Here is a 576716-nt window from a genome sequence, read left to right on the forward strand (position 1 = left end):
ATCTTCAAAGAAAAATTAACACCAATTCTCCTCAAAGTATTTCAGAAAAGGAAAGGAAGGAATCCTTCCAAATTCATTCTATGAGGCTAGTATCACCCTGATACCAAAACAAGATAAAGATACATCAAGGAAAGAAAACTTCAGACCAATATTCCTGATGAACATAGATGCAAAAGTTCTCAATAAAATTCTAGAAAATCCCGTATAAAAACAAATTAAGATAGTGCACCATGATCAAGTGGGGTTTATCCCAGGGATACAAGGTTGGTTCAACATATGGAAATCAATAAACATAATTCATCACATAATAGACTTAAAAACAAGAACCATATGATCATCTCAATAGATGAAGAAAAAGCATTTGACAAAATACAGCACCCCTTCATGTTCAAAACACTAGAAAAACTAGGGATAGTAGGAACATACCTCAACACTGAAAAAGCTATACATGCTAAACCTGAGCCAATATAATTCTAAACTGAGAAAAATCAAAAGCATTCCCTCTAAAAGTGGAACAAGACAAGGATGCCCTCTTTCACCACTTCTTTTCAACAGTGTCCTTGAAACTGCAGTCAGAGCAATCAGACAGACAAAAGAAATTAAACGGATATGAATAAGAAAAGAAGAACTCAAAATAGCAATTTGCTATCACTTCTAAATATTGTGTATTTAGAAGATCCAAAAAAATTTCACCAGAAAACTTCTGGAACTCATAAATGAAATCAACAAAGTAGCAGGTTATAAAATCAACACCCATAAATCAAATGTTTTCTATTCATTAGTAATGAATCTGCTGAAAGAGAAATTAGGAAAACTACCCCATTCACAATAGCCTCAAAAAAATAAGACACTTGGGAATCAATCTAACGAAAGAGGTACAAGACCTCTACCAATGAAAACTATAGAGCACTAAAGAAAGAAATGGAAGAAGACCTTAGAAGATGGAAAGACCTCCCATGCTCCTGGATAGGTATAATTAATAGTTTCAAATGACCGTACTACCAAAAACATAATACAGATTTAATACAATTCCTATTAAAATCCAAATAACATTCTCCATACAACTAGAAAGAACAATCATGAAATTCATTTGGACAGTAAGAGACCCAGAATAGACAAAGCAATCCTTAACAAGAAGAGTGAAGCAGAAGGCATCACAATACCAAACCTTAAACTATACTATAGAGCCATACTAACAAAAATGGCATGGTATTGGCACCAAAACGAACATGTAGATCAATGGTACAGAATAGAAGACCTAGAGACAAACCTGTATAAATACTGTTATGGTTTGGATATAAGGTGTCTTCCCAAAGCTTATGTGTGAGACAATGCAAGAAGGTTCAGAGGAGATATGATTGATTTGTGAGAGTCTTAACTGAATTAGTGATTAATCTTCTGATACAGATTAACTGAGTGGTAACCAAAGTGGTAGGGTGTTTCTGGAGGAGGGGGGAATTGGGGGTGTGGCTTTGGGGTATATGTTTGTACCTGGTGAGTGGAGTCTCTCTCTGCCTCCTTCCTGATCACCATGATGTGGCCCTGTTTCCTCCACCACCCTCTCCCGCCATGATGTTCAGCCTCACCTCGAGCCCTGACCTGAAGAAAAAAGATGGACTTTTATGGACTAAGACCTCTGAAACTGTGAGCCCTCCAATAAACTTTTCCTCCTCTATGATTGTGCTGGTACATTCCTTTAGTCACAGTAGTGAAAAAGCTGACTAAAACAAATACAGTTGTCTCATACTAGACACAAGTGCCAAGAAACATTCACTGGAGAAAAGATAGCTTACTCAACAAATGGTGCGGGAAAATTGGAAATCCACAGGTAACAAAATGAAATTAAACCTCTCTCTCTCACCCTACATGAAACTCAACTCAAAATGGATCAAAGACTTAGGCACTAGAACAGAGACCCTGCGCCAACTAGAAGAAAAACTAGGCCCAAATCTTCACCACGTTGGTCTAGGATCTGACTTCCTTAGCAAGATTCATAAAGATTCATAAAGAACAAATCAAGAATCAATAAATGGGATGGAGTCTTGCTTTTTTTTTTTTTTTTTTTTTTGCGGTACTGGGGATTGAATTCAAGCACTCTACCAGCTGAGCTATCTCCCCAGCAAAAAATGGGGTGGATTCAAATTAAAAAGCTTCTTCTCAGCAAAGGGAACAATCAATAATGTAAAAAGAGAGCCTACAGAACGGGAGAAAATCTTTACCACACTCACCTCAAATAGAGCACTAATCTCCAGAAGTCAAAAAACTTACACACAAAAAATAAGGCACATAAAGAACTCAAAAAACTTAACACCAAAAATAACCCAATCAATAAATGGGCTAAGGAACTGGACACTTCACAGAAGAACTATAATTAATCAACAAATATATGAAAAAGTGTTCAGCATCTCTAACAATTAGAGAAATGCAAATCAAAACTGCCCTAAGATTTCATCTCACTCTAGTCAGAATGACAATTATCAAGAATACAGGCAACAATAAATGTTGGCAAAGATGTGAAGAAAAATGTACTCTCATACATTGCTGGTGGGACTGCAAATTGGTGCAGCCACTCTGGAAAGCAGTATGGAAATTTCTCAGAAAACATGGAATGGAACCACCATTTGAGTCAGCTATCCCACTCTTCAGTTTATACCCAAAGGATTGAAAATCAGCATACTACAGTGACGCAGCCACATCAATGTTTATAGCAGCTCAACTCAAAATAGCTAAACTGTGGAACCAACTTAGGTACTGCTCAACAGATGAATGGATAAAGAAAGTATATGTATGTGTATATATGGTATATATATGTATATGATGGACTATTACTTAGTCTTAAAGAATGATGGAATTATGGCATTTGCCAGTAAATGAATGGAGCTGGATAATATCATGCTAAGTGAAATAAGCCAATCCCCCAAAACCAAAGACTGAATGTTTTCTCTGATATGTGGATGCTAATTCACAATAAGGTGGGGGAGGGCTAGGGAACAATAAAGTTACGTTAGATTAAGTAGAGGAGGTGAAGGGAGGGGAGAGGGTATGGGAGCAGGAAGGATTGTAGAATGAATCTGACATTGTCACCCTATGTACATACATAACTATACAACTGTGGAATTCCACATCACGTACAACTAGAAGAAGGAGACATTATACTCTATCTATGTATGATGTATCAAAGTGCATTCTACTCTCATGTATAACTAATTAGAACAAATAGAAAAAATTAAACAAAAGGTTTAATTTAGCATTCTACTTTTGGGTTCATACACAAAGTATTGAAAAATGTTCAAACAAGTATTTATACACCCACATTCACAGCAGCATTATTCACACTAGGCAAAAGGGAGCAACACAAAATGTTCACTGATCAATGAATGGATGAACAGAATAGAGAGATATACAATTGGATATTACTTGACTTTAAAAGGGAAGGAAATTCTAACATACTATATCATGGATGAACCTTGAAGACATTATGCTCAGTGAAATAAGCTAGTCACAAAAGGCAAATATTGCCTACTTCCAGTTATGGGAGATACCTATAGTTGTCAAATTCACAGAGATGGGGGTGGGGAGTCAAATGGAGATTGCCAGCACTTGGGGGCTGGGAATAATGAAGAGTTAGTGTTTAATGGATAGAGACTCAGTTGGGAAGATGGAAGTTTTGGCAGATGAATGGTGGTAATGGTCGTACAATGTGTGTGTATTTTATACCACAGAACTATAATTTCAAAATGGTTAAAATGTAATTTTATATTATATAAACATATTGCTACATCCTTAAGAATCAAAAAATTAAGTGGGGATCTATTTGTACTTTCTATTGGGAATTGATGAAATTGGGGACTTTCTAACACTATGTCTTACTAAGTATCATTCACCTTGTATGTTTCTCAGTAGTGCTTTGGATTTTTCTTCAGATAGTTATGAACATTCCTCATCTCTCTAGCTTTTGTGAATTTTTTTTTATTATACATTTGAATGAAATTTCCCCTCCATTCTCTAGTTGATTCTTGTTTGACTATAAAATATTGTTTGATCATTTCATGTCACACTACTTTAAATCAGTCATCTTCTTTTCCTCCACTGCTCTGTTAAGTTTTCAAAGTATTTATTGAGCATGATTTGAGTATAGCAAAGCCTGAGGATACTCTTGCCCTCAAGAATCTTATCTAGAGACAAATGCCATGCAATCTCACTTGTGTGGAATCAGGAAAAAAAATCACTCCAAGGTTTAGAGAGTAGAACGTTGACTCTCAGAGGCTGGGGGTGAGGGTGGGGAGGTAGATGGTAAAGGGGAGACATTGGGCAACAGGTACCAAGTCACAGGTAAGTCGGAGGAATAAGTTCCGGAGTTCCAGTGCATGTCACTCACAGTGATTATCATTAATAATAATGCATTGAATACTTCAAAAGAGCTTAAATATGAATTTTTTGAGTGTTCTCACTAGAAATGATAGATATTTGAAGTGATGGATATGCTCATTATCTTGATTTCATCATTCCACAATGAATACTTTCAGCAAAATATCACCTTACACTTAATTATATACAATTATTATTTGTAATAAAAAAATAAAATGAAACTTAGAAAAATAATCTATCCTGCAATCAGGTCTACCTGGGAAACAAAACTAAACAAAAACAACCTACCCCCAAACCCTCTGTGAAACATTTTAAAAATATCTGGGGGAAAATAAACCTGATGAAACCAGGTCATGTTCTTTCTCCATTAAATTAATACAACTTCGAAAATGTCAGATTAACCTTTGGAGATACTTGCTATTTCACATCATATTTTACTGTAATTGTAGCAGGAAAAAAATAATAGATGCTGAATGTCATTTAATCAAGGTATGATCCAACAAAATTCCAGAGGAGGACTTTGGTGGAAAGAGTCCCTGACTGAGCAGCGTCCCCTGTGGAGAAGCTTCAGAGCCCCTGCCACTCTGCCCTCTGCCAGCTGTCTGTGACAACTGGTCTGGGTGGGGTCTTCTGCATCTCACGTGTGGTCCATCTCCTCCTTGAATGTGGACCTCAGTCCACTGGAAACTTGTGAAGGTTTTTTTCCTGAGAGTCAGACCTGTTATAGGACTCAGACATCTATCTGCCTTCACTTGATTCAGATGGAGCGAGACCAGAAACTTCACTTTGGGAACAGTACCCTAGTATAGTAATAGCTTCAACTATCAATCCCAAACACTTTTTTTCTGAGCCTGGTAGGCCCTTTAAAACATTCCTTTTTACATAAAAAGATTTAAATGTCTAGTGTCATGTTCTAGCTTCTGGTTTAATAGTGACTCCTGGTCGCCCTGAGACCTACCCCATGGCGGTGTATGCACGGACTCCTGCCCTTTCTCTCAGGACAGCTTTGGTTTTCTCCCTCCACTGCCATCCTTGGATATTTTTTAGTCCTTCACTATTCTTTCAAGTGTACTTCCTTTTCCCTGATCATAATGGCTTCCCCAGCAATGCCCAGCTTCCTGCAATGCAGCATTACCACCTCTGTTATTTCAACAGGGTTCAAGCTGTGGAAACTCTATTACCCTTCCAAGTCCTATCCTTAACTCTCCAGATACAGCCACATTCAGTTGTTCTTCACTTCAAAACCTCCATATTCTACCTGCCAAGAAACCCGCGGAGCAACCTCCCTCTCTAGTCATCCTGTCAGTTATCTCTGCAGATACCACTGTGCCCAGCTGCTCTTCACGTTCAGATTCGTGTAGTATGTATGTCCAAAACCCAGAGTTACATCATCTTTTCCTTGTTCTGGTTACATTAATGTTTATCCACACACTGTTAGGTTAATTTTTAAAAATAAAATTCCCAAGAAACTGACCTCTTACGGTCACTCTGATGGTTTGTATACAATAAAACTGAGATGATGACATGTAACTTTGGTGGCCCAGTACATTTACAAAATGCCATCCCATCTGCTCAGCCCTTAGTTTCAGTACTCCTAATCAGAAATCCGAATAGAATTGCCTGGACCCATGTATTTCCTGTGACCACTGATCCCAGCCTTGGTGAAACCTGGATAAGCCATTCTTGCAGATGTCTGCTTTCTTTCCCTGGACCTTGAGTGGTAGTTCACAATCTGTGCCAGCCTAAAACTCTCTCTGATCACTTTCCTGTTCCTACATATTCCAAACTCCTACAGTCCAATTCCTATTGCCACTTGATCGTTACACTGAAGGTATACCCGTCATTCTTAACTGAACAGTCTTAAAGTTAGATCTGGGGCTGCAGAAATGTTCTGCATTGGTTACTGAGTAACAAGGACATCAGGGCAGAAAGCAGTTCCTTACCATCATTTTGCATTATCTCCCTTCTTAATTCTGCAACTCAGCACTCTATGAACAGAGAGGGTCGGCATCTTGCCACTGTCGTAGAGCTTTCATATGTGAGGGTTGTCTTCTACTTTTCATGCATATTCAGGTACCCCATTGGAAATTAAGGTTTTCTAAAGGACTCCTGGGCAATTTTCTAATTTATAGGAACCTGACAAGGATACATGAGAAGTGGCACAGTGAGTAATTATAACCAGATAAGTGCCCAACTCCCTCCCTGAGACTGTGATCAAAGAAATGCTACACTAAATAAGATGCTGCATGCAAATGAGCTGCAACTTGAGTTTATTGCAGCTGAGGACCCAGCCTAGGCCACTGGCATAAATGTTAAGTGCCTGTTGGGAAACATAGTTGCAGACAAGTAACCTATGTGGAAAACAAAATAATTCGTTTCTCTAATCAAAAACTGGTTTTTTTTACATATCTAATTTCTGATGCTTTCATCTGTTATTCATCTCAGATCATGCTCTACATAGTATCTGTATGCTCAATAAATATCTGAGGAAATGAATGCTAGTTTGCAGAAAAAAAATAATTGTGTATGTATTGTGTGTGTGTGGGTGGTGTCGTCTACTTATTTCGGGCTTTGCCTCTTTCCTAAATTATATTATCTCTGGTATTAGAACTCACAGTGTGGTCAGCAACCCTGCAGTACTGAAATCAGCTGATTGTGGGTTCTGAATTTCAATAATATTTTCAGGATTCTTCTGCAAATCAAAATTTTGAAGCTCTGCCTCATAACAGTAGTTCTAGAGATTATTAAAGGATTAATTCGAATACAGCATTCTGTATTCTCACTCAGAGAAGAGTGAGTTAAGGGTAATTACATAGGTTCTAGTACAGAAGGACCCTGAAATACATTCAAGTAAGTTCTGAGTCTCCACCCTGGGATGTGGTGGGAGATGTTAAGCTGTGTTTTCTAAACTTATTAATGATGAGATCTTCAGGGTTTTTTGTTTGTTTGTTTATTTGTTCTGCTTTTGTTTTTGTTTTACTTGTTTTGTTTTTGTACTGGGAACTGAACCCAGGGATGCTTTTACCACTCACTGAGCTACATCCTCAGTCTTTTAAAATAATTTTTATTTATTTTGAGACAGGGTCTCACTAAATTGCTGAGGCTGGCCTTGTGTTTTGAATCCTCTGCCTTATTACTGAGTCACTTACATTACAGGTGTGCACCATCACACCCTGATGATGAGACCTCTTTTCTCATAGACAACACTTTGGAAAACTTTAGGTGGTAAAGGCATTTCTCTCAAAAGTAGGTGGTACTGGATCTTAAGTAAATAAATCAGATAATTAATCTTGGTTAAAGATAATGATAATATACTAAGTGGAAGGATAAGACAGACTTTCCAGAGAAAAGATTTAAAGAAACTAATAATGATAATAATAAATCAAAAGTAAGCATATAAAACATAATCCCTTAGAGTACTAACTACTTAAAGTAAAAACTATTAACTAAATAAAGTAACAATTTTAAAAGTAGTTGACCCATTGCATTTAGCTGATACACTTAAGGTTTTGTAACAAAATTTTCTTAGTTCCAAAGGCTTTCACATAAAAGTTGCTCTTACTATTTATTATATTTAGAATATTAAAAATATTTAGAAAAAATTATTTTTAAAATTAATATCTTTTTGCTGAGTACAATTACTTGTTTATCATAGGAAATATATGTAATGCATAGTAGTGTAAGAAGAAAATTATATAATCTTACTATACAAAGAAAGGCCCAGTTGTTTTAATTTCTTCCTTTTAAGCCCCCTTTTCTGCACATTTTAAATATAAAATGTTAAAAGGCATATGTTACTTTATATTTTATATTTTTAATTTACTATTATATCATGAACATTTTTGTAATATATTAAAAGTTGTTTGAAGACATGAGAAAAAAAATGAACCATATTTCACCATATGAATTTGTCATAATTTACAAATTCCTTTTTGGTGACAGACATTTAAACTGTTCATACAATTTCACTTTTATAAGTAAATGATCTGATAAAAATTTTTGGGTGGAATTCTAATTAGCATCTCAGAAAAAATTCCTAGAAATTAAATTGTTGCTTCAAAGGAACACTTTAAAGGATAGTTCAAAAAATTGGGAGCTTTAAAGATTTACCATATTTATCACTTTTATTCATAGTTTAGAAATATATCTTCAATTTTATTATCTAAAGAAAAAATGTAATTTGATTTATAAGTTTTTACTTGGTGCATTTTGAAAGTACAATTTGGCAATGAATTTTTCACATGTGTTGCTTTCATACTATTCAATGTTCTCAAAGAATTTTATTAGTTTCTCAGCAAAAGTTCCTGGCCTTGTGGTTGACTTTATCCGGATGACTGACTCTGATCAAATGACATGCTATAATTCACTTTCAGTTGATAGATATGTAATTATTCAAAATGAAGAGAAAAGTAATGGTTCAGAATCCATCAAAAGCTGTTTCTCTTTAGTGAAATCTTGGAAAATTCCCCAAGAGTCTCCTAATTTCATATTATGCCTTTGGATTCTTTCACAATGTGACTGATGTGAGTTTCCTTACCATTGTTTGATCATACCAGTCATTTTTTGTTTAACTAGGGATTATAGATAGAGAAGTAGATTCTACAACTTAATATCCTGATTGATTAGTGTTAAGAGTATGAACATTCCTGCATATGTAACAATAGGTTATATGTGTTTAGAAGCATAAATACCAGATATGAATAGTGAGTTCTGTCATAGTCATCCATTATTTTTTAACTTGACTATATAAATGTTTCTAAGACAGTTACATGCTTGACTCTATGACTTTTGGTTGCAGAGAAGAAATTGAATTTGTCCCTAATTGGCTATTTACTCCCAATTGTCAGGTCTGAGAGTAGATGATTAGGGTCATTGTGTCTCAGGTTTATTCTATCTTTAGATATTATTTTTGATAGCAGCTCAAGTTAAACAGTGTATAAAGAACAAGTAGGTCAAAAATTAGTTTCTGTGACTGTTAGAATCTTTTAAGATACGAAGAGCCTATGAAGTGTCTCACATGAGATTTAGCACATAGTAGGCACTTGAAAATTTTGAGTTTGATTTTCTCTGCTATGGCATACAAGTAGATAAAGAAAGACTTAGTGAGTAAATTTCTTATGCATTGGGACAGTAAACCAATATTAATTTAAAAGGGTAGCTGGGTGTAGATCTCTGAAATTCAGAAAATATGAATTTGCAATTCTTGCCCTTGGCTTTGTTGCAATTTAATTGAATTCTTAACATACCTGGTGGGGATTCACTTACTTGGTAGCTACAGTTCTTACAGAGTCAAATGTTAGTTAGAAAGGCTGTCTGGGAATATACTAACTTTTAACCCTAATATATTCCAGGTACTGAAATCTAATTTGACCAAAAAAATAATGAATCTATTATAATTTATTTGAAATTATTTATAGTCTAATTGTTAAAACCGATAAAGCAGTTTTAATAAATAAATCAGAGTCGATTTCTAAAATCCATACTTCTTAGTTCTATTTTCTTTGTGTGAAGTCTTACCTGAGTAATTCACATTATTTTGGAAATATAAGGAAGAGCTAACTTCAGCATGGTCAGGTTTTGTATATAGTAACTTTTTGGCATTTCCTGACCTATATTTATACATGCATATGGCGAAGACATTCCCTTTGATCAGGGAATAGATTACTTAGGTCAATCTCCAAAACAACTTTAATCTTCTTGGAAAGTAATAGAATATTGGGCTAACTCAAAAGGATAATAATTGCTAATAAAATCATTTAGAATATTACAGGGTGACATTTTTATCATAAAGTTATATAATTTGTTCTAGTAGCGGAAACCTTGGGAATCTGTTTTCTTAAAATGTTCTTGGAGACGCCACTCCCCCCTCTGGAGCAGTGAACTCGGACAACTGGGAGCTTCATAGAGGAGGCCGCTCAGCACAGCGCTGGGACTCGGAGCAACCACTGGGGCTCCGGGCGGTTGCCCAGAGGAGGAGCGGCGAGGAGAGCTGTGTGGACTCAGAACACCTGGGCCTGCCCTGAGGAGGAGGAGGAGGGGGAGTGTGGCCGCTTGGATTCGGAGTGACTATACCAGAGCTACAGGCGGTTGCCAGAGGAGGAGCTGTGTGCTGAGCTGTTTGGACTCAGACAACTTCTGAACACCGGGGCCTGCCGGGAGGAGTAGGAGGAGGAGGAGGAGGAGGAGTGAGGCGGGTCGTTTGGACTCGCAGTGACTGCATCAGAGCTCCAGGCTGCAGCTAAGAGGAGGAGGCGATTGGTGAGTTGTTTGGACTTAAAGCAACCGCTCCTGAACACAGGGGGGCTGCCTGGAGGAGGAGCGCAGTGGGTTGCTTGGTCTTGAGTGGCCGCACCAGGGCCGCTGCCCAGGGGAGGCAAGCAGCGGGTCGCGTGGATTCAGAGCCACTCAAAGTGACCACTCCTGAATACCCGGGGGGGTTACCTGGAAGAGGAGGAGGAACGGGGCGGGTCACTTCAACTGGGAGTCATTGCCCAGGGCTACGGGCGGTTGGTGGGACGAGGAGGCATGCAGTGAGTTGCTTGGACTCTTAGTGACTGCACCGGAATACGGGGAGGCTGTCTGGAGGAAGAGGCGTGTGGCGGGTCTCTGGGACTCAGAGTGATTGTACGGGACCCCAGGTGGCTGCTCAGAGGAGGGGCCGCATACCCAGGCGATTAGGTGCAGAGCAGGATCCCAGGATCTAGGAGGATTCTTGGTGGAAGAGCCGCACAGAGACACACTTAGGGCGGAGCGAAGGTTCCAGGCCTGCAGGCAGATTCTCTGAGGAGGGGCAGCCTAAGGAGATTCATCTGCGAAGGGTGAGGCTCCCAGGCCCAGGAGGAAGCGCCGGGCCCCTGGGAACTTTGCAGAGGAAGGCAGCCCAGCCAAGGCGGTAGCTGTAAATTGAGGGGAACCTCTAGGAGGGGAACTGACCAGCGAGACCTCCCCACCGCTTGAGTCTTCCCTGCCGGGTGAGGTTTCCCCAAAAGGATGGTAAAACCAGAGACACAGGCCCAAACAGGCCTTGCATCAGCCCACAGCCTAGTTCTCCTTTGGATGACCATTGGTCAATAAGTGGAGGCACCTCTGCCCACTAGCAGGGATTATACCCCACCTGGAGGCCACCACTCCTAGAGAGGCAGCTTCCTTGTGGAGCACTGCATTATCAACTTCCTCCAAGACGTCAGCCTACTGAAGGCTAAGAGGGGATATACCAGAAATCTTCAAGGACATTGTAAGTCAATAGAGGAAATCTGCAACATCTCAGCAGTCCACTGATACCTGAACGATATGAGAAAATAAGGAAAGAAAATGCCGCAAACAAATCTAGATGTTACATCAATAAAACCCAAAGACAGCATGGCAGAAGAAATGACAGAAAAGGAGTTCAGAATGTAAATAATTAAAATGATCAGAGAAGCAAATGAGGAGATGAAAGAGCAAATGCAGGCACTGAATGATGAGATGAAAGAGCAAATGCAGGCATTGAATGATCGCACCAATCAACAGTTAAAAGAGCAAATACAGGAAGCAAAAGATCATTTCAATAAAGAGTTAGAGATATTGAAAAAAAAAACAAACAGAAATCCTTGAAATGAAGGAAACAATAAACCAAATTAAGAACTCGATAGAAAGCATATCCAGTAGAATAGAACACCTGGAAGACAGAACCTCAGACATTGGAGACAAAATATTTAACCTTGAAAACAAAGTTGAACAAACAGAGAAAATGGTAAGAAATCATGAACAGAATCTACAAGAACTATGGGATATCATGAAAAGGTCAAATTTAAGAATTATTGGGATTGAGGAAGGCTTAGAGAAACAAACCAAAAGAATGAACAATCTATTCAATGAAATAATATCAGAAAATTTCCCAAATCTGAAGAATGAAATGGAAAATCAAGTTCAAGAGGCTTATAGGACTCCAAATACACAAAATTACAACAGACCCACACCAAGGAACATTATAATGAAAATACCTAACATACAAAATAAAGACAGAATTTTAAAGGCTGTGAGAGAAAAGAACCAAATTACATTCAGGGGGAAACCAATACAGATATCAGCAGATTTTTCAATCCAGACCCTAAAAGCTACAAGGGCCTGGAACAACAGTTTTCAAGCCCTGAAAGAAAATGGATGCCAACCAAGAATCTTATACCCAGCAAAACTTACCTTCAAATTTGACGATGAAATAAAATCCTTCCATGATAAACAAAAGCTAAAAGAATTTACAAAAAGAAAGCCAGCATTACAGAACATTCTCAGCAAAATATTTCATGAGGAAGAGATGAAAAACAAAGAAGCAAATCAGCAAAGGGAGGAATTATCCTAAAGGAATTGTCAAATAAAGGAGGAACCAAGTAGTGTCAAATAAATAAATAAAGTTTAAAAAATGAACCATATGACCGGGAAACCAAATCATATCTCAATAATAACCCTGAATGTTAATGGCCTGAATTCATCAATCAAAAGACATAGACTGGCAGATTGGATTAAAAAGAAGGATCCAACAATATGTTGCCTACAAGAGACTCACGTCATAGAAAAAGATACCCATAGACTAAAGGTGAAAGGATGGGGAAAAACATACCATGCACATGGACTCAGCAAAAAAGCTGGAGTATCCATCCTCATTTCCGATAATGTGGACTTCAAGCCAAAGTTAGTGAGAAGGGATAAAGAAGGACATTACATACTGATTAAGGGAAGCATAAATCAGCAAGATTTAACAATCATAAACATCTATGCCCCAAACAGTGGCTCATCCATGTATGTCAAACAAATCCTTCTCAATTTCAGAAACCAAATAGACCATAACACAATAATACTAGGTGATTTTAACACGCCTCTCTAATCACTGGACAGATCTTCCAGACAAAAATTGAACAAAGAAACCATAGATCTCAATAACATAATCAATAATTTAGACTTAACAGACATTTATAGAATATACCATCCAACCAAGAGCGAATACACTTTCTTCTCAGCAGCACATGGATCCTTCTCTAAAATAGACCATATATTATGCCACAAAGCTAATGGTAGCAAATACAAGAAGATAGGGACACTACCTTTTATTCTATCAGATCATAATAGATTGAAGTTAGAAATAAATGAAAGAGTAAAACACAGAAACTATTCCAACATCTGGAGATTAAACAATATGCTATTATATGATGAATGGATAACAGAAGATAGTAGGAAGGAAATTAAAAAATTCTTAGAGGTAAATGAGAACAAAGAAACATCATATCAAAATCTCTGGGACACTATGAAAGCAGTACTTAGAGGGAAATTTATTTCATGGAGTGCATTTAATAAAAGAAGTAAAACTCAACAAATAAACGACCTAACACTACAGCTCAAAGCCCTAGAAAAAGAAGAACAGAACAGCACAAAAAGTAGTAGAAGACAGGAAATAGTTAAAATCAGAGCTGAAATCAATGAAATTGAAACAAAAGAAACAATCCAAAAAATTGACAAAATAAATAGTTGGTTCTTCGAAAAAATAAACAAAATTGATAAACCTTTAGCCACACTAACAAAGAGAAGACGAGAGAAAACCCAAATCACTAAAATTCGGAATGACCCAGGAAATATCACAACAGACAGGATGGAAATACAAAACATAATTAGAAGCTATTTTGAAAATCTATACTCCAACAAAATAGAAAATTTCGAAGACATCAACAGGCTTCTAGAGACATATGAATTGCCTAAACTGAATGAGGAGGACATAAACAATTTAAATAGACCAATTTCAAGTACTGAAATAGAAGAAGTCATCAAAAGCCTACCAACAAAGAAAAGTCCGGGACCAGATGGGTTCTCAGCCGAGTTCTACAAAACCTTTAAGGAAGAGCTCATTCCAATACTTCTCAAAGTATTCCATAAAATAGAAGAGGAGGGAACCCTCCCAAACTCATTCTATGAAGCCAATATCACACTGATACCTAAACCAGACAGAGACTCATCAAGGAAAGAAAATTTCAGACCAATATCCTTAATGAACATCGACGCAAAAATTCTCAACAAAATTTTAGCAAATCGCATACAAAAACATATTAAAAAGATAGTGCACCATGATCAAGTGGGTTTCATCCCAGGGATGCAAGGTTGGTTCAACATCAGGAAATCAATAAACGTAATTCACCATATTAATAGACTTAAAGTCAAGAATCACATGATTATTTCAATAGATGCAGAAAAAGCATTTGATAAAATACAGCACCCCTTCATGCTGAAAACACTAGAAAAAATAGGGATAGTGGGAACATTCCTTAACATTGTAAAGGCCATTTATGCTAAGCCCATGGCTAATATCATTCTAAATAGTGAAAAACTGAAAGCATTCCCCCTAAAAATTGGAACAAGGCAGAGATGCCCTCTTTCACCACTTCTATTCAACATCGTTCTTGAGACTCTAGCCAGAGCAATTAGACAAACCAAAGAAATTAAAAGGATACGAATTGGAAAAGAGGAACTCAAACTATCCCTGTTCGCTGATGACATGATTATATATTTAGAGGAACTTGGAAATTCCATCAGAAAACTCTTAGAACTCATAAGTGAATTCAGTAAAGTAGCAGGTTACAAGATCAATGCTCATAAATCCAACACATTTTTATACATAAGTGATGAATCTTCAGAAAGAGAAATTAGGAAAACTACCCCATTCACAATAGCCTCGAAAAAAATAAAATACTTGGGAATCAATCTCACAAAAGAGGTGAAAGACCTCTACAATGAGAACTATACAACACTAAAGAAAGAAATTAAAGAACACCTTAGAAGATGGAAAGATATTCCATGTTCTTGGATAGGAAGAATTAATATTGTCAAAATGGCCATACTACCTAAAGTGCTATACAGATTCAATGCAACTCCAATTAAAATCCCAATGACGTACCTTACAGAAATAGAGCAAGCAATTATGAAATTCATCTGGAAGAATAAGAAACCCAGAATAGCTAAAGCAATCCTTAGCAGGAAGAGTGAAACGGGGTATTGCAATACCAGATCTTCAACTCTACTACAAAGCAATAGTAACAAAAACGGCATGGTATTGGTACCAAAATAGAAAGATAGATCAATGGTACAGAATAGAGGACATGGACACAAACCTAAATAAATACAATTTTCTCATACTAGACAAAGGGGCCAAAAATATGCAATGGAGAAAAGATAGCCTCTTCAACAAATGGTGCTGGGAGAATTGGAAATCCATATGCAACAGAATGAAACTAAACCCATATCTCTCACCATGCACGAAACTAAACTCAAAATGGATTAAGGACCTCGGAATCAGACCCGAGACCCTGCAGATTATAGAAGAAAAAGTAGGTCCAGATCTTCAACATGTCAGCTTAGGACCAGACTTCCTCAATAGGACTCCCATAGCACAAGAAATAAAAGCAAGAATCAATAACTGGGATAGATTCAAACTAAAAAGCTTTCTCTCAGCAAAGGAAACTATCAGCAATGCAAAGAAAGAGCCTACAGAATGGGAGAATATCTTTCCCAATCATACTTCAGATAGAGCACTAATCTCCAGAATCTATAAAGAATTCAAAAAACTCTACTCCAAGAATACAAATAATCCAGTCGACAAATGGGCTAAGGAAATGAATAGACACTTCACAGAAGAAGATCTACAAGCAATCAACAAATATATGGAAAAATGTTCAACATCTCTAGTAATAAGAGAAATGCAAATCAAAACCACCCTAAGGTTCCATCTCACCCCAATTAGAATGGCGATTATCAAGAATACAAGCAACAACAGTTGTTGGCGAGGGTGTGGGGAGAAAGGCACACTCATACATTGCTGGTGGGGCTGCAAATTAGTGCAGCCACTCTGGAAAGCAGTGTGGAGATTCCTTAGAACACTTGGAATGGAATCACCATTTGGCCCAGCTATCCCACTCCTTGGCCTATACTCAAAGGACTTAAAATCAGCATACTACAGAGATACAGCCACATCAATGTTCATAGCGCTCAATTCACAATAGCCAGACTGTGGAACCAACCTAGATGTCCTTCAATTGATGAATGGATAAAGAAACTGTGGTATATATATACAATGGAATATTACTCAGCCATAAAGAATGATAAAATTATGGCATTTGCAGGCAAATGGATGAAATTGGAGAATATCATGCTAAGTGAGATAAGCCAATCTCAAAAAGCCAAAGGACGAATGATATCGCTATTAAGTGGATGATGACACATAATGGGGGGAGGGAAGGGTTAGTGTTACGGTTAGAGTTAGGGTTAGGGAGGGGGGCAAGTATGGAGGAAGGAAGGACTGTATAGAGGAAAAAGAGGGGTGGGAGGGGTGGGGGGAAGGGAAAAAATAACAGAATGAATCAAACATTACTCTATGTAAATTTATGATTACACAAATGGTATGCCTGTATGCCATGTACAAACAGAGAAACAACATGTATCCCATTTGTTTACAATAAAGAAAATACATTATAAAAAAAATGTTTGTAACAGTCTTACTAACTGACATCAGACAATTCTATTGCATATATAAATACTTGAGTGTGATTTTTATGTAATTGGTTACTAGTGTTTATTTGATATCATCTTAACTGTCTTTGCCTCTATTTATTATTTATTTATTTATATAAGTAATAACACCATTTAATTCATCATATTTTTTCTTTTTCTTTTTCTTTTTTCTTTTTCTTTCTCTCTCTCTCTCTTTTTTTGGGGGTGGGTAACCAGTCATTTAACCTGGGGACTTAACTACTGAGCCACATCCCCAGCCTTATTTTAATTTTTTTTAAATTTTTTTTTTTTGAGATAGGGTCTCTCTAAGTTGTTTGTGCCTTGCTAAGTTCCTGAAGCTGGCCTCAAACTTTTGATCCTCCTGCCTCAGCCTCCCATGCCACTGGGATTACAGGCATGTGCCACTGCACCAGCCATTCATCATATCTTTTCTAAAAATTAGTGTGGAAAAAGAATGTGCATTCCCCCCTACCCCCACCTTCTCTTGCCCTTCCACACTCACTCTGCTCGCTGATAACGTTTGTGTCTGGGAATACTCGTGCTTATAAAGATCACAGTTTTCCTAAAGCTGTCACTTCTTGCACCTCTTAATGATATCCATTCAGCACATTCACTTTATCAGAGAATTTCTAAGATGATTTTCCCAGCTACAGGAGGAGGTTGGGTGGGGATCTTAATATGTATGTCTGTTTCTGTTATAATCCTTGAGGGATACTGTTATGTCCCTTGAGAACTAGAACCTGGTTTCACTCAAGTGAGTCTTTGATCCCTGGCACATAGAGTCCACTAAATTGCATGCTCATGAGTTTGGCATTTATGATATTTCTTAAACATGCAAGCACTTTTCCCAAGTAGGGTCTTTGCCCTTGAGATTCCCTCTAAAATATTCATTTGTAAGTGTTCTTGTGGTCTATTTCATAAGGTTTCTATTGAAACATCACCTCCACAGAGTTGATAAAGTACCAAATCTTAAAATTCTGAATCGCATGGACTCACCCATAGCATACATGAATGCCCTTGCTTTTTTTTTTTTTTCCTCATGTGTTGTCTTCCGAATTAGAATACAAACCCTCATAAGGAGAGGAACTTTGTTCATTGTGAGCAAAAGAGACAGGGCATACTATAATCATTTAAAACATATTAATTTAATATGTTATTTGGTTAGTCTTTATCCTCCCTTCCTTATACACACATGCATACCTTCGTTGGAGTACATATTTCATGATAATTAAAGGGAGTATTTTTCTAGTCCATCATTGCATCCAGTCAGTCTATGCTCAGAAACACTTGCTGAATTAAGGAAAGTATTGTTATGTGCATGACTGCTCAGTTGCTTTGCAGGCACATTTTGTGCTCTGTTTGTGATTTCAGCCCACTTGGTACTTACTTTTACCAGCACTGTGCTGAAAGGAAATTACTCCCTTACCTTGTATTTATTCTATTTACGTTGACTTGCAATGTTAGCAGCTGGAAACTTTACAGGATATTCATATTTAACTCTCTGGAGGAATTGAATTAGTGATTATTTAACCTTGTCTTCCTCTACTTTATTAGGCCCTGAAAATGATAATAGGATTACATGATAAATACGGTTTATGTACAACCCCCAAACCTTCACCCATGCTTACCTCCTCTCCCAGTCCTGACTCAGATTTGGATTCTTTCAAAAGCTTATTTGCTACAGGCAAAGTAACCCAGTTCTCCGCCCCTTGGATCCTCCTACAGCTATTTCCAGGGTCCAGTGCTAGAGAATGAACAATTCTATGTCATAATTTGAAGAACAGAAAGTTCTAAAGCACTTCAGATGGCTATAGAGGTATATGAAAAGACACAAAATGGCAGAATAAAGGAAAGTCCACAAAATTTTTACTTAGCTTCCTTTATTACCGATTCTATGCTCAGCATCTCTGATTACATTTGAAGTTATTTTGGTAACTACAGACTAAAATAGGGAAATTTTCATGCTGTAGTTTGGGGACCTGGCATGTTCCCCAAAGGCCCCCAGTGTGGTGCCATTGGGAGTTAGTAGAATCTTTAAGAAGTCGGGCCATGTGGAAGGTCTTAAAGTCACAGGTGGTGTCCCTGGAAGGGGATGATGGGACCCTGTTCTCTCCTCTCTCACTTCCTTGCCGTGGGTGAACAGTTTTGTTCCATTTTGTCCTCTCACCATGACATGTTGCCACTGGCCCTCTTAAGTCAGCCTTTTTACCTCTGTGCTCAAAATACCTAACAAGAACAATTTTAGAGAAAGAAAATTTGTTTGATGCTCACGGTTTCAGAGGCCTAAACCCATGCAGGCCAATTTCATTGTGCTGGGCCTGAGGTGAGGCAGAACATCATGGAGGATGAAAGCAGCTCAGGGCATGAAGATCAGGAAGAAGAGAGAGAGCTCTGCTCACCAGGGACAAAATATATACCCAAAGGCACATCCCCAGTGACCTGTCTCCTCCAGTCATACCCTACTTGCCTGCAGTTACTGCCGATTTATTCCATATTAGGGGATTAATGCACCAATTAGGTGAAGGCTCTCCTAACCCATTAATTTCACCTCTAAACTTTCTTGCATTGCTCCCTACATAAGCTTTGGGAGACACCTCAGATCTAAACTATAACAGGCCTGAACAATGGGTCCAAGAGTCCCTAAACAGAAATCTCTAAAACTATGAGTCAAAATAATAATAAATCTCTTTCTTTACTTCAATTTTCTTCTTATTTATTTGTTCTTATTTAATAATGTATGATAGCAGAATGTATTTTCGCAAATTATGCATACATAGAATGTGACTTATTCTATTTAGGATCCCACTCTTGTGGTTGTACACGATGAGGATTTACCCTGGTCGTGTATTCAAATACAAGGAAAGTTATGTCCAATTAATCTTCTTAGGTATTAGAAGGATGGAAAACCCACTAATACAGCTCCAAACTGGCATTTTTTTTCCTGCATTCTTTTTTTTAAAATTTATTTATTTTTTATTGGGATACATATTGTTTCTGTTTGTACATGGAATAACAGCATATCATTTGCATATTCATAAATTTACACAGAGTAATGATGTTTGATTCATTCCATTATTTTTTTCCTTCCCCCCCACCCCTCCCATATCTCTTTTCCCTCTATACAGTCCCTCCTTCCTCCATTCTTGTCCCACTCCCACCCCCCATTAAGAGTCATCATCCGCTTATCAGTGAGATCATTCCTCTTTTGGAGTTTTGTGATTGGCTTCTCTCACTTAACATGATATTCTCCAATTTCATCCATTTGCCTGCAAATGCCATAATTTTATTATTCTTTATACCTGAGTAATATTCCATTGTATATATATACCACAGTTTCTTTATCCATTAATCAATTGAAGGGCATCTAGGTTGGTTCCATAGTCTGGCTATTGTGAATTGAGCTGCTATGAACATTGATGTGGCGTATCTCTGTAGTGTGCTGATTTTAAGTCCTTTGGGTATAGGCCGAGGAGTGGGATAGCTGGGTCAAATGGTAGGTCCATTCCAAGATTTCTAAGGAATCTCCACACTGCTTTCCAGAGTGGCTGCACTAATTTGCAGTCCCACCAGCAATGGATAAGTGTACCTTTTCCCCCACATCCTCTCCAACACCTATTGTTGCTTGTGTTCTTGATAATCGCCATTCTAATTGGGGTGAGATGGAATCTTAGTGTAGTTTTGATTTGCATTTCTCTTATTACTAAAGATGTTGAACATTTTTTCATATATCTGTTGATTGCTTGTACATCTTCTTCTGTGAAGTGTCTGTTCATTTCCTTAGCCCATTTGTTGATTGGGTTATTTGTATTCTTAGTGTAGAGTTTTTTGAGTTCTTTATATATTCTGGAAATTAGTGCTCTATCTGAAGTATGATTGGCAAAGATATTCTCCCATTCTGTAGGCTCTCTCTTCGTATTGCTGATAGTTTCCTTTGCTGAGAGAAAGCTATTTAGTTTGAATCTATCCCAGTTATTGATTCTTGCTTTTATTTCTTGTGCTATGGGAGTCCTGTTAAGGAAGTCTGATCCTAAGCCAACAAGGTGAAGATTTGGACCTACTTTTTCTTCTATGAGATGCAGGGTGTCTGGTCTGATTTCAAGGTCCTTGATCCATTGTGAGTTGAGTTTTGTGCAGGGTGAGAGATAGGAGTTTAGTTTCATTCTGTTGCATTTGGATTTCCAGTTTTCCCAGCACCATTTGTTGAAGAGGCTATCTTTTCTCCATTGCATATTTTTGTCCCCTTTGTCTAGTATGAGAAAATTGTATTTATTTGGGTTTGTGTCCGTGTCCTCTATTCTGTACCATTGATCTACCTGTCTATTTTGGTGCCAATACCATGCTGTTTTTGTTACTATTGCTTTGTAGTAGAGTTGAAGTTCTGGTATTGCGATACCCCCTGTTTCATTCTTCCTGCTAAGGATTGCTTTAGCTATTCTGGGTTTCTTATTCTTCCAGATGAATTTCATGATTGCTTGCTCTATTTCTGTGAGGGACATCATTGAGATTTTAATTGGAATTGCATTGAATCTGTATAGCACTTTTGGTAGTATGGCCATTTTGACAATATTAATTCTGCCTTTCCAAGAACATGGGAGATCTTTCCATCTTCTAAGGTCTTCCTTAATTTCTTTCTTCAGTGTTTTGTAGTTTTCATTGTAGAGATCTTTTACCTCTTTGGTTAGATTGATACCCAAGTATTTTATTTTTTTTGAGGCTATTGCAAATGGAGTTGTTTTCCTCATTTCCCTTTCAGCTGTTTCGTCGATTGCGTATAAAAATGCTTTAGATTTATGTGTGTTGATTTTATAGCCTGCTGTTTTGCTGAATTCATTGATGAGGTCTAGAAGTTTTCTGGAGGAGGTTTCTGGATCCTCTAAATATAGAATCATGTCATCCGCAAATAGTGACAGCTTAAGTTCCTCTTTTCCTATTCGAATCCCTTTAATTTCTTTAGTCTGCCTAATTGCTCTGGCTAGAGTTTTGAGGACAATGTTGAATAGAAGTGGTGAAAGAGGACATCCCTGTCTTCTTCCCATTTTTAAAGGGAATGGTCTTAGTTTTTCTCCATTAAGAATGATGTTGGCTGTGGGCTTAGCATAAATAGCCTTTACAATGTTCAGGTATGTTCCTACTATTCCTATTTTTTCTAGTGTTTTCAGCATGAAGGGGTGTTGTATATTGTCAAATGCTTTTTCTACGTCAATTGAAATAACCATATGATTCTTATCCTTAAGTCTATTGACTTGATGGATTACGTTGATTGATTTATGAATGTTAAACCATCCTTGCATTCCAGGAATGAACCCCACTTGATCGTGGTGCACAATTTTCTTAATATGTTTTTGGATAAGGTTTGCAAATATTTTGTTAAGGATCTTAGCATATAAATTCATCAAGGATATTGGTCTAAAATTTTCTTTCCTTGATGTGTCTTTGCCTGGTTTGGGTAGGAGGGTGATATTAGCTTCATAGAATGAGTTTGGTAGGGTACCCTCCTTTTCTATTTCCTGGAATACTTTGAGAAGTATTGGAATGAGTTCTTCTTTGAAGGTCTTGTAGAACTCGACTGAGAATCCATCTGGTCCTGGCTTTTCCTGGATGGTAGATTTTTAATGGCTTCTTCTATTTCATTGCTTGATATTGATCTGTTTAAATCTTGTATGTCCTCCTGGTTCAGTTTGGGAGGAGCATATGTCTCTAGAAATTTGTCAATGTCTTCAGTACTTTCTATTTTGTTGAAATACAGATTTTCAAAGTAGCTTCTCATTATGTTCTGTATCTCAGTGGTGTCTGTTGTGATATTTCCTTTTGCATCATGTATTTTAGTAATTTGAGTCTTCTCTCTGCTTCTTTTTGTTAGTGTGGCTAAGGGTTTATCTATTTTGTTTACTTTCTCAAAGAACCAACTTTTTGTTATGTCAATTTTTTGAATAGTTTCTTTTGTTTCAATTTCATTGATTTCAGCTCTGATTTTAATTATTTCCTGTCTTCTACTACTTTTGCTGTTTTTCTGTTCTTCTTTTTCTAGGGCTTTGAGCTGTAATGTTAGGTCATTTAATTGTTGACTTTTCATTCTTTTCTGGAATGCGCTGCATGCAATGAATTTTCCTCTCAGTACCGCTTTCATAGTGTCCCAGAGATTTTGATGTGTTGTATCATCATTCTCATTGACCTCTAAGAATTTTTTAATCTCCTCCCTGATGTTTTTTGTTATCCATATTTCATTCAATAGCATATGATTTAGTCTCCAAGTGTTGGAGTAATTTCCTTTTTTTACTTTCTCATTGATTTCTACTCTCAGTCCATTGTGATCTAATAGAACACAAGGCAGTATCTCTTTTCTTGCATTTCCTAAGGGCTGCTTTGTGGCATAACATATGGTCTATTTTCAAGAAGGTTCTATGTGCTGCTGAGAAGAAAGTGTATCCGCTCGTTGATGGATGGAATATTCTATATATGTCTATTAAGTCTAGGTTATTGATTGTGTTATTGAGTTCTATGGTTTCTTTGGTTGGATTTTGTTTGGAAGATCTATCTAGTGGAGAGAGTGGTGCATTAAAGTCGCCCAGAATTATTGTGTTGGGGTATATGTGATTCTTGAAATTGAGAAGGATTTGTTTGATGTACAGGGATGCACCATTGTTTGGGGCATAAATATTTTCTATCATTATGTCTTCCTGATTTATGGTTCCCTTAAGCAGTATGAAATGTCCTTCTTTATCCCTTCTGACTAACTTTGGCTTGAAGTCCACTTTATCTGATATAAGGATGGAAACCCCCACTTTTTTACTGGGTCCATGTGCGTTGTAGGTTTTTTCCCATCCTTTCACCTTTAGTCTGTGGATGTCTTTTTCTATGAGATGAGTGTCTTTCAGGTAGCATATTGTTGGGTCTTTCTTTTTAATCCATTCTGCCAGTCTATGTCTTTTGATTGATGAGTTTAGCCCATTAACGTTATTATTGAGAAATTATTTGTATTCCCAGTCATTTGGCTTATTTTTGGTTTTTAAGTTGGCTTGGTTTCTCCTTTGAGTGGTTTTTCTCTAAGGTAGTTCCTCCCTTTGCTGACCTCCATTGTTGTTTTTCATTTCCTCCTCATGGAATATTTTGTTGAGAACATTCTGTAGTGCAGGCTTTATATTTGTAATTCTTTTAACTTTTGTTTATCATGGAAGGATTTTATTTCATCTTCAAATCTGAAGGTTAGTTTTGCTGGGTATAGGATTCTTGGTTGGCAACCATGTTCTTTCAGAGCTTGAAATATGTTGGTCCAGGCCCTTCTAGCTTTTAGAGTCTGGGTTGAGAAGTCGGCTGCTATCCGTATTGGTCTCCCCCTATATGTAATCTGATGCTTCTCTCTCGTGGCCTTCAAAATCGTATCTTTATTTTGAATGTTAGGCATTTTCATTATAATGTGCCTTGGTGTGGATCTGTTGTGATTCTGTGCATTTGGTGTTCTGTAAGCCTCTTGTATTTGAGTTTCCATTTCATTCTTCAGGTTTGGGAAATTTTCTGATATTATTTCATTGAATAGGTTGTTCATTCCTTTGGTTTGTATCTCTGTGCCTTCTTCAATCCCAATAATTCTTAAATTTGGTCTTTTCATGATGTCCCATAATTCTTGGAGATTCTGTTCATGATTTCTTACCATCTTCTCTGTTTGGGCGACTTAATTTTCAAGATTAAAAATTTTGTCTTCATTGTCTGAGGTTCTGTCTTCCAAGTGGTCTAGTCTGTTGGTGATGCTTTCCATGGAGTTTTTTATTTGGTTTATTGTCTCCTTCATTTCAAGGAATCTGTTTGGTTTTTTTTTTTGAGAATCTTTATCTCTTTGTTGAAATGATCTTTCGCTTCCTTCAGTGCTCTTTCAGCTTATTGGCATTAACATTCATTGCCTGCATTTGCTCTCTTATCTCATCCGTTGCTTCGCAAATCATCTTAATTATGTATAATCCGAAGTACTTTTCTGACATTTCTACTGTTATTGGATTCTATTACTATAGAATCTAGATTTGTTTGGATCATTTTCTTCCCTTGGTTTTTCATGTTGTTCATGTATCTTCCCCTCTAGCACTGCAGATCTGGGGTAGTGCAGATTTCCCTCTATAGGCTTATAGTGGCCGTATAGGTTTCCAAAACACTTTCTTTAAGGGGAGATCAATATTAGTAGTACCCAAGTCAGACACTATGCAATCCTAGACCAAATCGCCCCTATGGGGACAATAACATCATGTAAATAAGGGAGAAAGCGACTCTGAGGAAACAGGTAAATAGAAGGAAAAGAAAGCAAGAAACATAAAGAAATAAAAACTTAAATATTTTTTTAAAAAGGAGAAAAAAGAAAATCTACTGTATAATAGTCAGATACTAATGAAACCTCCCAGTATTCAGTAGCCTGATGTATGAGATGTACCTGACAATGAGCTTCAAGCCTCCAGCAGGCGTCTCAGGATGGGATTTGCCCCACCCGAAGATCGGAGCTATGGCTTCCAGGATTATCCAAGATGGCTGCTCTGGCTTCCAAATGTGTTGGCAAATGGGGAGCTGCAGCTCAGGGGTGGACGTGGTCAGCTGGAGGTCCTGGAGACAGGATGCAGTTGTTCTGGCAGTGGTCCTGGAGGTCAGGTGTGTTTGGTGTGGTTGTAGGATCCAGGAGGCTGGGTGCAATCAGTTGGTCTGGGTTCCCGGTGATAGGGCACAGTCAGTTGGTCTGGGGGTCCTGGCGGCAGGGAGCAGTCAGTTGATGTGAGAGCCCCAGAGGCAGGGATTGATAGGTTGGGCTGAGGGATCCTGGAGACGGGACTCAGTCAGTCCGGCCAGGGGTCCTACAGGGCCTGGCTGTTGTCTCAAAATGGCGGCAGCCACATGTAATCAAACCTGCAGGTACTGTAACAGTGAACTTCCAGGCAGCAGTAGGCAGCTGGTTCTCCACTGATGGTCTGCGGTCAATCTGCTGGCTGCTGTCGGACGATAGGGAGGTGAACCTCGAGTGTTAGGTGATGGATAGGCGTAAGGCAGGCGATGGACAGGCAAGAGGCAGGCAAATGGCAGATGATAGACCTCATTATTCAAATTTAACAATTTTCACTAGACTATACCATGTACACTGACAATCTTAAGTGAAATTTTCCCCTCAGTGTAGCTCCCCCAAATCAGGCTCTGTGGCTACCATGTGGTTACTGGAGGTGAGGGAGAGTATAGCAAGTACATCTAATCAGACTGAAATAGTAAATATATTTTGAAAAATGAGTAATATGTACCTTATTAGCCAATTGGACACATTCAGCTAACAACTAAGTCTAGCATAATTACTAATATAAAATTGATGTTCTATTAGTCTATAAAATTTATTGAAAGTTGACTACTGAGTCACACATATCTTACATAAATATCTGCATTTAGTTAGAATATAACTGTATTTACTCAGAATAGAATATAGCTAATATCTTTAAAATTAACATTATGTTTTAAGTCAAAAGACCCAACTAGTGCTGATGATATGTCCCATCTTGTAGGGCGCTTGTCTAGCGAAAGGACCGGGGTTCAAATCCCCAGTACCATGGGATGGGGAAAAAAAAAAAAAAGAAAGACCCAACTAGTTTATTAATGACAATTTTAAGACCAGATGAATATAATGAAGACATAGCTTTAGTAATACTTAAACATACATACCTATCTCACTTAGTATTCTGAAATACAAATGCCATTAGAAATAAACCCAGAGCATATTTGTATCAATGTCTTTCCACATGAAAGAAAACTTATCTGAGCTACTAAAAGTTGCAAAAATTTCCCTTGAGAAATTTGAGACTTTTTTCATTAATAAATTGTTTGATTTTTCTTCGAGAGTCATTTTTTTTGAATGCCTACAACAGAATTCTTTGTCGTCTAATGAACAGGTATCTAAGATATGTTCTCCAAGATGACACATACATACGCAAACATTTATGTGTGTGTGTGTGTGTGTGTGTATACATGCATGTGTATGATTTATACATATATATCTTCATAGTTTTCTTATTCTTACTCTATTTTTAATGATCTTACTTATAGTCTCATTCATTTTATGTCTTGATTTGATATCTACTTTTAGTCTCCCATTTTGGCGGGGTGGAAGACATTTAAAGCAATCCCTCTTCTTCTTAGTTGGGTGGAATCTTCATGTTGTCTGTCCTCACACATCTTTGCTTCAATGGCCATCATCTTATCAACCTTAGTTCAACCCAACACAACCCTCTCTCCTGCCTGCTAGCCCCTTGAGTGGTCTGTGTGGTGACAGGGTCACCTGCTGTGCTGAGGGACTCAAGTCACTGTGGTGCATCTTTTATCTCTGGGATCTTGGTGAACTACAGGGCTTTGTCTGGAAACAGGGCACAGGTCCATATTGGGGGCCCATATCTCCTCTTTACACCCCCACAGCCTGTCTTCCTGACACCTAAAATCTCATCGTGTTCCTTCCATCTCACTCTCCCTTTAGAGGGGGAATCCTTTCTGTCTAGGGGCTAAAGGTAGCACTCAATGTCTATAATTGTTTCTTTCACTTTTGATGTTGGGAGTAGTGTTTAGTCCACCGGGTCACTTTAGGACCTCATGCCTGGGAAAGCAAAGCTAGGAAGAGATTTATTTATTTATTTATTTATTTATTTTCCACTTAATTCTGCTGTCTCCCTCCCACAATATAATAGTCCTATTGCATCGCTGTGGAGAAAACAGGGACCAGGACTACAGTAGGATGGCAACGTAGAACAGAGACATGATGATATTTCAACCATGACTTGATATTTAAAATGTACCCTTACCCAAAGGTTCTATTGAGCAAAAGTCATGTGTTTCAAACTGAGTTGACTTAGTTTAATGTCCTCCATGTGAACTTTGTGTCAGTAGAGGATTCAACAATTTGTTGTAAGTTCTTATATCACAGATGAAGATCAGTAAAATGAGCTGTGGTCAGGGAAGAAACTGAGGATATTACAATATTAATTAACAAAAGCTTTAGATAACTGAGTAAATTTCCTGCTCTGCTAACCTTGGTTCTCTTTATTCTGGGCTTCTCATTCAGTTATGTGTTTTTATAAAGATTATAAAAATAAGGTTATTTTGAACTGCAGTCATTTATCCTGTTTCTCTCCCTGTCAGGTGGTATTTGAATGGCAGCAGGCATTGTGGAAATCTAATTAAGAGGAAGACAAGTTGAGGATGCATTGACCTTTGTGGAATAGGGGTGCAGGCTCAAAGGTCTTATGAAAATTTGAGTGTGTTTACAGTGCCCGGCCTGAGTTGGGAGTAGTAAGAAGAAACAAATTTTGAAGTATAAAATTTCAGACATTAATCTATAGAAAATTATTTTTTCACCAGGTATACAAAATAACAAGCAGAAGAGTCAATTCTTATTGATGCCTTATCAAAACTGAAACATTATTCAATTAGGCAATACTTGCTGGTACAGTTCCTTGTCACATAGTGACATTTCAATCAAGGATAGACCATATTTCTGATGGTAGTTCTGTAGGATTACAATGGAGCTGAAAATTCCTATCACCTAGTGACATCATAGCACCCCAACACCACAGCACATGACTTAATATGTTTGTGGTACTGCTGGTATAAGCAAACCATATGCACTGCCAATCTTAAAAAGTATAGCACATACAACTACATATAGTACATAATACTTGATAACAATAATAAATGACTATGTTGCAGGTTAATGGATTTGCATATTATATTTCTATTACAATTTTAGCATTTACTCCTTCTACTTATAAAAATATTTACTATTAAACACTATGCAGTACTACTCCAGGAACAACCTCATACATTTGGTGTTTACTGTGTCTCTTAATTAAATCATTTTTTCTCATGCTTAATTTACCACATCATGTGACTTTTCTCATCATGAGAGTAAAAGCAATAGGCTAATATGTATATGTATAATATGTATGTACATAGATATATACACATGTACACACACACACATATACACACATATATGCACAAACGTACCCCATGTAACCTAAGGGTATAGGAGGCTATATTCTTTGGATTTGGGTGAATACACCATTTAGTCAGGTTTTTGTTACTGTGACCAAAATACCTGACAAAAACTTAAAGGAGGAAATGTTTATTTTGGCTCATGATTTCAGAGATTCAGTTCATGGAGGGTCAACTTCATAACTCTGTGCCCAAGATGAGGCAGAACACCATGGCAGAAGGGCATGGCCAAGGAAAGCTGCTCAACTCATTGTGGTTAGGAATGAGAGAGAGGGAAGGAAAGGGGCTTCAGGAAAGAAAAACCCTTCAAGGCATGCCCCCAGTAACCCAGTCCTCCAACTATGTCCCTCCTACTGTTACCACTCAGCTGGTCCATTCAAACTAGGATGAATGGATTAGGTTATAGTTCTCATAATTTAATCATTTTACTCCCTGCACTAACAGGAGTTTTTGGGGGACACCTTATCCAAACCATAATGTTCCTCTCCTAATCCCCAAAGCTCATGTCTTTCACACAATGCAAAATGCATTCAGTCCGCCTCTGAATTCCCAGGGTATTAACAGTTCGAGCATTGCCCAAAAGACCAAGTCCAAAGTCTCACCTGAGACTCAAGGCAAAGTGTTGGCTTGTGAACTTCTGTAATGATCAAAAGCAAGTTACATGCATCTAATATAAAGCGGCACAGAACAAACATTCCTACTCTGGAATAAGGGAATAGAAAGAAGGGATGCCAAGAGAAAGCCAAGACTCAATCAGACAAACTTTACCTGTCACTCCACATCCAGCATTTGGGGCCTGACGTGATAAGATGCTGTCTCCAAAGGGCTTGGGCAGTCCTATTCCTTTGGCCTTGTCGGTTGCAGCACCCGTGGCCTCTCTTTTAGCCTCCCTCTGCAGCAGCTTTCCTCAGTAGTCTACCTTACTGGCATCTCTTAATTCCTGGGGTCTGAACTCCAGCTTTGACTTCATGTGTCACCCTCTTGGGCAGCCTCCAGGACTCCAACCCTGGCACACTTTACCTGGCCTCCCAGGCCTTTCTTTATCATCCTGGTGGAAGCCTCCACGACACCCTAGTTCTAATATCTTGCATTCTGGCAGAACCAGCACCATGTGGAAGACACCAAGGTCTGCCTGAAACTCAAGCAGTAGCTGGGCTCCCTGGCACCATGGCTGCAGTGGTCTCTAAGTTTCTGGGTAGCTGAACCCAGTGAAACAACCTCCTAGGCCCCCCTGCAGAATGCCCCCACAGTCTCTCCTCCAAGGACTTTTTTTTCAACCTTTACATCCTTTAGCCTGTAATGAGTGTGGTCTTGCCCATTTCTGAGATGCCTTCAAGGTATCTTTCCTGTTGTCTCTCTGTACCTTTTTGGGGGTTATAATCACATCATTCTTGTTCCCTGCTTTAAATGCACTTTTCTGGCCAAATTGCAAGGTTTTAAAATTTTCCTTCTTTGCTTTCTGCTTCTTCTTTTTTTTTTTTTTTTTTTTTTTTTTTTTTTTTGGTTGTGCCAGGAATTGAACCCAGAGTCTTGTGCATGCAAAGCAAGCACTCTACCAACTGAGCTATATCCCCAGCCCTGCTTTCTGCTTCTGATTCTCACAGTAAACTGGACTAAAAATCTCCCATCAATATCAATACAATTATCTGAATGTCTGGCTACCTTGAAATTTCCTCTGCCAGATTAATTGAGCCCTCACCTTTAAATTCAGCCTCACATACAGTCTTAGGACATTGACAAAATGTAGGCAACTTCTTTGCCAGAATATAACATGAACGACTTCTAGTCCAATTTCCAGTCCCCTCTGAAATCTCGTGAGTACAATTTTTACTGTCCACATTCCTGGTCTTCTGATCTCCCACCAGCTCACTCATTAGCTCCACCTATAAAATTCTAAGACTTCCCTAGCCTGCATCTTCAAACCTTTCTAAACTCTTCCTCCAAAGGCTCTGAACCACATGATCAAGTAAACCACAAACATAACCCCACTTTTTAGAATCAGTTTTTGTGTTAGTCAGCTTTTCATCCCTGTGACCAAAATACTCAGCAAGAATAACCTAGAGAAGGAAATGTTTATTTTGACTAATTCATGGTTTCAGAGGTTTAGTCCATGGTTGGACAACTTCATTGCTCTGGGTCTAAGGTGAGGCAGAACATCATGGTGGAAGGGCATGGAAGAGTAAAGATGAACTCTTCCAGGAAATGTTCCCAGGAACTCAATCAGCAGTGCCCCATCTGCCTACAGTTACCACCCAGTTAGGCTCAAAGTAAGATGGACTGATTACATCATAGCTCTCATAATTTATTCACTTCCCCTTTTGTATTAACATAAGAGTTTTTGGGGGAGGTCACCTCATATTCAAACCAAAACATACCCTCTATAATCTGTACACATAATGATAGAATCTCCTAATTACATATTTCTATGAATGTATTCCAGTCATTAGGTGATCTGTGAGTATACATCATGTAACACTTATATAATGAAAAAATTATTTTTTGTTGGGAGTCTTTTAATATATAATATATTATCTGTGTTTTAGCACAAAACTTATAATGTGCTACAAAAATTTACATGACATAACCAATGAAGAGCTATGAAATTGAGAGAAAAACATTTCTAAATCACCAACAATAGTAATGATAGAAATTTTGATCAGTCGTATCAGAAGAAAACCCAAATGAGAACTTTTTAAATATAGAAAACATTGTAAAATATTACAAAATAATTTTCATAGTTATCAGGCAGAGATACTTAAAAGTGATTTGCTGTGATAACCACTGATTACTGGGCTGAAAAGTCCCATGATCATGTTACCTGTAAGCTACAGAACCAGGAGATTTGGTGGTATAACTTAGTCTGAGTCTAAAAGCTTAAGAAAGTGGGGAGCTGGTAGTGTAGCTCTCAAGGTTGAAGACCTGAGAAACCAAGGGACTTCTGGTATTAAGCTTTAAAATCCAAAGGCCTGAGAATCTAGTGTTCTTATGAATGCAGGGAAAGATGGATGTCCCAGCCCTAGAAGAGTCCATTTTATCCTCCTTTACCTTTTTCTGCAATCTGAGGCCTCAAGGGATTGGCTAGTGCCTACCCATATTAAGAGGAAGGGATCTCTGCTCAATCTACTGCTTCAAATGCTAATCTCTTCCAGAAATACCTTCAAAGACACACTCAGAAATGATGTTTAAGTAGCTCTCTGGATACCCCTCAGCCTGGTCAAGTTGACACACATAATTAACCATGATATCAGCTTTGTAAAATTTCTAATTTTTTTCCATTTAAAATAAGGAGTAAATGTATGCATATAATTCATCTGTTAATATCTGTGATTTTATGAATTTTATTCTTTCTTTTAATTAGGACTATAAAAATGGTGTGAATTTCAGTCCTATGTTATTAAAACTGCTCCAATTAACTCATATTTTGTATATTAAACTGTTCATTTAAAAGTTTCCTCTCACCTCCCACATAATACATGTTCCATGTGTGCAGAGAATTTTGTCTTCAGTTGTACCTATAGGTCATGGAACCCTGAGAGCAAATAGAAGGCACTCAATTAATATTATTGAAGGTATGAATTAATAGTACCATTGACCTTGAAGGATGGATTATCACTTTTTAAAAATTATTTTGATATTTATGCTTGATATGCAGTGAATTTGAAATAGCCTTCTGAGTAAATATTCTATTAACACAATAAAAGCATTTTTGTGCTACATTCAGTAAAAAACATTCAGCATGTACTTCTTCACAGAAATAAAACACAATGATGCAATTAACTCAACTATTTTTCCCATCAGATCATTTTATGCAGACAAAATTATATACTTATCAAACCTATTAAGTACTCAAATTAGTTATAATCAAATTGGATAGAAATTAGCCAATGCTGTCAACTATTTTATTTCCTCAAGTGTTTATTGTGTACCTATTATATGTCTAGTATAAAACAGGGCATTTGGGTAAATAAGAACTACTTTTAATTTATTTGTGCAAGGCTTTCTTCTTTTTTCAGGACAGCAATGGTGTCTTCTCTCTCCTACATGTTACATGCTCAGTATGATGGTCTTTTGAAGCATCAACACGACTAGGCTAAAAAACAGATTCCAGAACTGGTTAGGGCAGGTTGCAAGGGATATCCTCTCATGAGAAAAGGGAAGCAGTGGTCATTTTGTAGGATAGATGTGTTTCTTCCAGTCATTAAAACACTAATATGGGTACTGCTGTGAAGGAATTTTGCAGATGTGATTGAAGTCCCTAATCAGTTGCCTTTAAGTTACTGAAAAGAGTGAATTTGACTTAATCAGTTGGAAAGCTTTTTATAAGAGGGCTTAGACTGTCCCTAAAGTCAACACTCCATATAACTGCTGGTTGTAATTGTTCTTCCTTCCCTCTTGGATCTTTCTTCCTCATGAATCCTAAAATGTCCAACACCTGTGAATAGGAAACCTCAGCTTGACCTGTGGAATCCCAACTTGGTTCCCTTCTGACTGCCTGTTCAAAGGAATTTGGACTTGCTTAGCTGGTCCCCACAATTGTATTAAGAAATTTCTTGCAATAAATATATTTCCTACTATTTTCTACTTCTCTAGTTGAATCTTGACTCAGTAAATATTTCTTGATAAGACACAGTCTTTCAAAGGACTCACATTCTCATAGGAAAACTGATTGATGTAGATAAAAAGCACAGACAATAGTTCAAGATCATCTTTAGTTATAAACCAAAATATACGATATAGTAACTAAGCACTATAGCATGACAGTACAGTGAGAAGTCAGTAGGGCCAAGCATTATTGAGGAAGGCTTTATTAATAAATTGGTATTTGAATCTGTTCATGAAGGATAGATTAAGGTCCCAGAAAAGAGAATACCATTTTGTTTGCTGAATGGAGTTGCGTTAGTTAGTAAGCTCATTAAGATAAACTTATCATGTTGAGTGTACAGGGTCATAAACTGGTTTAACTTTCTGCCAAACACCCTACTTAACCCTTCACCCTCTGTTGGCCTTCTACAAGCAACTAGAGAATCTAATGCCTTTAAATTACTGATTTAACAACAAGAACATGGCAAGTATTCAACCCTATCTTTAGCTAAGTAGCATTATTAATGTTTGCTGCATATTTTAAAGCTAAAGTCAAGAATCCAGGATAAAGTGAGATCTTTTGTAAAAGAAAAATATAAAGCCTCAGGAGCAAAGAAATGAAAACCTTTCTTTCCTTCCCTGACCCTGCAAAATAGTCTTTATCATGTAGGCAGCTCTTCCAACTCACTGGGGCATGATTATATTGAAGAATAAGCTAGTAGTGCATTTTACGGAAAGGGTCAACAGAGGCAAAGGTGAGAGGTATGTGTGTGGAGTGTGTGTGTGTGTGTGTGTGTGTGTGTGTGTGTGTGTGTGTGTTTGGGGAGAATGGGTTGGGGGGAGTGTATGAAGAAGCACCTACTAATAATTAGGGAAAAGTAATTCTAGAATGCAGGAATCTTTTCTAACAAAAAACACTGGATGTTTTGGGGCTGTTGTATTAGATCAAGACAAATTAGCTTTGCTCACTGAGAATGCATTTGGGGAATCACTTAGGACATACATTCTTGCTGCAAATGTATTTTTCATTCTTGTTTGTGAGTAGTAAACAATTCTGATAGATGCATTCCTTTGGGGGAATGGAGGAGAAAGGGCCCAGCATTTTCAGTAGTTTCTTAATTTTAGGAAACAAATACTGAATGGTAATTATATATAGAAAAAATAATAACTAGTATGTATACAGTATTTTTTAGCTTGCAAAATACTGACATGTATGCCACACTATTCCCTTCTAATGTCAATACAATCTCTTGGAAAATTTAGACTGTATTTTACACATACAGGGTGTTAAGTCTTTCATCCTCTCTCCCTCCAAGAATATTTTACCATTCATTAAACCCTGGAAATACTTTTGTGTAATTCATGATTAGCTTAACTTCCTAAGCAACCAAGTACCCGCCACTTACCACAGCTCCAGCTTATTTACCTGAGCCCACCACGCAAACGTTGCTGAAAAGGTTAATATCTTATCCAACAAGGCGACTCCAACACTGAGCTCTAAACTCTCCTGGTTTCTCCTCTGATTGACTGTTGCCCAGGTCATGCTTGTTATTAAATATTTTAAATGACTTTTCCCAGTTACTAATTTTACACCTGTTATCTATCTTTCAAGACTACTGAAATCTATTATCTTGGATGTTTTATTTCCAGGTTCTTTCATTTTGGGGAGGCTTTTAATGTCTTAAAAATCCCAACATTGTGGTTTTAGTAGAATATCAGGAGGGAGGAGAAGTAAATGCATCTTGTCTTTATTTAGCAATAAATTCACTTAATGATTTTGAAGGATACCAAAAGCATCCTCTGGAATAGGGTTTATTTAAAGCACTGTGAAATCTTGTTAGCAAGATCTAAAATAAGTGGAAATGTTGGGTTAAGAAAAGGCCAAACTATTTTCTCCCCAGAGCTTCCAGTGCCCTTTCTATGCCACTGTTCATTTTAAATTTCCAACCCAGGGTTAAAATATGCTTTGTTTCTCATACTATTCTCCACTTTAGACACCACCCTCCCACCCCCCTCAACACATCCTTTTAAATAGGACACCATGTCTTTTCAAGGGAATGACATCTTATCATGGGTGTTATTTCAGAAAGTCACGCATGAAATGGGAGGCCTTGTGCTGGATTACTTGTGGTTCACCAGGCATCCAGCAATTCCTTATGCAGGAGTCTAAGGTGTCTGCATATCAGCAAAGAAACTGGGAACCACATGTCTCATTATTCCTGAGTAGTCCCAGGTTTGAGTTTGCCTGTGAACGGAGCTTGGAAGAGCAAACCACTATTTTCTGGATATAGTTCTAGCCAAATATGCAGTCAGAGGTGCCTTGTCAAGAATGCTTGCTCAAAGCAATTATGAAATTCATCTGGAAGAATAAAAAACCCAGAATAGCTAAAGCAATCCTCAGTAGAAAGAGCAAAGCAGGGGGTATCGCAATATCAGATCTTCAACTGTATTACAAAGCAACAGTAACAAAAACGGCATGGTATTGGTACCAAAATAGACAGGGAGATCAATGGTACAGAATAGAGGACATGGACACAAACCCAAATAAATACAATTTTCTCATACTAGACAAAGGGGACAAAAATATGCAATGGAGAAAAGATAGCTTCTTCAACAAATGGTGCTGGGAAAACTGGAAAACCATATGCAACAGAATGAAATTAAACCCCTGTCTCTCACCCTGCACAAAACTCAACTCACAATGGATCAAGGACCTTGGAATCAGATCAGAGACCCTGCATCTTATAGAAGAAAAAGTAGGTCCAAATCTTCACCTTGTTGGCTTAGTATCAGAGTTCCTTAACGGGACTCCCATAGCACAAGAAATAAAAGCAAGAATCAATAACTGGGATAGATTCAAACTAAAAAGCTTTCTCTCAGCAAAGGAAATATCAGCATTGCGAAGAAAGAGCCTACAGAATGGGAGAAAATCTTTGCCAATCATACTTCAGATAGAGCACTAATCTCTAGAATCTATAAAGAACTCAAAAAACTCTACACCAAGAATACAAATAATCCAATCAACAAATGGGCTAAGGAAATGAACAGACACTTCACAGAAGAAGATGTACAAGCAATCAATAGATATATGAAAAAATGTTCACCATCTCTAGTAATAAGAGAAATGCAAATCAAAACCACCCTAAGATTTCATCTCACCCCAATTAGAATGGTGATTATCAAGAACGCAAGCAACAATAGGTGTTGGTGAGGATGTGGGGAATAAAGCACACTTATACATTGCTGGTGGGGTTGCAAATTAGTGCAGCCACTCTGGAAAGCAGTATGGAGATTCCTCAGAAAGCTTGTAATGGAACCACCATTTGACCCAGCTATCCCACTTCTTGGCCTATACTCAAAGGACTTAAAATCAGCATACTATAGAGATACAGCCACATCAATGTTCATTGCTGCTCAATTCACCATAGCCAGATTGTGGAACCAACCTAGATGCCCTTCAGTTGATGAATGGATAAAGAAACTGTGGCATATATATACAGTGGAATATTACTCAGTCATGAAGAATGATCAAATTATGGCATTTGCAGGCAAATGGATGAAGTTGGAGAATATCATGCTAAGTGAGATAAGCCAATCTCAAAAAACTGAAGGACGAATGATCTTGCTGATAAGTGGATGAGGACATATAATGGAGGGTGGGAGGGGTTAGAGTTAGGGTTAGGGTTAGGTTTAGGGTTAGGGATAAGGAGGGTGGTAAGAATGGAGGAAGGAAGGACTGTATAGAGGGAAAAGAGGGGTGGGAGGGGTGGGGGGAGAAGGGGAAAAAAAAACAGAAGGAATCAAACATTGCCCTATGTAAATTTATGATTACACAAATGCTATGCCTTGACTCCATGTACAAACAGAGAAACAACATGTATCCCATTTGTTTACAATAAAAAAAACCAAAAAACAAAAAAAGAATGCTTGCTCAGTAGCTTCTGTCTGTTAGCTCATAGTTCTTCATGAAGACACTGGACAATGCAGCAGATCCTGGCAAGACCTTTAACCGGTCGCTTCAGGGCTCTAGGCTGAGACGATTTCTCTAGCCTTCAGAGCCAGCCCCTCTGACTCCTGGTACAGGCTTCCCTGACCTTTATTTTCTTATCTCTTTCCACAGATGTGTGAGCTCCTAATTATAATTATTAATTTTTGCATAATTCATTTCTTTTCAAGAATAAACAATAAAATAACAACTCTTTTTAAGAAGTTTAGCTTTTGATGAGATTGCTTTTACTGTACAAAGTTAAAGCAACTGAATCAGGTTGAATAAACATGGAGTTTTTATTAAATTCTATAAATATTGACAAGGGATTTTAAAAAATTTTTAAATTTTAAAAATTTTAATTATTAACACACTAATTGCTAATGAGATTCACTGTGATATTTCCATATAGGTATATGTTGTGCATTGATTAAGTCCATCTCTCTCTTCCCCTCAGTTTTTGCTCCCCCTGGTCCACTTCCAAGTCCCTAATAGAACATTTTTCACTTTTAGATTTCCTTCCTTCCTTCCTTCCTTCCTTCCTTCCTTCCTTCCTTCCTTCCTTCCTTCCTTTTCATTTCCACATTAGTGATACATAGGATTTGTTGGGACTAATGACACGTTAACTAACTCAGGATGACTCCTTACTCCCCGGCGGGTGAGCAAGATCAAGGCCTCAAAAGCGGTTTCAAAGGTTAATGATGATGAATCGGACCACCCTCAGGGATTGGTTAACAACAGTTCCGCAAACGTGATCAGCTCGTGCTTGCCATATAGTCCTCTGGGACTCTCACCCGTGTGAACTCCCCCACTTGCTGACCTTTAAGCTGATTGGTTCCCGCCTAGCCTCCACCCTACATAAAAGCTGTGTGACTTCCTCAATAAACAAGTTCCTGCTGTGACTGGTCTCCCTGACACGTCTGATTGTCCTCCGCCTGGAGGGCTGGGTGTGGGCAGTCAGTCGGCCCTGCCTATCCCAGTCTGGTCTTGTTGGGGAATGTCCCCTTCCCTTGTCACTGGTCGAGAAGAGCAAGGGGGCTTAAGACTCCAACAGGATTGACTCCTAATTTTATCTTTTTCACACGTTTTGATTGGTGCATTATAGTTGTATATACTGATGGAATTTGGTGTTACATATCTCTACATGCACTCTATTTAACAATGTAATTTGGCCAGTATCACTCCACAGTACGTTACCCCTCCAAACCCTTCCTAGTTCCCTTTCCTCTCCTGATCTCCCTCTGGTTTCCATAAGATCCACCCCATCTTTCTTTTCTAGCTTCTGCATACGAGAGAAGACACATGACCCTCAATCTTCTGAGACTGACTTATTTTGCTTAACGTGTGGTCTCTAGTGCCATCCATTTTTTGACAAATGGCATCATTTCATTTTTCTTCATGACTGAATAAAGCTCTATTGTATATGTATAACACGGTTTCTTTATCCATTCATCCGCTAATGGACACCTAGGCCTGTTCCATAGTTTAGCTATTGTGGATTGTGCTGCTGTAAATGTGGGTGTGCACATGTCACTGTAGGAAGATGACTAATTCTTCAGGATAAATACTGAGAAGTGCTTTAGCTGGGTCATATGGTGATTCCATTCCTGCTCTTTTGAGCAGACTCCATACTGATTTTCATAATGGTCGTACTAATTTATAGTCCCACGAACAGTGTAAAAGTGTTTGTTTCTTTTTCTCCACGTCCTCTCCAGCATTTATCATTATTAGCATTCTTGACGGCAGCCATTCTGACTGGAGTGAGATGAAATCTCAGCATAGTTTTGATTTGCATTTGATTTGCTCATGATAGTTTTCACATATGTGTTGGTCATTTGTATTTATTTTGAGAAGTGTCTCTAATTCATTTTTCCCATTGATTAGTTGGGTTATTTGATTTTTTTGGTGTGAAGTTATGATTCTAAATATTAATCCTCTGTCAGAAAAGTAGCTAGTAAAGATTTTCTTCCATTCTACAGGTTTTCTCCTCTCATTTCTAATTGCTTCCTTTGATGTGCAGAAGTTTTTTTCATTTGATGCCATCCCATTTATAAACTCTTGGCATTACTGCCTGAGCTTTAGGGGTTCTACTGAGAATGTTGTTGCCTGTGTCTATAGGGTAGAGTGTTGGCCCTATGTTTTCTTCTAAGAGTTGCATAGTTTCTGATCAAATTCTTAGATCTTTGATTCATTTTGAGTTGATATTTTTTTGTGCAGGGTGAGTGATAAGGTTCTAGTTTCATTCTTCTACACATGGATAACCAGGAGTCCCAGCACCATTTGTTAAAAAGGCTGTCTTTTCTCCAATGTTTGTTTTTGGCACCTTTGCCAAGGATCAGATGACTGCTGCTGTGTGGGCTTTTTTCTGAGTCTTCTGTTCCATACCATTGGTCTACATGTCTGTTTTTATGTCAGTATATGCAGTTTTTGTTACTGTAACTCTGAAGTATCATTTGAAGTCAGGTATAGTGATGTCCATAGCATTGCTTTTCTATTTTAATTTTCAGTTAGAATTGCTTTGGCTATTCTGGGTCTTTTATTCCTCCAAATGAATTTTAGGACTGTTTTTTCCAGTTCTGTGAAGAATGTCATTGGTATTTTGATGGGGATTGTATTGCATCTGTGAATTGTTTTTGGTAGTATGGCCATTTTAACAATATTAGTGCTGCCTACCTATGAACGTGGGAGGTATTTCCATCTTCTGGGGTCTTCCTCAATTTCTTTCTTCAAGTTCTACAGTTTCCATTAGAGAGGGCTTTCACATACTTGGTTAGATTTAATCCATCTTTTTCCTTTGAGGTTATTGTGAATAGAATTGTTTTCCTGATTTCTTTCTCTGAAGATTCCCTGTTGTATGTGGGAAAGCTATTGATTTTTGTTTGTTTATTTTCTTAAACTGCTACTTTGCCAAATTTGTTTATTAGCTCTAGCAGTCTTTTGATGAAGTCTTGGGATCTTCTAGGTGTGGGATCATATCATCTGCAAAAAGTGATAATTTGACTTCTTCCTTTCCATTTTTGAAAAAAAAATCCATTTTATTTCTTGCCTAATTGCTATGGCTAGAATTTCTAGCACTATATTAAACAGAAGTCATGAGAGTGATATCCTCGTCTTGCCCAGATTTTAAAGGAAATGATTTCAAATTTTCCCCATTTAATTTAAAGTTGGCTTTGGGTTTTCATGTTTATCCTTTATTATGCTGGGAAATGTTCCTTCTACCCCTAGTTTCTGCAGTGTTTTTTTTTATCATGAATGGGTGCTGAATTATTATTATTATTATTATTATTATTTATTATGATTATTATTGCTTTGGAGTGCTTTTAAAAAACTTTATTTATTTTCATTAACTTTTTTGCTTATTAACTAATCAGTTTGTTAATTATTATTATTTTTTAAAATTTTTACAGACTGCATTTTGATTCTTTGTACACAGATGGGGTACATCTTTTCATTTGTATGGTTGTACACGATGTACGATTCATACCATTTGTGTAATCATACATGTACATAGGGTAATGATGTCTGTCTCATTCCACCATCTTTCATACCCCCACTCTCATTTCCCTCTACATAATCTAAAGTTCCTCATTCTTCTCTCACCCGCCCCCCTCCATTATATATCATCATCTGCTTATCAGGGAAAACATTTGACCTTTGTTTTTTTGGGATTGGCTTATTTCACTTAGCATGATATTCTCCAGTTCCATCCATTTATAAACTGAGGTATATATACACATTGGAATATTATTCAGCCATAAAGAAGAATAACTTTTTTTGACAGCGATAAATATTTGTTTTTAAAAATTATTTTCATACATGTATATAGGGTAATAATGTCTGTCTCACAATCAACCATCCTTTCCCTCCCCGCTCACCCCACTTTCCTCACTCTCCTCTGTATAATCCAAAGTTCCTTCATTCTTCCTTACAGGTGTTAAATTTTTTCGAAGGCCTTTTCTTCATATATTGAGATAACTAAATGATTTATGTCTTTAATTCTATATATATGATGAATTACATTTATTGATTTACATTTGTGAGTCCATCCTTGTATCTCTGGAATAAACCCAACTTGGTCCTGGTATACAGTCTTTTCAATATGTTATTAAACACAATTTGCTAATATTAAGCATTTTTGAATCTAATTTCATTAGGGATATTGGTCTGTAGTTTTCTTTTGTCTATGTGTCCTTCTCTGGTTTTGGTATGAGTGTGATACTGGCTTCACAGAATAAATTTGAAAGTGTTCTATTTCTTTCTATTTCATAAAATAGTTTGAGGAGCATTAGTTCTTTCAAGGTTTGGTAGAATGCACCTGAGATTCATCTGGTCCTGTACTTTTCTTTGTTGAAATGTTTTTTATTTCTGCTTCTATTTCATGGCTAGTTATTGGTCTGTTTCAGCTCTCTATGTAATTTTTATTCAATTTTGGCAGATCATATTCGTCTAGATCTGGAGTATAAATTTTCAAAATAGTCCCTATGATCTGCTGAATTTCTGTGATATCTGTGAATTTCTCCTTTTCCACCTCTAATTTTATTAACTTGGGTTTTCTCTCTTTTTCAAAGTGTCCTAGAGTAATATAGATTGAGACCCCCTTGTTGGTATGGTATCCACAGCCTTTGGGTTAATTCTGTTTTTGTCTAAGCAGGAGATGTCTGCAGGTGGGACCTAAGGGCCTACCCCTATCTGTTTCTACTTGGCACCTGGTCATTAGTTTGGGTTTTTGTCTCGTCTATTCTTGTATTAAAGTATAGCTGAAGATTGAGAGATATTAATTTGTGTGTGGGGTAAGGTACACTATATTTTGGTTGATGTCAGTTCAGCAGCAGATTCTCTATCCTGTGAGCTGGTGGTTTCCCTGTAAGCTCCCAGCACCTCACAGAACAGGGCAAAACCAACAATAGCAACGATAGATGCAAACAAAAAAAATAGCATTAAAATAAATACCCAGTTCCTATCATGACACCTACAAACTTAATTACCACAAAAAGCAGGAATGGTGGGGTCAGCAATTGTCAACAGTAAAAACAATAGCAGGAACTAGAACCGGCTTTAAAGCAAACAGCAAGCCAGGCATAGTGGTGCATGCCTGTAATCCCAGTGGCTCGGGAGGCTGAGACAGGAGGATCTTGAGTTCAAAACCAGCCTCAGCAATGGGCAAGGAGCTAAGCAACTCAGTGAGACCCCGTCTCTAAATAAAATATGAAATAGGACTGGGGATGTGGCTCAGTGGTTAAGTGCCCCTGAGTTCAATCCCAGGTACCTCCCTGCCACCAAAAGCAAACAACAGGTGTCAACTATGTCACGCACAGCAATGATCATTTCATTAGCATTATTGGTAGAGGCAGGAGTTTCATAAACTGATTATAAAAGACAGTAAAAATACAGTTAAGGAAGAGAAAAGAAAGTATGCTAGGAAGGTTGAAAAGAGTTTACAGTTTCAAAAAGGAATGGAGAGAATACAGAAGTGATGTAGCAGGTGATGATTATAAGGAAGGAATAGGAAAAAAATAGGAAAAGCAAAGTAAAGGAAGAGAGAAAGAGAACAGAACTTAGCTTTCAGCAAAAGAAGAAACAAACGAAAACAATACCAAATCAAACAAAAATATACAAAAGACCCTAACCCTCAAGACAAAGAAAAATAACTACCTTAAAAATGCTAAAAAAGACATATGTGTGTGTACATATGTCCCAGAACCAGTTAGCACCTGAGGAACATTTGCATATGTACACACACACACACACACACCCCACAAACATACCAAAGACAGAAAAAAGTTTCTTAATAAAAATGATGGAATTATCTCCTTCGAGGTGGTCAAAATGGCTGACAAAAATGGATGTTCACTGTCTATACCCAACAGTCTTTCTTTCCATTTCTTCTTGAGCTGGGCAGTGAACAGGAGCAAAGGCAAGGGCTGGGGGTTGTTCACCCCTTCCTCTTTTTGTGTTGCTCTGTGAGTGGCCACTTGCAGTGGGTGAAGCCTGTAGATGGTTGAAATAATTTTCAGCTTCCCTTTTCACTAGGGTGAGGTAGGATGGAGTGGAATGTACTATTGGCCGGAGTTTTGTCTGCACAGATCAGATCAGTGCACTCCCAGGGCGGAGATGCTGTAGAGTTCTATGATTGGAGTTCAGTGGGTAGGACTTAGGTCTAACCAGTCCTCAGGGGCTTTGTTGGGTGGTGTCTGCTCTGGAGAGATTAGATCAATATACCCTAAGGCCCGGCAGTTGCTGATCTCTGTCAGGGGTCTGCATCTCAGGAGCCTCCCATGAATTCTACTCATGCGGCAGGGGAGCCAATCATCCACACATTCTAATGCCCAAACTTAGTACCTGAGAGTATTCACACATGCCTGTTAGGATTCCTGACCTGCTTTAGCTGCTCATGTGAGTTGCCAGAGTAAAAGGAGGAGTAAGATGGGCTCTCCTTCTGTCATTTGGGGCACTCAAACCCAGGTTTGAGCTCAGCAGGTGGAAGAGGATGCAGATGCAGTTAGGATATGAGACGTACTTTATTCAGAGGTGGTGATAGCCTCCAGCCTCCAGTACAAGCTCTAGCCCTCAACCAATTACACTTTAACCCCCATTTTGCCCCCAAGTCTTGTTCATAGGCCCCTTTTATAAGCAGGTCAAACAAAAAAAGGCACACTGCTGCAGGTTACATCAGTGAGTGCATGCTTACAAACCAATGTTCATGACCTTGAGCTCATTCACTAAGTGTTTCTGACCTTGATTACACACTAACCATGACAGAGCTGTTTCATGACCTTGGATACATACTATAAAGATAACATAAAATATAACTTGGTCTGCCAGAAGACTCAGCAAGGAAGCCTAACAATAACCCTTTTGGGCCTGCCCCAATGTTTTGATTTTACCAACTTGACTCCTCCTGGGTACGATCTTCTCTGTGCCTGCTTCACTCCTGTTTTGCTAGGTATAGCCTAGGTCACACGGCAGGCACTTGCTGGAACAGCGTTTGCTACCATCTCCCAGCTCCCACGGCAACAGCTGCTGAGTGGCCACTTCAAGATTTCTCCTGCCTTAGCTCTCCCTGGCTGGGAAACAGAGCGTTTTCCAAGCACCAGTGCACAATGCAGACTCTGGATCAATTAAGTTCAGGCCTCCTTTCTGGTCTCAGGGTTTCCCGCTCCCCGTCTGTGTTTCTCTCTCTTTTCCTCCCTTTGTGGTGAACCAGCACCATACAGCTGCTGCTGTATAACCAGCTCAGCTCCAATGTTCTCTTTCTCCTTTGTTTAATGTACCCAAATTTCTGACCCTCCAAGATACTCTGACTGTCCGGTATTGAATTTTAGTGAAAACCTTCTTCCACCCACCTCACTCAGGAGCAGTACTCCGGCTGCTTGAGTCCTTAGCCAGGGAGCAAGTAGGAGTGCAGCCTTCCTCTAGCCTGCCATCTTGAATCTCCTTGCCTTCTATTTTTTAAATGAGTCACAAATGATTCAGTTCTAATAAAGAGTAGGTGCCCAGCATAGTGGTGCCTGCCTATTATCCAAGCTACTTGGAGGGGTGAATCAGGAAGTTCTCAAATTCAAGGCCATCATGGGCAATATAGTGAGATTCTGTCAAAAAGAAAAGAATTGGGCATAGTTCAATGGTAGATCACTTGTCTAGCCTGTCCAACTCAGGGCTGAGCAGCGTGACCAAAAATAATGCAGAAGAGAAGTTTCTACACGAAGGATGCTGGTACTATGTAAATCACCAAGACCTTGGACAGAATATGTAAACTGGACATTGAAAAGAAGTAATTAGCTATAGAATATGCTACAGATAGTATACCAAACTTAGAGAAATTAGTACTATTAAGCTGTTGAATTTTCTTACTGGAAAAAGATCCCTTCTTGAAAACTAGCAGAGCATAAAGACTAAATGGAGATCAAAGGGCAAAAAACAAACAACATTGAAAATAAATAGAACTTCTTTTGTAGTTCAGGGTATGTGAATGAGTTCCCTTTTCTCATTATCCCTGTTCATTCCAAATAAGCAATCATTCAACTTCAACCTGAGGCACAGTGAACAGTGTATATATACTGTAATCACCTTATTCTTCAACAAATTATTTTTATACATTTTCTATTGGCATATTATAGTTGTATGTAATGGTGGGATTTGTTGTTACATATTCCAACATGAACACAATATAACAATATAATTTGACCAATATAAGTCCCCAGCATTTCCTCTCTCCTTCCCCTCCTCCCTCCTTTGGGTCCCTTTCCTCTATTCTACTGATCTCCCTTGGATTTCCATGTAATCACACCCCTTAATCCCCAACCCTGCCCACCTTCCTTTTCCTTTTCCTCTCTTGCTCCACATATGAGAGAAAACATACAACACTTGACCTTCTGAGTTTGGCTTATTTTGATTAATATAATGTTCTCAAGTTCCATCTGCTTTCCTATATAAAATTTCTTTTTCTTTACGGCTGAATAAAACTCCATTGTGTATATATACCATATTTTATTTATCCATTCATCCACTGATGGACATCTAGGCTGGTTCCAAGGCTTGACTATTGTGAATTGTGCTGCTATAAACATGGGTATGCATGTATCACTATTGTATGATGATTTTAATTCTTTAGGATAAATACCAAGGAATAATATGGTGGTTCCATGCTTAGCCTTTTGAAGAACCTCCATATTGATTTCCATATTGGTTGTTAATTTACAACAGTGTAAAAGTGTTCCCTTTTCTCCACATTCTCTCCAGCATTATTTATTGTTTGTATTCTTGATGACTGCCATTCTGACTGATGTGAGATTAAATCTCAGCGTTTTCATGCCAAATTTGTGTTTTGACTTGCATTCTCCTAAATGCTAATGATGTTGAACATTTTATCATATCTTTGTTGGCTATTTGTACTTTTTTAATTATTATTTTTAAAAAATTTTTTGCAGACTGCATTTTGATTCATTGTACTCAAATGGGTACATCATTTTGTTTCTATGGTTGTAGATTCATACCGTTCGTACAATCATACATGTACATAGGATAAAGATGTCTGTCTCATTCCACCATTTTTCATACCCCAGCTCCCTCTCATTTCCTTCTACATAATCTAAAGTTCCTCTATTTTTCTGTGACCCCCACCCCACACCACCATTATATATTATCATCCACTTATCAGGGAAAACATTTGGCCTTTGGTTTTTTGGGATTGGCTGATTTCACTCAGCATGATATTCTCCAGTTCCATCCATTTATCTGTAAATGCCATAATGTTATTATTCTTTATGGCTGAGTAATATTCCATTGTGTATATATACCACAGTTTCTTTATCCACTCATCTGTTAAAGGGCATCTAGGTTGGTTCCACAATCTGGCTATTGTGAATTGAGCTGATTAGAATGGCTATTATCAAGAACACCAACAATAATAGATGTTGGTGTGGATGTGGGGGAAAAGGCACACTTTTACATTGCTAGTGGAGTTGCAAATTGGTGCAGCCACTAGAAAGCAGTGTGGAGAATCCTCAGAACACTTGGAATGGAACCACCATTTGACCCAGCTATCCCACTCCTTGGCCTATACCCAAAGGACTTAAAATCAGCATACTACAGTGACACAAGCCACATCAATGTTTATAGCAGCTCAACTCACAATAGCTATATTGTATTTCTTTTTTAACAAATATTTTTATTCCAGAAACCTGAACTCAGCATATTGTGAGCTCCTACAGGGCAGGACCAGATCCCTTTTGTTTTCTCTGTAGAAAATCTTCAACATACAGTTAAGTATCTCTTTGTATTGATTTTCAGGGGTCAGATATTGACTTTCTTTTTCTGCTGTGTGTATATCTCACAACTCTTTTTTGTGTTAAGGAAGGTCAAGTAGGCACAACTGAAGACCAGTTAAATCTCAATTTAATGTCCTCTCCTCCAGGCCCAAACTAATGGATGGAACCATAGTGCTGGACATCCAGACACTGATCTTTTCATTCTTTTTGGAATAAGCAGTATGTTTCTCAGCTTCCTACTTTGTGAAGATCATAAACAATCACGTAGTCCATTACATGTCAGTCAATCAATGAGAAGGTGTTATTGGGCACTTCCTATGTGTCTAACATTGTTGTGGCATTTTATTTTGATTACAAATGTATGACATTTTGACTCTCATACAGAATATATTATATAAAAGATTTAATCATTTCCTTAAAAATAAGTAAAAATGGTGTTACACTGAGTGAAATTTAATGCATATCAGTTATGACACATTTTTGATCAGGTTTGCTTTTGTCTAGCATGGGGAAGAACTGACTCAATATAGCAAGTCATTCCTCCTCATAATAACAAATCTGATCTCGTTTTCAAGGATGGTGTGGGAGATTCCAGTCTCAAAAAGCAGATGACATATGGCAACTGAAATACCACCAACTTGAAAACAGAAGAGACCTTTGCAAGACCAGAATTCAGTTGTTTGTTCAATTTTTCCATCACAGAAACCATTAATCTCTGAAAATCAACCAGGGAGAAATTTGTTTAAAATGCAGTTTGGAAAGACATTGCAATTTTCCCAAGTTCTCTGTCAGCATAGAGAGGCTGATAAGACTTCCAACTTCTAAACTGCTAATAATCAACATTTTCTAATAAAACCCAGGATTTGCAAGTCACATAAATGGTTTCTGACTCCAGGTCAAGTGTCTGACTTTAAATGATCTCATTGCTTGATCTTTTTGTCCTTCTAGTCGCTTACTACCAAATACTCCAACGAGAGAAACAATAATAACTGAAAAAAAAACTAACCTTGTATCTTCTTGGTTGACCTTTGGTATAGGTTTAAGCAAATTAAATAAAAGTGTTTTATTAAAGGTCTATTTTTAGAAGCATTATACTGAAGTGGATTCAGATAATTAATTACTTTAAGTTTTGGTATTTTTTTGGTTGGAGAAATGAGCAAAAATATATCTTGAAATTTGAATTTAAGTAGACTTCCATATTTCTTGAGTAAGATGACATGAGTTTTTGCTACTGGCAGATGTGATTACTAGGTGTACATATTGTGTGAGTTACTACCTACTTGTTTATAAATAAACACGTTGCTGATAACACAGCAGCTGAGTCTCAGAACATAGGTTGAGGCAAAACTGTAAGTGAAGTGGAATGAATAATTCAAAATTCAGGTTTTATTAAGAACATAGTGGGACTGGAGGTAGAGATCAGTTGTAGACTGCGTGCTTATCATGCCTGAGAGGTAGGATACAATGCCCAGTCCAGAGCAAAACCTAACCCTCCTCAAATCCTCACATCACCTTAAAAATGTAAATGTCACTGCATATTTAGTACGTCAAGATGGGTATCATATTTACAAATACGACCCCCTTGGTGGTTCACTGTGCTTCTTTATGCTGTGACAGATCAGTCAATGTGTTCATGGTCAAATGATACAGAGAAGATTTAAAATTCAAATCTATATATGTTAATAAAGTGGATAAAAGCATAACAATCTTAAGTATCAGTTCAAGGATTTTTTTTAATACACATATCCAAATAACTGCTAGTTAGATCAAGATATAACACATATCCAGCAGGCCAAGGTTTCCTTCATGCCCTTCCTCAATCAAAACCCTGACAATGGAAAGGGAGAAATACTGGAAGATGATATTGACCAAATTACATTGCTATATTGTGTGCATGTATGAATATGTAACAACAAATCCCACCCATTATGTATAATTACAATTCACGCACACAAAAAAATCCCAGCCAGTTCATTCAGGTATCATTCACTTATTCTTTTTTGCTGCTGTGTAGTATTCCATGGCATTAGTCTTCACGGAGTACGTATTCATTCTCCTATTGATGGATATTCTATTTGTTTCCCATTGGGGGATGAAAATGGATATAGGGACTGTAAGTCTTATATACATCATTTGGTAGAAACAGAGCAGCTTTTACTTTTTAGTAATGCTTATTTAAGATATAATGTTTATACTTATTCCTCTTTCATAATAAACTCAAGGAGTCATTAAATCGTGAACCCAGAGGTTCCCTGCAGATCAGGATTTGAGCCCTGAAACTGTGCTTAGGTTATCAGTGGCAATACTTCACTCTCTAGTCTGAGCTCCACTGGACATATGTAATAGTGCAACAAGACCAACTGCACAGCATTCATCCTGGATAAAGGCACTAAAAGCAACTCCTAGTTCATGTTTCCTTCATTGTAATTTTAGGCAACTTGCTTAACCCATGCTTCATACAACTTTAAATACAGGATGATGGTAACAATCCACTTGGATTTAAAATGTGCATATGTGCTTGTATCCTGTGTACTGCTATGCTGTTGTTAAATTTTAGCATCATGCCATTTTTTCCCGCCCTTCTCTTATTGAAAATCAGCATTTCAAGTAGAAACTTTAAGTAAAAATCACGAGTATTTTCAAAACATCTACCAGGTGTTTTCTTTATTAATATGATTGTTTTATATATTTAGATGATTAAGATAAAAAGTCACCCCTCAAGGCTTCTTATAAACTATAAATCATGCAAGAAACAAGCTCAACTACACATTAATTGCAAAGATGTGTTTAGTCTTCTGTAAAAATTGTTGCTCTTACTGCTGTTGCTTATCGGCTTGATTTTTGCAAACAGATTAGAAGTCCTTTATTCATTATGCTCTTAATTTAATTTTCATTTTACTCCAATTAGAATGGCTATTATCAAAATACAAACAATAATAGATGTTGGTGTGGATGTGGGGAAAAAGACACACTTTTACATTGCTGGTAAAGTTGCAAATTGGTGCAGCCATTCTGGAAAGCAGTGTGGAGATTCCTCAGAAAACTTGGAATGGACCCACCTTTTGACCCAGTTATCCCACTCTTTGGTTTATACCCAAAAGACTTAAAATTAGCATACTACAGTAACACAGCCACATCAATGTTTATAGCAGCTCAATTCTTAATAGCTAGATTGTGGAACCAACCTAGATGCCCTTCAACAGATGAATGGATAAAGAAACTGTGGTATATATACACAATGGAATATTATTCATCCATAAAGAAGAATATTATGGCATTTTCAAATAAATGGATGGAATTGGAGAATATCATGCTGAGTGAAATAAGCCAATCCCAAAAAACCAAATGCTGAATATTTTCCCTGATAATTGGAGAATGATATATAATGGGGGCAAAGGGGTGGGGAGTGAGAGAAGAATGGAGAAACTTTAGATTATGTAGAGGGAAATGAGAGGGAGGGGGGTATGAAAAATGGTGGAATGAGACAGACATCATTACCCTACGTACATATATGATTGCACGAATGGTATGAATCTACACCATTCACAACCATAGAAACAAAATTATGCACCTCATTTGTGTACAATGAATCAAAATGCAGTCTGAAAAACATTAAAAAATAGATAAATAATTTTAAAAAATTATGTTTTGAGAGTTGGGCAGATGTTCACTGGGAAATAGTTAAAAGCTAGTAGCTTTTTATAGGTGCAAAGTAATGCTCACACAGCATGGTAAGTGGTGGTAATGATTAATTTTCTGATGATTAACCAGGAATAGAAAAGAGTAAGACCAATTACCAAGGTGGAATTTTGCTAATTTTTTACCCATAATTTTTATTGGTTTATCTTAATTATACATAATAGTGGGGTTTGTTGTTACATAGTTGTACATGCACATAATATAACAATCTAAGTTGGTTCATATGATTCCCCAGTATTTCCTCTTTCCTTCCTCTACTCCATGAGTCTCCCTTCAATTTTTGTGAGATCCCTCCCCACTTTCTTTTTCTTTTACCTCTCTACTTTCCACATATGAGAGAAAACATACAATCCTTGACTAAGCATAACTTTTTATAAACAGTCATGATGGGAAGAAATTTCTATTTCTTTAATAACCATTCATAGTTGACCTTCATTTAAAAAATAAATTCATTGATTTAGTCAATGAAGATTATTTAGTTGTGGTAGAAATACATTTAAAATAGCTTATGCATAATTCTGAGTATCAGTAACAAGTTTTGATTTATTGGTTTTAAAAAACTGCCAAGTATAGGAGTATAATTTGCTTTAGGTATGGCTTCAGGCATGGTGTAGAGCTCAAATGGTGTCATTAGTCCCAGTTTCTCGTATCAGTGGGAAGTGCTGGACAAATGATAGCCAGTAGTCCAGTCTCCCCTGCTAGCTTAGCAATGGTCACAGGTTGGGTTCTCTCTACGCAGATGCTAAAATGAAGTTTGCAGTGCAAGCTCTTTACCTGGGTGTTGACCTGGAGAAAGAAGAGTGGAGAAACAGAATTGGGCAGAGGAAGAAATCAAAACAAAATTTGGTTCTGAAAGCCTCAACAACTGGTGAGGAAATTTCCAGCGAATTTTGATGTTTAGAGTTGTATTACATCAGGACCAAAAGGCTGGGTCTTTGTACTCCCATTTCACTCAGTTACTGGATTCCTGCTGCCCTGGGAATACTGCAGACTCTGGCAAGATGGATCTCTACATCTAGGGCAATTCTGAGGGAGTTGAAGCTGAAGGCTGTCTACCCTGTACAGTTGAACCAAATATCTTTCCTTGAAAGGGGATCTTCATGTTTACACAACTGGCACATTATGTGCTCATGTCTTCTTCTTTAACCTACATTTGGAAGATTGCTTTGTAGACAGAACCACAGCCCCTGCCACTGAATTTGATCTTGGGGGTCATAATTAATATTTCTCCCACCTCCAGTATCCTTTCTAGGTTCTTCCTACTCTTAGATATTCTGTGTAACTTTCTCAATGGTCTCTGTGTAGCCATGACCTAGATCCTCAACCAGATGAGATGAGTGCTAGGTTGCCATGTCCATTTGTTAACAATCTCATCTGGGCAAAAGCACGGAAAAGGGCCTTGTGCGTGGCCTGGGTTCAATTTTTAATCACTGCTGTACAAAGTTGTCATGTGTTTGAAGCAGCACAAATTTATTTTCTTATGTTACTTAAGTTCAGTAATCAAAATTATTTTCACTGGACTAAAGCCATGTTGTTAGTAGGCTTATTTTTTCAGGAAGTGCTAGCTTCTAATGTCAGTCTGTATTCTTTGGCTGGTGAAACTCTATTCCATCTTCAAAAGTCACCATGCCAATCTCTGATTCAGTTATCATTTTGCCTTCTACTATTCTGTAGTCAAATTACCATCTACTTTCTTCTTATAAGGACACTTATAACTACCTTAAGGGCCCACTCAGATGGTCCAGGATAACCTCTTCATCTCAAAATCCTTCATTGCACCTATAAAGACTCTTACCACAAAAGGTAACATTCACAGGTTCCAAAATACTATGGTGGTTAATTTTATATGTTCACTCAGAAAGTGTCTTTGGCTGAGATGAACATTTAAATCTATGAATTCTGAGTAAGCAGATTTCCCACCATAATGCAGGTAGGCTGCATCCAGTCAGTTGAGGCCTGAATAGAACAAAAAACACTAGCTTATTGTGTTAGCTTTTCATTACTAACTTATTTTCATTGCTGTGGCCAAGAACAACTTAGAGGAGGAAAAACTTTATTTGGGCTCACCATTTTAGAGGTTCAGTCCATGGTTGGTGGACTCCACTGCTTGGGGACCAAGGTGAGGCAGAACATCATGGCATGGTGAAAAATAGTTGCTCAGCTCACAACGGTGAGGAAGAAGAGAGAGAGAAAGAGAGAGAGAGAGGAGAATCTACTTCTGTCAGCCATGCCCCACCTGCCTACAGTTACCACCCAGCAATATATTCAAATTATTAATCCATTAAATAATCCACCAATTAGATTACAGTTTTCATAATCTAATCATTCTACCTCTATACATGTTTTGACAGATGAGGTCTTCAAGAGATATCTCATGTCCAAACCATAACACTTCCTGAAGCAAAAGGGGATTTTCCAGCAGACTGTCTTTGGACTTCTGCACCTGGCTCTCCTGGGTCTCTTTCAGCCAATTGTTGGGCTGGACAGTTACCATAAGCCCTTTTGAGTCTCCAACCTGATAACCCACACTGCAGATTTTGGACTTCCCAAACTCCATAATTGTTTGAGCCAATTCCTTATGTTTTTATGTCTACCAACATTCTACTGGTTATTTTTCTCTGGAAAACCCTGGCGAATGCACACCTTCTATGAAAATTATAGTAGAAGTTCCAGGCCTGTATTCTAACTCTCCTTAGCAATGGGTCTTCATTACAATCCCGTGCTGGGTGATCTGACTCCAAAACTTTACCTGCTTCTAAGACCATACATGATACTGACTTTCTTCAATTAGTTTCTCTGAAAACAGAAACTGAGCTAGTCTTTGGGTGCCAGTTGTTAGCTATGGGGCAACATCTGTGAAAGGAAGAGAAAAGAAGAGGGATTGGGCAGAGGGAGAAGTCAAACTGTGATTCCCAATCATACTGGGAACCAGCAAACCTTGCATGTCAGTTTCCTGCTTCGGGTCAAAATGAGAGAGCCCTTATACTCCTCCCTCTCCAGATGGGCTGCCCCAGGAAGGGTATTATCTCAGGTGAAGCTGGGTTTACAAATTTAGACAGATCCTGAAAGAACTAATAATAGGAGGTATTTTCTGATTACATTCTTAGCTTTTGTACAAAAAATTTCCTAAAAGGAAAGTCCCATTGAAAAGGGCAGTCTTTTCCTAGAGCTGTGGTAGTTAGAAAGTCCATTTTTGGGTGGCAGTGTGGGCTCTGATTGGCCCTGTTTGTCTTAACCCTTTTTTTTTTTTTTTTTTTTTTTTTTGCCTTCTTGTCTTACTCTTCCCCAGTCACTATGGTCAGAAGCATGAGCTCTTCCCATCTGACAGATCCAACTACCACACTCACCACTGCAGTCAGAGATGGGAGGAGTGGGTCCTTCTGTCCTGCATGTAGAATCAGTCCACTCCAGAGAACGTATCCTTAGCTACCAGACTGAGGGGGGAGGGATACTGGCAGTCAGGAACATCTATTACTGGTAGGAATCAAAAGAAATCTTACAGCTGTAAAATACCTACAAAAGTGGGAAAGCATTAAAGTCAAAGGCCCTAAGAACTTCTTAGAGTTGAACACTTTTAGTTTCCACAGTTCAAACCTGTAGGTAAGAACACAAATATGAGGAGCAGTTTCCTTTGAGATTGGTAGAGGCCATAGAAGTAGCAGTGAGAATCACACACAAATCTTACTTCCTCACTTCAAAGGGTGTCTCCCCACTACATGCTCATGAAAAACAAAACTAAACGGCATAGCAATAAGGTCTTTTGCTAGGAAGAAACTTGCAGAATTTCATTTCAAATGTGCACTTTTTAAAATATGGAGTAACTCTCAGTCCATCAAGGAAAATTAAAAAAAAGTTTTCTAAGTGTTTAAATGAGAAACAACATATGCAGAGAATCCATTAAATATTGATAGAAGACAAATGAATGAGAGGCAATTCAGGCTAGCGGCAATAGGGAGCCACTGCCACCACTGCTTGGGTTAGAGAGATAAAGAGAGGAAGCAGGGATAGAAGAGTCACCCAGCTAAACCCTGCAGACATGTCTGATGGGGGCAGAAGCCACATGAGAGAAGCAGTGCTATCCGAGACACTGGCCAAGATCAAAGGTGAAGGAGATGGAGTAGTATCCTGTCTTCTCCTTTGTCTAGCTTCCAGTTTCTCCAGGGCCTCTGAAAAGCTAACTATAGGCCAGCAGATGTGGGAGCCTGTTGTAGGCAAGCCAGCGATAGAAAGCAGAGGTAGAAAGCAACAAGGAGTGCCCTGTAGGGCAAAGCCCAGGAATGGCACTTGTAGCCAGAATGAAAACATTATCAGTCTTGGACTAAATGCCTTAAATTAGAGGTGAAGTAAATGATACTGAGTTCAGAGGCTGAAAGAGATCTCCTCTCCTCTGATTCCTATCCTTCAAAGTTCTCAAGACCAGTAAATTGGTTTTCACAGTTATTTCTCCAAGTTTCTTTTCTGTATTTAACACTGTAAGGATCTTTCCATTCTCTGTGAGATCTGTAACCTGGAAAACCAGTCATATATTAGTGATCGGGCTTCATAGTGACCATATATTAGTGCTAGGGAAAACAGCACTGAAACAATTCAAATACAGTATAATAAAAGCAAAATTTGCAACTGAGGTATTATAACTTATTCTAATATTGTGATTTATTAAAGAACAACTGTTATTTATCTATAACTGAGAACTAGAACTTAAACTTAACTATTTCTTGGAAACAAAGCATGCATGTTAATAGATGAAATTGTTAACACATAAAACACCAGATAGTGATAAAATTCATTAAAGAAAAATTCTTTAAGAGAGGCAATTGACTATTTTTTTAAATTTTTTCTTTTTAGATATGCATGACAATAGAATGTATTTTGATGTATTATACAAACAAGGAGCAAAACTTATTCTAATTAGGATTCCATTCTTGTGGTTGTACATGATGTGGGGTTTCACTGGTCATTTATTCATATATGAACATAGGAAAGTTATGTCTGATTTATTCTACTGTCTTTCCCAATTAACAATTCTTTACACATTTAATCACTGAACACTGTTGGTCAAACAATATCTATGGGGTTTCTACATACATGCATAGGAGTAGCCAGAGAGGTTCCTTAACTCAGGCTTATGATGAAATTAAAAGGATTTGCAGAAATGGTTTAAAAGTCTTGCTCTATAAAGAAAACTATATAATGATCTTTCTATAATCTTTATATCTATGTCTATATCTAGGTCTTGGTCTAGGCATAGGACCTGATGTCAGTTTCCAGTTTCTGTTCTCTCAGAAATTATTGCTTTCTCCAAATTATATGAACCAGTTCTATTTAGACCTTCTTTAAGTATTTCTTATTGTTCTACTTGGGGATGGAATGTTTATTTCACACAATAAGGCCTTTACTACTAAGGTAGTTTTTATTTACGATGTTTTCACCTAATATTGTTTAAATATAGAAGTTTATGTTGATTTTTGAATGTTGAACCAACCTTGCATTCCTGACATAAACACTAATTGGTTATGAAATACCATGTATTTCTGGATTTGACTTGATAATATATTGTTGAGGATTTTTATATCTAAAAATCTATCTATATCTATCCAAATACTTGAGAAAAGATAAGTCTTTATCATTTTTTAATAAAAGGACTGCCATATTACATTTGAGCTCTTTCTATGCTGTGGTCAGAAAGCTGTCTCTGGAAGAGAGCTAGAACACAAGTGGGATTTACTTGGTAATTTTACTTCTTTCAGGGAATGAAGCATTTCTGTACTTTTTGTTCAACACTTGACAACATTGCCTCATTTGTCTAGTTTACAGTTGTCTAGGACAAGTCAGTCATGGCCAGCTATGACAACTATGATGACCTCAGGGATTATTCTGATTTATGGTAGACTTTTTTCTGTTTCAAAAATGTTTTGACTCTTGTGACATACTTCCCATGTCACATTAATTACTTCAATTGCATTTGTTCATTTATTTAATTAATATAGTTATCAGTTGAGGGCTTGTTAAGTGCCACCAGCTATACCAAATACTCAATGTAGAGTGAAGAATGAAAGAGGTATGCTGTTTGATTTCACATAGTCAAGATACATTTTAAAATTGGTTTTTAACATTAAAAATAAACTTGATGTATCATTGGATTTAATCAGATATCAATAAATTCAGGGGAAAATTAATTTCCTTGCAATACTTTTTTCCCATACTTTTCAAATCTTTTCTTCTGAGAAAAGGTTTATAAACTCTTTTCTTAAATATAGGATGTACACATTTCATGGTTAGCTAACCCCTTGTAGTTTATGGATTTTGTTGGTCTCATCAGTCATGCTATTCCCTATCCTCCCATTACACTCCAGTAGTTGTTGCTGGTATAAAGAAAAGCTGTTGCTTTTGTATGGACTACTTACTGATTTGTCTATGAAATCCCAATAGTTGTTTCTTTGGGATTGTCAGGTAGAGTTAACTGGATCTTTATTTCCATGAAATACATTCCACAAAATACTGGTTATTGCTGTGGTGGATTAATACAGTTTTTGTGTTTATCTAGTGTGAGCAGGTAGTATATGCATTTTCTCTGCAGGGATTGGTATTTAGTGTAGTGTGACCATAGGGGATTTAAGACTCTCTTGGAAAGAGCTACTTCCTGCTTAGAGTCAGTGAAAAATAGATTTCCCATCTATGCCGCATCATACCAGATTCTGAAACACTGCTAAATACCCTCCTGGCAACAATTCTTTGAGACAAGCCAGTTTAACCAAGTAAAACTCTGTAGTGGTCAGGTTAAATCATTTTTATTTGGCTATGAGACCATAGGGAAAAGAGACAGTTTACCATATGATACATATATTTTTGCATGTCCACCTGCAAACTCAAGCTAGCCTGTAATAACAAGTGTTTTAAATTCTGAAATGTTTAGCATAAACACCATGTCCAAGCACCATGTTTCTCCAAATAAATTTTAATAATAATAAAGTTGAAGGCATCAATAACTGGATTCACAATCATTATTTTATAGTATTCTCTCTCCTTCAGATGCTCTATTTCTTCTTATTTTAAAAATATATAATTTATTACATGCCTTATTTAAGATCATTTATAGCAATCTTATTAACATCAATACTTTTATTTATTAATAAAGCTTCTAAGAAGTTTTATCATTTATATTCATTTAATATCTCACTTCTTAATGTTATCTCAATTTTTTTTATTTAAACTTTATTTCTAATGTTTTATTGTTGATATCTATTTAATTTCTTTATCAATTGGATTTCTCCGCAATTCCTTGAATTTTCTCGTGAAATTTTCATTTTATAGGATTATGTACTTTGGGGGCCGATATTCATAATAAATTAATTGGAACTCTAATTATTACTTTGTTTTAGGAGCAGAGAGAAAATAATGCTGGTCAGTTACTCTAAGTAGTTAACTAGTGATAGTATAAAAATGTCCTGTGAGAAACTGATAAATGGTTAATCTTTGCCTTAAGAAAACTACACATATAAGCACAGAATTTTAGAATCAATGTTTATTTAATTTGACCTACAAATTTTGCAGGTAGGAGATAGATATAGGCAAGTAATGCTATATGAGTAAGTAGAGGTAAACTCTGGCTTAGAATGACTTCTTCTCTCCTACTATGTTGCTTCACGCTAAGGAATATCTGTACACAAAAGGGCAAAGGAGAATCATCAGAAGTGAACTGGAAATACATGAACAGGGTGCAAACAGAAGCAAAGGAGACACTTAACGAAGTTTGTTTTACTGCTCAAGTGAAGGACAAGAAGAACAAATAAAACAGAGTTAAAAATATACCACAAAACAATTTTTTTCTTACTTGGTAAGACCTCCATAGTGCTAATCTTACAAACAAGAGGAAATTTATATTGGTAAGAAAGTTAAAATAATTAGTCTATGAGTATAGTTGTACGAAGGATTGTTATAAATAAAATGTTTAAGTACTAAATTTTCTGTGGTCCTAAAATGTGAAGTTTAATTTATGTGAATTTGACCAGGTCTTGGGTCATACATACATGTGTGTGCCTAGGTGTGTATGCATACAGAACACACAGAGTACGTAAAAAAGGAAAGAACTATTTCATTTTCTTACATATTCAAAATAAGAAATAGTCATGCTTAAAGCAATAATAAATCCAATAAATACTCATTATATTTGTTACATATGATGTCATATCTTTCCACCAAATATTTTAAAAACATTAAATCTCATGAATTTTCTTTTGTCTTGATTTTTGAGCACCTCAAATAAATGAATTCCTCCATCTGAACCATGTGGAAATATGAAGTCATTTGTGTTTATTAAAGAGCCCAAATTATCTCTGAAACTTGCATTTGTTAGGAATTTTTTTATTTTATTTGCTGTACTAAAATTTTCTACTACTATAATAAACAGTGAGCATGCACCTCCAAACAATTGGCTTCCTTCTCTCAACTGAATTATAGTGGATAGCGTCCTGTTTTTCTTAGAAAGTTTTATTTTTCCTAGATCACCCATTTTGGGAAATGTACAGGTGCTGTTCTATTCTTAAAACCCTGAAAGTTGCCTGGTATGAAGCCTGCAATTATTCTTTCTGATTTTTCAGATTTGGTACTGCAAAAACAACCAAGGATTAACAAAGAATCTCCAACATAGCTTGTATTCTGTTTTGCAAACAATTGGAAGACAAATTCTCTTTGAAAGATAAGAGAAAAACATCTACAAAACAGGTTGATATAGCAACAGTTTAAAGAAGAAAGGGGACAAGTTATGTTAAGGCAAATTTACCATGCACATATCAAAAGAAGGCATATCTGTTTTTAACACATCATCCAACAATATTTAATGTTTCCAGACCAAGGAAACCTTGGTTTCCAAGGAAGACCAAGCCTGGGATTAATTTTATGAACAACCACCGTTCTCTCTTTTCCTTTTATTTTAATAGCTTTAATCTCACCTGGGCAGTTCTGGAAAGACAGCAGTTGGCCTTAAGGAGAGGCCTCATGAGTAATGTCTTGAACAACAACAGAGTTTTCAAAATGTGCCACTTAACTCAATTGTTGACTATAAGACCACTTCAGTTCTGAGAATAGTTCTTACTACTTCAGTCTTTGGCCATTTGACCCTAATTTAATCCTCATTATATCGGCTGGGAAACAGTTCATGGCCCAGAACCTGAGGAGGTCCAGTACTGCCAGATTCAGGTCAGGGAACGAAGGTTGGAGGAGGATAGTGAGAACAGCAGGCCAGAATACCCCCTGGGAGGGCTTTCTCTACATATGAAATCATGCAATCTAAAAAGTAGAGCTCTTTTCTGGAATTGTCTTCTGTCTGTTAGTCAGAAGAGTACAACAGATTTTAGTTTCTCTTGATTTCAAGCTTTCATTTACTATCTAAAGGACCCAAATGATATATCTTTGGATTCTTGGAAGGAGTTGAGCTTTGTTCATAAACACTTTGAGATCTCCATGACTATGTTGTAACCCAGCAGAACTTTTAGAAATAACACAAAATTTTAGAAATATTACCACCAATAATTTTATATTCAATACCTTTTTTGTCTCAGGACTATGGTTAATAAAGGAAAAAAATTACAAAAAATACTTTGAAAAGTGTATTTGCTAATCAGCATAGACATATAAGAAAAGGATAATCCCTGAAAAGAACATCAAAGACCTTGTTGATAAGTTAGAATAACCCCCCGGCGGGAAGCGCCTTTCCAGGCTAGCTTCTCAGAGCAGACTGCCCAGTGAGAGCCTCATCACGCAGAGCCAGCCACAAGTCCCCAAGCCAGCGGTGACCTCCGACTCGCAAGCAGCCTCTGGGACCAGGGCAAAGCAGCCAGAGACCTCTCCTGGCAGACCTGCCCCCCGTCTCCCCGGCTGCAGGCTTTTTCTACGGGGTGATCCAAGATGGTGGACTAGAGGGTGACTGTATCTCCAGTCGCTCCAGAACCCAGGATTCAAGAAGGGGAGGCATTGAGAGACTTGGACTAAAATAGAACCTCGGGGTGAGTCTCCCCAACCCAATGAAGTGCTGCCCGGCGGCAGGACCAGATTCGGGTGGCTTATTACAGTAGGGTAGGACAGCTAGAGTCTTCCCCAGGCAGCCCTGAGCACTCCGGTGGTGGGCTCCTCCCACAGGGCCAGATTCTCCAGCATCTCTGAGCAGGCCCCCCAGTGAGAGCCTTCCTGCACAGAACCAAGCTTCAAGTCCCTGAACCAGGGTGGCGAGTTCCTGCCCGCAGGTTGCTTCAGGGACCAGGACAGGGCAGCCAGGGACTTGCCCAAGCAGCCTGCAGCCCGGCCCCCTCTGGCAGGAAGCACCTTTCCAGGATAGCTTCTCGGAGCAGGCCCCCCAGTGAGAGCCTTTCCACACAGAGCCAGCTCCAAGTCCTGGAACCAGTAGGGGGCCAGGGGCAGCTTTCTTTGGAAGCACTACATTATCAAGTTACTCCAAGACTCCAGGCTACTGAAGGAAGGAAGGTGATACACTGGAAATCTACAGGGGCACTATAAGCCAATAGAAGAATTCTGCAATATCACAAAGTCCCACTGACATCTGACCAATATGAGAAAACAAGGGAAGAAAATGTCCCAAACAAACCTAGATACTATATCAATAAAACCCAATGACAGCACAGCAGAAGAAATGTTCAGAATGTACATAATTAAAACAATCAGGGAAGCAAACAAGGAGATGAAAGAGCAAATGCAGGCATTGAAGGAGGAGATGAAAGAGCAAATGCAGGCATTAAATGATTGTACCAATCAACAGTTAAAGGAACAAATACAGGAAGCAAGAGATCATTTCAATAAAGAGTTAGAGATATTGAAAAATAACCAAACACAAATCCTTGAAATGAAGGAAACAATAAACCAAGTTAAAAACTCCATAGAAATCATAACCAATAGGATAGAACACCTGGAAGACAGAACCTCAGATATTGAAGAAAAAATATTTAATCTTGAAAACAAAGTGAACCAAACAGAAAAGATGGTAAGAAATCATGAACAGAATCTACAAGAATTATGGGATATCATGAAAAGGCCAAATTTAAGAATTATTGGGATTGAGGAAGGCTTAGAGTAACAAACGAAAGGAATAAACAATCTATTCAATGAAATAGTATCAGAAAATTTCCCAAATCTGAAGAATGAAATGGAAAACCAAGTACAAGAGGCTTATAGGACTCCAAATATACAAAATTACAACAGACTCACACCAAAGCACATTATCATGAAAATTCCTAACATACAAAATAAAGACAGAATTTTAAATGCCGCGAGAGAAAAGAATCAAATTACATTCAAGGGGAAACCAATAAGAATATCAGCAGATTTTTCAATCCAGACCCTAAAAGCTAGAAGGGCCTGGAACAACATTTACCAAGCCCTAAAAGAAACAACTTAACACTACAGCTCAAAGCCCTAGAAAAAGAAGAGCAGACTAACACCAAAAGTAGTAGAAGACAGGAAATAGTTAAAATCAGAGCTGAAATCAACGAAATTGAAACAAAAGAAACAATCAGAAAAATTAACAAAATAAATAGTTGGTTCTTTGAAAAAATAAACAAAATTGATAAACCCTTAGCCACACTAACAAAGAGAAAGAGGGAGAAAACTCAAATTACTAAAATTCGGAATGAACAAGGAAATATCACAACAGACACGAGTGAAATACAAAACATAATTAGAAGCTATTTTGAAAATCTATACTCCAACAAAACAGAAAACCTCGAAGACATCAACAAGTTTCTAGAGACATATGAATTACCTAAACTGAATGAGGAGGACATACACAACTTAAATAAATCAATTTCAAGCAATGAAATACAAGAGGTCATCAAAAGCCTACCAACAAAGAAAAGTCTGGGACCAGATGGGTTCTCAGCTGAATTCTACAAAATCTTTAAAGAAGAGCTCATTCCAATACTTCTCAAAGTATTCCATAAAATAGAAGAGGAGGGAACCCCCCCAAACTCATTCTATGAAGCCAATATCACCCTGATACCTAAACCAGACAGAGACACTTTGAGGAAAGAAAATTTCCGACCAATATCCTTAATGAAATCGATGCAAAAATTCTCAACAAAATTGTAGCAAATAGCATACAAAAATATATTAAAAAGATAGGGCACCACGATCAAGTGGGTTTTATCCCAGGGATGCAAGGTTGGTTCAACATCCGGAAATCAATAAATGTAATTCACCATATCAACAGACTAAAAGTTAAGAATCATATGATTATTTTGTTAGATGCAGAAAAAGCATTTGATAAAATACAGCATCCCTTCATGCTCAAAACACTAGAGAAAATCGGGGTAGTGGGAACATTCCTTAACATTGTAAAAGCCATCTACACTAAGTCCATGGCCAATATCATTCTAAATGGTGAAAAACTGAAAGCATTCCCCCTAAAAACTGGAACAAGGCAGGGATGCCCTCTTTCACCACTTCTATTCAAAATTGTTCTTGAGACTCTAGCCAGAGCAATTAGACAAACAAAGAAATTAAAGGCATACAAATTGGAAAAGAGGAACTCAAACTATCCCTGTTCGCTGATGACATGATTATATATTTAGAGGAACCTGGAAATTCCACCAGAAAACTCTTAGAATTCATAAGTGAATTCAGTAAAGTAGCAGGTTACAAGATCAATGCTCATAAATCCAACGCATTTTTATACATAAGTTTTGAATCTTCAGAAAGAGAAATTAGGAAAACTACTTCATTCACAATAGCATCAAAAAAAAAATATTTGGGAATCAATCTCACAAAAGAGGTGAAAGACCTCTACAATGAGAACTACAGAACACTAAAGAAAGAAATTAAAGAAAACCTTAGAAGATGGAAAGATCTCCCATGTTCTTGGATAGGCAGAATTAATATTGTCAAAATGGTCATACTACCAAAAGTCTATACAGATCCAATGCAATTCCAATTAAAATCCCAATGGTGTACCTTACAGAAATAGAGCAAGCAATTATGAAATTCATCTGGAAGAATAAGAAACCCAGAATAGCTAAAGCAATCCTCAGTAGAAAGAGCAAAGCAGGGGCATCGCAATACCAGATCTTCAACTCTATTACAAAGCAATAGTAACAAAAATGGCATGGTACTGGTACCAAAATAGACAGATATATCAGTGGTACAGAATAGAGGACATGGACACAAACCCAAATAAATACAATTTTCTCATACTAGACAAAGGTTCCAAAAACATGCAATGGAGAAAAGATAGCCTCTTCAACAAATGGTGCTGGGAAAGCTGGAAATCCATATGCAACAGAATGAAACTAAACCCCTATCTCTCACCCTGCACAAAAATCAACTCACAGTGTATCAAGGACCTTGAAATCAGACCAGGGACCCTTCATCTTATAGAAGAAAAAGTAGGTCCAATTCTTCAACTCATTGGCTTGCGATCAGACTTTCTTAACAGGACTCCCATAGCACAAGAAATAAAAGCAAGAATCAACAACTGGGATAGATTCAAACTAAAAAGCTTTTTCTCAGCAAAGGAAACTATCAGTAATGTGAAGAGAGAGCCTACAGAGTGAGAGAATATCTTTGCCACTCATACTTCAGATAGAGCGCTAATTTCCAGAATCTATAAAGAACTCAAAAAACTCTACACCAAGAATACAAATAATCCAATCAACAAATGGGCTAAGGAAATGAACAGACACTTCACAGAAGAAGATGTACAAGCAATCAACAGATATATGAAAAAATGCTCAGCATTTCTAGTAATAAGAGAAATGCAAATCAAAACTACCCTAAGATTTCATCTCACCCCAATTAGAATGGCGATTATCAAGAACACAAGCAACAATAGGTGTTGGTGAGGATGTGGGGAAAAAGGTACACTCATACATTGCTGGTGGGGTTGCAAATTAGGGCAGCCACTCTGGAAAGCAGTATGGAGATTCCTCAGAAAGCTTGGAATGGAACCACCATTTGACCCAGCTATCCCACTCCTTGGCCTATACCCAAACGACTTAAAATCAGCACACTGAAGAGATACAGCCACATCAATGTTCATAGCTGCTCAATTCACTATAGCCAAATTGTGGAACCAACCTAGATGCCCTTCAGTTGACGAATGGATAAAGAAACTGTGGCATATATATAAAATGGAATATTACTCCGCCATGAGAAATGACAAAATTATGGCATTTGCAGGCAAATGGATGAAATTGGAGGATATCATGCTAAGTGAGATAAGCCAATCTCAAAAAACTAAAGGACAAATGATCTCGCTGATAAGTGGATGAGGACATATAAGGGGGGGAGTAGGAGAGGTTAGCATTAGGGTTAGGGTTAGGTTTAGGATTAGGGATAAGGAGGGTGGTAAGAATGGAGGAAGGAAGGACTGTATAGAGTGAAAAGAGGGGTGGGAGGGGTGGAGGGAAGGGAAAAAATAACAGAATGAATCAAACAAGATTGCCCTATGTAAATTTTTGATTTTTAATTAAAATAAATAAATTTTTAAAAAAAGTTAGAATGAAAAAAATTCATTCTCATTCATTCATTCATCCATCCATTTCTTCACTCATTCAAGTAACCCAGCTCTTCACATTCTTTAGGAATTATGTGTTGAAGATGCAATTGCATATAATAAATATATAAGTGGCATAAATTTAGAAGTTCACTTCAAATTGGGCCATCTATAAAAAGATTAAAACCATCTACAGAGAATTGGGGAATGAATTTGTGAAAGGTATCATCATGATAGTAAATAGCCATAGTGGCATTGTATTTTTATTTGATGCTTTTTCTCCCCTCATTCTCTTTTCTAGACGAACCTGGGTAGAGGAGCAGCATTGAAAACCCAGTTAAAAATGTGTATGAAGGTTTAAGGCAGGAGGTATCTGCCATGGAGGAGTTGTATCATGTGTAATGGATTTGCAATGCTGCACAAAAATCGGTTGACTTAACAAGAGAATGGAAATAGCAAATGTCACATCTCCCCTCCCCTCTCAACTTTTCCCCTTTTTTGAACAAATGAAACTATTTGTTTATACTCACCTGCTAGAATTTAACAACTAAGGATATTTCAAAACATCAGCAATTTTGCCCTGGCAAAGAGCATTCTGTGAGTGAACCTGCTGACAAACTTGTATTGTCCTAACTGTAGCACAGCTTGCATTTGTTACAGGTGAATGGGCTCAATTAGCAAGAGAGAGACAGTGTTTCAATTATTTTGAAAAAAGCAAACAGAGAAGAAAATATTTTCCTCTTTATGAGTACTGAAAGAGAGGTGACATTGTAGCATATAATTTTTTTTTTCCTTGGGTTCAGAAAGAAGGCGACTAAAGCAAGAAAACAGTGCATTGTTTAGCATTGGCAGAATGATTTGAAACAAAACTTCAGGGCAGAATTCTCAAATGACATTAATAGGGAACAAGCTTTTCCATGGGTATTAATGTATTCTTATACCCCCTAAGCTTCTATGCTTTCCTATGCTTACTAATATCTCTGGGAGCAAAATTAGGCATTTTCTGTGATTTGTATAATAAAGCAGATAACCCCAATTACGTCTGAACTTATGCAATTTGGGAAGGGATGTCACTTCTTTTTAGCTTATAGAGTAGAGTTTTATACAATGTAAAAAGAAAACTTAGTCCTATGACAGGTGGAGAGAAAACCTCAGCTCAGCCACTGACTACTTAAGTGAACTCTAGGAGTCTCCAACATTGTGAAGACTATAAACTTCCAAAGTGTTGTGAACCAAGTTTGATAGGGTGACTATGAAAATAGCATGGCAGACATCTTGATGTTGGAAATGGGGAAGAAATTGCTATTGAATATGAAATTCTGATTAAAGAAGGGTTGAGTATTAAAATTAGCATTGTCATGAAGAATAAAAAAGAGAATCATCATTTTAGAGTAATACAGAGAAGGATTTAAGGAAAGATTTAAGCAAAAGCCAAAATGTGGAATGGTGAAATCAACTACAAGTGTCTGGGTCCTATTCTCCTCTGTAACCTCTAATTCATTTATCCATGTATTTATCAATATTTTAATTCACTTCATTAGTAAGACTTCATTTAACTCTTCTGAAGTGTCCGGAACCAGTGTAAATGTTGGTGATGTAATAAATAAAACTTAGCCCATCCAAAGAAATGTCAATATATTAACAAATACAAACATTTAAACAAAGAATTTCAGATAATATCATCATAGGTCAGATTCCATGAGTAAGTAGAAGCAGAAAGAACAGGGTGAATAACTTTGCCTAATTCTCAACAATGAGTAATTTCCAGGAAGTGTCACATGTTACCATCCCCAGGGTGGAGAGGACAGCAAATGGCTTGACATCTACCACTAGGACTAGGAGTCCTAGAATGTCGACTCATGCCTGGCTTGCAGGTGTTAAGGTCACCAGGAAAGCCCTGACTCACACAAGCACTGGATGGAACAACACTTCATTCCCATAGAGAAGAAGCAGAGCACGATCACCTTCAATTGTTAGGATTAGTCCCATGGCTGACAATTTCTTGCCTCTCAGCAGATGCATAGAAATGATCTGCATGTACCTTTCTTATCCTATAAGGGAAGGATCTCATTTACTTCCCTCTGGGAACAGATATAATGGTAAGGTTGGCTAGATACCATAAGATGACCACATCAAAGCCGAACAACCAAAAGCATATACCAAGACCAGAAATGAAAAGCTATTTCCAAGCAAGGACACATGCCCAGAACAGACTGTGAGGATTCTTTATCACTTTGTAAAACAATATTCCAGGCTGAAAGCCACTTTTCTGTGGTAATGCAAGGATCAACAAGCTGTGCATTACAGTCTTTTCCAACAAGAAGCTGGTGGAAAGGGGAAAGAAATTTTTAGATAAAAGCAACAGTATGCATACAGAGTAAAGTGTAATAGTCACATGTTTACCTAGGGGTCTTTTTTTTTTTTTTTTTTTTTTTTTTTTTGCGGTGCTGGGGATTGAACCCAGGGTCTTGTGCTTGAGAGGTAAAGCACTCTGCCAACTGAGATATATTCCCAGCCCTTCTAGGGGTGTTTATATGATAATTATTTGCTTATTTTCTATATGCAAAATCTATGGTTGTCTTAAAAATTCTTTTAAGGATAAAAATGGTGCAATCATCAATTTTGTCGTTCTACTTCCTCTCTTCATGGGAAAAACAGACAAGGGTCAGCACATTGTTAGGGAGGGCAGATTGCCAGGGCAGGATAAACTGTATGCATCTTCCTAAATATGGACCCATCAACATTTGCTGTTTAGAGGAGGCCCTGTGTTTGCCATTAGCTCAACTTCACCTTCCTTAGCCTGTTGAGGGAAGAGGCAGGAGAAGATAAGAACTTGTTCATAGCACATTAAAAAAAATCAAAGATGTATTTTATTTAATGAAGAAGGGACACTTGTCATTTGGGTTTGCTGGGATAATGCATTAAAAGAAAAAAGTAAAATACTTGAATAAGCTTGCACTACTGTAATAATATTGGTAGCATCAGTTTTGGGGGCTAATGTGCTTTACTTATTATTGTATTATTGTTTTAGTCTTCTCTAATTTAAAAAAATTATTTTAAGAAGTATACAAAACAAAAACTTGAAAGGACAAAGTAATAAGGTACGAAGAACTAGCATAAAAGAAAAGACATCATTGCATAATCATGCAATTGACTATGTTTAAGATAATACAATCAACTCTATCGCATTGTTCTGCAATAATATATCAAATTATTTTGTAGTCATATATATTCAACTATAAATATTCTATAATAAGAGATATTCAAGAAATGCAAACATACCAATCAAAACTAAACTCACATCTTCATCTTTCTAAGGCAGTAATATTTGAGCATAAAATGTTGGAGCAAGCCACATGAAGTACTGGGAGAAAAGATTTCAGGCCAGCATTGTTGAATAGAGCAAATAAGGAGAGAGATTACTTTATGGAGAGAAGCAGGAGTCAGATCGTGGAGAATCTGGTAGACGAAGGTACAGATTTCAGACTTTCTTTTGACAATGATGGACCATTAGAGAATTTTGAGCAGGAGGAAGATATAACTCTATTTTACATTTTGCAACTATCAATCTGGGAGCACAAAAGAGAAGAATATGCAGGAGGGAAAACATAAACACAGGAAAAAGAGTGATGAATCTATCAAAGGAACCCAGACAAGACGTGAGAAAGGCCTGAGTCGAGCTGAAACAGGTGAGTACTGGCAAATGGGAAAAGTGACGGGAAGTGTTTGTGATCTATGTGTGATAATAAGGGACAAAGAGGAAATAAAAGATGAAACCTGAGTTTTTCTCTTGAGCAAAAGTTAATTTTTGCAAAGGAGCAAATGGAAAGATTAGGGCTCTGCCCTCATAAATTGATTAATCCAGTTATACAGGATTAATGAATTCATGAATGAATGGTTTATTGCAAGAGAGGACTGGCTGTAGCAGCCAGGTTCACTGGGTCTCTCTCCTGCTCCCTGTCTCTTGTCAGGTGATGCCCTGGATATCCCTTTGGGACTCAGCCAGCAATAAGACCATCACTAGGATGTAGTCCTAAATCTTGGGTCAGAACTGTAACCCACTTTACTCAATCTGTGGCATTTCATTATTAGACACAGAATATGGACTAGAACCAATGATTTTTAAGCCTTTGGTTGGATGAGATCACAAATAGAGGAATTGAGAATAGGAAAAATGTTCAGGATTGAGCCTGAGGACGTTGCAACATTTAAAGGTCAGAAGTAGCAAAAAGACCCAAAAAGAGCAACAAACATAACAGGAGGAAAAAGAATTGCCCAGGACAATGCATCTAGTTCTGGACTGGCAAACTAAAGGCCACATGGCAAATGCCATCTGCCAAATGCTTTGTGTGACTGTTGAGCAAAGAACGAGTTCCACATTTTCAAACTATTGGAAAAACTATCAAAAGAAGAATATTATCTTGTGACACATGAAACTTATATGAACTTTAAATTTTAGTGTCTATGGACTAATTTTTATTGGAACACAGCCATGCACATTTATTTTTATACAATCTTTGGCTATTTTCACGCTACTACCACTGAGATGAGTAGTTGGCAATGAAAACTTCATGGTACCTAAAGCCTAAGATATTTAGCATCTGGAGTTTTACAGAAAAATTTGCCAAACTTTTTCTTAATCACTAAGAAGGAGGAGGTGATGAATGTGTCTAATTCTGCTGAAAGGTCAATTTAGATAAGAGAGTAGACCCCTGGATTTGGTAAGACAGAGATAATTGATGGACATTTGAGAGGTGTACTGTAGATTTGGGAGTAGGGGTGGGGGGGAGAAGGTCTAATTGTGGTGATTGAGGAAAGAATGGAAATATAGAAAATGAAGGCAGAAAAACAAAAGCACTCTTTAAGCAGAATATGGATTTTAATTATTGTTACATGAATACATTCACATGATACAAGTTTAGAACAGCACATTTTAAAAAATTATTAAAGCTTTATAGCTAAACATAGTAGTAGTTGGGTTCATTCCTACAACCTCACATGCATGGAAATCAATTCAGTTTGTCATACCCCCTTTTCCCTTCCTTCAACCCTCCAACCCCCATTATCCTTCCTCTACTCAACTAGACTTCCTTTTGCTCTTTTATTAATTTGAATTTGGTTCCTTATGTTATCCTTCCCTCCCTGTTTCCTTTATTTTACTCTAGTTCCCACATATCAGAGAAAACAAACTTTCCTGAATTTGGATAATTTCACTTAGCATGATATTCTCCATTTCCATCCATTTACCGGCAAATGCCATAATTTCATTCTTTTTTATGGCTGAGTAGAACTCCATTTTGTACCACAATTTTTAAATTCATCTATTGATGGGTACCTGAGTTGATTTCATAATTTATCTACTGTGAATGAATTTTGCTGTTGTAAACATTAACGTGATTGTGTCATTGTAGTATGCCAATATTAGATCTTTTGGGAAAATACCCAGGAATGGGATAACTGGATTATATGGCGGTTCCATCTCTAGTTTTTTTTTTTTTCAATCTTCCTAAGAACAGCACATTCTTGGTAAGATATATTTTTCAAGATCATCATAAACTGAACTGATAAAAAGGACCCAATTAAAAGAATAGCAACTATCAAGCAAAGAAACAACCACAAATTCTTGTTTAACATAGAACTTGATTCTCAATAGTAAAATTATTTCACTTAACTTACTGATGAACCACAGGCCAAATGAGGAAATATGAATATATGCATATGATCTTTTATTCTTGAGGATCAGTGGAAAGAAAGGTAAGATAATTATTCAGATACTAAATGCATACCATGACCTCATGGGCATAAAAATTTCGGCTAAGAGCTGAAAAGCTTTTAATAATAACTCCCACGGAATACTCTAATGTAACAAATATTCAGGGCCTTGGAATTTCAATGAACCTAATAAGGAGTGAGGTCATGAACTTGAACCTCTATGATGTATAGAGATATCTAGACTTTAAGTACAGCCTTTGGGGATGAGTATTACAGGATTGAAACTGTCAGAAGAGATCAAGCACTGTCTAATGAACCAAAAATGCTCTCTGAAAGCTGACACAGATTAAGTATCAAAGATGGTACAGTCTTCCACAGTAACTCAAGCCAAAAATAGTAGAAATAGATAATATAAAGAAGTTAGCTCTAGCTTATTCCTGCTAGAACTTTTTCATTATCACCAAATATTTATTGAGTAGTTGCTTGAATAAGGCATGTGGATTGCAAATAATTAGATTATACTCTCTTCCAACATCCTGACAGATCAAGAAGAATCAAAGTCTGTCCTGAAGTTCAAAAGAAAGCAAGCTGTATCTTGTAAGAGGAAGCACTGAATGCAGACTCTGGTGCTCATATCTTGTTTGGGATTTTTTTGGTGAGGTAACTTTCTCTCTTTGGAAAGGACATTGCAACCTCGTCTTGAGGAGCTCGCCCTTCCCCCCACACAAGATTTAGTAGGGGGGATGATTATCAGTGAACTCTGACCTTTCTTATCACCCTCCAACCACAGGAGAATAAATTTGACCCAGGATTCACCATAAGTCAAATTACTCTATTCCTCTGAACACAGTGATTGGGTCAGTGAGACTCCTTCCTGAGCCAAAGTCTTTTCCTAGAGTTTTATATGCAGAAGTTGAGTGTGAGAACCTCTTTTCCTCTGGGTTATAATCTAGGGTGATGCAGTGTTGAAGTTGCTTTTATTCACACCCCTCACAGTGCTCTGGTGTCCATCCGAAGTAGGAGAAAACAGTCACAATCAGAAAACATCTAGGATGGAAGAGTGAAAAGTTGGAGAGTATCATTTCAGTTCCAGGCCCATAGCCCTCTTTCCCAGTTAATGAGCCTACACCCTCTTCTTCTCTTTTTCCTTCAGAAGCTAGTTTGATTTGAGTCCTCACTGACATATAGACACTGATCCATTCATAGCTTAATGACAATTACCATGAATAAGTCAGATGTATAAGAAAGTAGTATACCGTGCTCTGATGCTGCTTATGACATTGTGCACATAGGCGAGATGCAAGTTTCTGAGTTTCAACAACCTTACGATCTAAGGAGAATTTTAAAAATGCTTATTTTTAAGGCTTTCACTCTATAAATGAATAAAGTCAGGCAGAATCAGTGTATCTCTCTTAACCAAACAGCAAGTCACTGGAAGACTTGAAACTCAGATATTTTACTTACGTTTCAGTGACCTTTCTCCTACTTTGCTGTGCCAGTGATGAATTTCAACATTGGCTGGGAAACTGTGGTGCTATTGCAATATGCAGTTATCTCTGGAGAAAGCAAATCATCATAACAATAAATTTAATATCTAGATTACTCAAGGGCAAAAACAGAAAAAGTCCTCTTTAGTGGACTTGCCTCATAAGCCTTGAAAGTGGTAAAACCAGAACATAAAGACAAATCCAGTCTCCAAAGGAGTGTATTAAATCATTCTTGGTCTACCAGCTCACTAATACTCTTCCTCCTCATAAATATAGGGCAACAAAAAAGTAAAGGAAAAGTGATTCAAAGTGAAGAATATTTTGAACGTTAATATTGTCAATTGTGAAAAAGAACCTGTGACATTCTGAAATTCAGCCCATCGTTACTCCTCTCAAAAACTGTGAAGGCAAGTAAACAATATTGCCCATAAAATGTTCTGCCAGTTTTGGGTCACCGAATCTCAGTGTCATTGATTCCCTTAAATTAAGGAAGAGCTGTTTCCTAATAAAGCTGGTCTGGTGTGATGTACTCATTAAGGTAATTTGAAAACTCAGTTTGGTCCTCTGGAGATAACTTACTGAAATATTTGAGACATATTACAAAAATCCTGCCGGCAGTGGGGAAATGGCCATGATGATCAAAATACTTCCATAGCACATAGTACAAAAGTTATGTAACAAATTCAATCACTATGGGTAAAACTCAAACGAGTTTTAACTAGGGGTCAAATATCTTCTCATACAAAGAGGGCTAGTGGACAAGACATCAGTATTCATCGTAAAAGAGAGAGTTGAAAAAAATAGGTTTGGGGGTCAGCTGGGAAAGAGCATGATTTTCTATTGACATGATCTCCTTTTAAACTCATCATCACCAAATGCCTCACTCCAACCCTGATGTGCATGGAGACCTATGTGTGTCAGCATGCCACAGTCAGGATGGCAGGGAGGCTGCTGGGTAAGAACAGCAGGACTGAGCCATGATCTCACTTCCGTAAGGAATCTGAAAGAGTTGCACTCAAGGAAGCAGAAAGCACAATAGTGTTTACTAGGAGCAGAGATGGGAAGGATTGGGGAGATGTTGGTTAAAGGATAGAAAACTTCAGTTAGATGAAAGGAATGAGTTCAGAGGTCAGTGGTACAACATGATGATTATAGCTCATGACAATGTTTTGTATTCTTTAAAATTGCCAAAAACTGATTTTGTATTCTAAACATAAAAGAACAGTGAGTACGGGAGGTACTGCCTCTGTTGATCAGCTCTATTTAGCCATTCTAAGAGGCATGCATACATCAAAATAACATGCTATGTGTGATAAATACATATGATATTTGTCAAGTAAAATTAATTCATTTTTTTTAAAAAAGCACAATATGGAATGAGAATTTTCACTATTGATCTCACTGGCCCATTTGGGCTGTCGACTTAGAAGAGAGCAGAATGTAGCTTAGAGAAGAAACTTCCTTGTTTTCTCTGCACTGGAGAAGAGAGAGGTAGATATGAATTACATTTTTTTTTCAAAAAACTTAAAACTAAGAGTTTGGGATGGATATGGGAAAGATGGGATCAGGTTGGGAGAGAATAGCAAACAGGAACTTTCCCCCTTAGAAACATGGAATGCGTTCGTGATGCCTATCTATTATCTCCTATAGAGATTTGGACCTGTGTTCGGTCCTATGTCCTCTTGAATCTGTCCATTTCCTTTACCTGTACCCACTCCACTCTATCCAGCTGCACCACAGGTCTTCCTGATTCCACAGCCCCCACCCTACAGGTAGGGATGCACACCAGAGCTGCCTTGTTTGGATTCTCAAACCAATCATTTTTTCACTTTTTGGATGAGTTGGTGCCTTAAAATTGGCCATGGGGAAAGTACTTATACCACAGAAATTGGAAAATACTACAAATCAGGTCTTTTAATATGTTCCTCCAGATAGTTAATTGTTATATATTATTGGTAAATCACTGCCTATAATCCATTCTCCATAGGGCTATAAAAGTGATATTTTAAAAACACAAACTATATCATATAATTTTCCAGTTTTAAAATCTGCAGTGACATCCTACATATTCCTCTAAACCCTAAGACTTTTCTGATCTGAACTTGCTGCATGGCTTTGCTTTCTTCTTCTACCTCTCCCACTCACTACCATGCAGCTACCCTGGTCTGCTCTCTCTGTCTCTCACACACCAAGTTCATGGTCGTCACACATTCAGGTTGCTGTTCCCTGGATCTTTGCATATCTGAGTCATTCTCACCATGCAGGTCTTATGACAATGGTTCCGTCCTTAGAGATATTGTCCCTGACCACCCTATCTTGTTTGTTTCTATCACAGTACGCAGTTTGTCTTTCTTCATAATACCTATTTTATGAAATGTTAAGTACTTATTTTCTTTCTATCTCCTCTATTATAATGTGTGCTTTGTGAGAAGAGGGGTCATGCCTTTAATTCCTTCAACTACATCACTAGCACACCTAGAAAAATGTCTGATACTAAATGGCAAGTCAAAAAATTTATTGAATTGATTAAAAATTGTGTAGATGCATAAAATTCATAAGTACACAGCATAGTATCTGAAATAACTATTTGAATAAATTGATGAAAAGGTGAAACATTAAATTTATTAATATAACAACTCATGATTGAAATCTTACTTCAATCTCATCTCATTCTCTATTAGCATATCAATCATAATCCTGAAGAGGAGAAACAAGGTCAAGCGGTCAAGCAATAGAGTGAGAAGCTTGTAGTCATGTTCAGAAGGCTTAGAACAACATGCCTCTCAATTTCATGGAGGAAAAACTAAAGATAGTCCCAGAACTTTAATCTCATGTTATTGATTCTACAAACCTGGAAGTGTTTAGAGGCCTAAATGATCTAACCTGAAGTTTGGACAGTTTTGTTCCCTAAAGTATTAATTTAAAAGAACTCCCTTTCAGTTTTGCATTAAGAGATGAGATTATAAAAATAATAAAAATTAAAAAAAAAAACAAAAACACTTAGTCTACAAAAGAATTTATTTATTGGAAGCATTTAGAATCTCCCTAAGATTTTATGACACTCACCCCACTTTGGCTGCTTCTAAAGAGTTTAATAAAAGTTAACTGAGATCAATAGGTTTTGGAATGTATTCCTATGGTCCAACAAGTCGCTCACATGTACAGAGCACATACCAGGATCCAAGACTCCTGCCCTCACTCTAAGGTGCATCCCTTAAGCTAGCCGCTCCTGAGCCTGGGCTGCTCTTCTTCCTTCATTCCTGCCCACCGTTCTTGTAGAAGGGTGCCCTCTGACCTGCAACTTTGGCTGAACCCACTCTCCATTGACATTTGCTCCCTTCACACTGAAGAAAATAAACCCTGCTCCCTGGACACCACTCACTCCTCTTCTTTCACAGTGACCAGGAATGGCACCACTTCCCCACTACACTTAGCAGTCAGAACATGGAAAGTCTTTGGCACTGAGGTCCTCGGAGCTCATCATAGAGCTTGTCATTGTTACTAATGTTACTTTCGTGTTCTTAGAAATGACAGAATAGAAGAGAAAGCATCTGCTTTGGGAAAGATGGGCATTTAAATCTTTAGCTTAAAGGCCTAGAGAATGCACTTAAATTTTGCGGATTTTTCTGAATTATCCACTCTACAGACTTTTCTAGTTGTGATACAAGTCAGAGTTGGCAAGCATTGGCATATGAGGCATCTTTCCTTATTTATCTGGTCACTCATTTCTCCTTTGCCCTATACCTTTGAGATGAAATTCATGACTGTTATGAAAAACAATATAAAGGTGTCTCAAAATATTAAAAGTAGAACTATCAGGATTCAGCAATTCCACTTTTACATCTAAAGGAAATTAAATCAGTATGCCAAAGAGATATCTGTACTCCCATGTACATTGCAGTGTTACTCACAAAGGTCAAGATGAATCAGCCTAAGTGTTTACCAGTGGATAAATGGATGAAAAATGGGGTGTATTACAAAATTGGATTCTATTTAGAAAAGAAGGAAACCCTATCATTTGTAAGAACATGAATGAAACTGGAGGACATTATGCTATGTGATATAATCCAGGCATAAAAAAACAAATATTGCACCTATATGTGAAATATAAAGAAGCTGAACTTCACAAGCAAAGAATAGAACTCATATAAACAGCCTCTGGTTTCCAAGGCCCAGGTGGGTGGAGTTGATAAGGAAAGAAGAGGTTTTGATGAAAAAAATCCAAAATTTATCAGAAGAATAAGTTGAAGGGATCTATTATACAACATGTGACAACAGGTAATGACAATGTATTATGCACTTGAAAATTGCTTAGAAAGTGGATCTCAGATATTCTCACCACAAACAAACAATCAAAAATGAAAAGTACGTGGGTTAGTGGACAAGTTAATTACCTTAGTTTAGTCATTCTACAATGTACTCACATATCAGAACATCATGTTGTATACTATAAACACACAGACATCATCTATCAGGAAAGCTGCAATGTCAATTTCAAGGTTTCCAAAGCTCCTTTCCATTCAGATTAAAGGAAATGGTAATAGTAGATGATTAGATAGTATGTACTATAATGCCAATCCATTTTCTCTAAGTGCTTTGTATAGATTCAGAATAATTTGATCCTTTAATAACTAAGAGGCAGGTTCTACTATTGTTCCCATTTGTAGCCATAAGGTATAAATAATTTGTCCAAGATCACACAGGTAGTAAGCAGGGTAACTGGTATTCAATCCCAGATCCTTGGAATTCAAGGCCACTGAGTTTCCCTAGTAAACACTATGTGACCCTGCTTTCAAACGTGGACCATCAAGTCCAAGGCCAAATGGAGAGGGAGAGTGTAGATGCTTTTGCATTCTTTAAGTCTGGTTCATGAGAGGATCACTTGTGGTGGTTAATTTTGGTGTGAAATTGACTGGATTAAGGAATACCAAGAGAACTTGTAAAGCATTATTTCTGGGTGTATCTGTATGGGTGCTGCCAGAGTGATTGGTCTGTGAGTTGGTGGACTGAGAGAGGAAGACCCACCCTCAAGGTGGGCAGATGCCATCCAGTCAGCTGGGGGCCCAGATAGAACAAAAAGGTAGAAAAAGATGATTTCCTTCTTCTCTCTTGGAAATGAACTGTACTCTTCTTATGGATACACTCTATAATTAGGTAAGTCAATGCTCCTAATAAGTCCTCTCTCATTTATCTTTATATCTATACTATTGGTTCTATCTGAAGAAACAAAAATGTATTTGTGTTTTCAAGAATCAAGAATACAGTGGAAAGACATTGACAATAAAAGGAAATGGATTCTCCTCCTGATGTTTCTACTAACTCATCTTCTAGCCTTTACAGTTAGAGTCAGTTATTCATCTGTGAAGTGAGTGGATTGGATCTAGAGCTGCAGTGTTCAAACTCTGCTTCTGGCAAAACTGGACTTCTGTAGATGTGTATTAGGTCTGCTCCTCAGATAAGGGAGTGACAGGGCCACAGAGATCCTTCTTATGATTAAGAAGAGTCCCTTCTTTTTGCCTTCTGCCATGTTTTACCTCATTGGGTGGGTTCAAAATAGGTCTTGAAGAAGGCAGTTTCCGATTTTGAATCCACTTCCTTCTTTGGAATCCCTTCCAGCAGTGTAGCCTTCCTTTCTGAGTGAGATTATCAGATTATCTTGCTTTCTTGTCAAGAGTTTTAGTCATATATATGAGGAATTTCTAAGCCAAATGGGATGGGAAGATATTTTTATAGCAGCCAAGAATTGCCTTCCACATTATAGCACATACATGACTATTCATTATATTTGTGCTAGTTACAAATGTGTGAGTCCTGCTGGGCATGGTGTTGCACACCTGCAATCCCAGCAGCTCTGGAGGGTGAGGCAGGAGTATTGTGAGTCCAAAGCCAGACTCAGCACCTTAGGGATGCCCTAAGCCTTTTAGTGAGACTCTGTCTCAAAAATAAAAATAAATGAATAAATAAATATAATGGGCTGTGGATGTGTCTCAGTGGTTAAGCACCCCTGGGTCCAATCCTTGGTACAAAAAAAAAAAATGTGAATGTATATACATGCTCATGTGCATATACACACAATGCCAATCATAATTTTCAGCTAAGTGTTTTGCTATGTTTACTCATTAAAAGGGTCATGCACAAGTGCACACACACATGCACATGTGTGTGTGAACACTTTTTTCTCTAACACTGAAGGGGATTGCACCTTTTTTTTTTTTTTTTTGGATAATACTCATCAGGTGGATCCATCTTAACTTAGCTCAGGTACAAAGCACTTGGATAACTTCCCTAGGCTGAAATACAAAAGGAAAATCAATTATATAAGTTATTTATTAAGGACTTAGTGCCCTAGAGGACATGGGAGTTTTCAAAGAAGTGCAAGACATCTATGTGCTCTAGGACCTGAGCATATGTGAAGCCCTGGTAGCCAGCATGTAATTAAGTGTTAAGCTGTCTGACAGTCTCTTAAGTGTAGTAGGGATTCCAGAGAAGGGTAAGAAAAGGAAAGATAGTAAAGACAAATAAGCTTTAGGGAGTTATAAGACTTGAACAAGAAGGAGATGAGAGAAGTTCCCATTCTGTGTCTTTAATGACTTATACATCTTAGAGTACAAAATGTGAAGGGCAATCAGATAGTTTTTCTGCCCCATCATGTATGAAAAATACTCTACTATTAGGTATTTTAAGTTTGTCTTCTAGTATGTACAAGTTTTGGGAGATTTTAATACATTATCTTTTCTTTGCACTTAGCTGAATAGAGTTAAGGTAATTTCTTTTCACTGACTACCTAACCGTGTAGGGAAAAAAGGACTTGATGCTGCATTAGTTATGTTTCCACCAAGAGATTTGTACATATGTCCCAAGCGTCAGTGTCTGGCAGCTCTTGGTTTTTGTATGCATGCTGTTTTTGACTCCTTACAGGAAAGGTGAAATGTGTATATGATTAATTTTCCAGCAGTGGAGACTTTGGCCTGCTTTATAGCTTTGTAACTTTCCTGAAAGCACTGACCTTCCACTTACATAGAATGGCAGTGTCAGACTCTCCTTACTCATTTCCAGGTTCATTATCTTATACTAGACAGCACTGGAGGGAGACCCGGTCTCATTATCCTGTGCTTTATCCAGCTGTTGGTTTTCCCCAGCATCATGTCCTCCTCAGGATCAATTGTGGGAAATCCCTCTCATGGCAGAGACTCCTAGTTTTCCCCTATAATTTGCTTTTTCTTCTTCCTCAGAGGTAGAACTCTTGATCTTTAGTGAGTTAGGTGTCTGTCTGTAACAAAGATCCCATTTTTTTCCAAATTCCTTGCCACTGGTGTAGTCATGTGGGCAAATTCTGGCCAATGAGAAGTAAGCAGAAATGTAAATGCAATTTCAAAGGAGCATTCCCACAGGAAGCAGGCATGCCCTTCATTGTGGCCCCCTTCTGCCTGTCACAACACAAATATGTCAAGGATTCTAGCAACCTATGGGACAAGGAGCTAACACTGGGAAGGAAAAATACCTATGTGGAGTGAAAAGAAGGTAGGTGTAATCAATATGAGAAAATGTGTAAGAGGTATTAGATAGTGGTTGTTATATAAAGATTACTTCATAAACATTTGTTGCATTCTGATTTGGGGAGGAAAGTCTATGTATTTTTGGGTTTCTGTATTCTAACACATCTATTTGAAATAGATGAGCTTGATATCAAGGTTACAGTTTGTGCTCAAAAGGTACCAGACCTGGAAAGACCATATATCTACTGGAGTGTGCCCAAGTCGATCTGAGACTATCCTGGTAGGCATGGTATGACATTCCACGAGGTGGGCTAGAAATGAGAAATGTGCTGTAGAGAAATGGAGGGTGAATCTTGAGGGAGACCAACCTCCCAGGTTGAGTGAATCACATTAAACTTAACTAATGAAGACCCAAGAAACACAGAGCTTAATAGAAACAGATGTTAGCTGGCACCATGGCATATGACTATTATCCCAGCAATTTGGGAGGCTGAGGCAGAGGATTGCAAGTTCAATATCAGCCTGGGCAACATAGCCAGATCCTGTCTCAAAATAAATACAAAGGGCTGGATGTAGGTCAGTTGTAAAGGTCCCCTGGATTCAATTTCCAGTAGTGAAAGAGAGAGAGGGAGAGAGGGAGAGAGAGAGAGAGAGAGATGTTTACTTTCTCTTTAATTTGAGATTAGTATAGAAACATTAAGAACATGATGAGATATTTTGGACAAGACAAGCTTTGTCTTTCTCTTTAGTTTCTGGAGAAATTATAGTAGGAGTGTCAGTCTTACCATTACTTATATTTTCTTGATTATGATTATTCTTTTCCTGTTTTTAAAAACATACATTCAGAAATTCCTTACATCATTGGTGAAATAAGATCGGGGAATAACAATAAAAATAGAATTAGGATGAAGAAATAATAATATCTAAAGAAGGAGACAGGAAGAAGCCTCTTTGGAAGCTCAACTCATAATTCCTAATCAGTGAGACTGGGTGGGACACCCTGTGGGCAGCATGGGGTCACTGACCTAGGTGTCATGACACCTGGGACATGGTGGGACCAGGGCCCTTGGGCCAACTCTGCTAGCCTCACTTTGTTTCTCTCAATTTAGCTGTTGATGTCTGTCAGATTTTCTTTTCTGTATTAATAAACATTACCATAATGCAGTATCTGTGACAGACCTTTAATATGCATTAGTGCCAGAATGGTACAGATGTGCAGAGATGTTCAAAAGGAAAGGACAGATTTCACTAGTCCTCTACTGTGAAGGTCATTTCACTCATATAAACTTAGGGGAAATAGTGGTGTTAACAGGCTTGCTCTCTAAAATGAATGTACATCATGGGAGCTGCAGTGAGAACGTAAAGACTGAGAAAAATAAGAAGAGGAAGATAAAGCATAAAAATGAAGCATGTTCATCAGTTAATAAAATCACTGCATTTAATTACTTCTTTCTGAAATCTAAGACAGGTCAACTCCATTCTTCTATGTTCAACAAAGTACAGAGAATTAAAGAAGGCATGTGTGTGTTTGTGGGAGGGATTGTGTAAGAGAGAGAAGGAGAGAGAGAGAGAGAGAGAGAGAGAGAGAGAGAGAGAGAGAGGGAGAGAGAGAGAGAGAGACAGCTTTGTGTCATTGTGACACAACTTAATACCTGCCAAGTATAACTTAGAAGTGGGAAAGTATATTTTGATTCTTGTTCCATAGATGTAATCCATGGTGTGCTGACTCCATTGCTCTGGGCCCAAGGTGAGGCAGCATATCATGGTGGAAGGGCAGCAATGGAGGAAGGCTTCTCCATTCACAGTGGCCAGGAAGCAGAGAAAGGGAAAGAGGCTGCAGGGAAGATGCACCCCTCCAGGGTATGCACACCCCCAGCATCTTACCTCCAACCAGAGTGAATTGCTTAGGCTACAGATCTTACAGTCTAATCATTTTACCTCTAACTATTCCTGCATTAACACTTGGACTTTTGAGGGACACCTTATAATCCAAATCATAATAGTATGAGTTCCAATTTAAAAATAGAACTTTAGGACCATCTGACAGTGCAAAGAATTTATGGATGGAGGTAAGGAGGAATCTGCAATTCTCAGATGTGTCTTGGTAAATTGCCCAGTTCAGTTCAATTCTGTGATATTAACACATATTCAAAGTTCATTTCTTTTAAATATTCATTGACATCCTTCATAATAGGTAAGGGAATGAGAAACCAACTTAAACTAGATTAAGAAAACAAAGGAATGGTTACTATAAGGAAAGCAGAGATGGTGCTTGGAAGCTCAGGGCAGGAATGAAGCTGAGATTCCAGAAATTATACCTCACACATTTCTGTGCTATACTTCTATGCACTGATGGGTGGCTGCCTCATTGCCCAAATTACCAATCTTGGGAGAGAGAACTGGACAGTTGCATCAGTGTCCTCATTTAGTCCCAACAGATATGTCCAGAAGCTAGGGGCATTCAGGTCACATGATAAAATAAAGCTGCCAGAGGTCTACCTCACTCTATTTATGAGAATTATTCTCAGAGAATGAGAGTCAACTCTTGTTCTAGACAGACACTACATAAAGTCATCTACTGTGTTAGTTTAATCCCAAAGAACCTGCTTAACCTCATGCATCTGTGCTTTGAGACAAAATGATAAATAAAAATATAGGAATTTTTCACTTACTTCTTGTGTTATATTCAAATAGTATCTTGCAAATCCTCTGAATCAGCATGCAGAATAGGATGCTTCTATTCATTTGGTATATTTGCTTTGGATAGTAAATTCTCAACTGCATGATCTCCCCATATCTCAAGGATTTGACTCTAAGTACTTTTAAAGTCAATGGAATAACTTAGTATGAACTACTTATTTCATAGCTGCTTAAGTAAGGCTGTGATGTGTGTGTGTACCCATCTTTGATATCCAGAGACACGAATAGATTCATCCATGGCCATTTCCCTGTCATCAAACAACTTCTTAGGTCATATTGAAAAAAAAAAAAAGAAAGAATATAAGCAGAAGACATCTAGTCATCTTGTGGGTGGATGTATTTACAAAAAGAATGATTGACTGAACTTTATTTGCAAAATGTACATATTGAAAAAGAATTCCTCAGCAGTTTTTGTATTGCCCATGTTTGGTGCTGAAGGCTCACAGTCAATCTCAGTCTTGTTTAATCCAAATAAGGGAAAAAAATGCAGAGACAGCATTTGCATACCTGGTCATGCCAGCCAAAGTCTTCTGGAATCTGGATAAGGGGCACTCAGATCAAGGTGAACAGAAACAGCATCTTCAGGCAAGTGCAGAGCAAATCTTGAGGAACATGCTCACTTCCTTTTTCTTTAGAGAAAGAAAATAAATCATTTCTTATTTTTGGCACACACAGATTATCATGAAACCTTCAAATACATTAAAACTATTATTGATTGTTCCAAACAATCAACTGAACACATTTTAAAGAGTATATGATTGCAGGGCACGGTGGCGCATGCCTGTTATCCCAGTGACTTGGGAGACTGAGGCAGGAGGATCACAAGTTCAAGTCCAGTCTTGGCAACTTAGGAAGATGCTGTCTCAAACTGAACATGGTGGCACATACCTATAAGCCCAGTGACTTGGGAGACTGAGGTAGAAGGATGGCAAGTTCGAAGCTAGCCTCAGCAAAAAGCAAGGTGCTAAGCAACTCAGTGAGACCCTGTTTCTAAATGAAATACAAAATAGGGCTGGGGATGTGGCTCAGTGGTCAAGTGCCTCTGGGTTCAATCCCTGGTACCAAAAAAAAAAAAAAAAAAAAAAAAAAGCATATACTTTAAAAAGAAATAGTGAACTGGGTGATATTAATTTGTTTTAGTATAAGGCAAGAAGTTTTTAGTGCATTCACAGGAAACAACCTTTTGTCCCATTCTCTGAAACCTACTGTAGGTTGATTTCTTTTATAACTAACTTGATAACAGCAGAAAATATGTTTTTCGAAAAAATATTGCTTTTGGATTTTCTTATTTTGCATTTAATTAATTTAAATTAAAAATATGTATGAAGCATGAAAGATTGCATGGAAACAGGATTTTACTGGGTCTTAGCCCAGTGAAATTACAATAAAAATTCACAGTGTTGACAAGACAAAAGGCGAGGAGAGGATAAAGATGAATCCAAAGGTAACATTAGGAACAGTGTGGTGATATGGATAGGAATGATTTTAAAATTATCCTTTTGGGTGTGAATGGGGGAAGGCTGTATGGTTTTCTGAACATAAATGGCAAATAAAAATAAAAGTTTTTGTATCTCTGTATTGATGTAAAATAATATCTTGACAATCCTGCTTTTCTGAGTCAGGGTAAAAAAAGAGTCTCTTTTATTTGTTGGATATATTCTCTTTAGAGACTAAATTTATGAAGTGAGATTTATTGTCATATTCTATTAAGATTTTTTTTTGAGATATTCTGAAAACTTTACCTTTCTTCAGAGACAGGGAAAAAACTTAAATTTAAAAAATGACTAATTTCACGTATGTTCAGAATCTGTTTTATTTTGAAATTCTCTGCCATCTTATCCACTCCCTCTCCCTCTTCCTCTCCATATTTCCTTTCCCTCCCTCATCTCATGCTGCAATGAAACTTATAAAGCTCAAAAGAACAAATGTCTGGCTTTAAAAGCAATTCAGGATTTTCATTTTTTACTCAACTTTATGCATATTCATATCCTGTCATCGGGGAATGATTTCATCACACTGGTCGCCTCCAGAACTGATAACACTCTTACACCCAAATTTGTTGTTGGCTCAGCAGGTTCCCTGGAATTAAGAGTGTTTTGCATTCTGATTCCAGATATTGATGAACCATGTGTTACTCTGGGAACGACAGCTGACTTGAGTCCTTAGTGAAATAATGAGAAAACTACTGACCTCTCCAGAGACCTTTGGCAGAGACAGGATTACAAAATGCTCTGCAGTGGAAGTGCGAAGTATTCTTTTGAGTGCTTTCAATTTTCTTGGCCTAACATTGTTCATTTATGGACCATTTTACGGGAAGGTTTTAGCCAGCAAGTGCATGTGACTATACTTTAGCTATTCCAAACATCTGTACAGTCAAAAGAACCTGGCCCAAAGAACATTCCAGAAGTACAAGGTGCTGAGGTTCCTCACTGTGCAGAGTCCCATCTGACTTCAGTTTCTCTGTTTTATGCCTTAAAGGGAAAAAAAAAAAAATTTAGGACCCAGTTAGGAGATTGTCTAAAAGTGAGTGGGCAAGGACTTGGATTAGCTAAATTGCAGGTCCTACAGCTGAACAGCGTCCATCTGGAAAATATGGCATGGGAATGCATAGTGTCTTCACTTCCAGGCACATGGTCAAGCTCTGTCAGGCGTGTTTGTACTTCTGGAATGCTCTTTGGGCCAGATTCTTTTGATTGTACAGATGTTTGGAATAGCTAAAGTATAGTCACATGCACTGGTTGATCTAACCAGTGGGGGCTGCTGCAGTATTGGCAAACACTTTAAAAATAAAATAAATGCAGGATCAACCAGCATTTCATTCATCACTCTCTCAACAGCCCAAGCCACTGTGCTGCTTTGTCATGGCTTTTTCAAGTGAAAGTCTGTGTTTCCATCACATTTGTTTTCCTGACAGCCAGGTGACAGAAGGTTTTCACAGGCGGGGCCGCCTGCACTTGCCCCAGCTCACTGCTTCTCTCTGATCTGTCTCCACAGCCATTTCTTCATGGCTTAAGGTTTCCAAGCACATATAGTGAAATATTTAGTTGGAATAGAATCTATGGACCGAGGTACACAGGTCTCCAGGGCAGAACTGAACACAAATAATTCTAAATAGATAGCTGCCCTCTTCCTTCCTTCCTTCTCTTCAGTCATGGGGATTGAACTCAGGGCCTCACATGTTCTAGGCAAGTGCTCTACCTCCAAGTTACATCCTCAGTCCTTTGTAATTTTTATTTTGAGACAGGGTCTCACTAAGTTTCCCAGGCTGGGCTTAAATTTGAGATCCTCCTGCCTCAGCCTCCTGAGCAGATGGGATTATAGGTGTGAGTCACCATGCCTGGCTCTGCCTAGCCTTTTTGAAAAAAAAAAAAAAAAAAAAGACTTATATATACAAAGAAAGAGAATCACCACCTGCCTCAGTCCAGCAAAAAGTGTGGCTGTCAGTAATGAATTTCCCTTACCTTTGCTCTGACATCACGTATAACTAAGTCTGGCCTTAGTTCTGTGATGCAGTGTTGTTGGGCAAGCCACAGACACAGTCCTATGAACAAAATAATAACTATATCTTCTCTGATTCATACTTACCTGAGATACTTCTGAGGTCTGACTAAAACGTACACAGTCTGTATCTATACAGAAGTGGATGGACCATAGTTGTTAACTGATGAAGCTGGAGGTAGGTACATGGGGGCTCGTGATGATATTCTCTACTTGTGCATTGTTTGAACTCTTCTATGATAAAAAGCCTTATAGATACAATAAATGAAAGAAATCCCTATTGTGTATACTTCTCAGTACTCATGTGTGAGGATCATTTGAGACAAGATGTAAAAGTGAGTTGTGAGAGTAAAACACCAGCACAGGCTTATCTCAAGAGTTCATCTGCTGGGTGCCCCCATCAGAATCACCTGATGGTCCAGTTACCAACAGGCAGGATTCCACTGACAAGGGGCAGCACAGCCCAGGGGCATCTGCACTGTTCATCTGCTCCCTAGTCCTTGCCCCTCAGGTGATGATTCTGCTTCATGAGATCTGAAGCGCTACACTCCCTACGTTCTTGTTAACATTCTTAAGTTCTGAGTGGATGGAGAGATTGTTTGTAAAGGGATTGAAGGTCTGTTTTCTAGATCAATGGGAAAAGAAGATTTGGTACATATACATAATGGAGTTTATTCAGCCATGAAGAAGAATGAAATTATGTCATCTGCAGGAAAATGGATGGAACTGAAAAGCATTATTGTAAGCAAAATAAGCCTGTCTCAGAAAATCAAGGGCCATATGTTTTCTCTCATGTGTGGAAGTTAGAAAAAAAGGAAAAAAAAGTGGGGCTTTTCATGAAAATAGGAGGGAGACCAGGAGAGGAAGAAGGGAACCAGGGAGAGAAGAGGGGAGAGAAGCAGGAGGAACTGGAATGGAAATCGACCAAATCATGCTATGTGCATGTACAAATATGTCACCAATGAATCTCACTATTAAGTATAATGCACCCATAAGAAGTATAAAACGGAAACAAAAGAAGACCTGTTTTCTACAGAGTTCGGGAAACACCATGCTAACCCCTCCCCGACATACAGTTTGCTACTTAGACCCTGATACCTAAGAGTCTACCAAGTTTCAAGTTCATGACATCCACCATCTGATTCCTCTTGGTCACCAAACCTTTAGTGGATTTTTTCTATTAAATGTTGGGCCCTCTTTCTTATAAATCAAAAATCACTGGCCTCAACCTCACTTTGACAAGATTCTGTGCAGGTTTTGGCCTGCATGGCTACACTTTCACCCAGACCCTAACCAGGTGCTCAACTCGTTCATTCACTTAGCCTTTGACTATTGGTTGAATGCCTTGTATGTGATAGGCCTCCTCCAGTTGGAATCCCTTCTGCAGATCTGGAGACTGCTCTCTCTCTCTCTCTTTTTTAACACTCTGAACACTCTGAACATTTCTTTCTTCTTTTTAGACATACATGACCGTAGGGTGTATTTTGACATATTATATATACACGGAGTATAGCATATTCTAATTAGGATCCCATTTTGTGGTTGTACATGATGTGGAGTTTCAGTAGTCGTGTATTTTCTTATGAACAGAGGAAAGTTATGTCTAATTTATTCCACTGTCTTTCCTTTTCCCATCCCCCTCCTTTCCCTTCATTCCCCTTTGTCTAATCCAATGAACTTCTATTCTTCCCCATTCTTATTGTGTGTTAGTATCCACCTATCAGAGAGAACATTTGACCCTTGGCTTTCTGGGATTGGCTTATTTCATTCAGCATGATAGAGGAGACTATCTTTGAACCTGTAAGCAAATGGCACAATTTCAGATAGTAAAATATTAAGAACTGGGGGAAGAGGGATTAAGAGTTAGACTTGTTAGGGGCAGTTTCTCTGAGGAGGAAATATTTAAAGAGAAACCTAAAATGAATACAAGAAGGCAGTAGAAGAAAAGGAACCGTAAGTGCAAAGACCCTGAGACAGGAGTGCGCTTAAGATCAAGTAGTAGCAAGGAGGCTACAGAGGCTGAATTGTTGATATCAAGGGCTAAAGTGGCATGAGGAAAAGCTGGAGAGAGAGGGTCAGTGAGTGGGCCCTGTAAGGCCTTGGAGAATATGGCAAAGATTTCAGATCTTTTTTTCTCTTTAACTACATTTTAGAGGAATGATTGACATACTAAAAATTGGACATTAAATGCATACAGTATGATGAATTTGGAGATAACTATAAAATTATGAAATAATAACTGTCACTCACTTGTTTTATTATCATTTTGTGATAGGAACACTTAATGTAAGATTTACTCTCAGAAAAATCTTGAATATATAATACAACATTATTAGCTATAGACCCTATGGTATACAGTACATTTTTAGGACATATCATCTTATATTCTAAAACCTTATACCTTTTGATTAATACTTTTCTATTCTCCTTCTGCCAACCCCTGGAAACCACCATTAAATTCTCATTTTCTATGTGTTTGACAATTTTAGGTTCATTATATAAATGGTACTATGTAATATTTTGTGGTAGTCAGTTTTGTGTTACCATAACAAAATACCTGACATAGCTTGTAAAGAGAAAAGATTTATTTTGGGCCATGGATTTGGAGGTTTTAGTAGATGACTAGACAGACCCACTGGTTTTAGACAGCTGGTGGGGTGCCAGATTGCATCTAGTATATGGTGGAGTAAATTGCTCACCTTATGAATGGAGAGCAAAAGAGAAGGAGGAATGGATTAGGGTCCCGAAACCCCCTTAAGGGCACCCTCAATTACCCTTGCACCTACCAGTAGACCTCGCCTCCTAAAGTTTCTACCATCTTCCAATAGCCCCACTATGGGGACCAGGCATTTAATGCATGGGCCTTTGAGAGACATTTCAAATCTAAAGTACATGTTTTTAAAATATTTTTCTCTATTTTTTTTAAATTAACACATAACAATTACACATAATTTAATGCATGTACACAATGTAGAACGAGCAAACTGGATAATTAGCATTTCCATCTCCTTGGACATTTATCATTTTTATGTGTTAGGAACATTTGAATCTTTCTTTTCTAGTTATTTTGAAATATGAAATGAATTGTTACAGATTATAGTTACCTCTGGGCACTGGAGAACCCCAGGATTTACTCCTCTCCTCCGACTGCATGTTGGTGACCATTATCTAACCTCTCTTTATCACTCCTCTTGCCTGCCTTTCCTAGTTCTAGTAACTTCATTCTGCTCTGAGATCAACTTTCTTTCACTTAGCATGATGACGGCAGGTTCATCCATGTGTGACTAATGGCAGGCTTTTCTTCTTTGTATAGGCTGAGTAATATTCTACTCTGTACATACCATGTTATCTTTTTCTATGTTCTTGTTGATGAAAGTTTAGGTGGCTTCCCTGTCTTTGTTAGCATGAATCATGCATTGAATTCAGGAGTACAGATGTAAGAGTTTGGATCTTCAAAACTCCCTGATTGAGCCTACTGCTTTCGGTACTGTTTTGCCATCTGAGGCCCAACAATCCCTCAGGAGCTGATTCAATGATCATGGTCTCCTATGGTTCTCAAAGGAACCACATTCATGTTACATACATTTTTTATTTCCCAGATTTATTTTTACAAAAGTTAGAGAAAACCTGCTCCTCAGCATTCTCCATTGTTGACCTGATACTTGTTTTTCACTGAATCTAAAATTTAAAAACCTCAGAAAATGATGTGGAAATATGTTCCCCCAATCCCCAAATGTGAACGTCTGTATTGACCAGATTTGGCCACTAGATGGTGGTTGTATATCAATGCTTTGAAACAATACCAGTTTCCTATTTGACAAAGGAAACAAAGAATACATTAATACATTCAAGAAATACAAAATATATGTGCATTTAAAATTGCTTTGTTTGAAAATAGCATTGAAAGATAAAAGGAAACCAAAGGTAGCCCATCCTCTGTTTTCTTTAGAGGATATTTGCTTTCTCTCAAAATGGTCTGGTGACAAGGAATACTCATTTATGCAAGATGGAAACCCCACACACCAAGATTGTGGCTAGGGAACAGATTCTGCCCAACCCCCAGTCGTTCACTCAGTTGAGAGCTGCTCTTCAGCAGATAGTCTTTTGCCATCTTTGTGTCTCCAGTTGGTGCTCAATAACCCTGAAAAGAATGGACAAAAGAACAACTTTTGATTCCCTCTGCATCTTTTCTAGTGGGCAGGAAAGGCCTTCCCCGATACCTTTTTTCTTCTACTTGTACTTGTCAAAATTTTTACATGAGAAAGAAAGAAAAAGGATCTCCAGAGACACTCTATTCCAGACATCATAAAGCAGAGCACCCTAGGAAACAAAGCTTTTGAGACTGAAGAAGATGTGAGAGAAACCACAGCTGGAGTCACCAGTGCCCAGAATCTAAAGGAGCCCCGCGATGCCACACCCTCAGACTCTGTCCCTTGCTACTCATGTGTTGGTGGCACTGACGGAGGCCCATTCTTGAGAGTGGAGAGCTGGGAGATTACCTGAGTCCAGGAAAACTGTTGTCCTCTCGGTGCTTTCCCTGTGACTGGCACTCAGCCTGGTGTCCGGTAGGTGACATGACTGCATCTCCACTGTTCACTTCCTCACTGGCAGACAGCTGTCTTGAGTGGGTATGACACCTAGAGCTTTTCACAATGTTTTGGGTAAATGGAGCAATTATGACATGCCCTGGCTGTATTGATGTGTCTGTGATGACTGGCAATAATTCAGACCTGGAATTTTCTTTAGTAGATAATTTGAACACCATGAGTCTTCTGAGATGTATCGCTTAGTCTAGAGACTTGCTGTGTTTCTTTATTGGTTGCAATGAAAGGAACAGAAAAGTAAAAGTTTAGAATTTCTTTTCCTTTTTAAGACCAGAAAGTAAAAAAAAAAAAAAAAAAAAAAAAAAAAAAAAAAAAATTCTGCCTCTAGTCATAGAACTACATTTATTTGATAAGAAGGAAAAGAAGTGCATACATTTCATTCATATTTACATTTTATTAAAACAAATTTCAGGCTCTTTAGTGCTGCTAGACATTCATTGGGATCGCAAGTATTTCTTTAAACATGAGGCCCATTTCTGCTACCTAGACATTCCTGCTGTGATGATATTTTCTGAACAAGAAGTTATCTAAACCATCCCAAGTTCCCTCCCCCATTGCAGTGTCTGGAAAAGCTAGTTATGTTCATTCTCTGACAGCTCATCCCTATCCAGCTCTGCTCCTTTGCAAACCCTGTTGTGGAGTGTTAGTATAAGAATAATAATCACTTATATGTCAGTAAGTTTTTACACTTTTCAAAGACATTATATGTGCTTTTATGAGCAGTACTGATGGATTCACTTTACAGATGAGGAAACTGAAGTTCAGAGATATTTTTAAAGTAAGTTAACATCCTTAATAACATAAGCTATGGGAATTAATTTCAGACATTAATTTTCATATCCTTCTTTTTCTCATTGATGCCATTGCTCAGCTGTGCTAACATCAGTTCATTAGAGAAGATGATTCTGGGGTGAGAGCTAGTTATATTCAGCACACCTGAAAATGGCATCCTAAGGACAATAACACTTCTAATAGCACTTTTCTAATTCATGAGACGATAGAGAGGCTCTCTGTAATTATTAGCCAGGGTCAGCTCTGTTCCAGGCCCCTGACAATGAGCTCATGAGCATGGTGTTACTATTCTCGAGCAGAGCATTAATAATTAGATATTACTTTGGGAAAAGGGCAATGTTTCATCAAAAGACAAAGTGCTAGCTTTGATATCTCTTTGTGCAGCTGCTGGAACACTTTTAGCTTCTGCTTCTAATCTAAAGATTAGTTGGTGGGTTTGCCCTTTTTCTTGTGAAGTATCTGTTCTTATGGGAAACCAGGACCAACACATATTGAGAAATTTTATGTCTTATTAAAGGTTGTTCACTGATCTGTGGAGTTCTTGAAGCAACCTACCACATTATTACAGGCAAATTCTAAATTTACTCAGAGAAAAATAATGTTATGAAGAGATCTCCAAAATCATAAGGGATTATATGATAGAAGTGAACATCTTTGCTCTTGAACTAGTTTATGATTCAATAATTTTATTTATTTATTTATGTTTTGCTTTGAAGTAACTTTGAGTGGTCCTTGTCCCAGAGTTGGAATTTTAAAAGCAAAGCAGTAATGTCACCATTGCCATATTTCCAGACAAGACAGGGTAAGGTCCAGTTACCCTTAAAAAAATGGAGTAAATTGGAATTGAGAGTTCTCATTTGGGGCAGGCTAAGCGCCTATCATTTTAGGCACTCAAGGCTGCAAAGTCTGGGAGGGGAAAAAGAGCAGAGAACCACACAGGTTCTGAGATAATATGTTACAGATGAGGTGAGATAGAGGACTATCAGTCATGTGTAACTAAACAAATAAAATAAGTAAATAAATGTGTAATTAAAACAAATAAAATAAGTAAATAAATAAAAAAAAAGATAGATCACCAACATGTATGTCCTGAGGAGTTGGAATGACTTCCAGAAATCTGTAGGCAGAGTGACTTAAGAAGTCTACCCAGGGGCAGGAAGCCTGACCACCAGGCTGCAATCAGGGATCAGGTGTCCTTCCAGGACATCTACTGGTCCTAAGTTTTTAAGGGAAGGATTTGATAGTAGAACAAGAATTGAAGCTTAGATATTTGTACTGGGGCCACTGTGGAGCCCAATTCTTGAGAATGAGAAAAAAGCCCACTTACCCACAAGGCAGAAGGATAAGTGGGCAGAAAAAGGATAGGAACTTGCAGTTTCCCTTACTTTCTGTGAGACCTCACCCAGGTCACTTATTTTCACTGAAACTCCATCTTTTCTTCTACTATACAGCAATGGTAACCAGGTCAACTTCAAGAACAATAAGGTCTACTTCAAAGCGGGGATGAGAAAGCTGTAAATAATATAGCCGAAAGAACTTCAAGTACTCTAACACACAGTTACTGTCTACAGTTTACACGATTAGTAAATATTTATCTTCTAAATACTTTATTCTTTACAGCAAATGATACTATTATTTTATAAACAACATCAGAATGGCTTCTTGGTGCCATTGCGTGCGCGCGTGTGCGCGCGCGTGCGTTGAAGGATGTTGGGGAGATTCTTAGTAATTTGTGAAAACAGTACTTAACTTTTAGAGGAAGAGAGGACTCCAGAACAGGGAAAGTTTTAGGTCATTCTTGCAGTTCAGGCAGAATTTCAACTACAAGGCAGGACAGGGGAGGAACAGAATGACCTCAGTAGGAGTAAGAAATTTTATGCAGAGGCAATTGCTCTCTAAACAGAGAGGACACACATTAAGAGAGGAGCTTTATGGCCTGAGCTAGAGGACAATAGGAGAACTCTAATCACCGATCAGGCATGTCCCCATCCTCACCTACCAGTGCCACCCACTCAGGCAAGTCAGAAGAACATCACTGGACAGCGGAGCCCAGGACGGCGTGACCCCAGCAGAATGAGCAGACCACCAGGAGCTGTCCTTCCAGGAGAAAACAAAGCAGATGGAGGGGGACAAGCCCAAAAAGGGTCTTTATGGACTGACCCCAGGGGATACTTGTAAGACTTTTAAAACTGGGAAGTTGTGGGTTTTGCAGCTACTTTAATTTGCCAATTTTGCATGATATATGTCATGTGATTTTTCCTTTTAAAACTAATTTTTCTTTTTTGGGGGCCATGTGCTTACAATCTCTCCTTGGTTTATATTGATTTGATTGTACCAGAAGAGGTTTCCCTAGGTCTTTGGATGTGTTGAAACCAAAAGAAATGCAACAGCCTACAGCAACCTAGCTTTTCACTCTTGTTTCTGTTTTTTATTTTGTTCCCTGTTACCAGTTTTTTTGACACTAGGCCTGAATGTATCAATCAATAGTTTAGTACTTTGTATCTATTAAAGGAAGCTAAAATGTTCATAGTCCATTAGGTATCAATTCCCTGTAAATGATACCAAAAATGTTCTTTAAGAAAAAAAAAAAAAAAAAAACCCACAAAGATATCTCCAACATTCAAAATATTGGGAAAACAAACTATAAACAATGGTCAGTTAGAAAATTAAGAAAATGAAGAAGATAGACATTTGCATAATTAAAATATCCCATTTTATTTATTCACACAGTCAGTAAAGAAAGCTCCAGAAATTGTATTCAGAATAAAATAATAAAACTCTAATATCATAGCTTCAGAACTGATGGATCTCTCCTGAGTAGTGTATGATTAGTTCTAAAATTAGCAGGGGAGTCAAATGAGAATAGGAGAGGGTAAATATTGGGCTAAAATGTTTTAGGAACTTTTTTTATAGATGAGAAAGAATTTAAACTGGAGCTTAAACAAGCAGAATATGACTTACCAGTGCCCATTGCCTCATAGAACCATCAATTTGAATAACGATTTACATGTGAAAATACAGTCATAAGAGCTAAGGAATCTTGGTGAGAGATTATGGCACCTGGGTGAAGCACAGAAATAATGAACAGCACATTGAAGACAATAAAAAGGACAGTTTCACATCATCCACACCACTCCTCCCCCAAGCCTGGCAACACAGAGTGGAGAGAAGAAAATGAAGTGAGAACCTAACATGGCCATGAACTCCAGCCCCGGAACTGTCTCAGCAGATGTGGCCCCACTGCCCCAGGCTCCAGACTACCAGCACGGGCCCCGGGTCTATGCCTACTTAGGCTCTATCCTACCTCCAGAGCCAGGCTGGCCTCCATGGCCACAGACTAGGAGATGGTTCCCATGGCCCCAAAGTCCAGGCTGCTTCATTGTTAGGTCAGTTCCTGGTGTCAGAGGCTAGCTGATGTAGACGGAGGCTAAGCCTGACCCTGTGGACCCAGGAACCCCATCCATTCTGGCACCAGGCTGACCCACCGACCCCAGACTCAGTTCCAAGGCCTGCCCAGGTTAGCCCCCAGGGCCCAGGATTCATGATATGAGCCCAGCCTCCACCCAGGCTCTAGGTCCACCACCTCCAGACCTAACTGACAGATCCACCCCAGTGAACATAGGCTCCAGGAGGAATATTGCAAAATTCACAGAAATGCAAAAATTAAGCAACATAATCCTGAATGGGTTAAAGAAGAAATCAAAAGACAAATCAAAGCATATTTTGAGAAGAATGAAAATGGAAGCATAACATAAAAAAACTTATTGGATCTAGCAAAAATAGTTCTAAGAGAGTAGTTCATAGAATAAATGTCTTACAATGAAGAAAAAACCAAGGTCTCAAATAATGATCTAATGTTCTACTACAAAGAACTAGAAAAATAAGAAAGGAACAGCCCAAAGTCAGCACAAGGCAGGAAGTGATAAAGATGAAAGCATAAATTAATGAAATATAGACAAGAAAATACAAAAGATCAGTGAAACTAAAAAGTAGTTTCTTGAAAGCAAAAACAAAACTGATAAACCCGTAGCTAAACTAATAAAAAACAAGAGGCAAACAAATAAAATATAAACAAAAATGTACAAGAAACAAAGGATTTTTAAAAACTATTATGCATATATAAAAGTTAATTCAAAATAGATTAAATAATCAAAGGTTAGACCTGAAACTATAAAATGAATAAACAGAAACAGAGGTAGAAAGGTTGACTTTGTTTTGGGCAATAGTATAGTTTTTTTTTTTTTTTTTTTGATATGGTAACATTAACAAAACTAAAATTAGGTAAATAGTATTTCCTTATAAAAGATTCTGCACAGAAAAGGAAACAAATCAACAAAGTGGCCCCATATCAACTTCAAGAACACATTTGTAAACTATAATCTTATACGGGGTTAATTTAAAAAATATGCATGGCACTCAGTTCTATAGTAATAAAACAAATCCAATTTAAAAAGGCAAGGACCCTGAATCAACATATAGCAAAAGACGACATATAAATGGTCAATAGGTTTATAAAAGATTTTCAATATCACTAATCATCAGGGAAATGAAGTTCAAACCAAAATGAGATATCCCTCCACATCCATTAGAATGACTATTATTAGATATAAAAGATAGCAAGTATTGACAAGGATGTGGGAAAAAAAGGGAGAACATGTGTATGCTGTTGGTGGAAATGTAAATTAGCACAATCTTTATAGAAAACAAAGTTTCAGAAAAAAAATAATAAAACTACCATGTAATTTAGCAATCTCACACCTGTGTGTAAACAAAGGAGATTATTCAGAATACCAAGATACAGAATCAACCATCAATGAATGAATGGACAAAGAAAATGCGGCATCACATACAATAGAATAAGTTCTTCCTTGAAAAAGAAATACTGTTGAACCCGGAGAACATCATGCTAAGTGAAATAGACCAAACAGAAAAAGAGATACTGCATGATCTCATGTGTATGTGAGATGTGAAAATGCTGAACCATTGTAGAGATAGAACGATGGTTGATGGTCTGCAGGGGTTGAGGACAGGGGACAGGTGAGGACATTGGTCAAAGGGTACAAAGTTCCAGTTAGGATGCAGAGGTTCTGGAGACATATTTCAGAATACAACGACTCTATTTAATAAGAAAGTATTGTATGCTTGATCATTGCTGAGTGAGTAGATCTTAAATGTTTTTACCCCCACACCTACAAACCATAATTATGTGACATGATGGACATGTTAAATAGCTTGGTTTAATAATTTCAAAATGTAAACATATATCAAAACATCCTATTATATACCTACCAGAAATTATGTACATTTTATTTGTCAATTATGCCTTAATAAATCTGGAAACAAAACAAAAGTGAATTTAAATAATGGATAGAATTTGATCGGGGAAAAAAATGAGAATGGCAGAAACTGAACAAAATTTGAAGAAAGAAAAGGCCAACAAAGAAGATAATAGATAAGGAGGGGTGAAAGGGAGAAGATTCATACTTGAGAATTACATTAAAAGAGTACAAGGCATACTTTGGGAGAGTTCTTAATGCCCCTTGAAGAACTGGAATAGGGCTCTTGTCATGTAAATAAAATTGTATGAATGTGAACAGATTGCCATTTTATGGAAAAACTTTCCTAGACACAGGAATACATCTACATTTCCCCAGGTCAGGCACACATGTGTAGAAATCTGCAGTAGGCACAGCCCCAAAGCCAGCACCCATATTGAGAAACACAGGAGGTTTTGTGAAGTGAAGGATTTGTGTTTTTTGAGTTCATATTTTCCTTTAATTAAATTTTTAAAAATTTAATTACACATGACAGTAGAATGCATTTAGATGCATTATACACAAATGGAGCCCAACTTCTTCCTTGGCTCAACATGGTGCAGAGTCACATGGGTAGTGTATCATACATGTATAGGGTAATCTGTCCATCTCATTCCATTGTCCTTCCTATCCCTCTGTCTCCACCCCTTCCCTTCCTCCCCTCCACACCATTTAAGCCATCTTAAATGATGGCTGAATGTTGGCCCCAAGTGTTTCAAGATGAAGCCAGGCAAATCTCCAGAACCAGCACATCCTTCTTGTCAGTGTATGACATGGTTCATAGAGTAGCCAAAAAGCAGCATATCCATCACATTTTACAAAGTTCATTCAGGTGTGAATACAATTTTGAAGATGAACATACTTCATGGTAGAATTCCAGTTTGTCTGCTTGTTGATGAGTGTTGCAAACTTTTAAAATAATTATCTAATTACCTAATATCCGGGGATGGGGAAGAGAGAGATCTAAATTGTGTCTTGTGCATTATTACAAATATTATTACAGTATATTACATATGTCACATCTCTTTATGTATTTAAACAAAATTACCATCTGCACTTATGACTATTAAAATAGCTCGGGTGATGAATATTGGCCAGAGAGCTAGTTTTATGGTATTAGATTTCAACACAAAGTTTCTGAGTTATATCTGTTGTCAGATGTAATACATTTGTGTACATCTATCAAACATCACTTACAAGTCAGTCTTTAGAGCTCATTGAACGTCATGATGTTGAATGGAACTGTGAGCACACAGGGCTGACTTTCTTTCTTCTTGTTCAGAGAGCCCTTTTGTCACTTCTTCACTTCCTCACAGGACATGTGCCTGCCTCCTTTGTGGTTTTCAGTCATTCACTGAATTGTTCTTTAGGGGATTAGGTATAATAGACAGTATCCTTATAGGCAGTGGGGCTTCAGGGAGCAAAGTCAAGATCCAAGCCTGTTTTGCCCAGGGTTCCTTAGGACAGCAGGTAACAACCAAATGGCTGATCACCCTCGCTGATTACATCTGTGAAATAGGGACTACAAGGCACCTTAGATAATTTGTGTCCTTAGTAATACTTAAAACTCTATTTAATTTTCCTATCTCTTACACATTTTTAAAAAGTTTTCTCATTCTTCTGGCACTATTTATTATTTCATGATCTTTATATTTCTGTCATTTTTAAAGTTCATATTTATATGTGTGCGTGGGTCTCTTCTGATCCCAAATTCTATTCTTTCTGACTCTGTCTCTCTTTGGGGATGTGGGTCTGTCTTTGGGTCAGACATAGTCCCTATCTCTTCTCAAGTACTGACTCCTCTGATGGGACTTAAAAGCGAATTAGAGAAAAAGGACAAATTCCTTTTTGTTTCTGTTTCTCCACCAGTGCTGATGGTCCGCTCAGGTCATCTCCTCAGAGTCTGCTGCAATCAGATCGCAAGCAGAAGAGAGATGGCACATTCAAATTGAGATCAGAAAGAAAGAAGAACAGATTTTGGTGAGGAGTTACACACTTCTGTGGCATCTTGTAGATGTATTAAAAAAATTTAAGTCAAATAAATCAACCAGCATTTGAGTCAACAACTTATGTATATGAAATAACCTGAGGAAGAAGCAGCCACGAGTGAAATAAGTTTTAAAAGATCCTCAATGAAACCAGTGCCAGCATCCAAAGGGGATCGTGATCTTTTAGCTACTATTTCTGAAATTTTGGTTTTGCACCATTAGATCGTTTCAGAGCTAAAATTTCTTTCAAATATCTGAAGCCCTGAAGGACTCAAGAAATACTTAGGCAGTGTGTGGTGACCACGTTCTGATCCAGTGCCAGCTGTCCTTATGTTGACGTAAGAGCAGCTGCCTTCTGTCTCACTGGTTGTTGGCTGTGGCAAATTCAAACGAGTGCACAGGACATTAGCACCAGCCTGTGTCTGCTGCCAGGCCAGTGTTGCTTCATTCTGATCTTTGAGACATTTTAGGTGACTCTTGAATAATGCAGCACCAACTACAAAACATGACTCAACTGCGAGAAGTCCAATAAATATTTTAGAAGCAATATAAAGGAAATGAGAGAGAGAGAGAGAGACAGAGAAGAAACAGAGGCACATCTAAATCATGGTCACTGAATATTATCATAACTGAGTTGATGACAGATTTCAATGTACTGATAAGACTCTGTGGGATATCTTTTTGAAGGTAGATTTTCTTTTGAACCATGTATAGATAAATTTTATGGTATTGTTAAAGAATGGAATTAAAATGATGGCTACAAACCATTGCAGCCATGGGGTGGAGCTCAGTAGTCAAGGGGCCCAAGCTCTCCTTCCTTTCTCCTTCCTCCCAGCTTCCACAGTCACCTGGCACGGATAGCACTGGAAATACAGAAAAAAACAAAAAAACCAAAAACAGAAAACAAAACAAAAGAAAAAAAGAGAGAGAGAGAGAGAGAGAGAGAGAGAAAGGAAGCTTTAAATTTCATTTGCAAAGAACTTCTGTCTTTCCTATCACATTAATGTTAAGAACCTCAACAGATTTACAAATCAGCAACAGCAATGGGTTGAAGTCAAGAGACCTGGGCTTTAGTTCTGGCTTTGTCACTATTCAAGTGGTAAACCTGGGGCAATTGTTTCATGTCTCAGTTTCCATCTATGAACTAAGGCATTGACCTACGTGCCTCTTAAGGTCATGCCATTCTATGATGTGAATTAACATCCCATCCCTACGGAGTTAGGCAAGCAGATTTAGCCACATTTCTCCTCCCATTTACCTCTTTAATGACATTCTTTCATTTGTTCTGGCATAGTATTTTTTTGGCTTGTGAGACAGATAGCAAAGTAAGGAAAGAGGACCAAGCAGTGGGTGGACCACCTAATTCTTGATAGTAACATAACGTGTAGGAAAATGAGACCCTGTTGTTCACTCAGGAAGGTAATGTGACTTGTCTAAAATCAAAAACTGGCATTTGTGAGTAGAAAATAGAACCCAGGTCTCTTGACTCTTAATTCTGTGATGTTTTTCTTTACGTCTTACTATGTAGGTTTTCCTCCCAATATTGAAAATATTTTGGAATCTCTTCCATATTTCACTAAGAGCCAGGTGTGAAATAAGAAATACAAGTCATAAAAATTATATCTTAGCAGACAGATGTAGCAAAACTGGCTATGACTATTAAGGAGTATTTATATATTATAAGGACATATTTTTAGATTATTATAATTTTGAGAGAGCTGACTGACACAAAGTGACTCAAGCTTTTGCTATACACATGTTACTTTCTGGTCAGCAGTGAGGGTCCTCTTAGGAAAATGAGGTGTCAATTATTACCATTTACATACAGAAATAAAAATGATAATGATTAAAAATATAAAAAACTCATAAAATCCTTAAACTATCTTGATAAGTTTAAAATTTTGTTTATAACTTCTAATAGCAAAACCTTCAGAATCTTTTGGCAAAATTATGGAGCATTTTCTCCTTCCACAGGTAGTTTCTACATATATATCAATATTACATGATTGCAAATGATTAGATACAACAAAAATCCCTGCAAAGCCCACATCACAATTATGTTTTAAACCATGTCTCTTTTACTGCTCTTAAATGAATTGTAAATGTTTAATTGCAGCTTACACAAAATGACTCTACTGAAGCAGCATGTAATCAAAGTACGTAAATGCTTCTGCTCATGTAATGCACAGTGGTGCCTCAAATAACAGGTCCTCTGAGGGCAGAGCTGGTCTTGGAATTGGGCCATGCCAGCATTGGATTGAAAGCTGTGATGGATGAAGAGGAGATGCACCAGAATTCTTTTGAATATAATTTTTGCATGGCAGTGTCGGAGTTGAAATGAACACAAATGGACGTCTACATTTCCTTCCATTCCAATTTTAAGATTCTGTTACCTGGAAATGAGGGAGCTGTCTGTCACTTTGGCCACTAGGAAATATGGAGTCTGTGCTCTTGGGGCAAGAATCAACTCAAGAGAGGCAAGAACAACTTCTGTGCAAACCAAGCATTGTAAAACAACTTGACAGGGGTGGGGTGGATAAATAATAATTGCAAGAGCTACCCTTGGAGCATACACTTTGTGTCAAGCAGTAGGAGATAATGTTGTTTATTATGCTCAATGAACTTAGTGGAGGTTATGATTACCTCTCATTTTCTTATAAAGTCAAAGGAATCTATTGAATGACAAAATCATAAAATACGTGAGCTGGGAGTCCATCCTAGGTCTGTACATTTCAGGAGTATTTTTCCTTTATATGATGTGCTACATGGTGTTAAGATCCCAAATATATCATTAAGCTACCATATGATTTTTACTTAGCCATTTTCTGAAGCTGCAAGGCATTATTGGAATATAATCTTTCATAATGATTTTTGAGTCTTTGATATAGTACATTTTAGTAAATATCTCACTTCTCTTTCAACCCTGAAGTTCAGTTATTTTCACTATTGGGATGGCTGTAACCTTCCCCTAAGACCAGAGACCTTGGTGAGTTAAATGTGATCCTTTATGTATAATGCACCTTAGAGAGAAAAATAACCTTCTTGTCCTCCAAGGTTTTCAAACGGCTTTTATACTTACAAATGAAAGCCTTTATAAAGTTCTGATCTTCAGATCTATTGTGCAGAATGAGGGACCCCTGGTCATCCCTGCAACCTTGTGTATCTCCACAGGTTTCTGTAATCCCTGTAACCTGATAGCTTATCATCACTAACTCCTTTCCTCACCTGATGCTTCTAGACATTTTCTAACAGGGATAGATGTTTTATCGCATGCTATTGAAAATCTTTCAGCTATGCCTCATGGGATTCCTAATTAGCAACTCCCCTTCTTACAGTTTAAAGCTAAGAAAAAGTTCCAGAAAGGCACACTCTGAGCTGGCAAGATCATATCTGTGTGCTGACAGAGGTCAAACAATCACAGGAAAACCAGATATAACCCTGCCAATTAAGGAAAGGATGCTCATACATGAAGATCAGTGGGATTGAGATAATGACTAAATCACCAGATTTTAAAGCCTGTTAAGAAACAGAAAAGAACAAAAAGAAATTATAGTAAGATCTTCTCACTTAAAAAAAAAAAATCTGAGTTGAAGTACCATCAGTAATGTGGAAGTACTGAGTTCTGAAGACCGTTTACTTCTGCCCGAGCCTGTATTTTAATTGTCCTATGCTGGACCACAGTTCAGAATGTCTGGAGGTAGTATGGGCTAACCGGAAGAACTCTTGCTTTGAAGCTGAAGTCCTGGGTTTAGGTCTCAGTTCCACCATACATTAACTTTCTGAGGAAGATTTCTTATTTTCCTTGAGCTTCAATTTGTATTCCTATAAAATAGGGACAGTAAAACCTGTCTTATCAACTTCATAAGCTTTCGTGAGGGTACACAATGGAGCAATATATGAGGAAGCACTGTGTTAATTTTAAGATACCATTTGCAGGACTACCTACATAATTTGTGGGGTCCAGTACAAAATGGAAGTGTGGAAACTTTGTCCAGAAATAAGGATTTCAAGATGATAACAACAGAGCATTAAACCAAAGTCAAGCTCCTTAAGCCCAGAACCCTGTGTGACTGTACAGACCATGTGCACAAGAAGCCAGCCCTGAGCAGTTGTGGTAGTCACACAGGATGCCTGCTCTGACTCCATTCCTCACGCTCTCACCGCTGAAGGAATTAAGGACAGCCATTGCCACTGCTGTTGCAAAACCGCTCTGTCTTCATTGCCCTGTTTGCTTGTAACGCATTTCCCTTTCTGTAGGAGTGATATAGGTAAATACTAAGGAGTATTTACTACAATTATTACTACACTTCTGGGAGATTAATTTTAAACAAGCTTGATGCAGACAGCATCTCTCAAGTGAAAGTTAGTTTTTCCTGATGATTAAATATTTCCATGGGGGAACCGATTATGACTTTTCATTTGAGCTTGTAGAAGATATCCTGCTCTTTGGTGGGGACATCCTGTACTTCTCTCCAGCAGACCAGCTGCCACATTCAGAAGGAATGTGGTAGTTACTTGAGAAATTCCAGTTCAACTTTCTCTCCAAAGATATTTGATCCTTCCACAGGGAAATCATTAGATCTCCATTTGTACCCAGAGCTGCCAGAAGCACTAATAAAGTCTCTGGAAAGTCGTGGTATAGACACAGGAGATATACAAGAGGTGGAAAAAAATCCAATAAGTATCTCCCTGCGGGGTGGCACAAAATTATTTACTATAACCTGACTTTCTTTCTAGGCTTCTTTTAAATGTAATTTCATAAACTTCTTCTAGGTCAAGAAGTTTTTTTCTTGACATTCAGAAAAAAATTATTTTTCAAGCTTCATTGCGTTGTATGGACTTAAATTCTTTGTTCTTCCATGAATTATTTTCTTCTTTAGTGTTTTACCTCTCAAGTACTCTTTACAGATTTCTTTAGTCCTTCTCAGAAACTGTAAAGACCAGTTGTTCATACATGATGTCTTTTTTTTTTTTTTCTTTAACTGTGTTAATCAGTCATATTATAACCATTTGCTCATCTTGGAACATTCTCCTGGTTGTCACCTGGTCTATGTTGCTGAACTGCTCCAAAGAGACTAAAAAGAACTTTGGTTCTTCATTTACAGAGATCTGTGCATATTTCTGGATATTATTTTAGAACTGTACTGAAATAACGTCTATTATCTTTTTTTTTAATGCCATGTTTATTGCTATGAACTAGTAGATGGACTGGTGACCAGGAGAAATCAGCTAGAGGACATGGTTCAAAGTGCCAAAACCAGAGTTCTACTGACAAAACCAGGCATTGGATTTTGTAATTAGCCGATCAATCTCATTAAACCCATAATTGTTCAGTCCAAACACTATTTTTTTACTTTTTAGGAAAGTGGCTTCCAGTCAAAACTGCTTTTTAGTTTTTTTTTTTTAAATCAACAGATAAAATTCTATGTATTAATTGGTTAAGTCTGGCTAATTACAAACACCTAACATAATTACCATTTTTGTGGTGAGGCATGACATCTACTTTTTGTATTTTTATGGATATAATTATTAAATGTAGTCACTTTGCTATATAAAAGATCTGTTGAATTTATTCCTTCTAAGTGTGATTACATGACTAACGTGTCCCTGACACCCCTCCGCCATCCCAGACTCGTTATGACTCTTCTAATTTCTATTCCTATGAAATCAACTTTTTTAGATGCCACATAAAATAAATATCTTGTGGTGTTTGTCTTTCTGTGCCTGGCTTATTTTACTTAACAGAATGCCCTACAGGTTCAACAATGTTGTCTCTAATGATAGGATTCCTTTATTTTTTTTAATTAAAAAACATAAATTTACATAGGGCAATGTTGTTTGACTCATTCTGTTATTTTTTCCCTTCCCCCCACCCCTCCCACCCCTCTTTTCCCTCTATACAGTCCTTCCTTCCTCCATTCTTGCCACCCTCCTTATCCCTAACCCTAAACCTAACCCTAACTCTAACGCTAACACCTCCTATCCCCCATTATATGTCCTCATGCGCTTATCAGCGAGATCATTCGTCCTTTAGTTTTTTTGAGATTGGCTTATCTCACTTAGCATGATATTCTCCAATTTCATCCATTTGCCTGCAAATGCCATAATTCGATAATTCTTCATGGCTGAGTAATATTCCATTGTATATATATATGCCACAGTTTCTTTATCCATTCATCAACTGAAGGGCATCTAGGTTGGTTCCACAATCTGGCTATGGTGAATTGAGCAGCTATGAACATTGATGTGGCTGTATCTCTGTAGTATGCTGATTTTAAGTCCTTTGGGTATAGGCCAAGGAGTGGGATAGCTGGGTCAAATGGTGGTTCCATCCCAAGCTTTCTGAGGAATCTCCATACTGCTTTCCAGAGTGGCTGCACTAATTTGCAACCCCATCAGCAATGTATGAGTGTACCTTTTTCCCCACATCTTCGCCAACACCTATTGTTGCTTGTGTTCTTGATAATCGCCATTCTAATTGGGGTGAGATGAAATCTTAGGGTAGTTTTGATTTGCATTTCTCTTATTACTAGAGATGTTGAACATTTTTCATATATCTGTTGATTGCTTGTACATCTTCTGGGAGGTTTCTGTTCATTTTATTAGCCCATTTGTTGATTGGATTATTTGTATTCTTGGTGTAGAGTTTTTTGAGTTCTTTATAGATTCTGGAAATTAGCGCTCTATCTGAAGTATGAGTGGCAAAGATATTCTCCCACTCTGTAGGCTCTCTCTTCACATTACTGATAGTTTCCTTTGCTGAGAGAAAGCTTTTTAGTTTGAATCTATCCCAGTTGTTGATTCTTGCTTTTATTTCTTGTGCTATGGGAGTCCTGTTAAGGAAGTCTGATCCTAAGCCAACAAGTTGAAGGTTTGGGCCTACTTTTTCTTCTATAAGATGAAGGGTCTCTGGTCTGATTCCGAAGTCCTTGATCCATTTTGAATTGAGTTTTGTGCAGGGTGAGAGATAGGGGTTTAATTTCATTCTGTTGCATATGGTTTTCCAGTTTTCCCAGCACCATTTGTTGAAGAGGCTATCTTTTCTCCATTGCATATTTTTCGCACCTTTGTCTAGTATGAGAAAATTGTATTTATTTGGGTTTGTGTCCATGTCCTCTATTCTGTACCATTGATCTACCTGTCTATTTTGGTACCAATACCATACCGTTTTTGTTACTATTGCTTTGTAATAGAGTTGAAGATCTGGTATTGCGATACCCCCTGCTTTGCTCTTTCTACTGAGGATTGCTTTAGCTATTCTGGGTTTCTTATTCTTCCAGATGAATTTCATAATTGCTTGCTCTATTTCTGTAAGGTACACCATTGGGATTTTAATTGGAGTTGCATTGAATCTGTATAGCACTTTTGGCAGTATGACCATTTTGACAATATTAATTCTGCCTATCCCAGAACATGGGAGATCTTTCCATCTTCTAAGGTTTTCTTTAATTTCTTTCTTTAGTGTTCTGTAGTTCTCATTGTAGAGGTCTTTCACCTCTTTTGTGAGATTGATTCCCAAGTATTTTATTTTTTTCGATGCTATTGTGAATGGGGTAGTTTTCCTAATTTCTCTTTCTGAAGATTCATCACTTATGTATAAAAATGCATTGGATTTATGAGCATTGATCTTGTAACCTGCTACTTTACTGAATTCACTTATGAGTTCTAAGAGTTTTCTGGTGGAATTTCCAGGTTCCTCTAAATATATAATCATGTCATCAGTGAACAGGGATAGTTTGAGTTCCCCTTTTCCAATTCGTATCCCTTTCATTTCTTTGGTTTGTTTAATTGCTGTGGCTAGAGTCTCAAGAGCAATGTTGAGTAGAAGTGGTGAAGAGGGCATCCCTGCCTTGTTCCAGTTTTTAGGGGGAATGCTTTCAGTTTTTCACCATTTAGAATGATATTAGCCATGGGCTTAGCATAGATGGCCTTTACAATGTTAAGGAATGATCCCACTACCCTGATCTTTTCTAGTGTTTTGAGCATGAAGGGATGCTGTATTTTATTGAATGCTCTTTCTGCATCTATTGAAATAATCATGTGATTCTTAACTTTTAGTCTGTTGATATGGTGAATGACATTTATTGATTTCCAGATGTTGAACCAACCTTGCATCCCTGGGATAAAACCCACTTGATCGTGGTGCACTATCTTTTTAATATATTTTTGTATGTGATTTGCTACAATTTTGTTGAGAATTTTTGCGTCGATGTTCATTAAGGATATTGGTCTGAAATTTTCTTTCCTCGAAGTGTCTCTGTCTGGTCTAGCTATCAGGGTGATATTGGCTTCATAGAATGAGTTTGGGAGGGTTCCCTCCTCTTCTATTTCATGGAATACTTTGAGGAGTATTGCAATGAGCTCTTCTTTAAAGGTTTTGTAGAACTCGGCTGAGAACCCATCTGGTCCCGGACTTTTCTTTGTTGGTAGGCTTTTGATGACCTCTTCTATTTCATTGTTTGAAATTGATTTATTTAAGTTGTGTACGTCCTCCTCGTTCAGTTTAGGTAATTCATATGTCCCTAGAAACTTGTTGATTTCTTCTAGATTTTCTGTTTTGTTGGAGTATAGATTTTCAAAATAGCTTCTAATTATGTTTTGTATTTCACTTGTGTCTGTTGTGATATTTCCTTGTTCATTCCAAATTTTAGTAATTTGAGTTTTCTCCCTCTTTCTCTTTGTTAGTGTGGCTAAAGGCTTATCAATTTTGTTTATTTTTTCGAAGAACCAACTATTTATTTTGTTAATTTTTCCAATTGTTTCTTTTGTTTCAATTTCGTTGATTTCAGCTCTGAGTTTAACTATTTCTTGTCTTCTACTACTTTTGGTGTTGGTCTGCTCTTCTTTTTCTAGGGCTCTGAGCTGTAGTGTTAAGTCGTTTATTTGTTCATTTCTACTTCTTTTGTTGAATGTGCCCCATGAAATAAATCTTCCTCTAAGTACTGTTTTCATAGTGTCCCAGAGATTTTGATATGATGTGTCTTTGTTCTCATTTACTTCTAAGAATTTTTAATTTCCCTCCTGATGTATTCTGTTATCCATTCATCATAAAATAGTGTATTATTTAATTTCCAAGTATTGGAGAAGTTTCTGTTTTTTATTCTGTCATTTATTTCTAATTTCAATCCATTATGATCTGAGTACAAGGTAGTGTTCTCACTTTAACTTTGTTGAGCATTATGCCTAAATGATCCACTTAACTCTTAATAGACACAGAAGATACCCAGGACACACTCAGCATAGACTTTACTCAGTCTCATGTTTTGGAAAAAGCTCCATTGTTTCATTGACCACCTCCATCAAGTCTGTATGATCTACCACTTTGGCTGGAATCTGGCTCCCCTCACCACTACCAGCCCTGTAACTCAGCCAATGTACTGAGGTGCATGCCCCAGGATTTGCCGAAGGGACAGGTGACATTGCCAACCAGGGAATTAACACCCTATTGTGTGAATGCTGGTTGGTGGTGACAGGAGCTAAGAGGGCTGTTCTATTCCTTTCCTCTGGATTGTCTGCAAACACAGTGGTTCTACTTGCCTTTCTAAGCTATGTGGGAACTGAGCAATCAGTGGAGCTTGCCAAAGTTGTGGTCACTTCAGTAACAGGCTCCCTATGCTCTTCCTTCTTTGATTTCTTTCGCTTCTTGCCTTGTCAGCTTTTGCATCTCTGTGACCAAAATACCCGACAAGAAGAGCTTCGATTATTTGGGGCTCACAGTTTCAGAGCTCCTAGTCTGTAGATGGCCAACTCCATTGCTCTGGGCCCAAGATGAGGCAGCATATCACCAGGAAAGGGTCCAGCTGAGGAAATCTGCTTATCTCTTGATGGGATCAGGAAGCAGAGAGAAAAAGAGAGGAAGGGGCTGCAGAAAGAACGACCCTTCTAGGACACACTCCCAGTGACCCATCTTCTCTAGTCACGCCCCACCTGGCTATAGTTTCCACTGGGCCAGTCCCTTCAAATAGAAAGGATTGACTAGGTTACAACTCTCAAAATACAGTAATCCTGCATTAACAGGAGCTTTTGGGGGACACTTCATATCTAAACCTGGCTTTTCTGAAATTGCTCTCCTTAAAAACATGTTATCGATAAACTTTAGGCTTATCTTTCCAGGGAAACTCAACTGAGGCAGGCATCGTTAAATATTTGTTGTTATTATTGGTATTATTCCACATACCTGAGACTCTTCAAATCACTATTTTATTCATACCATATTGTTATGTAATCTAGCTAAATCTATTTATTGAAAAATAGCAAAATACTCCTAACATTTTAGAGACATTCTATTGCTTCTAGTAGGAGAAAGATTCATAGGCATCTGTAACCCACTAGTATATGTTTGTTCACAATCTATTTAGGCATATTGAATTGCGCTATGATTAGTAACATTTAATAGTAGATTTTGATAGTAATTTTAATTACAAACATTTCATTCTTACTACAATTATATATTGAGAATAAAGTGTCTTAAAGGTCTCAGCTTAGAGTTCGAGCAATTTCTCTGCACATTTGGGAGTTACTAGAGGTTGCAGGGCACTGAAGTGACAAGATCAGAGTAAAGCTTTTACATGTTTTTTATTAAGGGATAATATTTGTACATGTAGTTTGATACATTATGGCAATTAGAACCATAGATGCAATGTGTGACAATCAAATCAGGGTAGTGACCACCTCCATCAAGTCTGTGAGAACCAACATATTTCCATCTTACATTAATTGTTTTTGTGTGTTGAGAATTTTATACTTTTCTGGCAATTTTGAAGACTATCATAGGTTGTTTTAACCAACAGTCACCTTACTGTGCTATATAAAAGCAAGAACAATTTCCTCCTTTCTCTTGTGTGTTGCCACATTTTATTGAATGTCTTTTGGTCTCCTTTTTCTTTGTCCTTCCCTGTCTCTAGTTACCACATTCCATTCCATTCTTCTACAAAATTGGCTTATTAGTTCACAAAGGAGTGAGAACATGCCATATTTGTATGTCTTCCTGGCTTATTTCACCTAAAATAACGACCCCCAGTTTCATCCATGTTGCTGCAAATGACAGAATTTCATTCTTTTTTATGGTTGAATAATATTCAATTGTGTATATATACCAATATTCTTTCATTCACTGACTGGCATCGAGGTTGATTCTGTATTTTAGCTATTGTGAGAATTGCTTCAATGAACATAGGAACTTCATCGCCTTTGGATATGTACCTAGAAGTGGAATTTTAATGTATATCCCTACCCACAATATATAACAGTTTCCCTTTCTCTGAGTTCTTACCATCAATTTTTTTTCCTTGGGTTGTTGTTGTTTTGTTTTGTCTTTTGGATAATAGTCATTCTACCTGGGGTGAGATGATTTTTCATTGTGGTTTTGATTTGAATTTCCCTGATTAGTGAAATTGAGAATTTTTTCATGAACTTGTTGGCCCTTTGTAGGTCTTTTTTTGTGAAGTGTCTATTTAGTTCTTTACCTCGTTTTTAATTTTTTTGGGGGGGTTCTTAACTGTTTTAGCTTCTTACATATTCTCTTCAAACATCAATTGTTTTTGTGTTGAGAATTTCATACTGAACTCTTAGTAGATGAATCGCTTGCAAATATCTTCTCTCATTCTGTAGGTTGTCTCTTAATTCTGTCGATTATTTCCTATAACCCTATCTATTTTTACTATATTTTTTTTTTGGCCTGTATCTTTGGGTTCTATGTAAAAACCATTACCTACACCAACGACTCAAAGTGTTTTCCTTACATTTTCATGGGGTAATTTCACTTTTTGAATTTGGAGACAGGCTTTTTCAATATTTCCCAGAATGGTTCTAAACTTGTGGGTTCTAGTGATTCTTCTGCCTTAGTCTTATGAGTAGCTAAGTTGCAGGCGCACACCATCACTTTTAGGTTTAACCTTTACATAGTTTTACTCATTTTGAGTTGATTTTTGTATATAGTGAGAAAAAGGGATCTTGTTTTATTTATCTATCTGTCTGTCTATCTATCTATCTATCTATCTATCTATCTATCTATCTATCTATCTATCAAAATCTATCCTTCTCCAATTTTGTTAGCACCATTTTTTGAAGAGGCGGCATTTTTCTCCACTATATGTTCTTGGCAGTTTTGCCAGAAAATAAGTTGGTTTTATGAGTGTAGATTAATTTCTGGGTTCTACATTCTGTTCTATTGGTCTGTGTGTTTGTTTTTATGCCAGTACCAGGCTGTTATCATTACTATAGCTTTAGTGCATGTTTTGAAGTCAGATAGGGTGATGCCTGCAACTCTTTTTTATTTATTCATTTGCTTAAGATTACTTTTGCTATTTTGAGTCTTTTAAGGTTCTATATGATTTTAGGGATTGCTTTTTTATTTCTGTGAAGAAAGTTATTGGTATTTTGAGGGTGATTGCATTGAGTAGATAGTACTAGATGTTTAGTATGGTCATTTTAACAATATTAATTCTTCCAGTCCATGAACATGGGATATCTTTAATTTTGTGTGTGTGTCCTCTATAATTTCTTTTTTTTATTGCTCAAATATAAAATTTTATTTTGTACGAGAAATGCTTTTTTGATTTTTTTTTTTTTTTTGGTACACAAATGGTGTACAACTTTTCATTTCTATGGTTGCACATGATGTAGAGTCACATCATTTGTGGAATCACACATGGATATAGGGTAATGATGTTTGTCTCATTACATTATCTTTCCTTCCCCCATCCCCCACCTCTCAATTCCCTCTACACAATCCAATGCTCCTCCATATGCAAACATGGATCATTTAACTTATTTCATTCCAATTTGGATATCTTTTTCTTTTTTCCAATTGCTGTTGCAAAGTTTTCTAGACTATATTAAATAAGAGGGCTGAAAGTGAACATCTTCATTTTGTTCCCGAAGAGTAAACTTTTAAGGAGATTAGCTTGAAGGTGAGTGAGATTCAAAAGAAAGAGTAAGTGTCAAATATGAAAGGGTATGAAAGGCAGTGGTATTACAGAAGATCCCGTTAGAGATGAGGAGGATCCCAAAGAACTCTGTAATTTGGATGCAAGTAACAGGAGGGAAACTGGAAGAGTTCGGTGGTATCCTCCAAGGATTCCCTGTAATTGTACAAATATTGACTTTTTATTCCTTGGTAGGGAGATGAAGCCAACTAGATATTTATTCAAATATTTATTAATCATGACTACACAAGGAATTTTACACACACAATCCCATTTAACCCTCAACAATTTGTAAAGTATGCATTCTTATTCCCTTTCATAGGTGAAAAACAATGAGAGGGAGGGGGGTATCAAAAATGGTGGAATGAGACAGGCATCATTACCCTATGTACATGCATGATTACATGAATGGTATGAATCTACATCATGCACAACCATAGAAATGAAAAGATATATCCCATTTGTGTACGATGAATCAAAATGCTGTCTGTTCAAAAAAAAAAAATTTTAAATATACTCAAAGCATTAAGAGCTCAGTACTGCACACTTCCTATGTAGCCAAGTAAAAATTTAAACCACAGGTTTCTGACTGTACTGCCTGTGCTCCCAATGCTATACCATGGTGCCTCTCACATATTGGGACCTATATGGTCAACAACCAAAAAGTGATAGAGACCCAACTGGGTCATACAAGGTAGTCTATAACCAAGATGTCAGGCTCAGCTAAAATTTTTCTTCTATACTTTTTTCCTCACAAGTGTAATATATATATCTTTGACATGATTAGTATAGGTGATTATTTAAAATCTCCTTAAACACAGAGGCAAGATTTTCATGTCCCAGTACCAAGACAAGAAGAAATTATTATGGCAGCAATATACAGTTTCCAAATGTGAAGTTCATCCTTATCAGGTAGAATTTTCTGTCTTCTACCCTATTGATCTTTTTGGATTCAAAGTCGCCCTGGCCATTTCTCTTATAGCAGCAGGCATATTGCTGTGTATATATGTATTGCTGTGTCTGTAAGTATGGGTCTTTACTATAGCTATCATGTGATTTTTGTCAAACTTAGGAAATGTTCAAAACATGAGTAAAATTGTTTATAGCTTGCCAGTGCAGCTGCAGGGGAGTTGAAATAATTTCCCACAGCATAATCATCACACTGAATGCTGTTTTTACTAAAATAAGCAAACAGTTAATAGAATTAAACAGGATTCTTTATTCTGTCAAGAAAGCTTCATAATATTATAAGATAATAATATTTACATTTAGCCTGATTCTAACATGTCATCCCTCAGTGTGCAGGAATTCATACTTTTAAAATAGTGAGGAGGAAATATCTTTTGAGGAGGTAGTCAAATTTCCTCAACCAACATTTTCTGAAACATTGCAAGCTTTCTTCTAATTCCTGGCTCTAATGGCTCACTAAATTATTATTTAATAACATGGAAGATTCATCTTACTCTAATACTCTAAGTAAACCATAAAGATAAGTTGTGAAACTAATTAGAGATGATTTCTTACTTTGTATGATTGTTCACTATACAATGACTTTAAAGAGTTTATTGAAAACAGAATTCTCTTTGTAAAGACATCTGTTTTGATATGAACTTCTGGGAATGCTGGCTATCCTTGACATAGCAATGATATACGTGCATGTGAATCAATTATCCTTGCTCCAGGAGCCAATGGGGCAAGTAACTGCTAGTCAGGAGCCCTGCTCACTCTTATCTTTGCTGCTAGATTCCAAATAGGATCTCCTTTATCCTTACAGATTATTATACTTTTATAGAATGCAGATGTCTCTGTGTAGGTGTGTGCATGTGTCTGTGCATAAGTATGCATGCATACACATGTGCACATGTATAGAGCATGTGTCTTTCTGCCTTACTAGTATTTCAACTCTGTGAGGGTAGGATCTATGAATGATATTGTTGGTTGTGGTATCCAGAGTCTAGTCCAATACCTGCCTTGTGGGAGATACTCAATATAGGTCTTTAAATACCTTGATTTATTATTTACCCACTCATTCATTTATTCTTTTATTCCTTTAACATATACTGAATGTCTTCTTTAGGACAGTTACTTATAGAGGCGTTGAGAAAGTTAAACAAGATGTTAAAATATGTGTGAATATTTGTGTATAAAAGTAATATAGCTACAGATCCAGGGGTTTCTGATACATCTGTAGCATTGACTCTGAAGGCCATGATGTAGAAATATCTTGTAGTTCAGGGTCTGATGGAGCAGTGATCACTATTACTTTATGGGCAAGAAAATCAATTTTCTGGTGCCAGTGTGAATAATATTGAGATTAGAGGTTTAAATGTATTCTTAGACTCTAGTTTAAAGCTATAAATTAATCTTTCTTTAGAAATAATATTTAAATTGCACCCAAGAATTTTAAGTCTAATAGTATCAAGGCAAGCTAGTGATAGATGAACAAGGCAAGTTAGGGATATATGAACAATACAGGTTGAGAATCCCTAATTAAAAAACTTAAAATACAGATTGCTCCAAAATCTGAAGCTTTTTGAGTAGCAATGTGACTCTGCAAGTAGAAAATTCTAACCTGACTTCTTGTGATGAATCATAGATAAAACTCTGGAGCCCTAAACATACTATAGAAAATTACCTTCAGGTTATGTGTAAGTATAATATACAACGTACAAAAAAAATTGTGTTTAGAATTAGGGCCCATATCCAAGATATCTCATAAATATGTAAATATTTCAAAACCCCCAAAAATTTAAAATCTAAAATACTTCTGTTCTCAAGCATTTTGGATAAGGAATAACCAACCTGTAATATTCTTAACTTACAGGGGGCTGGGGAGATAGCTCAGTCGGTAGAGTGCTTGCCTTGTAAGCACAAGGCCCTGGGTTCGATCCCCAGCACCCAAAAAAAAAAAAAAAAAAATTCTTAACTTACAAAAAACTATTTATCCACAATAGGGTACCAACAAGTATAATCTTCATTTTCTAATCCATTTATAGGATAATTTATTCTGGCTTCCAAACAATAGGAGAACAGGATTCTTAAAGGAAGAGTGCACAAATTTATTACTTTTTTATGTACAGTACAGTCAATCCTGGTTACATTGTAGGTGTTTACAATATATTTGCTGAATGGTTAAGGTTCCTATTTTATGAGACATTATTATAAACTCCTAAGAGAAAGAAAGGGGAAAATGACATTCAATTCATAAGATATAAGAGCATCCAATCTATTTTTATGAAAATATAAAACAAGTTAAATTTAAAAGGTCAACTTAAAACAATGAGTTGCCCCCCACTGTATTGACAAAAATTAAAGAGAATGAAAATATTCATTGGAAGGGTGAAGACACATAACACTCACTGTTCTAAGTTGCTTTTGGCTATGTATGTTAGCGTAGAGTTCCTGGAAGATTAATAGGGAAGTATTTCATAAGTTTTATTAAGTACACACTATCTAACAACTGTACTTCTAGGAATTTATCCTTAAGGAGGGAATCTTACAAAAGAATAATATGTATATGGAGACTCAAGGTAGTCTGCCTCCAGGCTGATTTCAGACTCAAGACTGCAACTTCAACTTTGGCTAGCTAGTTGGCTTGCTCTGCAGATTTCAGCATTGCCAGTCCCTACAGTCACATGAGTCTGTGCCCTAAAATATCTTCATCTCTTCCATTCACACATTCTATTGGTTCCATTTTCTGGATAAACTGATTAATAAGACCTGCTGTGAGCCAGGATGGATTCTACTGTGGAGGGCAAGTATCCCAAGCATCTTGGTCTGGTTCCCTAGGACCAGATCCTGAGATTTGCGTTACACTGATTTGTTAAGGACATGCTCTAGTACATGCTCAGAAATACAGTGAGGGAATCAGAGTGGAGGAAGGGAAGTAGCCAAACAAGGATCCAGTCTTATTTCAAGTCCTAGCCTCAGCCTGGTGATGCAGGAGAGCTCTGGAGGGTAAATTATACCTAGGAGGTTGTTTGAAGTCATGTCCGGGGAGCTAGCTTTTCAACAATGGCATTGTTAGCTAAGAGTACTCCCAGAGGGAGCATTAATTTCCAGGTACTTCAGGGTGCTTTTTTTTGCAGGCAAAGCAGCTCGACTAGCTTAAGGGTAGTCCTCCAGAGTCCCAGGTGTGGTGTCAGAGGCACACAGAAGCAGAGGAGGGGCACACAGTCACTCTTAAAGGATTGGAGGGGTTTGGGCATTCACAGCGCCTACTATGCCAATGCCTGCTACTTACCACAGAGATAGGGTGGGGGGGGATAGAGAAAATGCACTTGATCTTTTATTGAGATAGGGGTCCAGAGAAGTTCAATTTAGTTAGTAAATGGAACACAGTCTTATTCTGATACCTTAGGAAAATGTTTGCTAGACTAAGCTGCTAGGACTCAACTGACTCATAGAGATGATTTGCTTTCTACTTTTGTAAAGCAAATCTCACCTGTAAAATTTGAAATGTTTACAGCAGTAGTTTCATAACAAGGTAGTAAGGGCTCCCTCTTTCTTAATATATCTACCTCGAATTAGAGATTCATTGCCATAAACGAAGACTCTGTAACATGTGGAACTAATTTTCTCCCCTCTACCTTGTACTGACTGTGCTTGATGAAATTTACCTTTGCTCTGCAGGCATTTAAAATAACTGAGCACTTTGGTTACTTCACTAAAACTGTCAGTTATAGGGCTGCTTGTTGCAGGGAGATAAGTCCCTACCTTGCAGGATATGTATTCTATGAGAAAAGGGACACAGTATAGAAGTGTAGACCTCTAAACACTGTGTGGGAATATTTGTTGGAGCAGAAACCACTAAAGTGACAATTAGTAGTGAGCAAACTGTTTAACTGGAAAAGGAACATGCACTTTAGTATTTATAGGATTAAAAACTATTCTTCACCTCTAAAAAATATTGCCAAATATGGAATTCCTTTTAAGTTTTCCCCTGTATTATTAATGTTCAACATTCCTGCCTGCTCTACTTATTAGGTACTCTGTGGTTCAACATTATGAGGGAGAGAAAAGAAGGGGAAGGATAAGTTTCTGGCTCTAAGAGAGACTGTAAAATTAATAGCCATCAATTATTCGTTGGGCCCATGTCTCCATCAGGTGACAGGGGGACATTTGGCTCCTAGAAGTTAATCTGTTTTTCACCACAGTACTGAAAAATGGGAATTGTTATTCTCATTTTTAAAATGAAGAAACTGAGACTTAAAGAGACAAAATAATTTCATTATAACAACAAAGTATTTGATTAAGGTTTCAAATCTGGACCAAACCTGTCTTTTTATAAAGTTAAACTACTTGTTAAGAATAGTGTCAAAAACCTTAGAATCCAAATTGATCTGAGACTAAACAGCAAGCATGCAAAGACCAACTGAGATGATTTTTTTTTTATATCTGTATTTGAAGCAAAAGATCAATGAAGAAACAATGTGTTGATTAGGGCCACCAGTATACTATTGATGTGATATGGAGAAGCAGAAACCCTTAAGTTTTGTTTTCTTTTGTCTTTACCATCAAACAGAAATGATCTGCAAACCATAGGAGGGTAAAACAATCATTGGATACAGGGAAATTTAAATCTATGTGGGTAAAGATATTTTGAGACAGCAGCTAACAGATCTAAATGAACTCAGGTCTCCTGCTTGATGAAATATGCCCTTGAAGACTAGGACAACCTCAAACAGATCAATACCCTGTTCTATTCTCTTCTAGCACCCTGGGTAACAGTTATGTTTTCATTTGTAAGTATATATTTCTTTGTGCTCTTATGTCGATAATTATTTTTCTGCTTGCACTGTCAGCTCTAAGTCCATTGTCTTCCCCACTCCATTCTCCCCACCTCAAGGCCTACTGGAGTGCCTAGAACTTGGTTGGAACCCAGCACATATTCAGAAAAAGCAGGAATTTGCTGAACCCTCTGAGAAATCAGTGAGAACTGAAGAGGAGGATCCTAACTTGATTTTGAGAAGGATGTGACGGCAACAGGGAGGACTTCTGATATCACAAACAGGTATTCTAAAGGACTCAGCAAGAATCTACTGACTGGTACAAAAAAAGTTACTGAATCTGAATTCTTTTAGGAGACGTATATTTTCTTGTTTATTACAATTTCCACCTCCTTCTGCTGGATTTTATTCCCTGGGTAGTTTTCAGATGTACTCATATTTCAGAATCCAGTACATTGATGACAGTGATTCTATGCAGAGTTCTAGAATTCATCATTGCAAAGTTGGATGGTTTGTGATAGCCCATAAAATACATGAGTTCTAACAGGCAGGTCAAATGATTTCCAACTATGAAATTGACCAAATTATGCTAAGTGCATGCACAAATATGTAACAACAAACCACACTTTAATGTATAATTATAATACACCAATAAAAAAATCTTATAAAAATTATTTTCAGGTAACTCCTTTCTTTGACAGTATTTGGCAGAAAAAGTGTGGCAAATTGGGACCATGGAAAACTGAAAGATTCTGTCAGTGGTTTAACTTGTTCAACATGTTCATTGATGATTGAAGATCCTGGTGAATCAGACCCAAATTTAATTTTCCAGCATCTTTCTAAATAATATAACTTATATATGACTATTTATCAATTTAATGGGTAACATCAGACTTTCTAGTTTGGTAGTTGAGGGTTTAATACCTTAACAGAATAAAAACAATATTCAGGAATCCAGTGACATATTGAATGAGTTGGGCCATGAGTTTCTTAAAAACAGGATTAAGACAGAAGTTACCCTCCCACAATATATCAAAAGAAAAAAAGAGAAGGAGAAAAAAGAAAAAAAGCAACAGCAACTCTCCTACGTGAAATATGGACGTATTTAAAAATTTCTCTGAATTATCACCGTCATCTCCACTCCCACTCAGTTTCCCCCATTCAATCTGTTTAGGGATGGTGAGAACATCTTAGATTATAAAGAGCAAGGGTGTATATTTTCTCATCCTTTTGCCACACTTATTTAAAAATGGCGTCCAAAGGAAATGATCTGAACAGTGTAGGTGTTACCTCCTCTGCCTTAGGGAGAATTTCATAATTTTATTGGTTGGGTACAATGACCTTTGATTGATTAGGTACTGGGTCTGTATGAAAAAGGAAGTTAATATTGCTCACTTTTAAAGGGCTGTTGTGAGGACAATGTGAAGTTTTATGTGGCCTCTCTCCTAAACTGAACACACCGCAGTCCAGCACTGTGCTAAGCTTCTCAGATACATTATTTTATGTAAACCCCAGGATAAACCAGACATCGGTTGGATACTTTGTTACCACTCAAGAAATCAAATCTTAAAATTCAAAACCCTCCAAAGATTTCTGCTAATTCTTAAGGACATTATTTTCTAAAGGCTAACTCAATCTATTAGCTCTTCATTCAACGATTTTCCAGTAGTTTTATTTATTTTTACTTTTGGCACTAGGGATTGAACCCACTGACCCACATTCCCAACCCTTTTTTATTTTTTATTTTGAGACAGAGTCTTGTTGAGTCGCTTAGGGCCTTGCTAAATTGCTAAGGCTGGCCTTGAACTTGCCATCCTCCTGCCTCAGCTTCTCAAGTCCTGAGATTACAGGTGGGTGCCACCCACACCTGGTTCCACCTTTGTTTTAAAGAATGACAATTCCTTTTTAAGTTTCCTTGTCAAAAATTACTCACATCAATTATTTGTGAGCTTAGGTTGCTGTGTGATGTGTAGTGTGTGGGCAGGAGTTCTATAATGTATGGCACAAAATTTTTCATTTACTTGCCAGCTGCTACTATTACTTACTTCCCCTTCTCTGTCTCCTCCTCTTTTTTACCTTCTTTCTTTTTAAATTTCCCTGGTACCTTCAAATCAGTTATCTATTATGCAAAACTAATTCTCCCATTTCAAGATTTTAGTGTTAGATATCCAAGCTCTTCAGGAGTCTACTATCCTTAAAAATTCATTTTTCTTACCTATAAGATGCATTCCTTTGTTTGCAAGTAAGAATGATAAAGCTAGCATGGAATTCTAGACAGTATAATTTTGTATAATTTTGCAGTAGATGTTGAGATGTTTTGCTCCATTGTCTTCAAATACTGAGAGTTGTTGATGTCATGTGATGCCCATTATTTAATAAGGATCTGTGTATGTGTGTGTGTGTGTGTGTGTTTATATTATTTTTTACTTTCACACTTTCAGAACTTTTTCTTAACTCTTGGTGACATCTCTAATAATGTTTCTTATTATGGATCTTTTTCATTTATTGTTCTGAGCATTCCTGACTACTTTCATTCTGGAAAAATTATTTTGTTCAGTTCAGGGAAATATAATATCATTTCTTCAATAATTCTATATTCAGGTTTTCTGGAACTCCTGTTAGATTTTGGAATGCTGGATGTAATTCTCTAATTTGGTTACTGTGTCCTTTCTGTTTTCTATTACATTTTATCCAGTTTTCCTGGATTTCTCCATTTTAATTGCTGCCCCTGCTTTTAATTTTTTTGTTCAATTTCATTCATAATATGTTTGATTTTCAGGAGCTGTTTTTCATTCTAAGACAGCTCCTCTTTTAAAATTTTTTTACAGCAGTTTGAGGTTCAAACAAAACTGAGCAGAAGGTACAAAGGTTTCCCATATACCCGCCACCCCTATGCAGGCATAGCATTCCCCATGGTCATCATTCCCAACAGAATGGCACATTTGCTTTAATTGGTAGATCTACGTTGACACGCCATTAGCACCCCAAATCTACAGCCTACACCGGGGTTCGCTCTTGTTGTTATACACACTGTGAGTCTGGAAAAGTGGATAATGATATCTACCAAACATTGCAGGATTAGAGTATTTTCACCACTCCATCGTATGTGCTCCACCTGTTCACCTTCACATTCCCCTAACCCCTGGCTGATATTTTATTCTCCATAGTTTTGTTAGCTGATTTGCAAGGTTGAGTTCCAGGGATTTTGTTGGATAAGTTAGCTAGCTTCTTTGCTGGTACCCTGTGAAACTGAATCTGATATAGGCTCTATTTTCTTATTAGTAGCCACCCCTCCATCTATTTTTATTTAGCTCTCAAATAATCTTGGCCTCTTCTTATTCTGTGTCATAGGTTATTAGCATTTTAATTTCTCTATAGTCAATTTGGTATAATTTTGGAAGGGTTCAAAAATAAAATCATATGGAAATTCTATATGTAACCAAAAATCTTCTTAATTAATTTTTCCAAAGTGACAAAATTTTTAATGAGAATTTCTGGTATCAGCTATTAGAATAACAAAGCGATCAACTCATCATGTCCGAAGGAAGTACGATTGCTTTTTAACACTTGAGAGGGTAAGATTCAGAGAGGCTAAGTAGCTTGTCCAGGGTTATACCCACTTAGTAGGTGGCAGAGCAAAATTTCAAATCTAGAGCAGTCTCATTCTGAAGGCCATGCTGTGACTATAAAAATATGGCTTAGTATATAGGATGCCTGACACATCTCAAGTTCTCAATGATGGCAGCTATTGGCAATGCAAATATAATTATAGCATTCTGTTCTAGAGTAAGTACGAAACATAGAATCATCCTTATACACAGCTTCAAGTTTCACTGAGGTTTAAGAGCAAGAGGTGGTATTCTTAGCAAGTTTCTTTTGCCTTACTCTATGATACAATAATGCCTTCCCCCACCCCAAGATGTCTACATATTAATCCCTGAAAACTGAATCTGGTAGATGATATGGCAAGGACAATTAAGGCTAAAAGGGTAATTATAATCAATAATGAGCTGGTCTTTAGATATCTGAGTGGGCCCAGTGCAATCACGAGGGACCTTGCAAGTGGAAGAAAGAGGCACAACAGAGTCAGAAGGGCAGCAGGCTGACAAGGAGGCAGCTTATTGGTGCTGGCTTTGAACATGGAGGAATGGAGCTTTGATCCAAGGAGTGTGGGTGGTCTCTGGAATTTGTAAAAGGCAGGGAAATTGATGCTCTCTTGGAGTTTCCAGAATGAACACTACTTTGCCCACACTGAGTTTAGCTCAGTGGGACCTATTTCAGATTTTTGTCCTCTAGAACTGAAGGATAATATATATATTTCTTGGTTTGTTTTATGACAGTATCTTTGGGATAATGCATTACAGTAGTAAGAAGAAATGAATACAGCAATGAAATAAAATAAAGGTACATGTACACTACTGTGCGTGTGTGTATATGTGTGTGTGTGTGTGTGTGTGTGTGTGTGTGTGTGTGTGCATATATGCAGCTTCCTGGAAGAGAAGATGGTAAATGCTTGGAAGCGTGTGGAGAGGGACATGCTGTGTTTAAACAGTAGTGCCAGGGGTGGAAGGCAGCTGGCAAAGGCAGGAAGAACTGGGGCTGCCAAGGCACTGTTCATGCTCAAGGTGGGAGGAAATCCATTTCGTCTTGGGCCCAGACAGGACGGTGACTCTTCTTGCCTCTGATTTTGCTATTATAAACAAAGAGCACTCTGTCACAGGACACCCAGGTTAGGGAGCAGAACTGAAGCACAGAGCAAATGAATAAATTGAATCTTAGAGTTGGGAGCTGACATCATTCTCTCTGTATTAGAAGGGACAAATCTCCACAGTGTCACCCCATAAACACTGGTCCATAAAGCGCCTCTTATCTATTGCAGGAGGAGGGACTGAAAACTGGATGGATCCCAGCTAACATCAGCTGGAAATGAGGCAGGGAAGGGAAGGAAGCCAGTATTCTAGTGACAAGATTAGAGGGCCCAGTCCTGCAGGGGGTCCTCTGAGAGTCAGTGTGAGACTCACCTTAGGCCGTGTCTGTGGTGAGTGAGGGGCTGTCATACTTGTCCAGCAACTTCCCTGTCAGTGGTTTGGGGTTGTTCTAGGGACTTTATCTTTCTCTCACCTATGAGCTTCCCTATGCATGGGTTTAACAGCCTCTGTAAATAATAAAGCTCCCTGAAAAGAACCTCAGGTGCGTAAAGTAAGAAGTGCTCAATGGGTTTGAGCAAGTAGAGGTCAAGTATTCGTGTTTCTGCTATTCCGCTAATCATGCCACAAATAGCCTGTCATGTGTCCCATAAAAGTCCTTGATTACCTGGAAAAACAGCAGCAAGATCCAGAAGAAAAAAAGTCTTAGTGGCCCAAATGGAAACAATCTTTTCTTGACTAGGGTGACTAATGGTCACTAATTTCCTGGAGGAGAGAAATTAGGAATTGAGGTAAAAAATGTTTTTGTTCAGTTTGCATAAAACATCTGTATAGCCCTTAAAAGAGTCTACATGAGTGAAGATATGTAGACTCAAATCTGAGTATTGCAACCTATGCACAGGTGCTCAAAGAAGACAAGATAAATGGCACCACTGTGCTTCTAAGAAAAATTATTGAACTACGAAAGTGTTCCATGACACATTTTATTCCTTTTTTTCTAAAAACAAAATAAAACAAACAAACAAAAAAATAAAAACCTCAGTAGGTACACTTCTCAAAAGTATGCAGATTATAGGTTCACAATATGTGGTTGAGAATGCAGGTCAAGGAATTGGTTGTGCCTTTCTTCCTTCTCTGAAGGTAGAACAGTTGGGAGCATCGTGTTCATACACTAAGAACTGCCATTTAAAGTAATAGCAGTCTCAGATTATATAAGTTCACAGCAGGCTGAACTAACCATGGCAGATGTAATGGCTCAGAAATGAACAATGTAAAAATAAGTTGAAAAGCAAACATTTGGACATTTCTCTATTCTTGATTTATATTTGAAGACTATAGTCAATTATACACTGAGATCTGGCAATATTCAGATGCAAGACTCTTTCTTTTTGTCTGTTAAATTCACTGATCTTTTATATTAAAAAGAAAAACAAAATTGAGGGCTCTAGCTTAGGAGCCAGATGAGGGCTCAAAAGCTTTTGTTCTGACATTTATTTGTTTTGACCTTGGTCAGGTCATTTGGGTCTCAGTTCTTTCATCTGTCAACTACACAAGATCCCTTCCTCAAGTGAGTTCAGTGTGGAGGGATTAATGTATAGTCTTTCACTCTGTACTGAGTGCTCATCCACTTTCTCCTTATTCAGTTTTGGAGAGAAAGGGGTGTTCATTTCACTGTAATGAAGTTTAAGATTTTTTACTGATGCTCTTGATTCTAGATACCGTACTATAGCTACTGGTGATCCAAGAGAATGGAACACACTTCTTGTCTTGGAGGAGATTGACACTTAATGGAAGTATAGACAATAAATCTTCTCAGCCTTGAGTTATGTGCCACAATGGAATTATATTCTAAATATTAAAAAGCATCCCAGATAATGAGGTATTTGATTCTGCCAGGGAAGTGGATGGAAAAGAGATGGTCAAAGAGAGGGTGTCATGTTTGAACTGTGCCTTGAAGAATTAGAAGTTTCCAATATTTTGTAAGGAGAGAGGAAACTCAGAGCAGGAAGACCATAGTTAAGAATTGTTACAAATGCCTTGTTAGGCAGCAGTCTGAGCAACATGTGGGCAAACCCTTGTTATGTCTATTGGCAAGTTGATCTCCACAAATTATATAATGAATCATTTTGCAGAGTCAACACTAGTTGGGAAGTTGAGGTAGAAGGATCTCAAGTTCCAGGCCAGCTTCAACACATTAATGAGACACTGTCCCAAGGGGTTAGCTCAGTGATAGAGCACCTCTGAGTTCAAACCGTAGTTAAAAAAAAACAAAGAAGCCAAGACTAAGTTCCCATGACAATTCTATTGATGAATTGAATGGTCTTTCTGCTATCATTTTGAGCTGACTTGGGTTATATGGATCAGTTCAACAATTCAGATGCTCTTCCGTAAATAGTCTTAACCACCTACATTTAGTCACAAAGCAGAAAACAATGAAAAATTAATAGAAGATCTCTGAATAGGAAAAGAGCTCTTATAGACCCATAGGCTAATTTTACATGTTTTCTAACTATTAGAAAATATATAAGTAAATTCTCAATATATAAGTACGCAAAGAAAAAATAAAAACTGAGACTTTGGGCTAAGCATGACACATCACACATACACACACACACACACACACATTTTAACCCATGTTCTCTCTTAAAAACTCAATAATAGGACATTAAGGTAATTTTCAAACATCATAAATCCACAAAGGCAAGGAAAAAAAATCTAGCAGATGACAACATAGGTATATGAAGGCTGGAGTCAATGGACCGATTTTGAAATCTTAACCCGGTAGAGGGCGCTGCCGAGTAGCAGAGCAGCCTGGACCACATGAAAACGCCACGTATCTTTGGAACTGGGAACTTGAGCGGGACGGAAAACAGGAGTATTCCTATTCATACTCTAGAAGAAATGGACTTCCTGATTTCCTCATTCGGGGTCACACTCCTCCCTTCTCCTGAGTGAAAGCAGGTGGATAAAGTAAAAACATTTTAATATAAATTTTCTATAAATACTATAAAATATATTTGGTCTGTAAGCATGCAGAGGGAGGAGAGGGATGTGTATGTGGGGGAGAGGGAGAAACCAGGACTGCTGAAGATATTTAATTTTTTTAAAAAAATTCTTTAGAAATGTTTAATTATGTAACAACAGGAAAAAAAAACTTGTAAAAGCACTAAAAAGAGAATTCTTTCTTTTCACTCTAAGGCTTGATGATTAGGAAATTCTCTCAGACTCTCATCCAGAGCCATTTAATTTTGGGTACGTATGGGTAGATATTACAGTGTAATTTATGTTTGCATATTATTTCAGTATCTAGAAAGAAGGGGAGTATTCATATGATAAAAGAGGAAACGTGAAGCAAATTTTTTCCTCAAAACCATTTTATTTACTATTTTCTTCAATAAAATATTAAAATACATAAAATTCAATTTATTATAAACACTGATCTTGGTTCCAGGTATTAGAATCTTAGACTAGAACCAGGGATTTCAAGTTTTTCCTTTCTCTGCTTCAACTTCCTGCAAATGATGCTCAGCTTTCTGTCAAATGTAAAAGAGATTTGCATCTTGCTCAGTCAAACATAGAACAACATTCATTCAGTGCCCAGCAGAGAGCTGAGAAGTGAGTGGGACTCTTCCCTGCAAATGGTTTCATCTCATCTCAGTGCAACTGAGGCTGCATAAAAAGCACTTTATTATATCAAAAGGTTCCTTACCTCTAAGATGCACCTCACATAATGGCCATATGATGAAAGATTACTGGACTTTTTTCTTAATCCAAAATTTTTACTTCTAAATAAGTCTTGTTCTTGATCAAGCCTTTGCTTTGGAAAATTAGATACTAAATCAGGCATCATTTTAATATAAATTTTCTATAAATACTATAATATATATTTGGTCTGTAAGCATGCAGAGGGAGGAGAGATATGTGTGTGGGGGAGAGAGGGGGAACCCAGAGGACTGCTGAAGATATTTAAATTTTTTAAAAATTCTTTAGAAGTGTTTAATTATATAACAACAGGAAAAAAACTTGTTTTAGAATTCTCCCTAAAACATGTTGTTTTAGAACTCTCCCTTTGACTCTCTTTTGGATCTTGAAATATGGTTTTTATCCCTATCTCAAGAATAGACCAAGATCATTTGAAATTTAAGCTAGTAAATTAAGTTAGATAAGAAAATCATTAAATTCTGTTTAGGGAAATAGAGTTGAGGCAGGGCCATAGAGTTTTACATGTGATTACCAAGCAATTCTACCAGCAATGAATTTTTCTTCTAGGTGACTATTTCAAAAGAGATTATCCATTGGATATATAGATCTTAACAGATAAAGTAGCTTGTGACCAAACACACATTCTACACCTTACTGCTCTGTTGCATTTTGATTCAATGTTTTATTCTTTGTTTATGTGTGTGTAGCTGCAGCTATGGTCACTTCATTCATCTTAATTTGTCAATGCCTATGAGATTGTTAGTCCATAAGTTTAGTGCACTATCATAATCAATCAGGTAATTAAAATACTTTTTTCTGTTGTAGATGATGAATTTGGTAATGAAGATAATATGTACATATTCAGAGATTGCTAGAGTTTGTCCAGAGCATGAAGGAAAAACATGGTTTACCTTCAAAATATATGGCTGAGGGTCAGAGTTCTGGGGATTACTGAGCTGATGGGGTGGTTGGAGAGGCAGAGTGTAGGTAAGTTGATAAAGATTCACAAAACCATGTAATGTTGGCCTTTAAAATTTTTTCCCTCATTTTACAGAGGACTACACTGAGGCCTGGAGACTTTATTTTCCTAATACAAATGAAAGTGGGGGAGATTCAAATTCCAGGATTTGGTGCTTAATGACTGCAATCTTCTTTTATTTCTTCATAATCTCTCTGATCCTAGTTTCAGGCTACCTTTGAGGTAGTCTGTCTATTGCTTTCTTGCCTAAAATCTCATTTCTCTTCCAATTTCTTTTTTAAGTTGTTTTTTAGTTGTAGATGGACACAATACCTTTATTTCATTTGTTTATCTTTTATATGGTGCTGAGGATTGAACCCAGTGCCTCACCTGTGTTAGGCAAGCACTCTACCACTGAGCTACAGCCCTAGTCTTCCGATTTCCTGTTCCTCCCTGAGTTTATGTACTGAACTCCCGCACCCCCATTTCTTTTCTCTCAACTTGAAGTTATTTTATGTAAAAGGTGCAAGCTTTGGAAGATTTCTTAGCTCAGCTGACATGCACCTGTCATGAAGTGAGATTTAAAAAGCTAGTAAGTATTTGCCTTCAAATCTTTAATAGCAGAAACCTATATCAGTAATATTTATAGTGATTTATATTTTCAAAGAGATCTTTCCAGTGTAACAGAACTGTCTTAAGAAATATTAAGAGTAAGCAATCAGATCCTTTTTCTCCTATCAGGAGGATTCATTATGCTACTTGGATTGTGGTTTATTGTCCGGTTAGTACAATGGGTAGAGGAGAGAATGGAGGAAGCTAAGCAAACCCACCTTCATTTCCATTATGTGGCTATCCCTGGGCGAGGAAGGAAAGGAAAGGTTTAAAGTCCAGAAGGCAGCATGATAGAAGAGATGGAGAAGTAGAACTCAGAGAGTTCGGACAGATTTTGGGGTGTGAAAGAGGAATGTTTTAGCAACTACTTCATGGAGTGGCAATTCAGAGAGGAAGACATACACAGAGTAGGTTTCAAGATTTGTGTGTGTGTGTGTGTCACTAGATTTGGTTTTCTCTTCTGCCTTTCCAAGAAACTTCATTGTAGCCATTACTCTTAAAATTTTAGGGGAGTTGGATTTTTATTTCATTGTGATAGTTCTTCAAATTATAGCCAAAGAAGTCTAGTTTCATTTGGAAAGCATAACTATCTATGTTTGATGCCTTCCCTGTTTCTCCCAATGCCATGACCAATTTTTCACAATTTACATTAGTAGGAAAAATGGTAGCATGGCAGGAACCAAGAGTATGAGCTGGGATATAAATTTAATTAATGCTTATAAATAGAATGGTGACGAGCATACTGAGGGCTTTAAGTGTCTTCTCTACTTTTGAAATGTTGTAAGGATTAACTATGGCAAATAAAATCTATTGACTCACTGACAGGAACAAATCTAGTCCCTGACCCGTGATACTAAAATTTCCAGTAGCACTTTCAAGACACTGTCATTAGCAGCTCATTCCATAATTTGACTACTCTATTTACGACACAAGTGAAGACAAGGGCTATGTGAACTTTTTATATAACTTTAATAACTCTCTGGGGCAGCACTGGAGATGCATGAAGAATACGTTTCCCCCTTCTTGGCATTCCTTTTCCCACTGTGACTCCAAGCCCCCATTATCTCCCGGTCTGGAGTGTAGCACTAATCCAAATGACTGTTTGTTTCATTGCAGCCTCTATTTTCAATCACAATAAAAACAGAAGTGGCAGGATATTAGAGACAAAATGGATAGTGCTAAAAAAATTACAGTTTAACTTCTCATTTATCAATGTAATTGAAAGTTACTAGCAGGGTGTGGGGTGCCAATGTTTCTATCAGGGCATGAGTAATCTATTTATGCAGCGTAATTCATCCTTCTGAGGTTCTAATGAGGACTGCTTAATTCAGGTTTTAATCAAACCTGACAAACCATCGTTGAAGTTGGCAATAGTCTTGTTCCCAGGTGCCATTTCCTTGCAAGTTTGACATACCTTAGATTTATCTTCTTCTCTTCATTTTTTTTAGACTTCACTTGTTATAACAAAGCAAAACAAAAATGTACCGGTTTCCCTCAACACCAAAATGCCAAATGTTTTCGATGTTTTTTGATTATTCAGAAATGCTATTAGCCACTAGTGGTAGATGTTTTTTATTCCCTTTTTAACTATGAAAATATTAAAGAAGAAAACAATGTATTTACTTATAAACAAATTATCTTGTTTTATAAAATACATGTATTCCTAGATATGGTCTCTGTTCCAAATCTTGCTCTTATCCAGCAATCTATTTGAGTCTTGCAAGACCCATCTACGGATGAGCGATGGGGGAGGATGCAGTTGGCAGCTCTTTGGCCCGAAAATTACTGTCTCATTTGAAAACTCAAACTAGTCTGTTTTCAGAAGAAAGTGCCCAATAGATGGGAGATTCATGATACAAAGAGAAATGGTGAGTTAATGTATGGAGTTTAATATGTGTGTAATATCTTTACCATTATCATGTAATATGGGAAAGGTATTTGAACAGTTAGTTTCATTGCCAAGACTAGGATTATGTCCTCTAAAAAGAGCAAAGTCCATTCTTCTTTCTTATGATTCTTCCTATAAAACAGCTGTATTATTACATGAAACTTTTTGCTTTCCCTTTAATAAGCTTTATTTCATTTTTCTTCATAATGATCTTATAAAACAGGTATTCCACAAAATGACATTCCATTTTAAAGCTAAATAAAATGGAAGAGACAAATTTGTTCAAGGCCATGCTATAAGAGGCACTAATTTGGCCTCAAAGACAGTTACCTTGGCTCCAAGTCTTGGGTCTTTTCTGTTGCTGCATGGTACCTCATAGATGTCAAGTCAGACCAGCCTTCGATAGAATTCTTGCTGTACCTGATATCATGGTGAAATGGTGAACCACTTTGGGAAGATGTACATGCAAGACACCACTTTGGTCTTACTTGTAATTTCAAGACTTTTGCTATATATTAAACCCTTTATTCATCATGGATTATATCAAATGCAGAAGCTTTTGACTTATGGGGTTCCTGAGTCCTATTTGTGGGTACCAAACACAACTGCTCTAAAATCAGGTGTTGTTTTCCCTCCACCCCAAACATTTTAGAAAATCTCCAGTCTGATTATTTTGCTGTAGCTCATAATAGTATTTAGAAGGGAAGCCATTTACTGCAAGCATAGGAAACTGAGGACCAGTGAACTTAAGTATTTTATTGAAGTATAATATATTGTTGTTGCTAGTCTCTCACTTTTTAGACCATCTGTGTTCATTATCTCTGTGGATGCATTTAAAGGATCATTTATGAAAATTCTACTCCAGACGTTATGGAGGGAGGTTTGGCTTAGAACTGAGGCAGGGCTTTTTTTAGGTGCACTTACTCCTCAAGCAGCAGAGGTCAAGGTCAGAGCCAATTGGGGAATAAGCCTGGCCACAGGCTCCCCTTTTGCACACAAGTAGCCTGACCACAAAATAGCACCAGCCAGGAGCATATTCTAATACTTTTTGTTTTAGGAATATTCACCTTCTTTAATCAAGGTGACAGATAGGATCCTAGGAATGCAACCTCCAGACTCAAATGCTGGATACAGGAGAAGATGTGAGCGCCATGATGTGAAACTGCATAGTATGAAGGAGACAGACTGGGCACGCTGAGGACAGGTAATCTCTAAGCATGGAGCAAAAGCTTCAATGATTGGTTAACTTTCCGTGATAATATCCCTCATTCTTATGACTGCAGGATAATGATGAGAAGCCAGAGACTGTGAAGTGTTGAAATTAGAGAAGGCATCTAGAAATGTGGTTTTTCAGAATGAGCCAGGAAAGTAGACTGAGCACATGAGCTTAGCTGTCCTCTCTATCTCAAACTCCGTGAAATTTTAGATTAATTTTTAAACCCACAATCATTTTACACATCGCAGCAGAAGGATTAGCAAGAAACAAAACATTTCAAAGAATTTCTGGAAAATTAAAAGCAGATGGAATCTGATTAGCAGAAAAAAACAGTAGAAATAAAATTACCCCCAAATGGCACAAAGATTAATTTCCAGAAAGGCAAGTTAGGTGAATTAAGTGTACAGATCAGAAACAGGCATGAAAGCTGTCATCAGGATGCTTTCCTAGTATCTTGTCTAACTTCTCCCCAATCTTCCCTCTCCCCCACTTTTCAGAAGTTTCTGGCTTTAGAATGTGCTGCAGGCTGAGGTGCTGAGAATGATCACCAGCTAATGGGCTCTGCATTCAGATAGTTCTTATGTTAAGTTTTGAAGATGAACAGAGAAGGAAAGTGGATGATGGAGTGACTATGAATCTTCACAATAAATAAAGGGAGAAAAAAAAAGGAAGCTTTTTCAGAATTAAAATATATCAATGTTTTTCACTTTCTCAGAGCTTTCTTGACTTTAACTTTGACTAACTTGGGAGTCCTCAACTTCCATGTTTACCACCAAATGCACACAATAAGGGGAGCTTAGTAAATGGCTCACACCACATGTATGTCCTCAGCACTCCCCACATATACCCTGAACCACTACCACCTCTCTGTGGAATGCAAGAGAAAAAAACATCAGAGCTGCCAAGAAAACTCAAATTGAGTCCTTGAATTAATAAATCCAGATCTTCCCTTAAGAATACAGTAATGTAGCCACATCAATGTTTATAGCAGCTCAATTCACAATAGCTAGATTGTGGAACCAACCTAGATGCCCTTCAACAGAAGAATGGATAAAGAAACTGTGGTATGTACACACAATGGAATTATTATTTAGTCATGAAGAAGAGCAAAATTATGGCATTTGCAGATATTTGAATGGAATTGGAGAATATCATGCTAAGTGAAATAAGTCAATCCCCAAAACTCAAAGGCTGAGTGTTTTCCCTGATAAGTGGATGATGATACATAATGAGGATGGGGGCTTGGGGGTAAGAGAAGAATGGAGGAACTTTAGATTATGTAGAGGGAAATGTGAGGGGAGAGGGGGTGGGAGTATGAAGGTGGAATGAGACAACATCATTACCCTCAGTACACGTATGATTACACGAATGGTATGACTCTACATCGTGTACAATCATAGAGAGGAAAAGCTGTACCCCATTTGTGTACAATGAATCAAAATGCAGTCTATAAAAATAAAAAAAAACATGATCACAAAAAAAAGAATATGTAATGAAGAATCATCAAACATTTCAGGTAAGTCGAGAATTTTGGGAGGAGGACCATAGGAACAAGCAGGATCAACTTCAGTGATGACAGAGATGATTTTGAAAATAAGATAAAACCTTAGACAAACTCATTGTTGAGTAATTTCAGAGACTGTGATAATTTTAAAATCATAAACAAGACCTAGAAAAGTGAATAATGTGAAAGTAAGAAAAATTTCTGTGAAATTAATAAATAATAGCAACAAAAAGAATCAAGAGAAAGGCTAAACATTCAGGTACCTCTTACTGAAGAACAAATTATTGATCTGAAAGTTAAATTTGAAGTTTAAGGTGAGACCAGAAAGAATAAAGTTAGGAAATGTTCAGTGAAATGATGGAAGAGAAGAAAATTTCCCTCAGTTTTAGATTCTTCAACTTGCAAAGGCTACCATATACTGGGCTGAGAAAGTTAAAAAATAAACATTTAGACAAATCCTGCTGAATTCTTGGACTCTAAAGACAAAGATAAAAACTCTAAAAGGCTCCAGAGAGAACAACAAAAAAGTTACATAGATTCTGCTGGCTGACTGCCAGCAATCCATTCCCTCTCCTCCTCCTGTTCTTCCTTCTCCTCCTCCTTCTCATTAGAAGTCTGCTTTTGTCAGGTGATTCGTTTCCTCCTGGCTTCTTCAGGGAAGGTAGATGTCATCATGTTGTCTCTCAGGGGAAGAATTGTGGTGCTCTTATTCCTTTTGCAACAATCGATTGGGGCATGGAAATTCAATTAAATTCTGGTCCATGGGACAAAATCAGTCTCTGGAAGGAAGTTTTGCTCTTTGGGGTTGGGGAGAGAAAAAAACAAATCAAAGATCTTGTGTGCTGCAAGATGTTATGAAGGGTTAAGTGGTTCCTGCAATTCTGTATAGGTATCTCATCAATATCTTTTTGATAGCATTAAACACTAGGAAAGTAGTTGGGTTCTTGGCAGCATTGTTGCAAAACTGAATTAACCCACTCTGGCACTATCCTATCACTGGCACCATAGTGAAAAAGTTTGTTTGTTTTACTCTTTGAGTCAAATATTCTCCAACTTGAAACAGAATGCCTAACTATACATTCAAAAAAAAAATCCAAGAGATCGGTGGTGTCAAAATTCTCAGCTAAGATATTGACTGGAGGACCTTGAAAAATAATTCAGAGGGATAAGCAACTTTTTAACATACCTAGTCAAACTATAGTACTCTGTGAGGGTAAAAATATTCATTTGACCAAGACAAGTCTTCCGAATGTTCATTACTCACCTACAGTCTAGAATAAGATGATGTAGGAGGCATGGTCCTACAACATGTAAAGAAATGGACATGAGGAGGAAGGAGAAAGAGAACAACTAGTACATGTTTGTATCACTCAGAGAAATAAGGGACGTTGGAAATAAAATTAAAAGATTCATATTAAACATCATCTCAGTGACTTACTTTTAAGTTGCAAAGTTTTAGTAATAATATAAGATCCAACTTCCTTCGAGTGTAAAAGTACAGTAAATGCATGCACTTTACTCTCAAATAGGAATGCATTAAGCTATTATAGTAAATGACAGAAACACATTGCATGAAAATAAAGTTCTTAACAATTTTTTAACAGAATTTATACCCAAACAAAATGATATGGCTATATTATAAACAACAATTTGGATCCAAAATAAACTTAATAATACTAATAAAAAGAAAACCATTCTCAATATTTGAAAGATAGACTTTAATCCTAACGTTATATGAGAAAAGTCATTTTATATTGGGAAAAAGTTAATGAATAAGTTTTTAATTTTCATTAACCTTTATTCTTTCATTATCACTAGTATCAATGGATAGTAAACAAAATCTAGAAAGAAACAGAAATAAATTCATAACTTTAATGGGAGACTTTACCACTCTTAGAAACTTACAAATGAAGAAAATAATAAAGTAACAGACGAGTTTGAATAATACAATCATTACATTAAACATAATGGGTATGTACATAAACATTTGTAATAATAAACGGAATGCATCTATGAAACATTCATGAAAGCTGAGCATGCTATTATGCTGCAAAGATAACATCTACTAATTCTAAAATGGAGAAATTCTACAAAACAAATTCAGCAATAACATAGGCATTAAGCAATCATATTCAAAATAAATGTTCTCATTTAATTTTCAAAAAAAATCTGAAATTATTTTAAAAGTCATTTAAAAAATACATTTATCCAAACGGATTAAAGGTGATACTGAAACATGCTGTTACATACTTTTTGGAAAACTGCAAGGATAGACTCACATATAAAAACCTAGGTAACACAATTTACTGAGAAAGATTCATAGCCTCATGAACTATGTCTTCAATTTGAAAAACTAGTCATATAAACCTAAGGAAAGAAGAAAAAAAGGCATTAACAAAGATAAAAGAGAAACCCATAAACTAGAGAAATAAAAGTCAGAACAAACAGTATTACATACAAGAAATATGGTACAAAGATTTTAAAAACTAGAAGAATATGTATAACTTTATACTAGTAATTTGAAAATTGAATCAAGAAATAAAAGATATAAATGTTTCCTCAGATATCCTAGACACAAAAACAGCCAGAATACCTGGAGAATACCTGGGCAAAAAGGAATCTCAAAAAATGAAAAATCTCACCTTTAAAAAGTTATCAGACTTAAAGATTTTATAGTGATTCTACCAAACCTTTAAATACATTATTTAAATATTCCTGAGCATTAGAAGACGGAAAGCTCCGTATTATTCAGGCTGCTGCAGTAAAAAATATCCCCACGCCAGTGGTTTAACATGGGCGTTTACTTGCCAATCACATGGAATCTGATGAAGGCATAGGTGAGGCTTGCAGGCTGCAGTTCTCCATGTGGTGAATTCCTCCCCAGGGCTGCTAGTGTTTACCTTCAGTATCTCCCCACAGTGCCTCCATGTTCACTGCAGAAGGGGAAGAGAAAAGAAGGGGGTCTGAGGGGAGAGCATGCCTTTCACAACTTTACTGCCAATTAATATGTTGAAAGTAAGAAGTTTCTGATGAGGATGCTCTAAATGACGAAAAAACAAAAATAAAAAAAAAAAAAACCTTCTAGCTGATGAAGGATATCTCTCTTAAAACTATAGAAAACTATGTGGTTGTTTTAGTCAGCTTTATTGCTACTGTGACTAAAAGACTGGACCAACACAATAAGAGAGGAGGAAAAGTTAATTTGAGGGCAGACAGTTTCAGAGGTCTCAGTTCATGGACAGCCAGGTCCATTCCTCTGGGCTCGAGGTGAGGCTGAAATCATGGCAGAAGAATGTGGGTGGAGGAAAGCAGCTCACAGGATGATCAGAAAGCAAAGAGAGGCTCCACTTGCCAGAAACAAATATGTGCCCCAAAGTCACACCCCCAATTCCCACCTCCTCCAGGCACACCCTACCTCTTCAGTTACCACTCAGTTAATCCCCATCAGGGGACTAATTCAATGATTGGGTTAAGACTCTCACAACCCAATCATTTCTCCTCTGAACCTTCTTGCCTTGTCTTGGGCTTGAGCTTTTGGAGGACACCTCACATCCAAACCATAACAGTAATCAAAATCAAAAATATTGAAAATATTAGAAGTATCACAATTAAAATAGGAAATGAGCAACCTGTAGATATTTTATAGATAGATATTTTCAGCATAATGCATCTTTAAAACAAATGCAATTTAAATAATGGAGCATGAAACAATTTCATGAATAACCTGAAGACTTATATGGAAAATATGAATCAACTAACCATGTATTGGAATAAATATGAGGGATAATCAGGGTAATGGTAACTCAAATGGATAAAGTGTTATCCTATATACTAATAATTAAAAGTGTACTAGGAAAAATGTCACATGCACACAGTTAAATGAAGGAAACTCTATTCAATAAGTCCTGAGTATTACAGAATGTGAGAAATTAGTTTTGTAAAAATCTTCTTATCCAATGCATCCATAAAATAGATGTACATTCAAAATTCCATCAATTTTTTTTGGTAGAAAGTGATAAATATTCTAAGTGTTATCTAGAAGAGTAAATGTATAAGAAAAGGAAATAATCTGGGGGAAAAAATGAAAGGAACTTTTGATGTTGGATGTTAAAACCAAAGCTATTAAAACACAAGGTTGAGATGGGCTGAAAGAATATGTACCTTAAGAAGTAGAAAAGTTCAGAAGCATGCATGGAGTTAAATGAACAAGATAAACTGTAAGTTGGTGGGAAAGAAATATATTACAAATTGATTATGTCTGAAAATTCATTTATTTACTAGTACAAAGCTAGAATCTTCTTCCTCACCATATCCTAAAAAAATTCTAAAAACTTCAAATACTTAAAAATTATGAATGAGTTAGAAGTGTACTGAAGACACATTTGTAAATTTTTAACAAGAAACACCCTCATAAGGAAAACTTAAAATTCAAAGTACTAATGAGGAAAGATTTTACAAATATGGCTACATAAAACAGTTTTTAATGTAAAATACATGTATACACACACACACACACACACACTCCCCAAATAAAAGACAGAGAAAAAAACGTAAACAAAATTAAAAAGGTAGTTGAGAAATCAAAGCCAAATTTTTGTGGATGTTTAGTAATGAATTAATAAGTGTAGACTATAAAGAACACTTTTAAATAAATGAAAAAAAAAAAACAACCAATAGGAAAATTGAAAAAGGGTTTTGCTATGGTTTGGATCTGGAGTGTCCACCAAAGTCTTGTGTGTTGACGGGTTGGTCCCCAGTGCACCAGTGTTCAGAGGTGGGTCTTTGGGAAGTGATTGGATAATGAGCGCTCTGACCTCATCAGCGGATTAATCCACTGATGGCTGAATGGACAACTAGGACAGGTGGTGGGGCATGGTGGAAGGAAGTTGGTCACTGGGGCATGCCCTGGAAGGGTATTTCTTGTCCTGGACCCTTCCTCCCTCACCACCTCTCTCTCTCCTTCCTGGCTGTCATGAGCTGAGCATCTTCCCTCCTCTGTGCCCTTCTGCCATGATGTTCTGCCTCACCTCAGGCCCAAAGCAGTGGAGTCAGCTGCCCAAGGACTAAAATTCTGAAATTGAGAACCAAAATGAATCTTCATTTTTTAAATTGTTTTTCTCAGGTATTTGTCAATGTAATGAAAAGTTGACTATAGATATAAACAGTTCATTCAGGGAATACAAAATTCAAGTGTCTCTAATTATTAACAGGTCTCAACCTTATGATTAACAAAATCCAATTTTTAAAATCCATCTAATGGACAAAGAGTTATAATGGAATTCACAAGAGTGTGAGGAAGTGAAGTCTCTATCCGTGCTAATTGAAACTGCTTTTTGATGGGCTGATTAATGGTATAAAAATTTCAAACATGCAGTTATGAATTATTTCACTTCTAATATATATCCATAGTTACTCATTGTATTTATATTCATTGGTGATGCTTTCCATTGAGTTTTTTATTTGGTTTATTGTTTCCTTCATTTCAAGGATTTCCGTTCATTTTTTTTTTTTTTTTTTGAGAATCTCTATCTCTTTGTTGAAATGATCTTTTGCTTCCTGCAGGTGCTCTTTCAGCTTATTGGTATTATCATTCATTGCCTGCATTTGCTCTCTTATCTCATCCTTTGCTTCGCGAATCATCTTTATCATATATAATCTGATGTTCTTTTCTGACATTTCTTCTAACATACTGTCATTGGATTCTATTAATATAGAATCTAGATCTGTTTGGATCATTTTCTTCCCTTGTTTTTTCATGTTGTTCATGTATCTTCCCCTCTAGCAGTGTAGATCTGGGGTATTGCAGATTTCCCCCTATAGGCTTATAGTGGCCCTATAGGTTTCTAAAACCCTTTCTTTAAGGGGAGATCAATATTAGCAGTGCCCAATTCAGACACTATGCAATCCTAAACCAAATAGCCCCTATGAGGACAATAACAAAATTGTCATAATAAACAGAATGAGTTCAAATATTATCTTCAGTAAAACAAACAGATTTGCAATAAGGTCTGCAGTTTCTAATGTAGGACAAAGAGGATGCAGAGGGATGTAGGATGTAGCTGTTAATGGGATAAGAAAAGATTATACAGAAGTTCTAGATAGTAGAAAGGGTGTGAGAGTGTAATCAAAAGAAATTGGATGTTAGCATGCGAAAAAGGGAGAAAGAGACTCTGAGGGAACAGGTAAACAAAAGGAAAAGAGAGCAAGAAAAGTAAAGAAATAAAAACTTAATTTTTTTCTATAAGGAGAAAAAAGAAAATCTACAGTATAACAGTCATATAGTAGTGAAACCTCCCAGTGTTGAGTAGCCTGATGCATGAGAGGTACCTGACAATGAGCTTCAAGCCTCCTGCAGGCGTCTCAGGATGGGATTTGCCCCACCTAAAGATCAGAGCTATGGCTTCCAGGATTATCCAAGATGGCCACTCTAGCTTGGAAATGTGTTGGCAAATGGGGAGCTGCAGCTCAGGGGTGGACGTGGTCAGCTGGAGGTCCTGGAGGCGGGATGTGGTTGGTCAGGCAGGGGTCCTGGAGGTGGTGTGTGTTTGGTGTAGTTATAGGATCCGGGAGGCCTGTGCAATTCGTCGGTCTGGGGTCCCGGTGATAGGGTACAGTCAGTTGGTCTGGGGGTCCTGGCGGCAGGGAGTAGTCAGTCGATGTGAGGGCCCCAGAGGCAGGGAGTGATAGGTTGGGCTGAGGGATCCTGGAGACGGGACTCGGTCAGTCCGGCCAGGGGTCCTACAGGGCCTGGCTGTTGTCTCAAAATGGCGGTAGCCACATGTAATCAAACCTGCAGGTACTGTAACAGTGAACTTACAGGCAGCAGCAGGCAGCTGGTTCTCCACTGGTGGTCTGCGGTCAATCTGCTGGCAGCTGTCGGACGATAGGGAGGTGAACCTCGAGCGTTAGGTGATGGATAGGGGTAAGGCAGGCGATGGACTGGCCAGAGGCAGGCAAATGGCGGATGATAGGTGCCTGACAGTGAGCAATTTGCACTCAAAAAAGGCTTCGATATGCTGGCAGACTGCAGGTCATCACAGCAGACAAATGGGGTAAACACCAGGGAATCAATAAGCAGAAAAAACTGCCTCACCAAGAAACAGATCCTCTGCTTGAAACCGGAGTTACGGAGCGACAAGGAACACAGCCTCCCTCTAGTCCACCATCTTGGATCCTTCCTGTATTTATATTCATAATGACTAAAAATTTTAATTCAAACTAATATGAATAGAACAGTGTTTAAATAACTGTACCCTAACTATATTAGAGAAGAGTGTGCCTTAGGCAAAATATAGTTTTGGGCTGAAATGTAAAGTTCTTCAAATCATTTATATATATGTACATATATATCATATATATATATTTCTTGAGTTATTACATATATATATTTAAGAAATAGATTCAAAGTCAGCTTCAGCCACTTAATGAGACCTTGTCTCAAAATAAAAAATAAAAAGAGCTAGGGATGATACTCAGTGGTTAAGCACCTCTGGGTTCAATCCATTCTACAAAAAAAAAAAAAAAAAAAAAAAGAAAAGAAAAAGAAATAAAGAGAAACAAAGGAAGCATATGCATGATATTCAGCAATTCATGAATGTGAGTCTGTGTAATTGTGTTTATGTCATCTTCATTTCTGTTTATCTTTTATCTTTATTATATTGTGAATGTGTAGAAAATGTCTGGATGGAATAAATCAAACTATAAGCAGCTAGTCACACAGAAAAGGTAAATAACATTCATGGTTTTGTAAAAGGAATTTAAAAGATATTTTGGCAACTATTATTATTTTTCAAAAATGTTATAGCATAGCTGGGTGCGGTGGTGCACACCTGTAATCCTGACAATTTGGGAGGCTAAGGCAGGAGGATTGAAAGTTCAAAGCCAGTCTCAGCAAAAAGTGAGGCACTAAGCAACTCAGTGAGACCCTATCTCTAAATAAAACACAAAATAGGGCTGGGGATGTGGCCCAGAGGTCGGGTGCCCCTGAGTTCAATCCCTGGCACCCCCTCAAAAAAGTTGTAAGTTGAAAAAACTACTGTGTCCAGAGTTTGATGCATAGATGAGTGTTCAATAATTATATGTTGTGTTGGTGAGGGGAAAAAAATTTACAGTGACATTTAGTTCACTATAAAGGTAACCCTGGTCAATGTGCTTTTACATTTACAAGGTAATAAAAATCACCTAACGGTGAGACATACACACACACACATAAGTCTTCCTTACATTTGTTCCTTTACCCATAGTCTTTTATCTAAAGATTATCGGTAAACATTTATTTCTACATGCACAAAAAAACAGATTTACCCAGTACCTAATTACTAGAATTTTCCATAGTTTTAGTACTGCCAATAAGGCTCTGATGACTATTTAGATTGGTATTTTATTAAGCATGTATATTGATTTAATTTTTAGCATATGACTCTCTAGATCAAATGCTATGAATATTTAAAATTTGATAGTTACTACCAAATTTCTCTCTAGAAAACTGCTCTACTGGTATATGAGATTATGAAGTTCTCATTCATATTCAAATTATCAAGATTTTTCAATTTAAATCACATATTTCTATTTAAATGGGGGTGTAAAAATATACGCAGTAAATTATGAAGAATTTGAGCATTTCTTTCCAAGAACATAATACATCTTACTTTAATTTGTCTTTATTTTATAGTTGTTCTCTTATAGGACAAGCACATTACTTAAATACATTCTCACCTGTTCATGCTATCATAAAAATATTCTTTCTTTTTTCTTTATTTTAATAGATTTTTGCAAATATAATGCTATTGACTTCATATATTGAATTTGCAAGTAGTTGATTTACTAAATTCTTTTTTATTCTCCATATGTTTGTTGATTCTCTTAGTCTTCTACATATGAAATCCTATCACTATTAAATAATAATAAATTTTCCTCTTATTTTTCAGTTTTTTTTTTTACCTCATTTCCTTCTAAATTGAACTAGCTAGGACTTTGAGAAAAAATTTAATAATACTTGTAACAATAAATGAGCATTCTTACCCCGGCTTTCACTTTTCATTCCCTACATATTTCTTGAGTCAGTAACAACACCAGGTATTACTCTTACATTTATAAACTAATCAAAATGCTGTTTTTAGAAGTCTTTTTCCTGTCCTCAAAATTATATATTTGACTAAGTTGAAGAATTTTTAGATTTTGTGGTGTCCAACCAGGCAACCTGACTGAGTATCATGAATATCTTAGTGTTCTGGAAAAATTTTCAGTCTTTGTCTTTTTTACCCCCAAATCCTGATATTAGCAATGACATTACAATAAAGATTCTAAAAATGATCATCCACTGGGAACCAGAAATAATTTAACACCAAGGCATATTGTTAACTAAAAACTGCCAAGGTACGTTCTATAAGAAATGAGAGTTACGGCCATGGTCTTGAGTTGATGGAAGATGGGGACGTTTAGTGGATGACCATTAGCAGAAGATGAGTGTTATGGTTTAAATGTGGGGTCCCCCAAAAGCTCGTGTGTGAGACAGTGAAAGAAGGCTTGGAGAAGAAATGATTGGGCTATAGCCTTAACATAATCAGTGAGTTAATCTCCTGATCAGGATTAGCTGAATGGTAACTGAAGTGGTAGGGTGTGTCTGAAGGAGGTGCGAATTATGAGTGTGACTTTGGGTATATATTTGTATCTGGAGAGCCAGAGTCTCTCTCTGTTTTCTGTTCATCATATGAGTTGCTTCCCTCCACCACACTTTTCTGTCATGAAGTTCAGCCTCACCTCCAGCCCGAGGAATGGAGCCTGCTGTCTATGGACTGAGACCTCTGAAACCATGAGCCCTCAAATAAACTTTTCCTCCTCTAATATTGTTCTTGTTGTAGTCATGGCTACAAAAAACTGACTAAAACAAATGAGTAAAGGTAGAAAAATGGAAAGCAGCTAACACTGGGGGTCAGGTGTTCTATAAACTAGTTTTCTGGCTTTGTTTTGATATTTTGGTTGCTAGAATCCAAACATTACCAAACCTACTTTGTGGAAAAAAACAAGTCTAAAGAGCGTAATTTCTCCATAGAGAAAGACATTCTGAAACTCTAGAATGGAGAGTTGACTTGGTTTATTACATTATTAAAATTTTTATTTTAAGGAGTATTTCACTTGAGGTAAAGAGACAATATTGCTCTTTGCCTTGAATCATTTCCAATGGTACTCAGTAGTCTAAGTTTCAAGTGCTTTTTATCCATTTTCTTTTTATTACTTTATCACTCCATTTCACCCTCAATATAAGAGAAGATATAAGGAAAAACTGAGTCAGGCTTGAGTCAGGGAGCAGCTTTAAGAGTTGGAATACAGATTGCTTAGAAATGCATCTTCACAGAATTGCACAATTACTTAAAGATATCATAGTTAGACTCTGAAATGTTTTACTTAAAGAGATATTTCTGTGGGATTATTTTTAAGAATTAAATAATATTTTTGACATTGTTTTCCAGGTAAAGACACTAAGTAGTTTTAGTATAAAGTGAAAGCTTGCTAACTACATACTTCATAAAGAAGTTATTATGACTCTGATTTATTGCCAGGCTCCAGGAGTACAGAAAAATAATTAGTAGCTATTTATGAATTTTCATTAGCAACTATTTATTTTTCTAAAATATCTAAAATTTCATTTTGAACCCAAAGTTGTATCACAGTTTATTATCTTGGACTTCTAGTTAAGAACTTCCTAGCTACCCCAAATCCAGTTGTCTTGGGGGATTAAAAATGAAGAAATAGAAAAGTGCCATCAAAATTCTTTATTGGTCATTCCAGGTGTGCCCACTATCTGCCTACAGCACTGACTCAGTCCTTTAACGTGGTTTAGGGTCTTGAAAGTGCTTCCTGCTGTGACCTCCTCTATGCTCAAAGTGGCCTCAGCTGGTATTCAGTGCTGGCCTTCTGACTTTTTGTCCTGGGTCCTCCACCCTCCATCAGGCATTGCTCACACTTGATGGCAATCACTGTGCTGGTGCTGACTTCTTTGGGACCACGATGCACGAAAGCCACCTTGGTTTCCTTGCAGAGACCAGAGACGTTCTTCTTTTCTCCCATCTGCCCATTTGAGCTAAACTCTATTATGGAAACCCAGCAGTTTGTCTCCTTACTAGTTTCCCATTGTGACTGCAACAAACTTGCCAACTTACAAAAAGACAAATGTACTATCTTACACTTGCAAATCACAAGTCCAACACAGGCTTTACTGGAGTCAAATGAAAGGGTAATAGGGCCACAGTCCTTCCTCAAGGATAGAAGGGAGAATCTTTTTTCCTTGCATTTTCCAGCATGAAGAAATCATCTATATTTCTTGGTGTGTGACGTCGTTCCTCTACCTTCAAAGTCAGAACATTGCATCTCTGACCACTCTTCCATACCAGCATGTTCTTTTAACCACAGTCAGGAAAGATTCTTTGCTTTAAGGGATCCATGTGATTCAACTGGTCCCTCCAGATAATCCAGTATATGCTCCCCTTCTCAAGGTCCTTAATCATATCTGCATAACCCCTCTTGCCATATTCCCATATTCCAAGAATCAGGACATAGACATTTTGGAGGCCCATTACTTTACCTGCTGCATTCTGAGTAGCACATGGAGTTTGGGTATAAACAGCTCCTTCAGTTCTGTTCTTAAATCCTTCAATCTACCCTACTTCCTATATAGAATTTAGGCATTAATCCACTTAGTGTATACCTGAGGGTATAATCTGTGAGACAGATTTCTGCTACCCCCATTCTCCTTGAAAATATTACAGGTTATTCTGTTTGCAATAAGAACCATTCCCTCCCCTAATATGCTTCCTAACTTGTTTATCTGCTGTGTTGCCCATATTGTTTTCAGGCTTGCAGATATATTCAGTCAGTGGGAGGCATAGAGTACTGGAAGGTTTCAGGAACAGAGAAGCCAAGATGTTTCTTGAGGTAACAGTATTTGGCAGATCCTGCTTCTTAGTTTCTCCTTCAGGGTAACAGGTCCCATCTGAACAGTTTTCTCCTTTTGGAGACCCAGCTTCCAGCAGGCCAGCCCTGCTGTGTGCTTCTACCTCCTCCTGGAGGTCATCCCCCGCTCTGATCACTGGTAGTACCACCCTCTGCTATGCCCCTCTAGTAGCTAGAAAAGGATTTTCACCATTCTCATCATTTGGTTACTTCATCATTCTTATGTCTTTATTAACTGTGAAACCACTTCCCTACATTAAGTTCCCTGTGTTCAGACCTGGAGGGTTCCTCACGGGTCTAATACATAAACGAAGTGTACCCTTCTTTATGGACATTCAGCTCAAATCTGTCTGCAAACAAGTAATAGACATGCTTAGAAAGTCTGAATCCCAGGGTTGAGTATGACTTTATGTCTGGGTCAACATCTGCTGTGTGCAAACCCAAGAACTGATTAAAAAGTTCTCGGTGCTTAATCAATGTGTGGACCATCTTCTTATTATTTCAGAACTCTATTTCTGTATAGCTAGAACAAAACAAAACGAGATGGTACCAATTGGTATTTGGGTTTCTCTGCACAACAGCAGTTGAAACTTCTAGAGAAAGTGACCTAGAGTGACCTAGCCATGATAAATTCCTGGTGTCAGGGTCTAATAAACTTTTATGGGAAAAAGGATTCCTGATTAAAATTTCCAGTTTATGTCCTGCTATTCACTTAAATGTTTCCTTCAAAAATTCATGGGTTGATATTCTAGTGCAGTACCTCAGGATGTGACTGTATTTGGAGATAGGGTCTTTAAAAAGAAAATTAAGTTAAAATAAGACAGTTGAGGCAAGCCTTAATTCAAACTGTTTTTCTCATAAGGGGAAGTTTGGGCATAATAGGAATGTGTGTGCATGGAGAAAAGGCCACTTGAGAATGCAAGCAGAAGATGGCCCTTGGCAAGCCAAGAAGGGAGGGTTCAGAAGAAATCGAATTTATCAAAACCTTGATCTTGAACTGCGAGAAAGGAGATTTCTGTTTGAACCACCCAATTTGAACTACTTTTGTTATGGAAGCTCAGCAAACAAATACACTTGCATGCTATCTTGTAAACCTCTTCTTTTGTCACAAATGTCAGAGTCATTTTTGTGTCTCTGTTACAGTCACCCAAGTCTTCTATGAGGTATATTATTTGGTTGAGTCAGGGTGGAGAGGGTGAGGTGGTAAAAGAAGGACCAAAGAATGAGCTGCATTCTATGTCTTGATTAGTGAATTCTGGAAAGGAGAGAGATGAAAAGAGGAATTGAGATGGAGAGTTCGAAAAGAGCTGGAGCATGAGAACCCCAGGGAGGACAGAGGTTTTCACAACTAAGCTGGTATGTGTCCCAGCCAAAGTGTATTTCAATCTTAAAGGATATTTGGTCATGCTTATTTTTCTGCTGTGATTGCGGATAGAAATTTTTAAAAAAATACACCTAAATGAAGACCCAAAGAAACCACTGGGGGAAAGCTGAACACTTCAGACCTAAGGAATAAGAAATGAAAATTGGCATGAGATTAGTAATTTCATTTGTCAAGAGTAAAGGGAGGGAGAAATGCTGCCCATACGCCTACTGTTAAGATGGCCCCTGTAGCAGGTAGGGCTTCCTTTCAGGAAGACTAGAATGAGCATGATCTCATGTCACAGCCACAAATCAAACTCTTGTGCTGATTTCTTTTTTATGGTGCTTTCCTTCTGCAGCCCACATCTTCATTCCTTTCTGTGCATGCTCAAACATCGAAGCACTCAGGTGCCATTGCCTTTTATGGCCTTGATGGGTCACCCTGAGATAGGTGAATCTCTCATCATCCCTTTATCCCTCATTACTGGCTTTACGATTCACTTCATTAATCGAACTTTTTATATACACTTTTTTTTTTGCCACTAAATCATGAAATGGTATTCCTTTCTTCATCTTATAACAGCATACAGAAAAATTTCTGAACATAATAGGTTCTGAATAAATATTTACTGAGTAAAAATTTAGTTTGGACTCTTTATGAATTTAAGGAAATAATAACCTAACATGCACAAATAGTCCTAGTACAAGGTAAGAATTTCATTGTGTTTCTTTCCTTCTTAGCAATTACTGTCCATACACATAAGGGAAAGTACTCATCTTTGCAGTTGGTCTACTCTGTCATTTCATTGTTGTAGGTCTAATTACAGAAGAAAAAGTAGGCATAAGGAGGGTAAACGTACCCAAAATTGTATAATATTTTAGGCAATAGCCCAGTGGGCCATTAAATATTTCATTAGTGTCTACTAGTATTACTTCTGAGAAATACCAATATCACACACACATTTGTCAATCATGTTGGCTTTCATGTAATCAAGTTCAAAAACTGTGTGTGTGTGTGTTCCTTGTGGTGCTGTGGATTGAACCCAGGGCTTTGTGCATGTGAGTTAAGCACTCTACCAGCTGAGCTACATCCCCAGCCCTTCTTGACACTTATTCTTAACTATATTTGGATATAAGGGAGATACAAAGAATTATAAGATACAATATAGTCATACCTCATAAACTGATAAAGTGAGGAGATGAGTCATAAACAAAATTTGGGGAGTGGTACAGGCAAAGATGTGATAATCAATTAGACAATGAATGACAAATAATTCCTTATAATGTAGTCATAAATTTCAATTTGACATTGTTAAAAATGCTATGGTGGGGAAAACATTTACATATACAGCAACAACTGATACCATTCAATAGGATCAGCACTCCAACACAAGGGAGAAATTTGTCTTTTCTCTGGGACAATCATGAATTCTTCTCAAACTTTGACCTGTTGGGGATTTCAATGAGGATTTAGGAATTTGTCTTTTGTCTCCAACAGTTACCTGCTTTCTCTTGTTGATTTTTGGTCTAAGATTCCTTTGGCCTACCTGGCAAAGATGTAGAAGATTATACAATTCAAAGTGACAACAATAGCTACTGTTTAGTTAGCACTTAGGACTCGTCATACTCTGCTCTGTAATTTACATAATAATTATCCCAAAAGATAAAATATTTCTATTTGTTTGTATTTATAAATGAGGAAACTAATCACTTAACAATGAGAAAATCAAGGATCCAGGTTTTGAACAACTTTCTGTGGGACGTAGAACTAAATGAATGGGTTCAAACCCTACCCCACTGTGTTTCAAAGGGTGCAGTCTTGGAAAGGCATTTGGTGCCACTTGTCTGGGGAGTAATTAAAAATATTTCATGAAAGAAGCAGTGTCAGGCTTCGAATTGAGAGGGGCATTTTGACTGGTGAGGTAGGTGGAGTTCTAGGTAGAGAGAATATAATGAGCAACTGAAGTACAATGTTAGGAATATCTTGGAGAAATGAGGTCAACTCCTGTCATCTGGGCAACAGTAGAGTAAGATAAGACTTGTATAGACATATCATAGAAGTTCTTCACAATCATTTTATTCTCTCAATTTATTCCACCATGGGAAGTCATTGAAAGTTGGGTGCAATGAATGATGTGGCCACAAGAGGATTACTTTGTAATTTTGTATAAAAAGAGGTTGTTGGAGATTATGTTTTTCCTGGTACTAATTAAAGAGATATTAAGGAAACAATTATCTTGGAATCATTGAAGGTAAGACCTTATAAAAAATGAGCGGAGGATACTTGGAAGGTTTCTCTTAAAGGGAGACACCTTGGAGACATAAGGCCATCTCAGTGGAGTGAGGTGAGGTACCAATGACGTCTCTGAGAGGGACCTCATTGTATGGCTCTCGATCTGGAAAGGGGTGTAATGAACATTTCATCTCAGAAAACCCACATTTAAAGGTAGCCAGAAAATAGGTAAAAGAAAGGTCCAGACTCTGGGTTCTTAAGTGTTAGCTGCCAACCACACATTGAACCCATGATTAGGGACATATGAACTGGGAGGTAGCTGAATATATGAACATGCATTCAGTGGGGAGATAATTAACTCCATTAGCTAGCATCACGTCCTTGGAAGGAAGCTATATAACCTGTTTACAAAAACGCCCCTCTCAGTAAGATGCTTTGTTTGTTGTTAGAACTCCCTCAGGCTTCATTTGGATGTACATTTGCTTATTCTCTCCTCTAATGGAACCAGGAACTACCATTAGGCACAAATAGTCTCCCTGCAGTGTAGTGTCTGAGAGTTGCCCACTAGCTGCCTTCACTACTGCTACAACTGTGTAGTGGTCTTACAGCCAAGTGCTTTGAGGATTGATTTTTGGCACTGCCGTTTCATGGTGTTAGGGCACACACGTACAAACAATAATGGTAGGCCATTTGTTTTTCAAAGAGACCTACCAACAAACTAGGGATGGTTTCATGCAATTTTTATTTTCTTCTGGTGGTAGAAACATCTCAGGTATCTTCTATTCTTAGAGCATACATAAAAATTGGCATTTATTTTACAGTTAAAAAAGAAAAAAAAATAGAGGGATGAATAGATTTGGATCATCCATATCAGACTGCTTTATAAAATTGGACAGTTTTTCATGTCACTGTGGCTTACAAAGTCAACGTGCCCCCAAGAGTTGCACACTGCAAAGCTTGTCCAAACGCATAGGACTCTATTAGAGCATTTTACCAAGGGAGGGAAGAACCTTGAGAAATGCCCAATTTTAGTAAGTAGAAGAAAAAGCAAGAGAAAATAGCAGGGAAAAGAGGGAAATATTAGAGAAGTACATGCTGGTCCAGGCTGATTCAGCTGTCATGTGGCATGGCTTTCTTTACATCATGTCCTAAACTATCTCTCTGGTTAAACTGTTCAAAGGGCAAGTGGCTTATGATCTTCCCTTTCCATTGCAAATTCTTCCTCTCCTCCATTTTTCTGTTTCTTTTGTGTGTGTGGTTCTCTTTGTCTCTCCGTGTGTGTCTCTTGCACACCTGTACATTAGTGTTCAACAGTCTCTGCTAGTTTCCTTGTAGGATTCAGTCATCTCCTTAGAGCTAAATGATCTTTGACAAAGCACTGTATACCCACAAAAGAGGTGGCTGCTACTTAAATTGTTAGTAAGGAAACTTCATTCCCCTTTTCATTCTGAATAGAACACTTTGATTTTAAAACCTGATCTTCCTCTGAGGAATTATGCCTAACTTTGAAATTTTATCAAGAGAATATTTTGAGGTCATTCATTGGTCATCTACTTATATTGTCTCTCAAGGGAAACTTTTAAAATGACTGTCTTTATTTTACAATTTAAGATCATCCTTCTAAACACTCAATTATCATCTTTGGATACACTATGTCTAAGGTCTTTGGTCCAAAAGTTGTAGTTCTAAAACTATGTCTTTAGGGACATTTTCTTTCCAAAAGAATGGAATAATTAGTTCCCAAGAAATGACATAGCCACACATTGTCAATATAATTAAGTGTGCTGCTGCCAAATTCAGACAAGCCTACATTTCTGTCATCCTTCCTGATGCCAGAGCCAACAATTTTTTTGCTTATTATTTTATAATCACCACTTTGAGAAACCCAAGGAAGCTTCCTGAATCCTAGGAAAACCATAAAATAGAATGTCTACCATCCTGGCAGGGCCCCAGTGTTAAAATACAGTCATTTAGGTCACCCCTACCACTTGTATTTTGTAGCAATGTACCAATTACTAAGGAATTATTCTGCTTTTCAAAATCACCGGAAGAGAGTTTTCTATGACTTTGTCCTATAATCATTTGTAATGTGTAATAATGTGGATCATCAACAGTGAAAAACAAATTTGATCAGTACTTTCTCTCTCTCTCTCTTTTTTTTTTGCCAAGCAAATGATGAACAGATTTGACTGAGCTTTCCTTGGTCTTCTCTGTTGCAGAGCCAGGTAGCTATTACTTTTGGCTACACATGGTAATGTGTCCTTCTTTACCACTCTCCTGGGATCAGACTTTACTCTCTTGGTGGCTGGATAGGAAGCAGGGTATTGCAGGTCTCGGGCTTGACCCAGAATGTGAAATCTACCTCCCTGCATTCTCTTCTGTGAGGGGAGTTCGACCCAACCAAGTGGAGTTGTAAGATAAACAAAAGAATTGCCCTCAAATTTGAATTTCAGTGGCACAATGAATAGGGGTCTGGCTTACTGCATATGTTTTGCCTTTATAGAAATCTTATCAAATATTTTATGGATCATATTCATTTTGGATAGAGTCAGACTAAAGTACTATTTGTGTTTTTAATCTGAAAATCAATCTTAACCCATTATCTTTTATTTATTTTTGTTTACTAAGTCTGACAGTGCTAAAAGTAGGACCAGATCCCTTTGTTTTTTAAATTTATTTTATTTTGTGTGTGTGTGTGTGTTTTTTTTTTTAAACAAGAGGAGAAAGGGTTTCTGTTTGTGGGGAGAATGGACAGGATTACTTAGAAACTTGTCTGACAGTCAATTCACCTGATGCATAAAAGGAAAGAGACTCTTGAGAAAAGTAAGCCGAGTAGAGAGAAGCAGGTACTTGGGGTGGCAATAGAGAGGAGGCCTCTGAGTTTCAGCTTCTATCTACCTCCCTAGTTCTTCCACTCTTCCTTTTTTTTCTTTCTTTTTTTTTTTTTTCACTCTTCCTTTTTTATAGTCTGTACTATCCCAGCACCCTTCTCAGTTAAGTGAGAAAATAAGTAAATTTTTCTGGGATAAGCAAGTGTGGTTGGAGGATTGCCACTTTTAACATGTGCATTTTTTTTTTTTTTTTTGCATTCCTGTGAGCGTGGTGGCATTTCTACACTCCCCCTGGCCTTCTCCCACCTTCTGTCACTAATGTCCTCCAACACTGCCGATCATCCTCCTCACTGAACACACTCACGACCCTCTCTCTCCATGCCAGCTGCCCCGTACTGCCTCGCACACTGTTTATCACAAGAGGACCGTAAAAATTCCTGTTTTAGTAAGCAGGTCTTCCCCAGAAGATGATGATCAACCATTCTGTACTGGTGGGTGGTTAGAGTCCAGTGACACCTCATGACCTTCAGGAACAGAGCCCTTTGTGGATAAGAAGAGAAGCTAGAACTATCTTCCTCCTCTTCTTCCTCCTTCAACCTACTGCATGTAGAAGAGATGTTCTCTATAAGGAAAGTGTGCTTTATCTATTTATTTCTTTTGGAAAAATATGAGTTGAAGTTTACCAAAGCAGAAAGAAAGGTAAAAGCTTTGTGGAGATTTAAGGAATAGAAAACAGTTACTCTGCTCCATGCATACGTCAAGTAATTTTAAAAATCAAAGAGAAACTAAAATTGTCAGCAGGGGGCCTCCAGGCAAGAAAGAACTTCTCTTAAAAGAGATCTTAAGGAGAGTAAAGAAGTGAAGATGCAGAGAAAGCTGCGAGTCAATGCTATATACTTTCTTCCAGGTTTTGAGCACCTTCTATCTTAACTGACAAGTTAAGTCCCCCAGGAGTACTGGTGCTATGTTGTCAGGTCTAGTATATAGGGCTTCCTTGCCTCTGTAAAATTCATGTCAATTAGTGTCAGCTGCATGGACTATTAGTCATAAACAGTAAAAGCAATAGACTAATTTGTGCATAGGTTACTGGTGTCACCTTAAAATCTTTACCATTTCTTCCTAGGAAATAGGGTGATATTAGGAAGAATTATCATACTCATCTAAAGACAACTATCAAGAATTCTGATATTTAAAAAATAAAAATAGAACTATCATGAGATCCAGCTATCCCACTAGGGGGTATATATCTAAAGGAAATGAAATCATAATACTAAGGAGATATCTGCAGGCCCATATTTATTGCAGCATTATTCACAAAAATCAAGATGTGGCATCAGTCAAGGTATCCAATGACAGATGAATGAATTAAGAAAATCTGACATACATACCCAATGGAATATTATTCCACCATGAAAAGAATGAAATCCTGTCATTTATAGTAATGTGAATGGAAAAGGAGAGTATTATAAATGAAATAAGCAAGGCACAGTAAGGGAAATATTGCATGCTTTCACTCACAAGTGGAAGCTGAAAAAGTTAATTTCCTAGAGGGAGAGAGTAGAATAGTAGTCACTAGAGGCTAGCAAGGCTAGAGGGATAAAGGAGAGAAGGAGTTTGAGTAATGGGAACCAAAATGTATTTCATTAGAGAAATAAATTATAATGTTCTATAGCACAGTAGGAGACTGTGGATCACAATGATTATGTATTACTACAAGAGAGAAGTTCAAAGCCTCCTAACAGAAATACATGATAAAATTCAAGGAAATGCAAATGATAATTACCCTGATTTTATCATTACGCATTGTAAGCATGTATCAAATTATCACACTATGCCCTTAAATATGAACAATTACATGTCAAACATATTTAAAATAAAAATCGAGTTCTGAATTCTGATATTGTTGGCTAATAGGTAGGTTTAGAGTGTGCGACAAAGGCAGGGATAGGAGCTCACACTTAGAACTGGACAGAGCACAAACCTGCCCTGTGAGCCAGGGTTTCACATTATTTCTATTTGGGAGGGTCCTAAAAGAGAGAATAAGGTGAATAAAACCAGATTGATCTGAGCAGAATCTAAGGTACTTCTTTTCATTTCCTTTCTCTATGCTCCATTTTAGGTGAGAATATTGTGGTCAAGATGGAAGCAGGTAGAGTATGTAGCGTGAGCTGGAGGGTGGAGCAGTATGTTAGGCAGCTTTTTGTCAATGTGACAAAATAACTCAAAAAATAAACTCAAAGGGGAAAAGATTTCTTTTGGCTCATGGATTCAGAAGTTTTGGTCCATGGTCAGCTGGCTCCACTTACTTTTAGGTTTGTGTTGAGGAAGAACATCATGGCAGAGAGGGCGTAGTAGAGAAGAGTTCCTTACCTCATGAAAGGTAGGAAACAATGAGAGAAAGGACCAGGGATAAGACACAACCTTCCAGGGCATACCCCCAGTGACCTACTTCCTCCAAGTAGGCTCCACCTTCAAGAGTCTTGGTCATCTCCCACAAATGCTACAAGCTGCAAATGAACCCTCAGGATCCAACCACTTCCCTAGAGCCCCTCCTTTAAACATTGGAGACCAAACCTTCAACACCAGCTTTTGGGGACATTCCAGATCCAAACCATTACAAGCAGGAAATGAAGGAAGGAAAGGTAAGCAGTGATTGCTGAGTGCATTCCAGGAGGGTGAAAGAGCACCCAAATAAGAATGCACAGTCCTTGTTACTTTTGTATACAGTGTTATGGACTTAGGCTTTATGTTGAAAATCTTCACAAGATTCTTCACAAGAATCTATCTACATGAAGTAAGGTACCTACAACAAAAATGAGCTTTACTAGATTAAGTGACATTCTCAACATCACCTGAAAAAGAAATAGCACAGCCTGGTTGGACTCCAGTTCAGAGTATCCTGAGGTATCTTCCAGAATCTTTGTTTTTGTGCCTATTTAACTGTGATGTCCCCTTCAGCTGGAGACATGCAATATGGACTTCTGTTCACTACTGAATAAATAAAAAGTGACATGAGAAGAGGTAACCAGGTTTCCAGAATGCCAGACTCAAACCAGGCATCACAGGGACAATTATACAGATCATTGAGAAAGATACCAGGACTTTAGAAATGATATTTTATATGTCATCAAACAAACCTGGTGAACAAAACCTTGAAAGACTTCCAAAACCCAAAACAAGCAAACACAAAACACATGGAAAGGCATGGAAATGTGAATACTTTCAACAGCAGCCAAGGTGAATGCAAGGGCTCTGAAAGATATGTGAAGGGAGAGAAAAATAAAACAGCAGGTGAGTTGTCTGTCAGGTCTGTAGATACACTTTTTAATATGGAAAGCCATTATAAAGGTGACCCTCCCTTGATTTCCATGTTCTGTAGCATGTTCATCTATATTTTATATCCACATACACAACTAGTGGCCAAAATTTTGAAAGTGTGAAGACTGTAACTCATAAAATTGATCTCCTAGAGTTGGGATGCAAATACTGTTTTTTTTTAAATTGTAAACAAATGGGATACATGTTGTTTCTCTGTTTGTACATGGTGTAAAGGCCGTTTGTGTAATCATAAATTACCTTTTGTGTAATCATAAATTTACATAGGGTAGTTTTGTTTGATTCATTCTGTTATTTTTTTCCCTTCCCCCCCCCACCTCTCCCACCCCCCCACCCCTCTTTTCCCTCTATACAGTCCTTCCTTCTTCCATTCTTGGGGATGCATATACTGTTGATCACAAAACAGGAACAAATTTGTTAGGAGTTGGTTTTGATTGGGATTGCTTAAAAGAACTTTGTTGAGTTGCATTACCTTACCCACAACACAGAAGGAGAATATTGCCCCAGCTTGTGGCTTTAATGATGTTTTTCTGTAGATGAGTTGCCAATGATCCTGGCCCATGAGCTGTAGAGAGAATCTGTAGAGAGAATTCTTGTCAAGGCAAGTTTCCTCATCAGCCCAATTTTGAGCTTCCCTTGGTGCATAGCTTTAAGATGCACATTTTGGAGTCCAGCTCTCCTGGTGTTTCAGAGAGCTATTCAGTAGCCTTTGTAATAAATTACTTTTCCTCTGCTCAATCAGTTTTGGTTGATTTCTCTTGCTTGCACCCAAGAATACTTCCTAATAAATTTCCAATCTCCTGGGCCAAATATTAGAGGTCAGAGGAGAGATACTCCCTGGCTAGCAGAAACATTGTACCTTTTTTCAATTGGGTATACATTTACCTTTTCCAAATGAATGAGCATGTTAAATAAACTGACAGGAAAAAGGAAGTGAAGCAAGCACACCTGTTTATACTTTTTAATAATTTTAAAATAAAGACACTTAAGAGTCTAAATCAAAACTATTGTAAATATTCAGGTAAACTTCCCCCTATGTTTCTGTTCATACTCTCTATACAGGTAGGTAACCAGGGTCTGTGCTTTGGGCTCCAGTGTCCAAGTAATACTCATTGCAAAGACAACCTGACAAGCTGCCTACTGAGTAGGTCTGTGGGTTGCTAAGAAACTTTCAATTCATTTAGATTCTGAGGGGAAGTGGGTGGGATGTTGAGCAGAGAAGTTCCATGATCTGATTTTTGCTTTAGTTTCATCAGGATCATCTTGGCTCTGACTTAGAAATTAAGCCTACTAATGGGTCAGGTGAAAGCAGAAAGATCAGTCCACAGGCTTATGTAATTATCAGAGTAAGAGACAATGTAGGTTTGGACCATAATGGTAGCCGGAAAGTTATAAGAAGTGTACTGATTCCAAATTTAATTTTAGCCAACACCATTTATTAACATGAATGTGACATGAGAACAAGAAAGAGAAGTCAGGATGGCTTCAAAGGTTGTACACTAATAAATTGGAAGGATGGAGCTGCCAATTCCTGAGATGTGGTCGAGTGCAGAAGGAGAAAGTATGGTGGAAACCAGGAGTTTGGTTTGTACATGTCCATTTGAAAACACCTATTAGATTTTTTGTGTTATCAATTTATTGCCTTTTACCTCCAATAATTGCTCTGTGATAAGCAGTGGAATTCCTTTAAGCATTTCTCCTTTAATATGAACACGATGATAAGATTTCTCAGTAGAAAGTTCTAGAGGGCACTGCAGGAGTGAGAGGCATTTTTGCAATTTGTGGCAGAGACTAGGCACTGGCAGTGAGGATGTGGGGACATTCAATAAAGTCGTTCAGCTCTGAGATCAAGATTTAGTCTCTCTGGGTCCCTTGGCCCCCTGCAGCCTCATCCTGGCAGAAATAAAGTTGTATAGGAGCGAAACTTTTGTATATTATAAGTTAAGCAGGTATAAATACAAACTAGTGTTATAACTTTAGGATGTTCAATATACTTTCCATGGTTACCACAAAGACAGAAAGTAGATGGCAGTTTCCAGAGGTTGGGGGAGGAGAGAATTAAAAGTTAGTTTTTAGTGGTTATAGAGATTGGGTGGTTATAGGTTTGCAAGTTTAAAAAGTTCTGAAAATTAATGATGGTAATGTTTGTAGCACTATGAAATTTTCTTCATTCCATGGAAAGATGGTTACAATTGTGAATCTTATATTATGAATATTGTATGATAATTTAAAAATAATTGAGTAAAGAGTTATGAATTTAGGATGAGAACATTCATTGTGATTTTGTGTCATTAGTTCACTCTATTTGTGTGGGTATGGGTGTAGAGACATATAGATGTGAGTTACTCAAGGTTATACAATAAGTTGATGTGAAAAATGGGCCAAGGAATTAAGAATATACGAAAGAATACAATTCATTGCAATTAATGATTGACTGCAGGATGCAAGCAGATTACCAACACTCTAACCTTTAAGACTAGGCTGGTAACAGGAACAAAAAAGAAAACAAAATGGTCCCTATTCTAACTGCTCAACTTCCTTAAAATCACCTTCTTGGGAGTCCCAAACACTTTTCTGTGGTCAGCTTACTCACGTGGTTGTATATAGCTTTAAGGGCTTCTGGAAAATCTAATCTTTTATTCTAAGGAGCAATATGCCCTTCTTAAAACCTGTTATTTACTTGGAAAGGAGAGATTCCATGAAGGCAAGTAGTCTCCTCTGTCATGACATGAAATCCTGTCTTACCTAATGAAGTTGGAGGTGGACTACAGATGAAGCCAATTTAGCCTAGATGGTGGGATGGGAGTAGGAGGAGATGTGTCTTAATCAGAGCTAGGCACAAGGCCATTTAGACAAATATGTATGTTGACAACAGTAGGTTTTTGTATTTTTTTTTTTGTTTGTTTTGTTTATTCTTAGCTCATCCATCCATCTCTCTGTACTTTCATCCCACAGGCATACTTATTTTCAGGTTCTAAGACTCTTCATGTACTTTCATACATTTGCTAACTGAAGTTTCATTTAGGAAAGGATCAGATAAACCCAATTTCATGATGACTTAAATGAGACTTGTAAAATCTAGAGTCATTCATTTGAACAGTGTAAAATTTTTTAAAGGGAATAAAAACATGAAGCAAAAAGTTATAGCATCTATTTAGAGTGGTTTTTGAGCTTAGGAAATCAAACTAGTTTAAGGGATATGAGGAGCATCCCGGAGTCTGTAATCATGCCATCTTGGCCACTCCCTGTCTGTGCCTGAGGGTATCAGTGGCCAGAACCACATGGTTCAATCTTTTGGACCGTCAATCTGGCAACAGCTATTAAATTCAGTCTGAGACCAAATAAAAAGGAGCATTTTGCAATTGGATTGAATAAAGGTTAATAGCATAAAAGATCCAGAGATCACGATCAGATAGCCGTGGAACTCAGACTTTTCACAACTCAATCTGTGAATGCTGTGAAGTTGAGTTAACCTCATACATCCACTAGAATTGGCCCAGGACAAGTTTTTGCTTGTGACAAAAGCACATTTCCTTCACTGCTCATTGAATAGCCAAATAGAATTGACTGATGATTTGCCACATGCCACCAAGCGATATCTTAGTTATCTCAGTGCAACTGATGGACTACAGAATAGCAATGCTGCTTAACATGAATTTTATTGCATCTCAGCACCTGCTCCAGCTAATAGTCATTACTATATAGGGGAGGCTGTGCTCAGATTATCATTATTCCTGTATCTTTGCATTTGTATTCTGCCGACTGCCATGCAAGGTAAAATTGATAAATGGAGGAACTGATTGTGAATGGCAGAAACTTTGGCTGGAAATCCTTTGTAAGCCTGGATTATTAGGAAAGGTTGTGATGGGGAGCAGGTTGTTTATGTAATTGGAATTGTCTAGATACACCAGACTTTCTCACTCTTATTTTCTCTCAACCTCTTTTCCACCCTCCCTGCTTCTTTTCCCCACTAATCTTTATCAAGATGTTTTATTTTAATAAGAAAAAATGTAACAAAATGACCAGGACAAAAACCATCAGGCAAAATATTTAAATAAATGTCATCACCTAATCAGTAGGTTAATGCTAGAACTGTATAAATCCATTTATCAGGAGGCTGATATTTACTCAGAATAGCCAGATCAGCCATTGAAATATTGAAATGCCTCCTTATTCTGTGGTATATATCTGCTGATCCAAGCACTCTGAATATACCTTTGCCATCAAGTCCCTTCCTGGGTTCATTGTGGTCTTAAAACCCTTAAGATAGCCTCAATATCTAGACACTAAAGCTGTTGGCTTGGCTTGGTGTGGGGCCAACAGGAACAGCTCCTGGTGTCTGAATTGATTGCTCTGAGCCCACGTCGAATTGGTCCCTAACTGCTACAATTTATAACTGCTGGAATACCCCTACAAAGAATCAAACAGAAAGGGCTGCTGTGGGATAGATAAAGATAAAATACATTGCTTCTGTGTATTTTTTTTTTTTTTTTATGATTAGGTGCAAAACCAGACACTTAGACCTTCTGGAACTTTGATGAGGTTCTGAGTTAATAATAAACCTTTGCTTATCCAAATGTCTGTTTCTAGGTAGGAAATATCAACTTTGTATCTGAGCAGATGAGCAAAATAAAAGGACATAACCAATACAGAGGTCAGGGACTCCCCACAGATCTAAGTGATGATTCAACTCATTTTGTGGGCTTGGCTGTAACGCTTACAGCCTCTGCTTATTAGCATGTAAAATACATCACTAGCATACATCATTATTTGTAGGTGTTCTTCTCTTGTTGGGACTCCCAGCAGGATTTGAATTTTACCTTTTGGATATTTCTTTCCTCCACCACAATCCAATAATCATAAAAATGTTTCCTATCTTTAGCAGGATTCCTGTCTTTTCAATCACAGCTAACAATGGTATTCTCTGACAGAAACTGCATCCTTCTGCACATTATTATGTGCATTTCTTTGAACTCACCATTTGTAAGCTGTGTGTGATTGGGTCTGTACAGATTAAAATAGCACCAAGAGAGCCAATTTAAGGTTTGGGCTGAGTGAACCTGAGCATTAGAAACATTCCAGCAAGCATGCACCTCGTAAATCCCATTGTTAAGTTTGTAGCACCAGCAATGGAGTGTGCAGCTCAGGCCCTTTACCCTCCTGAGTGTGAAGGCAAATTGTGAAGGCCCTCACAGCTCCCAAGGGAGTAAAGGAAAGAGAATGGAAACGATTTTCTTAAATCTGAGTGTTGTTCCCTTGACACCCTCAGATGCAAATTCACCTGCCAGAAAGGCCAATATGTCTGCCATTTTTGACTGTGTGTCAATTAAATACATGTTATTACTTATAAAAGGAAATTAGAGTGGCCTTTACCAAGCAGGTTCAAAATAGAATAAGAACTAGAAAAAAACATTCTGTAAACATTCTGTAAAATAAGGTAAATGATGGGAAATTGCTAAAGATCAAGCTCATGGTGGCATTTTTTGTAGATTGAATACCTATTTTCCTCAAAAATTCATGTTCCTAAATAACATGCAGCCTGATATGATAGTCTGTTAGAGCAGCACCTCTCAATTTCTGTGGCATTTTAGAATCTCCTGGAGGTGGGATGTGTTTTCAGAAATACTGTTGCCTCTGTCTTACCCAGAGATATTCAGATTCATTTGATCTGGGGTATGGTCTGCACATCAGGTTTTAAAAAACTGTCCCTGAAGCATTTTGATATGCCATGCAGGTTGAGAACCACCTGGTGAGAACCACTTTGAACCATTTAATTTAGGGTAACGTGCCTTAGTGACACAAATGCTTTAAATTTGTGGTAGTGTATTTTTAATATACAGATATTCTTCAGACTGTGACTCAGAACATATTTGTTTAACGCTTTTAAGTCTTGGAAATATTTGAATGAAGAGATTGAAGTTTTAATTGAATACATCTAGAAATATGGTTTGATAACTTAGTTTAAAATGATAGTGCATAAAGTTTATAGACATCCAGAACTGTGGATGTGTTATATTTTATAGTCTCTTTAAAACAGCAAAACTGTGGAGCTCAAGTAGTTAATGGTTTTAATGGGAAATGGTTTCTAATGAGCACTTAGCAGAACAGCAGTATTTCTATATTGTGAAGCAATATTTGTTTCCCTTTGGAAGAGAGAGACAGTAATCTCTAGACAGAAGATAATAGCAGCTGAATGCTGATGAAGATTTGCCTTATTTGATTACAGTTAATTCAGAACCAGGGTTTCTGAAAATCAAATCTGCTCTATATCAGAGACAAGGGGAGATCATTTTGACAGTTCCATCTGACTTAAGTGAAGCCTTTCTGAATTTTGAGATCAGAAAAATGCTTTGATGCAATTATTTATCATTGCGTCAGCATGAAAGACAAATTCACTTCATTAGTAATTTAAAGCCCTATTGATGAAAGCATCTAAAAGTGTTGATTAAATGGCACTGGGGGCGCATTGTGGAACAATTTTAGTCTTCTTCAAAAGCAAATCACCATTCTCACCTGTGTTTGCTAAGTCTAAGTAGCCAAATGTTAATATTTAAACTGGTTGTTCATTCTCCAGCTAAGACATAAAGTTTCAAGACTAAGTATTGCTAGGTGACCTTTGTCTGTTAGGGCTCTACTTCCATCCTAGCAGTTTTGAGAATGAGAATACATGTATCAATTTACATCAAGCAGTAACCTGATGATTGATGGACAACACTCTGTGGTGCCAGCACACACGTGGTTTAGAACTGTTAACAGTTCAGGTCTTGAGAGTGCAATTCTGTAATACAAGAGATTCTTAGTTTATGGATAGTTATAAAGCAAATGATTCATTTCACAGGAGTCTCAGTAAAAGGCATTGCAAATCATTTTTGCAGAGTCGATATTATAGTTTTCAAAGAGAATCCTGACAGCATGCAGATGTCAGTTTTTTTTTTCCTTACAATAAAATTTATATTCTATTTCTTCAGCTTGTAAATAATTAAGGAATCCAGGAGCTTGAAAGTCTTTCTGTCTTTACTGTGTTAAACACAGGGCATGTGATTAACTTTTTCTTCTTTCTTTTTTTTCTTTTTGGAACCAGGGATTGAACACTGGGGCACTTAACCACTAAGCCACACCCTTAGCTCTTTTTATTTTTTTTTGAGACAGGGTTTTGCGAAGTTGCTTAGGCCCTCGCTAACTTGCTGAGGCTGGCTTTGAACTTGCATTTCTCCTGTCTCAGGCTCCTAAGCTACTGGGATTACAGGTGTAAACCAATGTGATTAACTTTTACTTGATGCCATAAAGTCAGAATTGGTATAAGCCAGTTTCAGGAATTCCTCTGTGATTCTATTCTCCAGCTTCCTTTTCCTTTCTTTGTAGACTTTAGAAATCCCTAGGTTCAGATAGTTCAGCTACACAGTGGCAGGGGCCTGGATCCCTGAGTCACCACATGAAGGAGAGCCATTGAGAATAGCCTAGCTTTGCTGGATCTAATGTAAAGGAGAAATGAAAGTTTGGTAGACTGACCACTGAGATTTCAGGGTTTCTTGTTACTATAGCACAGACTCTTCTATCTACAGAGCTATGGCAAGTTGTGGACTTCAATAGAAATAAATTTTTATCTCATAGACAAACCTTCTCTCATCAGTGCTGAAAAAAACCCATGACTACTTTTAATGATAAGGAACACTGATTAACTTCCCCCATGTTTTTTACTTCCCTGCTTTTCCTTCATTTTAGATACTCGGATCTTGGACAAATTTCTCATGAGCTCTTTGCCTCAGTTTCCTCATTATGAACTAGAAACAATATTGTTTCCCTCTTTATTACTCAGGGCTGTCAAGAAGATAAATGAGTTGATAATTACTAGAAAAGTAGTGTATAAACATAGAGCATTAGGCTATTATTATGTTATTCTCATAAGATTAGTAAAGCGTGTTTCTGTGCTGTAGACCTGGGAAATGTTATAAAGAAAAGATTTATGATTTGTTGAGTGATTTGTTTTTCTTTGTAGAATTGGAATAATTCCTTTATGTTACATAGATAATTTACTTATCTTAAAACTCAAAGGCATCTTAACATGCCCACATGAATATTTAAAATGCTTCAGCGCACTGATATTAAGACAATTATATGAGATAAAGTGATTGATATAAAGAAAACTGGGGGTGGTTTTTCGTGCAGTTTCACATTGTACTATGAACGTGTGTTGTTTCTAGCCTTGATACAAATGAAAAATAGTCACCAAACCTAGGGACTTGGTGACCCTAATAAAGGAAATAGTATAAATAATGGCAGATCTCACAAAGAGACCACAGATTTAAAGTTTTCAATTCCCAAGATGGCATATGTTATGTTTTAAGGCAATGTTAATATTTAACATAAATTAGTCTTTAAGTTTAAGTGATTACTTTTAAAAATGCCTTGTCTTCTTGAATCATGAATTAGCTATGCAAGATATATTTATTTAAGCTTTGAGACAATCTTAAAATGTCTTCAAGTATATTTAATCTACAATGTATTTTATCATATTAGTCAGGGGTTAAAAAATAAGGTCATAGAGTTATAGGATTAATTCCAAAATATTAATTCCCTTGCTTCATACATCTACCTGACACGCAGAAGAATCAACGTTACTCTAATTTCTTCCAAACGATTCTGATAATTCTTAGGAAGTGGTCAATGTATGTTCCACTGACTCTGTCCTTGGTGGTCCCTTGGTGCTGGCCTTCCCTCCCCTTTATCCTTGGTTCACTGAGTGATGTACCTCGTCTTGTTGGAATCCAAAGCAGGAGCCAGGCTACTAATGAGTCTCACAGGTGTGTTTGTTCTGACACTGATTCCCACAAACATGCTGAGGTTAATAAAGTGCAAATCTCATGCCACTGATGTTTGTACCAATGGTTTTGGTGCCTGATTAAACCTTGGCATGAAGAGTCTCCAAGTCTCCTAATGGCAAGAGTGACAGTGCTGTATAATAACCAGGGCCTCGGCTTTGGGTGACTACAGTTAATGTTACGGGATCGCTGTCCTAACAGAGGCTGTGGTAAAACAGCTTCTTCAGGTCTCTCTTCTACTGTGGTGCCCTCTATGAACAGAAGGTGTGAATCCTTCAGAGAGGATCCAGGCAGAGATCAGATTTAATGGGTAACAACCATGTTTTTTTCACAATCCCTCCTTCAGGCTGATTCTGACCTTTTGCTAACTCTGTTTTGTTTTTTTAGGGGGTGGATTCAAAGCCTACAATTCAATCCTTTTTATTCTATAGGTCCTGAAAATGGGTTAGACATATAATGACTAGACACTCGGAGAAAACCAATGTATTAATCCTGCTATGTGCCTAAACCTCATTCAGAACTTCTCTAAATCTTTTAAGAAATATACATTGGCTAGAATCTCAAGTGGGGTCTCCCACCTTTTACCCTATTCATCTCTCTTGAAGTAATAGATTGGGGGCTAAATAAAGACCTCTGTGTGTGTGTGTGTGTGTGTGTTAAAAATGGATGACATCAGAACACATTTGAAGGCCAGTGGGAATTGGTAAAATGCAGAAGGCTGATGGTGCCAGAGGAGGCTGGCAAACCCCTGGATAGATTCCCAGATGCCAGGGGAGGCATCCAGAAGGCTGCTGTACGTAGCCAGCCTTTGACTGCAGAGTGGTCTCTAATGCACTTTCTTACACTGGGGAGTAGATATAGAGCTCTCCTATAATCTCATTTTTTCCCGTATTTGACAAAATGATCTTATTCTTCCATATTTACCTACCTCTTTTTGAGTCCTTTGTCCAAACACTGTGGAATTTCAACTTTCCTTCCATCTCCCTCCCCCACTTTTGAACTAGATGCCTTTATTTGTGTTCACTTGGTAGTTATCAGATACCTTTACCAAAAGAGCTTCTCATACTCTTGTGATCAGTATTTGTATTGTTACTTGTATTATTTTCCTTTTCAGTGGCTCCCACCAGGTCCTTGAGGACCTTTTTGTAATTTTTAAAAATTATTTTATTGTGGTCAAATCTTCATAATACAAAATTCAACATTTGAGCCATTTTTAAGTGTACAGTCGGAGGCACCTTTACATTGTTGTGCACTATCACCACCATCTATCTCCAGAACTTAATTACCTTCCAAACTGAAACTCTATACCCAGGAAACACTAGCCCCTCTTTCTCCCCTCCCGAACTCCCAGGAACCACACTCTAATTGACTATCGCAGCTTCAGAAATGAGCACAATGCCTATCATATAATAGGTAGACAATAAAAAAATGTTTTCAGTGAATAAATGCAGGTGTCCATTAATTTGTGCTGATTTTCTAGTAAAATACAAGCAGATACTTTTAAGTTTGGAGTGACCATCTCATCTCTACATCAATCAAATGAAACTTAATATATCAAAACTTATTCTAATCACATTGTGTCCTTTCTTGATGAAAGAAATCATGACAGAAAGAAATTAAATAAAAACAGATGACAATCAAAATTCAAAAGATGGATACATGCAAAACAGAACATCCAGTTTATTAAAAAACATAAATACAAAGGAATTCAATTATCAGTAACCTTTACAAGTAAGTACAAGAACAAACGTAATCACTGGTTTCAGAAAAATGCCAAATAAATGACAGTGTCAGCCATCATAATTATAGAATTAGGGCAAAAGAAAAAATTATACAAGTGAGCTTTCTTTGTTGTTACAGTGACATTACTACTCTATGACCAGCTTGCAGATGTTGCTTAGAAGTGGCAGTGAGTCACAAGCAGGTTTAGCCTGATGAAATTATTTGGATTTGATGAACAATTAGTATAAGTTTTTGGATCAGAAAGCAATGTTATTTCACAACTGTGTAGCCCTTCCTTCAATTTTTAGTTTGACAGATGTGAAATTTGAGAGCAAGCTGTAAGATAATAATTTTGAATTCAGTGGTGCCTATGGCAGCATCTTATTTGTTGGAATTTCTTCTTCTTCTTTTTTTTAAGCACAAATTTACCAAACATTATTATGGGTATAGCTGCAAAGATACATAAATGACAACAGGCAACTCACTCCAGACAATGCATTCCCATTAGCAGTGGTAGAAGCTGGGTTTCCATGTGCCAGAGGTTAAGAGATGCAGGTTGAAATTAAGGCTGCTGTAGCAATTCACTTTTCTCTGAAGTACAGGTTAACCTCTTGAGTCACACAGAGAATAAATAATGTAAAGAAAAGTGTTAATCACCACTGATAAGATCCATTGGTGAAATTAGCATGTTACCACAAATGAGAGGAAAACCTGGACAAAGTAAGGGAGTAAGTACCAGTGGAGGGAGAGAACATTTATGAAGTCACACAACCATACAGTTTCAACCCTCCATACCCACGAAATTTGCAGAAATTTTATAATGCAAAATGGTGCCCTGAAATTTAGAAAGTCATGTAATCCTATAATTTGGGAAATGGTTTAGATGGTTTAAGAGCATTAAATAACAACCTGAAACTAGCTGAGTGGTATTGAGAGATGCTGGTTTTGAATGACAAGGTGGAGTTTAGTTTTGCTACTTACTAGCTGTGAGACTTAGGCTTTTGGGTTTGTGTCCCTTTTTTGTAAAATAAGAAGATAGAGAAACCTTCTATTCTGTAAATTTGTTTGTGATATTTATAAGAAGAACAAAATTAAACTGTTACTTCTTATTTAATCAGAAGTTGGGAGTGGCATCAATTGAACCATGTTGTACCTACTCCATTGACTCACAACTCCCACGTTATATGATCACTAGTGATTTCTGCTATGTATATCTGGCCTGTAAAGGACTGAGTTATCAACTTTGATCGACAAGCTTAGGTTCCTTAGATGAGTTCCCATACTAAGAGAGAGTAGAATTGGGTTCTGCTTTTCACACATCTGAAGTACAATTTATTGTGCAAAGATTAAACACTTTTCTTCCTGCAGATAATGAGAATTGATTTCTTTACTCCCAATCACACTTTCAAGTTGCAGAGGAGGAACTTTAAAAAAATTGGTTTTTAAATCTTGTAGTCTTTCTAATCCCCCAAGGGTAAAGAGGTATTATGTTATTTAAATTATGGAAACCTTGCTAGCCCCAATTTACTTCTATGTGAAAGTAAATACAACTTCTGGGAACTTCAACTTTAAAGACAAATATCCATCACAATTTCTACCTCAGTAAAGTTTATAAAGATTGAACACAGGGCTCAACTTGCATTTGAAAAATCTTTGAGCAATTTATATTTAAGAGGTCAAGTTTTTAAATTTTTAATAAACTACACTTTCTTTGTCAAAGTTATAGTTTTAAATTGTCTTCATTATGCTACTCAAAATTTCTTATTTTTGTAGATCTCTGAGTTAAATGTTAGGAAAAAACAAGTCTGGAGATGAATATGTATACATTTTGTTTTTAGAAAGCTCAGACTTCTCTTTCGCCTTCACTATCAAAATATGTCAAACCAAATTTAGTGTCCGGTTTAATTGAATTTTTTTAAAAAGTTCTGATGGTTGGTAGCTTGTTAAAATATTTAGAGGCATGCTTTTCTCAAAGCTGAGCAAGACTTTCTAGTTTTGGTCACCTTTGAAGTTTTTGCCTGATGCTGATTTCCTGAACACCTGAAAAATGCCACATTTACTGAGATTCCAATATTTTTTTTTCCAGTGTAAAAGTACAGTGAAGATGACCAGCAGTACTCCAGAGCTCAGGAGTGCAGTAGTGGGTATATGCACCCTGGTTGTTTTGAATGCATGTCCCCGGGGCTTCTGATTCTGAGATCTGACCACCCTCACTTACAGAGAGTTTAATGCCACAAATATGTCTCCCAGTGTTTGGATCATTTCAATAACAGAGGCCAACCTTTGACTCTGTGGTCTTCTACCACTTCCTGTGAATCTTTAATGCTGCTTCCCATTCACCCTCGCAAACTAATTGTACCAAATTAGTAGGGAAAAGTAAGAAGATATTTTGGGTTTCACAGACAATCTTTTACCAACAGTAGTCCTGGATGATAGCAGTTGAAAAATATGAGCAATTTGCATTTTTGTTCCCTCTCCTTACTTTTGTTTCAAAATTTTTAAAGAATTAGTTTTTGCTACTTGCCACTTGCCAACAACCTGACCAGCTGCCTATAAGCAGTTGTTCATAGACATGCAAATATTAATTAGGTGGAGTCTGCAGAGGAAACTAAGTGCCCAGACATGCAACAATCTGATTTTCTCTTCTGCCTTAGAAATCTGCCATTGCTTTAATTCAGAGGAGAATGCCAAGGTAACATAAGGTCTTTCTTTTGAGGAACTTATTTTGTACCATGTGAAAACCATCAGTTTTGCTTTGCACAGTGTTAGTTTTTTTTTTTTTTTAACTCTTGATTTATATTCAAAAGAACTTTTCCTTGTATTTTTGCTTTTAATCTTTGTATTTTTGTTTCTATGCTGATGTGCATAGAAACTAATACTTCCTGGGCTTTGTAGTATTTTGCTATCTAAAAGGATCACTCCAAAATTTCTACTTTTTGCCCTAAATACTTGATGATCCACATGTCCTCATCTTAGAATTCTATTGACCATGTCTAACAAAATCATGTTCACTTTGGGTGACATCTCTTTGTCCAGCCTAAACTTGGAGGGATAATCACTATTCTGTTGGACAAAATGACTAGTGGTTTGGCAACAAAATAAGGATTTATTCCCAATAGTATTCTTGGGAAAGTGATGAGTTCATTTATACAGATCCTGCAGGAGCTCTTTCTAAACAAACATCCAAGACAAAAGAAAACAAACAAACAAACAAAAAGTAACTCAGTCTTTGTGTACCCATAATGTGCCAGGCGTCATTGTCCCTACTAATGCTCTGCCATTATTCTCCGGGGTAAGACGAAATGCCCATTTGTTTTATGATTGAGATAAAAGCCACATTATCATCCCATTCTGTGACAAACATCTTCAGTTTTCATCTGGCATGCTTGCTGGTTGTCATGTGGTTACGACAGACACATTGGAACACATTGATGCAGAGTGCCAGCATACTCAGAAAGAGCCCTCACAGAGCCGACCAAGCTCTCTGATTCTAGGGAACAACATCCTGTAGGACCCAATGACTGTTGCTGTTACTCTCAGTCATTTCTTCTGCCTGCAGAGACCTACAGATCTTATTGTCTGCCTTATTTGGGGATCTTCTTCATATCTTTCTAACTTTAATAGAAAAGTTTCAAGCATACAAAACAAATACAATTATACAGAGAACATGTATTTACTTACCACTTATAACTGACCCTTTGTTATCCTTGCTTTATCACATATTGATTAATCTATTTCCACTATTTACCTCACTCCACTTCCTCCTTTTGCTATATTTCAGAATATGTTGCATATAATTGGTGTAACCACTCTGGGAAGCAGTATGGAGATTCCTCAAAAAACTTGGAATGGAACCACCATTTTACCCAGTTATCCCACTCCTCAGCATATACCCAAAGGACTTAAAATCAGCATACTACAGTGACTCAGCCACATTAATGTTTACAGCAGCTCAGTTCACAACAGCTAAGCTATGGAACCAACCTAGGTGCCCTTCAACAGATGAAGGGATAAAGAAACTGTGGTACATATACAGAATGGATTATAACTCAGCCATAAAGAAAAACTTTATGACATTTGCTAGCACATGGACAGAACTGGAGACTATCATGCTAAGTGAAATAAGCCAATCCTCCAAAATCAAAGGTTGAATATTTTAGCTGATATGTGGAAGCTAACCCACAATAAGTGGGGAGAGGGGAAGAATAGATATTCAGAATACTAGACAAAGGGGAATGAAGGGAGGGGAGGGAGATAGGAAAATGAAAGACAGTGGAATGAATCTGAAATAATTTTTCTATGTATTTACATGAATACACCATAATGAATCCCAACATCACATACATCTGTAAGAATGGGGTCCTAACTTGAATAAGATATATTCCATGCTTGTGTACTTATATCAAAATGAATTCTACTGTCATGTATAACTAAAAAGAGTCAATTAAAAATATGTTTTAGACAACAGACTTTACCCTTAAATCTATGCATGCATATTACTAAAAATAGTTGGCATATGTTTCCAGATACATTTTAAGGTAAATTTATAGTAAAATTCATAGCTATTAATTCTACCACTTAGTAATTTTTGGCAAAATGGGTACATTTGTACAGCACAAACCCCCCATCAAGGTATAAAACATTTTAACCACACCCAGAAAGTTTTCTCGTAGTCCTTCCTAGGCAATCCTTGTCTTCAGCCTACCTATAGAGGCGACCACTGTTTAGAACATTTCACCACAGACTGTTTAAATGGTTCTGGAACTATATATAAATGGAATAATAGAACAATTTTCTGTGTAAAGTCTTTTTTAATTCAGCATATAGCTTTTGAGATTCATTCTTGCCACATATTTTCTTTCTTCAGTGTTTTAAAAAGTTAAACTGATAAAATTGTGTATATGTATATGAATATAGCATGCAACATGATGTGTTGAAACACAGTACTCATTTTCCTTTTTATTGTTAGTTATTATTCCACTGTACCCATATACCACAGTTGGTTTATCCCTTCCTGTTGCTAAATGCTTGAATTATTTAGAACGTTTTGCTACTATCAAAAAAGTTACTATGAAAATTCTTGAATAAGTATTTTGTGCACTTGACTTCATTTTTCAGGTAAACACCTAGAAGGAGGAAAGATATGTCATGGAATAGGTGTATAGTTACTTTTATAAGAAACTGCCAGACTGTTTCCCAAAGAGATTGTACAATATGCTTCTGTCAGAATGGAAGAAAATTTATACTCTCCTCATTTATTTTGATAGGACTTCATTATTGTCAGTTTTTCAGATGAAGATTCATATTTTGGGGATGAAGTAGGAGCTGAAAACAGGTAGAAAATCTCAGGATCTGAGTCTGATCTTCCAGTACCCTTCTTATTGCTGCTGAGGAAGCCTTTGCTCTATATTCTCCAAATCTCAAATATTGTAGCAAAATCACAACCTTCAAAACAGCCCTAATTTTATGCTTTTTATAACAATGGCAATGTTTCAGCATAATATGGACATTTATCTCATTATTATTAATTCATATAAAAAGGAAACTGCTCTCTCCCACTCCTCTCTTTTCTACATAGAGAAGGGTCTTATTCTTGGTACTGTTGGCATGTGGGATGGATAATTCCTTGCTATGGTCTTTTTAGCAGCATCCCTGATCTCTATTCAAGGACTTCAGTAGTAACCAATCCTAGAGTTCTGAAAAATTGTTTCTGGATATTACCAACTTACCCTGGTGGGGGGGGTCAAAATATCCTTTGTTGAGAGATAGTGCCATAAAGGATAGACAAAGGGCAGAGTGAGCCGCCTGCTTGATGAGGTGGTAAGAAAGACTGAGAAACACCAGGCATCTTAACCACAGAGAAAGCCCACCTTAGATTCAGTTCCTAGGAATATTCCCACACATGCTTTTGTGCACACATGACTTGACTTCTCAGGCAAATACTTATAAAGACATAAAGGTTCACATCATGATCATCACTCAGTGAGCCTCCTGAGTGAAACTCTGCTGTCCTTTGAATATCAGTAATGTTTCCACTGTTGAAATGTGACAGTCAGGCCCTGTCAGTCATTACTAACAACCTCTTTCTTGAAGCTGCTTATGAGCAGGCACAAATGAGTTCTGGAAATGTCCCACTGTGGCAGGTTTCTGCCATCTCAAATAAAGTACTCCCTTGAGAAAGCCAAGATGGGGCAGGCCACTTACCTCCCAGTCTTGATGTCTTCAACTCATAAAGAATGTGTACCTCACTCCCTTTTGGCCTTTGGTGTGACTGTGCTCTTCATTAATAAGGCTGCTTTTTCCTTAATAAGGCTGTACTTTGAACTACACCAGTTTTTGGGCTCCATTTTTCTAGACATTGGGATTCTTCTAGGCAACTCAGGTCATTGCTTAGCTTGCCTCAAATTTCTAACATTTGGGAAGATAGGATAGTTTTCTTTATCAGTATTTATTTTCCTGATTTAAAAAATCTGATGTTCCAAGAATCACCATGACTTTGAGTCTTTCATGACCATTGGTTTAAGTTAAAATGATGGAGGAAATGTCAACTTTCTTGTTCTGTCCCCTCTTACCCCAATATAAGCCTATTTGAGATACTAGGACCACTAGGGCCAGACACAATTCAACCACCTGGCAACTGTGAGGAAGGGCTAAGGCATCCCTAGTTTTCAGGGACCATCAGTGAAGCCTTGCCAGGTTCAGTAGAATGGTGGTCAAGGTCGATTTCATCTTCTGAATAATCTGCCTGCAGGAAGTCATCCATGGCTCCTTTGAGAACTGAGCATACTTGGAGCCATTAACCAGGAATATCTGGTCTCAGGAACTCACAGTTGGATGACTGAGACCACCTGAGTCACAAGGTCATCCTGTGTTAGTTCACCACTCAAGTTCAATTACAAGCATCGGATGTGGGTGTGACCGGCTAGAGCCAAATGGCTTGCTTACCTCCACGCCTCATCCTGTTCCTCAAATCGAAGCTCCTACTGGTCCCATTTGATCTGTACTGATAGAAAGAAAGCAAGTGCCGTCTCCCTCCTTTTGTTAGAGCCAGACCCTCTGGATGGCTCAATCGGTCATACCCCTGCTCTTAAGATCATTTTGTCTTCTGTCTTTATTTCTGATAAATAAATTTCATAGCTTTTATTTAGCAGCCAGTCCATCCCTCCAACAGGAACCCTTTACCTCACCCATGGGGGAAGTGAATGAGACTGTCCATGATCTTCAACAACCAGGAAATTTCCAAATATTATAAGACCTGCAGGAAAGACGAGGAAAGCAACAGGGCTTGCGGGAGGGGCGGGAGACTGGTGACACGTGGAGAATGGGTGCTGAGAGTTCTGAAAAAGCAGCCTCCTCCCCTCAGTGCCTCTCACTTGACCCACGTACGAGTGACACAGGCGTGAGGAATCAGACACACAGACACACGGAAACAGTCCCTCATAGACTGAGACATGCACACAAGGCTTATTTCCTTCTCTGGACTATTACTGATGATGTCTCACACTCACCACCAAGAGAGCCATCAAAGGAGAACCACTCGTCTTTGAGTCCTAGCAATATTATCAGCCCTGATGTCTTTAGTGCTTTGGGCGTTGCTCTCTTCCTCCTCTATATTGTAAGTTTCCCTTCAATGGATAAAAAATGTTTTCAAAGTAATAATTTTATTTTAAAAACTAGGGATGTAGTTCTGCAGTCGAGCACTTGCCTAGTGTGCATGAGGCCTGGGTTCAACCCCCCATCCTTCCCGCCACCTGCAAAAAAAAAAAAAAAAAAAAAAAAAAAAAAGCTAAAGTATATGTTGCATGGGAGAAGCAAAGAGGAGACTTCATTTTACAGCTGGCATTGTATCAACCATAGCACCACAAGAGACTGAGAACAAAAGATTTAATAAAGTGGAGTCATGACAAAGGTCATTCCACACTCAATAAATGAGTACCTACTATTTCCTTGACTCTGACTAAAATTCCAAGAATATTATATGTAACAGATGAGTCATGGCCTTTATGCTCTTAGAATCTTATAGTGAAGAATAAAATAGTTAATTTTTCTTTTCTTTTTGGTACCAGGGATTGAATCCCCAGGCATTCAACCACTGAGCCACATGCCCAACCTGTTTTATATTTTATTTTCACTAAGTCCTGTAGGGCCTTGCTAAGTTGCTGAGACTGGCTTTTAACTCGCAATCTTCCTGCCTCAGCCTTCTGAGCCACCAGGATTACAGATACCACTGGCCCAGCTACAAAATGTTTTAAAAAATAAAATGGAAAACAGTAGGATGAGGTTTTGGCAAGAGTATACAACTTTTTCTAGATAACACTGTTTTCCCCCTTTACCTGCTAATCTGTTCTTATTACACAAAAAGAAAAACTAATTTTATTATCTGCTTAAAAATAACCTTTTAAAAAAGAAAAAAAATCTGTGTAATAAGTAGCATTATATACAGCAAATGTCATTTATACTTAACCAGACTTTCCACAAACAAGAAAATATAACTGCATTGTAAACTAATCAGTATAGAGTCTATTGCTTGTTTTCTAAATTGAGTGATATTTACATGTAGAACAAATTAGCATATTAGCACACAAAACAATTCTCTAAGTGAAAGAAAAAGATTTGCCGCCCAGTTTAATCTGCTAAGTGGTTGTAAAACAAATGTTACCTTTAATGTTATAAATAAAAAATACAATCACCTGCATTAACCTACCTTATGTTTATGCAAACCAGAGATAATTGACATCTATTCAAGGGATCATAAGGATTACAAAAGATTATACTAACACCCTTGTAAACTATAATTATCACCTTCCATTAATGATAACTTGAGTTTATGTAAATATATTTCTCTGCTAATTACCTATAATTGAGATAATAATCCATGGGATAAATGAATTTTTTTGGTTAAGTCCCATAAGTTCCTCAGTACATACATTTATTTTATAGTGTAAGCTCATTGGCTGTTTTATGTTTATCTTGCTAACTACAGAAAGAACAGATTTTTCATTAAGCACCAGCCACAGATTCTGGGGCGAGGAAACCTGGAAGCAGAGCTGGGAATCCGCACTTGGGGAGGTCCATCTGTTCAGACGCAGGGCTGAGACAGCCAGTGACTCTTAAGGAAAATGCATGTGGGCACACTCACGAGCAGAGAGGTGGCTAACCCAAGGACTGGCAAGCTCATCAGAATCCATCCTTCCTTGAAACCCATGGCTGAATTACAAGCATTTTCTTCTCCTTTGAAACTCTAATCACCAAAATATACAACATGGTCTACTTGAATATTAAGCTTTTAAGCCATTTGTCCTGTAACTGACATCTTATTTTATTTTTATTCTTTATTTTTACAGAGTGCATTTTGACTCATTGTGGAGTCTTATTTTTTGAAAGCCTATTTTCCTGTGAAGAATCTGGCCAAGATAAAAATAAAAGAGTAAAGGTTTAGAACAGGAAGGTGATGAGAACTGATGATGTAGAAAATGATCACTTCTTAGTGAAGACACAGATGGTTGAAACAATAAATTCAGGTGTTCTCTCAATAACCTAGGGAAAATTTGAGAAGTTCATAACAGGTTATATTAAAAAATTAAAAAGATGAAGAATGATGAATTTCTCAAAATTGTTGAATGGAGAAAACTGACTGAATAAAGATTAGTTTGTGTTATTTAAAAAAATGGTGTAGCTTGCAGAATTTCATGGCTAGAGTAGAGAGTATCATTAGGATATTTGTCTACAGGGTCTAATGACAGCGAATGCATGCATGACCCTGAAGTGTGGATGATGGGAGGAGTTTCTGTCACCAGATTGCTATTATTTATTAAGTTTCTACTGTAAACCAAGTGAGTTATCACCACTATTTAGAAAAAGCCCTACATTGAAAATATTTATAGATGAAGAAACAGGTAGGCAGGTTAAGTTTCTCACACAAGGTCCCATCAGTGGAAGGAGAAAGATAAGATTTGACCCCAGTGAATTTGCTCAAAACCTATGACAGCTCATTGCACTATGAGACATAGCACTGTAATAGCATCTTTTGATCCTTGTCTCAATCAACTTCTTCCCTTACTTAAATATAGTACCAGCCATCTGTAATATTTGAATGAAGAGTATTCAATCTTATATCTCTAATTGCATAACAATGTCACTTTGGGGTACCCTTTCATTTGTATGTAGTCTTGGCAGGAGATACAGTTCCTTCCATTTCTTGTTCTAACATGGATGGAGGAAGAAGCCACATTAGGAACATTCTTGGGATTAGAAAATGAAGTTTTTCCTTGCAAGACTTTGGGACTTCCCAATAATTGGGAATTCATTGTTCACAGTGGGGTTCTGGTGAGACTACGCCTACCTCCTTTGCTGCCCTAGCCCTCCAGTGGTGCCTGCGTTCATGATCATTATCCAAGACTGGCTTTCCAGTTTCCTTTTGATTCAGTTAAGTCTAAATCTTCCAGAATACGTTCTTTGTGGCTAGGCTAGTTGTTGTTGTTGTTTGGTACTGGGGATTGTACCCAGGGTCATTCAACCACTGGGCTACATCTCCAGCCCTTTTTATGTTTGTTTGTTTTTTTAATTTTGAGAGAGGGTCTTACTAAGTTTCTTAGGGCCTTGCTAAGTTGCTGAGGCTTGCTTTGAACTAACAATCCGCCTGGTTCAACCTCCCAAATCGCTGGGATTACAGGTGTGCACCACTGCCTGGCTCAAGGTCAATTTTAATGTTCATTACCAAGAATTCTGACTAATATTAGAACATGAATTCTGCCCCATCTTTCTGTCCAAAGCAAAAGGCAACAGTAAAATGAGAAGAGGATAAAGGAAAGAAAAAAGGTAAATATCTTAAAAATCAAGGGATTTTTTTTTTTAAGCCAAAACAACATGTAAATTGTTATTTCTAAAGTTCCTTCGTTGATGACTGAGAGCAAGAAAACAAAACAACTGGATTCAGAAATTATAAATTAATACTTACAGAATCCATCTCTAACATCCCAAAGTCACCAAACAGAAACTTTCTGAATTGAACAGAACAAATAAATCAATATCACTTATTTTTCAAATTTCAGACTCTCCAAGGATTTTTCTATTGTAATTCGATGTTTGATATTTACTATTTGATCTTCTTTCTTATGTTTTCTTAGGTCCTCTCTCACTGACTTAAACAGCATTACTTGTTTCTTGGTATTTTTCCTCCCAAATAACTTATTTTTACCTAATTAAAACCTGAACCTTTTAAATAAAAGTCATATGACAATATGACTTTAATGTGAATATAATATTCTAATTAAACAGTGGCAATGGACTGTGTTCGTTAGCTTTCCATCTCCATGACAAAATGCCTGAAAAGATCAACCTCAAGGAGGAAGTTTTTATTTTGGCCCATGTTTTCAGAGGTTTTAGTTCAAGATCAGGTGGCGCCATTGTGAAGCAGAAATATCATGGTGGGGAGCACATGGCCTATAAAACTGTTCACCTCACCGTGGCCAGGAAGCTGAGGGGAGAGTGGGCAAGAGGAAGCAGGGGAGGAAGGGGCTAGGGGGAAACATTCATCCTTCAAGGGACAGTCCCCTGTGATCATTGCCCCCAGCTGGTCTCTACCTACAAAATTTCCACCAGGGTCCCTGTGAAGAATGACCTCCCAGAAGCCCCACCTCTGAACACTGAACCACTGGGGAAAAAGTCTTCAATACATAAGCTTTTGGGGGACCATTTAATACCCACATAATAACCAGGGAGATGATTTTGGTTTGCAAGGAATAAATTTCAATGAGTAATTCAAGGGGCTACTCAATAGAAACCTGGAGAAAAAACTTTTTTCATGATCTTTTTTATATGCTACCTTTAAATTCTGATTTTTACGGTTTACAAAGTGATTTCAGTACATCATTTAATTTGAGGATAGCATCACAACAGGCAGAAGAAAGGGGTCATTGAGACTTCTCTTGAAGAAAAAAACTTAAAATTCCTTCCACAAGAATCAGACCCTAGAATGAGGGTAAAAGCTCAGCCTTCGGAATAGGCGTGAATAGCTGAGATTAACTCTTTTATTACTGGATTAAAATCTTAACTAATTTTTTTATGAAGTCATCTTCAAATTGTGATATATTTTTTTCCCCAGCTTGTTCAGCAGAATATGCCTGCCTAAGGGCATCTTTTCCAATTTTCAGCTCCAGAAATTATTTTTTTCTAAGCTTTAATTTCACAATAGGTCTAGTAGATGTTCCAGAACTATAAAGGTCTTGAATGGATCTCACATTTCTAGGAACAATTCTCTTTTTAGTTCCTTTGGCTCGTTAGTTCAAAATTGAAGGATAATACAGCAAAGGAGATATATGCACAGGCCTTTGGAGTCAGGTGGTTGAACTAAAAATTGTAATTTTATCAGTATCCATATTGCTTTGACCATGAAATCTTGGCCATGTCAGTTGATTTTCTGAGCCTCAATTACATTACGGCAACCTGGGGAATCAAAGCACATCCAACGCAGATCATTTGTTCACAAATATTTGTTGAATATGTTTCATGAACTATTTAATGCTGGCCGCTGGGGATACAGAAATGAAAAAAGGGGTCAAACCCTGTCCTCATAAGGCTCACATTCCACTGGATAATATCTCCCCAACAATTGCATTCAACACTTACAGAGTGTCCGGCATGGTTCTATACAATATGAATCATAGATATGGGTATATATGCTCACTTAATCTTGATAATCACTTCATGGGACACAAGTAATTGATATTTTTATCATTTTGTGCATTGAATCATTATGTAACCTGCTTGAGGGCAAACAGAATTGAAAGAACAAGTCCATATGGCTCAAAGAAACTCCGGTCATAAAGAAAGCACTAGATAGATGATTAGTACTTGCTTACTATTGATATATGTGTATAATTTATTTAAGTGGATCAAGGACCTAGGCATTAGACCAGAGACCCTGCACCTACTAGAAGAAAAAATAGACCCAACTCTCTATCATGTTGGCTTAGAAATCAAATTCCACAATAAGATTCCTAAAGCACAAGAAGTAAAATCAACAATCAATAAATGGGATGATATCAAATTAAAAATCTTCTTCACAGGAAATGAAACAAAAATGTGAAGAAAGAGCCCACAGAATGGAAGAAAATCTCTGCTACCTGCACCTCAGATAAAGCATTAGTCTCTACGATATACAAAGAACTCAAAAAACAACAAGAAACAAATGAACATGCAATCATGTTCAAACAACATGAAACAAACGAACCCAATCATTAAACGGGAAACTGAACAAGCACTTCACAGAAGAAATAAAAATGGTCAAAAAATACATGAAAAAATGTTTTACATCTCTAGCATGTAGGAAATACAAATTAAAACTACATTGAGATTCCATCTCACTTTATTCAGAACAACAATTATCAAGAATGCAAGTAACAATAAATGTTGTCAAGGATGTGGGGAACAAGGTTCGCTTAGACATTGCTGGTTGAACTGAAAATTGGTACAACCACTCTGGAAAGCAGTATGGAGATTCCTCAGAAAACTTGGAATGGAACCACCATTTGAACCAACTATCCCACTCCTTGGTGTATACCCAAGGGATTTAAAATCAGCATACTATAGTGACACAGCCATATCAATGTTTATAGCAGCTCAATTCATAATATCTCAGCTATAGAACCAGACTTTGTGCCCTTCAACTGATGAAGAGATAAAGAAAATGTGGAAAATATACACAATGGAATATTACTCAGTCATAAAGAAGAATGAAATTATGGCGTTTGCAGATAAGTGGGTGGAACTGAAGACTATCATACTAAGTGAAATAATCCAATTCCAAAGCCAAAGGGTGAATGTTCTCTCTGCTATATGGATGCTAACATGCAATAAGAGGGTGGGGGAGGGAAGAATAGAATTTCATTGGATTAGACAGGAACAACAGTATTATTTTCCCATGCTCATATATGAATATAAGACCAGTGAAATTCTGTGTCATGTACAACCACAAGAATGGGATCCTAGTTAGAATAAGTCGTACCCCATGTATGTACAGAAGTTAAAATACACTCTATTATCATGTATATCTATAAAGATGCAAATAAAAGAACAAATGAGAAAAACAGTTTGTCTTCGCTGGGTGTGATGGTACACACCTATAATCCCAGCAGCTCTGAAAGCTAAGGCAGGATAATCAGGAGTTCAGAGTCAGGCTCAGCAACATAGAGAGGCCCTAAGCAACTTAGTGAAACCCTCTCTCAAAATTAAAAAACATAAAAAGGGCTGGGGATATGGTTCAGTAGTTAAGCACCCCTGAGTTCAATCCCCAATACCAGAATATAAAAGAGTTTGCTTATACCTTATTCAATATAATATCAAAAATATTCTAATATTTGTAATATTGTCCCTACCATTAAAGAGTTTGACTTATAATTTGTCAGATGAACTTCCTTTCCTAGGGCATATATGAAATTAAGTCCTAGAATGTTAAAACCAGAATTTCTGTTTATAATCAATATTCATCTAGGAAACATCAGGTAATTCTACTATCAAAGAAAGTATCCAGTAGAAAAGAAATAGCTTGCAGAAGCAGTATAAGAAAAGTTGAAGCAATTTGATATTTTGCATTTTTCATTCACCTTCTCATAAGGACAATGGTATGTAATCTCTTTCCTCTTTTGCACAGAAAAGAAAGCTCTATTTTTGCCTAATTGGACTGACTGCCTACCCGTTGTGAACTTTAAATATATGTAGTTATTTAATGTAACAACATTCTTCAGGGCATATGCTCATTTTTATGTATGAGGAGTCACAATCGTGACTCCCAGGGAATCAAGAGAAGAATTATTCTTTTTTCACATATTATACACAAATTTCTTGAAACCCTACCTCCAATCTATTTCCTTTCTTTCATTTTGTTTTAGCCCAATTAAAAGGCTCTAAATCTTATTTTATAAAAGCTAGCATTTGGCTATTGTGATTACCAAGAAAATACTCTTGGTAATGTGATTAACCAATTCAATTTTTCTTAGTCTTTCCAATAGGAATAGTATGTCTCTGTCTTTTCAATAAGTACACACTCTTGGTACTGAAGAACCAAGAGTACAGTCTTTCAAGATGAATAATGCTTAGTAGTTCTGCCTGGACCTAAACAGCTGTGTATAGATATAAACTACTATATTCCAGATGTGACCTCGTCAAAGAGAGGATGGAATTTGGGGTAAAATATGGAGTGTGTCTAACAGGGAGTACATAAAGCACTCAGAGGAAAATTAAGAATTTCCATATTTTTAATCTAAAATTGGAAGGATTATTGTTTACTAACATTTAATATGTCAATAAAATTAAGAGAGAGCTAAAAATGATTCCTGTGAACAAATTCTCATCAAAGATAAGCTGAAAGAGAGGAAACAACACCTCTCTTATTCCAACAGCCTCTTCATGAGCCATATTAAGCGGTGGGACAAAAATTACCCAATAATTTCTGTTATGAAGTTTCTTTAAAAATTAAATTTATGAAAATTATTTGAAGGGTAGATTTATACTCATATCATTATTGAGAAACTCACCCTAGATGCTCTTGTGCCTTGAGATACAGCAAACATCTTGTGCCCTGGTCTATATATGTGTGTGTGTGTGTGTGTGTGTGTGTGTGTGTGTGTGTGTGTGTGTTTGTGTGCTTGTATGATGAATACTGTGTATAACATGCACATGTACTCACATGTACCAGAAGTGCGTCTTCACATTTATTGTCCTACACAATCAAAAAAGGTTCAAGAGCATGGATCCTGGGAGGACAATAGCCATGCCACCTCTTTACCGAAGGGTGAATTTATTAGAAGAAAGTTTCAGTATTTACTAGAGGTTGCAAATACATATTCTTTGAACCAAATGTGTTTCACAGAGACATTTCATGCAGTGTGTATAGCGTTATTTTGATTATTTTTAAAACTTATTTGCTTGCTTTTTTTTTTTTTTTTTTTTTTTTTTGCAAGCCCCTTATGTATACCTGTTGCAGGACTCTAACGTGCAGGTTGAATAGAGCTGAAATTGAAGTTCCTTTTCTGAGAAGGTTTCACGAATGGGATACGAATAGGAAAAGAAGAACTCAAACTATCCCTATTTGCTGATGACATGATTATATATTTAGAGGAACCTGGAAATTCCACCAGAAAACTTTTAGAATTCATAAGTGAATTCAGTAAAGTAGCAGGATATAAGGTCAATGCTCACAAATCTAATGCATTTTTATGCATAAGTGATGAATCTTCAGAAAGAGAAGTTAGGAAAACTACCCCATTCACAATAGCCTCAAAAAAATAAAATACTTGGGAATCAATCTAACAAAAGAGGTGAAAGACCTCTACAATGAGAACTATTTGCTTGCTTTTAAAACTCATATGATTTCACATTTTAAAAGTAGAGAATTTTTTTTTTCTCTTGCAAAGCTCTGCCAATAATGCACATACTCTTCTTCATGGGAACCATTGAGTCTCTTTAATCAGAGAATGTTCTTTTAGATTCTCTACAATTTCCACTACTCCGTATAAGGTTGTATCCAACTTTACTCACTTACATTGCTTTATGTATTGCAGTCTTTCAAATTCAAAGAAGATCCTGAAAGAGGACAGAGCTCTCAGATGGCTGAAGTCTGGCACCTAAGCTGGCATCTGAGATGCTTCTTGTAGACCAGAAACATATGTGTAAGAAGCCAGAATCCTTTGGGGGCTTACTTGTTGCAGCAGTAAGCATCATACTATCTACTGCACACTAACATTCATGAAATCCTAATACTCATCAGAAATACCTGATGAATTTCAAAAGCACTGTTAGCATTACAGATGGAAGTCATGAGAAAGGTAAACTAAAAGTACATCTGCAGATTAAGTACACTAGCATTGAAGAAACAAATATGCTACTGCTGGGAAATATTTTTTTTTGCTGTGAAATGTTATTTTTTTGTTATTTTTAGGAAATAAAACTAAATTATGTCATGGAATGCATATAAATAATTTAAAAGGCAACAGACTAAGTCATAGCCCTGCTTCTCTTTCACATCACAAAGATTTTTAAAAATGAAATAAAATCAATTTATGACCAAAGGTTACATGTGAAAACTCACAAAATTGGGGGATCAAAATCATTCTCTTCTACTCTCAGGTTTTTGCTCTGTTATTTTTAACATGCACATATACTACACCTCAACAAATACTGGGGAGAAAAAAACGTAATGGCTCTTCCTAGATTAAATAAATGAAAAACACATATTTGGTAGAGACAGGGCTTAAGGAAGACCCTTAGCAGCAATTATTGTCAAATACACCTTATTCTACCATGAGATCTGAGGGGAAATGAAAAAGAAAACAAATAGCACTTCTGGGTCACCTTGAAAAGAGAATAAATAGGTTAAAACTCACTGTGTCCAAGGGGAGACAGCCTCAATCTTACGGAGCAGAGGTTTACCATTGTTGGGTATTATTTGGCATTAAGTCTACATGTGTGCGTGCGTGCGTGTGTGTGTGTGTGTGTGTGTGTGTGTGTGTGTGTGTGTGTGTATACACACGTGTTGGATATAAGAATGGGTCAGTCTCTGGAGGCCAGTATATAATTGGTCCATGCTGGAAACTAGGCATACTAAAGGAAAAGTCATGTTAGCAGGAGAAAAGAATTGAGACCATTACAACTCTTCCTCAGACTGAACTGCTGGGGGACTTATGGAGCTTTAATCTCATCGATTGGTTGGATGGAAGGACAAGAGCTAATGGGAACACTGTGGTAAATCAGTACAGGGACATCTTTTACTTTGCTCTTGGTCTTCTAAGTCTCTGATCTCCGTTGCTTCCTTGAAGTAGTAGGGCACTTCTCAAACCCCCTCTCCCCCCACAAGAACAGACTGATTGCCTTAGGCCAGATATGGAAATGTGAACAGGAGATCAGCATTAATAGCAAACCATGAGAGATTCACTTGTAGGTTTTAGTTAATTCAATGATATAGAACTTCTTTCTTGTTTTTCTGAATATAAAATTAGAATTTAAAAAATCCTGAAATCTGTACCACTTAAAGTTCCACAAATTTTATTTGTTTTCCCTCTGGTTGTGCTGTGCTCAGATAATCCTGATGTTCCGTGGTACTCAGACAATCCTGTATTTTTACATACAACTGTAATTGTTTGCAGAAGATGGACTAAATGACTTTAGTATATTTCTTGCAGCATATGAAATGATGAAGTAAGGAAACTTTTATACAAGAGTTAAAGTTTCCAAAACTCCACTGCTTTATACTCATTTTTTTTTTTTTTTTCTATTTGATCACTAATTCAGCAGGTCCTTGTTGAGCACAGGCATTTCTAGGTACTGGGAATTCCAATATGTGTAAGACATAGTGTCTGACCTTAAGAATCTACAGAGTTCATAAAGAGAACACAAGTACTAAGTGCTATACAAGCATTTCATTTTAAATCCCCTGATATCTGTGAGTTAGGTTATATAGATGAAGCAGAAAAAAATTGACTTGATAAAGGATATTACTTGTATTTTAATCTGCATTATGTTCCTTAAAATAGTTCCTTTTAATCCAGTTTCTTGAGTTCATTGCTATTTTTTTTTCTTATTGATGAACATAAAGATTTAAGCAAGATCTTGAAGGCAAGTGGATTGACTTCATTCCCCAATATTCCAAATAATGGAAAACATTTTCACCTATTATTTCTAATAGGAAACTATTACCCTGTAGCAAGGAGTGCAGGAATATTAGAATGGAAAAGACTGCCAAAAACACCCACCAAATAAGGTTTAAATGCACTTGCTCTTTGCTAATGTGATGAACCATTGTTAAAGTTAGCATACGACACCTTCTGATTCCAAAATTGTTAACTTTTTAGTTACACGATTCCAGAACAACCTCCAAAGGATGTTCGTAACCCTACTTTATGACCACATAATGGATTCAACTTATCCCCAATGCTGCCTGAATTTCTAAAAATCTTTTGGTTTGCTTAGGAGTTTGTATGTAATCTTGAAGATAGTAATAAATGATAATCATGCTACTAATACACTCTTTAGAAATAAGGGTAAAGAAAAAGAGGCTGTATATATTGTCAAAAACTAATTGGGAGGTGATTAGGTCAGACAGCTCCAGCCCCTTGGGTTCCCACAGAAGCAAACTCAAGTGCAATTCAGTGTGGACTGTAAAAGAAGGCTTGAGCCTAACCAGTCAGAAAGGCCAACTCCCTTCCAGCTGGGGACGTGGGCAGTCAGAATCCACCAGTCATCCTCTAGGTAGGGGCTTTTCAGTTTTACCTATCAAGTAATTTTTTTTTTTTTTTGTCTTTCCTCCTCAAACACCACACCAACATTTTCTCCTCAACCCTTCTTCGGTGGAACCAGCACCTGGAGGTCTGGCACTACCAAATTCATGAATCTCTGTCTCCTCAAATCAACTCTTTTGATTTTGAATGTGCCTGAGTTTATCTTTTTAACAGCATAGATAAAGGAAACAATATAGACTTAACATCCATCACAGTAATAAATCTAAGTGATTTGAAGGAGAATGTATTCATATATATCTTAGAAAATTGATGCTTATGACACTTTAAAAATAGACTATATATTAAAATAAAAGTAGATCTGTGAGCTCACATAAAAAGATGCCACATAGCAGTTTATATTAAAGGAAACAGGATACTGCTCAAAATAGATGAATAATTTCACCCCCAAATTTGTGGGTTTATTTTGTCCTCTAATTAGATTTTAATTCTATAAGGTCTTAAAAGTAAGGTGAGGTTTAACATATTTCTTCTCCTAAAGCAATTTTCTTTACAAGAGGTTTTATATAGACATCAACAAGAATTTCAGTCAGGAGCCTCAACAGAAGGATGGAGTGGTAAAGCATATTTGTTCTAATTATTTACACGTGACAGTAGAATGCATTTTGACACATCATACATAAATGGAGTATAACTTCTCATTCTTCTGGTTGTACATGATGTAGGGTTACACTGGTCATGTGATCACATATGCACGTAGGGTAATAATGTCTGATTCATTCTACTATCATTCCTACCTCCATATCCCCTCCCCTCCATTCACTCCCCTCTCTCTAATCCAAAGTACGTCTCTCCTCCCCTCGTCCCGCCTCTCTGCCCGTTATTGTGAATAAGCATCCACATATTAGAGAAAACATTTGGCTTTTGGTTGTTTGGAATTGATTTAACTGTGAGAATTACTTTTCTTCCACGTGACCTCATTTCTTCATCTGTTCTGCATGGTATCCCACTGGTCTATTTTGGGATGAAATGAGGTTTTTTTTTTTTTGCTACTTCTATTACTGCCAGAACTACCACTGCTACCACTTCCACCAGTGTCCACTGCTACTGCTGCACGATTACCAACAATGAGCTGAATTTTATAGCAGTCAGCTAAGGCAGAACTTGTCATACAAAAGCATTTTTCTAAATTATATAGAGCCTAATGCAGTTTAAGATTCAGGAATGGTGTAGGGGGAGTTAAAGAGGTGAGCCCTACAAGAGGCTGTTCGTTGGGTGTTCTAGTTCATGCTTTGCTGGTCCCTCTGGAGGCAGTGATGCTTCTGCAGTGATTACGTCATAGTGGTTAACTACGACTGAATAAGAAGAGAAGTACAGAAGTAACTAGGTTGTCTGAATCCCATTCTTTCCAAATGAGACTGTGTATTGCAAGAACTGAGTTCCTTAGATTTTATTATTGTTTCCAAATAATTGCTGTCTCTGCCCCCGTGTTGACATGAGCCTTGACCATACATGTGGCTTTGATCAATGAGATGTAAGTGAAATGGGATGTGCCACAGTAGTGGAGAAGATTGAAAAGCTTCACATGGTTGTACCCTTGCCCTTGCCCTCTACCATGAGAAGAGTATGCCCCTAAGAAAGACATCCAAAATGGAGCAAAATCAAAGCTTAAAAGTAAAGGAAATATTGATAAGTGAGACACAAAACAGTGTAGAAAGACATCAAGGTGTTAGGATACCTTATTATACATATACAGACATATATATGTATTTTTTATATGCATGTATACTTATTATAATCTAATAAAAGACTAGTTAATATGCTCCCTTGTCTCACAAAGATACTTTTTCCTGGTTACATTCATTTTTTTTTTTTTTTGTTGTTGTTGTTGTTTGTTTGTTCTGTTTTTGTCAAACAACCTTTTAGTGGACAGGTTCTGTGTCAATCTGTATTCACTACTAAATTTTGTTTAATTGACAGAATCAGAAAGACTCTACCACAGTCAAAAGGTTAATTGTGAATAGAAGTACATGTTTGGCATAGAATGATCTTAGAAATAGAAAAGAAAGTTCACCTTTTTCTGAGGAAAAATGAAAACTTCATTTTAAAGTTAAAATATTTCATGTATAATGAAATTAATGTTGCAATTATTCATATGGAGACTTGGAATGACTTGGCATAAGATTGCTGTTCCATCTTTTGCTACTTTTCCATCCTCTTTGAGGAGCCATTTCACGTGTTCTTTGGACACAAGGAGGAAACGGTTTCAGTATGTGGAATGGAAGCTCCAATTGGAATGACTCAACAAAAGTAAATCCAATGGCTTTCTTCTGAAGTACCAATACTACGAGTCATCATAGTGTCTGTAATTCTGGTTGGCTAATCTGTGATTCTGACTTTTCTCATATAGCATTTTCTTTGAGTCTGAGGCATTATTCCAGAGAAACAATTTCAGATTAATGAATTAGTTCTAAACTAGAAAAGTAAGCAGAGCATTTGGAAAGAAATCAAATAAATTAAGGACTGGGAAAAAATAAGTACACAAAAAATTGCTGTCATGAAGGCCCTGAAGATAATTGTATATGTCCCTGTCACCTGTTAATGGCACACATTTGTACTATTTTGGGAGAAGCAGTGATCTGTCTTATCTATAGATTCAACCTGAAGGTTAGACCTGGGCCTTTCAGGTCTGTTTTACGAAGGCTGATGCACTCATTGTTCATTCAGAAAAGAAGAATAAAGTCATGAATAACCTCGTTTACCATTGAAATAGCTTCTGAGACTATGACAAGGTGATTGCATTAGTGGGTATAGTGGCACAGGCCTGTAATCCCAGTGGTTCAAGAGGCTGAGGCAGGAGGATTGCAAGTTCAAAGCCAGCCTAGGCAACTTAGTGAGACCCTAGGCAATTTAGTTATACACTGTCTCCAAATAAAAATTAAAATTAAAATTAAAAGGGTTAGGGCTGTGGCTCAATTTTTAGGCACCCTTGGGTTTAATCCCCAGTACCCCCCTCCCCCCCCCAAAAAAAAAGACTATATTAGTTAGGCTGGGGTAAAGCTTACAATGTAAGACTCTATTTCTTATTTATGTTATCCTATTCAGATTGGCAGGGGTTCCTTTTCTACCACACTCAGGGACACAGGTTGTTGAAGATTACACCATCTACTTTATACCTACACCAAGTTTCTGAGGTGGCAGAGTCAGAGGAGGAACAAATGCTAGACAGTTTTTCACCAGCATTTAAAATGCTTTGGTCTAGAAGAGATGCATGCCACAAACCATTAGCCAAAGCTAATCACAGGGTCTTGCTAATTTCAGGGAAATGGAGAAGAAAATGCATCTTTCCTCTTGCTTAGGGGAAGAAGAGGTCTAGTTACAAATAAGATCTACAGAGCTTGACATGGAAGTGAACAGAGCAACTTTAAAAACATACTGGGAACTTTGCAATGGAAATACACAATAACCAGATAGTAAATAATAAAATATTGTACTATTATAAGTAGAATTTAGGAAAATCTATAAGCCAGAATTGAATTTTTGGCCTTGTAGAATTATCTTATACCTGTCTCTTAAAAAGCCAACCATGCATCCATTGTTTTTTAAAGTATATTAATGCTATTAAACTGAACTAGTTAGTATCTAAAATCGAGTTATTTTGTTTTTTTCCTTTTTTTTTTTAACTACTGGAAATTAAACCCAGGGTTAGGCAATAGGGAAGCACTTCACCACTGAGATACATTCCCAGTCCTATAATCAAGATTTTTCATTAAAAGAAATTGTAGGAAAAATAACGTTTTTTTTCCAGTGTATGGATACTGACCTTGGTAGGAAAAGAATAGGAGAAAATTTGTGGCAGAGAAACATTTTCTGAATAAAAGGCAGTCACTGTAGTTGAGAGAGACTAACATGCTGGATAATTTATTTTTCTCTTTCTTGAAACCAGGCAAGAAATAGAGCCATTGGCAAAACTCTCAAGATCTTGTAGTTGATCAAGAAAGTTAGGAAAGTTATATATGCCATTTTTAATAGGGACATAGTAGCACAATGAGTTAGTATAACTTATGCTTATGAGTAAAAATTAAGCTATCAGCCTGGGAAAAACTGAATTTTAAACTTCTCTCTGGGGAACCTGGGAAGTAGAACATTGCTACAGGCAAATCAGGGGTCAAATCTTGCTTTAGGGTCCCTCCTTCTCCAGAGTCTAGTAGAATTCCTAACACACGCAAGGCAAACGTGTTTTTTGAATAAATAAATGGAGAGATACTGTGAATATATGAAAAACACTTTGTAAAATTTAAAGCACTATGCAAACAGAAGCCAACAAGGGCTTAAAATGGGAAGTGTATTTATAATATTAAAATACATTACAGTAAATGTTAGTCAACATCTCTTCAACATTGATTGGGTTGACAGAGTCATGGGAAATAGGTTGGTTAATTTCATAATGAACACAATTAAGTAATTAAATAGAAGATGTTCCCCTTCTGTCTGAAACTCAAGATATAGCAGATATTAGCACTCAGGTAAGCATGACCCCACTGTTTATTTAGATGCCAGAGTTTTCACAGAGCAGTTACACTTGTCTTGAGAGAGCTATAATTTAAAAACTCTTTATAAAGGTAATTAAATATAATGACCACTATCATAATATACTCAGTACTCCTTTGGTTTACTTCATAATTTTTGGCCATTTGTCAATTTTTATTCTTTTGAAAAATTATTTTTAATCGAAAACTAAAAATGCTATGTACTTATCATGTACAATATGATGTTTTAAAATATCTATACATTGTGGAATGGTTAAATGGGAACTAATTAGCATTACCTCACATGTTTATAATTTTGTGTGTGTGTACGTGTGTGATGAAAACATTTACAATCTACACTCTCAGCAATTTTCAAGTATATAATACAGTTATTAACTGACACTGCATGTTGTACAATTAATTTCTTGAGCTTATTCATTCTATATCACTGTCTCTCTGTGTTGACTTACTTCACTTAATATAATGTCATCCAAGTTCATTCAGGTTGTCACAATGATAGAATTACCTTTTTTTTAAAAGACTGAATAATATCACATAGTGTATATATACTATATTTTCTTAATCTAGTCATCTGTTGATGGACACTTAAGTTGATTCTTGTTTTCTTCAGTGCTAAATTTTTTTATTTGTTTTAATTAGCTAGACATGACAATAGAATGAACTTTGACACCTCATACATAAATGAAATATAACTTCTCATTCTTCTGGTTGTACATATTGTAGAATCACATCAGTTACATAATCATATATGTACATAGAGTAATAATGTCCAATTCATTCTACTATCATTCCTATTGCCATATTTCTTCCCCTCCTTTCACTGCCTTCTACCTAATCCACAGTACCACTGTTTTTCCCTACTCCTCCTAGCTTATTGTGAATTAGCATCAGAGAAAACATTCAGCCTTTTTTGGGGGGGGATCAGCTTATTTTGCTTAGCATGATATTCTTCAGCTCCATCCATGTACCTCAAATGCTATAGTTTCATTCTTTTTTAAAGTTGAGTAATATTCCACTATGCATATATACCAAATTTTCTTTATCCATTTATCTGTTGAGGGCATCTAGATTGGTTCCATAGTTTTGCTATTGTGATTTTGAGCTGCTATAAACATTGATGTGGCTGAGTGACCGTATTACGTTGATTTTAAATCCTTTGAGTATAAACCAAGGAGTGGGATAACTGGGTCAAATGATCATTTATCTTAACATTTATTGTGAAAAATGCTACCACGGAAATGGGTGTGCAGATGTCTTTAACATACTGATTCCATTTCCTTTAGATGTGTACCAGTAGTAGGATAGCTGGGTCATTTAGCACTTCTATTTTTAATACTGTTTTAATAATGTTTAATACCCTTTCTTCACACACTCTCTATTCTTTCCAGTTCTCATCTTTCCAACTGTAGCCAGTCTACTGGGTGTGAGGTACCATCTCATTATGATTTTAATTTGCATTACCCTGACATTACCAATATTGAACACTTTCCCCCCTACAACTGATAACCATTTTTTGTCTTTTGAGAAATGTATGATTGGGTCCTTTGATTATTTTTTTAATTAGGTCATTTTCTTGCTATGGAATTGTTTGCTTTCCTTATGGATTTTGGATATATTGTCAGTTGTGCAGTTTGTACGTGTTTTCTCCCACTCTGTAGGTTATTGCTTCACTCTGCTGGTTGCTTCTCTTCTTGTTTAGAAGCTTTTAGCTCCATGTAATCTTATTTATGTATTTTTGCACTTGACTCTGCTTTGGGGTTATATCCACAACACACTGACCAGACCAACGTCGTGGAGCAGTCCTGACGTTTTCTTCTAGTATCATCATGTTTAAATCTTAATTTACTTTTAATTGGCTGTTAGATACAATGTGAGATAAGATTCTGATTTCAGTGTGTGCACAAACGTGCATGCGTGTGTATGTTTGTGTGTGGGTGTATCTAGTTTTTGCAATATCATTTGTTGAAAATACTGTTCTTTCCCCTTTGTGTGTTCTTGGCTTCTTTGTTGAAAATCAGTTGGCTATAAATATATGGATTGGTTACTGGCTCTTGATTTTGTTCCATTGGTTTGTGCGTCTGAGGCTTTTTTTGTTTTTGTTTTTGGTTTTTACATTTCATTATTAATCTAGATGCTTAAGTTCTTGCACTAAGTTTTTACAAGTTGGTGAACACTGACAAATTATTTCTCCCACAGAACTATAACCACACATTCCCAGATAGTATAAAAATATGGTTGAACTGACTTTAATACCCATCACCATTTTATCAATTACACAATAAAACAAAATTATCATGTATCCAAATATTAAGTTACACAGCTCAAAAGACATAAAAAATATTAGATGTCTGCTCAATTCATCAGCAGAAACACACTTTTTTTTTTTTTGCGAGAGATTGGGAAGAAAAGAAAAAAAATCACATTTCAAACAAAAAAGTTGGTTAATGACTTCTGATAATTACGAAAAAATACAAGAATTTCAGAAATTTTATGATTAAGAATTGTTTTAGCTACAATAACAGAGCATCTTTATCTTTTAAAAAGTAGTTACTAAATTAAAGAGCATACATTTTACAGGTTCTGCACAAGACAAAGGCAACATTTTACTAAAAATATTTAATAGCCCCTCCCCTTCTTTTTTTCAGGCCCTCCCTATTAGGTTGCACCTCAGAGGGCAAACATTAAATTAATGGTAGGGTTTTTGGTTTTTTCTTTTTCTGGAGACATTAAGTATGTGCTTCTGTGAAAACTTAGGTTTTTAAAATGAAGACTTCCCATAACAGCAAAAAAATAAGACTTATAGAAAGACATTAACTAATTGCCGTAAGACTTGATAAAAATTAAAGAAAAGAAACTCAAAACAAACAAAAACAATAAACCCCAATGGTTAAAAGCAAACCTGATGTATACTGGTATGAATGTGGGAGATGATGGGCTGGGGAGATAGCTCAGTTGGTAGAGTGCTTGCCTCACAAGCACAAGGCCCTGAGTTCAATCCCCAACAACGCAAAAAAAAAAAAAAAAAAAGAAAAAAGAAACAAAAGTGAATGTGGGAGATAAAAACATAAAATGAGCAGATAAATAATCAGATAGGCCCTACAATGTTTGAAATGACTGAAAGAATAAGTCACATAAGGTCTAGAGTGTTAGTTCCTGGAATTTTGGTTTTGTGTGATACTAAAATTGTACAAGTATTGCGCTGGATATTTTGGCACCTAATCTTTCTACTTTTCTTGTGGAAGATTCTGCCATGGAAATAGATTTAAAGACATTAATTCAATACCGCATGATTTCAGAAAAGGTCAACTCGTACAAGTGATAAACACATTTTAACCTGTGAACAGCAAGACACTGTTGAACACTTTTGCTAAGTGTCCAAACAGGTTGATCATAACCCAAACATAGAGGTTGACATTCTTGTGATCTGGTAAAATAGCTTTCCAGTACTCCTATGGAAGCTGCACCAGACTTATTCATCATGCCAACATATTGGCTAATATGTACGCCAAATTAGGGCCAGTCTTAAGTTCCACTTCCAAGGCAATACCATCAGTCACCCGCGTTTTACTGAAGGCAATGGTTGTTTCTATGATCAATGGAGTCTTTGAAGCGCAGTGGCATTTTGGGAAGATACTTCTCCAAATTCAAAAAGTTGCCTTCTGTTAAAAGCTCCACACTGCTTTTGTCTTATGGATTGCACGGCTTCTTCATAGTTCATTCCACCTTCAGCCAATGCCAGGGCAACAAGCACTGGAGCTCTCCCAAGGCCTACAACACAACGGACAGCAATACAGTAACAAGGTTCTTGAGGAAACTGAATTTTTGCAAGACTTCACCAGTCATCGACACTTTGGTTGGACTGTGGTACACCATCATCAAAAAATCAACAAGAACACGGGTGCCTTCTTTCTGCACAAGTGTCACAGATTGCCTCACATACTCATGCTGTTGTGGTAATACCATATTTCCTCCATGAATTTGTTTAAGATTGCATTGTTTGGATTGTGTGTAATAAGAACTCTCATGTTCTTATACATGACTTCCACAGGAGCAGAACAGTTCATTTGAGCCATGTTAATTTGGTTAAAAAAACACTCAATAGGGTTATGAAAGAATTTTTAAAAATAAGTATAGAAATGATGCAAAGTAACAAAAGTCTACTTCAATATGCTCCACTCCACATCCTCAGTGCTTTGAGTAGGAAGTTGGGAGTGATGGGAAATGAAATTAACCTCCTAACAAGAAGCAGCAATTCTTCAATCCAGTAATATTGAGGCAATAGAAGGAAAGTGCACTGGGGTTTACCCCATCTAGGTCAGAACTCTTGTCAAAAGCTCTGTGAATTTCTGATTCAAAAGTTCTGTGTCCAGGTTAACCAGTCTTGTGGGGGCTTCTTGGTGGTAGTAATGGATTTCAACAGTTCACTTGTCTATGTTCCATCCAGGGGAACCAGCAGGGAGAAAGGAGACACCACTAATCTTTAGTTTGACGAGATTTATTGCGTCCTCCCTGTTTCTCTGTCTCCTGCTTTCTTCTTTCTCCTCTCTCTTTTCTCTCCTCTCCTCTCCCCTGCTCCCAGCTTATCAGCCAGTCATAACAAAGCTTTTTCTCATGCAGGAGAGCATGCATGGGAATGCCAGCATAACACTATATAAATCACAATCTGTCCACGTGCGGCATGATTTTAGATAGCCAATCCTTGAGCCTGGCGTTAACATATCATAAGTCTCCAAGGAACTAGTAACAGCAAACAGCCTTTAGGTACTCCCTCATTTTGCAGCCAGCACCCCTTGGCTCACTGCCAGGTTCCATCTTGTCCAAGACGGCAATCAACATGTCTACATAGAGGTCATGAGGGGCCTGGCAGTAATCTCTACTGCCGTTCAGAAACTCCATAAATATGTGACCAAGAACACTGCACAACTGAAGGATATGTACTGTTGAAGATGGTGGCCTAATCATACAGCCAGTCCCGAGGCTGCAGTGATGGGAGGGCTGCAGGGCAGGGGGTAGGGGTGGTCATCGTGGGAAGGCAGCGGCTGCAGGGATACCAGACTACCATGCAGTGAGCTGTTCAGAGGAGAGCGCGTGGACTAGCTGCAGCAGCAGAAGCCAGTTCGCGCGCCAAGGCCAGTGTGTCTGTTTTCATGCCCTTACCATGCCATTTTGATTGTTACGGGTTCAAAGTGATGTACTATGGTGCCTCTAGCTTACTGCTTTTTTGCTAAGATTGCTACTACATTTTTTTGGTGTGATTCCCTACAAAAGTTTAGAATTGTTTTTCTGTTTTTGTAAAGAGAATCAGTATTTTGAAAGGAATTACATAATCTGTAGAAAACTTTGGGTGGTATGGACATTTTTCACAAAACTTTTTCAGTCCATGAACATGGGATATGTTTCCACTTTTTTAGTTGTCTCTCTTTCATCAATATTATATAATTTTCAGACTTTGGACTTTCTCAGTTAAATTTATTCATATGAGTTTAATGTTTTGGACAGTTCATTGATAGTGCATACAATTTCTGCTGTTGATTTTTTTTTTTTTTTTAATACATGGGATTGAACCCAGAGGCGCTTACCACGGAGCCACATTCCCAGCTCTTTTTAATTTATTTTTTTAAATTTTGAGACAGGGTCTTGCTATGTTTCAGAGGTCCTTGCTAAATTGCTGAGACTGCCTTTGAACCTGCTATCCTCCTGCCTCAGCCTCCTGAGCTGCTGCTGCTGACTTATGCAAGTTAATTTCATGTCCTATAGCTTTACTCAATTTGCCTTTTAGATCTAACAGTTTTTGGTGGACTGTTTGTTCATGTCATCTGCAAACAGGAACACTTTAGCTTCTTCCTTTTCTTTCAAAACTAGGTACTTTTGATTTATTTCTCTGGGTTAATCCTTCTGCTGGTTTTTACTTTGAAACACTTCTATTCATTTCATTCATTTAAAAAAGTAAAATAGAAAATGAAACTGTCTTATGGCAGGTAGAGTCTCTTTTCATGTTTTACATTTAAAAAAATCATTTCTACTTCTTCCTGTTTCAAAATTTCCCTCTATACTTTAAAAGTTCCCTTTCTGTGTCTTCATTTCCTTTCCTACATTGTCCGTTTTCTTATTCCTTAAATCAGCTTCAGCTCTGTTTCAGAGTCTTGTTTTTTCCTTTATTTTATGTAAGTGATTCTTATTGTAGACAGTAAGGAAAAGAACTCCTTCAACAGAGAGAATGCCATTCTGGTTTTAATTTCAACCTGTATTTCCAGACCTATGCTTCTTTGACTATTCACTCTTTCAAGTGTCTTCCCTTCAATAGATGTCCTAAATTATAAATGACATTTTGACTGTTTTCCAAAATATATCATGCCTTTTTACACTATATCAGTTAGAATATTTCCAGGAAGCATGCCATCAGTGGCTTCCATAAGCAGATTCTTACTTCACATGGAAACACCCAAAGAGAGCAATTCCACTGTTTGTTGATCCAGTGGCATAAAGATTCATCAAAAATACAGGTTCTTTCCTATTTTTCTTTCTGCCATACTCATCATGTTTTTTCTCTTTCTGGTCACCAGTTGACTAGCTCTAAGAATTGCCTTTTGAAACAACAAGGATCTTCAGAGCATGCTAAGTCGGATTTCTCTCATGTGTAGCTTTGAATGTTTCTGGAAGTCTCAAGACTTCTGATCAACTAGCCAGAATTATATCTCATGAATTCGCTCATCTCTGGACCAGAGAAAGACCAGTCATAACTCACCAAATGTGGCTGAGGAGAGATCCACCCTCGAAGGAAAGAATACTTAAAGAATTTTGAACAAAAGTTGGTAAGTAAGAAGTGGGGAAATAGCTGTCGACTGAAAAACTGGATGTTCCATAAATATAGCTTTGTTTTTCTATGTCCTATGTTCCCTGCCTGCTTTCCTTCTCTTCAGATACATTGCCAACTCCACCACCAGGACTCCACAAATGTTCTCTATGGAACTTAATTTAACTCACTAGAGTCAGTTCCTACCTCTTTTACTTCCAAAAGGCAATTTGTTCATATTCACATTAAATCACGTAGCATACATCTTTGTGCATATCTATTTCTTCCAGTATGGCAAGATACTGGAAATCAAGGGCTTATATGACATTGAATTCCTAGAACTCAATATTTTACTTGATTCATTGAAGGCATGATTAAATGTTTGAAATATTGAATGACCAAAAATTTACTATATCAGAAAATCTTACAAAATGTGCTTTTGTTAACGATTTATATCATCTAATCTCTTATTCTGGTCATTGTTCTATTATAATTTATACTTGTATAGGAAATAGTGGTGTCCCTACCTTTTGGAAATATCTGGAGGTATTTTATATATATAAGTCGAACTCACTTGAACATATAAATTCAAAATTTCTGTGTCAGGCCCTGTCTTAGGATCTGGTGACACTCCATAATACAGGTATAGAACTTGCTCTTAGAAAGATCAGAAACTAATAGAGAAGAGAGACTTTTAAAATTACCATTGAAAATCAGTGTACTTGGAGAAATTCGTCCTTGACTAAAGAACAAATGTGAGAAGGAAAAGGACTGGAGTTTTTTCTCCCAGATCCTCTTGGGGGCTCCCTTTCCATAGTGTGAGTGATACCTGGCTTTGGTCTGGGATGATATTAAAGACTTTTCCATATAAGCCAGGGAGGAAAGCATTCCAGGGTGAGCAGGAGAGCATGCAAAGATACAAAAACACCTAATTGAATGCATAGTTAGAAGGTGAAAGTCGTTTTACAATCTTGGAATATGCATATCGAGGAAACAATACCAAGAATGGTCACCATACTGGAAAATAAGAGATTCAATGAAGAAAGGTGTTTTGTGTCATAGGAATGATATGGAACTATTCCAAAAGCTTTTCTGGGCGCTAGTTAGCTTATTTTGCATGACTGCAAGGGGAATATACCCTTCAACTAACAAATGTATTGTGAGTTCTCATTGGATGGATGGTAAAGTCTTTTATTGGCAAATAGAGAGAACCTCAGTAGACTACATTAATATAAAGAGACCAACTTTCTCTTTTACTTCTAAAATACTAGGAAATCTGAAATGGATCCTCTCCCCATGAGCATTTTTCATCCTTTTATTGTCACCTGGGGGATGTTAATGCTTTTGGACTGCTGCCTCCGGCCTTGGCCTCACCACCTAAGTGGATATTTGGTGATAGCAGTGCACCCTCATAAAGACAAACTGCTGATTACATTTCCATTAAAGACCAGAGCCAAGTCTGTCTGCTAATTTCCCTGCCAATAACACATTTTTACAAAGGTCGGTTTGCTGTGGAGAACCACTTTTCAGAGTACAAAGAGATAGCAGAAGAAATTTCAGATTGTAGGCTGTATCAACAAACAACCAATACAGAATTTAAAAAATAACTTTGCATGTTATATTTTTTATCTTATGCCTTTCCTTATGATAAGTTATATAGTGCTACCTTTTTGGATCTGATTTGTTCATAACAGGAATAAAAATGAAAAGAATGGATGCAGAGTGTTTAATTCTAGTGGCTCATTCATCACACATCCACAAAACCATTATTGTGTCCCAGGCATTGTGTTAGGTGTAATGGCCTAAAAAATGAAGTGGCACAAGTGTTGCTCTCAAAGCTTACCATCTAAGCCTGCCCACCTTCGATACAAAGTATTTTGATAATAAAGGCAGAACCAAAATTTTTATAAAGGGAAGAAAATCTGTTATAGCATTGTTTTTAGCAAAAATGAAAATAAAAGTCCACAAGAAAAATTTTAGGATTCAGATTTTCATTAGTAGTAGATTTAATTACAATAAAGTCACTGTAATGATAATTGCTAATATTGTTGTTTTTCTCTTTTTTTCTTCATCTTTTGTTATATACTGAATACTTTTATCCCACCAAAATTCACGTTTAAGTCCTAATCTGGTTAGATGATTATGGTTAGAGTTCACGAAGAAGATGAACTCTCCTGTTAAGATCCCATACCATGAGAAGGCTATGTGAGCACACAGCAAGAAGGTGGCCATCTACAGTCCAGGAAGAGAGCCCTCAGCAAACCCTGACCATATTGACAACCTGATCTCAGATATCCATGCTCCACATATTTTGAGAAAATAAAGTTGTGTTGTTTAAGCCCCACAGTCTATGGTACTTTGTTAAGAGTGCTTAAGCTGACTGACACACTCATCCAGTGGAAGACACTATGTTTAGTACTTTCTTTAACTTTTCTTAATGCTTTCCATGATCTTGTAAGGCAGCTATTATTGCCTTTATTTTATAGGTGTAAAAACTGGGGATAGTGAGCTGAAGTAATTTGCTTGTGTACTATAGATAATAAGTGCCAAGCCAGAATTTAAGCTTATATCCATTTTGTCCCCACTTGTAAATGACATGTCTTCTTGGGATGGATTTATTTAATCTTTGTTCCCATAGTGACAAAATATTCTACTCAGGTATTTGTATTCTAACTTCTCAAGTCTCCACTTCTTATCCATCTCACAAGTTAGCAATAATCACACAAAATAATTTGTCCTTGTTCCAAAGCATTCAAAATACTTGATAATAATCTACCATTTATATAATTATTTCAGGAGTCATAGATGCAGAGAAGCATTCTTTTCATTGGTTCCAAGTATCAACTTCTTCACTTATGATTTAATTTTGTAATGGTAAGAGAAGCAATATAACAGTTGTCTGACACAATATGATAACATATTCATCATACCATTACGGAGCCCCTTTGGCTCTGTTTATGTTTACTGTGGAGAATATGTAATGATGTGAATTCATACCAGGTGAAACTGTCAGGTACATCATTTAGGAAGTCATTCTGCAGCTTTTGCTAGGTTTACTTTTCTTGTCAGTTCTGGCCACCCAGCTTTTCAAGGATGGAGTAAAAGTAAATCACATAGTGCATTCTTTTTCTGGTACATTTTTGAACTTGTGAGTTTTCTTGAGTGGTTGCAATAATATTTATTCCTGTCTTTTTGAGGGAAGTCTAGATATACTAATATTTTTGCTTTATTGTTCTTTCCTTATAGCAAAATTCCTTCAGAGTGTTCTACTTTCACGGATTCTAATGTTTCTCCTCTCATGCATTTTAAACTAACTTAAATCAGATTTTTCCATAACTATTTTATCAAGATAACTAATAAATTTTACATTACTAAATCTAGCACTCATCCCTCTTGACTGCAGCATTTGACATTGGTCTTCTTTGAAATACTTTCTTCTCTAGACTTTCAGGATATCATATTCCCCCGATTTTCTCTTTCTCTTTAGATACCACCTCAAGTTTCCTTTGCTGATTTACCATTGGGTATCTGAAATGTTGAAGTGTGTCTGGGATCAAGCTTTAGACCTTTTCTCTTTATCTCTCTGTATTTAGCAAGGGCATATTGTCTCATATCTATAAATCACCTGTTCTACATATCTATTTTTAAATGACAAATTGACCCAACATTTAAAATTTAAAATAAGAATATTAGTGTCACTTATTTTCTTTCAGTTTCTTGGTTGCTGGTTTTCAGTATCTTATAGAGTTACAGTCAGATGTCAGCAGGTATTAATGTCATCTGAGCCAGAGGATGCACTGCACTTCCAATATGGCTCACTTAGCAGCTGGCAAGTTGATACTGATGGTCTCCAGAAGCTTCCTTTAAACTCTGTGTGGACCTCTCCAAATAGAAAGTCATACACTTTAATTACTACCAGTTTTCAAACAGAGTTATCTCAGATTCAATGTGAGAGAGGACTATATAAACACACATTCTAGGAGACTTGAATTACTTGGGGCTATCTCTGAGGCTGTCTTTTATACTTCACCCTCTAGTCCCTAATAATTCGTAACCCTCCCTACTATAAAGTGTCTTGTTTCCCCAACATCCTTCAAAATCTCATCCTTTTATGCCTTAGGTGCATGCCAGAGGTCAAGCATCTGATCATCTTCTTTGGTTTGAAAGTTTGAATCCCCTTGAAATTTATAGGTTGAAATCAGCTCCTAAGGTGAAGAGATCAGGAAGTTGAGTCTCTGGAAGGTGACTTGGTGATGGGGACAGAATTCTCATGGATGGGGCTTGTTTCCTGTAAAAGAGGCACAAGAAAAAACCTCTCAACTCTTCCATCATGTGAGGATGAAGAAAGAAATAACCATTTCTGAACCAGAAGGTAGGCCCTTACTAGACATTGAGTTTCCTTGATCTTAGAATCTTAGACTTTCCTGCCTCCAGAACTGTGAGAAATAAATTTCTGCTGTTTATAAGCTACCCAGCTTTTGGAATTTTATTATAGCAGCCCAAACAGACTAAAATGTCATTTAATGTAGTCCAGATGTGACTGAGGCGCCTCAGGTTACATTCATAGAGTACATCACCCCATGTAAAGTTTCTATGGACTTGAAGACCTATGAAGCTGGAGAAAAGTTGTTCACCTGCAACACACCCAATATATATAGGTTGGACAGCACAAGAAAACTGCCTTAAATCCTCCATTTCTAAAGTGGAGCAACAGAAGGCCCTAAGGAGTAATTGCTCTCAGGTAATTCTGAAACTTTGCCAGGCACAGTTTGCATGTCGTGATTAAGGCTCACCTCTGCTATCTGGGGATTGCTCATTTTGATGCCTAAATCCCACTTGAGATCTTGATTTCATGTTCCAAACTATTCTTTCTTCTCCATAATAGATACTTGGTATTTTTAACTGAGTAGTTTTCAGTCTGTTTTCAGCTCATAGTAATTTCAAAGTCCAAGGTCATCTTTTTCTTTTTTTATTATCTCTTCCCCTTTTAATTCAAGCTAGCAGTATTTGTAGAAAATATAATTCATTTAGAAAGCTGCATGGGCCTCTTTTGACTTTCATTGGGGGTTTGTACAATTAGAAAAATAAAACCATATTGATTAATAAATATTGTCATAGTAAGTTTCCTTTACCTTGAACTTTCTGGATGCTTGCTATAGGAAAACACCTAAGATTCTCTGTAGTCTCAATACTTAATGAAGAGAGCCTGTGTGGTCTGCCTCTAAGATTCTTAGAGGGACATTTTTATGTTGAATATATAACTTTAAATATTTCTGAGGTCTTTGCAAAGGAGTTTACAGTAATACCCTTCCTCTTTAGACAATATTTTCCTGGAAATGCCTTGGATTTAATCTTTTCATGGAAGCAATTTTCTTATATTTTGCATTATTTGCTAACTGCGGAGACATGAATTAGATAAAGCAAAGTTTTACTTTAACATAGAAAGTCCTGGATAATCTATATACTTCCATTATCACTTTAGTTTATTTTTTTAACCTTCATTTTACTACAAGCAGCAAGAAGACAGGTGACAACTTTTAACACTCTGCCTGGACATACCTTTAACTAAACTATCCTGTATATAAAGTATATGTTGTACTTTCTACTTTAATGCAGGTGACAGTGTGACTAAGCTTTCTGTTACTGCACAATGACAATCCCCCTTTCTTCAACTTCCGATAACATCAATTTAAGTTCTAGCTCAGAGTCTTTTAAAAAGTCATTGGATTTTTACTAACATTCTTTACTAGGACACTTAGAATTCTAATTCTTCTTTTGAGATTCTGCCTAGTATCTATTATGCAATCCCAGATTGCTACACTTTAGGTTTTATTATAGTATCACCTTATTCCTTGTACAAAAAGTGTTTTCCCCTTGCTTCTACAGAGTAAATCACCCCAAATATGCTTACAAAAACAAAAGTAATTGATATTTTATTTTGGGTGCATGTTTTAGTCAGGGTTCTCTAGAGGAACAGAATCAACAGAAAGTATGATTATAAAAAGGGGATTTATTAGATTGGCTTATGTAACCAGAAGCTGGATAGTCCAAAATGGCCCTCTGTAGGCTGGAGAGCTGGAGGAAGCAGTAGCTGTGCAGTCCAAGAAGCTGAAGCCTCAGAACAAGAGTGACCAATGGTGCTAGCTAGTTCAAGGCTGAAGGCTTCTGGAAACTCCCTGGAGAATCACTGGCAAAGTCTGCTTTGGAAGAGTGAAGAGGGGAGAGGCTGATATCCTCAGGTGATCACAGCAGCAATCAAGAACTCCTTGGAGAAGAATGGAACTTGTATCTCCTGCTGCTTCCTTGTTCTTCCAACTTTTATTCCATCCAATCCACCATCCTAGTGCTGCCCACATTTAGGGAGGGTTTCCACTTCAGTTTGCTGTCCCACATGCCAATCATTCTTAGACACACTCTCATTGACACATCCAGAAGCCTCTTAATTATCAGCATCTCTTAATCTAATCAAGTTGACAATTCAGATTGATCATTACAGTGAGGATCTGTGAGTCTATAGCAGATCCTTTTATGTATCCTTTCTTGATTATAAAATGCATATGCACCAATGTAATCCTCAAAATAAAATATATATGGACTCATTCCAGAATTCAGTCCTTTGCAATAGATTTCTACACTCTGCTTTAAAAGTCTGAAACTGATGTAAGCTTTCACAGTATTACAGAAAGTTGCTGCGTTGCTGAACTCCACGGGCTTTTGCAAATAAGAGTGTGCTGCACTTTGTAAGGGGACATAGGTAAGCTTTTTTTCCTTACGGGATATGGCTTTAAACTTTAATAAGATTTATTTCTGTTCAACATAATACAAAAAATTCATTTTGAGATAGTCCAGAATGTTAATAGGATTTTTCTTTGAAAAATGAGCTTCTGAATGTTTTTATCCTAATCTTTGTGATTTCTCCAATATTTCTAATAATTAAAGTTGAAATCAACAACTTTAAAAGACTGCACTCTTCCCAAACCTTAAATATAAGACGTATTTAAAACTTCCTAGGTGTTCATGAGCCTTTCCTGTGTATCTGAGTGCTGGCATTTCTCTTTGGATGACTGAAATGCCTAGGCAAACCTTACCCTTTTGCCAACATTTTCTTGAAAGCTATGATTTTTGTCTCTGATATGGCTTGGATATGAGGTGTTCCCCAGTAAACTAACATGAAACCCAGAACTAGAAAGATCAATGGTGTTACCCTAGTCGGAGACCAAAGCTTCTGGAAACTACCTGGAGAATCACTGTCAGAGTCTGCTTTGGAAGAATGAAGAAGCGAGAGTCCAATATCCTCAGTCGATAGAAGCAGCAATCAAGAACCTGTTCAAGATGAGAAGAGCTTGCATCTGCATCTTCTTCATTATTCTTCCAGCTCTTATTCCATCCTATTGAGTGGTGCTGCCCACGCTTGGGGAGAGGTTCCACTCCAGTTCCTATCCCACATTCCAATCTTTCCTAGACACACCCTCACTGACACACCCAGAAGCCTCTGAATCATTCAAGTTGACAATTCAAATTAACCATTACAGTGCATTAATTCTGGCATCAAATTCTGTTTTCTCACAACTGGAAGCACCTTGGGACACAGTCACTATGCTGCAAGAGAACCCAGCCATAAATTGTAGCAATAGGCAGATATTCTGGTTGACAATCCCTACCTGAATTTTCATAAAACAGCCTATATAACTGTCAGCTATGCCAACAAGCCATCATGACTATTTTAGCCCAATCAAGCCTCCAGAAGTGTGGAAAACCATGGCTGCTTGCCAACAGGGCTTCTTCAAGTGGCTTGCTGCACAGTTTCTCTTGTGGGAAACTGCGGCTTCTTTGTCTTTTCGCTTATTGAAAACCGCTTGCGGAAAACGCCGCTCCTCGCAATTACGGCCGACCAGCGGGACAGAAGACACGTACTCTTTAGAAGTTCATGAAGCAGCTTCTCCTTTATTCAAATAACACCCTCAATATATAAGCAGTCTCATGCATAAGCAATTGTAACCAGATATGTCCATCCAATCCTGTTAAAGGTCAAGCAGTCAATCGCTCCAGCATACATGTAAAGTATATCTGTCCACATGCTAGGCAGCTGAACTGATTATAATACAGCCAATTGTAAATGCGTTCTGCCTTTCTCCATGCATATTCAGAACGCCATTTGCTCTCTGCCAGTCGCCATCTTCGGATGCATGTGGTGTAACCCTGGGCCCTGGGTTCCGCCTGCCACACAGAAGTTTGGTGTTACCTAAAATCAGTGCAGACAGCTGTGCAGCTGAGTCAATGTACCTGAAAACTAAAACAGATGAAAACAATGATCATTTTTAAACCACCAAGTCTTGAGGATGATTTTTTCATGTCCTTGTAGGTAAAGGAAATAAATTTGGTTCCAGAAGTGGGGTGATGATTTAAGAAAACCTAACTTAATATTGTGTTGGTTCTTGTTCTGACTCAAATGAAAGGTTGTAATAGAACTCAGGTCTTGTCTGAAAGTTGAAGGAAGTAAAACATTGGAAGCAAGAAGGGAAGGAGTTTTTTCTTTGACATTTGGTAAGGTTCTTAGATTTTTAGTATTTTTGAAAACAGTTTGTGAAGAAAATGTAAAACACAATTAAGATCACTCTTCTGCAAGTCACACTGAGTAGGTAATGCCTTTCTCCATTTTGAAAGGAGCATGCAGAGTACAAAAAGTTAGTTAGGATTTAAAAATGAGGAGTTAGTTCATTGAGAAAAAATTCTGTTATGTTTTCCAGTATGGTGGTGGTATCAATTGAGTGGTCTTCAGTGTTGCTTCCAAAAAGTCAATCAAATAGCAGAGGAGAATGCCTTTCAGTAACAACATTAAGTAAAAAGAGATCCTCATTACCTAATATAAACAAGAAAAAGAAAGGATAGCAAAAAGGTGAGGGTCTAAGTATAGTTAACTACAGATACTTCATAGTCTGTAAAAGCTAAGTACAATATGAGGCTGGTGGGTTTCCTTAGGGAGCCAGAGAATTGACTTTGAGTGCTGGTACATTAATCCTACTTAGAAACACTTATCATTAATAATTAAAAACTATGATTTGGGAAGGAAGGCAGTCTATACTGAAGGAGGTTCCAGGAAGAGAAATTGAATAAAATAATGGCGCCTATGAGATAGCATAGAGATGTATAAATAGATAAATCATTCTGATATTATTTCTCTTGGAAAAACAATGTACCAATCTCTTTACCTTTGATCTCCAGAAAATTGAATGAGTACATGTTCTTCTTCAGATATTCACTGAATTGAGCAAGGTGGTACATAAATGGATACTGAATTACAGAGAGGTAGAGACAAGCCAGAATACAGTTACATTTGTACCTCAGGTGTAAGGGACTGAAAACACAGTGGCTATAAGATAACATGGAATAAAAAACAGAATACATTTCATTGTGTCTGTCTTTCAACACGTCTATCACAAATCCTACAAATAAAAAAAATAAAAAAATAGTCTATAAAGCTAGAAGTCAAATGTGTACATTATTCCAGTTAATATAAATGTAGGGGGGTTTCAAGATGGCGGCCTAGAGGGTTGCTGCATTTCAAGTTGCTCCAGGACTCAGGATTCAAAAGAGGAGATATTGAGACACTTGGGACCAACTCAAAGCAGCCGGGTGAGTCTCTCCCGTTGGGGAGGCATCCCGGATGGGACTGTAGTCCCGGAACGCAGGGAACTTTGTGAAGTAGAGCTGCCCGGCGAGACACCCTTCCCCCCGCTGGAGCAGTGAACTCGAACAACTGGGAGCATTGTAGAGGAGGCCGCTCGGCACAGCGTTGGGACTCGGAGCAACCACTGGGGCTCCGGTGGCTGCCCAGGGGAGGAGCGGCGAGGAAAGCTGTGTGGACTCAGAACACCGGGGCCTGCCCTGAGGAGGAGGAGGAGGAACGTGGCCGCTTGGATTCAGAGTGACTGCACCAGAGCTACAGGCGGTTGCCAGAGGAGAAGCTCCGCGGCGAGCTGTTTGGACTCAGAACGACTGCTTCTGAACACCGGGGCCTGCCCTGAGGACGAGGAGGAGGATGAGGAGCGCGGCCGTTTGGATTCAGAGTGACTACACCAGAGCTACAGGCGGTTGCCAGAGGAGGGCCTGCATGGCGAGCTGTTTGGACTCAGACCACTTCTGAACACCGGGGCCTGCCCGGAGGAGTAGGAGGAGGAGAAGGAGGAGCGCGGTGGGTCGTTTGGACTCGCAGTGACTGCATTAGCGCTCCAGGCGGCTGCTCAGAGGAGAAGGCGAGTGGTGAGTTATTTGGACTTAAAGTGACAGCTCCTGAACACAGGGGGGCTGCCTGGAGGAGGAGCGTGGTGGGTCGCTTGGTCTTGAGTGGCCGCACCAGAGCTCCAGGTGGTTGCCCAGAGGACCCGTGCAGCGGGTCACGTGGATTCAGAGCCACTCAGAGCGACTGCTCCGGAACACCTGGGGGGTTATCTGGAGAAGGAGGAGGAACGGGGAGGGTCACTTCGACTCGGAGTGATTGATTGACCAGGGCTATGGGTGGTTGGTGGGAGGAGGAGGCACGCAGTGAGTTTCTTGGACTCCTAGTGACCGCACCAGAATACTGGGCGGCTGTCTGGAGGAAGAGGCGTGTGGCGGGTCTCTGGGACTCAGAGCGATTTTACAGGGCCCCAGGTGGCTGCTCAGAGGAGGGGCCGCATAGCCAGGCGATTAGGTGCAGAGCAGGGTCCCAGGATCTAGGAGGCTTCTTGGTGGAAGAGCCGCACAGAGACAGGCTTAGGGCAGAGCGAAGGTTCCAGGCCTGCGGTCAGATTCTCTGAGGAGGGGCAGCCTAAGGAGATTCATCTGCGAAGGGTGAGGCTCCCAGGCCCAGGAGTAGGGCCGGGCCCCTGGGAACTTTGCAGAGGAAGGCAGCCCAGCCCAGGCGGTAGCTGTAAATTGAGGGGAACCTCTAGGAGGGAACTGACCAGCGAGACCTCCCCACCAGGTGAGTCTTCCCTGCCGGGTGAGGTTTCCCCACAAGGACGATAAAACCAGAGACTCAGGCCCAAACGGGCCTTGCCTTAGCCCGCAGCCTAGGTCCCCTTTGGATGACCATTGGTCAACAAGTGGAGGCACCTCTGCCCACTAGCAGGGATTATACCCCACCTGAAGGCCACCACTCCTAGAGAGGCAGCTTCCTTGTGGAGCACCGCATTATCAACTTCCTCCAAGACTTCAGCCTACTGAAGGCTAAGGGGAGATATATATATAGAAATCTTCAGGGACATTGTAAGTCAATAGAGGAAATCTGCAATATCTCAGCGGTCCACTGATACCTGAACAACATGAGAAAACAAGGAAAGTAAATGCTGCAAACAAATCTAGATGTTACATCAATAAAACCCAATGACAGCATGGCAGAAGAAATGACAGAAAAGGAGTTCAGAATGTACATAATTAAAATGATCAGAGAAGCAAACGATGAGATGAAAGAGCAAATGCACACACTGAATGATGAGATGAAAGAGCAAATGCAAGCATTGAATGATCACACCAATCGACAATTAAAAGAGCAAATACAGGAAGCAAAAGATCATTTCAATAAAGAGTTAGAGATATTGAAAAAAAACCAAACAGAAATCCTTGACATGAAGGAAACAATACACCAAATTAAGAACTCCATAGAAAGCATATCCAGTAGGATAGAACACCTGGAAGACAGAACTTCAGACATTGAAGACAAAATATTTAACCTTGTAAACAAAGTTCAACAAACAGAGAAGATGGTAAGAAATCATGAATAGAATCTACAAGAACTATGGGATATCATGGAAAGGCCAAATTTAAGAATTATTGGGATTGAGGAAGGCCTAGAGAAACAAGCCAAAGGAATGAACAATTTATTCAATGAAATAATAGCAGAAAATTTCCCAAATCTGAAGAATGAAATGGAAAATCAAGTTCAAGAGGCTTATAGGACTCCAAATACACAAAATTACAACAGACCCACACCAAGGCACATTATAATGAAAATACCTAACATACAAAATAAAGACAGAATTTTAAAGGCTGTGAGAGAAAAGAACCAAATTACATTCAGGGGGAAACCAATATGGATATCAGCAGATTTTTCAATCCAGACCCTAAAAGCTAGAAGGGCCTGGAACAACATTTTTCAAACCCTGAAAGAAAATGGATGCCAACCAAGAATCTTATACCCAGCAAAACTTACCTTCAAATTTGACGATGATATAAAATCCTTCCATGATAAAAGCTAAAAGAATTTAGAAAAAGAAAGCCAGCATTACAGAACATTCTCAGCAAAATACTCCATGAGGAAGAGATGAAAAACAAAGAAGCAATTCAGGCAAAGGGAGGAATTATCCTAAAACAATTGAAAAATAAAGGAGGAAACAAGTTGTGTCAAACAAATAAATAAATAAAATTTAAAAAATGAAACAAATGACCGGGAAACCGAATCATATCTCTATAATAACCCTGAATGTTAATGGCCTGAATTCATCAATCAAAAGACATAGTCTGGCAGATTGGATTAAAAAGAAAGATCCAACAATATGTTGCCTGCAAGAGACTCACCTCATAGAAAAAGGTACCCATAGACTAAAGGTGAAAGGATGGGGAAAAACATACCATGCACATGGACTCAGCAAAGAAGCTGGAGTATCCATCCTCATTTCCGATAATGTGGACTTGAAGCCAAAGTTAGTCAGAAGGGATAAAGAAGGTCATTTCATACTGCTTAAGGGAAGCATAAATCAGCAAGATATAACAATCATAAACATCTATGCCCCAAACAGTGGCTCATCCATGTATGTCAAGCAAATCCTTCTCAATTTCAGAAACCAAATAGACCATAACACAATAATACTAGGTGATTTTAACACGCCTCTCTCACCACTGGACAGATCTTCCAGACAAAAATTGAACAAAGAAACCATAGATCTCAATAACACAATCAATAATTTAGACTTAACGGACATTTATAGAATATACCATCCAACCAAGAGCGAATACACTTTCTTCTCAGCAGCACATGGATCCTTCTCTAAAATAGACCATATATTATGCCACAAAGCTAATGTTAGCAAATACAAGAAGATAGAGACACTGCCATGTATTCTATCAGATCATAATGGATTGAAGTTAGACATAAATGAAAGAGTAAAACACAGAAAATATTCCAACATCTGGAGATTAAACAATATGCTATTATATGATGAATGGATAACAGAAGATATTAGGAAGGAAATTTAAAAAATTCTTAGAGGTAAATGAGAACAAAGAAACATCATATCAAAATCTCTGGGACACTATGAAAGCAGTACTTAGAGGGAAATTTATTTCATGGAGCGCATTTAATAAAAGAAGTAAAACTCAACAAATAAACGACCTAACACTACAGCTCAAAGCCCTAGAAAAAGAAGAACAGAATAGCACCAAAAGTAGTAGAAGACAGGAAATAGTTAAACTCAGAGCTGAAATCAACGAAATGGAAACAAAAGAAACAATACAAAAAATTGACAAAATAAATAGTTGCTTCTTCGAAAAAATAAACAAAATTGATAAACCTTTAGCCACACTAACAAAGAGAAGACAAGAGAAAACCCAAATCACTAAAATTTGGAATGAACAAGGAAATATCACAACAGACAGGATTGAAATACAAAACATAATTAGAAGCTATTTTAAAAATCTATACTCCAACAAAATAGAAAATTTCGAAGACATCAACAGGTTTCTAGAGACATATGAATTGCCTAAACTGAACGAGGAGGACATACACAATTTAAATAGACCAATTTCAAGTACTGAAATAGAAGAAGTCATCAAAAGCCTACCAACAAAGAAAAGTCCGGGACCAGATGGGTTCTCAGCCGAGTTCTACAAAACTTTTAAAGAAGAGCTCATTTCAATACTTCTCAAAGTATTCCATAAAATAGAAGAGGAGGGAACCCTCCCAAACTCATTCTATGAAGCCAATATCACACTGATACCTAAACCAGACAGAGACTCATCAAGGAAAGAAAATTTCAGATCAATATCTTTAATGAACATCGACGCAAAAATTCTCAACAAAATTTTAGCAAATTGCATACAAAAACATATTAAAAAGATAGTGCACCATGATCAAGTGGGTTTCATCCCAGGGATGCAAGGTTGGTTCAACATCAGGAAATCAATAAACTTAATTCATCATATTAATAGTCTTAAAGTCAAGAATCACATGATTATTTCAATAGATGCAGAAAAAGCATTTGATACAATACAGCACCTCTTCATGCTCAAAACACTAGAAAAAATAGGGATAGTGGGAACATTCCTTAACATTGTAAAGGCCATTTATGCTAAGCCCATGGCTAATATCATTCTAAATGGTGAAAAACTGAAAGCATTCCCCCTAAAAACTGGAACAAGGCAGGGATGCCCTCTTTCACCACTTCTATTCAACATCGTTCTTGAGACTGTGGCCAGAGCATTAGACAAACCAAAGAAATTAAAGGGATACGAATTGGAAAAGAAGAACTCAAACTATCCCTGTTCGCTGATGACATGATTATATATTTAGAGGAACCTGGAAATTCCACCAGGAAACTCTTAGAACTCATAAATGAATTCAGTAAAGTAGCAGGTTACAAGATCAATGCCCATAAATCCAACGCATTTTTATACATAAGTGATGAATCTTCAGAAAGAGAAATTAGGAAAACTACCCCATTCACAATAGCCTCAAAAAAAATAAAATACTTGGGAATCAATCTTACAAAAGAGGTGAAAGACCTCTACAATGAGAACTATACAACACTAAAGAAAGAAAGTAAAGAATACCTTAGAAGATGGAAAGATCTTCCATGTTCTTGGATAGGAAGAATTAATATTGTCAAAATGGCCATACTACCTAAAGTGCTATACAGATTCAATGCAATCCCAATTAAAATCCCAATGACGTACCTTACAGAAATAGAGCAAGCAATTATGAAATTCATCTGGACGAATAAGAAACCCAGAATAGCTAAAGCAATCCTTAGCAGGAAGAGTGAAACAGGGGGTATTGCAATACCAGATCTTCAACTCTACTACAAAGCAATAGTAACAAAAACGGCATGGTATTGGTACCAAAATAGAAAGGTAGATCAATGGTACAGAATAGAGGACACGGACACAAACCCAAATAAATACAATTTTCTCATACTAGACAAAGGGGCAAAAAATATGCAATGGAGAAAAGATAGCCTCTTCAACAAATGGTGCTGGGAGAATTGGAAATCCATATGCAACAGAATGAAACTAAACCCATATCTCTCACCATGCACGAAACTAAACTCAAAATGGATTAAGGACCTCGGAATCAGACCAGAGACTCTGCAGATTATAGAAGAAAAAGTAGGTCCAAATCTTCACCTTGTTGGTCTAGGATCAGACTTCCTTAACAGGACTCCCATAGCACAAGAAATAAAAGAATCAACCACTGGGTTAGATTCAAACTAAAAAGCTTTCTCTCAGCAAAGGAAACTATCAGCAATGGGAAGAAAGAGCCTACAGAGTGGGAGAATATCTTTGCCAATCATACTTCAGATAGAGCACTAATCTCCAGAATCTATAAAGAACTCAAAAAACTCTACTCCAAGAATTCAAATAATCTAGTCGACAAATGGGCTAAGGAAGTGAATAGACACTTCACAGAAGATCTACAAGCAATCAACAAACATATGGAAAAATGTTCAACATCTCTAGTAATAAGAGAAATGCAAATCAAAACCACCCAAAGATTCCATCTCACCCCAATTAGAATGGCGATTATCAAGAATACGAGCAACAACAGGTGTTGGCGAGGATGTGGGGAGAAATGTACACTCATACATTGCTGGTGGGGCTGCAAATTAGTGCAGCCACTCTGGAAAGCAGTGTGGAGATTCCTTAGAAAACTTGGAATGGACCCTCCATTTGACCCAGCTATCCCACTCCTTGGCCAATACCCAAAGGACTTAAAATCAGCATACTACAGAGATACAGCCACATCAATGTTCATAGCTGCTCAATTCACAATAGCCAGACTGTGGAACCAACCTAGATGCCCTTCAATTGATGAGTGGATAAAGAAACTGTGGTATATATATACAATGGAATATTACTCAGCCATAAAGGATGATAAAATTATGGCATTTGCAGCAAATGGATGAAATTGGAGAATATCATGCTAAGTGAGATAAGCCAATCTCAAAAAGCCAAAGGAGGAATGATATCGCTAATAAGTGGAGGATGACACATAATGGGGGGGAGGGAAGGGTTAGTGTTAGGGTTAGAGTTAGGGTTAGGGAGGGGGGCAAGTATGGAGGAAGGAAGCACTGTATAGAGGGTAAAGAGGGGTAGGAGGGGTGGGGGGAAGGGAAAAAATAACAGAATGAATCAAACAACATTACTGTATGTAAATTTATGATTACACAAATGGTATGCCTTTATGCCATGTAGAAACAGAGCAGCAACATGTATCCCATTTGTGTACAATAAAAAAAAAAAAAAAGTATTCAGGTAAAAATATTTTCTAGGTTCCCTTGTGAGAAACATACTGATTAAATTCTAAACAAATGGAAATTTTCTAAATTTATCTTTTGTTATTAATTTCAAATATAAATATATTGTACTAGAGAACATATTCTACATGGTTTCAGTTCTCTTTTTTAATTTGTTAAAACTTTTATTGTGTATATTGTTGATTTGTAAATATTCTCCATAACTTTGAAAAGCATGTTCAATGTGCTATAGTCAATGCAGTATTGTAGATATGTCTATTTGGTCAAATGTGTTAATTGTTCTTGCTTTATCACTGAGTGAAAAAGATGTATTGAAACCTTTTTTATGATGAAAAAAATATATAAATGTAGAGACAAGTTAAAGTTTATAAATATCTTAGTCTTTTAAATAGGGGAAATGGCGAATCATATGTTATCCCCAAGTGTAGTTTTTCTCCTGAAGCCAAATCAGAAGTGAAATAGAGGAAATGAATTGTATAATAAGAGAATGTAAGAGATAAGAATTATCCCAGCTGTGTTTGGGTAGCACATTGTTTTATTCATTAAGGGCACTTCTAAGGTCTGGATTTTTCTGTAGGTATGTTGACAGAATGACCTCTCAATTGCAAGATCTTTAGCATCGGAAAAATGAGATATGAAAGTAAGCAGAGTCATTTCTCCTTTGTATTACTTTGCAGGAAAAGACAGTGTGATAAACTGACTAGTTCCACCATCTAGAGAAAGTAACACTAAAACACACAAAAACAGGGACTCTTGTTATCCAACAGACAATTTTCCCTTAATTTAGGAGCACACAGATGACAAAGGATGTATAATGCCTTTTAAAGGATTTTTTATGTGATTCTCTAAAACTTGACCAATGACAAATAATTATTCATAAATTTTATCTGAATACCATTGTAGCTTACAATTTGAGTTTAACACTTAAAATATTTTCTTTTCTCTCTTTGGTACCAGATATTGAACCTGGGTTCTTAACCACTAATCCACATCCTAGACAACCTCTTTCAATTTTTATTTTGAGACAGGGTCTAACTAAGTTGCTGAGGGTGACTTTGAACTTACAATCCTCCTGTCTCAGTCTCTTAGGTTGCTGGGATTCTTATTACTTAAAAATGTTGCCTTAAATTGTATTTAGGCTGGGGAATAACAATAAAAATGTTCGCTTTAATTATTCTTTGCATTTGACCTTTCTAAACCATTAAAAGAATTATGAGAGATCCTGAATGATAACATATTTGTTTACAACTAATAGCATAATTGTGTAGTTTCTATTGTTAGGTACATTTACAGATAAAGAAACTGAAGAAAAGAGCAGTGTTATCTTGCTTTACAATTAGGTTATTTCAGCTTTACAAGATGAAGTTGGAATTCAAACTCAAGACTCTTATTTCAAATTCCTTCTTCTCTAAAAATATAAACAAATTAATTAATTATTAACTCCACGTTCTTGGAGAGTAGAAGCATTCATATATTGAGCACCACGTAGGATTGAAGTTTCATTCAAAATCAACACCACTGTGCAATTGGCTCCATGACAGATCTTGATTTCTTTGCTCTTCACTGACATTCTGTAGGTAAATAGGGAGGTGCACAGGATCCTCTCTTCCCCTCAATCTCTGTGGCCATTGGAGAGAGACTATAAATGGCACCTCAGAATAAGCTAAGTGGGTGGGAAGCTTAGGCCGTTTCTGAATTCTGTGCTTGACTAATCATAGGTTCTGATTTACTAAGTATTTATTCTCTCAATCTGGTTCAGGTCATAACAATAATGAAAAAAGTGATTATTGAATACATGACTACAACTAGACATTCAGTAATGTTACAAGTGTTTTTGATCTTTGGGTTTTAAGTAGTTTTGGTCTTTTAACATTTGTCTTTTCAACACATTAATGATCTGAAGGTATGTCTGAGGTTATTACTTTTCTAATGCTTAAGCAAAATTATACCTTATTTTTAACTACTTGTAATATTTCAGAGACAATATTTACCTTAATGTATTTCTTATTAAACATTTTATTATAAAATCAAATCGACTGTGTGACTAAAATAATTCACATAATGTAGTGGATTAAATAAAATACCAAATCTAGTTGATTTCCCTCTCCAAAGAAAAGGGAGTCAGTTTCAAAATCTAAAGGAAACCATTATTAACTATTTATTTTTCTCTTAATTTTGAACAATGTACCCATTTCACATCTGACATACTGATTCATCAAATTAATATAGTGTCTAATGAATCTCTATAGTGTCTAATGAATCTCTACTATCAAAAATAAGAAATTGGGCACATTTAGCTTTTCTTTTACTCCTCTTCCATTTCATTTATCCGTTTTTGTTAGTAATGTTACCATTTTGTTTTCAAAACTGAGACTGTTCACTCGCTTTATAAACATTAAGTGTTCCATGCTATGTCTAAACTGATTTCAAATGAACAAATGCTAATGGGCATCATCTACCATAACCTTTTGTAAATATTTTTTACTAAAAGCTCAGGAATGTGAAAGGAACTGTAAAGAAGAAAATATGATCTTGTAGCATTAAAAAATCACTGTGTCAAAAAAAGACCCTTCTAAGTGTTAACATTAAATGGATTCCCTTGTATTTTCCTGTCCAGTTTCCTGCGAAACGTTTGGGTTGTATATGGTGCATGGATAACAAATTTTATAAATTATAAAAATCTAATAATCAGGCTGGGGATATGGCTCATTTGGTAGAGAGCTTATTTTGCATGCACAAGGCTTTGGGTTCAATCTCCAGTATGACTACAGAAAAGATAAAAGGAAAAAATAAAAACTAATAATCTAAAACCGATTCTGTATTTTTCTCACATTTTCTTGGTTTGATGGGTGTGAAGAATATAATATTCCAATAACTTTTAACCCAATATTTGAAGGCATTCTTTCATCTCTTATTTCCTATGAGAAACTTTTTTATGTCAGTGTATGACTTTTACTTATTTGGTGCAGAAATACTTGGTGAACATCCCTTACTACATAGATGGGTTTTTTTTTTCTTAAAGTTTTCAGAATTTTCTCCTCATCCATAGGATTCACAATGTTGTGACCAGGTGTTGGTTTTAATTCTTTGACCTCCTCACAAATCCTTTAGGTCATTTCAGTCTGAAATTTTTAAATGAAGGAACTTACCTGTTGTTTTCTGATGAGTTCTTCTCTCCCTGCTTTAATTTATTCTTCAAAAATGTCTTTAGAAAGATTTTTTAAATTTCCTGGACTTTGTAGATACTTTATGATTTTTTTCTCTTAATTTCTGTGTGTGAGTTTTACTTTAATAACTGAAATTCATCTTTAAAATCTCTAAGCTGACTTTCAGCCATGTTGTCTTTTCATTTTATCATTTATTTTGCAGTGCTGGGGATCAAACTCAAGGCCTCATGCATGTGAGGCCTTGTTTCCTTTTCTTCCACTCTATATTGATAAAGTCACAGTAATTGCCTTGTTTTCTGGTGATTGTCACTTGTGATAACTTAAAAATACATTCAGAGTGATTAAAATTGTCTCTTCCCCCAATTTTTCTACTGGTATTCATTATTTCATTCACTTCTCTTCACGTTGTTGATACTGTTTAAGTATTATAGGACTCTTTATTGTTTATATATACATTTATGCCTGAAAAACATTATGAGAGGTGTTTTCTCTGACTGACTTACTGACTTTGTGTAGGTCCTTGCTCCACAGCTTTCTCTTTTTTTTTTTTTTTTTTTTTTTTTGGTACTGTAGATTGAACTCAGGGGCACTTAACCACTGAGCCACATCCCCAGCCCTATTTTGTATTTTGAGACAGGATCTCACTGAGTTTCTTAGCACCTTGCTTTTGCTGCAGCTGGCTTTGAACTCTCAATCCTCCCGTCTCAGCCTCTGAGATGCTGGGATTATAGGTGAGCCAGATCTTTCCCTGTAATAAAGGATGAGGAAAGGTCTCAGGGGAACGCATAGGCAGATGGACTTCTATGAGATATGCGGTAGAAATTTGTTTGATGACATTACACATATTGTAGGAGAAAAATGACCTAAATTAGTTATCCACTGGTGGTCCAGTTGGGAATATGTGGTATCCTGAATCTTAGGTCATCCCTGTTTAGCAGTCACTCTCTGGTGACTACCACTAAACTATTAAGTCCTGTGTCTCTTCCCTGAACATTTTTCCATGTACATTTTGAATGAAAATTTGATAATTAACCTTATTCAAGCAGGATGTTTTGACTTGTTGTCCATATTTGATTTCTCCTTTGATAAATATCTTGCTACTAATAAAAATGTTATTTGGTGTCCTAAATAAAGTTTCTATTGAATATTTCACTTTTTACCAAAGGAAACAATGAAGAACAAAAATGTAACAGAAATTGTAGAGAAGTGACACAGTCCCAGGAAGAGGAATATCTTCAGAGCTCATTGGAAAGCATTAAAAAAAAAGCTAAAGAAGCTTAAAAATCACATGAAACATAAATGAAGCAGAAAAATCCTTCTTCGATAGATAGAGTAAGAAAAGTTCTTTTGGCAAAGAAAAAAAAAAAAAACATGTTTAAAGACCTGAGTACTGTCTTGCTCTTCGTGCATCTCTTGTATTGAATAACTAGAATAAAAATAAATAAGACGAAGTGATGTTTGTCCTTCACAATGAAAGACTGAAGAAAAACACTGGTAAATGCTCCTGAAATATACTCTATAACCATCTAGTATACTCCTTTGAAGGCCAGAGTCTGTGCTTTAAATACTGTGTTCATTGTCAGATGTTACTGCTTGCTTCAGTACAAGAGGACCTTCATTTATTTTTCACTTTATTCCTTTTTAAAAAAACAAATCATATGATTTCCCAGTTTATATTAGTTTCTGATTAGGCAAAGTGATTTTAATGGTAGCAACAGCAATACCAGGATTTTAATATATGTGGTGGGATTAATTTAAAAAAGTGGTATGCAGTTTCTAAATTAACTCAAATTTTTAAAATTGCAATTACATTGTTTTAAATTTTTTCAGTTGTCCTCAATTACAAAAATAACAGTTGGCCTATTTACCAGATCAGAAATTATTTTATCATTAGAAAATCCAAGTGGCATTTCCTGAGAGTTCATAGTTTTTAACAACAAATAGAAGGTACAGCCCAAGATAAGAATGTCAATAAGATTGAGCCAAATTGAATTAACTTTATCTTCAAAGTTCCAATAGGTTGTTTTGATGCTCTGTAGTTCCAAATGCCCAAATGTATAGATTTTTATTACTTTGAGGTCAATGATTTTGCTATAGACATGACGTTAGAGGAAAATAAATAAAACTACTGATTTACCATGATGTGTGCGTGTACGCACATTTGTATTTGTGTGTACAGAGCTAGTGTTGTTTGCAAGAAATGTTTCAGGAAGAGATCTCTTTACCCTCTCTATCCACTCTTGCTTGGTTGGTCCACTTTATCACTGTCACTTTATCTTGCGTGATGCATGCTGGCATGCGAAGATGAAATGTTTATTAGTCAATAGAGGACTTTGATCTCTGGCAAGCCTTATTACTACTGTGCTGATCAATTGAACAAATCTGCCACATGACAAAAACATGGCTATGATTTTTGTTTTTACTTGTGCTTTAGCCAAAGAAGGTGGAATTATTCCAACTTTAACTAGAGAAGAGATATTTTGTGATGTTTACTGTATTATATTGCTATAAAAATATAGAAAGTGTCATTAAAAGTAAAAATAAGAGAAATTTCATGGTATTTCCTTGGCTAACGTCAACTGCAGTTGGTAAGGGTGATTTTTGCTTAGGCAGTTTCTCAAAATGCAATGACAGAAACCAAAGAGACCCCAAGGAGCCAAATGAGAAGGAACTTACCACATAAATCATTTATTTATTTATTTATTTATTTATTTATTTATTTATTTATTTGGTACCAGGATTGAACCCAGGGCACTTAAGAGCTCAGGATGTCTTCAGCCATTATTTACTTATGTATTAATATTTTGAGATAGGACCTTGCTAAATTGCTGAGGCTGACTTTGAAATTGGGATCCTCCTGCTTGAGACTCCCAAGGCACTGGGATTATGGGTGTGCCACCAACCCAGATTATCTTATTATTTTGAATATTGCTGATCTTCTTGTTACATCATAGGATTTTTGAACCATTTTGTTAGTTCTTTGAGCTTTTACTCTGATTGGTCCTGTGTCTTGGGTATGCATCACAAGCTCTAGTGTAGTTTGTAGTGTATATAGTACAGAAGCTCAAAGAAACCAGTCTTCCTGATCTTTCACAAGGCCTGATAATCTCTGCAAGGCACTATAACTTCTCTCTGGTATCCAGTAAACTTCTATGTAAAAGAATAGTAAATATTAATGCAGTTGGAAGTTTATTTTTCTTATATAAATTGGTTCCCTGCTTTTGAATGCTACCATTTTCCTTTTGCATTGGTCTATTCAAAACATATCATGATTTAAGTTAATTTCAAATTTAAAATCAATAGACCATAAACTACATAAGAACTTGGGAAATTTGTATCATTTGGAATAGATTACTGCAAACTAGAAAAACATGGCACACAAACATGACTTGTGTCATTCTTCTCTAAGTTTATCTGTATAAGTGCAATCCACACTTAAAGTCTACTCTTGAATTTTTAAAGAATTTTTTAATACAAGTGACTATAAACATGATTGGAGGGTTTAACATACAAATATAAAACCATCTCAAACTACGTAATAATTATCAATAACTCTTTCATGCATTTTGAACCAGTATATAAGAAACATATGTCATATCTATACATACATATGTATACAACTATATATTGACATAAGTGAATTGTATCTGGCTCATTTCAGTATAGGAAAATGGAGACTTCTGACTTTCCTTTGTATCATGGGGAGATACATTTATGACAAAACATCCTGCATCCAAATTACTTCTCAAGCCATACTGGAGTGAAAATCTTTTCATAAACTCTATTCACATGTAGCTACCAGTGTTCTAAATTCAACTACACTTAACTCTTAGTACCTTTCAGGAGATCCATTCAGCTGCCCTGAAGTTGAAAATGACACCCACACATACATATCATTAATGTAGTCATTTTAATAAAATTTTCAGAGACTGAGAGTTATAGAACAGAAAGACAAACAACTTTTCACTAAATGCCTTATTTTCAAGATAATTTACCACCTTATTGTGCATACCTACTGAAGGTTATAAGAAAAGCATTTATATGGAGAGACAAAGCAGTATTTCTAGTATGACATACCTGACAGTAACAACGTTGGCTCTGAAATAAAAGAGGTGTTTGGAAAGCATATTGTATGTATTGAATATACAACCACGTATATTGTGATAAATTTCTTTAAATGTATTTTCAAGCTCACAGAATAAACTAAATTGATACCATGATTCTTTTTAACAGAGCCCAGCATGTGTCAATGCTATTATTTTGAAAGCATAAAAAAATAAAAAATTTCAATTGCTTGTTGCACAGAGTATAGAACATGACCCTACCTTGAATATCTGTATAAGAAAAAAAAATGCATTTGTCAAAAATAATTTTAAATGTCAAGTTTGAGAAGGGTTATTCAACAAAATACTAATTTTTTCTTTCTTTTAACTGTTATTGCTTTGAGACTCTCTAAATCTCTACATAAGAAAAATTAGAAATTAAAATGTTAGGACAGAAAAAAAAAAGCAATGCCTTTGCAACTTAAAGAGGAGAGTTTCTACAAACTGTAAATCAAGATATCTTCAGAAATTATAGGTATGGTCTCTCAAGCACTGTGTGGAAATCTTTGTTTATGGGTCAGAAAAATACAGAAATTGAAGACAGTGTAAAATCAGAAATGATTTAGAATGTGTTTATAGAAAAACAAGCATTAAAAAACAAATTAGTTCTTCTGCTTTGCCCAGAGAATGTGACTAGGTACAGTCATGGCCTTAAAGGGAAAGGAATGACCTCAAAGAATAATTATTTCAAATGATATATTAAAATAAAACAAATTATATAGGCTAAAGGCCATGCATTTTTACTCTTGGTATATTTATAAAATAAAAAACATTATGCCAAATGTTATATAATTCCTTTTTTTGCTTTGGAGGAAAAGACAAAACCACAATTAGCTGCTAGTGAATGTATTCTCTGTTCCAGAAACTTCTATGAGAAACCTGATGCTTCACATTTAATCATCATAAAACTTTTAAGAGGAACCCATTTTAGTCCCTTGTTTCCAGATGAAACACACATGGTGAGGAAACTTGCTCCGTTGGTTCCATCTCCCTAACCAGGGGCAGATTGTCACTATAAACCTGGGTCATGCTGACTTGAAGTTTGATGCTTCTCCTCTGCACTATGCTGACATCCTACATTTTCAAGCAGTACTATTTTTTTATTACCTCTCTTGATTTTCATGAGAACGGTATAAAACTTAGTGGACATAAATGAATATCTTCATTTTAAAGACAAGGAAATAAAAATCACAGTAGATGAACTGTTGTTCTATTTCTAATTTGTGATTTTTAAAAATCCCAGTTTCCAATACCAGAGTGACATATGTTCTCTATCATACTCCTAAAAGCCCAAAATGGAAGACAAGGTGCTTCCATACAGAGAACTCAGACTAGGGATCTAGGTTGAATACTCTTCAAAATTTGTGCATAGGCAGGATTATTTGAACAATCCTGACCTCATGCCATTACTTGAGGGCTCCTTTACATTATATTCTTGAAAGAACCTGATTAGATCTTCTCTGGATGTATGCTGAGCCCTGTGCCAAGACCATCCAACTCTGTGCCTCCAACCTTTCCTAGGCAGGTTTAAGAAAAGTTCAAGGAAACAAGTTAAGTGCTGGGAATTCAGTTGGGAAATGAGGAGAGGATTATATTTGAGGCTAGCACACTATCACTCAATTATATTATAATCAAAATTGTCTTTACATATTCCAATATTCAGAAAAGGCAGGGAAAATATGTCAAACAAAAAAGCAATATCACTTTAAGTACTGCGATAGTTGGAAAGCATAAAATAATGGTGTTTTGTGGCTTACTAATAAAAATTGACTCAGATAGCAGAAGGCATCTCCTCACACTTCAGCATTGTAACTTACAAAGCAAGACCAAGATACAGAGATCTGTGGATAATAGCCAAAGTGGGAAAAGAACTGGCCTGCGAGAGCCCTGAGGAGAAGGTCAGCTCAGAAGACCTTCCTTATCTTATATTTCAATTTTTGAGTTTTCTGGGTTATAACTATAACATCTACATATATTATTGTGGATATTTCTTAATTGTTATGATAAGCAAGTGCCACTAATATTTATTGAGTGTTTAACAAATGTCAGAAGTAGAACTATATGTTTTCATGTGTTATATCGTTTAATAATCATACAACCTTTGTGTACCAGACATCATTATTATTTTTATTTTAAAAATGGAGGCATAACAGCTCCTCATAGGAGAAAAAGAAGGTCTGAATCTTCACCCTATTGACTTAGGAACTGATTTCCTTAACAAGACTCCTAAAGCGCAAGAAGTAAAATCAGGAGTCAATAAACAGGATGGTTTCAAACTAAAAAACTTGTTCTCCACAAAGAAACAATATAATGTGAAGAGAGAGCCTACTGAATGGGAGAAAAATCTTTACCACATGCACCTCAGATACAGCATTAATCTCCAGGATGTATAAAGAACTCAAAAAACTTAACACCGAAAATAAATAAATAAATAAATAAACAAACCGATCAATAAATGGGCTAAGGAACTGAACAGACACTTCACAGAAGGAGAAATACAATTGACCGACGAATATATGAAAAAATGTTCAACATCTCTAGCAATTAGAAAAATAAAAATCAAAACTACTCCATGATTTCATCTCACTCCAGTGAAAATGGCAATTACCAAGAATACAAGCAACAATAAATGTTGGCAAGGATGTGGAGAAAAAGGTACACTCATACAATACTAGTGGGAATGCAAATTGATGCAACCACTATGGAAAGCTGTATGAAGATTCCTTAGAAAACTTGACCCAGCTATCCCACTCCTCAGTTTATACACAAAGAACTTAAAATCAGCATATTACAATGATGGAGCCATTTCAATGTTTATAGCAGCTTAATTCATAATCATTAAATTATGGAATCATTCTAGATGCCCTTGAACAGGTGAATGGATAAACAAAATGTGGTATATATACACAGTATAATATTACTCAGCCTTAAAGAAGAATGAAATTATGGCTTTTACAGGTAAATTGATGGAGCTGGAGAATATCATGCCAATTCCAAAAAAACCAAAGATTGAATATTTTCTCTAATATCTGGATGCTAATTCACAACAGTGGGGGGGTACTTTGAATTAGGCAGAGAGGAGTGAAGGGAGGGGAGGGAGTATGGAGGAAGGAAGGATAGTAGAACGAATTGGACTTTATCACCCTATATGCATGTATACACAAGTGGTGTGATTCTATATCGTGTACAACCAGATGAAAAGTTATACTCCATTTATGTATGATGTGTCAAAATGCATTCTACTACCATGTATAACTAATTATAATAAATTTTTAAAATGGAGGCATAAGTTAAGTATAGGAGAGGGTGCCCATAGTCCCATCTACTTGGGTGAGGCAGGAAGATCATTTAAGCCTACAAGTTTGAGATCAGTTTGGGAAACATCTCAAAAAATAAAAAAATTAAAAATGAAAACATGTAATGGTTTTGATTTGGAATGATCTCAAAGTTTCATGTTTTGACGGCTTGGTCCCCAACACACTCAAAGTTCAGAGGTGGGGCTTTTAGGAAGGGATTGAATTGAAGGCTCTGACCTCATCAGTGGATTAGTAATTTGAAGACATGTTGGGAATGGTGGAGGTGGTAACCAATTGAAGGAGCAGGTTCTTTGTGGATTTTCCTTGAAGACTATGTCTTGTTCCTGGCCACTTCCTATCTCTCTCTCTCTCTCTCTCTCTCTCTCTCTCTCTCTCTCTTTCTCTGATCCCATCTACCATGAGTTGACAGTTTTCCTTTGCAATTTCCTTTCACTATGATGTTCTATATTTTAGGCCCAAAGAAATGGAGCCAGTTAACTATGAACTGACATTGCTGAAATCATGAACCAAAATAAATCCTTTGTGTTCTTTATGTCAGGTATGATGACCATAGTAACAAAAATCTGAACAACAAAAGACATAAAGAGGCTATATAATTAATTAAAAACCCCATGGCCTTTAGGTTGTATAGCCAGATTTAAATAAACAGTCTCTTTAGAGGCCACTCATTTAACCTCTAGGTATTATTTTTTCCCCAGTAAGCTCCTTCATCAGAGTGTAATTATTTTATTAGTATATCTCACTACTAGATGAAACAGAAGATCTCAAAGAACAAAAAGACAAGTATTAAAATATTGAAAGATTAGCTTTAATTTAAACCTTTAAATAATAACTTTATTTAATAAAACAAAATAAAGTGTGATTTTGAGAAATGATGGAAATAGCAAATACTTTATTTTAAAACCATGTTTAATTTCAAATATGTTGTGTTATTTCAAGTGAAACAAAGAAAATTAAAATATTCTAATTGCCTAGGCCAAAACCCAAATGGGAACTTCAGATGTGTAGTTGAATTCTATTTTAAAAGCTGGTAACTTCCACATGTTTCCCCAAATCCAGTTTTAAATATGGTCACTATTGAATAGTTAATTTCATTCATTCTTTTATTTTATTAGTAATTATTTATGAAGTACATACTAAGATCCTTAACTCTGTTTTCAAGGATGCAAAATGTGAAAAGTCATGTTAGTCTTTTTTGTGTGTTGCTATAGCAAAATTCCTGAATCTGGATACTTTATAAAGAAATAAATTTGTTTAGCTCATAGCTCTGGTATCTCCTTGATTTGGGTGACAGCCTCATGGCAGATAGCATCAGAATGGCAAAAGTACCTGTGGTAAGAGCTGTGTGTGGTACATACTGTAGAGGGTTTCAGGGCAGGTGTCAGACTCACTTATAAGAGTAAATTTACTTGGGAATTAATCTATTTCCACAAAACTTGAACTTTTGCCATAAGTTAATCTTGATGCAGTGGTGAGGGAAGAGCCCCTATCTTCTAGTTATCTTTCACTAGGCTCCAGTTTTGAGGGTTCCATAACCACGGCACTAGCCATGCTGGAGTCCAAATTGCTAGGGCATGAACCTTTGGAGGACATGCCTAAGCCACAGACAAACCATAGCAATAAACTCTGCCCTCAATGATTAACAGTTGAGTATGAAGTGCTATGACAAAGGGAGGAAACTTCTGGGACTGCAGAACCCATGCCTTCCTCTGCTAAGGATGGGGAAGTTTCTGCAGAGAAACAGCATCTACTCAGAAGGCTGCTGGTCTACCATAAGCCCTGGAAGGAACAGTATTCCAGATGGAGGTAATAATGATACTGAGGTTTGTTCTCAGGGTAGTCATAAAAATAATTTCATTTGGTTAGAACACCATAAAAATCTCAATGTTTGCTGAAAGTCAGAAGGTGTCTTTATTTTTGAACTTTCAATGTTTCTTGACCTGTTCTTTAACCACACTTCAGAGAATATGCTATACTATCCTTTTTGTCCCCTCCTTGTTAGTAGGCTGGAGCTTGCAAAAGACTTTTGTTGCTCACATTGATGTATCAAATTAGAAATGATTTAACAGAACTGATATTATTGGCAAGTGTATTCTGTGAACATATGGACTTAAGATATATGACCTCCACATACTTATATCTCTCAACTTGAAAAAGCTTGCTTGATCATTCAAATGAAGTTCCCAGCTACACAATTGTTTCCCATTTCATTACTCATTACACTGTGGTCAAAGTAACCTGTAAAGAATTTTCTATCACGTTGTAAACTTTTGTACTTTCCCTCTGCTGCACACACACATATTTCTCCTTAATTTTGACCTATCTCTGAGGTTCTTGTGACATTTGAAACTTAGCATCTTGCTCCATTTTCTCTTCATTGTATTAATTTTCAATTTCTCAAGCTGAATCACATCTTAAAGTCCTTTTTAGACTATTAGAGGCTTCCTGTCTTTTATAGTTTATCTCACTATTTTGTATCATTTTCAAGCTTATTTCATTTATCTAAGAATTGTTGTAAAGAAAATTCAATTCCTACAGGTAAAACCAGTCTGATTCCTACACAATTCAAGAGATTCTTAAAAGTCAAGATTCGGTGGCCAGTGAAAGTTTTCTCTGATATACAGATGCTAAATTATAATAAGTGGGGGAGTGGAGAATAGAGGTATCTTGGACTAAGTAGAGGAGAGTGAAGGGAGGGTAGGGGGCACAGGACTAGGAATGATAGTAGAATGAATCGGACATTATTATCTTACATGCATATATGACCCTATGACCTGTGAAATCTACATCATGTACAACCAACAGAATGAGAAGGTATACTCCATTTATATATGATGTGTCAAAATGCATTTTACTGTCATGTATAACTAATTAGGACAAAAAAATATTTCAAAAGATTAAAAAAAAAAAATATTTGGTGGCCAGTACCGGGAATGTTGAAACAAAACACAGGGTAAGAAGAGCAGGGGCTTCTAGGTACCATTTTATCATGCCTAAGTTAAATCTAACACAGAAGCAGAAAGGAGTCCTCCAACTCATTTTCCAACTTACATATGTCCAACTCATATTTTCAGAGAACAACTTTATTACACCTATGATTCATTACAAATCTCAGAACTTTCTTCCTTTTAAAGCCCACAAAAAGAGGATCTCTTTTATCATTCAATCAGATAGAATAGTCCTTTTGAGTATTTCCTCGGGTAGGTTCTTCAAAACACCTTTCTGGGAAATGTTAATATTATACCATGAGAAAGTGACAAATATTCAAATAAATTGGGAAAGTACCACATACTAAATTCTATGACTATTTGCTATAGATATTAAAGAATGAGGAAAAAAAAATCTTGACTAAAGATTTTCAGGGTAGTTAAGCTAAGATTTCCAAAATGCATTTGATTAAGGAATCTTTTTTATTTTTTATTTTTACAGACTGCATTTTGATTCATTGTACACAAATGGGGTACAACTTTCGTTTCTATGGTTGTGCATGATGTAGAGTCACACCATTCATGTAATCATACATGTACATAGGGTAATGATGTCTGTCTCATTCCACCATCTTTCATACCACTGCCCTCTCCCTTCTCTCATTTCCCACTATGTAATCCAAAGTTCCTTCATTCTTCTCTTACCCCCCAACTCCCCACCCCCATTATGTATCATCACTCACTTATCAGGGAAAACATTTGGCCTTTAGTTTTTTGGGATTGGCTTATTTCACTTAGCATGATACCCTTCAAATCTATCCATTTATCTGCAAATGCCATAATTTTACTCTTCTTTATGGTTGAATAATATTCCATTTTGATGTGGTACGACTTCCGTCCTATTGTTGGAAAGAATTTAGAAAGCAGGATCCACATAAATCACTTGTTCCCTCTTGGAAGCAGTTAACAGAGTCCCATTATTTTTCATTTGTTATAGGTGGAGAGTAGGGAAAGTTAGGCACTCATAGATAAATGAACCTAAGGAGGAGATGATATTCCATGTCCATTTTGTTTTGATACTTTAAAGTCTATCCCTTGGCCCAGCCTTGACAGCAGCTGTGGTCCTGGTTGATGACTCTACTACACCTGGAGAGCATCACATTCCAAGTTCCTGTCTGCCTTTCCTACATCTTTACCTCAGAACATTTTTTGAGATCCTGCTAAGTTGCTCAGTCCAACCACAGGGCAGTCTGAAAGTGCTGGGGTGGAGGGTTTTTGAGGGGATGTTAACCACAAGTGGCAGCTTCCAATTAATAAGGGGAAAGATGAATACTCCAGAGTCTATCCTTTTACCCAACAATCCTCGAGTGCATGCTACGAGATTCCTTATATCATCCCCAGTGGAATAAGGTTGAATTGTCCACAGTGGGAACAACTTATTTACTCTCATTCATTGTTTTTTTTTCCTACTGCTTTTTGATTTTTGTTGATTCCTGAGATCATCTCCCAAATAAGTTAAAGTATCTCAATCTTATTTTAGGCAAAACTAAATTAAAACCATCTTTTTTCCTAAGTAGCAAAAATAGTAAAGGGTTACATTGCCATCTGGAAGGCTATTCCTGGTTCCTTGAGGCACACATCTAGTTCATATTATGCTTTGAACTGGTTCTTTTCTATGTGCCAGATTTACTTTAAGGAGATATAAACTGATGGTCTTTTAGCTCTGCCAGTTTGGCCCAGATCTTAATGATAGAGTTTTTGCTTTGATCTCAAAAGACATCTCCACCCTACAAAACAGGAATAACAATTTCATTTTTAATTTTTAAAGCAATTTTGGTAAATGCTGTGTTACATGCTTAGAAAGTTTTCTATCTTCACAACGGATCTGTATAAATGTTATTGATCTCATTCTACACATAAAAAGAAATACTGAAAACCAGGGAAGTTAGGTGTACTCCTGATGATCAGCAAAGTGAGAACTGAAACTCACATCTTTGTGGTTCTGTGGTCCAACCTCCAGACACCGAAGCTCTATTACTTCTCCTCCACACCTAACTCTTATTTGGTCATTATGGTGGTGTACCCTTCTATCTGTATATTCAACTGGAGATAACTTCATCTGTAAAATGGGATTGTGAGTCTACTTTCTTTATAGTGTAGTTGGAAGTAATAAATGAGTTAATGTAGTGAACATGAGATATACCCTATGGTTCATACAAAATGTTTATTATTATTATTAATATTCCTATTATTGGCACTGGAGTTGTGACTCAGTGGTAGAGTGCTTGCCTGGCATGTGTGAAGATTTCAGCACCACATATAAATAATTAAATAAATTTTAAAAAAAGATCCATCGACAACTAAAAAAAAATTTTAAAAATCCTATTATCACCAGAATTACATAGGGTTCATCCTCTTTTCTTTGATACCCTGCTACTTCTAATAGACGAAGACAGAGTGACAGCACATGGGAATCTATATGGGGATTATTTTAGGAGCTATGGCCAGAGGTGCTGTCTATCAGTCTTGACCATTCCATTGGCAGTATTAAGCCACGTTATTTCTTCAAACTGGGTGAGGAAATGGGGACCTAGAGTCTAATCATAAGACTGGGAGAAGAGGAAGTAGTTAAGCAATCGTATAGCAATATCTCACATTATTCCCATCGCTATTAATGTAAATTTAATTCACGAATGTGCCCCACCCTCCAGCTGTAGCCAGGATCCCACCAGCCCTCACCAGCGCTTCATCATCACCATCCCTGTGTGGTTTTCCTCCTCCACTGTTGCTACCGACTGTTATTTAATAATTATCTGATGGAGGTGAGGATGGAACACAGGGCCTCATGCAGGGCAGGCAAGCACTGTGACACTGAGCTGCCCCACCAGCCTGCCACCGCTACCATTCTAAAGCAGCATTTTCCAGTCAGAAAAACCACATCGATTCCATCATGGCCAAATCATGTTTTCTCTGCCTGATGCAAAATCCTCTAGTGGATTTCCACCATACCCTAAATAAGCGAAAAAATGCTACGTTATCTGTTCCTGTCCATTCCTTTATGTTATTTCCTGAGGCCATTCCAGTCTCAGTGGTCCTGCTGCTACTGACACTCCACGCTCCTTCCTGTCTTAGTAGGAAGACCTGATCTTTGTTCTTGGGATGCTCTTGTCTCTATCCTTGATCCCCATCTCATTTCATTGATCTTTTCAAAAAGGTCATTTTAATCATCCCACTTTATGCCTCTCATTCTCTAAACCCTTAATCATTTTACTTTCTTCATAGCACATATATGTGGCCTGATATTATATTGCATATTTACTTATTTGTTAGTTCAAATTTGGCTTTCTTCATTCAAGTATACATTTTAAGGGCAATCTAGTTTTCTTTTTATCTTTTCCTATTTTTAATAGAAGAAAGCAACTTTATTATGATGTCCTCAGGTTGTTGTTGTTTTTTTCTTTTTCTTTTTTGGAGTAAAACTGACAAAACTTACAGTAAACAATGTGAAGTCTGGATATACGTAAAGGTTGTGAAATGATTACCACAACCAAGCTAGTTAACATACGTATCACCCATCAAGCTAGTTAACATATGTATCACCTCATGGTTATAATTTCTTTTTATGATGAAAATATTTTACATTTACTTTCTTAACAGTTTTCTTGTATACTATACGTTATTATTAACTAAAATCATGTTATGTGAAACAGCCTTCCAGGATGCATCCAGGCATAAACAAACTCTGTGCCCTTAGTCAACGTTTCCCAGTTCCCCTCCCACACTTCTCCTCCCTAGCAAGCATCGCTCTACTCCCTGTTTCTATGAGTTTGACATTTTCAGGTTCTACATATAAATAACATGCAGTATCTGTCTTCCTGTGTTGGCTGGTCCTCCAGGTTCATCCATGCCAATCACAGATTCCCTTCAGTTTTGATTTTCATTCTTTTTATTATTAAAATTATAAGCATATTGATTGAACAGATTAGTGAAATTCAACATGGCATTCCCAAACATGTATATATTGTGCTTTGAGCACGTTTGCACTCCCTTTACATACTTAACACTATATCTTCTAGTTCCATCCATTTCTCTGCAAATGACAGGAATTCATTATTTTTATTTTTGGCTGAATAACCTTCTGTCATGTGTAAATACCATATTTTCTTTAGTCACTCATCAGTTGACCTAGGCTCATTACATATCTTGGCAGTTGTGAATATTGCCTCTATAAACATAGGTATGTATCTCTTTCTCTTTAGACATATACCTAGGGGTGTGATAGTTAGATCATAACATAGCTTTGTTTTTAGTTTTTTAAGGAACACTATACTATATTTTCCATAGTCATCATAAATAGGCTAAGAAGAAATCTCAATGTATTTTTAAAAATTTTTTATTTGTTCTAATTAATTATACATGACAGTAAAGTGCACCTTGATACAGCATATATAAATGAAGTATAACCTCTTCTGGTTGTACATGAGGTAGAATTCCACCAGTTGTATAGTTGATATGTATACAGGGTAATAATGTCTGATACATTCTGTTATTCTTCCTGTTCCCAGACTTTTTCTGCTCCTTTCACTTCCCTCTCCCTAATCTAAAGTAACTCTATTCTTTCCTAGCTCCCCGATTGTGAATTAGCATCTGCATATCAGAGAAAACATTCAGTCTTTGGATTTTTGGAATTATCTTATTTTGCTTAGCTTGATACTCTCCAGCTCCATCCATTTACCTGTAAATGCCATAATTTGATTCTTTTTAAAAGCTAAGTCATATTCCATTTTGTATATATACCATATTTTTTTTATATCCATTCATCTCTTGAAGGGCCCCTCTGTTGGTTCTACAGTTTAGCTATTGTGAGTTAAGCTGCTACAAACATTGAAATGGCTTCATCATGGTAATATGCTGATTTTAAGTCCTTTGGGTATAAACTGAGGAGTGGGATAGTTGGGTCAAATGGTGGTTCCATTCCAAGTTTTCTGAGGAATCTCTATACTGCTTTCCATAATTGTTGCACCAATTTGCAGTCCCACCAGCAATGTATGAGTGTACCTTTTTCCCCACATCCTCAACAACATTTATTGTTGCTTGTATTCTTGATAACTTCCATTCTGACTGGGGTGAGATGAAACCTTGGAGAATTTTTAATTTTTGTTTCTCTAATTGCTAGAGATGTTGAACAGTTTTTCATAAATTTGTTGATCAATTGTATTTCTTTTTCTGTGAAGTGTCTGTTCAGTTCCTTAGCCCATTTCTTGATTGGGTTATTTGTTTTTTGGTGTTAAGTTTTTTGAATTCTTTATATATCCTGGAGATGAGGTGCATGTGGTAAAGATTTTCTCCCATTCTATAGGCTCTTTTCACATTATTGATTGTTTTCATTGCTAAGAAGAAGTTTTATGGTTTGAATTTGTCCCATTTATTGATTCTTGATTTAACTTCTTGTGCTTTAGGAGTCTTATTAAGGAAGTCAGATTCTAAGCCAACGTGGTGAAGACTTGGGCCTATTTTTCTTCCATTAGGCACAGGGTCTCTGGTCTAATGTCAAAGTTGTTGATCCACTTTGAGTTGAGTTTTGTGCAGGGTGAGAGATAGGGGTTTAATTTCATTTTGCTACCTATGGATTTCCAATTTTCCCAGCACTATTTATTGAATAGGCTATCTTTTCTCCAGTGAATATTTTTGGTGCCTTTGTCCATTCCAAGAAATAATTTTCTAAGCCAATATCTTAAAGAGTTTCTCTTATTTTTCTTCTAGTAGTTTCAAAGTATTTATGTGGGTTTGCTTCTGTGTCTTTTATTCTGTGTCATTTGTCTATGTGTCTGTTTTAGTGCCAATACCATGCTATTTTTGTTATTATGGCTCTGTAGTATAGTTTATTGTGATGCTCCTGCATCACTCTTCCTGCTAAGGATTCCTTGGTTATTCTGGGTCTCTTATTTTTCCAAAGAAATTTCATGATTGCTTTCTAGTTCCATGAAAAAATTCATTGGGCTTTTAATTGGAACTGTTGCCTAATTCAATCTGTATATACCCAGTAATACTGGGTGACTTTATCACACCTCTCTCACTACTAGATAGATCTTCCAAACAAAAACTAGGCAGAGAAACTATGAAACTAAATAATACAATCAATAATTTACACTTAACACACATATGTGGAATATGTCCTCCATCAACAAGCAAATACACTTTCTTCTCAGCAGCTCATGGATCCTTTTCTAAAATAGACCATATCTTATGCCATAAAGTAATGCTTAGCAAATACAAAAACAAAATAGAGATAATAACCTGCATCCTATCAGATCATAATGGAATTGAATTAGAAATCAATGATAGGATAAAAAACAGAAACTAGTACAAACAAAAATTCTGAATAAAATTCTAGCAAATTGCGTACAAAAACATATTAAAAATATAGTATACCAAAATCAAATGAGGTTCATCCCAGGGATGCCAGGTTGGTTCAACATATAGAAATCAATAAACATAATTCATCAATCAATAGACTTAAAGATAATAATCATATGATCATCTCAATAGATGCAGAAAAAACTTGATAAAATACAGCACCCCTTCATGTTCAATACACTATAAAAACTAGGAATAGTAGGAACATACCTCAATATTGTAAAAGCTATCTATGCTAAACTCAAGGCCAATAAAATTCTAAATGGAGAAAAATTGAGAGTTCCCTCTTAAAAACTGAAACAAGACAAGGATGCCCTCTTTTAACCCTTGTATTCAACATTATCCTTGAAACCCTAGCCAGAGCAATTAGGAAAAAGAAATTGAAGGGATATGAATAGGAAAAGAAGAAAAAACTATCACTATTTGCAGATGACACGATTCTATATTTAGAACATCAATGTATTTTTTATTTCTATATCCTTGACGGCTCAAGATTTTGAGCATTTTTCACATATTTATTGATCATTTGTTCTTCCTTTTTTGTGAAGTATCTGTTTAGACCATTTGCTCATTTAATTGAATGATTTGTTTTCTTGTTTTTAAATTTTTTGCATTCTATTATATTGTGGATATTCATTCTCTGTCAGATAAATACCCCCCAAAGATTTTATTCCATTCTGTAGGATATCTCTTCACTCTGTTGATTATTTCCCTTTTTGCTTAGAACTTATTTAATATAATTCCGTTTGTCAATTCTCATTTTTGTTTTGGGTACCACTGGATTCCTCTCCAATCCAAGAAATAATTTTAATAAGCCAATATCATAAAGAGTTTCTCTTATGTTTTCTTCTAGTAGTTTCAAAGTTTCAGGTCTTTACATTAGGTCTTTGATCCATTTGGGATTGATTATTGTACAGGGTAAGAGACAGGAATCTAGTTTGAATTTGCTGCATGTGACTATCCATAGTGTGGCATGTGGCTGTTGTCTGCCTACTCCATGCAATAGGGTGTTCACAGGAACTCTGAAATGAGATTATGCAGGATTTTCATGATCCCCCCAGAACAGAAGTCTCAGACAATAGGACCCTTCTTAAAATGGCTTCTGGCTGTAGCACTCTGTTTGCTGAAAGATGCAGTGAAATTGGTTCTCTAAAGCTAGCACATTAGGATGCAGATTCCAGGTCACTCATTTAGGTTTTTTGCCTGCAGGGCACAGCATTGAGTCATTCTGTGACTCATTTTCTTTAATATTTGTCCCCAGAGAAGGAAGAGTCCCCTTGACTTAGCACTCAAGTCAAGGTGCTAAGTGCCAGGTGCTGGGGATTCCAATTCTCTTGCTTTGCTAATTCTGTCTGGTCTTTGGATTTGAGCAGATTTCATTTTCTTTGTTGTCAGTTTCTAGTGGTCATCCATGGCCACTCACCTCCTCACTTAGCTGTTGCTTTGTTTCTACCCCAGGGATGAAAAGTAGGATGGGTGCCTCTATTGCACAAAATTCCTCAGGATCTCTGTCTTTTTAAATGCTGATTTATATTTCACTCTGTTCATCCTCACCCCACATTTTCTTTACCCATTCACTAATCAACAAACACATTGATGCCATGTCTTGGCATTTGTGAATAATACTGCAACGAATATAGGCATGTAGATATCTTTTTGTTATATTAACTCCATTTTCTTTGTATATATACTCAGTGTTAGGATTGCTCGATCATATGGTAGTAGTTCTATCTTTAAGTTTTTGGAGAACTCCCTATTGTTTTCCATAACGACTGCACCAATTTACATTTCCGTCAAAGGGCAACAGGGCTCTCTTTTCTCCACATTCTTGCCCAAACTTATTATCTTTTATCTTTTTGATAATAACCATCCTAACAGTTGCAAAATGTTATCTCATTATGGTTTTTAATTTGTATTTTCAAAATGATGCGTGATACTGAGATTTTTTTTTTCAAATACCTGTTGATCGTTTATACATCCTCTATTAAGAAATATCTGTTTCTCAAACCTACTTTTAAATTGGGGCTTTCATCTTGCAATTGTTGCTGACTTGTTTGAGTGTTTGAGTTCCTTGTGTATTTTGGACATTAACTTCTTATCAGATGTTTGACATGCAAATATTTTCTCCCCTTCTGTGTCTGCACATTGTTTCTTACTTCTTTTGCTGTGCAGAAGCCTTTTAGTCTGAAGCAATGCCATTAATCTATGTTTGCTTGTATTGTCTGTGCTTTGAGGTCACACCCAAAAAAATCATCATTGAGATGAAAGTCAAGAAGTTTTCCTCCCTGTTTTCACTTCTAGGTTTTACAGCTTCAGGGCTTTTTAAAAAGTTGTTGTTCTAATTAGTTATACATGACAGTAGAATACATTTTGAAACATCATACATAAATAAAGTATATGAATCCTCCTGGTTGTAAATGATATAGAGTCACACTTGTCATGTAGTCATATATGTACATAGGGTAATAATGTCTGATTCATTCTACTATCCTTCCTACCCCCACACCCACAATGAAATCAAGTTTAATTTTTGTGTATAGTGTGAGATAAGGGTCCATTTTTAATCTCCTGCAGTTTTCCTAGCATCATTCATTAAAGAGACTATCCATTTTCTAGTGTGTGCTCCTAGAACCTTTGTCAAAAATCATTTGACCTAAGTGAGCACATTTGTTTTGGGCTGTCCATTTTTGTATGTTGGTTGAAATGTTTATCTTCATATCAGTACCATGTTGCTTAGATTACTGTAGCTTTGTAGTATGTTTTTATTTTTTTGAAATCAGATAATGTGTTGTCTTAGCTTGTTATTTTTGCTCAAGATTACTTTGGGATTTCTGGGACTTTTGTGGTTCCACAGGAATTTCACATTGTTTTTCTATTTGTGTGTAGAATGTTGGTATTTCAGTGGGGATTGTATTGAATCTGTAAAATGCCTTTGACGGTGTAGACATTTTAATACTATTAAAATGAACATGAAGTATGTTATTTGTGTCTTCTTCAATTTCTATCATCAGTATCTTAAGGTTTTAAGTGTATGCCATTTTCCTCCCTATTTCAATTTATTCCGAAGTGTTTTATTCATGTAGATGAAATTTTAATGGAATTGTTTACTTGATTTTTTTCAGATAGTTTCTCTTTAGTGTATAGAAACACTATTACATTTTGTGTATTGATTTTATATCCTAAAACCTTATGGAATTTTTTGCTATAACACTTTTATGGTAGAGTATGTAGGGTTTTCTATATATGAGACCATGTCTTTGGAAAAGAATTTATTTCTTCCTTCTTTACTTTTATACCTTTCATTTCTTTTTATCACCTTAGTGTTCTAAATAGGACCAATACTATATTGATAGAACTGTGGAAGATAAACATCCTTAACTTGTTTGAGGACAATGACTTTGTATGGTTCATTTCTACATTCCTAGCATTCCCAAATTATCTGTAGGTATGCTCAATATATACTGGTTAAAAAGATAAATGACTGCTTGACTCTTTGCCATTAAAACTTTTGGTCTTACTATTCCTCACAGGGCTGGCTTATTTTCCTCTTCCAGAGATAATAACACTCTACCCTTGTGTATTTTTACACTTATTTATTTATTTATATTTCTGAAGTTTTGTGAAACAGACAATTTCTATTGTGCTCACAACCCAACTTTCTGGATATCAGAGCATACTGGTTTCACCCACAGTAAATAAAACAAGAAATTCTACTTTCCCTTCCCCCTTCTTTCTTCCTTCCTTCCACTCTTCCTTCGTTCCTAACTTTCCCCTTTCTTCCTTTATCCTTCTTCCATTTTATTATTTAAATATCCATTCAACTGGAGAATAAAGTCTGGAACAACTCTTAAGAAACATCTGGGACATAGATAATCAACAAATTTGAATGTTTGGAATGTAACTGTCTATCACATGAGAATAACCATGATCAGTGAAATTGTCCATGTGAACATTACCAACACTTTTATTAATACTATTACTGATAACTATAATCAACAGCATCTGCTGTCTAAAGGAATTTGTCATTTTGTCCCTTAGATCCAAATATTACAAAAATCATCCATATCAAACACTCTCTTTGGAGATATCTCTATTTAGTAAAGACATGCCTACAATTCCATGGAGTTCTTTCTTTTTCTTTTTTTTTTTTTTTTAACAATGTCTTATGTTTCTGAAGAAACATGTTCCTAGAAATTCACCTAGAAGTAAGGTTATAAAACTTTGGTGCATTAAATTTTTGGATTCTAGGAACAACTGGTTGTGCAACTGCCACCATAACTTAACTTGTCAGTTTGCGTTTTACTGCTTATAAAATATAAAAATGTAAAAAGTGATTTTCCACTTTGCATTTTACTACTTGGCTAGAAAGGATCCAGGAACTCCAAGACATTACTTGAATAGACAATATCTCTGAAGGACTATATGTTTCAGTTAAATTTTTATAAATACATTTTTGGTCATTTTTTTTAAAGCATAGTGTCAAGACTGTGACTTGTCCTCAAGTAGATTTAGAAACAGTATGTACAGCTCTAAAGTTTTTCAGTTTGAAACAGCTTCCCCACTTCAGAAATTTTTTTTTCCACAATACTCCAAGTGTTTCAACTATATCCTAAGAAATATTAATTTTAGCTATTAGCTTTCAATAAATATCAGTGGAGATATTTTAGGTTAAAAAAGTCTATGACAATTTGAAAAATGAGAACTTGATTGCAGTAAGGTTATTTGCTTTGTGCTCTCTCATTCCATGATTAGATTACTCATGCAAATATAGCTCTATAGGCTGAAAAAAAAAAAAAAAAAAAGGTAAGGCCAGCACTTACCTAAATGCCATCATGAGCATTCACGAAACTTACACAAGTTTCATGTCTTCAGTAAAAAATGTCATTGCAATCTACCTTCGAAACAGTCCATGACAACCAAATGTTTACCATGTTTACCAGGTCTGATCTAGACACAACCTTCTATTTTAGAGCTACAACTTAAACTAGAACAAAAAGTTAATTTTTGAAGCTAAGAGAATTTTTATAAGTTTAAAAAAATCATTAGTAAAAGACATGGTTACACTGTAGTACATTAGCAAGTATTTAAGAAAAGTGCTATAATATTCTATTTTGTATAGCACTAGACAGAGCTAGAATGAAAAAAAACCCATTGAAAAGCATGGAAAACACAATACCTCATTAAAATGTAAGATAGCAGTGGAACACATATTAAGCACAGTATGTAGGGTAATTTTTAGTAGCACTTGGCTCTCTTAATCATCTCTGAACATCTCATTTGTCTATCCTTCCCTTTGGAACATTGTGCCAACTCAGGAGAGTTAAAAGTCTCTCTTTACTATTCTCTTTACACTTTCACATTATAGCAAGGAAAACCAGAACAAAAATGTAGAAACAGTACATTGTCCCAACCCAACTAAAATGTGGAAAGTTTGCAATTGAATACAAATTATCTTAAGAATTATCAGGGTGTGGAAGTAGGAAGGATAGTAGAATGAATCAGACATTATTGCCCTCCATGTATATATAACTATATAACCAGTGGGATTCCACATCATGTACAACCAGAGAAATGAGAAATTATACTCCATCTATGTATAATGTGTCAAAGTACATTCTACTGTAATGTATAACTAATTAGAACAAATAACAAACTTCAGATTACGTAGAGGGAAATGATGGGGGGAATGAGAAATGGTGAAATGAGATGGACATCTTTACCCTATGTACGTGTATGATTACACAAATGGTATGAATCTATGTCGTGCACAACCATAGAAATGAAATGATGTACCCCATTTGTGTACAATGAATCAAAATGTGGTCTGTAATAAAAGACAAGAAAAAAAATTTTTAAAAAGTAATTAACAAAGTCTTTTGGTCAAAATACAATGTCAGAAAGTCAAGATAAGAGAAATAGACTTCAAAGATGTCTGGATGAATAAAGATATTGATGGACGAAGAAAATGATACAGGAAAAATGAAGAGTTATCACAGGGATTAAGAGAAAATAAAGCAAATATTTCTTTTTCTCTAATAAAATTGGTACAGATTTTTGGTAAATTGTGCTTTTCTGAGACCAGGAAAGGAAAATTGCTTTAGACTGCAGGTAAACTGCGTAGCTGACAGTTCCAGAGTATAGCAAGAGATCTGTCAGTCAAAAATAGAGTGACAGAAGTACAATGATCATAGTCTGGATCTTCTGAGTCAACAACAAAAAGATATAAGTACTATGTATGCCCCCAAAATAATTCAATAGCTTCAATATAATATCTGGTGTAGGGCCTACCATTTATACAACACTGTGCCAGACACAAGGTGGAAATATCAAAGATAAATAAAATATGAGCTTGGAATCTAGTCAGAAATCTTCTAACCCACTGAATTGAAGAATCTACATACTAGAAGTCATTATAAATTCTGGCAAACAATCTATTTCCTTGCCTTCCAATATTTATGTGCAAAATGTCCAAATAAATTTGGATGAAAATATATGAATATCAAAATTTTGTTTTCAGATCCTCCTGGGAAGAAAGCTCTATGACTTTGTATTTTATCTCCAGGCCCCACCTAGTCGATGGCATACTCCCTCCTCATACTAATCTGTAGGGTAGTGGAATGGAGCATGGTTTGATTGCATCAGCACTTGTCTAAGTTCCTAATACATATTTAATAATTTAAAATGAAACAGCAGTGAAAGAACTATCTACATACTTTGCATAAGGAGTGTAATGCCTGAGAAAGATGTTGAGCTAACTGGAGGGAAAGCAGCAAAAATCACAGAATTTAAGCCCTGAAGGAATTGCTACTGGAGAAGTGCTATGAGAACCATGTACCACAAACAAACCTCAGTATCATTTAACTTTTCTTCTCTGGGATCCTTACACCTACACATTAGAGGACATGGTGTTATGCCTTGCATTTAATTTGGAAGGAGGAAGCCAGACCTGGAAAGCATCATTTACCAGCTTGTGAATATAAAAGTAATGTACAAGTCCACTTCCAGTTGTTTAATGGCTGCACTTTTGCTGTTCTAGTATGTTCTTCCTTTAGATTTCTTATAAATATTGATGTCCTCACTTCTTCATATTTCTCTTCCCCTATAATGTAGTTGCTTGTAGAATTTCATTTATTTTTCTGAGTTTAAAACATGAAAATAAATTTGGAATTTTTTTATCCAAAAGCAACCCATGCTCATGAATAAAAATAAATTAAATAAAACTTATATCCAAAGTAGAAAATTAAATTCTCCCTGAATTCCATCCTTTGAATTTGTTATTTATCTATCATTTGTTTACTGGCTTACAAACCCAGCTCTGTTTCTTACCTAAGTTTTAAACATTCATTAAAATGCTTAATTAGATTTCCAACAATGTCACAGAAAAGTCAGGATATCCAAGTTCGAACCTGGAGTGTTTTACTCCCATCATCTTAACAAAATGCCTATCAAACCTGTTTCCTCTTTGTCCTTTAACTTGGCTCAGCATGTAGCCATCTAACCTGAAAATCTGCAGCCAATCTTAATATTCCCCTTCAGTGTTCATGGATTGTTCCTCTTAAATATTTCCCTAGTATTTCTTGCTCTCTATCCTCATTGCCATTGCTACTATTTTAGATCAAACTCTCATCTCCTGATATTCTTTTTCCTATCTTGCTCTCTTCTAATCACCTGTAATATGGCTGAATATTTATTCCGCAGATATAGTTACATGTCTAAAGAGAGTACATGAAAACCTTCATGATTAAGACCATGTCTCACATATGCCTCTGCTTCCTGACTCAGAGCTCCAGCAACATTAACCTGCTGGCGATCCTCCCTGCTCTACACCCCTACCCACCCTCACACACAGTATTTTATATTTGGATGCTTTTGTATGTTCTTTCCTCTTCTAGGAAACCCTGCTTTCAATAATCTTACTCTTCTTTCTTGAAATTCTTACTCCTTTGGGACAAGTTGCATTCCTTTCTTCCAGAAAGGCCACCTGACCCTCTCTGCTAGACTTGATGTCTGGGGTCCCATAGCAATGGGTTGCTCATATCCGTCTTTCTCACCACACAGGAAATTCCTTGGGTACTGGGAACATTCTTTTCCTGACAATATTTTTTTAGGGTCCTACAGAATCTGGCCAAATAACTTTGAAAAGTGAGTACCAAGAAGCATAAGTAGAAGTGATGAGAAGGAAATAGATAAATTAGTCAATTACAGGGACCAAATGCTTAACTCTTTGCTAAATTCTTCACATTTACTACCTTAATCATTACCTTTAGGTGAGTAATTCCCAGCTTGGTAGATAAAATTTTGATCTTTGTTGTTTTTCTTTCCTTCTTTTCTTATTTTGTTTTCTCTTGATCGGTTTGTTCTTTTCTTTTTCCTTTTATGTCTTGATCTTTTTCTTTCACATCTGACCTTGATCTTTCTCCAGCATCTGCCTGGGTTCTGGATGTCTTACACTAAGGTAATGGACTTCGATACTATCTGCAAGGCATCCCCATCCTTCTAACATAACGTGCTGACTTCCAATCTAATCAATTACAAAATAGGGTAAATTCCCTTGTAATACATTTTTTCTGCAATTATTCCTTTAAACTCTATCGTCATTCCATTTTAAATCCTTATAACCTTACTCTTAAACGGTGGGCTACAATCAGACCCTGGTTCCTTCCTTCTCCTCTTTTAAATTTTACATCCATCTTAGTCTGATCTAGCGCTGATCTATTTTATTAGTCTTTTATTTTCTTTTTTTATTTCAATAAATAAACATTTTTCATCTGACAGGATGCAATAGGATTCATTTTTCTTCTCTTTCTCTGTTTGTCTTTCTATTTCTGTCTCTCCATCTCTTTTACTCTTCAGCTGTCAACAACTCATACTTGAATTTCAAACACAAGTGTAAAAGTAAGCCAAAGGTGGACAACTGTTGAGGAAGCTGTGCAAACAAAGATCCCTCACTGCCAGCTCACCTTGGGCCTGTGAGCTGCATGATTCTTGGTGTTCAGCTGCCTCGCCTCTATGATGATACCTTTAGCTCATCGCAATATTTGCTAATTCTGAAAAGATCCATTTGTGTTTCATTTTATTTAATCTAAGGAATCAGGTAGCACAGTAGAAAAATATGAGTGCTACCATCAAGGAAGTTGAAAAAAATGTTAGGGGGGCATACATAATGAAGCAGTGATATTACAAAATTTGCAGTTCAGAACAACACCTGCTATTTTTCTGCGTAGAAACACAACTGTTTTAATTGTACTCTTTTGCACATATGGATTAATATCAATAATAGGAAACAAGCTTTGTCCTTGCTTGAGTAAACTCATTTATTGTCAGATCATTTGGAAATGTTTTAAAGTCTACCAAGTTAAGATCATGCTGATTGGGATAGTTTGACAAGAGAGTATATTCACATTTGAAAGTATTAAAACTTCTCAAAGAATATTGGTTAAATTCAAGACAGAGTACACACGTCTAAAATAGAAGTCCTCTCAGCCCACCTTTGGCTCACACTTTCTCTGTGGTTACTCTGGCTATGCGAGAAGATTCTGAGGCTGGAAAGGCTATTTGTTTTTTAATAGCTAGTTGGCCAGACCCCCAATTGCTTTAAGATGCTGTGTCTCTGAATACAAGTGCAAAGTATTAGATTAATAGCTTTTGCTTTGACCAGCAAGGACAGGAGAGTTAGGGAATGAAAAGCAGGACCCCTGTTTTCCCCATGACAGAATTCTTTGTTCCCTGAACCACAGGGAGGATTAGTTTGAATAGTGGTGTGTAAAATGGATTCAGTCCCACAGATCTTATCACCTTTTATCACTCCGGTTGGGGAGGGTTCAATTTAATAAGACATGGTATTAACTGTTTGGGCTTTGTTTAGGACTTTTATATAGATTAGCATCCCTGGACTTTTTTTCTGCTTTTCTTTCCTTTTTATTTTATTGGATGGATGATAATGTGATTAACACTCAAAGGAGGTAATGGCGGCAGGAGGGGACGAGATTTTGAAGGTGCAGCTTTGATAAATATCAGGGATTTGGAACTCACAGGAAGACACTGTGTCATATTTCCTTTGTTCTGAAATCTCCACGAAAGGGAAGTCTCAGTGGTTTTTGGTTTCAGCCTAATGGAAAACTAGCAAAAAAGATCTCTTTATGGATGCATTCTGTGACTAAGTTGTCTATTAGTCGATCTGCAGTTTCACACACAGATTTTCAATGAGAACAAAAACGTTTTTCCTACTGGGGATTCTGGGCCCCCATCCACAATCACAAACCACCATACTCACAATTTCTACCTCTCTTTAGTGTTTAATTTCCATTCAACAAATATTTACTGAGTGCTGAACTTTGTACTAGGTGTTGGAAGTGGGTACAAGATGAATATAAAACCTGGCCTCTGCTCTTGCTTTCAGTGCCTTAGAACTGCAGTTGTATCTCACAGAATGATTAGTTTGTTTAGTAATTGAGATTAGAGACTAGCCCCACAGAATACACCTGGCGCCTGGAAGTGTCATATTTAGTGTCTTTGTAAGTAAAGATACTGAATACGCAGGGTCAGGTCACAGCATAAGGCAGATAGGGAGGTTCCAGCAACACCTGGATACAAAAAGAACTACAGTGAAGACATTGTCACGTGGATTCTCCCAGACAATGTTAGTGTCTCTCTGCCAGTCAGAGTTAACACACGTACACTTACACACACAATGCATACAAACTGTTTCTCTCTGCAATCAGTCATGTGAACAAAAGATACAAAATGACTTGATTGGCATCTGACATTTAATAATTAATAGTTTCCTGTTGATTTAAACTGTGAATATGGAATTGAAACAAAAAACAGAGCCTATTTTATTCTTTTGTCTGTTATTAACAATGATGATGATGATGATAATGATGCTTTGCAAAAATTTTCCTTTTTCCTGAAGGGACTTAGGGAATGCATTATGCAGATATTTTCTTTTCTGTTCCTATATAAATTAGAAAATGCATAAATATTTCTATCATTAGAGATAGAGAAATTGAGGCATTAAGCTCTGTAATGACTCCAAAAACTTGGATCTACATTGGAAGTGAAGATAGATTATTCAAAAAAGACACATTGGCTGACATTGGAAGTGAAGATAGATTATCCAAAAAAGACATATTTACTAGTGTTCTTTGTTCCTAATCAGCTTATTTTGCAGGCTTTAGCATACTCAAGAAATTACCAAAACAAAGTGACTGTACAGGACTAGGGGTTGTGGGGGAAAGTACCGCCCCCATTTTTGGCACGGCTTTTTGGATAGGAAGGAGGTTTGTATAAGTAAATCGTTTTGAATATAAACTGGTACACAATGCTTTTGTGAGCTGAATCAAAGATAAATTGTTTTGAGGGAACAGAATTTCTTAATGGCAAGAATGATGGCCACCGTCTTAGCTTTCTTCCCAAATTCACTGCAATGGAAAGGTGACATAAAATGGTTATCTTTGGCTACCTAGCCCATTTTCAGTCTTCTGATGGTTTGGAGTCTTTAAGTAAGCATTTTTATATGCTTTAATTTTAAAAGACTCATGAGTTGAAGTAAAAACACAGCTATATTTCCGAGATACCGAAACAGTTTTGTAAATTTCATGATTCATTTGGGTTTTTCAACCTCACACTTTAAAGCAGTTTGCAAATAGCTGAGAAATTCACACGGCAATTTAAGCAACTTGCTGTTGGCACAGTGTCTAACATATTTTGACAGACATGGGTGCTTTCCAACACGTGAATTGCTATTGTGCTTCAGCAAATGCAAGCTTCAACTACGTGCATTAGAAAAAAATGATAGATATTTTCCTGGAAACAGCATCTGCTTTTGAGTTTGCTAAGAGAAATCTTGCAGGTCTCACCAAGAAAGGGAAGAGAGTTACTTCTTAAAAAGCACCACTATAGATACTTAGGCCAAAGAGTTTGGACAAGTGTTAGTCTCTCCTCCCTATTTCAAAGCAGATTTACATTGACTGCTCTGCAGGCAGATCTTATCTGTACATTGTGGTATCGGCCATTACACCAATACAGACAGCCTCATTTCTTGGGCTGTGTATTCTCTCTGAAGATATTATTTGCAATTAAAAATAGCCTTGGGATGAGACGGGGCTTACTGGAAAAAGAAGATGATCGGGAATCAAGACTTAGTTTCATGTCCCAAATTCATCTTCAACCTTGTGTCCAATCTGCAAAAATTTGCTTACTCATTCCAAACCTCACTTTCCTCACTTGCAAAAGGGGGATAATAACAACCTCATGAATTATTAGGAAGATTAAATAATACTTGGTATGTCAAATTTCTAAACAAAGTGTGTGGCACCAGATTTGGATATTTTATTTTACTTAATCCTTATATGAACATTATGAGAAAGATATAATCTCAATTTCATAGAAGAATCTGAAGTTCACAATGGTGATTTTGTTTTTCCATGTGCTCATTTTAAGTAAAAAGAATAGCCAGGATGGTCAAACAACCTCTATCAGAGTAAATGAACTTTGAAAGCCTCACATATTTTTCCTGCACTTCAAATCCATTTCTCAGTTGCCTCTGGAGCAGTTACAAGGTCCACTTTTTCATATGATGATGAACAACTAAAAAAAAAAGTAGAACCAAGATTGCTACCTTAGCAAGTAATTTTTATTATCGTAATTAAACAGAAAGAAATTAAGGGCAAGTATTAATTGAACTTTAAAAAATTTTGATGATTCTCATGATTATGTATTAAATGCCTGCCTTTCCCATTAGACTAAAAGTTTCAGAAAACTATACATAAGTTCCATCCTCCTTGTCTGAGACATTGTAATTAACCATAATAATCTGTAAATATTTAAATTAACATTACTAATTGAATAATAATATTTTTACAGTGGTGTGAAGTCTCGGGGTTTTTTCCCCAGCATATTCTATTTCTGGAATTTTTCTGTGTAGTCTACATTTTATTTCTTTTGTTGAAAAGATCAGTTCCTATTGTTAAAGAAGATAGAATATAGATAAGATGAAAGAAAACAACCAATACAACCTGTCATAGTTTTTTTGTTTGCTTAAAAAAAAGAAAGCTGAAAATCAATTGCAATTGAAATTCAGAAAGTATCTCTCTGCAGACTTCTTGACCTAATAACTGGACTCTTCCCATTACTAAAATGTAATAATGACACTACTTGTTTTTAGATTTCAGCCACCTGGCTTGGGGAAAGGTTGCAGGAACCTCTTCACTGTCTTTCAGTTTCATTATCCTTTTGTTAAGTTTTGCTTATGGAAAGCCACTCTGCTCAAGAAATTTATCATTAAGTTCCATTCTGCCTCTTGATTTTTTCAGAGAAGCAGAAACCCTTTGTTATTATGATCCTAGCACACCTATTCTGTTCAGGTTAATGTTGATTCCTCTGGATTTTCTGAAAAATTCAAATAACTTCTTTTCAGCAAGCTATGCAGGTAGCTTATATTTTAACTGTGAACACTTTCATGTCTGATTAAAATGCATTTAATTTGCTTTCATACACAGAACAATAATTTGTTTCAATATTAACAGACCACAGCCTTTACCTTAGAAGGTGGGTAAGGACTTGTGTTTTGTTTTGGCCTGGAGACTTTAGATTTAGTTATGTCTTAAAACTTGTTAATTAAAAAAATTACTATAATATACTTAAAGATGAATTGCTAAATACTTTTGCCTCATTCTCCATATTTTTAAGCATAAATGGTTTTTTCTCAGTTGTGCTTCTGATTATACCTTTTGTTCCACTACAATTATTTTCACTTCTTAGAACACTGAAGCATCTTTACTTAATGTTGATTTAAAAAAAAATAATAATGTAGTACAAGCATACAATTAAAGAATCAAATGGAATTAAAAGAATTAATGGAATTATGTTAATAATCAGTGGTTGTTTGCCCCTCCCTTACTCTGCTACATAATTCTGTACTCATTTAACTTTTAGCTCTAAATCCCATTATTTATTCCCATAGGTTAAAGTGATGTTTCTATATTAGTATTTATTTTGTATATGAACTGTTGACTTGTTTTTGTTATTGAGTTTTGGGTCACTACCATTATCTTTCTTTTTAACAATGACTTTGTTACATTGTTCACATTGTCATTTTTTAAGTATTGGTTATAATTGAGTCAAAGAACAAACTATCATAAACTATCATTTCAGTAGTCTACTACCTTTAGTTTGTTCTGGAGTTTATAATTGCCTTTTATTTTGGTTGGTTTTCTACGTGCCTATAAATAATCCTTACTGAATGCTCTGATTTGTCAAATGCCAAATAATGATTCCCTCCAACTATTCTAAGACATCAGATAATCCATATTTATATTTACTATTCTTCCTGGAAACTTATTTATCTCAATCCTCACTTCATGCTCTAATATTCACTATCATTCTCTAGGCCTGCTATACAGCTGCTGACTGAAATTTCTTGGTAAGTCTTATACAGAGAGTCCCTGGTTTTCTATATACCCTGACTCACTCTTTCACACGTTTTATTCAAATATGTCTTCTAGTAACCCCCCAAAAGAGGGAAAGAGTTAATAAACTTTGGATTCATTCTTTCTGAAAATATCTTTATTCCTCCTTCTACTTGATTGACAGTTGAGTGAGAATATAATACGGGCTTGAAAACCATTTTCACTGAGAAGATGGAAGGCAGTGTTCCTTAGTCTTTTAGCATCCAATGTGGCTGATGAGAATCCCAAATGCTATCATGATCCTCTTTGCTCTAAAGTGTTTTGATATTTGCTTTGTGTTATTTTCTGGAAGCTCTTAGACTTTCCTGTTCTCCTGGGTGTTCTGAAGTCTACTTATTTCAGTCATCAGCTTGGTCATTCTGAGAAATTCCATATGCATAATTTATTTCTTTCTAAATTCTTAAGTTCATTATTATGGAAGTGAGGTGATGATAAAATTGCATTATTGTCAAATATTGGACTTACCATATTAATCCTCAAAACTTGTCATAGTCTATATTTTCCATGTTATTTTCTGAACTATTTACTTGGCTTTGTGTAGTAGCACTTTTGATTTTTTTTTTTAATTTAAAGGCTTATTAATTATTACACCATGCTCATTTATCTATTTGGTATTTTAGAGCTCTGTATCTTCCATTTTCTGTATGTATCTGTGTGTGTGTGTGTGTGTGTGTGTGTGTGTGTGTGTGTGTGTGTATCAATTTTCATCAGCTTTCTTCTTTCTGTATTTTTCTTAGTTTTTTTTTTAATCTGTTTGAATTTTGGATTAATTTGGTTTCTTCCTTTTACATTGAAAACTGTTTCTAAATAATGGTTGGTCTGGATTCTTCCATTCATAGTTGAAAGGCACCAAAATGCTCATCCAAAGTTGAATCCCTTTGGGAAGAGTGGACCTACTGGTTGGTGGGTTAATTCTATAGTGAATAGAAAGATAGTCAGCCTTTTAATTGAGGGAGGAATCCACAAATTGTCACATGGGAACTTTCTTTCTTGGGACTGAAGAGTACACCCAAGAATCTCCCTTTTCAAGTTTTCAAGGTACAATTCAGAGAGGAAGGCCCTAGCATGCAATTGCTAGAATCTAGGCAAGAGAAGAAGAAAGGAAGAAAAGAAAGACATGAGTAAGAAAGTACAGCATGCAGACCTCACAGAATCTCATCTTTCATTCTTGTATTTTCTCTTGAACTTCACTGTGCTTCTATCACAAAGTCCAGAGCCTTTCTGAGAATAGGTGACTGTAACCTTGCCCGTGCAGGAGCTGAAGAGAATCATCCCCTGGCTGCAGGTATGTAGAAGGGGACCTGAGATGCTTCAATGTCCACATGTAGTCACATTTTTGAAGCCAATTTCAGTCCTTTCAGACTCCAATCCACCCTACTTTCCTGAGAACCTGGTGCCTCCGATTGCTGAGGCTCATAAAGTTTTGAGGGTAGATCACCACATTGCATCACAGTTCACTTTCAGTAGCTGGATTGTTACTTTACCAAGCAAATGATTGCCTCCTCCTGTTTCCCATCCTCTATTTGTCTTTGTAGTTTAATAGCACTTTTTATTTTCTACGGTGTCGCTTCTGCATTTTACGGCCAATACCTCAGACTATAATGATGTCAGCCATCTCCTTTTCTTCTGATTGTATTCTCTTTTTAAGATACTGCACTCTATTTTCATAAAACATCCTATCCAGAGTGTCAGAACATTGAAAATATCTTTGGCTCCTGGTTTTCATAGGTGGTCTCTAACTTTAACTTAAAAGTAAAATATTATACATACTTACTTTCTCTTATTTTGTAGAAATTTTTGAGGCCACTGTGCTTGTTCTATGTTGGGTAACTGCACTCCAGTCATATTTAAAATATCTCCTAAAGTCCTTGATGGGGGCCTTATTTGTGCAGTTCTCAAAGGTGTTTCCTGTTCTGCCACCCTGCTGAGCAGTGGTGGGCTCTGCAGACACCCCTGCTATGAACTGCCTGGATGAAATAGCAGGTGCTCTATTTCTGACATTCATCCTGGATTTCCTTCTTTGTCTCTTCTTCCTCTCTTTGCTCTCCTTTTCCCTCTTTTCTCCTGGTGTCATCTCTATAGTACTGCTAGTTCCCCCAGTACTTCCTTCCACATCATCTTTGGGCATTTGCTGTCTTTTTCTGGCTAGAAAATATGGTATCATTACTGAGCATGGTTGCATCAGACTGACTTTGGAGGACAGGCAAAATGGTACTCACACAATATCACACGTAGCTACTTGCCTCCCCCAGGTTTTGGACTTGTACACCTTCTACTCTATGTGAGGGCTCAGAGGAAATAGATGAATGTGGAAGGTGATTTCTTAGGGCTAAGCATCAGAATAGTGCACCAGGACTCCACATATATACATGTTTGCATGGGGTGGGGGGTGGATTTCTAAAGAATTTTGGTAATGGTTGCTTTTCTATCGAATTTGCAGTGTTATTTGAAATTCTGGCCCTCTTGTTAGTTTTGGGGGGAAAGTCAGGAAATTTTTGCAAGATACCATTCAAAATGGGAACTTTGTGTAACTGTACTTAAATTTCAAATGGCGCTGCCAGTAAAACATTTTCGTGTATTTACCAAATATAGTAAGTTCTGCTCAATACAAGTAAAATCAGATTTTGGAAATAAATTTCAATGTAATACATAAATAAGTGGGGGTGATGCTGTCTTTTCAGAAGGACAAAAACAAAAATTTCTGAAATTTTGTCTTCCAAACCAAAAATAAAACTATGTATGAAATAAGTTGACTGGAAAGACAAAAAGTCAAAATAGGGAAAAACACTTGATGGTTTATTTTTAAGTTCTACTAAGGTCTATTTGAGTACACTTTTTAATTATCCAAGGTTGTAAGTATAAGTATACACCAAAAATTGAAATAGTGAGATTTTGCCTTGTAAAGATGCAAACAATAAGTAATTAATAGATAATTCTAGCAAACAAAATCAACTCTCTCTGGATGTTTTAGTTGTTTTTTGTTGACCTGTTGTAGAATCATAGTACCAGTATTTATTTTCTGGGTGCAATAAACTATAATAATTAAAAGCGGTATCTTCAGAATCACCTCAGTGCAATACTGGATAAATTATTTAAGCAGTCTGATTCTTATTTTTTTTTCCTTTACAAAGTAACAACATATTTTTAGTGAGAATTAAATAAATCAAACATGTAAAACATATGGCAATACCTGGTGCACAATAAATGATAGAGTTTTGGTAAAAATAAATTCTATGGATTAATAATGTGAAAAAATTTTTTCATAAGTTTGAATCTGTGAGGCTAAAACTCATGTCTTCCTTTTATCAGTGTGCTTATCTAGTGATATTTCCCTTGGAGAGGTTTAGTTAATTCTTATTTACTCACAGGAACTAAAAAACAAATGACAGAAATAAGCTTCATATCTCTACTGTCTAGAAAATTATAAAATGCATAATAGATATTTGTTGAATTAATTAAAGCCAAAAAGTTAAATCAGAAAATCTTTATTTATTAGATCTCTTAAGTTGAATATAATATCTATATACAGCTTCAGGATTGCCAGTTATCTCCAAACCTCAGACTTCAGTATTATATTAAGCTGTTTTCTGTTGCTACAACAAAATACCTGAGGCTGAGTAATGTAGAAAGAAAAGAGCTGTTTTTTTTATTCAAAGTTTTGGATTCTAAAAGTCCAAAATCATGTGACCTCACTCTTTGAAGAGGGTCTTCTAGCCCCATCACAGTGTAGCAAGTGGCACCATAGTGGAAGCATGTGTGAGAGTGAGAGGTCACATGGTAAGACAGGAATTCAGAGGGGTTTAAGGGCCAAGCTTCTTGTTATTTTTATTACAACCTAGTTCCACGAGCACTAACCAGGGTCCCTTCATGAAAATTACATTAATCTTTTTTGGGTGATGCCCTCGATGACCTAATTATCTCCCACTAGGCCCCACTTCTACCACTTTCCACCACCACATTGAGAACATGAATCTTTGGGGGACACATGCAAACCATATCCAAACCATAGCCAATATTAACATAAATCAAGGTTATTAATATTGATCATTTATCCATGCAATTATATATTGGGAAGTATTTTCTCTAATTTTCTATGAAAAACTGCAGAGTAGAGTTTGGTATCCTTCCTCTCTCTGTTCATTTAGGGATGTGTCAGGCATTGAGCTCATTGAGAAAGTTAAAGACCAATAATACATACTGCCTGTCTCTAAAATGCTTATGAGACATTTGGAGAAACAAACTGTAGAACTCAAATGCTTACAGTGAGTTTAAATAAATAATACACAAAATCTCTCTTGATAAAAAGCTTGGGTTGATTGCCTTTCATCAAAGAAAGAGAACAGAAATGAGAACCATAGAGAAGAGTAGTTTCTGGAAAAGGAGATTCAAACGATTACATAGAAGAGGGAAAGCTAAAAAAAAAAAAAAAAAAAAATCAGAATTACAGAAATACTCTAGGTTAAGTTAGAGTCTTTTCTTTTCGTGGGCTTCATAGCTTTTCACTGCCAAACAAAAGATGGGTTGAGCAAAAGATTTCATATAGAAATTAAGGCTTGCCCTGGACTTTAAAGGTAGGCAGCATAGTGTATTTAGTAATCTTGAATGGGAAGAAAGTGAACAAAGTATAGAAAATAGGACTAGACAGGTACTTTCAGAGCTCCAGAGCTCTTGGAGTTATCGTAAACTTTTTTTTTTTTGCATTGGTTTCCTACATGACGTTTGTTAGTATTGAGTGTATTTTAATTTGATGGTGCTCCTGGGGAATGATAGGGTATAAAGTGCTCAGGGAGAAAGGACTGGATAAAAACCTATCAAAACCCAAACTAGAGTCCAGGTACACAGCAGGTGCTCAATCAAATGTTCACTGTTGTCTTCTCATCATTGGATTAGACTGTGATTATTACCTTTCTCACCCCATACTCTTATCTTTAGAAACGCACTTTAAACCATAACAGAAAAATAAAAGTAATAGAGGTTCTAGTGAGGTTATAAAAATGCAAAGTTTTATAACTATTAACAGTTAAGTTACTGCCCTTAATTACTATAGAGTGTTGCATCCAGATTGAGTTCTCTAGGAAGCAGACCATGACATGGTGGTAAGCCTGGAAATAAAGCTGATTATGAGGTGCTCTTGGAGTCAACACCTATGGAAGAAAAAAATGGGAATGAGAAGAACGTGGGAGAAGGAGTCCTGTCCTGATGCAGCCTCAGTGAAGGTCCTGGCCATTACCAGTTTGCTCTTAAGTGGGGATGGATCTCTCAGCAGACTTATGTCATAGTGAGGGGCCAGGATGAGCACCACACCAGGAGGTCAGCTGAAGCAGCTTTCTCCAGCCAAGCACAATTTCTTGAGTGGGTTGAGCCATAAGAGCTGTTGGAACTCTCCCAGTTTCCAGAGGAATAATTCTTTGACTTCTGTCCCAATCCCCAAGGATCATTACCATTTCACTGGAATAACGAGGAACTATATGGGTCTATGCTTGTCTGCTCAGACTGCCATCACGAAGTACCATAGACCAGGTGACTTAGACACTAGAAATGTATTTTCTCACTGTTCTGGAGGCTGGAAGTCCAAATTGCAATTTCAGCCCATTGAGTTTGTGGCGAGGTCTCCCTTCCTGAGTTGCATGTGGCCACCTTCCTACCACTCCCTCACATGGCCTTTCTTGGTGCTTATGGGGAGAGGAGAAAAGAGCAAGCTCCCTTTTGTCTCTTCTTATAGGGCTACTAATGCTATTAGATCAAATTTACTGACATACTTTATACAAGAAAGAATAACCAGTTCTAATGTTTGTTTCATAACAAAATAAATTTTTATCATGAATCAGTACCAATACTAAGGAACTTTTTGGTTACGTGAAGTATAACATGGAAATTCCTAGAGTCATGCTTATAAATTACAATGAAGATGGTTTTAAAATATTTCATGGAACTGATTGATAGTTGTGGAAAATACATTTTTCTGTGTGTGATTACAAATGTTCAAATTAAATTGAAAGTTTTTTAAGTCTGTAGATCACAGTATACCTCAATAATATTTGACCTTTGGATAACAATTGAACATGTACTCTGCTCAACTATTAAAGGACTGAGGGGAATTCACTACTTAAAGAAAATAGAGTTCCTCTTTTCCTTTGAGTGTTTATGTGCAACACAATGTAGGAAAACATCAGTTCCTTTGATGCTCAGGTATAAAAGGAAAGGAGATTGAAAATCTTGCCCTGTAAATAGTGGAGAAATTTTTTTTTTTTTTTTTGGTTTTCGTGGGTAGTTGGGGATACAGATAATAATAGGTGGGTAGTTGAGATGAGGAAATAAATATTTTTAAACAATAAAAATTTCAACATTTAGTGATTCTTGCATGTGCTATGTGCCTCTCCCTCCTGTTTTGTACATAACAAAATAATGAGGACAGCTAAGACTTTGAGTCTTTCCTAAACTTGACTCTGTTGGTGAGTTGTTCGTAAAACCCACAGCACACTTTCTCCCAGGCATAGCACTGAGGATCTAATAAAATTTCAATCTCCTCTTCCTGGAATATTTCAGCTGCAGGGTAGAAAACATTTCTGTTGCTCTCCTCTGTGACAGATTGATGTGTTCTTCAGAGGATGATGAGCAGCAGAATTTTTTTTTTCTTTTCTTTTCTTCACACCTTTATATGCCAACTTTAAAAAATTGACAATTGAAAAATGTCACTTGTCACACCAGGCACTAACATTATTTTTGTATTGAATGTAGGGCATATCTAATCATACTTCTTAAATGCATCCTGACCTGAAGGATAAAACGATCACTTTTCGTTCGTCTTTTGCAAAATTCATATGAACCAGTTGGAATTAAGTTGTGCTGGGAGCATTTAAAATACATTATCAATTGCAAACACAAATTTTTATTTGTGATACAAATTGGTATGTGGAAAACCACTTTATGCTGTGGTATCTATATAGCAGTCTATCTATTCTTTCAAGTAATTAGCTATCCATTGACTAAAACTGGCAACACTATCATAAAACAAAGATAATACTTGGAGCACCACTAGTAGTGAAAATTCATGGAAAAGACAGAAAATTTATGAAAGCTAGGAATATTTATCCTGAGATTGAAGGCACAAACCAAGGGGTAGGACTAAGATGACATTTCACACCTGGGAGAAAAAGAACCTAACTCTAAATTGCCTGGAGGCAGGGCTTCCAAAACAGGGCCTTTCTTTATCTAGCTCACCATTTTATGTTTTATACTTAGTGTAAGGCCTATGATAAGAGAAGTTCTCAAGAAATACTTGTTGAATAAATGAATGCAAATCCAGGCAGGATAAAGACAAAGGTAAGACCAGGAGAGCCAAGATAATTTTCTGACCACCTTTAGGTAAATATTGACTTTGTCAAGGAGGCTTCTAAGTCATTTCATCCAACTGACCACTTGCCCTTTCCTGTCTGAGAGCAGACAGATATTCCAATGGCTGGATGCTCGATCCCCTTTTCGTCTACAATCTTACTGCCTCAAGCAGATAATGCCATTTTGCCATGATGAGAATCATGTACAAACTAGTGTTTTCTTTGATTGAACTTTTGAGTGTGAGAGGTTACTGATATCCAGAGCTTAGAGCAAAATCCACAAAGAAGCTGAAACGACATTGAAAAAAACAGGTTCCACAAAACAAGACATTTTCCATTGGTCTGTGCTTCACACATATTCTCACAGCAAAGACGTGCTCAGAAGCCAAATTGTCACTTCATGAGGAGAGAGTTTTGTTAGCTAGAAAAGCGTCCACGTGGGTCAATAGAAATATACTGTGTACTGACTGGTACCCTGACCCATGTCTCAATTTCATTCTCGAGGCTGGTATGCAGGCAGGTTTGAGAGTCTCTGATTTAGGTGAAACGGTCAGAGAATATGATACCTGCCTTAATCTTTGTAAAAGCTTGGCAAGCCACCAGAAGAAGATTACTATAATAAATGTTTAACTGTTTTCCCACCTGTATGTTTGATTCACTCCAATCCTCTTCTCAGAGTGTTGTCAGATGAATGGTTGGAAACAGAAATCTGAACACATTACCTTCACTTCGAAGTCCTTCAACATATCCCTGTAGCTTGGAGTCATTGGAATAGAGTGCCAAGCCCTCCAGCACCCTGTATTCCCCTTTACCTTCTTTTTTAAATGATTATTTATTTAGTACTTATTAGGTAGATAGAAATAGGCTCCTTGCCAGGTATTGAGGAATGAAGAACGAATATAGACCGCAGCCCGATTTTTACCCACTTAGACCAAGGAGTTCATTTGCTTTTCCCATAGTAATATTTATGGCAGTGCCTCCACCTTGCCCTCTATTTTTTGCTTGATTCATTCCTACTAATTCTTAAACTACACCCCCTCCCTGGACACATACGTTGGAAGCATCCACTATTTCCACAAAACATTGCATATGTAGCTCTTGTGGTTCGACTCCCATAGGAAGGCCTGTGTTTTTCATCTTTGTCTTTAGTAACTTGCACAATGCCTGCCACATATATGACCTAAATAAATGTGAGTTTCTATCTTCTTAGAAGTCATCTCTGTCTTGATTAATCTTATTTTTCAGATGTTTACTCTGATGTGAATTTTATTCATTCTTTCCACAAACATTCCTTGGCAACCTACTCTGTGTCAGTTCTAACACAGGCACATTTCACAGCTGATTTCTTCAGCACAACAGTGGTGTGGAAGACAGGAAGGCTTGGGTGTGACATTGCAAGTCTGTCTTACACTTCCTATGTGGAAGAAAGGCTTTTCAAACTCAGATCTCTGTGATTCTAAAACTCATGCTCCTTTGTGTGTGTGCCATGATTTTTCCTCTATGATAAAGCTTAATTTTCTGTACATCTTGTATCACAAGCAAACATATACTACACTTTAAATTCTACCATAATAAACTCCTTAGGATCTATAAATTTACTTAACAATTGACAATAATGAACACAAGGCTAGAATTCCATTTTATAGTCAGGATCTGAACATGGGGAAACAGGCACTTAGGGTGTTTTTATTTCCTTGTTAATCAATGATCAGATGGAAAACTAAATAATTTTTCATACCTTGTAGAGGGAAGAGAAATGTTCAGTGCGAGCTGTGTTCTCTCCCTTCTCCAGGTTCGTGAACTGAATGTACGAGTACTGGTTGATTTAGGGGAACAGTTTCAATCACTCTTGTAATGGGGGCCTGTGGGGAATGATTTTTTCCCTTGTCTTCTTTCCCTGTTATAAAGTTTATATGAACTCAGGAGATTGCTTGACATTGAATACATTGTAGAAACAAGGATGGATGAGTCAGGGCTCAGGCAAATGGAGAAAAGAGCTCAGTCACAGTAGATTTTTTAGCCAGTATTTGTGCAGCTGATGAAAGATGGCTGAAAATCCTTCACATTCTTCCCATAGGAAAATGGGATTTATTTCTCCTCCTACTGAATGCAGGGGAACTCTGATTGTTTTGATATAATACAGTGGCACTGTTACAATGCTAATTTCTAGTCCATGTGTTGTTATATTGGTAATTGTTGTGTTCTATTTCCTGCACCTCTCAACGTTGGAGCCCTGGTCTGCCATGTAAGGAACCCAACATGGTGACTACGTGAAGAGGAAAAGGAGGACTCACTCAGTCTAGTCCAGCTTTCATTGCAAGAAGCCAATTTTGACACCCTTCTCCCCACCTTGGGCAAGCCCAACCATCATCTGAATGCCACCAACTGACTACAATTGATAGTACAACCTTCTGAGAGCCAAATAACCTCCCAGATGCAACCTTCCTAAATTTTTAACCTAGAGAAAATCACAAAGGTTTGAAGTTGTTTGTTAACATAATAGGTAATTAGAACTGTTTGTATCTAGTCATGAGTAAGCAATTACTTTAATTTATTCCACATCCACTGTGGGAATTCCTGAGGCAAGTTGAATATGTCACTTCTTCCTTCTTTTTGGTAGTGATGTCACCAGAATATGTACACGAGCTAAAGGGAAGAATAGGGGTTACTTGTATGTCTTTAAACAAAACAAAAGCATTATGTAACATAATCGCCTATATGTATTCACCACATGGAATTTTCCAAGAAATAGTTATATTTATTTTATCTAAATTGTTTTACCATGTCTAGGAGGGTCATTTGCCAAGTCTGGTTTACTCCATCTTACAGATGGAGAACCTGAGGCACAGAGGTTATGTTGCTTCCTTACGGTCACAGAGCTAAGATTCTCAGAGAACAGTGTATTTTTATTATGCATTATTCTGAAACTTAATTTTAGAATGATTGCCTGTTTAATACCTGTCATATCAATTAGACTTTAAGCTCTGGGAGGTTAGAAAACTTGTCTGTCTTGTTCAACACTAGTTACTGTTAGCTGAGTTCCTGGAGAAGGGTCAAACTCTGACTAATATTTAGGTTTCCAGATTCAGAAGCAGAGTCTCTATCACACCTATGAGTGATGAGAGGACCTGAGTCACTTGGGAATTTCAGTCAAAACGAACAACCACCAATCACAACCTCCTGGTGTTTCCTCTCCACCAGAGCTTATCTTTGTGTGAGAAATCTGGTTTTTAAAGAATCTTCCTTGTTATTCTAATACACCTCCTGTTGAGAACTAAAACTCAATACTATTATTCTTCCCCCAAATCACGTTACTCTATACAAAAAAAAAATGCTCTAAGAAATATAGTCATGTATAGTTATAAATTAAGAGAGCGTTAAAGTTTAAAAAAGGAAAAATAACTAAGAGGCTGAAGAAACAATGCCAAGAAAATAAAATGCAATCACTATGTGTAATAATATTGTATGTGTGGGGGGTGGGGTGGAATATTTATCTTTTTATTTTGAAAAATGTCAGTGTTTTGATTATTTTCTGAGATAACAGTTTTATAATTGGAAATAAAGTACTGCAAACCCAGGGCTTTGTGTTCCTTTTGAAATGAATGACAGATAAGAAGACAATTCCCTTGTAGGTGTTTCAGCCTCCTTTAGTGGGTACTGTAGCTGCTATAGAGGTAACTAAGTGTGTTTCTTGTACTCTTATCTTTCCTAAATGTTTCTGGACTCCTAAAGGCCCTTGACCTAGGCCCTTGCCAGGTCCTAAGAATTGGTATCGATCTTCAGGAGCTGACTTTAGGCCACCATGCTGAGGGAATTTGGAGCTGCCTCCTGAGCTCTTGTTCTACTCAGAGAACTCAGCCAGGTGAGCAACAGGAACAACTGGCCAGTTCAATCAGGGAAAGGGAGCTGTTAACCTTGGGCTTCGGTTACCCCTGATTCATAGATAGCTTCTCGGATTCAAGTGTCTGTGATGCTGTGGCCCATAGCTATCAGTAAGTAGTAGGCTGAAGAGTTAGGTATACCTTAATGTAAGAATAATGTTTCATTTTTGTTTCAGACCAGTAGCATCTTCTCCTTTTGGGAATCAGAATTAGCACCCAAAATCAGCTGCAAAGAAAGAAAGTGGAGAGATATTAGGTAGAGAGGGAGGAAGTAGAAAAGAGGGAGAAGGGAAAGAGAAAGGAGACAAAGAGGGGGAGAGAAAACTGGAGCTAGAGATCTTAGTTCCAGAAAAAAAGTTTTATAGTAAAGTAAGTGTAACTATTTATATACTTTAGTAAAATCACTCTTGGATTAGAGTTCTGTGTAGGGACGTTAGGAAACTTGAGGAGCTCTAACAGACAACTGAAGCTAAATCATACACCTAATATCAAATTAGAAGACAGTACCAGAAGCTGCCACATGGGTTGTCTCAACCGCAACTGAGGAAGGAGTCTGTGTTAGTCAGCTTTTCATTACTGTGACCAAAATACCTGACAAGAACAACTTAGAGTAGGAAAAACTTATTTCGGGCTCGTGATTTCAGAGTTTCCGTTCATGGCTGACTCCCTCGCTCCGGACTGGAGGTGAGGCCGAGCACCATGGCAGAAGGGCATGGCAGGGGGAAGCAGCTCATGTCATGGGAGACCAGAAGCAGAGAGCAAAAGGTACCAGGATTGCAATGTAAACCCCAAAGGCATGCTCCAGTGACCTACTTCCTCCAGCCATACCCTAACTGCCCACAGTTCCTACCCCAAAATCCATTCAAATTATTAATCCATCAAATTGATTAGTCTACTGATTAGGTTACAACTCTCATAATCTAGTCATTTCACCTCTGAACGTCCCAGCATTGCATATCACACTAGTTTTTGGGGAACACCTCATATCCAACGTCATAGCTTTCTAGAGAATGTTGGCAGAAGGGTAAGGTTTGCCTAGGCATTTCAGTCATCCTAAGAGAAGTGCCAGTCCTCCAGAGAAGGTGCACTCAGACACAGGGAAGGCTCATGGACACCTAGGGGAGTTTTAAATATGCTCCGTATATCTAAGGTTTGGGAAGCGTGCAGTCTTTTAAAGATGTTGATTTTTCATATAAAGAGTTAATTATTAGAAATATTTGGGGAAATCACAAAGATTAGAATAAAAACATTCAGAAGCTCATTTTTCAAAGAAAAATCCTGTTAACATTTTGGATTATCTCAAAATGAATTTTTTGTATTATGTTGGACAGAAATAAATCTTATTAAAGCTTAAAGCCATATCCCATAAGGAAAAAAGCTTACTTATGTCCTCTCACAAAATGCAACACACTCTTGTTTGCAGTAGCCCATGGAGTCCAGCAAGGCAGCAACTTTCTGTAATACTGCGAAAGCTTACATCAGTTTCAGACTTTTAAAGCAGAGCATAGAACTCTATTGCAAAGGACCGAACACAGACCCTGGAATGAGTCCATATATATTTTATTTTGAAGATTATATTGGTACAAATGCATTTTATAATTAAGAAAGGATATATAAAAGGATCTGCTATAGACTTACAGATTCTCACTGTAATGATCAATCTAAATCGTCAACTTGATTGGATAAAGAGATGCTGATGATTAAGAGGTTTCTGGATGTGTCAATGAGAGTTGTCTAGGAATGATTGGCATATGGGATAGTGAACTGAAGTGGAAACCCTCCCTAAATGTGGGCAGCATTAGGATGGTGGATTGGATGGAATAAAAGTTGGAAGAACAAGGAAGCAGCAGGAGATACAAGTTCCATTCTTCTCCAAGGAGTTCTTGATTGCTGCTGCAATCGCCTGAGGATACAAGACTGTCCCTTCTTTACTCTTCCAAAGCAGACTTTGCCAGTGATTCTCCAGGGAGTTTCCAGAAGCCTTCAGCCTTGAACGAAGGTAGTACCATTGATCACTCTTGTTCTGAGGCTTCAACCTCTTGGACTGCACAGCTACTGCTTCCTCTAGCTCTCCAGCCTACAGAGGGCCATTGAGGACTCTCCAGCTTCTGGTTGTGTACGCCAATCTAATAAATCTAATTCCCCTTTTATAATCATATTTCATGCTGATTCTGTTCCTGTAGAGAACCCTGACTAATATATTCACCATCAAGGACCCAATAGAAATACTTCATGACCTGTTGCTATACATGTATTAGTCATTATAAACAGTTCTGGTTTCCTCCAATTTTTTTTAGATGCGTGTTACTGAGGATTGAACTCATGTGTTCTACCACTGACCTACAACTCCAGCCCTTTTTTTTTTTTTTTCTTTTGAGATAGGGTCTCACTAAGTTGACAAGGTTGACCTTGAACTTGTGATTCTCTTGCCTCAGCCTCCTAAGTTGCTGGGATTATAGGTGTGCACCACCAGACCTGATTTGGATTACTTTTAATTTTGCTAATTCTTCTTGATTAGGCTTCACACAATTTGTGTATCTTGCAGATTTATTCTGTGAGATATATTTGATTCTAAAAATATTTTACAGTCCTTATTCCTTGTCTTTGAATACTTTATGATCAAAATTTGCTCAAAATGCCTTTATTCGATTAATTGAATTGTGCTTCCTTGACTACATTTTGTAGGATGCTACTGTCAAGGAACACCTACTCTATCCATTTAATGTTGCAGCTCCTTCTCCACCTCTAGGTTTCCTGCCTCTGCCTTTTTATTTTCTTCTCAATTAGCTTTTTTAGTGGGTCTGTGTGTATGAGTATGTGAAGCTGGGGAGAAAAGGAAACACTTCAAATATTTATGGCAGGTGGAGTAATTTCCTCTTGAGAATTTAAATAACTAGGAGAGAGATGATGCTTCTGTGTAATCTAGTGTCCCTCTCTACAGTAGCTTGTTAAAGTGGTACTGTTTTTCTACATAATACAATTTCTTAAACATTTCCTGTTTATAACATAAAGATAAGTATGGCCATATAACATAGTTTTATTCTTTATCCACTTAATATTTGTTCTTGAGCCAAAGTTGCATTTCATTAGTTTTTCTGTTTCATAAAACCAGTGCAAGTTAATTTTAAATAAAAGAAAGGAAGTAAAATTCCACCACTCATCTATTATATATACTTTTGAATTATAATATTTTCATATATGTATACATACATAAAATAGTTAGTGCTTTGTATTTTGTCATTTACTTTGCAAATGATATTTGTATGGGATGGGTGATTTTAATAACATTGGTATTATTTAAATATTTTTAAAAGATAAGTTTGGATGACAGCAAAATTATTAACAATTTGTCGTTTGGTTTAAACTGGACATAAGAGCAGTGTACGACAGTAGTACCAAAGAAAGGAGATGGAATAAGACTTGTCTGTTGTTACTAAATGTGAAGCAGTGCTGTGTCACTTGGAGGTAGGCTGTTAGATCTATGTTCAAGATATATATTACATATTTAAAGTAAGTGCTAAATTAGCAAGGAGATAGCTAGTAACCCAACAAAGGAGAGAAAATGGAGTCATTAACTACAATCAACCCAAAATAGAAAAAAATTAAAAAAAAACAAAACAAAACAGAAAAAGGAACAAAGAAAAGATGACACAAAGGGAAAGCTAATCAGAAGCTGGAAGATTTAATTCTAACCGTATATCATTAATTATATTAAATGTAAATAATCTAAACACAACTATTTGAAAGGGAGAGTCTGATTGGTCAAGAATTAGAGATGAGAAAGTATATTAATGCTTGTGAATAATACAAAAGAGTAATACACTTAGAAATAAATCTAAAATTTATTGACAATGAGGGTCCTGGTGGGAATGTTATGGTGTTAGGAATTAATTTGGTGCTAATTGAGCAAAAATTAACATAGTTTAGAAAAAAATGAGATAACTGTTAGGTTAATGCCAAACGTGATGTATACCACATTGTCAATATACTAGTTTTAGTAAAAAAAAGTTTTTCATAATATGAGTCCTGAAACACTGATGATATTCTTTTTATTCATTACATTTTTATTTGGAAAGAGTATCAAATATTTACCATGAATCTCTGTAGGAGCAGCTACATAGTCTTTTTAAAAACAATTTCACAACGAAAATGCTATAATTTCAAAGAAAAAATGTTCAGAAGTGAGATTATTAGGGCAAAGTCTATGAACAGTTTCAGGTTCTTGATAGATTTCACCAGTTTCACTTTTCTAAGTGGTTGAGCCAGCTTACCCTTCCACCAAAAACATGAGTTAATAAATTCCATTCAACTATTTCATCATTTACTACTGGCATCAATTATCAATTTTAGATTTTTCTTTTTCCAACTGTCAGTTTTCTTCTTAATTTAATTTGAATGCATTGTTAGGGAGTTGAGTAGTTAAAGACACCCTATCTTTGAATAATTTTAATTGTTAGAAAGTTATTTTTTGATATATTCTTACAGGCACTTTGCATAATTACTTTAGCATAAATTTAGCATACTTTTATATATAAATATGATGCACCAAGTGTTTTAGTAAGCTTTTTTTACCACTGCAACCAAAAAACTTGACAAAGTCATCATAGAGGAGGGAAAGTTTATTTTGGCTCATGTTTTTGGAGGTCTTAGTCCATAGATGACTGACTTCAATGCTCTGGGCCTGAAATGAGGCAGAACGTTGTGGTGGAGGGGCATGGAGAAGGAAAGCTACTTAGGACGTGGCCAAGAAGCAGAGAGCTTTGCTCACTGGAGACACATATAAACCCCAAGGGCATATCCCCAGTGACCTACCTCCTCCAACCACACTCTATATGCCTATAGTTACCACCCGGTTAATCCCTATCAGGGGATTGATCCCTATCAGGTTACAACTCTTATAATCTAATCATTTCCCCTACGAACATTCTTGCATTATCTCACACATAAGCTCACAACATATTCAATCCTTAACATCTGCTGAAAATAAACAAATAGAAGAAAATTGAGAAAAGTAGAGGAAGGGAATCAAAAGGGAAATGGGGAGGTACCAGAGAATGAAATAGAGCAAATCGTGTTATATGCAGATATGACTGTCGCAATGAACTTCACTATTATTCATATTTACTGTACACTAATAAAAAGGACTTAAAAAGAAAATTATATTTGTAATTTACTGAAATCTTTTATAATACACTCTCTTTTAATCTATTTCAGGATTATTGTGAAACAATATTTTCTCTTTCAGATGAAATCCAATAAGGGTATTATTGCCAATATTAAAATTAAAAAGATATCTAAGACTTAAGCAGAAAAGAATCTTCCATGAGGAAATTGTGCAGGTAAGAGGTGGAGGAGAGGTGCTGACATTTTCTTTTTCCCAATCAGTTCTGAGGTGGTGTTGCTGCTTGTTCATGAGAACTGCTGCAATTGTCAAGACACGGCAAATGCACACATCCCTGAAACTTGGCGAGCATGGATAAGACATCCCCTCTCCTTTTTTTTATTGTTTTAGCACAACTAAGAACAGAAATAAAATAATGTGGAGGGAAGTTTAGCACTGATGCCCAAAAGAAAGCAAAAGAATCTCATAAAATTCAAATACATACATACATACAGTCCATCCCAGTTAGCACTGTCAGAGATGATGGCAGGGTTACGTCTTTATACACGTATAAACAAATCCGCTTCATCGTCTCCAACACTACAGAAATGATGTTATATTTATTCTGTAACTTTGGCCTTATCAGAGACTTAGTAAATGGCACAATCAGACTCAAGACTATGTGATCTTCAGTTCACCTCTAAAATTTAATAAGCTTATTTGTATAAAATGAAAGAAATAATTAGCATAGAGGGTTGCTTCTCTCAAAATATATACAAATAAATCAATGTCTGGAATATAGAAAATGCTTAAAATGATAGTTACTGTTATTACATTTCTTGTTATTACATATATTGTTGCTATTTTATTGTTTATTATTAAGATAAAACAACACTTAAACTTATCATTCTAGAAGTACAAAAAAAAAAAAATCTCCTTAGTAGGGAATTCCAGTTCTAAAAGTCAAAAGAATGAGGGAGTAACTTTTGTCATTCCTAAATTCTCATAATGTTAGAGACTTCTATTTCTTCACTAGATTTTATGTCTTTTATCATATGATTGCCACACAGCATCTCTTAGTGGGATAAATGTTAAAAGATTTAAAAAACAAACAATTTTGACCCCAAATTCCCAATTTTATAGCTTACTTTCTCTCAGTTTATGTTAGAGAAACTTATCAGTTGATCTCTCTCTCCTTTCTTACTTAAGATATTATCAACTCTGCTTATCACTTACAAAGACTTTCTTTCTACTGAGAAGTGATTATGAAAATTATAACCACAACTTATTGATGTAAAATCCTCCCAAAAACATCTCCACAAGGGCAGGGGATGTGATTGCCTCGGTGACTTCCCTGTGTCTGGTAATTAGTATTTCACAAAGAGTGGGTCCTCAGTAAGTAACCATAGAGTACGTGATCAGCTCAATGGGGAATCCTTGCTAGAACAGCTTGGCTAAGGCTGGCAGAGGTCCTAATCTTCTTACTTTCCTTTACTTAGTTTTAGGACTGAGTTGTCTCTTACCTCCTTAGTCTCACTAGATGTGTGTCGCCCTAATCATTATGCAAAGAGAATTGCACACAAACAAAGCAGATAGGTCATCCAAATGAAACTCCAGGTGTCCTGTGTCCTGTCCATACAGGATCTATTAAAAATATTCTCCTTTAATTTAATTAAATTAGTGTGTTTAGTTTGTACTGCATGAAACTGTATTGGCCTTTCAAGGCATAGAAATTTTCTTCTCTGTTAATATTTTGTTTTTGAGCATCAGTAATTTGCTTATCTTTTCCTGCCTGTCCTACTCCTCTGAAAACAACAACAACAACAACAAAAAGAAAACAGGAGACAATGAGAGAATTTTCATTCTTCTTTGGTAATCTCAGACTTTTTTGTTGATTGATTGGTTGGTTTTTCTCAGCAGAAGAAAAATTCAGAACAAAAATAAATACTGTATTTAAGAAGTTGTAAAACTGCTCTAAAAAAATGTTCCCCCTCTAGAGCTCTGTTCCTCTCCTTCTCTTTTTAAGGCACTTCTTATTGTCCCATCCTCTTATTCCTTCGTTCCGTGATAGGCAGCATTTATTTTACTCCATTGTCAATGATGATGCTAGATCATATTTGCTGTTTCTGCTTAGAAATGTAATTTTAATTTATAAGGATGTCACAAGAAAGCATATAATTTATATCACATATATAAAAACTGAACTTGAAATGATATTCATAAACAGGGAATAACACTCAGCAAATCCATTAATTAGGAGCATCCTAATGTTTCTGTTGTGAAGCTTCTGTCCTTCCTCTGTGTTTTGCTAAGACCGGCCTTATGGGACTGATTGAGGCACAGTAATACTGAGAAGTTTGCAATTGACTTATTTACATGCTTTTTTTTTTTTCTCATTCAAGAGCAGTAATTACTGGAAGAAAGAAATTCTTTATTATAAGAAACTAAATAATATTGTTGATAACAGAAGAATGATCTCATTGAACAAATTCAGTAATTTCTGTCTCTTGCAAATCTAAAACTAAGCTCCTCTCATGTCTTAGCTAAAATAATAGCATTTTGTTGCATAAAATTAATATGTACATTATAAAAATTCTAAATACAAGAATATAGTTCCAATGGAATGAGTCTGAATTTTGGAATACTGTGGAACATACTAAAGCTTTCCATTATTTGTTTGTAGCTTATGCACATTGTTAGAGAAGAAAGGAAAAGATAAAGGAGAAAGAGGTAGTGGTAAGAATCTCCAGAACATGTTTTAATATCAAAATATTATTACATATTTTAGACAAGAAGATATGAGTATAAATGGGATGGATTATTTGAAATTGCATGTCATATAATATTTCTTTTTTATTTTATAATCTTTTGTAAAACAAAATCTGAAACCATAAAAAGTAAAAAAAAAAAAAAATCACATTTCTTTTTACCTTAATGATTATTCAAGTGATCAAATAGGTCTGCCTAATAAGCATACCTTTACTGAAAAAAAATTTACATATGTGAAAGGGGAAAAGGAATTCATATGATATCTGACAGAGAAGAATAGCTTATTCAGTAAGTATTAGGTTTGAAAACTTTATTTCCAGTGAATTTTCAGAGGAAGTAGGACATACACTTAAGGTATAGCTCAAGCTACGTATTAGACTACAGAAGCAATAAGACAGATTAATGGAGAGGATTTTGGTTAAAAGGAGTATCCATTTCCTCAGTGACTTAGCGTGTATTTTATAGCAACAAGGATTATTTAAAGAAAAAATAATACTCTGTAGATGTTCAGAGACGGGTTTGCTGAGGGTGAGGACGAAGGAAGCCTACCCTACCTAGCCTTACCCAGCGCGCTGCTTACCCAGGCATCAGAGATGGAGCTCTGAAGGCACAGATCTAATTTTATTTAGGGTTGCACAGGACATATATAGACACATCATCCAATCAGGTTAACATGCTTGTTAAAGTATAACAGAGTCAGCCTATAGGTGAACTATACGTTGAGGGTCCAGGTAGTGTAAACAAACCAAGCATGCCTAAGCAATTCTGCCCAGCAACAGGTCTGAGACAAAGGACTGGGGGACTGGCAAGCTCCTGCACACAGCATGAGGCAAGGCAGCGCAGGCGAGCTCACATCACAGCTTCCTGTGATGCATGTCAGAAGGAGGCCTCCCCTCAGCTCAAACTCAGCCGCAACAGCTGCAAAGACCTTCACTCCATGGCCAGTCTTTACCATCACCTCAGTTTCTCTGTTCAGACTGTTTGGCTTACTTAGACCATGGTGTCTATGACTGCTGTCAGATAAGCTTGAGGAATGTTCCCTACAATACTCCACTTACTGATCAGTTTATTTTAATAAAATAGAGACTAAAGATAGCATATCCTGGTACCTGCAGTAGGCCTCAGGGACAGAATATAAAAGCCACTTACTTTGTGGACAAATTTGATGGTGCTGAGTAGCTGTGAAGAATGTTTACCTTGACACTTAGTCTGGTGTCCAGCACATAGTGGTCAATCAGTTAGTGTCAAACCTGAGAGTGGATATGTGAACAGATGTGGGATGAGCAAACAGACTGAAGGGAGTCATCGGAGAGCCGTGCTCAATGAAGGGAGAAGTGCTACAAACCTCTGATGGCTGTGGTTCTACTTTGACTCTCAATTTCAGAATAGTCCTAGAAAATTGCAAAGAAATTTAAACCTATCTGTTTCCAAATTTATTCATATTTTAGGTAATATGCAATATAGCTGGAAAATGGGGCATGGATATTAAAATAAACACCTAAGAAGCCACTATCAAATCTAAAGAGCCCAAGGGCAAGAATTTGATCTTTAGTGCAGGAGCTAAGTTTGTCATTTTGCTTATCAACCATGTTTATGTCGCCCTCGTAGCAGTGATCATCATGCCTTTTAAAACGTCGTTTAAAATATGTTTGTGTTGTTGAAAACAATATTTGTTTTATTTGATTTATTGAGCTTTATAAAATATCTACTATATTGGAAGTGGTATTTTGATTTAAATTGTTACCTATACTGCAGTGCATTTTTTTTCCTGTTATATAATACACATAAAATGATTATTCATTTCTTACAAATGGATATCTGGGGTCACTATAGCTGTATTATTTATTTATTTATTTATTTTTGCCATTATCATGCTGTTATAAATATGCACCTAAAGTATTAACTCTGGTCAGACAAGAGTATTTATTTTTAACCTAGAAAGATACCTGGTTTATAACGAGTGCTTTAGTTGATGACTGTCATTGTTTTTGTTGAAAGGGAAAGAAAAGAACAAAAATATTGTATATGATTTCTAAATGTACGTGTACAAGAGTTTTCCTATGATATATTTATGTGTATGTGTATATGGATGCATATATATATGTATATAGAATAGATAGATAGTATTCAAAATTTTGCTCACTCTCTTAGTTTTGTGCTGCTATAGCAATATTTGAGACAGATTAGTAGAGAATAGAGATTTATTTCTCATAGTCTGGAGACTATGAAATTCATTATCAAAGAGCTCACATCTTCTGAGGGAATTCTTTTTGCTTCACCATGGTGTGGTGGAAAGTGGAAAACAGGAGAGAGAGACAGACACAGAGAGAAAGGAAGGAATCACGCACATCACTCCCCAAATAATAGAATTAATCAATCTATGAAGATAGAATGCTTATGACCTAATCACTTAATTAAAGGTGACACTTCTCTAAAGGTGTTGCATTGGGGATTTAGTTTCCAGCACAGAAGCTGGAGGTGACACATTCAAACCACAGCATTCATACCTAGCACCTGAAATTCATGTCCTTCTTATGTGCAAAATATTTTCATTTCATCCCAATTGCCTCAAAGTCTTAACTCATTTCAGCACAAACTTAAAAATCCAAAGACCAGATTCTCTTCTAAATTAGAGACCAAAAGTACCATTCATCCTAAGGCACATTCATTGATAGCTGTGAAATCAAAACAAACTACTTCCAAACCTCGGTGGTGGTCCAGGCATACAATAGACATTTCATTTCAAAAGGGAGAAATTGTCAAGAAGAAAGGAGTAGGAGATCCCCCTCCCCTATAGATCCAAAACTCAAAGGGAAAACCACACTAAATCTTAAGGATGGAAAAGTGTCCCAGTAGATCATATGTCCCATATCCTGAGTGTACTGGGGTGGTGATTGTGCCATAAAAACTCAGGAAATCCCTCTTCATGATTTTGCTGGGCTCAATTCACCCAGCAACTCACAGAATGAAGACTGTGCCTTCAACTCTCCCGTCTGGAGCTGCATGCTAGCAGCTCTACAGCTCTGGGGTCTGGGTAGTGACCTACCCGATGGGTCTACTAGGCATTGTCCCAGAGGAGACTCACGGTGGCAGCTCCTGCCTCACAGTTCCAGTGGGCATTGCCTTGGTGGGGGCTGTCTGTGGAGGCTCAACCCCAGCGATAATTCTGAGCCTCTTTCCCCAGGCTACCTATGACATCCTTGAAATCCAGGTGGAGGAAGCTGAGCCTTCACAGTTCTTACGTTGTGTATGGCAGCAGAATTAGCACCATGTGGACACCACCAAGGTTTATAGGTTGTCCATTCTAGAGTGGCAGGTTGAGCATGCTTTACTCATCGCTGGGCCACACAAGAAGCACTATGCCAGCCTACAGCTAATAGAGACTAGAACAGGACGTGGGCAGGGAGCCTATGATCTTTAGGGTGCTATAAGGATCTTGACATTTCCTTCCTCCAGGTCTTAGCACTCTAGGCCTGTGATAAGAGGGTTGGTGCCAGTAATCTCAAATTCTGAAGTACCTCCAGGGTCATTCTGCCATGACCAAGTAAATAGGCTATCCAGAGTAATGCATATTAATTTCTCCAGGAAATAGTCTATTGCTCACACCCTTGATTTCCTGTCCTAAAGATGTTTTTCTATTCTTTATATGACCAGGCTGAAAACTTTCAAGAGTGTTAGTTTCTACTTCCCTTTTAATAAGTTGTTTTAAAAAATATTTTACTCTTCTTCTCCTTTAAGTAGACAAATGAAGAAAGAAAGCTGCACCTTGAACATTTTGCTATTATGACATTTATCTGGCCAGATATCCTTATTTTTTGCTCTTCAGTTCTTCCTTCTATAAGACCCTAGGCCACAGACGCAATTCTGTCAGGATTTTTGCATCTTTATATCAATAGTGGCCTTTATTCAAGTTTCAAATAACTTGCTCTTTAACTTTCTCTCTGCCGCCCTGTTGGAATGGCCTTTTCCTGTCTTATTTCTACCTGTGTTCTGACCATAACTGCTTAAGTAGTCTCCAAAGTTCCTCACTGGACTCTCAGGGCTTTTTCTAGCAGGCTCCTCCCGATTCCTCCAGCTTCTATCTGTTACCCAATGCAAAGTCACTTTCACATTTTCAGGTAAAGCAGTAGCTCTTCATGCATTTTAAGGGTAGTTTCTATTTTTTGAATCAACAGTTAAGAGATGATAAATAATGGTATTTCTCTTATATTTGCATATTGACATTTTAAATTAATCCTGTAATATCACTTTTTAAAATGGATCCAATGAAATTCAAATAGTATCATGATTTTAAAACCACTATCATTTACTTACTTATTGAATTCAGAAAAAAATCTCTTTTTAAAATGTATTTATTTTTTGTTGGTGTGTTATAATGATACATGATAGATTCATTATACCATATGTGTATATGCACGTAAAATAATTTAATCATATAAATTTATTTAATTATTTATTTACATTATATAATTATTTAACTTTATTTAATCATAATTTATTTTCTAGTGCCCAAATTCATATTTCCGTTGTACTTATTGCATAGAATTTTATCCTAATTCAGTACATATTTGCACTTACACTCTTACTGATCATCGTGTTATTTATTGCAATAAAATGGATGCATAAAATTTGATTTTGAAATAATGTTCTGTACCTTTAAGACTCGTATGTGTTAAACAGTTTTTCTCTGGATTTAGTTATGCACAGTATTAGTGCTTGATTTTCTAAAGTCATTTCAAAAATAATTACTGAACACAAAGTGAAACTTTATTTGCATGAAAGACAAATAGGTTATTATTTTTTTATTTGTTCCTGGTTCTTGGGCTGACTGTTATCTACTGCTGGAATGAAATAGGATTCATGGGAATTTTACAATACAGAAAAGTATGAGGTCACCAGTAAGTGCACTAGTTACATAAAGTGTTGCAATTATCATTGCTAAATATATATTGTACATAGTAGAATCCACCTTCTATTCCCATAAGAACAAATTAACAAGTACAAAAGTAGTTAACATTGCCAACAGTAAAAGTCAAATGAAGTTTTTAAATATCCAGTGATAGTGGAAACAAAATGCAGGGAAAGATTTCTCCTATGAAGAGTAAACAATTTGAAAAATATAAAATATTTATTTATTTAAACCTACAACATATGACCCATTTTATCAAAGAGATGATGTTGATGTCAGAATTAAAAATAAGCATTTTCCGCTATACATCTTTGAAATCATGAAAAGAATTCATTTGAGAAACAATCCCAGACAAGGTCATGACATGAGATTTGGAGCAGGTTGTTTTAATTTGAATCAACATTCTGACACATTTTTAATATTTTTATTCTAGAATAGATTTGGAGATATAGCCATATGTTGCTGTTTTTGGTCTTCCTTACCCTTGCCCTTTTCTGGTGTTGTCAATCTCAAGAATCTCTTACTGAGGTTATAGTGCCTTCTTCTACAATTGTAGGGTTTCACCAAATGAAAGTCGGCATCACTCCCATAACTTCATTTTAAAATACATATGAATTCACTGCACCACAATATAACATGCAGTGGGGAGATGGTACTTTTAGTGCCCACTCTGTCTGTAATAGGATCATATCTTTTTAGATGGGAAAAGGCACAAAGCTGTAAAGCTTGCTCATGTTGTACTTTTTTTTTTCTTTTTTCTTTTATTGTAAATAAATGGGATACATGTTGTTTCTCTATTTGTACATGGAGTCAAGGCATATCATTTGTGTTATCATAAATTTACATAGGGTAATGTTGTTTGATTCATTCTGTTATGTTTTCCCTTCCCCCCACCCCTTCCACCCCTCTTTTCCCTCTATACAGTCCTTCCTTCCTCCATTCTTACCACCCTCCTTAACCCTAACCCTAAACCTAACCCTAACCCTAACACTAACCCCTCCCACTCTCCATTATATGTCCTCATCCGCTTATCAGCGAGATCATTCTTCCTTTAGTTTTTTGAGATTGGCTTATCTCACTTACATGATATTCTCCAATTTCATCCATTTTCCTGCCAATGCCATAATTGTATTATTCTTTATGGCTGAGTAATATTCCATTGTATAAATATACCACAGTTTCTTTTTTTTTATTTTTTATTTTTTTAATTGTAAACAAATAGGATACATGTTGTTTCTCTGTACATGGAGTAAAGGCATACCATATGTGTAATCATAAATTTACATAGAACAATGTTGTTTGATTCATTCTGTTATTTTTTCCCTTCCCCCCACCCCTCCCACCCCTCTTTTCCCTCTATACAGTGCTTCCTTCCTCCATACTTGCCCCCCTCCCTAACCCTAACTCTAACCCTAACAGAAACCCTTCCCTCCGCACATTATGAGTCACCATCCACTTATTAGCGATGTCATTCGTCCTTTGGCATTTTGAGATTGGCTTATCTCACTTAGCATGATATTCTCCAATTTCATCCATTTGCCTGCAAATGCCATAATTTTATCATTCTTTATGGCTGAGTAATATTCCATTGTATATATATACCACAGTTTCTTTATCCACTCATCAATTGAAGGGCATCTAGGTTGGTTCCACAGTCTGGCTATTGTGAATTGAGCAGCTATGAACATTGATGTGGCTGTATCTCTGTAGTATGCTGATTTTAAGTCCTTTGGGTATAGGCCAAGGAGTGGGATAGCTGGGTCAAATGGAGGGTCCATTCCAAGTTTTCTAAGGAATCTCCACACTGCTTTCCAGAGTGGCTGCACTAATTTGCAGCCCCACCAGCAATGTATGAGTGTACTTTTCTCCCCACATCCTCGCCAGCACCTGTTGTTGCTCGTATTCTTGATAATTGCCATTCTAATTGGGTTGAGATGGAATCTTAGGGTGGTTTTGATTTGCATTTCTCTTATTACTAGAGATGTTGAACATTTTTCCATATGTTTGTTGATTGCTTGTAGATCTTCTTCTGTGAAGTGTCTATTCATTTCCTTAGCCCATTTGTCGACTGGATTATTTGAATTCTTGGAGTAGAGTTTTTTGAGTTCTTTATAGATTCTGGAGATTAGTGCTCTATCTGAAGTATGATTGGCAAAGATATTCTCCCACTCTGTAGGCTCTTTTTTCACATTGCTGATAGTTTCCTTTGCTGAGAGAAAGCTTTTTAGTTTGAATCTATCCCAGTTATTGATTCTTGCTTTTATTTCTTGTGCTATGGGAGTCATGTTAAGGAAGTCTGGTCCTAAGCCGACAGGTTAAAGATCTGGACCTACTTTTTCTTCTATAATCTGCAGGGTCTCTGGTCTGATTCCGAGGTCCTTAATCCATTTTGAGTTTAGTTTCGTGCATGGTGAGAGATATGGGTTTAGTTTCACTCTGTTGCATATGGATTTCCAATTCTCCCAGCACCATTTGTTGAAGAGGCTATCTTTTCTCCATTGCATATTTTTGGCACCTTTGTCTAGTATGAGAAAATTGTATTTATTTGGGTTTGTGTCCGTGTCCTCTATTCTGTACCACAGTTTCTTTATCCATTCATCAATTGAAGGGCATCTAGGTTGGTTCCACAATCTGGCTTTAAAGGTGACAGATTAGTTTATCTGAAGATGAAATTTTAAGGCAACACAATATATAGGCAGTAACATGGGCATTACTGGTTTTGTTAGCCAGATTTACAGTAAAAATTGGGAGTAAAGGGTTAACAGAGAGATTTGTAAACCTTGCAGCTTATCCAAAAAGAAATATATATAAAGTTCTAGCCAAGGGGTTACAAGTGCTAAAGAGATCAGTATCATCAAAAAGAAGTCAAGTACTTTGCACTGGGACAATAAAAGACATCAAAGGCATCTCAGGAATACCAAGATTCACCCATCACAGGTTCAAAGGTATAAAAGTGTAAACTCATTTCAAAATTTAAGAGCCTCAGGAAATGTTTACCAATGTTCAACCATCAGAGCATTGAGAGGTGACTAAAGCTATGGTTCAAGTGGGTACAGGTACAGCTCAACATCTGTGGCAGTACTTAGCATTTTCCACATGTTTATTTTCCAGGTATGCAGACTATGAGTTACTGGGCCTTGGATCTTCCACCAAGATTTCAAAGGAAATATTGTGGCAACGTTTTGTGTGTGGTCTGAAAGTGAAGCCAAAGCTGCAATGGAAACCCAAGGAGTTTATAGACACCAGAAATGTGGACTTCCTGCTGAGAAAAGCTGTGAGCAACAAAACAGCCAGACCAACAGAGTGGCCACATAGGCTGCAACCAGCAAGGCTATGAGGGTGGGTTATCTAAGCCCTTGGGAGCTCACATCACACCAGCAGGTGACTGATGTACTGGGCATGGACCTATAGGGTTTATTGTTTGCTCTGATAGATATTGGTCTTGCTTAGGTCCACATCCTCCTTTCTATGCCTCTATTCCCTGCTTTTGGAATGGGTATATATTATGGTATTAATTGAAAGTGTACTCCTAAAGCTTCTGTGTTAGTGCAGGTATATTCAGAAGTGAAATGGTTAAATTATGGGATCTGTAACCTAATAAGTGGATTTATTCGTTTAATGGATTAATAATTTGAATGACCACTGCAGGTTTGGCTGGAAGTCCAATGTGCTATCCATTGTACCACACAACCAGTTACTGGATTAATAATTTGAAAGCACTACCATGTTGGTGATAACTAGGCTGGTGGGGCATGGCTGGAGAAAGAGAGTCATGTGGGTAGTACCCCTGGGTGTTACACCTTGTCCCTTTGTTTCCTCCCCCTCCCTCTCTGCTTCACGGTCACCATAAGCAGAGTAGCTTTTCTCTTTCACGCTCTCCTGCTGTCTTGTTCTGCTTCACCTTGGACCCAGAGCAGTGGAATTGGCCAACTGTGGAGTGAACCTCTGAAACCGTGAGCCCAAACTAAACTTTTCTTCCTCTAAGTTGTTCTCGTCAGGTCAATGAAATGAAAACTGATAATTCAGAACTTTATACCAAGAAGTGGGGTCATTGCTGTCACTAACCTGATCATGTTTTTGAGAAGGCTTTGGAAGTGGTTTGTGGGAGGAGTTTGGAAAAGTCTGGAAATGCAGACTGGAGAAATCTTAGAATGTTGTAAGTAGAGCTTAATGGGTGATTCAGAATATCGAAATGCTGATAGAAATGCAGTCAGTAAATACGGTGCTTCTGCTCATACAGTTTCAGAGGGGAACAAGGACTTACTGGAAATTGGATTGGAGGCCACTCATGTTATATTCTGGCACAGAATTTGTGTACATTTTGCTCATGTCCTGAGACTTTGTGTGAGGCTGAATTTAAAGATGATGGACAAATTAATCTTGCAGAGGAAATTCAGGCAGTGACATGGATATTTCTGGCGGTTTTTAGTCAGATTTACTGTGGTAATTGGGAGAAGATAGCATAGCTGAAGGATTCCAAATGCTTGCAATTTGGCCAAAACTATGTATGTAAAGTTGGGGTCAAGGAAGGTGTGGCTATTGAAGAGAATACCACCAATAAAGGCAAGCTGGGTTCTTTTCACGAAGAGATATCTTGACAGCATCTCAGGAATCAGTAGTACCACATTCACTACTGGTTTCAGGATCTAGAATTGAAATCTCATTTAAGACACACTGGGGGAATACTGCTTTCATAGGGGTGCCTAGGATTTTTTTTTTTTTTTAAACTGCATTTGTTTCACTAGGCTCAACTGCCCAGGCACTCAGAGCTATAGCCATGTTCCAAGGCTCAGTTTGGCAGAAGACCATGGCATTGTCCACATGGTGCTTATTCTGCAGGAATACAGGATGCTGGAATTAAGGGGTCATGTTATGGTTTAGGTATGAGGTGTTACCCAAAAATTTCTTTGTTAATGAATCAATGTTCAGAATTAAAATAATTAGATTATGAAAGCAGTGATTTTACCAGTAGATCAAGTCATATGAAGGATTAATAATTTGAAAGAACTACTGTACTGAGTAATAACTGAAGGCAGGCAGTATGTGTTACCGAGGGTATGCCCTTGGGAACTAAATCTGTCCCCCTTGGTCTCCCCCTCCCTCTCTGCTTCCTGGCCACCATGAGTAGAATAGCTCTCCTCTGTCACACTTTTCTGCCTTGATGTTCTTCCTCACTTTAGGCCCAGAACAATGGAGTCAATTGACCAGGAACTGAATGACTGAAACCATGAACCCAAAGTCAACTTGGCCTCATAGCATGAGTTTGTAATAATCCTCTCTTCCTTAACTTTTAGGAATAATTTAAGAATTGGTATTAGTTCTTTAAATATTTGGTAGTACTCAGCAGTGAAGCCTTCTTGTCCTGGGATTTTCTTCGGAAACTTTTATTATTCATTCAATCTCATTCCTTGTTATTGGTCTGTTCAAATTTTCTGTTTTTTTATGTTTCAATTTTGAAATGTATGTGTGTGCTGGAAGTCATTCATTTCTTCTATGTTATCAAATTTTGGAATAGAATTGTTCATAATAATCTCTGACGATTTTTTTTTTTTTTTGTACTAGAGATTGAACTCAGGGACACTCGACCACTGAGTCACATCCCCAGTCCTATTTTCTATTTTATTTAGAGATGGAGTCTCACTGAGTTGCTGACCACCTCAATTTTGTTGAGGCTGGCTTTGAACTCCTGATCTTCCTACTTCAGCCTGCTGAGCAGCTGGGATTACAGGCACGTGCCACCACCATCAGCGATCTTTTGTGTTTCTGTGGTGTCAACTGTAATGTCCCCCTTTACATTTTTTAGTTTGAGTTTTCTTATTTTTTTCTTTTTAAATCTAGCTATTTATCTACTTTACTTATATTTTTGAAGAACCAAGTCCATTTCATTGAACTATTGTATTTGCTTAATTTCCATTTTGTTTACTTCTACTGTAATCTCCATCATTTTTTTTTTTGCTTCTATTAAATTTAGATTTGGTTTACTCTTATTTTTCTATTTCTTCAAAATACAGTAATAGGTTGCTTATCTGAATCTTTCTGCTTTCGTATTTTTTTGATTTATTCTAATTATATATGATAGTAGAATGCATTTCGATACTGCTTTTTTAAAATATAGGCACTGTTTGCTCTAAATTTTCTTATTACTACATTTGTTGTACCTCATAGGTTTTCGTACATTGTATTTCCATTTTTGTTCCAAGAAATTTTTGAATATCGTGTGTATGTCTGTTGGGTGGATTTGCTCAAGGGAGCAATTAACTCTACGGTTTGTTGATTTTCTGTTTTGATGATCTGTCCATTTCTTAAAATGTGTGTTAAAGTCACGAACTGCTATTGTATTTGGATTTGTTTCTTCTTTTATATTGATTAATATTTGCCCTCTATATTTGATTGATTCTGTATGGGAAACATATAAATTTATTACTGCTATTTCCTCTGGCTGAATTGACCCCTTTATTATTATTTAAAGACTTTTCTTGCCTCTTTTTATTGTTTTTTATTTAAAATTTTGTTATCTGTTATCTGCATGGCTTCTCCTGCTTTCTTTTAGATGTCTTATCACAGAAGATTCACTTATGCCCTCTGCCAAGTGGGCAATGCTTTTCTCCCTGCTTGGGGCAGGAGTAAAATGCACAATTCTCTCTCTTTCTTTCTTTGTTGCCGCCCACAGCAACAATCTCGCGGTAATTTATCGGAGGTGGACTGGAATTGAACTACTTCTATTCTTCTATTACTTTACCTGTTGGGCTGCTTTCTTGCTTGTTTGCTTGTTTACTATTTATAGAGGAAGAGAGGCTTTGAGAGGAAGAAAGACTTTGCTTAGAGGAAGAGAGACTTTGCTTAGGGGAAAAGAGACTTTGCTTAATTTTAGAGAATGCTACTCTTTCAGAGAGGCTAGGATTATCAAAGGTCTACTGCTTCTTAAAGGTGGTTCGCTTCTTGCTTCTTGGAGGTGTGGGCGTGCAGCTTGTGGCATGCGGCCTGCGGCCTACACCCTGCGACCCCCACCCAGGTGAAGAGAATGTCCTATATACCTAAGGCAACCAATCAGCTTAGGATCAGCACAATTGAAGCACGCCTCACGGTACCAATTAAGAAAGAATGAGGAATATCTGTTGACCACTAGCACAAAGGAGACATCAACTAATCAGGCAAAAGTAGATCATGCCGTGTTAACACTAACTATGCACGTCACCTCTTGGCTCAACGCCAGCCACCATCCTAGGGCTACCCAAACATGTCTCTGCATTTCTTTCTTTTTTTTTGTTTTGCATATGCTTATCTGCATGTGTTGACCTATCCTTACATTCCTGGCATGAATTCCACTTGAGCATGTTGTATAATCCTTTGTGTTGTTGAAATCACTTTATTACTTTTTTGAATTTTCACATCTATGATCATCTTAGAGTTTGGTTGATCTCTTAGTACTTCTAGTTTTGATATCAGAATAATGTTGATATGATAGCATGAATTTGAAAGAATTCTCTTCTGTTTAATTTTTTTAAATAATTTTAAAAAGTAATATTAGTCCTTTAAATGCTTGGTAGAATTCACAAGTAAAGTCATCTCACTTTGTGCTTTTCCTTCAGGGGAAGCTTATGACTGATTCAAATCAAATATTTCTTATTGATTTTTTCTGGTTTTCTATTTCTTCATGATTCAATTTTGGTAAGGTGTACATATTCAGGCTTTTTTCCACTTCTTCTAGGTTATCAAATTTGTTGGCATATAGTTAGTAGTTCATAATAATTTCTGAGGACTCTTCATACTGCTTTCCATAATGGTTGCACCATTTTGCATTCCCATGAGCAATGTATTTGTGTACCTATTTCCCCACATCCTCGCCAACATTTATTGTTTCTTGTATTCTTAATAATTGCCATTCTCATTGGAGTGTGATGAATCTTAGGGTAGTTTAATTTGAATTTCTCCAAGTGCTAGAGATGTTGAATATTTTTTCATAAATTTGTTGATCGATTGTATACCTTCTGTGAAGTGACTTTTCAGTTCCTTTGCCCATTTGTCGATTGGGTTATTTGCATTCTTGGTGTAGAGTTTTTTGAGTTCTTTATATATCCTAGAGAATGATGTTTTATCTGAGGTGCATGTGGTAAAAATTTTCTCCCAATTTGTAGGCTCTCTTTTCACATTATTAATTATTTCTTTTACTGGAAACAAACTTTTGAATTTGAATTCATCCCATTTATTGATTCTTGATTTAACGTCTTGAACTTTAGTGGTCTTGTTAAGGAAGTCAGATCCTAAGCAAACATGGTGAAGATTTGTGCCTACTTTTTCTTCTAGTAGTTGCAGGGTCTCTTTTCTAAACTTGGAATGGAAACACCATTTGACCCAGTTATCCCACTCCTTTATTTATACCCAAAGAGCTTAAGTCAGCATACTACAGTGACACAGCCACATCAATGTTTATAGCAGCTCAATTCACAATAGCTAAACTATGGAACCAACCTAGATGCCCTTCAACAGATGAATGGATAAAGCAAATGTGATACACACACACACACACACACACACACACACACACACACACACACACACACAATGGATTACTATTGAGCTTTAAAGAAGAATGAAATTTTGGCATTTACTGGTAAATGGATGGAGTTAGAGAATATCATGCTAAGTGAAATAAACCAACCCCAAAAACCAAAGGCTAAATGTTTTCTCTGATATCTGGATGCTAATTCATAATGAGGGAATAGGGAAGAATAAAGTTACTTTATATTAGGTAGAGGGGAGTGAAGAGAGGGGAAGGGGTATGGGATTAGGAATGATAGTAGGGTGAAACAGACATTATTACCTCATGTACATGTATGACTGAATGACCAATGTGGTTCTACAATATGTAAAATGAGAAAAATGAGAGATTATACTCCATTTATGTATAATCTATCAAAATGTATAAATGCATTCTGCTGTCATGTACAACTAATTATAACAAAAAAATTAAAAAATAAATAAACAAAACAAATCTCCCATCACCACTAATGAGAAAAATCAACCCCTCTGCCTCTTGATGTGATTCACTAAGAACAACACCATATAGTGTCTGTACTTCTTGTTGGAACATAACCTGAACCCAATCATGAGCAAAGATGAACAAACCTGAGGGTTATTCAATGGCATAACTCTTGAAAAATGTATATGTCTTGAAACACGAAGACTGAGAAGCAGCTCTAGATTAGGAGACTCAGAGGTGTGGCAACCAAATACAACATGTGGCCTGGATTTCGTTTTGTTCTGGAGGGCTTTTGTGGACCAATTGGAAAAATCTGAATAAGGACTATAGGTTAGATAATCAATGTTAACTGTCTAATTTGATAACGGTACATTAGTTATTAAGGGATGTCCTTGTTTTTGGAATTTGCACTGGAATATTTACCTATAAACAGGCACCATGTCTGTATCATATTCTCACCTAGTTCAAAACAAAATTTATAAACATACAGATATATAAAACAAATGTAACAAAATGTTACATTCATCAAGGGAAACTTAATGAAGCATACACAGGAATTCTTTCTACTATTCTAACATTTCTGCCCCTTGAAATTATGCCAAAATAAAAAAAAAATCAAAGGAAAAAGTGAAGAGGAAAATAAATAACATTTCTGTATCTAAAGGAAAGGAAGAGAATAATTTCTAATGATTATTTATATTCCTGTGTTATCAGTTGTAATGTCTCCTTTTTTCACATCGGATTTTATTTATTTGAATTTTCTATTCTTTTTCTTACTCTAAACTTTGCCATTTTTTTTTTTAAAGAAATAGCACTTTGTTTTTGGCTGATTTTTTTTTTATTAAGCTTTAGTTTCTTTTTAAATTTATTTCTACTCTAATATTTACTATTTTTTCTACTAATTTAGGATTTGTTCTTCTCTTCTTTTTAATGTTCCTTGAGGTACAGCAATTGGTAGAAATATTTTTGCTTTTTGATACAGGTTTTGCTTCCTATGAACATCCTGCTTCTACTGTTGTATTCTGAAGGTTTGTATGAGGAAAATTTTTTAAATTTCTTCTTGATTTCTTGCTTGATCCATTGGTTGTCCAAGACTAAACTGTTCAATTCCTATGCATTTGTATAGTTTTTTTTTTTTTTTTTCTTGTTGTATATTACTGAACCAACTGCATTGTGGTCAAAAAAGAAACGATGTAATTTCAATTCCTTTAAATTTGTTGAGACTTATTTTGTGGTCAAGAATATGGTCTCTCCTGGACAATGTTCCATATGCTGATGAGAGGAATGTGTCCTTGGTAGTTCCTGGATTAAATGTTCTATACTTTTTTTTTTTTTTTTTAGGTCAATTTTTCTTGTGAGTTTTGTCTGGAACATCTGTCCACTCTTGAAAGTGGTTGTTAAAATCCCTAATTATTATTGTATTTGAGTTTATTTCTCCTTTTATGTCTCTTAATATTTGCTATGTATTTTTGAGTGATCCTATAAGGGGGTTATATAAATTCATTATTGTTATTTGCTCATACTGGATTGATCCCTTTATAATTATATATTGATCTTCTTTGTCGTTTCTTCTTTTTTTTTTTTTTTTACTCCTTTTGATTTAAAGTCTTAACTGATATCAGCATGACTATTCCTACTTTCTTCTGGATTTCATTTACCTGGAGTATCTTATTTCAAGCCTTCACCTTCAGTCCATACATGTCCTTAGAGGAAAAGTTACTTTTTTGTAAGCGACACATAGGGTCTTATTTTTCATCCAATCACTCTATGCTTTTATCTGGAGAATTTAATCCACTTACTTTGAAGGTAGTTATTGATAGGTAAAATATTACTATACCCATTTATTTTATTTATTTTCCAGTTAACTTATGGTTCCTTTTTTCTTTAACCCTGTCTTCAGTCTGCTTTTGTGATAAAGTGATTTACTCTAGTAGTGCCCTCACCCCCTGTCATAGTAGTGGGGTTTGAACCTGTGCCTCATGCATGTTAGGCAAGCTCTCTACTACTGAGCATTATCTCCAGTCCCACTAGTAGTGTGTTTTAATCCTTTATTATTTTAATGTATCTGTTATACATTTTTCCTTTGCGTTTACCATGAGGCATAAAAATTTCCATTTTAATAGATATTGTCAAATAATGGCTACTTAACAGTGATAGTAAAAATTGGAAAATTGTCAAAAGAAAGAAATAATATAACAATAAACATTGCATTATTATATCCCATTTTTCCTCCAGTTTGAATTTCAGTGGCTCAATTTGTATTTTACTATATTGTTTATATCTTAAAATGTTGATGTTCTTATTATTTTTAATTGTTATGTTTTCTACTCTTCAAACTAAATATATGAGTGGTTTGACAGCTGTTTATCATATTATTTTGAATTTGTCAGCATTCTTGCTTTGCTGTCACTAGTGAGGTTTTTTTTTTTTTTTTTTTTCTTTCTTGTTTGGTTGGTTTGTTTTATTTGTGGGGGAGTACTGGGGATTAAACCCAGGGGCACTCAACCACTGAGCCACATCCACAGTCCTACTTTGTATTTTATTTAGAGACAGGGTCTGACTGCATTGCTTAGTGCCTCACTTTTGGTGAGGTTGACTTTGAACTCGAGATCCTTCTGCCTCAGCCTCCTGAGCCGCTGGGATTACAGGTGTGCACCACTGCTGCTATTGCACTAGTGCATTTTTGTATCTTCTAATGCTTTCTTCTCAATCATTAATGTTTCTTTCTCTGGAAAAAGAGAGAGTCTTTGGAGAACTCTCCTTAGTGTTTCTTATAACGCAGGTCTGGTGGTGACAAATTCTCTGAGCTCTTGTTGGTGATGTTTGTTTAGAATATCCCCTTCTGCAGGACAACTTTGCTGGGTATAGTATTCTTGATTAGTAGTGTCTTTTTCACTCTCCTTTTGCACTTTGAAAATCTCATGCCATTCTCTCCTGGTCTGTATGGTTTCTGCTGAAAAGTCTACTGTCTGACGAATTGGTATACTTTCATGTGTTATCTGGTTCTTTTCTCTTATAGCATTGACAATCTTTTGTTTATTTATGTTTTGACCTTTCACCCTTGGGAACTTGATTATAAACATATTGCAGTAGATTTGATTGATCTGAATCTTACTGGTGAGCTTTGACTTTCCTATATCTTGATATTTTTCTCCTATACTAATACAAAACTTCCTGAACCTAGAGAAGGATAAAATATCAAGGTATAGGAAAGGAAGCTCACCACTAATATTACTAGAATTTTGGAAAGAATGACATTAGGATCTTTTTTTCCCCCTACCTTCTTTAATGCCTCTTTTCTTATTACTATACTAAAACAAGAAGCTGGTCTCTCAACTGATTTCCTTAGCTCTTTTGAAGAGCTATTCAAATTTGTGACTCTGTCAGGATACAATTATAGGAAGGTCTTAGCCATATCTTCCTTTGTCATCCACAATTTATATATTTACTGAGACATAATTTACATTTTTCTCTTATATTTTATAATTTCTCTAAGAATCTTTGACTACATCAAGGCTACTGAGATACTACTCTTATGGTTATTGTTTTAGCATTTATGTTGAAGGGCATGACTGAAGTATCTCGTATTAACTGTTGAGTATGATATGAGATAAGAGGAGAGAGTATTCAATCTTCTACTGACATGTAAGTAGTAGAAAAGAAGGTAAGGTTAAGGCAATTTTACAACCAAATCCCCAGCAGAGAAAGCTCATATCGTCAGTGCCCACTGAAATCTGTTTTAATGAATTGATATCAAATTACCGAGTACTTTTATTTTCTCAGCAAGATTATTTCCCCTCTTAATCAATCTCCTTATGTCCAGAAGAAACTATTTCTGATTTTTCTCACCAGAAGCTTAATTTGTCTATTCTAGAATTGTGTACATATATTTATATATATATATTACATACACATTTATGTATCATAATTATATTAATATAGACACATGTGCATATTATGGAGTAGGCCAATTGACTACAGATGTGTGTGTGTACTTTTCTTATATAATTTTTTTACATCTGACTAAATTTCATTCACCAAAACTTATTTAAAATTTATGTTGTTATATCACTAGTTGTTTCTTTATTACTAAATAGTATTTCATTGCTTGACTATATTAGTTTTTCTCTTAATGAACATATGAATAAAAGGAATAAATATCTGATATAAACATTATTTGGGTTTTTTTTGCATTTTCTTTTTTTTACTTGTCTTTAAATTTTTACAGACTGCATTTTGATTCATTGTACACAAATGGGGTATATCTTTTTGTTTCTTTGTTTGTATATGATGTAGATTCATACCATTAGTGTAATCATACATATATGTAAGGTGAATGGTGTCTGTCTCATCACACCATTTTTCATACCCCCACTCCCTCTCATTTCCCTCTGCATAAGCTAAAGTTCCTCCAATTTTCTGTCATCCCCCACGCCCCACTCCCATTATATATCACCATTCACTTATCAGGGAAAACATTTGGCCTTTGGTTTTGGGGATTGGCTTACATCACTTAGCATGATATTTTCCAATTTCATCCATTTATCTGCAAATGCCATAATTTTATTCTTCTTTATGGCTGAATAATATTCCATTTTGTATATATACCACAGTTTCTTTATCCATTCATCTGTTGAATGGCATCTAGGTTGGTTCCACAATCTAGCTATTGTGAATTGAGCTACTATAAACATTGATATGGCTGTGTTACTATATTATGCTAATTTTAAGTCCTTTGGGTATAAACTAAGGAGTGGGATAACTGGGTCAAAAGGTGAGTCCATTCCAAGTTTTCAGAGGCATCTTCACACTGCTTTCCAGAGTAGCTGTACCAATTTGCAACTCCACCAGCAATGTAATTCTTATACAACACATTTTAACAAAAATTTGTTTTTATTTCTCTTAGAAATGAAAGGGATTGGAGATTTAGCTCAGTGACAGAGCACTTGCCTAGCATGTGCAAGGTCCTGGGTTCTGTTGTGGGCCCTGAAAAAAAGCCTATAAGAATTGCTGTGTCACAGATAGATTGTAGGTGTAGATTTTTAAAGAAACAACTGAACCATTTTGAAAGTGTTTGAATCACTTTATGATTGTACCACCAATACATGCAATTGTTTTCATTCCCATCAGCATTTAAAGTTCTCATTATTTTTCATTTTAGTCATCTTGATGGATATGTAAGGATATCTAATTGTGGTTTTAATTTGTATTTCTCTGTGTCTAATGATATTAAACACACTTTTTTGTGTTTATTTGTTATTTTGCATATTCTTTTGTGATGAGTCTATTCAAGTTATTTTTCCATTTATTTGGGGGTTATTTATATTCCTGTTTTGGAAACACAGGTGTTCTCTACATATTTGGAAAGGAAGTATTTTGTTAGGTGTTTATTCCATGGACAATTCCTTCGAGTTTATACCTTGTTTATTTCTTGATGGTGAGCAGGACTTTTCAGTTTTGATTAAGACCTGTTTGTCACATAATTGTATACTGACATTAATCAGTAGAAAGGAAGGAAAAGTAAATTTGTTAGCATAATTTACAATGATGTCATTGCACAAAAGACCAAAGGTGAGACTTTGGAGCTTTTCATTATTTAGTGTTTCTAAGAATACACAGAGATATAATATAATTAAGTCTTTTTTTTCTCCTTTATTTTATTTTTATTTTTTATTGTAAACAAATGGGATACATGTTGTTTCTCTGTTTGTACATGGCGTAAAGGCATACCATTTGTGTAATCATAAATTTACATAGAGTAATGTTGTTTGATTCATTCTGTTATTTTTTCCCTTCCCCCCACCCCTCCCACCCCTCTTTTCCCTCTATACAGTACTTCCTTCCTCCATTCTTGCCCCCCTCCCTAACCCTAACTCTAACCCTAACACTAACCCTTCCCTCCGCACATTATGAGTCATCATCCACTTATTAGCGATATCATTCGTCCTTTGGCATTTTGAGATTGGCTTATCTCACTTAGCATGATATTCTCCAATTTCATCCATTTGCCTGCAAATGCCATAATTTTATCATTCTTTATGGCTGAGTAATATTACATTGTATATATATACCACAGTTTCTTTATCCATTCATCAATTGAAGGACATCTAGGTTGGTTCCACAGTCTGGCTATTGTGAATTGAGCAGCTATGAACATTGATGTGGCTGTATCTCTGTAGTATGCTGATTTTAAGTCCTTTGGGTATAGGCCAAGGAGTGGGATAGCTGGGTCAAATGGAGGGTCCATTCCAAGTTTTCTAAGGAATCTCCACACTGCTTTCCAGAGTGGCTGCACTAATTTGCAGCCCCACCAGCAATGTATGAGTGTACCTTTCTCCCCACATCCTCGCCAACACCTGTTGTTGCTCGTATTCTTGATAATCGCCATTCTAATTGGGTTGAGATGGAATCTTAGGGTGGTTTTGATTTGCATTTCTCTTATTACTAGAGATGTTGAACATTTTTCCATATGTTTGTTGATTGCTTGTAGATCTTCTTCTGTGAAGTGTCTATTCATTTCCTTAGCCCATTTGTTGACTGGATTATTTGAATTCTTGGAGTAGAGTTTTTTGAGTTCTTTATAGATTCTGGAGATTAGTGCTCTATCTGAAGTATGATTGGCAAAGATATTCTCCCACTCTGTAGGCTCTTTCTTCGCATTGCTGATAGTTTCCTTTGCTGAGAGAAAGCTTTTTAGTTTGAATCTATCCCAGTGGTTGATTCTTGCTTTTATTTCTTGTGCTATGGGAGTCCTGCTAAGGAAGTCTGGTCCTAGACCAACAAGGTGAAGATTTGGACCTACTTTTTCTTCTATAATCTGCAGGGTCTCTGGTCTGATTCCGAGGTCCTTAATCCATTTTGAGTTTAGTTTCGTGCATGGTGAGAGATATGGGTTTAGTTTCATTCTGTTGCATATGGATTTCCAATTCTCCCAGCACCATTTGTTGAAGAGGCTATCTTTTCTCCATTGCATATTTTTGGCCCCTTTGTCTAGTATGAGAAAATTGTATTTATTTGGGTTTGTGTCCATGTCCTCTATTCTGTACCATTGATCTACCTTTCTATTTTGGTACCAAAACCATGCCGTTTTTGTTACTATTGCTTTGTAGTAGAGTTGAAGATCTGGTATTGCAATACCCCCTGTTTCACTGTTCCTGCTAAGGATTGCTTTAGCTATTCTGGGTTTCTTATTCTTCCAGATGAATTTCATAATTGCTTGCTCTATATCTGTAAGGTACGTCATTGGGATTTTAATTGGAATTGCATTGAATTTGTATAGCACTTTAGGTAGTATGGCCATTTTGACAATATTAATTCTTCCTATCCAAGAACATGGAAGATCTTTCCATCTTCTAAGGTGTTCTTTAATTTCTTCCTTTAGTGTTCTGTAGTTCTCATTGCAGAGGTCTTTCACCTCTTTTGTGAGATTGATTCCCAAGTATTTTATTTTTTTTGAGGCTATTGTGAATGGGGTAGTTTTCCTAATTTCTCTTTCTGAAGATTCATCACTTATGTATAAAAATGTGTTGGATTTATGAGCATTGATCTTGTAACCTGCTAATTTACTGAATTCACTTATGAGTTCTAAGAGTTTTCTGGTGGAATTTCCAGGTTCCTCTACATATATATTCATGTCATCAGCGAAAAGGGATAGTTTGAGTTCTTCTTTTCCAATTTGTATCCCTTTAATTTCTTTGGTTTGTCTAATTGCTCTGGCTAGAGTCTCAAGAGCAATGATGAATAGAAGTGGTGAAAGAGGGCATCCCTGCCTTGTTCCAGTTTTTAGGGGGAATGCTTTCAGTTTTTCACCATTTAGAATGATATTAGCCATGGGCTTAGCATAAATGGCCTTTTCAATGTTAAGGAATGTTCCCCCATCCCCATTTTTTCTAGTGTTTTGAGCATAAATGGATGCTGTATTTTATCAAATGCCTTTTCTGCATCTATTGAAATAACCATGTGATTCTTGACTTTAAGTCTATTGATAAGGTGAATTACATTTATTGATTTCCTGATGTTGAACCAACCTTGCATCCCTGGGATGAAACCCACTTGATCATGGTGCACTATCTTTTTAAAATGTTTTTCTATGCGATTTGCTAAAATTTTGTTGAGAATTTTTGCGTTGATGTTCATTAAGGATATTGGTCTGAAATTTTCTTTCCTTGATGAGTCTCTGTCTGGTTTAGGTATCAGGGTGATATTGGCTTCATAGAATGAGTTTGGGAGGGTTCCCTTCTCTTCTATTTTATGGAATACTTTGAGAAGTATTGGAATGAGCTCTTCTTTAAAGGTTTTGTAGAACTCGGCTGAGAACCCATCTGGTCCCGGACTTTTCTTTGTTGGTAGGCTTTTGATGACTTCTTCTATTTCAGTACTTGAAATTGGTCTATTTAAATTGTGTATGTCCTCCTCGTTCAGTTTAGGCAATTCATATGTCTCTAGAAACCTGTTGATGTCTTCGGAATTTTCTATTTTGTTGGAGTATAGATTTTCAAAATAGCTTCTAATTATGTTTTGTATTTCAATCCTGTCTGTTGTGATATTTCCTTATTCATTCCGAATTTTAGTGATTTGGGTTTTCTCTCGTCTTCTCTTTGTTAGTGTGGCTAAAGGTTTACCAATTTTGTTTATTTTTTCAAAGAACCAACTATTTATTTTGTCAATTTTTTGTATTGTTTCTTTTGCTTCAATTTCATTGATTTCAGCTCTGAGTTTAATTATTTCCTGTCTTCTATTACTTTTGAGCTGGTCTGTTCTTTTTCTAGGGCTTTGAGCTGTAGTGTTAGGTCGTTTATTTGTTGAGTTTTACTTCTTTTATTAAATGGGCTCCATGAAATAAATTTCCCTCTAAGTACTGCTTTCATAGTGTCCCAGAGATTTTGATATGATGTTTCTTTCTTCTCATTTACCTCTAAGAATTTTTTAATTTCCTTCCTAATATCTTCTGTTATCCATTCATCATATAATAGCATATTGTTTAATCTCCAGATGTTGGAATAGTTTCTGTGTTTTACTCTTTCATTTATTTCTAACTTCAATCCATTATGATCTGATAGAATACAAGGTAGTGTCTCTATCTTCTTGTATTTGCTAACATTAGCTTTGTGTCATAATATATGGTCTATTTTAGAGAAGGATACATGTGCTGCTGAGAATAAAGTGTATTCTCTTTTGGTTGGATGGTATATTCTATAAATGTCCGTTAAGTCTAAATTATTGATTGTGTTATTGAGATCTATGGTTTCTTTGTTCAATTTTTGTCTGGAAGATCTGTCCAGTGGTGAGAGAGGCGTGTTAAAATCACCTAGTATTATTGTGTTATGGTCTATTTGGTTTCTGAAATTGAGAAGGATTTGTTTGACATACATGGATGAGCCACTGTTTGGGGCACAGATGTTTATGATTGTTATATCTTGCTGCTTTATGCTTCCCTTAAGCAGTATGAAATGACCTTCTTTATCCCTTCTGACTAACTTTGGCTTGAAGTCCACATTATCGGAAATGAGGATGGATACTCCAGCTTTTTTGCTGAGTCCATGTGCATCGTATGTTTTTCCCCATCCTTTCACTTTTAGTCTATGGGTATCTTTTTCTATGAGGTGAGTCTCTTGTAGGCAACATATTGTTGGGTTTTTCTTTTTAATCCAGTCTGCCAGTCTATGTCTTTTGAGTGATGAATTCAGGCCATTAACATTCAGGGTTATTATAGAGATATGATTTGGTTTCCCGGTCATTTGGTTCATTTTTTAAATTTTATTTATTTATTTGACACAACTTGGTTCCTCCTTTATTTGACAATTCCTTTAGGATAATTCCTCCGTTTGCTGATTTGCCTCTTTGCTTTTCATCTCTTCCTCATGGAATATTTTGCTGAGAATATTCTGTAATGCTGGCTTTCTTTTTCTAAATTCTTTTAGCTTTTGTTTATCATGGAAGGATTTTATTTCATGGTCAAATTTGAAGGTAAGTTTTGCTGGGTATAAGATTCTTGGTTGGCATCCATTTTCTTTCAGGGTTTGAAAAATGTTGTTCCAGGCCCTTCTAGCTTTTAGGGTCTGGATTGAAAAATCTGCTGATATGCGTATTGGTTTCCCCCTGAATGTAATTTGGTTCTTTTCTCTCACAGCCTTTAAAATTCTGTCTTTATTTTGTATGTTAGGTATTTTCATTATAATGTGCCTTGGTGTGGGTCTGTTGTAATTTTGTGTATTTGGAGTCCTATAAGCCTCTTGAACTTGATTTTCCATTTCATTCTTCAGATTTGGGAAATTTTCTGATATTATTTCTTTGAATAGATTGTTCACTACTTTGGTTTGTTTCTCTAGGCCTTCCTCAATCCCAATAATTCTTAAATTTGGCCTTATCATGATATCCCATAGTTCTTGTAGATTCTGTTCATGATTTCTTACCATCTTCTCTGTTTGTTCAACTTTGTTTTCAAGGTTAAATATTTTGTCTTCAATGTCTGAGGTTCTGTCTTCCAGGTGTTCTATCCTACTGGATATGCTTTCTATGGAGTTCTTAATTTGGTTTATTGTTTCCTTCATGTCAAGGATTTCTGTTTGTTTTTTTTTTCAATATCTCTAACTCTTTATTGAAATGATCTTTTGCTTCCTGTATTTGCTCTTTTAACTGTCGATTGGTGCGATCATTCAATGTCTACATTTGCTCTTTCATCTCATCATTGAGTGCGTGCATTTGCTCTTTCATCTCAGCATTTGCTTCACTGATCATTTTAATTATGTACATTCTGAACTCCTTTTCTGTCATTTCTTCTGCCATGCTGTCATTGGGTTTTATTGATGTAACATCCAAATTTGTTTGCAGCATTTTCTTTCCTTGTTTTCTCATATTGTTCAGGTATCAGTGGACTGCTGAGATATTGCAGATTTCCTCTATTGACTTACAATGTCCCTGAAGATTTCTATATATATCCCCCCTTAGCCTTCAGTAGGCTGAAGTCTTGGAGGAAGTTGATAATGCGGTGCTCCACAAGGAAGCTGCCTCTCTAGGAGTGGTGGCCTTCAGGTGGGGTATATTCTCTGCTAGTGGGCAGAGGTGCCTCCACTTGTTGACCAATGGTCATCCAAAGGGGACCTAGGCTGCGGGCTGAGGCAAGGCCTGTTTGGGCCTGAGTCTCTGGTTTTACCGTCCTTGTGGGGAAACCTCACCGGCAGGGAAGACTCACCCGGTGGGGAGGTCTCGCTGGTCAGTTCCCTCCAAGAGGTTCCCCTCAATTTACAGCTACCACCTGGGCTGGGCTGCGTTCCTCTGCAAAGTTCCCAGGGGCCCGGCCCTACCTCCTGGGCCTGGGAGCCTCACCTTTGGCAGATGAATCTCCTTAGGCTGCCCCTCCTCAGAGAATCTGCCCGCAGTCCTGGAACCTTCGCTCCGCCCCAAGCGTGTCTCTGTGCGGCTCTTCCACCAAGAATCCTCCTAGATCCTGGGACCCTGCTCTGCACCTAATCGCCTGGCTATGCGGCCCCTCCTCTGAGCAGCCACCTGGGGCCCCGTACAATCCCTCTGAGTCCCAGAGACCCGCTGCACGCCTCTTCCTCCAGACAGCCTCCCGGTATTCTGGTGCGGTCACTAGGAGTCCAAGCAACTCACTGCATGCCTCCTCCTCCCACCAATTGCCCGTAGCCCTGGGCAATCACTCTGAGTCGAAGTGACCCACCCGGTTACTCCTCTTCCTCCAGGTAACCCCCCGGGTGTTCAGGAGCGATCGCTCTGAGTGACTCTGAATCCACGCGACCCGCTGCACGCCTCCTCTGGGAGGCCGCCCGGAGCTCTGGTGCGGCCACTCGAGACCAAGCGACCCACCGCGCACCTCCTCCAGGCTGCCCCCTGGTGTTCAGGAGCGGTCGCTTTAAGTCCAAACAACCCACCAATCACCTCCTCCTCTGAGCAGCCATCTGGAGCTCTAATGCAGTCACTGTGAGTCCAAACAACCTGCCATGCTCCTCCTCCTCCTCCTTCTACTCTTCAGGGCAGGCCCCGGTGTTCAGAAGTGGTCGTTCTGAGTCCAAACAGCTCGCCACGCAGCTCCTCCTCTGGCAACCGCCTGTAGCTCTGGTATAGTCACTCCGAATCCAAGCGGCCACACTCCTCCTCCTCCTCCTCAGGGCAGGCCCCGGTGTTCTGAGTCTACACAGCTCTCCTCACCGCTCCTCCCTGTGCAGCCACCGGAGCCCCAGTGGTTGCTCCAGTCACAGCACTGTGCTGAGCGGCTTCCTCTCCAATGCTCCCAGTTTTCCGAGTTCACTGCTCCAGCAGGGGGAGGGGTGTCTCACCTGTCAGCTCTACTTCACAAAGTTTCCTGCGTTCCGGGACTACCGCCCCATTCGGGACGCCTCCCCAATGGGAGAGACTCACCTGGCTACTTTGAGTTGGCCCCAAGTCTCTCAATATCTCCTCTTTTGAATCCTGAGTCTTGGAGCAACATGAAATGCAGCCACCCTCTAGTCTGCCATCTTGAAAACCTTTCAGTTCTCCTTATAATTAATTCTTAAGTATCTATTTGGAATAGCAATATAACTCAGTTCTTCTGCTTAATTTTGATGAATAGCTTTTGTCAATAAAACTGATTTTCTTTTTAAACATAATTTCCAAAATCAAACACTTCATAATTTTTTAAAAGAGGAGCATGCCAGTGAAGAGAACAAACCCATCTTAAAGAATATAGCATTTTAGTATTGAACTAAAACATGTATGTAAGTGAACTTAAAGTTGAAGCCCAAAGGTTATAGGACATTCTTCTCCGAGAAGTGTGTCGATATGAGTGTGTGTGTGTGTGTGTGTGTGTGTGTGTGTGTGTGTATGCATGCGTGAATATATGTTTCTGTGTGTTTACATTTTAACAGAGATCCTCCTGGCACTGTTCTGCCTTTCAAATTGTCATGACCTGCAGGCAAGGAAAAAACAGCATACTATTTCTGCATGATCTTGTTAACTCCAACTCTTAAGGAAAACACTGAAGAGAAAGATTTGGTCCTAATTTGGGTTTGTGTCTCTCCATGATCATTTCTTTTAATCAATCCAATGCCTCCCGTGGTCTTATTTCATGGCTGAGGATCACAAATGATTGTTGTGAAGCTTATGTTATAAAAGGGTTATCAATTTGGAGTAAAATTCTCATAGCTTGATTCTAACAACATGATATTATATTTGCAGTTCACAAATAATTATTTAACTGACATTTCAGATAGTTTTTAATCTTAATTTTTAGGAATAAAAACCAGTATATCTGCTCCAGTGATAATTTCCTGCTGAAGATGAGAAAGAAGACACAACCCATATGAGGAGATATTCATCAGGACTACTGGGATGTTTTGTGGGAATGTTGAAATCTGATCTTATTCATAAATGCATTAAAAGGTTCATCTGCATTTTCTATTGAGTTCCAGAAAAGCATATAATTAAGAAAAATTATTTGTAATTGTAGAACACCCTATAATTGCTTTTAATAATCTTTTTATGCTTTGTTTAATGTTGTTTGAAATGTTTCATTCTGTAGAAATGGTCATGCTTGCTTTCAAACCTAAGGATTGCCTTCAAAATTATATGTGTTAATTTTATGTAGATGCTGTAATTAGTAAGTAACTATTAACTTGTTAACAAATCAAAAGAGGGGAGGTTTTAATAATTCATGTAATTGAACAAAGGAAAAACTGTAAAGAGAAAAAAAATTTTTAAATATATTTTTTATCTTATTTGTGCCAATAATAAGTGTACTGTTGTGGGTACCCGTGCATCTGTGTCTGACTTTAAAGCTAGAGGAAAAACAAGAAGCAGTTATAAATATTTAAGTAGGAAGACAAAAGGGTGTCTTGACTCCTTATGAGTTATATGTTATGGACAGAGCTGTTACTCCCAAATTTATATACTGAAGACTTTGTCCCCAATGTGAAAGTACTTAGAGAGAGAACCTTCATGGGAATAATTAAGTTTAATAAAGTTGTAAAGGTCACCTCTTAATTCAATAGGACTAATACCTGTATAAGAAGAGGAAGAGACATCAAATGTGTGTGCACAGAGGAAAGGCCAGGTAAGGACACTGAGCAGGCAGCTATGTGTAACCCCAGGAGAGAAACCTCACCAGAAACCACACTGCTGCAACTTGAGTCTGGACCTCCAGCCTCCACACCATGAGAAAATCCATTTCTGTTTTTAGGCCATTCAGTCTGTGGTATTCCATTATGACAGCCTGAGCAGACTACTGCATCTTGGGGAATCTAGCTCAGGAGTTTAATATCAATTTCATACGTCAGTATAAATGAAATCTGTATCACCTGAACCTAGCCAACCTTACTTTTACCTTTATAAGCAATTATTATGTTAATCAAATATGAATCAACATTTCAAATAACAAGCTGTATATAGCAATTATCATATAAAATATTTGTACATTAATAAGTCATTTGATTATTAGAAATGTGTTCTTAGAAAGTCGTATTCTGATTTCATACTATCTATCCTAATAAGAGGAGCTAATATGAATATGAAGAGAACTGTCTAAGAAAGAAATAGCTTATCAGCATCCGGCTTTGCAGTCATAGAGGCAAAGGAAAGACAAGGGATTTATGAGCAGGTTGGAAACTCCCTACTGAAAACCTGGTCCACAGGTCAGCAGCTTTGCCATCATCTGGAAACTTGTAGGAAGGCAGACTTCTGGGGTCTACTAGACCTGCAGAATCAAAATTCAGATTTGAACAAGATCCAAAATTGTGGTTTGTAATGCACTAGCTTAGAACATGGAGCCATAAGTTAATTTTCTACATGAACCAAAGTGATAAGCAAACTAACTATGAAAAAAAAAAAAAAAACTATCAAAAAAGAAGGAACTGGGCTTCCAGAGAGAAGAAAATTAAAAGTCCACCTTGGCAGGTTGGAAAGTATGTAGCTGGGAAAAACAATCCCTCAATATTAGATTAATATTAATAAGTCAATGCCATATATGGCTATTAGGAAGAAAATCTTACATCCTCTTTACTTATTTATGTTTAGCAGTGATTCACCTCCACAGTGAAAGAAATGTAGAGATTCTTTTAACAAAGTCTATTATTATTTTTATCTATCCATTTATCTATCTAATTTATCTAAATATCTGTTTTAATCAGTTTTTTTTTTTTTACTGCTGTGACTAAAAGATCTGATCACAACAATTGTAGAGGAGGAAAAGTTGATTTGAGGGTTCGTAGTTTCCGAGGAAACTGGTAAACAAAAGGGAAAGAAAGCAAGAAAAGTAAAGAAATAAAAACTTAAAATTGTTCAATAAGGAGAAGAAAGAAAATCTACACTCTAACAGTCATATAGTATTCAAACCTCCCAGTGTTCAGTAGCCTGATACATACCTGACAATGAGCTTCAAGTCTCCAGCCGGCGTCTCAGGATGGGATTTGCCCCACCTAAAGATCGGAGCTACAGCTTCCAGGATTATCCAAGGTGGCCGCTCTGGCTACGAAATGTGTTGGCAAATGGGGAGCTGCAGCTTGGGGTGTGGACATGATCAGCTGGAGGTCCTGGAGGCACAGTGCAGTTGGTCAGGCAGGGGTCTTGGAGGTCGGGTGTGTTTGGTGTGGTGTGGGATCCTGGAGGCCAGGTGCAATCAGTCGGTCTGGGGTCCCGGTGACAGGGCGCAGTCAGTTGGTCTGGGGGTCCTGGAGGCAGGGAGTAGTCAGTCGATGTGAGGGCCCCAGAGGCAGGGAGTGATCGGTAGGGCTGAGGGATCCTGGAGACTGGGCTTAGTCAGTTCGGCTAGGGGCCCTACGGGGCCTGGCTGTTGTCTCAAAATGGTGGCAGCCACGTGTTATCAAACCTGCAGGTACTGTGACAGAGAACTTCCAGGCAACAGCAGGCAGCTGGCAGCTGTCGGATGATTGAGAGGTGAACCTCGGCTGGTGGGTGATAGGTAGGTAAAAGGCAGGCGATGGACAGGCAAGAGACAGGCAAATGGCGGATGATAGGTGCCTGACAGTGAGCAATCTGCACTCAAAAAAGGCATCGATATGCTGGCAGACTGCAGGTCATCACAGTAGACCAGGTTCATGGTTTCTGAAGTCTCAATCCATAGACAACAAACTCCATCCTCAGAACCCAGGATGAGGCAGAACATCATGACAGAAGAATGTAGCAGAGGGAAGCGGCTTGCCTGGTGATCAAGAAGCAGATAAAGCACGGTATCTCCAGTGCTGCACTCCACATGGTCTCAGTGACACGCTGAGGCTCCCCATTTACCAACACATGGGGTCACCTGTGACTGATCATGAATTATGCCCAACTAGACCATCCCTATCTTTAGTTGGGGCAGCTCCCATCTTGGGACACCTCATTATCAAGAACCTCTCAAACATCAGGCTACTGAAGATAGAGAGGTTTGAATAGTCTATTATAGCTTTATTGTAGAATTTTTAAATTATTTGTATTACTAAAATTATTCCTACTTTTTATTTTTTAAAATTATTTTTCTTACTCTATTTTCCTTTTATCTATCCTTGGATTCTCTTCTCCCTTTTCTCATGTTACCAAGAAATTTCTTTTGATTCCGATTTTACCTTCCCTATGATCTAGTACCTCTATATGCTTGATTCTTATCTCATTGATGTTACATCCTACACCCCTCCCCATTCTCTTTGTCCACCATTAGAAATTGTGGAACTTGTTGCAAATCTATTGTTTATGCTGTAGATAATAATCGAACTCATTGTTTATTAAGACAATACTGTTAATATCTTAATAGGGGCTATTTGGGTTAAGACTGCATATTGTTTGTATTGTGTCCCGTAATATTTATCTCCCCCTTTAAGGTGAGGTATTGGAAACCTGCAAGGACACTATAACACCATACGGGAGAAACTGCAATACCTTTGATCTGCACAACTAGAGGGGAAGACACACGGACAACATGAAAAGGGAAGAAAGTGTCCCAAACAAACCTAGATGCTATATTAATAGATTCCAATGACAGCATGGTAGAAGAAATGTCAGAAAAGAAGTTCAGAATATACATAATTAAAATGATCCACAAAGCAAAGGATGAGATAAGAGAGCAAATGCAGGCCTTGAAGGATAACTCCAACAAATGGTCAAAAGAGCAAATGCAGGAAGCAAAAGATCATTTCAGTAAAGAGATAGATTCTGGAGGAAAAAAACCCAGAAATCCTTGAAATGAAGGAAACAATAAACCAAATTAAAAACATAATAGAAAGCATAACCAACAGACTAGATCACTTGGAAGACAGAATCTCAGACAATGAAGACAAAATATTTAATCTTGAAAACAAAGTTGAGCAAACAGAGAAGACGGTAAGAAATCTTGAACAGAATCTCAAAGAACTATGGGATATCATGAAAAGACTAAATTTAAGAATTATCAGGATTGAGGAAGGCACAGAGATACAAACCAAAGGAATGAACAATCTATTCAATAAAACAATATCAGAAAATTTCTCAAACCTGTGAATGAAATGAAAAATCAAATACAAGAGGCTTACAGAACACCAAATGTACAAAATTACAACAGAGCCACACCAAGGCACATTATAATGAAAATATGTAACATACAAAATAAAGATAGAATTTGAAAGAGAAAAGCATCAGATTACATATAGGGGGAAATCAACACAGATATTGGCAGATTTCTTAGCCCAGACCCTAAAAGTTAGAAGGACCCAGAACAACATATTTCAAACTCTGAAAGAAAATGGATGCTAACCAAGAATCTTATACCCAGCAAAACTTATTTTCAGATTTGATGATGAAATAAAAGTATTCCATGATAAACAAAATTTAAAAGAACTTAAAAATAGAAAACCTGCACTACAGAACATTCTCAGCAAAATATTCCATGAGGAAGAAAAGAAAAACAATGTAAGTCAGTAAAGGGAGGAGCTACGCTAAAGGAAAAGTCAATTGAAGGAAAAACCAAGTCAAGATAAAAACCAAAAGTAAGTAAAAATGACTGGGAATACAAATCATATCTCAATAATAACCATGAATGTTAATGGTCTAAATTCATCAATTGAAAGACATAGACTGGCAGATTGGATTTTAAAAAATGACCTAACAATATGCTGCCTTCAAGAGACTCATCTCATAGAAAAAGACAGCCACAGACTAAAGGTGAAAGGATGGGAAAAAAAACATACCACATACATGAACTCAGTAAAAAAAGCAGGGATTTCCATCCTCATGTCAGATAAAGTGGGCTTCAAGCCAAAGTTAGTCAGAAGGGATAAAGAAGGTCATTTCATACTGCTTAAGGGAAGCATAAAGCAGCAAGATATAACAATCATAAATATCTATGCCCAAACAATGGCTCATCCATGCATGTCAAACAAATCCTTCTCAATTCCAGGAACCTAATAGACCTTAACACAATAATATTAGGTGACATTAGCACACCTCTCTCACAACTGGATAGATCTTACAAACAAAAATTGAATCAAGAAACCATAGAACTCAATAATACAATCAATAATTAAGACTTAACAGACATATATAAAATATTCTATTCATTGGCAAGTGAATACACTTTCTTCTCAGCAGCACAAGGATCCTTCTATAAAGTAGACCGTATGTTATGCCACAAAGCAACTCTTAGCAAATACAAAAAAATAGAGACCCTACTTTTTATTCTATCGGAATATAATGGAATGAAATTAGAAATCAATGATAAAATAAAGAAACAGAAACTACTCCAAAACCTGGAGACTAAATAGTACACTATTGAGCAATGCATAGATAGCAGAAGACATATCAGGGAGGAGATTAAAAAATTTCTTAGTGGTAAATGAGAATGATGATGCAACATATCAAAATCTCTGGGACGCTATGACAGCAGTACTAAAAGAAAAATTTACTACATGGAGCTCATTCAACAAAAGAAAAAAAAGTCAATAAATAAATGACCTAACATTACACAACAAAGTCCTAGAAAAAAGAAGAACAGATCAACACCAAAAATAGTAGAAGACAAGACATAATTAATCAGAGCTGAAATCAATTAAATTAAAACAAAAGAAACAATTCAAAAAATTGACAAAACAAAAAGTTGGTTCTTTGAAAAAGTAAACAAAATTGATAAACCCTTAGCCACATTAACAAAAAGGAGAGATGAAATGCAAATTACTAAAATTCATGATGAAAAAGGAAATATCATGATAATCACTATTGAAATACAAAACATAATTAGAAGCTATTTTGAAAATCTGTACTCCAACAGAATAGAACATCTCAAAGACATCAACAGGTTTCTAGAGACATATGATCCACCTAAACTGAATCAGGAGGACATACAAAATTTAAATAGATCAATTTCAAGCAATGAAATAAAAGAAGCCATCAAAAACTTACTAACCAAGAAAAATAAGAAAAGCCTGGGATCAGATAGACTCTCAGCCAAGTTCTACAAGACCTTCAAAGAATAACTAATTCCCATACTTCTCAAAGTATTCCATGAAAAAGAAAATGAGGGAAACTTTCCAAACTCATTCTATGATGCTAGCATTATCCTGATACCAAAGACAAATCAAGTAAAGAAAATTTTAGATCAATATCCCTGATGAACATAGATGCAAAAATTCTTAACAAAATTCTAGCAAATCACATACAAAAAATATTAAAATGATAGTGCACTACAATCAAGTGGGTTTCATCCCAGGGATGCAAGGTTGGTTCAACATCTGGAAATCAATAAATGTAATTCACCACATTGACAGACATAAAGTTAAGAATCATATGATTATTTCAATAGATGCAGACAAAGCATTTGATAAAATGCAGCACCCCTTCATGCTAAGAACATGAGAAAAAATAGGGATAGTAGAAATATACCTCAATATTGTAAAGCCTATCTATGCTAAGCCCACAGCCAACATCATGCTAAATAAAGAAAAACTGAAAGCATTCCCTCTAAAAACTGAAACAAGGCAGGGATGCCCTCTTTCACTACTTCTATTCAACATCATTCTTGAAACTCAAGCTAGAGCAATTAGAGAGACCAATAAATTAAAGGGATACAAATAGGAAAAGAAGAAATCAAACTATCAGTATTTGCCAATGACATGATTTTATATTTAGAGAATTCAAGAAATTTCACCAGAACACTGCTAGAAGTCATAAATAAATTCAGCAAAGTAGCAGAATATAAAATCAACACCCATAAATCTAATTCACATCTATTCATAATTGATGAATCTTCTGAAAGAGAAATTTAAAAACTCCATTCATAATAGCCTAAAAAAAAAAATACTTGGGAACCAATCTAACAAAAGAGGTGAAAGACCTCTACAATGAAAACTATAACACACTAAAGAAAGAAATTAAAGAAAACCTTAGAAGATGGAAAGCTCTCCCGTGTTCTTGGATAGGTAGAATTAATATTGTCCAAATGGCCATACTACCAAAAGCACTATACAAATTCAATGCAATTCCAATTAAAATCCCACTGACATACCTCATAGAAATATAGAAATAATCATGCAATTCATTTGGAAGAATAAGAGACCCAGAATAGCCAAAGAAATTCTTATCAGGAAGAGTGAAGCAGGAGGCATCACAATACCAGACCTTCAACTATACTACAAAGCAATAATAACAAAAATGGCATGGCATTTGTACCAAAATAGGCAGGTAGACCAATGGTACAGAATAGAGGACACAGAGACAAACCCACATAAATACAGTTATCTCATACTAGACAAAGATGCCAAAGACATACAATGGAGAAAAGAGAGCCTCTTCAACAAATGGTGCTGGGAAAACTGGAAATCCTATGCAACAAAATGAAAATAAACCCTGCACAGAACATAACTCAAAATGGATCAAGAACCTAGGAATTAGACCACAGACCCTGCACCAAATAGAAGAAAAAGTAATCCAAAATCTTCATCATGCCTGCTTAGTACCAGACTTCCTTAACATGACTCCAAAAGCACAAGAAACAAAAGCAGGAATCAGTAAATGGGATGGATTCACACTAAAAAGCTTTTCCTCTGCAAAGGAAACAATCAACAATATGAAGAGAGAGCCTACAGAGTGGGATAAAGTCTTGCCACATACACTTCAAATATAGCACTAATCTCCAGAACTTACAAAGAACTCAAAAATCTTTACACCAAGAATACAAATAACCCAAGCAGTAAATGGGCTAAGGAAATGAGCAGACATTTCGCAGAAGATCTACTAGCAAGCGAGATATATATGAAAAAATGTTCAACATCTCTAGTAATAAGAGAAATGCAAATCAAAACTACCCTAGATTTCATCTCATCCCAATTAGAATGGTGATTATCAAGAATACAAGCAACAATAGGCATTGGCGAGGACATGGTGAAAAAGATCACTCCTACATTGCTGGTGGGGTTGCAAATTGGTGTAGCCACTCTGGAAAGCAGTATGGAGATTCCTTAGAAAACTTGGAATGGAATCACCATATGACTCAGCTATCCCACTCCTTGGCCTGTACCCAAAGGACTTAAAATCAGTATACTACAGTAACACAGTCAAATCAATGTCTATAGCAGTTTAATTCACAATAACTAGATTGTGGAACTAACCTAGATGCCCTTCAATTGATGAATGCATAAGGAAACTATGATATATATACACAATGGAGTATTATTCAGTCACTAAGAAGAATAAAATTATGGCATTTGCAAGTAAATGAATGGAATTGGAGAATATCATGGTAAGTGATATAAGCCAATCTCAAAAAACCAAAGGCCGAATGATTTCTCTGATAAGTGGATGATAATACATAATGGGGGAGGGAGTGGGTAAGTGAAGAATGGAGGAAGGATGGATTGTGTAGAGGGAAATGAGGGGTGCAGAAGGGGTGGAGGTAAGGAAAGTTAATGAAATGAGACAAACATCAATACCCTATGTACATGTATGATTACACAAACAGTGTGACTCTACTCCGTGTACAACCAGAGAAAATGAAAGTTATACCCCATTTGTGTACAATGAATCAAATAATAATAATAATAAAGCAGAGAGAGTCTACTCTTCAGATGCAAAATACATATATAAATATATATATTGCATATATATTGTAATTATATATAATTAAATATATGTATATAAAAAATATATATATACATATGTTGCAAAGGCTTGTCCCATCTCATCCAGCCACAACTATCTGCCTTCAGTCATCATTCAGTTAATCCAATCAGGTGATTAATTCACTCATTTGGTTAAGATTCTTATAACCCCATAATGTCTCACATGTGAGCTTTGGGGGAGACCTCACATCCAAACCAGAACACTTTATTTATCTATTTATTTGGTACCAGGGATTTAGTATAGTTCAATGAATCACTGAGCTACATCTCCAGACCCTTTCTTAAAATTTTTTTTTTTTTAATTTTGAGACAGGGTCTCTCACTAAATTGCTTAGGGCCTCACTAAGTTGTTGAGGCTGTTTTTTTGTTTGTTTGTTTGTTTTGTTTTGTTTTTCATTTATAGGGTATTTGTATTTATTTTACAGAAAAATTATGAAACACGATTTTGACTGATACCCATATATTTATTACATGCTGTGAACATGTGAAAAATATACACAGACCAGCATAACTGATTTATGAACTTTTGCAATCCTTCACCCCCAATTTTTTTCTAATTAGTTATACATGGCAGTAGAATGCATTTTGACATATCATACATAAATGGAGTATAAATTTTCATTCTTCTGGTTGTACTTGCTGTAGAATCAAACAGGTCGTGTAATCAGATATGGACATAGGGTAATAATGTTCAATTCATTGTATTATCCTTCCTACTCCAAATCTCCCTCCATTCCCTTCACTCCCTTCTGCCTAATCCAAAGTACCCATAGTCCCCACCCACATATTGTGATTAGCATCTGGATATCAGAGAAAACATTCTGCCTTTGGTTTTTGGGGGACTTATTTCACTTAGCATGATATTCTCTAACTCCATCCATTTACCTGAAAACGTCATAATTTTATTCTTCCTTAAGGCTGAGTAATATTCCACTGTGTGTATATACATTTTCTTCATCATTTATTTGTTGGAGGGCATCTAAATTGGTTCCATAGCTGAGATATTGTGAATTGAGCTGTTATAAACATTGATGTGGTTGCATCTGTCAAGTAAGCTGATTTTAAGTCCTTTGGGTATAAACCAAGGAGTGCAATAACTGGGTCAAAGGGTGGTTTCATTACACATTTTCTGAGTAAATCTCCATACAACTTTCCATAGTGGTTTCACCAACGAAGTATGAGTATAGCTTTCCCCCCCACATCCTCACTGACATTTATTGTTGCTTGTATTCTTGATAATTGCCATTCTGATTGGAGTGGGATGAAATCTTAGAGTAGTTTTGATTTGCATTTCGTTAGTTGCTGGAGATGTTGAAAATTTTTTCATATATTTGTTTGTCGACTATATTTCTTCTTCTGTGAAGTGTCTGTTCAGTTCCTTCGCCCATTTATTGATTGGGTTATTTGTATTTTTGGTTTTAAGTTTTTTGAGTTCTTTATATATCCTGGAGAGAATTGCTTTTTTTGAGGTGCATGTGGTAAAGATTTTCTCCCATTCTGTAGGCTCTCTCTTCACATTATTGTTTCTTTTGCTGAGAAGAAGCATTTTAGTCTGAATTCATCCAATTTATTGTCTCTTGATTTTACTTCTTGGGCTTTAGGAATCTTGTTAGAGAAGTCAGATCCTAAGCTGACATGGTGAAGATTTGGGCCTACTTTTTTTTTTCTCTTAGTGCCCAAGTCTTTGAGTTGAGTTTCATGCAGGGTGAGATATATAGGGATTTAATTTCATTTTGCTACATATGGATTTCCAGTTTTCCCAGCACTTGTTGAAGGTGCTACTATCATTTCTCCATTATAGGCTTATGGCCATTGTCCAGTATGAGATAATTGTATTTATGTGGGTTTGTTTCTGTGTCTTCTATGCTGTACCATTGATCTATGTGTCTGTTTTGCTGCCAGCATCATGCTGTTTTTGTTAATATGACAATGTAGTATAGTTTAAGGGTCTGGTATTGTGATTCCTCCTGTTTCATTTTTCTTGCTAAGGATTGCTTTAGCTATTCTGTGTCTATTATTTTTCAAAATGAATTTCATGATGACTTTTTCATTTCTAGGAAGAATTTCATTGGGATTTTAATAGGAATTGCATTAAATATGTATAATGCTTTTGGTAGTATGGTCATTTTGACAATATTAATTCTGCCTATCCAAGTGTATGGCAGATCTTTCCATCTTTTAAAGTCTTGTTCAATTTCTTTCTTTAGTGTCCTATAGTTTTCATTGTAGAGGTCTTTCACCTCTTTTGTTTGATTAATTCCCACATTTTTGGTTTTTTTGAGGTTATTGTAAATGGCGTAGATTTCCGAATTTCTCTTTCAATGGATTCATCACTGATGAATAGAAAGCCTTTGATTTATGGGTGTTGATTTTACATCCTCCTATTTGCTAAATTTATTTATGAATTCTAGAAGTTTTCTGGTGGAATTTTTTTGGATCCTCTAAATATAGAATTCATGTCATTGGAAAATAGTGATAGTTTGAGTTCTTCTTTTCTTATTCATATTCCTTTAATTTCTTTCTCCTAATTACTCTGGGTAGAGTTTCAAGGAGTAAGTTGAATAGAAGTAGTGAAAGAGAGACTTGTTCCAATTTTTAGAAGGAATGCTTTCAATTTTTCTCAATTTAGAATGATGCTGGCCTTGAGTTTAGCATAGATAGTTTTAACAATGTCAAGGTATGTTCCTACTATCCCTAGTTTTTCTAGTGTTTTGAACATGAAGGAGTGATGTATTTTATCAAAAATTTTTTTCTGCGTCTATTGAGATGATCATCTAATTCTTGTCTCTAGGTCTATTGATGTGGTGAATTACATTTTTTGATTTCCATATGTTGAACAAACCCTGCATCCCTGGAGTGAACCCTACTTGATCATTGTGCACTATCTTTTTAATATACTTTTGTAAACAATTTGCCAGAATTTTATTGAGCATTTTTGCCTTTATGTTCATTAGTCATATTGGTCTAAAGCTTTCTTTCTTTGATGTGTCTTTGTCTGGTTTTAGTATCAGGGTGATATTAGCCTCATAGAATGAGTTTGGAAGGGTTCCTTCCTCTTCTTTTTCATGGAATACTTTGAAGAATATTGGTATTAATTCTTCTTTGAAGGTTGGTAGAACTCGGTTGAGAATCTGTCTGGTCCTGAGCTTTTATTTCTTGGTAGGCTGTTTATGGAGTCCTCTATTTCATTGCTTGAAAGTGATCTGTTTAAATTGTGTAGGTCCTTCTAATTCAATTTGGGTAGGTCATATGCCTCTAGAAATTTGTTGATGTCTTCAAGATTTTCTATTTTATTTGAGTATAAATTTTCAATATAGGTTCTGATTATCTTCTGTATTTCAGTAGTGTCTGTCATAATAGTTCCTTTTCATCATGAATTTTAGTTTTGAGTTTTCTCTCTCCTCTTTGTTAGTGTGACTAAGGATTTATCATTTTATTTTTTTTAAGGAATCAACTTTCTGTTTTGTTAATTTTTGAATTGTTTCTTTTGTTTCAATTTCATTGATTTCAGCTCTAATTTTAATTATTGCCTGTCTTCTACTGCTTTTGGTGTTGATTTGTTCTTCTTTTTCTAGAACTTTGGAATGTACTGTTAGGTCATTTATTTATTGACATTTTATTCTTTTTTTATTGTAAACAAATGGGATACATGTTGTTTCTCTGTTTGTACATGGAGTAAAGGCATACCATTTGTGTAATCATAAATTTACATAGGGTAATGTTGTTTGATTCATTCTGTTATTTTTCCCCCTTATTCTTTTAATGAATGAACTCAATGCAATGAACTTTCCTCTTAGCACTACCTTCATAGTGTCCCAGAGATTTTTACATTTGTATTTATTTGTGTCCTCATTTACCTCCAAGTATTTTTTTTATTTTCTACCTGATTTCTTCCACTATCCATTCATCATTCAACAGCATATTAGTTCATCTCCAGGTCTTAGGGTAGCTTCTATTTTTCATTTTAACATTGATTTCTATTTAATTTCATTATGATATGATGGAATGCAGGGTATTATCTCTATTTTTTTTTGTATTTTCTAAGAGTTGCTTTGTAGCATAACATATGGTCTACTTTAGAGAAGGATCCATGTACTGCAGAGAAGAAAGTATATTTGCTCATTGATGGATAAAATATTCTATTTACCTCTGTTAAGTCTAAATTATTGATTGTATTATATAGTTTTATATTTTCTCTGTTTAGTTTTTGTTTGGAAGCTCTATCCAGCAGTGAGAGAGATGTGTTAAAGTCACCCAGTGTTATAGTGTTTTTGTCTATTTGATTTTTTAAACTGAGAAGGGCTTGTTTGATGTACATAGATGCACCATTGTTTGGGGCATAAATGTTTATGATTGTTGTTTTGCTTAAGCCATATGAAATGTCATTTTTTGTCCCCTGTGATTACTTCGGCTTGCGGTCCACTTTATCTGATATGATGATGGAAATCTCTGCTTGTTTTTGCAGTCCATGTGGGTGATATTTTTTTCACATACTTTCATTCAGTCTGTGGATATCTTTTGCCTATGAGGTGAGTCTCTTGGTGACAGCATATTGTTGGGTCCTATTTTTTAATCCAATCTGACAGTCTCTGTCTTTAGATTCATGCTTTTAGGCTATTAACATTCAAAGTTGTTATTGAGATTTGATTTGCATTTCCAGTCTTTTCTTTTGTTTCTGGTTTTTAATTTGACTTATTTCTCCTTTGATTGTCTTTCCCTTTATTGTAGTTCCACCCTTTTCTGGTTTTCACTTTTCTTTATCCTCTTGGAATATTCTGTCGAGAATGTTTTCTAGTGCCATCTTTATAAGTTATGAACTCTTTTAACTTTTGTTTATCATGGTATGTTTTTGTTTCATCTTCAGATCTGAAGCTTAATTTTGCTGGATATAAATTTACTGATTGGCATTCATTTTCTTTCAGAGCTTGAAAAATATTGTTCTAGGACCTCCTATCTTTGAGGGTCTGAGTTGATTTGACCCTATGAGTAATCTGATATTTTTCTCTCTCTGCCTTTAAAATTCTACCCTTGTTCTGTATACTAGTCATTCTTATTACAATGTGATCTCATGGGAGTCTGCTGCAATTTTGTACACTTGTGGTCCTGTAAGTCTCTTATATTTGATTCTCCATTTTATTCTTTAGGTTTGGAAATTTTTCTGATATTATTTCATTTAAAAATTTGTGCATTCCTTTGGTTTGTATCTTTGTGCCTTAGCTCTTCCAATAAATCTAAAATTGGGTCTTTTCACGTTAGTCCACAATTTTACAAGTTCGGTTCATGGTTTCTTACCATCTTTTCTGTGTGGTCAACTTTATTTTCAAGATTTTATATTGCCTTCTTTGCCTGAGGTTCTGTCTTCCAGGTGGTCTATTCTGTTTGTGTTACTTTCCTTTGAATTTTTAATTTTGTTTATTGATTCCTTCATTTTTTGAATTTCTCCTTCATTACTTTTCAGAATCTTTTTCTCTTTATTGAAATTATCTTTCTCCTTAATATGTATCTCTGATTTCACTCCTTATGTTCTCCTTTATGTCTCAGATCAGTTTAACTAGGTACATTCTAACTCCTTCTCTTACATTTTTCCACCATGTTGTCAATAGATACTATTATCAGAGCATCTTGGTTTGTTTGGAATGCTTTATTCCCTTGCTTTTTTCATGTTGTTTTTTGTCTTCACATCTAGTAGTGTGGATCTGAGGAAATACAGTTTCTACCCTGTAGACTTATAGTGTCCCTGGAGATTTCCAGTACCTCACCTTTAAGGAGGAGACCAATATTAAGAGTCTCCAATGCAAACAATATAGAGCCTTAAACCAAATATCTCCTATTAAGACATCTAAAGTTTTGTTACAATAGAAAGAAATGATGTGTTCAATTATTGTCTACAATATAAATGATAAGTTTGCAAAAGAGGTTTACAATTTCAAATGGTGGACAAAGAGAGAACATAAGTGGTGTAGGATGTGATGTTTATGAGGAAGGAGGATAGAAGATTAAGAGTGAAGGAGGAATTAAGAGAGATTGGCTGTTGCAGGAGTAAAGAGAAAGAGAATCCAGGGATACAGATAGGTGAGAAGGAAAATATATATAAAGTAAAAAAAAAGAAAGAAAGAAAAAAAGAAAGAAAAAAATTTTCTAAATGAGAAAAAGTAAAAATAAAACACAACAAAACTGTAGTCTACTATTCAGACATCCCAGTCATCAATAAACTGATGCATGAAAAATACTTCGTTTCAAAAATGGTAAGAGAAGTGAGAGAGAGTGGTGGGAGGAAGAAGGATCTCAATGGAAAATTGAACGATTTTAGCTTCCCTTCTCAGCCCATACATGGGGTTGTCTGGAGTTTGATGATAGTTCCACCCTTAAGAGAGTGAAGTTTTTCTAGGATGGGAGGGTTAGTATAGGAAGTGGAACTCCTGGAGGTCAATAGATACAGCAATTACTGTATAGAGGGTAAAGAGGGGTGGGAGGGGTGGGGGGAAGGGAAAAAATAACAGAATGAATCAAACAACATTACTCTATGTAAATTTATGATTACACAAATGGTATGCCTTTACGCCATGTACAAACAGAGAAACAACATGTATCCCATTTGTTTACAATAAAAAAAAAATAGATACAGCAATTATCCAGCCACGTTTGAAGACTGCACACCAGGAATCTCATTTGGGTTCCAGTCATGTAAGGTACGAGCCTGATCTTAGCCCCTTACATCACCTGTAGACCCCACAATTGCAGGTCTCTGATTTAGTCTTCAAATTCTGTCTCCCTGCCCCTACCCTTTTGTATTCCCAGTCAGGTCCTTCTTTGTCTCCCAGGCTATGCTGAGGCCTGGCACCAGGGCTTGTGCTCCTGACTTGGAAAACTGGTCTGTATTAGGCAGATCAAGACCAGGAGCTGAGACCTGTAGGTCAGAGGTGCAGCTGTGAGCAATTGGCCCTGTGAGGGTTAAGGAAGAATTAGCAGACTGGGCATTGGGGAGCTGGAGGTTCCTGTTGGGTACTAGGCTGATGCTGGACCTGGTGGGATCCTGGATTGGTGGATGTGGGACTTGGGAGGTAGCTGGGGACTCTGTCTGTACCTGTACACTTCATGGTTTGTGTAGCTGGGGAGAACCCAGCTTTCTCCAGCCTGTCTGTGTTCCCCTCTGGGCTGAATGCTCCCAGTTTCTGACTTTCCACTGAATTGCTGGGCTCAGACAGGTCCACACAGACCTATATACAAATCGCATATCTGGGTTTCCGTTTCCGTTTCAATAGGCTCCTCCATGCTGCAGTCCCCAAATCCTCCTGGAATGCAGGTGATCAATAAACTCAGTGGAGAGGTTCCTCCTCCTTTTTATTTTCTTATTATTATTTTTTTAATCTGACTAATAAATCAAGTAGTCTGTGATTCGACTAGGGCAGAATTTTTCACTCTAAGAATCAGGGAGATATGGCATTCCCACTGTATAAGTTCTGGGTAACCATGCTTACAGAAATGCTGGCTTACACTCTGAACTTGAGACTGGCTTTGAACTTGTGATCCTCCTGTCTCAGCCTCCTAGGTCACAGGTATGCACCATTACACTTGACTAACAAAGCCTATTATTTTAGATGTTATTTAAATTTTTTGCTAATTCAATCAATCTGCTTTTTTTTTTTTTTTTTTTTGGTGTGGGATGTGGAGTAATGATTTTACTTATTTTTTTTCAAATTATTTATGAAATATTCCAACACAATTAATCAAGTAATACACATTTCAATTGGATTAAAATAACACTTTAAATATATATTAAATTATTATCTTTCCTATTATTTTTAGAAGTCATATTCCATTATAAAGCATGTTTTACCTAGCCCTAAATAAACTGTTAAGTCCAGTGTGGTGGCACACACCTGTTAAACAAGCAACAGGAGGCTGAGGCAGGAGGATCACAAGTTCAAAGTCAGCTTCAGTAGCTTAGCAAGTACCTAAGCAATTTAGTGAGATCCTGTCTCAAGAATAAAACATGAAAAAGGGCTGGGAATAAGGCTCAGTGATAAAGTGCCCCTGGGTTCAGTCCCTGATAAAAATAAACAAACAAATGAAAATAAATTGATTAAAAAATACTGTCAACTATCTTAAGCTTTGGAAAACATTTTTAATTATCTGTTAGTGTTAATTTTCCATCATCAGTGTCTTTTAACTTAAAAAAAAAGTGTCCCCTCACTTTCATTTAAGTGAACTTTATTTTTATTTCAGCATGTTTCAAAAATATTCTGCTTCTATTTAGAATAGAACTTCATTCAATTTATAAGCAATTTTGGAGATAATTAGTGTCTGTACACAGAAATATAGTAACACTCTTCATTTATTCAAGTATTTTACATTCATCATTCAGTTTTCTGGTTATTTGTTGTATTACATTAACCTTAAAGTATATTATTCAGTTAATTGGTTGAGAATACCTCATTTAATAAAGTAAAAGCACAGGGATCTGTTACTTGCTTGACATTGCTAACTTAACTTTTTAAAAATTGGTTTCTTCCCTAAATTGTCTAAATATTGCTTAATTATAAGTCTTGATTTACCAAAATCAATCTATAACATTATATTATAAAATTAAATACTGGAATGATGTAACTAACTCTCAAAATACTCAAAAAAGGGGAGTTTCAGTGAATAATTAACCACTGTTTAAATAACTTAACTACTGTTTAAATACTGAACAAGTTATGCCATATTTATTTATCTTTTGCTTTGTCTTAAAAATATCAAGGAGTTAGTTTAACATCTTAAAATCAATTTTTTATACCATATTAATGGAATAAAGGACAGAACCATGATCATTTCAATCAACTCAGAAAAGCATTTGACACTTATCAAATCAATAACAAAAGGAAGTTACCTTAAATTGATGAGTCATCCTTGAAAACCCCATAATCAACATCAAATTTAACTGTGAAAGACTTCTGAAAACTTTCATTTTAAAACCAGGATATGGACAAAAATGTCCATTCTTGCCACTTCTATTAAATATTTCACTGGATGTTCTAATCAAAGTAATTAGGTAACCAAATGAAACCTAATGTCCAAATTTGGAAAGGAAGAAGTAAAGTTATCTCAAATTGCAGATTAAATGATCTTGTCTGTTAAAAAAAAAAAAAAATCTTTAAAAATCTGCATAAATGCAAAGTCTAATAGAACTAATAAACACATTCTTCAAAGTTACATAGTTCCAAGACCAAGATATAAAAATCAATTTTCTTTCTATGCATTAGCAAAAAACAACCTGAAAATTAGATTAAGAGTCACAATTTTAACAGCACTAGAAATAATAAAATATTTGGGAATAAATTAAACAAATTATAAAACTTATATTATAAAAACTACAAAACATTTTTGAAAGAAGTTGTTCACAGACAAGAAGACTTAATTGATGGCACCATTTCCCAAATTGATCTGTAAGAGACAAGACAATCCCATCAAAACCCAACTGGTTATTTTTCAAAAATCAATAATATGATTCTAATATTCATATGAAAATGCAAGGGACATAGAATAGCCAAAATCATCTTTAAAAAGAACAAAGTTGGAGGACTCATACTTCCTGATATCAGACTATAGTAAATGGGACCCGTGGGGCACAGACTTGTACTCTCTGATTTTGCAGAATGAACTTTTTAGTTCTCACAAATTTTATAAGTATGTAGATGATTTAAGATTTTTCTACATACAAGATCATTTCATTTGCAATTTGAGAATAGACATAGTCAATAGCAGAACTAAGTTCAAAATAACTCCTTACATTTATGATCAATTTATTAGCAAGGGTGTCAAAACAATTCAATGAGTGAAGAATGGTCATCAACAAATGGCACTTGAACAATGGATTAACCACATGCAAAAGGTTGAAATTAAATCTCTTGCACAATGCACAAAACAACTCAAAATAGATAACAGAAGTACAGATAAGAGTCAAACTATAGGGACTGGCGTGGGGGTGTAGCTCAATAGTAGAGTGCTTGCCTAGCACCTGTAGGCACTGAGTTTGATCTTCAGCACCACATAAAGATAAATAAATAAAATAAAGATATAAAAAATGAATAACAAAAAGAGTTAACACCATAAACTTTTAGAAGAAAACACAGGAGTACATTCTATATGGGTTACACAAAGCCTTCTTAATACATCAAAATACAAGTGGCAAAACTATAGATCAATTGTACTTCATGAAATTTAAATGCTGTGCTTCAAAGAATACTATCAAGAAAAGAAAAATACAAAATGGAAGAAACTATTTGCAAGTAGCATATCTGACTAGCGGCTTGTATGTAGAATATATAATAACCTCCTACAATTCAATAATAAGAGAATAATCCATTGTCTTAAAGGACAAAAACATTTCTCCTAAGAAGATAGACAAATGGCTAATAGATAATGAACAGTTACTTATACCATTAACCATTAGGAGGAGGAAAACAAAAGGCACCATGAAATGCCACATCCCACTCACTAGGAGGACTGTGATTTTAAAAACGAAAAAGAAAAGAGATAATAATGTCTTAAAACAATGTAGAGAACCCTCAAACACTGCTGGGCCAGGGGATATAAAACAGTGAAGTCACTGTGGAAAACAGCCAGAACATTCCTCAAAAGTTAAACATAGAATTACCATATGACCCAATAATACCTCTCTTAGGTAGGACTTGTGTCCTGAAGATATGAAGTACATGTTCACACAAAAACTTGATAGAGATACTCATAGCAGCATTTTTAACAATAGCCAAAAGGTAGAAAATACCCAAATATCCATCAACTGATAAATGTATAGATAAAATGTGATGGATCTTTACAACCAAATGTTACTTAGCAATAAAAGAAAATGAAAACTTATGCGTGCTACAACATGGACAAACCTTAAAAGCATTTTGCAAAATCAAAGAAGCCACTCATAAAATACCATATATAGTATGATTTTGGTATGTGACAAATCTTGAATACACAGATCTATAGAGACAGAAAGTACATTCACTGTGACCTAGGAGTGGGAGTTTGGGGGAAATGGGGAGGGAGTGTGACATAGTACAGCAGTACTTGTTTTGGAGTGATGAAATGTCTAAAATTGATTGTTGTTATGGTTACCCAACTCTGAATATACTAAAATACACTAATGTGTGTACTTAAATTGGTGAATTGTATGTTATGTGAACTAAACCTCCACAAAGATGTCATATTAAAATTCTTTTCCCAGTGTTACTCCTTTCATTCTAGACTAACAAAAATTTTACCCAAGGACTGAAGAACAAGGGTATTGTTCTTTGAAATAGAATCTGTCAAGCGTGTTTTGTTTACTTCTAGTTACTATTGATTGCCACTGCTGTAAACTTCTCAATTTTATGCTAAAAGTGAAACTATTCCTAACTTCTTTGTATCTTTCCTGTTCATTAGGATATTCATTATTACTTCAGAAAACTTTTATTAACAATTGGCTATGAAAAGGGTAAAATTAAAAGTTAAAACATTTTTTGGAATGATCATCAAAATTCTTAATTTGAAAATGGAAAATGAGAAAAGCACCATTTCACAAATTCAAAGGAGAAATTTATAGCACCTGTAAGTTCAGGACCAAGAAATTATATCTACATCTTTGAAACTGAATTAGAAACTGTTATTTCATAAAAGCAAAGCATTTCAGAGATAACTTTAGTTATAATTTTGAGGCATTTGCCAAGTAGACAAAAAATCCACCTAAAATATATTGGCCCAATGAATTGATCTCAAAGAAATCACAATAGGCAAATTGTTCAGAAAAATAGATCTTTGATTTCCTGTTTAAGGTGACAATCCATCATCCCTCATGATGTCGTTTTGTATGAAGGTATATTGCTTGCTTACCTACAGCAGGCTGCATCTTTGGAGTCAATCCATGAATGCTGTCTGGATTTAAATAGTGCTCTTTGATTTGTTTAAAATGAAACTGTCTCACCTGCATGATTTAGGCTTCAGGTCTATGTTTCATATTTTCCATGTTAGTTTGGTTCAGAATTTAGACAGGACAATGGGAATGAGTCATAAGCCACTACGTAGTTCTAAAAAGAATAGTTTGAAGTAAAAGTTGCAAATGTAGCATTAGCAAAAGGAAGGAAGGGAGGGAGGAAGAGTGGGAGGAGCAAGGAAGTGGGGGAAGGACAGACAGAAAGGGAAGACGGTTCTAGCTACCAGATCTGGCTAACATCCCACCCTCCTTCAAAATTCTAAAGTTTTAGTGATGGGAATTTGTTATGTTTCATTTATAGGACACTATTTTTGCTTCAGCTTGAAACTCTCACAGTTTACTAAGTTTTTGAGTGAGCTCTAATCATTCTAAATGGGATGGATGGAGAAACTCAGGACTGATCATTTGGACCAAGCTGTCACTGCAATGTTGTTTTGTCACACGTTTGGCTTATTCATCAGTATGTCTGGGTAGCTACTAAATTGCTTGTCTTTTGTCATCAGGGAATGAATTTCAGTAATATCAGTCACAAAATTCATGTTTCCTCTTACTTTGGTGCTCAAGATCTAATTACCCTTGGCTTTATCAAAACAAAGATTTCAAATCTGAGTTTTAATTCACCTGGAAAGAAGTATCAACTATAATGAATGATTTGGAAGTTTGTTGCCCTTTTACCTTGTGATGACTATGTAAGTTGTTATCTAAGTGTTTCCTTAAGGGTAGATTCATATGCAGGCAATTCTGGCCTGCTGGCATGATATTAGAACCCCCTTCCAAGTGCCAGTGGTAAGCATTGTTATCTCATCTCATGTCTCATAGGGGTTCATACAACTTATCATTTATGTGGCTGCTCCAGCTTGTGTTTAGGAAAGATAATTTTATCTCACTGGGGGGAAGAGTATTTTATAAGAACTATGGATTTTTAAAAGAGAGAGGAAGTAATAACAGTCCATGACACATTAACTCTTGCAGTAAATCAAGTGCTAGAGCTAAGACATTGGAGAAGAGAGAAAGCTAAATGTAGTGGTTTAAAAATGGTTAATTGTTCATTGCTATTCATTTTAGCTTATACCTGGAAGGGGTTCTGAAATTCAGATCCACTGAGATGAGGCTTTGAAAAGATGTGTATTTAATCAGATGAAGAAGGTTTGTATTCCAGCCCTGTCTTTGACTATTTCTCCTGGGCATTTTGTATTACTTCTCTAAACTCAATTTCCTCTCCTAGTTATAGTTATTTCATAGTATGGAATGAAGTGCAATGGGGTAACACAGCACTTGCACTCAACAAATTTTAGAAAGTGGTCAAGACGTGTTTGTTCCATCTTTGTGTAGAGTTTGTATGACATTTCCTGACTTTTCTGTAGTATCACAGGGGTTGGATTGCACCCTTGGTGCAGGGGACAGGTTGCAGAGCTACATCTTTTCAACAGATGTCAGTTCAATGCTGGAAAAGCACCTCTTTCTTTGCTCCTACTAGCAGTAATGTTCTCTTACTCTTTTCTAAGTGAAATTCTTGGTGAGTCCTGGTGTTATTTTTCTGATTGGAATTACATAACAAATACCTTTACTGGAGGTAGAAGGATTAAAGACTGACATGCAAGACTCTAAAACATTCTGACTAGAAAGGTGCACTAGTTTTTGGTAGTTATTTGTCTTATTTTCTTTCTCTGTTTTTTTTTTTTTTTTTTTTTTTTTTTCCGTAGAATTTCTAGCAAGAGAAAGTATGTACATACACTATGTGCTCATATACCTATATACAAGTCATTTGATTTCCATTAAGCACTTGTATAAACTCATGTAAACTGCTGTAAATTACCATGAATATGCAAAACTCTTTGTTTCCATCATGAACTGACTTAAACTAACCTAGAATATGCCTGTGGTCTGAAATCCTATTTCTATCAATTCTTCACTTCAGTCTACTTAGCACTTCTTAATCATTTGTCCTATAGCTCCCTGATATGGAACTATTCTAGGACTCCTTTCTTGGAATATCTTGTAAAACTCATGGGATCTATCTATTGTGTTGATTTCTGACTACAGACATCATATCAAAATGTTTTAGCATACTGTTCTTCTAAAACTTCCAAACTTTTGAATCTCTAGTGATTTACCTATTTATTTTGTGTCCAAACTTTCACTGCAAGTTGCATCCACAAACTGCAAGGCATTGACAATACTTTAAATACAGAACCAAACTCATCTTACTGCAATGCCATCCCAATTTCTGGTCTCTATTTCTTTCTCCTAACACACACTTACAAATATACCTTTTTCCTATTTATTCTTTTGTTTTCAACAGTTCTAGTAACTACCTGAAAATCCTAGAGGTTTACAGTAGAGTGATTTTTATCTATCATATTTAATTTTTGATTTTTACTTCAAATGTCTTTCTAGAATTAAAAAATAAGTATTACTCAGCTTTAAAGAAGAGTGAAATTCTGGCATTTGCTGGTAAATGGATAGAGTTAGAGAATATCACGCTAAGTGAAATAAGCCAAACGCTACAACTAATTAGAAAAAATAAAATAAAAAAATTTTTAACAAGGTAACTGAAATCACACACACACACGAATCAGTACTAGAGATCTTAAGGGTAAACTACTGTATTCACCTCTTCATAAACTCTTTCTTTTTTTTTTTTTTTTCCCTTCCCTCCCCCCCATTATGTGTCAACCTCCACTTATTAGCGATATCATTCGTCCTTTGGCTTTTTGAGATTGGCTTATCTCACTTAGCATGATATTCTCCAATTTCATCCATTTGCCTGCAAATGTCATAATTTTATCATTCTTTATGGCTGAGTAATATTCCATAGTATATATATACCACAGTTTCTTTATCCACTCATCAATTGAAGGGCATCTAGGTTGGTTCCACAGTCTGGCTATTGTGAATTGAGCAGCTATGAACATTGATGTGGCTGTATTTCTGTAGTATGCAGATTTTAAGTCCTTTGGGTATAGGCCAAGGAGTGGGATAGCTGGGTCAAATGGTGGTTCCATTCCAAGTTTTCTAAGGAATCTCCACACTGCTTTCCATAGCGGCTGCACTAATTTGCAGCCCCACCAGCAGTGTATGAGTGTACCTTTCTCCCCACATCCTCGCCAACACCTGTTGTTGCTCGTATTGTTGATAATCGCCATTCTAATTGGGGTGAGATGGAACCTTAGGGTGGTTTTGATTTGCATTTCTCTTATTACTAGAGATGTTGAACATTTTTCCATATGTTTGTTGATTGCTTGTAGATCTTCTTCTGTGAAGTGTCTATTCATTTCCTTAGCCCATTTGTTGACTGGACTGTTTGAATTCTTGGAGTAGAGTTTTTTGAGTTCTTTATAGATTCTGGAGATTAGTGCTCTATCTGAAGTATGATTGGCAAAGATATTCTCCCACTCTGTAGGCTCTTTCTTCGCATTGCTGATAGTTTCCTTTGCTGAGAGAAAGCTTTTTAGTTTGAATCTATCCCAGTGGTTGATTCTAGCTTTTATTTCTTGTGCTATGGGAGTCCTGTTAAGGAAGTCTGGTCCTAGACCAACAAGATGAAGATTTGGACCTACTTTTTCTTCTATAATCTGCAGGGTCTCTGGTCTGATTCCGAGGTCCTTAATCCATTTTGAGTTTAGTTTCGTGCATGGTGAGAGATATGGGTTTAGTTTCATTCTGTTGCATATGGATTTCCAATTCTCCCAGCACCATTTGTTGAAGAGGCTATCTTTTCTCCATTGCATATTTTTGGCCCCTTTGTCTAGTATGAGAAAATTGTATTTATTTGGGATTGTGTCCCTGTCCTCTATTCTGTACCATTGATCTACCTTTCTATTTTGGTACCAATACCATGCCGTTTTTGTTACTATTGCTTTGTAGTAGAGTTGAAGATCTGGTATTGCAATACCCCCTGTTTCACTCTTCCTGCTAAGGATTGCTTTAGCTATTCTGGGTTTCTTATTCTTCCAGATGAATTTCATAATTGCCTGCTCTATTTCTGTAAGGTACGTCATTGGGATTTTAATTGGAATTGCATTGAATTTGTATAGCACTTTAGGTAGTATGGCCATTTTGACAATATTAATTCTTCCTATCCAAGAACATGGAAGATCTTTCCATCTTCTAAGGTGTTCTTTAATTTCTTTCTTTAGTGTTGTATAGTTCTCATTGTAGAGGTCTTTCACCTCTTTTGTGAGATTGATTCCCAAGTATTTTATTTTTTTCGAGGCTATTGTGAATGGGGTAGTTTTCCTAATTTCTCTTTCTGAAGATTCATCACTTATGTATAAAAATGCGTTGGATTTATGGGCATTGATCTTGTAACCTGCTACTTTACTGAAATCACTTATGAGTTCTAAGAGTTTTCTGGTGGAATTTCCAGGTTCCTCTAAATATATAATCATGTCATCAGCGAACAGGGATAGTTTGAGTTCTTCTTTTCCAATTCGTATCCCTTTAATTTCTTTGGTTTGTCTAATTGCTCTGGCCAGAGTCTCAAGAACGATGTTGAATAGAAGTGGTGAAAGAGGGCATCCCTGCCTTGTTCCAGTTTTTAGGGGGAATGCTTTCAGTTTTTCACCATTTAGAATGATATTAGCCATGGGCTTAGCATAAATGGCCTTTACAATATTAAGGAATGTTCCCACTATCCCTATTTTTTCTAGTGTTTTGAGCATGAAGGGGTGCTGTATTTTATCAAATGCTTTTTCTGCATCTATTGAAATAATCATGTGATTCTTGACTTTAAGTCTATTAATATGGTGAATTACGTTTATTGATTTCCTGATGTTGAACCAACCTTGCATCCCTGGGATGAAACCCACTTGATCATGGTGCACTATCTTTTTAATATGTTTTTGTATGCGATTTGCTAAAATTTTGTTGAGAATTTTTGCGTCGATGTTCATTAAGGATATTGGTCTGAAATTTTCTTTCCTTGATGAGTCTCTGTCTGGTTTAGGTATCAGTGTGATATTGGCTTCATAGAATGAGTTTGGGAGGGTTCCCTCCTCTTCTATTTTATGGAATACTTTGAGAAGTATTGGAATGAGCTCTTCCTTAAAGGTTTTGTAGAACTCGGCTGAGAACCCATCTGGTCCCGGACTTTTCTTTGTTGGTAGGCTTTTGATGACTTCTTCTATTTCAGTACTTGAAATTGGTCTATTTAAATTGTTTATGTCCTCCTCATTCAGTTTAGGCAATTCATATGTCTCTAGAAACCTGCTGATGTCTTCGAAATTTTCTATTTTGTTGGAGTATAGATTTTCAAAATAGCTTCTAATTATGTTTTGTATTTCCATCCTGTCTGTAGTGATATTTCCTTGTTCATTCCGAATTTTAGTGATTTGGGTTTTCTCTCGTCTTCTCTTTGGTAGTGTGGCTAAAGGTTTATCAATTTTGTTTATTTTTTCGAAGAACCAACTATTTATTTTGTCATATTTTTGTATTGTTTCTTTTGTTTCAATTTCATTGATTTCAGCTCTGAGTTTAACAATTTCCTGTCTTCTACTACTTTTGGTGCTGTTCTGTTCTTCTTTTTCTAAGGCTTTGAGCTGTAGTGTTAGGTTGTTTATTTGTTGAGTTTTACTTCTTTTATTAAATGCGCTCCATGAAATAAATTTCCCTCTAAGTACTGCTTTCATAGTGTCCCAGAGGTTTTGATATGATGTTTCTTTGTTCTCATTTACCTCTAAGAATTTTTTAATTTCCTTCCTAATATCTTCTGTTATCCATTCATCATATAATAGCATATTGTTTAATCTCCAGATGTTGGAATAGTTTCTGTGTTTTACTCTTTCATTTATTTCTAACTTCAATCCATTATGATCTGATAGAATACATGCTAGTGTCTCTATCTTCTTGTATTTGCTAACATTAGCTTTGTGGCATAATATATGGTCTATTTTAGAGAAGGATCCATGTGCTGCTGAGAAGAAAGTGTATTCACTCTTGGTTGGATGGAATATTCTATAAATGTCCGTTAAGTCTAAATTATTGATTGTGTTGTTGAGATCTATGGTTTCTTTGCTCAATTTTTGTCTGGAAGATCTGTCCAGTGGTGAGAGCGGCGTGTTAAAATCACCTAGTATTATTGTGTTGTGGTCTATTTGGTTTCTGAAATTGAGAAGGATTTGTTTGACATACATAGATGAGCCACTGTTTGGGGCATAGATGTTTATGATTGTTATATCTTGCTGATTTATGCTTCCCTTAAGCAGTATGAAATGACCTTCTTTATCCCTTCTGACTAACTTTGGCTTGAAGTCCACATTATCGGAAATGAGGATGGATACTCCAGCTTTTTTGCTGAGTCCATGTGCATGGTATGTTTTTCCCCATCCTTTCACCTTTAATCTATGGGTATCTTTTTCTATGAGGTGAGTCTCTTGCAGGCAACATATTGTTGGATCTTTCTTTTTAATCCAGTCTGCCAGTCTATGTCTTTTGATTGATGAATTCAGGCCATTAACGTTCAGGGTTATTATAGAGAAATGATTTGGTTTCCCGGTCATTTGGTTCATTTTTAAAATTTTGTTTATTTATTTGTTTGACACAACTTGTTTCCTCCTTTATTTGACAATTCCTTTAGGATAATTCCTCCCTTTGCTGATTTGCTTCTTTGTTTTTCATCTCTTCCTCATGGAATATTTTGTTGAGAATGTTCTGTAATGCTGGCTTTCTTTTTGTAAATTCTTTTAGCTTTTGTTTATCATGGAAGGATTTTATTTCATCGTCAAATTTGAAGGTAAGTTTTGCTGGGTATAAGATTCTTGGTTGGCATCCATTTTCTTTCAGGGCTTGAAAAATGTTGTTCCAGGACCTTCTAGCTTTTAGGGTCTGGATTGAAAAATCTGCTGATATGCGTATTGGTTTCCCCCTGAATGTAATTTGGTTCTTTTCTCTCACAGCCTTTAAAATTCTGTCTTTATTTTGTATGTTAGGTATTTTCATTATAATGTGCCTTGGTGTGGGTCTGTTGTAATTTTGTGTATTTGGAGTCCTGTAAGCCTCTTGAACTTGATTTTCCATTTCATTCTTCAGATTTGGGAAATTTTCTGATATTATTTCATTGAATAGGTTGTTCATTCCTTTGGCTTGTTTCTCTAGGCCTTCCTCAATCCCAATAATTCTTCAATTTGGCCTTTTCATGATATCCCACAGTTCTTGTAGATTCTGTTCATGATTTCTTACCATCTTCTCTGTTTGTTCAGCTTTGTTTTCAAGGTTAAATATTTTGTCTTCAATGTCTGAGGTTCTGTCTTCCAGGTGTTCTATCCTATTGGATATGCTTTCTATGGAGTTCTTAATTTGGTTTATTGTTTCCTTCATGTCAAGGATTTCTGTTTGGTTTTTTTTTCAATATCTCTAACTCTTTATTGAAATGATCTTTTGCTTCCTGTATTTGCTCTTTTAACTGTCGATTGGTGCGATCAATCAATGCTTGCATTTGCTCTTTCATCTCATCATTCAATGCTTGCATTTGCTCTTTCATCTCCTCGTTTGCTTCTCTGATCATTTTAATTATGTACATTCTGAACTCCTTTTCTGTCATTTCTTCTGCCATGCTGTCATTGGGTTTTATTGATGTAACATCTAGATTTGTTTGCAGCATTTTCTTTCCTTGTTTTCTCATGTTGTTCAGATATCAGTGGACCGCTGAGATATTGCAGATTTCCTCTGTTGATTTACAATGACCCTGAAGATTTCTATATATATCCCCTCTTAGCCTTCAGTAGGCTGAAGTCTTGGAGGAGGTTGATAATGCGGTGCTCCACAAGGAAGCTGCCTCTCTAGGAGTGGTGGCCTTCAGGTGGGGTATATTCCCTGCTAGTGGGCAGAGGTGCCTCCACTTGTTGACCAATGGTCATCCAAAGGGGACCTAGGCTGTGGGCTGAGGCAAGGCCTGTTTGGGCCTGAGCCTCTGGTTTTACCGTCCTTGTGGGAAACCTCACCCAGCAGGGAAGACTCACCCGGTGGGGAGGTCTCGCTGGTCAGTTTCCTCCTAGAGGTTCCCCTCAATTTACAGCTACTGCCTGGGCTGGGCTGCCTTCCTCTGCAAAGTTTCCAGGGGCCCGGCCCTACCTCCTGGGCCTGGGAGCCTCACCCTTCGCAGATGAATCTCCTTAGGCTGCCCCTCCTCAGAGAATTTGCCCATAGGCCTGGAACCTTCGCTCCGCCCTAAGCCTGTCTCTGTGCGGCTCTTCCACCCAGAAGCCTCCTAGATCCTGGGACCCTGTTCTGCACCTAATCGCCTGGCTGCGTGGCCCCTCCTCTGAGCAGCCACCTGTGGCCCCGAATAATCGCTCTGAGTCCCAGAGACCCGCCACAGGCCTCTTCCTCCAGACAGCCGCCCAGTATGCCGGTGCGGTCACTAGGAGTCCAAGAAACTCACTTCGTGCCTCCTCCTCCCACCAACCACCCGTAGCCCGGGGCAATCAATCACTCCGAGTCGAAGTGACCCTGCCCGTTCCTCCTCCTTCTCCAGATAACCCCCCGGGTGTTCAGGAGCAGTCCCTCTGAGTGACTCTGAATCCACGTGACCCGCTGCACGGGTCCTCTGGGCAACCGCCCGGAGCTCTGGTGTGGTCCCTCAAGACCAAGCGTCCCACCACGCTTCTCCTCCAGGCAGCCCCCCTGTGTTCAGGAGCTGTCACTTTAAGACCAAACAACTCACCACTCGCCTTCTCCTCTGAGCAGCCGCCTGGAGCGCTAATGCAGTCACTGCGAGTCCAAAGGACCCGCCGCGCTCCTTCTCCTCCTTCTCCTACTCCTCCGGGCAGGCCCCGGGGTTCAGAAGTGGTCAGGGTCCAAACAGCTCGCCACGCAGCCCCTTCTCTGGCAACCGCCTGTAGTTCCCGTATAGTCACCCGAATGCAAGCAGCTGCTCCTCTTCCTCCTTGTCCTCAGGGCAGGCCCCGGGGTTCAGAAGCGTCGTTCTGATTCCAAACAGCTCGCTGCGCGGCTTCTCCTCTGGCAACCGCCTGCAGCTCTGGCGCAGTCTCTCCGAATCCAAGTGGCCACGCTCCTCTCCTCCTCCTCAGGGCAGGCCCCGGTGTCCTGAGTCCACACAGTTCTCCCCGCCACTCCTCCCCCGGGCAGCCGCCGGAGCCCCAGTGGCTGCTCCGAGCCCCAGCGCTGTGCCGAGCGGCCTCCTCTATGGCGCTCCAGCGGGGGGAGGGGCGTCTCGCCGGCAGTTCTACTTCACAAAGTTTCCTGCGTTCCGGGACCCCCGTCCCATCCGGGATGCCCCCCCAGGGGGTGAGAGTCACCCGGCTACTTTGAGTTGGTCCCAAGCGTCTCAATATCTCCTCTCTTGAATCCTGAGTTCTGGAGCAACATGTAATGCAGCCACCCTCTAGGCCACCATCTTGAAAACCCTTCATAAACTCTTTATCAGAATCTATTTAGTAATTGCCCACACAACTCATTTGGCTTTTAAAATAATTAGTCTAAAATTGCCATACTTTGTTTACATATCTACTCTTCAGAAAATTGATGTTAAACTCTTATGTAGTATTGTTTATGACTTGAGTTCACTGAAATCTTTCAGGTCAAATGGCACTCCATGTCCACAGAAAATCATACATTGCTTCTCACACATAGATGATTACTATGACACATTTCTTTACATTTTTGGATTGGATTGGTCTCAAAGTATAATTATTAAGCAACAAATTTCTTTCTAGTATGTGATCTGGCAACCAAATTCAGTGCTGTGGCTGCTTTAGTAGTATTACTTCAGATATTTCATATATTTTACGTTTTAATCAATTTTCATATTTTCTCTTCTTTATATATCTTTCTTACTAAACAACAAGTTAAATATCATAGGCAGTTTATCATGTCATTTTAACATTTCAAGCAGAAAAGTGGGCCTATAAATTGAAACAAAAGTGTCAAATGATACTCTGCTAATTCCTTGGGTTGGTTAGTGTTTGTTTTTCTCAATTCCTGTTGAGGACTTAACATAACTTGTATCCTTTTCACTGCTTGTGTCTTTCAGAATACTGACATAGAACAGGAAATGAATCAAAGTTTGTTGAATACAGGAGTAAATGAACAAATAAACTCAAATTCCATTCATATATCTAGAACAAGCATAATAGATTCTTCAAAAAATTAACCAACATGGTGAATTTTTCACTTGTGGATGAGTTTTAGAATTTTAATTCATTCAGAATGAAAGAAATGTATTCACTTGGGGAGAAATTAATCTTCCTCATATAGGTAGGTATTAATTTTCACTGTTAGTAGTTCACAAAAACAGTCATAGCAAATTTTAATATCCCTAGTCTTTTAAGAGTCGTGATCTCTTCATGGCACTACCTTTTAGGATCCACTACAAAGCTCAAAGTGGTAGGCTCCAGATTGTTTTAACACTGCAGCAGTCATCTTTATGGTCTCTTTGGATGAATGGTGAATTCCTCACAATTATTATCTCCACTGCTGAGAACTGCATATTCTTTCTTGATTGTACCAGTGAATTGCAAAATGCATCTGAATCAAGAAAACAATTATTTCAAGTGATGCTTCAATCTGCAGATTTCATTTTACACATCTCCCCAGTGCATTAAGCATGTGAATTCAAATCTCAAATGCTTGCATCTATTTTAGTCACACTCATCTATTTGTCCCATTTTATTGTCTGTCTTAAAATATAAAACACAAAGGGAAAGGTATGAGATATACTTTTACATGTCTATGTAGAATTAATTTTATTTCTTTGACACTAAAAACCAAAATAAGTGGTGAAATTATGGAAATTACTTGAAAACATCTGTGCCCATGTTCGATAAATTAATTTGAATCTAGGTTATCTTCTAGTTCTTCTGGGAAAATAATTTGCTCTCAATTCTATTTACTTTTACATTCAAGTTTCACTCTTCTCCTCCCCGACCATGGAGATGATTTCTGCCATTATTGTTTTATTTTCAATTTAATCTCATATACACTTTGAATTCTGACCTGACTCCTTAAATTTATTTTCTTTTTAAACTTGATTTTTTTAGACTATTAGAGTTTTCTTTAGTTATCATAAGTAAAGTACCTCCAACTTCAAATCTCTCTCATACCTTGTTACCATATTTGACCCATTATTATGAGACCATGTTCTTCTCTTTGTTAGCAATAGAAGTACCTTTTTTTTTTCTGATTTAGTCCCAGATATTACCTAATTTCATCAATGAGAAAAAGCAATGCTCCAGAAAGTGATAGAGCTTGCCTTAGTTATATAAAGCAGCTGGAATCTCTTCGGTTCTGATTCCAAAATCCTCTGCTCATTCTACTACTCCAGCATTTCCAAGTATTTGCATATATATATATCTGTTCTTAAATGTTTGACAAGTTTCCTTGCCAAGTTTAGTAAGTTTGACTTGCTGCGGCTATGTGCTAATTCATGTGAAATATAAAGATTTTAAAAATATTGACTGTCTTCAGCAGTTTTGATCTTTTGTGTTCCACCAAGCTGTTGAGTTGTATTGATCTTTATCTCTTTGTAGTTGTTCTGGAATCTGAGAAAGGCACAAAATCAGATATCAGAATGACATCCATGAATTTAGATCTTAGGGAAGTAGTACTACCATTGTATAAAATAAAGTCAAAATTCATTAATTGTTGTTATTTGCAGAAGGAGTTGTCCAATGGTCAGGACATCTTGCTGCTGAATCCTCATAAAATGTGGCATTAATAGGATCATTGAAAATATAATCCTGAAAAATTGCAGATGCTCTGTAAACTTACAATGAAAAATGTCTTCAGGGATCATAAATAGCACCCCTCTATCTTCTGAAATAATACAGATTACCTCAGATGGAAAATGGGAATTTCATTTGTCTTTTAATGTTAATTCAGCACATTCAGTGAGAGAGAAAAATTTTAGCTGATGAATAAACAAATTGTTGGTACTGGGTTCTTGTTAGGAGCAATTACCATTTAGTTTCCTTGAGCACTGTATATAAAAGTCAAATATAATTGTCATGCTAGCATGACACAGTTTGAGTGAACATTCTCATTATTTACAGAATGTTTTGTTTCATGATGTTCCTATCCACTCTAAGATTCTGTTACAAGTGAGGTGTGTGAACAGATGCTGTGCTAAGAGCTATTCAAGGAGTAAATAGGAAGTGATTACTCTTATCCAAAATGAGACTGACATGTCCTATGTAGTCATAATCATTTTTGAGAAATGAAACAAGATCCCTAGTAACCCTCACACACTTCTCAGAAAGTGCGATTCAAACACTTGCAATACTTCTTCAGATTCATTTAACTGATAAAACTTTATGCTTCTATACATGAAAATGACATGAATGAAGGGTTTTAAAGCAGGCTGTGAATAAAGATGTGTGTATATGTGCACATGTGTGTCACATGTGTGTGTGTGATGTGTTCTTTCTTCTTTAAAAATGGGTGAATGGTATTAATCACTTTTAAGCATATTCCAAGAACGAAATAACCTTAGCTAAAAGGAATAGTTTTCCTTTTCCAGAAATTTAAAACAAGTGTTTGAAAATAGGTCTTGCAATAGAATTGCTTTTTCCAACAGAATTATAGCATAATTACTGAGGGGGACATACTATATTTTACACTGCTCTGTTAGAATTTTCTATTATTTTTTACCCTTTAGATTTTACTGCACTGAACTCAGAACAGAGGTCATAGTCCACACATCTGACAAATAAATAAGCACAAAAGTAATAATCCTAAATAGAAAATCCCTGTAACTGCATTCCACAGAGTAATACAGTATCACCTTTTACCCTTACCTTAGTTATGTTAATCCATCCACTAAACCACCCGAAATTCAATGAAATCAGGAGTTCAGTAATGTACAGTGAAAAGCTACCAAGAGTCATAAGAAATTTTTTTTTTTTTTTTCTTAGTTGTAGGATATTACATAGTCTTCTGGGTAAATCTCTTTTCAGTGGAAGCAAAAATGAATAAACATACCTATCATGTCTAAGTATTTGGACTTTAGTAGAAGCATACTCCCTATTAAAATACAGGTGATTGTAGTTTTCAAGCTCAGTATACCTAAAAGAGCTTTCTATCATCCAGTGAAAAGAGGAAATTGCATTACAAAGGTTCTATATCTTTAAGTAACTGTTTTTGGGAAAAAATAAATACTAAAAGTTAAAATTTATATTAAACAGAAATTAAAGATGTCTTCCAACAATTCTTATTCTCAAAAATGATCTTGCATTCTTTGTCCTATACAAGTAAATTGAAATGGTTTGACTCTGAACTCTGTATGGTGAGAACGTAAAACAAGTGGGCATAAAAGGCTATAGCAATATTTATCATATCAGAAAACTAAAATAATTCAAGTTTATGACTTCAGGCTGTCATTTTATGCTTTGGGAAATTCTTAATCTTCTTTGTTTTCTAGTTTCCAAAGCTGCATGATGTCTCTTTCAATTTCCAAGCAAGTTTATAACAAAAGTTTTCCTATTTTCTAAAACCTGTTTAAAAGCGTTTAATAGTAGAGACTGTACTCATAGTCTCAATTCTAGTGTTTAACTTATACCGTCTTTGTAATTTGTATGAGAAGAAGATTGGAACTGTTTTCAAAGTATGTGTAAAACAGAATAACAATTCTAGCATTCTAAAACTATTCAGTGACCCAAGTGCCACCACTTACCTTCAGTACTAGCATGATCACTATTTCAGTGCTGACCTTACATCCTGGAATTATCACTGCCATAAAGACTATAGTTATTCTTTACTCTTATTTCCTTATATTTTTGCACGTATGGGCATGTCAGATGTTTACACATTTTAAAGAATCATACTTCACACAGTGGCCCTCTTTATCTCTAGTTTTGTGTTTTTGTCATAAAGCCAAACTTTAAGGATTTTGTATAACAAAATAAGCTGGAACTTGCTCAAGGTATTTTCCTTTGCTTACTTAATCTTTTCATTTCTCTTTTCCATTATATAGCAGATCTACCTCTTGTGTTTGGCATATAATTTGATTTTGTTTTCATAAAGTCTATCTGATGTTGCCTTAATTGAAAAGTGTTATGGTTTGCATACGAGATGTCCCCATAAAGCTCCTGTTAACATGTGAACATTCAGAGAAGAAATAATTAGACCATGAGAACTGTAACCTAATTAGTCCATCCTAGTTCCAATGGACTGACTTGGTACTAACTGTACGGAGGTGGGGCATAGCTGGAGGAGGTAGACCACTGGGCAGGTGCTCTGAAGAGGTGCATCTTCCCTGAGCCTCTTCCCTCTTTCTCTCTCTCTCCCTTTCTCACTCTGATTCCTGATCATGCCATAAACTGAGCAGCTTTCCTCTGCTGGGCCCTTCCACCATATCACGCTGCCTGCCTCACAAGGTGAGGCCCAAAGCAATGGAATTGGCTATGGACTGACTTCTGAAACCATGAGTATGAGTCCCAAATAAAGTTTCCAAGTGGTGCTTGTCAGGTATTTTGGTCATAGCAAAGTAAAACTGAATAAAACAGAAATTTTGGTTTATTTAATTTGATTAGACAGACTTGCATTTGTTCTAACATCTTACATAATTTTTTTCAGTCTACTGTTTTTCTGTATTCATTTTTTTTTCTTTCAACTGTCTTGTTTTCTTTGGAGCTCATTACTGAGTTATATTTCATTTTTGTTCTTCTAATGGTTTGGAACTTATAGGTTAGTCTCAATCCATTTGAGCTGCTATAAGAAAATACTACAGACTAGATAGTATCTAAACAACAAAAACTCATTTCTCACAATTCTGGAAGCTGTAAGTCCAAGATCAAGGCACTGGCAGATTTGATGACTGTTGAGGGCCTGCTTCTCATTTCATTTACAGTGTCTTCCGCTGTATCCATACGTGGAAGAAGAGACACAACAACTCCCTGGATCCTCATTTATAAGGGCACTGAAGTCATTCAGTAGAGGTCTTCCTTCAAGACCTAATCCTTCCCAAAAGTTTCACTTCCTAATACCATCACATTGATTACTAGGTTTTAACATATGAATTTTGGGAGGAAACACACATTGGATCCATAGCAATATTTGAGTTCTATTCTTTTGTGGTTGTTTAAAACATTTCAATAGTCCTATTTATAAATTTGTGTTAGAAAAAATAATTTATATTTATAGAATAAGTTGTCAAAAGTAAAATTCCCATTCAAGGGATATGAGTGTTTTTATGGATTTAAAAATACCCTACTAAATGTCATCCTAAAAGTAGTATTAATTTATACTGTGTTGTGGTTTGAATAGGAAGTATCTCCCAAAACTCCTGTGTTAATGCAATAGAATTTAGAGGTGAAATGATTAGACTATGAGAGCTATAACATAATTAGATTATTCTTGTTTGAATGGGATGACTGGGTGGTAACTGTAGGCAGGTGGTAATTGCGGTTGGTGGTGAGTCAGTGGAGGTATGTCCCCAAAGGGTTCATCTTCCCTTTGTTCCCTTCTCTTCTCTCTCTGCTTTCTGGTCACCATTAATGAAGCTGCAATATCTATCACATTCTTCCTTTACAATGTTCTGCCTCATCTTAGACTCATCAATGAAGTCAGCCCACCATATACTGAACCAAAATAAACTTTTCCTTCTTTACATTGTTCCTATTAGGTATCTTTATCACAGTGACCAAAAAACTGATTAGCACAGAGATTGGTACTGAGAATCAGGGTTTGTTGCTGTGACTAACCTGGACGTGTGGTTCAGAAGTCTTTGGAAGTGTTTGTGGGAAGAATCTGGAAAAGTTTGGAAATGCAGAATCAGGGTGATTCTGATATGAGCTCAGAATATAAGAATGGCAATAGGATGTGGACAGTAAATCCTATGCTAATAAGATTTCAGAGAGAAATGGTGACTCTGTTGAAAATTAGACTTTAGGTGGTTCATGTAATGTTCTGGAAAAGAGCTTTTGTATGTTTTGCCCATGTCCTGAGATTTGTGTTTGCCTGAATTTAAAGGTGATGGATTAACTAATCTGGTGGAAGAAATTTAAAGGCAGCACAGCATTTAGGAAGTAGTATGGGTGATGCTGGCAGCATTTAGCCAGATTTACCCTAAGAATTGGGAGCATACAGCAGAGCTGAAGGATTTTCAAACTTTCAGTTGACTGAAAAAGTATGTGCAAAAATGGCGCCAAGGAAGATGTGGTTGTTAAAGAAATTACAGCCACTAAAGAAATGCACAGAGATAGTAGGAAAGATGCCTTGAGGGCATCTGAGAATCAGCAAGACCACACCCATAACAGGCTCAAGGATGTAAAAGTGAAAATTCATTTAAGAGACCATGGAAACACCCTGCTTATACATGGAGGCTAGGAAGGTCTTTGTTTTATCATGTTCAGTCACCCCAACACTTAAGAGTGGATTGCAGCTATGATCCCAGGAGGCCCAGCTACTGATGAAGCTGGCATCAGACCCTGATACCAATCACATGTTGCTGGTTCTGCAGGAATGCAGAGTGCTGAAGTTAAGGTGTCATGGAGGTTTCCAACAAGATTTCAAAGGAAGTCCTGGGAAGCCAGGTAAAGTGTAGCAGCATCAGAATCCCTATGGGCAACCTCTGAGAGAGTGACATGTGAAGTTGGGAAGCAAAGACAAAGCTAGAATGTAGACCTCAGGAATAAAGAGATTCTAATATTGTGGACTATCTGCCAAGGAGAAAGACTGGCTGCAGAGAGAGTCAGGCTAAAGGGAGTCCATGAGCACTACAACTGGCAGGGTCAAAAGAGGACTACCCAAGCCCTTTGAAGAACATATCTTGCTGCTGTGTGTCCTAGATGCTGTATGTGGAGCTATGGGTCCTGTTTTCCTCACTGGGTTTCAGTCTTGTTTTAGTCCCATCCTTTCTATGCTCTGATTCCTCCCTTTTGGAATGGAACTGTTTGCTCTGTGCCACTGTAGATTGGATATATGTAACTTATTTTTGGTCATTACAGGGACAGGCAAGAGTTTACCTTGAGTTTCAAATGAGACTTTGGACTTGGACTTTTGGGCAATGTTGAAACTGTTAAAAACGACTATGGAGACTTCTGCAGATACACTAAATGTTTTTTGCATTTTGAGATGTACACAAGTTTTGAGGAGCCAGGGGTGCAATATTATGATTTGGATAAGAGGTGTCCCCCAAAATATCCCATGTTAATGTAAGAGTATTCAGAGATAAAATAATTAAATTATGAGAGCTTATTCTAAACACTCCATCATAGTTTGAACTGAGTATCTGGGGTGGGGTGTGGCTGATGGATGTGAGTCACTGAGGGAATGCTCTGGAAGAGTTTATCTTACCATGGCCTTTTCCCCACTCTCTGCTTTCTGACTGCCATGAATTGAACAGCAATCCTCTATCATGCCCTTTCACCATGATGTTCTGTTTCACCTTGGTCATAGAGCAATGGAGGTGACGATCAGGGACTGAATCTCTGAAGCTATGAGCTGAAATGAACTTTTCCTCTTCTAAGTGGTCCTTGTCAGGTATTTTGGTCATAGGGGTGACTAGCATATACTGCCATTGGCAATTGATACATAAATGTGTTTTTTCATATCCTTGCACTTGTGGGATGTTGCTTTTTATTATTGCTATTTTCATCTATTGCCTAATGAGTATCTTTATCAGTAAGTTATTTTTTGCCAAGTTGCTTATTAGGTACCAAGTTTTATGTGTCAATGATAAAAGGAATCACTTATTTGAGGCTATTTTTACTGTTTATGTAAAAAATTTGAGTTTGTTGGTTAATTTATCCCGAAAATTTCCCTCAAAACCCTGATATTATCTTATTATAATATTTCCCATTTAAACAAATAATCACTTATCTGTCATTCTCTCTCTCATGCTGGAGTAATGCTATATTCAAATGTCAACTTAAATTACCTAACAAGATGCTCATGAGTTCCTAAATTTCAGATGTAGAGGATTTTTTCTCTGAGTTGCAACTATATCTAACCACTATAAATCATGCCAAAATATTAAAATATTTCAAAATGGATTCCAAAAGGAAGTGAAGCAAGTGTTGTTAGCCAGTTTGTTTTATTTAACCACAAGTTGACTACTTCATTTTAACTGTTTTTGTCTGTTATTTTATTGAATGAACTTAAGTGAAGTTAGAAAATTAATGTCCTCCTAGCCCCTAAATCATTCTGTATTTTAGTAAATGTTTCTAAAATATTCACTTCCATTAAATTCATTCATTTATAAGTTTATTCTAAATTATAACTACTATATTATGAGTGAAGAATTAAAATTCAGTAAAGATATTGTTTTAGTCAACTTTTTTCCTGCTGTGACCAAAAGATCTGACAAGAACAATTTTAAGGAGGAAAAGTTTATTTGGGACCTCACAGTTTCACAGTTCTCAGTCCAAGACAGCTGGCTCCATTCCTCGTGTCTCAAGGTGAGGCAGAACCTCATGGTAGAAGAATGTGGTGGAGAAAAGCAGCTCAGAACATCACACCAGGAAGGAGAAGCTGGGGTGGGGGAGAGAGAGAGAGAGAGAGAGAGAGAGAGAGAGAGAGAGAGAGAGAGAGAGAGAGAGAGAGAGAGAGGCTGATTCCCCTCATCACAGACAAAATATGTACCCCAAAGGCATACCCTAAGGACCGACCTCCTCCAATCATCCCTATCTGCATAGTTACCACCAGTTAATTCCTCTTAAGGGGTTAATGCAGTGATTAGATTAAGGCCCTCATGATCCAATCATTTCACCTCCTTACTTTCTTGCATTGTCTCACACATGAACTTTTTATCTAAACCATAACAAATATTATATCTCTTCACATTTTTTGTAGTTGATTCTGGAAACACTCATCTTCATTTTCCTTTTACATTAATTTAATAAAATGTAACAGTAAAATTGTAATGAGAATGATTAATTTGTGATACCTATATATTTATCTTCATTTTAAAATCTATATCCTTATTAATGCTCTAAGCACCCATGAAATCACCATCTAAAACAAAGACTATGATATTGACAGTAATATACTTCTAACCATCTGATTTAGCTCTTCCATCAACCATTCCCCTTCCAAGTTAATTATCACCCCAAATTTTCTGTTTTTTAATCCCTTGCTTACATTTTATGGAGTTTTATTAAATGTCCCTGTTTTTCCAAAAGATGTATGCTTCTGTGTGTTTGTGTGCACATAGGTGTAACAATGGGTTTATGTTAAATAAATGACCTCTGAGGCAAAATAATGTACTAGTTGTTCTATCAAATCTAAGCAAATTTAAGATCTTACTGAGTATTAGACTTTACTAATAATTTCAAGAACATAAGGAAACAAATGCTATAAGGGATACATTGCAGGACTCCCCATTTTCTTGCTTTTTGCATTGGACACACATGTTTGGACTCAGAATAAAATATGAGGAGATATCTAGAAAGGTACAAGGTTACTGTGTACTGAGAGCATTTAATTAATTGAAATGCCTTTTATTTCTAAGATGTTCTCCAGGAAGACATGATTCATACATCTAGAATCTAAAATTTGTCTAATGTATTTACATTAGACAAACCTAAATCAGGGGCATCTAATTCAAAACATTCCAAAGGCAAAAATTCTGAGGCACCATTAGAATACACAATTGTCCTCTTTCCCTGGAAGACCTGTTATGTTTACAAGGAAATTCTACTAAATTTCTTGTCTTATTTCCCTCCAAAGTCTTTCTTGCTATGTTATCTCCTCTAACTTGTTAAAGTGGGGAAAAGGCATTAGAACAGCATTAATCACCTCTTTCTCATTTTATATGCTACATTCAGCTAAGCTTAACCCTAACAACCCCATCCTCAGTGGTGACAAAATAGTGAGAGACCAATGCATTCTGCTGCTTTTAGATGTACAAATGACCCCAAAGGTCTATTTTTTTTTTTCAAATTTTTATTCATTGTACACAAATGGGGTACAACTTTCATTTCTCTGGTTGTACACGAAGTAGAGTCACACCATTTGCATGATCATACATGTCCATAGAGTAATATTTGTCTCATTCTATTTTTCTTCTTTCCCCTACCCCTCCCCACCCTTCAGTTTCCTCTCTACTATCCATCCTTCCTCCATTCTTGCCTCCTGCCTCCCCACCCCCATTATGTATCATCATCCACTTTTCAGAGAGATCATTTGGCCTTTAGTTTTTTTGGAATTGGCTTATTTTACTTAGCATGATATTCTCCAACTCCATCCATTTACCTGAAAAGACCACAATGTTATCCTTCTTTATGGCTGAATAATAGTCCATTGTGTACATATACCACAGTTTCTTTATCCATTCATGAATTTAAGGGCATCTAGGTTAGTTCCACAATCTTGCTATTGTAAATTGAGCTGCTATAGACATTGATTTGATTGCATTACTGCAGTAGGCTCATTTTAAGTCCTTTGGGTACAGACCAAGGAGTGGGATAGCAGGGTCAAATGGTGTTTCCATTCCAAGTTTTCTAAGGAATCTCCATACTACTTTCCAGAGTGGCTGTACCAATTTACAACCCCACCAGCAATGTATGAGTATACCTTTTCCCCCACATCCTCTCCAACACCTTTTGTTTTTTGTATTCTTGATAATAGTCTTTCTAATTGGGGTGAGATGAAATCTTAGGGTAGTTTTGATTTTCGTTTCTCCTTTACTAGAGATGTTGAACATTTTTTCATATATGTCTTGATTGCTTGTAGATCTTCTGTGAAGTGATCTGCTCATTTCCTTAGCCCATTTATTGCTTGGGTTATTTGTATTCTTTTTCTCTTTGATACTTCTAATTTTTTTAAAATTTTTACAGACTGCATTTTGATTCATTATACACAAATTGGGTACATCTTTTCATTTCTATGGTTGTGCACCATGTAGATTCATACCACTCATGCAATCATACATGCACATAGTGTAATGATGTCTGTCTCATTCCACCATTTTTCATACCTCCCCCCTCATTTCCCTCTACATAATCTAAAGTGTAAAGTTTTTTGAGTTCTTTATAGATTCTGGAGACTAGTATTATATCTGAAAGGTGTGTGGCAAAGATTTTATCCCACTCGGTAGGCTCTCTCTTCACATTGTTGATTGTTTCCTTTGCTGAGAAAAAGCATTTTAGTTTGAATTTATCCCAATTATTGATTCCTGATTTTATTTCTTGTGCTATGGGAGTCTTGTTAAGGAAATCTGATCCTAAGCCAACTGTTGAAGATTTGGACCTACTTTTTCTTCTATAAGATGCAGAGTTTCTGGTCTAATTCCTAGATCCTTGATCCATTTTGAGTTGAGTTTTCTGCAGGGTGAGAGATAGGGGTTTAGTTTCATTATTCTGCTTATGGATTTCCAGTTTTCCCAGCGCCGTTTGTTGAAGAGTCTATCTTTACTCCATTGTGTGTTTTTGGCACCTTTGCCTCGTATGAGATAACTGTATTTATGTGGGTTGGTCTCTGTGTCCTATATTCTGTACCATTGGTCTACCTGTCTATTTTGGTGCCAATACTATGCTGTTTTTGGTACTATTGCTCTGTATTGTTGAAGGTCCGGCATTGTGATACCACCTGTTTACTCTTCCTGCTAAGGATTGCTTTGGCTGTTCTGGGTTTCTTATTCTTCCAGATGAATTTCATGACTGCTTGCTCTATTTCTCTGAGGTGCATCATTGGGATTTTAATTGGAATTGCATTGAATTTGTATAGCACTTTTGGTAGTATAACCATTTTGACAATATTAATTCTGTCTATCCAAGAACATGGGAGATCTTTCCATCGTCTACGGTTTTCTTTTATTTCTTTAGTGTTCTGTAGTTCTCATTGTGGAGGTCTTTCACCTCTTTTGTTAGGTTGATTCCCAAGTATTTTATTTTTTTGAAGCTATTGTGAATGGGGTAGTTTTCCTAATTTCTCTTTTAGAGGATTCATCACTTATGAATAAAAATGCATTAGACTTATAGGTGTTGATTTTATATCCTCCCAAAGATCTTTACATAATTACTGGAGACCAGTATGTCAGTGTCCCATTGCATGGCTTGTTTACATGTACCCTGTTTACATTGGTACCATCACTTTTTAAAGAGCCTAATTTTGTTTATTTCCTCACTAATCAGCTGCATGATGGAAATGATTATTTACATATTACAACTTGGAATTACATTATAAAGGAAAATATCACTTTTATTGTAGTATAAATGAAGAATATAAAGTTTCATGTCCTGAGACAAGTAAATCTGTAAGCATAATGTAAAAGGAAATACTCTTGTGTAACTGAACACTGAAATTTACTGGGCTAACGTGCATTGTCTAATGTAAAATGCAGTTAATTAGTGTCATGCGTTTCTCAAATATTGTAGCTTAACCACTTTGGCAAATTAATCAAGTTTATCAAGAAAAAAATCAAATGAATTATTGAATGAAAATAGTGAAGAAAAGACTAAATAGATGAAAGAATCATTCCAAGACATACTTGGATGAGAGGAAAAGTTTGTCAGAAGTCACCTAACTGCTAAAGATGTTAAAAATTGGGACACACCACTAATATTGTGAAGAAAAGGACAGCATCTCTTCATCAAGTTTTACTGACGGTTATCAATGTAATATCAAAATGTGATATCATGCAAAAGTAGAACCACTGTTACATATCTCACTCAAATTTGAATGAAACTATTGATTTGCTGAGAATGAATCAGCTCATTATATCTGAGTTTAGAAGAAGTGAAAATTGATTGGCTACTTTTTTCTTCTGTGTAACACTGAAAGCCTATAATAAATAGAAGAGTTTTTCTCTTAATTTTTTCATGTAATGATCACTTTGTGAGCCACTGGTTGGATGAGAAGAGGTACAATGGTATTGAACAGAACATGGTTGCAAAGGTAGCAAGGAAGGAGAGTGATACGTATATTTTTGAAAGATTAGAAGTTAATGATAAACCATGTTTTCTTTTAATTATAGAGAAAGTTCTCAGTCATCACTAGATCTTGATCCAGAGTTGAAGGGCATAGTGAAAAATGCCCATCACCGCCACTCTCCTGTGCATGTTTCCAGCATGGTGTTTGAGGAAATGGGCAGATAGTATATGATTCTGCTTTCCCCACTGAATATAGTGAATATAGTGCTCACATGAGGTTTTGAAATGAGAGATAACATTTGGACAATGTCTTATGGTCCTGACATTGACTCTAAAGACTAATTTTAAATTATTCAAATGACTTATTTAAGTGCATATATGAAGTGATATATTGACCATCATTAGTAGGTCTGCTATCCTGTCTTCCCATAGATGAGATATCACAAATTTTAAAGTTTTAACATTGAGGATTAGATAGCAAGTCTTAGGAAGATCAAATAGTCAAGTGGTTTTATCACCGAGGACATGATCTTTGTCAAAAATTTATTATATCCATTCCTTCTTTTTAAGTAAGATAATACCAGTTTTTCTTGGCAAAGCATTCTCTTCAAATCCTTGGTCCATGTGATACAGAAGGTGACCAAGCCTGAGTGACTTAAACCCACTGAAACTATAGGACACAAGTAATTGATTTAAAAGTGAATTTGTGATCAAAGAATTTTTTCTGGAATGACTGGGAAAAAAAGACTCCCTGCCACTTTCCTCCACAGAGTGGGTAAATTTACACAGATAAATTAAAAGGAAAGCAGAAACAAGGAGCAAACAGTGGATTAGTCACTTTACAGTGACTTTCCTTATAGGAATATAGGTGAAATTCTAGTAGCTTACTTGGTTTTGGGCTATCCTATTTTTCATGATTTCTTGGAAGAAAACAAATTAAGTATTGAAGGTTGCTGTGTAACTTCAGCATGAGTGACCCCACTTGGTATTTGTTTGGAAAACAAAACAAAACAAAACAAAACAAAAAAACCTAAGCAAGATGAAAAATTAAAAACACAGAAAATATGTTTGCAATATGGAGGAGGCTTAATCAAGTTCTAAGTTTGCTGTTAGAAAAAGTAGATTCATTTTTTTATTGAAACCACATTTAACCACAACTTGTGAGGCACTTTTTTCCCTTTTGAGTATGGTATTCTGTCATTTGAAAAGGAAAGAATCGTAAATACAAGGTACGTTTTGGAAACTGAAAGTCCAGATTTTGCAATAAGAAATAGGTTTAAATCCTGGTTCGTCCATTTGCCAATTGTGTGGCCTTGTTTAAGTCTCTTAATTTTTTGGTGCATCAGTCTCATCATCTATATAAAAGGAGGACAATTTAGAATAACAGTGTTTACTTCATGGGGTTGGTGTAATGGTTAAATGAATAATATATGCAAAATACATATAAAAGATATATATATAAAATATCTCAGTTTATCTGGCATATTTTAAGGGTTTAATCAATATTCACTTTCATTATTATTTTCTTAATTTTATTCACATAGGAACTGTCAGTGCCTCATTTCTTTCTACAAGAGACCCCAACATCACAAAAGTACTTTTAAGCGGAGGATAAAATAAAACAATGGAATGTGAACACATCACCTACAATCTCAGAGTGAAAGCTTAAAATAAATTTTAAGATCTGGATGGTTCAAGTAATTTGATTTTAATTCCTTCAGTGCTAGATATATATGTTTCTCACCCAGTGCCTACATTGGCGGGAAGTATTGACCTACCAAGTAGTTAAAAGTGGAAAGGGTTGGCTGCGCGAGTGGGCTGTTCTGAGGGTACATAGAAATTTCCTTTAATTTCTTTCCTCACTTAGACATGTTAAAGGAAGACTGTATATAGACTTTCATTATGAATCTCTTAATTTCCATATCTATATTTAATTGAAATGCACAGATATTAGGGCTGCCAAACTGTTCCTGACATTTCAGTGAGTAAATGTAAAATAGAATTTTATTTTCAATTTAGTGGAGAGAATTAGTAAAATATGAAGCTGATGAGATGTGGATGAAATGTGATTTCTGATTCTGGCTGTGTATCATCTAGTCAAAGAGAGTTTGGTGAGAGAGGCTAAGATTTTATTTATCTTACTGATAGCAATTGAAATAATCATTTAAAATAATTAAGACATTGTATTTTATTTATTAAAAGTATGAGTTTTTCCAAAGGTGAAAAATTTTTATAGTTTTCAAAAACATAGAAACATTGACTTAAGGAAATTGAGATTATAGATTTGTAATTTCTAACTGGGTCATTTAGTGTCTAGGGAAATTTTAGAGATCTCATTTTTAATTATAAGTATATGATCTCCAGGGATATTCAGGAAATTATGACTCTACCCACTTATTTATTTATGTATGCATTGAAATTCTTAGCACTTTATAGAATTAATTCCTTGAAATAAACTTATAATGTTATGTTATATATATATGTGTGTGTGTGTGTGTGTGTGTGTGTGTGTGTGTGTGTGTATAATATATATATATATCTTATAGATGAGAAAATTAAGGCAAAAGAACTGTGGTAATTTACCTTTTATAAACAAGTGGCAGAGTTAGATTTCCAACAGAGGGGATTTGTTCTCAACCACAACCCATACAAACTGCTCCCCCTGTGATTAGCAATCACTTTAAGAAAATAGTCATGGTTCTGAGGAACATTCTATTGCTATTCCTCAACTCTCATTTTCCTGTCAAGGGCATGTCAAGGGCAACTTTGCTCTAGGTAAATAAAATATGTTCAACAATCTTTAATGCAGTTCATGTGTTCATTGAAACCATTTCATCGCTCCTCTCCTCTAAAAATTTCTTCAAATTTCTCTTTAATACTTAAACTCAACCTTAACCAAACTAACCAGGACATTTATTTAAAAGATAATTTTACAACATCTTTTTTTTTTTTTTTTTTTTTTTTTCGTGCTGGGGATCAAACCCAGGGCCTTGTGCTTGCAAGGTGAGCACTCTACCAACTGAGCTATCTCCCCAGCCCCTTACAACATCATCTTTAAAGTGAATTAGTCATTTATGTGTGTATACATTATATGATTTTTATAAATTTACCTCAAATATCTCAAGACTGGAGATGAAAGGTTAGTTTACCACTTAGATGGGAAATAGTCCCTCTTTGTTTACATGTGCATATTGAATTTTTCAAAGTTTCTATCAAATTATAAATGGTTACATGGTAAGTCTTTTATGTATAATTTCTCTCAGGGCTAAGTGTTTCTGTTATCCATCCAGTGGCCACTTAAGAAGGAAATATTATTGACTTAAGCAGTTCAAATTAGGAGAGTGCCTCAAAGGGGATTTCTCAGTGAATGTATAGGAATTCTTTGTTTCCTGACCCAGGGGACTGTAGAATCCCAAGCTAATTTGTCTTCTTTGGACATGTTTTGCCTCATTTTGAAACTTTCACAGGTAAAATATTCTTCATCCCAAGATTATTTAAATGAAGGATTATCAAAATGAAAGGTGGAAAATCCTAGAGATTGTTTACAAGGTAAAATGTAGGGAGAATAAGAATCTTGCACCAAATCACAGCTTTTTAGGAATGGAGCTGGTACCATAAAATTCACCAAGGAAATGTTACTTAATAACAACACATAGAATGTGTAAGAATGAAAACTGAGGAGGTCTCTCTCGTTTTTCTTGTCCTGTCTTTTTCTCTTCAAATGTATTGTTAGTGATATTAATACTCATCACCACTTATATAGCATTCTAAAAGTATTATTTTACACAATACTAACTTTTAGTGCTAATATAAATACTATATTTTTAATACTCTGCAATATTCTAAAATAATTGTAGGGTAAAATAAAATTTTAACTTTGAATATTTAAATCAGGAGAAAAGAAAAATCCAAGAGGACAAGTGACTATTTTTGAAAAATTCTTCATAAATCACTTAACTTTTGTAAGTTGGTTTAATAAAAAAAAAATTCCAAGTCATCTCACACCCATTAATGTATGGCTACTAGCAAAAACAAACAGACAAAAACAAAAAAGAAAAAGAAACAGAAAATAACAGCAAGTGTTGAAGAGGATATGGAGAAATTGAAACTCCCATGAACCATTCATGAAAATCTAAAATGGTACAGTTGCCATAGCAAACAATGTGGTGGTTCCTCAAAAAATTAAAAATAGAATTACCATATGATTCTGCAATTCAGCTTCTGAGTATATATTCAAAGGATTAAAGCATGATTTTGAATATATATTTGCACATTCATTTTAATAACAGCATTATTCGCAACACCCCAAAAAGTAAAGAAACCCAAGTGTTCATTGATGGAATAGTGCATAAGCAAAATGTGGTATATAAATTCCTTGGAATATTATTCAGCTTTGAAAAAAGAAAATTTGGAGACATACTGAAACATAGATGAACATAAAATAAATTATGTTACATGAAATAAGCCAGTTGCAAGAAGAAAAATGATGTGAAATTCACTCAGAGATTGTAACTAGTATAAACAAATTCATAGAAACAGAAAGTAGACTGGTGATTGCTATCATGATTGCCTGGTTGCTAGAAAAGAATAAGGAATTATTTAATATATAAAGTTTTGACTTTGCATAAAGTTTTGAAGATTGATTGTATACCAATGTGAACATACTCAACACTACTGAACTGTACACTTAAAAATTATGATGGTGTTTATGTTAGTTAAAAATAAGTAAAAATTCATAGGAAAAAATAAAAAAGGTTTTTTATTGTATAGAACCATTGTATTTAAAACTAATGGTTCCCAAAGTGTGCTCTTTACAGCTACAGTATCATCATTACCTGAGAACCTGAAAAAAAAAAAAATCTGTTCAACACTATATTCACCCTACTAAAAAGAACCAAGTCCAATTGGGTTTTGTATTGGATTCTCTGGCAAAATTAAAAATCTGGAGATTTTAATAAAAGAAATATAATTATCCTATTACAAATATTTTAAAAGATGCTTAATACTATTTTATGCTTACCTACAAGATTTTTATCTACTAGGTAAATCATTTCACCTTAAATACTTTGTTTCAATCAGTTATAAATTTAAACTTATAAAAAATAATCAGTGGAAACAAATGTGAGAGCGTTTACTTTATATGAACAAATAGACACAGATTGTTTCATGTAACTATGAACATTCCCAAGAGTTCTACTCAAAAAATCTAACAACTTTTGCTGGGGCAAATCTCTGTCGGCCCTGGCCTTGGTGCTGAAATAAAATTCTGGATTCCTCTCAGATTTTGAGCATTACTACTTTAGTTTCTTGGTGATAAAAACTGAAGGAAGGGAATTTGGGGATGTACCAAGTGGTAAAAACCAGTAAGACATGAGGATTTCAAGGAGTCAGCTAAATAACAAGTTCATGGAAATATTTCAATATTCTATCTGCCAGCCTGGATGCACTGTTGTGTACTGTTGAAATTTGTCCTGACTTTTATTTACTTGTTTGCTTTGTATGTGATTTTGATTGTATGTGTCTTCCCAATTATTGTAATTAGTTTTATCACTAAAAATATTGCATTAAAATATAAAACTGGCACTAAATGTAAGATCCATAGTTGAATTAGATCAAGGTTCTGGAAACTGGATGTATTAATACAACAGAATATTTCAATACAGATCAGAGTCAAGAGTGATGAAAAATAAGCATGTAATTTTGCAAAGTTATCATAGTCCAATGATTCATATGTCCTATTTTCAAAAATTTATTAAGTGAGTCAGGAAAACTGAGCCGAAATTCTTGATTGGTGGCCTAGACTAAATTTTTAAAAATGGGCCTAATAAAGTCTAAGAAAATAATAATTCAAAATGATTGTTTCTGATCCTGAAGGTTTTAAACCACTTGCTTAATACTTTATCTGTGTATGTTTTTGTGAAGTAGATTATCTTTCTGGTTATGGATACTAAATTATTGTGAGCTTTAATTTATACACAGAACTTATTTTCTAGGTATTATTTGTAAGGGTAAGCCTACATTGTTCCTAGTAAAAACAAAATTTTTTTCATTTTATAGTTTCTTCATTTTGTAGCTTAATTAATAGATCTATATGGGAAAACAGATAGAAATGATCAAAAATAGCACTGTGAGGTCTACTCACATTTCTCATCTTTCTTCATTTCTCTTTTTATCTCTTGATTCACTGAGAGTAAGTAATGAACAAAGTTCCCTATTATTTAGGAATACCCTGGAATATATTTCTTACAAAGAGAATATGTTACATACACTTGCTGCAGTCATGGACATCATAACATTAAATACTGGCACATGCTATTACCTAATAAGAAAGCCTAAAGTTTCCCTGATAATGTCCTTTATAGTGAAAGTATCCAATTAGGATTGGGCGTGGTGGCACATGCCTGTAATCTCAGGGACTCAGGAATCTGAGGCAGGAGGATGACAAGTTCCAGGCACTCCGGGCACATTAGTGAGACCTGTCTCAAAATTAAAGTAAAAAAGGGGGGGAGTTTCAAGATGGCGGCCTAGAGGGTGGCTGCATTTCATGTTGCTCCAGGACTCAGGTTTCAAAAGAGGAGATATTGAGACACTTGGGACCAACTCAAAGCAGCCGGGTGACTCTCTCCCATTGGGGAGGCGTCCCAGATGGGACGATAGTCCCAGAACGCAGGGAACTTTGTGAAGTAGAGGTGCTGGCGAGATGCCCCTCCCCCCGCTGGAGCAGTGAACTCGGACAACTGGGAGCGCCGTAAAGGAGGCCACTCAGCACAGCGCTGGGACTCGGAGCAACCACTGGGGCTCCGGCGGCTGCCCAGGGGAGGAGTGGCGAGGAGAGCTGTGTGGACTCAGAACACCGGGGACTGCCCTGAGGAGGAGGAGGAGGAGTGTGGCCACTTGGATTCGGAGTGACTGCACCAGAGCTACAGGCGGTTGCCAGAGGAGAAGCCACGTGGTGAGCTGTTTGGACTCTAAGCAACAGCTTCTGAATCCTGGGGTCTGCTTTGAGGACGAAGAGGAGAAGGAGGAGCGTGGCCGCTTGGATTCGGAGTGACTACACCAGAGCTACAGGCGGTTGCCAGAGGAGGGGCTGCGTGGTGAGCTATTTGGACTCAGACCACTTCTGAACACTGGGGCCTGCCCGGAGGAGTAGGAGGAGGAGGAGGAGCACAGTGGGTCATTTGGACTCGCAGTGACTACATTAGCACTCCAGGCGGCTGCTCAGAGGAGAAGGCGAGTGGTGAGTTGTTTGGACTTTAAGCGACCGCTCCTGAACACAGGGGGCTGCCTGGAGGAGAAGGGTGGTGGGTCTCTTGGTCTTGAGTGGCCGCACCAGAGGTCCAGGTGGCTGCCCAGAGGAGGCGTGCAGAGGGTCACGTGGATTCAGAGCCACTCAGAGTGACCACACCTGAACACCCGGGGGGTTACCGGGAGGAAGAGGAAGAACAGGGAGGGTCATTTCGACTCGGAGTGATTGATTACCCCAGGCTACGGGTGGTTGGTGGGAGGAGGAGGCACGCAGTGAGCTGCTTGGACTCCTAGTGACCGCACCGGAATACTGGGTGGCTGTATGGAGGAAGAGGCGAGTGGTAGGTCTCTGGGACTCAGAGCAATTGTACGGGGCCCCAGGTGGCTGCTCAGAGGAGGGGCAGCATAGCCAGGCGATTAGGTGCAGAGCAGGGTCCCAGGATCTAGGAGGCTTCTTGGTGGAAGAGCCGAACAGAGACAGGCTTAGGGGCGGAGCAAAGGTTCCAGGCCTGCGGGCAGATTCTCTGAAGAGGGGCAGTCTAAGGAGATTCATCTGCGAAGGGTGAGGCTCCCAGGCCCAGGAGGTAGGGCCGGGCCCCTGGAAACTTTGCAGCGGAAGGCAGCCCAGCCCAGGCGGTAGCTGTAAATTGAGGGGAGCCTCTAGAAGGGAACTGACCACTGAGACCTCCCCACCAGGTGAGTCTTCTCTGCTGGGTGAGGTTTCCCCACAAGGATGGTAAAACCAGAGACTCAGGCCCAAACAGGCCTTCCCTCAGCCCACAGCCTAGGTCCCCTTTGGATGACCATTGGTCAACAACTGGAGGCACCTCTGCCCACTAGCAGGGATTATACCCCACCTGAAGGCCACCACTCCTAGAGAGGCAGCTTCCTTGTGAGGAACTGCATTATCAACTTCCTCCAAGATTTCAGCCTACTGAAGGCTAAGGGGGGATATATATAGAAATCTTCAGGGACATTGTAAGTCAATAGAGGAAATCTGCAATATCTCAGCGGTCCACTGATACCTGAACAATATGAGAAAACAAGGAAAGAAAATGCTACAAACAAATCTAGATGTTACATCAATAAAACCCAATGACAGCATGGCAGAAGAAATGACAGAAAAGGAGTTCAGAATGTACATAATTAAAATGATCAGAGAAGCAAACGATGAGATGAAAGAGCAAATGCATGCACTCAATGATGAGATGAAAGAGCAAATGCAGGCATTGACTGATCGCACCAATCGATAATTAGAAGAGGAAATACAGGAAGCAAAAGATCATTTCAATAAAGAGTTAGAGATATTGAAAAAAAAACAAACAGAAATCCTTGACATGAAGGAAACAATAAACCAAATTAAGAACTCCATAGAAAGCATATCCAGTAGGATAGAACACCTGGAAGACAGAACCTCAGACATTGAAGACAAAATATTTAACCTTGAAAACAAAGTTGAACAAACAGAGAAGATGGTAAGAAATCATGAACAGAATCGACGAGAACTATGGGATATCATGAAAAGGCCAAATTTAAGAATTATTGGGATTGAGGAAGGCCTAGAGAAACAAGCCAAAGGAATGAACAATTTATTCAATGAAATAATATCAGAAAATTTCCCAAATCTGAAGAATGAAATGGAAAATCATGTTCAAGAGGCTTATAGGACTCCAAATACACAAAATTACAACAGACCCACACCAAGGCACATCATAATGAAAATACCTAACATACAAAATAAAGACAGAATTTTAAAGGCTGTGAGAGAAAAGAACCAAATTACATTCAGGGGGAAACCAATACAGATATCAGCAGATTTTTCAATCCAGACCCTAAAAGCTAGAAGGGCCTGAAACAACATTTTTCAAGCCCTGAAAGAAAATGGATGCCAACCAAGAATCTTTTACCCAGTAAAACTTACCTTCAAATTTGACGATGAAATAAAATCCTTCCATGAGAAACAAAAGCTAAAAGAATTTAGAAAAAGAAAGCCAGCATTACAGAACATTCTCAGCAAAATATTCCATGAGGAAGAGATGAAAAACAAAGAAGCAAATCAGCAAAGGGAGGAATTATCCTAAAGGAATTGTCAAATAAAGGAAGAACCAAGTTGTGTCAAATAAATAAATAAAATTTAAAAATTGAACCAAATGACCGGGAAACCAAATCATATCTCTATAATAACCCTGAATGTTAATGGCCTGAATTCATCAATCAAAAGACATAGACTGGCAGACTGGATTAAAAAGAAAGATCCAACAATATGTTGCCTACAAGAGACTCTCCTCATAGAAAAAGATACCCATAGACTAAAAGTGAAAGGATGGGGAAAAACATACCATGCACATGGACTCAGCAAAAAAGCTGGAGTATCCATCCTCATTTCAGATAATGTGGACTTCAAGCCAAAGTTAGTCAGAAGGGATAAAGAAGGTCATTTCATACTGCTTAAGGGAAGCCTAAATCAGCAAGATATAACAATCATAAACATCTATGCCCCCAACAGTGGCTCATCCATGTATGTCAAACAAATCCTTCTCAATTTCAGAAACCAAATAGACCATAACACAATCATACTAGGTGATTTTAACACGCCTCTCTCACCACTGGACGGATCTTCCAGACAAAAATTGAACAAAGAAACCATAGATCTCAATAACACAATCAATAATTTAGACTTAACGGACATTTATAGAATATACCATCCAACCAAGAGCGAATACACTTTCTTCTCAGCAGCACATGGATCCTTCTCTCAAGTAGACCATATATTGTTCCACAAAGCTAATGGTAGCCAATACAAGAAGATAGAGACACTAGCATGTATTCTATCAGATCATAATGGATTGAAGTTAGAAATAAATGAAAGAGTAAAACACAGAAACTATTCCAACATCTGGAGATTAAACAATATGCTATTATATGATGAATGGATAACAGAAGATATTAGGAAGGAAATTAAAAAATTCTTAGAGGTAAATGAAAACAAAGAAACATCATATCAAAATCTCTGGGACACTATGAAAGCAGTACTTAGAGGGAAATTTATTTCATGGAGCGCATTTAATAAAAGAAGTAAAACTCAACAAATAAACGACCTAACACTACAGCTCAAAGCCCTAGAAAAAGAAGAACAGAACGGCACCAAAAGTAGTAGAAGACAGGAAATAGTTAAACTCAGAGCTGAAATCAATGAAATTGAAACAAAAGAAACAATACAAAAAATTGACAAAATAAATAGTTGGTTCTTTGAAAAAATAAACAAAATTGATAAACCTATAGCCACACTAACAAAGAGAAGACGAGAGAAAACCCAAATCACTAAAATTCAGAATGAACCAGGAAATATCACAACAGACAGGATGGAAATACAAAACATAATTAGAAGGTATTTTGAAAATCTATACTCCAACAAAATAGAAAATTTCGAAGACATCAACAGGTTTCTAGAGACATATGAATTGCCTAAACTGAACGAGGAGGACATAAACAATTTAAATAGACCAATTTCAAGTACTGAAATAGAAGAAGTCATCAAAAGCCTACCAACAAAGAAAAGTCCGGGACCAGATGGGTTCTCAGCCGAGTTCTACAAAACCTTTAAAGAAGAGCTCATTTCAATACTTCTCAAAGTATTCCATAAAATAGAAGAGGAGGGAACCCTCCCAAACTCATTCTATGAAGCCAATATCACACTGATACCTAAACCAGACAGAGACTCATCAAGGAGAGAAAATTTCAGACCAATATCCTTAATGAACATCAACGCAAAAATTCTCAACAAAATTTTAGCAAATCACATACAAAAACATATTAAAAAGATAGTGCACCATGATGAAGTGGGTTTCATCCCAGGGATGCAAGGTTGGTTCAACATCAGGAAATCAATAAACGTAATTCACCATATTAATAGACTTAAAGTCAAGAATCACATGATTATTTCAATAGATGCAGAAAAGGCATTTGATAAAATACAGCACCCCTTCATGCTCAAAACACTAGAAAAAATAGGGATAGTGGGAACATTCCTTAACATTGTAAAGGCCATTTATGCTAAGCCCATGGCTAATATCATTCTAAATGGTGAAAAACTGAAAGCATTCCCCCAAAAACTGGAACAAGGCAGGGATGCCCTCTTTCACCACTTCTATTTAACATCGTTCTTGAGACTCTGGCCAGAGCATTAGACAAACCAAAGAAATTAAAGGGATACGAATTGGAAAAGAAGAACTCAAACTATCCCTGTTTGCTGATGACATGATTATATATTTAGAGGAACCTGGAAATTCCACCAGAAAACTCTTAGAAATCATAAGTGAATTCAGTGAAGTAGCAGGTTACCAGATCAATGCCCATAAATCCAACACATTTTTATACATAAGTGATGAATCTTCAGAAAGAGAAATTAGGAAAACTACCCCATTCACAATAGCCTCGAAAAAAATAAAATACTTGGGAATCAATCTCACAAAAGAGGTGAAAGACCTCTGCAATGAGAACTATACAACACTAAAGAAAGAAATTAAAGAACACCTTAGAAGATGGAAAGATCTTCCATGTTCTTGGATAGGCAGAATCAATATTGTCAAAATGGCCATGCTACCTAAAGTGCTATACAAATTCAATGCAATTCCAATTAAAATCCCAATGACGTACCTTACAGAAATAGAGCAAGCAATTATGAAATTCATCTGGAAGAATAAGAAACCCAGAATAGCTAAAGCAATCCTTAGCAGGAAGAGTGAAACAGGGGGTATTGCAATACCAGATCTTCAACTCTACTACAAAGCAATAGTAACAAAAACGGCATGGTATTGGTACCAAAATAGAAAGGTAGATCAATGGTACAGAATAGAGGACACGGACACAAACCCAAATAAATACAATTTTCTCATACTAGACAAAGGTGCCAAATTATACAATGGAGAAAAGATAGCCTCTTCAACAAATGGTGCTGGGAGAATTGGAAATCCATATGCAACAGAATGAAACTAAACCCATATCTCTCACCATGCACGAAACTAAACTCAAAATGGATTAAGGACCTCGGAATCAGACCAGAGACCCTGCAGATTATAGAAGAAAAAGTAGGTCCAAATCTTCACCTTGTTGGTCTAGGATCAGACTTCCTTAACAGGACTCCCATAGCACAAGAAATAAAAGCTAGAATCAACCACTGGGATAGATTCAAACTAAAAAGCTTTCTCTCAGCAAAGGAAACTATCAGCAATGTGAAGAAAGAGCCTACAGAGTGGGAGAATATCTTTGCCACTCATACTTCAGATAGAGCACTAATCTCCAGAAGCGATAAAGAACTCAAAAAACTCTACTCCAAGAATTCAAATAATCCAGTGGACAAATGGGCTAAGGAAATGAATAGACACTTCACAGAAGAAGATCTACAAGCAATCAACAAACATATGGAAAAATGTTCAACATCTCTAGTAATAAGAGAAATGCAAATCAAAACCACCCGAAGATTCCATCTCACCCCAATTAGAATGGCAATTATCAAGAATACGAGCAACAACAGGTGTTGGCGAGGATGTGGGGAAAAAGGTACACTCATACATTGCTGGTGGGGCTGCAAATTAGTGCAGCCACTCTGGAAAGCAGTGTGGAGATTCCTTAGAAAACTTGGAATGGACCCTCCATTTGACCCAGCTATCCCACTCCTTGGCCTATACCCAAAGGACTTAAAATCAGCATAGTACAGAGATACAGCCACATCAATGTTCATAGCTGCTCAATTCACAATAGCCAGACTGTGGAACCAACCTAGATGCCCTTCAATTGATGAGTGGATAAAGAAACTGTGGTATATATATACAATGGAATATTACTCAGCCATAAAGAATGATAAAATTATGGCATTTGCATCAAATGGATGAAATTGGAGAATATCATGCTAAGTGAGATAAGCCAATCTCAAAAAGCCAAAGGACGAATGATATCGCTAATAAGTGGAGGATGACACATAATGGGGGGGAGGGAAGGGTTAGTGTTAGGGTTAGAGTTAGGGTTAGGGAGGGGGCAAGTATGGAGGAAGGAAGTACTGTATAGAGGGAAAAGAGGGGTGGGATGTGTTGGGGGAAGGGAAAAAATAACAGAATGAATCAAATAACATTGTTCTATGTAAATTTATGATTACACAAATGGTAATCAGAAACAACATGTATCCCATTTGTTTACAATTAAAAAAAATTGAAGTAAAAAAGAACTGGGGGTGTAGTTTAATAGCAGTACACCCACCCCACATATAAAATCTGTGCTCACTTGTTGCACTTATTTGTTGTTTTTCTAGATTCCCACAGCAACTTTATAGAACATCCCTAATTTTATTCTGTTATATGTTTTCTCATGATTAGATTCAGAGTATACATTCCTGGAAGGAATATCTGAGAAACAATGCTTTGTGTTTATCTCATTAGTTAATACACAATATGTTAGCCTTGATTACTGGATTAAATGGTGTTTGTCATGTGTCTTTATTATAAATCATTCTTTTCTTGATATTAAAGAAACATTTTATTGGGAAGAGTGTTAAACTATTAAGTATCACATTGCTAATGAAACATTTATTTACTAATCTGAACATCTATTGATGTTTTTATTAACTGAATTTATTATTTCAAAGAAGTTTTCCACATAGTGATTTTTAAAATGAATTACTACTTCCTTATTTACTTTTTGACACTGTACCATAGCTGACAGTATCTCTACTCTTAATTAACAAATTAAGTAATATCAGATTTGCTTGATGCATTCCTGTATTGTTTAGTGAGTTAAAATTAGTGGCAATTGCTATTTAGTTATCTTTATATTTTCCTTTTAAATTACCTTTTTAAAATATAATTTTCCTACAAAAAATGAAAATACTTTGTTATAAGTGTTGGTAAATGTATACATTTGTGTACCTATCAAGCCAATTAAGACATAGATCATTTCTATCACTATAAAATGTTCCTTCATGTTTCTTTGCAATCAGCTTCTCCCCTCTCCATCTACATCATATGATCCAAGGCAACTATTCTTGCTTTTAGTCACTACAATAGGCAAAAATGGAACCCTGTATAAATGGAACCCTGCTGTATATACATTAATGTGTGTGGATATTTTTAACTCTTAATAGTATTTTTTATTTCTGTCTATGCATTTGGCCATAATTATTCCTTTTTATTGTTGTATAATATTCCATTTATATACTGAAATTTGCTTACCTATTCAGTGAATGTTTTTGTCAGTTTTTTATTGCTGTGACTATAAAGACCTGAAAAGAACAATTTTAAAGGAGGAAAAGATTATTTGGGTGTCAGGGTTTCAGAGGTCTGAGTTCAAAGACAGTGGACTCCATTGCTGTGGGTCCAAGAGACGTCTGAAGAGTATGATGGAGGAAAGCATCTCATAGCAACAGGAAGCAGAGAGAGCACTCCACTCATGAGAGACAAATTATAAACCCTGAAGGCATGCTCCCTGCGACCTATTTCCTCTAGCCACACCCCACCTGACTACAGTTACTACCCAGTTAATCCATATCATTGGATTAATGCACTGATTAGTTTAAGACTTTCATAACTCAATCATTTCCGCCCTCACCTTTCTTGAATTATCTTACACTTGAGCTTTTGAGGGACAACTCATATCCAAACCATAAAACTGAAAAATGGAAAATTTGATTATCTTCAGTGTGGGAATCAATGTACAGTGACCATTTATATATAAATACAAGAAACTTCTATATATTCCATAACTTCATCACTGATTGCCATTTCAGTCTTATAGACTTCATTTCTTTATGATTTCAATTTGAATTTCCTTAATGAGTCAACATTACTTTGTATATTTATTGGTTATTCATGTTATCTTTTCTTTGTGAAGTGTCTATTTAAATATTTTATTCTTACTGAGCTGTAAGACTGCTTTATATATTTGGGATACAATTCTTTCATTGTGTATTTCTATTACAAGTATTTTCACATTCTATCACTTGCCTTTTGATTTTATTAAAAATATTTGGGGATAATCAGGAGAATTTTTAATTTCATGAATTTCAATGCAATTTTTTTCTACCTTTGGACATCTGGTGGTTTTGGTGTCCTGCCTGAATAATCTGCATTTTAAACAGCAGCTTCAATGAGACTCCTGTGCAGAATTCTGGAGTTATTCTCTGTGATGCTCTCTGCTCTACAGGCTCTGCTCTGTAAACCCCTGGTCACTTTAGACTTACTGAAATCCAGCATTTCTCTATTCAAGCTTTTTCAACTCCCTTTTCTCACAAATTACTTGAGAGTACATGAATCTCAACATGCCCTACACTTTTGAATATTCTGTGTTCAATATGGGTCTGGCATGCTGTGGTTCAATTTCCTTTTCTTTACCTCTTGAGGTGTCCAGGCAGAAAATAAGGGAGAATTTTGGACTTATTTAATGATTTTGCCTTCTCTCATGCATCACAGTCAGGTGTTGCCTATTTCCAAATATATCAACTTTGCTTTATAAATTTAGTGTAGTTTGAAGTTTATGGTGAAAGTTCAGTGCAAGTTAGTCCATTAGGGTGTGGGCAGAACTTCTCCAGTAGGATAGTAATTCAATTTTGCAATAATGTTGAAAAATAAAATAAAGGCTACAGCATTGTTCTTTCTTATTGATTTTATTTTGTAAAATTAAATCCCCGAAACTGAATCCTTGAAGTTTACTCTCATGAATCCAACAAATTCATCAAGTTTATTCATGCATTTTCCAGTTCCCACTGAACTCTGTCTGGATTTTCTCAAATAAAAATGGAGTCTCAACACAGGTTGTACAGGAAAAAGAGTAACTGGAATAAACACTTGAATATACTTTCAGAAATTATGGTGCTAAATACAACCTGGCATGGGGACACACACCTGAAATCCCAGAGGCTCAGGAGGTGGAGGTTGTAGGATCATAAGTTCAAAACCAGCCTCAGTAACTTACAGTGGCTTTAAGCAACATATCCAGACCCTGTCTTAAAATAAATAAAGGAATTAATAAATGAATTATATATAAATCAAGGTCTGGGGATTTGGCTCAGTAGTAAAGCACTCCTGGGTTCAATCCCTGGAAAGAAAGAGAGAGAGAGAGAGAGAGAGAGAGAGAGAGAGAGAGAGAGAGAGAAAGGAAGGGAGGGAGGAAGGAAGGAAGAAAGAAATGGAGGGAGGGAGGGAGGAAGGAAGAACAAATAAATAAATCATGGTGTTAAATACATACAACAAAATATGTGTGGGGTTCCATAAAGAGATATAAAGTGCATAGTTATCCTTAGATAGGTCTAGAATTTTTTATATCCATAATTCTAACAATATCTTGTACCAAAAATAAAAATTTGATGTATTTAAGTGAAAAAATGCAAGGACTAAGTTAATTGTCATAAACTTCTACTTCTGTGAAACTCTTCTGAATTATGCTTAATTACTCCCCATACTTTAGTTTGCCACATTTATTATTAGGAGCAGCTAATTTTCCTTTTTAAGACTCTGCTACCTTTGAACCATTTAAAACTGTTCATTGTGGACATTTCACCTTCATGTTCTTTACTAGAAGTTTGTGTTCTTGAACTCTGACCATGACAATATATGCAATACATATGGGTTTTTTGTTTTGTTTTTCTTATGCCAAATTTTAAAAACTGTGAAGATAAGACAAATTGGTAAGAATTTTGTATAGGAATTCAACTGTCCCAGAAATTGATATTGCATTGTTTCTAGGTTGTCCAAGTTTCTTGATCTAATTATTCCTATCTAGTATTATCAAATTTAGAAACCCACACAGAAGAATTTGAAGTAGGCTTACGCTACTTACAGTTCACTTTATTTAGCCAAAAAAATAAATAAATAGAGATGGAGTCAAGTTCATTGCTCTTTTCTGTCTCCTTTTCCCTTTTTCTTGACCAGCTTAATAGAATTTATACAAAGAAGTAGGGGAATACATGTGGGAGTAATGTCCAATCTGCATGTTGGTAATAGATTATCTGCATGTTTTATTTCACTTCATTATTAAAAAAATGTTTTTCACTGAAAAGTTTTTGTCTGTTTAGTTATTTTATACAATAATAAGTAATGATAATCTAAAGAATTACACTTGCTTAGCAATCTCTGTAGACTCTTTCAAAGGTTGTTAACAAATATAAGAATGAAATCCAATTTATGATTTCTTTAATATGACAGAGAAGAGTTTTTGTCAATTTCTCTACTGTTGCTAAGTTAGTACTTCTAACCTTTCTAATGTTGAGAACCACCTAGTAGACAGGTCTTCCCCCAGATTTTCTGGTTCATTGCATATGAGTGAACCATTACGTATAGGTGAGGCCCCAGAACCTGCATTTCTAAGAAATTCCCAGGTGGTACTGATTCTGCTTAGAGAAACACTGTACCCAGGAAAACAAATTATCTGAAGAGTTGATTTCTTTAGGTAGAATATTTCACAAGTGGCAAATATATTTGCTAACTTGGCCAAGAGCCTGTTGTTGAAAGGAAACTATAAATAAGGCATTAATATTATTTTTAAGTGTTTTAATTCCCGTATTCACTGCAATATTTGTTGTGGTGATGCAGTTTACATCTATTATAGTTCCCCCTGCAACTGAATAGCTTTTTTATTCTAGGAAAGCTTAGACTATTGTATTTGGATACAAACTTCACGTTTGGTTTTCTTTCTTGGACCAAGTTTGACTTGTGAATTTCCACTGAATACTTGCTTGCTTTCTATAAAGTAACTTGTTTTAGACTCTAATAATTCAGTTTGACTTAACATTTCACTACTAACTCTGCCCCCTTTTCTTTACCATATGGTGCAAGATTTTTACCCTGTGCACCTTTCTTTCACACACGGATCATGATGTATTATTTTCTGCTTGTAAGTGGAAACACATTCAAGGCATATTATTTATGAGTGAGACTTTCATTCTATACACAACTTATTTTTTAACAGGTCGATTCCTTCAACTCATTCCACTGGAATCACATGGTAATTTAGGCTTCTTCTATTTCTTAATTTTTTTCCTCTTTGTTTCTCCCTCCTACCACACATACGCACATGTGTAGGCATGAACACATACGTGTCTCACATATAGTACATACACATACATGTCCATACACCATCGTTTAGTCATCAAAATGTGTTGTGATGTGTTTTATAGTAACTTGGGTTTTAAATATTATATGCTGGAAAATGCTCCAAAATTTACATTAATAAGAAAATCCAGTCATTAGAATCCCCTAGATGACATCCAGCTAATCAGCATGGCTCAGCTTATGCTGTGCTGTTTCTTTGAGATACATTCTTAGGCATAACTATTAATAATCCAATGACAGTTTCTTCCAAGTACCATGAACACACAGCAATGTGCATTAAATTCTGTGTTCCCAAAGCAAACCTTAGTGAAGGTGATTTTGTGTATATTATTTTTATCTTCTAAGAAATTACTATTTGGGGATATTTCAAGATGGTAGAGTAGATGAAGTCACTTTCCTGACTGCTGTATGATGTGAAACCAAGAAAGCAGATAGGCAGCTTCTTATCGAGGTGGGTGAATTAAAAAAAAAAAAAAAGGTGAAGAATTTGCTGGAATTTAAAACTAGACATTCCAAGCAGATTGCGGATGTAGGAGGTTGGATATAATAAAATAAGGAAGAAATCCCCAGCAGCAAGGCTGCTATAGCTGGGCCAGAAGCACCAACAAGAGAGGTCCTTCCCTGAGCACAGTGGAGGGATAAGGGAAGTAAAGGAACACACATTTTGGGGAGACTTGAGATGTGTCTGGATATAGAATGCTTAGAAATCAAAAACATTGCCTGACAAATATGAAAGGCACAATGCACAATATCTTTGTGAAGGAAAGAAGCCTCCATCTGTCCAGGTAGTGCTCAGAGGACAAAGGAAGGAACCATTTTGTAGCTGCAGTGTAGGCTTGACAGATGAGAGAGTCAATTCCTGCAAACCTGAGTTTGACCTGAAATACAGGCCCAATAAACACACCTCATGACCTAGAGTTTGCTTAAGTGACCAGGAGAAAATCAAATCGACACAGAGGATGACTGTTCCTAGAAACACTCCAGGCTCTACCCCACCCCTCCAATCTGGCTGCTTGAAGGACCAACTTGGAAAGAAGCATCTGCCTGAGAACTCAGAAGGGCAGGGATGGGAGAGATTGTTTGGAAACTGAATCCAAGACTAGTGAATGTGGGGTCTGCAGGTGACAAAAGGAAAAAAGATTCGGGTCCCCAACCACACAAGCGGAACCCAGGGGAGAACTTGGATGCAGTCTTCCAGCATGAACCAGCAATTAATGGAACCTAGAAGTGCACTGATTTAACATCTCCAGCCCAATTGGCATTCAGCAAACAATCTGGAGCCCACCTGAGCCTAAACTGCCTCCAGGAATTTCGCCTATGAGATTACCTCTCTCACTCCAGCGATCGAGAAGGTGGAGCTTCATGTTCCAGATGACCACACATAAAACTGCTTAGAAGAGAAGCTGAGAGTCTTTTAAATTCTGCTGGAAAGAATTCTTCAACTTTTCATCAAGATTTTTTTTCTTTTTTCTTTTTATTCTTTTCTCTGTTTAATTTTAACCTTAATGTTACATGGACATTAATATATATATATTCATATTTTTCTCATTTCTACCATTTTTGAAGTCAGTTATGTTTCATGGATGAGTTTTTTGAGAACTATGATATTTGCTTAGTATATTTTAGTTTTGTTTTGTATTCTTTTTATTTTTTTTATTTACTTTTCCCTACCTGTTTCCCTTGATTTTTCTCTTTTCTTCTACTAAAAGTCAATCTCTACTGTTCTCTATTTCACTCTTCCTTTGATTTTTTATCTTTAACTTCTCTCCTCTTCCCTCATAATCATCACATCCTATATCACTTCTGTTTTCTCCTTGTTCACCATTTAAAATTGTAAATCCTTTTGCAAACTTGCTCTTTTTATTGTAGGCAATAACCAATCATATCATTTCTGTTTATTGTTATCATTAACATTGTAGTCATCATAGTAGGAACTATTTGGTTTAATGTATATTGTTTGCATTGCTTGTTGTTATTACTTGTCTTACCCTGAACAGTGAGGTACTGGAAACCTTCAGGGACACTATAAGTCCTCAGGGTAGAAACTCTACTGCCTCAGATTCATACTGTTAGATGGATAGACAAGCAAACAAATGAATAATTGTTCATTCAAACCAAGATACTCAAATAACAGAATCCATCAACACTACAGTGGAAGAAATGTCAGATAAGAAACTAAGAATGTGCATAGTTAAACTGATCTGTGAAGTAAAGGACAGTATAAAGTATGAAATCAGATAGAAAATACAAGAAGTAAAACATAGCTTCAATAAATGAATTCTGGGGAAAAAAAACACAAGCAGAAATCCTCAAAATACAGGAATCAATAACTAAAATTAAACAATAAAGATACATTAACATTCAAAAGGAAATATTTTTTAAAATTTTAAAAATTCAATAGAAAGCATCACCAATAGACTACATCACTTGGAAGGCAGTTTCAGGCAATGAAGACAAAATATATAATCCTGAAAACACTGTTGATCATGGAGAAAAGATGTTAAGAGATCATGAACAGATCTTCTGACAAATATAGGATAACATGAAAAGACCAAGTTTAAGATTTATTGGGATAGGTGAAGACTCAGAGACAGTAATGAAAGGAATGCACCGCCTTTCAATGAAATAATATCAGAAAATTTCCCAACCTAACGAATGAAATGGAAAATCAAATATGGGAGGTTTACAAGACCCCAAATATACAAAATTACAACAGATCAACACCAAGGAATATTATGAAAATGTTGAACATATAGAATAAGGATAGAATTTTAAAGCCTGCCAAAGACAAACAACGGGTAACATTTAGAGGAAAACCAATCTGGATTTCAGCTGATCATACACCCAAGACCTTCAAAGCTAGGAGAGATCTTGGAATAATATATACCAAGTTCTAAAAGAAAATGGATGCCAACCAAGAATTTTATGTCCAGCAAAATTAAGCTTTAGAATGGATGATGAAATAAATACCTTCCATAATAAACAAAATTTTAAAAAATTTGCAACTAGAAAGCCTGCAGCACAAAGCATGCTCAATAAGATATTTCATGAGGAAGAAATGAAAAATAAAAGTGAAAAACAGCAAAGAGAGGAAGTATACTAAAGAACAGTGAATCATTGGAAAGATGAATTCAAATTAACAACCAGAAATAAATTAAAATGACAAGGAATAAAAATCATATCTCAATAATAACATTGAATGTAAATGGCCTAAACTCATCAATCAAAACACACAAATGGGCAGATTGTATTAAAACACAAGACTCAATGATATGCTTTCAGAAAGAGACTTGTCTCATAGACAAAGACATCCATATACTGAAAGTAAAAGAATGAAAAAAAAAAAAAAAAAACACTATTCACATGGATCTCAGAAAAAGTTCGGGTTTCAGATAAAGTGAACTTCAAGCCAAAGTTAATCAGAAGGGAGAAAAAACATTTAATGCTGCCTAAGGGACTTATACATCAACAAGATATAACAATCATAAATATTTATGTCCCAAACAATGGAGCATCTATGTACATCAAACAAACCCTTCTCAATTACAGAAAGCAAATAGACTACAACAAACTTGGTGATGTTCACACACCTCTTTCACTGATGGATAGATCCTACCAAAAAAGACTATATAAATATGCTATAGAACTAAAAAATACAATTAATAATTTAGACTTAACCAAAATATGTAGAATGTTTCATCCATCAATAACTGAATATGCTTTCTTATAACATCACATGGATCCTTCTCTAAAATAGGCCATATCTTAAGCCACAAAGAAACTTGTAACAAATACAAAAAATAGAGATAATACCTTGCATCTTGTCAGATCATAATGAAATGGAATTAGAAATAATGATAAAATTAAAAAAAAAATAGAAGCTATTCTAACACCTGGAGATTAAATAACACACAATTGAATGAGGGCTGGCAAAAGAAATCAGGGATGAAATTTAAAAAATCTTAGAAGATGGAAAGTTCTCCCATGTTCTTGGATAGGTAGAATTAATATTATCAATATGGCCATACCACCAAAAGCACTATACAGATTCTATGTAATTCCTATGAAGGTTCCAATTATATTATTCCTAGAAATAGAAAAAGCAGTCATGAAATTCATTTGGCAATATGAGAGACCCAGAATATCCAAAGCAATCATCAGCAAGGAAAGTGAAGCAGGAGGTATCACAATACCAGAACTTAAATTATACTACAGAACTACAGTAACAAAAACAGAATGGTATTGCCTCCAAAATAGACATGTAGATCAATGTTTCAGAATAGAAGACACAGAGACAATCCCACATAAATGCAGTTATCTCATATGAGACAAAGACACCATAAACCTATATTGGAGAAAAGATAGCCTCTTCAACAAATGGTGGTAGGAAAACTGGAAATCCATATGTAATAAAAGGAATTTAGAACCCATCTCTCACCCTGCACAAAACTCAACTCAAAGTGGATCAAGGGTCTAGGCATTAGACCGGAGACCCTACACCTACAAGAAGAAAAAGTGGGCCAAAATCTCCATTATATTGGTTTAGGAATTGAATTCCTCAGCAAGACTCCTAAAGAGCAAAAAGTAAAATCAAGAATCAATAAATGAGATTGTATCAAACTAAAAACCTTCTTCACAGCAAAGGAAATAATCAAGAATGTGAAGATACAGCCTACAGAATGGGAGAAAATCTTTATACTGCCTACACCTCAGAGGATTAATCTCTAGGATATATAAAAAACTAAAAAATTTTAACACCAAGAAAAAAACCAAAAACTAAAAATAATCCAATTATTAAATTGGCAAAGGCACTGAGCAGACACTTCACAGAAGAAATACAATCATTCAACTAATATATGAAAAAATGTTCAACATGTCTAGCAATTAGAGAAATGCAAATTGAAACTACACTGAGATTTTTATCTCCCTCCAGTAAGAATGGCAATCATCAAGCATAAAAATAACAATAAATGTTGACAAGATGTTGGAAAAAGGTACAGTCACACAATGCTAATGGGACTGCAAATTCATGCAACCACTCTGGAAAGTAGTATGGAGATTCCTCAGGAAACATGGAATGAAACCACCATTTGACCCAATTATCCCCATCTTTGGCCTATATCCAAAGGACCTAATATCTGCACACTATAGTGACATGCTCACATCAATGTTCATAGCAGCTCAATTCACAATAGCTAAACAATAGGACCAACCCAGGGGCCCTTCAACAGATAAATGGATAAAGAAAATGTGGTATGTATACACAGTGGAATATTTGCCATAAAGAAGAATGAAAAAATGGCATTTGCTGGAAAATGCAACTGGAGACAGTCATGCTAAGTAAAATAAGCCAATTCACAAAATTCAAAGACTGAATGTTCTCTCTGATATGAAGATACTGACTCACAATGGTGGGCGGAGTGGAGTTTCCCCAATTTGGACAGGGGGGAATGGGATGAAAGGAGGCAGATGGGAATGGGAAAGACAGTAGAATGACTTGGATGTAATTTTCTCATGTTCATAAATGAATACAGGACCATTGTAAGTCCACATCATGTACAACCACAAGAATAGGAAGCTATACTCCATGTATTTATGATATGTCAAAATAATTCTACCATTGGGCATAACTGCAAGTAACAAATAAAAGACATTTTAAAAAAGAAAAGACTTTTTAATATCTGTAATCAATAAAATGATGTTTAGAAGAATCAAGTCAGAGTCAACCATTGGATACCAAATGTCAGTAGGAAAATCACTTTCTGTTGTTGTTGAAATTCATAAGAAACTAGGTTTAAAAATTTGGGAAAGGAATTCCTTTGAGCTAATTAAGTAATGAATCCCTCAATTTGCAGATGAGGAAACTGAATTTCAGTGTCCAGATGACATGTTTCACACATTCACTTTGGCAGAGCCTGGATTTGAACCAAGGGGTGATTTCTAGAACTGTCCTTTCGAATATCCCTTTGTAGGAGCATAACTTCAAAAGAATAGTGCTCTGAATAGAAATGATCTTAATTTTATATTGAAAAGCATTATGAAATATATTCTCGTCTCTTTATCTATAATCTCCACTTCTTTACTTTCTCAATTTATGCTAAGATGGCAAAAAGTTGAAATCTTCAAAGAAGCTGTTAGTGTCACCAATTCTCAGGGGACTGAAAATAATATCCAGTCATGTGTTATCAAGTTATCACAGTATGTCCAACATGAACTGCAATTCAATCACAGCAATAAAGATAAGCATCAATGATGGCTTTCATCAACCCAAGGAATCATATATTCTATCACTTAACTTACACAATGGTATTCAGGACTTCATCACATTGTACTAGGTACTGAGCTCTCAAAAGGAAAATGTTATCACAAAACAATGCCCACGTAATCAAGAGGAATTGCTGTGTTGTTTTAAAAACCAACCTGTGAAATAGCACCAAGATATGCTTTCCTAAAAGTAGAAAATATAACCAAAAATCAAATTGGACTCAAAGAGTTTTATGATTTGGAGCAGCATGACAAATATTTAATCAAATTGAACTTATGCCTAGAGTCTGACCAATATCCTGGTACCAGAAGCATCAGCTTTACTCAAGAGAAAAAATAAATTTTTAGAAGACTTCACATCTGAGGTCAAATGCTTCCATCTTGTTTCGACATTGTTCTCTCCTTAAACATTTGGGATCTTAGAATATTATCACTACAGGAATCGCTGAGTTCATGTACATCAATTTTCACTTCAGAGAGGAGTAAAATTAAGGCACAGAGGAAAGCATGCCTTTGGAAAGGTCACACAGTGATTTGCAGTAGAGCTGGGAGTGGAACCTGGGCAGATGACTTCCAGACCATTATGCACCAATTACTCAGCCAAGACAAATGAAATTGCTGGCGTTCTGGGCTGTGTGGTTATCCTTCTTCATTTATTCCCCTGAGTCACTCTCAGATTCACCATTCACATTAACTGAAATCCCTTGAACCCAAGCCCAGGGGGTTTAGAGTGTTCTATAACTTTCAATTCAATTGATGTTTTACCTTATTTATTATAGCAGCAGTTCAAAAGGAAACTTCTTTTAATAAAAAAAAAAATACATGAAAGTGATTGTTCAGTTTAGGGTGTTATAGAAAGTGCATAAATTAGTATCTATAAAAAGCTGCTTCCTATTGATTTAGCACAAAAGGTGAACTTTGCAGAAGTCTATAATTAAAATCTAAATTCTCACTTTTTTTTTTTAATTTGGAGGCCAGAATTCCTGCTTTTAAAAAGATGACTTTTTAAAACAATGACTAAACTCATCTTGTTCAGTCCAACTTCTCTTTATCCTTTCTCCATAATGCCACTGACATCACATTTTACTAGCTCAATCCTTGGGACTTTGCCATATTGTGATGCAAAGGAAGGGAAAGAAACTCTGATCTAAATGTTAACAGCTGAGTTCAAAGAAAAATGGATATAGCTAAGAGAAATGTATTTCTTCAATTGAGAATACACCAATAGACAGAATCATGCATTTGTGAAAAACAAATTCATAGGTGGTTTTTGTATTATCAACACAATAGTAAGGAATAGAAAATATCTAAGGAAGTTATAGAACTATAGTCAGAAAATCTGTATTTGTGAGTATGTTGTGTTTGCTGGAAATTCAACCCAGGCCCTTGCACCTGCTAAGTAAGCACTGAACCAAGTCCTCTGCTCTCTTCATTTTACTTTGAGACATGGCCTCCCTTTGTTGTTCAAGATGGCTTTAAATTTGTGATCTTCCTGCCTCAGCCTCCCATGTCACTGAGTTACTGGCATGAACCTCCATAACTTACTGAGTAAAATCAAGATTTAAATGATTGGTCTGTTTCTTACCATTAGAATGGCTACAAAATTCACCAAACCTTTCTGAACCCTAATACACTCATATGTAAAATGGAGATGATAAAATCTATTTTTCCTGCCTGCTGAAGCATACACACATACAGAGTATTACAGGTGATAATAAATTTGAAAATGTGTGAATGTAACCTTTTTAAAGTAGTTAAAATTCAGCAGGTAAGACGTGAATAGTACGAACCCATAGTTGACTATTACAGGTTAAGTATTTTGCATATCTCAGTTCTTTATATAAATACATTTTAATTCATTGAGTATACCTGAGATTATGGTCAAGTAGCAAAACACATTTTATTCATAAGGCATTCCTTTCAGCAACTGACATATGTGTTTTATGAAATACATGTAACCTAGGAAGAAATGGCCTAAAATATAAAGAAAATATCATTTGATTCATTTTCTCATTGACTTCTACCAATTTAAAAAATATGTTCCCAAGGTGGATAAATGGCTCTGGGATCTAATAAAAAGTAATCAAATGGAAAATATTATGAAAGAGGCACATGGTATTCTCTGCTTTGCAGTGAGCTGTGCCAGTTCCAGGCCAGTGTGCTCTGTTTGAGAGAAGAGGCCTTATGTCTGACTTCCACAGTGTCCCATGACGGCACTGAATCACTAGCTGCCAAGTGCAGGTAATGATGTCATTCTGAGACTGGAAATTCCTTCTTTGGCCTGTCTACCGACTTGTGACTTCCTAGCAAGTGCTCACTCTGACACTGATGGCTAAATAGTATCAGGAGAAAACAGATGGGAGTGAATGTCGTGTGTTCCCAGATTTTAGACTGTTACCAAGGGTACTCACTGATACTGTGAGTATAAATTTTCAAAAAAAAAAATTTGCTGATTTTTCCCTCTTTAAAAAGTAGTGAAGCTTTTATAAATTACAGAATAACAGTCCCCACACAGAAAGACTATGTTACAGTACGTCAGAAATGGGACTTGGAGTCCATAATCTTTTCTAAACAGAATATGGTTTATAAACTGATGGTCTAACTGGCACTGTGCTGTGAAGTAATGAGCCTTTCAGTAGACTTGGGTCTAAGAGTCAGACTTTATTGTTAAGTGTTAAAAAATACAATCAAAAACATATGACTGAATGATAATTATATTTAATTATTATGAATTACAGATACAGACTGTTTTATGTAGGAATACTTTGAGATTTTAAACTTAAAACACTTTCATATATTTAATTCAAATAAGTATAATGTGCCTGTCATATTTTTGTCCATACACTGTTTGTATTTAGGACTTCACTTAAATTTCAATGAGAAATTCCGTATCTATATTTTAGTTGGTAGCAGAATAAGTGTTTCAATTTATTGCTTTGTACTGAGACTTGTAATATGTAATCCTGAAGCTGATATTAAGTTAAACTTTCAATATAGAAGCAATGGGTATCAAAATTCTAAGAGGCAAATCTTATTCATTTATGTAAGCACATCAATCAACCATTTATTGAGTACCTACTGTGTGCTGAGTGCCACAGGAATGTATAGCAATTTATAGCACTTTTTATACTGTAAGAAGCTGCAAGATCAGCTCATTTTAATGAAAAGATTTTTTTTTCTTTAAAAAGTTGAAATCTAATAACATGACACAGTGTAATCAACTAAAGGGAAATGAAATATAAGGAAAAAATAAATTTCAAAGTACAAAAAAAATCACATCACTTATTTGGAAATTTTAACAGATTAAGGGCAAATTTTATCTAAATCAAGTCTTAAATTACAAAATCTAAAATTTGAATTGAATTACAAAATCTAAAATTTGAATCTTGTGACTAGGCTTGAAATCTAGTCATTTTATGCCCTGGATGCAGACTTAACAACCATTCTTATTATTTACTAATCAACTGTGTTGTTTCATTGATTTCTGATTCAGACTAGCTGACAAAGAATACTTGGTGTGGGTGAATTAAAAAACAAAAAACAGATGATCTGTCAGAGAAAGACTAGCAAGTAAGTACACTTGGTAGAGATCTGACTCATTATAGACCCAGACCCAAAGCAAAGTGCTATATTCTTGTTCTTAGGTTTAAAAATCTTTATAGAAACATTTACCTGGCAATCCCCAGCACACCCCCCCCCCAAAAAAAAAAAAAAAAAACATTTAAAACCAACAATAACAACCAAAACAAAAATAAAAACTTAGAGAAGTGACAGGTAGTCCATCATTAGTTTGGCATCAAAACTCACTTGGCAGCAAAATGGGACCTGAACTAATGAGAAACACATTTGGGTCTTATCCCAGTAATTCTCCCAAGTATATATGTATTTTTTGCAGCAGAAATAAAAATGTGCTTGCTTATCCTGAATTACTGTACATGTATAGAACTTTAATAAGAATCACAAAAGTATTAGTCTTAGCACTTGGTATATCAATTATAATTACAAATATGTAAATGCATAATTCATGTAGATTATAAATTTATGTAAAAAGTAAAAAACTAAAAATAGTCCAAAGTACTTCTTGAGACAAAAAAAAGAAAAAAGAAAAAAACCAGGATAGCACAGTACTGAAAATATTAGACTCTGGAAACAGACTGCTTGACTTACAATGTTATTTATGCCACTTGTTCACTGCATGGTCTTGGAAATGCTACTTAGCCTTTCTGTCTCAGTTTCCTCATCAGTAAAGTCAGACAAATGAAAGGATGGGCCTTAAAGTTTGTTTTGAGCATTAAATGGAATAGTATTTATAAAGGGTTTATAATAAAACCTAGAAAAATACAGATTCACATTTACTAGTTTAAAAAAATAAAATAAGGAGGGAGAAATTGCCCCACATGCCACATTTTTATTAAGACAACCCGATACAGCTATAGGGAAAGTTCAAACCAACTAGAAATATTACAAGTAGACAAGAAAGTATTATGCTTAAACTGAATCTGGATATATGACTGAGGAACCTAGACATTACTGAAGAAAGACAGACTTATGTAATAAAAGAGCTAAAAATAGATCAGGGAAAAATTTGATTGGGTTTCCATCTCACATGATATTAAAACAATCAGTCTTATATAGATTAATTATTTTGATAAGCAAAATATAAACTTTAAAAATTCTTGAAAGTATAGGTACAGGTATTTCTGACCGTGGTTCAGAGAATAATATTTTATAAAAGACATCAAAATTGACAAAATAAGAAAAAAAAAAACTTAACAATCAGGTGATGTAAAAATTTAAAAACATTTGATTTTCATAAGACCTTTTAAAGAGAGTGAGGAGCTTTTGAGGTTACTTGCAGTTGTTATAGTTAGTCAAAGATGGTAATCAAGTATACATAGAATGATCCAATAAATTAAAATTATAGAAAAATTAACAATAAAATGGAAAAAATGTGAAATAGGAATAAACATGCCACAAATTATATATGTGAAGCTAATAAGCATATCAGAATTTACACATTTTTACTAGTAATTGGGAAATTGCTAATAAAGGACATAATGAGATATCATTCTCCATCACTCATGAATGAAATTTAGGAAATCAACAAATGGAGCCAAGATTTGGAGAGTATGTGGATCTTTTACACATTGCTGGTAAAAGTGTAAAATAACACAACCACTTTGGAAAACAATTATACCTTTCCAAGACAAGTACCCAGGAGAAAATTTTGTACATATGTACTAGAAGGTATAGCAAACAAATTCACTGTGGTACTATTCACAATACCCTAAAATTGGATAAAACAAAAGCATCAATAAACAGTAGAATGGATACATCTACTGTGGAATTTTCTTAAAATAGAATGGTGTGCAGCCATTAAACATGATCTATAATTAAACATTACATAGAGGATGTATCAGCATTTTCCAATTCCATCAGTACTACCTGTGACAACCGCCCATTCACAGACCAACGGGTTGACCCCCGCCTCATTACCCACACCCCAGAACCACATAGAGTGGCAGAGCAAGTATAACTGTACACAGACAGTTAGGCCGCAGGTGCCTATGCCTACCCAATACAGGAAGCAAGCAGCAGGGAGAGGGCTCTCTGTGGATTTGGAACAGGCCTCTCTACCTCCATGAATGGGAAAAAAAAAGAAAAAAGAAAGAAAGAAAAGAAAAGAATGAATGAATGAAGTCAGAAGGAGGTACCAGCAGTGACTTCAGTGAGTGTACCATTTTTTTTAAACCACAGGAACAACCGCTACATAAAAGGCATTTGTTTTTATTCTTCATTTTTAACATTAAATGAAATGATGTTCAAAGAGTTTGGAATAGATTAAAACCATTCAACTTAGAAGAACATTCAACTCAGCATTTGAAATCAAAACTTAGAGCTCCAATTCTTATGCTTTCTCCACTTTCTTGTAAGTTTCAAATCATAATTCAAAAACCCAAATGTTCAATCAGGTACTTTTAATCCCAACCTTTAAATAAAAGTATGTTATCATTTTTTTTTCTACTAGAATCTGTTCATTATCTTGATTTGTCTCTTTCTTTGAATAATGTCATTATCATGTAGGTTTGAAATCACAAATTTATCTTTGATTTTTTTCAAGAATTTATTCTTATAAATCCTTACTAATATCTCCTTTAACTTTACTATCTTTTCCCTCTGTAGTCTCCTCTTCACATGTACCCCTACAAAGTGCTTCTTCACTTCTGTCCCTTTCCTTCCTGCTCTCGAGAATGCCAACATTAGGTATGTGCCAAAATCCCTTAAAATCTACCTGGAACACTGGTTATCTAGGAGTTCCTTATGTTTCCTCCAATCTATTCTTTGTCTTTGCCTCTCTTTCCTCATGTCTAGAATTCTATCTTTTATTTCCTCTCTCTTCCACTCTTTCTCCTCTCTCTCTCTCTCTAGGAGAGAGATTCAACTCAGAGGTTTGTAACCACTGAGCCACATTCCAAGTTCTTTTTATTTTTTATTTTGAGACTGGGTCTCATTTAGTTGCTTAGGGCCTCAATAAGTCGCTGAGGCTGACCTTGATCCTACCATCCTCCTGCTGCAGCCTCCTGAGCCACTGGAGCCACCTGACTGTATTTCTCTTAAAGCACTTACTTTCTTTGTTTTGCAGTTTATGTACCTGCATTACTACTATCACTTTCAGCAGAGCATAAAATATTTGCTATATGCAGTTATCATATTTCACTTACCTTTTTTGTTCCCTGCACAACAAAGGCATAGAGTAGGTAATAAATAAATGTGCAATGACTTGGACATAAATGTGAGGGAAACCTGTAGGCTTAGTATAGCCAGAAAACAGGAAATTAGATAAAAGTTTAGAATTGACCTGAGATCCCATATATGAACATATTAACCCTTTCAAACTAAAATAGTCACAGTTATTGTGGTTTCTATTTAATCGATTTCACCTTAAGTTTTTTCCAAGTAAGTTTTAATATTGCTCCCTATACATTTGATCTAAGGACATAGAATATTGGATAATTTTAGTGGGTTCCTAGCAAAAATAGTTCTTGCAAATATAAAGGCATTTCAACTTGCAAGGCCAGGTAAAAAGCCTGGGGTTTCAATGTATCATGAATCCTGAATTACCTTTTCAAAGAAGTTGTTCATCTACTTGAGAGGAGTTCAGGCTATCCTCCATTATTAATACAGGTGAGATATGCAAATGATGGAGACGCTTTCTCCTCTGCATGAGAAGGTGTAAGGAGCACTGAACTCATCTTTGAGTCCAGTGATATTAGCAAAGTGATACTGAGGAATTTGTGCTTATTTTGTATTCTGGACAAAGAATAGAATTCTGGGCAAAGAATAAAATTTACCATAATACTTCACTAAATCACTAAGAAACAGTGTGAATTCATGTTTTCAGATGCAAATCATCTATACACATCAAAACTCAGTGATTCTTCATTTATTATCATTATGAAAATTAATGTTATTCTCTGAGGGCTTCCTAGCATTGCAGACTCCAAATCCCTTTCAGCCTGCCTTTTGAGAGATTAGAGAGAAGGAAGAAAGTCAGTGAAACTAAAGGGAGATTTTGACCCTTGAATTCTCAGATGTAAATTTTTTTATTTTTTCAAATTTACTTCTTGTCTTCAGTTTTTACAAATTAATTTCTTCATCTATTGTACTTGTTTTTATTTTTGCTTTAGCAAACTAACAAGATGCTTGATTTTTCATTATCTTTTTCCTATCACCCCCAAAATAAAACATTATGAATTTGGTGAAACCAGAATCTCATGAGTATACCAAATCATGGTTGGACTTACCCTCTCTTTGGTGAATAAAATTGTATATAGATATTTGCTTTTTAAAAGAATAGTCTCTGGTTTCAGATTTCTCCACTAAAATATTAGCTTTGATGAAGCTGTGAAACTCTGCAAAATTTATCTTTGTAAGTAAAATCCCTCCCTTGAAAAATGATCATCATAATAATATTCATTTCAATCTATTTTGTGAAAATTGAATGAGATAAAGTACTCAGCTTTGATACATAACATAGTAAAATGGAAAGATAACAATTCTATTGATGAATAAAACATTCGCTTTTGTAGTAGAGCCAGGGTAGATATAATGTGTAAAATGCTTACATGATCAAACTAACTCCAACTTCTAAGTTAACACACATGCATCACAGGAAAATACTGACTATAAGACTTACTTGTACCATCACTTCTATATGTGGATACTGAAAGTTTGCCATACCTAAAGGAGTAGGTAGTAATGCTCAAGTTTCAATAAAGAAGCTTCTATAGAAGACCCCTCTGCTGTAGCTCCCTCTCCCCACAGTATTCCAGCAAGGACAGTTAGCTGAAGGTTTCACATAAAATATGCTTTAAAAAATGTTCTCATAGTGTCCACCGATTGGCTGTTTTATTGAGCATTTTGCATTATAATTGCTGTGCATTATCTTTTTTTAGTAAAAAGGAAGGAAGGAAGGAAGGAAGGAAGGAAGGAAGGAAGGAAGGAAGGAAGGAAGGAAGGAAGGAAGGAAGGAAGGAAGGAAGGAAAGGGAAAGAGAAGCAGTGATAATGGCAAGAACATACTCGAGTAGTTCACATTTTTCTGGAATCTGTTGCAGATGTTTGGAACTCACCACAAAAAATTGAATATCTATTCTCTTAAATTTAAACACAGATGTTTGGAGATTTCTGGATGTCTATCAAGACTTCCATATGTTATAAAAATAATTATGAGCATTGTTCATAACTTTTAAAAATTTTTGTGGTTCAATCCTTACTAGTTATTGACCAGTCTTGTCAAATTAAATACAATTTCTAAGAGACATTGTAATAGTAATTATTAATAATTTCAAATGTGTTAACATTAGGTGATTTTAAACCGAATTGAAAGTGACCAAAAAAAAGTATTTAAAAATAGAAATAATATTACACAGAAAATATTGAGAAAGAAACGTATGAATTATAATATCCTGTTGAAAGAGAAAAACATAATACATAATCATGCTATGGTTTAGGTGAAGTTAGCTAATTTTATTTTGTTGCATGACTCCTAAAATCTCTGGATTTGTTTTCTTAAAAGTTGAGTTTCTTAAGTTTTCTTAAAAGTTGAGTTTCTCAAAAAATCCATTCATATTGCTATCCAGAAAACCCAGACTGTGGTTTTGAACATAGCAGGTGGATAATGAAATATTATGTCCACCCCCAGAGAAGTACTGTGTTTTTCTTTAAATATCATATTCTGTTGGTTGGAGAGACCTATCTTAACAATACACACACACACACACACACACACACACACACACAAGAAAGCAAAACAGAACAAAATAATAGAAGATCTATAGGTAATCTTTATTTCAATTTACCTCGTTTTCAGAATGGAATAATTGAGACAAAAATTTTCACAACCTTGATCGCCATGTTAACTTGGTATCTCTTGGTATCTCCCAAGTTGTTCTATTGTAAATTTGTTATATTTCCATTTGCAACAAACATGTTCTGGGGAGGATTCCTTGCAACTACAGAAACATTTTGTTTCTTCTCAAAGTGTGTGCCACTAATTTTAGCAAACATAAGTAGATCTTGTCTGCAACAATCATTACTGTGAATCACTAGTGACAGCTAGCTTTTTATTTTAGTACTTATCAATGACATAACAAATTTGAGAACATTAAATACAAAATCTCATTTAATTTCCACAAAAACCAAGGTCATGAACACTTACTACTATAGCAATTTCTCAAGTGGAGGATATAACTTGGAGAGATAGAGTGTCAGAGGCAATATTTTAGTAAACACAATCTAATTCGACACTGTTCTTTTCTTTTTTTATTTGTTCTTCTTAGATATACGTGACAGTAGGGTGTGTTTTTGATATATACATACATGGAGTATAACTTCCCATTCTTGTGGTTGTCCATGATGTTGACCCTGTTTTCTTAATGAACGTAATGTAAGACATTGAGAGATTACACAACATTTCTAATTTCTGCGGCTCCTCCTCCTCCTCCTTGACTTAGAAAAAGTTAATAACTTGATTTTGATTTTTAGAAAATATCTCATAAATCTAAATGAAGGGACATTGTAATAAATAACCAATGATTGCTCTTCAAAAGTGTCAAAGTCATGAACAAAAATGAGAGGAAAGTCACACACCAGAGGAAAGTAAAAAAGAAGAACAATAGCTAGGCATGTATCATGGATGCATATGCTATTAATAGTAGGAAAAACTGAGGAAGGAGTATACAGTAACTCTTTGTACTGTTTTTTGCAACTTTTCAGTAAGTTTAAATTTAATTTGAAAATAAAAGTTTAAAAAAGTTTAAAATCTTTTCCCAATTCCCTAAATTGATTAGTAGAAAAGTTTTTATTGGAAACAAGGTCCCTATTTTTCTTTTCCCTGAAGCACACTACATTTTGATCAAAATATTTTCCAGTTTAATAAACAGAACAAGTAATTTGGCAGTATTTAATTCTGGGCTATTTTGAAATATTAGCAACCTGCCTAAAAATGCTTTAATCTTAATATTTAATAATATAAAGATCCTAGCAATAGAATCCCAAAGCAAGGAGTGAATTGAATGTAATCATTCAATTGAATTGATCTTTAAGATATATTATCACTCAAATCTATCTAATCAACAAGATTCACAATCTATATTAGATATTTGCAATAAGAATGTATCACTGGCCATATACTATCAAGGCAATGATGTTTTGTGCTAAGATATCATTTTTAATGAAAAATCCATTATGACTTAGCAACCCTAATTTGCAACAACTAAAAGGAAGAAATTGTGGGAAAATGTTCAATTCCTTTAAATCTGTATATAAATCCATGGATTAAGATGAAAGTATACAAGGAAAGAAAGGCTTTTTGAAAGAAAAGTCCACATGAGACTTAGCCTGAGGCTTAGAAACTTCTGCATGGAGGATCTGATGACACAGGAAATAAAATCCCTCCTAAGCAGGCGTCAGACAAATTAATGACAACATCCAGACTGCGAGGGCATGAATTTGGTCCAAGTTAGTTCACAAACTATGTAGGCAATAAATATATTTAAAAGCTATTATGAACCAGGATGCTTTTTTGCCTTAAAATTGCTACTGAGGTTTCCTCAGCAACTTCAGGCAAATAATTACCTTTTCCCTCCAATGCCACCAATGAGATAATACCTTATACTATTAATTTATTATTATTATTATTATTATTGCATTATAGGAATCCTTTATAGATTATTAGTATGTGGAAACATTTTAAGTTCTTGGGAGTAAGGCCTAAGTCTTTCCTATCACTGTACTGAGTAGAAAGTAGCCTTCTGGTTTGTGGGAAAAAGCAAAGAGATATGAAATAAGCATTACTTTTGAACTCTTAGAAATAAAGTATTTACCAGGTAAGAGAAAAAAATCCAAAAATACTCTTCTGGAGAGCAAAATGGAAGGAAAGAATTCCCCCTCGTATTTCTTCTTAGCAAACAATAATGGGGCATAATCAGTGGGAAGTAAGGGCATGGACTACCTACTCAGAATTCTTGTCTTTGATCTGAGAGATTCTTTATAAGTAAAATGGCCAAAGCACTCTGAGTCCTTCAGACTGACACTGCTCATGTGTTCATAGACAACACCAGTGTGTGCTTTTGTCTCCCAATAACATTATTAAAACAGTAAGTGAAAAGTTGCTGGAGCACAAGAATGGTGCTAGAGGACCCAGAAAGCAAAGCCCTCTGTAGGAAAGACTTTTCTGCAAAGAGGCCGATTTCACTCAGGATCACTTGGGTTGTCCTGTTTTTCTCTTAGAGGGGAATCTGATCATTTCAGAATGAGGCAGAAACAAAACATAGAAATCTCTTGCCAAATTGTGTTTTAAACCAGATAAGCTTTCCACCGTGAGACCAGTGCTGAGTCACAGCTTAACATACCTGCAGATTCTGAAATACAAGAATAGATCACCTGTGTTACCAGTAATACATAACTTTCTATACTTCAGTTCAACAGATCGCAGTTATTGGCTCTGGATGGAGTAGTTTCCCCTAAGACTTCATGAAGACAGAACCCCCTAAGCGCCCTTAGTGTTGAAATGCTCACCGGCCTCACCAGTGATCTTTCTTCTCTACTATTACTGTAACACTTCCCCTTCCTACACTGTCACAGGAGAGTTGGTATTGAACAAGGACCTCTAAACAACAACCTTCAACCCGTCTATTTTTATTTATGGCAAAGCTGCATGTCAACGTGCACCATCCTGGGGGAAATGATGTTCCTAAAAAGTTACTATTCTGCAGGAACAAGCAGCTATTTAGTGAGAACTGTGATCAGCTCAGGTTGCTAGATTTGTCAGTGAGCTTTCTGTGTCTCTAACTCTGACCCAAATTTCCATATCAAAATGGAAATCCAGGTAGGAAATCTACAGGGAAATCATGCAAATAATTCACAAGGTAAATTTTTCAGAAGAATTCTGTTTCTGGATACAAATTAACTTTCGGCCCCTTTTCTTGTAATGACAAGGTACTCTCTCCTGCAGAGCAAATCATTCATTGATTCATTTGTGTTTTCTTTCTTTCTTAACATGTATCCAGTAAAATGTATCAGGGCTTTATCCAGATTAATAATAATATCACATTTCAGAATATCTTAGTTTTCAGTACCCCATATACTTTGCATGGTCCTGGACTAGCAGCAGTAACATCATATTTAATCTTGTAAGAAATTCAAAATTTCAAGTCCCAATCCAAACCTAGTAAATGTGAATTTTAATAAGATCCCCAGGTAATCTATTGCACAAGAAACTTTTTGAAACACCATCTTGCCCTATTAAACTGGCTGAAGATGTCTGCTTTTTACTTGACAGTCAGTAATTTTGATTTCCCTTTGCTTCTGACCAATTAAAAGCCAAGTTATTACATGTCAGCCTAAATAATATACAGAGAAAGAATCTCCAAATTAGGGTGGGGAGGCAATAGGAGAACACTGCATTGGGAATATGCCTGCCATAAAAAACAAGGGACACATTCAAAGAAGCTGAGTCAGGGGGAAGTTTGTAAAGGCAAGAAGAGAATTTATATAAACTACTTGAATACAAATTCATTGGTCTTGGAGAGCTGAGGCAGGAGCTGGGAGGAATTGTCAGCTTATTGGTGAAAGTGCCCTTGCTGCACAGGGGCTCTGTCAAGAACCCGTATTTGAATTGCTGGAGTTGTAAAGAATGTTAGAGATAAACTTTGCTTCATAAATACATACATACTTATGACATGTGCAAGTGTGGAGTGCAGGTAGAACATGAAGGGATTTCTTTCAGGAATTTTTTTTAGATAATCCTTGAAATGATACTTAAGGCAGGTGTGAGTCCACCCCCTTATTTATTTCCCAGCTCAAAATTTGTCTGAATTTGATGAGAACAATTTCATCTTGATATCTGCAATTTTCATGTAGGTATATGGTATATTTATATGTATATCTGTATTACTAGAATTTATAATTTAGAAATATATCTGGAAGATATATAATTGTATATCTTGATTTTTATATTGCATATAAAAATCAAGGCTCCAATTGGATGTTATAAATTTTATCTTTAAATCTTGTAGGAGCATAAGTATATAAAAATTTATTTGATGTTTTCTTTTGTTGGAAACAAATCTATTGACAGGCTACATAGTCTGTTTTCCACAGATTGTAAAATGAGTGAAATACATCCTTTGCTGGATGCCATCAAGATATTTAGTTGAAAATTGACCAAAATAATGTATATAAGGAAATCTGTGTAAGAACCATACATCATGCATGGTCTGAGACAAATATAAGAGATGTGATATAATTATGAATAGTGAATTATAAATAAACTTTTGTGGAATACATTACGCATAAATATAACTCTGGCTTCCCAAGATCACAGGATAATGAAATGCCTTTTCCTCTCAGTCTCCATCTGGTGGAATCATGAACGCCTGGGCTTGTCTTTCCCCAGTAGGGCCCTAGTCATTCATGACTTCTCCTGGGCTGCCACCAGCATCACCTCTTTCATCAAGTACAGTGCTCCACATTCCCATGGTGGTATCTCAGGATGCATTGGCTTTTCTATACCTCCCAAATAAAAAGATCCAATGAGTGAAAAATCCCTGAAAGCATAGGAAATGAGTCTGGTCTGTGTGGGGAGCAGTGACTAGATCAGTGGGGCTGAAGCATAGGGAGCAAGAGGAAAGTGATGAAAATTGATTTAACACACAGGCATCAGAAAGATCATGAACAATCTTTAAAGTCATAAAAATATGTCTTAAAGTACCAGGATACACTGCTTAAAGGAAAAACGATCATACTCTAATTGATATTTTGGAATTCACTTCCAACATAGAAGACAGAGTGATCATTTCAGAAGGGGACAAGAAGACTAGCTATTGCACTGAAGGGACCATGGATAACAATTTGCACCATACATTTCAAAAACTTAGAAGAAAGGATTTTGAATACCTTCAACATAAAGAATGATAAAAGATTTGGGAGACAGGTACGTTTAACCTGACTTAAACCTTATGCAGTTTCATGTATTAGTTTAAAAATAGATTTTTAAAGATCCGTTTAGAAAGACTCGTGAGGAGGGTACTTCAGAAGCACAGGTGCCAGGTCCTGGGATTTGCACCAGATGATCACAGAGGAATGGGCCTGGGCATGAGGCGGTTAGAGGGGACTTCCCATCACTGTGTTCCTGCCAATACTACTACTCACAAATTCTACAAGAATGGAGTTACAACAACTTGATTTTTACTTCAGAGTGAGACACCCCCACACCCTCTGAGAGGTGGGCTATGGCCTCATCTCCACTCTTCATTCATTAATTTCCATATCTTAGTATTCATTCACTTAGTAGCTGCAACTAGTTCTGGTAGCTGTGAAGGTGGGCATGGTGAAACCTTTTCTAGGCTCATTTCACGAGGTATATCCTGAAAAGTAACTTTAAAATGGGAGACACGTCTCACAAACTTAACACAGCAATACATTTTTGGCCCTATGAGCACATATGGAGCAAGATGGCTATTCATCTCCACTACCTGGTAGGCTGAGATCTCCTTGTGGACTGGTACATTTGGTTTCAGATAAAAGGAATAGCTCATGACCTGTGGTCTGTGAATAGAATACAAGGGCTTAGTCCTCATCAGCAGAGAACCATAGGAAAAGCATCGAAAAGCAGTATGAAATTTTGTGAATTATTGTTTTTTCTCAGACACCAAATGAAAGAATCAAATTGTCACAATTCTTTCCTCTAAGTGCAGTTGTGGTTGGCTGCCTTGACTCCTATGATAGCTCAGCTACCAGCCTTCCTTCCACATATTTTGGCATATTTGATAATAAGAATTGCTTTCTTAATTATGCTCATTATTCTTAAAGTTGAACCTACATAGATAACCACCTGGCATATCATAAATTAATGATAATTTCCTGTGCAGGGTGACTTAATTACTCTTCGATTTGAACATAGATAAATCAGCTATGGAGTTGTCAGAGATTGCAATCATTGACTTAATTAAGAAACCAAAAATATACTGCCCAATACTTATGGTATCTGGCCTAGATGTGACCCTCCTCACTCCCTTTTAAAATTTGGTTGAATGCTTTATACTTATTATTTCCTACAGGGAAAATAAACTCCCAGGAGGTTTCTACTTCAGAGGAAAAAAAAACCCAGCTATGCATTTCTCACACAGAATGTGCCTGGATTCTTTGATGAGTTGCTTTTGGTCTATGGAACTTTAATATATCAAGTTCTTGCAACTTTTACTACCAGAAATTTATCACGCCCCAAAACTGTGTTTCTCAGCTTTGTGATTTAAAACTGCATTTACCATAGAACATTATTTGAAAAATTAGTATTAACCATTTTTATTCTAAATGATAAGTATGCGATACATGTCTTACTTGAAGCATATTTTCCTGGAGATCGAGGTGTCCATTCATCTGTTAAAAGAAAACACACTGTTAGAGAAGAGAGAACCAACTAAGCAAGCATCAGTCCTACAAAATCTTATTTTCTAGAGTAGCAATGATCGTTCAGATTTGTTGATAGGCCCAGATCTCCACAGGCTCATGCTTTAGTATTAAATGCTAGAAGAAAATTTCACGAAAAAGGTCTGTAACAATATTAGGATGTGAGTGATACTGTTGGAATATTCTACTTGGAAAAATAAAATAATAGAATGGAGAGAAGTGTTTTTCCTTCTGGATCAATCATGTCTTTGACACCTGGAGTTTCAAGCATCTTTTTCCTGGCAGTAATGATGTCCTTAAAATGGGAGAACCCAGTAGCATTCCAAAGTCTGTGGAGACTCTAATAGCAGGAACAGCCAGGGCAAGTGGCTTACAGCAAAATTTTTCTTAGTCCTGATGGTCAGACAATGATAGTGAGATGAACAAATCTTGACAAATCAGTGACCTGGGATTAAATTCTATTTTACTCACTTATTAAAGGACAGTTTGTCTAAATTACCTTTTTGAGATTTTTCCATCTGTGATAGGAACTGTTCTGTATACTTCATATACTTATGATAAAAATAAAGCACAGCAATTTGTTGATAGAGCTTAAAATATAATTTCTTCTTTTCTTTTTTTCCATATCAACTTAGAATCAGGACAAATGGTAAGTAGAGAATCTAGATAAAAAAATGAACAAGATTACAAATCAACATAAAAATGGGAAGAGAGATACAGAGAGGGATGAGCTATTTAATGTAGTTTATGCCTTATATAAATAAATTTGGAAGCAGAAAAAAATTAAAGAAGGGAATAATTACTTGTGGGGAAAGATAATTTAAATAGGAAAAATAACTAAATGTAGGAGGGGAATAAAAGAACTGTTGTGAGAAATTACATTATAGTAAAGTGCACTTGCTTATTAGTTTACCAAGAAAATTTAGAAACTCTAAATAACTCACTGTGAGAGGAAATTTTGTTTCTTAAAATTAATTGACGAGTAATAATTGTATATATTTATGAGATACAATGTGATGTTTGATAACTTTATACATTATAGAATGAACAAATCAAGGTAATCAGCACATTCCTCACCCCCGCTATCTATCATTTCTTCATGGTGAAAACATAAAATCATTTCTTTTAGCTATTTTAAAATATCAACTTTACTATTAACTGTAATCATCATGCTGTGCTGTGAAACAACATATTCCTGTTATCTATCTGTAGTGTTGCACCTATTGATCAATGTCCCCTCTCTCCAGCTACCTCACCCAAGACCCCAAGCTCTGGTACCAACTTTCTATGCTGTAATTGTATGCATTCGACTTCTTCAGATTTTGCAAGTAAGTGCGATCATATGTGTTTGTTTCTCTGGCTCATTTAATATAATGTTATCTAGGTTCATACAGACTTTTGCGAATATCAGAATTTCTTGTTTTATTTTGTTAAGACTAGATAGTATCCCATCATGAATACAGGGGTGTGTGTGTGTGTGTGTGTGTGTGTGTGTGTGTGTGTGTGAGAGAGAGAGAGAGAGAGAGAGAGAAATCATATAGTTTTCAATCTACTTGTCCGTTCATGGGCACTTAGGTCTTTTCCATGTCTTAGATACCATGAATAATGCTGCAATGAAAATGGGAATACAGCTATCTCTTTGACATACTGATTTCATTTCTTTTGGGGTCTATCCAGTAGAAGGACTGTTGGATCATATAATAATTTTAGTTTTCTGAGGATCCACCATACTATTTTTCCAAAATAACTGTATTAATTTAAAACATAGAGCTACCAGAAATGTTCCTTTTCTCCACATCCTTACCAACACTATTTTTCATATTTTCTGTAATAGCTAATCCAACAGATGTGACATGATATCTTATTGTGGTTTTAATATTCATTTTTCTGACAATTAGAGACGTAAAGCATTTTTTTCACATATCTGTTAGAACTTTGTCTGCCCTTTTTTGAAAAATGTCTATCCAAGGCCTTTGCCTAGTTTTTAATAGGATTATTTGTTTTCTTGCTATTGAGTACTTTGAACTTGGTATGTATTTTGAGTATTAGCTCCTTATCCGATGTATGATTTGAAAATGTCTTTTCCCAACCTGTGAGTTGCTGCTTCACTCTATTAATGGTTTCCTTTGCTGCGCAGAAACTTTTTAGCTGAAGGATTCCTGTTTGCTCATATTTTCCTTTAGTAGCCAGTGCTTTTAGAGTCACAGACAAGAAATCTCTGCTCAGGTGAATATCATGAATATTTTTCCCATTGTTTTCCTTCTAAGAGTTTTATAGTTTCAGGTCTTATGTTCAAGTCCTTAAACCATTTTGAGTTGGTTCTTTCATAAGAGGTAAGACAAGAAGCCATTTTCATTTTTATGAATGTGGATATCAAGTTTTTCTAATCCAATTTATTCATTAGGCTGTTTTCCCCCGTGTGTTATTGGCACCTTTATCAAAAATCAACTTACTGTGTAGGTGTGGGTTTATTTCTGGGCTTTCTATCCTATTCCATTGGTGAATGTGTCTGTTTTATTCCAGTACCATGCTGTTTGACCATTGCTTTGAATGTATTATGAAATCTGGCAGGTTATACCTCAAGTTTTGTTCTGTATGGTCAAAATGGCTTTGGCTATTTGTGTCTTTTGTTTGCATACAAATATTAGGATATTTTTTCTATTTCTGTGAAGAATGACATTGGAATTTTCACTTAAATTTGTGAACATCTTTTAATTTATTTAGGCCAGCTTCAAAAATTTTTATCAGTGTTCTATAGTTTTCAGTATACAGATCTTTCATTGCCTTAGTTAAATTTAATCCTAAGTGTGTGTTTTTTTACTGCTTTAATAAATGGGATTACTTTCTTAATTTTTTAAAAAGATTTTATTTTGTATTAATGTGTTAATTGTCCATATTAATAGGATTATATGTTCATCTTGCACTGATCAAATCCAACCTCTCTCTCTAACCACCCTTCACCCCCAAACATACACTATCCAACTTCTAGTAATCACTATTTTATATTCAAGTCAACTTTGTTTAGCAGCTGTATATGAAAGAAAATATGTAGTATTTATCTTTTGTCTGATTTATTTCACTAAACAAAATGTTCTCCAGTTCCATGTGTTTTGCTGAAAATGACAGGATTTTTTCTTCTTCATAGCTGAATAATATTCCATTATGCCTAAAACCAAACTTTATTCTCTTATCTGTTAATTGGCACCTAGACTGATTCCTTGTATTAGCTATTGTGAACAATGCTGCAATAAACAGGCATACAGGCATGTCTTTGTCCTGCAGATTCCATTTGCTTTTATATATTCCTAGAATGGGATAGGTGGGTCATAATGTAGATCTACTTTTAATTGTTTGAAGAACCTCCATACTACTCTCCAAAATGACTGTGCTAACTTACATTCCCACCAACCATGTATGAGAATTATTTTTTCTTCATATTCCTATGAGCATTTGTCATTATTATTACAATTATCATTGGTAATAATCTTTCTAACTGAGGTAACATGATGGTTTTAATCTGAGTTTTCCTTATGGGCTAGTGATATTGAGCATTCCTTCATACATTCATTGACTACTAGTATTTCTTCTTTTGGGAAGTGTGTTAAAATCATTTGAATTGGAATACTTGTTTTAGATTAAGTTTTTTTCTAGTCCCTTACATATTTGGAATATTAATCTTTTATCAGATGAAAAGTTGGCCAGCATTTTCTCCCATTATACAGGTTGTCTTTTCACTGTGATTGCATCCACTGGAGCAAGACGCTTTTTAGTTTGTTGTAATCCCTTATGTCTGTTATTTGTCGTGTATAGAAGAATTATTAATTTTTTAGTTGAATTTTTATTCTGACACTTTACTGAAGCTGTTTATCAGTTAAAAGGGTTTCAGTGGAGTCCTTAAGATTTTCTACATATAAGATCATGTCATTTGCAAACAAGACAATTCCACCGCACTCCTTCCTATTTGGGTACACTTTCTTTCTTTCTCTTTTGTACTTGCATTGCCTAGGACTTCCAGGCCTATGCAGAGCAGAAATAGAAAGAGTGAGCAACCTCATGTTATTCACGATTTAAAAGAAAAGCCTTCAGCCATTACTGTTGAGTGTGATTGTACCTGTGGGCTTGTCCTATATAGCCTTCATTATATTGAGGCACTTTCCTTCTCTACCCTTTAATTTCCTGATGCAAATTAGTTAGAAGGCAATTTCCCAAATACCGCTGGAAGAGTATGTCATCCTGAGGTCTTGTGGAGAAGTTTGGTGCGTAAATCACCATTCAACTTGGTCTGTCTGTGGAGAGATCACTGAAGGCTCTTACTCGACCACCAACATCCTTCAGCTCTGGAAGATATATTTTTAAGGCACCTTTTCTAGAACATTTCTGGGGGATGAAGCCTCTGGAAGAGCTTATCTAGCCACATAAAACTCATTTTTTACTGTAGTCTAGATAGACTTGCAGGTACCTTGTCCCCTCTCCTATAAGAGTTAGGAGTGAATGATGTAATTTCTCAGGTGAAGCAGTAAAAGTTGGGGTGCTCCACGTGTGGACAAACCCCTTCCGGGAAGGATTAATAAGGCTGGAATTATTCCTGGAGCTAGGCCAGAGAGCAGGCTTCACAAGTGCCTACCCGCTTCTCAGACTCTGGTCTGACCAATACTTGTCTGTCCCTTTAATTTCTTGATGAAAATTAATGCAAAGACAATTTAGCAAGTAGCCATGGAAAGAGGATATTATAAACTCTTTACCAGGATAAACAAGAGGCTTTATTTTTTAAGACCCTTCTTGCCACTTCTCCCAAAAAGCCGGTGGAAGCTCTTGAGCATTTGTGGTCTGGAAAGACTCACATGTGTCTCATCTCCCGCACCCCAGAGTTGGTGGATTATGAGCCAGTGAGGGATCTTTGAGCTAGGTCACTCTCTTTGACATCTACACTGTCCTCTCCAAAAGGAAAGCTAAGCATGGGAGATTCCCTTCTTGATTGTACATTGCTCTGCCTGTAGCTGGTGTCCAGGCCTGAGTGAACCTCAGTTATTCCTTCCTCTTTGGTGTGAAAGTCTCCTCAGTTACCTGATGAGTAGGGGTCTCTCAACTGGTCTCTGACTGGTCTTGAGGGATTAATTTATCAATAGATGATTATTTGGTGTATCCATGGGTGAAAAGAGAGTCAGGAGCCTCTTATTCCATGATTTTGCTAAATTACACCCAGAAGCTATATGAAGCCATTCGCTGTAACATGTCTTTTCTTTCCTTTGATTAAATCCTTCCAGAAACTTGGAGTCCAACGAACATAAAATATCTGACAACACTAAACACTGAAGTAGAGTTATTCATAAAAGAAAGATACTTATCTAAAAAAAGGAATAAATGGATATTCATGACCCTTAAAAGAATAAATTGGACATTTATGGTCATTGAAGTCAACCCAATAAATGATTGATTATATATTATAATCAGGGTTTATAGCAAAGAGTTCTATCCATGTTTAAAACCAATACAGAAACACATACACACACACCTGGTAAATAATTACAGCTGGATCCCCAAATCATACATTGCTATGGTACATAAAAATAATAGAAAATTTATTCAAATGACAGAAAATATAGATTAGTATCTAAATGAAATTATAAAAAACTTCAAATTACATATTAAGTTCTTTCAGGTACTTTATTGCTCTTTGGTCATGGTTTAGCCAGAAGAGTCTCAGTGCAGATGTTTAAAACACATTTTTTGAAAGGTCAACGATGATTCACAAGCATTTTATGTAAATTTAAAAGTGTTTTTCTCATTTTACTCAACTCATGTGGCATAAAAATTGTTTGAATTGTTACCTGAACTTCAATTTTTTTTTAACATTACATATTTGAACTTGAAAAAAAATACTAGCTGCATAAAGTTAAAGTAATGGGCCAGTATAAGTTGTTATGCCTACTTTTTTATTAATAATTATAGATTGACTACTTAGTAATATTTTATGTTCAGTCATGTACATCTATATGCAATAAATAAGCTAAAAACTGGCTAAAAATTAACGGTGATGTAATTAGAGTACTTCCCATTCTCCTAATATTAGGCTTGTGATTTAAGAATACGCAAATGTAGGGTGGTAATAGAAAGAAATCTAACAAATAAATTTTATTTCTTTATGCTTTCAATGATGAATGTGCATATTATTTCTCTCCACAGTCCAAATTGTTGGCAGATATGAAAGCATAATAGTGTTTTGCAGCAAGGGTCTTGGGCCAAAGACAATAACCTTTCCTCCCAAAGCTTACAGAACATTTAAAAAAGACAATATTTACAGGAGGTCACCTATAAGTTTTGTCTTTGCACAAAGGCCATTTCCAATCTAATATAGCATACTTATTTGTCCTAATTATGGAAAAAAAAGTCCACTGTATTTCAAAGTACATGGAGGCTTTATAGAAACAAGAAAATGTTATTTTCCATCTTAGTAATTTCAGAAGAAATAGTGAATACATTTGCCTCTGAAAATTATTTTGAATATCTGTTTATATTCTCACTTCCTAATTGATGCTAAAACTGGATCATTTCTACTGGTGGCTACAGTTACTATTGGGATCAGAGGGGTTAAAGCTCACCCTTTTAATAGTGTGAATAAATAAAACAATGTATGGTCTTTCTCAGGTTTCAGTGCTATTTATTTCAGTGCTTCTGCCAACTTGTCCAACATGGGGGGAGGCAGAGAGAAGCACTCTTTGGAAGGGGCACCTCTTGCAGAGCAACAATGCACCCCCAATGTTATTTTTCTGCCTCCTTTGTTCTGTTCACCTTAAGCAGCTCTTGCTGGGCACCCTAGCGTTCACCCCCTGTTGGAAGTTGCTACTATTGAAAAGATGCAGACTCAGAGATTGAAGAGGGCTTCCTGGTGTTTATGGCTGAGTTCCAGTATTGTTGTGGCTTCTTTGTTGCTGTATTTCCCAATGAGGATATTTACTACCAAAAGAGCTAATGGATTCAAGTAATTTAGGAAGATTTCTAAAGGGATTAAAACTGAAGTGGATGACAAAGAAACAACACGTGTAACAGTAAGTTCCATGCCAAACTTGTAGGGATAATAGGAAAACAAAACAAAAAAAGTTTGTACATTGTGATCAAATTGTTCTCTTTCATGGAATCCTTGTTGGGATATTTCAAGCCATGGAATACCCACCACATCTACTCTCCTGGAGTCTGTACCTACTTTGGCCTCCATCCTCTCGTAATCAATGATCTCTACTGCTTTGAATGCTGTTTATTGTTTGCTTGTTTTTTTCTGTGCTGGGTATCAAACCCAAGGCCGTAAGCTGTCTATCACTGAGTGACACCTCCACCCCATTACTTTATTTATTTATTTATTTATTTATTTATTTATTATTTTTTATTTTAGGTACCAGGGATTGAACTCAGGCTACTCAACCACTGAGCCATATTCCTAGCCCTATTCTGTATTTTATTTAGAGACGGGGTCTCACTGTCTCTAAAGTGCCTGGCTTTGAACTCATGATCCTCCTGCTTCAGCCTCCCAAGCCACTGGGATTACAGACCTATACTACAGTGCCTGGTCCCTATTAGTCTTTACAGGTAAAATTTCCACTTAGAAACCCCCTCTCACTCAAGGATGTTGAGTAAGAAACTCCTCTCTCTTATTCAATAGTTTCCCTTGTTGTCTCCTATAGCACCAAGATCATCTTTCCTGCGTTATTCCCACCACCATTCAAACATGCCAATACTTATCTTAAAAATGATTGTCTTGTTTCAAAACGCATCACAACTACGACTTCATTCCATTGCTCATCCCTACACCCTGTGACAAAATCCTCAATCTCAGTGCTCACCACCGTCATTTTCTTTCCCTTTTTTTTGGGGGGGGGTACAGGGATTGAACCCAGGGGTGCTTAACCACTGAACCACATCCCCAGTCCTTTTTATTTTTATTTTGAGACAGGGTCTTGCTAAGTTGCTTAGGGCCTCACAAAGCTGCCAAGTGCTGGCTTTGAACCCATGATCCTCCTACCTCAGCCTCCTGAGCCACTGGGATTACAGACATCTGCCACCATGCCCAGTCACCAACTCCTTTCTTACCAGACTTACCTTAAATTCATTACAATAAAGATGTCATTTCCACTTCTCAATTTAAATTAATATAATCAAAATCCACTATATTTCTAAACACAATAGTTAATGCTGGAGCATAATCTTAGTTAAATTTAGTAAATAATGCATCCCCCCCCCCCCCATGGTACATACTTCCTTTTTACTATAAACTATTCCCTCCTTTATTCTGTTCTTTGCTAGCTCTGAATCTTTTTTTCTGGCAATTAAATTTCAAAATGGTCTAAGACTCAGTCCTTGGGTCTTTTCATTTCTCAACCTACACTCATTTCTCCAGCCTTAAATATCTAATACTGTCCATATTCTGATGACTTCCTATCTTTTCATGGCTTGATAGCTCATTTTAGGGCTGAATAATATGGCATTGTTGGGGTGAACTGCAGTTTATCCATTCATCTTTTGAAAGAGATCTTGGTTGATTGTGAGTTTTAAAATCACATGGAGTTACTATAAGCATTCACACCCAGGTTTTCAGTTAGACATAACTTTAAACCAATTTGAGTATATATCAAGGAGTGCCACTGTTGGAACTTATTTTTCCATATTTTTATTGGTGTATTATAATGGTACATCATGGTGGTATTCATTTTTACATAATTGTACAGGCAATCAATACAACAATGTAATTTGATGAATATACCCTTCAATGGTTGAATCTTGCCGTAAAAGTATGTTTAGTTTGTTTTTTTTTTTAAGAAAATGTCAAACTGTCTTTCAAAAAGGCTATAATAATATTTTCTATTCTCACAAATAATGGGACCAAGTTCCTGTTGCTCCATATCCTTACCACTTTAACCATTCTAACAGGTGCATAGCGCATAGTGTTATCTCATCATTTTAATTTGCATTTGCCTGATGACAAGTATGATGAAAATCTTTTCATGTGTATTTGCAAACTGTATATCTTCCTTGTGAAGGTCCTTGACCTATGCTTTTATTCCTATTGTTTGTTTTCTTATTGTTACATTTTAAGAGTTGTCTGTACATTTTGGAAGAGTTCTTTATCAGATGTGTTTGGCAAATATTTTCTCATAGTCTGTGCCTTATCTTTTCATTCTCTTGACAGTGTCTTTCCCAAAGCAGAAACTTACTTTAGAGGAGTTCAGCTTATGAACTCTTTCTTTCAAGAATTATGTCATTGTAGTGTGTCAAAAAAAAATTATCTAGATTTTCTTTGATGCTCTTTTAGAAATTTTACAGATTTACATTTTACACTTGGGTTTATGGCCTGATTTTATTTTTGTGTAGATCTGTGTCTAGAAATTGTTTTTTTGTTGCCTTGTAGATGTCCAGTTGTTCAAGAGCCATTTATTAAAAAGAGTCACCTTTGTTCCAAAAGTTCTGTTTGACTGGCTTTTACTCTCTTGTCAAAGATCATTTGATGTTTCTAATGTGGATCTGTTTCTGGTCTGCCTGTTCTGTCCCCTCACCTGTCTATTCATTTACTAACGCCACACCATCTTTATCTTTGCAGCTTCGTGAAGTCTTGAAGTCAGGTAGCGTCAGTTCCCCAGCCCGTCTCTGTTCACTACAGTGTTGGCTATAATGAATCCTTTGGGTATGGTGTATAATTTTTTAAATAAATCGTTCAATTTGATCTGCTAATATTTTATTAAGGATTTTTGCATTGAAGTTCATGAAACATATTTTAAAAAGTTAAAATAAAAAGTTCCTCCCCCTCTAATGTTCTTCTCTGGTTCTGATATTAGATGGATCCTGTCCTTATAGACAGAATTAGGAAGTATTCCATCTGATTTTATTTCTAAAGAAGATTGTAGAGAACTGATATAATTTTGTGTTTAAATATTTAGTGAACCATATCTGTGTCTGGTGGTTTCTGTCCTAGAAGACTATTAATTATTGGCTCAATTTCTTTAATAGATGTAGACAAAATCAGATGGTCTATTAGGTTTTGAATGATTTGGGCAGATTATGTCTTTCAAGGAATTTGTCCATTTCCTCTAGGTTATCAAATTTGTGAGCATACTTCCTAATAGCTTTCATCATTATCCTTTTAATTACAATGGTGGTACTGGAGTCCTTGAGTGAAGGCCCTGGCTCCATACGTGGTCACCCTCCCCAATGTTCCCAATATGCCAAAGAGATAACCAGGGGTGAAGGAGAGGAAAAGAGCTTTTTTTTTGACATGGCCCATTCTAGGAAGAACAGATATAAAGGTACAGTGACAAAAGATCTGTCTTCAAGAGATTGATGGAGGATTTGTGGTTTTATAGAAAAGAGGAACAAAGTCAAGGACTGTGGTCTTGTATGGCTGGTAGATTTGCATAGCTGACAGAGTAAGGAATCATCCTCAGACTGTGATCAGGTTGATCATTATCTATCACTGATTCTGCAAAGTGGCTCAGAAGAACTCCTTATTGCTTGAGGGAACAATCTGTTTCCCAAAGGGTGATAGCTCCTGCTTGCGGGGAGGTCTCAATACCTGTCCTGGATAATTGTTCCCATTTAGAGAGGGTAATCTTATCACTGGGTGACATGTGCTGTTCCTAGAGTCTAAGGTGACTAAATATTTAGAACAATGACTGAAGATACCTAGGTATCACTCCAGGGGTCTGGAAATTGAACATCCTTATGCATCTTGAAAATACATTAGTTTACTCTTACCAAGATGTCATCAAGTATTGGAGATGAGAGAGGTTAAGTAAATTTAGTACTATGTTCCTTACATGATTAACTTGTCTCAGTGCAGAATTAGAAAGAATCTGATGCAAGGCTTAAGATCATAAAAGGTACTGATGCCAAACAAGAGCAGAGATGCCAAACTTTACCCTGCTTTTAGTTACTAATTAGGCATCTGCAAGCCCATGAAAAATCAATGCTTTTAGCAAAATCAGCTTCTAATTCTCTGTTATAATCAGATGTGTAATTATATTCCCTTTTCATTTCTTATATTAGTACTTGTGTCCTCTTTTTTCCTTCATTAGTTTCACTAGAGTCTTTTGATTTTATTAATCTTTTCAAAGAAACTGCTTTCGGTTTCATTGATTTGTATTTTTAATTTCGTTGATTTCTGTTTTAATTGCTATTATGTTTTCTTCTGCTTACTTTGGTTTTCATATGCTCTTTTTTTCTCAGCTTCATAAGATGAATACTTAGATGACTGTATATCTTTCTTCTTTTCTAATATATACATTCAACACTATAAGTTTGCCTAGAAGCACCACTATTGCTGAATCCCCCAAACTATGACAAACTGTGTTTTCACTTCCATTGAAATAAATATAATTTTAAAATTCTCCCTTGAGATTTCTTTAGAACTGTGCTGTTTAATTTCCAAGTATTTTGAAACTTCCCAGACAACTTTGTGTTAAAGATTTATAGATTATCATCATCCACTTATCAGGGGAGGGGTGGGGGATGGGAGGTGAGAGAAAAATGGAGGAACTTTAGATTATGCAATGGGAAGTGAGAGGAAGGGGGTATGAAAGATGGTGGAATGAGACAGACATCATTACCCTATGTACATGTATGATTACACGAAAGGTATGAATCTACATTGTGTACAACCATAGAAATGAAAAGTTGTACCCCATTTGTGTACAATGAATCAAAATGCAGTCTGTAAAAAGAAAAAAAAAAGATTTATAGATTAATTTCATCATGGCCTGAGGGTAGGCAGTTATGTATTTTCTATTTCTTTTAAAATTTCTTCAAATGTGTTTTATGGCCCAAAATATGTTTTATCTTGGAGAATATTCTATGTGACTTTGAAAAGAATATATAATCTGTTGTTGGAAGAAGTTATGGTTCTATATTTTTTTTGCTTCAAATATTTTGAAACTCTGTTGCTAGGTACATGCATATCAACAAATGATGTACATTCTTGGAGAATCAACCATTTAATTGTTATGTAATGCCTTGCTTTGTAATAGCTCCCTTTATTCTGAAGCTTGCCCTATCTGAAGTTAAGAGAGTTACTGCTGTGTTACTGTTAACAATATATCTTTCTTCATCCTTCTTTTAAAAACATGTATGTTTCTTTATATTTCAAGTGGACTTATTTTAGATAAAATTAAATTGGGTCTTGTTTTTTAATCTGCTCTGACAATCTCTTTTAATTGGTACCTTTAGATCATTAACCTTTTCAGTGATTATTGAGAGAACTGTAATAATATCTACCATATTTATTACTTTTTGTTTTTACTTTTTGCCTTTGTATTTCATTCCTACTTTTATATTCTACTCTTTTCCTGCCTTTTGTGGTTTCATAATATTACATTTTCTTTCCTTTCCTGGTGTAAGAGTTATACCTCTTTTCCTTACCTTTTCCATGGGTTGGGGATCGTTTGCAACACACATTTACAACTGATTCGAGTTTGTTGTCTAACAGTACTATTCAGCTTCATAGGAAATGCCAGTGTGCTGTAAATTAAGGAATGTCATAATTATTGCTTTTCATCTTGTATATTATTGGTATATTTTCCTGTACATAAACAAACATAAGCACACATTGTTAGATACTGCTCTTCAACTTATGAGGGAGTTATGTGACAATCTATGATAGATTCAAAATATAAGTTAAAAATATATTTAATACACCTAACCTACCAAACATTATAGCTTAGCAACACAGCACACTGTAGAGCAGAATCTGTTTACTCTGGTGAACTTGTGACTAACTGGGACCTGTAGCTCAATGCTGTCCAGCATTGTGAGAGAGCATTATACATCTCGGTAACCAAGGAATGATTATAAATTCCAAATTCGAAGTACATTTTCTGCTGAGTGAATATCACCTTTGCACCCCTGTAAATTTTTTTAAAAAAAGAGAGACAGACAGAAAGTTGAACTAACATATGTTGGGAACAATCTTTACATGACTGCTATTATGAACAAATTGTCTGTTATGTTCACTCAAGAATATGAAAATTAAAAGATATTTTTGTTACTTTTACTTCTTCTCTAGTGCTCTTCCTTTCTTTATGTATAAACTAAGTTTCTGACCTATGCAATTCTCCTTATCTATAAAGAACTTCTTTTAACATTTCTTACAAGGCAGATCTACTGGAAACAAATTCAATTTTTGTTTGTCTGATAAAGTCCTCATTATCCTTCACCTTCAAAGGATAATTTTACAGTGTATTGAATTTTAAATGCATACTGTGTTTTCTCTCTCAATGCTTTAAATATTTCACTCCCCTTTCTTCTTGAATACATAGTTTCTGAGGAGCAGTCAGATTTGATTTTATCTTAGGTAAGGTTTTCCCCCACCCCATGGTTTTTATTAACATTTTTTAAGAACTTGCTTTTTTGTAATTTTAATTATGATACATTGTTATAATTGGATCTCACACGTCCCTCATATGCCCTTTCTTTAAAGTTTGGTCTCCACCCCAAAGTACTATTTTCAAAGTAGTGGAACTTTTAGCCAAGTGGGGTCTACATGGAGAAAAACGGGTCCCTGGGGGCCCTGAAGGGATAATGAGACCTGTATCTCTCTTTGCTGATTGTCTACTGCAAGGTGAACAGTTTCTTTCATGGAAGGCACCCACCATGATATTCTTCCTCACCACCAGTCCAAAAGCAACAGAGGCAAACACATCATGAACTCAAATGCCTAAAACTATGAGCTCAAATAAACTTTTCCTTCTTTTTAAGTTGTTTATCTTAAATGTTTTATCACAGTGTTTTATCAACGATAACATGCCTATGTGTAGGAGTTTATCCTCTTTGGTGTTCATTGAACTTTCTGGATCTATGGTTTGGTGTCTGCATTAATTTGGGAAAATTCTCCATTGTTTTTGTTTCAAATTTCTTTCTTTCTTTCTTTCTTTCTTTCTTTCTTTCTTTTTTTCTTTCTTTCTTTCTTTCTTTCTTTCTTTCTTTTCCCATATTTCCATTGCATGTGTGGTATTTCTTTAGGATGATCCCATAGTTCTGGGTTCTGGGATATTTGATCTGTTTTGCTTTTCTACTCCCAGTTCTTTTTCTCTTGGCTTTTCAATTTTGGAGGTTTCTCCTGAAATACCTTGCACTTCAAGATTCTTTCTTCACTCTCACCCAATGTTCTGATAAACCCATCGTTGATATTTCTTCATTTCTATTACAGTGGGGTTTTTATTATGGCTACTACTTCTTGATTCATTCTTTGAACCCCCTTCTCTCTGCTCACGTTGTCCTTCTTTTCTTGTGTACTGTCCACTTTATCCAATAGAACACATAACATATTAATCAGAATTGAATAAAATTCTTTTTTGAGAAGGGTACCAGGGATTGAACTCAGGGACACTTGGCCCCTGAGACACATCCCCAACCCTGTTTTGTATTTTATTTAGAGACAGGGTCTCACTGAGTTGCTTAGTAGCTCGCCTGCTGCTGCCTCAGTCTCTCAAGTCCCAGGGATTACAGGCATGTGCCCCCACACCAGGCTAAAATTTATATATTCAAACTCCTAGTCTGATATTTCCAACATTCCTGCCATGTCTAGTTTTATTTGATGCTCTCTGTCTCTTCAAATGGTGTTTTTACCTTTCCATATTCTTTGTAATGTTTTACATAGCCAGATATGATGTACTGCTATAAATAGGACTTTACTAATAAGCTGTTAAGGTGAGGAAGAGAAGTATTCTATATTCCAGTGATAAAGGCTCAGCCTTTAATTGTGTTTGTGTCTCTGGACTGTAAACTCACAAATTTTTCTCAATTGTTTATCCTCATTTGGTGGGACAGGCTGCTAGAGTATGCTGAAGTTGGGCACATTACTTATTCACATGGAAGGCTAGAAGGAGCTGGAATTACGTATTTCACCTGCTCTAGTTGGAAGGCTAGAGTTCGCTGGGGTTGAATATATTATTAGAGGTCAGTCAACCTCTACAAAAATCCTAGAAGTTAAGATCTGTTAAATAGTTTCTCCTGAGGGAAGACTTTGTTAAGAAGCACAGAATACTCTGGGGTATTTTTAAAATTGTTCATTTTTCCCTTCCCCTGTTAGTGACATGAGTAGATTTTTCTCTCTTCACTATTAGAACCTGGTTACTCTTCAGGAGGGAAAATTCATAAAATTGTTGGAGTCCACTCCTATGACCAGATCCTACTATGGCCTTTATCTTTCAGACATCCACTGAACCTCCAGCAATTCTTAAATTTTAGTTCAGCATTTTCCACTCTAACATTTTTGTTTCTACAGAGATTTCTATCTCCACACACTGCATATTCTACACATGTACCTATCTGTCTAATTTAGTGGGCAGTGGTTTGCCTTCTGACCTCTTCTCTACTACAAATATTAAGAGTTGTTGATTTTTTTGTTTGTTCAGTTTTTATTTGTTGTTAGAATGAAGTGGTCACTTCTAAACTTCTTTCATTCTAGATCAGAAATCAGAACTCCACAACTTCAGCAAAAAATAAATTAGAAGAAAACTTATTGGATTCCTTTTAGCACTCTAAAGCAAATCATAATTTAGAGAGTCACAAACTTTATAGGTTTTGATAAATCACTTATTTAACCAAACTGTTCGTGTTCCAGCAGTTTTAATAATTGATTGTGATATTTTTGAATGAGTAGTATATTTTAGAATGAATCTTTCAGTATTTTTTCCAGGAATTGATCTCAGTTTATCAACTTCCCAGTTGTGGGATCTTGGACAAGTCATTCAACATCCCTAATACAATATACTGTTTTTTAAATGTGGGTATTAATTTAAAAACCATTTACATTCTTTGTAACATTTAATCTTACAGATATAGTTTCTATTCTATGCCTATTACATAAGGTTAACTTCTATATGCATAGTATTTTTGCATTTGCCTTTGTTCAGTGTGTTCTGTCTTCATCTCTCTGGCTCACTGCTGTCCTGGTGGTTAAACGTGCTTGACAGACAGCAGAGATGCAGTCTTTAGGTGGGGGTTGAGCAGTACAGATGAAACGGAGCAAGAACCTGTGATAGGCCAACAGATTACAACAGGAAGAACATTATTCAGGAGTATCAGTCATTTCCTAATTGTTTAATGTGCACAAGTTTAGATATATTCATGGTCAACTGTTATTTAGACAGCTGAAATTTGTTCCAAAGCTGAAATTTGTGAAAATGGATGAAAAAGTTGTTTTCCCTCTCTATTTTCCTATTTAATGCAACACTTCAGACCCTTTGGCATTCATCAATATGGAGTTGATTGTTAATATTGAATCCAAATTAGTATTATGAAGAGTAGAAATCAGAGAAAGCTATTTAGAAATGAACAGAAAACTTAAAATTTATAACTTTAGCTCTTAGTGATAACTTTATTATTTTAGTTGAATTTTGATTGTAGAGTACAATCCTGTTCTCTGGATACATACACTTCATGACGGTGAAGAAAGTAGAAATTATGGCTTTTCTCCCAACAAAACAGAAATTCACATTCACTTTAAAAGGCACACAATAAATCATGACCATATGTATAATCATATTGAATTTCAACATACATTTTCCTTAAAACTATATAGAAAGTATGTGCTATGATTTGAATATGATTTAGCCCCCAATATTTATATGCTCAAAGATCAATCCCCAGAGGAGTGATGTTGAGTTCATAGAAACTTCAAGAGATGAGACCTACTGGCTAGTAATAGATTGTGAGACTATCACCCTCATGAATGAATTAAAATTCACATGAGAGTGGATTATGTCTTACAGGATGAGATTAGTTCCCATAAGAATGAGTTGCTACAAATCAAGGCTACTCCATACTCTTGGCACCTTTTGTACTCATTGGGTTCCCTTTCCACTTCTCTGCTATGTTGCCACACAACCAGAAGTCTTAAACCAGGACTCTGTCGCCTTAATGTTTGAACTCTCCAGTTACCAGAATTGTTAGCCAAAAACCCCTCTTTACTTGTAAGTTATTAGCTTCGGGTATTTTGTTGTGGGAACACAGATGCACTAAAGTAGCAAGTGCATACCGAAAGGTGGGATATTGCCAACAATAAGAAGGCCTGAAAATTTGGAGCAGCTTTGGGACTGTGTAATGTGCAGAAAAGTTAGAAGAATTTTGAGGAGCAAAGTAGAAAACACCTGTATTGCCATATGGGCAAAATCTGATTATAGGAAACTCTCGTGAAGGCTTAAGAGATAAGGAAACTAGGTAGGAGCTATAATTCTTTAGAGATTAGATAAATGGTGGTGAAAAGAATGTTGAGAGAAATGTAGACAGTAATAGTCATGCTGATTAGGTTTCAGATGGAAATGCACTAGTCTATTGGAGATTAGAGTAAAGGACACACTTGTCACCTCAGTGGAAAGAATTTGGATGCATCACATTTATGTCCTAGAGCTTTATAGAAGGCCACATTTTAAAATGATGAAAAATTGGTGAAGGAATTTTCTGAACAGGGGGCAGCTCACTCATAAAAACGGGATGTCTGGGATGACTCTGGTGCTAGTTTGAGTGGAATGATCAGAACTTCAGAGAGTGACTTGAAACACATAGTAAAGTGAAAACAGCCTCCCAAAGAGTCTTCCAGCCAACAGTGGGAAAAAGACCATTCCAGAAGATTGGTAAATCTCAGATAGAAATGCAAGAAGCATTTACCTCTAAGTATTCTTTTATTTCCTCCCTGATTTCTTCTGCTATACATTCAGCATTGGATAGTGTCTTATTTAGTCTGCAGGTTTTGGAGTAGCTTCTATTTTTTATTTTATTATTGATTTTCAGTTTCATTCCATTATGATCTGACAGAATGCAGGGTAGTATTTTCTAGTTTTTTGTATTTGCTAAGAGTTGCTTTGTGGCATAACATATAGACTATTTTAGAGAAAGCTGCTAAGAAGAAAGTGTATTTGCTTATTGATGGATGAAATACTCTATATATGTGTGTTAAGTATAAATACTTAGAGGCAAATAAGAACATTGATACAACATGTCAAAGTCTCTGGGACACTATGAATGCAGTATTAAGAAGAAAGTTCATTGCATTCAGCTCATGTATTAAAAGAATAGAAAGTCAATGAATAAGTAACCTAACATTACATCTCAAAGTCCTAGAAAAAGAACAAAGCAATGCCATAAGCAGTAGAAGAAAGGAAATGATTAAAATCAGAGCTGAAATCAATGAAATTGAAACAAAAGAAAAAATTCAAAATTTGAGAAAACAAAATGTTGGTACTTTTGAAAAAATAAATAAAATTGATTAATGCTTAGCCATGCTAATGAAGAGAGAGAGAGAACTCAAATTACTAAAATTCATGATGAAAAGGGAAATATCACAAGAGATAGTAGTGAAATACAGAAGGTAATTAGAAACTACTTTGAAAATTTATACTGCAATAAAAAAAAATCTTGAAGGCATCAACAAATTTCTAGAGACATGTGATATACACAAACAGAAGCAGGAGGACATACACAATTTAAATAGATGAATTTCAAGCAATGAAATAGAAGAAGTCATCAAAGCCTACCTAGAAAAAAAGCCTAGGACCAGGCAGATTCTCAGCCTAGTTCCATAAGACCTTAAAAGAAGAATTAGTGCCAATACTCCTCAAATTATTCCATGAAATATAAAAAGAGGGAACTCTTCCAAACTCATTCTATGAGATTATTATCACCTTGGTACCAAAGCCAGATGAGAAAACATCAAGGAAAGAAAACTTCAGACCAATATCCCTGATGAACATATATGCAAAAATTCTAAATAAAATTCTGGCAAATCACATATAAAAACATATTAAAAAAGTAGGGCACTATGATGAAATGGGGTTCATCCCAGGAATGCAAGGTTGGTTCAACATAGGGAAATCAATAAATGTAATTCATCACATCAATGGACTTAAAGATAAGAATCATATGACCATCTGTGAGTTTTTCTCTGTGTCTTTTATTCTGTACCATTGGCCTACATGTCTGTTTTGGTGCCAACCAAAACAATGCCATTTTTTTTTACTCTGGTTATGTAGTATAGTTTAAGATCTGGTATTCTGATGCTTCCTAGTTCATTCCTTTTGCTAAGGATTGTTTTGGCTATCCTTGGTCTCATATTCTTCCAAATGAATTTCATGATTGCTTTTTCTAGTTCTATGAAGAATGTCATTGGCATTTTAATAGGAATTGCATTAATCTGTATAAGCTTTTGGTAGTGTGACCATCTTGACAATATTAATTCTGCATATCTAAGAGCATGGGAGATCTTTCCATCTTCTAAGGTCTTCTTCAATTTCGTTCTTGAGTGTTCTGTAGTTTTCATTTTAGAGGTCTTTCATTTCTTTTGTTAGATTGATTCCCAAGAATTTTTTTTGAGGCTATTGTGAATGGGTAGTTTCCTTAACTTCTCTTTCAGTGGATTCATCACTGTTGTATAGGAACATGTTTGATTTATGGATGTTGACTTTATATCCTGGTACTTTACTAATTCATTTATTAGTTCTAGAATATTAATGGTGGACTTTTTTGGATCTTCTAAATATAGAATCATGTCATCAGCAAATAGTGATAATTTGAGTTCTTCTTTTCCTATTTATATCCCTTTAATTTCTTTCATCTGTCTAATTGCTTTGGCTAGAATTTCCGAGATTATATTGAATAGAAGTGGTGAAAGAGGATATCCTTGTCTTGTTCCAATATTTAGAGGGAATGTTTTCAATTTTTCTCCATTTAGAATGATGTTGTCCTTGGGTTTAGCATAGATAGCTTTTACAATGTTGGCATATGTTGGTACTATCCCTAGTTTTCTTAATGAAGCAGTGCTATATTTTGTCAAATGCTTTTTCTGCATCTATTGAGATTATCACCTGATTCTTGTCTTTAAACATATTGGTGTGATGGATTATATTTATTGATTTTCATGTTTTCTTTGTGCATCCATGGGTTGAGTCCCATTTGATTGTGGTGCATTATCTTTTAAATATGCTTTTTTTTTCCTTTTTTTTATTAAAAAATCATAAATTTACATAGGGCAATGTTTGATTCATTCTGTTATTTTTTTCCCTTCCCCCACCCTCCCACCCCTCTTTTCCCTCTATACAGTCCTTCCTTCCTCCATTCTTACCACCCTCCTTATCCCTAACCCTAAACCTAACCCTAACCCTAACGCTAACCCCTCCTACCCCCCATTATATGTCCTCATCTGCTTATCAGCAAGATCATTCGTCCTTTAGTTTTTTGAGATTGGCTTATCTCACTTAGCATGATATCCTCCAATTTCATCCATTTGCCTGCAAATGCCATAATTTTATCATTCTTCATGGCAGAGTAATATTCCATTGTATATATATATATATATATATATATATATATATACCACAGTTATATATATATACCATTATATATATTGTATATTGTATTCCATTATATATATATATATATATATATATATATATATATATATGTCACAGTTTCTTTATGCATTCATCAACTGAAGGGCATTCCACAATCTGGCTATAGTGAATTGAGCAGCTATGAACATTGATGTGGCTGTATCTCTGTAGTATGCTGATTTTAAGTCCTTTGGGTATAGGCCTTTGTATGTGACTTTCCAGAATTTTACTTAGAATTTTTGCATGTATGCTCATCAGGGATATGGGTCTGAAGTCTTCTTTCCTTGCTGTGTATTTGTCTATTTGCATATATGATTATACAACAGGCCTAATAACCAGAAGAGTAAGAAATTGTACTCCATTTATGGATGATGTATCAAAATGCATTCTACTGTCATCTATTACTAATTAGAACAAGTCTTAGAAAAGAAATACCAGAAACATGAGAAAGCAAGGAAGTCAATATCTCCAAAAGTTTATAACCTCTCATTAACTGAATCCTCACCCATTCATGCTAAAGACTGGAAAAGTTAGGGATAAAGGAATGTATCTCAACAACATAAAGACTATATATAACAAACTCAAAGTCAACATCATACTGAACTGAGACAGACTGAAAGCATTTTCTCTAAAATCAGGAATAAGACAAGAACATCCATTCTCACTACTCCTATTCAATAATTCTAACCAATGAGGTGAAAGACCTCTACAGTGAAAATTATAGAATACTTAAGAAACAAAATGAAGACCTTAGAAGATAGAACAACTTTCCATGATCTTACATAGGCAAAAATAATATCATCAAAAGGTCACATTATCAAAAGCAATATACAAATTCAATATGATTCCCATTGAAATACCAATGGCATTGATCACAGAACTAGGAAAATAGAATTCTGAAACTTATGCAGAGGAATAAAAATCTGGAATAGTCACAGTAATACTGAGCAATAAGAGTAATGCTGGTGGACATCACACTACTGATCTCAAATTATATTGTAGTTTAGAAATTACAAAAACAGCTTAGGGCATTTAAAAGGACACAAAGACCAGTGGGATAGAATAGAAGACAGAGACTAATTCACATACTTATAGTCATCTGATACTTGACAAAAGTGCCAAAACTTACATTGGAGAAAAGATAGCCTTCTTAGTAAAACAATATATAAAACAATATATACATATGTAGAAAAATGATGCTAGATTCCCATATTTCACTCTGCATAAAGGTCAACTCAGAATAGATCAAAAAGCAAGGAATTAGACCAGAAACACTGCAACTGTTAGAAGAAAACATAGGATCAACACCCCGATATATTGGCATAGGCACCAACTTTCTTAACAAGACTCCTCAATCTCAAGAAATAAAAGAAGAATCAGTGAGAAGCTTCTGCACAGCAAAGAAACTAAGAGCATGAATCAAGATTCTACAGAATGGGAGAAAATCTTTGCCATCTATTTTTCTGATCGGATATTAATATACAGAATAAATAGTGAACTCAGAAAACTTAACACTAAAAATAAATAAATAAATTATGCAATCAATAAATGGGCAAATGAACAAAATAAACATTTATCCAAAGATGTCCCTAAATAAGCGATTGTAAAAATAACTATGGTATATATACTCTGTCATAAAGGAGAACGAGATTATGTCATTTGTTGGTAAATGACCGGAACTAGAGAACACCATACTGAGTAAAATGAGCCAGACTCATAAAGTCGAGGATCAAATCTTTTGTCTCACATGTGGAAGCTAAAGAGAATTAAGGAATTTAAACAAGGGGAGGGAGATCTCATGAAAATAGGAGGAAGAACAGTTAAGTAGAGAAAGGGAATCAGATGGGGAAAGAGGGATGAGAAAGGGGAAGAATAGATTTAATGAAATTAACCGAACTGCATCATGTTTAGGTCACAATGAACTCCATTCCTGTGTGTAAGTACAATGAATCAATTAAAAGTAAATGATGAAATATACAAGTGAAAATTAAAATTCTGAGCAAAAAGACACTCAGACCCTCGGTTACATCTAACTGTTTATGCTCAGATAAGAGATGAAGGGAATGGTTCAAAGACTGATTTTATAATTAATAGGAAAACAAAATGGAAACAATCACAAAATTCAGAGCCTGAAAGAAAGCACACACAAAAACCAAAAATCCATGTGAGGGTGTGGCCCAGAAAGTGTCTGCTAAAGACAAATCCACATGAATACTGTTATTTCATACTAGTCAAAGGCACCAAAAACATACATTGAAGAAAAGAGCCTCTTCAACAGATGGTTCTGGGAAAGCTGGAAATCCATATGCAGTAGAATGAAATTGAACCCCTATCTCTCACCCTGCAAAAACTCAACTCAAAGTGCATCAAGGACCTAGGCATTAGACCAGAGACCCTGTGCTTACTAGAAGAAAAAGTAGGCTCAACCCTCCATCATGTTGGCTTAGGAAGTAAATTTCCCTGTAAGACTCTTAAAGTATAGGAAGTGCAACCAAGAATCAAAAACTGGGATGGAATCAACTGAAAATACTCTTTCCTGGAAAGGAAACAATCAAGAACATGAGCAGAGAACATACAGAATGAGAGAAAAATCTTTACCTCCCATACCTCAATAGAGCATTAAGCTCCAGGTTATACAAAGAACCCAAAAATTTAACACCAAAAAGTCGAATAACTCAATCAATAAATGGGCAAAGAAACTGAACAGGCACTTCACAGAGGAAGAAATATGAAAAGTCAAAAAATAGATGAAAAAATGTTGAACATCTCTAGCAATTAAAACTACACTGAGATTCTATCTCACTACAGTCAGAATGGCAATTATCAAGAATACAAATAACAATAGATGTTGGCAAGGATTTAGGGAGAAAGGTATTCTCACACACTGCTAGTAGAACTATAAATTGGTGCAACCACTATGGAAAGCAGTACGGAAATTCCTTAGAAAAGAAGGAATGAAACCATTGTTTGATCCAGTTATCCCACTCGTTGGTCTATACCCAGTTGACTTAAAATCAGCATACTACAGTGATGCAGCCACATCGATGTTTATAGCAGCTCACTTCACAATAGCCGAACTATGGAACCAACCTATGTGTCCTTCAAATAGATGAATGGATAAAGAAATTGTGGTATATATACACAATGGAATATTACTCAGTCATAAACAAGAATGAAATTGTGGTATTTGCTTGTAAAGGGATGTAACAAATTAGAGGACATCATGCTAAATCAAATAAGCCAATCCCCAAAAACAAACAACAACAACAACAAAAAACAAAGGTCAAATGTTCTCTCTGACATGTGGATGCTAATCCACAACAGGGAGGGTAGAGAGGGGAAGAATAGAAATCCACTGGGATTAGACGAAGGGGAACAAAGGGAAGGGAGGGGGAAGCAGAATAGGAAGGACTGTAGAATGAATTGGACATAACTTTCCTATTTAATACACTTCCAGGGTTACTCTGCATCATGTACAATCGCAAGAATAGGATCCTAATTAGAATAAGCTATTCTCTAAGTATGTATAATATACCAAAATATATTCTACTGTCACATGTATCTAAAAGTAACACATTAAATATAAAATTTAACAAAAAGAAAGAGGTTGCCAAAGAGATTAGCACAGATAATATACAGCCAGGTGCTGTGTATCAGGATAATGGGAAGGAGGGCCCAATGTCATCCTAAAAATCTACAAGATGGTGTCTCCCATCAAATGCCCACAGCCTTTAAAGGTCTTTGACTTCAGTCCAGGGAGTCACGGGTTTGCAGCCCACGGCTGTTCTGGGATTCTACTCCCTACCTTTCAGAAAAGTGCACCACAACCATTCCAGTTGTGGTTCAAGCTGCCCACTCCGATCTTGAGCCAGTACTTAAAAAGGAGCAAGCTATAGATCTTGATGGTGTCCAAATGGTGTCATGTTTTTGGTATGAGGTGTCCCCCCAGTTCACGTGAGAGACAATGCAAAAAAATTCAGAGTTCAAATGATTGGATTATGATAGCCTGAACCTAATTAGTGTATTCATCTACTTACATGGATTACCTGGGTGGTTACTGTAAAAAGGTGGATGTAACTGGAGGAGATGGGTCTCTGAGGATAAGCCTTTGGGGTATATATTTCATCCTTGTTGAATGGAGCTTAGCTCTCTGTTTCCTGACTGTGCTCTTCTGAGCTCCTCTCCTCCATCACACCCGCACACTATGGTGTTTTGCAATAGGCCCAGAGCAACAGCGCAGTTGACCATCTATGGACTGAGACCTCTGAAACCATGAGTACCACATAAACTTTTTCTACTCTAAAATTGTTTTTATCAGGTCTTTTGGTCACAGTGTTGAAAAATCTGATGGAAACACATGTTTGATGATTTCACAGGCATGAAGAATGCAAGAGCTATGGGAACCAGAGTGGTTTCCACTGCACTATCAAAGGAAAGTCTAGACAGTTGCCAGAATGGTGAAAATATCATGGATAGTCTTCACGGGGGTAATGTTCAATGGAGCCATGAGAGTGGACTGCCTGCAGTACATAACTCTGGCCTGGGAAATCTACAGGCACTCAAGCTCCAACCCATGAGAACAGCCATATGGACAGACCCCAAAAAAGCCATAAGAGCAGGGCTTCCCAAAAGCAAGGCTTTTGGATTATGATAGCCTGAACCTAATTAGTGTATTCATCCACTTACATGGATTGACTGTGTGGTAACTGTAAAAAGGTGGATGTAACTGGAGGAGATGAGTCACTTTGGGATCCACCTTCTGCCCCCATATGCAGAGGATGCCAGACATAGAAGCTTAAGCAATGTTTGGCAGGTTGGTGTGGGGCTGATTTTGGGCCAGTGATCCCTTTCTATTTCCATTTCTCCATTCTGGAAATGGAATGCTTATCCATCCTTATCCTACCATTGTATGTTGGAGGTAGAAACTTGATTTTGGTTTCAGAGACTGACAGATTGAAATATTTGCCTTGAGTCTCAGATAGGGCTTTGGAGTTTTGAGTTGATGCTATGCTACGAGTTGAGGCTTGAGGACAATATGGATGAAATGAATGCATTTTGAATTATGAGAAGAAGATAAACATTGAGGGCCAGGGGAAGAATATGACGGTTTGGTTATGGTTTATCCTTCAAAGGTTTATATGCTTGATGCCTGGACCACAGTGTGGTGTTGAGATGTTGGAATCTTTAAGAGGTGGGGCCTAATGGATGTAATTAGATCACTGGCCTTCCCTTGTGAATAGATTAATTCCCTTGTGTAGGAATGGGTCAATCTGGGGAGAGTGGGTTAGTTCCTGCAAAAATAGTTTTTTAAAAGTAAGTCTGGGACCTCCTCTTGATCTTTCCGTTTGCATGTCATTCACTCCTTTAACACACCGTCCCCTCCTTGTGATGACATTGGCCTTGAGACCTCCATTAGAGTTGAGCAGATGATAATGTCATGATCTTGAACCTCCAGAAATAAGAGCTAAATAAAGCTCTTTTCTTTATAAAGTACCTAGCCTCAGGTATTTTGTCAGAATAATAGAAAATAAACTAAGACACCATTTACAATAAATAGAGCTCCCTCATTCACATCAAATTTGATCAATTAGGACCAAACCCAGAACCAACATCAAAGAATGAGATTAATTTTCAAAACCCAAAATAGTTATGGGGTTGTAGCTCAGTGATAGAGTGCTTGCCTAGCATGTGTGGGCACTGGGTTCGCTTCTCAGCACTGCATATAAAAACATAAATGAAAAATAAATGTCCATCAACAACTAAAAAAATCCTGAAGTAGTCTGATTCCTAAAATTCCAATCCTAACTTGAATATACCTCTGAATATTCCATTACTTAAAACCTAAGAAAATGTATAATCTTATTCTGTACTTTGTTATGTGTCCATTCCATCTTGTTGAAAACTTTGTTTAGGATACAAAATTTGTCATCCTGTGTAAACAGAGAGCTTAGTTTACTACATATAACAATTCTTGATTATGAGTAAATGTGTAGGGTCTTCTAGCCTAATTCTTGCAACAGAATACTTCTCATTCCACAATTTTATTGTCTGCTTCTCTGTTGCCTGCTTTGTCATTTACAAACTAAATAAAATACCTTGAACATCTTATTTAAGTGAACATGGCACATTTAAATTATCTTATAATTAGAAATCTCTGTCCTTTTATAAATGAGAAAGGCACTGAACATTTCTAACCTTTCAAAATCAAACATGTTTTTGTCATTTGTGAAGATATCTATTGTTCTCCAAGCCTGGGATGTATTCATTGAAAGAGATCACTTTCCTTTGCACAGCTGAGTCCAAATGCTTTTCATTTGAATGTGAATTGCTCATTCACCTGTGTATTTCATTATGTCAATGTCCTATAGTTATTTTTTAATTAAATAATGGGACAAGGTAATATACCCATGAATATATTAAGGAGACTCCACATACAAATAAGTTATAGTATAACAATACCTGAAGCAGGGTCTAGAACAGGGAAGACAAGGAAAACTGATGTTCACAAAAAAGCAAAGGTTACTTTTGCAAATTTTGTCCTTTTCTAAAGTAAATGAATATAATCTAAGATCTTGGAAAGTTAATTCAATGTCTTTTAGTCCAAGGTTGCCATTTCCACCTGAAAATTTTCATCATAATATCAAAACAATACTATATTTAATTTTTTGTTGCTTTGAATGGTATCTGAAATGTTAGCATTTGAAATTTTACTGTGTTTACACGGTGTGGTTCACTGGGGGTTCCTTTCATTGGATATTCAATTTCATTGGATATTTCAATTATTTCAGTCTGCTCCCATTTGTTGGCTTTTTAATACTAGTCAATTAATTAAAAATGAGAAATACTTGTGATATCCTGTCCAAGGTACTTCCATACCAGGTTTTCAATGCTTCAGATACATGTGAAAACCCTTTCAGATAGTCGTGAAAGAAGACAATACCTGCCTTTTCAAATAGGTTGGACATATGCCTTTTACTAAAAGGAAAGGAACTCAAAAGCAAAAAAAAAAAAAACAAAAAAAAAACATTTCTTCAGCAATACTAATGCTGTTGGTAGAATTTCTGCTCTCATCATTTCCCAAATTGCCAAAACATTTTCTTTCAACAGCCCCAGGACTTGGACTGTTTCTCCATCAAACTTATGTAACTTTATCATTGATGACCTTGAACCCAAGAACTCTTCTGCTGAGTCTCTACTTGGTCCATTCTGGATGTCTCCAATAGCACCTTTGGAACTAAGAAATGTCAGGATGTCTTGGGACTCTAATATGTCTACAGCTCAGTGTAACTTGTTGCTACATTCTCTTTTTTTTGTATTTAAATTTTTTGAGAAATAATCTCTACCCATCTAGTTACAGGTTTTTCAACTGAATGTTTTCAGAAAAAATTGGTCTTTTATGATAAAATTTTCAAAACCAAGAGCTTTAGCTCTGGGCTTATTGGGAGGCAAGGAGTTCACACTGAGATACATACATGCATACTATTTGCATGTTAAGAATAGACACAGAAGCCTATGTCTTAAGGAAGAGGGGTGACAATACTATGAACTATAATTTATTCATCATTGGTTTAGTCAGCTTTGTGTCACTGTGGCTAAAAGACCTGACAAGAACAACTTAAAGGAGGAAAAGTTTATTTTTTCTCATGATTTCAGAAGTTCAGTTCATGGTTCCCCAAATTCATAGCTCTGGGCCCTCCTGAGGAGGTGAGGCAAAACATTATGGCAGAAGTATATGATGGAGAAAAGCAGGTCAGGACAAGGCCACCAGGAAACAGAGAAAAAATTCTGCTCAGCAAAGACAAAATATAAACCCCAAAGGTGGACCCCCAGTAATCTACTGCCTCCAGTCACATAATATCAGCCTATAGTTACTGCCAAGTTAATCCCTGTACGTAGATTAACCTCTCAATCTAATCATTTCACCTCTGAAAATTCTTGCATTGTCTCACATGTGAGATTTTTGGGGATACCACACATCTAAACCATAATAATCATTCATAAATACCATGACTCTTTTATTAGCTCTTAGCATATTATTTATACACTTATAACATTTCTGCAGGGTAGGGATTATTATCTATATTTGACAGTCAATAAAACAGAAGCTCACAGGATGTAATTACGTGACCAAGCTCACACAGTCTTAAAATTTCAAAAGCTGACCCTTATTCTGTTTCCCTGATCCTTTCCACAAAACCCACTCTTGTTTTCTCATTGTCACTAATACCATTATCAAAGCTCCACTCTGGCTGTGAAAATTTTATCTGAGTTATTTAATCTTTCCTAGTCTCTAATGTGTTTTCTGTAAAAAGGAAATAATAATCCTTATTCACCTCAATGAACTTGAGTGAAGAGGAAATGAAATCATGTATACAAGCAGTTATGCAAATTATAATTCATTATTGTCATTAATAAACATTGTATTAGTATTAACTGCAATATTTTGAATAACAATTATGATTTTTTCTCAAATGTTTTGAGCAGTGAAAGCAAGTAAGGCTATAAACAAGTACAATCACACTTAGTACAAATCTAGTCAAAACATGGTATAAAAGATATTAAATGTAGATCTGTTTGCTTAATACTATGCACTATACTTGGAAACACACATACAAGAAATAGTTTTTCATATATTACCCAGAAAAGGTAAAATTTAGAAAATATAATAATTAAGGAACCATGAAGATAATACAAATTCCTCAATGAACAATGGACAGAATTACTGTTGCTTTGATAGAATATTTCATTCTCCCTCACATTTCAGATGGGACCTGGCTTTGCCTGGCTTCCTGTGTGTCTTTCTTACATCCCTTCTTTCTCTGACTTCTCCAGCCAGCCTCAAACATCCATGACACCGAATCACCATCTGCAGCATCTGCATCTTTCACTCCCTTCCCCCGCCCTTCCCAGTCACCTAGTGGCTGTGAGCAAAGTGGAGGTAGCATTGTTTCTGAGGGCTGCAGATCTGATTAAGGTCGCCTACTATATGTTCTCACATTAACTTGTGAACATGTTTCCCAGTTGTCAAATAGAAGACACCTTTGCATACTTGGGCATGTTCCAAAGTGAACTTTATTGTCTTTTGCTCCCCTTTTCCCCTTACCTCAATTTATATCAAAAATAGGTGGAGCTACATTTCAGGTACATTACAGATTATTGGCTTCTCTTTCTGTCTCTCTCTTTCTCTCTTTTTCATCTTTCCTCTCTTGATAAATAGATTAGACACATATAGATTTATACATCTGGATGCACACACACCTCTCTCTTCTCAACCTGCAATAGCGGTACGTGCTTTGATTTCCATCTCTGTTTTGTTTCTGGAGCTTAGTTAGTTTCAAAATAAAATTTATTTCAACCTCACAGGGTACAGGACAGTTCAATGCTGGCGGTGGGAGAAGAGTGCTAAAGAGCACGTGAGGAATGAAGAGCTGTGGTATGACAGGGCGTGAGAGGAAGGGATTATGAGGCAAAATCTTCTATCTGGATTCCCAAACTTCATTCCTGCCACATTCACACTACTCCTCTGAAAGAGGATCAAACTATAGTAAACATGAAACTATATTCTTATATGGCTGGAAACTGAAACTGTACTCTTCAATAACTCAGTAGGCTGCCCTCTCTAGTGCATTGATATTTCTTTGTTTTACAAGCCTTCTGCGTCCCACAGGCATCTGCATTCTCTTATATTTGGTATTTAAGGTGGCTTTGTTGACAGAGTCTACAGGTTTCACAAAATAAACCAAGTTATGCATTTGTGGAAACACTCTCTCCAACCATCAACCTGTTTGTACATATGACCAAGAGAGAGCTCATTGAAACACAAATCTGCCAGTCCAGAGGATTTGACCACACATCCCAGCTACATACATCTTAATAGCTTATAAGAAAGAAAAAAAGGAAGTTGAAGAGATGCACAGGTTTTATCAAACCCAATGAAGACAGTGAAATGCCTGCATGTGTGTACCAAGGAAATAGGTAGGAAATAAATAAATGACACAGTCGTAGCCTGCATGGGACCTGAAGTAACTCATTGTTTATCACTATTCAAAAACAAAAGCTAATTTTCAAAACATCTCAAACTAAAGTCATTTTTATCTTTTAAAAAAGAAAACAAAACCCCATATATTTAACAATTCAAAAAAAGTAAAGTGAGCTTCATAGTTTCATGTCTTTTATAATAATTTAACATCTTTGAAACTACATCAAAAATCAAATTAGGCTGGGAATATAGCTCAGTTGGTAGAGTGCTTGCCTCACATGCACAAGGCCCTGGGTTCGATCCCCAGCATCACAGACACACACACACACAAATTCAAATTAAGTTTGAAATATTTTATTTGAAATATTTTTAAGCCAATAAGAATATTGAGAATGTTGACAAAAGTGTAGTCCATTTTCTTAAATATCAGTTGATTATGTTATATTGTTGTGAGTAATTCATGATCATAATCCTACCGTTGGGATGCTAACATTTAGTGTTTTAATATTTTGATTGTCAGAAATACAGGTTTCTAACCCAAATAATTTTGGCTTAAGAATAAGATTCTGAAAATTAATTCAGTAAGTTTATCTGTGCTATGATAAGGATCCTGAAGATCCACTGAACACTGAGGGAATCCTTCAAATTATTCTTTGAAGTTTGTCCAACATTTGAATCTAAAAATGACTGGTGCTTGATTTTAAATAATTTTTAAAAGATGTGTTTTTTTTTTAAACTAACACAAAAACAATAAACAGCTACTGACTCATTCCTAGAGCTTATAATTATTTATAGATTTGATTGATATAAAGTGAACCCTATACTAGAACCAGGTGAATATGAATTGGTATATATCTGCATATAAACTTTTTTAATGAATGCCTGAATGTTATTGAAGGAGAACTATGGGAAAATGTCAAGCAAAAGTGTGTGTTAGAAAAATTACAGTGGAAGGATTCTATAGGACTCAGGGGAAACTTCTGCAGAACTGTTGAAATAATCCAGCGTGGCAGTGCAGTGGGGAAATAATGAGAGGACAGTTTGAGAGGCCTATTAATAATTAAAAACTATAGAATTACTTGAATGCAGACTTAGAGGAGGAGAGGAGGCGCTCATTGAGTCATGGGTCAGCTAAGGAGTGGTAAAATTGTTCTTCAAGACAGTTATAAAGGAGGGACAAATTTTCCCAGAAGATGATGAATCTCTTGGGGCACCATATGCTTGAGGGCCCCGTGGCATATCTTGTAAAGAGTTCCAGCGAGGAGACAGAAAAGTCAGTGTGAACATAGAACCGAGGTCTGAGTTGCTCATCATTTGCAGGCAGCAGGCTGCCTCAGCCTGTTACACATTCATGAATGCATAAGTGTGTACAAAGCTTAGGACAATGACCAGAACAGGGAAAGGACTAGGTAAACTTTAACTACTACGATGATCTCTCAGGAAGAATTTGACAAGTGAGAAGAAAAATAGGACAGACCTTAGAAAAATGCTTGTCATCTGAATGTCATGTTATATATAAAACCAACACACACTGAATGAGGACTGAGATATTTAAAAGTCTTTGCAAAAAACAATAACTCTCAAAAGACTTGACTAGAGTTACTAATATACCTATTGCCTGAAACAGCAAAATCCCCACATGCTATATTCATCTATATCAACAGTTTCATTTTTGCTAATAGATAATAGGTACTGATAGCACAGATCATATCTTCTGCTTATTGTTATTTCTTATAGATCTATCACTATTTTGGACATGGTGCACTTCAAATAAACATCAGATAAATGAGTGAAAATGGATACTAATTATTACATTGCTGTATTGAACAAAGATTACCTTTGTAATAACAGTTTCCTAAATATGAACCTCAGTGGTTCATTTCCCAGTGGGAAATGACTTTGGACAAAGCATCAGTAGACAGAGTCAAGTAAAGAAGAGAGAAGATGCTAAAGGTGAGAAGAACAAGGTTTCAGGGATCTAGAGAAAGGAAAGGTCTGGGGTCTGAAGGCCAAGCAAATAGTTGAGAAAGGAAGTAAGGATTGAGAGTTCAAAGCCAGCCTCAGCAACTTAGTGAGGTCTTAAGCAACTCAGTGAGACCCTGTCTCTAAATAAAATATAAAAAGGGCTGGAAATAGGGCTCAATGGTTAAGTGCCTAAATCAATAAAAACAACACAGTATCAAAAAAGAAGAAGAAGGAGGAGGAGGTGGAGGAGGGGAAAGGTAGTTGAGCTGTGCACAGGTATGGAGGCAATTTTAAAGTTCTTTTTTTTAAATTTTATTTTTTTAGCATTTTTTTAATTGTAAACAAATGGGACACATGTTGTTTCTCTGTTTGTACATGGAGTAAATGTGTACCATTTGTGTAATCATAAATTTACATAGGGTAATGTTGTTTGATTCATTCTGTTATTTTTCCCTTCCCCGCACCCCTCCCACTCCTCTTTTCCCTCCATACAGTCCTTCCTTCCTCCATTCTTGCCCCCCTCCCTAACCCTAACTCTAACCCTAACACTAATCCCTCCCACTCCCCATTATGTGTCATCCTCCACTTATTAGCGATATCATTCGTCCTTTGGCTTTTTGAGATTGGCCTATCTCACTTAGCATGATATTCTCCAATTTCATCCATTTGCCTGCAAATGCCATAATTTTATCATTCTTTATGGCTGAGTAATATTCCATTGGATATATATACCACAGTTTCTTTATCCATTCATCAATTGAAGGGCATCTAGGTTGGTTCCACAATATGGCTATTATGAATTGAGCAGCTATGAACATTGATGTGGCTGTATCTCTGTAGTATGCTGATTTTAAGTCCTTTGGGTATAGGCCAAAGAGTGGGATAGCTGGGTCAAATGGTGGTTCCATTCCAAGTTTTCTAAGGAATCTCCACACTGCTTTCCAGAGTGGCTGCACTAATTTGCAACCCCACCAGCAATGTATGAGTGTACCTTTTTCCCCACATCCTCGCCAACACCTGTTGTTGCTTGTATTATTGATAATTGCCATTCTAATTGGGTTGAGATGGAATCTTAGGGTGGTTTTGATTTGCATTTCTCTTATTACTAGAGATGTTGAACATTTTTTCATATATCTGTTGATTGCTTGTAGGTCTTCTTCTGTGAAGTGTCTGTTCATTTCCTTAGCCCATTTGTTGATTGGGTTATTTGTATTCTTGGTGTAGAGTTTTTTGAGTTCTTTATATATTCTGGAAATTAGCACTCTATCTGAAGTATGATTGGCAAAGATATTCTCCCACTCTTTAGGCTCTTTCTTCCCATTGCTGGTAGCTTCCTTTGCAGAGAGAAAGCTTTTTAGTTTGAATCTATCCCAGTTATTGATTCTTGCTTTTATTTTTTGTGCAATGGGAGTCCTGTTGAGGAAGTCTGGTCCTAAGCCAACATGTTGAAGATCTGGACCTACTTTTTCTTCTATAATCTGCAGGGTCTCTGGTCTGATTCCGAGGTCCTTAATCCATTTTGAGTTTAGTTTCATGCACGGTGAGAGATATGGGTTTAGTTTCATTCTGTTGTATATGGATTTCTAATTCTCCCAGCACCATTTGTTGAAGAGGCTATCTTTTCTCCATTGCATATATTTGGCACCTTTGTCTAGTATGAGAAAATTGTATTTATTTGAATTTGTGTCTGTGTCCTTTATTCTGTACCATTGATCTACCTTTCTATTTTGGTACCAATACCATGCCGTTTTTGTTACTATTGCTTTGTAATGTAGTTGAGGTTCTGTTATTGTGATACTCCCAGCTTCATTTTTCCTGTTAAGGATTGCTTCAGCTATTCTGGATTTCTTATTCTTGCAGATGAATTTCATGATTGCTTGCTCTTTTTCTGTAAGGTGTGTCATTGGGATTTTAATTGGAATTGCATTGAATCTGTACAGCACTTTTGGTAGTATGGCCATTTTGACAATATTAATTCTTCCTATCCAAGAACATGGGAGATCTTTCCATATCCTAAGGTTTTCTTTAATTTCTTTCTTTAGTGTTCTGTAGTTCTCATTGTAGAGGTCTTTCACCTCTTTTGTGAGATTGATTCCCAAGTATTTTATTTTTTTTTCGAGGCTATTGTGAATGGGGTAGTTTTCCTAATTATTCTTTCCAAAGATTCATCACTTATGTATAAAAATGTGTTGGATTTATGGGCATTGATCTGGTAACCTTCTACTTTACTGAATTCACTTATGATTTCTAAGAGTTTTCTGGTGGAATTTCCAGGTTCCTCTAAATATATAATCATGTCATCAGCAAACAGGGATAGTTTGAGTTCTTCTTTTCCAATTCGTATCCCTTTAATTTCTTTGGTTTGTCTAATGCTCTGGCCAGAGTCTCAAGAACGATGTTGAATAGAAGTGGTGAAAGAGGGCATCCCTGCCTTGTTCCAGTTTTTAGGGGGAATGCTTTCAGTTTTTCACCATTTAGAATGATATTAGCCATGGGCTTAGCATAAATGGCCTTTACAATGTTAAGGAATGTTCCCACTATCCCTATTTTTTCTAGTGTTTTGAGCATGAAGGGGTGCTGTATTTTATCAAATGCTTTTTCTGCATCTATTGAAATAACCACGTGATTCTTGACTTTAAGTCTATTGATATGGTGAATGACATTTATTGATTTCCTGATGTTGAACCAACTTTGCATCCCTGGGATGAAACCCACTTGATCATGGTGCACTATATTTTAATATGTTTTTGTATGCAGTTTGCTAAGATGTTGTTGAGAATTTTTGCATCAATGTTCATTAAAGATATTAGTCTGAAATATTCTTTCCTTGATGTGTCTCTGTCTGGTTTAGGTATCAGGTGTTGGTTTCACAGAATGAGTTTGGGAGGGTTTCTTCCTCTTCTATTTCATGGAATACTTTGAGAAGTATTGGAATGAGCTCTTCTTAAAGGTTTTGTGGAACTTAGCTGAGAACCCATCTGGTCCCAGACTTTTCTTTGTTGGTAGGCTTTTGATGACTTCTATTTCATTACTTGAAATTGATCTATTTAAATTGTGTGTGTCCTCCTCGTTCAGTTTAGGTAATTCATATGTCTCTAGAAACCTGTTGATGTCTTCGAGGTTTTGTATTTTGTTGGAGTATAGATTTTCAAAATAGCTTCTAATTATGTTTTGTATTTCACTCATGTCTGTCATGATATTTCCTTGTTCATTTTGAATTTTATTAATTTGAGTTTTCTCTCTCCTTCTCTTTGTTAGTGTGGTTAAGGGTTTATCAATTTTGTTTATATTTTCAAAGAACCAACTATTTATTTTGTCAATTTTTTCGATTGTTTCTTTTCTTTCAACTTTGTTGATTTCAGCTCTGATTTTAACTACTTCCTGTCTTCTACTACTTTTGGTGTTGCTCTGTTCTTTTTTTCCTAGGGCTTTGAGTTGTAGTGTTAGGTTGTTTATTTGTTGATTTTTTTTCTTCTTTTATTGAATGTACTCCATGAAATAAAATTTCCTCTAAGTACTGTTTTCATAGTGTCCCAGAGATTTTGATATGTTGTATCTTTGTTCTTATTTACCTCTAAGACTTTTTTATTTCCCTCCTGATGTCTTCTGTTATCCATTCATCATACAATAGCGTATTATTTAATCTCCAGGTGTTGGAGTAGTTTCTGGTTTTTATTCTGTCATTTATTTCAGTCCACTATGAGCTGATAGAATACAAGGTAGTATCTCTATCTTCCTATATTTGCTAACATTAGCTTTGTGGCATAGAATATGGTCTATTTTAGAGAAGGATCCATGTGCTGCTGAGAAGAAAGTGTATTCACTTTTTGTTGGATGGTATATTCTGTATATGTCCATTAAGTCTAAATTATTGATTATGTTATTGAGATCTATGGTTTCTTTGTTCAATTTTTGTTTGGAAGACCTGTCCAGTGGTGAGAGAGGCATGTTAAAATCACCTAGGATTACTGTGTTATGGTCTATTTGGTTTCTGAAATTGAGAAGGATTTGTTTGACCTACATGGATGAGTCACTGTTTGGGGCATAGATGTTTATGATTGTTATATCTTGCTGATTTATGCTTCCCTTAAGCAGTATGAAATGACCTTCTTTATCCCTTCTGACTAACTTTGGTTTTAAGTTCACATTATCTGAAATGAGGATGGATACCCCAGCTTTTTTTGCTGAGTTCCTGTGCATGGTATGTTTTTCCCCGTCCTTTCACCTTTAGTGTATGGTTATCTCTTTCTATGAGGTGAGTCTCTTGCACGCAACATATTGTTGGATCTTTCTTTTTAATCCAATCTGCCAGTCTATGTCTTTTGATTGATGAGTTCAGGCCATTAATAGTCATGGTTATTACTGAGATCTGATTTGTATTCCTGGTCATTTGGCTCATTTTTTAAATTTTATTTGTTTATTTTTTTTGACACAACTTGGTTCCTCCTTTAATTGCCAATTCCTTTAGGATAGTTCCTCCCTTTGCTGATATACTTCTTTGTTTTTCATTTCTTCCTCATGGAATATTTTGCTGAGAATGTTCTGTCATGCTGGCTTTCTGTTTGTAAATTCTTTTAGCTTTTGTTTATCATGGAAGGATTTTATTTCATCGTCAAATTTGAAAGTAAGTTTTGCTGGGTATAAGATTCTTGGTTGGCATCCATTTTCTTTCAGGGCTTGAAAAATGTTGTTCGAGGCCTTTCTAGGTTTTAGGGTCTGGATTGAAAAATCTGCTGATATCTGTATTGATTTCCCCCGGAATGTAATTTGGTTCTTTTCTCTCACAGCCTTTAAAATTCTGTCTTTACTTTGTATGTTAGGTATTTTCATTATAATGTGCCTTGGTGTGGGTCTGTTGTAATTTTGTGTATTTGGAGTCCTATAAGCCTCTTGAACTTGATTTTCCATTTCATTCTTCAGATTTGGGATATTTTCTGATATTATTTCATTGAGTAAATTGTTCATTCCTTTGGCTTGTTTCTCTAGGCCTTCCTCAATCCCAATAATTCTTAAATTTGGCCTTTTCATGATATCCCATAGTTCTTGTAGATTCTGTTCATGATTTCTCTTTCTTACCATCTTTTCTGTTTGGTCAACTTTGTTTTCAAGGTTAAATATTTTGTCTTCAATATCTGAGGTTCTGTCTTTCAGGTGTTCTATCCTATTGGTTATGCTTTCTATGGAGTTCTTAATTTGGTTTATTGTTTCCTTCATTTCAAGGATTTCTGTTTGGTCTTTTTTTTTCAGTATCTCTAACTCTTTATTGAAATGACCTTTTGCTTCCTGTATTTGCTCTTTTAACTGTCGATTGGTGTGATCATTCAATGCCTGCATTTGCTCTTTCATCTCATCATTCAATGCCTGCATTTGCTCTTTCATCTCATCATTCAATGCTTGCATTTGCTCTTTCATCTCATCATTCAGTGCCTGCATTTGCTCTTTCATCTCCTCATTTGCTTCCCTGATCATTTTAATTATGTACATTCTAAACTCCCTTTCTGTCATTTCTTCTGCCATGCTGTCATTGGATTTTATTGATGTAACATCTAGATTTGTTTGGGGCTTTTTCTTCCCCTGTTTTCTCATGTTGTTCAGGTATCAGTGGACCGCTGAGATATTGCAGATTTCCTCTATTGACTTATAATGTCCCTGAAGATTTCTAGTATATCCCCTCTTAGCCTTCAGTAGCCTGAAGTCTTGGAGGAAGTTGATAATGCAGTTCTCCACAAGGAAGCTGCCTCTCTAGGGGTGGTGGCCTTCAGGTTGAGTATATTACCTGCTAGTGGGCAGAGGTGCCTCCACTTGTTGACCAATGGTCATCCAAAGGGCAACTAGGCTGCGGGCTGAGGCAGGCCTGTTTGGGCCTGTGTCTCTGGTTTTTGTGTCCTTTTGGGAAAACCTCACCTGGCAGGGAAGACTCACCTGGTGGGGAGGTCTCGCTGGTCATTTCCCCTCCTAGAGGTTCCCCTCAATCCATAACTACCGCCTGGGCTGGGCTGCCTTCCTCTGCAACGTTCCCAGGGGTCCGGACCTACCTCCTGGGCCTGGGAGCCTCACCCTTCGCAGATGAATCTCCTTAGGCTGCCCCTCCTCAGAGAATCTGCCCGCAGTCCTGGAACCGTCACTCTGCCCCTCAGCTTGTCTCTGTGTGGCTCTTCCACCAAGAAGCCTCCTAGATCCTGGGACCCTGCTCTGCACCTAATCGCCTGCCTACGTGGCCCCTCCTCTGAGTAGCCACCTGGAGACCTGTACAGGCACTCCAAGTCCCAGTGACCCACTGCACACCTCTTCCTCCAGGCAGTCGCCCTGATTTCCGGTGTGGTCGCTACGAGTCCAAGCAACTCACTGCACATATCCTCCTCCCTACAGCCACCCATAGCCCTGGTGCAGTCACTCCGAGTCCAAGGGACCCACCATGCTCCTCCTCCTTCTCCCAGCAGTCCCCCAGGTGTTCAGGAGTAGTCGCTCTGAGTCCAAGCCACCCACCACATGCCTCCTCCTCCAGGCAGTCGCCCAGAGCTCTGGTGTAGTCACTCCAAGTCCAAGCGCTGTGCTGAGCGTCCTCCTCTACGATGCTCTCAGTTCTCTGTGTTCACTGCTTCAGAGGGGGGAGGGGTGTCTCATTGGGCAACTCTACTTCACAAAGTTCCCTGCGTTCCGGGACTACCGCCCCATCTGGGATGCCTCTCCAACGGGAGAGACTCACCCGGTGGCTTTGAGTTGGTCCCAAGTCTCTCAATATCTCCGCTTCTTGAATCCTGAGTCCTGGAGCAACATGAAATGCAGCCACTCTCTAGTCTGCCATCTTGAAAAAAAACTTTAAAGCTCTTATATTCAGTACTATAGCCAAACTTTTCTGTATTAAAGGTCAATTCATTTCTGTTTCAGAGCATCATCTCCCTGAGAACAAATTCCCCACAATTAGAGTATCTGTATAAAGGAATCTCAACTTTCCTACTAAATACAGTTATCCCTTGGTATCTGTGGGGGATTGATTCTAGGACCTTTTACAGATACCAAAATCAGTGGATACTCAAGACCCTTTTTTAAAAATGACATAATCTTTGCATATAACCCATGTAACCCTCCCATATACTTTAAATAATCTCTATCACTTATGCCTAATATAATGTAAATAGTTGTATTATTTAGGAAATGATAAGAAAAAAGGCTAGTCTGTACATGCTCAGTACAGGTGCAATTTTTTTCTTGAAATATTTTTTATTTGTATTTATTTGAATCCAAAGATGCAGAATCCGTGGATGTAAAGAGCTGACTGTACCTGTCTTAATCCTGGAAAACCAATAGTTTTTAGCAAAGTGATAAAGAATGTTTTCTCCATACAGAGTAATTCAGAAAACAAAACAACACAACTCACACAGGATAGAGGTTTTTCTGATTTGAAGTAATAATCACTATTTGGAAGCTATTCACGTGTCCTTCCCTACTGAGCAAGATTAGTGACAAGATGCCAATACTTGTTCTTTTTTTTTTTTTAATCATGCTGTTTCTGCACCTTTAGAAGCACTGCCTGTCGATACTTCTTGATCACAAAAATGTTATCACTTGGATGGGCATACATGAGAAGTGGCAATAAGGAAACAAAGTTCTACATAGTGAATGAACTTTCAGTATTACCCTTAATTAGTGTTGGCTGTGTGGCAACCTCCGTATAACTGAGTATCAGGAGGGTAGAGACTTCTCCACCAAGACATTGAGGATTTAGCAGCAAACTAAATCAATACAAACAGCACACCTACTGTTAAGTACTCATGGTAAGCCTGCTGCTTAAACTTTTAAGTGACTGAATCAGGATACTGAGATGAATGAAATTCTTTTTCTAAGCAGTGTCACCAGGCGCTGGAGCAACACACACACTGCCAAAGGAACTCTATGATGGGCCACCCTGTGCTATGTTTGGTAGTTTCTGGAGCCAGGAAGATCCATTCACCCCAGCTATTTTATGGTTTGCCCATGTCTGAAAATGAGAAAGTTTAAAATGGTCCCAATTTGCCCAGATTGGTTTATATGAAGTCACTCTTCTTAGTCTCCAACTTTTTTTCCCCCTTACTTCTCTGCTTAGGATGAGTGGAAACACTCCTGAGTGTAGAACACAGATTATTTGAGAAGAAAGCACAAGGATTATGGACCAACATGTAACATTTGCCAGTGTTCTAGGACCTTACTATCAAAAAGGAAGGACCCTGTACCACCAGGACTGGGAATCACCAATACAGATTTGAGTGCACCAACAGCCTCTTTCTGCTTTAGAATCTGTGTTCCACAGATCCCATTCACGGATGATTCGAACTCACATTAAATTTTGAAAAGCAGTGTCTTAGGGTCTGTGGAAGACTTGGCTTATGTTCATATAAATCATTTCTTAAGTCTACAAATAAGGAATCAAACCAAATATGCTAAGCGGTCTCTACATTATACCATTAGAAAATTAGAAGCATCTCAGCAAATACATGGCCTAACATCTGGATTTAAATGGGGACCCATAGAAGCTCCAACACAAACTATCACAAAGAAGGTGCAGTGTGTGTACAATACTTTAGATCCACAAGAAGTATTTATTGAATGAATGAATTTATATTTTTAAATCTCAGTTTTCCTCTCAGATGGAGATTAAATTTTTAAAATTTTTCACACCCAGGAAGTTATATAGGATCTTAATATCATATTTCTAAGGATTCTAGCTCCCTGGTTTATTTTCACATGAGCAACTTTACCAAGAAATCTCTCCCCAAAGAGTACTTTGAATGCCCAGTACCATCCCTATTAAAGAGCTATGTTCCCATTAGTCTTATGACACTTACTGACACTGCAAGGTGACACCAGGTAACGAAAACAAAAATAATCTAATTAGTGTTGGCGACGTTTTAAAAATATCCTGAACATCTGTAAAAATTACGAGGCTCTCCATGGGTTGTATATTTATTTATTAATTAGAAGAAATACTGAGCTGCTACCAGCAGTCAGTTTAGCAAAATGTAAGAAGGTAAATACTTTATTCTTCTTTGTTTCTACAACATTTATAACCTCTACAAAGCAGAGAACAGCTGTTACACTGGCAATCTGCAGTATATTTTGGGCAAGTAGGGCAGAGGGTGACTAATGTGTGCTGTAATGGCATTATAAGTGACTCACTGGAGTGCAATTATCAGTATACTTGCCACATGCTTGCTTTATGATTAAGTTAATCGGTTCCTTAGCTGATTTCACTCTGTGTCTTTCCTCTGGTAAACTTGAACATGTTATTCTCTTGCCTGGGGAACCTACTCATAGGTTTTGTTTCAAGTAGTCCCTTGGTTAAATTTTATGTCACTTTGGCTGCAAGTTGCTATTTTCTTTGGGTCATGTTTGACCTCACAGACCAACTTGCAAACTGAATCACTATGCAAAATTCAAACGACACAGAATTCTCAAGACATCATGCATCTTAGCAACCAGGAGTCTCATAAAGAAGCATGCTATTTTTCTTTATTGCTTTTCTTGTTTATTCTGGATTTTCATTGTCATCAGCACAACTCAGGGATGAGCAAATTCTTCACATAAGAGAAGGCATTGCATAGAAAACGCTTGGTAACTGTCCACTTCCAAATGACCAGAGGATAGTGGTTTTAAAAATCCCTCCATTAACTGTGACCTAACATTAGAATGCCAATCAAGGCAATACCTTAGAAATGTATTTCTTTCAACCTGAATTTTCTTCTTCTTCCAGAATGAGTCCATAATCATTTTGCTCCACGACTCAAAATCTTTAATGAATTTATGTTATTCCAGATAAAATCTTAAAATTTTTAATATAGTAGGGCTTCCCCATTTGAACTCATGACTGGGCATCTCTTAAATATGGCATATTCTATAACTGTTCTTAATAAAACATAGCAAAAGTGATGGCATGTGATTTCTATGATTATTATATTTTGTTGGTAGAATCACTTTAGAGACTCTTCTTGGTGTCTTGATGATGTAAGTGGCCATAACAGGGAAGTGCACATGGAAAGAAATTTTGATGAGTTTTCTGTTAGGATCTGCGAGTGGCTTCTGGCCAACAGTCAGCAAAAGCAATTATGTTCAATGCTACATATGCGAGAAACGGAATAATGCTGTTAACTCCATGAGCAGGAAAGTGGTCTTCCCCAATTGAGCTTCCAGGTGATTCTGAAACTGGCTAACATCTGATTACAGCTGGTGAGACTCTAGACAGAACATTTAGTTATACTGTGCTCTGACCCCCGAATCACTGAGGTCATAAGATCTAGAAAAACTAAAATTGTGGTGATTTATTACTTAGTCATACAAACCTAATGCAGCACTCAGTTTCCATAATTTAGCTAACTGTTTAACTTCTTCCTACATTATGTATGCATTGTAAATTCCTGTCACACAAGGCCATTCTTTAAGTAGTCAGGCTGCTTATCTGCAAAATGTGTGTATGAACTAACCCATTCGACAATGCCTTCACTGTAATGGGAATAATGATACCTGGAAAAGTTCTTATGAGTATTAAATTAGGTAGCACAGAGGACACTGATTATAATGTCTTGAACACAGAACACATTCAGTAAACAATAATTTTTCCTCCTTTTCACATTTCTTCCTTTTTTAAATAATCATTTTGACACCCAATCTTTATGTTTTTGATCGTGCTGTTCTTTATTTCTTTCAGGAATTCCCTTTACATTCATTCCCACGAGAATTCTCTGCACTTTTAAAGTTCAACCTAGGGTTACAGTCTCTGCGAAACATTACTCTGTGCCAATTGTAATTTCACCCCATCTCTCCCCATTTAGTACTTAATACTACAATAAAAGTTGCAACTGAGATACAAACTGACTTACAATTATCTTCTAAAGGAGAGAAAATATATCCATGTGAACAGTTGAGTATCAGAACTATATTTACACTGTGTTTATGAAAGTTGGTTTTTAGCTCCTGTTCTCCTCTATCATCTGGTGAGACACAGGGAACAGGTTCTGGAGATATGAAACTACTGTCACTTGCTATTCCTGTTCCCTCCAAATGTGTGTCCTTCATTGTACAGCTCTGCTTTATTTGTAACAGTCGTGAATTTTTATTCCTTGCTATTTCACAACATTGCACAGGAATGGATGAATATAGCTGGACTATTGATTATTTGTATTTTGTATTTGTATAAAAGAAACAAGAGGATAGAAACAAGACCAAGAGAAATTGGGAAAAGGTGGAGTGTATTTTTGTTGTTATTCGATCACAATATTCTTACTACATATACTCACAAAGTCCACGATAGCCCTCTTCATGCTTTGTATATATCGGTTTCTTTCCTCTGATTGACATGAGTTTTTCATCTGCAAAGTCAAGCTTCTCAAGTTTATCGCATCTGGAAGGAAAACAGGCAAAAATGTAATTTGTAGAATTGAATAAAAGGGGAAATGCTAGTTCTTTGAATATAATCAAGCTTCTTTTTTGCCCCCTGCAGTTGTTACCTTTAGAATGTGATATGACTTTGACATGCAAAAAAGCATCATATCAAACATTTTCCTTTTCATCTTTTGAATGAACCCAGATGTTAGTTTTTCATGAGATCCTGCAATGTAGCTGGTGAAGTAGTAGTGACATTAAGAGAGATTAAGTGTGGAGAGAAAATAAATACCACTACTACATATTTTTTTTTAATTTGCTAACTTTTTAAAATCACATTTTATCTTCTTTAGGTAATTTCTTCTTTGGGACAATCTGTTGCATATTGGTGGAGTGCCGTCTGTTTCATAAATTGTGCACCTGCGAATGCACCAACTGAGTGGCTATCTAGCAGCGACAGGTGGGAAGATGTTCCACTGCATGTTCAGTTGTTCCTGGGGAATTTTACAGGATATTGCTCTGATTCTGTGGTGTGTGATCTGACTATTTATTGCTGCTTCTTTTGTAAATGTATAAATAACCCAATGACAACTTTTTTTTTTTTTTTTTTTTTTTTTTTTTTTTAGTAAATGTTACCCTGATTTTTGACTGCTGCAGTTATAACTTATCTGGTTTGATTTGTATCATAGAATATGAACAAATTTGAAATATTACATGAAAAAGGAGAAAATAAGGTTCAATCCTAATCAATCAAAGTAATATAAGATGTAGCTTAATTCAATTTCAAGTTATAATATTCTCTTGATATACAGGTAACTTCAATGTGTAGGTCAAAGTCCATAAATAAGAAAAACTTAGAGGACCTCTTTAGTTATTTCAAAACGTGTCAATGCCCATTCAATGGGAAGCAGTGTTTCATTTTTAATGTATAAAATGTTTGCAGCATATATTTAAAATTAAATACTGTTAGAGTTAGTATGTTTTAAGTCAAAACTACTTGTAGTATACTTATCTCTCTGTTATTAAAACAACCCATTTTAACAAGAGACAATTTGTTCCAAAGAACAAAGTATTAATGTAGAGGCCTTCCTGACTTTTTCACTGAAGTACCCTGTGTTTCTCAGTCAGATCTGCCTTTTTCTCACACCTTGTCTCAAATCTGTCACTTTTGCCTATCTGGTAAAATAAAGTAGAATGCTGAATTCACAATGGTAAAAGTCTTGTGTAAATCCTCCCACCCAATATTACAAAGAAATTAAGTTTTACTATCAGGGAAAAAAATGCACAGGGCTACTTTTTTGTAGACCTCATAACAAAGGAAGGGAAAACTGGAAGTGCACCTGCCTTATATCTTCTGATCTTTTTTTCAGACTGTTTTCAATATTTGGGCATCTGCAAATAAGGAAATTTTAATTTGTTTTTCCCTAAACAGTAAAAGTAGGACCAAAGGAACTATACTATACTATACTATATTAGCTGATTTCCCATTGGTGACTATCAGGAAGCATGGACAAACAAAGGGGATGTCACAGAGGGGGTTCAATTGTGGGATGAGATATTAGACTAGGTAAACTATGAAGCTCCCTGAAAACTTGAGGTTCTACCATTAGAGTTCCTGAAGAACCAAACTTCCAGTTTCCAAAAACTGATCTGGTTCCACAATGGTCTTTCTTTCTTTATTACATAGGTATAGTCTCATTTTAGATTGTTCACTGATAATATTTATAATTTGTTATCATTAATTAGCACTATAGTAGATTAGAATATCTATAAGAAGAATCAGTGATGCCAAAATGATGAGAGAATATTGCGTCTCACAACCCACAATGGACTGAGTTTGTTCTTAAATAAATACCACTCACTATCATCAACCTGGGGAAATAACCATATATACATGAAGATTGTCCAACAGTTCAGTTGAGTCCTCGGAATTGTCACTTTTCTCATAAATTTTCCTGCCTGTAACTCTTATTTTTCTCACGTTCTTTCTGAATAGGTAAAAGGTGATTTAATGGGTTTTCAAATCATGTTCAATTCAACTGTGTCTTAGAGGAAAAAATTAATTATGACTGTATTAGTCAGGGTTCTCCAAAGAAATGGGATGCATAGGATGCATATGTTTATATATAAAGAGACATTTTTTAAGGAATTGGATCATATGATTATGGAAGCTGGATAATCCAGAATCTGCAGAGTGGTCTGACTTGCTAAAGATGCAGGGCTATGCTGTGGTTCAAGTCTTCAAACATCATCTGTTGATGAATTTCTTCTTGCTAGAGGGAGGTTCAGTCTTTGTTCTATTCACACTTGATTGAATGAATGTGTCCACATTATGGAAAGCAGCTGCTTTAATCAAAGACTACTGATTTAAATGTTAATCTTATCCAAAAAACAGGCCTACAGAAAAATCCAGAATAGCATTTGGCCAAATTTCTGGGCACCACGACCTGGTTAGATTGACATATGAAATTAGTTGGGTGGACACCTAAAATTAACTGTCACTACAGGAACATATCCTTGGAGGTCTCCTACTCTATATTTCCTTGTTCTGGAAAATGATCCCTTAGTATTTCTGTTTGTTCCTTGGATTATAGAATACTATACTATATTATATTATTAGCATATGATTAGCAATAACTCAGGGTTAGGCCTCATATAAATTTCCACTGACTTGTTACTATTTTCTTTGGTCACTTTACGCATTGTAATTGTCAGACAAAAAATTGTCTATCAGAAACAAACTTAACTTTCAGTCTTATCCAGATAGTTGGGCTTGGTGGATTTGTGCTATTCAAAGTTGTCAATGACCTTGTAGTAGCACTGGTTTAGAGCTCTCATACTGCAATTGAGAATGAAGATTTTTAGGCCTAATATTAGCCTTGGCACCTAATTATTTCTATATTTTAATTTGGTTGCATGAACTTTTAAAAATTCTATTTCATGCAGATAAATATTTGCAACTAGCTGTGATTGTTGACACTGGCAATATTAGTATCTATTTAAACTAAATTAGAAGTTTATGAGAATTATAAGAAATATTTCTTTAAAATTAAACTACTAAGTATATGTTATAATTTTTAAAATTGATTTGTTGTTAAATGGCTACTTTGTAAAATAGCGATTACTTTCTTCCTGACAAAAAATATTATCAGATCTATATATTTTTAAATTATAAGGAAATCAGTCAATGGCTGTATTTTCAAAAAAATTCTTAAGTATCTTAGTGTGTATCTTTATGAGACATGATTGAAAAGTTGAGAGTTATGTAAAATAAAATCAATTAAAATAGTTTGTCATTCTATTCCAAACATTCATGCTAGCACCTCTTTGGGTAGCAAATACATTTATAAATTGTATAACTCCTTTCCCATTACATTCTAAATATACCTAAATTATTTGTTGATCAGTTATTGGTCTTACATAATTGTCAGCCTCACTATAAAATCCTTGCATCATTTTAACAGTGCTTTACACATGTATTGATTACTCAGTCATATTTTTAGAGAAACTTTCAAAGCAGCCACCATTCCTACTTCAAAACATTTTTCCTGCTGTTGTGTTTGCATCAAAAATATGGATTTCAACAAATTTTGGCAACTCATTTATTATAATTTTTTTGGACCTGTGCATGTCAGGTATCTTGTGTACAAGTGACTCTTGCATTCCCCCGAATGAGCTTGAAAAATGAAATACAAAAGTAGATGAGTTAAAATTTCTGTCATTGATTTTCAACCCTGGCTGCATTTTAGTGTCATCTGGAGAATTTTAAAACTGTAAATATTCATATTTCAACTAGAGAGTCTCATTTAATTAGTAGGGCAAGTTTTAGGTGTTAGTATTTTTTTAAAAAAAAAACCTTGATTATTTCAATATGCAACTTGTGCTATGAACTCCTATTTATACTCTTATCTACTGTTCAACTTCCATAGGATCTCAGGCTTAAAATTAAATCAACAAATAAATTGAATATACTTTCTTAACCTCCATGAATATGTATTCAGACTTTTATTCTAGTTTTGTTTTCTCACTAATGCATTTCTTATAGAGTATAAGTAGCTCTTTGATCTACACTGAAGAAAATAATCTGAATTTTACTTTTGTACTTGTTGCTTTTGAATTGAAATTTCCTTGTACTTTGTGCAGAAAGCACACTGGAGTCTTGGAAAAATTTAAATATACCTAATATTTAATCTAAATACAAATAACCATTATTCTTATCTTGACATGGCATCACTAAATAAAACTTCTGGGCAACTTCCAAGAAATCAATCTATGTATAATGCCATATTGTTATGATTTTATATAACATATATTTCATTTATTATTATACAATTCTTGCTTTCGAAGTATTTGATATAAATTGCAGATATGAGCATTGTAGGAAAAAAATCCTCATTTTATATGTAGATATTCAAGCTTTAAGTTTCATTTTACAAAACTAAATTTGAAGAGAAATGTTTTCAGTGGGATATTCTTAGAACATAGATATCTTACTGTTAAGTACTGCTGTGTGGGAACCCATCTTTATTTAGCAGAGTCAGACTAGGTTGAGCCATGGGACCCAGACGCCTGGCTTCTAGGAACTTTCAGGAAGTGTGTGGTGCTGCGTGGGAGTGGTTCCCTGTTTCCTTCTGGAATTTTCCCCCTAAGACAATGCTTCCCTAACTCCACCGTATCCTGTCCATCACAGAAGAAGCTCCTCCTGGTCCTGGCTCCCTTTACCTGTATGTTATAAGTAAAAGAGAGTTGGGTGAGTTGTTGTTGTAACAGGTCAGAGCAGGTACAGCCAGACTTGTCATGCCCTGTCTCATTTAAAAAGAGTATTGGCGATGGAATGCTGGTTTCTGTTTCCGTTTGTTTGGTATTTGCACAATCCCAGGGTGCAGGGGACTCGAACCCAGGCCTCCAGCATGAGAGGCAGGCACTCAGGCAAATGGATGAAACTGGAGAATATCATGCTAAGTGAGATAAGCCAATCTCAAAAAACCAAAGGTCGAATGATATCGCTAATAAGTGGATGAGGACACATAATGGGGGGAGGGAGGGGTTAGTGTTAGGGTTAGAGTTAGGGTTAGGGAGGGGGGCCAGTATGGAGGAAGGAAGGACTGTATAGAGGGAAAAGAGGGGTGGGAGGGGTGGGGGGAAGGGAAAAAATAACAGAATGAATCAAACAACATTACCCTATGTAAATTTATGATTACACAAATGGTATGTCTTTATGCCACGTTCAGAGAAACAACATGTATCCCATTTGTTTACAATAAAAAAAAATTAAAAAAAAAGAGTATTGGCTCTTGTGTGTTTATTGAGTAGATAAGTTTTTTGGGTAATAGATAGAAAAGCTGCCAACATCCCTCTCTGGCAGTTAACTTTTTTCTCCTCCACGCAGGAGAGGACCCCCACACTGCTAGATTATTTCTTTTTTCTTTCTTTTTTGGGGTTCCAGGGATTGAACTCAGAGGCACTGGACCACTGAGACACATCCCAAGTCCTATTTTGTATTTTATTTAGAGATAGGGTCTTGCTGAGTTGCTTAGTGCTTCACTTTTACTGAGGCTAGCTTTGAACTCATGATCCTCTGGCCTCAGCCTCCCCAGACACTGGGATTACAAGCATATACCTCTGTGCCTGACTGCTGTATTATTTTTAAGTTAAAATATTTCATGTGATTCCCTTATTTTGACACCAGAACTACTTGAACTTGCCTAAAATGAAAAGGGGAGGGAGAGACACAGAGAAAGAGAAAGAGAAAGAGAAAATGAAGGATATGGGTTCAGTCTTAGGCTTCCATTTTTATTAAAACTACTCCAAGAAACCATTTATTTATTTTAAATTATTTGGAAGTTTATTTGTAAGACCAGACTTAATATAGTTTTCTTTGCCAACATATTTGGAGTGTTGTATTTAATTTTAAATTGGGTTACAATATTTTCCTAAAATATCTTATTTCACTATTCATTCTCTTCCAAACAATTGGTTATAACTTGGTGAGACTCTCAAAACTATTTTTAAAATGGTTTGTAATGAAGGGAGCATCACATCTATGTCTTCAACAACATTACCATCATTAGGAATTCTTAGTTTTCAAATTACAGGCTGATCCCAATATGTTCCACTATCATTTTTTGGTAACAAACCTAAGTGAGAGTAAATGACATTATTTTTTCTCTCAATGAAGCACAAATAACCCTTCTACTTACCCTTTATGTTTCATTGACTTTATATGCCCAGGACCATAAAAGGTGGGATAGAACAGTCACTATATGAACGGTGTTCTCCAAAGTCACTCAGTTCAACAATATGCATAACTGTGCAGTGACTCATCTACAGCCTTCTTCAATCATAACAGAGGAAATTCTTTAATATTTATAATATGTCTATTTATTTCACAGACAATATGTTAAGCTCCTATGGTGTTTTTCATATAATCCTCCCAATAATACAATAAAGTCTTATTATTGTTACTTTATGAAAACTAAAACCAAGACCCAGACAACTCTGTTTATCAACAATGCAAAGTAAGCATTAAAATTTCCATACCATAAAAGCTAAACCTTGGTGACATTTAAGTTTTGGTTTCAGGGACCCATTTGGGCAATTCTACAGTTGAGACTGCCAAGACTCTTGATGCCTTCTCCCCTGCAATGTTGAATGTGGACATCAAGAAATGCAAGGAGATAAAAGAGAAGCCTTGGTTTGAGTAATTGTCCTTTTCTAACTGCTGGTTAAAATGGAAAAATTTTAATAACTATACATATGAGAATCTTATCTGAGAAAACATATTAAGTTGTCAAAAAACAAAAGTAAGGAATCATATTGTGAAAGTCAACCACATCCTGAAGCTCTCTCCAGGGAACTTTTCCATACTTTTTAATCTTATTATTTGTACTAATAACATATTCTCTCCTTGCTTCTATTATTAGAATTATCTGTATTCTACCCTATATTTTATTTTATTCTAACATAGGAAAATAATGGTATTTTACTATTTGAGAAGCTTAGAAGTCAAGCACTATTATATTTCTTCACTAAATAAAAGAAAATTTCAGGAAGAAAAGTAATAACTTTAATAATAATAAAAATTTACTTCAGTCTGCACAGTTTCAAAAAAATTCTTTTAAAAATATATCAGTAATAGCATTGTTAAGAGTTGCTTCATGAGTCCTAACTCCCCTGATCCTTTACATGAGACTGTCTCACCTGAGTGCACTTGAGGTTTCTAGAAATAGATATATGAGACTGTGAGAGGAAGAGAGAGAGAGAGAGAGAGAGAATGCCAGGCATTTACACATTCAGTGTGCAGGGGTGGCCGCAAGGGAAGAGATGAGTGTGTGTACAGTGACTTTGCGGTGGTGCATCCTGATCATTTGCAAATCTACCTCTCATGCTCATCTATATCCCTATGTCCTCATGGTTGATAGCAGTCACTAAGAAAAAAGACTTAAAAAGAGGGTTAGTGGGATGAGTTAAAACCATGAGGTTACAATAAATATCCATCAACTCATCCTTCACCACCTAGACTTCACTTATACACAGCCAGCATATCAGCTAGTCAAAAGTAACTTGCCTGGAGGAAAGACCCAGAGTTTCTTACTATGCATCTGCTTCTTGATTGACTTGACATTGCCAGACTTTATTGAAACAATTGCCTATTTACTTTTACCACTGAGGTCAAAACACCAAAGATCACATGAGTGAAATTATAACTTAAAGAAATGCTTTTCCTTGCCTCTATTATACAAAAGCAATTTTAACTTCTTTTCATGCTGTCCACTGGTTTTAGGACCTAATTGCTTAGACAGTAGTTGCAGCTTTAAATTCAGTCAAACTCTTAAAAGATATAGTATCACAACCTATCATTCCTACCCCTGGGGAGGACCACTAATAAAACAGGGTCCAGAGTGGTAGGGAAAAGAAGCTTGAATTCAATAGTAAGTCACAGAAAGTGATGATGAGAAGGATAAATTTCACCTTTACTTTTTGTTACCTAGGCTTATGCATTTTAGAACTTAAAGTAAAAATACCATCTTGTTTAATAACATCTTAAATGTCTAGTTAGTGACTCTTAACCTATGCCTTAGGTAAACCTTTACAAGGCTATTCCAAAATTTAATCAAGCAATCTACTTTCAGATAACATAATAAATGCTTGATAGGGACAATGGATCCTGTGTCAATTGATACAGTTCCTTCATTACAAAATAAGTGGCTTGATCGATGTTAATGTTATATGGAATCGCATGTTGGTAGTTCAAACACTGTATAAACTCTGGAATATTAGTGCTGGCAAAGACATAGTGGGAAAAAATGTTCATTTTTGGAATAGTAATTAACTTCAGAAGGACAAACCTATGATTTCTTCCAAAGTTGAAGAGGGTTGATATAATTGACTTTCCAAAAGGCTGACTGGTCTCTACCATATTATTGGGTCAGTAACTGCTGCTAAAAGGTAAAGTATTCAGCAATATTTCCAGTTTGACTGATCTTACTCACAGAGGTCCCAACAGAATGTTGAGTTCATGCATAGCTTCTATTTCAAACAGCAGGCCTGATATGTTCTTGGTTCCTTGAATAAGCATGGGGTGGGGGGAGTAACTACAGAGACGGTCTGATAGCGTCTACCAAGCGATTCTCTCTGGTGTCATGAACCTCTTCTACAGAGATTTCCCAGGAAGTTGCTAACAAGATAAAGACATTTATGCCATTTCCATGGGTCCATATTCATGCTTCTTCCTCCTCAATTTTGCCTTTGATTTAATAATCCTACTACTTTCAGGTCTCAATCCAACTACTCAAGCCATTTGCCACTGCCCAGGATTATCAAAGGAAAACAGAGTTTTTCTTTCTTTAAATTAAAAAAAAAAAATTTTACAGAGTGCATTTTGATTCATTGTACACAAAGGGGGCAGAAGTTTTCTTCAGTCTACTTCTCCTTCTGCAAAAATAATTTGCAAACAACCACTCTACTTCTTAAGAATTTCCCTGATCGTTCCCTTAAAGAATCCATCTCTACAAGTAAAGCTGAGTAAAACAACAGCAAAGTTTTACTCACACCAACAATATAAAGATGATATGTTTATAAAGCAGGTCAAAATGTTCATTTTCTATCCTTTGGAAGATACCCCTTCACCATCACATTAAGTCTCACATGTGAGCTCAATGAAAGGTTTAATACTACAAAGATGGATGACATGATTGGTTTGGGCCAACTATTTGCATAGTTTACTTTTGGTTTCTGGATCTGTACAGACTCCATGCCAAATATATCCAACAGTGTGACTTCGAAGGGCTGACAATATTGGCTTATGATGGACGGTTACAGGTTCACCATCATTTGGTATCTCCGGCTGGGACTGGGTTCTACTAGGCTCGACTAGTACAACAGAATATGCTTTTTAGGAAGCTGTAAAAGAAACAAAATTACACCAAAACTCTTCAAATTTCCTTCTGGAGTTTACTAGAAACTCCACAAAACTTCTCTATCTACAAGTACCTCTCTTCTAGATCAATTGGATTTACTAGATTATATAGCCTGAGGAGTAAGATAGCTTGCACTGCAGACTGAACTTGATGCAGAGTCCTCTCTTGCTCTGGGTCCCAACTAAAACTGGAATTTTAGAAACTACTGGGTCAGAGCAATAATGATAAGTGGTTTATACTATCTTTAAAATCCAAGAGGTAAACCAAGAACTGTGCTGTTTTACTTGTAGAAACTATATATGATACAATAACATATTCCCTCATGAAAATGACATTCTCCAGATCATTAGACCTTTAAGACTTCACTGATATACCCAGCCCTTAATATTTGTAGAGTTAATCTTCAATCATCTGTTACACAATGTCCTTCTAATCCATAATACTTGCCACTCATTCATCTCCATGTCCAATTAATACACCACCAGTATAATGGACCATTAAGATGTTATGCAGAATGCCAAAACAATAAAGTCCTTGCAGAGAATATGTCGAAGAGAGTAGGAAAGTTGACAGAGCCCTGGGGCGTGGCAGTGAAGTACGTTTTTCCTTTACAAAAACAGAGTTCTTATTCTTCTTTACTTGACAAGCTCAGAAAGAATGCATTTTCCATCTTAGTAGCTATAACCAAATTTCCTGAGCTATACTGATGTCCTCCAATAACAATATTATATCTTGTAGCTCATCTATAGTTGTTAAGTTTATGACCTACCTTTACTTACTATGATCTTTTTGTTTGTTTGTTTGCCACATGTGGAGACATGGCAAATGTTGGTAACATTAACTCTTGCACACTTTAATTTGAAAGATACTAATCTGTGCCCAACCTATGATAATGACTGTGATTTAATGTCTTAGATGGAGCCAGCATTTTGAAAAACCCTTCCTACAATAGTAGTTCTTACTCCAAAAGTAAGAGAAGACCAGAGAAATTAATATGATAAAATCATGAATTTCCTTGACCACCTGTGCAAGGGACTTGGGCTAGGACTCATTTTGCAGTGGCTTTCATATGCCCAGTTCTTATTGGAGGCCTTGACAGATTTAATTCTCCATGTTCTCTATCTACCTACTCTGTTAAATGTCTTCAAGTTTGATTGAGGGAAATACTTGGGGGGTATTAATCATAAAACCTGAGATGGCACTATATGGTCCTAACTTAAGGAGATCTGTGTGTAAGAGCCAGTCAGGCTAGGAAGTTGAGTGGAGCATTAGAATTTTCCATTGTAATATGTACAAAAGAAATCCTTCCCTGTTCCCATTCCCTTCCATCTCTCCAAAAAATCTGAAAATAGTGACAACATCAACAAAAGATGAATGTATTACTTATGCGAGGGGAAACTGGTCCTGGAAAGCACTGTGTTTAAGAGCAGTGCTTTATATGTGAAGTTTGAGAAGTGTGGAATTTGGGGGATTGGCAAACTTTCACGGACACGTAGCTGCTCTAACAACCTGGCTGATTGAAAGAGCAGACAAGTGTGTGCACCGTTACTGACTGGCTTCAGAGGCATAAGTTCTGAGGCAAAGCTGTCACTGATCAATTGGGAAGGGTTTCAAATGGCTATAGTAGTACTTGCCCATGAATAGGGCAAAGAATCTATAGAGGAATCAATACTTTTCTTTCATGAAGTTTCAGAGGGGAACTTTTGTTCTCAAACATCTGACAACCTTCCTCTCACTACACCTTTCTATTTTTTTCTATTATATGAGTTAAAGTATACACTATTTGCTGTCCATCTTTCTTGCCTTCAGGAACACCATGTCTTAGTCGCCATTGTCACAGACCCCTGTGACCAAGACTTCCTCATTAACTTTTGTCTGCTAAGATCATTATATTCATCTTTCTGCTCTTCTGAAATTTTATCATCATTATTGACACTAGAAAGTTCAGTTCCATGGCAGCATCTGCTACTGTCAGCTTCTGGAGATTATGTACTGCTGAGATGTTTTAGAGATGCTGGCGACATCCCTTGTTTAGGAATTCCTCCAGGACTAAATGAAAGGAGTTTCCTCTGGATACTACCAAGGAATATAGTGAGGTGATACCTTTCCATACTTGGCCACACAAGTAGATAATGGCCAATGTCATTTCCAAGCTTTAAGGAGCTTATTTCTGCAGTGAATCACAAAATCCAAGTGTTCTTGTTGGGTTGCTACGTCCTGAATCATAGGTAAAAGAATCCAAACAACATAATCAATAGAAAGAAAGAAATTAAGGGTTGAGGGTTTAGGAGTGCTTGCTTAGCATGTTGAGCCAGGTTCTGGGTTCCATCCTCAGCACCCCCCTTCAGAAAAAAATTAGGAAACATAAAATTGAAAATAAAAACATATGTCTTGTAGATAACATGTTTATTTTATCTGGTAAAAAATCAGAAAATTAATTAGAACATTGTTATAAATCTTGAGAAATTGTTGTAAGGTACATGGATATAAAATTATTATCAAAACACTATTCTTTATATTTACAAATAAAATGTTGAAAGACTTCATTATTGCACATAAATTAAATTATATAGAAATAAAATTAAATAAAATGTTCTGTATCTATATGAAGAAAATATTTAAAACCCAAAGGATGCTTGAAAAAAGATTATTTTCCTAGAATAGACATAGGATCATAATGCTTAATTCTAAGATAATGTACAAATTCAACACATTTCTCATTAAAAGGGGATTTTTAAAGAAAACTAGATAATCTGACCTTATACGTTATTAGTAAAGATAAACTAAACAAAAAAATTCTGCAAAAGGGTCATGTCAGTGGTGTAGCAATCTCACTGAATATTAAAATACATTATAATTCAGTGGAATTGAACAATAAGTCCAGGAAAATGCCAGATATATGTGGAAAGTTTATATACAATAAGCTTTCAAATAAGTGGCATAAGAGGTGTTATTCTGAAATGATTTTGGAACAACTTAATACATTGAATTCACTAAATAGTACTTAGAACATATATCCTATTTATATTATCTTAGGGTTTATAGAACTATTAAATGTTTAAAATTCATACGTATACATGATCTAATGACCTGTGAAATTAATTGATTAATCAGTTCAGGGTCTCGAAACATTAGAACTCTGCTTGACCTTCTGCCTTACCTGTTCCTGTTGTCCAAATTTCTTAGTAACACAAAGTTCTTAGCCCCATGTTTCAGTATCATTGTTAGCGCGACCACAGTCACTATCTATATACCTTTTTTCTCACTGAATTAGCAAATTTGGCTTTTTTATTTGTTTAATTTTATTTTAACATCCCCTTTTTCTAGGTTAAATTTCTCTCTTACCAAAATATAACTAAGAGTTCATTCAGCAATCACTTATGCATGTCAATTCTACCAGCTCTAGCTCTTATGCTTTAAAATTTTCATTTTGCCTTTAATTCTTAAATTATAGTCAGGTTGGTTCTTATAATTTTCTAATTCTTTGTTTTTGGGGGCTTACTTTTGGGTAATTGTCTCAGATCTATCTTTACAAATCGTTAATTTCCATTTCCTTCAACTCTGTCTATTCTTCTGACTAACCCATTTTTGCAGTTTAATTATTAGCAACTATATTTTATAATTGCAGATTTCTGTAGAATTTAAATCATCTCTTTCTTTCTTTCTTTCTTTTTTGGAAGGGGAAGTTCTTAGATTTTGGAACAATTTCTGTTTTGATTTTAGGCAAGTTTATTTTCTCTTCTTTATTTTTGATCTATTACACCAACTTTTGTCATTTTTACGCTTTGTAAGGTTTTGTGTCTTGGAGATATATGTAGTGATGCTCTAATTCCTCCAGACTGGCCTATGAGCATCTTTTTTATTTTTATTGGTCAATAAGTTCTAATTAAAGACATACAGGCTTTGTCACTTCTCTGTGATAAAGACAATGTGCCTTGCTAATCTTTCATGAAGTTTATGAAGGGTTATTATTTCTATGGTCGCATAAAAGTCCATCTTCTTCCACAAAATGGGTATTTAACTCAAACTCCTACTTAACTTAAATTCAATATTTCCCTGCTCTTCACCCTACTATGCTCCCAGCAGTTAAAGAACTGCTGTTACCTCTCTGGTTTTCAGTTGTGTCTGTAGATCTGCATCTAGGCATTTCTATCCTTAGTAGGGGGCTAAATTTTGTATTTCAAAAAAATATTTGTTATATATTAACATTTCCACATGACTTTAGTGGAGGATTATTAAAAGAATTTGGTCTTCAATATTTCAGGAAGTATATATTCATGATTGAAAATTTCAAACATTCAAAAATAAGCAAAATAGCATAACTGAACAATATTATTTTATCTATATCCTCTGACTCTTACTCATATTATTTTGAACATGTTTCAGATATGAAATGATTTCATCCGCAAATTGCCCTATATGTATTACTGAACCCAAGGGGAGTTTTCTTTGGTAACAAACACAATAATTATATCATGGTTAATATTATCCATATAACCTTTTTTTTAATTTTCAGTTATATGTGGCAATAGCATTCATTTTCATTTATTTATTTATTTTAATTAAAAATCATAAATTTACATAGGGCAATGTTGTTTGATTCATTCTGTTATTTTTTTCCCTTCCCCTCCATCCCTCCCACCCCTCTTTTCCCTCTATACAGTCCTTCCTTCCTCCCTTCTTACCACCCTCCTTACCCCTAACCCTAAACCTAACCCTAACCCTAACGCTAACACCTCCTACCCCCCCCATAAGTCCTCATCCGCTTATCAGCGAGATCATTCGTCCTTTAGTTTTTTGAGATTGGCTTATTTCGCTTAGCATGATATCCTCCAATTTCATCCATTTGCCTGAAAATGCCATAATTTTATCATTCTTCATGGCGGAGTAATATTCCATTGTATATATATGCCACAGTTTCTTTATCCATTCATCAACTGAAGGGCATCTAGGTTGGTTCCACAATCTGGCTATAGTGAATTGAGCAGCTATGAACATTGATGTGGCTGTATCTCTGTAGTATGCTGATTTTAAGTCCTTTGGGTAGAGGCCAAGGAGTGGGATAGCTGGGTCAAATGGTGGTTCCATTCCAAGCTTTCTGAGGAATCTCCATACTGCTTTCCAGAGTGGCTGCACTAATTTGCAACCCCACCAGCAATGTATGAGTGTACCTTTTTCCCCACATCCTCGCCAACACCTATTGTTGCTTGTGTTCTTGATAATCGCCATTCAAATTGGGATGAGATGAAATCTTAGCGTAGTTTTGATTTGCATTTCTCTTATTACTAGAGATGTTGAACATTTTTTCATATATCTTAATATCACCAAATATTTAATTATATAATGCATTATAAAGGGACTTATTGAAGAAACAGGGTCTTTTGTGCTCTGTAGTTTCATGTAGAATAGTTTAACTCAAGACTGTGATCTCTCCATTTCCTGCAGATTGAATCTACAGCTCTGATCTGATTTGTGTTCAATTTTTTGGGAAGAACCCTTAACAGGTGGTGCCATGTTCTTTCAGCAGGAGACATGTAAAGTCTGGCTGCCTCTATTTTTGTGGTGTAATCAGCTGTTAATTTCCAATAACTACAGTCATTCATTTATTGGGAATTACAAATAATTATGTTCTATTCTAAAACTCTTAACTTTCTAGTTGGAATATTCCTAAAAAGAGCAATGCTCCTCCTTCCCAGAGGCAGAAAATATATACAGGAAAGAAGGACAATGTTTAGACTTTCCCCATAATTAGCAATTTCCAAAATAATTCTTTCTCTACTATCTTTTAATTGGGACCAAAAAGATTTTTAGAAATAATATTTTATTAATTTATGGATCAAATCATTTATGATGTATTGTATATGTTGTGTTTATTATTGCTATTCATATCCATGTAAATATCTTCACCAGAAGAAAGAATTAGAACACATATAATAATCTACATATTTTATCCTGCATTATAGGCAAAAATCTCAATACATCCTTAATTTCCTTATCATCTACAATATAACTACTAGAACATTTTAAAGTTCTTTTGTCCTTGTACCATGACTCACTAGAGATAAGCAAATTTTCTTTTAACTCATTTGAAACAGATCTTTTCTGTCATTTCCACATTTAGATTACTTTTCTTTTTAATTTAAAAAATATTTTAATACATAATTTTATGTTTGACCACATAAGTAGTAAAAGTTCTAAAATCATATATATAAAGTAATGCATACTTACAAGGTTTTGTAATTACCTCCTATACTATGTCATTTCTCTTTTAAATAGCCAAGTAAAAATATGCAAGGTCTTATGCTTTAATCTCCCTCCATGCTTATTACACAAACACATTATAGCAGAAACACTTCCTTCGATTTTCCTTTTTCAGTTTAGTAATATTATATGGCATAATCACAGAGATGTTTCTGAGGTTTATCACAATTGCCAAAAATACCACTAGGTGGATATGCCACTGTTTATCCAACCAATGTCTTAGAAATAGTGTTTTTTGAACCACTTAAAATTCATTGTTACACACTCAAGAGAGTACTCTTTTCATTTCATGTGCTACCTGCTGAATTTTTAAAAATGTAGTCTGTGTTTGAGCTGAAAATGAGTAAGTATACATTTATCTTTTAAAGTGTTATCAGGAGATGATACATAATCTCATTTATCTGATTTTTAAGTACTTGAACCACATCTAAAAGCACACATTTATCTTTGTCATATTTTATATATTTTTTTAGCTCAGCCCATTCCTTCAAGATGGGAAGAAGATTCAAATTCTTGATTTTTGTTCCTATTAGGTTCATGTAAATTATAAGTTTGACAAATATGTTTTCCACTATTTTAATAAAGTAACTGCTAAAATTACAGTACATCTCTGAAGCAAGTGCATAACCTGAGAATACTCCAACAGTGCTGCTCCCAGTGATTCCGACTTTCCATCCATCCTACTGAGAGTAGTTTGTAATCAGGAATAATTCAATATGACTTTAAATACCCCAAATAATTTCTTTAAATATCTTTCAGAGTACACAGTTTAACAGTATTTGCATTTTTAAAAATTTGTAAATATGTAGGAAGAGTTAAGAAGCCAAGAATATTATACAAATTCGAATTTAGAAATAGCAATTATCTTAGATATTAATAAAGTCTTAAATGCACAGAATTGATACTGCCAAATACCAGGAAAACAAAATGCCTTAAATTTTTAGTGCTTTTCAATTTACATAATACCAGCCTCCTCACTTTACTTGACCCATACAAGAACTCTGAGCAAAACAGGCATATCCAGCCATCCTCATGGGGAAAATAATCCAGTGAGGAACAGCTTGTGGTAGTGGGTGTACAATTATCTAACTAAGGGGAAATTTTGCTACTTATCCATTTTACTTGCATTACAAATATTGCGCAGAAACCAATATAAATGAGAGCAAGACCTAGTGTTATTTTGCAAGAGAACCTCTAAACTTGCTTTAAGCCAGTATTTAACCTACTTCTACAAGAACGATCTGAGGAAAATCTAAAAACTGACATAACTCTTTTAACAGAGTTGGTATTAACATGACTGCAATATCAGCTAAACTTCTATTGCTATGGAAAGTAAAATGCACACTGCACACACAGCACAGACAGACATGCATAGTTACCAAAAAGGAAAATACTAAACTACAACATAATTTTAAGTTGATACTCTAAAATCCACTGCAGATGGAGACAATGTTGGAATGTAAGAAAACTGTACAAAGTCTCTGTCAAAGCAATTTTCCCCGGATCATAAAACAAGCTGAGCATCTGAAGATATTTTGATCCTGAGATTCTGAAGACATTTTGTGTGTTTTTAGCAAAGGGAATGCAGTGGGTGCTTTTGGTTATGCACTTGTTTCATGAGCCCTTGACAGGCCCAAATGTTTGGCAAAGACTAACATTTCTGAAAGTCTGCTCTCATTCAGGCTGTCCTGAATCCTTGACTTCAGGGACATTTCTTAGACTCATGCACAACTTTCCCAGAATAAAATCTTAATAGACAAGCAAATCTAAGAAATACATAGATCCAACATAGCAAATATGAAGAATTCCAACTTTATCCAGAAACTTCAATGACAAAAGAACTATAAAATATAAGAAAAAAGTAAGATATAAAGTGTTGAAAGTCATAGTAGTGATAATGGAAGTCACTTATTTAGAGAAGTAAAAATATGTGGAACAAAGGCCAAAATTGTACTATGATGTTAAAGCATTTTATGTCTTTATCTCTTTTAACGGAAAGCTCACTGAATTTCAACCACTGAGTTTCATCCCCAGTCCTTTCTTATATTTTTATTTTGAGACAGAGACTCACTATGTTGCAAACACTTGCTGAGTTATTGAGACTCATTTCAAACTTAAAATACTCCTGCCTCAGCCTCAAGAGTCACTGTGATTACAGGCATGTGCTACCATGCCCAGTGAGTGGTTGACGTTTTTAAACCCCCAAAGCAGAAACAAAAATTCCTTCCACATTAAAAATAGACCAATATACAAGCAATATGAACAGTTGCTGATAAGAAATGCAAATATATAAATAAGGAATACAAGATTTAGAATATTCTAAAGCTAATGGATCACCATGTTGACTACATGCATGGATAATATTTTTAAGTTGAAATAAACTCTATTATTTTTACAATAATTATATGTGCATCTCACAGCCACTCCCATATCATTTGTTAATTATTTTCATGTTTCATTGGCATTGGTGTTGGCAATGGTTTTTTGCCAAGATATGACACCAAAAGCACAGCCAACAAAAGCAAAAATAGACAAGGGAAACTACATCAAGCTAAAAGGATTCTGTACAGCAAAGGAAACAGCAAAATGAAAAGACATCATACAGAATGCGGGGAAACTTTTACAAACCATATATCCAATGAGAAGTTATATCAAAATATACAAAAGACTCGTATAACTAGCAAAATGGCCAACAGGTATGTGAAAAAGTGAACATAATCAATCATCAAAAAGTGCAAAATAACCCTTAATGAGATTTCATCTCACATCTGTTAGAATGGTTACTATAAAAACAAAAAGATTTTTAAAAAATATGTGCAGATTAGGAAAGTGTGGAGAGAAGGAAACCCTTACACATAGTTGGTGACTATATGGTTTGAATATAGTTTGTGCTCCAAAGACATATGTGCTGGAAGCTTGATACCAACATAATGGTATTGAGGAGGTGGGGACTTTAAGAGATGACTAGTTCATGGGGCATACTCAGAAAGAATTCCTGAAGTTCTCCAAGGACAGGGTCAGTTCTCATGAGAATGAGTTGTCATAAAAGAGTGAGCCTGCTCCTCTCCTATGGTGTTTCCTTCTCCCCACATGAATGTCTTGTACCCCACCAGTGATGTCATCTACCACAGGTGACATAGCTAGATATTCTTCACCAGAGGCCATATAAATGGAGCTGTCTGATCTTGGTCTCTCGGCATCTAACTTCACATATTTTGTTATAGCAACACAAAATGTACTAAGACCTAATGTAAGCTGATACAACCATTATGGAACACAGTATGGATTTTTGTCAAAAAATAAACAGAACTATCACGTGATCCAGAAATCCCACTACCACATATATATCCAAACAAAATGAACTCATTTCATTTCAGTCGGTCATAGAGACATCTGTATGCCTATGTTCATTGCAGGACCATTCATAGTAGCCAAGCAATGGAAACAACCTAAGTGTTCATGAACTGATTAATTAAGTAAGAAAATGTGGTATATATACACGTGGAATACTATTTAGATATAAAAAGAATGAAATTGTCATTTGGAAAACATGAATGGTACTGGAGGTGATTATGTTAAGTTAAATAAATTAGGCACAGAGAGACCAAAGCTGTATGATCTCATTCACATGTAGAATCTAAAAACATTGGTTTCAGAGAAGTGTACAATGGTGGTTATCAGAGGATGATAAGTAGGGAATAGGGGAGTGAGCAAGGGTGATCCATGGTACTGAATTAGTTAGACAGTAACAACAAGTTCTGATGTTTTATCACACAGTAAGGTGAATATAGATAATAATAATGCACCATATATTTCAAAAGGTTAAAGAAAATATTTTTAATGTTTTCACCATAAATAAAGAATAAATATTTGAGGAGACAGACATATTTAACCTGGCTTAAACATTACACAATGTGCACATGCATCAGAATATCATATGGTATCCTATCAATATGCAGAATTTTTAGGGTTTTTGAGTCAGTTAAAAACAACATTTAATGAAAAAAGTATGTATGTATAAAATGTTAGAAAGAAATGTTGCTATTTTTTGTAGTATGGACAAGCTTGAATGACATTGTCTTAAGTGAAACAAACCAGACACAAAAAGGCAAATACTGTATGATCTCATATGTGGAATCTAACACAGATGAACTATCAAAGCAGAGATAGAATGGTGGGTGCCAGGGACTGGGGGTGGGGGAAGTGGGGAGATGTAGGTCAAAGGGTAGACACTTCCAGTTCTGAGATGAACTCATTTTGGGGATATAATATAAATATGGGTGGTGATAGATTTGTTAATTAATTTGATTGTGGTAACCCTTAACTTCTATGTCTATTAAATCATATTGTACACTTTAAATATATTCAGTATGTATTTGAAAATTGAATTTGTTAAAATAAGAAAAAGAAGCACATTCAGGATTTGGACTTCCTTAACCATCATGTGTCCTCCACAAAGACTCTGAGTGACAGAAGCAACAGCTGTTGTTAGCTAAAGATACTCTAATGCCATGCTTGATTAGAACAAAAGTCCACTATTTACCTTTGAGGCAAAGCACTTAGCTCAGTAACTGGCATGTATGGAACTCACTAAAGCAAATGTTCATTCAACCCCCCAAAAAAGCAAAAGGAAGAGCAAATAAGTACAACATTATTTAGTGACTATTTTTTCTACTGATTATTTTTACAAAAAAATTAGAAGAATGAGTTCCCCTATGTTCTAAAAAATCCTTTGGCACATAAAACTTTTTTGTGTGCTATAAAATGTTCTCAAGTGCAATGTAAGAGCTGACACCTGTATGCTGTGCTACATTATGGCTAAGTATTTTCTTTAATTTGAACACAGATTTTTCTTTTCTTTTTTTTTTTTACAGTTTTATGGAGTTTTCTTTTATTTATTTATTTATTATTATTTTTATTTAGTTTTTAATTTTTTTACAGATTGCATTTGTACACAAATGGGGTGTATCATTTCGTTTCTATGGTTACACACAATGTAGATTCATATAATTCATGTAATCATACATGTACATAGGGTAATGATGTCTGTCTCATTCCACCATTTTTCATATCCCCCTCCCTCTCATTTCCTGCTACATAATCTAAAGTTCCCCATTCTTCTCTCACTCCTGACTCCCCTGCCCCCATTATATATTATTCTCCACTTATCAGGGAAAATTATTCGGCCTTTGGTTTTTTGTTTTTTTAGTTTTTTGGTTTCACTTAGCATGATATTCTCTGATTCCATCCATTTATTTGAAAATGCCATAATATTATTCTTCTTTATGGCTGAATAGTATTCCATTGTGTATATATACCACAGTTTCTTTATCTATTCATCTGTCGAAGGGCATCTAGGTTGGTTCCACAATCCAGCTTTTGTGAATTGAGCTGCTATAAACATTGATGTGGCTGTGTTACTGCAGTTTGCTGATTTTAAGTCCTTTGGCTATAAACCAATGAGTGGGATAGCTGGGTTAAATGGTGGTTCTATTCCAAGTTTTCTTCGGAATCTCCATACTGCTTTAAAACTGGTTGCACCAATCTGCAGTCCCACCAACAATGTATGAGTGTACCTTTTCCCCCACATTCTTGCCAATACTTATTATTGCTTGTATTCTTGATAATTGCCATTCTGATTGGAGTGAGACGAAATCTTAGAGTAGTTTTTATTTGCATTTCTGTAATTACTAGAGATGTTGAACACTTTTTCATATATTTATTAAGTGCCTGTATGTCTTCTTCTGTAAAGTGTCTGTCCAGTTCCTTGGCCCATTTATTGATTGGGTTCTTTGTATTTTTGGTGTTAAGCTTTGTAAGTTGTTTATAAATTTTGGAGATAAGTGCTCCATCTGAAGTGCGTGTGGAAAAGATTTTCTCCCACTCTGTAGGCTCTCTCTTCACATTCTTGATTGTATACTTTGCTGAGAAAAAAAAGCTTTTTAGTTTGAGTTCATCCCATTTATTGATACTTGCTTTGATTTCTTGTGCTTTGGGAGTCTTGTTAAGGAAGTCTGATCCTAAGCCAACATGATGAAGATTTAGGCCTACTTTGTCTTCTATTAGGTGCAGGATCTCTGGTCTAATTCCTACTCATACACTTGGAGACTAAATAATATGCTATTGAATGAAGCAATGATAACAGAAGACATCAGGGAAGAAATAAAAATTTTTAGAGGTACTTGAGAAAAATGATAAAACATATCAAAATCTCTTGGACACTATGAAAGGAGTATTAAGAGGAAAGTTCATTGCATTGAGCTCATACATTAAAAAAATTAAAAGTCAAAAATTAAATGACCTAACATTACATCTCAAAGCCCTAGAAAAAGAACAGATCAACATCAGAAATAGTAGAAGACACAAAATAATTAAAATCAGAGATGAAATTGAAACAAGAGAAACACTTCAAAAAATTGACAAAGCAAAAAGTTGGTTCTAAAAAAAGTAAACAAAATTGATAAACCCCTAACCATACTAATGAAGAGAAAGAGAGAAAACTCAAATTACTAGAATTTGTGTTGAAAAAGGGAAGATCACGACAGACACCGTTGAAATACATAACATAATTAAAAGGTACTTTGAAAATCTATACTCCAACAAAATGGAAAATATCAAAGACACTGACAAATTTTTAGAGACATATGATCCTCCCAAACTGAATCAGGAAGATATTTCTTAATTATTTGTGGAAAAAAAATCAACTTATCTGAGAAGGCAGAGAAAGAGAAATCTTTTGAAACAGATTCTGAAACATAATATGTGAACATTTAATGCCTCATTAAAAAGTCACTATATGTAGTAATTGTATATCTTTTAAATATTTTTAAGGAGAGAGATCTGTCATAAATATATAAGTAACTTATACTTCATATGGCAAGCTTCCCTGGACTCAAATTTAATTTTTTATTTGTTAATATGAGATCACATTTTGTTACAGGGAGATTTACTGCTGAGAAAATTTATATTTGTGATCCTTAGAAGTAATCATAACCAATGAGGCTTCAAGAGATAAATCTGAATCTGATTTGCCTGCTCTACCCTGCATGATACTGCTGTATCCTTGAAATGGGTGACTTGATGAAGAGATTTTAGAGATTTGCAGAGTATAGAGGAGTGGGGAGTAAATCTCAATGGTTTCTGTCACCTAAAAATAAATGATGTCAGAAATACTTGACAGTGAAATGTTCTGGAGCATCCGAGAAATTACTGGAGTTTTCAGAGCAACAGAACAGAATGAATGCTCAGTGTAAATGTGTTTTTTAAAGATTGATTTACTGATGTAAGTAATTTCTTGTATAGCTTGTTTTTCTGAAGTGGTAGAATGGCATTTTTGAAGTTTAATTGAGGTGATTTTTAGAATTATTTTCTTTTGTTCACTGAACTCTGATGAACTGAGGTAGGAGTGTTAAAGAACAGTATAATATATTAGAAATGCAAAGAGAAGAAAAGTAAAGCCCAGTTCCTTTGAGTGTGAAATCCTAAGGCCTCAGTGAGAGAGAAAGATTCCCATGCTGCAGTGAAGAGAAAGGCTAAATTTGGAGGGATTGGAAGAGTACATAGAACATTTAACCCCTGATATCAGAATGGGGAATAGATGCAGAGGTACAAAGCATACGAGAAAGGTCAGCATTCAGAGTATTCCCAGCTCTTGAGGAAATGCCATCCGTTACCCATCCCTGGAAGCTAAAAGCCCAGGCACACAAACTCCTAGCCTACAAGTATTGTAGACCTTACCTCTGCCAAGAATTAAATAAAAGTTTGCTTTTCATTGGCCAAGAGGACTTCCTTAGTCAGCATCCAAGGTGCTTCCTTTAGACTTTCCAGGAACAGTGAAGCTGTTTGACATTCCTTAGTTCCCATATGCTTAAGAAAGCTTGACTGGAAAGCTTCTCTCATTTGCCAGAACATGGAAAAATTTAGAAAGTGGGATCTTGGTTAATATCAAAGAGAAAGTACACTGACCCTATTCAGACTTTCGGAACAGGAGTCAAGGCTATTGTAATAGGTGAAAGAACTTGACAGCAATACAAGTGGGGATTTATTACCAAAGAGCAGGGTGAAGGAGTGGGTGGAAAATTACTGAGAAAAACTTGATTAGGCAGCAAAAGAAGAGGAAAGAAAAGTTAATTAGTTATTAAGTGTTGGGAAGAGGAACTTGTTTGGAGATGTAGGGTTGGGGAAGCTTCCTAGACTGGTTTGGCAGTCTCATTGCTAAAGCAAGGTTCAGCAGGCCAATGACCCCAGGAAGAGGACTAGTTGAAAGGAGCAGTCGGAAGATGCTGCTTGCAGTTTGTTCAAGGAGTGAGTCCTTGTCAATATGCAGAGGAAGAACAACCTCCTTCTTTGCCCTTCCCCACCGATGGACCTCTATCAGTCTACATCCTCACTGTTCTCCTGGCCATATATGTTTATAGAATAGTACTCTTCCAACAACAACAAAAAATCCCTGGCAACCTGTCTTGATACCATTCATTTTTCATGAATTATTTGTGCTGCCAAATTCCACCATGCCTACGGCAAAGTTCCTTGCATCTGGCCTCTGTTGTGAAGGAAAATCATCAGGTTAAGTGCTGAGGGAGTTAATATCATTCAGTTTGGTTTTCTTTAGTTGACAATCCAGCATTCTGCATGATACTTAAAGATAGGTCTATCTTTAAAAGTAACCATGTCTACCCAGTCTTTGGTGAATATAAACCAGTGGCTCCTAGCTCATGGAATTACTTGTGGAACTTTGTAAATATATAAATATTTACTTAGACACAGTCCTGAATCAGAATCTATCCAGTGTGTGCTAAAGATGGAGACAGACTTAGTTTTTACAATTTTCCCAGGAAACTGTATGACTATATACATTTGGGTGATGGTCATTGTGACAAATGTCCTCCAGGTCAAACTCATCTTCCAGAGCTCACACTAAGCATGGTAGGTAATCAAAATGTCAAAGGGAAAAAAAGAAGGAAGAGGGTGGATTATTTTAGTGATTGCCTATAGATCAAAAACAATTATAAGAGCTGTGCAATTTTAGTTGTAGCTACCAATTATTGAGTGCATTTTTTTTACCAACCTCCATACAAGAGTTTGTAAATATTTACACTGGGTCCAGGATGTCATTATCTTTATACTGGGAAGAGAAAGCTAAACTGGTAGAAGTTATGTAATGTCACCAAAGTCATGCAGAATGTGATGACACTAAAAATCACACATTCGTATTCCAATTATGTAATACATTACCAACATTTTGTCTCCTCAATTTGTTTTAATTAAGAGTTCCAGATCCCTAATGAGGTTGGAATGAAAAGAAAGGTAAAATAAAAGGTAAAACTACACATACGCCCACTATGAAGTTAACCATTGTTAGTATCTTACATCTCTTTGCATATTCTATGTAATGTGCAGCTTTTATTTGTGATGGAATATATACATATAAGAATGCATTTTGCTTTTTTTTCTATTGATTTTTTTATCAATAAGAAAATATTGCCTTTTAAAATTATTTAACAGCTATGTGGGTGACAAGAAAACTTTAATTCATTTATTTATTTATTTTTAAATTTATTTTTATTATAAACAAATGGGATACATGTTGTTTCTGTTTGTACATGGAGTAACAGCATACCATTTGCATATTCATACATTTACATAGAGTAATGATGTTTGATTCATCCCATTATTTTTTTCCTTCCCCCCACCCCTCCCACCTCTCTTTTCCCTCTATACAGTCCCTCATTCCTCCATTCTTGCCCCCCTTCCACCCCCCATTACGTGTAGTCATCGGCTTATCACTGAGATCATTCGTCTTTTGAATTTTTGAGATTGGCTTATCTTACTTAACATGATATTCTCCAATTTCATCCATTTGCCTGCAAATGCCATAATTTTATTATTCTTTATAGCTGAGTAATATTCCATTGTATATATATACCACAGTTTCTTTATCCACTCATCAATTGAAGGGCATCTAGGTTGGTTCCATAGTCTGGCTATTGTGAATTGAGCAGCTATGAACATTGATGTGGCTGTATCTCTGTAGTATGCTGATTTTAGGTCCTTTGGGTATAGGCCGAGGAGTGGGATAACTGGGTCAAATGGTAGGTCCAATCCAAGTTTTCTAAGGAATGTCCACACTGCTTTCCAGAGTGGCTGCACTAATTTGCAGCCCCACCAGCAATGTATGAGTGTACCTTTTTCCCCACATCCTCGCCAACACCTATTGTTGCTTGTATTCTTGATAATTGCCATTCTAATTGGGGTGAGATGGAATCTTAGTGTAGTTTTGATTTTCATTTCTCTTATTACTAAAGATGGTGAAAATTTTTTCATATGTTTGTTGATCGCTTGTAGATCTTCTTCTGTGAAGTGTCTATTCATTTCCTTAGCCCATTTGTTGATTGGGTTATTTGTATTCTTGGTGTAGAGTTTTTTGAGTTCTTTATAGATTCTGGAGATTAGTGCTCTATCTGAAGTATGATTGGCAAAGATATTCTCCCACTCTGTAGGCTCTCTCTTCGCATTGCTGATAGTTTCCTTTGCTGAGAGAAAGCTTTTTAGTTTGAATCTATCCCACTTATTGATTCTTGCTTTTATTTTTTGTGCTATGGGAGTCCTGTTAAGGAAGTCTGACCCTAAGCCAACAAGGTGAAGATTCGGACCTACTTTTCCTTCTATAAAATGCAGGGTCTCTGGTCTGATTTCAAGGTCCTTGATCCATTGTGAGTTGATTTTTGTGCAGGGTGAGAGATAGGGGTTTAGTTTCATTCTGTTGCATATGGATTTCCAGTTTTCCCAGCACCATTTCTTGAAGAGGCTATCTTTTTTTCCATTGCATATTTTTGGCACCTTTGTCTAGTATTAGAAAATTGTATTTATTTGGGTTTGTGTCCATGTCCTCTATTCTGTACCATTGATCTACCTGTCTATTTTGGTGCCAATACCATGGCACATTTGTTACTGTTGCTTTGTAGTAGAGTTGAAGTTCTGGTATTGCGATACCCCCTGCTTCACGCTTCCTGCTAAGGATTGCTTTAGCTATTCTGGGTTTCTTATTCTTCCAGATGAATTTCATGATTGCTTGCTCTATTTCTGTAAGGTACATCCTTGGAATTATAATAGGAATTGCATAGAATCTGTATAGCACTTTTGGTAGTATGGTCATTTTGACAATATTAATTATGACTATCCAAGAACATGGGAGATCTTTCCATCTTAAGGTCTTCCTTTATTTCTTTCTTCAATGTTTTGTAGTTTTCATTGTAGAGATCTTTTACCTCTTTGGTTAGATTGATGCCCAAGTATTTTATTTTTTTGAGGCTATTTCAAATGGAGTTGTTTTCCTCATTTCCCTTTCAGCTGTTTTGTCACTTGCGTATAAAAATGCTGTAGATTTATGCGTGTTGATTTTATATCCTGCTATTTTGCTGAATTCATTGATGAGGTCTAGAAGTTTTCTGGAGGAGGTTTTTGGATCCTCTAAATATAGAATCATGTCATCCGCAAATAGTGACAGCTTAAGTTCCTCTTTTCCTATTCATATCCCCTTAATTTCTTTAGTCTGCCTAATTGCTCTGGCTAGAGTTTCGAAGACAATGTTGAATAGAAGTGGTGAAAGAGGACATCCCTGTCTTGTTCCCATTTTTACAGGGAATGCTTTCAGTTTTTCTCCATTAAGAATGATGTTGGCTGTGGGCTTAGCATAAATAGCCTTTACAATGTTCAGGTATGTTCCTACCATCTCTATTTTTTCTAGTGTTTTGAGCATGAAGGGGTGTTGTATTTTGTCAAATGCTTTTTCTGCATCAATTGAAATAACCATATGATTCTTATCCTTAAGTCTATTGACATGATGGATTACGTTTATTGATGTATGGATGTTAAATTATTCTTGCATTCCAGGGATGAACCGCACTTGATTGTGGTGCATGATTTTCTTAATATGTTTTTGGATACAGTTTGCCAATATTTTGTTAAGGATCTTTGCATCTATATTCATCAAGGACATTGGTCTAAAATTTTCTTTCCTTGATGTGTCTTTCCATGGTTTGGATATGAGGGTGATATTAGCTTCATAGAATGAGTTTGGTAGGGTACTCTCCTTTTCTATTTCCTGGAATACTTTGAGAAGTATTGGAATGATTTCTTCTTTGAAGGTCTTGTAGAACTCAGCTGAGAATCCATCTGGTACTGGGCTTTTCTTGGATGGTAGATTTTTAATGGCTTCTTCTATTTCATTGCTTGATATTGATCTGTTTAAATTGTGTATGTCCTCCTGGTTCAGTTTTGGGGGAGCATATGTCTCTAGAAATTTGTCAATGTCTTCAGTACTTTCTATTTTGTTGGAATACAGATTTTCAAAGTAGCTTCTCATTATGTTCTGTATCTCAGTGGTGTCTGTCATGATATTTCCTTTTGCATCATGTATTTTAGTAATTTGAGTCTTCTCTCTCCTTCTCTTTGTTAGTGTGGCTAAGGGTTTGTTTTTTTTGTTTACTTTCTCAAAGAACCAACTTTTTGTTTTGTCAATTTTTTGAATAGTTTCTTTTGTTTCAATTTCATTGATTTCAGCTCTGATTTTAATTATTTCCTGTCTTCTACTACTTTTGCTGTTATTCTGTTCTTCTTTTTCTAAGGCTTTGAGTTGTAATGTTAGGTCATTTAGTTGTTGACTTTTCATTCTTTTCTGGAATGCACTCCATGCAATGAACTTTCCCCTTAGTACCGCTTTCATAGTGTCCCAGAGATTTTGATATGTTGTATCGTCATTCTCATTGACCTCTAAGAATTTTTTAATCTCCTCCCTGATGTGTTTTGTAATCCATGTTTCATTCAATAGCATATTATTTAGTCTCCAGGTGTTGAAGTAATTTCCCTTTTTTATTTTGTCATTGATTTCTACTCTCAGTCCATTATGATCTGATAGAACACAAGGCAGTATCTCTATTTTTTTGCATTTCCTAAGGGCTGCTTTGTGGCATAACATATGGTCTATTTTTGAGAAGGTTCCATGTGCTGCTGAGAAGAAAGTGAATCTGCTCTTTGATGGATGAAATATTCTATATATGTCTATTAAGTCTAGGTTATTGATTGTGTTATTGAGTTCTATAGTTTCTTTGGTTGGATTTTGTTTGGAAGATCTATCTAGTGGTGACAGTGGTGCATTAAAGTCACCCACAATAATTGTGTTGTGGTCTATGTGATTCGTGAAATTGAGAAGGATTTGTTTGATGTACAGATGCACCATTGTTTGGGACATAAATATTTACTATTGTTATGTCTTCCTGATTTATGGTTCCCTTAAGCAGTATGAAATGTCCTTCTTTATCCCTTCTGACTAACTTTGGCTTGAAGTCCACTTTATCTGACTTAAGGATGGAAACCTCCTCTTTTAAAAATGAATTTATCACAAGCATTTCCCCACATCTTTGAAAATTTCATTCTGAATGATTGTATAATGTTCTATTTGTATAATAAAATAATTCCATTTTGAACTCCTTGCTTAGATTTTATAACATTGGATGCCCCAGTGTAACTCTTAAAATAAATAATGGGATAAATATATATAAACATACACACATATTCATTATGTAGCCAAATAACTATTTTAGAAATATTTCCCTCAAATACTCATTTATTAAGAAAGCAAACGACTTAGAAATTCTAAACATATTACATGAACTTTTTTCCTAGAAAGACACATGTCTTTGGTTGGGGGTCTATAACAAAATACCATGAATAGGTAATCCAACAACAGAAATTTACTTCTCACAGTTCTGGAGGCTGGGTAGTCTAAAATTAAGAGGCTTGCACTTTGGGTTTCTGGAGAAAGCCTCTTCCTGGTTTAGGATCACCTGTCTTCTTTTGCGTGCAAGGGCGATATACAGAGAGAGCCCTTCCCCTTCCAAGAGGTCTGGTGTCACTGTGGGCACTCAATATTCTTGACCTCTCTAACTCCACTCACCCTCCTCAATCCCCACTTCCTGATAACATCACGTTAAGTCATAGTATAACATACCATGTTTAATGATATTGAATCCAAAGAACTAGTGTGAAGTTGGAAATGTCCAACTAAATGAAAGTTGAAGGAATTAGAGAAATCTCAAAGATAGTGCTTTTGGAGTAAAATATGAATAAATCCAAAGGTAATATTATTGTGTATAACTATATTTTGCACCAGAAAGTAGTTTTAATGATATATTTTTTCAGATCTGAGTATCAGTCACATTTTAGGATTACATTGACCAAAGAACAATGCTTTTGAACAAAGTACATATCAGAAGACATCATAAGGGCTAATATTCTGTTGCTGCAACCCTTCTTACTCAGATTTCACCTGCTTTTGCAACTTTTATCATTTTTCAATACTTTAATCTTGGATGTTGACTTGCTCCTACCATAAAATGATATTCTGCCTTTGGGTTCCCTATTTGTTAATACACCAGAAGTTTTGTCATCTACTGGAATACTCTTACCCCTAACTGATTCTTCCTTCTCTACATGCAAGAATAAGGGGACTGAAGAGGTACATAGGTTACATTTTGTAACAAAACAATCCAATTAGACTGCACAAGGATTTATCGAGTTGTTACAGTATGTCTGACATTGTACTCCCAGATAAAGGTGAAAAAAGAAAGCTATAACATATAGACTTGAATAAGAAGAATTTTCTCAGCTGGATGTTTAAATAAACATAAGATACTGGTCATGAAATAAATAAACATGAATGCCCTCCTGTGCTCTGTAAGCAAAGCAGTTCTTACCTGAGAATGTATTTCTACCCAGTAGGGAAACCCATATACAATTGAGACCCAAAAGCAGGAAAGGTTCTTTCTTGCCCAAAACAGTTTTTTTTTTTTCTTTTGTCTTTTGATTTTCTGAGTTTGGTTTATTTCACTTAACATGATTTTCTCCAGTTCCATTCATTTGCTAGCAAATGCCATTGTTTATTTATGATTGAGTAGAACTCCATTGTGTATAGATACCACATTTTCTTAATCCATTCATCTATTGATGGGCATTTGGGTTGATTCCATAATTTGGCTATCATGCCAAAACAGTTTTAATTTCATCATTGATGTTCTCTCCTCGCCGTATTCATAACCAGGAAATAGAACACAGCACCCAGAAGTAAACACAAAAGGTCATTCAAAGTTACTAAGTAAATAATGAGCTATACTACAATTTTATTTCGGTAAACAAACCTCTGGGTAAATCAATTAATTGATAAAGTCAGTACTGCAAGTGAACTTATGGAGTGGTAGAAAATTAAATAAATGCTCTTCAACAAATAATATCTCATCCTAAGGCAGAAAGTCTGGGATGAGGATGTGTGGGCATAGAAAAAAAATGACAAAAGAAACTTAGAATTAAAGCATATTTTTTTAATCAGGAAAGTTAGGCACTCATGTCAGAACGATTCCACTGTAGTCTGTAGCTTTTTGCTGCATAATTTCAGTGGAAATAAACAGTGTGAGTCATCATCAAAACAAGAAAATGGTCTGTCCAAAATCTCTAAGGTAAAGAACCGCAAGTGAATTGGTCAAAATGAACCTACTATTTAAAGTCAAGATCTTGATACTGTATAGTGGTTATGACAAGTAATCAGTTCACCTATCTTCTGGGTACCATCTTAATAAGTCCTGTGTTTAAGGAGAATACGTGTTAATACTCCTATCTAGAAGGATCACTATTTTTTTCTGGGATCTTATTGAAATTATCTCATTCTGATGTATCAATTGTATCATCTATAATATCGTTAAAAAGGCAAGGTCCATCTCATTTGATAATCCCTTCTTTATTCCAGGTGATATTATTGCAGAAATGCTCTTGCAAAATTGCAGACGATGATTTTAGCTCTCAGAAGAAACATAATTTTGAGATCCTCAATTAGTCATCCCCATTCTTCCTTGGAAGAAAGGAGAGTTGGGAGAGGAAGTTCTAATGAACCATCTCCAGCATCACATTTTTTCTTAATTGCCTTCAATATGTAAAATATCCTCTAAGATGTCATGTCTCAGAACTTGAACAAGAAATACACCAAAGCTTCATGACAGCAAGCCAGGGGCCAGAGTCAGGAATCATCCCGACTCTTCTAGTCTACTTGGTCTCTCTCTCTCTGTGTTTGTCTCCTCCTCATTTCCCTTTTGACCTATCATTTTCCAGATTAGTGTTTTCTACTTAAATATGTATGTACTATCTCACACTAAATTCCACAAGTCTTCTTAGGCAAAGCAAGCAATTGAGGCTTGTCTAGGGGCTCTAAGTCATACATACTCCAAATGCCATGTAGAGAGTATACTGGTCCATCTTGGGTCAATTGTCGCTTGCTCATTCAATCTGGTGCACCCAAGATACTAGAGGCCTGGAAGAGAAAGTTTTTTGACTGCAAAACAGAAACCAAAAGAATAGGAGAATAGAATAACTGACCTCTTCAATACGATTGCTATTGACAGATAGTGTCAAGTCTGAGAAAAGTCTCTTGGGTAGGCAGGCTATGAAACTAGAATCCTGGACTAAGTATCACTAAGGTCTTTTCCAAGAATACAAGTAAATCCATAAAATTCCCAGTGAAAAATATTAATAAAAATAATATGAAATAATTATCATGAAAATATTTATTGATTAATACTTTCCATATATAACTGATTTTATTAAATATCATGTATGACTTGTTACATTGCATATTCTATATCACTACTATATTATAAATAATGTATTTTAAAGAGTATATGCTGCATCATAATAATATATTCACATGTATCAAAAAATATTATAACAATTCTAGAAGATTACAAATTTATCTCCCATAAGAAATGAAAAACTGATAGGTATTTACTTTAATTGTATATATTTAGGGTATACAACATTTTTTATATACATGCATAATGAAATAATTATTATAATCAAGCAATTATATTCATCACCTCACATAGTTACTTTTATGGGAGTGGGAACATTTAAATCTACTCTTTTAGCACATTCTCAGTAAACAATATCATATAACAATTTTACTCATGTTGTACATTGTCTCTTGACTTATCCATCCTTCATAACTACAAGTTTGCATCCTTTGACCTACATTCTCTCTGCCCTTGGTAGCCATTCTGTGATTCTCTGTGTCTATGCATTTGATCTCTCTTAGTTTCCACGTGCAAGTGAGATCATGCAGTATTTTTGTTTTTGTGTCTGGCCTGTGTCACTGAGCATAATGTCCTCCAGGTTCATCTGCAGTCACAAGTGGCAATGAAAATTCTTTATCACATCTTCAACTTGGAGATCATCAAGTGTCACAGCAATTGGAGAAATCAGTAAAATTTCAAATATTGGGTTCTAATTTCTATTTTTCTATACTTCATATTAATGTAAGGAAAATAAAATATCCATAAAAGCTCTAAGTTCGATAGGCTTTTAACAAAAATCTTACCTCATAAAATTTTAACATTGAAGGAGTCCTTAAATGCCCTCAATTTCTGATTCTTAGCTTTGCCAAGTATAGCATATTTTATGTGTGAGATAATCATAAAGTGCAGGAATATGACTAGTTATAGGTCAAAATGGGCCCCAAATAAACAAAAATATATCCAACTATAAATCATGGAGATTAATGTATTTAAAATGTGTTTTAGAGTGACTTCCCCCCAAAAAACTCAGGAAAAATATGAAATCTATTCCATGACTAATGCTCATTAAAATGAAATCACCATTTTCTAAGTGTTTTGCTTAACCAATCTAATGATTTAAAACAGATTTTTCTCACAAAGGACTAGAAACAGAGATTCCAAAGAACTTTGCTTCCAAAAGAAGTTTCTCTTTCTTTGAGGACAAATTTCTGGGACAAGTGTCCAAAGGGCAAGGAAAAGGGCTTTTCTTTCCTGAAGAATTATTAACATTTTATGTTTTCACTATAATGTTAATTACTAAACCTGTTTTTGTGTCTACATAGCCAAATATTTATCACCAGACAAGAAATGCTTGTGGAATTTGTTTTATGAAGGATCAGCCAATGCAGCTGTTCATTAACATCACCATCAAATGTATGAAGCTCCTGGGATGCCTGATGGGGAAGAAATCTGAAATTTAGAAAATTTGCTTAATACCACCCAAGTAGTACTTTATAGAGGCCAAACTCCAAAGCCAATTTTACTGTAAAGCATGCCTTTCTGTTTTAGTTTAGAATAATGGTAAAACTTGTTCTAATGGGTGTTTTTTCTAATAAGTTGAGCTTTTCAATACTTAAGTATTAAAATAAAATGATCAATAAAATAGATTTCACAGATATGAACCCGATCTTACTTTATTTCTACTATTTTGTTTAAGAATATGTGTATAAAAATGTACACAGAGATATACTAATACATAGATGTATATAGAAACATGAATTCAAAAATGTACACAGAAACATCACACCCACAGAAAAGCTTTTTTTAAAATTTCACTACTATCATTTAAAAGATTTGACCCTATCCACTATTACAATTTCCAGTATATAAATTATTTTTTTCTTAAAAGAATTCTTCTCTAAAGAGCACATTCGAAGTTTTCAAAATGGAGAGGCAGCCTGTCATTTCTTTTTCTAAATGTAGATGTGATTCTATTTCCCAATCACTGATTCTGTACGATAATGGCATGATTGCCAGCTATGATCCAGCAGCCTTCCAGAGTGGTTATTGTCTCTTACAATTCCTCTGGCACTCACTGAAATAATATGCCATATTGTTATTTTTGTGTGTGCTCGTTTTGTCTTGCCAGCAGATGCTAAGCTCCTTGATGATGTATCTGCCTCTCGTTTCTCCCTAGAGACCCTTAAGGGAACTTGCCCATTGTCTCAATTGGGTAATGTTTGGGCAAAAGAACAGCAACTGAAAGAGTAAGTAGTTGATTTATTTTGATACTAGCTCTCACAGAAAGTAAGGGTAGAAATACAGTCAGGCCTCATGAGAAAAGGAGCTTTTGAGGTAGAGTCAGTGTAGGTGATGTTGAATAGGATTTTTTCTGATAAGCTGGAATTGCAGTCAAGATCATTGAAAAGTAAGCTCACCAGAGGCCCTAAGGGCTTCATATTCTAAAGAGAACCCGGAAGAACAAGGCAATGCATAATGGAGGCCAGATTTCTCTCCAGGGGACTTAGAGCTATCACTCAACCTCTTCTTTCCTACCAAACAAAAAGTGAGACTTGGGGGATGATGAAAGTGTCAGAGGCTGTCAATAGTACACTTGGGAAGAGTGGTAAGAGGTAATTAGCATTCCTCCAGTCCACCCTGCCCTTCTCAACCATGGGACAGAGAAAGTAAGTTCCCCTTACCACTACCAAAGCCAAATTTAAGAGATGGTCTCAGAGATCACAAGATCAGAGATACCTCTAAGAAACAGAACAGCATCTCATTCCCTGGCTGCATGTTAAACTGCAGTACCTCGAAACCCATTAGCATGTGAAGAGGATAATGGGGAAATTCTTGGGAGACCTTGATTGTGTCCTCTGAGTGTGGCATCTAATTTTCCTCAGGTTTTGGCAGGCTAAGGATCATCTGGAGTTTCTCATGTTATTAGGATTGGGAGGAAACATGATGAAGCATATTTAAAAAAGATAGAAGCAACCTCTATTCCACTCTTATTTTCTCTGATCCTCCGTAGGTGAAAGAGAATTTCAGTAGTTACTGGATGTTCAATTGAGGGAGAAAGGGAATTAATGAAGTGGCAGAAAATACAGAGATGCCTAAGCAGCTGCCAGGCAAAGCAATGGGACACTCTACAAGGAAAAAGGGACAGAAATTGTACAGCTAGCAGGATCACAGAGAGACACAGCTGCCTCTGCCAAAGGGACAATCAACTGTAGAGAGATCCAGTATCAAGGTGAAACCCATTCAAAACAAAACACACTTCCTATTTCCTCGGGGACATCCAGCATTGGATAAATCAGATGAAACCAAATGTCCAGGGGCACTCACCACAGAGATAATCTTGTCCAGGCAAGCAGGAACAAATGTCTTTATTTTTAGGTCTCTCCTCTCCACTGCTAAGCCACTAGAGGAGCAAGAGACTAGAAGAGCCGAACGAGAGGGGCAGGGTGGAAGCAAATGTTTTGAATCCCACGTGAGACTGGAGTATGGAACCAGACTGAATTTAATTTTAACAGCTGACAGAGGCCAAGAAGATATAGAATCTTCCTAAGGCAAAGCTAGGAGGGATTTAATGGAGTATATTTGAAAAATAAAATAATTGAAAGATAAAACCAAATGACATTAATAAAATCTAGTCTTATTAAAGTGTAGATTCTACTTCTCTCAAGAGTTATTTATCTTTTGCCTTTTTCCATTTCAGGAGTGGCGTGGTCTCTCAATCTCCTATTTTCATTACCTCCAGTTCCTTTCTCTACCTGAGTTTGTCTTGTCTGCATATGATGTAACATGGCCTTAATGTTCTGTGACCCCAGTGAAAACCACAATCTTGCTATGCGTGTCCTAATATACGCTTTCAGAAAAGGACTTTTAATTTTCTCCACCTATCTAATTGGTTGAATTTCCTTAGGTTAGTCATTGGTCCAATTAGCTGTAACTATGGCATGCACACCCAGTACAAACAGAGGCTGTTGGAAATTTTCCGAGAAAGAGATGTGACAGGTAGGTTTACTGGAGTTTACTCTGAGTATTCACTTAATGTTTTGTGTATTGTGGTCCCTCTAGGACGAGTCAAATTCTAAGATATGTATAACTTCCTTAAATCACAAAGGGATTCTCTAGCATTACATCAAGGTGAATCATAATCAGTCCATTTGCCTACTTATCACTTGTGAAGCAAGAGGAAGTCTTGTTAAGCAGGTCAGATGTGACATCTGTTCTTCGTCAGGAAGAAGTGAAACAAGCAAGATAATCTTCCTTCAGATTACTTGCTCACGATTAGGCAAAGAGCTTCAGGTAAATGAAAAGTGCAATTGCATTAGCACTGTACTTATTTCTGAAGGTGGAGTGTAAAAAATTATACAGAAAGCTGAATTCCACAGTAGACAAATTCTGACCTACGTGGGTTGAGACAGGCCTGAAACTTGGGTGTTACAGTGTTCTGAATGATATCTCACTCATACCACGTCCTTGAAAACAGCGGAGGGTTTTGCATTTGATATGCAACTGAGGAGACATAGATACGTGCTGGACACTATTTTCCTGTTACTTGGCAACAGTTTCTTTTCCCTCTTAGCAACAGCAGAGAGAAAAGCTTTTTGAAAACTGAAAAGACTACAGAACAGAAAAGTCAAAGCCTTTCATATATCCTCCAGCTGGAGGGCATATTAGAAGAAGCTGAATTCAGCTGTGGATAAAATGAAGTAGACTTGTTATCCAGTTAGGATGAGGCTCCTATTGAAATTTAACCTGAAGTTTTAATATCTATTGAAATTTAATGTAGAGTTTTAATATTCTAATCATCTAAGTACTTTGATAATCATTGCCAGCTAGTTAACTGTTTAAAAACGCAGTACTCTTAGTCAATTTGCATGAAATGCCAGTTCTCCCAGCATTTGTGCCTCAGACTAAAGAGAAGCATATCAGGAAAGGCAATAATTTTCATGTAACCCCTTATTACTTGATTAACCAATCACATCCTGGATTTCCCATTGAATTAAAAAGTTAGACTGCAGATGAGCTGTAGCAGAAAGAGGTAGAACGAGTGCTTGATTTTTGGCAGAATCTTTGATTTGTAAAGAGATCTTCAGACTTCTTTGTCTTGGTAGAAATTATTTTAAAGAGACTTTTATTAAATCATGAAGAATTTCAGGTTTTTTTTTTTTTTTTGTTGTTGTTGTTGTTGTTGTTCTTGTTAGAGCAGTTTGTGTCACTCCAGATACAGGAGATGGAAATAAAATAAGAAAAAGATATACTCTAGTCTACAAGAAATAAAAACTTCCTAGAAAAATTACAAATCTCAAATGATCTTAAGAGGTAAAAGCCATTATCTTGACTGATAAAAGTAGCCACTAAGATTGTCACATGTTCAGATAGTCTGACCTGACAGTGAGACTCAGACTGTTGATGTGGAGCCCTAAACTGTAGTTTTGTTGATGTTGATTTTCTACTAGGGCGGAGCACAATGTACATTTCCATGAGATTTGGTCAACATGTTTCCCTCAGGAGCCATCATCTCAGTCAAGATATCAAACATTTCTGTCACTCCAACAAATTCCCTCAGGTTCATTTGCAGTGAATCCACAGCTACCCAGGTAATCACAGTCACAGTATTTGCAACTATCACCTAGTTTTTCTTGACCTGGACGAAATGACTTTGTACAATTGTGTACACACGTGCAGATACACAGACATGTGCCCGGGAAATGTCCTATTCTCTATAGGCCCCGGTGACATTGAATATTCTGTAAAAACAACCATCACTTTTTCTCAAAAGCTAGTATAGATATATAGCATAGAGCAGAATAAGATCATGGCCTCAGGGGCAGATCACTAGTTTGAAGACTCATTTTGCCCCTTATTAGCACTGCATCTCGATTCCTTTGCTTGTAAAATGGAAATGATAGCAGCATGTTCAGGATTGCTGTAAAGATTGAATAAGTTAAGGCATGTGACCCAGAACAAATGGTGACGGTGCACATCGTGAGCAGCACAGGGGCTTCCCCTTGGAAGCCATGCTGCTCTCTTCACTCTGGGGACACCTCCCCGGTTAGTCCACAGTGCCTTGCTTCTTCCTCCAGGGTCTATCTACTGCTGCCCTGAAGTAGGCACAACTTTTTTTCTATCTCTGCCCTCTCCACCTACCCTGGCATTGGCATCTATTAGTGTGTAGGGAAGATCTCTGCCCTGCTCCCTGGTTGCCTTCTTTGGTTATTCTTTTTGCTCTTCTCTTCTTTTCTACTTCTGCACTGTGAAAAAGGCATTGGTAAGATCATTGATCAGACAGGAGAGAAATGATTAGACCTGTTCACTAATGGGCATTTTGCTGGGTATGAAATCCACTGCATCTGTACCCATGGGCATCTGTCTCTCCTTTTGTGGGCACAATGAGCCAATTCCTCTTAGGACTCATCCATCCTACTCTCCACTCTTCCAATTTCCTCTAAGCACATTCACAAATGCATTCATCTTCTCTAGTATCCAGACAGTCCAAAAATGGTGAAAACATTAGGATTTTAGTTTTGTAGATATTCTCTCAGGCTTCTTATACTTGGCCATATTTTCTAACTCAACTTCACTGGTCTGTGCTTGAATTTCTCAGGCATGAGGTGAATAAAGACCAATTCAACATTCCCTCCCATTTGAATGTAGTATGATTCCTTATACGTAGAATAACTCCCATAGTCAATTTATGGGAAAGTGCCTTTAAAAGTTTCTTTAGGCTACTGGAATGAGGCTTGATTATTGTTACTCTTCTAGAATTTGCTTTACCTAATTTTCTTTTAAGTTGAATCTATCTTTAATTCATTGTGATATAGAAATTACTTTAAAAAGATAGAAGGAAGATGAGCACAGTAGACAAAGGGGAATGAAGGGAACAGAGGAGGGATGGGATGGGAAGAGAGTAAAATGAATCTGACCTAACTGTCCTGTGTACATATGTGAATATACTACAGTGAATCTCACCATCATGTTCATCTGTATGACACTAATTAAAAAAAAAAAAAAAAAAAAAAAAAGCAAAATAATCAGTAAAGGGAGGGGAACAGGGAAAGGGAGAAGGGGAAGGAGAGGGGAAGTACTGGGGACTGAATTAGAAAAAATTATATTCCATGTTTTCATAATTATGTCAGAATGAATCCTATTGTTATAGGTAATTAAAAAGATGCAATAAAAATGCATGGAATAAAGAAATTACTGTTTTTTAAAGCAGAGGTAAATATTATTAACCATCATAACTCAAATTTGTAAACTCATGTCAGCTCTCAGAGACCTAAGTTCAACAATGAGTAAGCACACAGTAAAGAACTATGTAACATTCGACAAATCATTTAACTATGATTTTATTTCCCACAAAGAAAGAGACAGAAAAATATATTCTACCCATTTCGGTTTTTTACAATGGTCACGTAAATAGGTATTTTAATCACAGTCATCCGTCAGGAACTGTGGGGAATTTGTTCCAGGGTCCCCCATGGATATCAGAATTTGTGGGAATCAAGTCTCTTATCTAAAATGGTGTTATTTGCAAATAACTTACATATTTTCACATAAACTTTAAGTTACCTCTGGATTGCATATAACTGCTATGTAAAAGGTTGTTCTACTGTATTGTTCATGAAATACCAAGAAAAATGTATAAGTTCTGTACAGATGCAATTTTTTCCAAATATTTTCAATTTATAGTTGGTTGAATTCTCTGATGAATAACTATGGATACAAAGGGGCTGAATGTTTAGATTAGAAAGTTTTTCTGATAAGGAATTTGAAAAGTTAATTAAATTGTTCAAAGACCCCACAGTGTTCCAGTGGAAGAAAGTAAACTGCTGACCAGTATTCTTTGCCCCCTTTTCCTTACCGTTTCAAAAGACAATTTGAGTATTCACCTTCTCTCCTCCTCTCTTCCTTTTTTTATACCTATTATGTGATAACTAGTATTTATTAAGTAATTATATTAATAATTATTGAAATATAAATATTAAGTAATTATTACAGTACAAAATAGGAATACAAATTTTAAGTTTTTTGTAACACCACAGTAAGCCAACCCCACTTTGGAGAGAGACAAGTCTGTACTTCTTGTCCCATTTTTTCTTATAATATACCCACCTAGAAAACCTGATTCTGAATCAGATCATCCATTCCAATTCTCTCTACCATACCCAAACTGCTGCTGAGCTCTGTTAGAAGGACTTCATAGGCAAATCTTGGTTTTCATTATAAATGTGTGTTCTCTATTAGAACCAAGTGCTCAATGCCACCAATTATTCTGAGTTTATTTCCACAGTTAGCTCTGCCTCATTTTTTATAGCTAGCAATTGAATGCCTTTCTACTCTCTTAAACGCTAACCTTCTTTCTCCGTGCTTTCACACTTGCCATGGCTCAGCTTTCAGCCTCACCAGATAACTACATGCCTCAGAGAACAGAGAAATCATCACATAAACTCTCAGCTCTGCCATCCTATCCAAAACACTTCTCTGCATCCATATTTTTCTTTCTCTTTATTAGAAAATACCAGTTTGCCTCCGGCAGTCACAGTATATTCATATTTTTCCAGGATAATTATTAATAAGGCCTCTTTCCATTAAAATATCACCCTCATTATACTGGAAGCTCTGCTCCACCAACTTCTGTCTTTCAATATCAGGAGACCATCATTTTTTCCTATCTGTTCTTTACACTGTTCTTTTCTTACATCTTCTAACTTTTATTTTCCTCTGACGTTTTCCTCATCAACCTTTATGATTTTCCCATAGTAAAATTTAAAAATCTTCGCAGTCTTGTTACCTACCTCTTTTTCTCAGTCCACATTTCTTGAGAATTGATTACAACTTGCTTTTTTCACGGCCCTACCACTCCTTGGCATTCTTTAACCCATTTTAACCCATTGCTACATTGCCTTGTTTTGTTTGTTGGTACTAGGAATTGAAACCAGAGGCGCTTTGCTACTGAGTTACATCTCCACTTCTTTTTAAAATTTTAAAAAATTTCAGACAGGTTCTTGCTAAGTTCCCGAGGCTGCCTTCAAACTTGGGATCCTCCTGCCTCAGATTCCTGAGTCTTTGGAATTACAGGTGTGTGCCACCATGCTCTGCTGATGTTGAGAATTTGCACCAAAGAATTCCACTGAAACTATTCTCAAAGATGAATCTACATCATGTACAACCATAGAAACAAAATGATGTACCCCATTTGTGTACAATGAATCAAAATGCGGTCTATAAAAAATAAATAATTAGTTAATTTAAAGATGAATGACTTGTAGCTGAATTCTCAGGCAAATTTTATTCATTTTCTTAAATAAACTTATCACTCATGCCTTAGTTCTCAAAACAGACACTATACTTTTCTGGTTTTTCTTTCACTCTTTGGTTTCTTTTTTTCTTTTTATCGGTGCATTATAATTATACACAATGGGATTCATTATGCCCTATTTACACATGTACATAACATAATTTGATAAACATCATTCCCCAGTACCTTCACTTTCCCTCTCCTCCTATCTCCCCCTGGCCTACTCTACTGATCTCATTTCTATTATTAGTTTTTTTATTACTGCATTATAATGATATGCATAAGTGGGATTTATTGTGATAGAGTCTTACATGGACATAGCATAATATAGTAGATTTTGTTTCTATAGTTTGTTCCTTTTACTCTTATAGTCATTCCTTAGTTGCCATGTGAGCTCCTCTTTTTCCCCTTCATCCCTTAAATACTGACATTGCCAAGGGTCCCCATTTTTTCTTGTCTTCTTATTCCCTCTTAGTTCTTGGGCAATTTAATCTACCCATATAGTTCTGTCGAATCAAAAATGTACCACCTAGATATTTCTCCTCTCTCTCTCTTGACCTCCAGTCTCTTACATCCAATTGCCAGTAAGACATGTTCTCTTGGCATTCTTGTCATCTGGAAATCAACATGCCCAGTCATCTCGTTTCCTCTTTTCCTTTCTTTATCCCACACACATCCACCCATTCATCATCTGCTATTTTCTGTGTTAGAGTCCCCAGATCCTCAACTCTGAAACTGAACAAATGTTTGTTCACTGTTTTTCCTCACCCTATTGCACTTTGTAGCCAATTGCTCGGCAGTTCTTCTCATTCTGATTAACAGTGCTCAGACCTTTTCACCTTTCCTTCTTCTGACTGCTCTGATGCCTAACTAACTGATATGGTTCCTCAGATGACTGAAACAGTTTCTTAACTGTGGTCAGAGTAACCTTCATACAACACTAATCTCACAACCTCCTAACCAGTTACTAATACTTTAGTAATGCCCACTTACCTTCAGACTTAATGGAGTTAGATGCCTGCAGGACTCTACTTCCCTGACTTCCTTTTCTGTTACCCATGCCTTTAATCTCAGAAGAATGACATGACTTTTCCTCCCTACAGGTATCATGCTTTTTGTGAATTTCAGTACTTTTCACATACTGTTTCTTCTGTTAACAATGTCAAATTAAAAAAAAAAAACAGTCAAATTCTCAGATTAAATAAAATCTCCTTGAGAAATGCATCCCTGATTCTATGTGGCACCTTCAAACTTATACTAGTCAGGTTTCTCCAGAGAAGTGGAATCAATAGATTATATGAAATTTATTATAAAAAATTGGTTCATGTGGCTGTAGAAGCTGAGAAATCTCAAGATCTATAGTTGACAAGCTGGAGACCCATGGGAATAGAGGAGATTCAGTCTAAGTTTAAAGGCCTGGTGATGTAAATTCCAGGTCACATCTGAGTTGGAAGGCAGAGGAATACTAATGTCCCAGATCAAAGACAGGCAAGAGAGAATTCTTCCTTACTTAGCCTTTTGTTTTACTGTAGCCTTCAACTAATTAGATGAGTGCTGCTTATATATTAGGCAGGCATCACTCAGTCTATATATTCAAATATTAATCTCATCCAGAAACATCTTCATAGACATATCAGAATAATGTTTAATCAAATATCTGGGAAACCTGTGCCCAATCAAGTTGACACTTAAAATTAACCATCATAGTAATGACCTGTAATAATGGATAACATGCCATTCACATACGTAAGGGAAAAGGAGTGTTCATCACAATGTGTCTGTCTACACTGAATTTTTTATTTTCATTTCATATTTTGCCTCCCTAATGAATACTTCTTTCCCTTCTTGCACTGCATTGCTGGATACCATACAAATCCTAGGCACACATACACACACACATGCACACACACACACACATATATATTCTCTGCCATTTTGATATATCACAGATACAAGGTTGTGTGACTCAAAGTGTGGAAAAACTAAATGAATTTATAATGTGATCAGCACTGAACATCAAAATCATCATAGTCATAAAATACAAACATTCCTACATTTCAAAGTCCCTCACTTGCATGTATCACTAGAGAGAATGAGTGGTCCTTTCTCCTCAACTTTGAATCTACTCTACTATTTTCAAATCCCCCTTCAACCCCATCTAATTTCTCTTCTTCCTTTGACCTTCTACCTATCTATCTACTCAATTTTTATAGAGATTACTCTGTTTCTAACACTTAGTAAATCCCTACTATTATTTGAATGCTTTCTCTCCATAAGGTATTGGGCAAAGTAAAATAATCCAATTTTTAAAAAAGAGATTCTTTTAAAAATAAAGAGAAAAATAATAATTCAGCTAATATTAGTCTTACACTACTAACATTTTCTGCTGAACCACTCATCTGTATTCTCATAACCATAAGCTATTTCAGAGTTAGGTCCACATGCTCTTGTGTCATTGTCTCACTGGCAACTCTTCCAGTGTCTAATCTATATTAAACATTAAGTGAACATGAGTGATAAATTTTAAAAAATCTCAAAAATCTTAATACTAAGACAATGTTACTGCAGCAAAACAGTTTCTATAGCTTTAAAAAGTTCTTTGATAACTTAGTCTAACATTTCCAAGCATTGGTCTTAGTAAAATATTATCTGTAAGTTCATTTGAAATTCATTGTGTCCATCAGCTTTTCACCATCTTTACCTAAATGCCTGAAAAAGATAACCTAGGAAAAGTTTGTTTTGGCTCATGGCTTCAGAGGCTTCAGTTTCAGTGCATGGTGGGTTGACTCCATTGCAGAAGATCATGGAGGATGGGCACTGGGGAGGAGTCATTCTCTGCTTACAGCAGCCAGGAAGCAGAGAGCGGGAAAGCGACCACAGGAAAGTGAATCTTTCCAGGGCGCAGCCCCAGTAACCCACTTCCACCTGCCACACTCTACCTGTCTGCAGTGGCCACCTGTCTGGTTGTGTTTGTGAGGTAGCATGTAAATCAGTGGATGTTAAAGAAGACCCACACTCACCCATGCAGATGAGAGGAAGGGCAAATTTCTGTCCTCTTGAACTGGAACATTGATCTTTTCCTGCCTTTGGATAGTGGAGCTCATGGTTTTTGGTCATTGAGCTCTATATCCCCTTCCCATTCTCAGATCTTTGCCCTCAGACTGGGAGTTGCACTCTCTCTCTCTCTCTCCTGGTTCTCAGGCCTTCAAATTCAGATGGAATTTCACTACTGCCTTTTTTGGTTTTCCCCCTTATAGATGACATATCATAGTACTTGTTGGCCTCCATAATTATACAATTCAAATTAATGTTTTTTAAATATTTTTCTCTATATATTTCATTATTTCAGTTTCAATGAAAAACCTTCACGAGTATGGTGGTGATATGTACTTCTATCTTTTTGTAGGGATACATAGCAGCATCCAGTTGCTGAAAAATATAAGTCCTTGCAGTCTCTTCTATAAATGGCATGGGACGACTGTGTATCTACACACAGAAGAATGACTTAGACCCTAATCTCATAACATATACTAATCTACTTGAAAAATGGTTTAAATACTTTCAAAAGATCTGAAAATGTAAACTACAGAAAAAAAAAAAAAAAGCCCAACAATGTTTTGTGCAATGATTTGGGTTATAAACCCTGAATAAACAAAAGAAAATATAGACAACAGTCACCAAAAGCAAGTAGCAATTGGAACTGCACTAAATTAAAATACTTCTGCATAGCCCTGAAACAACCAACAGAATCAAGAAACAACATACAGAATGGGAGAAAATATTTCTAAATTCATCTTATAAGGCATACATATTCAGAATATATACAGAAATCAACAGTAAAGAAAGCAGAAAGCAGAAAAAAAGTCAGTTTAAAATAGACAAAGGATCTGAATAGATTTCTCAAAAATATAAATGACCAATAGGTATGTGAGAAAAAGATCCATCATTAATCATTAGATAAATCCATGTTTAAACCACCATGAGATTTCATCTCACACCTCTTATAAAGGCCATCATAAAAAAGATGAAAGATAAGAATGTTTGAGATGATATAGACAAACGAGAACAATTGCACTGTATTGGTGGAAGCATACATTACTGGAGAATTTCTGGCAAAAAAAAAGAGGTTTCTCAAAAATTTAAAATAGAACTACAACATAATATAGCAATCCCACTACTGAGTGTATATCCAAAGGAAATAGGATCATTATGTCACAGAGACATCTGTACTTTTATTTTAAATTGCAGCATTATTCACAGTAGCCAAGATATGAAATCAACCTAAGTGTCTAACAATAGAGAAGTAAAATGTGGCATATACATACAATGGACTAATATTTGACTTTAAGAAAGAAGGAACTCTTTTCATTTGTAACAACATGGATGGAAATGGAAATAATCTTGTTAAGTGAAATAATCTGATTTCATTTGTATGTGAATCTACAAGAGTCATTTTCATGTAAGTGCAGAGTCCAATAGTGGTTACTAGAGGCTGGGGGTGGAGAGATGTTGGCAAGAAAAAATAAAATTTTAGTTACATAAGAGGGATAAGTTCAAGAGATATACTGTGTGACATGGTGACTGTAATTAATCACCATATATTACAAGTCTTAAACATTGCTAAGAGTCGATTTTAAGTGGTCTCAGGAAAAATTGATAAAATATGAGATGATGCATGTGTTAACTAACTTAATTTAATGACTTCAAAATGTATACAGATTTCCAAACAGCATTTTGTGCAGGTGAAATATACACAATGTTTGTCAGTCAATTAAAATTGATAAAAGTGTTACATTGAAGAAAAAAATACAGGTCTAACAAGTAAGTGGGATCAATCAGTTGAAACCCAGTTTTAAACTTTCTACCTATCAAAATGTGTACAACTTATCATCTCTACACACACATTATCTCAATTATAAAGTTAGAAATATCTTTGCCTCTAATTTTCAACACTTAAAAATATTGTACACAAAATATTTAACAGGTCTCCAGGAATGAGCATACGATCACCTTTTGCAAAGCAGAATAACTTTGCTTTTCTCCACATTCCATTACCTCCATGTCTAGTTTAATCAGTGCTCCAAGGCCCCTCACTCTCAGAGCTGCATACAGATCACTGGCTCTGTGGCTTTCTTGTAGCCATTGTCTTCCAGAATTATAGCAAAGACAATGCTCTGAATACCAAGGGACCCTTGCCTTTCAGTAACCACTCCACCATCCATATCAACTGAAACTCAGTTAAGTAGTATTCCTTCTTTTTGTTGTTATTTATATTGTCCATCTATCAAAAACATGGACAGATACTAGGCTGACTTTCAATATCTTCCAACTCAGATTTGGTGTCTTGTAGTTGGACCTCCAATTTTAGGATAAAGTGGGTCATGGAACGTTTTAACTTTAAATGATGATTCTTATTTGGTCCCCTCCAGCAACTTTTCAATATCTACAAAAGTGTGTTTTAAATCATCCTGAAAAATAGAATGCTTAAGGAAACAGATTTTTTTTTGTTCAAGGTCATCCAGACATGTAGAACCAGGTCAAGGTGATGTGTACATTAATCAGGAATGACTCTTTGATCAGCAGGAACACTAATAATGAATAACAGTTTAAATATAGTCAAGAGGTTTTGTTATTATGAGCAAAACTATGATGAAACTTTTTCTTTGAAAATTTATATTCATTTAAGCATAAGCAAAAGTTTAATTATCTGATACATGTATTTTTGCAAGTTAGATAATAATAAAGTAATTTAAAAGTTGATTTTCAAGTAACACTTCTGACTTCCAAATATTTGTTGTTTCTTAAAACATTTTGCCTTTTTAGCTATCTACTCACATTCCTCTTTGAAAATATAGAACTAACAACTTTGAACTTATCAATGGGATAAAGGGTTAATTAACGTTACAAATTTATAGCCCTCTTTGATTGCATAAACTCCATTTTTTGCATGACTTACATCAGGAGTAAGGTGTTTATGTGCATTTATGTTAATTGTTGACCTTCTCTCTTGATTAACTAAGCCTATATGCAATTATAATTGCACACATATTTCATGCTTACCTAACATAGTACAAATTTACTCTGTATACAGAAAACTATGTCATGTGCAGGCGACATAAATCCAGGTACAAAACACAGAGATTTTTAACAAATAGTTATCACAACAGTAATTGTCTTGGCATCTTAATTCGGTGTGACGTAAAACTAAGAAATTTTAGAAATAAATAAGCAAACACTGATATTGATCAAGGGTTCTATAGAAGTTTACCCCAAAACAGATTCATCTAATTGTTGAGCATCCAATTCCAAGAGCTTTTAAGTACAAATTTGGAAAATATACAATTATCAGAGTTTGGGGTGATAACCTGTATTACTAAAAAAAAATAAAATAAAAAAAAATAAGTATATAAATCTATGCTCTGAGCATGGTATTTAGTTGTAGACCTCAACCTTGAAGGGGGATATTTATATGCTGGAGTTTGTATGGACAAGAACCACTGGAGTCACTGGGACTTCAGGTCATATCATCTAATTAAATAGTGTACTAACTAGAGATACTCAGTCTAAAAAGAAGGTCAGTCAGAAAACAAACAAATAAAACAATAAGCATACTTCAGGGGCTCAGTTTTGAAGAATACCTATGCTTGTTTTTCAAGACCTTCAGGTCATAGGAGGGAGTTGAAAAACACAAGCCTACGATGTTTATTTTAACAAAAGAAAACTTTGCCTATTATACTTTTTAAAACTCTAACAGCTTGCTTTAAAATGAAGCATGCTTCTTAACCCTAGAAATGGTCAAGGGACACTTTGGATTAGCTCTGTATTCATACCCCTGGTAAGTTTGATTATTTCTTAGTATATTGTATAAAAACAATAGTATAAACTAATTTAAAAAGTGATGACATAAAAAAGCATGAGATAATTAGAAAAAAATTCTTCAAAATAGTTGTTAGCTTTTCCTCCTGAAAAGTACAAAATACTGCTGAAAGATATTAAAGAGAACCAATATAAGTGGTGAGTTATGCCCATGTGTGGTCAATTGATTTTTGACAAAAGCACAAAAATAATTCTATGAGGAATAAACAATATTTTCACAAGTTTGATCATTGAACAATGAACAAAAACAAATGGTTATTTACATGGAAAAAATGAACTCAAATGCTTACCTAACAAAATTAACTTCAGGTCGATCACTGACTTAAAGGTTAAAGGGAGGATTATAAAACTTAATCTCTATCAGGAGATTAAATCACCCAGTGGGTAAAGACTCTTACAACCCAATCATTTCTCCTCTGAACCTTCTTGCATTGTCTCACAGGTGAGCTTCTGGGGCACCTCACATCCAAACCATAACACTCACTCTATTTCCCACATGCCATGAACTGACACGCTTTCTTCCGTCATGATCTTCCACCAAGATGTTCTGCCTCACCTCAGGCCAGAGCAGCGGAGTCAGTCAACTATGGATGCTGAAACTGTGAGTCCAAATCAACTTCTCCTCCTCTAAGTTGTTTTTGTCAGATATTTTGGTCACAGGGACAAAAGGCTGACTAACACGTCAGTATACAGTATTTTGTTGCAGCAGCTTGAATGGACTAAACAAAAAGGAAATCCACACACTGGCAAAAACAATTTTCAAAATAAATACATCTGATAAAAATTAGTATTTTATATACAAACAATATATAAACAATAGAGCAATTATTGATGTTGGGCGTGGTGACTCATGCCTGTAATCCCAGTAACTCAGGAGGCTGAGGTAGGAGAATTGCACACTTGAGACCAGCCTTAGCAACTTAGAGGCCATAAGCAACTTAGCAAGACCCTGTCTCAAAATAAAAAAAAATAAATAAAAGGTACTGGGTGAGTAGTTCTGTGGTTGTTGCCCTGGGTTCAACCCCTCGTACCATAGCAAAAAATAAAACATCACCACCAAAACAAACAAACAAACAAACAAAAACAAATCAATGCAATAGGAAAACAAGTAAAATAGTTGAACAGATATTTCATAAAAGAGGATATGTGAATGGCAAGTAAGCATTAGAAAGATGCTCAGTATTGTTAGTTATTAGCAAAAGCCAAATTTAAACTACAATTTGCGTACAGTGCTCCACCCAATAAAATAAAAAGGCAAATAATGATTAGTAAAAAGAAAACCATTGATTTCCAGTGGTTACAGTAGAGAAACTGACTGCAAAGAAACACTGAACAAATTCCTTGTTAGTAGAAATGTGTTATATCTCAATTTCGATGGGGTTACAGTGGTATTTATTCAACCTTAATAATTTCACACTTAAAAGAGAATGCACTTTTGTAAAAAGATCATGAAGTTAACTCTATTGTGCCAATCAATGTTCTGAGTATGGTCACTTAAGATATTCACATTGGAGGATATTATTGGGCATAACAGGACCTGTGTAACATTTTGGAACAATTTTTGAATCTATAATTATTTTTAAAGGAAAGGTTTTGAGAAATAAAATCCTGTTATCCATACCAATCCAAACAAAACAAAACAAAACCCTCCAAAGAGGAATGCATTTTCAATATTCCTGTAAATTACACCCCAGCAAACTTACTTCAAAAATCTAGCTACCAAAATGCACACAGTAATCAGAATAAAATAAAATAAAATAAAATATTATGAAAGCATCTCAAGTATCATTATTTTAGAAATAAAAACTATAAAAACATTGCCCAAAAGATTACTGAAGAAGCTGAAGTCACTAAAGAAAATGCAGATGTTCACAGAATGGAAAAAGAGAGAAAAGGGAGTAGAAAAGAAAAGAAGATTTATTTATACTGATAGATACTTTTCCATGTAAACAATGACTAAATATGTTGTGTAGAAATAAAATCTGATTATAAAGAAAAATGGGAATGTCCTGATAGTGTTTGCAGGAAATGATGTTTTCAGTAAGTAGTAATGTAATTTAGAACAGGCACGAAAGAATGTTCTCTTGGTACATCATCCCAAACTGTCTTTTCAATAAAGAAGACATATGGCATTAATTATGAGACAGCTATGTGAAAGGCACATGTTAATTTTCATATGAAAGAAACTGCATAAAATATTTTTATGACTACCATCATCATTACAATAACACCTTCAAGATACTTGCCCAGCTTGGAAAAATAATTCAAATTTATGTCAATTACAGTCTGCTAAATCAAAGAGGTTGCTGTTATCACATTGAGAATAATAGTTCTTTTTCTTTAATATCAACAGGAAAAATATCATGGAAATTAAATGCACCTGCTGATATCCCTGAATTTTTTACCTGATTCCACGTGTGTGTGCATGTGTTTATGTGTGTATGTGTGTTGTGTGAGTGTGAATACTTGCTGGGTGCAAATTTTTTGGGTTCTTTTCTGAACCCAAATTAGATTCTGAACCCTACAATTAGATTTGAGGATGAATGAGTTGACAAAAACTTTGAGTACAGGTTAACACTGCCTTATTAGTGATCTTTCTATCACAGACATGTTTTGCAAATACCTGCCTTTTGGATTCCAGTCTCCTTCCCACGTCGATTTTGAATATCTACATCTTTCCTGCTATTTTAGCAGTCTTCTTTGAACTCCAGCTCTGCTTCATAGTTTAGATAACCATCACAGCTGAATAGCTCAGAGGACTCCTCTGGTTCTCTCCTGGATAACCTAACAACATAGCTATAGAGATATCAGTTAAATTAGGGTAGGCTGGGTAGCTGAGAATAATACTTTCCTTTTTGATAAAAATATAAGTTGTAAGGAAACAAAGTTATGTATGCACGAAGTAATGTAACAAAAGTAACAGAAAAACGACAATAAAAAGCAAACAAACTACAATTCCAGCTTATTCCTGGCACTTCCCAGTGTCTTCCCCCAGAGGAAATCACTTTTAATCATTTTTACTCCTTTTGCTATTTATCTAAGTATAAATGACAGAGATATTACACTATCAGTTATTGAGACATTATTTACTAACTATGAAAATGAAGACATTTCATTAACACATCTACAATTCTTATTCCTCGTTCTTTATAAAAATGTGATTATTTTTTTCATTTATCTGTTGATATCTTGTTTTCCTCACACTGCTGGGGATTAAACCCAGGGCCTTTGCAAATGCTAAGCAAGTGCTCTCCACTAAGCTACACTCCAGTACTCCATTGATATATTTAGTGATCTTCAAAAAATTGGTATTTCCTATAATTTGGGCTTTGTACTATACTTCTTTTCTTTTTAAACTTTCCAGCTTCTGTCAGCTGTATTTTAATTTATTAACCCCTCTTTTTCTACCACACCTCTTTCCTTTCTTAAACCTCCTAACTTCTATTACCTGTTTTACCACATTTTTGAAGATAGGTAATATTTTTATTCTTTTCTTAAACCTTATTTATGTGTTTCCCCATGTTCCATAATTTTGCTTCAGATAGCATCTCAGTTTATAGATGTTTTCAGTTCTCTTTCTTTGGACCACTCTTGTTACCTGAGGCATCAATGTAATTGTGCTTGTTAAGGAAACAGTGGGAGTCATGTATTACAGTCCACTGTAAAATTTTGGAACAAGATCCTCAGGGTAGACATTCAGACTGACCAAAGCATTGTTAATTGTTCTACTTTGCTGACTTTCCCCTGAACAACTCTTCAGATCTGGATTTTAGGGAGAAGTGTCATAGTTAGGACAGTCCTCTTGGGTAGAATCTCCAGGCTTGGAGCCTGGAAGGATGGGTTATATGAGTGAATATCTGAGAAATGTTAACCCACCACACTTGCTTTCATCAGTTGCTTATTGTAGCTCAGGTTTTGAGCAGCCCTGATTTTCCCCTTGAATAGCCAGTTTTCAGGGTATTTATATGTTATCATGTCAACAAAAGCCAGATCAAGACATAAAGCAGTAAAAACAAATTTCATTCAGGACTATTGAAATATGGGGGAAATTCTATTAATGTAATTATTAATTCTATTAATGTAATTATTAATTCTATTAATGTAGAATAAAGTAGGGAAATTTATTTTGTTGGAAAAATCAGAGATTTGTAGCCAAGGAGCAGGACTTCCAGTGTATGTATGGAAAAGTACTGAAAGAGGATCAAGTCTGGAGAAAATTCTGGATGAACTCACAGAATTCCTGAAGGCAGCCTGCAGCAATCACATATCAGGGGTAAGGAGTGAGACTTTTAGTCAGATAGTAAAGACAATCAGGTTATCAAGGATGAAAGGTTCTTTTTTGATATTTTTATTGATAGATTATAGTTGTAAAGAATGGTGGGATTCATTGTTGCTTATTTGTACATACACACAATAAATCCATTATTTCCCATTTTCCTCACCTTCTCCATCCCGCTGGTTTCTTTCCTCTATTCTGCTGATCTCCCTTGGATTTTCACAAAAATCTTCGCCCCCCCCACACACCATTCTTTACCTTTTCCTCTCCAGCTTCCACACATGGGAGAAAACATAGGACCCTTGACCTTCTGAGTTTGGCTTATTTCACTTAAAATAATGTTTTCTACTTCCATTCATTTTTCTTCAAATGATATAATTTCATTTTTCTTTATGACTGAGTAAAACTCATATATATATATATATATATCTCACATTTTATTTGTCAATTTATCTATTCAGGGATACAGAGTCTGGATCCATTTTTAGCTATTGTGAATTGTGCTGATGTAAACATGGGTGCACATGTATTGCTATAGTATGCTGACTTTAATTCTTTAAGATAAATAAAGGAGTGCATGGTCATATAGTGGTTCCAATCCTAGTCTTTTAAGGAACCTCCATACTGATTTCCATAGTAGTTGTACTAATTTACCATCTCACCAACATTTAAAGCGCTTCTTTTACTCAACATCATCTCCAGTATTTATTATTGTTTGTATCTTTATGACTGCTATTCTGCCTGGGGTGAGATGAGATGAAATCTGAGTATAGTGTTGATTCACATTTTTCTACTTGCTAACAATTTTGAATATTTGTTTCATATTTTGTTGATCATTTGTATTTCTTCATTTGAGCAGTGTTGATTGGGTCATTAGGCCATTTATTAATTGGTTAATTGGGTTATTTGATTGTTTTGGTGCTAAGTTTTTTGAGTTCTTCATATATTCTGTATCTTAATTCTCTGTCAAAAGAGGAACTAGCAAAGACTTCTCCCACACTGTAGGTTCTTTCTTCACATTCTTAATTGTTTCCTTGGCTGTGAAGAAGTTTTTTTTTTTTTTAATTAATTTTATACCATCCCATGTATTAACTCTTGGCATTATTTCTTGAACTTTAGGGTCCCTGCTGAGAAAGTTGTTGCCTAGGCCAAATGTTGGAGTACTGGCCCTATAGTTTCTTCCAGTTGCATTTTTTGTCATCTAATTCCTAGATCCTTGAACATATTGAGTTGATTTTTGTGCAAGGAGATAAGAATCTAGTCTCATTTGAGGATTCTTCATGATTCTTCATCAAGAATTCTTGATAAAGCGACTTAGTAGGTTTTTTTCTAAAATCAAGTTTCATGAAGAAGTATATAAAATAGAAATAAGATTTCTTTAAATCTCTCCTCCCACCAATCCTCTTACTGTTAGCTCAAGACACAACACACACACACACACACACTTACAACTAAGCATACTAGTTGTGACAGCTTTCAAACTGGAGGAAGTGCTTTCTCAGGTGTATTTTAGTTCCTGACATATATAATCTTCCAATTTAAGCAGGAACTATAAGCCCAAACTTCCTTTTCCTCATTCTCTGGAGGACCCACTTTTTACTCCCATTCTTCATTACATTTTCACACTCTGACCTTGGGGTTCTAGAAGAGCAGTTTAATAGGAGTCATTTCTCTCACTGAGTTCTTTCCATCTTTCAGATCTATAACTGCATGGGACAATCTATATCAGTATCTTTCAGTAGTCCACATATGTATATACTTGTTCTTGATATACTCTCAATCTCGACACTCTCTTCAACTGATTTTCCTATTGTCGTTCTATGGTAAATTCATGCAGAAAAAAAATCAACCATGAATGAATTTAACTGCCATTTTTAGCTCTGTTCTCTCAAGTAGCTGAACTGAGCTGGAGAAAACTTGACTTGGGTTGGGGGAGTGGGGAAGGAAAGGTAGTGGAGTGAAGCAGACATTATTCCCCCAAGTACATGTATGAGTACATGAATGGTATGACTCTACATTGTGTGCAATCATAGAAATGAAAAATTGTACCCCACTTTTGTACAATGAATTAAACTGTAGTCTGTAAAAATAAAAATAAAAATAAAAAATAAAAATAAAAATAAAAATAAAATAATAAAAGACTGATGATATGATATTCCAAAAAATCAAAACATCATAACTGAAAATTGTCATAACCTTTAAAATTTGTGTTTCTTGTGTGTTCTCTCACACATTCTCTACATCTATTATGTAAAAATTCCTTATCTCATATATCTCACATTCTCATTTTCTCCCTTGCCTCACTTTAGGTAACTGTCTTTTCAATGTACTTTATAGAGACGCCAGAAACCACAACAGGAACTTGTCTCAAACTTGTATTACTGACTATATGCCCACCTACATTTTACTCACTCTTGTTTCCTTTCCTTCTGTACAATGGAAAAGACATCCTCTATAGATTCCCATATAACAGACCTTGAAAATCACTATAATATAGTGATGACTCACTCTAGGGTTTTAAGAATAGTCTGACAGATTTAGAGAAATCATCTTGTCAAATCAGTTAAGAGTAGAAATCATGAAGATTTGTAAGAAAGAAGATATTGTGGAAGTACACAGAAAAGGCAAAGATATGAATTGAAGAGATGACAGAAACAGAGGAAGCATTTAAAGCTATTTAGGATACTTGAAAATCTTTTTTATATTTTGAACATCTATAATGTGAGAGATGTCATTCTGGTCATTGATGATAGAGCAGTAAATACAACCTATGAAAATCCCTACATTCACTTCATATTTTTGGAGGAAGAGAAATAATTAATGTGTGATGCAGGTTGTTAAGATAGATGGTAGTCTGGGTTTTGGAGAAAAGTATGTTAGAGTATATGGGTGTGAAATCCCAAGAAAAGTCAATAAAGTTTCCATGGGAATGTCAAAGAGGAGATCAAGAGAATATGAGGGGCCAGGTTACATAGGAGCCTTATAGACCACTGTAGAGTCCTTGGCATTTATTCTGAATGAGATGGAAATACCATGGAGGTATTTGCCTTGAACAGAGACTTACCTTTAGGGAAGTCTTACTCTACTGTGTGGAGACTACACTGCAGCAGCAAAGAGGAGTCAATGTGCAAACTCAGGAGGGAGATTCTACAGATCAGGGAAGAAATTAGAATAGTTTGATCTAGCAAGACAGCAGTCAAAAGGATGTCAAATGATCAGATTGTGGATGAAAAGATAAGGCCAACAGAATGTTTTTAAACAATGAATGTGTGGGGTGCAGTGGTGTACACCTGTAATCCCAGCTATTGAGGTGGCTAAGGCAGGGAGATTGCAAGTTCAAAGTCAGCCTCGGCACCTTAGAGAGACCCTTAGTAACTCGGTGAGACCGTGGTTCACAATAAAAAATTGAAAAGGGCTGGGGATGTGGCTCAGTGGTAAGCACTGCTGGGTTCCATCACCGGTACCAACCAAACAATAAATAAATAAATAATGATGAATGGAATATGAAATTAGTGGGAAAAGTAAAGAAAATCATCAAACACTGAATTGTAGATTATGCCAAGATTTACTTCTGCCAGGAAGATAAAGAATACCATGAAGAGAAACTGAGTAAGGATGATTTTATCATTCTAGGAGTCAAGTGAAGGAAGTGCTTCCAGGAAAAGAGAATGATAAAAAATAATGACAAATCTAAGAGAAATGAGTAAGGTGAGGATTTAGAATTGTTTGATATATTAAACAGTAGGGGTGGAGAATATTTGTAACCTTGTTGAAATTAATTTCAGTGTAAATAAGGGAGAAAGGGAATTGTAGAGAGCTTTTAAATTGACAGTTGTTTTAAAAATAAGAGCATTTTTCAGTCAGCTTTAGATATGTAGCAAAATTGTGCAAAGATTACAGAGATTTCTCTTATTTCTCCTCTGTCTGCCTCCCCTATCACTGTTATAAGAACCTACATTGATCCACCATTATCACCCAGAGTAGATGGCTTGTAGTAGGGATAATTCTTTGTATCATGCATTTTATGGATCTGGACAAATGCATAGTCATGTCTAACATTATAGTATCATAAAGAGTAGTTTTATTGTCCCCCGAAAATCCTTGGTGCTATGCTGGTTTATCATTCTCTTTCCCCAATCCCCCGCAACAATCTTTTCAAGTGTCTACATAAGACAGAACCCAGACTACATGGGCAAGTATACTGTAGAGGTTTTGAAGATTGTGCAAATTTTCTTTTAACTTCATTTATTTACTTTGCAAAATACAAAACAAGGTCATCAATAAAGATTTCAGATTTTGGAGGAGGTTTTTGATGTTTGAGGAAAGAAGTCATGATGTCATTATTTAGGAAAAGTGGAAGAATAATAGACCCTGGAACAAAATAATCAGTTACACAAAGTTAAGCTTATATGTGTTTTCCCTTCTTATGTAAATATCCCTTTCAAATCATATTTTATTACCACAATCACTTAAACCTGCAAAATACATGAAGTGGTTTTTCCAAATTTCTTCCTTTTCCTAAGAGAACATCTGAGAATGCTGTAAGAAGAAAGTTACAAACAAGGAAAAGGTGAAGGCTAGAGTAAACTCCATGGAAAAGAACTGAAATCAGAAGTGCAAGTATGGACCATGTTTTTAAAAAATATGTATAGATTATAGGTACAAAGATCTGCAGGATGTATGTTTGTGTATGATAATCTCCTAACCATCTATAAAATAATTCAAGTCCTAAGTAGAAACGGATATACCTACCAGTCTGATGCCAGTCATACGTACCACTCAGATCTCAGTCTAAAGATTATGCTTCAGTAAAGGAAACCAGGGTTCCTTGTAGGAGTGGTTGATCTCAGGACTATAACAAGTAAATAAATACAAACCCAAAGTGTTTTATAGTTCCAGAAAGAAGGAAGAGCTCAGAAAAGAATGGGAGCAGGGCTGGGGTTGTGGCTCAGTTGTAGAGCACTTTCCTATTATGTGTGAGACCCAGGATTCAATTCTCAGTACCACATATAAATAAATGAATAAAATAAAGGTTTATCGACATCTAAAATATTAAACAAAAAGAATGGGAGCATATTAAAAGGTCAAAGGGGACCAACCTGAAAGAGATCTTAATTTCAAAGTTGGCATAGTAGAGCAATAAAATCAATAAGGATAGCATTGGGTTATAGCCTTTAGAATACAATAAATATTTATGATAGAAACATATTAGTGACGAAATGAATAAATAATGATAGGGGACAATGTTTTCTTCAGAATATTTTCAATTATTAAGTGCAGAAAATAGAAGGGATAGAGAAAATCACCACTGGAACAACAATAGGTATTTGTTACATATAATATATTGATATGCGCTAAAAGTGGAAGGTGAAGATTTGAAGAAAAAAATGGGATACTTAGATAATTTCAATTTCCTCAATACAATAATAATTCAATACAATAATTGCAAAGGGAAAAAGAGTAATTTTACAGTAGAAAACTTGACTGACACTGCTTTATCCAAGCAGTCAAGGACAGCATTACCAGTAATGAGATTAATCAACATCATACATTCCTGATATGATGAACAGCATTACCTTTTAGCATTTCTTGCTAAAATGCTACAACCTCTGTCTAATCATGAGAAAATATTAGATGAACCCAAACTGAGAGACAGTCTACAAGTTAACTACCAGTATTCTTAAAACACGTTGTAGGTGTGAAAGACAGAACCAGGCGTTAGAGCTGTTAAAGATGGGAGGAAGCTGAGGAACACAAGAACCAAAGGTAATGTGGAATTGTGGATTGGATTCTGGTACAGTAAAAGGCATTAGCAGAAAAGTTGATTAAATTCAAGTAAAAGTTATAGTTCAGTTAAAAATAATAGAACACAAATTGAATCTTTATTTTCTTTTATACAAGAACACCAGTGTTTGAGCCATCTCCTCTGCTCAACTCCAATTCCCAAAGGACAAGATCTATGCACACAGTTGGTAGTAGATCATGAAGAAATTATTAAATTCCACATTAAACGTGAATTTGACCAATGACACTTTAAAAGAATGACCTGTAATGCATTTTCATGTCCCTCTATACTGTGAGTTTCTTGAAGGTAAAGATCTTCTAGAACTAGACCTTGGACGTAAGAAGAAGTGTTTGCCAAATGTACGTATGAATATTGTTGATTAATTTCAATTAAGACCCCTTCCTGTAGATAACTAAACATTATTAACAGTTTTTGAAAGTTGATCTCTTAGAAAGTGAAAACAGAGTAGTGGTTACAAGACAGAGGAGAATAGGAGAGAGGAGTAGAATTAGATTAATGGGTGCAATGTTATTGTTTGATGGGATAAATTCTGGGTATTCTATATTACAATGGAGTGGATGTAAAAATAAGGCATTATATATCTCAAAATAGTTAAAAAAGAGGAATTTAATTGCATTCACCATGAAGAAATTTAAAAAGTTTAAGGTGATAGATATGCTAATTATTCTGAGTTGATCATACCCAATGTATACATGAATCAGAACCTCACATTGTACTTCCTAAATATGTACAAACTTGGAGCCATATAATAGTAACAATAAAATTAAAAAATTATTGAATTTCGACTGAATCACTTCTGTGTGCAAAAATATTGTGTACATATAACTATTTATCTCCTGCATTTAAAAAGAAATAGTCTTTATTTTTTGGAGAAGTTGCAGATCTATGGAAAATTAAGCAAAAATTACAGAGTTACTATAAATTCATAAATTTTCTTGTACTTTTCCAACAGTTTCCCTGATTGTTAACATCATGCCTTGGTATGGTACAGTTCTTAGTTTTGAGGAGCTAATGTTGATGTATTATTGTAAACTAAACTCCACAGTTGACATCAGGGCTCGTTGGGGTCATATTTGTCTTTTACATTTTCTGTATTTTTATAAATGTAAGATGGCATAAATCCACTATTAAAACATCAAGCAAAATGGTTCCCCTGCTCTAAGAAGCCCATGTGCTCCATCTATTCATCATCTTTCCGGAGCTCCAGGCAACCACTGATCTGATTACTTTCTCCATACTTTTGCCTTTTCCAAAATGCAACATAGTTGGAACAAATACAGAGAGTGGACTTTTCTGATCGGTTTCTTTCACATAATAATGTGCATTTAAGGTAACACTAATGTCTTTCCATAGCTTGACAGTTCATTCTATTCAGAGCTGTACAGTATTTCATTGTGCAGATACATCACAGTCTGTTTATCCTTTCACCATTGCAGGACAGGTTGTTTGCTTCTGAGTTTGAACAATTAGGAATGAAGCTATTATAAGCATTCATATGAAGATTCTCTGTTTTCAATGAATTCGTGTAAATACCAGGAAGCTCCACTGCTGGATTATATGGTTTTTAGAGTATGTTCAGTTTTGAAAAAAACTGCCAAACTTACTTCTAAACCAGCTTTGATATTTTGCATTCCCATTAGCAGTGAATGAAAGTGTCTGCTGCTCCATATCCTCACCAGTATTAATATTATCAGTGTTTTTAATTTTAGTCATTTTAGTAGTGTGTAGTGGTATCCCAACATTTCATTTTGCAATCCCTTAACGACGTATGATGTGTAGCGTATTTTATGTGCTTATCTTCAGTTTCTACATGTTTTGGTGTTGTGAGATCTTTTCATATCTTTTGCCCATATTTTAAATGGGTTGTTTTGTTATCAAAAAGATTTTTTCTGTCCATTTAGTATTAGTCTTTTAATACATATGTGCTTTGCAAAGATTTTTCTCCCAGTCTGTGGGTTATCTTCATAATTGCTAAATGGAGTTTGATATTTTTAACAGACTTTATTTTTAGAGCAGTTTTAGGTTTGCAAAAATGTTGAGCAGAAGGTACACAGAATGTCTGCATACTTTCTCTCCCCCACACATGTATATGTTCCTCCATTATCAACATCCCCCATCACAGTGTGCTTTGTTACAATTGCTGCCCCACACTGGCACATCATTATCACCCACAGCCCATGCTTTGCATTAGGGTTCACACTTACTGTTGAGTATTATGTAAGTTTGGACAAATGTGTAATGATGTGTGTCCAACATCATAGTATCAGACAGAATAGTTTCACTGTGCTGAAATCCTCTGTCCTCTGCCTATTCACCACTTCCTCCTTCCAAATTCCTGGATGACACTTTTTTTCCCCAGGCATAGAAAAATATTGAGAAAGATGGAAGAATGTAATTTATTGGTATAAATGACATACAGTTCTTATTAACAAAATGACAGCTCATCTAGAGGTTTGCTAAATTTGTTTATGGTATTATATCCTCATCCAGTATGAGCAGTATGAACAATAATTTTTAACTTTGAAATAATAAAAATTCCATTCTACAATTCTTCTGAAAGTCAGCTTATGTTACAGTTGAGACTAGCTGGAAATTATCACTGAGTAGGAGCATCTGATAGTGAAATCCTTTTGTAACTGACTTTCACATGTCCATATTTATTCATAAATTGTTATAACAAACAAAAACAATCAGAACAAATAAAATTTAAATAACACTTTTCCAGGGATGCATTGAAATACATAGATTATAGTATGAAAAACTAGAACAAAACTGGTACATGTCAATATTTATATTCTTGAAAAGAATCCTTTTCAATTATTCTATTATGCTTAAATAGGAAAAAAGATAAAGATGGTATTATAAAACTTATTTCAAGATTTAAATTAAATTTCATTTGGAAAAAAAGAAGTTCATAACAGGAAAAATTATTAACATGCTAAATAAGAACACTGAAGATGATGTTTTCAACCTAACATCACTTTGGTAGAAAATTTCCATATTATTTTAATTTTAAGGAAGAGATAACATCATCACAATTTATTAAAGCCTGTTTAGAAAAAAGTAGTAGGAGAAATAAATGGAAGTAAAATGATTACTTTATAACCTAATGGATCAATTCTTTCTAGTTAATGCCACCAATTCAGTCTGTTTTTAATTCCAAAATAGAAAGACTTATGGGTAATAAATAACAATAAATAACACTATCTGCACAAAAATCTAATCAAAATCTCCAAAATGACTTTTTGATGAACAAAGGAGTATGCAACAGCAGAAAATGAGATGTATTGGATAGATTTTCTGATTTGTCATCAAGTTTCGTATTTCCTTTAAGCACAAACTTCAGTTTTCTTTCTGCTTGCCTCAAAGTCAGCAAGATTTGGTTAAGTTAAAGACAAAGATTTAGATTTTTAAAATTGTCATAGATTTTTTTCAAAATCAACTAATATTTCCTTAACAAATTCTAGATGACATTTTGTCTCTAAATGAAACCCACATATATTGGAAAATTGTCGCTGGCTCTTTGCGGTACCAAATCCGCGGATATTTGTCACCACTTGCAGCAACAATTTGCACAGGTCTTATGGGTGGTGGAGTGGAAACTGAGCCACTTCTATCTCTGGGCTGCTTCCTTGCTTACTTGTTTATAGAGGATAGAGGAAATGAGGTTTACTTGCTTTGAGAGGAGAGAGAGAGAGACTTTGCTTATCAGAGAGAAAAAGAGACTTTGCTTAAGAGAGAGACTTTGAGAGAAGGACAGGTTTTACTTAGAGCTTAGAGGAAGAAAGACTTGCTACACCTTGCTTAAGGTCTGCTGCTTCTTACTGGTGCGTCCTGCATCCTGTGAACTAAGGGTGCGTCTACCTAAGGTGCTTTAGTGATGCGTCTCAGTTCTCCGCTCTGCGATCTGCCTTCCGCCGCTTTCTGCTAGCTGCTGTTTCTATCTGCTAGCCGCTTCTTTTTCTTCCTTTCTGCTAATGGCTTCTCTGTGCTTCTTTCTGCTACCTGCTGCACCACTGTCTTTTCTTTCTTCTTGCCGCTTCTTTCTGCTAGCTGCTATGTTTTCCTACTAGCTGCCGTCCTGTTGTCTCTCTCCGCCTACGTTTATATCACCTCCAGGAGGCGGAGAGTAGGGCCATGCCTCTTACGCAAAGATTAAGCCAGATGCTAGATGTCAGAGCAGGCACAATTAGGAGTGCTTGAGAACACATGCGCATACACTGTGTACGTGGAAGACAAATCACCTGAGTGTGCTTATGTCAATCAACCTCCTCGCTGCCTATGTGATCTGGTGCCATCAACATGGCACAGCCCCCAACAGAAAATAAAGAAGCTATTTCATCAAAAATAAAAAAAAAAACTAGTAACTGTAATGATGTGTGTCTTACAGAGGCGAATGTACTTTTAGGGTTTTCAGAATTTAAATGCTAACAATGCAACAATAAAAGGTAAAACATGATAGATCAATTCCAGGAAATTTAGAGATCAATGAGAGGGTCAGGTCATGAACTGAACCTAGAAATTTGACTACAGAAAAGGAATCACATATTTTTGCAAGGGGAATAGGGCTGAGAGATGCAAACTCAGATCCAGGTTAGAATGTATGTGCAGTGATCACTTTGAAGGCTAGTAGACTACCCTAAAAGGTATGAGTTAAGTGGTAATGACACTCAACTTCAATGGAAGTCAGGAAACAAGTGGAAAACAACAGTGACAAAAACATGAAATTTTATTCTTGGTTTTATGCTTTCATATATTCAGCAAGCAAATATAATTTTCTTGGAAGTATCAACTAAGACAGCATAATTTTAATTCTAAGTTTTAAAAACATTCTACCAATATTATCTCAAACCTAAAATTATGATTTGGGGGACTATTTTGAGATGAAAACTGAAGTGGCAAACATTTTAAGTATTACCTTAATATATCAGGTATACATGATTACAAAAGTCTATTCATAGGAAAGAATATAATTGATTGTAAAAACTTTTTCAAAGTAATGACATACAAGAGAGTTTTTTCCTTTAATGTTGTCTTCCCCTTTACTATTCCTGTTGCTACTTTTCTTCCAGAGTTAAGACCCTTCCCTCCTTAGTCCAAAAGAAGCCATTTGCTAGGTACATAGTTCTCAGTCCTCAGTGTACACTGTTGTCAATCAATGAAGGAATACACCCATCCAAGGCTACTTAAATTCAAATAGCAGGAGAGTGCAGCCTCAACGTTTGATTTTTAAAGAGCCCTCTTATTAATTTTAACGTACAACCAAGTTTAAAAAACTGCCTTCTGTATATAGTTAACAAGGTCAGTTGGGAACCATTTTCTGAACACCTACTATGTACTCAGCAGTTGCCTTAGTAACATGGGCATAAGAGAGCTGCATGAATGTTAAGCTGTGGATTCATGCTGCTGAAGAAATTTCAGGTGGAAATTTAAATGCATAAAATAGTAATTTCTAAAATGTAAGTTAGTAAGTATCCCTCCCTGTTGGTCCTTAGCTATTTGTTAAAGAACAACATAAAAAAAAAAAAAAAATTTATGATCAATTGACATCGTGGTGTTGGTATAACTTTGCATTTATTAATTTATCCATTATAAGATGTGCATAAGGTATTTGCATTTCACAAAAGTTAGATTCTCTAAGGTGGTGAATTGTGTTCTCTATCATTTACTATAAAGTTTAGAGTGTTATTATTTCACTCAATTGTAACCCAATGTGTTTCCTGATGGGGAAGATTTTCAATTATAGCTGGCAGATCCAGAAATTGAGCACAGTTTAAAAGTGAAATCCTGGTTAAAAGCATAAGCTATAGAGTTGGTTTGCATAAATTAAAATTCTGGTTTTGCAATTTACTGATTTGTGTTTTCTTGAGCAAGTCATTTAACTTACTTGTATTCAATTTCCTTATGTGTAAAATAGTGGTAAATAAGAGAGTTACTTTATCAAGTTATGAGGGATAAATTAGACACATGGAGAGTTCTATGTGTTAGATACTGTGTTACAGCTTTCATAGTTGACCATTATAAGGACATTAATATTTATTCAAATGTTCTAAAGATGCTTGTGCATATGATATTAAAAATGTTCTACAACTGTTTGCTTTATATTTATATTGCTGTGAATTTTTTTCTGAGATATCAAAATATGGGTAAACTTGGAGAATAGATATCAGTACAGATATATCTGTTATTTCTTTTATTAAAATACACTAAGAATCACTGATATAGACCCAAAGGAATTTGCAAAGGGATACTTCATTGAATGCAATTAAGAGAGGGAATAAATTGAGCTAGACATTGAAAACATGAAATTTGATTAGACAAAGAAGTTGGAGGGGGTTTCTGAGGAGATTCAGAGATAGGCTGAACTATGAAACATGATAGGAATTGAACCAGGTATCTTCATCTAAGACTGGTTCCTTCCTTTCTTCCTTTATTTGTTTATTTTTTATTTTTTTCACTTTTCCTCCCTCTATGCCTACTTTTTTGGATAAAAAATACTGAAAGTGTTCATATTATCTATGCATTAGTAAAAAGACAGTTCTTCAGAATATGCTCAAATTTCCCTTCATACCCAATGCAAGGTGATTGAAAAAATATCAACATGTCTGCCATTTGTCAGTCATATTGAGATGAAAAAGCACCAGCAAGGGATTTCCTGTATTATTATATTCGAAAGGGCATTTTTATAATTACAAAATATGTAACAGCATCATGTTCATTATCATCATTTTTTATTCTAATATGAAAATTATTCTTTGTCTAAAAGTCTGGGAGCTTGAATTTTTTTATTACCCTAAAACGCGGTTTCTTTAATACAATGAAGTTTATTGAGAAGATCCTTCCCTTAGATACCCAGCACTGGAGTCTCTAATTCTGACCACAATCCCTCTATCTCCTAAAGAGGTATTTCATTTTGAATAATTTAGTGCTATTTTAGTTTTATGATTTGAAAAATGGGGAAAATGAGATTATATAAACCCACAGGATTATTGTAAAAGATCAAATATAATGATTTCAAATGGTTTGCTAAAATAATACATGGCTCCACATGTATATATATTTTCCAGGTCTTGAATTTAGATCCAGCAATACTCTGTTATTTCTAATTTTGGTACAATTTTGTAGATGATGAATGCATTCTTTGTGGTAAACATCATTGAGAAAGCAGCATCTGTGAATGGTCTGTGCCTTTTCCCACTGTATCTCCAGCACCTACAGCAATGCACAATGTATAGCATGTCTAGTTTAAATGTTGTTGTTTGAATAAATGTTAAAATATGCAGTGTAAAATAGTAGATTAAATCATAGAGTTGGAAGCAGAAAGACTGGGGTTAAATTTACCTTTTCTGTTTACCGGCTCAGTGAATATGAACAATCTTAAACTCTGAATTGTCATTATTCTCAATCTTAAGAGTAAAAGCACTGATATAAATTCAACGGAAACTACTGATTTTTAAAAAATACATTCACACACAATTGCATAAAATGTAAATGGGCTTATTGATTCAATGAAACCCATTCATTAACTTATTGTGCACAAAAATGTTTATGTGGTCAGAATCCTGCTAAGTCCTTGGTTATAGCTAGGAACAGTAAAGACACATTTTTTATTTTTGTGATGCTTGTAATTAGTGGAGGGTAAAAGACATTCATAAAACCATATTCATGTGTAAGAATTGTCCTGAAGAAAAAGAACATTAAGCTCTCTGAAAATACTGCAAAACTGATTATAATCAGGAAAGATGTCCCTGAAAACATAAAAATTAAATAGAGATTTTTTTTTTATCATTACCACCTTTACCTCATAATAGAGCATTAATCTCCAGGATATACAAAGAACTCAAAAAACTTAACACCAAAATATCAAATAACCCAACTGATATATGGGCTGAGGAACTGAACAGACACTTCACAGAAGAAATACCAATGACCAACAAATACATGAAAAAATGTTCAATATTACTAGCAATTAGAGAAATGCAAATTAAAACTACACTTAGATTTCATCTCATTTCAGTCAGAATGGACATTACCAAGTATACAATTAACTATAAATGTTGGTGAGGATGTAGGAAGAATGGTACACGCCTACATTGCTGATGGGACTGCAAATCACTATAGCCACTCTGGAAAGCAATGTAGAGATTTCTCAGGAAACTTGGAATGGAACCACCATTTGATCTATTATCCCACTCCTTGATACACACAAAGAAATTAAAATCATCATACTACAGTGATGAAGCCATATCAATGTTTATAGCAGCTCAATTCACAATAGTTAAGCTATGGAACCAATCTAGATGCACTTCAACAGATGAATGGATAAAGAAAATGTGGTATATATACAGAATGGAATATTATTCAGCCTTAATGAAAAATGAAATTATGGCATTTGCCAATAAATGGACTGTCATGCTAAATGAATTAAGCCAATCTCCAAAAACCAAAGGTCAAATGTTTTCTCTGATATGTGGATGCTGACACACAATAAGGTTGGGGGCAGTGGGGAAAGAATAGAAGTTCATTGGATTGGACAAAGGGGAATGAAGGGGAGGATAGGAATAGGAAAGGAATGAGTAGAATGAATTGGACATAACTTCCCTGTGTTCATATATGAATTCATGACCAGTGAAACTCCACATCACGTACAACCTCAAGAATGGGAGCTTAATTAGAATAAGTTATACTCTGTGAATGTACAATACGTCAAATATACTCTATGGCATGCATATCTAAAAAGAACAAATTAATATTAAAAAGAAAAATAAATAAAGATTTTAAAGAAAGTTGTAGGCAAAGGTGGGAATGGGAAAATATAATCTAGGAGGAGAAAATAACATGTGCAATGGCCCTGTGGCAACAGACAGCACGATCTATAAGAGGAAATTTTTTAAAAGACTGCTTTTATGGAGAGCAGAAAATGAAAGAGAATAGTGTGAGATGAGGATGGAAAGGCAAGGATGCCTTTGTACAATGCTACTGACTTTAGTCTTCATCCTAAGAGAAATGGAATAAAAATCTCCAAAGTTCTACTTAGTGTAAAACTTTTTAAAAATGAATAAATAAATAAACAGAAAATGAAGTTCTCTGAGACCCTTAATTTTTTTATATAATTTTATTTTAAAATATTTTCTAGTGGATCAGGAGATTGAGGCAGGAGGATTGTGAGATCAAAGCCAGCCTCAGCAACAGAGAGATGCTAAGCAACTCAGTGAGACTCTGTCTCTAAATAAAATAATAAAAAAAGGGCTGAGAATGTGGCTTAGTGGTTGAGTGCCCCTGAGTTCAATCCCTGGTACTGCTCACCCCCCCATTTTTCCTCTAAGCTTTTCATCAGCAGCTTCATGATAATGGTAATTAAAAGCACGTTTATATGAATACCTGTTATTTCTATGAGCATTTTGTTGATTCCAAACAGATTTTTTTTTTTTTTTTTTTTTTTTTTACTCTCTGTAACAGTTATTTTCAAATTAGTAACTAAGAGGCAATACATTAGTAATTTTTAAAATAATTAAGTGCAGCCTAGCTCTGGAAGCCCCATTTCACCACCTCTCTCTTATTGTATGTAACTGTGATTCTGTTTTCTACAAATTCATTATTGGAAAGCATACAAACAAAGTCATAAATGAAAATATTCACTAATTAAACTGCCACTTATTCAATTAGTCCCCACTCAGACATCCCTCTTAGTTTAACCTAGCATTTATTCTCACCCATTAAACCAATTAATTTGTCAACATTTGAATAATTTTCTTGCTAATATGTATGCACACTTATCTTACTATCATCTCTCATCTGTCTGTATTTCTGTCTGCCTATCTTGAACATCTAAAATGACTATAAAAATGTAAATGAATTGCAAGCTTAAACTATAAAGCTTGTAAATCATATCAAGATTTAAAAATCTGCAAGACAGTAAATTTGGAAATATTCTGAAAAATCAGACAAACTACTATCAAAGGAAAACATGATAGCAGTTTATATGTATTAGAGACTTATATGTTAGGCACTGTTCTAAAATATCCATCTATTTAGTCCTTACAACAAACCTATAAAGAAGTATATTCATCCCTCTTTTCAGAAAAAAAAAGAAAATAATTCACACAGAGTTTAGTAATTTCCCTCACAATTTAAGGGAAAGTCAGATGAATGAGGCTTTAAATCCAGGCAATCTGTACCAGAGAACATATCATTCTAATGACTCTTGAACTAATAGAATTAAACCAGTCAAAAATAAAGAAAAAGAATAAAGATAGAACCAATATTCTAAAAGAGACTTGAATATCAAAGGACTAAAGAAAGTTATTGTGGAAATTGAACAGTCCTTGGATAATTTGCAGAAATGACTGTCTAGATTATTGCTTTAAAAGTTAAAATTTAGAAAATTGTATTGGGCTAATATGAAACATGAGTAGAAGAATCACATATAAAAACCTATGATTTCCCAAACTTAAATTGCAGCCCAGATTCTGTTAAATATATGACAAAATAAGCTATTTTTAAATAAAATTTGGTTTTACTTTTGTCATCCCAATTAAAGCTCTTTTTTTCATTATATTCCAAGAAATGTGGGTCTGCATTTGTTGTGAAAGTTTTTGTTTGATCGTCTTCAAATATATAAATTTTGTCTTATTTAGTTTAGTTCCCCATCACATGACATGTTTGTGAGGTGCAATGTACTAGCTTCCTCTAGAATAGCCTAAGGGACTGTGTTCCTGTTCCTGTCATTGGTATTTCAGACACAAATCCAGGTTCAGCTTCTTCCTGGCACTTTGAATTTCAAAGGATTCATGGAAAGTGCAGACACAGTGGAGAAACTATTTATTATGATTGGGGCACTGCTAGAAAGAGAGTAATAGGAGCCCACAGATAGTAATGGTGACCATTCATTGTGATGATAAAGGACAGCGCATTGGCCATGTTGCCATCAATAGCGTTTGACTTGACTGTTTCCGTGGCATGATCAGCAGTAGTTTGTGGCTTAGTCATTCTCCATGGTAGCCTCTCCTTCATGGTTTCCTTGACATTATCATCTGAAGATTTCTCATTTTTTTAAAATAATCAAAATTAAAAGCATGGTTCCATGATCTCGGTTCTACTTACATCTTATGTCTAAGGCACTGTCTTCCGGTCCCCATGTTCTTTCAGTTCCTCCCAATTACCGTGTTAGTTTGGGTCCTCCAATAAGTAGATGGCAAAGTACAAGTCCATGGATAAAATAGACAATAAAGAAGGACAAAGGAAAGGGATCAGAGCAAGAGCCAGTTTTTACAGCAAGTCATTTCTGATGTCTAGGAAGGAAATTCAAAGAAAGAAAGAGCGAAGGACTACAAAAGGATTTCTACCTCCTCCTGCTAATGATGCTTAATAATTTATGAATTTTCATGATTTTTTTCTGGTTTAATGGTTCAAATTTACAAGGAGTACCAAGGAGTCCAAGTGCACTGGTGGCAACCAAGGTTGATACTTCAGTGGGACGTTTTCCATGTCCCTGTCTTTAGGGACAAAGACCTCCAACAATGCAGACCCCAAAGATGTATGGGAAACCCAAAATCTTCCTATAGATCCTTGGGAAAAATGACCAGTGGAATCACTCCTCTTTTGTTTTTGTTTTATTTTGTTTTCTTGATTCATGTCATGATCCTTTTGGGAACACAGTGCCATCCAAATTTTAAGTTTAATGAATACATTTCATCATAAAGGATGGCATCTCAATCTTTCAACATGTTTCTTCCCAAATGCTTCTCAGCTATGTTTTCAATAGGCTATTCCACTTCTGTAATAAGAACAGCTGCCTCTGGATGGCATGATATTCATTATCATCCAAGGTGCTCATGGGTCCGTTAATGTACCTCCTTCATTGAGAAGTGGGTCCTCAGTCATGCATTTTGTGTGACATTCTGCACCTACAGATCAGGTCTTCTGTAACTGCACTGTGTTGCTGATTGGGATTATGAAAGCAGGAAAGGAAAATTTATACTTTTATCTATCTCTGTGTCAGTGGACTATTAACCCTCAAAGAATGAAAAAGGCCAAATGCAGTTGACTTGCCAACAAGAGGTTGGTTAGTTCCCTTATATTGTCATTCCAGGGGTTCGGCTTTGACTATTGCTTTCTCCAGTTTTCTAAAAGCTGTCCTAGCAGCAACTTTGTCCCATATAAGCAAAATTTCATGCCCTGAAAAATTGCCCCCAAACCAATGGTTAATCACATCTTATATTTTACTCCTTTCGATCAAACACCCTTGAAATCAACCCTAGAGATACTTCTGCTGGTATGTGCTATCTCATTCTTGCATCTACTTCAGTGTGTATCTTTCCTCCCTTATTGGGAATAATATCCCCAGTCAGGTTATTCTGGGATATAACCTTAGCAGCTGGGAGGGAAGGTGAATGCATATCTTTAGGGAGTCATCAATTATTTTGGGGGGGGGGGCGGGGAGAGCCCTCTGCCAAGTATTCTAGAATAGGGGCTTACCAGCTCTCATTAAGAAAGTGTGGAGTAGATTTAATAAAGGTTCTCAGGGTCCAGCAGAGTCTGAAATGATTGTAAGGAGAAGCCACCAGATACCCCTATTCCATGTTTTAAGATACTAGGATTTTCCAAAGTAAGACTATGCATAATACACAACTTGGCCATTTAAATGACTGAATTTCTGAGATTCTATGAAATTCTCAGTCTTCCCTTAATCTTTCAACTCTTTAAAATATACCAAAGAGGCTCTATGACTTCTACATTTAGAGGATAGCTCTCAAGTTATTATCTTTCTGGCAATACAACTTAGCAGGTTCTTCCCAATGCCAGTTTTTGTAGCACTTTGTGTTAGCAGACAAAGTATAGTATAGATAACAAGATGGGATTAAATATGCAAAGGTGTTAGTAGGGAAATGTCTCTTAGAGAAAATGAGGGGTGAGTTTGAGAAGGGCAGGGGAAATATGAGACATGTCTGAGAAGGAGGGAAAGGGGGTGAACTTATACTAGGCCATTATGAAACCTAAGGAAACATTGACATGACAAATAGAGAGTCCTCCAGCTAAAACTGTCCATTAGGTCAGTCTCTTGTTTACCAGGAACAGGCCTGCCTTACTACCCCCATAGTGCTCAGTCAGTAGTTGGGGGTATCCTATGGGAAACATGCCTTAGGGATAAGATGTATTTCAGTGCATAACAGCCAAGACTCTTGGTCACTTTCCTTATAGTTGGTCTGCAAGGTGTATTATTCTTATGGCTAATATGGTGTTACGGTTTAGATGTGGTGCCCCCCAAAAGCTCACATGTGAGACAATGCAAGAAGGTTTGGAGAAGAAATGATTGTGCCAGAGCCTTAATCTAATCAGTGAATTAATCCCTGGTAGGATTAACTAAGTAGTAACTGGAGGCAGGTGGGGTGTGACTGGAACAAGTGGTTCATTGGGGTCATGACTTTGGGGTATATATATATTTGTATCTGGCAAGTGGAGGGCTTTCTGTTTGCTTTCTGATCACCATGTGAGCTGCTTCCCTCTGCCACACTCTTCTGCCATGATGTCCTGCCTCAACTTGAGCCCTGAGAATGGAGGCTGCTGTCTACAGATTGAGACCTCTGAAACTTCGTGCCCTCTAACAAACTTTTCCTCCCCTAAGATTGTTCTTTTGGGGTCTTTAAGTCACAGGAGTGAAAAATCTGACTCAAACACATTGCATCATCCCAGTCATATTTTACAAATGCCTGTAAGGGTATTCCCTTCCAATAGATATGTTAATCACCTGGGTACACCACATAGCACTCATAATGGCATCTTCTTTGCCTTCCAAGTGGTGAATGTGATTATGCCAAACCCCATATTACTGCCTGTCTTCCTGTACTTCAGGTCTCTGAGTAGCAGGTATCAAAATGGACTGAGATGTGCAAAGTATCTTGGGATACAAAGTGTGAAAGAAAGAGAGCCTGCAGAGACTGGGAGAACCTTAATAACATAAGGTGGCATGACACCTGTAAAGGAGAGGGGGGGGAGGAAGATTGCATAGGAAGAGCTGCAGACTGCAGCGCAGTTCAGTTCCAACTAAATTTCAGCTAGTTTCATGGAAAATTCTTCATTAATGTTACCCATGGAAAAATATCTCATATCTCACAAAAATGGGCCTGCATACTTGCTCCCATTGGGAGCAGCCTATTGGAAATGTAATTTCAAAGTGAATGTGGGAGAAGATATTGATTAGGAGCAACTAGGTCTTAGCATAGAGTAGGTACAAGAATAAAAATGATTCATATTCTGGTGTTAAGGGCAAAGGAGGTAGGACAAGAGAGGGTGGTAATGGCACTGTGAAAACATCTCTGCTCTGTTGTTGCAGAAGAAGCACCTAGGAAAGTAACTCTTCTTTCATGAACTTTGGTTGGAGAAGTTGCAAAATTGAAGATTGGTGTTATGAATGATCCCAAGGTGAAGGGAGAAAGGAAGAAAAGGAAGAAAAATACCAAAGAACAATAGTGCATTTGGTAAGCTGACTTGGCCTGACATTTAGAGGGATAATATACTATGGAACTATCATGATTTAGGAATAAATAGAGCATGTCCTGACTGCACTGATTATAAGGATGGGTTAATGCCTGTCTTCTATCAAAAATAGATGAGAAATTTCTTTGCCTTAAACAACACATTGCCACATGCTATTAACCCCAGAGATTTCTAAGTCTGCTGAAATGTGCTTTTTACTCTGTATGGAAGTCTATATTTGTCAGTGGGAAATAAAAGAATGGAGACTGGTGAGATTTCATGAAACCAGAAAGGGGAGAAACAAAGGGAATTTTCAATGCAACGTTAGCAGACAGAAGGCACCATCCACAGGTGGCCTCTTCAATTACGGAGACATGAAAATATGATCCAACTAAGAAACAAGTGCAGAGAAACAATACGTGAAGAAAACAAAGGAAATAGATAACCAAACAGAACCTAGGAGAAGGACACTGATGACCTCCATCTGACAGAACTAAGCAGTCTTTTTCAAGCTCATGAACTTTTACAAAAGTGCAAACTTCCATGCTTTTGTTGTTTTATGTGTGATGATGTTTTTGATAGTGCTGATAGAAAAATGCAGGGAGGTCACTTGTTAATTCCTGTTTTAGTGCAACTAGAGGGTTAGGGGAGAGCGGTTTTCTGCTTTAAATTCCAGTTTAATGCTCTATAGAATTAAGACCTAATATTTAACTCCGACAAAGAGAATGGCAATATATCGTAAGTACAAACATGCACTCAAAAGCACCTGTTGAAATGGGCAAAGAGAATGAAAAAGAAGGACATGTCTAAAGAAAACTACATATAGTATGAATGAATGTTTTGGAAAACTAATCTTATAAAAAGTCTATTTCTATAACTCTTTTTGAGTTGTTCTTATCTTATTAGAATTTCTCCCTTGATTGAAACATGATAACCTCAATCAGATAAGACTTTTATTAGTTTGTGGGATGGCTGTAGACTAGCTTTTTCAAGCTATGAGTGATTTCCTCACAAGTAGAGAACATTTGCTTCAGTTGTCTCACAAACACACACATGCCCACAGATATACACAGGTAGAATGCATGGATTAACTCTGTACATGTGAACTTTAAAGAACCTGGGGCCTTATCATAAAAAGGTAAGGGATTCCCTCAGAATTTGGCTTTAAGTTTTAAAGCCAAATTGTGAGTCATTGCCATTACGCATTTTTATAAGTTTTGAGCTTAAAAGCAATGGCCACCCTTGATATTTATCACAAAGGGCAGTTGTCCCTACACCTATAAAAGTAAAGCCTCAACAGAAACAATTTCTTCAGAAGTGGCTGCCAGTAACTAACTCAGGGTCATATCTAGTTAATTTAGTTGTCTTAGAAGAAAAATAGATAAAAAAAAAAAAAAAAAACAAGGAATAAATACTTGGGGGGAGTTCATTGAAATGTTATTGGGCACATCACAATAATAACATTTCTTAAAGTGATGACAAAATGTGTTTATTTGGGCAAGAGGCTTTTATAATGTAGGTTTTTAATCCAACAATTATCTAAAAGGTACACAAGTGATCAAAGACTTAATTACCTTTTTAACATTCTTTTATACTCTAAAATCAAAGGGATAAGGGTGATACATTTTAAAATTTGAGTCTTTAGAATGCTAACAGAAGGATAAATTTAACTCCCCCAACATCCTCAAATTAAGAAAGATGAAGGACATAAAATATGATTGTTATTTTAATAACTAGAGTCTATGCTAATAAAAAATACTCTCAAGAGGAAAAAATGAGGTGTAAACATATAAGAAAATAAGATAGCACGAAGTTGAAACACTACTATGGAAACTATGGGGCATACAAGCTCTCATGTAGGTGCAGAGAAGTAAATGTAATAGATGGGAATGTAACTGGCTCTCATGGATAGATGTATTTTATAAATCCAAGAATGGAGATTGACTAAATATCTTAACCAATCCACTCTTTAAGGGAACTATGAATTTTAAAAGCCAAGGACCTCAAGGCATAGAATAAAATGGGCTCAGAATTAATAATAGAAAGTATATAAAAACTTCTTTCTCAAGGCAGCACACGGATATAACCTTCTTTGATATTTTCTGAAGAAACAGAATGGTATGATGTACCAGCCTCATAATAATTTAACACTTCCTGAAGCCCGGGAAAGATTAGAATAGCATTCAGAAGGAAGAAACACAAACTCACTGAGAGCTATTACAAATGCTACTTCACTGGAGTTGAAATGTTCCACATGAATTGGCTTTAGAAGCTGTTTTGACAAACTTTTCAAAGTATATTTCTAATAACTCAACCATTTATCCTTGGAAATTAGTAAGATATTGAGCTAATTGTCAGAGTCATAGAATTTTACCCTTTGGTAAGATTCTAGACTTTAAGTGACACCTCTCTCTCTGGTCCATAATCTCTGGTTATCAGGAGAGAAATATTGATTTTGAGAATCATTTCCTGTTCCAGGCAGAGGTCACAGGAAAGAAATTCACTCTTTTGGACCAAATTATGATTATTTATGTTTTGTATTCAACAATATTTATGTGACCGTTCTTGCCTACGTTGCTGAGTTTAAATTTCTACTTCTTTGAACTTCGATTTTAAAAAATATGTACAATATTTCCTATCCTGTGGTTCATTTGTGATTTATGACTTATTCACTGGGTGTCCAGAGGTCCAAACAGAGTAACTTATTTTTTTATTTGCCAAAAGACCTTTATTTTATTTATATGCTGTGCTGAGAATTGAACTCAGTGTGTCACCCACACTAGGCAAGCGGTTTACTACGAAGCCACAACCCCAGACAGAGTAATGCCTTATTATTGTTACAGTATCATAAAGTAACTCAATGGTTCTTCTTCAGTTTTGCTAAACATTTGCCAAGCACTTGCTTATACTTACCTTAGCATCACACAAATGCTCATTACTAAACCTGTGAGCATGTTTGCATTATTTCAGTGGTTAAATTTCTCTGAAGGAAAGGTCTGAGATGGAAAGGGTTTACCCTTACCTCAAAATTATCACTTATTGCCTAAAATGAGGTGCAGAATATTTAAAGTGTCATTCTTGAATTAGTTTTATTTTAGATTTTAATTTACAATATTTCAAGGCATATATACACATTATTAACTGTTAAAATATTGCATGTATAATCCCTGATCTTTGTACATTCTTTAGGATTTTCTATGTTGATGTTTTCATTTTCTATAAATAAAGTGAGTTTAACCTTTTACTTTCAAAATTGTTTGATTTGAGTGATTTTTTTCTTGCCCATTCCATGGACTGGGACCACCAGTCCAATGGAGTAAAGGTGTGTTAAAAATCTTTTGTACCTAAGAGTGTGGGTAGCATTTGTCTGTAATTTTTCTCCTCTCTCCTCCACTCCTCCCCCTTCTTCTACTGCTGCATTCTCTTTTTCTTTCTTCATTTTTTTCCTCATAATATCTGTCTTTTGTTTCAAGGTAATCCTAGTTTAAAAAAAAACCTGAAATATATTTTTTCCCGCTTTCTTATACCATTATTGTAGAAATTAGATTGTTTCTTTCTTGAATAATTTCTAGAATTCATGAGAAGTCTGGGCCTAGACTTCATATATTGAGTTTACTTCTTCAGAAGTTAAAGGAATGTTAGAATATTGATTTCTTCTTTGATGAATTTTGTGTGTTCTTTCAAGGAATTTATGCATCAATGTTACCAAATTTATTGGCTTTTCTACTTATATGTCACCCCTTTATGGTGTGTTGTGTTCCTGGGGGGCATCTCTTTTTTCATTCTTAGTCTTGGTAATTTGTTCCTTTACATTTTCCCTCTGAGTGGTATCCCTAGATATTTGTCAATTTTATTCATCTTTTCATGATTTCCTTGACATTTCCTAATTTGTTTCTGTTGTAAATATCACTGGTTTCTACTCTTAAATTACGCACACACACACACACACACAAACACACACACAGACACACACACTCATACTGCCTTTGCTGGCTTTGGTTTTTAATTTGTTCTACTTTTTTTTAGTTTTTCATGGTAGAAAATGTGGTTACTGTTGTGAAAACTTTCTTCTTTTCTAATATATCAATCAAACTATGAATTTTCCAATTATAACTGCATCTCAAAACTTTTTCTGTTTTGTTTTGATTTTCCTTATGTTTTAAATTGTTATTGGTATTCACATTAACATATAGTTATTTTGTCTACATATGCCATAAGCTACACAATGTAATGTTATTTATTTAATGTAGGCAATTGTCTTATACAGATTAAAATTTTGAAAATGTCCTTTATATCTGCTCTCAATTCTGCATTTTCAGAGCTCTTCAGTGTGTGTGTGTGTGTGTGTGTGTGTGTGTGTGTGTGTGTTTGTATGCATGCAGGCATGTTATCTAAGTTTCTCTGTTATTAAATTACTTTCCTTGAAGAGTTTTTTTTTTATATATATTTCTAATGTTTAGGCAAACAATTCTGTAGATTTTAGCCTGAAAAACTTTTGTGTTGCCTTTATGTGGATTTCTTTTTTATTTCCAGTGCTATAAATGCCCTTGTATTATTTCCTGAGTTGTATACTTTCTTTTCTGCTGTTTTCCTTATTTTTAGTTACCTCTATGCAATGTGCCACCCCACCCCTCTGGTTGTTCCGAGTTTTTGTTTGCCTTTCACCTGTTTGGTTAGAATGTGTGTATATATACATATATATATATATATATATATATATATATATATATATATATATATTCTATCGAGCTTCCTGGATCTGTACTTAGTCTTTTCTTATTTTTTATTTTTTACATACTGCATTTTGATTCATTGTACCCAAATGGGGTACATCGTTTCATTTCTATGGTTGTACATGATGTAGACTCATACCATTCATATAATCACACATGTACATAGGGTAATGATGTCTGTCTCATCATACCCCTCCTCCCTCTCATTTCCCTCTACATAATCTAAAGTTCCTTCATTCTTCTCTCACCCCTCATCCTCCCACCCCAATTATATATCATCATCCACCTATCAGAGAAAATATTCGGCCTTTGGTTTTTTGGGATTGACTTATTTCACTTAGCATGTACTTAGTCTTTTAATAAGTGGAATGGTGGCTCTCAATTCTATGTCCACACCTGAACACTTGGTACCTTTGAATGTGACTTTATTTGGATAAAGACTCTTTGCAGATATAATTAAGCAAAGCATCTAAAGACAGGATAATTCTTGATTATCTGAATATTCAGTCCAATTACAAGTGTCCTTATAAGAGCCACAGGGAGCAGATTATGTGAACATGGAGAGCCACAAGCTATGGGATATCTGAAGGTACCAGAAATGGGAAGAAGCAAAGAATTCTCCCTAGAGACTTTGAAGGAAGCAAAGCCATGGGAACACCTTGATTGCAGATTTTTATCTTCCAGAGGTGAGAGAATAATTTTTTTCTGAACTCTTAGGGATTTAGAAATTTATTACATTGGGCCTAGAAATTTAATATAATTAATTTTGATTTGGGGACTGTTTTTACTTCTTCAAGTATTTCCTGAGTCAATAAGCTCATGGATAGAATTCATCCTTGCTCCATTTTTTGTGTTTGTTCCTAGCATTATTTCCATTTGACTCTTAACAGTTTTCCTTTCTCTGATGAAATTCCCTAGTTTCCTGGATTTCCTCTCATTTCCAGAGATGCATTTTGCTGATGCCTCCTCCACATGAATAGCAGATCTTAGACTGAGCCCAGGTGTCAAGGGTTTGATGCCTTTTTTTCAGAGGCTTAAGTTTTATTCTTTCTAGAAGAGAAAGGCCCAGGAAAGCACGTGGAGCTTTGTGCCTTTCCCTCAGCAGTCACTGACCTCCTCCTGAAGGCCTCTCTGCATCTCCTGCTTGGCTCTGCTGGTTCTCGTGCTACCAGGGAGATCCAAGAAAAGGGCAAGTGAGGAGCCAGCTCTCTGAGCTCTTGGGTATCCTAAACTGACATGCCGGCACATACTTGGCCTTCAGTAATTTGCTAAAAGTTTAATTCTTCTTGCCCTGGCTGCCATATCCTCCTCTACCTTTCAAATATGGACAACACCCATTTTTCCCATGAGGGACTCAGAATATTTTAGATTCAACTTTCTTGCAATTTCAGATATGTTTTGAGCTCAAAAAGCAAAAGGTCACATTTTACAGATGATTTACTTCTCTTTGTTATATGGCAATGATGTTCTACGGTGGCTTTCAACATCACACAGAAAAACAAAATTTCCTTTTGTTACTTTTTTAATGTTGATGTTTTCTCCAATTATTTCTCCTGTTCACCCAGCATTTTATTTGAATTCTTTTTCTTTCATTTATCATCTATTTTTCTTTTTTGTCAAGATTTGTCTGTTATTTGTCTATTGAAGGAACTAATTTTTGTTAGCGTTAATACTGATTTTGTTATTTTTAGTTTTTCCCTATTTTGTTGTTTTATGACATTTACTTTTTTATTTTCTTATTTAAAATTTTACGTTTATTAGGCTACTGTCCTTCCAACTTTTGATTTTTTTTTTTCTTTTCAAATCACATATTCTGGTTAAGCTTTAGCTGTTTACCACAAACTTCAACATGCAATGTTTATACTATACTTTTTGATGCCCATATGACATTGCTTTTTACCTTAAGCATAGTGTGCTTATGGTACTTATTTTTGCTTTTTGAATAGTATTTATTTCTTACCTTGTGGAATTTTGTTAAAATCTCTATGGTATTGAATTTGGGTCATCTTCTGTGTTCTAAAACATGGTCCACTCCACATGTCTTTTGTGAAATGATTCTGTTTATTATATTGAAACATACATAGCAAAGTTAGAAAACTAAGGTTTTGTGTTGGGACCTTATTTTACAAATAATTAAGTGTGAGCTTAGAAAGCTCAAGTGATTTTTAGAATTTTATCCAGTGTATAAATATTAAAGCCAAATATAAAATCAAGCCATTCCATAGTAGAATCATTATTTCTACTATATTAATGATTGCTTTGTAACTAGGGAGGTCCTAACTTGTGAGAATATAGTATGTGGAATTAAAATGTTATAGTACATCAAGAAAGGAATATTTAACTGAAAATTAGTTAAATTAATAGTGAGTTTTTTAAAAAGTCATCTTGTATGTTATAAAACATACTCAAATATTTAAAAAATAAGTAGGATTATATGACCTCATGGGAACTTTTTGCCCTGAGACACTATAATTAAAAGAACATGATATCATATAGTTTTGTTTTTTAAAAAAAATAACACTTTGTATCTTGAAGAGTAGTATTTTAAATTTCAACTATTATTGTTAATTTTTACTATACCCATTGCCTGATTAATTAAAAGTCTGTTGAATGATTGCTTTATCTGAATTTAACAGTGAACTTTTGAAGTCTTAAAGCTTATCTCTATTATAGCACTATACCAACATTATTTCAGAATAAGTTCTCCCCACCACTACCCACCACAATTATTTTTTCTGGAAATTTAATTATTTCTCTTCGATGAATTTTTAAAGTTTGTAGTTTGTGTCCACAAACAAAATTGTTTGAATGAGTGGCTCTAAATCAAGACTCCCAAGAAAAAATTCTAAAGATAAATATATATATATGTATATATATATTTATATATATATTTATATATATATATGATGTAAAAAATCAAACTTTCTCTCTGGAAGGACGTATTCTCCCAAATAAACCAAATCAATATTTATTAATCAAACACAACCTTTGCTTAACCAACAAATGAGGATTTATGTTCTGACATAAATCTTGTACTATGAACTCTCAATAAAAATGAATATTATTACCAAAACAGGGAATGTGTAAAGCTTTGTAACACATTAACCCTGGATGTTTCTGAGTATGCTTTCCTTGAAGGCCTCAGGCAAAACATTAGATCCTTGGGTCAAAATAGATGATTTAATTCTAATCCTTTTAATTTGTAACTGATTTGTTTAGGTTTCCTCACACTTAAAAAAATGATAAGTCAACACACTATAAAATTGACATATTTTCCTTGTGTAGTTTTGTGAATTTTAACACTTGTGTTGATTTCTGAAACTATCATCCAACTCAGAAGCAGAACAATTCCAGAACCCCAAAATTCTCCTTTGCCATGCTTTTGTGGTTAGTTACACCCTTCCTCATGCCTGTTCTCTAGAAACCCGCTTTTCTGCTCTCTGTTGTGATAGTTTGTTCTTTTTAAAAATGACAATTAAATCCACTCATACAATATGTATCCTCTTGAGACAGGCTTCATAAAGGGAGTATAATGTTTTAAGATTCATCTGCACTTTTCTGTGTATTAAAAATATGTTCTTGTTTAATGCCAACCCTTTATGGATTTACTATAGATCGATTTAGTGGTTCAAAGACATTTGGAATGTTTTCAACTTTAGAAATTATCAATAAAGTAAATATAGCATTCATGTATAGGTTTTTGAGTGAACGTGAGGTTTTGTTTTTTAGATTTTTCTAGGTTCAATACCCAGAATTACCAAGGAACGTATATACTAAACTTTAAAAGAAATTGTGAAATATTTTCCAGAATAACTAAATCATTTTTGCATGGTAACTGCATAGATTAGAATTAGAATTCCAGTTCCTTCAGATCCTAACCAGTACTTGGTATTGTCAGCTTGTCGTATTTTAGCATTCTAACAGGTGTGTAGTACAACAGAATTGTGGTTTCAGTTTTAACCACAATTTCTCTTGCAGATAATGGTGTTGAACTTTTTATACACTTATTGACCATTCATACATCCTTTTTAATAAACATAAAAGAATTCCTTAATATCCTTTGTCTCAACATCATGATGTCTTAAAACTCCTTACTCCCAGGTATTTATACTAGAGAGTTAAACTTTAAGATGAGAGGAACTTCACAAAAGATAGTGTGAATTGCTCTATAGACCCTGTTCCCAGAAAAACTGGTAAAAAATCATGAAAGCAAAATTAAACAAAATTTTAAAGGCTCTGGAAATCATCCTAAGGGCATATAACTAATGAAGATATATTTATTTGAGAAACTGTACTAAAATTTAGTTATAATAGGAAGTTGCTGATACTTGAACTTATACCACCTCCCTCTCTGCTCCATTCCAACTCAATACAGTGGAGGCTTCTCTTTAAACAGGAGCAGTCAAGACAACAGGGCTCCCCTTCCTCCATTGTAGAGTTTAGATATGAGGAATCCCCCCAAAGTTTATGTGAGACAATACGAGAACGTTCAGAGGTGAAATGATCAATGATAACCTTAACTTAATCAGTGCTTTAATCGACTTATATAGACTAACTGGACAATAACTGTAGGTAGGTAGGGTGTGACTGGAAGAAAGGTCACTGGGAGCCTGCCTTTGGGGGTTATATTTTTTCCTCTGTTCTCTCTGCTTCCTGGTGACTATGTTCTTAAGAGCTTCCTTCTGCCATAGTCTTCCATTATGATGTTCTGTCTCAGCTTGGGTCTAAAGCAATGGAGTTATCCATGAACTGGACCTCTGAAATGGTAGGACAAATAACTATTTCCTCCTCTAATTGTTCTTTTTGAGTCTTTTGGTCACAGTGATGAGAAAACTGAATAAAACTCCCCCATCTTCTAATGAGAGGGAAAATTTTGGGGAAGAGGCAGAACAGCAGCATTTCCCTTGGTCCCTCAGTTACCAGTAGCTGAGATAAATTCCAGACTGCTTTAAGTAAGATGTGGGTACTCCCTTCTTCTGCACAGACTCTACTCATAGGATAAAGACTCCACCTCTTCAAGATGTTACCGGGAAAGAATGTGAGACCTGATTGTTCTTCTCCTCACTCATGAGATGGAGCCTGTAAGGTGGTTCCTCCATACAGGAAGAGGCAAGCCAAGTAGACCTGAGGCAAGAATACCAACTCCACCACCACATTAAAAGTGAGGGTGGAAGCAAAAAGGAGCAAATCATTTCCCCAATATCTCAGAGCCATGGTCCAGAGAGTGTCTGATAGGTGAGGAGCAGGCCTGCAAACAGAGCGCTCCTCATCTCTTCTCAGAGGAACTGATTTCATTTGCGATGGAATGTGGATAAAATCAAGCCCAAATATGCCCTCAAAACCAGTGGGAGAGGTGGTAAATGGGAAACTGGCAGATGACACAACCTAAACTGTATGCCGCCCAGTTTTTCTGAGAGAACCTGGAGTGAGGTCAAACCTTAAGCCCTGACTTCAGGAACTATCTCTTCAAAGGAGCCCAATTTAGCTGTTTAGTTTGTGGAGTCATTTATGCTTCTAGTAGTTGCTATGAATGATAGAATAATAATCAGGGAACCAGTGAAGCTTAACTACCGGGAGTGGTCAGGGAAACTGGCAAACAGAATCCTTCCAAGAACACTGTCATCCTAGGGTGAATGTGAAATGTGCTTACCCACGATTGCGCCCATGACAAGAACATCAGAGGTGTGTCCAATGGGGAAGGTGCCAGAGGAGGGTGTGAGGATGATGGTAGGTCAACAATAGACCCCCCAAATAATCCAACCAATCACAAAAACATAATAAGCTGTTCACAGTAAAAAGTCCCACATCAGGAAGGCCGATACCTAGAGTTGCTACTAAATACTATCTAAAATGTCCAGTAACCAACAAAATTTATGAAACATACAAAGAACTAGAAAAAATATAAACCATATGCTAGAAAAAAGGCAGGAAACAGAAACTGCCTGCAACAGCAACCAGATGTGAGACTGAACAGAAAAAAAAAAAAAAACTTCAAAATAGTCCTTCTAAATAAATAAAGGAAATAACATCATGATTAAAGAAGCTTCGATGTGATGAAAATGTCAATAATGAATACCAGTAAAGAAATAAAAATTATTAAGGGTAGCTCTGATATGCTTTAATGTGCATTAGAACTTCTTTAGAGATTCTACCAAAAACTTCTTTCTATTCTCAGAGACTCCCCCATAGGCACAAGTAAAATGCTCTGGTGGTTTTGCTACTTCTGGACTATGCCAGGAGTTCCAGATGCCTTATAGGAGTAAAACCTCTGGGCATACAGCAAACTGCTCTGATTTACACCAAATCGAGGAAGGCTGCCCTGCCTGTCACAGGTCACTCTTGAGTGAAATGTGTTGTTAATCAAGTGGCCACCTGCACAGATCAGTGAGTCATCCTAAGATGGGAACATCTTAATGCTATGAGTACTCATTGAAAGGTTCTAAGACAGTTTTATCATCCTGTGAACTGGCACAATTTCTCTTAAAATTGAAGAGCAAATCATACACAGTTCATAATAGAAGAAAGGCAAAGAACACTTAAAAACCAGTGCTTTGCATTCAAGGTGCCATATTTCTGTCCTCCCCTCTTCAAACTAATTCTCTTGGAATTATAGAGCTCTTGTAAATATCAAAAGGACCATTCACTGTGTTTGAGGAGAAATGTGCTCAGTAGGAGAATTGCGCTTAGGTACAAAGATCAAAGCCTTCTTATGCTTCAGCTTTCCCATTAAGAAATCAGAAAGAATGATTATCTTCTGGGGTCTTATTAGTAAAGTATAAAACTCTTTGACCATTATGGAAGAAAACATGTACATCAATATGTAAATAAAAAAGAAGACAGATTAGCCATTTATGTGACTTACCCAGAGCTTGTCCAATTTCAAGGACCAGAGTTAAATCAAATGCTCTGCAAAAGGTATCACAGAAGTTCCCAAGAAGACGTACTGGAGTTTAGAAAAGGGTTGTTGCCCCTAGACATTCAATGGGACAGAGTTTAATTCTATGGTTCTGGAAAGGTCAAGAAATTTAATTAATAGATTTTACCTAAATGAGTTATTTTTCATTTGTTCTTTCCAAATGCCATCCAACCATAAAAAATTCCCACCACACACTTAGTTGTGGTGGGAATTCTTTATGCTCAGATTATGGGTAAATGTTGCTAAAAGCTATTTCTTTAATCAACTGTCCCAGAGGTAGAAGCACAATACAGGCAAGGCTGTAGAAAGCTGGCACAGAGCTAATGGTAGGCAATGTTTTGTGTTTCATGCCAGAAGCTGGAATTGTTACTGCTATTATAAGAAAGGGGAAAACAAGTGGCAATGCTTTCTTTGGAAATGAATACACCATTGGCCCAAGGGTAGATCTGAAATCACCAGTGCCATCAATGGATGGTATTATACAAAGAAAGCATATTGAATGAGCCTACCTTTGTACTAAGAGGTAAGAAGCCATGTGGGAAAATATTTTGCATTACTGGACTACAGCTATATCTGAAATCAAGGACTCAAAAGTGTGAGAGAATGATATCTATCTGGAAAAGCAGTTCCTGTTGCATACTAGGGAGCAGGGCCAGGATGTGCTGGGAGAATCATCTTCCCAGTAAAAGAATTGAGATAGAATAATGAGACTGAGGTTTGTAACGATCATGCCAGGCCCTTTCAGAATTTTGTAAGCAAGCATGAAAAGAGGCCACTGGTTATGGCTAAAGCCTGCCAGAAACTAAAGATCCAAAAGAGTTAATGTAGAACAGGATGGAGTTCTGATACTTTCTTTTTAAAAATGTTCTTTCTATGTGTCTGCAGCATGGTTGTGTTATAAACAAGAAATTCACATCTATTTGGGGCATTTGCCTGATTATATGAAAAAAAAAAAAAACCTGTCAGATGGTGTCCTAGATAATAGAAATACGAAGGCTGTTTCTGGACAAGCAGAGCCTGATGCTGGCAGGCACATTTATAACAGAGTAGTAAGGAAAATTCAGATCTAAATTTAGAGCATCTAAAGAATAGATGGAATGGAATGTCATTTCTTATTGATCTTTACCAACCTTTACTCCTCTTGCCCTATATACATCTTACATCTCCTACTTCTCTCTTTTCCACACCTTATTTTATTTCACTCCTTTTTTCTGACCCAAATTGAAATTTATTCATTCTTTTCTATTTGTTAGAATCACATTCAGTTTCACCAAATGATAGCAGGTCCATCAAACAGGAGTTTACTTCTGAAGTTTGAAGGTAAACCATTGTGGGCCTGTGAAATGGGTCTAAGGTCAGAATGTAAAAAATGTCCCATCCTGCTTCAATCTTCCCTCTACGTCATCTTTACCAAGTGACCTTCATCCTCATGATTCCAAGATGGCTGTTGAATGGTAGGCAACCTATCCACAGGCCAAGAAAAAGAAATGGGGATAAGAAAGTTAAAAAAAAGAAAGAAAAGAAAAACTAAGTCTTCCTGTTTAAAATGCTAGACTCTCTTTATATCATATTGCCCAGAATGCAAATGGGTTTACTCTGCCATGTGACAGGGCTGAGATGCAATTGGAATTTTTCTTAGTGAGGAGAAATGGATTGGGGATAAACAACTACTGTGTGTTGTAGTGACTCTCTGAGTTAGTATTATTTTCTGCCTCCTGTCTTAATTATAATTGTATGGATTGCAATTATGTTTAACTTTTTTTTTTTTTTAAAGCTTGCTAAAACACAGACTATTAAAATTTTGCACCCTACTCCCAGAATTTCTGATCTAGGAGGTCTGGAATAAGGGGGTTGAATAATTTGCACAACCAAAAATTCAAAGGCGATCTGACAATTTAGGTCTAAGGGTCATGTGTTCAAGGAAGTCGTATTTGGAAAGTTTCAGGGAGATTTTGTAGTGTATGATCATATTCCCAAAGACAAACTTTAGTGGATCAAGCTTTCTACATTTCTGCAGATTATGACATGTTCTTTGACCATTAAAGACTATGTGTTATGGTTTGGATCTAGAATGTCCCCCACAAAACTCGTGTGTTGAAAGCATGATCCCCAAGGTTCAAAGGTGGGACCTTCAGGCAATGATTGGTTCTGATCTTGTCAGTGGATTAATTCATTTGCTGGATTAATCCATTGATATCTGTGGACAGGAAAGGCATGGCTAGAGGAAGTAGGTCACTGGGTACAGAGCCTTGGAGACTATATCTGTCCCTGGCCCCTTCCTGTTTCTCTCTCTGCTTCTTCTTATTGTCGGGTATTTTGATCATAGTGATGAAAACCTAAATAACATACTAGAGAAGATCCAAAAACATTCCTTTATTTAATGTAGTATATTTAGTAACAAAATAGTTATAATCTTAGTGCAAATATTTTGAACAATAGAAAGACATGAAGCACCCCTCCTGACCATTGACCTCACACCCAGTCTCATAGTCCTTTCCACAGAAATGACCCTTATGAGAAATTTCATATATATTTTCCAGACTTTTTCAATGTTATTTTAAGTTTATATATGTAGAGAGAGTAAATATACATATGTACATATTTACTAAAAAATCATATAGGGCTAAAATGTGTTGTACTACATGCATTTTCCATAGATTTTCTTTTGTCTGCTTAAAAATATCTTAGATTTTTTTTTTCATAAAAATTGATTTCTCAAAGTTAGAGAGTCAAGCTTTGTAAAACAGGAACAATCACCAACATTTTGGGTATGGGTTGTATTACTTTGAAAAGTACGGGTGACTTAAGTACCAACATAAAAACACAGAAGATTTTCAGTTCATATAGAACATATCTAAGTAAACATGGTTTTCATTTATGTTCCTTTAGTAGATCCTTTTTTCTCTTGCACTGGGAAAAATAAGAGTTTATCAGTTTTTCCAAAGTTCATGACTATGTGTTTACCTGGAAATATACCTAAAATATATATTTTAAAATACAATTGACTGCATTTTTGTTTAGAAAAGTGATACATATTCACCACAACAAATTAGAAGCTTAAAAAATAAGAATTCAATGAAAATAATACTGAGCAGATATGATATCAATGTTTTCCTTTTTGATATTTATTCAACTTTTTACTATATTTATGGAAATATATATAATATGTACTTTGAATCATGCTATTTATATATTACACTCTACTTTTTTCACTTGCTGAAACTGAGAATTTCATGCGTCATTTAATAATTTTGGAAATAATACTTTAAATATTTTTAAAATACTCTTTTGTAAAGGCTCTAACTTAACTTTACTCCTTGCTTATTATACATTTTGCTTTAAATCTTCCATATTTGCTCATTGCTATAAATATTCTAATTAGTTTTGATTATTTCTATAGATCAGATTCTTAGTAGTGATGATTCTAATGTAAAGGATGTGAATATACTCAGCTCCTGATACATATCACCAAAACTATTGTCTTATAAATAAGATTTCTAATAATACAAAATTTTTCCATTGTGATTTAAAATATAAATGAAAAACTGCTTTACTTTATTTTATTGCAAATAATATAGAGCATTTTACTCAATTAACAATTTTCTTTTAAAATTAGACCTTATTTTCAATAGAATACTTTTATTACAGTACTGACATTTCTATAATTCATATTTTAGATACTAATTTGCTGCCCTTAATATTTCTGAAAATATTTATCATTTGTCTTTTTTTAAATTTTGAAGTTCTGAACATATTTAGTCAAATTATAAATATTTTCATTGAGAATTTCCATACTCCTTTAGACTTAGAAATTCTCAAAACGTTCCCAAATACATATTCTATACTTGTTCTTTCTATTTTGTCTTTACACAGATAATGCTTTAATTTACCAGTAACTAATTTTATAGAAAGTTAAGTTTGATATAAGTTATCATATGCACCACCACACCTAGGTGATGCAACATTTTTATATACCATATATATTAGTAAAATATCTTAAAATTTTAATCTGAATTTTTTTTTTCCAATTTATATTGTGTCCTCCTAGTTTTTGATAATCAATGCTTTGTTCTGTGTTTCTTGGTTTCTTAGATCTTTATTCCTCCAGAAAAAATGTAGACGCACTTTACCACATTGAAAAAGTTGCTATTTGTATTTTATATATCTTTGAAATTTATAGCTTCTACATCTCTAATTAAAATTATATAATGTATATAGATTCTACATAATTATGTAACATTTACATCCACTTACTTTTATCTAAAGCATGTAATTGACCAATCATTATGTATAATCAAGATGTAAAATGCCATGATTTGATGTTACATATATTGTGTAATGATTACCTCAATCAAAGTAATAAACCCATCACTGCCTATAGTTACCATTTGTGTATGTGTGTGATGACAACACTTAAAATGTATCCCCTTTTCAAATTTCAACTAAATACAGTGCCATTAACTGTAGTCATCATGTTATACACCAGATCCACAGAACTTAACCATCTTATACCTTAAAATTTGTACCCTGTGACTAACATCTCCCTACCTCCCCAACTCCCCACACTAGCCATAGTCCATGAAAAGTATGATTCTACCCTCTGCTTCTGTGAATCTGACATTTTTTTATTTCACATGTGAGATCATAGTGTTTGTCTTTTTGGGTCCAATTTGTTTCATTTAATGTCCTCCAGAATCATTCATGTTGCTGCCAACAAAAGGATTAGTTTGTTTTATGGATAAATGATATTTGGATATATAATGTGCTTTTCTTTAGCTTTTCATTCATTGAGGGATATTAGGTATTGTGAATAATGTTGAACTAAACACAGATGTACAAATATCTCTTTGAGATACTGATTTCACTTTCTCTGGAAATATACCCACAAGTGGAAATGCTGAATTGTATGATGATTCTGATTATAATTTCTTTGGGGAGCTCCCTTTATGTTTTTTTCCTGTAACAGCCATACCAATTTCTATTTCCATTACCATTGTACAAGGTTTCCCTTTTGGTCACACCCTTGCCAACATTGTTTTCTCTTGTAGTTTCAATCATAGGTGTTAGGGTGATATCCCATTGTGGATTGTATTTGTATCTCTTTGATGATTAGTGATATTGGACATCTGTTGACCATTTATATGTTTTCTGTGGAAAAATGTCTATTCAGATCCTTTGCCCATTCCCTAGTCTGGTTGGTTGTTTTTGTTGTCTTCTTTCCTTGGCATCCCCTCTCTCCCTCCCTCCCCACCTATCTCTCTTTCTCTCTTTATTGCTACTGTTGTGTCGAGTTCTTTATGCATCTTGACTATTCACTCCCTTATCAGATATATGATCCACAAATATTTTGTCTCATTCTGAACATTGCCTTTTCGTTTTGTCCTCTGTCATATCTGAAATAGACATTAGAAAATATGCTTCAAAGATGTGAACTATCAAGATTCATTTAAGTTTCAATCATTTATGATCTCTTTTAGTCCTGGCTGGTGGGATTTTGACAGTACAAAACTTTCAAGAATTTAACTTTTCATCTATTTGATTACAGTCAGGTTCATGTGTCAGGAGCCAAATCTACAATTGTTACATTACTTTGATTTCTCCCACCCATGCTGTTCTCTACTCTTTCTTTCTGTGTCTCTTCTATTTCTACTCCTCTTGATCATCTTGGGCTCTTAAGTTTTAAGGAAGAACTGCACAATTAGTCTCCCTTTCCTGAACTGACCTATCTAGTGAAAAATTTTCTGTTTAAACCATCCTTACTTGAATCCCTGAACTGTACTATCTTACACCATCCATAAATTTTAGTAATGGGTGTGATTATTTCCTTAATCAAGGATGAATATTAATTGGCTTTTGCTATGAGAAGTGACTATACTTTGAGTGTGCCTTGAATATCCCTCCAGGGTCTAATTGTGATTAAAACCTGAGTCTCCAGGAAGGCCTTCTTGGGAAGTGGTGGAATCTTTAAGGAGTGAGCCTACTGGGGGATTCTTAGGTCACTAGCAACCAAAGGGAATGTTTGTGGGACCCATCAGCCATTCTGAGGAGAGGACTGTGATAACACTGAGTTTGAACCCACATGGCCCTTTCTGTTTCCTGGCTCCAGATGTGACTAGTTGCATCGACATTTGATCCTGCCTTTGCTATCCGCACCATGAGGCCGTGCAGTCAAGGAACAGTCCTTGCTCTGCCATCTGGGTTTCGAACCTCTAAAACTGTGAGCAACATAAGTCTCGTCTCATGGATAAATAGTCTATGTCAGGTATTTCGTTAAAGTGATACAAAGATGACTAATATAGAAGTCATTCTCAATTTTTAATAATTAGTATTGAGAAGAAACTTTCATTTCTTTTTAAAAATAGATGAATTCTATTTCCTCTTTCCTATAGTAATTGCTATATGCTGCCATGGATTCCCATCATATGGTATTAATTTTCAGTTTCAAAAAAAATTATCAGTTTTCCAAACTTTTTCCCTAGGATTATAGGTCAATTAGGTATAAGAGGTACAAGTAATCCAAATTATTATTGGCAATCATTTACCAAATGTTTTTCCCTAGGATTACAAGTCAATTAGATATAAGAGATACAGGTAGTCCAAATTATTATTGCTAGTCATTTACCACTGCATAACATTCGGTCCTTTCGGCTTCTGATTGGCAGCTTCCACATGCTGCCTTGAATCAGTAGAAGAACTGAGGTGATGGGAAGCTAAGTATATGGTCAAAGAAACACAGTTAGCCTGGCATTTAAAACCAAGAGTTCACCCAAGAGTCCATTGTCCACCAGTCTCACCCAAGAGTCCACTGTTAGCCACGGTGCTAAATTGCCATATTTAAGTTACATTCTATATGAATAGGAAAGGAAAATATAGATTATTCTCATTCATGTGTTGATTTCATTTGCATTAAGCAAGATCTTATGCAAAGGCACATGTTGAACTTTTCATACTCAGGTAAAAACACAAATAGTCATGAAGTGAGGTATCTATTATCTCTATTCATTATCAAATGATAGCTTATACTTTGTACTTATACTTTTCTACTTTAACACACATATGCACACTCACATACGTGGCTCCAAATATTATTTTCGTTTTAAATATAAACTTTATTCTTAAACTCTTTTAGATATAAAAGAATTACAAAAATATAACAGAGATGGTATATATCCACATCACACCCAGTTTACCATATTATTAACATTTTTTTATTAAAATGACAAACTTTTGTAATTAATGAACCAATATTAATTGATTACTAGCAACTAAAGTTTATGTTTTACTCAGATTTCCTTAGTTGTTACCTAAGTCTCCTTTTTAGATCCAGATTTTCCATCAGGATACCACATTACATTTTGTTGTCACAACTCCTTTGGCTCCTTGGAATAGAGTAGTTATTCAGACTTTACTTAGGTTTAATGATCCTAACTATGGTTTTGAGGCGTGTTGGTCAGGCAGTTGTAGAAGTTCCCTCTAATGGAATTTTTTGGTGCTTTTCTCACAGTAAGACTAGGTTATGGTTATTGGGAGAAAGACCCAGGGGTCAGAGGGTTGTCTTCATCACATCACACTTTATCAAGTTCCCTCAGCATGAGTTATCACTGTGCATGTTGACCTTGGTCATCTGATTATAGTAGCTTTCATCCCTTCTCCACTGTGAAGCTACTCCTTCTTTTCTCCTTTTTATACTCCATGGAAGGAAACATTATGTTCAGCCTACACATAGATTGTGGAGATGGGAGATATGCTCCACTTCTGTGAGGGCAAAATATCTTTATGAATTATATAAATGCTCGTAAATGTCCCTAAAAACAGTGACTACTTCCTTATACTAACAATATTTTTCAAACTATATAAAATGACAGTTTCTTTCTTTTGGAAAATGCATTTAATTGGTAGTCAACGAGAGGATTTATGAGCTATCATGAGCTTTACAGGATAAAAAGCATGCAATATGAGGTTCAGAAAGAAAAAAGAAATGATGAATGGAGATGTGTGCATTGCTTGGATTTGCGGGCTTGCATGGGGTATGTCATTGTGTTTACTTAGCACAATTTAAAGATTAAAATTATTTCTATATGGTTAAATAATAAGACCAACAGATGGCAAGATGAAAGTTACTAAAATGCCAAAATGTGAGAGTGCTAGAGATCACTTTGCTTAACTTTTGCTTTGTTAGCTAACAAAAAAAAAAAAATCTTCAGTTTTTTTTTTTTTTGCATGTGATAATGATATCAACAAAATAATGACATTAAATATCAAAGTGTTGAATTTTTGAGGGGGAGGAGGAAATGCTGGAGATTGAACCTGTAGCCTCATGCATGCTAAGCACTTTCCCTACCCCTGAACTACACTTACAGTCCCAAAATGTTGAATTTTTTTACTCAAATACATTAGTCATAAGAAACACAAATCATAAGTTTACACTAATTAGTTTTTTACAGAGTGAATTTACCATTATTATCATGCAGCTCAAGAACTATTACATTACCAATACCACAGAAGCTTACCAAAACTACCTTCAGGTACTGCTTCCCAAAAGCAAACATTAACCTAACTTCTAAAATCATACATTATATTTTTCATGGTTTTTGCAGTTTATACAAATTGAAGCTTCTAGTATATACTTTCTCATGCTTGACCTCTTTTTCTCAATATTATATTCATTAGTTTCAATTATTTTGTGCATGTGGTTGTACTTCGTTCATTACAATTGCTACATAGTATTCTCTTTGAAAATATACCACCATTTATTTTTTCATTCTATTGTTGGATATTTTAATACATTCCAGTAATGGGATATTAGTAATTGTATTGTTTTGAACACTCATATCTTCTAGTGGGTGAGCAGATATAGGTATTTCTTTTACATATATATCTTGGAGCTGAATTTTTGGAACATGCTCACCTTTAGAAGATGCTGCATTTTTCAAAATAAGTGATTTATATGCCCATCAACAGTAAATGAGAATGAGTTCTTGTTGCTCCACATTCCCACCAATATTTTTTTGAGGGAATACTTTTCATCTTAGTTCTCCTTTTTGATATATCACAATTTTCATCTGTTTGTCCCTAATAAATAATAAAATTGATTTTTTTCCATAAATGTATTGGCTACTTAAATGTTCTCATTCATGAAAAATCTGTTTCTATGTCTTTGGTTCAATTTTCTAAAAAAGTTGCCTTTTTCTTATTGATTCACAGAAATTTTTATATATTTTTATTCTAATTCTTTGCTGGGTATTTTGTATATCTCTGCCCACTGTATAGATTATGTTTGCAACTTTTAATGGTGACTTTTAACTAGAAATTTCAAAACTAATACAATGCTCATGCGCACTCACACAGATGCACACAAATATATTATATTTACTTTATTGTTAGTGTTTCTTAATTCCCTGCTTAGAAAACTTTGCCTACTCTTAGGATCTGAAAAAGTTCTTTTATTTTTTTTTCTAAAAGTCTTAATTATTTTAAATTTTACACTTAAATCTACAATCTATCTGATATTGATTTTTGCATAGTCTGTGAAGTGGAAGTCAAGGTTCATTTTTTTCCCCTATTGACCCACCATTTTTTAATGACTCTTCTTTCAAGATTGAACTGATCTTGCATATGTAAATATGTGTCATTGATCAATTCATCCATCCCCATGCCAATTCACACAGTTTTATTCTAATTAAGGCAGCATGGAACTGATATTTGGTAGTTTAAGTTCTCCAGTATAGTGCTTCTTCAAAATTGCCTTAGCTACTACTGGCCCTTGATCTTTTCATGTAACCCAGTTTATCATCTTCTTTATACATGCACAAAGATTCGTTGACACTGCAATAAATGTTAAGATCAACTTGGAGAAAATTGCTATATTATATCTTTTAATTAACATAACATATACCTCCATTTATTTAGAAATGTTAATTCTCCCTCTCTGTCTCATTCTCTACTTATGATGTATTACCATATTTATCTCTTGGTCCACATACACACACACACACACACACACACACACACACACACACAACACATGATGATTTATTATTACGAATATATATGAATATTTTTGGTTAAGAAGTTTTGTACATCTTTTACTAAATTTATTCCTAAGTGTTTGATGTTTTCTGAGGTAATCATAAGTAAGAACTTTTCATAATTTTTTTTTTTTTTTTGGTACAAGGAATTGAAACCAGGGGCACTTAATCTCTGAAGCACATCCCCAGACCTTTTTTATATTTTATTTAGAGACAGGATTTCACTGAGTTGCTTAGGGTCTTGCTTAGTTGATAAGGCTGACATTAAACTTGGAGATCGTCCTGCCTCAGCCTCCTGAGCAGCAGGTGTTATAGACGTGCAACACTGCATCCAGGGATAATTTTTATTTTCTGTATATTGTTATTGAAATAAACTGATTAATACATTAAACTAAGCTAGGCAAAATACTTAATGTTATTTTTGTACCCATGAAAATGTTAATTTTTTATTATTAAACATAATTTATTATTAAACTTAATGTATTCCCTTTGTATGCAGTGATTTGGTTGTATTTACATATTAATTTTGAACATATTTAGATATTAATCTTGGTTTGTTGATATTTGTGAATTTTGTTCTCATTATCATGCCCAGGAATAATGACTATTTTATTTTTTAAATTTTAATTGTTTTTATCATATTCTTTTCTCATTGCATTGGTCAGGATCTTAAAGTACATTGTAGAAGTCAGTGTAATTACTGTTATAGTCAATAAAATTTGACCATATGCATAAAAAGAAGTGGAGTCAACTAATGGATTAAATTAAAATATCATCTGGAGCTTCCAATTTTTATATAATCAACAGTATTATTCATTTTTGAAAAGAGAAATTCTGGGAAATGATTACACAGTCATTATAAGATGTTTACATTCTCTTTATATAAGTTTTTATAATATACATGCATACTTAATAGTATCTTCTTTTTTTATACTTGCTCAATAATGGTGTTTTAGCAACTCAAATACTCTAACTCTATTTGTGGGCAGAAAATATAGTTACTCTTTTATTCTCTACATGTCTAACTGCATTAAAAAAAATGCAGATCTGAACCTGTCTGCCTGTTCCCCAAGACCAGGTCAGACGCCATTGGGCAGAGCTAACCAGCCCGCCTGACGCCCAAGTTGACATTGATCACCATTGGGTGGAGCTAACCTGCCCACCTGTTCCCCAAGCCAAGGTAGGACGCCATCGCGGAGCTAGCTGGCCCACCTGACCCCCATATCGAGGTCAGACACCATTGCTGAGCCTGCCTGCCTGCCCCCCTACTGCAGAGGGACACTAACTTGGCTCTGTGCTGTCTCAGCACAACCTAGCTGGGGCTCCCCAGCTTCTTTGGAGGCTGGTGCAAGCATTTTGAATTATTTCTGAGGGTGTGGCCATCATCATTGGAAGGGCAGCTCCCTTCCTGAGACACCTACAAGAGACTGGAGGCCCTTTGACAGGACTGAGGATTCAAGAAGAGGAGGTATTGAGAGACTCGGGACTAACTCAGAGCAGCCGGGTGAGTCTCTTCCACTGGGCTAGGCCTCCCTGGATGGGTCAGTAGTCCTGGAATGCAGGGAACTTCATGGAGTAGAGTTGCCCAGTGAGACTCCCCCACTGGAGCTGTGAATCTAGACAACTGGGAGCATATTAGAGCAGGACCACCTAGCAAGAGGCTTCGGCACAGAGTGAGGGTCCCAGGCCTGGGCAGTAGGTCCAATCCCCAGGGAACATCGTAGAAGAGGGCCACTCAGAGAGAGAGTCCCTCACAGGGCCAGGGCACCACACAAGGTGGTAGTTCCATGCGCCAGGGAATGTAACAGAGGAGGGCTGGCCAGCCCAGGTGGTAATTCTGGACTGAAGGGAACTTCTCAGAGGAGAGCTGCCCAGTGAGATATCCCCCCTGGTGAGTCTTCCCTGCTGGGCAAGACTTTTCCACCAGGGTGGTAGAACCAGAGACACAGGCTGAGACCAGTCATGCCCAGCCCGCAGTTTAGTCCCCCTTTTGACTATCAGTCAACAAGTGGAGGTGCCTCTTCCCACCATCAGGAAATATACCCCACCTGAAAGCCAACACCCCTAGAGGGGCAACTTCCTTGTGTATCACTGCATTATCAAGTTCCTCCAAGACTTCAGGCTACTGAAGGCTAGTAGGCGAGTTATTAGAAATCTACAGGGACACTATAAGTCAATAGAGTTTCACTACTAGAGCGATAGATATCTGACCAATATGAGAAAGCAAGGGAAGAAAATGTCCCAAACAAACCTAGATGCTACATCAATAAAATCCAATGACAGCATGGCAGAAGAAATGTCAGAAAGGGAATTCAGAATGTACATAATTAAAATGATCAGAGAAGCAAATGATGACATGAAAGAGCAAATGCAGGCTTTGAATGATCACACCACTCAAGAGTTAAAAGAGCAAATGCGGGAAATGAAAAATCATTTCAATAAAGAGAGTACTGAAAAAAAAGAACAGACAGAAATCCTTGATATGAAGGAAACAATGAACCAAGTTAAAAACTTCATAGAAAGCATATCCAATAGGATAGAACACCTGGAAGACAGAAACTCAGACATTGAAGACAGACAAAATATTTAACCTTGGAAACAAAGTTGACCAAACAGAGAAGATGGTAAGAAATCATGAACAGAATCTACAAGAATTATGAGATATCATGAAAAGGCCAAATTTAAGAATTATTGGAATTGAGGAAGGCTTAAAGAAACAAACCAAAGGAATGAACAATCTATTCAATGAAATAATATCAGAAAATTTCCCAAATCTGAAGAATGAAATGGAAATCCAAGTACAAGAGGCTTATAGGACTCCAAATACACAAAATTACAACAGACCCACACCAAGGCACATTATAATGAAAATACCTAACACACAACATAAAGACAGAGTTTTAAAGGTTGCAAGACAAAAGAATCAAATTAAATTCAGGGGGAAACTAATATGGATATCAGCAGATTTTTCAATCCAGACCCTGAAAACAAGAAGGGCCTGGGACAACATTTTTCAAACTCTGAAAGAAAACAAATGCCATCCAAGAATCTTATACCCAGCAAAACTTACCTTCAGATTTGATGACGAAATTAAATCTTTCCATGATAAACAAAAGCTAAAAGAATTTACAAATAGAAAGCCGGCACTACAGAATATTCTAAGTAAAATATTCCATGAGGAAGAGATGAAATACATTGATGTAAATCAGCAGAGGGAGGAACTACCCTAAAGGAAGAGGCAAACAAAGGAGAAACCAAGTCATGTCTAAAAACAAAAATGAGTCACCGGGAATACAAATCATATCTCAATAATAACCCTGAATGTTAATGGCCTGAAATCATCAATCAAAAGGCATAGGCTGGAAGATTGTATTACAAAGAAAGATCCAACAATATGCTGCCTGCAAGGGACTCATCTCATAGAAAGAGATACCCACAGAATAAAGGTGAAAGGATGGGAAAAAAAATACCATGCACATGGACTCAGCAAAAAAGCCGGAGTATCCACCCTCATATCAAATAATGTGGACTTAAAGCCAAAGTTAGTCAGAAGGGATAAAAAAGGACATTTCATAATGCTTAAGAGAAGCAAAAATCAGCAAGACATAACAATCATAAATATCTATGCCCCAAACAGTGGTTCATCCATGTAGGTCAAACAAATCCGTCTCAATTTGAGAAATCACATAGACCACAACACAATAATCCTAGGTGATTTTAACATGCCTCTCTCACCACTGGACAGATCTTCCAAACAAAAATTGAACAAAGAAACCATAGATCTCAATAACATAATCAATAATTTAGGCTTAATGGACATATATACAATATACCATCCAACAAAAAGTGAATACACTTTCTTCTCAGCAGCGCATGGATCCTTCTCTATAATAGACCATATTCTATGCCACAAAGCTAATGTTAGCAAATATAGGAAGATAGAGATACTACCTTGTATTCTATCAGCTCATAGTGGACTGAAATTAGAAATAAATGACAGAATAAAAACCAGAAACTACTCCAACACCTGGAGATTAAATAATACACTATTGTATGATGAATGGATAACAGAAGACATCAGGAGGGAAATAAAAAAATTCTTAGAGGTAAACAAGAACAAAGATACAACATATCAAAATCTCTGGGACACTATGAGAGCAGTACTTAGAGGAAAATTTATTTCATGGAGTACATTCAATAAAAGAAGAAAAAAATCAACAAGTAAACAAATTAACACTACAGCTCAGGGCCCTAGGAAAAAAAGAACAGAGCAACACCAAAAGTAGTAGAAGACAGGAAATAGTTAAAATCAGAGCTGAAATCAACAAAGTTGAAAGAAAAGAAACAATCGAAAAAATTGACAAAATAAATAGTTGGTTCTTTGAAAATATAAACAAAATTGATAAACCCTTAACCACACTAACAAAGAGAAGGAGAGAGAAAACTCAAGTTACTAAAATTCGAAATGAACAAGGAAATATCATGACAGACATGAGTGAAATACGAAACATAATTAGAAGCTATTATGAAAATCTCTACTCCAACAAAATAGAAAATCTTAAAGACATCAACAGGTTTCTAGAGACATACGAATTACCTAAAATGAACCAGGAGGACACACACAATTTAAATAGATCAATTTCAAGTAAAGAAATAGAAGTCATCAAAAGCCTACCAACAAAGAAAAGTCCGGGACCAGATGGGTTCTCAGCTAAGTTCCACAAAACCTTTAAAGAAGAGCTCATTCCAATACTTCTCAAAGTATTCCATGAAATAGGAGGGAATCCTCCCAAACTCATTCTATGAAGCCAATATAATCCTGATATCTAAACCAGACAGAGACACATCAAGGAAAGAAAATTTCAGACCAATATCCTTAATGAACATTGATGCAAAAATTCTCAACAAATTGTTAGCGAATCGCATACAAAAATATTTTAAAAAGATAGTGCACCATGATCAAGTGGGTTTTATCCGAGGGATGCAAGGTTGGTTCAACATCTGGAAATCAATAAATGTCATTCACCATATCGACAGACTTAAAGTCAAGAATCACATGATTATTTCGATAGATGCAGATAAAGTATCTGATAAAATACAGCATCCCTTCATGCTCAAAACACTAGAAGAAATAAGGATAGTGGGAACATTCCTTAACATTTTAAAGGCCATCTGTGCTAAGCCCATGGCCAATATCATTCTAAATGGTGAAAAACTGAAAGCATTCCCCCTAAAAACTGGAACAAGGCAGGGATGCCCTCTTTCACCACTTCTATTCAATGTTGTCCTTAAAACACTAGCCAAAGCAATTAGACAGACCAAAGAAATTAAAGGATTACAAACAGGAAAAGAAGAACTCAAACTATCTCTATTTGCTGATGACAAGATTACATATTTAGAGAAACCAGAAAATTCCATCAGAAAACTTTTAGAACTCAAGTGAATTCAGTAAAGTAGCAGGATATAAAATCAATGATCATAAATCTAATGCTTTTCTATTCATAAGTGATGAATTCTCAGAAAGAGAAGTTAGGAAAAGCACCCCATTCACAATAGCCTTGAAAAAAATAAAATACTTGGGAATCAATCTCACAAAAGAGGTGAAAGACCTCTACAATGAGAGCTACAGAACACTAAAGAAACAAATTAAAGAAAACCTTAGAAGAAGGAAAGATCTCCCATGTTCTTGGATAGGCAGAATAAATATTATCAAAATGGCCATACTACCAAAAGTGTTATACAGATTCAATGCAATTCCATTTAAAATTCCAATGATTTACTTCACAGAAATAGAGCAAGCAATCATGAAATTCATCTGGAAGAATAAGAAACCCAGACTAACTAAAGCAGTTCTTAGCAGGAAGAGTGAAGCAGGCAGTATTGCAATACCAGAACTTCAACTATACTACAAAGCAATATTAACAAAGACAGCATGGTATTGCCACCAAAATAGACAGGTAGATCAACGGTACAGAATAGAGGACATGGACACAAACCCAAATAAATACAATTTTCTCATACTAGACAAAGGTGCCAAAAATATGCAATGGAAAAAAGATAGCCTCTTCAACCAATCGTGCTGGGAGAACTGGAAATCCATATGCAGCAGAATGAAACTAAACCCCCGTCTCTCACCCTGCACATAACTCAACGCAAAATGGATCAAGGACCTCAGAATCAGAACAGAGATCCTGCATCTTATAGAAGAAAAAGTAGGTCCAAATCTTCAACATGTCAGCTTAGGATCAGACTTCCTTAACATGACTCCCAAAGCACAAGAAATAAAAGCAAGAATCAATAACTGGGATAGATTCAAACTGAAAAGCTTTCTCTCAGCAAAGGAAACTATTGGCAATGTGAAGAGAGAGCCTACAGAGTGGGAGAATATCTTTGCCACTGATACTTCAGATAGAGCACTAATTTCTAGAATATATAAAGAGCTCAAAAAACTCTACACCAAGAATACAAATAACCCAATCAACAAATGGGCTAAGGAAATGAACAGACACTTCACAGAAGAAGATCTACAAGCAATCAACAGATAAATGAAAAAATGTTCAACATCTCTAGTAATAAGAGAAATACAAATCAAAACTACCCTAAGATTTCATCTCACCCCAATTAGAATGGCGATTATGAAGAATACGAGCAACAATAGGTGTTGGAGAGGATGTGGGGAGAATGGTACACTCATACTTTGCTGGTGGGGTTGCAAATTAGTGTAGCCACTCTGGAAAGCAGTGTGGAGATTCCTTAGAAAACTTGGAATGGGGGCTAGGGAGATAGCTCAGCTGGTAGAGTGCTTGCCTCACAAGCACAAGGCCCTGAGTTCGATTCCCAGTACTGAAAAAAAAAAAAAAATGGAACCACCATTTGACCCAGCTACTATCCCACTCCTTGGCCTATACCCAAAGGACTTAAAATCAGCATACTACAGAGATACAGCCACATCAATGTTCATAGCTGCTCAATTCACAATAGCCAGATTGTGGAACCAACATAGATGTCCTTCAATTGATGAATGGATAAAGAATCTGTGGTATATATATACAATGGAATATTACTCAGCCATAATGTATAAAAAAATTATGGCATTTGCAGGCAAGTGCTTGAAATTGGAGAATATCATGCTAAGTGAGATAAGCCATTCTCCAAAAACCAAAGGACGAATGATCTCGCTGATAAGCGGATAATGATACATAATGGGCAGTGGGAGGGGGGCAAGAATGGAGGAAGAAGGAACTGTATAGAGGGAAAAGAGGCGTGGGAGGGGTGGGGGAAAGGGAAAAAAATAACAGAATGAGTCAAAAACTATTACCCTAGGTAAATGTATGATTACACAAATGGTATGCCTCTACTTCATGTACAAATAGAGAAACAAGATGTATCCCATTTGTTTACAATAAAAAAAGTAAAAAAATGCAGATCCTTGTGTGTGTATAAATATACATATACATGTGTATGTACATAAGTATTCATATATTTATTTGTATATAAATTATCTTCTACCTTTTTCAATTACTGAAAAGTTCTTTTTTACTTAGATATGAAAAAGCAATGTATTATGTAAATACTACTAGTCCTTCTAACAGCACTTCACAACTGTAGAGCAGTTGATTTCCAAAAATTTTAATGCATTCTTTTACTTAAACCATCCAGAAACTTTTTCAAAAGTTTTATTATATAAAGATATGCTAAACATATAAGTTTTTAGATATTGACATTTAGATAATCATAACTTTACTACCCACTGGTGGGACCTGCTTTACACAATAATATAAAAAGATATTTTGAGCACCTCTTGTGTCCTAGGAATTATGCAAATACTGTGGAATAAAGAGATTTGAGGAAATTACAATCTAATGATTTAGATCTGGGTTGGAAAGAGAAACTGGAATTCCCATTTGGCAGCAGAGGGAGAATCCCATGAGCTAAAATTTCCTTTGCAGAGACTTTTATCCAGATGGTTTCATCCTATCTTTATGCCTCAGTGCACTGGAAAGAAAACAACATATGGCCAAACACATATGGATTATTGCAAGAGCTTCCTTGTTTGTGACTCTGCCCTGGAGCTTCATCCTATAATCCCCTTTGCACAGAGTTCTTTTATCAGATTAACTTTTTCTAAGAATGAAATATATGACTTCTCTATTAAAGCTTCCAGCTTTCCTTTACACTACCCCTGCCTATATATTACCCCATCTTTCTTTCTTACTAAAATACGAAATCTTTAGTCTAGCTTCTGTCACCATACTAATCCAATTATCCCTGAGATGCACCCTCTCAATCCCTCCACTTGGTCTCTGAATGTGGATCTCTTCAGGATAAATTTGGAACTTTTGATCATTGCTCCCTCATGTCCATCTCGGAATAAATTTGCCCTATGTTTTCTACATATTCCAGTGATTTCTTAGTCTTTTCCCAGTATGAATCTTATTAACAATTTGAGAAAAGCTAAGTCCTGCCTTTAAAACTCAACTATGCTGCCGTTGATTAAAAATCTTGATATTGTTTAATCTATATTTACCTTCAAAATTCAACTGTCAAACTCTCATGTTATCTTATTTTCTGTGATGCTGGGTATTGAACCCAGGGAAACTTACTACTGAACTACTTCCCTAGTCCTTCATGTTTTTTATTTTGAGACAGGGTTTTCCTAGGTTGCTGAATGTCTCACTAAGTTACTGAGATTGGCTTCAAACTTGTGATCCTCCTGCCTCAGTTTTCTGAGTCTCTGGGACTATAGTCATATCCCACCATGCCCAGTTCAACTCCCATTTCATCTCCATGATAATTTCTTCAACTGCGTGGTGGTTATTTTCTTTCTAAAGTTCTACAATAATTAATGTCTCCTTGATCCTAGTTCATAAGTAATATAAGATCCTAAAAGGTGCTCCTTTATAAATTATATTGTTCTCTTCATATTTAGGACAAAACACTTCCTTTCACAATTGTTATATGGATAAAGATCTTCATGATTACAACAAATAGTGTCCAAATTTCCTGGGAATTTGAGTTCTCAAAAAACTCTTATTAAGTTCTACAGTAGTTTTTGCTAAATTTTAATGTGTTCTAGTAAAAACTATAATATTTTTAAAATACCCATTGTCTTGTGATGACTCTGATTCCATATTTTGGGAAGATGTCATGAGTTTCACTTTTGTTTTTGTTCTTATGCCTCACAGAAAATCCTTAACTGTATTGATTGTTGTTAACTGTGTTTTCGTATGCTGTTAAAAAATACCCTTCAATATTAGCCTTCATTTATATTAATAAAAAGTCATATGCAAACTGTTATATATTTTAAAAACTAACACTTTTTTAACAGCAAGCACCATAATAGTTTTATCTACATATACTTTGATAGTCATCATCTGGAAAAATTAATCATAAAAGCCTGCTGATATAAGGAGTTTATCTTTATCAAATCTGTTTGTGTAGTTGTGATAGGTCAGTGGGTGTAAAGAAGAGAAGCTTAGAATCCTATGCTGAGAACAATACAGGAATTAAATACTAGTTGATTAATTGACTTAAGATGAGCTTTCTTAATATTGTGATTTCCAAGTAAAATTCTTACTATGAAATAGAAGGGAGATTATTTTGAACCAAGAAATACTTTCCTCCTCACTTTTGTTTATTTTAGAAATGAAAAAGATGTAAAAATATTTATTTTATGCAACTTTGTGAAACCACTTGTTCTACAAGTAGAATCATGCCATATATTATGACAATCTTAGATATAAATACTTATGCAAAGGGGTTAACCTATATAAATAAGAACTAATCCTATCCCTGAATGTACTAGGTGATCTTCTTTCTTCTTTAATTTCACTAATCATAATTAATATGTTTTCCAGGAAGACAAAAATCAAACAACCTAAATATATATTATATAATAAAATTCTTTGTTAATATCTCTGTGATGACATTAGAATGCCTTACATAATCATACTGGCTGAGAAAACAGAAGATGCTACAGAACTGCATACCAAGACAATGCTTTTTTGTTTGTTATTTTGTTTGTTTGCTTCTGTTTTTGTTGTTGTTATTGTTTTTGCTTTCTTTTGGCTTAAAAGAAAGCTCGTTGCCAACTCCTAGAATACTTTTCTTGTTTTTTCTTGTTTGAAGTGTACTTTTGCCCAAGATAGAGCTACATTTTTTCTGTTTGACCAAATATTCATGGCCTTCTGCTCATAGGCATATTTAAGAGCATCCTATTTAAAATAAAATTTTGAAATTATCATCAGAAAAAGTAGGTTTTTCTAAACAGAAATATCTTTTCTATCCTCTTTCTCCTCAACTTCTCTACCTTCCTTCCCTCTGTCTGGTGTGAGCCTATGTAATAGTTAGAATTCATAGAGCCATGCAAATTAACTCCAAACAACATTTACCCAATACCTTTGTCACCTGTCACTAATGGGTACACACATATGAAATTCAGTGGAAGGCAGGGTTCTGTGTCAATGCTGAACTTGTTACAGGCAATACCGTTAGTTCTATCAGGCAAGAATTATAAAAGACATTTCATCAAGACTGGAGGCTTTAGATTCCTTGTCCACAGTGAACAGTGATATCTGTTGAGTGCCTCAGCTTTTGCAAATGAATCTTGCCCTTGTTTTATACTGGGGGGGTCATCTTTTTATGTTTTTTGGTTCCACCATCATCTATTTTAGAGCTGACATCCAAGTCAAATCCAAGAATACTGTTGAACAATAGGTATTTTTTTTTTGTATTGATTTACTTTTGCTATATTTTATGGGATTACTTAAATTGAACCCAGATCTCTTAGGTATAGGTAGACCATTTCCTTATAGAACAAATGGAAAACTGCATCATGAAACTCTGCCTGATGTTGGGTAGGGTTCTGTGCAGAATGGATCTCAGTTCTCCCATTATTCTTTATATGAATCCACAATTCCATGAAAAGTCGACTCTTTAATTCCTTTGTATTTGCTCGCCTCTGCTCCTCTGTTCATGTTATTTCACTTGACTCTCTTTCCTCCTACTTACCATGTAAGACTTACCTCAAATCTCAGATTATACTAGAAGATTCTTCCAATCTCATTTGTTCAGTAAAATGTGAGTTCTATTAGCTCCCACAACCCTTACTCTCAAAAGAGGATAATTCAAAATTATATACAGTCTGGTACCGATGTTATTTTTCTTTTTGCTTACTCTGCTGTGCTATTCCCATTTCCACTCTTTGAGCACGAGATCTATAATTCATATTCCTGTACAGTCTCCATAATATCAAACATAACAACACTCCCATGAAGATTAATTAATATGTGTTAGATGATCCACATTTGATGGTAAATTAAGTCAAATCCAGTTTGTAACTTCTGTATTAAAACTGGCAAATATTTACATGGTTTTGTGCTTGAGAAACATTTCTAAAATTCTAAATGTAAGCAAATCCTCTGTTCTGATCCATTTTTCTGTCAAAATCCTGAGTGGTTCATTACCCACAATCTGTAGTGTAATAATAGCGTGTTCTATAACAAATAGTGGGATCCAGTTATGGAAATTAGAACTGGCAAAGAATTGTGGTTATGCAAATATGTGTTCACAAAACACATTGAAGTTTCAGCAATGATTTAGTTAGAATCTTCTAAGTGGCTAAAAGTATTTCATTCCCCCACCTCCAAAACTTGCCTTTAAATAACAAAAACTTTGGAATTATCTAAATCTTGAGATTCAAGCATCAATCAGTCAGCTACTAGATTTTGTAAATTAGACATCATCAGGGTTTGGTTGAGCCTCTCAACTCAATGGAAATGAAACAATGAGCTGCCAGAACTATAATTTAAGCTGACTGTGTTTTCGCTAATATTTTTTAGAATAAATTTGCTAGATTCATAGTTGCTCTCACATTAAAAAACATAAGCTTTGGTATTAAAAGAGATTACAACTATGAAGTTAATTTTTATTGTTAAAATGTAATATATTTCCTGCTGAATAGAATCAGAAAAAATTTGCTACATGAAAATAATATCTTAGAAGAGTAAAATGAAACCATGGATTAGTTCACTAGGCTACTATACTTAACCTTGGAAGTGTGTATAATTGTAGGCATCTTGACATCATGGGATTAGATTATGTGGAGTTGGAAGAGAGCATCATTCAGTGGTAATTGATAATCATAATGAAGCTGTAGCAAATGATAGGATGATGACTCTGCAGAATGGACAGGTTTTTATAATTTCAGAAACCACTGCTTTCATGACTTTATTGCTTACTATTCAATATCTGGATAACTATTTAATGTGAAACATACATAGCCTCCTTGGATATACATACAAACTTTGAGGTTCTTAACTATTCCAGGTCAGTATCAACCTGAAGCATTTCAAAACTAAGCATAGTATGAGTTAAAAAACTTTCATCCAAGATTAATATATACAAGTATGGTATGTGTCTGAGACCATGAATTACATACCTATAACATTCATCATATCAAATTTCCACATTCTGAGAGAGATGAATTTCAATATCCCAAATGAAGGGCTCTTTCAATATTATAATTATCAGAAAAACTAAAGCATGATATTTGTATTAGAAAATCCTACCTACATAGTTGTAACATTTGCAAAAATGGAAAGCATTCTGCAAAGCACAAATCTGGGATCAATATTCTAAAACTAGTTTGCATAAGCTGACTAGTCATTACATTTCTCACATCCACTGTCCTTTAAGGCAAGTGTCCCAGTTTGTGTTAGCAGTAGGATTAACCTACTAAAAGAAATACAACAAAGTCAAGCTTGATTTTATTGGTAGAAATAGTAAATATCTAAGAACATATACGTTAAAAGACCAATATTATATGTCATAATAATGTCACTTTAAACTAAAATAATATCTTTAACACAATTAGTTATTGTCATCATTTTTGGCCTCTTTCTTTGAGAACTGATTTCCCAGAAAGGTTACATATTTTGTTTTAGGGCTTACAAAATATTCAAATGTATGTTAAGGCATTCAACAAGACCACTTCATCCTGAGCATCATGTATTTCTGGAGAAGGAACATGTTATGCTCATTTCATAATGAGGTTTTACCTTGTCCATTGGCATGTGGGGTGACAAATTAACCCATCACCTATTCTTCAATAACCTGCCATTTGAAGTAGGTCCAATCTCCACCCAGAAAATGGCCATCCCTCTCTAGACTGGCATATATCTCACCACAGACATGGTGGACTGTAACAAGATAAGAAGATCAAAATGCCGCTGCAATAGTCATCAGTGGAGCATGTAATGGAAAAGCAGTGAGACTAATCCACAGTTACAAAAATAGAGTGATCAAATAATTTAGGCCAAGTGAGCTACTAAAAATGTTGAGAAGTGGTTTTTTTTTTTTGGATGTGTATATTTTTAGTCTTTTTAGTCAATAGCACAAAATCCAAGTTGTGAAAATGTTGCTTTTAAAATATACTGTAGAGTGTAATAGTTAAGAGCTCAGATTCTGCAGTAAAAGAGACTTCAGCTTGAGTCCTAGTGGTGGTTTTTAATATGCAAGAGTCTGGGAAAATGACTTAAATTTGATGAATCTTCATTTTTTTTTCTTGATAAATTCAGGATAGTAACGATACTTACTTAGCAGAAGAGTTTTAAAGTCTAAAGTGAGATAAATAGTGTAAAGTGCTCAGCACCATGTTTGGAAAACAATAAGTGTTGCATAAGTGCTACATATTTTTAACATCATCTGTTTTCGTCAGCTTTTCACCTCTGAGATCAGAAGACCTGACAAGAAAAACTAGAAGAGGAAAAGTTTACTTGATGGTTACGGTTCAGCGATCTCAGTCTATAGATATCCAACTCCATTGTTCTGGGTTAGAGGAAAGACAAAAAATCATAGTGGAGGGATGTGGAAGAGGAAAGGTGTGTCCTGAAACAGTCCAGGACATGGCAATCAGGAATCAGAGAGGTCTGCTCAACAGGGACAAAACATAAACCCCGAAGGGATGCCTCCAGTGATCCACCTCCTCCAACCACTCCCTACTTGCCTATAGTTACTGCCCGGTTAATCCATATCAGTGGATTAATACGCTTATTAGGTGAAACCTCTCATAATGCAATCATTTCACCTCTAACTTTCTTATATTGCCTCACACATAAGCTTTTGGGTGACACCTTATATCTGAACCATAATATCATCCAAGAAGAGAAGTTCAATTGATAGAGTGGTAGAACCAACACGATGATACTTAGTCACTAAATCAAGTCTTTTGAACTTATTAATGTTGTGTATAGCCTTGCCTATTAAAATAGAAATGAGAAAATTATATGTTGACTTCAGTCATTTCTTACATGTATGGATGTTCACCACACCTATGAAATAAAATACATGACGGTTTAAGGGTAAATACTTCCAAGAAAACCACACAAACGTTATTATGAGGATTCACCCCAAAGACTAACTTGTATTATGGATCATTATTAAATAATTTAATAATGGAGATTTTGTTGTTTATATGAGGAAAAAAGGTACATATTTATTTCCATATAAATAGCCAGTTGGTAGAGTGCTTGCCTCACATGCACAGGGCCCTGGGTTCAATCTCCAGCAACACAAAAAAAAAAAAAATTAAAAAAAATTTCTTTGGGATTTAGTGCTCAAAACATATGCATTGTTCCACACTGTTTTTTTCAAACTTCTATGTAACTATGCACAGTAAAAATGCTAAGTAATGTCATATGTTAATAAAGAAAATCAGTTAGTGAAAATTAAGGAATCAAGTTTGAATACAGCAATGCTATATATTATAGTATATTTGGTGACTATGATTAAAATTGTGATAATGACTTCAAAAATTAAATAACTCATCAGGAATGTAAATTATTATAATAAGTCTTATATCATAATGTAATTTTTAATAATGTCCCATAAAAATACCAATTGCATCTTATTAATTTCTCATAGACATTTTTGGTAGAATATGGTAAAAATGACTGTAATTTATCCTGCACACTGTTGGTAGTTTAGGAGTATGCATTAGAGTAGGTTATATTTAAAAGGCTGGATATTAGAGTTACTGTGTTATAGGATAATGTGTTTTACTGAAAATGTTTTAAATGATAAAACTCCTAATCTGATTTAAGTAGCTTAGAATGTTGGAGAACTAATGAACTGGAGTTTGAATGGACCCTAGGGAAACGTGAGCATGGGAACATCTGGGAGGGAGCATAGAGCATGTAGGAGACACATCCAGCCTCTCACAGGGACAGAGTTACTGGTCATGTGAGATCTGAGTTAGGCAGGTGGAGTTATACCATGAGTTTCTGGAGTAGGAAATCATACAGAAACATATCTTGTTCAAATTGTTTTCCAAGTGTTTCTCCAATACCTTTTTATTTTGTAATAGCAATAATCACTTACTATATGATCTTATTATTTTTCTTACATTTTTCAATGGACACTAAGAAAGAGCATACACTCCCCTTCTACACTCATTTTCAAGTATGACTTTGGGGTATATGTGCACTTTATTTAATAACATTCAAAATACCCTAGGCAAAAGTTATACCTTCATTTTCATTACATCTGGTGTCCAGAATTTAATAATAGATTAATGAAAATTCCTTATGAAAAGAATATACTTATGATCAGTACTTGTGTGGCCTACTTTTATTTGTTTAATTGTCTATTTAGTTAATTTTTTAAATAATACATATCCTCAAGGCCTTGGTTCAAAGCAAAAACTAAAACCAAATAATTTATATATAATCATACATTACCCCATCTCCTCCTTCTGTTTCCCTCATTCTAAGAAATCATAGTCTAAATACTGTGTTTTTCATTCCCTATATGTTGCTTTTATGTAATATTGAATTGAATATGTACTTTGGTAGTACATATTCAATTCAATAAAAAGATTTTTATTGTGCTCCAACTATAAAAATGCTATCTTGCTGCAGTAGTTTTTGACTCTTTATTCATTCAAATATTCCATTTCTGCTATTCATTCAGAATTGTTGCTTGCTACTATAGTTCATAAATTTTGACCACTGCAAAATATTTTGTCATGTGAACAGACTTGGTTTATTTATTCACTCCTATTTTTTTTAATGCATTCTCTAAAGTGTTGGAACTTAATACCCATTGCCACACTGTGGAGAGATGAGGGCAGAACCCTCAAGAATGTATTAACGTCTCCACATTAAGAGGATTTAGTTGTCTTGAGAGGAGGTTTGTTACAGAAGGGAGTCCAGAGTCTGCTCACTCTCTCGCTCAAGTGTGCCCTTTGCCATTCCACCAGGAGATGAGGCAACATGAAGACTCTCAGATGCTGGCCTTCAACCTCGAACTTTTCATCCTCCAGAACTTGAAAAGTTAAATAAATCTTCTTTACAAATTATCCATTCTCAGGTATTCTGTTACAGCAACACAAAAAAGATATCCACTATTTGTGGATAAGAATGGGTAGTTCTTAAGATTTTAATATTTCAGAAGTATTACCACAAGCACTCATTGGAAGTACAACTGTACTTTTGGAATAAGGAAAACAGTGTTTTGTGTAGACTTAGTGTTTTCTTGAACAATCTGCTTAATCTATAAATGAAACAACAGAAAATATAGACTTGTTTCTTTTAAATATGTGGGCACTAAGAAGAAGGCGAAGGCAACAGTCAGTGCTTACATGATCTGGCCCCACTCGTCTCTGAGCTTCACCTCATATCATTTTTCCCTGTTGCTCATTCTACTCCACAAATAATTGTCTTCCTTCAAACCCTGGAACATGTCAATTGTCCTGTTATTTGGTTTCTGAAAAATTCTCTTAAGTAACTTCTAAATTTAGTAATTTTGGGGTAGTGCTAATAAATGGGAAGCTATAGAAGGGAAAAATGGTGTCAAAGGTAGCTTTTAGACTAGCAAGAAGTTGACTGAATTATGAATTGCTGAAAAGACTTGCATCATTCAAGTAAAATTTGTTCAAGCAATTTCTGTGATATTTCTTGTGCTTATTTCTGAGAGTGACTACTCTTGAGATGAGCTTCATTTTTAACAAAGCAATAACAAGACAAAAACTAAAGAAACACTTTGTGTTTTTTTTTGCCCAACATGTAATGGCTTAAATACACTTAATAATCTATATGATTACATGATGGATGTGATCCTACAATATGTACAATTCGGAAAATGAGAAGTTACACTCCATTTATGTATGATTTATCAAAATGTATAAATGCATTCTACAGTCCTGTACAACTAATTCGAACAAATTTTAAAAACAACATTTATTCTTACTATTCATTTTCTGAGGTCAGGCATCTGGGAATGACTTCACGGGGTCCACTGCTTCAGAGTCTGTCTCAAGGCTGCCATTGGGGTGGTTGCTAGAAGCACATTTTCATCTGAAGACTCAATCAGACAGACTCGAGGGTACTTCAAAGCTCAGTCATGCAGTGCTGACCAGGATTCACCTTCTCCAGGACTTTTGGACGGAGGGCCTCCATTCTGTGCTGACTGTTGGTCAGATGTCACCATCAGTTCCTTTCCTAGTGAGATGCTAATTGGACAGCTCTAACAAAAAAGTTTGTTTCATCAGATCAAAAATAAGAAAAGCCAATGCTAAAGAGATTGTAAATGGAAACTGCATTTTTATGCCTCAATTTCAGAAGTAGCGTCCCATGACATTTGCTTTAGAAAAAATCCCTTGGTCTAGCCCACAAAAAAAAAAAAAAAAAAAAAAAGGATAGGATATGAAAGGACATAAATACCAGAAGAAGGGGATGATAATTTGCCATTTCATAAGCTGCCCATTACATTCACTGATCAAAGTGCCAGTGATTTTCTTACTGATATTTTCAAATAACACTTATTAGAGGTCCTCCAAAGAAATTCTTTGGATATTTAAAAAAAGATAAATGAAAGAATATAAAGCCATCAGTGTGATTTATTGTTGTATCTTTGTCTAGTTTCAGTATCAGAGTCTCAAAGTGACTTTTTAAAGACTTTTTTAATAGTAAATTCATATTGATGATCCAATCTCCACAAATAATCATTTCTTGACATTGACAGCTATGCTGATATGATGTCAATTGTTGAATAAAAGGTGAAGGCTGAAAAAGTTCTACTAAAGAAAATTTTAGTTATCTAACCCTGCACAAGTTTTATTGTGTTCTTTTCAGTATCGATCCAGGAGTTCCACTGATTACAGCCATCCTATATTGCTAAGGTGATGATGTGCTGTCTATGACACAAATTGCACACAATCCTGTAAAGATTATTTGTCTGAAAAAAAGAGAGTAGCTTCTGACTTGAGAATGGACAAATTACACTAGTGTGAGGAAACTAATTTATCATAGTCCTGTATACTAGGAGACTGGTCATATATACCAACTAATCTTTAATTATAAAAGAAATCCACACATTCCATTTTCTGTGAATTTTTGTTAGAGATTTCCTGACGTATTAAAGTTTAGGAATCCCAGAAACAGTATACTTTAACTCATAATAACCTACTAACTACATGCTGCATTATTCTAAATAGATGAGAAAAGGATTTAAATTAGAAAGGTGTATGATGCATGGTATAAATCTCGTATCCCTTGCAGAGTTGGAAATTGGAATTGTAGATGGAATTGTAAAGTAATTGACAGCAAACATTTACAGGGACAAGATACCAATATCACTCACACTCTCTTCCCTTTGGGACCAGTCACCTCCCCTGGAGCTGTCCCTTGCCTTAATCTCTGAGTCACATTTCAGCCTAATGCTGGCATTGTCCTGTTGCTCCCTGCACTTAAGCAAACTGCCTTCAACAGTGATGAAAATTTGGCATTTTTTTTTTTTTCTTATCACACATCAACTGCTAAACTTCTACCTTATAAAGAAATACTCCGCCAAAGTTTGTGAACAATTTACATATAACTAAATGCCATAAATATTGCTCTTTTCCACCTGAATCCCTCTATCTTACCCCATCTCGCAGCCCTCTACTCCCTCTTCTGCCTTAGGCTCATTTCCCAGGCCTTGGACTTCTGTCCTTCTCTCACTTTTTAAATTTAGGGAGCCCATGAAATGAGGCTACAGTTCTATGCTCTTCTTTGTGTTTGCTACGTGAGCACTCTCCAAGTGGAGCCATCTCTTCAGTTTCTATGCTCTTCTTTGTTTAGACCTTGTTTAGGCACTGTCCCTTGAAAAAATTACCCTCTTTAATGATCTAATCTGAGTGGGTGACACTCAGATCTGTATCTTCAACATTGCCATCCTCATGCTGAGTATTTGTGACTAAACGAACCAGTGCTTCCTCAAATAAAACAAAAATGGCACTGAATTACATTATAACTTAGAATAAATGAGCATTTCTTTAAACTTTTGTCTCCTGTCAAATTGAACATATTTCTCTCAGCAAAGTATAAAAGCTATCTGAATTTTTTTCAAATTTATTTTGCTAATACATAAAATGATATATACTTATCATGTACAACACAATGTTTAAAGTATACTTTTTACATTATGAACTGGTTAAATCTAACTAATTAACAGACGCATTACCTCATAAAGTTATCATTTTTGTGATGAGAAAACAGTACCTCTCAGCATTTTTCAAGATTACAATAACAAGCACTTTTGAACAAAATACCAAAGCATCATACTGTCTGATTTCAAAATATACTTCAAAGTTATAGGAACCAAAGAAACATGGTATTGGCAAATAATAAACCAAAAGTACAAAATGAGGGTCCAGAAATAAATCTACATGTTTATAGCCAAGTGGTTTTCAACAAAGTTGCGCAGAACACACAATAAAGAAAAGTTTTCCTTTCCACATGCAGAAGAATGAAATCAGATGTTTATTCAGCAAACCTTCATTTCAATTCAAAATGGATTAAAGATTGACATAAGTGGAGCAATTTGGCTCACTCCTATAACTTCAGCCATTTAGAAAGCAGAGGCAGGAAGATCACAAGTTTGAGGCCAGCCATAGCACAGCCAATTAGTGAGCTCCTAAGCAACCTAGGGAGACCCTGTCTCAAAATTAAAAAAAAAAAAAAAAAAAATTAAAAAGTGGGGGATGTAGCTAAGAGGTAAAACACCCCTGAGTACAAAACAAACAAACAAAACCCCCAAAACAAAAAAAACAAAACAAAACAAAACCCCTCCATGACATAGGTGGTCCTGGCAATGGTTTTTCTGGATATCTGTAACTCTTGAGTTGAGACACAGAAATTATTTGATCATTGTACTTCCAAGTTTTCTTACCTGAAATGAGATGATAACAAGTCTTATTTCATAGTGTTATTCTCAAGATTAAGTGATATTAATCATTCAGTGTATTTTGCATAGTACTAGGCATGTAAAACGTTCCTTTTGTTGTTATTATATCTTATAAAAAATGTGCTGATTTAATATATTGAATATTCCTTATTTGAAGTACCTGGGATCAGCCATGTTTTGGATTTCAGAAGTTTTTGGATTTTGGAGTATCTTGGAAATAGAACCCAAGCCTAAACATGGATTCAGATTCATTTATATTTAATAGTCACCTTTACACATAAAATGAAGATACTTTTATACAGTATTTTAAATAATTTTATGTATGAAAGTTTCATGGTATGAACGTTTCCACTTGTGGTGTCATGTTGGCACTGAAAATGTTTTAGATTTTGGAGATTCCAGTTTTCATATTTTTACATAAAAGGATTCTCAACCTCCTTTTAAGTATATACTTCTTTCAAAGTGTATAGCATTATTGAAATAGTCAACAAATCAATGAAACATTTTTTGCATAAGAAAGTCTATCTAAATAGGCAAGATTAGCCAGGCAAATTCTAAATATAATGAGGGTAGAAACTTAGCCATATGTACTATTATACCTATTTTTATAGTTTAAACACCTCATAAATATTTATTTGCACAATAAAAAGATAATTTCTAAATAAGATAATTAGTTGAGAAAATTGACTAGACTATAAAAAATTAAATTTCTTCTATAAAAATCAGAAACAAATCTTAAAGGCAAATGGTTTCATAAGCAGGAAATAATTGCCATCAATATTTTAGATACTTTCTCAGTAGCATATGACAATGACTCATTTATAGCAGCAGCATCAGTATTAAATATAGTGATTTGAAAACAAAAGGAAAAACGCCTTTAGAGGATGATATTTTTAAAGGTTCATTGTCAATAGCTAGATTAAGAGAATATTGTTCCCTGATTGAATAAGTTCTTATCGGTAGAAATGTCTGAAGAAGGTTGAATGACTGAGAGACAAAAATATACAGTATTTTGCCAGAGTTTAATAAATGCATGATGACAGAGTTGGATTTTCTAACATAGTACAGAAGTTAGCTGCATCTTGTAAACTAATACAATACTGGCATGGGGTACTTTCAATAAACTTCATTTACTTAGAGAAGCTTAGGAGATCACTAGAGAGAGCCTGACTCTGAACTATGTTTGTAGAAAAAGATTTTGAGAGCTTCAGAAATAGCAAATATTATTGACATAGAAATTAAAATATGACTGTCATGTACTTGTTGTAGAAAAGCAACTAATATTTTTATCATTCTGCACAATAAAGGTTTTCTGAGCAAAAATTACTGACAATCAGGATTAAAGCATGCTTGAATGGTAAACATGCCTTGGAAATTGGGAACCTCCAGAGAGATTTACAGTCCTCTCTTCCCTGGAGCCATTTATTTACATTCCAAATGGTTGTGAACACCTAGGGATATTTTCCTCTTCCCCTGGAGAGTATCTGTTTATGTTAGAAACCTAATGTTCTTTGTTCTCCCTGGAGCAGAAGAGGGACTGCTTTCTAATAATTTCTATATAAGCTGCAATTTTTACAATCCTGGGGTGTCCTCCTGTCCTAGAGATTGTGCCTGTACCCTCATCAGGTTACCTTGAGGAAAAGAAAGGTGAATAGGAAACGTGTGTGGTTATTCCTGTGAATAATTGGACTGATATCTGGTTCAGAAGCCTTATATTTGCTTTCAAGTAAAAATAATATTGGAAACGTCATGTGTTTGTGTCATTTGTGGATATCAAAAAGTACACACACCTAAAGTGAAGAGTTCCATTTTCTTTTTTACTGTTAATAAATGTTCCATCATACTATTGTGTTCTTCTATTTACAAAGTATGCAAATAGTACTAGTTATTTGTACAGTACGATAGGTCCGCTGGGCTTCACAGGTCTTTAGGGACTTCGGAGCTTGTGGAGAGGGGAATTGCCAACAAATGTAGAGGCAAATGAGACCACATAAGTAAACAAAAACAGTGACAATACTTATGGGGCCTGAGCCATGACACTTACTAAAATTTAATCTGTTGGATTGCAAGGTCCCCAGAGGTATCATTCCCAAACAGAGTTTAAAATCTATTCAAAGATGAGAGGACAGACATGGGGCAAATTTATTTTAGTGTTTAATAATACAAAACTTACTCACTTTTGGGGACTGAACTTGATTCTGAGATTTGTTACCTACTTTTAGGAGTTCAAACATTATTTTAGATAACAACGATAATGTCAAATTCCATTTTATTTGTTCATTCATGTCATGGTTGGCAAATAGTCCCTATTATTATTTTGTAGTATTATTGATAATAGAAACAGTCTTGGAACCACTCTTTAAATGATTTGTATTTCTTACTAGGCTTTATGCCTATTGTTCTAGCAACAATGTTAGATGAAAGTGGATGCCTTGAGATAAGATGTGGTAGACTAAATCCCAGGTTTCAATAACTCAGAGAAGTGTGTTCATATCAACCAGCAAATCACTGTTAAATCTGAAAGTAGTAAATGCATCACTTTATTACTATCTACATAAATATTAACTACATTCTAAGAAATAAAAGATATGAAAAGTTTTAAATAAATATAACATCATGGTGAATCAGATTCTTTCTCTATGAGTTTCTTCTTTAAATGTGTCTGTTTCTTCTTGGAATTGAAAAAGACATTTCAATGCATAGTTTTATGAAAATTTTTAAGAAGGTTGAGAGAACCAAAGGATTCAGGAATTTATTAACCTTTTTTAAGGCAAATAGATTTTTATCTCTATAGCAATGCGGAGCAATTGTAAAACTTTGTGTGTGTGTGTGTGTGTGTGTGTGTCAAAATCATATGCATGAATCTTTACAAATGATCCCCTCTGGTTGCTGAGTACAAAATAAATTGTTGGAAGGTTCCAAGAGAGGGATACTGAAGACTAGTAAGAAAATAATTGCAGTAAATGGGAGATATATATGGCAGCAGAAGTGGAGTGAAGTCAGAGTAGTGATCAACAAAGATTAGTGAGTGGTTGAACTTGAACGTGTTGATAAGTTTCTTCTATATAACAATTTGCAGAATGATAATCACTCTTAACATAGTAGGTGTTAGTAGCTAGAAATTATTTCAACAATTTAAATTACACAATCTGTTGTTATAATAACTCCTCATATATGTGTCACACTATACTTATAAGCAATATTGGTTGTGTGTGTAACTATATGTATTTCCATTATTCGTGTAACTTTACAAATGATGATAACTAATATTTACTGTATAATGGTCATATTAAAAATGAATAATACCCAAACATCTTTTTACTTTTTGAAAACAGGAAAAAACAAAGAAAAAGTGTCAGGAGGAATAAAACTTTCAAGAACCTCATTAGTATCTATATAACCCCTAATTTCAGCCTGTCTGCTCTCCATTGTAATTAATTCACAGTAGTCAAACTCAATTAGCTAATAATTTTTTTGTATGTCTGTGTCACAATTTTGGTTTGATTTAGGATCTTTAATGTTGGAAGAAAAGCAAATTGAGTATGTGCAAAACTCCAGTGCATTACTATCTGCTTCCTATCTTTTCAGCATTTCTACTTTTGTTCTTTGAACTGTCTCCAGTGATATTGTGCTTAGAATTGCATTTATAAGTTTCTCTGGGGAAATTTTCAGTACTTTGTTCTGGAGCAGGAAGCACATCAAGAAGAGTTGCTCAGAGATGTGGGAAAAGAAATTGCAGGTATGCCTACATATTTAGGAGAAAATGTGTGAAAGCTGTACTTCTTCAGATGGAACGGGAGTTAGGTCAACTCTGTTTCGACCTTCACCTTATTCTACCTATTTCATTCCTTTGGAACCAGAATTAAAGTGTTACCTGTCTAATAGATGTTTGGGTGAAGTCGACTGACTCCCTATAGTGATAAGGGAATATTCACTCTCTTGAAAGTAAAGGCAATGTACACATGATGTACAAAGCTGCTGGATATGGACTTCATTTGCTCCCAACAGTTTAGCTGAACAATGACAAAAAAGGTAACTATACTTATTTAAAAGACCCAGACACATTTGAATTTTATTGTGGAGTAAGAATAAATAAGAAAAATTGAGCTTAAGTCGAGAACTAGGGAGGCTTGGGTTCCAGTCTAATTCATCCCATGGTAGTGAGATATTACACTAAGGTCCTTAAATTCTTTTTTGCTTTATGAACATGGGAGTTTTGTCATTGCAAGTGACTGAAAACCAACTCAAAACATCTTAAGCAATTGAGATAAAGTATTGATTGACATAATCAAACTGCACCAAGGGCAAAGATGGAGTGCAGGGATGCCTAGAATTAGAGACTTAAATACCTCCAGAATTTCTCTGTTTCCTTTTTATCTCCTTTCTCTTAGATCACTTTTTTCCCTTAATGGATATTTCACTAGAAAGGACACAATTTCTACCTCTTGTATCTAATTGGAAACATTCTAGGGAAGAGCTTTGATTAAGCAGACCTGCATCAATTATCTACGTATAAATACAGGAAGATGAAATAACATGATAGGCCAGAGCCAGTGAAGTTCCTGACTGAAGAGAGAGGAAGAGAGGTCCCCAGATAAAGGGTATGCTAATCCAAGCAGGGGAAAGTGGTGAGCAAAATAATGTAGATGTCAGATATGCTGACAAAGTTGTTTTAAGAATCATAAATATATGTGCCAGAATATAAAACCTAACCTAACACATATTAAAACCCTTAATGGGTATGGAATTTTCTTTTCCTTTCATTTCCTTCTTTTAAACTGCCAAAATAGCTGAAATTACTCTAACACCTCTAAATTCTACTGTATCTCTTATCTTTGTGGTCAAACTGGATATATTTGCTCTCTTCAAGAATTCCTTTGAGGCCCTGGGTTCAATCCTCAGCACCACCAAAAAAAAAAAAAAAAAAAAAAAAAAAAAAAAAAAAAAAGAATTCCTTTGAAATTCAAGCTTGCTCAATTAAAAAAAATGGTTTCCAATGAAGAGGTTAGCATGAAGTTGTGGTAAATAAGCATACATTTCAGTGTCACATGCTGTTGGGTTCTAATCTCACTTCTGCCGCTTGCTAGCTCTATACACTTGGGCAGTTAATTTTTCCTTATCTATAAAATAGAGACAATGTAATGTTTTAAAATCTATACTAATAACTTAGAGTGTGTGGAAACAAATAAATAAGTGATGGTTAGTATAAAGATAGTTCTGGAATTCCTGAATATTCCAAAAGTTCCTTCCCTGCCATCTTGTTGTGTACAAGAGGCAGGAGAACTTGAGTCCCTATAGATGTTCAATGAACAGGCACTTTTAAATGCTTTTATGTTAGCTTGTTTGTTTTGTTTTCTTTTTTTTTTAATATGTGATATTGAGGATTGAACCCAAGGTTTTCTACCACTGAGCCACGCTCTCAGCCCTTTTATTTGAGACAGGATTTTACTAAGATATCCAGGCAGGCCTTGAGCTTGTATTCTCCGCCCCTGCTTCCTGTGTCAAAGAGATTGTATGTGTGTACCACCTCACATAGCTCCTAAGCGTTCTTGATCTTTAAATATTTTCTATAAGGATGTACTGTTTTGTTTTCTTTTAAAGGAAGAAATTAAAAAACAAAGACAGTTTCAATGCATGAGAGCAACAATGAAAAAGTTCATTGGCTGTGAATCCCACTTTTAGTTTTTCCTGTTCAGATATTTCTGACCTTGAAGTAGTACTTACCTTCTTTCATACTTCTGCCCAATGTATTCATCTGTAAATCTGATATTAGACACTGTGTTTCAGCATAATAGCTTTTTCTTGCACAGATGTAAATGATAAAAGGTACTATAAAAAGTCATATTATAATAGTGAACTATAATTATCCTATGATACCGGGTTATTAAACAGAACATATGACTCATTGAATGTTTTCACTAGTCATATGTATCAAAATAGAAATTAAATATTTTGGTCAATCTGAGAGTTCTGAGGTCTATTAATATTAAAGAATAAATAAATTACTTTCACAGGAAAACACTAAGGACAATCTCAAGTTAGCTCTTTTTTCTAAAAACATTTTTTAGTTGTCAATGGACCTTTACTTTATTTGTAAATATGTGGTGCTAAGAATTGAACCGAAGCCTCACACATACTAGACAAGCGCTCCACTACTAAGCTACAACCCCAGCCCCTCAAGTTGACTCTTAAATGAATCCTCTTAACAAATATAGTCATAGGCACACTCTGTTCCCTATACTGGCTCAGGAGATTTAAATTTGAAAAAATAAAAGATTCTACATGATTTGATTTTGTGATGTTCACATCTTCGGGAAGAAGATATTATAGAGATAGTACAGGTCAGTGGCTGAGGCACCATGGAGGTGTCTGCTCAGATCTTTTGTGAGAGAACTTGCTGACAATATTCCTGACAGCCTATATTGCCATCTTCACAACTGCAGCTATTCTCTTCTAGGACTGGAACCCTTTCTACCTAGTGACTATGCATGGTGAGAGCACTCCAGTCATTCCACAATTGTAGCCCAATATCTGACATACCTACTGGACAAGATTTGCTCTGAGTTTCCCATCAGGCAGTCCAAGGGATTGCTAGCACTTCTACATGGTCCGAGGCTCTTCTCAAAGAACTTTTCTTTTACTTTCTTCCCTTTCACAAGTGTCAAGCTTACACTGAGATCTGTTCCTTCCTCTTTATTCTTTTTAAGTTTTTCATCCAATTAATCTCTTACATAACTGATTTCATCTTGATGTCTGCTTCCCCAAGGAAATGTACTGTATCCATTTGGATATTTTAAGAAGAGCATTAAAATCAATGATACTGATTGGGTTACAGTTACATAAGTTCACTCAGTTATTCTCAAAAATTCTAATGAAAACCACCCTGACTTGTTCTGAATAAATTGTTATTGGCAAGTTTAATTTAGTTTACCAGAAAAATAAAATAAAAAAGGAAGCAGTCAGTGTTTTGAGTTGCTTTCTGTATCTACAATTCTAGTTTGGAATGAATTTGTACCCTCACCTCGAGATCACTCTAGTTACCAAAAAGACAGTCCTGAGAGAAAGATTAAGGAAAGAAGAAATATTATCATGTTGATGTTTATCAAGATGGGAGATGACAACTGAAGTGGAAATTTTTTGCAAATATAAATTTTAGAGACATCCTTGTGAAGAAGACTATGTGAATGAAATGATAAGAAATAGATATATCAGTCAAGCAAAGGGTAATTCATTTGGTTTACACATAGACTGCACAGAATAGATGGAAAAGTAGACATATTTTGCACTACAGAGAGTCTTTATGTCACATTAAAGAAATGAGATTTGGCAAAACTAAATGGTTGTAAATAGTGGGGAAAAAAGATAAAAGATACAAAAAGTTTCTATCCAGGAAGGATTAAAAAAAAATGACGGTCCATTGAATGAACATGAAAAGTTGGGTGCAAGAATGAATTTTAGAGGAAGTTGCAGTAGTACAGATATGAAGGAACAGATTTTTAGGGCAAGAGTGGCGAGTTTAAGTAAGCTACATAATCTTCCTAAAAAATTTTTAAAGTTAGAATTTGTTTTTCAATATTCAATTCTAGCTATTAAAATTCTATCTCACTTCTCAACTATAGCCTCTGCCATCCAGAGTTTCTGTGATTCCTGACATTTCTTGCATCTACTATAAGCCCTCTCACTAGAGTACAACTTGATTTATATAACTATCTACTTCTCCAAAGATTATGTTTTGACCTTATCATTATTCCCCATAAAGAATGTGAAATATCAGCAATCAAGCTATGAGAGGTGTGCTTTGACATACAAAGAAAGAGCCTCACTTCTCCACTAACATTAAGCCATAAGACACCCTGGACACCCTGCCAACTCTGCTTGTACACAGGCCACCCCTGCATAACCTAAATGTATATAATCTGAAAGTATGGATCAGGAGATAAATTTGGATGTGTGTAGACTCAAGAATTAGCATCCAAAAAAGAAAGGAAGGTCACTAGTTCATTTACTGGACAAATATTTAATGACATATACTTTGAGTCAGGCGTTTTTCTAAGTGATGGGGACACTATAGTGATAAATACATAAAGTTCTGACTGTGAATTTTATATTCAAAGATACAGGCAACAAAACTTACTTATAAATAATTAATACATACTTTCATAAATATAAAATTTTATTCATAATTGCTAAATGCAATGTACAGCAGGGAAAGAGGATAGAAGAGCTGGAGACCAGGAATTTTTTTTAAATCTATTAGGAGGAACCATTAAAAAGGTAAAATTTTATATAAAAAAGAATGCTCAAGGATGGAATGGATAAAATGAAATTCTTATGGTGGACAAAATGAAGAAACATTTCCATTCTACACTTGACCCTGACCAACAACAACATTTTTACTCTGAAATTTTTTAAACTTCTCCTACCTAGGGTTTCATGCAAAATTTTAAGTGTTAATGACACTTTATATTTTGACCTTGAATGTTGTTGTGGCTTTTCCTAAATTCTGACCTCTTCTTATTTGTGTTTGATTTTTAGAATATCAGTCTCTTTAACTCTATAGCCATGATTTACTTGATGGATGTTCAACCTTTCCAATTTATTCATGACTGCCATTTAACTATTATTTGAGGTAAGGATGAAACTTTCACACTCTCAAAGTACAGTATCTCCAGAGATCACTATAATTAATCAATTAGATATTGCACAATCTTGTTTTAGACAATCCCCAGTGCATTGTAAAATATGAGTTGATAGAAAAAATAGTAGAGCTTAAACCAATGTTTATAATAGTACCTCAGACTAAATAAGAAAAGAGGCAAAATTACTGATACACAACTAGGTATGACAAGCTGTTTCTTTAAATTTGTACTTAGGAAGCAGAAAACTAAGCTGTTTTCATATATTGAGGAATATGGGTCATTGAAAGAGGAATTAACTGTTTTCTAAAATCAATAAATTATGGAATGATGAAAAACTATTTTGTAGTGTCCTCTGAGGGCACATTAATGCTTTTCTAGAGACTGCATAATTGCTTTGCTCAATTATTTGAAGAAAAGATTATAAAAACTTATTTGAAAAGAAACCAGATTAGAACTGTGTCAAACTCCACAGCAACCAGTCTCCAGGGGCTTATGAGAAAGAGTCACCCTGCATCCTCTCACAGGGTTCTATCCACAGCAGTCAAGTTGGGTACACCTAGGGATCTTTCTAAAAATGAAGATCAGTCCTCATATATTTGCACAGTTTTGACTACTTGACCACAAGGATGCACATATGCATCACCCGATTCCCTCTCTGATTATGCTTTCTTTTCCCTTATGGGGTCTGGGCAGGACATATATGTATACAAACTGTGGGTCAATTGGAATCTCAGAATAAAGGAGCACTTTTATGAAATGGCTGTTTATGTGTTTATTTTTCCCATTCTGATCTCCAGAATTATGAGTGTAAGAGACAGAGATGAGGTGCCCTATCTGGGATCCTAGTTTTAGTAAGCCCAGCAAACTATTTTTTTCTTTGTAATTTGTTTTTTTATTTTCTGTTTGTTTTTGTTTTTAGTCAGTGCTTATGAAAAATAAAGTCATTTGGTGGGAATGAAAACAATACTATACACCTGTACAGATCACATAATTACACATTCAGAGCCACAAAGGGGGGCTGGTCAGTTTCTATCTTGCCTTCACAAAAAACAAACTCCTGTGAGATCAAGAGAATGGTTTCTGTTAGGAATTTGTCCTCCCCACCTTGTTTTTCAATTTTACTTGGGTATTGAAATCCTGATTTATTCAAGGATTGAAATCCTGTTTATTCAAGGTGTATTATTTTATGCTTAATCTATATATAAATTGTGAAATTATCACCAAAGTCTAGTCAATTAACATTTCTAGCACATGGTAATTTGTGTGTGTATGTGTGTGTGTGTGTGTGTGTGTGTGTGTGTGTGTGTGTTTAGTGAGAACACTGAGGATGTGCTCTTAGTTAATTTCAAATACGCAATGCAGTATTGCTAACTCCAGTGATAGTGTTGTAAAAGATTAGCAACCGACTCATCCTATGGAACTGAGATGTGCCCTTTGACTGCCATCTCCCTGTTCCCTGCTCATCCTTATAAGATCTGGTAGCCATCGTTTTACTCTATGCTTTCAGGAGTTTTCCTATGTTAGATTCCATAAATAAATGAGATTATGGAGTGATAGTTCTAGATTTCGTATTCCGATTTTTAAGCAATCTTCCTACATGTTGCAGGGTTACTAAATTCTAACTTCAAAGTCTTATTTCTGGATTCAGAATGGCTTGAAGTCACCTTTGCACCCATTTGAAGGAGAGCATTTATTTTGAGTCTTCATCACTTAATTTCTATGGAAGCTTTTGTGATCTTGTGATAAACTCTGCAGACAGATGGCTAATATAGTGGTGGGAATGGCTGCATGATGCTATGGTTCTAAGTCTCTTCTGTCTGAGAATCAACTGTCCAACATGCTCCCTTTGGTTTGTTCATCACTTATGATAACCACGAGTTTAGAAGTTTATTTTAAATTCAAAGTAGAGCCATATATATATATGTGTGTGTATGTGTGTGTGTGTGTGTGTATATAATTTTTTTTTTCTTTTTACTTATAATCCTACCTGAAAAGTTTATTCCCTCATTAGGAAGTACTTTGATTAAAACAATCCTGGTGGCAGAAGCTCAGATGGTGCTCTTTCTCTTTTCATGTATGTGATTTTGTGAGATACTGGTGTCTGCTTTCTACTGTGGATTAGAAGCTGGTAGCCAAAAATGAGAAGAGGAAACAGACAGCACAGCCAAGATCAGATGCATGAACTGCCAGTGCACCAACTAGCTGTGAGAAGCCCTGCTTAATGACATAAACAAGTTGTGGGCAAGCCAAGGGGCAGTTCTAGGACAGCAACCCTTTGTCTGCACCTGGGATTTCTGTTATGGGGAGAGTGTTCTAAGTGGTTGTGGTTATAAATTCATGAAGAGAATGAATTCAGTGCATGTGAAGTGGAAGGAAAAAAGAATGGCAAGCTTGTTTGTTCCATTTCTGTGAACATGGACATTGGCACCTGGATAGACTTGAGTAGGCTCTTGGGAACATCAGGGAATCCAGCTTTCAAGAACTGAGAAAAACAGAAATTAGCAAATTCAAGGCAGGCTAACAGGTTAATTAATGAAAATCATCCAAATGTAAATGTTCTTCTGAAAGTCATTCAGTAGGGGATACTCTTTCAGTTGGGAGAATCAAAATACCTAACTCTACAAAGAAAAAAATAAGAGAACTACCATAAAAAATGTGTCAATTAAAAAATATTTTAAATGAAAAAATACAATTCATACAACACAAAGGCATGAAAAAGAGTATATAGCTGGGTTTCTTGGGACTTGAATTTAAAACAACAATAAGAACAGCAACAATAACAACAAAAAAATGAAGCTAGGCTACTTTTGTCATCTCTCAGGGACACTTGATACCATTCTGTACATGGAAGGGTCAAATAATGACTCTGGGTGTTCTATATCCTCACCCACTTCTCTGCAAACCCACCATACCACTGTATGAGTTAGCTTGTTGTTGCTGTGACTGAAATAGCCAACAAGAGCAAGTTAGAGAAAGAAAAGTTTGTTTTGGTTCATGGGTTCAGAGGTTTAGTCCATGGTGGGCCAATGCTCAGGGCAGGTGAGGCAGAACATCATGGTGAATGGTGTAGCGCAGAACTGCTTCATTCATAGCAGCGAGAAGGCACAGAGGGATAAAGGGAAGAGGCCACAGGGAAGATGAACCCTTCCAGGACACTCCCCTAGGGACCCACCTCCTCCCGTCATTCACCACCTGCTACCCAGTTCTTTCAAACTCAGATGGGTTAATTAGGTTACAGCTCTCACAATCCAATTATTTCACCTCCAAACATTTCTGCATTAACACTGAAGTTTGAGGAAACACCTCATAAACAAACCCCACTTGCCCCATCCTATATTTATTAACCGACATTACCTAGAAGAATTTACTGGGGATAAAAAATGATTCGATTGATTTAAAAATTCTATGAATTCAAACTGGTTGCACACAAGCATCATGTAAATTAAAAACAATTTCCTGAGTTACAGAAAATCTTTATTTTTAATTAAATGTAAATCATCATTTAGAAACTATGACTATAGCTTGTAAGTGATATTTTTCCAGAATATTTGCAACAGAATTGTTTCATAAAATTTTATCCTTGTAGAATGGATATGAAAACGCTCCTCTTGGTAGGGATTAGGAAGCATTAGTTTATGACCTCAGTATATTATGTGGTACCAACAAGGAAGAAGAACTAATGGATATGAGATACCTGAATTATTAATGACACTCTTTCTCAGAGGTGGAGTTTCTCATGTATACAAGCCTATTAAAATCACCTAGTTGAGCAAGCTTTAAAATCTTAAAAGTGTAAAAGACTATTAATGTTAAGGTCCCATTAATAAAAATTCCTAATTTAATTATTTTGTTGTGGTGTCTTGCTAATGGTATATTTTAAAAACTACTGTATAACTGAGAATCATTATATTGGTGTTCAAATGTACAAAATTCCTTTTTCTTGGCCCCCACAAAACACCTGTGCAGTGAATTGAACTCATATATATATATATATATATATATATACACACACACACACATATATAAAACATTTTTATATGTATTTTTATTTTATTTGTATATGTATATATACAAATATATATATATATATACATATATAAAACATTTTTTGTGCTTAGCATATTGGGAAGTTTTACAATAAAATAAATAGAAAAATGGCAATTGCATAATCAATGTTTTGATATATGTTTTAGGGAGTCCAGTATTTTATTTCATTTTTAGCTGGACTCACCAATTGTACTATTCCCACTTACCCTCAAAATGAGATTATAATTTATATTAATACAGCATATTGAAATTTTTATCATTTCTTTCATTTTGTCTTAATATCATATAATTCCAAAAGGTTTGTCTGGCAACTAGAGTATGTTGATAAATGTGCAATTCCACTAGAAATATCACCTACATTTCACCACTGCAATAACTTTTTAAATAAGAACAAGACAGTTGTAAAAGTTTTACTTCTCATTAATTACTAAATGTAGACAGCTTTACACGTTCCATCATGTATTTCTGAGACCAAGAGATGGGATTGAATCTGTGGTCATAGTCCTTGACCAATTGACTTCCTTGCTCAGGGCCTATGATGAGGTGGTGCATCATGTCAGGAAGCTCACAGTAGAGCACACTGTTCACCTCATGATGGCTATAAAGCAGAGACAGGGAAAGAGTAAGGGGTGGGCTCCTCACAAATCCTTTAAGAAATGTCCCCAATGACCTAGCTTACTTCCAGTACCCCCTGTCTCCTAAAGGTTTTGTTATCTCCCAAAAGTGTCTAAGGCTAGGAACAACATCAACTCATGGGACTTTAGGGGACACTAAGGCAAACCATAGCCAAATCAATCTACTGTTGCTAGCCTGCAGCATAACCAACCTTAGCTGGAAGATGGTAATGGAGAATGGTGAAGAAGATAAGCGCTCTTGGGTACATGTGGCCAATGACTAGTTCTGTTACTACACTCTCCTGTTTCTGGTTGTTTTGATTTTCTTGGTGCTTCACAATCCTCTCCTATGAAATCTGGATAATAATAGAATTATAGAACAGAATTATTGCAATTCTAGTACAGAACTGACAATGCAAAGACACAGTGAGTACTCAATGAGCAAGATGTCATTTGATGCATATTTCCCTCCCCCTATGGATTTTCTTCTTTGTTTTTTTAATTTTTTACAGACTGCATTTTGATTCATTGTACACAAATGGGGTACATCATTTCATTCTATGGTTGTACACATGTAGAGTCATACTATTTGTGTATTTATATATGTACATAGGGTAATGATGACTGTCTCATTCTGCCATTTTCCATACCTCCCCTCCCTCTCATTTCCTTCTACATAATCCAAAGTTCCTCCATTCTTCTTTCACTCCCCATACCCTCCCACCCCATTGTATCTCATTCTCCACTTATCAGGGAAAACATTCGGCCTTTGGTTTTTTGGGATTGGCTTATTCACTACCATGATAGTCTCCAATTCCATCCATTTATTTGCAAATGCATATTTTCCAAGTGAATTCTTTCCTCATTTGGGATAGGCTTTTGAAAGGAAATCTTCACGGTGCATTCTTCTTTCCTCTCTTCTGTCTCAAAGCTAAGTGAATGCTTACAGATGTGTGTGGTATTTTATCTCTATTATTATCTTATTATATATAATTATATAACATTTATATCCTCTGATAATTTACTAAGTATCTTCAGTGGTGTAAAAATTGGTATTGTCACCAGAGAGAGAGCCTGTATTAGTTTATCAAATTTATCAATATTAAAAAAACTTAAAAAAAATGTTTACACCTGTAATTTTCCTAATTGAAATGCCCCCACTTCAAAAATACTGAAATTAATCATAGATTTACCTCAAGAACACATTTATGTACAGAAAAAACAATGTGCTAAGAGACTTATCTCACAGAAGAATGATATGATATTTTAAATTTTCTTTTTCTAGCCAAATGAGGTGGCAGTAACTATGACCCAGCTGTTGTTACTCAGAAGGTTGAGGCAAGAGGATCTCAAGTTTGAGGACAGTCTCAGTAACTGAGGGAGACCCCTGGTCTCAAAATAAAAATTTAAAAAGGAGACTGCAAATGGTAGTGTTCATAGTTTAAAGCACCCTTGAGTTCAATTCCCAGTACCAACAAGATAATAAATTAAATTTTCTTTTACTCTATCTTCTGATTATTCTAAAATAATTAATTCATTTTAAACAAAAGTCATTTAAATAAACCATTATCTTCACATTGATATAACTTTGATTATGATGCTACATAAACCTGCTATATAAAGTGATTAAGCTACCTAGTTTTGAAATGTGAAAAGTATTTACATTTAAAGGAAACTTTAAACTAATAGAAAATATTATATCAATCCAAAGAATCATGCACAACTAGGTAGAAAATGATTGACAGAAAAGGAAATATTATGTCTAGTTGTCCATCAAGAATATAGGCTCATGATTTACTATATAATATATAAAGCACCTCCTTAGTGGCTAGTAGAATTGACTATTAACTTTGTCTGAACCTCACAGTTTCTCCAAATGATGATAATAAAAATAAACTTGTATAATTCTTTTGCCTTCCCGAGCTGGCTATAACCCCAGCTTCTCCGGACAGTCACTTGAGTCCAGGAGTTTGAACCCACCTGGGCAAGAGAGTAAAACCCCTATTTAAAAAAAAAAAAAAAAAAAAAAATCCTTCTCTTCTTTTGGATATCTAAGTATATTTTTAAAATTCTGTAGAAGAAGTTAAAACAACTGTTTTGAAGCTTACATTATAGATATCTTTATTTTAATTTGATGTGTATTAGTCGAACATATGATGGGTAAATTTAATGTTCGAAGTTTGAAAGGATAATTTTTCCTGAGTCTGAAAACTTAAAATGTTCAACAAAAGATTTTAAAACTATCTTATACCTGGAGGAAGTAGAGGATAGCATAACACCTAAAAGCTGTCACAGGCTCTTTTTAGGCTTTGGTTTTATCACATGAGGTGGATATTTTTTCCAAATTAATTGCTTCTTTTCAGTTTTTATACAATGCATGTGTATTTTATGTCTCCCTTGCTTTCAGGGTTTTAAAAATGATGAAAACTATAATAGACTGCTTTGGATAAGATTCAAACTTTTTGGCAGTCTCCTAAGTAACAAGAGCCAGTACTTAATCAAATAGTATATTTTAGTCTTTTTGCCTTTTTTTCCAAGCTTTGGATCAATGTTGTTTAACTTAACTGCCCATCCATCTCTAGTGTAAACTTTTATTGCTTTTTAAGTGATAAAATGTTGTAAAGAAAATAGAACCTATCAGTAATCTAAATGTCCTTAGAGTGCTTCTATTTCCAAAATTTATTTCTGTTCATGTCAATATTTTCCACTGTGTCATAGAAAGCAAACAGTGAAATGACTTTTTCTTTTCTTATCCGCACTTTGGACACTTTCTGAAGTTAATCTTTGAGACATTTCTTAACATAAACATTTTAATACATACAAGATTTTTTATATACATATATATTCAGTCGTTTGATAATTTCTATTTTTCACATCTTTCAACCTGATTTTTTTTAAACACTGGTCACATTTTTCATTTTAGATAGAGATGTAGTAGGGGTCAGATGAAGCAGAAAAGATTCACAGATGCTTGTCAGAATTCAAACCCTTTGGTATAAAACAATGTCAGTTTGGTATTGCAACCCCAAGGACATGAAGTCCATGGTGATTGGTCACATTACTATCTCCTGCAGTACCCTGCTGGGATACTGTTGCCATAGTATTCAAAGGCAAATCTAGCAAAGGTCTTCAGATGCTCTCTGTACAATGACAAATGATCTAAAGTTTTCCAATAAAATCATCTACATGAATCCCCTAAACAAATACTATGCCTACTTCATATTGTTTATGAAGTTCTACTAATATTTAACATAATTAAGGGGGATATTTTAATAGGAACACAATTTCTTCTGTTAATTACATTGATTTTGATACCTAGAAATGAATAATAAATTAAACCGGTAACATATTAGTGAGAAAAGTTAAATCAATTGAACATAAGATGTTTTCTAAAGTACTATTTGAAATAATCCATTTCTCTGTGAGGTTGAAAGTTCATTTATGTAAATTACTCAGGAGTCACTAAGATAAAATGTTCATTTCCATTGAGGTCATGTGTAAGAAAGTCTATAATTCCTATCAAAAGTTCAGAATTCATCCTGTTGCTTACCTTAGCATATACACTGAGCTAGTAGACCAAATAAGTGAAAAGATAATATATATTTTCTATAAATGTAAACACAGTATTCCCCACTTACCTTCAGTTTTGATTTACATGGTTTTAGTTACTCATTATAAAACACAGTCAAAAAATATTATTTGTCTTGACTCTTTCAAGAGAGACAGATCACATTCACATAATTTTTATTTTGGTGTATTATTATTATTCTATTTTACTATCAATTTTGTTATTATTTTCTTACTGTGCCTAATTTATAAACTAAGCTTTACTACAGGTAAGCCCATATAGGAAAAAAAAATAACTGTGTTCGTAAGTTCAGTACAATTCATTGTTTCAGATGTTCACTGGGGGTCTTAGAATGCATTACCAGTGAATAAAGGGTAAGGCTGTATTACTACACTATGAACATCAAATCAGATGTAAAGTCACTATAGGGCAGCATCCAAACTATCTAGTACTGCTGCTGAAAATGATGCACTAACTCACATAACCATAGGCATTTCAGAAGTGCTTACCAGGTAAATTATTTCCATAAACAATTAATTAATTCCACAATATACATTTAAGAATCTTCAAAATCTTTGAAAAATAAAGCCTAAAATATTTTATAGTACAGCAAATACAGGTAAATCCTGAATATACTTAATTGGCCACAACTAAATCAAACAGATTTGATATAAATAATTCCAAATTCAAATGCAGCTAGTAAATTTAACCTATCTATGAACATACAACATTTATGATTCACATGAACTTTAAAAAATTGAAACTTATTTTCTACAGAAAATTGAAATCAGGATGATTTTAACTTTCCTTTTTTCTAAGCTAAATAAAGAAAGGTAATACATTTCCTAACCACTCAAGTGCTTGAAAATCATTTGGATTCTCTTACATGTTTGTACATTGATGAAAAATTTTAAATTCTTAGATTTCTGCATCAGAGATAGGGCAAATTAGATACTTATGCCTTCAAATATGTTAAACTATAAAATAAATTTTAACTCATTCATAATGCCTTTTAAATTATTTCCAAAATATCAAAGTAAAATACATGAAAATAATATCACACCAACTGTGATCATGCACTGTGACAGTCACTGCTCTCCGGGTGCTTTATGTTATCTGATCCTCCCAAAGTACAAGCAGTAAACATTTTAATCTTCACTTTTACATGAGGGAATTGAGTTTTAGAGAATTTAAATAACTTGCACAGGGGCATATAAAATAAAATTATGGATTCTAGCTTTGTATAACTCCTCTTTAAAAGCACCTACCTACCTAATTAAATCTTTCTTATGGCCATATCTCCTTCTAGCAATTGCTTTTTCCTCTCATTCCCTTTAGGAATGTAATTTTCCAGAAAGAATGTATATAAAGCCTCATATTCAATTCACTTTTTTTCAAATGTCTAGTTTTGAAATGTAGATTGTAAACAGAAGGAAAGACATGATATGAATAAAGACTAATATAATGCAAGATAATATAAATTATTTTATAAATTTTGATAACATCAAACTTAAATGACAAAACATTACTAACAGACATCTTTGTGATATATTTGTGCTTCCTTGATCACATTACCTTTGTGACAGTATTTAAAAAAAAATTTCTATACTGTGCTGATGAGTTCTTGTGGGATGTAGACACCAAGATAGAGTTAGAAGCATAGTAATTAAGTAGGGAATAACATTTATGAAGCACAAAGCAGGAGAAAAGGAATAGGTCGATGGCTCCAACATGGCTTTATCTCTTATTCTTCAAAATCATCTTAGCTTTACTTATTTGATATTTATATATCTCCTTTGATGAGATGGTTGTACAGGGTTTTGTATCTATTTTAATTAAATCTTTGTTTTCTTATAGTTCAGATTTAAGTGTTCATCCTATAATCTGGGTACAAGTCCTCTATCAGATATGTGTCTCAAAAGGATTTTCTCCCAGTCTGTGGCTTGTCTTTTCATTCTCTTAGCAATGCTTTTTGTAATGCGTACATTTTCAATTTTAATCAAATTTAATTTATCAATTTTTCCATTTTGCACAAATATTTTGGTGTTGTATCTAAAAACTGAATGATAATTTCAAGAAAGTAATTTTTTCTATCTTGTTTCTAGAAGTTTTATAGTGTTGCATTTCATATTTTGCATGTCTTGTTTGCATTAATTTTTCTAAAAGATGTTATGTCTCAACTCATGTTTTTCACAGTGTCCTGTTTCAGCATCATTTGTTGAAAAATTATCCTTTATACATTGGATAACCTTGTTCATTTATCAAAGATCAGCAGACTATATATGCATGGCTCTAAATCCTGGGTCCTTCATTCTATTTCATTCATCACTGTGTCTATATTTTGCCATTATCATGCTTTCTTAAATACACAAATTTATAGTATGGTAAAATATGGTAGTATCAGTCTTTCAAATTTGTTGTTCTTCAGTATTGGGCTGGCCATTTTATATTTTGGTTTTTTTGTTTTTGTTTTTTTCCTTTCCATATATACTTTAGATTGTCAGTGTATTCAAAATGTTTTGATGGGTTATTGGTTGGGATTGTGTTGATTTTGAAGATTAATTGGAAATCACTGACAACACTTTAAGCCTTCAAGTATGTGGACATAAAGTATCTTCTCATCTATTGAGATATCTTTGGGATATTTTTCAGAGTTTTGTAATTTTCTGCACACACATACTATAGACAATTTGTTAGATTCATATATAAATAATTCATTATGGGCCGCTATTGTAAATGTTATGTCATTTAAAATTTCAAATTACAGTATTTCATTTATTTTCATAGGAAAGAATAACTTTGTTACATTAACCTTGTATCTTGTGACTTTGATAAATTCATTTGTTCCAGGTTAAAATAAAAATTGGAGGTGGGGTGAGAAATTTTCCACATACACAATCATGTTGTCTATAGAAATAGGTAATTTTATCTTCTTTTCCAGTCAATATACTTTTATTTAACTTTCTTATCTTATTGCATTAGCTAGAACTTTCAATAGGATCAGTGAAAGAAAAGAATACCCTGCCATGATCTCCAACTTAGGGGAAAACATCCAGTATCTTATCATGAAGTATGTTGTTATCTATATGCTTTTTGCAGATGTCCTTTACCTATGGAAGACTTTTTTCTTCTATCACTAGTTTGCTGAAAATATTTTTATGTGTGGCATTAGCGATAGTCAAATATCTTTTCTGCCTCAAGTATATGAATGGATAATTTGGGTTCTTTAGCAAGTTAATGTGGTGGAACAGTTTGATTAATTTCATAAATTGAATTGATCTTGCTTACTTAGAATAAACCCTGCTTTGTCATGGTATAGCTTTTTATTCATAATTGCAAAATATTTAGTATTTCCTTGAGGATTTTTATATCTGTATAAATGAGCAATATTGATATGAAATTTTCCTCATTTGCCTTATCTGTTTTGTCTTTTTCAAGTTTCAATATTAAGATAATGCTGACGTCATAGAATAAGATAGAAAGTGTTCCTTTCCTCTTATTCTACTTTATGGAAGCAAGTATGAAGAATTGGTATAATTTCTTTTTTCAACATCCGATAGAATTAGCCAGTAAAAATACATGGACCTGGGCTCTATTTCTTATATTGTTAATAATTATTGATTCAACTTCTTTATATTAGGTATTAGCTTATTCATATTATCTGTTTTTTTCCTGTGTGTGTTTTGGTAGTATGTATTTTCAAGGAACTGGCTTGTTTCATGTAGTTATATTATTCGTGGACAGAGTTGTTCACAGTAACAAATTAGAAGCAACCGTAAATCAGTAGTAATAACCTCTCTTTTACTTCTAATGTTTGCAATTGGTTTCTTCTTTCTCATTTTTTTTTTATTGTTTAGTTAGCTCAGAAGAGTGTTATCAATTTTATCTAAAAAAAAGTTAAAGCCTTTCAAAGAGCCATGTTAGGTCTGATTGATTTTCTCTATTGATTTTCTCTATTGACTTCCTGTTTTCAATTTCATTGTTTTCTACCCAAATTTGTTTTGTTTCTTCAGATTGCTTTAGGTTTAATTTATTCATTAGTTTTCATAGATGGAAGCTTAGATTTTATAACTTTTGCTTTCCCTTATATACGTATTTAGTACGGTAAATTTCCCTTTAAACATGTTTTCATTATTGCAATGTTAACACACAATATTTTAATTTTTATTTAGTACAAAATTTAAAAATATATACCAAGACTCTTTTGGCCCATTTGTCATATGAAGTATATTTTATTCCCACATATTTGGGGATTTCCTATCTTTCCATTACTGATTTCTAATTTAATTCCATTGGGATTTGAGAACATTTTTTTGTAGAATTTCAACTCTTTTAATTTTGCTAAGGTGTAGTTTATAACCCAGAATGTAATTTATCTTGAACTTCTAGATGAGTTAGTGAAGAATGTGTATTCTGCTATTGTTTGATTGAGTGTATTATAAATGTCAATTAGATCAAGTTGATTGATAGTACCCTTCAGGTCAACTTATTTCATCCTTACTCATTTCCTGTCAGCTTGGTCCATCAATTACTGAAAGAGGAGCATTGAATTCTTCAATTATAATAGTGAATTTTTCTATATTTTTTGATTCTATAAATTTTGTCCTATGTATTTCAATACTCTGGTGTTAGGTCTATGCATGTCAAGGTTCGTTATGTCTTCTTAAGAACTGATCTCTTTATCAATTATATTGTCCTTCCTTAACTCTGATAATTTACTAAATGTTTAGTCTGCATTGTGTAAAATTAGAATACTACTCCAACTTTTGATAAATAATATCATGGTTTATTTTTCTCAGTTCCCTTACTTTTACCCTGTCAGTATCCATTTATATTAAAAAGAATTTTTTGTGGGTAACATATAAAGACTTTTAAAATTCATCCTCTCTGACAATATCTTTCATTTAATTGATATGTTTATATAATTTATATTTAAACTGATCATTGATGTAGTTGTATTAATATCCATAAAATTTGTGACTATTTTTTATTATATTTTTCAAATTTTTTTTGCCTTTTATAACTTTAATTGAGCATTTTATCTCTTTTAACATATGAATCATACATTTATTTCATTTTTATTGATTGTTCTAGAATTTGCAATACACCTGTTAATCTAATAAAATTCTATTTTCTAATAACTTTATACCACTTCATGTGTAGTGAATATATCTCATGTAGTATTTATAATTCCTTCTTTTTATTCCTTGTTATATTATTTTGTTTATCTATGTATTATATCGTCTGATCCTTAAACATTGGTGACTTTACACTTATTTAGTACTTTTGATTTTGTAAGGAATAGAGTGATGACTTCCAAACTTCTGACATGTTAGAGCTGAAACTGGAATTCTGTGTTCACTCATTGTTGGAGTTTTCAGTATGTGTGTGTATTTATATTCAGATATATTTTATAATGTAGACTTATTTTTATATTTAAGTATTTTATTTCTTGAAAGTTTTTTTTTTTTTTTTTTTTTTTTAGAAGTTTTAGGTTCACAGCAAATTGAGCAGTAGGTAATTTCCTTATTCCACCTGCCCCCACACAAGCATAAGGAAAGATTTATTTCAGCCCATGGCTTCAGGGTTTCAGTCCAAGGTGGACTGGCTCCAAGGCAAAACCATCACAATGGAACAGCATAGTAGAGGAAAGCTGATTAGCTTATGGAAGCTAGGAAGCCAAGAAAGAAATATGGGAAGGGATCAGGAACAGATAAAGTCCCCAAGGCTATGCTCAAGTGACCTATTTCTTCCAATCACACTTCATTGGCCTATAGTTTTCATCACCTCCCAGTACATACCTTTAAATTATTAATCCATGATATGGACCAATCCACTGATGAATTCAGAGTTCTCAACACCCAATCATTTTACCTCTGAGCATTTGCAGTGCCTAACATATGAGCTTTGGGGGAATATACCAGATTCAAACCATAGCTTAGGAATATAGTATTCTTAAGAATAAAGTTGGTTTTTGATTGTTTAATTGAATTTATAACCTGCACCCCTGCTAAAAACACTAATTAGATCTAGGAAGTTGTTTTGTGGCTTGATTGGGCTTTTCTGGGTAGGTCATCCTTTATGGGATTATAGAGATCTTTATTCTTTTTCCATCAAGATGAAATTTTGTCTTATTTTTCTGACTAGGACTTAGATTTCTAAGTTCAATAGGATTGATAAAAGTGTGCATCCTTCCCCAATATTAAGAAGAAATTTTCAGTCTTTTTTTAGTATGAGGTCATCTGCTGGATGTTTTTAGATTCCATATATTAGTTTGAGGAAATGCTCCTTAATTCTTTGTTAGCTTGGAGATGTTATTTTGGATGCTTATAGAATTTTTTCAAGTGATGTTTCTGTCTTTATTGACATGATCTTGATTTTCTTCCTCTTCTTTAGTTTATACACATGATAATTAGATTAATTAACATTTGAATGTTGAACCATCATTGCTTTCCCAGGATAAATCTTAATAATTCATGAATTATCCTGTTTATGTATACCTATGTTTGATTTCCTTATGTCTTGTTGAGTATTTTATGTCAGTGTTAATGAGCAATATTGAGTTTTAGTTTTCACTTCTTATAAAGTCTATCCTTTTTATTAGTATTAATATTAGAGTGACTTTGCCTTCATGTGTTTGGTGGGAAGTATTGTCTGTCATCTATATGATGTAGATTATGTACAATATGGAGTAGATTATGTACAATTGATGTTCATTTTTTAATATTTGGAGAAATTCATCTGCAAAACTTCCTAAGTTTTATGTTTTCCTTACTGGAAGGACATTAATTACAATTTCAATTTTTTAGTAGATATATAACAATAAAAATCATCTGTTCTTAAATGAGTTTTGGACATTTTAACCTTTCAAGAAATTAGTAGGTTCAATTTAATTGTTGAATTTATGACAATGCACTTGTTCAAAGTGTTTGTTATCTTTCTATTATTGGTAGTTGAAGTTTTTCATTTATGATATTGAAAATTTCTGTTTTTAATCTTTTTTTCTTGATTAGGCTGGATAGAATTTTATTAATTTTATTGATATCTTTGAAGATACTCCTTTTAGTTAAACTAATGTTACAATTAATTTTCTATTTTCTAATTTCATTGACTTCCAGTTTTTACGTTGTATTTCTTCAGTTTGCTTTGGCTTTAACTCATTCTCTTTTTTTACTGTGTTCAAGTAAACTTTATATTATTAATTTGAATTATGTCTTTTAAAAATTAAAAATATGTGATACTACATATTTCCCAATGAACACCATTTTTCATAAATCATAAATATGTTCAAGTTATGTGAGCACTGGGGATTTAGCTCAGTGGTGGAGCAAAGCCCTGGATTCAATCCCCACTACTGCCAAATAAAACATATGTATGAAATGACACCTGTTAAAAGTGAAGGAATAAATAGACAAAACCATCATTTTAAGTGGAATCTTCAGCACTCTTATCTCCATACCTGACAGAAGGACTAGACAGAAAATCAGTAAAAGAAAACAAAAACTGTATGACAGGTCCACCAATGTAATCAAACTGCCATTTGAAGAAATATTGCAATATAAATTCTTTTTTAAAAAATTATTTTTAGAGCTGTTTGAGGTTATAATATAAATTCTTGCATAGCACACGTAGTGTATTCACTACTATAGAACCTAATCTTGAACATTTTAAGTTACTGAACTCATATAAGGTTTATGCTATATTCATAACTAACATGGACTAGAAATAAACAACAAAAGATGCCCAGTGCTGCAGACTGTATTCACTCAAAGTTCATAAGTTGAATGAAATTAGTGCCCTTCTATGAGTTCTGAAGAAGCTTGTACTCTCTGCTGTGGCCAGTGGAAATACAATGAGTTGGCATCTGCAATCTGGAAGAAGGCTCTCCCAGACACAGAAACTGCTAGTAACTTGATCTTGAATGTCTAGCCTCCAAAACTGTGAGGTACACATTTCTGTGGTTTGTAAATCAACCAGTTGGGTATTTTTTGTAATAACCCAAACAGTTTAAGATATCTCCCAAATCTGAAAATATCTGGAAATTAAGCAATATACATCAATTTCATGGGATGATGTAGAGTAAGTATTAAGGGAAATTACAATGCATTTTGAATTGAATGAAATGGAAATGTAACACATGACCATCACACTCCACTTGTGCGCTACCCTGCCTGTCTAAAGTTTGCACAATGTTACACACTGCATCCTGTTTTTAAAACTCATGTTGATTATGACCATTGTTTTGCAAATAACCCAGAATTTATACCTAAGTCCATTTGACCTGTTTGACTTCTTCCTAGGTATATCTTGATTTTTAATGTCAATCCTAGTTCTTAGCCTCATGCATATGAGCCATAACTGCTCATATTCTGTTAACAGCTTCATGTGTGTGTACTGGGGAGGACTCTATACTGCAGCTTTTCCCTATCCAGGTAAGTTATATCAATAAAACTGTCAAAATTACATCAGGAAATGTTTAAGGAACAAATAGAATTACCTTTTCTGAATTAGGACAAGAGTGGGACTCTATTATTTTTAAGAAACAAAGAAGGATTCTTAAAATGTGGATATAGTCAATCTACAGATCAGTGTTCGGAAAGTGTGTATCTGCACTTATATCTAAATTTATCTGTATAAGTATATGTAAATATATATATGTAAATATGTTTATATAAATAGAGAGGAGAAGTTTCAGAACATAAAATGCATTATAGATTAATCTGTACAACATTGTGAGGGAAATATTGTTATGGCTATGATTATACTTACAAGTATGATCTTTCCATTTTGTAGATGATGAGACTAATGCTCAAAATGATAAACAATGACTAGACACAAATACCAGATGAATAGTTTCAATTTCAAATCTCATACCTTCTTAGGATTTGTTGGATTTGGAGGATTGACCAAGCATTCAAGCATTGTAACTATGTTTGAATTTACAGTAACAGAAACTGTAAGTTTGGAAAACTGTAAGTTTCTAAGGTTTTGAGATCCTTATATAAGAATTCCAGCTTTATGAAATCCAAACCTGGATCCACTTAAACAGTTTAAAACTGAGAGTGACCCAAAGCATATCTTTGGCAGGACTGATCTGACAACCAAGTGTATGATAAATAAGGATACTGACAGGAGTCAGATGAGAGTGCAGTTAATGAGATACTGCAGCACTCATTGGAAGGTAACTTTTGGTATGCTATTAGTATGTAGAATCCACTGGGATAGAACACTGTTTTTAAAAATGAACACATATTTATATAAAGAAAATTATTTATAATTATATAAATAGAATAAAAATAGTGAGGACCACAAGTTCCTACTCATTTGGATATATGATCATGTCCAGATGGCATCAGAAGGTGTGTCCCCGGAGATATTGTAGAGATTAATTAACATATTTATAGAGAATTTACTTTTGCTTTAATCCTTAGAAATATCTGGAATTGGCCAAGGTTAAAAAAATGTCATAAAGATAAATATTGCTTTGCTACGAAAAGTACAATTGGGTATTCCTGATCCTAGCATATGTTATATTCATGCTTTCTTAACTCCTTAGTAATGGGCCTTAAATATCCATTTTGAGTACTAGCTAATATGATTTAGTTATTTAATTATTGTCTATCATTTAAAAAATTATCTGACGTAGTGGTAGCTTCTGAGCACACTAAGGGACAAACTACCCCAGAAGTCACAGCACAGAAAGTCAGTTCATTTTATACTAAGTCACAGTTTATTAGATATATTTAAAATCTGAAGTAAGGCGTAAGGGAGAAGTTGTTGTAGGTAAACACACTTGGATAATTTGTGAGTGAGAAAAAAAGAGCTGCTAATGACTTCTGGGTTGTGCAAGGTCCAAATATCGGGTCTCACAACATGTCCTTTATTGCTGATGGTATAATTATGAAAACTACAGTTGAAGAATGTGCCAGGCAATCCTAGACAAAAGGTACCAAGTGAGGGTAATAAGCATTGCTCTATCAGTGCAGTGCAGAGAAAAGTAACTTGTCAATTGCTATGCTAAAATAACCAGGGGTTTCTTCTATCTTTCTTATGCAAAGCATGTCTGGGATCTTGACACTATATTAGATATTATCATTAAGTGACTTACATGGACGTGGGGGCTTTTAGTCTACAGAAGGGATTACTAATATATGATCTTTCTATCCTTTTTAATATGTAAGTCACACTTTTGTTTATTTCAGCTTACCTTATAATTATTCTTCCACGTGTAGCTTGTTCTGTAGGATATACATTGCTATTGATATTTAACTCAGCTATGGATATTGGCTGTATCTCACATGCTACTTGTTTACTCATTATGCATATTTAAAACCTTCTCATAGTTTTGCTTCTATCTCTGAATTTACGAGCTTACCTACTATCTTTGGTGATCATGTTTTATGAGTTACATTCATGTCCTTTGAGATTTTTTGTGCTGTATAACACAACTAAATATTTTTCAAACAATCAGGAAAACTCATTATAAAACTATATATCCCTGATAAAGTGATACTAATTTTAAGAATAGGAGTTTTATATTCAACTATTAAAATAGGTAAGCATCTGGACCATGTTTATATGAAGTATCATTTAGCTTTAATTTTGTATACATATCAAGTATCAGTTTGTACAAAAAAATGTCATTTTTTGATTGGTAAAAGAAGCTATTCATTTCAGATGTTATCAATGCCTTAAAAATGTGATGCAAATTCTTTTATACACAATATTTTATCCTGAGAATCTGAGATTTGACAATAAAATAATTGGTCCATCGGTCAATGAAAAACAAAACTAACAAGTCTGAAGACTTAGCTTAAAAAAACTGTAATACCTAAATAGTCATGGCAACAGAGCAAGTACTAGACTTATTCTGATATCTGTAGGCATATTTCCCACAGTGTGTAAAGACTCCCTCATCAGTTTTGTATTATATAATCATAACACTCCATTATCTTGATATCTTCAGAACAATGAAAGAATAATTGAGAGCATAGAATGCAAAATAGACATTTTAATTTCTTTCTTTCTTTCCTTTTATTTTAGTTTATTTTACTTTTTTGGCATTGGGGATTAAACCCAGGGGTACGTCACTACTGAGTTACATCCCCAACATCCCCTGACTCCCAGTTTTTGTTTATTTTGAGAAAGGATCTCACTAAGTTGCTTAGGGCCTTACTTAGTTGCTAAGCCTGCTCTTGAATTTGTGATCCTCCTGCCTTAGCCTTCCAAGTTCCTGGGATTATAGGCATGCACCATCCCGCCCAGTCTAAACAGACTTTATAAAACAAGAAAAAACTGTAAAATGGTACTTTCAAGAGACAGGAAGAACTAAAAGATTGGGTTCAGAAGTAATAAAAATCATACTAGAAGTTAGACATAAGATATAAGAAGGTATAGTGAACAACAAAGGCAAAAATATGTGGAAACAAATGGATAAATTCAAACTATGAGTTATGATAAATGTATCAGCTTAAAACTAGCAGATCCAAAATATGTAGCAATAAGATCATGCAGGTGGAGAAATAGAAAATATTTTGAAAAAAGTAAATGATAATGAAAATATAACAAATCAAATTTGTTGGATGGTGCTATAGTTATGACTTTAAGTTATATCTTTAAGTGATCATACTTAAAAACTGGAAATCCTGAAGTTTATGATATCTTAAGCATCTTAAGAATAGGAAAAGGAGTAAAGAATACTAAATATGAGTACAAAGAATAAATTAATAAAGTGTAAAGGATAACCAGTAACCACTGAAATAGCAAGCTGCCAAATAATAGAGAAAAATAAACAAAACCCAAAGTCAGTTTGGGGAAAATTAAAAAAATTCACAACCACTAGTAGGCAGTAAGGCAGACTGTGAACATAAATTAACAATTCCAGGAACAATAGATTATCAGTGCAAATCTTACAGACATATTATATGCTCACTTGACAACTCAAAGAATAAATTCTTTGACAGAATGCAACTAATCAAAAACTGACAAAAAATAAATCAGAAAATCTGCATATCCCATCTATGATAGCAATAAGTCAATAAGATCCTAAGATAACAAGAGTTGTATAATCTGTATATGCATAATGCCACAACAAACAAACACACATTTTTTCACAATAAGGCCTAAAGAAGATCATAGTGATATTCAAATCATTTATATCATAGGGTAATCTCTTGCTACAATGTAATTGTAAATTATTTTATCAATCATTCAAGGAAAAAATGTCACCAATATTTCACTGATTCTTTTAAAATATATAGGAATTTTATGAAGTCTGCACTATTGAACCTGGCATAATGAGTTAATATTAAGGAAATATGGGGGAAAAAGATACTTTAGAAAGATTAACAAAATTTGTTCTTGGGTTTGGGGTTGTGACTCAATGGTAGAGTGCTTGCCTAGTAAGTGTGAGCCACTGAGTTTGAGTCTCAGCATCACATATAAATAAGTAAAAGAAAGGTCCATCGACAACCAAAAAAAATTTTTAAAGAAAATTTGTTCTTTAAAAACCAATTAAATTGACCAAGTTCTGGAAGAATTTATCAAGGCTGAGAGAGAGAGAGAGAGAGAGAGAGAGAGAGAGAATAAATAATAGCAGGAATGAAAAATGCAGTGGGACCATAGATGCATAAAGTGAAAATATAAGAAATAAAAGTACAACATTCGACAACCTATTTGAAACTGTGGGAAAGTCTTTTAGAACTTTTCACTTTTCTATAAAAACGTAATGTATTATATCTAAATCAAGTCAGAAATTCCTATGGTTTTCTTTATAGAGTCCATCAGTGGTTGAACATCTTCTCAATGAAAAAACCAAACCTGTATAAGATTATATAAAAATTCAGATTAAAAATATTCAAAATTGCACAGATACCTTCAGAGAAAAGAAATATCAGCTACCTGAAGATATATGTAGAAAAAGCAGTGCATCAAGGAAAATGTTTACTTCTTCTAGGGAATAAAATGCTTTATATTAAAAATTTTTAAAGGTCTTTTAATATAATTCAGCTCATGAAATGCTTAAAAGACAAAAGCTATATGCCAATTAAATAGTGGTTGTCTTTTCATGAAAAAAGTTTAGGTTACACCATTAGTCAGAAGAAAACACTAGGTTTAGTTTGGAGCAAGCATAATCATATGGGTAAATATTCTAATTGGTGTGCTTGATCTACCCTTTTCTTCCCACTGGGTTGGGTAGAAGGCATGGGACTGAAATAACACAAGTGCACCAAAGAAAAGGAGAGTCAGTGATATGGTTTTATTTTAAATGTCCCCCAAAGGACATGTGTTAAAGGACTGGTTTCTAGTCATGATGTTTTGGGGAGGTGGTGCAGCCTTTAGGAAATGGGGCCTGGTGGAAAACAAGGAGGCCACAGAGGGGTGTACTCTTGAAGGGAATATGGAGACTTTGGCCCCTCCTCCTCTTCTTTGCTTCCTGGCTGTCCTGAGGCAAGCAGCTCTGCTCCATCTGATGCTCCAGAGGTGCCATGATTTTCTGCCTCATTACAGACCCAAAGCAATGAGACGAATTGATCATACACTTAAACCTCTGAAACCATGAGCTAAAATAAATCTTTTATCCTTTAAACAGATTTTCTCAGTTATTTTGTCACAGCAATGAAAAACAAACACAAGGTCATTTGTGTTCCATTCTAGCAAAGAACTTGTCTACATTTTGTCCTTTCCCTGAGACTTTGTGAGAGGCTGGATATTTTAAAGGTGACAGACTGATTTATTAATGGAAGAAATTTCAAGTTAGCATAGCCCTCAGGCCGTGGAATGGGTAGTGCTGGATTCCTTCAGCCATCTTTCCAATGAGAATCAGGAGCAAAACACGGCAGAAAGATTTTTAAAAGCTTGCAGTTTTGTAAGAAAAGGAGCATCTTTAAAAAGTTGTGGTCAAGAAGGGTGTGGTTGCAAAGAGATTATTTACATTAAAAAGAAGTTAAGCATCTTGTACCAGTGCAATAATAAAGATGCCTTGCATGCCTCCGGAGAATTAGCAAGACCTCAGGGTACTCTGCTCATACAAGGCTGCCTATGAAAATTTTTCCCTAAGAATTCTTCGTCCTTGTTCAGCCATTCAGGCACTCAGAGGCAACTGCAGCCATGGTTCAAGGGGGCCCAATGACAGCTCGGTCGAGTGGCAAAACTTGGCATCATCTACACGGTGCTGGTTTTACAGGCATGCATGCAGAATGTGAGAATTATGGAGGTATGGAGACTTCCACTAAGATTTCAATGGAAAGCCTGGAAGGTCAGGCAGTAAGTGGCATGGTCAGAGTCCCTGAAAGCAGCCCCTAAAGGATAATATGTGAAGTTAAGAGTGAAGTTGAATGTTGCAGTGGAGACAACAGGAAATTAGAGATGTCAGGTATGTGGAATATCTGCCAAGGAAAGTCACAGGCAGTGAGCAAAACCAGCCCAAGAGAGTGATCATGTGGGTTGTAGCCAGAAAGGCCACAGGAGCAGAGCTGCCTGAGCCCTTGGGAGTCTTTTTTTTTTTTTTTTTTAATTTCCCCGTTCCTCCGGTATCACAGCTAAGTGTTTGCCTTGAGTAGCAGAGAAGATTTTGGACTTTGACTTTTGAGCAATGCTGAACCAGTTAAGACTTTGAGGACACTTAATGGACTGAATGAATTTTGCATTGTGATTTAGAAATGATGCTTTGGGGGCTGAGGGTGGAATCTTATATTTTGGATCTTAAATGTCACCCAAAGGTCATGTGCTAACAGCTTGCTTGCCGCCTAAGATTCTATTGAGAAGTGATGTAGCTTTTAGTAGGTGGGGCTTAGTAGAAGCAAGTAAGGTCACTGGGGGCATTTCCTTTAAGGGGATATTGAGATATCAGCCCTTCTTCCTCTCTTTGTTTTTCAGCCACCTTGAAGTGAGCAACTTTGCCCTTCCACATGCTTCCAATCTTGTCACAAACTCAAAGAAATAAGACCAGTGACCATGGACAGAAACCATGGGGCAAAACACAATTTGTTCTTGTAATGTGATTTTCTCAGGTATTTTGCCACAGGGATTCAAAACTAGCAGAGTCAGGAAAGAAATATTCCCAAGGGCCTAAATGGAAAAAAAAAGAGGTAGTGAAGGACAAATGATTCTTGTTAGAAAAATAACAAGCAGACACACACACACACATGCACACAAAAACCTGTGGGAGATAATTAGTGTTGGAGGAGATTATGAGGGTGAAGTCCCCATGATGGAATCAGTGACTTTATATAAAGAGGAGAGACCTGAGTTGTCTTACTGCTCCATTTCACTATGTGATACCTTCTGCCATGTTATGATACCACACAAAGTCCCTCACCAGATATATGGCCCCTTAATCTTGGACATCTCAACTCCAGAACTGAAAGCAATAAGTTTCTGTCCTTTATAAATGATCCAGTATATGACACTATTTTATAGCAACAGAAAAAGATTAAGAAACACCCAAATACCAATGTCATTCTCTTCCATCCAAATGCAACTTAGTCAGAAGGCTGTGGGGCAGTGGAGGGAGTGGTAAACAGATCTCAGGGAAGATGCTTAACAAACATCCCCAGTGATCCTGATATCCATAAATTTTATAATCCCTAGTCTGGGTAATACCAATAAAGATATCTCATTCTCATCCATCTGATTTAAGCTGATAAGGTGGATAATAAATGTTAGGAACCAGACAAGGGACAAATAGAAATTATTTAATTTTTTATGTTATCTATTGATTGAAAGTAAAAATTTATGTTTTCTCTTTTTAAATTCATTCACATTTTCATGGCTCTAGAGTTTAAATTATATGCTCATGGTCTCATATCACACTTAATTTGGGAATCACTAATTCAAATATATAGACATATAAATATGTAAAAATTATATAATTCTTATTCTTTAACTTTGAACCAAAATCAAAAAGCTATTACAGGAGTGATTCAATAACTATTTCATAAGTATTTCTTCTGGTATTTATACATTATTTAAGAATTTAAAAAATCTGGAATTAAATTATATTACTCACATAATATTTGCTTAAAATATGTTCATTAAGATGAATAAAAATGGGTAAAGATAAAAGTGATACAGGTGTTTTATTGAAAAAAATAATTATTCCCTATTGTATTTCAAATTTTAAATTAAAGAGATTGTATAATCTTAACCAAGGTGGTATCATGAATGAAAAATAGTAATTGATATTAGTTAAAGCCATATCTGATTGCATTGAGGGTAACATAGTTTTCACAATAACTAATATGCATTTATAAAAATTTAAAATATAGGTAAAAAAGAATAAAAATATCTCTGCTTAAATTCTGTGGTGGTTAGACTGCACTTATAATGATGTATTCAATTTCTAGGGCTGTGGTTTGCAATAAGTATACACAAATATTGTTGAAAGTGCAGTTTGACCAAGATGGGAAATCCACACCTGAAGAAACCAGTAATGTTTAACCTCACACTGAAGGAATACTCCAGACTGGAGTTGATGTTTTAAGGCCCAATATGTTAGAATATTGATGGATGTGGTGATGCACACCTATGATTCCAGCAATTTGGGAAGATGGAGCAGGAGAATCACAAGTTCAAAGTCAGCCTCAGCAACTTACTGGGGCCCTAAGCAAAATAGACAATAAAAAATAAAAGGGCTAGAGATGTGACTCAGTAGTTAAATGGCCCTGGGTTCAATTCCTGGTAACAAAAAAAAAAGAAAAAAAAATGTCAGTATAACATTTTTTTCACATGGTTCAAAGTAGAAGTTTATGAAAATGTTCATGTTGTGTAATTTCAAGATGTAGAACGATAGACAATGTGAGGGAGTTATAAAGCCCATGGAACAAAGTAGAGAACAGTCATCAGGGTGGAAGGCTTTGTCTTTAGCAGTGTAGTCGCCCCTGAAAATCTTCATAGACAGACAAGGTAGTTCTACAACATGATCCAAAAATCAGGTCTGTGGCCCCTTCCCTACAATGTCCCCCTGGGACGACTTCACTGGGAGAATGTGGTGAAAGTGATGTTTGATGTATCTGGCATTGACCTTAAGAAACTGAAAGCTTCCACTTTTCATCTTTTGTTGCACTGACTTGCTCTGGAACTCTACCATCATACTATAAGAAGCTGAAGCTATCTGCAGAGAGCGCTGCATGGAAAGCAGCTGACAACTGGCATCAACTTGCAAGCCTTGTAATTGAGCCGTCTTGGAAATAGATCCTTTAGCCTCAGTCTAGTTGCCTGAGATGATGCTGCATGGAACCCTGTTCAAACTAAAGATTGATGATCAAAATATACGAAGTAGTATACATTACAAAGCTTGGCATATCAGCAGACAACCAGAAGAGAGATGGGTGCCTGGAAGTCAGCGGCTCACCATGTGAGTACTTAAAGTTGATACCGGAACTGGAAAGGGGGCCCCAAGGAGAGTACTAATGTAAAACTTAAGAAAAGCCTCAAAGAGTATTAGCAGAGGCATAAATAACCTCAAACACTCTGTAAGTGAAGGCTTAAGGAAAAATTAGAGAAATATTCATGAAACTTTCAGCATATTAATCCTTTTAGGCTCTGGTGGGAAGTTTGAAAACTTCCAAACTTTGGAATATATAGCATACAATAATGCAGAAAATAGAATGTACAAATGAACTCACACACCAAACTCAGGAAATTTCCAGTTAGAATACTGAAAGTGCCACCAATCTCCTTTCTACTGCCTATAATGAAATATAACTTAAGCTGCAGAACAAACTGTTAATATATATTTTAAAAATGACTTACTGCATCAAACTTGGAAATATTACTCCCAGGATCTCCAGAAGGCATGTTCTCTCCAATTAAGAAAGGACATTAGGACAATACTAAAACCTGAATATTTCCCAATACCACAGAAAAGTTTAAGGCAGTATTTCATAGAACTTGTGAGACAGACTAAAAGGCCTTTGGCAGATTTTAAGATTATGGCAGATTTTAAGATTATTTCATAAGTCTCACTTAAACAATAAAGCTTTCAATAATCTTAAGAATACTTTTCTAGAATAATCTCTCTGGGAGTCTCCAGTAGAAAATGGCTTATCTAGGAAAAAAGAAAAACAAAGAAAGAAAGAAAAAAGGTCGTTGTGACTTTTGACCAGTGGAAAGAATTCCAATAACATACACGGAAGACTCACAATATTTTTAAGAGAATTCTTCTGGTAAAAATTCCGCCATCTTGGACTAAAAGACAGAAGGATAATATAAAATAAGTAGAGGCATTTGAACCACAAAGATTCTGAGGGTACATAAATTTTCTTAGTTCATAATAAATTACCACAAGCTTAGCAATTTCAAACAAACGAATTTATTATCCTACATTGTCTGTCATTCAGGAAGCCAGCACATTTTAACTCTTTTTCTGCTCAAAGTGTCACAAAGCTAAAATCAAGGTGTCGTTCAAGTTCATCTTCTTTATCTGGAGGGTTTTCTAGGAAGAGGTTTGCTTCTAAGATTCCTCTGGTTGTTGGAAAAGTTCATATTCTTTTTATTATGAGGAACGTCCTTATTTTCTTAGCACCCGTTGTCTGGTAGGTGGACTTGGTCCCAGATGCAGCTAAGGTTTTTTCCTCCCTGTTTTCTGGCACAGTAGAAGAAGAAAAATCTTCTTGACCGATTTTAAGAGCTCACCTGATTTTGCCAGGCTCATGCCAAATAATTTTCCTTCTTAATTATCTAAAAGTCAACTGATTAAGGTACTCAATTACATATGCACAATCGCTTCTGTTATGTAATGTAACATGATTAAAAGAAAGATTTCCTATAAGATTTGCAGCCTCACTCACACATAAGGGAAGGGAATTAGATGGGATCCACATATCAGAATACAGGAATCTCAGAGACCATTTTAAATTTCTGTCTATTACAGAAGAAATCAGGGTAACCAGGGCATTGAGGAACAAATTTGTAAGTTGTTCTAAATTAGAAAAAGTTGCCTGAGTACCTTCAACAGATGCCCAAGAGTGACTCCCCTAAGAATGATCTCGACAGAAAAGGGTATTAAAAAGTCTCGTAGACAAATTAGCCAGTTTTGTAGATGTCAATCATCTTTTCCAAGCCTGAAACTGTGTAGTGATCTAGTTAGTAAGAAGTTCATATCAATAGAGTTGATAGTTATACTTCCAAAGGTTTAAGTTAACTGTGGTCAAATGTTGCCCCAAAATACTAGGTTGAAAATCCCAGAAATTAAAAAATAAAGTTTAAATTGTGTGCCTCTACATGTAAAATGACTATGTGAATAATGTGAACAATGTGATAAAATCTCCTGTCATCCTCAGTATCATCTAGGATGTGAATCATCTTTGTGTACAGTGTATACATGCTATGTGCTACCTGCTCAGTAGTCACTTTGTAGTCCTCTTGGTCATCAGATCTACTGTCTTGATATTTTAGTGCTTACATTCAAGTAGTTTTTATTTTACTTAATAATGGTCATGCAGTATAAGATTAGAAATGCAAAGGAGACACCATTCCGAAACATGAAAAGGCAGGTTACCTGTGGTTCTATGGCAAAGGTATAGGGTATGTAAGGAAAACACTATATATATGAGATTTGATGCTACTGGTATTTTTAGGAATCCACTGGAGATCTTGGAATGTACGCCCTGAAGATAAGTTGGAAATACTGTAATTTGAACTTCTCACTATAGCTGATCTACACATACCCACCAGTAGATGTCTCATTGCCAAACACAAAGGCCAACGCTATCCTAAATATGGCACCATTTCCTGGCTACCTAGTAAAATATTGACTATGTTGGACAAACATCATTCTATAAGGAATAGCCCTTTCTTCAGACTTGAATAGGCATTTATACTAGATATGAATTTTCCTCCCTTGTCGATAATCCTTTTGTCCAAAACACCATCTGTGAGCTAGGATTTTTATTTGAAGCAGACAATGCAGGATTAAAAAAAAAAATGTATAAAATTTAAATTCATTAAATTAAATAGTATATGTGAAAGAGAGGCCAGGTAATTTAAGTTTCTAAAAGGAAATAAGTTTCAGCTACTACAATTATTCTTAGGACAAATGACTAGTGAATTGCCAAAGTATATTCACTTTCCAAGATGATTCTAGAAAAGATCTTGGGAGCCAGGTCCTATTGAGTCTCCATTTCAAATTGTCCAATCTGTGAAAAAGGTAATAAATGAAAGATCACTGAACAAAGCATTAGAAGAAAACTAACGTAGGCGCTATAGGGGATATTATGACTAACTAAATCTTTAGGGCCCTTGAGAGAATAGAATGATGCATTTAATGTTTCAGAATATTGTGACAAAAGTTTTATAACCAATGCTACTTTTAAAAAATGGTGCCATCATGGTATTGGTACGAACACGTTGTTATAATTTGAACTATTGGAGATATAGTAAGCAATGAGTTGTCAATCAATAAAACTAGTGACTTGGGTTACTTATGTGCAAAAAAAGATACAGAAGATTTCACAAGCTCAAAAATTTTCCCCAAAGTCAGAAAAAAAAATTCATTGATGCTAAAAGAGTAAATCTGTGCATAGTGAAATGTTGACTGTAATCCCTGATTGATTTTGAGGCACTTATCATTCAACACATCGTAGAGTGTTTCATGAAAGGACAAGAGAAGAGCTTACACCATCTTTACATTCACCAGCAGACGAAAACGCTTTTCACCACTAAGGGATCAAATTCATGAAGGTAAACCATAGGAAGACTCACTGAAACTGAAATGTGGCAAAATTCTAGGAAGTCAAACTTTATTGTGCTGGTGTTTTCATATAACAATAATCATTAAATTTAAGGTCTCCATTAGAGGAAAACAAATTCCAGGGTGGATGTGTTTAACAAGTAAGAAATCATGAAGGACATGAATAGGGCAAGTGAATAAAAATAAAGCAAGATTTCCTTCTACTTCTTTCGGTGAGTGTTCTGTCTTTTAATTCTTTCAGCATCCATTCTCTGTCATGGATAAAATGATTAGATAGGATAAAAATCTACTTTATTTTCTGGAGTTCTTGGGTGGTAAAAGTTATACATAAGCAAAAAGACACTTGCTGTTTAATAGGAATATCCAAGAAACAGTGAAAACTGCTACTTTCCCTTAAAAATGCCACTTTTCACCAAAAAACCATGAACTGTACTTTGCTTATAAATTCTCTCCTTTACTTTTGAATGTGGAGACAACTTGTATTTTCCCTGTTGACTTGTGGACTTTTTGGTCACCGTCTCTTCTGGCAACTCTTGAACTTATAGTATACACCTAGGACCTTTCTATCACGATTTTTTTTTTTTGCTGCTCAAATCTCCATTGACTTTCGGTTTTGTTCTTGAGATTGCTTTCCAGTGGTCACTCTGTGATCAAAAAGCAAAAATGTCTTTCAAGCCTATTTCAGTGTCTCCCATCATTTCATTTAAGTCTGGTTGGTCCCTGCCATCTCCTTATCCCCAGTCTGAGACAGTTCTTTGTATTTCTCTCTTTTCCTGAATGAGCCACACAAATTCAAAATGTCTTCCCCTCATCGTTTCTCTATTTAGTATTTAAACCTTCATGAAGCCATGCTGTTTCTTTTTAATCTTAGTTTCTTACCAAGAAACGATGACATACCAATCAGCCTTAATGTAAGCAAACAGGTCCTTGGCTTGGTTGGCCAAAAATCCAGTCTGTCAAAAATTTGACCTAGTACAATTAATTTCAGATCAGAATCTCTTATTTGTTTTGTAATTGCTTCAATATCTAAAATTTTGCTTTGGAAAGATGGGAATCTCTTTTTCTCATGTTTTTAATGTTCTTAATAAGTGCTTCAAGTAAAGGAAGCATGTGATGCTACTGTCATCATCGATTTATTAATGAGAATTTCAATAAGGTATTATGGGAACAAAATTGGCTTTGATTCAGACAGAAGTTGGTTCAATGTTAGCTTTCCCATTTAATTTGCTCTGTAGTTACAGGTTTTCTCTACGTATCAAGGTCTTCATTGGTAAATTCAGATAATGTTACCCACTTTGACAGATTATCAAGAGAACTGATTGAGATTATGTATCTAAAGCACTGAGTGCAGTTTTTGAGTCAGTTGGCATTTTAACTAAAGCAGTCACCATTGATAAACCTGTAGAGCATCATGTGTGTTTAGAATAAACAGTGATTCCTTTTCTCACAAAATGATAAGAAGTGCTGAAAGCTGAGTAGGACGTGACTGACATACAGGAGCTTCTCATTTCATTATTACAAAGGAATTTTGGATTGCCATAGCTTTGTATAAGGAGAAATATCTTAGAAAATTACTGAGGCAAATATTATTTTTCTGAGATTTTCAAATGATGCAGGAGACATTTTAGAAATAACTTTGAGCAATTATTAGATTAAACAGTTATCAAAGCAATAACGAATAAGCAAAAAAGATGCCATATGTTACAGACAAAAGGGTAAGGAAAATGTCGTGAGACATTATTTAGAAAAAAATATTATTTAAAGTCAAAATATAGTAAATTAATTGTTTTATCTGAATTTAAATATTTAGTTAATTCATCTTTGGCCAAGGCAAAATATGTTGTAATTAATTAGCCAGTTCTATCTACTTAATAAAATGCGGATTTAAATATTTCTGTAACTTTGATGTTGACTTCTAATTTCACAGTGTTTGTGAATTGCTTTCAAATTAAGTTTGATTTTATGAGCATTACTTTAGATATTTTGGTAAGAGGTAACATAGATGGAATCATTACTCATATTTAATCTCACTCTTCATTGTAATCACCTGTGAGTAGCAGAATTACCCAGGGTGCTTTTCACACACATGCATGCAGTCTTGCTTATAATTAATAAGTACCAAAATGAAGCACGCTTTTGATAAATGAAGTACTCACAAAATTATACCATCTGGTATAATGACTCGGTACAGGGATGGGTAATGAACTGTGAAATATAGACTAAAGCATACATTGAACATCTATAATAGATCACGATAGAAATAAAAAGGTAAATGTGAGGACAAATGTAAAAGACCTTGTCAAAGTACAAATTTATTATATTTTAAAGTTTTGTACCTTGAAGTGTGTCTTTATAGAAATTTGTTTTTTTAAATAATTGTATTGATTTATATTTCAATTGGATGAATAAGATTATAAAAATTTACGGGGTACCATATGATATTTTCATACATGTATACACTTTATAATGTTCAAAGCATTGTGAACATACCTATCTCCTGAAAAATCTATCGTTTCTTTGAAGTAGAAACTTCGAAAAATCTTTTCTTCTAGCTTTTTTGAAATATACTCTATAGTATCATTATCTTGTGATCATCCTGCAATGTGATAGAATTCTAGAACCTGAATAAAAATTTGAACTGGAACTCGAAAAATGGAATGAACAGCAACAATACAAGCTGTATCCTTGGTCTAGAGAGCAGGTGGAACGATAAAATGGAACCAGTAAACCATTGAATCTTTAGAAATGTCGTGAGCTGATGAACATCACACTAGTGGCTTCAAATCAAAAGTGGTGGGAATGTTTACACCATGGTTACTGGTAAAATGCCACATGTTGGGGCTTCTGCTTCTCTGGAGAGCTTACTATTAAATACTTAGAGCATGTGATTGCTTAAAGAAATCACAGTTCCTAAAAACTCCCCTTAAATAACAATTGTAGGGTTGCAATTGAAAAAAATATTGGGACAATCTTCCAGCACACATACTAATTTTGTTAGATTATATTTTATTAACTGTAGTCCTCATGCTGTAGAGCCTATTTCTAGACTTATTCCTCCCACATTTCTGCTACTTTGTATCCTTTAGCTACATGTCCCCATTTACTCTCCTCTCCTCATCACTGGTAACCACTGTTTTATTCTCTATCTTTGTATAGTTCATCTTTTTTTTTTTTTTTTCAATGTTCCCCATATAAGTGAGATCACAACACTGTCAGAGAAATTAACATCTGGGATTTCTCACAGAAGAACTGCCCCTTAAATTATATTTTGTGAACACATTAATTTTCTTATAGCTGGGCATGGTGGTGCACACCTGTAATCCTAGCAAATTGGGAGGCTGAAGTTGGAGGATCACGAATTAGAGGCCAGTCTCAGTAACTAAGCAAGGCCCTAAGCAACTTAGTAAACTCCTGTCTCAAAATTAAAAAAAAAAAAAGAATAAAAAGGGCTAGGGATGTGACTCAATGGTCAAGTACCCCTGGGTTAAAGTCACAGTACCCCCCAAAAATAATAATAATAATAATAAATAATAGTAATAATTTTCTTATAGAGATCTTATACTTGGAAACACAGTATTTTATTCTAAAAACCTGACCATTCACTCCTTCTAGGAATTCATTTTCATTAGGAAAATGGCATAAGGTAAAGTCTTTTTAGTTGAAACACATTTATATATGCTACAAATTTTAAAAAGGATATAATTACCCCATGCGAGTTTTATTATTATAGGGCCTATAAAGTCATTTTACTTTAAAAAAATTATCTACATCTATGTAATAACTGCAAAATGCTTCCAGGAGGAAACTATCATAATTCAGGATCCTGAGTGATCATGTGAAACATTTATCATGGGCCTCTATAGAATCCGACAACATTTTAATTTGTCAAGTTTTTTTCTGAGCTGAGTTTTGAGAATTAACACCTGATTTGACTGATGAGTGGATGATTGACATCTGATCAAATAAAAAAAATTCAGAGAATGTGTGTGGCTAGAGTAGCAATTATTTATGTAGGAATGAGATTCTGTCATGAAACTCCGTAATTTAGAGGACAAAAAGTGATGTATTTAAACAAAATGGATGATTCGCCATTTTCTGTCCATGCTGACTCTACCAACTTTTCAAGAATATGTTCATTGTTCTGCTATGCTCACTAACTTTTTCGAAATCTTGCCACAATCTTCTGAAATCGATGGCAGACATTGGTTGTCCCAGACCTGCCCTAGACCCCTTCCTTTTTCTTCCTCTCTCTTCTTTTCTCTCCTATTTCATAATTCAAGTTGAATATTCATTATGCTCAGAGCACATAATTTTCTTTGTTCCTGT

Source organism: Sciurus vulgaris (genome assembly GCF_902686455.1).
Source record: "Sciurus vulgaris genome assembly, chromosome: 10".
Classification (NCBI taxonomy): domain Eukaryota; kingdom Metazoa; phylum Chordata; class Mammalia; order Rodentia; family Sciuridae; genus Sciurus; species Sciurus vulgaris.